This window comes from Anguilla anguilla, chromosome 5, assembly GCF_013347855.1.
Source record: "Anguilla anguilla isolate fAngAng1 chromosome 5, fAngAng1.pri, whole genome shotgun sequence".
NCBI lineage: Eukaryota > Metazoa > Chordata > Actinopteri > Anguilliformes > Anguillidae > Anguilla > Anguilla anguilla.
In genome coordinates, this window is record NC_049205.1 from 46771695 (window position 1) to 47348410 (window position 576716).

At 40.3% G+C, this 576716-nt stretch overlaps 28 protein-coding genes and 2 long non-coding RNA genes across 86 annotated transcripts in view; 19 read left to right on the forward strand and 11 right to left on the reverse strand.

Annotated features, from left to right (window-relative positions):
• Window positions 1-9601: 9601 nt before the first annotated feature.
• On the forward strand, window positions 9602-19356 carry fgf7 (fibroblast growth factor 7). The gene is made up of 4 exons (XM_035417443.1): window positions 9602-9763; window positions 10193-10789; window positions 18047-18153; window positions 18324-19356. Exons 2-4 carry the CDS (start codon window positions 10504-10506, stop codon window positions 18540-18542), a joined length of 612 nt encoding a protein of 203 aa, XP_035273334.1. The 5' UTR covers window positions 9602-9763; window positions 10193-10503; the 3' UTR covers window positions 18543-19356.
• Window positions 19357-30063: 10707 nt separating this feature from the next.
• Window positions 30064-32435, forward strand: dtwd1 (DTW domain containing 1). The gene is made up of 4 exons (XM_035418515.1): window positions 30064-30675; window positions 30840-30983; window positions 31152-31401; window positions 31585-32435. Exons 1-4 carry the CDS (start codon window positions 30364-30366, stop codon window positions 31812-31814), a joined length of 936 nt encoding a protein of 311 aa, XP_035274406.1. The 5' UTR covers window positions 30064-30363; the 3' UTR covers window positions 31815-32435.
• Window positions 32436-32608: 173 nt separating this feature from the next.
• LOC118227712 (NAD(P) transhydrogenase, mitochondrial-like) lies at window positions 32609-48684 on the reverse strand. 2 transcript variants are annotated; one of them, XM_035418514.1, is made up of 23 exons: window positions 48530-48668; window positions 47914-47964; window positions 47651-47818; window positions 45566-45795; window positions 45262-45479; window positions 44358-44445; window positions 43979-44067; window positions 43697-43884; window positions 43487-43620; window positions 42874-43065; window positions 42054-42207; window positions 41430-41591; window positions 41098-41208; window positions 40789-40934; window positions 40221-40416; window positions 38750-38983; window positions 37337-37497; window positions 36916-37095; window positions 36647-36806; window positions 34568-34649; window positions 34348-34466; window positions 33367-33482; window positions 32609-33020 (listed from the first exon to the last, which is right to left on the reverse strand). In XM_035418514.1, the coding sequence occupies exons 3-23, from the start codon at window positions 47778-47780 to the stop codon at window positions 32874-32876; spliced, it is 3237 nt and encodes a 1078-aa protein (XP_035274405.1). In that variant the 5' UTR covers window positions 47781-47818; window positions 47914-47964; window positions 48530-48668; the 3' UTR covers window positions 32609-32873. The 2 variants fall into 2 exon arrangements, with proteins under 2 accessions (XP_035274405.1, XP_035274404.1); XM_035418513.1 differs by lacking the exon at window positions 47914-47964 and having other exon boundaries at window positions 48530-48684.
• Window positions 48685-49740: 1056 nt separating this feature from the next.
• On the reverse strand, window positions 49741-82629 carry atp8b4 (ATPase phospholipid transporting 8B4). Of its 4 annotated transcripts, none has more exons than XM_035419433.1 (28): window positions 82273-82629; window positions 79514-79581; window positions 71836-71894; window positions 68351-68464; window positions 67559-67657; window positions 66490-66551; window positions 65884-65956; window positions 65154-65224; window positions 64596-64678; window positions 63814-63972; window positions 63281-63369; window positions 62767-62963; window positions 62071-62279; window positions 61809-61852; window positions 61271-61436; window positions 60033-60221; window positions 59714-59829; window positions 58964-59128; window positions 58745-58856; window positions 58513-58618; window positions 57208-57355; window positions 56191-56374; window positions 55471-55694; window positions 55146-55229; window positions 54615-54860; window positions 53162-53300; window positions 52787-52917; window positions 49741-52335 (listed from the first exon to the last, which is right to left on the reverse strand). In XM_035419433.1, the coding sequence occupies exons 2-28, from the start codon at window positions 79542-79544 to the stop codon at window positions 52012-52014; spliced, it is 3624 nt and encodes a 1207-aa protein (XP_035275324.1). In that variant the 5' UTR covers window positions 79545-79581; window positions 82273-82629; the 3' UTR covers window positions 49741-52011. The 4 variants fall into 4 exon arrangements, with proteins under 4 accessions (XP_035275324.1, XP_035275323.1, XP_035275326.1 ...); XM_035419432.1 differs by lacking the exon at window positions 82273-82629 and adding an exon at window positions 74521-74753; XM_035419435.1 differs by lacking the exons at window positions 79514-79581; window positions 82273-82629 and adding an exon at window positions 77805-78772.
• A 2275-nt stretch (window positions 82630-84904) lies between these two features.
• Window positions 84905-91769, forward strand: spata5l1 (spermatogenesis associated 5-like 1). Of its 2 annotated transcripts, none has more exons than XM_035417199.1 (8): window positions 84905-86637; window positions 86738-86923; window positions 87132-87290; window positions 87381-87590; window positions 88304-88534; window positions 88966-89100; window positions 89320-89455; window positions 90132-91769. In XM_035417199.1, the coding sequence occupies exons 1-8, from the start codon at window positions 85576-85578 to the stop codon at window positions 90197-90199; spliced, it is 2187 nt and encodes a 728-aa protein (XP_035273090.1). In that variant the 5' UTR covers window positions 84905-85575; the 3' UTR covers window positions 90200-91769. The 2 variants fall into 2 exon arrangements, with proteins under 2 accessions (XP_035273090.1, XP_035273089.1); XM_035417198.1 differs by having other exon boundaries at window positions 84907-86637; window positions 89320-89445.
• A 1714-nt stretch (window positions 91770-93483) lies between these two features.
• slc30a4 (solute carrier family 30 member 4) lies at window positions 93484-105241 on the reverse strand. Of its 2 annotated transcripts, none has more exons than XM_035417201.1 (8): window positions 105223-105241; window positions 99274-99823; window positions 98883-99029; window positions 98092-98245; window positions 97416-97689; window positions 96339-96444; window positions 95800-95934; window positions 93484-95375 (listed from the first exon to the last, which is right to left on the reverse strand). In XM_035417201.1, exons 2-8 carry the CDS (start codon window positions 99662-99664, stop codon window positions 95221-95223), a joined length of 1362 nt encoding a protein of 453 aa, XP_035273092.1. In that variant the 5' UTR covers window positions 99665-99823; window positions 105223-105241; the 3' UTR covers window positions 93484-95220. The 2 variants fall into 2 exon arrangements, with proteins under 2 accessions (XP_035273092.1, XP_035273091.1); XM_035417200.1 differs by lacking the exon at window positions 105223-105241 and adding an exon at window positions 104310-104744.
• Window positions 104770-108220, forward strand: bloc1s6 (biogenesis of lysosomal organelles complex-1, subunit 6, pallidin). 4 transcript variants are annotated; one of them, XM_035417204.1, is made up of 6 exons: window positions 104770-104893; window positions 105271-105362; window positions 105535-105694; window positions 105811-105898; window positions 105993-106079; window positions 106841-108220. In XM_035417204.1, exons 2-6 carry the CDS (start codon window positions 105287-105289, stop codon window positions 106958-106960), a joined length of 531 nt encoding a protein of 176 aa, XP_035273095.1. In that variant the 5' UTR covers window positions 104770-104893; window positions 105271-105286; the 3' UTR covers window positions 106961-108220. The 4 variants fall into 4 exon arrangements, with proteins under 4 accessions (XP_035273095.1, XP_035273097.1, XP_035273093.1 ...); XM_035417206.1 differs by having other exon boundaries at window positions 105550-105694; XM_035417202.1 differs by having other exon boundaries at window positions 104817-104893; window positions 105252-105362.
• A 9211-nt stretch (window positions 108221-117431) lies between these two features.
• mibp2 (muscle-specific beta 1 integrin binding protein 2) lies at window positions 117432-120552 on the reverse strand. Its single transcript, XM_035417264.1, has 8 exons — window positions 120066-120552; window positions 119648-119738; window positions 119287-119335; window positions 118939-119125; window positions 118719-118790; window positions 118438-118544; window positions 118270-118358; window positions 117432-117780 (listed from the first exon to the last, which is right to left on the reverse strand). The coding sequence occupies exons 1-7, from the start codon at window positions 120089-120091 to the stop codon at window positions 118276-118278; spliced, it is 615 nt and encodes a 204-aa protein (XP_035273155.1). The 5' UTR covers window positions 120092-120552; the 3' UTR covers window positions 117432-117780; window positions 118270-118275.
• A 2751-nt stretch (window positions 120553-123303) lies between these two features.
• On the forward strand, window positions 123304-127136 carry LOC118227550. Its single transcript, XR_004765297.1, has 4 exons — window positions 123304-124070; window positions 126084-126215; window positions 126696-126797; window positions 127100-127136. It is a non-coding gene; the product is annotated as an uncharacterized LOC118227550 (long non-coding RNA).
• Window positions 127137-128316: 1180 nt separating this feature from the next.
• Window positions 128317-141474, forward strand: LOC118227549 (signal peptide peptidase-like 2A). 4 transcript variants are annotated; one of them, XM_035418125.1, is made up of 19 exons: window positions 128317-128914; window positions 129467-129577; window positions 129715-129879; window positions 130029-130129; window positions 131064-131246; window positions 131644-131733; window positions 131901-132034; window positions 133099-133250; window positions 133351-133447; window positions 133749-133850; window positions 134206-134287; window positions 134909-134983; window positions 135299-135355; window positions 135520-135573; window positions 136974-137073; window positions 137897-137977; window positions 138415-138575; window positions 139389-139422; window positions 140549-141474. In XM_035418125.1, the coding sequence occupies exons 5-19, from the start codon at window positions 131157-131159 to the stop codon at window positions 140584-140586; spliced, it is 1347 nt and encodes a 448-aa protein (XP_035274016.1). In that variant the 5' UTR covers window positions 128317-128914; window positions 129467-129577; window positions 129715-129879; window positions 130029-130129; window positions 131064-131156; the 3' UTR covers window positions 140587-141474. The 4 variants fall into 4 exon arrangements, with proteins under 4 accessions (XP_035274016.1, XP_035274013.1, XP_035274014.1 ...); XM_035418122.1 differs by lacking the exons at window positions 129715-129879; window positions 130029-130129; XM_035418126.1 differs by lacking the exons at window positions 129715-129879; window positions 130029-130129 and having other exon boundaries at window positions 128318-128914; window positions 129435-129577.
• Window positions 141475-144272: 2798 nt separating this feature from the next.
• Window positions 144273-186290, forward strand: trpm7 (transient receptor potential cation channel, subfamily M, member 7). 5 transcript variants are annotated; one of them, XM_035417707.1, is made up of 40 exons: window positions 144273-144451; window positions 158503-158582; window positions 160357-160395; window positions 161046-161244; window positions 162199-162412; window positions 162995-163119; window positions 163879-164050; window positions 164680-164854; window positions 165430-165553; window positions 165869-165941; window positions 167699-167799; window positions 169350-169484; window positions 169602-169655; window positions 169761-169901; window positions 170166-170300; window positions 170452-170729; window positions 170881-171109; window positions 171364-171519; window positions 172155-172298; window positions 173365-173493; window positions 173686-173937; window positions 174532-174706; window positions 175332-175464; window positions 176018-176202; window positions 176307-176439; window positions 177258-178387; window positions 180391-180485; window positions 180842-180932; window positions 181066-181151; window positions 181372-181409; window positions 182094-182119; window positions 182713-182766; window positions 182981-183028; window positions 183225-183290; window positions 183385-183668; window positions 184594-184676; window positions 184820-185025; window positions 185169-185220; window positions 185436-185542; window positions 186143-186290. In XM_035417707.1, the coding sequence occupies exons 1-40, from the start codon at window positions 144449-144451 to the stop codon at window positions 186265-186267; spliced, it is 6075 nt and encodes a 2024-aa protein (XP_035273598.1). In that variant the 5' UTR covers window positions 144273-144448; the 3' UTR covers window positions 186268-186290. The 5 variants fall into 5 exon arrangements, with proteins under 5 accessions (XP_035273598.1, XP_035273599.1, XP_035273597.1 ...); XM_035417706.1 differs by lacking the exon at window positions 144273-144451 and adding an exon at window positions 157331-157488 and having other exon boundaries at window positions 181072-181151; XM_035417709.1 differs by lacking the exon at window positions 144273-144451 and adding an exon at window positions 157342-157488 and having other exon boundaries at window positions 177258-177958.
• Window positions 186291-190384: 4094 nt separating this feature from the next.
• Window positions 190385-195883, forward strand: LOC118227103. Its single transcript, XM_035417246.1, has 7 exons — window positions 190385-192135; window positions 192484-192651; window positions 192821-193019; window positions 193243-193434; window positions 194187-194329; window positions 194845-194977; window positions 195107-195883. The coding sequence occupies exons 1-7, from the start codon at window positions 190868-190870 to the stop codon at window positions 195293-195295; spliced, it is 2292 nt and encodes a 763-aa protein (XP_035273137.1). The 5' UTR covers window positions 190385-190867; the 3' UTR covers window positions 195296-195883.
• Window positions 195884-196663: 780 nt separating this feature from the next.
• LOC118227102 (ubiquitin carboxyl-terminal hydrolase 8-like) lies at window positions 196664-219752 on the reverse strand. 12 transcript variants are annotated; one of them, XM_035417238.1, is made up of 22 exons: window positions 219573-219752; window positions 218779-218968; window positions 218243-218387; window positions 217905-217990; window positions 217543-217684; window positions 216748-216790; window positions 216425-216596; window positions 215886-216048; window positions 215629-215770; window positions 215138-215391; window positions 214461-214970; window positions 214165-214257; window positions 213731-213805; window positions 213454-213528; window positions 200794-200981; window positions 200251-200472; window positions 199914-200124; window positions 199594-199596; window positions 198469-198705; window positions 198233-198375; window positions 197841-197973; window positions 196664-197740 (listed from the first exon to the last, which is right to left on the reverse strand). In XM_035417238.1, exons 2-22 carry the CDS (start codon window positions 218880-218882, stop codon window positions 197576-197578), a joined length of 3306 nt encoding a protein of 1101 aa, XP_035273129.1. In that variant the 5' UTR covers window positions 218883-218968; window positions 219573-219752; the 3' UTR covers window positions 196664-197575. The 12 variants fall into 12 exon arrangements, with proteins under 12 accessions (XP_035273129.1, XP_035273130.1, XP_035273131.1 ...); XM_035417239.1 differs by having other exon boundaries at window positions 219590-219732; XM_035417240.1 differs by having other exon boundaries at window positions 219651-219716.
• Window positions 219753-220102: 350 nt separating this feature from the next.
• LOC118228400 (GA-binding protein subunit beta-1-like) lies at window positions 220103-230478 on the forward strand. Of its 12 annotated transcripts, none has more exons than XM_035419890.1 (9): window positions 220103-220384; window positions 224243-224350; window positions 224492-224659; window positions 225060-225254; window positions 225388-225526; window positions 225919-226032; window positions 227138-227317; window positions 228326-228441; window positions 229493-230087. In XM_035419890.1, exons 1-9 carry the CDS (start codon window positions 220379-220381, stop codon window positions 229673-229675), a joined length of 1209 nt encoding a protein of 402 aa, XP_035275781.1. In that variant the 5' UTR covers window positions 220103-220378; the 3' UTR covers window positions 229676-230087. The 12 variants fall into 12 exon arrangements, with proteins under 12 accessions (XP_035275781.1, XP_035275786.1, XP_035275782.1 ...); XM_035419895.1 differs by lacking the exon at window positions 220103-220384 and adding an exon at window positions 220422-220533; XM_035419891.1 differs by lacking the exon at window positions 220103-220384 and adding an exon at window positions 220579-220858.
• Window positions 230479-234059: 3581 nt separating this feature from the next.
• LOC118227899 (very long-chain acyl-CoA synthetase-like) lies at window positions 234060-244702 on the forward strand. Of its 2 annotated transcripts, XM_035418946.1 has the most exons (11): window positions 234060-234081; window positions 234209-234274; window positions 236100-236309; window positions 236480-236638; window positions 238636-238760; window positions 239832-240026; window positions 240223-240313; window positions 241338-241536; window positions 241824-241921; window positions 243002-243132; window positions 243267-244702. In XM_035418946.1, exons 1-11 carry the CDS (start codon window positions 234075-234077, stop codon window positions 243438-243440), a joined length of 1455 nt encoding a protein of 484 aa, XP_035274837.1. In that variant the 5' UTR covers window positions 234060-234074; the 3' UTR covers window positions 243441-244702. The 2 variants fall into 2 exon arrangements, with proteins under 2 accessions (XP_035274837.1, XP_035274835.1); XM_035418944.1 differs by lacking the exons at window positions 234060-234081; window positions 234209-234274 and adding an exon at window positions 234986-235597.
• An 82-nt stretch (window positions 244703-244784) lies between these two features.
• Window positions 244785-252820, reverse strand: LOC118227900 (very long-chain acyl-CoA synthetase-like). Its single transcript, XM_035418947.1, has 10 exons — window positions 251720-252820; window positions 250117-250326; window positions 249755-249913; window positions 249119-249243; window positions 248495-248689; window positions 248300-248390; window positions 247901-248099; window positions 247423-247520; window positions 247107-247237; window positions 244785-246344 (listed from the first exon to the last, which is right to left on the reverse strand). Exons 1-10 carry the CDS (start codon window positions 252186-252188, stop codon window positions 246168-246170), a joined length of 1854 nt encoding a protein of 617 aa, XP_035274838.1. The 5' UTR covers window positions 252189-252820; the 3' UTR covers window positions 244785-246167.
• Window positions 252821-263899: 11079 nt separating this feature from the next.
• Window positions 263900-269169, forward strand: gatm (glycine amidinotransferase (L-arginine:glycine amidinotransferase)). The gene is made up of 9 exons (XM_035417340.1): window positions 263900-264067; window positions 264922-265140; window positions 265273-265468; window positions 265739-265929; window positions 266100-266237; window positions 266519-266683; window positions 267315-267378; window positions 267658-267774; window positions 268031-269169. The coding sequence occupies exons 1-9, from the start codon at window positions 263999-264001 to the stop codon at window positions 268141-268143; spliced, it is 1272 nt and encodes a 423-aa protein (XP_035273231.1). The 5' UTR covers window positions 263900-263998; the 3' UTR covers window positions 268144-269169.
• A 528-nt stretch (window positions 269170-269697) lies between these two features.
• On the forward strand, window positions 269698-325810 carry pde8a (phosphodiesterase 8A). 3 transcript variants are annotated; one of them, XM_035418608.1, is made up of 23 exons: window positions 269698-269896; window positions 270262-270380; window positions 306102-306158; window positions 309725-309915; window positions 310924-310980; window positions 311221-311275; window positions 311974-312062; window positions 312492-312570; window positions 313184-313324; window positions 313884-313972; window positions 314115-314166; window positions 314261-314303; window positions 314572-314649; window positions 315307-315377; window positions 315934-316098; window positions 318087-318135; window positions 318841-318976; window positions 319683-319881; window positions 320280-320497; window positions 320832-320964; window positions 321811-321975; window positions 322194-322323; window positions 322750-325810. In XM_035418608.1, the coding sequence occupies exons 2-23, from the start codon at window positions 270315-270317 to the stop codon at window positions 322854-322856; spliced, it is 2370 nt and encodes a 789-aa protein (XP_035274499.1). In that variant the 5' UTR covers window positions 269698-269896; window positions 270262-270314; the 3' UTR covers window positions 322857-325810. The 3 variants fall into 3 exon arrangements, with proteins under 3 accessions (XP_035274499.1, XP_035274498.1, XP_035274497.1); XM_035418607.1 differs by lacking the exon at window positions 269698-269896 and having other exon boundaries at window positions 269958-270380; XM_035418606.1 differs by lacking the exons at window positions 269698-269896; window positions 270262-270380 and adding an exon at window positions 283594-284889.
• A 5990-nt stretch (window positions 325811-331800) lies between these two features.
• On the forward strand, window positions 331801-339075 carry LOC118227423 (KH homology domain-containing protein 4-like). 2 transcript variants are annotated; one of them, XM_035417857.1, is made up of 14 exons: window positions 331801-331963; window positions 333339-333678; window positions 333778-333897; window positions 334011-334090; window positions 334195-334247; window positions 334348-334586; window positions 335085-335293; window positions 335455-335515; window positions 336310-336367; window positions 336551-336783; window positions 337366-337476; window positions 337562-337644; window positions 337953-338047; window positions 338578-339075. In XM_035417857.1, the coding sequence occupies exons 1-14, from the start codon at window positions 331935-331937 to the stop codon at window positions 338703-338705; spliced, it is 1839 nt and encodes a 612-aa protein (XP_035273748.1). In that variant the 5' UTR covers window positions 331801-331934; the 3' UTR covers window positions 338706-339075. The 2 variants fall into 2 exon arrangements, with proteins under 2 accessions (XP_035273748.1, XP_035273747.1); XM_035417856.1 differs by having other exon boundaries at window positions 337559-337644; window positions 338578-339028.
• A 3146-nt stretch (window positions 339076-342221) lies between these two features.
• Window positions 342222-358163, forward strand: LOC118227422 (WASP homolog-associated protein with actin, membranes and microtubules). The gene is made up of 10 exons (XM_035417855.1): window positions 342222-343009; window positions 347091-347264; window positions 348296-348446; window positions 349414-349583; window positions 351658-351823; window positions 352624-352814; window positions 353358-353444; window positions 354748-354843; window positions 355177-355600; window positions 357140-358163. Exons 1-10 carry the CDS (start codon window positions 342437-342439, stop codon window positions 357445-357447), a joined length of 2340 nt encoding a protein of 779 aa, XP_035273746.1. The 5' UTR covers window positions 342222-342436; the 3' UTR covers window positions 357448-358163.
• Window positions 358164-359849: 1686 nt separating this feature from the next.
• On the reverse strand, window positions 359850-393920 carry homer2 (homer scaffold protein 2). Of its 3 annotated transcripts, none has more exons than XM_035416541.1 (9): window positions 393425-393919; window positions 381021-381177; window positions 371176-371307; window positions 370908-371000; window positions 369906-370045; window positions 366749-366905; window positions 365917-366027; window positions 362887-362967; window positions 359850-361945 (listed from the first exon to the last, which is right to left on the reverse strand). In XM_035416541.1, the coding sequence occupies exons 1-9, from the start codon at window positions 393427-393429 to the stop codon at window positions 361757-361759; spliced, it is 1065 nt and encodes a 354-aa protein (XP_035272432.1). In that variant the 5' UTR covers window positions 393430-393919; the 3' UTR covers window positions 359850-361756. The 3 variants fall into 3 exon arrangements, with proteins under 3 accessions (XP_035272432.1, XP_035272434.1, XP_035272433.1); XM_035416543.1 differs by having other exon boundaries at window positions 381021-381205; window positions 393425-393635; XM_035416542.1 differs by lacking the exon at window positions 381021-381177 and having other exon boundaries at window positions 393425-393920.
• A 12112-nt stretch (window positions 393921-406032) lies between these two features.
• On the forward strand, window positions 406033-414184 carry LOC118227571 (transmembrane 6 superfamily member 1-like). Of its 3 annotated transcripts, none has more exons than XM_035418168.1 (10): window positions 406033-406144; window positions 407514-407617; window positions 408532-408629; window positions 408818-408921; window positions 409606-409688; window positions 409820-409938; window positions 410400-410504; window positions 411407-411499; window positions 411618-411737; window positions 413305-413655. In XM_035418168.1, exons 3-10 carry the CDS (start codon window positions 408609-408611, stop codon window positions 413491-413493), a joined length of 834 nt encoding a protein of 277 aa, XP_035274059.1. In that variant the 5' UTR covers window positions 406033-406144; window positions 407514-407617; window positions 408532-408608; the 3' UTR covers window positions 413494-413655. The 3 variants fall into 3 exon arrangements, with proteins under 3 accessions (XP_035274059.1, XP_035274060.1, XP_035274058.1); XM_035418169.1 differs by having other exon boundaries at window positions 408557-408629; XM_035418167.1 differs by lacking the exon at window positions 406033-406144 and adding an exon at window positions 406508-407223 and having other exon boundaries at window positions 413305-414184.
• A 140-nt stretch (window positions 414185-414324) lies between these two features.
• On the reverse strand, window positions 414325-424085 carry LOC118227573 (hepatoma-derived growth factor-related protein 3-like). 3 transcript variants are annotated; one of them, XM_035418172.1, is made up of 6 exons: window positions 423432-424085; window positions 419468-419544; window positions 418366-418504; window positions 417763-417915; window positions 416473-416619; window positions 414325-415634 (listed from the first exon to the last, which is right to left on the reverse strand). In XM_035418172.1, exons 1-6 carry the CDS (start codon window positions 423513-423515, stop codon window positions 415608-415610), a joined length of 627 nt encoding a protein of 208 aa, XP_035274063.1. In that variant the 5' UTR covers window positions 423516-424085; the 3' UTR covers window positions 414325-415607. The 3 variants fall into 3 exon arrangements, with proteins under 3 accessions (XP_035274063.1, XP_035274062.1, XP_035274061.1); XM_035418171.1 differs by having other exon boundaries at window positions 416473-416616; window positions 417763-417924; window positions 423432-424034; XM_035418170.1 differs by having other exon boundaries at window positions 417763-417924; window positions 423432-424030.
• Window positions 424086-427251: 3166 nt separating this feature from the next.
• Window positions 427252-463361, reverse strand: bnc1 (basonuclin 1). Of its 3 annotated transcripts, none has more exons than XM_035418166.1 (5): window positions 463150-463361; window positions 433370-433472; window positions 433033-433268; window positions 430315-432278; window positions 427252-430126 (listed from the first exon to the last, which is right to left on the reverse strand). In XM_035418166.1, the coding sequence occupies exons 1-5, from the start codon at window positions 463156-463158 to the stop codon at window positions 429457-429459; spliced, it is 2982 nt and encodes a 993-aa protein (XP_035274057.1). In that variant the 5' UTR covers window positions 463159-463361; the 3' UTR covers window positions 427252-429456. The 3 variants fall into 3 exon arrangements, with proteins under 3 accessions (XP_035274057.1, XP_035274056.1, XP_035274055.1); XM_035418165.1 differs by lacking the exon at window positions 463150-463361 and adding an exon at window positions 443034-443459; XM_035418164.1 differs by lacking the exon at window positions 463150-463361 and adding an exon at window positions 440916-441123.
• A 9140-nt stretch (window positions 463362-472501) lies between these two features.
• On the forward strand, window positions 472502-483052 carry LOC118228252. Of its 2 annotated transcripts, XR_004765431.1 has the most exons (4): window positions 472502-472755; window positions 473300-473429; window positions 473505-473678; window positions 482884-483052. It is a non-coding gene; the product is annotated as an uncharacterized LOC118228252 (long non-coding RNA). The 2 variants fall into 2 exon arrangements; XR_004765430.1 differs by lacking the exon at window positions 482884-483052 and having other exon boundaries at window positions 473505-475273.
• A 9965-nt stretch (window positions 483053-493017) lies between these two features.
• Window positions 493018-524361, forward strand: sh3gl3a (SH3-domain GRB2-like 3a). Of its 2 annotated transcripts, XM_035418634.1 has the most exons (11): window positions 493023-493292; window positions 515902-515970; window positions 516167-516239; window positions 516813-516956; window positions 517433-517566; window positions 518838-518996; window positions 519395-519498; window positions 519710-519834; window positions 520735-520767; window positions 521621-521674; window positions 522213-524361. In XM_035418634.1, the coding sequence occupies exons 1-11, from the start codon at window positions 493248-493250 to the stop codon at window positions 522416-522418; spliced, it is 1146 nt and encodes a 381-aa protein (XP_035274525.1). In that variant the 5' UTR covers window positions 493023-493247; the 3' UTR covers window positions 522419-524361. The 2 variants fall into 2 exon arrangements, with proteins under 2 accessions (XP_035274526.1, XP_035274525.1); XM_035418635.1 differs by lacking the exons at window positions 520735-520767; window positions 521621-521674 and having other exon boundaries at window positions 493018-493292; window positions 522213-522418.
• Window positions 524362-524656: 295 nt separating this feature from the next.
• cx36.7 (connexin 36.7) lies at window positions 524657-526070 on the reverse strand. The gene is made up of 2 exons (XM_035419634.1): window positions 525260-526070; window positions 524657-525223 (listed from the first exon to the last, which is right to left on the reverse strand). The coding sequence occupies exons 1-2, from the start codon at window positions 525845-525847 to the stop codon at window positions 524657-524659; spliced, it is 1155 nt and encodes a 384-aa protein (XP_035275525.1). The 5' UTR covers window positions 525848-526070.
• Window positions 526071-530040: 3970 nt separating this feature from the next.
• Window positions 530041-535818, forward strand: zgc:158785 (uncharacterized protein LOC791214 homolog). The gene is made up of 5 exons (XM_035419998.1): window positions 530041-530310; window positions 532331-532534; window positions 533067-533271; window positions 534449-534655; window positions 535013-535818. Exons 2-5 carry the CDS (start codon window positions 532377-532379, stop codon window positions 535169-535171), a joined length of 729 nt encoding a protein of 242 aa, XP_035275889.1. The 5' UTR covers window positions 530041-530310; window positions 532331-532376; the 3' UTR covers window positions 535172-535818.
• Window positions 535819-536075: 257 nt separating this feature from the next.
• Window positions 536076-545049, reverse strand: lmnl3 (lamin L3). Of its 3 annotated transcripts, none has more exons than XM_035419997.1 (12): window positions 544967-545049; window positions 544179-544605; window positions 543451-543607; window positions 543107-543232; window positions 542475-542645; window positions 541488-541613; window positions 539861-540081; window positions 539067-539286; window positions 538556-538663; window positions 538191-538310; window positions 537981-538097; window positions 536076-537449 (listed from the first exon to the last, which is right to left on the reverse strand). In XM_035419997.1, the coding sequence occupies exons 2-12, from the start codon at window positions 544571-544573 to the stop codon at window positions 537411-537413; spliced, it is 1800 nt and encodes a 599-aa protein (XP_035275888.1). In that variant the 5' UTR covers window positions 544574-544605; window positions 544967-545049; the 3' UTR covers window positions 536076-537410. The 3 variants fall into 3 exon arrangements, with proteins under 3 accessions (XP_035275888.1, XP_035275887.1, XP_035275886.1); XM_035419996.1 differs by adding an exon at window positions 537771-537852 and having other exon boundaries at window positions 544179-545043; XM_035419995.1 differs by adding an exon at window positions 537767-537852 and having other exon boundaries at window positions 544179-545043.
• Window positions 545050-547318: 2269 nt separating this feature from the next.
• The window catches only part of adamtsl3 (ADAMTS-like 3), a 115444-nt gene continuing 86046 nt past the window's right edge, over window positions 547319-576716 (forward strand). Inside the window, exons 1-3 of one of the 3 annotated variants that reach the window (XM_035416477.1) lie at window positions 547319-547450; window positions 552516-552634; window positions 566439-566558. In XM_035416477.1, coding sequence (XP_035272368.1) covers window positions 552560-552634; window positions 566439-566558 — 195 coding nt within the window. In that variant the 5' untranslated portion in view covers window positions 547319-547450; window positions 552516-552559. Of the gene's footprint in view, window positions 547451-550124; window positions 550655-552515; window positions 552635-566438; window positions 566559-576716 lie in introns of those variants that run through there. The other 2 variants (XM_035416478.1, XM_035416476.1) reach the window with 2 other exon arrangements.

Genomic DNA, 576716 nt, shown 5'->3' on the forward strand with positions numbered 1-576716 from the left:
GTGGGGCTCCCTTCGCCCTCATCTGGAAGCATTTCTGCTCACAAAGGAAGACGAATTACTGTCGCAGTGACGATAACCATGATGTCCGTGCAAAGGAAGCCTTCTACAGGGTGGATAACTAATCTCGGTCCAGCATCAGATATTCCTCCAAACAATAGCCTGGAAGTGATTACACATTAAGGCAAGACCAAGCAAGAGGAAGAACTCCAATTGGTTATCCATGTAAATTATCACTTAATATAGTAGGCAATATACCCACTATGAGAGTAGTGAAATTGCTTCCTTTTCACACATCACATAACATCAATTTTGAAATTACATGCAGGCTAAAACAAGGAAATCCTGCTAATTATGTTTTGCCTAAAAATTTGCACAAATGCCATCTGTCATTACATACTGTATACTGTTAGGAGAGAGTTGTTAGTGTTGTGGAGATTTTAAGTACGATGGGGAAAGACTGGTCATTTCAATTAATGCTCGATGGTCTAAAATACACATATACAGTACATACACAACAGAAATAGAGGATAATTAACTTTGATTAATTCTTCATGCATTCATGGAACAAATTGAAAGATATTTTTAAAAGGTTCATCTTTTACCTTTGAATTGCAATGACGACCTAGACTATGTCATAGAAAATATATTAGAGATGGATACTGTAGATTAGTAACATACAATGGCAGTCAAAATACGCTGCCAAACATACTAGCTTGGTAACCCAAATCTAAATATTACTTCATGTCACTGTAAAAAAAAAAAACCCAGATATTTGAGAAAGAACAACAAATTTGGTTTTGTCCTCATAAACTCAGCTATCAGTGTTATGTGCACAGCACATGTGATTTATGCATTACAGCAGTTTTATGACTGAGAGTTCCGTGCAGTGATAATTTAGTCAAATCAATAGAGAGTGGATGCATCTGCACTGCATTAAGGCTTTCCCAGACATGGATTAAACAGAATTGCTCTTTATATCTGGGAATGCTGTGGTTATTCAAAATCATGCCCGAGCAGAATCAATGAGGTTTTGGGATTCATAAAAAATCCATTCTTGAGTCAGTCGAAAGGATTCCGGTTACACAAAGTCAAAGAATCTCAGAAACTATTACACAAGAAATAAATCATTGGCATAGCCACACTGAATGTGCCACATGCATGTGTGAAGTAACCACACAATTTGTTGGGAGAGGAATACCTTTTTTAGGAAAGGTATTTTGCCTTTTTAAATTTTTTTACTAAGTCCTCTGTCTTACTAGCAACAATGATATTTCTTCTCTCTGCAGAAGGAACTGAATGCTGCTGCATTCATTCATAACAGAGGTGGACACATGGACATGTTTTACTTCTGACGCTTTACAATATCATTATTAAATTCTGACCAGTGATATAAAATTTGTTGGTAATATTAAAAAGATCTTATCTAATTAGGTTTTTATGCTCAAAATCTTTTATGCTCCATTTCTGGTTGCCCTGCTATGCACCTGTGATTCCAGACACAAAGTAGATATTTAACTAACATGACTATTTTGGCATTTATTTCTTTATTGGGCATTATACAAATGTTATACCCCATGATCAACATAGCTGTATTGTTATTAAAGCCACAATGTCAGAGGTCAAAGTCACTGAGAATCATGGTTGTTTTTTTGCTGACAGATGTTGTCCTGTTCTCACCCAAACCCTATTGGTTTCCCAGTCAGTGTCAAAGGTCAAGATTAGAAATGTTCCATGTATGGCAGGTTTTTTTAATCGCGTGTTTCTATACTCTCTCTACCTTAGTCACTCATGCATGTGTTTTCATTTAATTCAATTCATGACAACTGTTCTGCTCACAGTTCCACAGAAAATGTGAGTTTGCATCCACTAAGGACAGCTTCTGAGCAAAAATTTGCTATCTCGCTTGGTATTTTGATTGATGTGGCAGCTATTGTTTGCTTTGCGTACTTTTATCAAATGACAGAAAATGCTCATCATTGTGGTGTAACAGGAAGTGTGCATTAGCATGAAAAATCTTGTGCCATGACTTGAATTCTCCCTTCATTATTCAATTTGGATCTTATTACGTTATGAGCTAAAATAGATTATTACATGTTCAGCTTAATAGTTTAATCATAGCACTGGGTAGTATGCATCACATGCATTATTTGTTTGTATGGCTGATTATATTTTGAGTGGTGGCACAGGTCTGTCCATTGCCAAGCAATCTTGTATGAAACCCAACTTCAAAAACTCAGACACCACTGAAGTCAAACAAAGCCCTACTCTGTCCTCATTAATGACCCTGCTTTAAGTTAAACACATCATGCACACATAGTACATAAGCACAAAACACACAGATGGAAAAAACAAGCTGGTAAAACCTTGTAGGAGCTTATAAAATTTGTCTGACACATATCAAATAACAACCACAGTTTCTAAACAGCACAAAGCTCACCAGGATTACAATTTACGGGTTATTTTAAGATCTCTCTTCCTTTAATGCCACTAAAGCACCCACATGCTTATTTAAGGAAGGTGCTGTTTTTCAAAGACATTCAATTTTAGTAACAGCAGCTAAGACAATGACCCCAAGCAGCTGTCAGTATATTATCTTGGATCTATAAATTCCCAAGTCACAGAGAGACTGAAAGTGTGTGCAAATTTTTTGACAAATCCTATATTGTATTACGTCCAACTTGCCTAAGAAGTGTTTTAAATTAAGGTTTTTCTTGCAACACTCATATAAATGAGGAATTCTCTTTTTTGCAGTCAGGTGAAAAGAGAAAACATAGCTGGTAAAATGGTTTCCTTTGGAAGTGTACTAATTTCTAAATTTATCTTGTTCACAGTTTCAAAATATTACATTGTTATTTATTTATGTATTTATTTATTTGACAGGGACAATGTGCAAGAAATATCTTAAACCAGATATAGCTAAAAGCTCATTTCCATCTATGGTCCTTGGCTGAGAGTTGGTTACATATGATTTGGAGAAGTATAGAAATGAACACAGTAAAATGACATTATACACTCACCGTCCACTTCATTAGGTACACCTGTTCAACTGCAAACTGCACCCATTAACGCAAATATCTAATCAGCCAATGACGTGGCAGCAACTCAATGCATTTAGGCATGTAGACATGGTCAAGACAGTCTACTGAAGTTCAAACCAAGCATCAGAATAGGGAAGAAAGGTGATTTAAGTGACTTTGAACGTGACATGGTTGTTGGTGCCAGACGGGCTGGTTTGAGTATTTCAGAAACTGCTGATCTACTGGGATTTTCATGCACAACTATCTCTAGGGTTTACAGAGAATGGTCCAAAAAAGAGAAAATATCCAGTGAGCGGCAGTTCTCTGGGCAAAAATGCCTTGTTGATGGCAGAGGTCAGAGGAGAATGGCCAGATTGGTTCGAGCTGATAGAAAGACAACAGTAACTGAAATAACCACTCGTTACAACTGAGGTATGCAGACGAGCATCTCTGAACACACACCACGTCAAACCTTGAAGCAGATGGGCTACAGCAGCAGAAGACCACACCGGGTGCCATTCCTGTCACCTAATGAAGTGGCTGGTGAGTGTATATCCATGCATCATCTAATGCATTATTGTGCAGTTATTTCATGTCCTTTGTGCTTCAATAGACTATTATCAACAGACCAGGAGCAAAAATAATTTGCAAATACCAACAGTAAACAGTTGAATATGATAAGCAATTCCATTTAAGTGACCTTTGCAGGAGTACAACATCAATGAACCATCTAGAATTCAAACCTGCAGTCTCAGAGTGATAAGGCCAGTTCCCTAACAATTATAGTACACTGTCACCTACAATGCTTCCTAGATATGAGATCAAATAGAGACTTGGGTGCTTCACTGCCAAAATACATTCAGAATCAATTTAGATGTTTTTACATGATTCATACAAAATGCATGCAACATTGGCCTCTGAAACAGTTTGGAATTATCTTGAGTTTTACTTAAGATTTGCTGAAGTATTTTTTGAGATGTTATGCAGTATCTTACTGCATGCAAGAATGTCAGTACATCAGCAGAGGAGACAAAACAGATATCTCACAGTACCTTTATTACATATTGTGTGTGTATGTGAGTAGTCATCCAAGTTGAGCTGTATCAGATGAACAAGAATAATAAAGGTGCATTTTTTCTGGGAAGTATTTTTCAGGTATTATGTATGAAACCGATTAGCAGGAGTAACATGGAAGCAGACACCCTTTCACTGTTCACAGAGCGCTCATGTCCTCTAGACCGTGGCCACAATTACCAGCTTAGATATGCTGATTAACTGTTCTCGTAAAAACACTTTCTTATATTCTCTTACAAGCTTATTTTTCTACTCATGCAGAAAGCTGGAGGAAAGTGAGCCAAAGTAAATTATATTCTCTGAATGAGGTCTCTCCAGGTACAACCAATTTGTAGTTCTAAGTAATGATGCAGGATTTTAGAAAAAGACTTGCACAATAAATTTAAAAAAAAATGTTTCTGCTTAAATTCGTAGTAAATAAAAATTGCAAAAAAATTACAGAAAAATATATATTTTGGTTTTAATCTTAGTTAATTTAGAATGCAGTTCTAATTTTCTCTTGAGTAAATGCACTTGTTTATTCTAATATTCATCCTTTTCAGAATAAATGCATTTGACACACAGTTGAAAAATACTGATGAGAGGGTCAATAAAGCCATTTTAACACTTAATTAGTGTACTTGAGAGAAGTTGGCTGAAATTCAGAGGAAAGTTAAGGGGAACTAACTGCCTTTTCATGCCTCATTCTCATTTGTGAGCTGTTACGATCTGTCACCTTTTGCTGCATTAACACATACTTTGTGAAAGTCCAGGAAGAGCATCTTCAAAGAACAAGTTTCATTAGTCTGCAATATAGTCTTTCACGCACTACTGTGTTACGAGGACTGCACTTTTTCACAGAGTTAAGGCAACTCTTTGAGGTCTACCATAACAGACCTCAACAGTAAATCCTTCTGCTACAAGGTAAGCATATATTAGATGTCCCTCAATACAACATTTTCACTGGTGTCAAAGGAAATGATTATCACAAGGTGTTTAATGGTGCTTAACCTATAACAAAATTAACAAATTTTGGAAAATGTGAGAAAGGTATCATAAACTTGTGTTTCAGCACAAAGTCCTGTTACATTTCCCTTTATGGACAAAAATCAAGAGCGTCTCAGGAATGTGACATTTATTTCTTGTAAGACTTTAATCTAAGCGTCTGGATGCGGTTTTAAAGTACTCTTAATGTGTTCTACCTCTTCAGAACATAAGCTGACCTTTCTGTATAAAAAAAAAGGCTGAGGTGCGTTTGATCAACAGAGGCAGGTTCTGTAACTCAAGCGAGGATCAAATTAATGCAAACACAAATGGCCGATGCGTTATTCTGTTTTTCTTCAGATGACACCCATCGCATAACTGTGGGCTCCGGGCGAATAAACATGGGACGACTTTTGTGAGGGATACGGACATCACCTTTTACACCTTGTTCTTTGAAAGCATGTGTGAAATGTTTCTGCTTACGGCGAGTAAACATTATTTCCCTCTTAAAAATGTTTGTTCTCGCCAAAAATTTCCATGTGTACAATGTCCAGATAATTATCACCTTGTGGTCACAAAACTGATATGCATTGTCCAAGAGCAGCACACACAGCTCCAGTGTGTTGCTACGGTTAAATATAGAGTAATGTTCACAGGCTCCATCCCACAGTGTAGACCAATTATCATGGAATTTAGAAAGCAAAAGCTTAACCCAAACAGTCCAACAGCAACTAGATATCCAGTATCCAAGAATAGTTTGACCTTAAACATAATCCATTTTTTTAACTGAAAGAGCTGTCAAATCCATAGACATGAGAGAGAAGTGGCACTTCACATTAAATAGTAACATATTGCCCATGATGTTCCCTCCTTTTAGGAATACCTTCAATATAATTGGGAGTTTGTGGTATTATGTAATATTTGAATGTGCATGAAACAAAAATATACACAGGAAACACTAATAAAAGTCGCATAATATGTAAATGGGCCACCACTGATTTTGATTAAACTGGGTGTTGTCGCTCCAGGTTGAAATTAGCAGTGAACTGATCTGAAGTTGTTTGCCTTCATCATGTTCATATAGTATGCACTTACACCCAGTGTAGCCCTTTGCAAATGAGTTTTATGCTAATAGCCCCTAAGTCAGAGTTGCTCATGAAAATTCAACAAGCTGACTTGTCTTGGTCACTGTTCTTACCAAAGGTGCCCCAAAAATCACCCCTCTTTCAAGTCATCAAGTTCTCCTCTAGCAGCCATGCTAGCCATAATTATAGGAAACCAGGCCTGGCCAGAATATGACCCTATGCATGCTGGCGTGTTATTTTCTTAATTAATGGAGGAGTCACACCTGTGTGGTGGCCTCTTCTTTGCATATGCTTTTGCCCCTCATTTACCCGGGTGCTTTGCATTTTTTGTTTACTACCTGTATGTCAAATGTTAGAAGGGAAATAGTGCATTCCAAATAATTTCTGAGCAGATCAATATAAAATTGAATGCATATAGCTAAGTTGATGCAGTCAAACATTGCATCAAAAATGTTTACAATGGAATTTGAATTTCACATGGAAAGTACAGAATTTTTTTTGTGTTCCATGCCCTCATTGAAACATCTGTTCAGGAAATTCAAGGCGAAGTCAACATTGCTAATACACACACACACACACATACACACACACACAAAATACTGTGCACTATGACCTGGTATGTAATTCTCCTGCCTCATTGAAAGCTCCCAGCGTTTATTGAAGGTAGTAGGTTTAACAATGAAAGTCCATTAAAATAAAATAAAAGGGTAAGCTATACTTTCGGACATATGGTTCAAAATGTGCAAATAATTCAGCTGTTCCAGTGTCCCTATCTATAATCCATTGTGCATAAAACAGAAAGAATGGGAGGTGTTAAAGAGGTGTACTCATACAGGGTCTGACTGCCTCCAGGACCACTGCTACCCCTGCTACTGTAAACTTTAATAACTTCTCATTTGATTCCTTTGAGTTGTTTAATCTGCCCAGAGCAGCAGTAGTTTACACAAAGACTCAGAGAGCTAACAGAAGCCTCACCATATGGTAGCAGGAAGAAAGATAAAACATGAAAAGAATTGTTGTCGTATGTGAAATAAGAAAACACCAGCGAGAGACAAGCTTTACCGTGACACACAGCAGAGGAAATCAGACTAATGGAAGTTAGTGAGTGACAGGAAACAGACAACACAGACAAGCTGCTTCCTTGGGGACAGGATTAACCTACTCAAATATGTGTAACTGAAACAGTATAATGGTGGAGAGCTTAAGTAATATGATTTTCTCATCGCTTTATTTCTTGAGTAATAATTTATGTTGTTTCCTCTGTATCAAAGTCACTCAAAAAATTATTTAATTGGCTGGAATAGTGGGATGGATGTGTTGAAAATGGCAGACTAATAATAAGCATACTAGTTTGCAACTTAAGGAAAGAGCCATCATAATTTTGCATAGCCACTAATTGAGTATCTGTTACACTAACATATGTTCCTATCTAATATCTAATCTAATATTAACAATCAAAAATGCAATATCTAATAAGAAACAGTTAACACTCCTCGCTGACAACTAAAAATATTAAAATAGACTCCCATATGTTTCAGGCAAGGGGCTTGTAATGAGTGCACTATAGCTTTGACAGCCTAATTAGATTTGTGGCTAAATCATTAGCTGGCTCTGATTGCATATCCACCAATTAGTGCTGGGAGCGGCAGGGTAGTGTAATGGGTAAGGAGCTGGTCTTGTAACCTAAAGGTCACAGGACATATTTAACACAAACTTAACTTTTTTTCAGGACAAAGTTTCCTAATTGTGCTAAATACTATCCTTCGCCTGATTAATTCCAACTAATACAACTTTCCTTACAATATGAGTAAGATTGAAAATCAAACATTATAGATGATCTCATCCCTGACATTATTTTTCATTAATTGAAGCATCTGTCAAACGTTCATATGTGTGACGCGTACAGAAATATGTGTGATGTGTACTGAAATGTAATCTATGGAACTGTGGTGTAGCAGTTAGAGTGAATCTGTGCTCTCATCTACAGGGGGCGACTTGGGACACAGAACCTGACCACTTTAGACTTGCACCCTTACACTTTTTATTTGAATGTATCCTCTCCATTTGAGGAAATAAATATCGCTTCTTAAGTGATGAAACCGCTCTTGTTGGGCCAGCTCCGTATTTTACTTTGAATCTTTTACAGATTTATGTTTAATGATTAATAACATTAAAATGTATGACTTAGTTGACATTATTCTAAGACTCTCTGCAAATATTTACTGAAATGAAAATATCACAGAGTAAGTTATGGTACTGGATACTTGTTCAGACAGGCTTTTATATACAAGTGCAGTAAAGTGTGTTACTTTATTGGCTTTAAGCATAAGAATGCCGTACACTGTTGATAGTCATGAGCCTTTTGTGCATTATGTCTCAGAGATATAGCTTTTGTCTTGAGCGTACAGCTGAAATAAACTTATGAATATATTATGTCTATTTTAAAAATAAATGAAAATCAATGATGATAAAAATTTGCCTTTATTTTTCAATTTGTCAACTCACGAAAAGGTTACTTCAGCCTTTTTTCTTTGGAAGTATGGGGGGTGGGGAGGTGGTAAAGCATTGGGAGTTTTTGTGGGGCTTCTGCAGTTATGCGTAACAACTAAATAGATAAAATGTTTATGACCACTTGTTTAAGAAATGAAAGGCAGGCCTGCTCAGTCCAGAAGGTTCTCTTCAAGCCGTGTGCTATGCATTCTCTTCCCTCGAGGGAACAGATCATTAGATAGAACGTAAACGTTTTGAAGTGCTGAGTGCAAGAAGAGGCCAGGTGTCCAAAACGGTAAATCGTGGGTTTAAATACAAACACAAAAAGTGAAAGAGTGACTGACCTTTCGACAAAGATTACCACTTTTAACGGTAACGTCTTCTGTTTTGCTCCTCCAGTGGTTGCCTGACGTGTTTTCTCAGGAATACCACTGTTCACGACAATTTCATTCAGACTTTCATTGAGGATATTCTTTGATCTTTTGTCTGAATGATAAATAGTGACAGGTTACTTCCATAAAACATGCACAGATAATTCTATGGAAACACTACAGTTGCAGTATCTGTCTCTGAAAGATTGATACCCTGGTACTTTTAAAGTATAAGTCTCCGTGTGTCTATTCCTCTTTTTATTATCCCAAAGATTTCACAGATATATTTTCTTCAGACTCAGACTTTTCAAAGAGAGAAAGTAATGTGGATATTATTGCAATTCAGTGTGATGGAGAGGAACGTTCATTATTTAAGACTGGCACAAGCCTGTGAATTGCATACTTTGTGCATACCACAGGAATATCAACAATTTCTCAAGTTTATAGCTCCCTCTGATGACCACTGGAAGCCTGACAAAAGGAAAAAGACGTTTTTTTTTCCACCCAGCATCCAAGTGACAGCTGACTGGCTAAGACCTAATTGCTCTCTGGTGAGGTCAGCGAGAGGCATTTATCTAAGCACACCGAATAACAACAGAGTGAAGATGCACAGTAAAATCTTGCCTGGGATAGCACTTGATCCGTGGGAACAATTGCAGGACTGGGGGAGCCAGACATCAGCTATTGAGGAGACTTGTGCTCAGGCTATTTTTTTGGAAGAAAACAACTTTGCTGTTTACAGCTGTCCTTCTATGCCTTCATTGTAAGTTATTTCAGCTTTATTCAAAAAGGTAGTCTGTTCAGTTGTATTGCACAACAGAAAGTTATAAGTTTGCTTTGCTTATTTGAAATTCACCACCAGAAAAGGAGGGAATGAAGCTGACAGTGAGACCTAATGAGGTCTGCATGTTTTATACTGATAAAGTGAAGCTACTAGGTGTCCAGCCTTTCTAAGCTGTATGAACAGTACTTTACCACTGCAGCTTACTCCAGTGTTTCCTTATTCAGGTCAGGTCTGGACACCAAAATTAGCTATTTATCTTAATATGCAGCAGTTCTCACAGTGGAAAAGGGATTTGCAGCCTTTGATTGTTTTGTATGTCTATAAAAAACAGTGGTTGCAGGGGTGACAGAAGTATAATTCCAGACATGGACTGATAAAAGCACTAGGATCTTTCTCTGTCTCTTACAGTTCTGCCAGTCACCGGACCACAGTCTCATACAGCGAGGATGAGTCCAACAGTGGACATCGGTCTACTTCACTTTCCCCAGATAGAGTAGATGACAAGTGAGGATTAAAAGCAGACTGCTCCCTCAAAGCCCAGTTAAGGTTGGTTGAGGCAGCGACAGCGCAACAACACGTTTTTCCCATTTAATCCACCGGAGACCTCCTCAGGCAAAGGAAGAGGCCAGGTCACAGACCTAACAGCCAAAAAAGACTGCTCTTTTTTTGAGTTTACTTTTCAGCATGTTGCCCGTGAACACCCATTGCTTTGCATTATAATGCGCAAATGGATGCTGAGGTGGAACCTGCCAAATCTGCTCTCCGGACTGTACTTGCACATTTTCTTTCTAGTGGGCAGTGTGTGTTTAGCCTGCAGTGATAGGACTCCAGAGCAAATGGCTGCAATTATGAACTGTTCCAAACATGAACGGCACACCAGAAATTACGACTATATGGAGGGAGGGGATGTAAGAATCAGACAGCTTTTCAGCCGGACGCAGTGGTTTCTCACAATCGACGAATACGGCAATATCAACGGAACACAAGATCCCACAAATTGCTACAGTAAGTTTCCTCTTTATTAGTATTATTATTATTATTATTGTTATTATTATTGTTATTGTTATTGTTATTATTATTCGTTTTTGTTCACAATTTCTGTTACTTTGACCAAGTCCAAAACACATTTTAAAAATAAAAACTGTTATCAAATGAGAAAAAGCTCATCTGCATGTAAATGAATAAACCCAAGGTTATAACATACAATTGTATATGGTGTACAAATACCATATATTCTTTCTGAAACTGAATATAAAACTGGTTATTTTATTGAACTAGGCATTCTGTCTCTGTTACTTGAGAAGTTGCATTGTTTGTTGCTGTTGTATTTGTATTGAAAAGTACATGCCCTCTGGCTTCATTTGTTGTATTATTGGCATTTGAAGGCTTTCTGGATTCTAGCCAGAAATGTAACATGTGGGGTTTCCGTCCAGCATGCTGACAGTGCACAATGTTCCCGACAATATAATCATACAGTTAATAAATGGGTCACGCATTTCAGTTAAAACAGCGCAGACGTGCTAAATGACAGCAATAAAAGAAAACAGGTGTCTGACTTGGCAAAGCAAATCTTCACATTCTAAACAGAGATCCTAATAAGAGTAAACCAATTTTTTCTCATGTTGTTTTCTGTTAGATCTGTTAAATATATTTTCAAGTGTTTACGCAAACACTTTTCGTGAAAGCTTTGGTCACAGAATCAGAATGCATGAAATGTAAGGATTAATAGCTCCACTTTGAAGATGGGAACCACATTCAAAGCTATAGTACAGTAGTCTGTCCCATAAGTCACCAGCTTATACTCTGTGATTTAGATCAATGTAGTGGTTATCTGGATCCTGTCTTTAACACATAGCAAGCAGAGCACCTGCTATTTAAAGAGCTGGATTTGTCTTGGCTCTGGGAAAGGCAATCCTGAGTCTGAACCTCATAACCATGTCAAGATGTTGAACATTGGAACATGTTTATCTTTGTATTGCAGCCATGAATGGTATTAAAGCAGGTGAAAAGAATCAATGCAATGTTTCAGTTTTTCGGGCCCAAGGCTTCTCTGATATTACGCTGTAAATGAAAATGAGCAGTTTTGGCAATGGGAATGAATGCACAGTATGAAAGGTATAATCAAGTCATGGACAAAATCTCTTGTAGCAGTAATTATGTGTGGTATTGATCAGACCTTACATTCGTCAACCTGTAGTTGACCTTGAGATATATATTCAAGTGTTTCACAGTCATTAATTACTACACAAAATGGCAGTAGTTGCTAAGATTAAAAGTACTATCTAAAAATTATTGAAAAAAAAAAAATGAGCCACCAGACACATTTGTTTGGGACAACCACCAAGCAAGATAACTAAATAGCACCCAACATTAACTTTTCAACTCCAGTAGTAAAGCCATACCAAGTTTGCGATTGCTCTACATTCCACAGCCCAAATCTTCCCCATAAATTACACAAATTGTACACATTTGTACTGGCCTCACTACATATCCTTGGGATGGACCATACAATGTTTTGTAAATGGTATTACACAATTCAGCTTTATGCTAAGCAGAAACAGCGCTGCAATTAAACAGCAAAGGCAAAGACAGACAAACCGCACAAAGCGCTTAAATACAGCCATCATCCTCTCGCAATCTCACAGAGCGTCTGCCGAGCCTGCTCAGAATGTTCGCGTGACAGGGAACGTCTCTGATGCAGCTGGAAAAGGCCCTTGCGTAACAATTGGCGTTGAAAAAACGGCGCAACCGATACACCCAAGCGCGGCTGACAATTGCACGCACAACACATGCGGAAATACAGAGAGAGAGCCCTTTGAAGAAAACCAGCATGGAGTGCGAATATATCCAATAAATCTTTGATCCATGCTTCTCTGACTGTGCACACAAGCCTCATGTAGCCAACTGCAGTATAATCACTTGAAAACAGAAAAGAAATGAATCAGACAAATACTCAGGCCTTACTTGGTTGCTATTATGTCATCATGGATTCCTGTTATCAAATAAATAGAAATTCCTTGAATATAAATGAGTGGCAAAAAATTTTATAACAGTATGGCTAAACTAGTATGAAATATAATATACTTTCAGCAGAAATTAATGTTAAGACGTAAGTACAATATTGAGAAACCTGTGAATATTTATGAAAATAAGTATTCAGTACAGATCATTTGTTTTTCATACTTATATACTTAATTCCTTTTACTGGGTATTGGTAGATACAGTGTATATACATTGTATATGGGTTGTGTTTCACGTGTTGGCACAACAGTGCTTCATACTGGGGTGCCTCAACCTGGGAGACAAAAAGATATCAAGATATATTTTCACACATACATCTTCCACCTTATCTGCACATTTTTACACTACACCCTGTCTTTTGATATAGGCTATATTTTCAGAAATGCCCATTATTAAACATAGTTTGAGACAGTGGGCATGTAAACTGATTATTGCAATTTAGAGTCAAATAAAGCTAGGTCTGTGTGCTAGTGCATGTGCGACTACATACAGGCCTGTGTGTACAACGGGTCATGCCATGTTAAACAGACAGACATAGAAACTTTTCCCATGCTTTGTAAGAACTGGAGTAGAGTCAAGAAGGGCTAGCAGCTGAACATATTTGGTAAGTTCAGCTGCACTGGTTGGAAAACTGTCCAAATTACAATGTTAAAGCAATTTGACAAATTTAGCCAAGTAATGTTTTAGCAAATGGGTTGTATTGTAATCCCATTTAAAAAGTCAGATTTAATAAACATTTCAAATGAGAAGCACATGAACCATCATAAGCAGTACAGCTGCAGACACTGCACAATAAATAACTAACACAAAAGGGACATCTTCCACAAACACAGCACAATTTAAAGCAAACACTAACCAAAGAAAAGGTCAAATTTGAGAAAGGAATTCAAAATATGGACTCATTCTGTCGTTGCCTCTGGAAAAATCACATCTTTACAGTATTTGCACGAACAGTAAGTTTTCTGTCAAATGTGATGTATTATCTGAACAATATTCACAGATGCCATGGATCTGGTTTGATCTGATTACAGTCTGTGTACACTTCAGCGCATAAGCTTAAACTGTGCTTTGCATGCAAACCCATGTTCTGCAGTCATGAATACTATTTGACTCTTACCAGTGTTCTGTATACAATGTCTGGGAGTACCTTCATTTTGATTCTTATCAGGTTGTTACATAACTCATCTTTATGCTTCCTTCCCATATCTGTTTCCTAAAATAACTGGCCAAATGCCACGACATACAAGTACTCATTTTTTGAGTGCATAGGAGTCAAACCCATATGTCATGTCCTTGCTAACATTCTCTTTAAATAATAGTGTAAAGTACACCTTCTCTAACAGGAAATATAGTACTTGTGATGAACTATTGCGAGGCAACGTGCTATGCTAGACATTACATTACAGGCATTTAGCAGACGCTCTTATCCAGAGCGACTTACACAACTTTTACATAGCATTTTACATTGTATCCATTTATACAGCTGGATATATACTGAAGCAATGCAGGTTAAGTACCTTGCTCAATGGTACAACAGCAGTGTCCTACCCAGGAATTGAACTTATGATTTTTTGGTTATGAGCCCAGTCTTTTACCCAATGTGCTACACTGCTGCCCCAATGCTGAGTACAATGCAAGACAGTATTCTGTAAATTAAACAAACAACCAAACGGTTATTATTTTTTCCCCCACACACAGTCACATAGACTAAAGATATTACCCAGTACATGAAATGTGGATTAGACTGGTGTAGGTGTTACACTGGTCTTCCAGGTTGGCAGGCATCAACTGTCCTACAGAGGTCTTATGTACATCCCTTACGAGATACAAATCAAAACAAGGTGGATTTTTGACTATCCACGGAAGGCAGAATCAAGGATCACCCACAAATGAGTTTACTTAGCCAGAGGCTGGGCCGAAATGGAGGGGTAAATTTGTTCAGTCTGGGGAAAGCCATACGGAGCTGCCCTCAAACAGCGGAGTTAACATTTGCAACCCACATGTGCACACTAGTGGCTCCCTGTATCTGTTAAACAGTTACAGTTGCTGTAACACGAAACAGTAATAAAGTAGGCATTTCATAATGCTGGTGAGATAACGGTTTCACCTCACAGACGTTCATCACTGCTGCCACTATGCTGACGTGCCTCAGCAGCACGCAACCTTATGAAAAATAATAATATTTTAAATACAAAGCAGTCCTTGAACAGTTACACCCAAAAACACTGAAAGAAGTCATACCTCATTCTACACTAGTTTGTGCATTCTTTATGGGCATGTACTTGATCAATTTAATGCATGATGTCATATCACGTTGTTCATAACTTTCATTTCATTATTTATAAAAACAATTCAATCTGAATGAAACGTGACCTGGATACCAGCCAAAGGCATGTGACCATAGTAATGGTCCTGAACATCCTTAGATGTGAGGATACTGAACACTGCTGACCCAGGCCCTAAAGAGACCATTTAACAACATGGTTGCATCAATATCCACCATGTTGAAGTGCCAACATCAAAAGCGGCTTCCTTGACCGCCTGTTTAAGTGCATCTATCAGCATAACGCTATTTAAAGAGAAAGGCCCGCCACAAAACAGAGTGGGATCCAACAACTTCAGTGGAACAGAAAAAAGGACTGAACGGAATTGGACTAGCAAAATGTCAGACATTAGTCATCCAGAGAGGTCATTCCCAGAGTGCTCACAGACCTCCAGCACGCTAAATCAATTTAAGCCCCAATACTCTGTAGGCACATGTACAAGCCCTGCAGACAGGGGACAGCGCAGTAAGGGCCAGCTCTGATCCAGGGGTCCTCTTCTGCCCATACATGCCATTTGCTATTTCCAGAATTGCCTGTACTGTGGGATAACCTATCCTTCTGGAGCCTGAAACAAAATGGCCAAGGATTATGTGTGTTCTTCTTCTCAGACACAAAAAAACATTGAATATCTATGTGCCTTTTATTTTTTCATTTTTTTCTTCTCTTTTCAGACAATGACCCTGAGTGCCCTTTAGCTTCATAACTCTACAATTTAGTGATGCACACTAAATTTTAGCATGTAGCACTAAAATATCAAAGAACACACTACAGATTTAAGGAGACAGTACTGACAATAATTCTGATTATGACATTACTGCTTGCTTTGATGCTTCCAAAGGGATATCACTTGTTGGAATGCAGAAGACATATTGCAGAGTACCAATTTAAACAGGTTAAACTGACTATAGCATTGCATTCTGGAATTACAAAGAGAAACTGTTGAACTGTTAGCATAATTTCCTTTTAAAACTTTACAGTATTTATTTTGATATTCCAAATCAGGGTCACCACAACGGTGACATCAGTGATGTTTACACTGTTGGTGGCAAGCATTTCCCTGCTCTGTGATAAGTGATATGCTTAAACACATGCAGTAGATTTTAAAAAGTATACTTTTCTGCATCATTGTATTAACTTTAGCTTATTATGGCAGCATGGATGATGATTTCTCAGAAGTACAGGACTGAAACTAAATTATTGGTCTATTGTATGCAAATGACTACAAAGATGTCATCCATGCTAAAATGTAAATCAGAAATTAACAAGTGAGATCACCATGTTTCAAGCCACTTCTTAACATTATAGCATAAAATGAAGAAATGTATGCTTTTAGTCCAAGTTTGAGACACAAACAGAGCATATGCAAGTAATTTAATTCAGATAGTTTGTGGGTTTTATCTGAACTGATGTAAGGGTTACGTATTTCCTTGCATGCCTGTGAAAAGATTAAAAGAAATCTGTTTTGAGTCATTAGTACAGACCTTCAGTATGTGTCCTGTATGTTATGTACCATTTCTCGTTAAACAAATGTTATCATTTCTCTTGATTTGCAAGACTGAAAAAAATTGTTTTCACAAATATTTCTCATTTAGTTATTTGAAGGCCTAATACACAAATCGATGAATTCTAAATTCATCCTGATTTTGATTTAAGCAGGGATATGGTGAAATAATCATTTTTATTTCCTGAATGCAGTTAATATATTTTGCTTGTATTTGTGTATGGTATATTGCCATTCATCCATCTGTTCTATGTTGTCTGTTTCTGAATTTTTTGTGAATATTTTGGCAGTGGCAATGTGTAATCCTCATATAGGACACTTCAGAAAGAGTTAATAAAATAGCATTATATATTATTGCATACAATATTAAATTGGGCAATGAAAACAGTCAAGGTGATGGGTTGATAAAATTAAGGTAGATAAAGATCTATAATATTCAGCCATTCTTGTGAAACTGCATACATAAGCATCTTCTCTAAGGGGATCTTTAAAGAGCCCAAAAGAAAATAAAGCAGTGGGATTGAAGAAAATCATTTTTTAACCTCCAGTTTGAAATTCCATCTGTACCACAAGTCAAAACATCACTGAGTGACTGACTTTGGACACACCACAAAAAAATGCTAGAAATTGAAATGGATCCAAAAGACAAGAAGACAATAAAGAACATTTGCTGATCAATTGATGCCTTGTCTGACTGCCATAGCTACACAACCTTTTAAAAGGTCAAAAAAGGACAGCTCGCAGTCACTGGATAAGACTACGACCATTTACGGGAAGGCTGGTGAATCTGACAATAGCACAACTCAACAGGAGGATTTCTCAAATTATTTCACCAAATAGAATGGTGGAGATAGTGATACAGGATTTTCTTATGTTGGGTGTTTTCCAAACTTCTATCATATTTATAATATGTTAGAAGTTTGGAAAAATGTATTTAAATGGTCAATATGCAGTATGAGGTATAAAAAATATCAAACTGACCGGTATCATCCATCCATCCATCAATTATTTATGCCTGCTTATGCCCGGTGCTGGAGTCTATCCCAGCATGCATTGGGTGAAAGGCAGGGATACACCCTGGACAGGCCGCCAATTTATCGCAGGGCATGACCAGTACCAGTATCAGTGAAAAATACTGTTTTGTTTTGTACACACGCGGGGTTCAGATCTGAAACGTAGCGTGCAAAGCAAATGGGAGCAGCCTTTCATTTTTTTTACCCTCGGGGAGAAATGTTTAATCTGCTACCCATATGTGCAATCGCATGCGCTGTGGTTTCTCCAGTGGCCACCCAAACCATTTAACAGCTTTAAAATAAAACCAGATTCACCACTAAATGCATTCACAGCAACAACCTCATCCTGTTCTCCTAATGAAGTTAGTTTGCTAAGCAGGACCTGTCTTGTGATTTGTTGCAGGTATTCTTGAAATCCGGACAGTCTCAGAGGGAGGTGTCCTGGCCATTAAGGGGGTGAAAAGCCAATATTACATATCAATGAACAGGACAGGGGTTCTGCAAGGCAAGGTAAAGACCACTCAGGATGTACTAGACAGCTAGGTTTTGTTGAGGGTTAATATCCTGGGCATAAGCTGAAAATGAGATAATAGCTGAAAATAAAGGATAACTATGGCCCATTTCTGTGAAATATCATCTTCAAACACCATGTAAATCTCTGCCAATGTATTCCATTACAGAAGACCTACAATGAAAACTGCAACTTTAAAGAGGTATTCTTGGAAAACTACTTCAACGCTTACTCATCTGCAAAGTGGACTAAGCAAAATGGTAAGGAAATGTTCATCGCTCTGTCTCAGAAGGGCCGACCGCTGAGGGGAAGGAAGACCAGGAAGGAGAATATCTCATCTCACTTCATTCCCATGAAATGCAAAGAGGAAGACAGACGAGTGGACTGATGTTGCAGGATCGCCTGCAACCTTGTGGTGAATTAAGGACATAGTCGTGGCTTTTCCAGTGCTTCGGAACAGTAGTACAGATACTTTACGCAATTCGGTCACACTTATTTTAAGCTCCGTCTATTAACTGTTGTCAGCCATACAGCAAACATCTTCATTCATTAGGTGGTCTTTGGCAAAACCTTTTCTAGCTAGTAAACAGGAAATAAACTGTCTGATGGTTTGAAATTGTGTAGAAATTGCTATTCTAAGAACAGTTTATATATGTATGTTATAATAACATTTTTCTGCTTACCTCCGACAACCTGTTTACTGTTTGCTTACCATCTGTTCACAGTTAAAAATGAAAAACGTAAATATTATTTTTGAATATAATATTATTTGTGAAGTGTGACAAGTATAAATTCACTCTGACATCACAAATATAAATGTCAATTGGGTGGTTGAAAGAGATATTGTTTCATTAAATATTTAAGATAAAGGACTATTGTGAACATGATAAAGGACAGAACCAAAGTATATATAAATATTGTAAATAATTAAGTGGCAGGTCACACAAATTGGCATGTCGACATTTAATTGGAAGACTTCTTCAAATGAGTATAATACCATTTTATAGTTAAAACCTAATGGGATTTTTTAACGCTTTGATGCTTTTTTTGCATAAAATATTAACAAATGTTACATATGAATGAATGCAAATAATATTTCTATTCAAATACAGTATGTGTGTGAGCAAAACTGAAATATGTGATCATGTTATCTTCTATAATGGTTATCAAGTAGTGGAAAAGGCTGAAAGTCTGAAAGGAGGTAAGAGTATGGCACTGAAAATCTCGCTGTTATCACCTTCATCATCTTCATCAAATTCTTTAACTACTGTGCTTAAATGTTTCATCAGACCAAATCAAGAAACAATCCTCTTACATTTAGATACTGTTAAATTAACTTTTTTGTTGTTTCTTAAGCAACGTGAATAAATCGCATTATGCTAGTTCATTATTAAATTCATTATGGAAAAACACTCAGTGTCCACACCAATTTGAGACAAATAAAATTCAAACTGGAAAGCAAGTCTAACAATACTTCAACAGGGGAAGACAGACACACACAAACATTTTTTTTGTTTGGTTTTTAGCTTTTAGACAAACACTTATTGATATCAACAAAAAGAGACAAGTCAACTAGTGTTTAGGCTAGTCATTCATCAGGGTAACTGGCCATTTAGTAAACATGAAATCAACTTGCTTTTATATGTTGATATACAGGTATGCATATTGAGATGAGAAATCAGCATTAGATATTTCATAACATACTTCTGTTCGATTTCCTTAATCACAGAATGTCTTTTTCTGAATCAAAGGCAAAAACGTAATAACGTAAATCAATTATCTTCATAGTTCAAATATATGAAACCAGAACCTAACACAATTAGAGACTCCTGGTCATATCTCTTGTATACATCTTTAGATTGCAACTGAATGCAATATGCTATGAATACATTTAACTATCCAGTTTTGAAGCTCCTGGCAAAGAATACTACCCATATTAAGCTGCAGAGTGAACACTGTTTGGAAAAACTTACGTACTTCATCCCTTGCCTCATCTACTGTAATATTTCTAATCTGTCAACTTCTCAAACACATCCTTAAAAGGAATTAAATAATAATTGAAAGTACACAGACCAAATGATTTCCCTGAATCGCCTGCTCTTTGTTACATTCCATCACACTATCCATTATTATCCACATAAGACATCAGCATCATACAGTATTTCCAATGCCGCCCAGGTAGCACAATTCTCAGTCCTCTCCATGTTCATCTAATACAAGCGGTTATCTCGTTCTTAGAAAAATACTTAATTTGACATGTACATGTAGAAAAAGATGCTTTTCACAGGTCTGTAAATCTTTTGATTTGATTTGAGGTACCCTGTGTAATAGATTACTACCTTCCCTTCTGCCTATGTTAATACTTATTTGTTATTCTTAATTGTTGTATGTTATTTATGTTATTTATATAAAATACAAGTGGAATCTTCTGTGTTGTGCTCATTTGGTATTTTTCAGTGATGAGACTATTTGCCATTTTCTTTCTACAGAAATACTAAAATACGACTTGAGGATGAAATAATAGCCATATCAATATCATACAATAGGAATCTTCACCAGGCTGTCTGTGCATAATTCTGTTATCAAAGAACATTGATAGGTTCCTATTAGTAATCGTAAATGCATACATACAGTGAGTTCCATAATGTTTGGGACAAAGGCATACTTAAAAATAAATGATTTGACTCTGCACTCCACAATTATTGGATTTGTAATCAAACAATTCACATGTGGTTAAAACGCAGATTCTCAGCTTTTATTAAAGGGTTTTTTTTCAATATCTAGACTGCTATTGGCATTTGTCAACATGAGGACCAGCGTTCTGCCAAGGAAAGATAAGGAAGCCATTATGAGGCTGAGAAATAAGAAAAAAAACTGTCAGACTGTTTCATAGGCTAAACCTTAGACCAAAATCAACTGTTTGAAACATTATTAAGAAGAAAGAGATTACTGATGAGCTCAGTCATTTCAAAGGGCCTGGTAGGCCAAGGAAGACCTCTATAGTTTGTGACTGAAAAATTCTCACCATAATGAATAATAACCCTCAAACCAGTCCAACAGATCAGAAACACTCTTCAGGAGGCAGGTGTGGATGTGTCAGTAGCAACTGTCCACAGAAGACTTCACAAACAGAACTACAGAGGCTATACAACAAGATGCAAACCACTAGTTATTGGCCAAAACCAGGATGGCCAGGTTACAGTTTACTAAGAAGTACCTAAAAGAGCCTGCAGAGTTCTACAAAAAGGTCTTGAGGGCAGATGAGACCAAGATTAACTTGTACCAGTATGATGGCAAGAGCAAAGTGTAGAGGCCAAAAGAAACTGCCCAAGATCCAAAGCACCCCCTCCTCATCTGTGAAACACGGTGGTGAGGGTGTTATGGCACGTATGGCTGCCACAGGTACTGGCTCCCTTGTCTTCTACATGATGATGTAACTGCTGATAACAGTAGCAGAATTAATTCAAAAGTGTACAGAAGCATCTTATCTGCTCTGGTTCAAGCAAATGCCTCCAAACTCATTGGACGGCGCTTCATCCTAAAGCAAGGCAATGATCCAAAACATACTACTTAAGCAACAAAGGAGGTTTTCAAAGCCAAAAACAGGACAATTCTTGACTCTCACTCGAACTGAATCTAATTGAACATGCTTTCATATGCTGAAGAGAAAACTTAAGGGAACTAGCCATGAAACAAGCAGGAGCTGAAGATGGCTGCAATAGAGGCCTGTAAGACCATCACCAGAGAAGACACTTAACATGAATTGCATGCAAGGATATGCAACAAAGTTTTAATCATGACTACTTTAATTTACATAACATTAATATGCCCCAAACATGGTGAAATTAAATGGTTAATCTGATTTTGCATTTGTCTATTCTAAAAATATAGTGGAGCTAAAAATCTGATAAGGGACCTTCAACTAAATGATTCTAAATCATCAAGGGAAAACTATATCTTTTTTTAAGGTCTCATTTTCATAAAGTGAGCTCAAAATCAAACTGGATAAATCCTGGTGGATAATGTCACTGGCAAAGAAAGAAAGTTGGGACATCTGCATATTACACTAATTGCACATAATACTTTATATCATTATGGGGGAAATTTGACGCCTGTCATGTTCAAACACACCAAAGTATAAATACGGGAGGGCTGCCATACACATGAAGTAAGGAATCCAATGAGAGCTTTAACTTTGGCTCAGACTTACATCTCTTTCTTAGAAAAATGACAAATAAAAGGACTAAAATTGGAAGCATAAACCTCTGAATCAGTGAGAACAAAACAACGTCTGAACAAGGTGAAGGCTTTTGCCAAGTCACGCAAAGTTTGTTTTAGCAGATAATTTGTAATAGTTCAAAATGTAAACACATCATTCAAGGCCGAGTCCATTGCCATACTACAGACTTCGGAGACAATACAGAAAATGTGAACAGAAGCTGTTGTGCATTGATGATCAGTCAAATGGTTTTATGATGTTACAGGCCCAGTGGATTGTTAATTAAAACTAACAGTTTCTTTGATCTGTCTCAATAAGTCAGATAAAACTATTATTTCCTTATGAAAACATCATGATATACCTATTCTCATAACATAACTTCCTTTTTATCACAACAATGTCATACTGTGAAAGTTAAGCTACAATAAAATCACCAACACCAACCAGAAACAGAACAAATCCAGCAATATATCTCTATGGTGGTGACAATTACAGTCCAGTTCATAAATATATGAACAGTGGCACAATTATTATTATTATTATTATTGGCCATGTACTCCAGCTCCAGGATTTGAAATGAAACAATACAAGGTTAGAGTGAAGACTGTCAGCTTTAATTTGAGGCTATTTATATTCATATTGGTTGATCCGTGTAGGTGTTTTAGCCCATTTTATACATAGCCCTCCCATTTTAGGGGACCAAAAGTATTTGTACAAATTAACATAAACTTAGACATAGACATGACCAGATGCTGGGTATCTTGCCTGGTGATGCTCTACCAGGACAGGACTGCAGCCATCTTCAGTTCTTGTTTGTATAAGGGCCTTTTACCCTTCAGTCCTGTCTTCAGCAAGTGAAACACATGTTCAATTGGATTCAGGTTGTGTGATTGACTTGGCCAGTCAAGAACACTCCACTTTTTGGCCCTAAAAAACGAACTGGTTGCATTAGCAGTACGGTTGGGGTCATTGTCCTGCTGCAAGGTGAAGCGCTGTCCAAAGAGTTTTGAGGCATTTTGTTGGATTTGAGCTAATAAGATGTTTGTACACTTCAGAATTCATCCTGCTGCTGCCGTCATCAGTCGCATCAACAATGAAGAGAAGTGAACCAGTTCCAATGTAAGCCATACATGCCCAAGCCATAACACTGTTTAACACCACGTTTCAGCGGTGAGGTGGTATGCTTTGGATCATGAGCAGCTCCTTTTGTTCTCCAAGCTTTCTTGTTTCTATCACTTTGGTGAATATTAATACTCATCTCATATGTCCATGAGAGTTTGTAATGTATTTTTTAGAAAACTCCTTGACCATTCTGTTGTTGAGGCTTACCGGTGGTCTGCCACTTGCAATGAACCCTCTGAGGTTAGGCTGGTGTAATCCACTCTTTATGGTAGTCTGACATATCTATACGTACATCCTAGAGAATTTTTCTTTCTGACAGTTGAAAAGGGGGTTTTCTTCACAATTGAATGTAATCTTCAGTCATCCACTACAATGGTCTTCCATGGTCTACCAGGTCATATGCTACTACTGGCCTCGCCAGTGTATTCTTGCTTCTTAACAATTCAGCAAACATTTTTGACACACCCAGTGTTTTGGCTATGTTCCAGATTTATTTATTCAGAATTCTCAAAATGCTGTACTGGCACTGACACTTCTTGGGACCTCAAGTTGACAGACAACAGAATAAGACTCCAAGTACAAATGCCACACCTAGAATCAACTCTTGACCTTTTGTTAGCTTTCTTGTGCCTGAACCAATGATGCAACAACACTCAGCCGGCCAAGAAACAGCTGAGCAGCCAACTGTCCAATTGCTTTTTGTCCCCTATAATGGGGGGGCTATGTATAAAAAGGGCTGCAATTCCTACACGGATCACCCGATATGGATATAAATACATTCAAATTAAAACTGACAGTCTGCAGTTTACTCATAGTCATTGTTTCATTTCAAATCCAATGTGCTGGAGTACAGAGCCAAAACGACAAAAATTGTGTCACTGTCCAAATTCTTAAGGACTGCACTGTATTTTCTCTTAATGCATCCTGCCATGAATGGCCATATTTACTGCTTAGCCTTCCAGGATCTCACCCAACTGCAGAAGACAAGGAAGATCAGGCTTAAGGCACAAATATCCCCAGGGTATTTCAGATTGCTGCTGGAAGAGGAATACTGGCTGAACCTCGGGCATTTCTCTGGTGTAAAGCTGTAGGCTATATCTTACAAGCCAGTGCATTAACTGAAGTATTGTAGCAGGAACATCATTTTAATTAAAAATTTGTTCTCTGTATACAAAGCGAAATCAGTGCATTTATTGAAAAAGAAAAATTGCGCACTTTCTTTTCTCCTTAAGTGAACTAAATGCAAGCAATGTTTATTTATTTAACATTGCATCTAATACGTGAAATAACTTTCTTTTAAATGTTCATCCTCCCTTGATCTGCGCCTCGTTAGTAATTATATGTGATTTTTCAAGCTTACAAATGTACAGAAGTCCATACAGGACATGCAATATTTTCATTTATTACTAGGCTAAGCAGTGAAGCTTCGAAATACATCAATGCAGTTACATTCTGTCCTACATATCATATATTGAGGTCATCCTTCAACAAGCTGCAGTGACTATAAAAAAATTGAGGAGGACATACAAGTATCATTTTTAAAATAAATTGATTAAGTGCATCAGTGCAAACACGTTTTACTTCTTTGGCACCTGATCATAAATAATATACAATATTTCTCAATTGCTGAATATGGTTATCTAAGTGACTATGTAAACTCAGATGGCACCTCACCTTATATCTTATGCTGGCCCACTTATGTGGCAATAGCAGCCAGTTTCTGTAAAATAAATAAATAAATGATTAAAAAAAAATGTTAACAAAAGTCTAAACTTGACATTGGTTTTAAAAGCTCTGCAAACCGTAATTGGCTAATATAAGCCATCTTAGCCTGGTCTGGCTTCAAGAACAATAGACTTGAATTAATTAATCCCACTTTGTACAAGTTAATATTTGAACAAAAAACTATCCTTTCCTATTTGGATACAACACAACTCATTCATTGAGTGTAATTCCATACTTACAATCACTGGGAACTACCAATTTTGGTGTATTAATTGCATGCTCTTAAATGTATGTGCAGCTGAAACTAGCAAAAATAGATATATGCTGTAGTTCATCAAAAGGAACAATCTCTTTGGTGGAAAAAAATCCCAAAATATGTAAAGGGAACATTGTAAACACTTCCTATAATTTGATATCAGTCTTTCATGTCACTGTGGCACTTTTTAGCCCACTCGTCCTTGGAGAACTGCTTTAATTGAGACAAATATGTAGGTTTTGAGTATAAACTGCTCTGTTCAGGTCCTGCCACATCTCTATTGAGTTCAAGTCAGGACTTTGACTAGGCCACTCCAAAACTTTTATTTTGCTTCTTTTCAGCCATTCAGATGTGAACTTGCTTTTGTGTTTTGGATCACTTTCTTGCTGCATAACCCAATTATGCTTCAGCTTCAGGACACGGACAGATGACCGCACATTCTCCTTAAGAATTTTTTAAGCACACAGCAGAATTCATGGTTCCTTCAATAATGGCAAGTCTTCCAGGTCCAAAGGCAGCAAAGCATCCCCACATCATCACACTACCACGTTTGACTGTTGGTATGATGTTATTACTGTGAAATGCTGTATTTGTTTGACACCAGACATAATGGGACCTGTGTTGTCCAAAAAGTTCCATTTTTGACACCTGTCCATAGAATACTATCCCAAAAGTCTTTTTTTCCCCACAAATGTGGGACAAGGACTGATGTTTCTCTTGGTTAAGAGTTGTTTCTGCCTCGCTACTCTCCCATGAATCCCATTTTTGCCCAGTCTCTTTCTCATAATGGAGTCATGAACACTGACCTTAGCTGAGGCTAGAGAGGCCTGCAGTTCTTTGGTTGTTCTTCTGAGATCCTTTCTGACCTCCTGGATGAGTTGTCGCTGCGCCCTTAGGGAATTTTGGCAGGTCAACCACTCCTGGGAAGATTCACCACTGTTCCAAGTGTTCTCCATTTGGACATAATAGCTCTCACTGTGGTTTGCTGGAGTCCCAGAGCCTTAGAAATGGCTTTGTTACCCTTTCCAGACTGATATATTTCAAAAACCTTTTTCACATCTCTTCTGAAATTTCATTTGATCATGGCATAATGTGCTTGAAGAAACTTTGTGGAGACTACATCACTCTTATGGCAAGGTTCAATATGAGTGAGGTTTAGATTCAACAGGACTGACTGCAATCAAGCCTGGCAGGATTCAATCAGCTGATTCTAATTATCAATTAGATTTGGTTAATTGGTTGATTGAGTAACTAATGGGATAATTACTTTTTCACATGGGTTACATGGGTGTTTGATAACTCTTTTCATGAAGTAAATGAAATCATTTTTAAAAATGTTTTTTTGTGTTTACAGTTTCACTCTTTCCAATATTACATTTTGTCTAAAGATATGGAAACCATTCCGTGTGACAAATTCGCAATAAGAGGAAATCAGGAACGGGGCAAATACCTTTCCACGGCATTGAACAATATAGATTAAAAAATAATAATTCCGCTGACTTTGGCTGGTATTTGGGATGAGCATGTTCAGAAGTATGAATTTACCCTATGCAACCTTCCCCATAATTTCATGAGAATGAAATACTTTTGTATTACTGTACATACTAGATTATTAGAATAATGTCATTACATGTAATACATAATAATATTGCTTTATTTTTTTCATTGTCTTTGCTTCATGATATTCACTATTGTTATGTACTGCAAAAAAGAATTATTCTTAATCTCATTATGATTGCAAAAACACCAACTGCAATGATTCAGGTCTGTTTTGCCTTTTATGCACGAACAATGAATAACCACAACTGGGCCTGACTGGACAGCGTACTGTTAGTCTGTTTTATGATAAAAACAAAAAATGGATTTGGCAGCCTTAGAGATGACTCGAAGGAGAAGTCTTCCCAAGCCACTGAATGAGTACAATTTCCCAACACCAGACATCAGGGAAATTACCATGAGCAACACATCTGGACTACATCTTGATGGGTCACATCACCCTGAAATGATGCCATGTTACTTTTGACCACACACGGCAGCAGCATCACTACAGGCATCCCACATTATTCTCCTCATTTCTACTTTAAAGATGTTTTTTCTCTTTCTCTATTCTGACCTTGGACGTTCTGCTCCTTATTTCTTCATAAAAACAGATTACTGCAAATAAACATGAACTAAAACCTACCTTAAATCGTATTAGGCCACTGAGACTAAGAGATCTTTTTGTATTTATGTAGATGCACAAATAAGCTTTTGCTTACACGTTGGAACCTACATCTGTGACAGGTTTACTGCCTGTACATAAATCAAAGAGCACACATTGAATTTTCCACTTTCTCTATATTCTTATTACAATCTTAAATATCTATAGCTTCTTAGTAGTATAGTCCAGTGAAATGTTCTGAAAATGGTCTAATTTCACTGAGAAGTCTAGCTGTCTCATAACAAAGTATATTCTGTTGGTGTGGAATTTGAAAACATATTTGTGCACGCCTTTAGAAGCCGTTGAAAACATAAGTTATATTATGTAACATTTTATAAAATATATTAAATAAATTATATTGTTAATGGCTACCATTATTTTTCCAGTCTCCCTCATCTTTATATTTTATATTCCAGAGTATAACTTTCTCTTATCCCTCATTTTTAAAAATGCCATGGAGCAGACATCAGCTAAAAACATGTAAAGGAGTCTAAGCACTCATTCTCAGTACAGTTACATGCCCTGCAACCTGTAATCGGAATCCAGTGCCAGTGGTGCCCGGCAGCCCAGCAGCGCATAGCGTCACCCAGGAATTTTATTAGGTTATGCAACAGCAACTCCTCTGGTTGATCAGGAACCTGCAATAAGTCTGTACCAATTGCCCAAGCAGTGCAGTCCTCTAGTGCAAAGACGACAGCTGACATCACAACAATGACAACAGCTGGCCTGATAACAATCAAAACAACGACAGCAGCTAGAGGACTGTAGAGTGAAAAAGGCAGCAGCTGGTTGCTTGATTGGAAGATATGTGTGCTATTCGATGCCCTCCCATATTGACAGTGAGCATTGCAGTGATGGGAAATTGCAACAAATGCAACTGGGTGTTTGAAATTTGTAAAAATAAATAAATAAATAAAGAAGTTTATTTATGCAAGATAAACAACAAACATAAATAAATCCTCAACAATAACAAAACACATGGTATCTTTTAAAGATTTAGGCTATTTCTTACAAAATTTGTTTCTGCAAAAAATTATCGTGATGAGATGATGCAAATAGGGCATATACATTCACATGCCTCCTTTTTCATTAGAGTTAATGAGTTCATGAGTTTTACCTCTAGCAGAAAGTCTGCCAACTCACCAGCAACACTTTTTTTACAACTAGTTTTCCAGAAAACCATGTTGGTTAATGTCATGTCCTAACTGGGACTTGAAATGGGTGTTCAGATTCAACGGGGCCAAGTGGACATGTGGCCCCGTGAAGCAGACTTGGAGAAGCTCAAATTCATTGTTCACCATTTATTTCTGGTACGTTTAGGGATTTTCTTTCAACGTGTTATAATTCTGTACCTGTTACAGTGGTACAGTCTCTCTCTCCCACACACACACAAGTATTGTGTGCCATCATGTTGTACTTGACTGCATGCTGACAGGAAAATTAACCTGCAGCTAATGTACTCGCCTGTACCTACTAATTACCGTATTTTTTAAGGATTTATTTTTCTTCTGCCAAACCTTTAAAAATGTTAATGCAAAACGGAAAATTTTGATGCTTTCATAATGTTTCACAGATGCTGCCTGTCTGACAATTAGTTAATGATCTCTGGTTGCGATATGGGGTTGGCAATGGCCAGATACCAAGCACTATATTTTGGCCTCGTGGTTGTTTTGTTTTGTTTTACCGTTTTTACCTAGCTAACGTTAGCAATGTGAAAATGTTTCTGCATATGAAGACTGTGTTAATTCAGCGACGATTGGCTTATAACTACTTCGAAGAAAATATAATAAAGTCTATTTCAACTGAAGTAAATGCTTAAAATAATAATAGTCTAGTTTATCTAATGAAATACATTTGCCATTATTGTGGTTCGTCAACCTCAAATCGTAAACAGTTCTACATTTCATTTTCACATGCACTGGCATTGCTTCTGTCGAAAGTTAGCTGGATTCCCTTTAGCTACATCTGTCCAGAATGTAATCAAAAACGTAAACAAGTCAGCGACTCGCTTAATAAATTTTACGACAACGTTAACTAAAGTCAGCTAACCACCAAACGCTGGCTTCACATGCTAGCTAGCGTGGCTACTTAGCTGGTGACAATATAGTCAGATAACAATATTGGTTACGCAAACGTTATAGTTGTTAGCTGACTCGTGGTACTCAGACTTGACTGAAATGAAATATTAAGAAGCACTAATCCTATCTAGCTTGTTAGCCAACTGCCTACCATAACATATATGATACAAAATTCCGACTTCTTTGGTCCGTGCTTGTAGCATGAAGCTAGCGATACTTTGCTAAAACCAAAGATCTTTGCTAAAACTATGTTTCAAATTACCGTGGCAACGGAGAACAACTTTGTTCTTCCGGTTAACATTGGAAGTTGTTCAGGTCATTTCCGAGATCACCCGTGTGGGTTAACCAGGCAGATCCACCGACGTAAACCGCCAACTACCCCCAAGGTTGTACCTAATTTAAACACCGTTATATGTTCAGTGGTCATAGTTAAGAAAATAAGTCTTGGTCTTTGAGGTCGCTGAAATGAATACATATGTTCAAGCAAACTCGATTTCTTCTGAGACCTTTATTGCCATCTCATGCGCAAGTGGGTGATGCTTAGAATTGTTTGACGGCTATAATGCTGTTAACAGGCGACCTGCTGTAGCTGAATCGCGTAGCGAAAGGATGGCTTCTAAGTCCGATATCATTACGACAGCCGATGGAAATTTGTCTAGACCGAAAGAGGATAGCGGAGCCCTCGTGAAAGAGTTGGGCTCCCCTGAAAGCCTCAAAGTATCCACCTGTGATTCATCTTTCAAAAATGAGCAGGAGGAACGGCCTCTCCAGGGCTTGAAATTGGCGTCCCACGAAGTTCTGGAAAAAGCACAGTTGACGGGAAGATTGAAATGTTCCAAATGTAGCGGTTCAAGGATGTTTTATTGTTACACATGTTTCTCCTTAGTAGGTGTGACCCCACAGGAAATCCCCACAATCAAGGTTAGTGTAAAAATATTTGATGCATCTTCCATGTGGATACAAAGTATTTTAAAGTCATTCAAATGTGTAATGTTTACAAACGTGTATAAGTACATAGCCTGTTCACTGCATGAAATATCCAAGTTGTGTTACTTAAAAGTAAAGAAAAATCAACACATCCCCAGCTTCCTGTTAAGATAGACATCATCAAGCATCCCAATGAAACGGATGGAAAAAGCACTGCAGTGCATGCGAAACTTATAGCACCCGATGACGTCACCATATACACCTACCCTTGTATCCCTGAGTACGAAGGTGAAAAACACAATGTAAGTTCAGTTTTGTTTTCAACAATATTAATTTGCCATTAGTAAATACATATTATCTTTCAGTAAAAATGTACGTGTAACTTTTACAAAAAAATTTCATTGATTTTACAAATTATTTCATCCATTATTTTACACATGGTTCTATTCATTTTTCCTTTCTGTTTTTAGGTTGTTTTAGTGTTTCCAGGTCCAGGATCAGTAACCATGGAAGAAATGTCAAAGCAGCTACTGGAGACTTCCCAAAAGAGGACTGTTTGTTCACTAAAGGAGCCCTGCCCAAAGAGAGTAAAAGTAGATGAGTCAACGGACACACAGAGTGCAGAGGATCAACAGAGTACCTGCCCATTGCAGAGAGTTGTCTTTATCGACAGCACCTGGAATCAGACTAATAAAATAATCACAGATGAACGGCTACAAGGTAATGACTTAGGTTATAAATAGCCTGATGCCGCTTCTGATTTACATTACACTGGTACTTGCCAGTGCTTTGGCATTTGGCCATCCTTTAACCATACTAAGTAAAATAAGCTTCAGAGATCTTGTAACTGACTTTTTTGGCAATAGAAATGCTTAGTTCCTAAAGTGTATATCATTCCCTCAGCCTTGCTTCAGGTTGAACTGAAGACACGGAAGACTTGTTTCTGGCGTCATCAGAAGGGATCCCCCGACACCTACCTGGCGACCATAGAGGCGATTTATTACTTTCTGAAAGACTATCATGTGCAGTGTCTGTCTCAGCAGTATCAGGGAGAGTATGATAACCTTCTTTTCTTTTACTCATATCTCCATCAGCTGATTAACAAAGCCAAGCACAGTGCTGGTAAATTGTAAATGAGGCATGTGAAGACATGAACTCTTCATGGATTTCCAGCAGTACCACACAGTGCGCCATCTTCATCAATCAACCAACAGAAATACTTATGGCTTCTGGACACCAGGAAATGATTCACAGAAAGACTCAATAGAGCCATAGGGACAGATTAGTACTGTAAAATGTTTGTTCTCTGTTGTAATCTTTTCAGATGGACTATGAAGACCGATGGTTCCCCCTCCATCTTGAGAATTGATTTGGATAAAATGTTATAGGTACAGCATGTAACCTTTGTATTGGAGGATAACATGGACTCGTTTACTCAGCTCCGATGTTGGGGGTCATGTTCAGTTGATTTAAGGGGCCATCTCTTAAAGTTGTTGATAAGGGGTGGCCAACCCAGGCCTTGGGAGGGCCACAGTGTCTGCTTTTTTGTGTTTTTATTCTGCACTTAACTGATCAATTAAAACAGTGGATTACAGAGTTAACTTGCCTCACCTGGTTTCTTTGGTCTAGGTGATTGTTGTATTTAAAAAACAAAAACCAGCAGACCCTGTGGCTCCCCAGGACCAGGGTTTGCCCACTCCTGTTGTAGATTTATTGAACATCACTTGAAGAGTACAGTTCTTGAATTAACCATACATGTTTGAATCTATTCCTTCAATTCCCCCAAAAGTGTTCTTGGACACAGATTAGTCCCAGGATATGTGGATAATTATATCATTTCAAATGGCTTCAGAAGCATCCTAAGGTGAGCTTCCAAATGCCATCTGATAAAAATAAAAAAAACACCATGGTAGAAAGAATCAAGTACTGTTCTCACAAGTAAATAGACTTTATTATTTACAAATCAGATCAGTGCATGCACTTGGATAAATTAAGCAAGTTCATCAGATCAGGTAATCACAACTTCACATTGCCACAACCTCAATTTAATCTTCATTTCATTTTAATCTTTGCTAGTTTGTAAGGGGAAAAATTGAATGAATTTTCCTGTATATAAACTGCATAATGGGACCTGTTATGTATTCATAAACATATTTGATCAGAAAAAATACAAAGGTGTACAGGGGTTATATCTAGTAATAGGCCTCTCTGATTTTACCCTGCAACGCATCACATGTTTTCTTGGCATCCCCCAGTAGCATGGCTGTGTTTGGCTTGTAAAAAATTGGGTTGTCCACAGCAGCGTAACCAACTCCTAGCGTTCGCTTCATCACAATAACCTGAGAAGAGGCAATGGAGCTCTTAAATTTTTAAGTTCTAATGGAAAAACAGGGCTAATCTGGCACATTTTAAAAGGTTAAATATCAATAAAACTCAAACACAGCAGGACATCACCTAAACAATAAAAAAGGGCAGCACCAAATGCACAAGCCAGAACTAAAGCAGCAAATGCAATGGGAAATTATACTTTGTGTAGTACTTGAAATTTTCATATCACAGAACAAAGAAAATTACTATGAAGCAAACAAATTATGGCTACCATTTAGTTTTGTCATGAAAGCAAAATACAGAACACAGGAATTCTTAGTCATAATGGATGCTATATTTGAGATAAGGATACCATACCTGTTTGGATTTCCAGACTTCTAGAACTGGCATTCCAGCAATAATGGAATTGGGGTCTTCTTGTGCTGCAGAGTTAACGGTGTCATTTGCACCGATAACCAATGCCAAGTCAGTTTCTGTATAAAGACAAATGGCAGCTTTGAATTTTAACCCCAGGGACTGAGAAAATGTGTTTTTACAAGAATAATTAGCCAAATCTCTGATTGCAGAACCTTAAATTAGAGTTCAGACAGCAATGTCTGACAGGCACAGATCTAAATACACTACATGGTCAAAAGTATGCGGACATCTGACATCAAACATCTCATCCAAACTTATGGGAATTAATATGGAGTTGGTCCACCTTTTGCTGCTATAACAATCCCCACTCTTCTAGGAAGGCTTTATACTTTATACCATATGTTGGAGTATTGCTCCAGGGATTTGCTTCCATCCAGCCAGTAAAGCATTAGTGAGGTCACACCCTGATTGGGCCTGGCTTGCAGTTGGTTTTCCAATTGATCTAAAAGGCGTTGGTTGGGGTTGAGGTCAGAGCTCTGTACAGGCCAGTCAAGGTCTTCCACACCGATCGCGAACAAAACCATTTCTATATGGACCTCATTGTGTGCCCCTATGCATTGTCATGCTGAAATAGGAACGGGCCTTCCCCCAAACTGTTCCCACAAATTTGGAAGCATAGAATCATCTAGAATGTCATTGCATTAATATTTGCCTTCACTAGAACTACAGGGCCTAGCTCAAACCACAAAAAAACAGCCCTAGACCAAGGGGTGTCCAGATACTTTTGGTCATATAGTGAACATAATGCTGAGTTGGCCTCAAAACATTACATTTCACTCCATTTGCTTATACTGGACATAGGAAATTTCATCTTATTGTAAGAGTTAAATTAAACTTATTGTGATCCTGTTCACATTTTCCCCTGCTTTTCATCCCGTGAACTTTACTGGAGATGAAACAAAAACATGCTTTGCATTTAACCTGGGAAATCCTCGTTGATCTCATCCATTTCTAGTACAACATCATAGGGCACTCCAGCCTCAGCCAGGAGCACGTTCAGCTGACCTGGCATGCGACCAGCCACCGGGTGGATACCGAACCTTGGACACAAAAAAAAAAAAAAAGTTTCTGTCCATGTTCTTATTAAACCAAAATTATGTAAATGTACTCCCGTACCCAGGTTTTACAGTAGCGGTCCTACCTGACAGTCTTGCCCTGTTCTCGTAGCATCTTCACCATGTCAGCAATGGGATACTGAGCCTTGGCAGCACACAGACCCCAGCCTGGAGGAACACACAGCACAACCCTCTCACCTGGCACACTGCAAAATGGCTCAGGGGGAATACAATAACCCACTATATTGTACTCAAACCACAATATTTGCTTTTTAAATCAAGTACTTAATCCCTTTGTGTGACGCTTATAGAGGATATGTGCTTTGCAAAATCTGTAGTAACAAGATTTGGATCCCATAATGAAATATCAGTTGACAAACACTGAAAATAAGTTTAATTAAACATTTTTAAACATGATCTTTCTGTAATGTACTGAATTCTTGTGATAACTGCTGTATTGTTATAGATGGTGAATAGCCATAACATGGGAATACAGCTGTACAGGTGCACACCAAATTCACAAAATGACCTCAAAATGCTTCTGACACCAGATGAATAAATCGGCAATAAAGGAAGCTCTTGGAACATTTGTCTACAGCTTCCATTTCCCCAGGGTCTTAATGTGAAGGAATTCTGCTGTTGTGCAAGTGTGCGTGCGAGTTGCCGTCCACTCCTCCTGTCTATCTGACCTCTGCTGTCAGATATCTGGAGAGGGTAAAGGGGGTCACTGATCCCTGCTGTGGGGGTGATGCATTAAATACTGAAGGAGATCCCATTGGGACAGCGAAACCTTCCAACTTCTGACCCGCAGGCATCCGTATCCTATTCCCTTCAGTTTCTCTATTAGTGTTTATAATTGGCTTCTTGTGGTCGGCTGAAGTGCTTGCCATGAAAACACAGAAACTGTGCGGTTGCCTTTGTGGGTTTCCTCCCCACTCCCTTCGGTAATTGATTCAACACTCTGAGCCAACCCTGCTGTTTCTCAGCGCTGCTACAAACAAGGGAAAGAAAAACAAACGCAAGCCATGTGTTCCGTTCGGTGTCTTCAGGCCTGGTGTGGGCCTCCTGGCTTCCGATGTCTCTCCGCTGCTGACGGCGCCGACTGAACAAGATAACAGACCTGGAGAGAAGCACAGTCTTCCCTTGCAGGCAGCTGCCCAATACTGAGAACAGCATACGCTTCCAATTCGCATGGCTTTGTGTGTATACAAGATCCTACAAACACTTGATTTAGCAACCTTGCCTTGCCCAGTCTAGTCCGAAAGCAGTACACTGATGATGGTTCACAAGTGCGTCTCGTCCCTGAAGTTTGTGAGCGTAGATTTTCATAAATTAAAAAAATGCCACCATCTAGTGGCTGACAAGTTCTTTGTTTTACATTCTCAGATATGCATTTGACTAATCCTACTTGTAAAGCACAGCTAGAATAAAGACAAGTGCTACAATTATTTGTTATAACAAGCTGGTTTTGTGATTGAAAGTAGTAAAATGTCTGAATCTGCAGTTGGTCATAAGTTGCATATTGGTTGCAATTTCCTGTGCAAATGAATATAGTAGAAATATTTTGACCGTTTTATATGAGTACACAACGCTTTTTTTTAAACATAATATTACTGTGTTGTACAGTAAAGAGTCCAACACACAATCTGCATTTTACCTCCCTTAACACAAATTCTATTGCCACATCTTAAATTACCTAATCTTCACGAACCAAAACAATGGCATGAAGCACAGAGACTAATGGTCTGGATTATATTGGGTGGTACGCTAGCCCCTTTGATGGTGTTTGGAATTCGACAGGTTACCACAGCAGTCAAGGCAGCAGAGACCCTACCCAGACTTAAACATGGCTTCCCTGATCCTTAGTCATTTACTTTTCTTCCTTCTTGCATTTCCTTCTGGGATAGTAATGCTATAGGTATAGCTATGTAAAAACAGGTTAGCAGCATTCACTTTCTTGCAATACTGTTAGTTTGTTCAAATAACTGCATGATATTTTATTAGAAATAGGCCTTCTATACCTTCTTGGTGACATAGCCCAGTTGTATTACTGAGAGTAACAATGATATTCTCAACTATTATAACTTGCTCTTGATAGGAGTACCTGCTAAGGGAAGGTAACATGATGTGAGAAAACTCGGTGTGTCTGGTGGTACTGCTCCTACCTGGCGTGATGATGATGCTGTTGGCCTCTTTAATCATCTCAATGGACTGCTCCACATTGACCTCTGTGTGGGTCCCCACGATCTCCATGGGCTTTCCTCCTGCTGTGGATGTTGTCCCGTAACCGCCCAGGATCACATTGGGCAGGGACCGATTCATGGCCTGGCGAAAAACAGAAAACCAGCTGACCCAGTCCATTTACACTAAATAGCACATAATGAAATCAGACTCTGGACTGGCTAGAGTCGCCATGCTTCCGGTGTCCACTCACCACGCACATAATGTAGGACAGAATGGCACCAGAGGAGCCGATCAGAGCACCAACAATAGTCATAAGGTTGTTGTCCAGCAGGAAGCCCTCGGCACACAGTGCCCAGCCCGAGTAGCTGTTGAGTACGGTGATGACCACAGGCATGTCAGCGCCCCCGATGGCTGCAGTCAGAGTCACACCCTGTAGACCACACACAAACTGAGGAACCCATCCTGCCGACAGCACACTGAGCAGACACAGTCCAAAACTGCAGCATTCTTTCACTCACTCTAAACAAAGTCTACTGGTTGAGGTACATACGGCAAGTCACAATGGTACTACTGCAAGTATGTGTACAAGCTTAGAAGCTCAGGGCATGATTTTTGTGACGTTATATGAAAGACTAGTCGAGTGACTCAGAACCCTGAGTATCACCTCTTACCATGATTGTTGAGAGCCCAGAGACACCCAACAGACAGCCCATGCCAGTGGTATAGCTGTCAGTCAGCATGAAGGGCACCAAGCCCCCCACGGAGGCCGCCATTAGCCCAGCGTTCATTGCGTGTCGGCCAGGCAGGAGCAGTGGAGCGGAGTTCAGGATGCCTGGAAGAAAACAAGCAGACAGAACTCAGTCACCACATTAGCACGTTAACAAGGGCAAAAGGCGTTCATCAGCATGGAGGCTATGCATTCTTTCCTGGTCCAAGAGGATGGACGTTTAAAGTAAATTAAATATGCAGTTCTGAAGATAAAACTACCAGCTAAGCCATGATCAGAACACACTCTAATGTAATGTCACTCATCTTTGCTATGGTCTCTTAGACCAGACAGCCCCTGAATAACTGGCTGGAGACAGTGGTCAGGATATCCAATCCACAGTTTTGAGGACAAAGAGTGCGAAAGCTTCCAACGAGGTAAGTGCACGTCCCTGAGGACCAACTGAAATAGATTGAGGGGGAATGTGAACCGATAACAGATGACAGCTTTGGCAGGGGGAGTTGCCACAAGGCCTGCTGCGCATTATCAGCGCGCTGTAGAAGGCCAGCAGATGAGCGCTGCCATCTCCGTGCGGTTTCACCCTTCAGCATCACACCCCCGGTCAGGCAATTGAAGAGGACATAACAATTTAGGCTAAGGGAGCTTTGCCCACCAGAGCTATCATGGCAAAATGCGTCAGTTGAACCCGATACTCTTATTAAAATGATCAATGTCAACGGAATACCTCACAGGCATTCCAGAGAGGCCATTTGTTCATTTGTACTGGAGTGTCCCTGATTCTACAGGAATGCCCCCCTCAGGCCAGCCATTTCATTTCATAAATACATGCTCTTCCTCTCTGGGTTTCTGCAAAAACAGGCCTTTCCAGTCAACAAGACAGTTGATTTCCAACGTAATGGAGGTATGCCGAGACAGCTCTATCAGTTCAGCCAACAAAAGTATCTGTATCCCAAACAGGGGCAGGGAGGTTGAATGTTCTGCCCGCAATGTAATCACAATGGGCGTTCCACACGCAAACAAAACAATTGGCGCCTGGGTTCACTTTAACGGGTAATTTAAAAAGGAAATATACAAGATTACAGTAGATAACACTATCTAATCATTTCAAAAATGCATCGACAGTTCACTGATGTTACTTTGGATTTTTTAAACTTTTGCATTTGTGCTAGCACTTACTAACACTCCACAGAAATCAATGGGATCACAGTGCCTGCTTTTAAAATTTTGTTTTGGTGAAATGAAATGTCATTAAAATTGTGGCCAACCCCCGTCTAGACATAAACCCGACAAACCTGTTCAATTCTGATTGGTCCTAGTTATGCCAGCAAAGAGGCCCGACAAGGGGGCAGAGCTATACCTTGCAGCTTGCCGTAGGCCACTAGCGAGCCACTGAAGGTGACGCCCCCAATATAGGTGCCCAGGTAGGCTACGGACTTCACCACGTTGGCGGCAGGGTGCATGTCCAAGTGGGGGTACTCGATCATGTACTCAGCAATGCAGGTCAGCACGGCCGCCAGGCCTACCAGGCTGTGGAAGGCAGCCACCAACTGCGGCAGGTCTGTGATCTCAATCCGTTTGGCAATGGTAAGACCTGGCAACACAAAGCAACGGCAACAGTGGTCAACCAAACTAAATCAAACTATGCCAAAGAAAACTTACTTTGATAAGTTGCATGAAAGCGAGGAAGCCTCACACCAATTTATATATAGGCCTGTTCATATAGTATACTGCATGATCTAGAAACATATGACCTGAATATACAAATACAATTGCTGTAATTAATTAGCAGTTATATACAGTGCAGTCCATAAGTATTTGGACAGTGACAATTTTTGGGACTGCAATTCCTACATGCATCACCCGATATGGATGTAAATACCCTCAAATTAAAGCCGACAGTCTGTACTTCAACCGCATACTCACACTTTTTCTTCAAATCCAATGTGCTGGATTGAAGAGCCAAAACAAAAACTGTCGCTGTCCAAATATTTATGGACAGCACTGTATTTGGGACCTTATGTCAAAAACCAGCATAAAGAGCTCAAGGCACGCTATGCAACATTTAAAATTGACACAAATTTAATAGTGCAAAAAATGCAGCCACAGAATTAACAGTCTGAAGACATCTATAAACAATTGATGACGTCTGCCAGCTGACAACATTTGAGAGGGAATTTAACCATCGTTCATCATAACAAAACCACAACCATGTAAACCAGATGATTAATGTTAAAATATGAGCAATTTGAAGTAGTTTAAAGAATTCAAACAGCATAAACTTTGTGGAATTAACTTCAAAGCTTTGAATCCTTACAAGCTTGCGTTTTGTTTAACAGATGAGGAGTACTGCTTTTAAAAGCACATTACGGTGGGGACAGCCTTATCTTTATTTACTGCAAGAAGATCATTCTGTCTGGTGCTTTTCATTTAAAGTAACTTGCAAACTTCCAGTGTGCCTACTGTACATAAAATTACCCCATGTTAGCATAACCCCAGGGCCAGATCTACCTCCATCGAATCAAAAAGTACACACCAGTCTGACTTTGGGAATAACATTGCTTTAAAAATTAAATAAAATGATATATACATAGGCAGAACTATTAGTACCAAATTTACAAGCGGTTTCTGATCAGTGGGTGGGCCACTGCTGAGCCTGGCCTTTTTGTGCCATTTTGTTTAAAGCTGTTCATTTAAGAGCTTGCGTTCATCATTCCAATAAGGTAAACGTTCCATCAGTAACAGCCTTGTACTTTTAGGCATTTTTCATGCGACCAGGAAATGTCTTGAAAGTTCCAACATGCATGTTAGTGATTGGCTGTTGGACTCACCTAAAGTGCCACCACTGGCCATGGCCAGTGACATCTGAGAGAGCAGCTCAGGAGAAGGTTTGAGGCTGCCCAGGGTTGCAGCAATGCCTCCTGCTACGCCAATCATGCCAAGGGAATTGCCTAGCCTGGAGGTGCGCTGAGCAGACAGCCCTGCCAGAGCGCCCACACAGCACAACCCGGAGCCCAAGTACATCATCTGTAAACACATGACTAGGTGACCACCTGTGCTGGCAGACTACCATAGAAACACATTCATTCCACACCCATCAAAAGCCATTACCACTGGCAAGTGTTTGAATCTCTCACTCCAAACAAAATGTTTTGTATTCAAGAGTAGACACAATTAGGCATTCAATGTTATTGTTTCAAGTAAATCAATTGATAGTATCCCAAGACAGGTTATGCTAGAGCAAGAACCTAAACCTGATAGAAATGTGAATGACAACCCTGTCTTACAGCTGATGTTCTTCCATTGTCTTCCAATGGCAATATTCATTCATGTGCAGTAGGCAAATGAAATTGAAATTTCATTAGTCCATTTCAATACTAAAAAGGTGCTATTTCTCACCTGTTCAATGCTGTAGCCACTGGCAAGAGACGCCCCATACCCCCCAACAAAGACAGCGCCAGGTAAGGCATACAGGTAGTTGTACTCTGGAGGGTCTGTGGGACGCTTGAACATGTCAAGCATTCTTTGTGTGATAAGGAAGCCACCTACAGGAAAATACCAACACATGCAGGTAAATCACAGATGCAAAAAGATGCAATAGGAGTAGAAACACTGTGCTACAATAGAAAAGCACGTTCCTTAATAAATATTCAATCATTAGAATGTGTACAACATTGGTAATATGTGGAGGAGAGGGATAGGCCCTACCTGCAATGTTAATGGAAGACACAAATGCAGCCAGCAGGGCCAGTGTTTGAGGGAGGCTGGCAGGGGTAAGACCACCACCCATCAGCACTAAACCTCCCACTGCAGTCAGACCTGTGGAGATCAAAGGAAATCAAAGATAAACATGCATAACGAGCATATATGCACATAGTGTCTCTTTCATGCACACATATACATTCAGCATCAAACAACAAATCTCTTGCTCTCCCACTTGCAGCCACGCACACGCACACCTTGATATTACCTGGCAACAGGAAGATAAGGTGAGCATGGCTGGTGTCAGGAAGGCTGCAGACAGATGATGAAACACTAACCTGAAATGGCATTGGTGACAGACATGAGTGGGGAGTGAAGGGCTGGAGTGACGCCCCACACCGTGTGGTATCCCACAAGCCCCGCCAGCCCAAATGTGGTGACCATCTGGGTGAAGGCAGCATTAGGAGAGGCGATGCCAAGGCCAAGAACCCCAGAGAGGCCTGGGAGATAAAGAGAAGATGGTACACTGGTCACTTTGAGTACCACAAGTGATGGCCTCAATTACAACTGTTGACTGCAGTTCAGACTCAACCAACATGGTCGTAGTCAACATGGAGTGGGAAGTTGTGCCTTGTGCAGCCATAGGGACCTGAGACTGGGCTACGTAATCTGCATCTGAAGATTCCGTTTTTTTGTGCACAATGCATTTTTGTTGTGCACAAAAAAGGTCCTCAGGAATTTCTAGAAGTATCTAAAATGTCTATCACACACAAAACTGACAGTCGAAAGCATGCATATAAAGCTAAAATAATATTTAAAAACTACAGAAAGTTAACCATTTCCTTTACTGCGATCATAATGACATGTACATTTCAATATCTTCATGTATGTAGTTTTAGTTTCTCAGGAAATCACCAAAGCAATCTATTTTTTGGCATACGATGCTGGTCATCATCTCTGACCTGCTGTGTAAACTCCGGCAGAAGTCATGGTTCGTCTGAAAGGGGAGATTTCTTTCAGTTTCTCAGCTTCAATTTCAGCGATCGTTTTCTGTTTGGCAGGAGCGGCAGGTGGGGAGGTTTTGGGGAGCGGAGACGGGAAAAGATTCTTTCCTTCCTAAAGCATGAAGAAAAAGTTACATTTTCACAACTGAACAGTTATTATTGGACATGTCCTGTGAATGACATGCATAATAGGCTATAAAGGAAAATTCCCTCTTCACGGCCTTCTTGCATTTTTTGTATTTTATCACGCCAAAGAAAAACCCCCATATAACAAAATACACACGCTATCTTTAAACACCATTACAGACGTAGCACTCAATATGCATGAGAAATCAAATGTAAACAGCCAATTGAAATAGCCTTGTGTGTGTTAAGAAACATTGTAGAAAACCAGGAAAACATTTTTTTTAAATGACGAGTCTCCTGACTTTTGGCTTGTGTAACATAGGATAAGTTGACATTCTCATGCAAGAAACCTGTTCCGTATTTTGTCTTAAGCGTGCAACTAACAAATTGTAAAAAGAAAAATATGTATAATAAGAAACATGGTATTAAATATCAAATCCACACATTCCTTGAACTTGTATGACACGAGCGTGCCGCAGTAACCCTCATGTGAACAATGTCAGGCAGGTTTGGTGGACTGGAGGCTTGGACTGATTGTGCAGCTCTGCTTCATCAGAACCAAAAGGAAATCACCAAGAGCATCAAGGACAATCAAATTCATTCCTTCATATGGGGGATATCACCTTCTGGTGGCAAAGAACAGAAGACCAACCTGCATGACCATAGTTCCCCGAATGACATGGTCCATTGTCCCGTAATCAAACTCATCTTTGGGCTCAAAGAAAAAGTATTCCTTGTCAGGGCTGATGGCTTTCAGCAACTTCAGGATATTGTTAGAATACAGAGTGCTGGCCTGGGTGGCCATCCTGCTGGGGAGATCAGTGTACCCAATATGCGTCACCCCCTGAGGAAAACCAGACGACATGGACAAAAATAAAATCATTTATGCTCAACTAGGACTTCCACAGAACAGTCAAAATAATGGTGAGAATAAACCCAACCAAATTAAAATACACAGTAGCATTGTACTGTGCCAAATGTCATCATCATTTCTCTTTATCAAAAGTACAAAAGGTAATCTTTGTCCTCTTTTGAAAGAAAACAAACACTAGATGGTCTGCAGCCCAGTAGGTTCTACAGCACTCTTTAAACCATTAATACTCGAGGAAAAAATAAAATCAGGGGACTTCAGGGAACTGCAGTTCCAGAAAGTCTGCAAGCATTGTGCCCCACCAGGGTAAGGTTGGTTCAGATCCAATGTGAATCTGAATGTAAATTCAAAGACGAGGCTTCAAACTGGATGGACGTGTGTTCCAAATACTCACCTTGTGAACATACAAGTCTCCAGGTTTGGTGGTCTCAATGTTGCCCCCAGCTTCAGCAGCCAGGTCGACCACCACAGAGCCATCCTTCATGGACTCCACCATGTCCGTCTTGATGAGGATGGGGGCTCTCTTGCCTGGTAAGGGGAAGGGGACATTAGCATGCAAGGCTACTGGGCAGAAGGGCATAGAGGAACATGGGCAGGTGCTGACCTGGAATGAGAGCAGTGCTGATGAGAATGTCCACTTCCTTGCATTGCCTGGCAAACAGCGCCATCTCTGCCTCGATAAACTCCTTGGACATCTCCTTCGCATAGCCACCCACTCCCTCTCCAGACTCCGCCACCTCTACCTCCAAAGGTTCCGCACCGAAGGATTTGAACTGTTCCAGAGCAGCTGGCCTGTCCGCAGGCAACACATCACACCATCAGATCTACATTCAGGATGACAGTCATCACCTAACTGTAACTTAAGTAAAACAAGGATTTTAGGTACCTGGTATCAAACCCTCTGACTATGGCTCCCATTGACTTTGCTGCCCCTGCTGCAGCAAGACCTGCCACTCCTCCGCCAATCACCAAGACCTGTGGAAATTTTTTAAGCAATAAACTCATTGGGTCATCCACTAGAAGGCACTGTTTAGTTGTTCTGTCTGGAGAACTTGTTTCCATTATCAAATTAAGACCATTTCATAGCTCTGATGTACATTTCAAATCTATAATAAAGGTGCATAAATTAAAATGGTGTGCCAATTTCAAAGCAGAACCCCAAGGTGTGTTTGATGGTTTCAGACCTACATTGCAGCAGTTTGGTGTACTGCAATTTTGGACAGTTTCCTACATGGGTTCATATGCAAGTCAGACTGATTCTGTACCTTGGCTGGAGGAACCTTCCCAGCAGCAGTTATCTGGCCAGTGAAAAATCTTCCAAAATGATTCGCAGCCAACACAACAGCCTTGTATCTGAAAGTCAAGACCAATCATAGAACATATCATTTCTGTTTGTCAGACATACAAATCACTTCCACATGAAACCAAGCAAAACTTAAGACTATTCTGTGGTGGTTCTCTCGCCACATAAATGACAAGTTCTTGATGGAAGTTGAAAATTACAACCTTTCTAACTAAAAATTCCTCAGATTAGGAAAACATTAGCGATACATTTTTTCTGGAGCAACCCCTTCTCTGTATAAAAAAGACAATATTTTGTCATATGCATTTCTCCAGCTGGGTTCTTTCTTTGACCTATGTAAATCAATAACGCAACTCAAATATTCTCATTCACATTTGCCACAAATTTGAAAAAATGTTATTTTCAGATTGTGATACAAGAGAATATTGAATTCCAATTTCTATTTTGGAAAATAATGCTTGTGGTCTTAAATCTGCCATTTAAAAAAATCCCCCCCACCCCAATATCAAATGTCCAATCACAACTATCCAACATTGCCACAACAAGGTCCTGCAATTCTCTGAGTGCATACTCACACACTGTCAGTCATCACTGCACAGATATTGCCTCAGACAACTGCACACCCAACACAACTGGCACAGGCAGATGGCAGACACCTCAACCAGAAGAGTTGCTAACCAGCAATGAGGCTGAGGATACCCTGCTGAGTGAAACCCTGATCGGGAGCACTAACAACAAGTGCAAACAGACCGGGCCATTTGCACCTCAGGCAAATAACAGTGGGCAGCCAGGCATGTTCTTTATATTGAGCAGTACATGTTACAGGAATCTTTTCTGCCATCTTTCGTAGGTAAATGGTGCCATACCCTGCTATGTTGGCCATGGAGCTCAGGGCATCGTATCCCTGGGCAATGGTGACTCTGGGGACCTGGTCCATGGCTAAAACGGTGCACTGCTGCTTGGCGAGCTGCTCCATGAGCTCAGGGTTCTGTGCTGGGTAGATGAAGCTTACAAGAGTGGACTTTGGCTTCAGCAGTTCAGCTTCATGCAGTCCAAGGGCCTCATTAAATGTCGGTGCTCTAACCTGCAAACACATGACAGACGAGACCGGATAAATAGTTTGGTTTCTTTTATTTTTCATAAACTAGGTCAGACTGAGTTGGTACTTGCCTTCAGAATGAGGTCCGAGCCAAAGGCACTCTTCACATCAGCTATCTTGGCGCCCGCCTCTTTGTATTGGTCATCTGAGAACTTGGCCTCATCTCCAGCACCGCTCTCCACCTGCACGACGAAGCCCTGCTTGACCAGGGCCTGCACTCCGGCCGGGGACACCGCCACTCTCCGCTCATTTTTGTAGATCTCCTTGGGGACGCCAACAACTACGTCTTTGTAGAGCACACCTAGGAAATCAGAGGAGCATGCTCAAGCACGGCAGTTATCAGTACCTTAAATACCATTAATAGGTCATGCATAAATTAAGGAGCAACTCTACAGAAGGGGGCATGGGGCTTCTGGGTGGAACATCAAATTAATGCATGAGCTCTCAATGCAGCATCAGGTCCCCAACAGCCCCGATTAAATCCAAATGTGATAGAGACCTCTGTGGAGGCATGCAATTAGCCAGACTGTGGCTCAGGGAGAGGGGGTGGGTCAGTTGTTAGGTTGTCCCCAAATCACCCAGAAGCTACCCAATCAGTTGCCTAGAACCTGCCATCACCTACTGCAGTGGCATTCATACTCTGATCAGGGGACCCTCTGTATATGTTGGTTTTTGTTCCAACCCCAATTGCAATCCCATGATTTTAACAAGCTGTTAATTTCTTAATTTGGTGCTTTTCATGTTTCAAGGGATTATTTGCCCTCTTCAGTTGCATTGTCAGGAAAAGTCTGATGTTCTCATTATGCTTGTTGGGCTATATTGCAAACAACTGCATAAAAAGAGGTAACAAAATTATTTAACTGATCAAATTAAAGACTGTGGACACCTGGCCCCTAAAACTAACAATTTGGTAGATAATGAAGAATTCAAAGACAGAAAGTGATAACGAGCAAACCTGAATCATGTTAATAAGTTGAAGGGGAAAAAAAAAAAATAGATTTACGTAAAAACATGTCTATTGATTCCCCTCTGGAATTTTTAATCAGTGTAAAAATTGCTACCTTTTTTTAATACAGTTGTTTACAGTTCAACACCATATGAATACAGGACTTAATAGCATGCATGGCTATTACTAACATAATGTGGCTTAAGAGGGTAAATAATCCCTATAAACATGAAAAGTGCCAAATTAAGAAAAATTTACATCTTATTAAAATTATGGGATTGCAGGTGAAGGTGGAACGAAAACCAGCATGCAAATGAGCTACAAATGACTCTACACATTTCTAAAGAAGAATGTGATAGTGTGTGCCGTGCTACACTGTTGGAATTTGCAGCAATTATACAAACACAGAATTAGAATTCTGCATTCCAAATAGGGGACCAATAAAAAGGTGTATTAAAAGTTGTTTTTTTTGTTTGTTTTCCTCTACCTCTTAAGAGCCTCAAGGAAAAGAAAACAGATGATTCATAGGCTGACTCAAAGAACTACAGGCCGCATCCAGCCAGGTCTGAAATGTTCCAGCCAGAGTCCAGTTTCACATATCTCTCCATAATTGGCATGGTGACTTCCAAGTTCAGCAAGACATTATTAGCAGCTGCTTGGCAAAGTGCCAGTCCCCTACCATGCACAGGCCTGCACAGCATGACCATTTAGCTCACAGACTCTGCATGCACAAGTAATTTTCAAACTTCACTGAACGGCAGTAAAATAACGGACACCAAAAGCACGGCAGCTCACGTCAGGGGGCCTGTGACATTGCGAAAGTACTGTGACCGAGCGCAAACAGCCAAAGCACAGAAAACACATTTCACCTTTATCTGACCTCTCTGGAGTTAAAACTCAGGTAAACACAGAACGTACTGTTCCGGCTCTCAGGGGGGATAATGCCACTGTTTCTCATTAGCCTTACCCGCAATAAAAGCCAGATAACCCCTCTCCCTTCACTTCTTTAATGATTTCCATCTATAGTCTATACATCTATATAGAGATGGTCATGACCTCTTCACAGCAATGGAAAAAAAAATCTTGAAATTAGACCCCATTTGTTGTTAGAGAAACACAAATCTCTGAGGAGGAAAAAAAAAAAAAAAAAAAAACTTAACTGTACACTGCAAATGCCAACAAGTGTGGTAGCATATTAGGAGTCACATACCTTTGGAAACCTGTTCGTTCCACAGGACAGGAAAAGACCTAAAGCACCTTCTTCCAGGTGTCTTCCTCAGTGCACCTTGCTGGAGCAAGGGCACAGAGCAGCTGGAGACGCAGCGAAGGAGGAGAGACATGACTTGTGAGACAGCCCTGTTTCTCTAGTCCAGGTGACCTGAAAAGGTGGAACAAAGGTAGCGTTAAATTCTACGCTGGCAATCGGATGTCAAGTACAGGCATTGTACTCAAACAAAGAACCCTGTCGTCTACCTGCACACGCTGGACTACTGGGCCCAGGAACAGCAGTGTGACATTAAAGCTCTGTGGGACACACAACAAATTCCCGGCTGGCATTACTCAGCATCGCGAGAACTGGAAATGTGACCACAGCACAGACTCTGCCAAGAAACTACACAACTTCAGAATGAACTACTGAGACAGACCATATCTTCAATTATTGTATTGGGTGCTGAGCAAAAATAAAGACAAAAATCTAAGTGAATAACTGGAAGAAGAAAAAAAACTTTTTAGAGTAGATTAACACTTTACCAGCAATGTGCTATTAAACCAGTGATGAAAAACACATTTAAACACAGGATTGTGTCAAAGCAGCAAAGTGTACTCCTTTTTAATAATTGAATCCATTCCACCAATAAAAACATTAACTATATTTTAGTAATAACCACTGACCAGCCTCACCGAAAAAAAGTGTATTTACGATTTAAAAAAACAGAAATCTAGTAAGGCGCATTTCTATCAGTACTCATCTGCATTGTGCTCTTGCAGGGTTGAAACATGAAGCAGGTCCTTTAAAGTTCTTGCACGACATTCAGACAAGTAAAGCAGTCACAAAAAGCAACACAAACTTTTCCAGAATCGAACTAACCTTGATCGCGCGCCTCCTCTGCTATTTTCAAATTATTTCCCACGGACAAGTATAATTTCACATAATTTTGCGGTCAAAATGACCTTCAAGCCGAGGCGGGCGCCTTAACAGTTTCAATATCACAGCTTTATCCGATATAAATAGAAGATCACGTGATTGCTGGGGTATGTCACGCGTGCTAAATGTGCGACATAGTGTATGTCTCATTCGGACAGCAGTGGATTGGCTTGATTGAACTAGCCTGTGGAACGAAAGTCATTTTAATAATTTAAAACGTCGTGTAAACAAAACAAAGAGCAGATTATGTTTGCAATGAAAAATTATGTCTTCAGAATTGCATTTTAATCTTCAAAAATATGCAGATAACCAAAATCAAACGTTGACCATCACTCTAATCATAAACACATGGTATCAATTTGTAGTTTTTCTAGTAGGCTAGATGCCTATAGCCTACAGAAAAACTAAAACTCCAAGGCGTTGACAAACGTAGAAAACTGAAAAATGAGAAAACTCATTTAATGCCTCCTGACAAATGCTTCAACAAGTAAAATATTCAGGCATGCACCTTGCATTCTAGGTTATTTTTTAATTTTTTTAAATAAAAAATATTCCACTTTCTTATTTTTGTCACTGGTGCCATCTCGTGGACACGTATCTGCCACGATTCCTGGGCCGTACGTGCCCGATACAGCTTGCTTGCAACTTGTACACTCAATATTAGGCAAGGAAGCTATTTTGGACATGGCCCTGGTGAAATTAAGATTGTTACAACGTTCTTGAATCCCGGCCCCACTAAATCCGTTCAAAATCAGTTATCAAGCTTTGATTGGTGTGTTTATTGAACGTGCAGCTAAATGTAACCTCTTTTGGAGGTCATTTTTTATGTTTAATGTGAATGGAAGGTTAAAATGTGAATGGAAGGTTAACAGATAGGCAGGATATTTGAATAATAGCTTAAGCTTAAAAGTCAGAAAGGCTTTTCTTCACTATCCATTTTGATAAATCTATAACCAGCAACTATAATCACACTATAAATTGTAAATTGATTTGTTTTTAAATTGCTGCTTCAACCAATGCTTGTGCAATATAGGTTAATATCTGGCATGAATTTAATTATAATTATATTTATATTCACAATGAAATGCGGGGAAGAGAAAAAATCTCAATTGAGTATCTGACAGTGAAGGTAACCATGTTCTGAGTGTTGAATATTCATTTCACCACAGCATTTATTCAGCATTTCCCCTTTTTCTCTTCAAGTTGAAATCGTCAGCTCATTCTTTTTCATGAATACTCACACAAGAAGCACTGCAGCTGCACCCAAACTGTACTGGTGACAAGCAAGGTTGCTGACTGAGAAACTCAGGGCCAACATCACCCCTAATGGGTGGATTTAAGACGTGGACCATTGGAGGTGTTGCAGACTCAGTCGAGTTGGTGGTGCAACATAGACACCTAGGGGCAAGCAGGAGTGTATGCAATAAAAAAGAGCCAGTGTGAATTTGGCCATGACACAATTGTCAAGATGTGTACAATGATGGAAGAAAGAACTTACATAAGAAATGGTTTTCGGCAATAAAACAGGCACACAATCTGGGTATATTAAGGTAGCTATTAGGAGATGAAATCAAGTCTCCTGCAGCTCATTTTACCTAGGTATCCTCCACTATCTTTACAAAAGCTCTTTAAAGAATGTTTATGTGCATATCGACTACAATACAAGTCATTGTACACAATATATACCTTTAAAATATATATGTACACACATGCAAACAGAGACTCAGAGGAGTGATTTCATTTTAAATAAATTAAGCCAAATGCATTTACATACATTTACACATTTTCCTGTGTTATAAAAAGTAACATTTCCAGTATAAATATAAAAATCCATGCAGATATGTACAAATGATGAACAATACAAAAGTGGACATGTAAAATAACATTCGTAGCATTTGTGATTTATACATTCATCAGTTTTAACATTCCTGTATGAAATGCTAAATGTCAAATGCTAAAGGTCGCCATTTATAAGCAGAGTTTCTATGCATTTAATGGCTAATTATGTCCATGTAAAACACACATAGTAGATGTTGCAATGCTGTTCTGAACACAAGGTTGAGATTGCGGGTGAAGCAACTCATACTCTAAATTTTAAGCACAGTCAGTGATGTCAGCCATCAGCACGTTGACATTTCTAGCATTGTAGAAGCGTTGTCAATGAAATTGCCAGCCTTGAAATATCTGTTCCAAAGAGGGTACATTTACATTTGTATACACAATATTTCCCTTAATAGAAGGAAAAGTGAAAGGCACATTATCCCCCCACCTCCACCATATGATAATGCTAAATGGTATCAAATGTCAGCTACTGTACTATCTGTGCATTCCACAATCGTCTGAACTTGTCATTACATTGCATTTTGCAAAATTCATAATGATCATCATAATGCTATAACGTGAAAATTTCACACTAAGTGGAAAGCTGCCAGAAATTATCTAAAGAAAACTTGGCATGATATGCATTTAGCACATTGGTAACACATTGCAACATAAAGAATGTACATTGGAAAAGGCTGAGGTGACTTTTTTAGGGTGAATTTTAGGGTATCAAAATGACCATAAAGGCAACCTGTTATAATATAAACTGTGCTTAATTGTAGAACTCTCAGGAACTGAGACATTTAATTGCACAACCTCCCTGCTTGATGAAGTAAAAAATATTTTTTAAAATATAAAGAAACACAATATTCATAATCAAGTGGCAATGGGATTTGTCTTCCTCACAAAGTCCACGGGTTGCAGGAAGAGTCTTTAAGTGTCAAGTGCAGACATTGATTTAAAGCTGTAGAAGTGAGCATGACTGAACTTTTTTACTAATTAGAGGAGGATGTAAAACATGACATTAATGGCTCAAATTGCGGTTTATGCACTGCTGTAGAAAGCCACAATATTTACAGCAGTCTTTCTTCTGTGGCCACATTCTGTAAAGTGAACACCAATGCAGCCTCAAAATAAACATTTTCTGGTAAATATATTCTGGTCAAAATAATGCACGTCAGCCAATCAATCATTACTTAATCGAACGCTACCAGGCAAGAACATTGGCACAATAATCATATATAGCTAGGGATGTTTGAAAAGGAAGTGACATAATGAAGCAATCATTAAGTGAATTACTTCACTGAGCTGCTGCTTCATGGTCTCGTCTGTTCCCTTCCATTCTCTGGCTATTTGACAGTCCTGCATGTTAGAGCACTTGCATTACAGTCCTGTTTATTCTGTCATTTCCTACTGTGTTTGGTCTGATATGTTCCCCAACTGCCTATGCTGCTGTGTTTGGGTCCAGTCTCCTTCCTCAAACTGGGTCAGTTTTTTTCTTTGTTTGGGTCTCTGTACTGCAGTGTTTTGGTCTACTTTGTTTCATAGCAACTGTTTTGGTCTGCTCCCTCAGCTTGCGCTGCCATTTTTGGATGTGGCTTCCTTCAGTCTCTGTGCAGTTCAGTTCTGGTCTTCTCTGTACCATTTGTCTCTGTGACGTTGCTCTGTGGCTCTGAGGAGGCACCAGTGATGTCACTTCTCTTCTTCAGCAGGTTCTCGATCCAGCTGGTGCTGTTCTGTATCTTCGCTGCGGGCGGAGCAGGGGCGGGGCCAGCGACCTTCATGTTCTTGCCCGAGGTGATGAGTTCTCCGTAGCCCTCCTGGTGGGCGAATGCGTACGCAGAGCGGCGTGAGCTAGTCCGCCGCACGCGCTTCAGATTCTGTTCCTGAGGACGCTGCCTCCTGCTGGCACGCTGTAGGAGACGAACCTGCAAAGCAGACATAACCAGCCTATCAACGAACCATGAAATGACCGATACATTTACACCTTTTTTTTAGTATTCTCTAAATAAATTAGTAAACAATGCTTCACCATTACTGTCAAAGCCTGTGTTTCTAATAATAACAATTTAAATGGTTTCATGTTTTTCCATGGTCTCTCTGTCATAAATAATTTTGTTTTCTACATGTGTGAGCACAGCAATCATGCCTGCTGCAGCTGCTGTGTTATTAGCCAGAAACTGTAAATGTGCCAGCTATACGCTAATAGCTGCTTGTTTGAACTTGAATTATATACATTTTCTGGTTTTACGCTCAACTGCCTTTACCATAAATGCGTGGGCACCAGGGCCTGACAGGAGATGTTTATAATTGCCTCTCTGCAAATAACAACTTAATTTCCTCTGTGGACACACAGATAAATCTGGGAGTGCACTATACCTTGTCTGTTAAGGTTGGATAGAGATCTGCCCTTAGGAATCGGACTGCCACCACCGGCACCACACATACCACTGTGGTGAGAAGAATGACCAGCCACACACTCTTCTGGGACAGGCAGTTCCGTGCAGTGCCTGAAATTTATGAACACACCTGCTGTTTAAAAAGAATTGGAACTGAACACACCGCACTAAGGAGCAGTCCATCTCTTGATTAACAGGGATTCAAATGCATCTGAAAGCATATTTTTATGATAATTATAATAATCTCTAGCAGGTCAGAAATTATGAAACATGATTTGTATTCTTGAACCAGGTATGGTTTTAGTTAAGAGAGAGTAAAAAGCAAACAACACAGGCACTGTTGACGCAGACTTACCAATGAAAGGGAAATGGCTTGGGAATATACCAAATATACCATCACTGTGCATAGCAAACAATATGGCAAAGTAGACTGCAAGGCTACCCCATACGTAGAAGTGGTTCACAGCTGTCCAATAATGTGTGTCCAGCCCAATCTGAAATCCAATCGGACACAATTTTAGAAGATATAATGATCCATTTATAAGATTTTAGTCACCTTTACAGGAGACAGCATCTAATATTACTGAATTGCTTACTTTGGCCACAAGATGGCATACAAAGGAGGATCCCCATATGCTTTTTTGAAAGAAACATGCTTCAGAAAGTAAACAAAAAAAGATCTCTGAAATATTCTATAGCTTATATTTTCAAAAGTGTTCTATATGAAAATAGCCAGGAAATGGGTTCCTATAAATGGTATACCGAAATAAAAGCAACAGAAAAAAGCTCAAAACCTATTTTTATGACCTCATTTTGACTTCTTGGCGAATTGAATTCTAGTTTTCCTCACCTGCATTGCAGTGAATTTAAACATGCTTTGATACTCACGATTCCTGATACTTTTTTCTTATTAATCCTATTCAGCTAACAGAAAAATAAAATTTTCACAATAAAAGAATGCAAAAAAAAAAAATTTATATATATATATATAATATATATAAACACTAGCTTTCTTCCACAGTCTGTCCCAGTTAAATTTGATTTGAGACTAAATTATGAATCAATACTAGCAGAGCCACCACTCTCTAAAAGCAAGGCTTTGCTAAAAATCTAAACTTGCTATTCCTTACATGACCATATAATAAATATGCAAACTTAAAAGCAAGGAACTGGTTTCACAGCCAATAAACCTGTTTCCTTTTGCAATAATGTGAATTCACCCTCTCTAATGCATGAGTGATGAATGGCTCTTAATTTATATCTCCCTGGAAAAAAAACTGAATGTCCATATGGACCTTCAGAGCATGTGCATGAGGCTGTCCCAAAATATTTAGCCATCATTTACCTTTATTGAAATGTTTCTTTTTAAAATACAATTTCAAATCAAGTGTGTTCCATCTAACACGCTAATGTCTCCAATTCACAGAATGTATTACAAAGCTGGTTACATACCTTCCACCAAATAACATAACAGCTTCTGCACTATTATATCAAATGGATATTGGTATGGATTCAGTGGCCATTAGATATTACTAGCCAATGATGAACTAGGTAGCATGGATAAATGTCAAGTCCCAGCAGTGAGAATATAAATGCCTCAATCACTATGGAGACAAGGTCTGTTTTGCAAAGGAGTATAAGCACAGAATGCGCTGGAGCACGAGCAATGCGTCATTCGTTGGTCTACCACAAGCGTGGCAACATTGTTCCATTGAATCGTTTTATACCCGCATGCTGGTTAACTTGCCTCATGCCCCCCCCTCCTCCCCCCCCCCTTTCACTGAGTCATTCGACAGCACCCTCCTCACCTGAACGCTCACAACAATCACTAAGGATGTTGCTATGGTGACGGCGAAGGACTGTTGGTCAGAGATATCGGACCCGTCATCCCTCACAGCGTAGGAGAAGGCTCCATAGGGGACAAAGAAGAGCACAAAGGAGGTATACATCCCTTGCACCGTGTACATGAAGAACTGGCGCTTGTTGAACAGCAGGTTGAGCTGCCCGGGTTCATACAGCTTTGGATGCTGAAGGCTATTTTGCTCATTGACGTCCTTTGGAGAAAGAAAAGGCCATACAAAAGCAGACTGGTTCACAAACTGACATATCAGGTTTAGTTAAACATCTCAAGATGCAAACCTATGCAACTGACTAGTGTCTTCTTTCACAACGTCATTAATTTAAATCACCCAATGCTGCTACTGTCCGTTGGAAGTCATGCGATCAATAAAACAACTGATCTACATGGGTACAAAGAATGTGTCATTACAGGAACGTGTTCAAGCATACAACACACGGCAGGGTCAATACTGGCTGGGAGAATCAATAGTAATGCTTACCTTGTCAAACATGCCCATAGCAAGAACTGGCAGAGAGGTGTAGACTATGTTAAAGAGGGTTATAAACCATTGGTCATACACAGTCTGTGAGGAGAAAATGGAGAAAAGAGGAGTATTATACACACATCATACATCACAAACAGAACACAGCCTGAATTAAGCTGTTAATGCAAATCAACTAGTCTCAGATCATGTGATTCTGCAATTCCTACACTTCAAAGCACTAGACAAGTCTGTTAATATTCCCATCTGAATTGGTGAGATTTAACAGTTGCAAAAGAAGTGTCTGTAACAGTGGAAGAACTTGGTCTTGGGAGTCCCTTACCTGTGCTGAGAAACCGCAGAAAAAGCCAAACCAGAAGTGCACCAGGGTGAAGGCAAAGTTCTTGTAGAAAAAGTAGCACAGGAAGTTGCACATGCGGAAGTAGGACCAGCGGCCGTGCACCAGCAGGAGGCGCTGCAGGTAGCGGAACTGGGCAAAGGAGTAGTCTGACGCCAGCACCGCCTGCATGCCCTCCTGCCCACTGATGCCCACTCCAATGTGCGCTGCTGTTGAGGGACAGAGCACACCACAATATGAAGAACTAAACCCAAAAACATGTCATTTTATTTATGTCTACATGCTTTATACATGTATCACATATAAGCTCTATATTTAAGAAGTATCTCAACTCTCAACTCTCTTTTATGCTGACATGCTGGATACTTCAGTCTATATTTAATTTTCATACAAGTAAATTTAAAAGACAATTACAAGGCAGTATCTGTAGGACAAAAGCACTCTTCTGACAAAATATGAGAGGACATTTTGAGAGGACATTTAGTTTTGCTCCAGTAAACAAAAGGACATCCCGCCAAAGTCTTCAAACATTCTACAGCCATTGAGCTGGCAGGTTCATAAACCGTCCCTTGCACGGCTGACCCTGCAGTTTCACTAGGTGCACAAAAAAAAGCCGAGGGAGAGGGTTCGTCGTGGTTTGTGTGCAGCCAGGAGCCCAGCGGCAGGTGGATACCGACTCGGCGGGCCATGGGGACGGCGGCTTACTTTTGATCATGCTGACGTCATTGGCGCCATCCCCGATAGCCAGAGTGACCGCCCCCCGGTACTTCTTCACCAGCTCCACCACCTGAGCCTTTTGCAGGGGCGTGACGCGGCAGCAGATGACCGTCTTGCACAGGCAGGCCGTGTCCAGGAGCACGCGCTCCATGTCGGCCTCCAGGGCATGGGCCTGCAAGGCCACACAGTGGTCAGGCCTCCACAGCGCCCCCTATGCATGCATTCTACATCAGCACATCACATCAACTATTCAGTTGTAAGGAAGCCATCACGAAGCAACAGCTACAGCTTGTAATTAGCAATTTATTATTCACTTTCGCAGGTGAATTGTATAAGCTGAATTTTATTTCATCCTGTGCCCAATAAAAAGAACAACGAAGACAGGAAAATGTAAGAATAATTTTTATTCATTCAGATATGTAAGAAAATAGAGATCAAGAGGCTCGACAGAGGATTGAAAAAATTCCAAGCACTCATCACCCATGAGCCAGAATCAAGCAGCTGAGCCTTTGAGTCCTAAAAGATTCCTGCTGTGCTATCAGATACCTGTGCTTACTGCTAAAATTCAACCCTTCTGCACACCTATTTTGTAAGCATTTTGGAAGCGACAGCACCCTGCAGGCATGCTTTCGGGAAGAGGCATAGGGGAGCAGCACAGGAAAGGAGATTCATCAGAAGGGCAGTGAGTGTTAATGAGGAGCACAGAGAGCTGGGGACCCACTGTACAACAGCACTGCTTACGTGCTCATCATTAGCCAAACATCAGAGACACTCTGAATACACAAACACACACACACACGCACGCACGCACACACACGCACATCCCTGTTTAAACAAGGCAGGGAATACTACATTTCTGATTACTTTTCAAATTCCCATTAACGCCTACTGCATTCATAACTCTGCCTTTCTGACTGTTGACATGTTAAAACCATTTCATATTGACACATAAGAAAAATCTTGAGCAAGTTTACACCCTCAGAAAGACGTGTTGAGGACCCTTACCAGACTGTGCCCATTAACGATCAAGGCATACTCAGCAGTGAAGGTTTCCTCAAAAACTGAGTCCTTCCCATTTCTTTCAGACTTCTCTGTATCCATGCAGCCATTGGCAACGTCCCTGCACGGTCCCGGAATCTTGTCTCTTGCTTCTCTGGAACAAAACCAACGGTGAAACAGTCGTGAACAAGCGAGCCTATGTCATCCTTTGCTTAGCCTTCATTTTTCTTAGTGTGGAATCATTTAATATCATTTCTTTCCGCAGCAGTTGCACAGTTGTTTCGAGAGATCTTTAAAAAATCCATTAAGAAAAAATGTTTGACGCTGCAATTCTGACTTCTGCCTTGGAGGTCAATTGCAATTTCCATAAATAGTGAGTAGATCCGGCTGACGTAGTTATACATTTCCTCTGAGATCCATTACGGCGATAAAAATACGTGATCAGTGAAACAGACATGATGAAGCAGAAGATGGCTCAAGGGTTCTTGATCTTGTCATTTAATTAGCAGGTAAAACTGTGCTTAAAATCAGCTTCATTAAATATGTCAGGAGGTGGAGAATAATTTAATTAAATCCACGTTTTATTAAAATAGCAAGGAAGGGAGTGATATGACTTTCAGATGAGTTTAATCTAATATATAATAATATATCTGAATATATAAGAACAAGAACTATATGAATGATTACAATCACTATGAAACCAAAGCCGTCATGTGTTTGTAGTTTCTTTTAACTAAAGAGGTCAATTTAATTAATCTAATTTAGCTGAATTTCAATTTCAGAGATTACATGGTTCCTGTATTTAGTATACTCCATTACATTTGTTGTATCAAAGGTTGTACTATATCACAAGCAACTTTCAGAAATAATAAAAAATACTCAAAATCTTCTAGATATTTTAAAATAAGCAAAGGATAATACATATCTAACATGAAAGGGAATGGCTCAGTGATGAAAACAAACACACTTCAAATGAAAGGTAGACAACATCCATTAAACAAAAACAAAATGCGAACATTTAAAGCTCTGATATGTATTTCACTAAACCTCAACTTTTACCTTTACCAGTTTTCATCAGAACACAATCAAGTCTCGCAGTAAATGAGAATTTCAAAATGAACAAATCAATCGCATTCTGATAAACAACAGAGGCAATCTAAATTAGCACCACTCATGTGTCTGACACTGTTGTGCTCCAGTTCGTACCTCCTACATGCAATTATTTTTATTGCCATATAAACTGAGCTGTGAAGTTTTGGTTTCTGGACTCACATGGAAATACCAGCTGCCAATGAGGGTGGAGATGCTCACCTGAGCTGCTGCTGGACCTCCTGTACTGTGTGACCTGAGATGATGAAGACCTCGTTCATGTCGTCTCGTAGCATGTTACAGGAGTAACCAATATTCATTGCTGTCTCTGCGATGAATAAGAAGCAAGTTACATAAAGTAACCAACACCCTCCAACATCCACTCTAATCTAGGTAACCTCCGAAAACAGCCAATGGTGTTTTTTTTTTCTTCCCTACACAAACTTGTGGCTACCTAGCTTGTCTCCTGTGAGGACCCAGATCTTAATGTTGGCCAGAGTTAAACAGGCAATGGTCTCTGCCACACCTTCCTGTAGTTTGTCCTCAATGGCTGTAGCACCCAACAGCTAGAAAAGAAAAAGAAAGGGCGTGTGTTAATTAACTTCACTTGGAAAGGGGACCTTCCATTACACCTCCACATTTCTGTTATTGAGAGTAATCCTTAAAAGCATACCTGCAGGCCCAGCTCAATTTCCTCATACAGCACGGCGAGGCAATCCTCTCTATTATCAAGCACAGTGCTGGCAAAATGGAGCTTCTTCATCCATTCCTCAAAGAAATCTTCATCCAGGTCTTTGTAGGCCAAAGCTAATGTTCTCAATCCTTCTCCAGCAAACTCCTGTTGCAAGAAAGAGATGATATTCTCTATAGACAAACGTTTGAACAGTGTTCATGATCCAGGGTGGAAAAACTCAGTAAGAGAACTGTCCTCTGTATTACACTTATGCTGGCCATCCATCATACAAGATAACATCCTAAGCTACTGAGAAAATGTTCCATTTCATTTAAAGTTTTGACAAAAATAGCTAATAAATCTGTTTGCCAGCAGAAAAGGGCCCCCTGACAATAATGCATTTTTACTGCAGTATGGATGAATCTGATTTTCCTCATGCCTGAAGCCACATAGAATGAAGAATGATGGATTAGCTGTCAATGGAAAAATCAACAGGTTATGGTTTTCATTAGCGCCATTCCTCTCTGAACAGTTTGGATATTGTTATAGTCATCAGCAATGAATAACAATCTTTTAAATATACAGACCAAAAAAGATGTAATCCTATCACTGACCTAAATATAAAACTGATTATCATAACCAGGATTGTGTCAATATGACAAAATGTTAAGTTTCTCTTTTAGCAACACATGGCTTATCACATGTATATAAAGATTTGTGATTTAAAACAGGATTGCAGGTATGACATACATTGAGATGTTCTGAGGTAGTATACATCAGCTCCTCATTGGACGGATCCAACCTGTCAAATATAATTGTGTCGGCCCCCTTTGAGTAGAGTTTGAGCTGTCCCTCTGGAGTCCTCACTACAACAAACAGGACGCAAAATACATGTCGCCTTTTTATGAACTGTGCTTTCAGGTTAAAGGGTGGCATCATATTGCTAAAGCTATGACTTCGCAAGTTATATCAAGGCTCTCAAAATGGCCATGACTATAGCCAACAGAACGGATTACAATTTAAATCCGACAGTTTACTGAGGGAGACAAATGCATCGTGCAACACGAACCAATCACACTCATTCTCTTGCGCACGTTGTTGAAATCCAAGATGGCCAGGAGCTGGTAGGTGACTGCCCGGCCCATTTCATAGAGCGTTATGGTCTCCGGTGTCCTGGCTCTGAATACGAACCCAAAATTGCGTGCAGCTGTGACCAGGGCACCCTCATCAGGTGACTGTGCCTGGTATAGCAACTCCCCTGGGACAAAAAGACCACACAGTCCATTGCCAAACATACTTAACCAGTCATAGAGACCACATATGATACTAATGCACAAATACCCCCACCCCCAACACATCCCATTGTATCCAGACCATAATTATAATGCTGATAAACAACTAGCAGCTTAATAGCCCAACAAGGTAACTTCTGTGAGGAATTCATTTGAGAATATGTTGGCAGGCCTTTCATTCGTGTTGATCTGCATCATAAATCCAAACAGCAAGTGTGACTACCAATTCTACACTGCATAAATTACACAGCCCTTCAAGCAGAAAGGCATCAGAGTTTCTGTTATTTTTTAACAGGAAAATATTCCAGCAACAATTACAAGGCAGAAAATGTATTTTAGCGTATCGGCTAACCTCAAATCAACGTTCTTCAAATCATTCAGCAAGAACTCAAACATACGTTAAGTGTACACTTTCTGGAAGCTAAATAAAACTGAGTGCGTGCCATTATTGTAGCTGCACTGCAAACTACAGCCCTGCAGGCTCTGTGGGCAGGGCCAGCAGGTGTTAGATTTCCAAAATGTCTTCACAACATTGTGACCGTTGAGAAAGTTGCATACTGCAAATTTAATTCCAATTTTCAACCATGGATGTGCAGTGAATGCTTTTTGAGATATTCACTTAAATGAAACTAGTAAAACTAGGTGAAAATTGCCCCTGTGGGCAAATGTAAATATAGTTCAAAGTCTAGCTATTCTGTTCTGTTCATTCAGATTATGTTGGAAACATGTCTATATGACAGTATTTATAATATATCACAAATGTAGGTAATAATAGCAATGATTTTTAGTGTAGATTTTCTTTTTCATTTTATCACAGTTTTGGAGCAACATTTTTTCATCTTGTCCAGGGCGGAAAAATTATCAGATTTGGGCCTGAAGCACACAATATGTGTGCTAGTTTAGTTTTTTATTACTGTCGAGATATACTTTGAACTCAGCACCTTATGCTGAAACATTCAGGACTATGCAAGTTTTCTGACCACATTTCAAAGCGGGCCATGGGCATCATGCTCACCTTCGTTCTTCTCCTCTGGCATGACCGTGTGACAGAGCGCCAGCAGTCTAAAGAACTCATGCACGGTCGGCTCTTCTAGCTTTATGGCCTCCATCAAACTGCTGTCATGGAACCTGAATTTCTTGTCTCTCAGCAGGTTGAAGGAGAAGTCCACACATGGAGTTTTCTATAGCCACAAACAGATAACTTTGTGTTCTTGGTGTCCTCAGAGATGATATTTAAAAGCAGTTACACTATTATTTTAAAAAATTCAATTACATAAGAACATGCCCATCTGTTCTGTAAGATTTATGGAAAGCGGATATATTTTCAATGATATGAACAAGTTAACTGAAGTTGTATTAAATACCAAGAGGTTGTATTAAACTATAAATTGCTGCTAACAGAAAACATGTCAAGTCATGTATTGTTAAATCACAGACAATAGTGATTGTGATGTTGTGTGAAATGTTTTAATAAAAATACTTTCATGCAAAATCCTCAAAATGTGCTTCTAACTGATTGACATGGCACATAATCACTGTGAATGAATCTTTACCTCCGTGATTTCCACTTTATGTCCAAAGTCATCATAGACATCACCTTAATGGACAGAAAAATTTGTGTCACTATATCTGTAAATTTCTTTTTTGATAATTATACTGACCATGCAAACATCAAACACTTCATGAATTTTCATTAACCCATTTCATCATTAATTTATCGATCAACTTCATATTTTTATTCGATTAAAATATTAATATTTTTAAGAATCCCACTCTTCATTTCCACTCGATTGATCAGACTATTTTCCCGCATACCGTAGGTCTTTCCATTGATGGAGCACTTGTTGAAGGTCATGATGTTTTGGGTGAGGGTGCCGGTCTTGTCAGAGAAGATGTACTCCACCTGGCCGAGCTCCTCGTTCAGCGTCGTGGTGCGGGCTTGCGCCGGCATGTCTCTCCGACCGTAGTACATCCTCCGGTCCCAGTTAATGTAGTAGCTGTGCCCAAGGCGAATCACCTCCACGCTTGAGTTCAAACCAGATACCATGGAAACCATGTAAAGCACCACAGATGTGAGCCACCTCACCCAAAGGAAGGCCAGTGGATTCAGAAGTTTCATATTCTCCAAAGGCGGGCAATGGCTAGTGTAAATACAGTGTTCTTAATGCCGCAGTAAAATCTATAATAAAGTACAAGTATGATGTCATGATGTCAGGGCCGTGTGCAGTGGAAAGAGTGTGAGTGGGTGTAATGGGCTGGAGAGGTAAACAACAGAGAGAGTTCCACAGTCTGAACTAAAAATGTACGCACTGATTTCCCTGAATCAGGCTGACCCTATTCTGGTCGTTCAATATCATTAATTTTCAATGAAGCTTACAGTAAATGGTTAGCAGACCCGTTCCATAGATAAAGGGTGCATTCCACATTGTAGACGAGAAGGGTCTTTTTTAAAACAGTGACTGCAATCTCTCATTGTTTCCTGTAATTCTTTTTGATCGCAGTTGCTCTTACCTGACATAGAGTGAGATGGGGACCACAGTGTTGAGGATAATGACGTAAGACCAGAAGGTCAAGAATCCAGAGAACACGGAATCGCTCAACACCACATCCCATTGCAGGTACACTCGGAATGTTTTGCCTACTCTCTCCTCCCAGATGGTGTTCCCCACAGCCAAGACGATGCCCATGCATGTAAGAAATCCAAAAATCTGATAATACAAACCAGAAAAAAACATCTACCTATAGAATGTGCATCGTTCAAGAAAGATTTGGTTTTGTCACACATTATTGTAAATTGTCAAGGGCTTGATTCTTGCACTGCCACGTGAACAGCTAAAGGTAAGCCACACAGCATGGGCTATACACAATACAGCTCAAAGAAAGAGCACGGTCCTCCTGTGCCTTGAAAAATAGAAACTTACATTGTCGGTCATCATCAATCTATTCAGATGTATTACAGTTTGTCAATCACTGTCAGTAATAATGCAAAAGGTACCAAATGCAACATGAAGGCATGTTAACTTACCCATAACACCAATGTGTTCATCAGCCTGTCAATGCTGGTTCTTTTGAACTTTGTTCTCCCACAGTTTTGCATCAGCTTGGTTTGGAGCCCTGATAGGCATAATCATAGGGCAGGCATAATCATAAGGTGCTATGTCGACCTTATATCAGACATAAACATTTATTTGCAAACAGCTCACAAATTATTTAAATAAATAAATGACTGAAACCCCAAGGAATGATGAAATGATGATTAAAATGTGTTTTGCACATGCAGCAAAATGTGCAGTGAGAACTGATCACTACTGTCAAGCGAGAAATTAAATCCGTAAATAACACTTGATAAAAAATATATATTTACATTAATGTGACAAACGTGATCTTTTATATACTGTGTACAACAGTCTCCTAGAGATGTAATCATCCTGTCAAATCCACAGGAGGCAGGTTAATTATGCAGTAGGCAATTTATTTTTCTCATAAAAAACGCGACACACACAAAGCTTTGCACGTACACACACCCACACACACACTTTGAGAGGATGAAAAAGATACCTGCAAATATGACCATGCCGAAGCACCAGTCAGTGTTTCTGAGCACGCAGCCACGAAGCAGCATCTTCTCATTGTCAAGGGGATACTTATTATCTTTCCAGAAAAGAGTCCCAGTGAACCGGTCCAATTTATTATTTGGAGGCTCACAGATGACCTCCCCTGAGGAACACAATCAACCCAAACAAGGCTGAAGAGAACTTCTGTGCTGCCTAGCCACAGTATTCAGACTGGACAAACAGAACAGCATCATGGAAACCATATTAGTAATTGCATGTTTGAAAAAACAGAATCAATTGCAAGGCACACTCACTATATATAGCGAGTGAAATTGTCAATGGAGATCTAGAGCGACACAGGGACTGTATCTTAGCTTGTGAGAGGAGAGAGAGAAATGTCATCTGATTTAATCTGAGACCCCAGGTGGATGGGGAAGCCGTCTGGCAAATTTGTGATTACACATGAGGGCTGTTCATCACAGCTGCTGATGGAGTTGTGACTTGCCACCAAAAAAAGGTCAACGGGCCAGTAAAAGACATCTTCAGGCACCCACAGGAGCCAGAGAAAAGATTTCTACATTTTATATTAAACTGAATGGTCCAATTTCATGAAGGAAAAAAAACAGAACGGTTGTTGTTTCTTATTACCAAACTCACACCACAGCCCACAGTTAAGAGAGAGAATAATGGGCACCTACTGTGTGGATGATCCAAATTGCTGTCAACTATAGTTAGCATTCTGATGTCACATATCCAGAACAATGCAAATTTTACTATGCTAGTTACCGTCAAAGTCCGCCAACTTGGTAATATCTGATCCCAGCTCTGAGGTCACTGTTAAAGCCTGCCGCACCTTCAAATTTGTCTCTCTGTTCAGAAGGATAAACCCCAGAAATGTCAACATAAGGTGTAAGTTGAGGATACTAGAATGAATATACAACTGACTAAATGTCTTGCAGATCCAATTAGATAGATGAAACTGACGTCAGACAAATTTGCTGCTGTCATAGCTTGCTCAATAGTTCAGATATAAAAGCCATCAAGCATGGTTCAGGAAGCAAGTAAAACCCAGCAAAACAGCTTGTATATGTACCAAATGTTCATACACTTTCAAAGGGCACATGCAATGTACGCTTGGTCCATTCAACATATTATTTTCCATGAAAAACAATTTGGCATGCATCAGTAGTGAAAATTGAAAGTATAGGTCTTTTTTCAGAGAACAGACCAAAGTAATACATTCATAAATAGAAAGAGAGATGAAACCAACATTTACTTTGGCTTCGCTGAATTATGCAAAATGCATATGCACTCACTGCTCTTACATACAGGTATGTCTCTTACCCATCCAGCTCTGCTGTTTCAATGTAGCACAGTCCATAGGGCTCACTGCTGGATAAGAGGAGGATATCAGCCTGCAGGGAACATACAAAGGTTATACACACAAAAAAAGGCAATTTTAAGTTCTTTTTGAGTCTGCAAGATAACATTTACACAAGAGCTCTCTCAAAATGTCATGTGACGTGACATCTCCCAAGGCTCCAGAAGAGCAAAATAATGAATACAGTATATCCATTTCAAATTCTCTGCCTTTCTTTACAGAAAAAAACCAGATATTTTGCTAAATCTATGCCAAATTTTCTACCAAAGAAAAGAATTTCAAATTTTTGTTATAGAAAAAACATTTGTCTTGCCCCACAAATTCTACCACTCTCAACCACCCTGTCTGTCATTGACCAAGGCTTTTTGATTATCAAACCCATATCCTCTACTAAAATGACACCATGCAATGCAATCTGGATAGAAATTTAAGATTTTGCACTATTACATTAAATTATTTGGAAGTTTGTTACCCTTATCCAGTTAAACACATCAACACATACATTCAGGGAATACTTTTCTCAAGGGTGGGTATTGACACCTACAGATAAGAAAACTTAATGCCATACCAGTGTTCAAATTTAGATAAAAGTTAGGTTTCGTTTTTTGAAGGCTATCATCAACATGCCGTGTAATGTAACTGGGTTGTAGATTCAACCATGGACTACAACTCCCAAGAGTGAGTGCGACTTACAGTGACAAACTGATTGTTCTCCAACTTGATGATGTCTCCCACACGTACATTCATCCATTTCTCATTTTCCAACCTAAAGCAGAGCACAGCCCAATCAATTGTGCAGTCACAATAGCAATGATACAACACAGTTAAAAATGATCCACAAATGTCCCCTTTTCATAAACAATACATATTTAATAAAAGTACATAGTAACATACTTAATAAAAGTATTTAGTAATAGCTTAGTCCACCCCTCAACACAAACTACAAAGTAATAGCTTAATCCACCCCTCAACACAAACTACATATTCTTTTGCCCTCCTTCACATTACACTATCAACGGTTATTCATTTTGGAAGCATCATACTGCAGCAGATACTTTCCTAATTATTAAATAAAGACAGAGTAAAACCATAGTCACTTCTGTTTAGCCTTTCTTTAAATTTGCAGTATATTTTTGTGTTTTGACATTGCGCTGGTTGTCCTTCTGTGTTCCCCATCACTTTACCAATCCATTTAAACGTACTATCAAAGAGACTCAGATTTGGCATGCTACTAAGCACCGGAATAGTATAAAGTCACATTCAAAATATAAGACAGAGAAAACCCCAGGACACACTTACCTCCCCCTGATGAGTACCTGAGACTGTCGAGTATTGACTTGTTGATCACTTTTATACCGAAACTGGAATTCAAAGGAGGTAATTTAGAATCCAAATATCATTTCGAGAGTCAAAAGTAATTAAAACAAGTTTGTTCAGCTTCATCAGTGTTTTGTTATTATGTTGATTTTGATTCCTGTCAGTAACTCTCATGACACGTTATTACTGAAGTTTCTCAAAAATTTCCATAATAAAAATCAGACTGAAAAATACAGCCATTTTCAATTGTTTGTGCATAATTAATACTATTAATACAACATTCAAAACCATTAGCTATTTACAAAAGCTTATTTTACAGGCAATACTTCAAAAACATAAACAAACTGGAGCCTTTCCCTGCCTTTACAAAAAGTGTTTTTAATTTTTTACTGCATATCCAGCCATGGATTTCCATACACACCACTGCAAATTTAGGCTACCCATTTGCCATTTACATTGGAAAAAAGTGTTAAAATAGCAAATCCATGTTTGACATCACAGCAGATTCTACTGTATTGTTTTTTCTGATAATAGTAAAGGTCAAACACTATCCATCTAAGCTAAGGATAACACTTTGATTAGATTTCTGGTAAAGGAAAATTGAGTATACAGAGCTTGGGCCTGTCTAATTCAATATTGTTGCATAATCTTTACCCTTTACTTTGGCCTTGCCTGCAACAACTACCGTAAGACTACTTCACCCAAAGACATCCTTCACAAGACAATTACTGTAACATTTAGGAAAGTACAGTAATGTACATGTTCTGTTGGCTACTTTCAAGTTTCTGCTATCCAGTTATCCGGCTATTTTTAAAATAATGCTAAAGGTTTAAAAAATATATATGCAAAGCAATCAAAAACATTTAAACACTAAGGAGGGAAGGTTTTAATACATAAATATAATATTCAAGAAATCAAAATATCTAGCTATGGTCACATTCTTCAGAAATAATCATATTAATGGCAAGACATAAAGGACAGGGCATGAAGAGTCACTCAGCTGAGATGAAACACGGCAAGACATCTCTGTGTGATTGTCTACTGAACTTACATAGTCATCCGTAGCATCTTTGACAGCAGTTACTGTCAGCACTAATGCCAAAGGCACGATGGTGGTGAACCAGGACAAAGAGGAGATCTCAGGAATCAGCTACAGTACAAACACAAGCAGAAAAAAACCCTGAATACTGCATGTGCGCGTGTGTGTGTGTGTGTGTGTGTGTCAGAGAGAGAGAGAGAGAGACACACAGAGAGACAGAAAGAGTGTGTGTACATACATATACAAGCATGCATGTGTATATAGGTCTTGATTGAAGTCCATGATTAGTTAATTCATTGAATCAGTTAATTCCTTGTGCTGGGCTAAAACAAAAATCCTGCAATGGGAACCAATGGGAACCAAGCCTATTCCTGGAGATCCACCGTCCTGTAGGTTTTCATTCCAATCTTAACAAAACATCCCTCAATCAAGTGCTAGAGATCATGTTGAGTTGCCAATTAGTAGAGTCAGGTGTGCCAAATAAGGGTAAAAATGAAAACTTACAGGACGATAGATCTCCAGGAACATGGTTGGTTACCATTGCCCTAGAGCAAGGGTGTCCAATCTTATTGTTGGGCCAACTGGGTACAGGATTTTTGTTTTAGCCCAGCACAAGGAATTAACTGATTCAATGAATTAACTAATCATGGACTTCAATCAAGACCTTGATAAGTAGAATCACACATCTTAGTTAGTATTAACTTTTGACAGCTTTCTCCCATATAAAACAAAGAAGTACAGTATTCACTGTCACAAGCATTCACTTCAAATCCACTGGTTCGTTATCCTGCATTATACACTCACCTGTAATATAAGCAGAAACAGGAAGTATGCATTGGCAACACGCTGGAACTGCTCAAATAAATTAATAGGTAGAAAGGTGAAAATGTTGTATTTTGAGGTTTTGATGTGATTGGCCTGAAAAAAAGGAAGAGGTATAGCAGAAAATCATATACCTTGAAGTTTGCCTACACTAATAAAACATTATATGAAGTGACAATATAATGAACACATGGGGTGTACCCAGGTAAGCATTAGCCTTCTGTCCAGTGACTAGCAGCCCTGATAACTGGCCACAGCATGCCCCAAGAATGGATGTGTTCAGTCAGCATGGCAAGCCATTGCGCAAGAGTAACTCTTCCAGTATACTGGGTGTAAGTCTACATGGACTAGTTGTGTAAACAGTGCAGCCTTCTGGTGTAATAACTGCACAACTCAATTATCCCAATTCAAAGGAAAATAATTGGCAGCTGGCTCCAAATGTCTCCCAGAAAATGCCTGGTAGCCTGTGGTCTCCTGAACAGAGGATGTTGCAAAAATGGGACAAGCAAAAAGAAAAATAAAGAACACCCAATGGACACCCAATCTTAGACTGTACTTTGTGAGTGGCTTTGTAACCATTTTATTGTCAAAGCAATGATCACTTGTTAAATTCCTCTAGGACAAGGACAGAATTATACAAACATCGCAAAGGCCCAATGAAAGACAATAGCTTTTGCTTTCATTTTATTTATGAGTCATTTGATATATCAGGCACTTGCACAACAGTGCGAAATGTCGGCTGCATTCAACATGAAGAAGAACTGTCTAAGTAACACGATGACCTAGATATGAATGGTGAAATCAGGTGAGCCTGTCTCAGAAAGGACAAGGTAAGGAATTCATGCAGCACCCTACTTCACAATTTGGTCAGTTTTTGTTATGGTCAAATATTTTTATCTTTTACGTATCTGGTTTTTCTTGTACTATAAGAACCAAGGAAAAGCTGGGTGCTGCTCTCAGTCTTTAAACAGGCAAGCAACACTTTGTGTTCTGTCCTTAGCAAATTCAGACGAAAGTTCATATCGATTTAATTATCAACATTAATTGAGACATTAGAATATGTACTGCTCCAAGGCATATTTTAATTAGCAATTCAATTTTTTGTGTGTAAATGTGCAACTTTCTGGGATTTCCAGTTGGCTCATCCTGTTAAGGCACTGTTTTAGTGTGTGGATGAGCTCCATGGTGGATAAGCCCAAGTGCCAGCACAGACTAGCCGACAGGCCTGCAGGGTGATGCACAGTTGGCTTCCAGGAAAGGGAGTGTTTCAGTCTGCCAAGATGACAGCATCTCATCTTATACCAGTTAACCTAGATTGGGCTCATGTAACTTCACCTGTTGAGCTGCACTTGAAGTGTCTTCCCCAACTCATGTCTGCACAAGTCTACTTTGCTAACTGTGGCGTGATAAGAACCAGCTGCTGACATCATGTGCTTTGGATGGCAACTCGTTTGTATTTGCAAGTTGCGATTAGTGTGGCAGATGAGCATGAGTGGACATTCAAATTTGGGGAGACAAAAGGGGAAAGTATAAAAAATGACATATGCAAAATGGCTATTTGTATTTCATGTGATTGTACCAGTCTTAAAGCAAGCATTCCCCAACATATAACAGTATTTATACGTTATTTGGGTCTCAAATGTTGTCATTTGAAAATTCAAATATACTCACCTTTTTTCCTCTTCACAAAATGCAAAGATGAGTATATTTGTTATTACATAAGCCAGCAGCTTCTAAATGACTTGATTCTCAATCTGGGCTGAAAAGGTTTGTAACTAATTGTCAATATTACATTGCACCATTAAAAGTGTGAATTTAATTCCTCCTGATCATTACTACAGAGGGCAGAGCTGAAGCTACATCACCATGACAACAATGCAACTGGAAAAATACCAGATGTAGCCATTACGTGCAAGGCTAATTATTGTAATCAACATTCAAAGTGCGATTACCACTAAGGTACCTTAATTGGATATCATACAGGGATTGCATTTTCCATGGATCTGTGTATATTAAAAGGGAAAAAATATGTTCCAACAAATTGCCCATTTTAACACTGTATAAAAGGTGATACGTTGTGTGATTCTAATAATTAATATTTAAACTGTCACTATCCAAATACAGTTATGTTAAATACTTTTCAAGGAATAGTCTTGTATCAGATGAGAAGATAATGCACAGACAGGTACATTTTTTTAATGTAAAAGCTTAGGTCATCTTCATATACTTTTTTTCTGCAAGAAAGCAACATTGCCAGTACACACTTACAATGGCCTCATTATAATGACAAAGTTCTCATTTCCAGGAACACTGGCCCCCACTCCTTGAGAATATCACATTTCTTACTGTTATACCAAATGCATCTGAGGCCCAGTATTTAGCATGCTGTCCTGATCTTCCACAATGAGTAGCTACTGGTCAACTTGTTCCACAAACAGTGACATCTAGCTCTGTGCTCCACAATTTTAGATTTGTAATCAAACAATCCACATGTGGTTAAAATGCAGATTGTCAGCTTCTATTAAAGGGTCATTTATATATTTTGGTTCCACCAAGTAGAAATGACAGAATTTTTAATACATAGTCCCCCCCAATTCGAGGTACCATAATGTTTGGGATAAATGGCTTCAAATAGTGGAGTACAGAGCCAAATCAAGAAAAATATGTCTTTGTCCCAAACATTATGGAGCAGACTGTACATATATGGTGGACAGTTCCCTGTCTTGACAGCAGGCAGTACAGTTCATAGTACAGTACAGTACAGTACTATGAAACCATAATTTTAAATGGCTTATAATTTCAGTCATATCCAAAACTGCAGTTTCACCATGCATCTGCAATACCCGAAAAAATAGTTATCGTTTTCACTATAGTGAAAACCCTGACTTCTGACTTGAGGTTGAGTGCATTACTTCAAAATGTCTAGTTATCCATAAGCTGGTGAACCTTTATCTCTTTACAATATTTTTATATGGGATACCTTAAAGAAATGGGATGCTGTTTCAAGCATTCTGATAAAGATATTGTATCTACCACTATTACCACTGGTAAGCCACTATCACAATACCAAAACAAGGACATTAGATTACTGTATCCACAATTTCCTCTATAAATCAGTATATATTTACATCAAAATGAAGGCATGGAGAAAATATAGCAGTGTTATTAAGCATTTATTGGAATGTGGTTAATGTACTACTTTAGCAATGTATTTACTGTAATTTCTCATTTTGTTATTTAACAATGAAATTAACAGTGTCTTTAAAAACAAAAATTGTCCCCTTTAATTATACAGCAATCTCAATTAAGCCCTATATGTGAGTGCAATGATCTTGTTTGTTCTGCGCGAAGCTTCATTCTACCCTCAGCAGGATCTTTCAGCAAACGCATTTCTGTCTGTATTATGTTTTTCTCCAGTGCAATTCCTGAAAGAGTGTGAACACTGGGAGAAGAGAGAACAGACTTACCGCGTAAGCAAACCTGTCATTGTAGTCGCGGTCATTAGCTTTCACATGCCGTTCCTCCTCTGAAAGTACAATTGAATTGAATCACCAACTGAGTTTATAAGACATAATTGTGGGGGGGGGGGGGGGGGGGGGGGGGGGGGGGGATGGGGGGACGACGACAGTGAAACAAAATAATGACAATCCTACTACATTCTATCAATTTTTGCTGTAATTCACCTCCAGAATGAACTGTACAGCCAGCCACAAATCAGTAAAGTAATATAAAGATTGCTCAAGATGATCTAATGCTGCAATTCCATAATAATCATACAGTTGTAAAGAAGACACAACATTCCCAGTCAACTGTAAGTGCTGTTATTGCGAAGTGGAAACGTATAGAAGCAACGGTAGCTCAGTCGTGAAGCGGTAGGTCACATAAGCTCAAGCTCACAGAACAAGACTGCTGAGTGCTGAAGCATGTAGCGTGCAAAAATAATCTGACCTCAGTTGCAACACTCACTACAGAGTTCCAAACTGCCCATGGAAACAACGTCAGCACAAGAACTGTTTGTCAAGAGCTTCAGGAATTCGGTTTCCACCAATTTCTACGGTCTATGGTTTCCACGGCCGAGCAGCTACGATCAGCATGCGCAATGCGCTGGCTGGAGTGGGGTAAAGCACACCGCCATTGGACTCTGGAGCAGTGGAAACTGGAGAGTGATGAATCACGCTTTACGCTTCACTATCTGGCAGTCTGGCGGACGAATCTGGGTTTGGCGGAAGGCATAGTGCCAACTGTACTGGCCAGAATAGTGTCAACAGTAAAGACTGGTGGAGGAGGAATAATGGTCTGGGGCTGTTTTTCATGGTTTGGGCTAGACCCCTTACTTCCAGTGAAAGGTAATCTTAATGCTACAATGACATTCCAGAGAACTGTGCGTTTCCAACTTTGTGGCAACAGTTTGGGGAAGGCTCTTTCCTGTTTCAGTATGACAATGGCCCTGTGCACAAATCAAGGTCCATAAAGAAATGGTTTGGTGTGCAAGAACTTGACTGTCCTGCACAGAGGCCTGACCTCTAGTCCATCAAACACCTTTGGGATGAATTGGAATGCCAGGCCTCACACCCAACATCAGTGCCCAACCTCACTAATGCTCTTGTGGCTGAATGGAAGCGAATCCCCGCAGCCATGTTCCAAAATCTGGTAGAAAGCCTTCCCAGAAGAGAGGAGGCTGTTACAGCAGCAATGGGGGGGTCCAACTACATATTAATGTCCATGGTTTTGGAACAAGATGTTCAACAAGTACACATGGCTGTGATGTTCGTGTCCACATACTTTTGGAAATGGAGTGTATATTCTCTATGTGCTATACTGCAAGGTCACTTGTTCAACCCTTATTCAAAGTACCACACAGAATGCATCTTGAATTATTCAACAGTTCAAATAATAGATATGCTGTGCCTTTAAAATATCCATGTACATGAAAGACCAGGTGTATGTTTTAGATCTTTACTGAAATGTGAAAATTTAAAGACATAAATTCAATGGCTACAGTATGTCCAACAACAGCATTCAGTCTGGGAAACTGAATAAACTAAATAACTATACATATTTGCATATTCACATCTTTATTATTATTATTATTATTACTTATTACAAATCTACTCTATCCACTAACATGCGATTCAAAATAGCAATCTGTAAACTAGGATAAAACATGAATTATTTATTTCCACAGATTTTAGATTACTAAAGCAGAAATACAATCCAAGAGGTCATGTAGCTACAGACAGTTGAAATTTATTTCTACAGAATGCAGCGTCTGAAATATTTTCCCAAAAACACATAAGTGAAGTTGTGACACTCAGTGCACTTAATGAAAAAAAATAACTCATTTATAGCCACAAAGAAAACAGCTGCACTCATTTCTTGGTAAAGCTGTTAAGCTATATTTACATACTGGTGATTTTCACGCATCTTTGGAAGAAAGTATTTTTCACAACACATTTTAAAAGCTTAACTCAGAAGTTAACTTCATTAATGATATGGAAAATAATATATTTTATATAAGGTTGCAAAATGCAAAAAATGCAGAAAATATTTTTATTTATTCACAAAAATTTTTATTTTTCGGCAAGCAAGCATAATGAGAAAAGTACAGTTAAATCCACCAACAATCTCTGTTATGGTTTCCCCAGCTGCTTATTTACTGAATACTTAAATTCACAAATATAAAAGTATGAAACCCTAACTTCCTTCATTTTCAGAAGAAGCAACTACCTCAACTTGCCTCTTTTTACTCAAAAAACGAATACACATGCATGGATACACGCACACACAAATGCACACACACACACACACACACCCCAATTCACAAACACACAAACACACACACACACACACACACACAGACAGTTCCCCCAAAGCTATTGCTGGGAATAACATGTTCGGCAGAAGACGCATACCCTTCTACATTACATTACATTACAGGCATTTAGCAGACACTCTTATCCAGAGTGACTTACACAACTTTTACCTAGCATCTTTTTGATCTTTATTAGCACACTAATAAAGATCAAAATCCTTCTTCCAGATAGCCTAACTGATAATATTGTACGTTGGCCTTACCTTTCACTACACCCCCCACAACCCCCTCATTCTCTTGAACCTCCCACTCTCAGCTTTATATTGTCTGGTATCCTTACCGCGAGGCATCCAGTCCCTTCTCCACGGCATTAACATCCACAGCCATTTTTCAGCCGTTCCCTTTGGCGCAGCCATCCTTGTGTATGCGAGGCTGGACGTCAGCTAACGCTAGCAAAGCTAGAGCCCAAAATGATTCAGGCATGAATACAATTTCTCAGAAGACAATCCTTTCAGAAGGACAAGCAGCCTCTTCATTTCCAGTCTCTGCCTCGCGTCCCTCTGCCCCGTGCGGCTGCATGGGAAAGTTATAAACGATCAGCCAGCTCCCGTCTCTCAGGTCTTACAACGTCTGTTGTTTCCGGTGCCCTCAGGCCACATATTCCAGAGAGGGTTTCAGAGAGTCGGGGAGATGATCTGGCATGTGTCTGTACTTGCCCGGGTGAAAGGAGGGCCTTTGCCGCAAGTGAAGTGTCTGAGCGAGTCTGCTCCGCCTATACCAGTGTCTCTAAAGCAACATTTTAATTTTGAAAGCAGTGGCAAGTTTCCTCAGGGCATGATTTCAACCAAATCACTTCTCAAATGAAGGAGCATTAAGCATACATACACAAACACGCGCACACAAGCACACACACAAACAGGCATGTATAGTAGATGTACACATAGGTATTCATGTGCACACAAAAGCACTCAAATACACACAAATCTTTCAAACACATATCCAGGAGCTGTCTAGATAACCTTAAAAAGACAAAACAAACAAACACCTGCCATCAAAGGGAGTGATTTATCTGCATAAATAATTTTTCTAAAATATTATAAGTTTATGTTTCTTTTTCCATTTTACTGTTATATAACTTTCAGAATTTCTGTTTCAAGTAACCACAATTACCTAAAGGAGAACAATGGACTAAGAATGATCCAAAAAATAGCAGAAACTGAATGTATTTATTAATGCTGACTGGTGACTTCTATTGCAGATAAATCAGCATAAATCATATCAATGTTACACAGAGAACCTGTAGTTTTGGATCACACAAACCTAAACTAAATCAGTGTTTTCCCTTCTTTTTAAACATGTTGCTGACATTTCATAATGTAAATTGTAAAATTCCCATTTCATTGGAGTTTCTATTCCTGGTGGTAAACTCAAACTTCAAACTCTGTCTTTATTCTCCAGAAACTTGTGTTGAGAAAAGAAAGCCATTGGCCATACCACACACACCTCCAAGGTCACAAAGAGCAGGCATATAAACGATTAACCACCCCTTAACCCCCCATTAGAATTGTAAATTAAGTTTAAAAAAAGAAAATCATTCCAAGTTAATCTGTCTGGGAGAGAAATGTTTCAATAGCACCAATTCATGAATGGTTAATCTAAAATTGGCACACAGTATAATGAGGAAATGAATTGAATGTGACCGCTCGACATTCAGAACTCTGTTGTTCAGTGACAAAATGAGGTTCAAATCCTTGACTGTCACATCCAAGAACAATATGTGTTCAAAAATCTTATTTGTTCATCAAAAGTACACATTCAGTAATGAGATAAAACTGTGCAGAAGCGTAGAAACAAGTCTAAAGAACACTTCCAGTGTGATGTTTGAACTATGGTTTAGTGTTCTCCTCCTGCAAAAAGCACCATGATGTAAGAGTTTCATGGAGTTAATTGCATCATTTTTTAGACCTGCCTTCACATCGTTACAAGATGATGCACACTCAGTGTTCTTATACAGTGTATGGTTTCCGATGTGTAAAGCATAATGCTATCTGGCAGTGCACACAGCTACACTGTCCTGCTGTTTTATGTAATAGTGATCCCCTTGGGTCCTTGGCTATCGCTTCTTTGGAGACTGTTTCAAACGACTGAATCGTAATAATATGAGCATATGAAAAAATACTTGTTCTTTCAATGTTGAGTGACACCAGAATAAAGGAAATTGTCACAGGTAATATGGTAAAAGTATTTATAAAAGTATTAATAAATAAAAACCAAATGTGAAAGTGTAGACTGTCAGCTTTTATTTGAGGGTATGTACATCCATATTGCGTGATCCACGTAGACATTTTATACACAGTCCCCCCATTTTAAGGGAGCAAAATGAATTTGGCTGCTCAGCTGTCTCTTAGCCAATTTGGAAATTAATGAGTTAATTACTCAGATTTGTTTCTTAGTTTGCTGTTAATTTTTGCTAATTCATATTTATACATTTCTGAATACCTCATAATTCTTTTATGAGGTAATATGTGGGCAATATGTGACTAAGGTTATATCAATCACATACAGTGCCCACAGCTTCTTACCTTAATAAAACACCAACTATGCTTAATATGTTACCATCATTTCACCAAGAGCCTTACCTAAAACTCCAGAAAAATGAAATTGAAAGCTGTATCAAGTATTAACTAATTCTCTTATGTCCAATAACTATGGGTTATTTGTGGATCCATTATTTGTGGATTTGTGGATCCTTCATATATATCCCATGACTTGATTCTTAATTCCTCCTATCCTCATATAATAATGAGAGAAAATTTGACCCTGCACAAGTATATACAATATGTGTCAATTGCTCCCAAATAATAAATGATAGTTAAGCTCACAGGCTCACAGACATATGCAACAGGAGAACATCTTCCATTCTACACAGGGTGTTTGTCTTGCTATCATGTGTTATAAGCTTAATAATTGAAGACTCCATAGTGTTGGTTTCAAAGACCTTTTCTATTTACCCATTTGGTTAATTTGTGCAGGGGGGAATTATTTTGAACATGCTCAAAATTAAAATATATCAGACACACCAGGTTAAATTTCAACAGCAGCATTATCCCTTACAACACAAATGCATTCCCAGAAGAAAACAAATGGTGTCATACTGCATGACTTTGTTGCCAGTGAAACATTAATCTAGCGATGTGGCTAAGTCTCATTCGTGAGGAATTGACAACAGCTCTCACCCAATTCTATCAAAAGGGTAACTGATAAATTAAGATAGACTAGATAAAATAAACAACAGCCAAGCTGGTTCAATAGGCACTACTGAAAGTGTGAAATTGTAAATGTTTACTGTCACATCTCTGTAATCAAGCTCGCCCCAGAGTTGGCAGACGGAACACACAGCGTTGAGCACAGGTCCTGCTGTGAAAATTCATTCACATAGCTTTTCTCTTTTCCTGTCCTTTGCCCAGATGAGGTGATTAGCATATTTCAGGTGAAAGTTAAAGCCTGAGCTAAAGCACAAAGCAAACAGATATTTTACTCATCTAAATCAACCTCCAACCTGAATAGTGACTCAGACACTTTTTCTTCCTGAACAACAGAAACTGAAAACACAGGTGGCCATACCTGCTGGTTGCACCTGCATTTCCCTTCCACATCTGATACATATGGGTGGACAAAAAAGTCAGTGAATTCCAAGTTGTTCACAACTTGGCGTAAAAGTACTGAGTGAACAGAACGATCTATGGTCTGCTCAAAGTCACTGAGGTGCTGCACTGTATAATTGGATGGTATACATTACAGTCCCTGCCCAGACACACACACACGCGCACACACACACAAACACAAACACACACACACAAATACTAGTTCCGGCCACAAAATTAGCAAAAACATCCACTCAGAATCACTCAACCAATACAGTAATTACATAATATACAATAGAAGACAGGGAGTCTGCACAGTAGAAAATTTCATATCTGCTGTCACATAAGGACACAGGGCACTAACTTGTGTGTATGTATTATTTTTAAATATAAACTTATAATATATTTATGATAGTAACTTAAGGCACAGCAATACTTTTTACATAATGAATCTAAACAGGTCATTAGACAAGACTTTTGTCAGCAGATATCAATTTCTGACATGAGGGAAGGAAGCTTCGTTTACGGTGCCTGTTCTAAATTGCATTGCAGCAATATCGACTTCCAATATTTTTAAATCATTAAAATATGGCAGCTTCTGGGAAACTAGTCTGAAAGCACAAAGGTATGAAAGAAGGAACATGGGATGCAATGAGCCAGGGTTCACAACACTCTGTAAAATGGACTGATCTTAACTGGACCTTTGCTTATATGCTTTTTGTTTTGTTAATTAATTAATTGCTTGGTCTGCATTTTAAAAAGCCAAAGGCAGCAGTTTATACCTGAGAGGTACCCTTTTCATGAAACCAAACCTATTCTAAGAAATTCTAGCATTTTAGACATACAAATGTAGTCCTAATTGGGTTGCTGTGTAGCCCAATCCTTTCTGTGATGCAAAGAAATCAAAAATAAATTTACACAGACTTTATAGAAGGAAATAAATTAGAAAGTTCAATTTGAAAAAGAATCATGTGTAGCAGATAATTAAAGTTCATCACGATCTTGGCATTGTGTTGTACATACATACATAAAAATTTAGAATACATCAAAAGATCTTACATTGGAGTCATACAATGCCTTTATCAGATGTCAGTATTTTGTGCAATTCTGAACAGCATATCAAAAGATGAGCAAAATCAACAGCAGTATTTTTAATATTTTAAATTTTTTACTTTTCAAAATGAATTTATTATTTTTACAAAATAATGTATAGGATTGTTATTATCTTCATAATAACATCAGATAAGAATCATAATAATACCAAGACCTTTTTGGTAAAATGTACAGTCAAAAAAATTCCCAAAAATTCTACAAATTTGGGGACTTTGATTGCAAGTTTCACAAGTATTATTTGTGACCTAAATATCATATGTGCATCAAATATTCTTTCTCCATATGAAGATTCTTTGTGAAAATTTCAAATTCATTTTCAAAATCCAAATTCACACTAACTGCAAATCATACATAAACAGTATTTCAATAGATTATTTATAAGCATGACATTACATATGTGGCTGGATCTATATTGAAAATTGGGATAGTGCACATATTTGTATAGTCATGTCTGTTATACTGTAAGAAAGGCTACCATCTCTTTTTCCTGGAACATGCAAGGTGGTCCCAAGTGTCCATCCTACGTCTGTGAATGTGGAGGAACAAAACAAGACAAGAAAAATCCAAGGCACTTACCAATGTAATTGTTCTTTACGCAAAACGTCATAGCATCAGGGGACCTCCGGCGGTGCCCTAGGGCTTGCCTGCACAAACAGAAGCAAAACAAAAAAGAAGCATTGTAGCTTCTTATCCCTTGTTAATCATGGGGTCTGACTAGTCATGTCTGAATTACCACAATCTCATGTGAGTCCAGAGCTCCGTGGGCCTTGTGTCTTTCTTGTGAGCTGTAGGTGTCCGTTCACTTCTGATTTACACCACAATCAGAAAACATCTTTCATAACTGTTAAAGCCTTCCCTGTACTTTACTGTAGCTCAGTGTGATAACTCACTGCCTGTTGTGTGACTATTCTCTCAAATGGTTATGAGTATGCAATCATGATCGTGATAATAAATGTTGACTTATTTGTGTAGTCAAGGCCCGATTTGACCACATTTTCAATAAAGTAAATCACAAAAAGATAGCTAACTTGGATACAGAAACAAATGTAGCCATGGTCACTGGAAAATCTACAGTGCTATATAGTATAATGGATCTTAAGCGATATGCTGAGCTGAATACTTAATATCTGCCCACAGTCTACAACATGCTTTACAGTTCCCTTCCAAAGTTCTTTAATTAAACCCCAGAGGGCCTGGGCTGGGAGCTTGACTCTACCAGCTGGGAATTGTACAGGCTCAGCTGATGTCAGCATCTAGTAAACAACCCCACAAAATTAGAGTGCTCTCAGTTGTTTTCTTTAGCTTCCAAAGGCTTACAATCAGACTGGGCTCACGTGTACTAAACAGATTATCCTTTTATATTTGCATAATACAATTTTTATAAATAACATTATAGGTTACACATGTATACTTAGCTGTTTTCAATTCCAAAATCCTCTTAAATGTTTTCACCAGGCAGAATGCAGGAAAGCGGGTTAAATAACATCCTCCATTTACTTGTGACCATTACAGACAGAAAATACCATCTTATTGGTTAAAGCTGTCACCTCCGCCCACATTCCTGGATTCAAGCACTACAGCAAAGTTCAAAGAAGTGTAGGAACCACATGAAGCCTTATGTTACCTCACACTGTTCACTTTGACACATTGTGTAAAGGAGTGTATGGATAGACACACACTTGACTTGATTTAAACTCCAAAACAAATAAAAACACATGAAAGAAAAACTGTGTTCATTGGTTCCCAGGTGCTGAATGTCTATGAACTTCTTTAAGAGACATTCCTAGCAGTGAAAACCGTCAGTAACTGGTCAAAGAGATAAGAGGGGAACACTTCTCTCAGGGTGTTGTCAAACTCTTCTATTATGCATATTATTAATTCATGTCATTGTAAGCCAATTTGGAACAGGTAACAATTTTGATAAACCTGGAAAGGTCACCAGTACAGGTCCCGCTCTCTCATAAATCATTATGTGTACAACAAACAGACTAACTGTGAAATAAACTCTCCAATTTACTTTTCAGAGCCATAAGATGTTTCATCCTTCATATAATGACACTGCACCAGAGTCTATGTATTCTATCAAGTCATTAAAGGAGACTATGTGCTTCAACAGGAAGGAGGCTATGCGCTTCAACATTCATCTTTCCTATGCACCACACAGCTCAGTGGAGACTGCAGTGCATTGATGGAGCTCCTTATTCCCAGGAGAGAGGGGGCATTAAAACTCCATATTGACAAAGAGTTGTGCATTATGCATGCTCCATAATTTATCCCAGACACAATTACAGGCTTATGACTGTGAGTGTGTGTGTGTGTGTGTGTGTACAACGTGTGTGAGTGTGTGTGTGTGTACAACTCAAATTCACTTTACAAACTGATAATGTAGCAGATAAAATATATGAAACATTCCAAAGCTGTAACTGCATCTAAAAATGATCAAGCTCTTCTATTTGTGCGCATATCAGTTATATTAAAATAATAACCACTCTGACACAGATGTCTTAATAAGCCAATTCCACAAACATAAACGTCAATTGATGTGAAAGCAGGACAGCACTTCAGCCATTACAAACATAGTTCCTAAGCACTATATTACACTGAACAAACTCCTTTGTAGTGTGTGCTATTGTATCTCAATAAACTGCACCCCTCAAAACAATCATCACAGGTAATTGCATTCAACATAATCCTTGCATTTGGTTTTTGCAAAAAAAAATATTTGTAAAGATGCCATTCAAATTATTAAAACCAAAGACAGAGTGGGTAAATTAACTATTTTCTTTTGAAAACATCTCAAACATGAATAGCTGATAAAAAGACACAGTCAAGGAACGCGACATCATATGGTAATTTAAAAAGCTACCACTGTACATTAGGCTACGAGCTGGAGAACACAATGCATAAACCAGTGCTGGAAAACTAACAAATTTAACGTCGAACAATTCTAGCGTCATTAACCTAGACTGATCATCTTATCAAGAGATCAAATACTACATCGCAAATTTGTGCAAAATAAAAGCCAACCAAAAATACAATAAGACACAATAACAGTTTTAACCATTTAAGATAAATAGAATGATCCTCCCCGAGCATAGCATGCATTCCATTAATCGCTCAGATTAGTCAACAAACGTAGGCTAATTCTCTTTAAATAAATATAAACCATAGACAGCCGTTCAAATATTTCACATGCTATTCCAAAGTCATGAGTTACAAAGACATTAGGCTATCTACTAGGCTACGTGATAGTGCAGAGAAATGTTGGGACTAAAGCCACCAAACAAACGATGGTCAGACGGTCAAGCAAACAAAAATGTGCTTTAGCTACTTACCGAAAACATTGCCCATTTAAATAGGGAAGTCCATTTTACTGCACAGGGTGGAGAGCTATAATACAAAGAGACGCATAAACGTCGGGCAGTTCCATAAATCTTCCCTTCCTCTTAATTCTCTTCCTCCTTCCATTGACACCCACTGTCGCAATTAGCTCAGTTTTAAGCTCCCGACGTCCTACCTGTGAGCATCATGATCGCACCAAGATGTAGGCTACAAATTGATTAACTTAAGTGTAGACGTAGTCTGTCATGTACCATGAAATTTAAATTTAACGGAAAATGAGGCTGTGCGTTGTTTTCATGTTATTTTTGTTTCCCAGGGAAGGCATTGTCTTTTTCAGTCTGAAAATAACAAATAGTATCCTAAAATCCTTGCTGTATTATACTGGCGAACACCTGATGTTCTGAAATGCATTTTATTTTACATTTTGGGGAAAATGAAGCCGTCCTCGTAGGCTATAAGGCGGCAGTAAAAATATATTTGTTTGATTTCCATCTGTCATGTTTCAATATCGCAGTAGACATCAGTAGGATACTGCAGAACACACATTCTGGAAAATGAAATGCAGATTGCCTTCTCTTTTGTCAGCTTTGACCTTGAATTTGTTCGGATGTATATCATAAAATACCATAGCTAACCGGCTGCTACCATTATTGCTAGCTTATTCTGAATATTTTTAAATAATCAAACAATTTATTTAAACGGCCTAGCCAAATTCAACATTGGCTGGCTATAGTTTGAACAGCAGCAGGCTATCTATTCGGATATACCCTTATCAAGCCAGCTCATTGCCCCTTTGAGGTCATAAAACACTAGCTTAATTCCAGTCGTTCACTGCAGTGTCCAGTTAGAGATTGAAAAAAAAACCCCCCCACTGAAATTAACTTTTGGATGTATATAGCCAGGATAGGCTATCACATTTTGATTTATGACCCAGTATTAATGGGTTAAAAATATTACAAATTAGAAATGACTGCAGGAATCCTAAAGAGGAATGAAAGCCTCAATGTAATTTACAGTTATGAGACAATACGTAGGCCTATAATGTTTTGCAACAGCATCCAAATGTGGACTGGTTAAAGAACACCTTGCTGAAATTCACTTTTAGATGCATGTAGCCAGGAAATCAGTTACCATGGTAACTATTGCTAGTAGTATGGTTTAATTTCATGAACCTTGAGACATAACAAAGATTGTGCCTTAAATATGGGCAAATCACAAATTTCATCATGCACTGTTCTGTTGAAAAATCACTCAGTGTAACATAATAATATCCTTTCAGTGCTGCAAAACAAAGATAATTATTCACAAAGACACATTTCAATGTCTGTGACATAACAGTTTATGAATAATGTTAGGACTGTGAGGTAAGTGTTCTTGTATTCTTTAGGGAACAAAAACTTTGTGGCTGCAAGCAGTGCATAACATTATGAATATGTTGTATGTATTATGTTTCAGGCCTTTGCCACCAAATCACATTTTTCTGTTAATTTTATTAAATGACAAACAATGAAGGTGAAGTCACTCTATACTTTTTGTTCATGGTGTTAGTCTGGTGAATATTAACCTGAGTGTTCATCATTCTATTAGTTTGTTTCAGACAAATAACTGATATTTTGATTATGACATCACCACACATTAAATGTTCTGAACAGAATACCAATTCGATGCTGACACAAATTAATAAAATATGATGAATACTCGGGTTAATAGCTGCAGAAACTGGATTACTTGTTATAATCATTGATTTGAGCATAATAGTTTAAACTAGCCTATATGGGACATTCTAATAACAAATAAGTAATAGCCATTAGCCTACTTCACTCAGGAGAATAGTTAGTTCATTTTTGCTGGATAAACTGACTTAGTGGCTATTTCTCCAAAAGATATCGAACTGTTAACCTATTAGTGCAACATAAAATAGCACGAAATTGTGAGATTTCTAGACCTTGTTATTATCAAGAGTCCGCTACCACCCTGAGGTCAAACCCCGTAATTGCACCGAATAGAATAACTGAAAAAGCATTGATGTTGAATGAATAATTACTGGGTTAGTGTTGACGAACGATGTAGTATTACTATGAACTGTGGTTTTCACACGATGCCTATCCATAGAGTTAACCGACATTAAGGCAGTTTCAAGAGGATGCAGTCCCCGCCCACCCCGCCCCAGAGCCACCTAGTCACCTAGCTCACCTAATCATAGCTCATTTCGAAACGATAACCATTTCTAGTATCCATTACTAAAAACCTGGCTCCGCTAACTCACTGTACAACCAATAGCTAACAAACATGATGTTAACTTGAATTTAGTACATATAGACATTCTTGCACTATTAGGCCGTAGCCATACATTGCAATTGCAATAGGCTCCTGATAAAATGATAGAAACCAAGTTATCTGACTATACAAACACTAGGTAACTCCCATTCTACGTGTGTGCAAGAAATAAACAAATAAATAACGTTAGAAATATATAAATATGTTCACTCTTATGTTTAGCTACATAGTTTTAGCAAATATAGGTGCCAAACCAAAATATCCACGGTAAAACGTTACGTTTCCTTCACCCTTCATTTAACCAAGAGAACGTTTACAGTTGGCCAACAAAATGATCTTTGTGAATGCACCATAGAGCGTATATGGGAACATAGAGTTCCGTGTTATGCACATGGCTTTCCACTGAATTTACTTAGCCCAGCCTTAGCTGTCACAGTGGGAGTAAGATGCATAAGGCTGAAAATGAACTAGTTTAGCATTTATCAAATGAAAACTCATTTGTGTCGAATGTATTTTGATACTTAAATCATTCGTCAGTCTGAGAGCAAAAGAAAGCTAACAAGCAGCAACACGGACACAAAGCCAACATAACCACATGAAGTTTGTCAGCCGTAGTTTCGAGTCAGCTAACGCTTTACATTTGCGAAAACGACTGGGGTTTAATTAGTGATCGCCTACTTTGAACTTGCTTTATTGATTGCTGTGCACAATAAGAATACCGCTAGTTAAAAGTATTTATGCTAATATAACGCTACAGCTAAAGCTGATGAACGTTTTGTTGTCCGTCTGACAAGCTGTAACGGTATAGGTAGCTAGCTAGTTATTTTGTTCTGGTTTTGACTAAATGCTTGCAAGATGGGCAGTCCGTTGCTTTGACTTAACCATGGTGTTGACCACGAGAATGGTATTTGTGTTGCTGCTGTTTAATGTAATGTAGCTTTTCGTCGGAGAAGAGTGTTGGTACGTTAATTGCCATATTTTGTGACATAACGTTATTGTAGTTGTGTAAGCTCTAAACGATGCTCTTGAAAGTGTTACCGTTGGACACTGGCGACGCAGGAACTCAGAGATGCAGGTTGGGGCCAGGTTTAATGGCATCCCTGGGACTGCGGATTGGGTCCCCGGTTCATATCACCATCACTGGAGGGGAATGCCTATGTACTGCATGGCCAAGGAGTGACCAGGCCGATGGCTTTTTGCAGTTAGACACAAAATGTACAACAAAGGATCTCAAAGCAATCAATTTCAACAACCTGTCTGTCAGTCTAGAGCAAATCAAAGCAATATGTTCTCAAAAGCTAAAAGGTGTGAGAGTGAATGTAGTTGTTCAATGCATAGAGGTTAAGAAACATTCATCTGGTTTCATTCATGACCTTGTGAAAGAGATGCTTCGAGGAATGTGTGTAGCGAGGCAATATATTGTTGATGTTAGTCATTTGAAAACACAAGTGGAGCTTATTCTGATTGAGCATATAGATCCGTTCTGCACTGACAGTGGCTTTATCACTTCTAAAACCAGCGTGAACATAGGAGAGATCAAAACTCTCAACAACTACAGATGCGAGCTTCAGAAATCACCTAGCATATTATTGGGAGGATTGGAGGACGTCTGTGCATCACTGAAAGAAATTCTCAGTTTGCCCCTCCGCTACCCTGAAACACTGCAAAAGCTGGGTCTTTCTTATCCTAAAGGGGTGCTCCTTATTGGTCCTCCAGGGGTTGGCAAGACCATGCTAGTAAGAAATGTGGTGATGGAAGTTAGTGCCGCTTTGATAACAGTTAATGGGCCTGTGATTCTGGGGTCCAGGCCTGGAGAGAGTGAGGAAAACCTAAGGAGGACATTCAAACAAGCAAGTGAGGCTGCCCAAGAAGGGCCGTGTGTCTTGTTCATAGATGAAATTGACTCATTGTGCCCGAGGCGAGCTGGCTCAACTAGTGCTCCTCAGAACAGGGTGGTAGCACAACTGTTAACGCTTATGGATGGCATTGGTAGCGATGCACGTTTTGTCATCATTGGAGCCACCAACCAACCAGACACTTTGGATCCTGCCTTGAGAAGACCAGGAAGATTTGACAGAGAGGTAACGGTTCTATCTTTTTTTGAAATGCATTATTGTTCTGTCTCTAAATTCCTGCAACAACATTCAATTAATTTTCTTTTTCTATTTTTTAAAATTCTAGGTCATCATTGGTGTGCCAACACTTCACCAAAGAAAGTCTATCCTGGACGTGCTCAGCTCTAAGATGTCCCTCTCTGACGATGTGGATTTTGTTGCATTAGCTGAAATGACCACAGGGTATGTGGGAGCTGACCTGAGTGCGCTCTGCCGAGAAGCTGCTTTGCAAGCCATTCTTCGTGGCTCCCAGGTAGCGTATGATCAATGTGCTCACATAAACCACATATATTTGGAGTTGGTATGGGATAAAGTTGACTCATTACTTGTATCTCAACACAGAAGTATAGCCTGTACTGTATTTCAATTGCATGCTCAACATTATTTTGACCTGTTGATATTTATAATAAACAGAGGTGTTGTTTTTTTGTTTGTTTTTTGTTTTTTTAAATTTTTTGAAGGATTCTCAGAGTCAAAAGATAGATATGAAACATTTCCTTGAAGCACTAAAGAAGGTTCAGCCCTCCTGCCTTAGAAGCAGCATCGGACTAACCGATTTCAAACCAATCTCCTGGGACCAAATAGGTGGATTGGAAGATGTCAAACTAAAACTGAAACAGGTACTGTATTACTGAAAAATAAGCACACACGCAAAGACTGGAATTTGACACAGATCAAACAAACTCTGTTGTATCACTGTGTTTTTAAAGAGCATTGAATGGCCCATGAAGTTTCCAGAAGCCTTCATCAGGCTTGGTCTATCCCGTCCACGTGGTGTCCTGCTGCATGGTCCTCCCGGATGCGCCAAAACCACGCTTGTAAAAGCTGCCGCCTCTTCCTCGCACTGTGCTTTCCTGTCTGTCAGTGGAGCTGACCTCTTCTCACCATTTGTTGGGGATTCAGAAAAAGCCTTGGCTCAGGTATGTTTTTCATCAAGAATCTTTTTTTTATTGAACCTCAAGAGCTGCCTTTTCACATCAGATCTGAACACCTTAAGCAGATTATAGTGGATTTACAGTAAATTCTGTCCAATAGATACAGTGTACTTTAATTTTGCATTTGTGATGATTTGCTTGTACAGTAGCATTGCAGATCAGTGAAGGAGGCAGAGGATTTGAATGAGGGCGTGGCAATATATCGCGACGATAATTATAAAATGCAATAACAGTTGTCACCACTGTGTGGCGTATTGCCTTTATTTTCATCATATTCTGTGTAATTATACCTGATGCAGTGGTAAACAACCTCGCTTCAGAGCCACGTGAAATGCTTCAAGACAAAGACGTCAGCACTGTTATCTGTTGGGTGACCATAAGACAGCAATCAGCAGCACGACCTTGCAGCTGCCATCTGATTGATATAAACACATCACATGATCAATTGGAAACTGGCACTGCTTATTGGCTGTTTTTTCAACACCCAATAGATAGTAGGGCATTATGTTATTTTTCTCCGGAAGCATTACACGCAGCTTCTTGTTTACAAACGCATCAGGTATAGTTAAAGAGAAAAAGAGGAAAAGAAAGGTAACACACCATATAGCGGCTAAGTCTATTACTGCATTCAGTAATTATCATTGCAGTATATCACCCAGCCCTAATTTGAATCATTCTTATGGTTATTTTCTTCACAGCTCTTCCGTCAGGCCCGAGCCTGTGCTCCATCCATCCTCTTCCTTGATGAGATTGACTCCATCCTGGGCTCCCGCTCTGACAGTAGAGCGCCCCACAGTGTCCAGGCAAGGATGCTGTCTGTGCTGCTTAATGAGCTGGATGGAGTGGGATTTAAGGTCCAGGAGAGGAGGGGGACACAGAGGGAGAGTTGTCATCTTGAGGGATCCACTGAGTTCCAGCAGGAGCAACAGGTAGATGAACAGGGATGATGGGGGTACATCTCTCCCACAATATAATTATCATGACATTGGAGCAATGATGGTCTGTATCATGATACAATGGTAAGACTTTCCTCAGGGGATTCATTTTTAATATCACACATTGTTTGTTGGGAAGAAATTAGCATTTTCTCATTTATTAATAATCCACATCACTTTGTTTCCTAAATGGTAATATAGTGTGTCATTGCATACAAAGAGTACACACTAAAATACATTTATGTTTTTATGAGATTGACACTCACTTCCTCAGTTACATTCTGTTCCTTCCTCTCAAAGTCATGACTAATAAAACTTGGATGAATCGCCTCCTCCCTAGGAGCTTGGCCTGAAGCCCAAAAGGTGTAATGTGTTGTCTTTGCTTTATAATGGTATGCCTTATGCCTCTGCTCGATACATTTTAGATGGACTGCCAGGAAGTATGCAACCAGGATGTAATGATTGTAGCTGCAACGAACAGACCTGGAGCGCTGGACAGTGCTCTGCTACGACCAGGCAGGCTGGACCAGATCATCTATGTGCCACCACCTGACATGGAGGTACACATTCGGCTGCTTTTAAAAATTCTGACTTCTGACTCCAACCTGATTTTCTCATGTGCATAGTATTGCAATGCAGTGTAGCTCTTTTGTTGACTGAGTGAGATTCTATGGTATTTTGAAGATGCATGACAATGATTTAAAGTTGAAACTATGGCACAGAGGTGCATGCACATTCCAGTTTGGACCGTATTCCGCTGACGTGGGTTTTTTCCGCAGGCCCGGCTGGCTATCCTAGAGATCTGCACTAAGAGGATGCCTTTGGAGTCTGATGTCTGTCTGAAAGAGCTGGCACGGCAAACCATTCTATTTTCTGGAGCTGACTTGGAAAATCTCTGCAAAGAGGTAAAGAAATGTGTGTTCTATAATAAAGCTTCAACACATTTCCCTGCCATTCATTCATCTGATGGTAATTACTCTTACAAAATGTAACTTTGTATTAAGGATCTGTATTTTAGTTTTTTTGGTTTTGTTTAGTGTATTTTTTAAGAATAGGGCTTATTTAATTGAGCTGTTTATTCTTGCAGTCTCTCATGGTCAATTGCAGTGTACTTAGCGTGTTTAAACCCCTTGACCACGGAACTGCACTACAACTGGAACAGCCAATTCTTATTTCACAGATTTGAATAGCTATTCCTGTTGTAATGCAGTTTTGCGATCTAGGGGTTTAAACCCAAGGTTTAAACTCCAGCTAAGCACATTGCAATTCACCGTCAATGTCTAATTTAATACCTCCTATATTTTGTATAGTTGTACTATACAGGCCATCATTGTCACATTTTGCGAAGGCTGTTTTTAATTCTGATGGATAGGTAGCTGGCTAGGGCTGAAATTCCAGTGATATCAAGTTCTCACTAAATGTGGGACTTCAAAAGCACTTGTGCTTCCAATAGTGCCTTCAGGAAAGAACTTGACGTTTTCATAATAGTTGCTTCTGTGGCCATTTGAGCCCAGCCTTTTCAGTTGATTAATAGATTTTGTTTTGAGTGTGTTTTAATCAATTACCTCTGTTTTTGTTTTGTTGCTGTTAGGCAGCACTGTCGACACTACAGGAAGAGGGCATGGATGCTTCCAGCATAAAACACAGATACTTTATTAAATCACTGCAAAGTATGACACCTTCCCTCAAGGGCCAGCAAATAGACCATTATCAGCAACTGTTCACAAGTTGAAACCTAACCCCTGCATTCTTTCATTTTATGGGTCTTTTGATAAAAAGATATGTCTATTTTAGCATTTACTATAATTTGTACTGTTACATATTTTTAAGAATTTTAAGAAAACAAACCAATAGAAATAATTTCATGCCAAGACCCTTTGGCTACAATGAAGAAAGAATAAACTGTGAAGTGAATGCTGAAATTCTGTTTGTTGATTCTGTAAAACAAGTGCTGTGTCCTGGAACACAACATCAAGTTTTGAAATGGCTTGATCAAAAGACTGGATGTCAGGATGCTGGGTGGCTCATCCTAATAACCTTAACTGTTTGTTCGATCAAATAGTAGACCACATTTGACTTAAAAGCAATATAGTTCAAAAACTTGTGGGATAGTTGAAGGCACTGTTTGAGTGCATGGATGGATCCCAAGGCCTGGTGTCAAATACAAACCATATGCCGGCTTTGGTGAGAAGTCATGTGTGGCAATGCACTATTGGCTGTAGCATCGCCTAGCGATGGAAGGGGTTTCAGTTGGTGCACCAACAGCCCACATTGGTTGATCCGGTGCCCACAAGTCCCCCTATTTGCTGCACATTAAAGGCCTGATTTACTAAGGCCATTAGCATGCGCAAAACCTTTTACCACACACAAAACCAATGATGCAACCAATGATTGGGACAAAATAAATACCATGACCACTCGCTAAATCTGGCCATACGTGGTTTCCTCCATCTCATGTCTCTATAATCTTGATTTACGGTAACTGCGGTGTGATAAGTGGTGCTGTAACATTATGTTAACTTTATGGATTGTAGGACAGTGAGATAATGAACAGTATCATTTTAGACTGGCTTCTGCTGAATTGTAAAATTGCAGTTGTCGGGTTTAGATTATTTTACAGCTCGATAACAGAAATCAATAACACACCGGACCAGACCAACTGTCATTGTGTTGTATTTTGTGTTCTATGAAGTATACAGTGATCACCCAAGATATACAAATTCAAAAGATTCTTTATCAGGCAGTTATGAACAGCAAGTGAAAATGAGAATTTTCTCAATTTTTTTTATTCATGATTACCAGAGGGATACATTTCACAAGTGATCTGTGAATGATTGCTTTGGTCCAGTTTCTTTTGGGTGCAGTCAGATTACTTATCAATGTCTGACTTTGACTTCTCTGTCTACAAGGATATCTTTGACCCATAAAACCAGGCTAAAGTCTGAGATGTCAAAACCATGGGCTGACCCAGTTCTCATACTGTTCGTTATCCGTGAGAGATGTTTGATACATATTGGCTGTTTACTGGATGTCTTAGAACAGTGTTTCACAAATAGGGTCCTGGTGAACTACTGTGCATTACTGTTGGTCTCCATTTAAAAAAAATGCCTGACAACATCTGTGTGCTAGTTGCCTTTTAAGCCGTGCATTAAGTGTCTGTATCCAACTCGTGTCTGTGCAAGCCAGATTTGTCAACTGCTGTGTGTAAATAAAAAGTGGATAGCTGAGATCCTGTGCTTCACATGCTTGTCTGTACTCTCCCAATTCGATAGCAGAGATTGCAGCAATGTACACTGATGACTCCACGCATTCCAAATTGGGAGAAAAAGGCAGAAAAAGCATTTCAATTTAAGTAAGTTTAAACCAGGACGTACAGTGCATCCCCAGGGTCTGGGTCGAGAATTGTTGTATTTGAGTCATTACACGGCTGAATATAAGTTTTATATATACAGTGAGCTCCATAAAGTCTGGGACAAAGAAATTTTTTCTTGATTTGGCTCCGTAGTCCACAATTTTAGTTTTGTAATCAAACAATGTACAATGTGGTTAGAGTGCACGTCCTCACTTTTTATTGTAATGTATTTCAATACATTTTGGTTTCACCATGCAGAAATGACAACACGTTTTATACATTCCTGGGCACCTTAATATTTGGGACAAATGACTTCGCAGATATTTCTGATTAGTCAGGTGTGTTTGTTTCCTTATTACAGGTATAACAAAGGTTCCATTATCTAGTCTTGATTCTAGGCTTTTGATTGCTTTAGGAGTCTGTTATTGACCTTTATAAATATGAGGACCAAAGCTGTGCCAATGAAAGCAAAGGAAGCCATTATATGGCTGAGAAATAAGAAAAAAATAAAGACATAGGCCAAACCTTAGGCTTATCAAAATCAACTGTTTGGGAGAGAGAACGTAAGCCAGCTAGTCCCCAAAATAAGCAAGAGCTGAAAATGCCTGCAGTACAAGCCTGGCAGAGCATCACCAGGAACAATACTCAGCACATGGAGATGTCTATGGGCCAGAGACTTCAAGCTGCTCTAAGCTGCTCTAATTTATACATGGTGAAACCAAAGTGTATAAAAATACCTTTAACAAAAAAGAGAATGTGCACTATAACCACATGAATTGATTACAAATCTAAAATTGTGGAGTACACAGCCAAATCAATATCTTTGTCTCAAACAGTATGAAGCTCACTGTGTATAAAGAAAACATAATACAATGTATGAATGTGAAGATGTAGTCGTTTCAAGCAAATGCAGTCTCATTACAATATATAAATAAAAGGTTAATCAAAAAACACCAACCTCTAGGCCTAATGCATTTTAAAATGTTTTATGCAAAATGGAGAAATCAATCAGAATTTCTGTCATTTTTCTATCAAAAGATTTTGATGCACTCGGTTCATGATGACATGTTTAACTGGGCATTGTGATAGGGTGCATCTTGTGGAAATTGCTTCATTAGCATTCATTAGAACACAGCACAAGACTACAGCAATTTTGCACATCATTTAGATCTTGTCATCTATAGTATTTTTGCTCTCCTTTTCTGCTTTAAACATAACTTTAAAAAGGCAATTGTCTTTCTTGTCTGAGATACTTGAACCCACTTCTGATTTTGAAAGCAGAAAACCAAGTTATTGGCAAGCTGTTTATTCATATAGACTGGAATAAAAATGTTATATGGTCAAGCTATTCAGCGTGATTTATTTAGAACATGCCTTTATAACTAACAAATTATTGAAAAACTCATATCATAATAAAAAAGTCATATAATAATCTGGAGTTTAGATTCAAAATCTTCATTGCATGCACCCCCCCCCCCCCCAATATTAGTGATAACTTCAACGTTTTCCTCGCACCCCCACTATAAGTCATGGTTACAACATTTCCATAGTAGTGCACCATATAAATTCTGAACAGTGTAAAGGCTGAAAATACTTTGCAGATGTTCAAAATATTTATTTCAGAATGTTACCACATTTTTGACATTCACATTTTCAGTGACAATATCCCAGTTGTGAAAGTCATATGTATATTAGTACAACTGAAGTCTGACCTATTGAGGCCATATACATTGTCTGCCTATCAAATAAGCTCGGCAGGAGTGTCTCACACACAAGTGTTATCAACTTAAAGGTACAATAATACTGCAACACAGATTTGGCAATGACTAACATGTCATTCAAGTTGGAGGAATGTGCAAATCACTGTGAATTATTTCAAGTCCTGACTAGCTGACCAGAGAATTATACATTTCTTTGCAAAAAAATCACAAAACAAGCATCACCAGAAACCTGACAATGGAAACACTGATCCAATTTCCATCACATTAACACCTATGTTTTTGTTTCTCAAGCCAAAAATTATTCAACCCTTCAATACCCTACTTGGCAAATGCACAAAACTGGTCAAAAGAAATGTTTAAAAAAAAAAATACTTCTGCACTCAATATTGTGCCTCGAGAGGTAGCACACATACGGTCACACATGGGGCTACAGAAAAACCTGTACTTTGCAGCCACCCTTTTCAAATAAACACATCACAAATGTTACATTTTTTAAAACCTGTCCTACAGGGCTCAGGAAACAATTATTTTTCTGGTGAGCTAAGCAATAGTTATTATTCAAAGTGAGACAATTCTAAAGGTGCAGTATTATACAGAGGTTGTCAAATGTTATATTTTATACACATGTGAATGGGCATACAAACAGAACATGACACTGGTGAGATTGTCAGTGCAACAGACAATTTTAGAAATTTTAGACATTTTAGCTTACTGTGTTAACGTCATTCATGTTGCAATCCACACTTTAAACCTGATAACAGAGTGTGTGGCAGGTTTGCATATAATCATTGTTTCTTGATTTGAAATAAATTTTACACGGTCAGAATAAAAATAAAGATTGCCATGTCAGGTAAAAAAAGCAGAACCCACACAGCAGAGATGGTGACCTGCCTAGTTCAGACTACTCAAATTAAGAACAGAAATGCAAACATCTATTCTGCCATTTAAGTTCACTACAATGTTAGAACAATGTTTGAGCTGGCAGTTCTGACAAACACGGAGCCCTGTTACAAAGTGAGCAGCCATTGTGGCTCTGCTATGAAACAGACATTGTAGCCATTATAAGTTCAGGGCTGTCAAAACACACATTTCCATATGGAATCAGATTTAATGATAAAAACTAAAAAGATCAAAGTATGCAGATAGGGAAAGACTGTGCCATTTTTAGCATGACTTGATTTATTAGTCCTACAGAGTCCTAGTCTGCAGTAATTGAAAGCAAAGGAAAAAACAAACAAAAACAAATTGTTAATATCACCTATACACTTTCAGGGTGTGTCAAAGATTTATCAAAAAATGAAAAATAAAAATAAATGCTCCTTTTTTTAAACAAAAAAAGGCTTTGTGTATGCAGGTTAAAATCCCAGCGGTGGGGGCATCCCCAACAAATCTTTATTTCGTGTGTGTATTTGTCAGTGTAAATCAGTTTAATGTCCTTTGGTAATCTTCCCAGTAGATTTTTTGTTGTCATTGCATATCATATTTCTTCAGCTTAGTGCCAGCGTGTTAAGAAAACAACTTGGTCTACAAACCTGTGTTGGTTTATACACCAGCTGCCCTGCTGCTGAAATGGAAGAAATTGGTGTGTATGAGAAGAATGCTTGCTTTCAGGTACTGGAAAGTGTGCAGTTTCTGCATATGTTGGGTGAACTCTGTCTGTAGCACTGCACTTGGACAGTGCACTTGTATATCCCATGTGTAGTCTGCAGCAGGTGCCGAGCCTTTGCTTGGACTTCCTCCCATCGAGTGCCACTGGATGGTTCTGCACACACAAACACACACACACACACACACAAATAAATAAAGTAATGGGAAGCAAGAGATTCCTGCCTAACACACATAACAATAGTGAATCTCTCCATTGATACCAAAACAGGAAGCCAACAACTGAATACTGGATTGACATCTTTAAACTCTTATGCTCAGCTCATGAATTAGCCTAGTCATGAAAAAGCTTTACTGCTGGTCTGAATTTAATGCTTTCTGGTCATCTGCTGGAGGTACAGACCATTACTTTTTATGTCTCCCAGAAGGCAGTCCATTGAATTAAGTTAGTTAAAGCAACCCTCACCCAGACTGCATTTTGTTTAAGCATTTTCTTTTGGAGAGTCTCCAGTTTGATCTTCCAACCTCACCTCAGATGAAAACACCCTTACCGCCAAAGTGTAAAAATGAAGAACACTCACCAAGCTGTAAATGCACCAGAGCAGCAGTCTTGTCTGTTGTCAAAGCCCACACATTCAGATCCTCCACAGAATGCACATCTTCCAGTTTCAACAGGTCTTCTTTGATTCTCGTCATATCCAAGTGCCTCGGAACCCCTGGTTAGAGAAGATGGAATTTCTTGCTTTCAGTGCATTTTGGGATTAGAAAAAACACAGGGCTGTTCACAGAAAATGATCTGTGGTTTACCACACATTTACATCCGACTGGTGATCACTTCAGGAGTCTAAGTATTAGGAAATCAATTGCTGTGAAGACATTTATACAGTTGAATTAAATTTTATTTGTATCACACTTCTTACAGAGAAGCCATCGCAAAGACGCTTCACAGAAAAACAGGAAAATAGAAAAACTGGGAATTTCCAAGCTTGAACTCCCAAAAAACCAGCAAAAATATAAATCTGGTTATTTTTCAGTTTCTTACCATACAATTATGAATAAAAAAGTAAATACACTGAACACAATTCAATTTACGAGAACAACATCGCAAGACAAGTCATACCTTCAAGGACAATGATTCCTGTGTCCCTTACGATTCTCACGGTTGTGAAAAGCACCAGGATGGAGAAAATATATGTGCATATAGGGTCAGCGATCTTGTATTCAGGCTGTGAAAGCAAAGTTTTACATGCAGTTACTTCTCAGTTCGGCTTACCTTTTATCTAAATCAAGGGTACTCAGAAAATTCAAACCAGAAGAGCAAAGCTGTAATGATAAAGTTCCGGCATGGAAAAATTCCAGTGTTTTGTTCTTAGAGGATAGGCATGCTGTTATGGAGATAGCTATATTTCTTATCTATTCAACCTAAAAACTATGTTATGACACACTGCCCATTACCCTATCCTTTGCACAGACAAGGCTTGCAACACAATTCTTTGCATTCAAGAATGCAAGTATTTAGTTGCTACACGTCCTTAAAATGTACTAATTATGAGTCTTGTTATTCACTAGTAATTAATATCCCGTAAAAGAAAGTGGTCAGTTGCAAATTTATACTACACTACTCCATGTATGTTGCCATTAGTTCCGGAATACACATTATAAAAAGAACATATATTGTATATCTGAACTAATGGTAGCAGCCATGAAAATCGGCATCATGTGCAAAAAATTGGCAAACTGTAATCAAAAAGGGCTTCCAATTATACATGAATGACTGTCCCTAGCATTTCTGTTGTCAAAGATAATTCGCCTGTTGATTAACTAACTAGCCTAGTTGTTTCCCTGAATCATGGCACTAGATCCCAGAACAGTGATGAAACTGACAGCTTAACTAAACTGATACTACTGGCACTGCTGATATTTTTAATTTTGAGCTTCTTCCTTCCCATCAGGTATCATGGTTGAAACAGGTCGATTTAAGCGGCAGGCCCAAACTAGAATATTCTGACACTCGCTTAGAGGGGCGGGAGCTTTATTGAAATCGCAAAATGTCATGTGCAAAAAAATAACTGACCTTTGGGTAAATGGGCCACCCACCACAGAGGGCGGCCATTCTCAATGGTTGAGAACCATTTCCCACTGAACCATTGAAAGCTCAGTGCAGTAAAGGTGAGACACAAATTGATAGTTAATGTACCTTAAAGCGGACGATGTACGCGGCTACGAGCACCCCAATGCTCTGTACAAGGTCTCCCAGGGCGTGGATGAACGCGGCCCTGACCGCCAAGCTTCCCTGTGCCTTATGGTGGTTCTGATCTTCCTGAGGAGAGCCGTGTGAGTGAGAGTGCGAGTTGGAGTGGGAATGCGAGTGGGAGTGGGAGTGGGAATGTGAGTGGGAGTGGGACTGGGAGTGGGAGTGGGAATGGGAGTGGGAGTGCAGGTGTCCTGATTGGTTCAGAAGGAAGCCCATTCTGTTCAAAAACAAAAACAAAAACTTTTTAATACAAAAAAAAAAACAACAAAAACAACAACAGCCATTTAATACACTCTGTAATTCCCACACAATAAATAACATAAATATAAATCTTGTTCTGGTAATCCTGACAATAGCTCAGCTGAGTTCATAGTCTTGGCACATTACCATGGTTTAAAACAATCTGACTCTGAAGCTGCAAAAACACTGACCAAGTAACCTTTGACAGTTGTGCAAGGTGAATTATTACGCAAACATTCCACGGGATCCACTTTAGACATTTACTGCATTAGAAGAGTTTCCCATCTGATTATCTTTGGTATATATTAAAATGAGAACACAACAGAAAAAGACTTTGGACCTGACTGTCCAGAAAAAACTTCACATCAGTAAGACTCACATTAGGTTTACTGCAACACCAACTGCAGCAGTTATAAGCATGGCATCGCCATTAATGTCAAAGTCCAGGTGGACAGTTCTCTGAACAGCCTCATTCAAGAGCACTCCAGTCAGTATGTAAATCAGAAGGACACTGATGGCAGCTGAAACCACCTCTGGGAATGGACACAGGGGAGACACAAGTCAAAACAAGCCCATGAGCAGACAGTTCATTCATGCATACAGACCATTTTACCGAGGCTGCAACCTGCTACAGAAAGGTTGCCATCTAAACATGAGAAACTGTTTTATGAAGCTTTTCTGGCTCAAGAATGGATCAAAATACTGTAGCTTAATTGCACTACACATTCATTACACAACATTTTAAACAGCACCCAGAACTGTCAACAACCTACAAGTATTATTTTTTAATAATCATCAATACTCAGTCATGTTTTTTGACACTTTATCCAAAGCTTTTTGATCGTGACTCTATAATTTGACATGAAATGAACCCACTGAAGAGTTTTTTGGAATGTTTTTTTTTCAAAATTCAGTGTTCTAGAACTCCATTGCTTTCAATTATCAGTACACAATGCCTATAATGTAATGTAACATATTGTTACATCGGCATTAGAATTTTCAGTTAAGAACATTTTAATCATTTGTGATCTAGCATGGGCTAAATGTGGCTCTGAATAGCTGGAATGATTCATAAAAGGAAGTTTCAGTAGAAAACCCCTTTCGTCACTTTCAAGAGAATCGTTACTGCATAACGTCAGAAAGAGATGATGAAAGGAGAATACAACCTACCGAGACGATGCAATCCAAAGGTGAATCTTTTTGTGGGAGGTTTTGAAGACAGCCACAGCGCAAGCAAGGACACAACAATACCGATGAGATCCGTTAGCATGTGAAGCGCATCAGTCATAATCGCTAGGCTATTAGCGACATAACCACCTTGAGGCGAATTGTTAAAATTAGTTAATATCATTGAGATACAAGACAGATTACATATTCTTTCATCAAACAAATAGTGCATGCGCTCAGCAGAAACTGTGGCGTTGGCTCAATTAATGAGCACACATGACTACGACACGTTTCTACTTCATTGTTCACTGCTGCTTACGGTGTAGCTTCCTTAATTTTCAATATTTTTATTTGCTTACATAAACAAAATAATAAGATCAATAAAAAGTCTTACCAACAAGTTCGCCTATCATAAAAAGAAAATACAAAACAGCAGCATAGCCGAGCTTTTTCATCACTTTTCTTCGTTTTGTGTGTTCTTTTTTCTTCTTGCATCTCTCACAGCTGTCCATATTTACCCCCGTGCTACCGAGACTAGAAGGGGAGCCCAACAGCGAGTCATCGTCATCTACAATTGCATTCGCAGGTGCCCCATTTGCTTGAGCACCTGCCGAATAATCCTCCATTTCTCCAGACACCACAACTTTCAGATGATTAAATTTGGGGACATCATCCTCCGCCAGTTCTCCAGAGAAATCAAATGCTGCCGTATCACTCAGATCCCAGTCGTCCGGTTCCTTCTTGAAGAGAGACTTCACAGTCTTCAGAATGTTTGTGCCCGCCATGGTTAACGTGAGCTAACTATCAATAATAATAAAATTGCGTTTGCTTGTGTCCAAACAGTTGATAGTCCGAGTACTATGATGGCTGATCGGTATTAAAACGATACATATCTAAAGCACTGCTCTCCCGTCAGCTGCGGAATGTCTCCTTGTTGGAACCATCTACAAAACAAATGTAAAAACATTTAGTGCATGAGAACGAATTGCATATGGCTTGCTGTTCATAAACTGTGCAAGGTAAATTGGTCAACTGTTTCCGCAACGTTAGGCCTAATACTGATGGATTCACCCAAAGTAGGCTACGCCAAGCAAAGAGTAGCCTAATTCAGTCGTCAAAGTAACAGCACTCGGTAACTATCGTATGTACTGGTAGCTAATGTTACGCGTTAATCCCTCTAATCTGTCAGGTATGAACACAGTCTGTGCAGGGAGTTCCACGTACAGGGCACATAAAAAGGAACAGGGATGAGTGGGAGGGGCGATGTCCAGGGTAAAACGTTGTAGCCTACTGACTGTCCTATTAAACTTGCTCATGCTACTTTCGGTTAAAAAAAATCAAATAAAATGAAATTTTAAAAAATCCCCTCGCTAATTTGTTCTTCAATCGGGGATTCCACCGTTTCTTATTTAGTGTGAAACTATTTATTTTTGTTTCATAAGTTCTGAAAAAAAATCCACAACTGTATTCCCTACAAACAGGCCTAATAAATCCCAGTGTTTTTTTTTTTTTAACGCGTTATCTTCCCCTAACGGGAATCGCACGTCATTAAATGTGTATTGTGTAACTTACTTTTATTGTAGGGGTAATATATGGCCCATCATATACACTGCAGTCCGTATGTATTTGGACAGTAATCTTTTGTTGTTTTAGCGCTGTCGTCCAGCACACTGGATTTGAAATGAAACGGTGAATATGAGGTTTTAGTGCACTCTCAGCTTTAATTTAGGGGTATTTACATCCATATCCAGTGACCCATGTAGGGAACACCCTTTCTATGCTTAGTACTGCATGCCAGTATTTGTGGCAGCCGAACATGTGCAAGCCATAACACTACAGTACCTCCACAATATTTCAAAGATGAGGTGCTATGCTTTGGATCATAAGCAGTTCCTTTCTTTCTCTACACTTTTTCTTTTCATCACTTTGGTAGAGATTAAAACTATCCCATCTGTCCATAAGAGTTCCAGAATTCTACTTTTTAATGTACTTTTTCCACAAACTCTAACCTGAACCTGGCCATTCTGTTCTTGAGGCTTCCCAATGGTTTGCATCTTGCAGTGAAACCTCTGAGATTATGCTTGTGTAGTCTTCTCTTTATGGTGGTCTTTGACACATCTACGCCTACATCCTGGAGAGCGTTCTGGATCTATTCGACATTGAAAGTATTCTTCAGTCATGCACTATAGTGGTCTTCCATGGTTTGCTAAATCTGTGCTCACCAGTGCACTCTTGTTTCTTAACAATGTACCAAACTATTGATTTTGTCACACCACGATGGACCGCTTCACTGGCCTTGACACGTATTTGGTCCTCATGCTGAGAGACACCAACAAAATTACTCCAAATGCAAATGACACACATACAATCAACTCATTTGTTAGCCTTTTTGTGCATGAACTAGTGATGCAAAAACACACAGCTGGCAAACCAACTGTCCAATTACTTTTGGTCCCCAGAAATGGGGATCGATGACTAAAAAGGGCTACACTTCCTACATGGTTCATCCAATATGAATGTAAACAACTGCAAATTGAAGCTGACAGTCTGCATCGCAACCTCATTATTCATCGTTTCATTTCAAATCCAAAGTGCTAAAACAACAAAAAATGTGTCACTGTCCCAATGCTTACAGACTGTACTAAACATCTTGATTCATTTTCATTGGCTTTAAATTTAACATTTTTTTCTATTTGTTTGTGTTCGGCAAACTATTCTTCTGATTTGTCATTGTAGTACAATTTCAATAACACCCCACAGGCATAGACAAAGACTTTGCAACGTACTTGGAGCTTAAGACAAGGACAACATAGAAATGGTTGCTTACACTAACTTTCAAAATTATGTTTATACAAGTGCTCCTAAGGAAATTTTGTAGGCTGTGCAACATGTATCCTACATTGTATTCACTGATGAAGACACACATGTTCCCAAATAAATGGCTGGAACTGACACCAACTTCTCCAGATAAGCTCTTACTTGTCCATATAATGACTTTAACAAAGTGGCACCACTAGTGGGAACACTTGTGCTAAAGGCATCCAATACAAACTAAGAACAAGGCAGGAACACAATACAAAAAGACAAAAACCATCCATTCAGTGACTTGGCTGCCACATATCCATTCATTCCAAGGCATATACTGTCATCAGCCACAGACCTGTAATGTTGAGATTAGCAAGCAGTGTGTCATGTGAACTGACATAGGGGTTATCACATGAACCAGACAATCTGATTTCAGCAGAATTGTCTGTTTACAGCCAAATTATTGAGGTAAAGGCACCTTCAAAGTGCCAGATAAGCAAATGGCAGAGCATGACATCACTACACTGTACAAGATGGTTCTGTTGTGGTAGAAGGGGAAGCTGAGCAGCAGGCTAAATCTGTTGCTGTAAAAAAATATGTAAAACAAATTTATAATAATCTTAAATAAAACCAAACATTACATTACAACAACAGATGTTACCATTGGTGTACAAGAGTACTGCACCTAAGATTTTGGTGATTTGCCTATCTAAGGAATTCAAAGACATTTGAAAAGCACATTAGGTTACGTGCAGGATTAAATGCAAGGCGAGAACAGCATTTTAATACTATGATTTTGACGCTGGATATTATCCTCATAAACAATGCCCCACTTAGGAACACAAATGAGACTTGTCTCTCCAGCAGTCTTGAGCTGGAATCAAAGAGCAGTCAGATAACCCCTCTGGTGTTTTTAGTGGTTGTTCTTAGGAAGCAAAATGACTTGCAAATGAGAATCTACTACAGGAAATGTAATTGAACAACAAGGCACAACGCATATCCCATGCCAAGATTCAAAGTATCATTTATAATCAATGTGTAAACTTAACTGAACAGACCAACAACTACGCTTTGTAAGCCAAAGTAAACACCACTATATAGTTCACCTATCTTTACACAGCTATACTGATAACGCTATCCCAAAAATTGAATAACCTGTATTCTGATAAATTGTTTTAATATATATTTATGGATTTACTTTATTGTGTATTTATGGAATTGTTTTAAATTGTACTTATTTATCTGCTCATTGCTCTAATCAAGGCTCCCTTGTGAAAGAGACCCTGGTCTCAATGGGATTCCCTGTATAAATAAAAGTATCTTAAAACAAATCATATAAGCGAAAAATGTAGATTAAACATCATACGTAGACTTTTCAAAGTTTTTACCAACTTGGCTTAGCTTTATTAGTGAAATTGGCTACACATTAGCTAGATAGCATACATGCTGTATCAAATTCAGTTCCACTGATTGAATAAATGCAGGTGAATTACCGAGCTAGCTAAGTTGCAACTATAAACGGTAACAGCAGTGCCCTCAGGGGGAGACATCTTGACACAGAACAGGATTTGATACAAAAGCTACCCACCCTCGGGCATCTAGCTGCATAACATAACTAGCTAAAAGTAACGTTATATTGCATAAGCCATTTTGCCGTGCCCTCGTTAAACTGCACTGAAAGTAATAATAGCTTGGTCAGGTACCCTATGTAGCCTAAATATCTTTCTCATAACATTTTGTTAGCTGGGATCATTGTAGCTAATTTATGAAACCTTTTTTCCGAGAATTGTGTTGCAGTTCCGAGTACATGGTATCCACAAAAAAGTGAGGTGGAAGCTGTATTTGCAAACTTGTTTTTATTTTTATCACTGTTGCCGAAGACAAACTCATAATATATCCTAACTTAACAGCAATGCTTGGAAAGCCTTCTACCAACGATAGGTTACAAAAACAGCACAAGAACCCCGTCTACTGGCGTAAAATGGCATTTCCCCGAACTGACAAAGTCTAGGTGAATTAGCTGCACAAGATCTAACGAGTTCAACTGTCATTTTGTTGTTGCCAAACCGGCAACTAGCTGTGTTCTGAGGGCATCTAGTTGGCTTTTTGGCGAGCCTAGCTAGGTCTTATGGCTAGCTAGAAGGCACAAATGGCAGCTAGTTAGGGAAATGTGACATCTAGCTAAATGACATGACCAACTAGCCAACAAAACGGACAGCTAGTTATCATAATTCGGTACCTAACCACGAAAAAGGATCAAATGACAAAACGGCTTGCCACAAACATCAACACATATCTTCTGCAAAAGTCCGATCAGAAGCAATTAGCCCAAATCATAAAATCAACGTTTACACTGATAGACTATAATACTGACAGTAGTCAGCTTGCTTGTTGTTAGACGCTTACCTGTACGGATCGTCCAACATACCCAATTGTGCTGTACGAGCTGCTTGCTAAACCAACTGTTTGGACCAATTAACTAGTCTGCATAAGAACATTTCAGTGGTTTGGACAACCAAATATGCAAATAACACGACATATTAGCAAACAATAACAGATAACCGTAACATAAATGAATCCGTGTATGGATCACAGCAATTGATTCCGAGGGGAAATGCAACTCACCGTGCCGTTGTCTGTCGCCTTCTGTTTATTGTAATCAAACCACATAGGAAGCGAGACGAGCAGAAGACGCGGTGACGTCCTGAATGTTATGAACAATATAACGAATGACAACTAGCGATACCTATCTAGATTGTCCCTTGGATATGACTTTGATTACCATAATGCAGCATAGATGTCGTCAACATATGGCTAGCTGAAATGGTGCATAAGTACTGTGGTCTTTGTGAAACCACCTCCTCATCTAGCTAGTTAGCTATTAACTTTTCGATTATTTGACAAGCATGCACATTTTGCACCAAACCTCCCGATTACAGTTACCACCACAGACGCTGATCCAGAATCACATACAACTCCAGGCATCGGCCTGTCGATAGCCGTATTGTGCGACGAAAACTAATCGAGGCCAGGATGCGTTTTTTCCCTTGTGTTTTTGTATTTCTGCAGTCTACATAGAAATTCAGAAGAAGCGAGCGGGTAGTTTGGTTGACTCCACAGTGAGTCACATGAGTCGAATTAAAGCCAGTCACATGAGTTGTTTTCGTTGTGTATTTCCGGGATAGAGAGGAGAATTTGAATGGTTTATGGTATGCGGGGCTATACGATTCTTCTCAGTCGGATAACTTTGCAGATAGTTAATATGGAGACGATGGCGGATAACTAGCAAGCATTATTTGAATTATATTTTTATTGGCGATTTAGTTGCTTCAGTAAAGCCGTGTGTACTATAACGTTAACTTGATAGCTAGGTTGCTAACAGTGATTTGCGGACATGGCTGGAGCCATAGTTGTATTGTTTTTTGGAGATGATCTGAGCTCTGTAGTGTGAAAGCGTGTATCCAAGCTGTCAGACAAACTCCACAGTGAAGCCTGAAGCAACACCCATATTCGCTCTCCTTTAGATAAAATTGCTTACCAATTTGTTTCTGTTTGTAACCTCTGAAGGAACCATCTTTGTTCCTAGATTGAGAGAATATCCAATGGAGCAAGAGGGAAGGGAGGAGGAGCAGCCATCATCATCGCAGAGTGACCCTGCACCTACCAGCGACCACAAAGGTGTCTTTGGGGTTTTTATGTATCATTGACTTGTTTGGATATATAGTCCATCTGGCCTCACATTAAAATAAAGAGAAAATTTGCATTTTCAAGTGTTAGTACGTTTATAAAAACAGCCACCGATACGCTACGAGGATTTGTGATTTTTTTTGTTTTTGTGTCTTACAACCAGACTTTGCTTCTACAGACTCCAGTTCATTGTGTGCAGAATTAAGCCCTCTGGAGGACATAGTATTTGTGGATAAGCAGGCTGTTGAGAAGCTAACCAGTGGACTCATCTCTCATTACCTACCTGACTTGCAGAATTCAAAACGGGCCCTTCAGGAATTAACGTAAGCATCTTCCATGTCTCGTGTATACGGTTCAGATTTAATACAAACATTTGTTTTGCTATTGTTAATTTTACTCATAAAATGACAACTCTTCATTGTTTTGCAACCCCTGATAGACAAAATCAGGGGATATTGCTTGATACACTGGAACAAGAAATAACAAAATTCAGAGAGTGCAATTCGCTGCTGGACATGCATTCACTGGTGAGTGTATCTTAATTAATTTTATTTTTGTAAGATTTGAGCATTCCATATACTGTTGGAACATTTTTATTCCTAACTACAATCATTGTTTCAGTTTACAGAGGCAAAGTTCTACCATAACAAATTAGTGAGCATACGTAAGGAAATGTTGATGCTTCATGAGAAAACAACAAAACTAAAGGTTTGTAATTTTTCATTGTTTATTTATTACACTACACCAATACATTACATTACATTACACTCATTTAGCGGACGCTCTTATCCAGAGCGACTTACATTGTATCCAGTTATACAGCTGGATATATATACCGGAGCAATGCAGGTTAAGTACCTTGCTCAGGAGTACAACGGCAGTGTCCTACCTGGGAATCGAACCTGCAACCTTTAGGTTACAAGACCAACTCCTTAGCCATTATGCTACATTGCCTCCCTCCCAATACATTGATCCAATACAACATGGGTGCCCAACCCTGTTCCTGGAGAATGACTGTCCTGTAGGTTTTCACTCCAACCCTTACAAAGCACATGTTATTCAACAGCTAGAGATCTCATAAAGCTGCTAATTAGTAGAATCAGGTATGCCAAATTAGGGTTGGAAGGAAAACCTTCAGGATGTTTGGTCTCCAGGAACCGGATTGGGTACCCCTGTAATACAAAGATGAATTCCACATGATTGATTTTATTTTAAATGGTGGATTAAGAGATTAAAATGGAACATGTTTTTCAAATCAAACGCTTGTGCATTAATACATCTTGAAAGTATTGGCCAGCCTGTTTGTTCTTGTCGTTGCGCTCCATTATATCCCTGAGTCCAGCATCTGTGTAGGCAGGTGTGTGTACTCATTGGTTTGAGGGATACAAAATGTATTTGGGGGGTTTTTTATTTTTTTTATTTTTTTTTTTTTTTATAAAGGGAACCTTTTGTCTTCCCATTGTTCACAGAAAAGAGCTTTGAAGCTTCAGCAGCAGAGACAGAAAGAAGCCCTTGAAAAAGAGCAACAACGCGAGAAGGAGCTTGAAAGAGAGAGGCAACTCATTGCAAAACCTGCCAAAAGGACATAGGTCCACCTATAACAAGTGTGGACTACTGTCATTGACGTTAGTTTTATGTGTCCAAGGAAGCTGCCAGAATTGTGCCTCTCATGACAAACTAGTGGTGTATTCCACAGGTAGCATTGTATGCAGAAGCCACTATATGAGGTTTTGCATCCACTCAAACAGCCCTGCAAACAGTATTACTGTAAGTAATACTATTTTAGAAATTAAAATATTTATTGTCTGGAATTCATTTCCTTGTTAACTGATTGAAGTTTTAATGCCCCAATGGTACCCGCACTCTGTATATCTTGAAAAATTCAACAAAAATTTCAACTGGTATTACTTTGTACTTGGGCCTAATTAACATTTTAATTAATATGAACATTTATTCTGCTATTGAGACCCAAGTAATGTGCCATAGAAGTGAGGATACAACATTTTTTACTGTGCCAGGTATGAAGTACATTAACATATCAGAACTTTGCATATGATTTTTCATTTTGTGTCATTTATGTTCTCCTATTTTGAAATATTGCCCTTTAGGTTACAGGATGCAAAGCTTGTAGATTCCAATCATCTAATGAATATCTAATAATTAAAAAACAGTTGTGTTGAACATGTAGCCATATTTATTTCAACTTATTTAACAAACGGTACTGTCAATGCTTCAGCACAAGATACTTTACATTAGATCAATATGATACCTGAGTGACTCATTTGTAGTGCACATTTTGTCAAATCAGTCAAATCAGATTTTAGATATTTATGTCTGAACTGGATTGTAAGGTATATATGTGGGTCCCATCTTTTGAGATTGATTTGACTCATCACTGGTGTTAGTCGGTGAATAGCCATGCTAAAATGCTTTACTGTAATTCCCTGGCAATATAGTGTTCCAGTGTTTGTTACTGAATCCCAAATATGGAAACCCAAAGTCTGATATTGAATAAAGTGTTTCAGATCAAATTTAGTGAAATACTTAAAGTAGATGGTAGTTTATCCACAATGGATGTCCAAATGTAATATTTATCATATTTTTTCATGAGTGATATCTCTGTAAATTTGAGCTGGCTTACATCACTGAAGGACGTTCAGGTAACAGAAAACTATTTGGTTAGAGTATTAGCGTACACAGAAATGGTTCCACAATTGTGTCCAACATTTCTTGGTTTTTACTTGGATCCTCTCTGAACTGAATTGAGAATTATTACTTTAATTTGATGTGGAAACACAATATAGAAAGTATTTGGAAAGTGAGCCCAAATTAAAACTTTTTTGACTATGCCTTTGACATTTATCTTGATATTTATCTTATAATTCTTACAAGATAAAAGGTTGCTATGTCCTACAAAAACATTTTTGAGGGTATTATTTGCAAAACATGAACTGACAGTAGGACTGAACTTATTTGCTCATATGAACCATCAGAAGTACTTCTGTGTTTAACATATTCTCTGGTGTGTCTAGTCTAACTATCTTTGTTGGTTTAAACTTGACACTTATAGGTGTTATAGGTAATGTGGGCATTTGAGCGATTGTTTTAGACTACTCTTGGAAACGGGTCCATTTTAATCAATAATGGACATGAAACGATGCATTCACACTCATTCACAGTCGGCTAAATATGTTTAAGATGAACATATAGGCTAACTTCCTTGTGTGTTTCTTGAATCATACTTATATGATATAGAGATATTCTTTGTATTTCAACCTTCACTTGAGTGGGATGAATTGCTTTTTTGAGAGATCTGTACAGGCCTATTTCAAGTTGGGTTGTACTAGCAGAGAGGTAAAAAAAAAAACACACTCAAAGTCTACCTAATGATTTATGAAGTTAACACTTCTGATGGGCTGAAATATAGTGTGGATGTGGTATGAGCATGTGATGGGCTACCCAGTGCATCTTTGTTGTAGGTCTGGGTTGCCAGCCCTGAGGGTGGAAGTGTAGACTGCTTGTGGGCCAGTATCCCATTTGCAATTGCAGCGGACCTTCCTTAGTATACAGTGCCATCGGAAAGTATTCAGACCCCTTCACTTTTTCCACATTTTGTAACGTTACAGCCTTATTCTAAAATTGATTAAATTCATTTTTTTCTCATCAATCTACACACAATACCCCATAACAACAAAGGGAAAACAGGTTTTTAGAAATTTTAGCAAATTTATTAAAAATAAAAAACTGAAATATCACATTTACATAAGTATTCAGACCCTTTGCTATGACACTCAAAATTGAACTCAGGTGCATCCTGTTTCCATTGATCATACTTGAGATGTTTCTACAACTTGATTGGAGTCCATCTGTGGTAAATTCAATTCAGTGGACATGATTTGGAAAGGCACACACCTGTCTATAAGGTCCCACAGTTGACAGTGCATGTCAGAGCAAAAACCAAACCATGACGTCAAAGGGATTGTCAGTAGACTGCCGAGACAGGATTGTGTCCAAGTACAGATCTGGGGAAGGGTACAAAAACATTTATGCAGCATTGAAGTCCCGAAGAACACAATGGCCTCCATCATTCTTAAATGGAAGAAGTTTGGGAGCATCAGGACTCTTCCTAGAGCTGGCCGCTTGGCCAAACTGAGTGGCCAGATGGAAGCCACTCCTCAGTAAAAGGCACATGACAGCCCGCTTGGAGTTTGCCAAAGGGCACCTAAAGGACTCTCAGACCATGAGAAACAAGATTCTCTAGTCTGATGAAACTAAGATTGAACTCTTTGGCCACAATGCCAAGCGTCACGTCTGGAGGAAAACAGGCACCGCTCATCATCTGGCCGATACCATCATTACGGTGAAGCGTGGTGGCCGCATCATGCTGTGGGGATGTTCTTCACCAGCAGGAACTGGGAGACTAGTCAGGATTGAGGGAAAGATGAATGGAGCAAAGTACGAAGAGATGCTTGATGAAAACCTTCTCCAGAGCGCTTAGGACCTCAGACTGGGGTGAAGGTTTACTTTCCAACAGGACAATGACCCTAAGCACACAGACAAGACAACACAGGAGTCGCTTTGGGACAAATCTGTGAATGTCCTTGAGCGGCCCAGCCAGAGCCCGGACTTCAACCTGATCGAACATTCCTTTACTGAGTAAAGGGTCTGAATACTTATGTAAATGTAATATTTAAGTTTTTTATTTATAAAAACCTGTTTTCACTTTGTCATTATGGGGCATTGTGTTTAGATTATGAGAATAAAAATGAAGTTAATCAATTTTAGAATAAGGCTGTAATGTAACAAGCTGATTTCATGCTTTTGTGGAAGAAACAAAAGCACCAGATCATTTGGGACAGACTTTATTTTCTTGATTTGGCTCTGTTTTTACACTTTATTTTCACCATGTAAAACTTACAAATACATTTCATTGTAGAGCTCATTGTAAATCTGTGCAGGATAAAATTAGACATCTCTGCATATACAGTGTGAAATTAACTGGGTTATTGGGTTTTTGGAGGAAATTTTGTTTTAAACAATATTGGCTAGATGGCAGTAGAGATCTGTAAATGGTATTTGAAAACATTTTAGCAGAAAACAAACATGGAATTTGTCTTAAATGTTCTAATTTAAGTTGTTTTACATTTGCTTTCAAATGTCTGTTATTGATATTGCCCTTGATATGTTTGTATAAAAATGGAAGATTAAGGAATTATTTTTATTTAAATGTTCTGAGATGGTCTTATGGCTTCCATGAAGAGATCATGAGTACTCTATGTAATATTGAAATTTAATATTTTTGTTTTTTTGGTGATTTTGTTTCAGTATGAAGTCCAGAGATAAAATCTGAAATGGCACATTTCCTTTTGGGCTTACTGTTATATATCACCCTAGCCCCTCTGTGCATACAGTGGAGAAAATAATAATAAAATGATAGTTTCAATGAGGGCAGAGCTGTTTTATGGCCCCAAAATCCCAGTCAGGTGTGTGGTAATGCCTCAGAAGATGCAAATCTTTGTCTCTTTTAAATACGTGCTTATTATGTTCATGTCTCCTATATATTCTAGCATGATGGATCTTTAGTTAAATGGTAAAACTACATGGAAATTTTCAGTTGTGTTGTCAACATAAGGTGTAGTAACTGTGAAATTTCAGCAACTTGGGGCTTTGTTGACAACATGTAGGTCAAATTCCTTTTCCACCAAAAACATCTTTGGTCTGCTCCACCTCCTGTCGCAGCTCTTTGCAAATTCTATTTTTGACCCTGCTACAGACAGGACAGAGAGCCAAAGCCAACATACTTTATGACACCTTCCCGCCTGTATTGTTTTGAGTTAAGAAAAAGGCAGACTCCCCGTGGGAGGCTCAGAAGAGGTGGGGATCTGAGCGTGTGTCTCAGACACAACTCACCAAGGTCAGGACGGACAAGTTTGAGAAACCAGACAGCCCTGAGGAAACGGTGGTGAGGAAAAGTCCAGTGCACTTTCCCTCCCACCGGCTTTCGTTTAAACTTGCCTCTGGATTTAGAATTTGGCTGTCAGGGAAAACACACCCCTCCTTAAAACCGCAACCGACTCCACAGATATTTAGTTGCAAGTATTGGAGGAGCAGCAGCCTTCCTGTCTAAGTAAACAGTGAATCGCACCGTGGTGAGGCGGGGGAGGACTGTGGCTCCTTCTGGAACAGAAGGGGATCTTTAGAAACTAAACTGTACCGTAGTCCTAGCCCACCAAAACAGGATATGGTCTCTGTCCCCAGATTACTAATTGCTGTGTCGTAGGCTTCCCCCCCCCCCCATTTAAACTTTACCATGTGTTTGCCATGGTAATATTCCATGCAGTCGCTTCACCCAGGAACATTGGAGAAAATAGTGGAAAACATTATTTTGTGGGATTTTCACGACTGTGTAACTGAATTAGGTCTCAGCCTATTTGTGCCCCAAGAGGACTATTATGTAACATCTCCAGTGTGCAGAAGTGAGATACGTGCTGGACATTGATGAAGTACAGTTTAGTTGAAGCAAAAAATACAGGTACAACAATATATATTTTGTCATCCCTATCAATACAGTCCAGGAACAGTCCACTGCTCCAAACCCGTATGACACAAATGGCATAAATGACCCAATCTCAAAATGGATATGTGCATAAAAAATATTTTGAATAAACAGAGGACTTCATTTTTTTAGTCAGTGTAATTTTATTTGTTTACTGTGCGTGGTGAGCACATTAGCCTCTTCTGACAGTATGTTGCTGATTGTGTTTCTATGCATTGACGAATAAAAATCATAAAAGGAAAACCATGGTTTTAGAGGGTTTTTGTACAACTATAAGTATGGAAAGAAACACAAGAAAGCAGAACATAAAAACTGGATTGGAGCAATAAAAAGGAAAAAAACTCAGTGGTCAGGAAAAAAAAAAACGACTTGATGAAACCAGTTTGCCTAACCCCAGCTCTTGTTATTGCATTGCATTATATAACGGAAGGCGGACAGAAAGGCATCTTGTTGACGTTGACAGCAAGAGTCCATAGATTTGTTTTGTTTGTTTTTTTGTAAGCAGATGTTTTCTCTTTACCTCAGCCTTTACCTCAGTAGCTATGGAAGCACTAGTGGTTTCAGTCAATGAGGAGCTTCCTTCGCCAGAAGATTCCATTTGTCTCCAGTTGAGGCTTTCCAACACCCTAGCTCTAAACACATGGGGAGAACATGTCTGATGTGAGGATTTATTGTGTTTATATGGTAGCTGACTGAACTGCAAAAGGTCTGAAGTAGGTGCATGTGGCTTAGTCTTCAGTTAAGGCTGGTGGTGGGTTGGGTGAAGATGGGAGGTAATATGGAAGTAAGGCCCTGCTGGTTAATGGTCATATAATCAAGGTACAAATTTGAAACCCCCATGTGCTTCATGTTAACAAAGAAATTTAGTGGAAGGTCTCACAGTATTTATTCAGTTTTATGCATTGGAAAAATTAGTTAAAAGTCCTGCTTGTGGTACATGATGAAAGGCATTACCACCGTTGCAGCAGTTGGTGTTTTTCCTATCACTACTCTAATCCACTCACAATAAGAATTGGGAAAATGGTGGACTCTGAGGGTCCGTAAGTTGAGAAAGCTTTGGATGGGTAATTAAAGTTACATAATTGCCTATGTTGGAGATGGATCTGTTATTTTTCATATATATATATATATGTGTGTGTGTGTGATCTGCTTGAATAGTGTGATGACAAGCATACATGATATAGTAATTTCTAATTATCATATATCATAATGTATTGGTAACTAATAGAAATGTGTGTGTATGATGTCACAAAGCATGTTACAGAAATACCTTCTTCGTGCCTGTGTGTATCTATATATAACAAGTGGTCTCTCAGAAACATTACTTGAGTGTATGAGCACAAGGTGTTTCCTTTATTTAGTTTCTGACCTGTTGCAACTCCTGATGTGAAGAGCAGGAGCAGCTAACAAAGGCACGTGGAAATTCCCAACATTAGACAGAATTGCAACAGGCTCTGCAGAGTACATGGAGCCTCTTTTCGATTTTGTAGTGCACTTTATCTGTGGCTATGCCACTGCTAAAGCCAAGTCTGGCGAACAGCCCAGCAAATCAAATCCTGACACCATGACTGGTGCAATAGCACTGGCAAAATAAACACCTTACTGCCATGTCAGAAAGAATCAGCAAGGTGTTCTAGTGCAGTGGTTTTCAAACTCGGTCCTGGAGACCCCTGCTAGTGCTGGTCTTGTTCCAACCAACAAATACAATCCCAAAATTTTAATAAGCTGTTAATTTTTCTTAATTATCCTTTAGGGTTGATGTAAAGGATTTTGTATATCATGTTAAGCTACATTATATCTGAAATAGCTATGCATGCCATAAAGAATAAAGGTCCTATATCCACATTGTGCAATATTGCAAATGAATACATAAAGAAAGGTTAACTTTTTTAACTGATCAACTTAAAAACTGAGGTGAATCAACAGGCTCCTAATTGGTGAGTGTGTGGACACATGGCCACTAGAGATTTGTTTGATAATAAAAAATTCTAAATCAATGAAAATGAAAACGAGTCAAATGTGCATTGTGTTAACACAATGCAGGTTTGGCTCATTGTCATTTGCAAAGCAATTAGAAGCCAATTGATTAATTTCAGTCATTAATTTGATCACATTTACATCTCCTTTTCTAATCATTTGCAAACTAGCACAGTGTGAATATGGAAATTTTATCCTTAATGGCATGCATAGCCATTTCTGACATCATTTCACTTAAGAGGGTAAATAATCCCTTGAATGTGTAATTAAGAAAAATTAACAGCTTGTATCTATTTTGTGGGATGCCTATTGAGGGATTGTCTGTTTTTGGGAATTTATGCCAACTTCTGCTCTTAATTAGTCAATTTGCCCAATCATTTAGTTGATCTTACACTTTTGATAGTCATAAGCTACAGCTGCAGACTGTGTATGTATATCCTTCATGAAAATGTTTGTAATGTAGTCTAATATAAGTGTGCACCAGCACTGGCATATACATTTGTTTAAAAAATTAAGCCTTATTTATTGGTTGGAGCAAAAACCAGCACACACTGGCCCTCCAGAACCAGACTTATGCACTCCTTATACAGTATATGCATATATATATAAGTAAAATGTAAGGAATTGTTTGTGTGAGGCACATCAGGATTACTTTTTATACCAAAAAGTGTGTGATAAAATCTGTTGCTGTGATACTGTTTTAGAATGTGCAATGAATTATTGTGAGGAACAGTAAAATGTTGAATAAGGTATTACAATAAACAACTCAAAGTAATTAAACACAAAGACAGACATTGATACAGCACAGCAGACATATGACAATCCATCCAGGGAAGTAGTAACATGCATGGGGTTCTCATCATGGGATTCCATCCCCCAAACACCTGCGTTCCCAGGGAGAGGGCGGTTGAGAAATAGATTATTAGCTGAAAATGATTGATTGGGGCTGGTGAGACTGGCAAGGTTAGTCCTTTCCACTAGAGTGTCCTGTGGTCTTGGAGCTTATGGTCCCACAGAAATGAGCACAGGCACAGTCTTTTTACTGAGAGAAGCATACAGAATAGAATGAATGAAACCAGAATCAGAACAGCGTTTAATCCAGAAATAACTATTCTACTCATTTTCCTTACAGGAGGAGACAACCCCTGATTAGAACCTGTTACACAGAGACATTGGTGCTATGCATATGTTCTCACTCTTTCTTTCCTAAAAACATCACCAGAATAAACAAAGGGTCAGTAGCTTACAAGAATGAATTCTGACCCTACTCTATTTTACTATTCAAAATCCAACTTTGGATTTCATTCTTAAACCCCTGTACAAATTCTGAGGTTGATGTTTACAGCACATAGAGTTATAGGGCATTGTTCTATAAGTGGTGATAAAAAATCCACAGTTTTGTGAATGAGTAGATAGACTTGTAAACGGGTGTATTATTGCTGCAATTCCTTTTTCTGATTTAGAAAACTGTGTTATATAATGTATTGTGTAATCTTTGTAATGCGGACTAGACAGTCCAGTAAAACAACTGTTGTGAAGTATAATTATGGCTAGGAGCATGGCCGCTTGAACCACCCCCTTCTTGCTTGCTTCATTCATTCAGTACCGAATAAAGTACTGGAAATTTCCCGCTTCACAGAGCTGCATTTTCCTGCCAATATTTTGCCTTTGCTATTCACAGAAACCCAAGTATTCGCTTATTGAATGCCCTGTGTATAATCTCCAAATGTGTTCCAACTTTTCGACAGTAAAAAGGGGCACAATACAAAATAAAAATTCTGAATGCTAGACTATTTATGGGTTGACACTACAGCGATATGATGATATATATATATATATATATATATGATATATATATATTTTTTTTAAAATATGTCATATATATGCACGTGCACGCACACACACAAAAGAAATAAAATAATAAAATAGAAAATAAATATTTTGTGAACCCTTTGGAATTACCTGGAATAATTACTTATTAAATGTAGTCTGATCTTCATTTAAGTCACAATCATAAACAAACACACTCTGCTTACACTAATAACACACAATCAATTGCACTTTTCATATCTTTATTGAACACATTGTCTAAACATTCACAGTTCAGGCTGGAAAAAGTATGTGAAGTATGTGAACCCTTGTATCTAGTAACTGGCAGGGCCTCTTTAGCAGTAATAACCTCCACCAAATGGTTAGGAGGAATTTTAGACCATTCCTCCTTACGAAACTGTTTCAGTTTATTGATATTTCTCAGATTTCTTGCATGAACAGCCCATGTGGTCATGTCACAAGTTCTCAATTTGGTCTAGATTTGTTTAAATCATTCTTTTGTTGATTTACTCGTGTTTTGGGTCATTGTCTTGAGGCATCACCCAACTTCTATTAAGACTGCTACCCTGACATTCTCCTGTAAAATTTCTTCATACAATTTTGAATTCTTTATTCCCTCAGTGGATTGTGAGCTGTTGAGGCCAAAGGCAGCAAAGCAGCCCCAACGTGGTGCTTTTTTCCCTCCAACTGTAGTGTTGTGCATTTCTGCAAAAAATATTAACTTTTGTCTCATCCATCCATAGAACATTGTCCCAGAAGTATTGTGGAACATCCATGTGGTCTTTTGCAAGCTTGAGACATGCAACAAAGCTTTTTTTGTTGTTTTTTTTTTTTTTTTTTTTTTTAGAGGGCAGTGGTTTCCTCCCATAAATACCATTCTTGTTTAGTGTTTTTCTTATAGTGGACACATGAACAGAGACTTCATTTCAAGGGATTTCTGCAGGTCCTGTGCTGTTACCCTAGGGTTCTTTTTGACCTCCTTCAGCATTGCACACTGCGCTATTGCCGTGATCTTTGCAGGATGTCCACTACTGGGGAGAGTAGCAACAGGACAGAATTTCCACAAGACAACTTGTCTTATTGTGGATTGATTAACACCCACTACAGTTCTTACTCTAAGGTCCTCTGAAAATAGTCCTGTTCAGGGCATTGTTCACCTGAGCAGATGTTTCTTGAGAAGAGGAGACTATCAGTAAGCAAACTTTATGTGCATTTTTTATAGGGCAGGGTACTTCCAACCCACACCTCTAAGCTCATCTCATGGGATTGGAACACCTGACTTTTAGCTTTTGGTAAATGGTAAATGGACTGAATTTATGTAGCGCTTTTATCCAAAGCGCTTTACAATTGATGCCTCTCATTCACCCATTCACACACACTCACACACCAACGATGAAAGGCTGTCATGCAAGGTACCAATCAGCTTGCTGGGAACAATTAGGAGTTAGGGGTCTTGCTCAGGGACACTTCGACACGCCCAGGGCGGTGGATCGAACCTGCAACCCTCCGACAGCCAGACAATCGCTCTTACCTCCTGAGCTATGTCGCCCCCGACTTTTGGAGAAGTCATTAACTGAGACATTCACATATTTTTTTCAAAAGACTGTATTAGGTGTATTATTGTGAGTTAGATGATCACACCACATTTATTGAATAATTAATGTAGAAATCCAAGTAAGTCCAAAGGGTTCACAAACTTTTTCTTTGAAAAACGTAGATTTATTGTACAATGCAATATTTTCCTTTAACAATAAGCAGTAAAACCAACATTTTGCAGGAGGTTCATTTTATTGACAGGTACACCTAGCTGAAACCATCTTCCAAAGATTTAACACAATCTACGTCAATCTAGACAATTGGTGACAAATCAATAAATAAGGTGGATATAAAATTAAGCCAGCATTATAGTGTAATTGGATAAATAAGTTAACTTTAAAACTGTTAGCTGACTATGTCTGACAAATTGAGCTGCCACATCAGCAAACTGCAATATAAAATTTGCTCATGTGTATAAAATGCCTGTTCCACCATCTCAGATCACCCGACCTGGAAAACAAAAAAAGCTTTGCATTAGCAAAACAGTCAGTTAGGTTTAATGCATTCAAGTGAATCTAGTACAGAACTGCCAGGCTTTGAGGGGAGAGGCCCAATTACAATGTTCCTGCAGAGCCATTTTAAGCCGAACATTCAAAAATGTATACAAGGAAATCAAGTCGCCTAATAGCAGTATAACAAGAGGTACAATTCTTTCAAAATGAGCTGTATTTTTCCCCCGTGTACTTTTTAGTTAGCCATGTTCTTCAAACTAGCAAACAACTAATCTACTGGCAGAAAATGTCAACATGGATAATAACCTTTTCACAAATTAAATACTTTGCAGTGTTTCCCAGTAATGCACTGAATTCTACATAATTCTAATTATTCATGGTATTCACAAAATGTGCAATGCTCCTAATTTGAACACAAAATTAAGCTTTGTTATCAACTACAAAAATGCCCAGACATGCTTGGACAGGTAAGATTCAAACCAATCACCTCTGTTTAATGCTTATGGATGATATTCTGCACCTCCCCGTAGACAGTATTATACAGTTGCTCCTTTGACCTTGTTCCATCTAGCTGCACTGTTGGAGAGAAAAAGTTTTATTGAAGTGTTTCAAGTGCTGCATGACCAAGCACAAGTGTACACTTCACACTGCTTACCAATGTCAACCCCACTCGCCTCCATGATTTTCTTGTGTTTCACGTACATGGGCCAGACGTGGCCATCAAAGAGGCCAGGTGGGTCTGGCACTGAGTAGTTCCTTGAACTGTAAGAGACAAAGTTCCCTTACATTTCATGCCCACTTTTCCATAGCTTTCAGACACGTGTAAATTCACCAATGCATTACACTCTTAACAGTCTTGAGGGGGACATCCTTTACATCAAATCACCCCACACAGTAACTTCATTGCATGCACAGAACTTTTTAGATTGTACTTACCACCTCCTCTTTTTGCATTCTTCGTATGGGATGGAAATAAAGTAACTTTGGTCCAATACGTCGATCAAAGGTCTGAGGACAAGATAAGATGCAGACATTCGACACTTACTGCAATAGGTATGGCATACCTTCATTTCTTCAAATGCTCAAAGTACAGACAGCAATAATGCCCAATATGCAGGAAATCTGTCATCTTTAAAAAGGTGCTGCTGGAAATCACCTGTAGGTGTAAAGCAGAAAGCCCTCCACAATGAGGATGTGGACACCTTCATCATCGTGCTCGGACTCCAGGGCCATCTCTGTATCCAGAGTGTTGTTGATGCCATGCGACCGCTCAAACTTCACTGGGTTCTCAAGCCAAGCATAGATGGTGCTCATCATGGCATCCATGTCCAGAGCAGTAATCACTAAAGCATAGACACAGGAAAAACATGAATGAAGATGAACGAGAATGGGCACCGTCCCATCGGGTCTCTTTAGTTAAGAAGCATGCTGATTGCATTACATAAGGTGCCCATGTCACAAACACGTACGCAGATGCAACCCTGTTAAAAAGAACACAGCTTACCATCATACTGCTTAAATCCATCTTCACCAACTTCAATCTGATCTTGGGGCTGAAACATACACAGATGAGATATGCTCTCGAACAGTCCACAGAGTATATTGTAAGGAACTTAAGTTACTTCATCTCACAGTGGACAGCTTCTGGAACTTAGCAAATGTTGTGTGGAATTGAGAGACTATAGCATTAAAGCATTGACCATATATAGGCCTATTCTGTTTATTATACATATTCTGTTTTGGTCAAGCTCATCTATCAAGTTAATGTTTGTCTATTGATGAATAATGGTTATTTGTAACTTGTTAACAGCAAGTCTGTTTTCCAGCTAAACTTCTGAATTTACCAATTTCACATTACAACTCACCTTGAAGAAGTCATCCTGATGAACGACACAACAGTTGGGTAAATCCTTGACAAGTTTGTCTGTGAGGGTGGTTTTTCCACCGTTTGTTACTCTGTTTTGGAAAGTGAAACAAAAAAAGTTATGATCATAAAGACAGTGGCCAGAGTCTAACGTTGAATCTACATGCCTACAAGCTACCTAATATAGGTTCACATACAATAAGACAATTGATGAGGGCCTGAAAATTCATTTCAGTCATTCATTTCAGTTGTTATTTCACTGTATGAAGATTTGGGGAAAGGGTAATCCTGCCCGCAAAACCAAGTAACTACTTCTCTATGGTCGCCAAACACGTGTCTGCAGAGGTCCATCTATAGATGCGAGGATTCCAAGGCTTTGGCAATAATAACGTAGGGTAACATATCATTCATCGACTCACCCGCCAATGCCGATAACGTACTTCATCTTTACAAAGGAATCCCGTAGCTCTTGAAAACGTAGAATCCGGACCGGACGCCTCACTTAAAGGGCACGATGATCAGACGGAAGAAAGCTTAAAAAGAGTAGGTTATAAGAAACGTCAACTACTTGATTCCTCCATGTCGCAGACTGTTGTGAAAGTTGGACGATATCAATGCACTCGATTTCCACCAGGAGAGACCCGTACGCTCAGTCACAGTTTTCCACCTTCTCATTCTAGCAGCATCGTTGGGTATATAAATTCTGGCGTCCCCGCGGAAACAAAATATTCCGAACCAATCACAGCGTTGAAAACGTGTCGACCTTCTTTTCGTCCTACGGGTACTCCACCCTGTGATTGAGGACACGCCTAAAAACGATTCTGTGTGTTTTTGTTCCGAAAGCCCAAAACTGAGCTGCAGGAAACGTATTTTGCGGCTCCGAGCGATCGTTTATATAATAGATTGTGCGTTTTCTTTTTTTTCTTCTTTTTTTTGTAGGTTAGATATTTCCCCGAAAAGAAAGGGAAATGAACAAAAAACGGATTGTTGATTGGCAATTACTGGCTATAACATACATCGCAGTTTATTCAAACGGAAAAAAATAAAACGTCGCGCATGGCTGAAGTTATTTGCACCCAATGGGCTATTACTTAAAAGGAGGATGAGCTAGCCAACTATTTTACTTGCCGATCACCTGTGTTTGTGGGCTATCTCGCTTGTTTGTTACTGATTGCAATATAAATCCATTGTCTCTTTATTGTTTAGGTTTCAACAATTTTACCAAGATAGGCTATTATGCTGCAAGTGCGTGTAAACTTCTGGATTTAGTTTTAAATCTTGTTATTTCCTGCCGAATGAAGGCAAATGCGGGAGTTTAAGATAGTTACAAATTGCATGTAAGTCTATTTACAAAATAATCTATTTCAAAAGACCTTATCATACGTGTCATTGACGCAGGGTTGGGCTGTAAAAAATCCCATGCCACTTCACTTGCATTCTCTTGGACAAACACAGGGAGACAATTGCATTTGCACTCGTTTCATAGTCGATTTCACGTATAAAACGCACTGACCTTTATTACCATTTACGGACTAGAAGCTAACTCTGGGTCGTATGGGTGACCCATACGCTAACCTTTGCCAGTGGCAGATCTAATGTGGGATGATCTTCGCGTAGCATGATTTGCCTAGGCATACTGTATGGAATTGCAACATTTCAACCTCAGCAAATATTTCCTTCACATTGACAAACTAGCCTACTCGCAAATTTATCTATACATCTCGATAAAGTGAAATGACCTGCTTCCAATTTTGGTATACAGTTCCCCGCCTTGCAAGAGCAAAATTAATTGTGCATATCAAATGCACAGGCATTTTAGTCGTATTTTTAACGTATTAATGAAAATGTATAAACAATAATATTGGACAGAATTGTGTACACCTCAAAAATCACACCAACTTATCAACAGAAAGATTACACAATTTGTACACATTTGATGTTCCCCGGTAGAATCATGTTATCACAATAAATTGTTCTTCAAGCCTTGTTACATGTACTCAACGGTCAGACACTCCAAATGTAAGTATTATGTTAGTATTCTGTAGTCTGGCATAGATGCTGTAAACTTATATTGACTAGTCTAGCAGACATCATTACCCTGTGGCCACCACCTGCATGCACACAAGACATGTGAATCTGAATCAGCTATTACTATGAGGTGGTGTTTGTTCTAGTCAGTGTGGGAGATATAACATCAAATTGCAAGGTATTCTGGGGTCTGAAGACCAGAGAGTGGTTGGCCCTTCATTATATCAATTTTAGAATGCAGATAAAGGTCTTCAAATGTTTTTCAAGGCACAAGTAAATAATTCAATCAATATTTTCACAGGTCTCATTTACTTTTCTGCCCTGAATAGTCAATTGTGCCTACCATTAATATTTTATATTGTTATGTTATGAATTGTGGATAATCTTGGATAGGGGCTAAGATTTATGAGATCAGTGAAGTTTTGATTCCCATACAACAGCGGTGTCCAGACATTCAACTAGGGTTGGTGTGACCGTGTGAGTGCTAATTTTTACTTTAGCCCAGTACCAAGACATGGTTTCTTCTTATCAAGCTCTTGATTGAAGACCATTAATAGTTAATTAGTTGAATCCGGTGTCGTAGTGCACCTGCATTGGCCCTTTTCAGATCATATTGGACATCACTGCTGTAATAGGAAACAAGGTTGCACCATTAGGCCATGTGCCTTAATGGCTGAAGTTCATATTCAGCTGTATACATGGATGAAGTAAACTATGTTGCAAGATTGCGTAATGGTTTCATTCCAGTTTCATAGGATAATGATTCGATCTATTGACTGTTTGATTAAATTAACTTTGTATTCTAAACAGAAAGTAAGCAAGAGAATACATTTTAGCAAATATTTTTCTTTTCAACATGTGTCAGTGTAGTTACATAAATACTGTTGTGGGCGAAATGCAGCCACGAACAATTCAACTGTATGATCAATTAGAATGTATAGTTATGACGAGCGGTTACTCATCATTTTTGTTTCCAGAATACTTCCAGAATAGTCTAGAGTTGTTAATAATACTTGGCTTGGGGGAGAAGTATTTAAAAAATAGAATAGACTTGAGAAATAGAATAATCTACCTCGTTTTCACTAATACATCATAGTTTTACTGCATAATAGAATGAGAAGAAAAACCAAAGCAGGGCTTGTCTGTATATAATTCTATTCTAAGAATAGAATACTAGATAGTATAATACTACTATAATGTCATATAGGCTAGTGTAATAATAGAGAACCAATATTATAGATAGCCTAAATTATATATATTTAAAAATACCCCAAGCATCCTCGTGCACATTCTAAATTATACGTGCACTTTATGACACTTTCTTTATTCCAGTTCTTTTTTTTTCATGAAAATGCAAGAATTGCATAATTGGAAGACGCGTTGAAAACAGGTAGTTATCGAAAAGAACTTCCTCAAAAATGGTAGGTTAAGTATACAACAATACATGAAATCCCAGCTGTCATTGCGACGGTAGGAGGTGCAGTTTCACTGCACGCACTTTGAGGGAAGTTGGCAGATAAGTCAGCTAATGAAATGAAAACGTACCATGAGCTTCGTCTATCTTCATAAAACTTTGGAAAAATAAAATCAAGGAAAAACACAAGGTAAAATCGACAACGCCTCAGATGGCTGTATAAATACATGTCAAAAAAGGTCAAATAAATGTCTTCATTACTGTTGAATAGCTGGCTGTCTTGCGCCAGCTAATGTCAGGTTGCAGTAAAATAGGTAACGTATTGCCGCAATACTTTAAGTTGGGTTCTTGAACGCCATCATTAGCCTACTTTTTGTTGAAGATCAGAAAATAAATTCCATATATTTGTTTTAGTTAAAATCACAGGTGATTGTGCACACCGCATTAAAATCCAGAAATAGTAAACCGTCTCTCAACAAACTATTGGCTAATCTACGTGGTACACAGGAAATATTTTATTTTATTTTTGGTTACCCTGGAAATTATGACGTATCTGCGGCAGTAGCTGGCAGGTAGCGTTATTATCACTTTGAGAACAGCTAAATGTTTGAGATTAGAACGTGATTTAGCTGGCACGTTGAAGTTCTACCTGCTGTGCTACTTATCTGTCTCCGTGAACAAAGCATGATGTGTGCGCTTTCGTTTGCTATATAATTGCACTTAGGCTACAGTAAAGTCAATGAACTCATTGTTGCACTGCCCTTCTTATTTCACATGAATATAGGAAATGCGGTAATGAATGTTTTCAAATGAACGATAACCAGGCTACATCCGGTTCGTGGGCAAATGACAGTTGGCTACTATGAAGCGAGTATACTATAGTGGATTATTTCACAAATAAGAGCCTGGTGTTCGTTCATTAAATTGAACCATGTGAGGGGGGCTGTGTTACTCGCTAACTTATTTTACACTTGGAATCCAGGTAGGCCGACAGACGATAATGAAGGTGTACATACTGTGTCGAAAGTATAAAATATTGTAATTTTTTTTTTTTGTGTGTTACTGAATTTGTTAGTATGGCATCTCTTCGTGAGGCGACATTCTAACAGCAAAATATTCTCAAAGTGTTCAATAACTGACGGCTAAAGTGAAGTATGTTTTACTTTTTTAAAGCTTTTTTATTTTTACAGTTTTCTTATGTTAGGGTGTTGCACAACTTGACCTAGATTTCTTGCTATTGGGGAAGCTGTGCAGCGTCTTGAAATGACTGCCTGTGCTTTTTTTTCAAACCACAGCTCTATGCTACCCAGAGCCGTTGCAATATATCATCTAAGAACTTTAGGAATTTTTATTCTAACTGTAAAGGAAAATTACAGCATTTGACTGATTATGTGTTTACCATGAAATGTAAGATAAAGAACATTTTGGTAGTAAAGAGTTAAAAATTGCTCATCATAATATTTTATAGGAGCTGGTTAACATCTCTGAGCTATTTAAAATGCATTTCAACAAAATGCATTCAACCGTTTTGTTTGGATTAACATAAATCATTTCACTTTTTATCTTGAATATGTAGTTGTTTGTTTACAATGATCATAATTTCACTCTTTCATCATATCTTTGGTGTGACTGTTCACTATGGGTTGTTTACATGTCTGGTTCTGCACATCTGTTACCAGTTTGTGGTTAAATGCGAGGCTGACAGTAATTGTGGCTGAAAAAAAATTAAGGTTTCCATATATCTGTTTTTGGTGAGAATAAATGCAGCCTATTTATACTTAATTTTTATTTAAATGTAATAAATGATGTTTAAAATTGATCAACATTCAGCAGCTGACACCTGGCATAGAACATCAGTGGGGTTTGTCTGTTGAGGTCTGTACCTATGCTCAATGGTCAACTTACTGGAGAAAATGCATACTGTTGCTACTCCATCACACTACTATTGACACTTCCAAAGAGCAGGTATCTCACAGTGTTTTACTCTGTCACTGAGTCTGGTCTTTTCGGGAAGTACCTTATTTCCATTGTACTTACCATGTGTGACATCGTAAGTACATGTGAAACACCATGTCTGCCATTTGGTTATTTGTTTGTAGTCTCCTTCGTTATTGACAGTAAAATACAATTTCTTCTCTGATAATGTATTATGACAATTTTGAAAAAGAGCTATAAAGGTGACACATAGTTAATAGTTCGGTTTTTTTCTCCTTAATGTGAAAATTGAGTTTTATAAGATTTTAGAACAGTCTACTGCTGCATCAGTCGGAGTCACTTATTCATTGGCAGAGGTAGCCACACAAACTTGTTTTGCATAGTGGAAAAAAGATTCTCACTCAGAACACTTCTTCAGCTCTCAGAACCTCAAAGTGGATTTTTGTCAGGTGTGAATTTACATGTATCCATATTCACTGGTGGTTAAGAAGTCTGGATTGGAGTAGTGGTTTAAGCTTGAAACTTCAAAGTAAACAGTAGTAGATTTTAAGTGAAATAGGATACTGCTAATTTATGCCTGAGCACTGTATCGGTTGTTGCACTGAAACTCCATGTCAGGGCTGCCCAACCCTGTTTCCTGGAGATTTGTCATTGTGTAATTTTTCTCTCCAACCCTAACATTCTACCTAATTGGTAGAATCAGGTGTGCCAAATTTGGGTTGAAATGAAAGCCTACAGGACATTAGATCTTCGGGAACAGGGTTGGGCTCCAACACGTGCAAACTACTATTCAAGACATTAAAATTGGAAACTGCTCTAGATAAAGGAGTGTACTAAGCAAATAAAACACTGTTGTATTGTTTTCAAGTAAAAAATGAGAAAGATTGGAGCAACCAGTCCTGTAACTGAATCTGTATGTAATTCTTTTATGTTCCAGGTTGTCCGGATGCTCTTGATCATCGGTGTCCCAACTATAATGTGTGTTAGCTATTCATTGACATAAGGATACCTGGTATATTTGAGACAATTTTGTTTATATTGTTCGTTTGTCTGTAATTAGCTTGAAGTGTATATCTGTGGTGTCACCACTGAGGCCAACAGGAAGACAGAGTGCGGAAGCTGTCTCTGCTTAGTCGACATGACTGAATTCTGGGTCTGTTTCAGTTGCTGCATTGCAGAGCAACCCCAGCCAGTAAGTACACTTGCTGAATACATTTAAATCATTACCTTGGATGATTGTATGAGTCTGTGCTTTCTTTGGTTAAAATGTCAAAATAGATTTATAGTTTTGCGATGTGTGATAGCAAAATGGGCGTGTGTGCATCTTGAGTGAGTTCATACACTGCAGCACTGCTGTATGATATATAATCATATATAATGAAATGATTCACCCTGTAGTCTGGTATCAAATCATGACTGCCACTGCTGGCTCAGCTAGTGGATTGCGCAGTGACAAGGTTTCTGGCGGCATATTCTTTAGAGAAGACTTTATGATTTTCCGTGCTCTCTAGAATTGATGCAGGAAGTTGCAGTGATAAGGCAGGCAGATGAGTACATTTTTGCATAATATCTTAAAATACGCTTTAAATTTGTGCAGTGTATTGTGCAGCAATTATGCATGTTTCCAAATCTAGATAATTGCACTTGTCAGTTTTATCCTTCTTAATTGCAGAAAAGTCGACGGCGAATTGACCGTTCTATGATCGGAGAGCCAACCAATTTTATCCACACCACACATGTGGGATCTGGGGACATGAGTTTGGGATTTTCATCTGTAAGTAATTTTTGCTGTATATAAGTTCCTGATGGAATAATCAATTCAGTTCTCTAAATGGATATTCACATCATGCCTGCAATACTGCTTAAAAAAAAATTAGTCATATCATCCTTTATTTATATTTCTTTACAACTATTTGTGGAATTGTCTGTATTAAATAGCCACTAATTTTTTTCTGCGTTGATTTTGTCTTTGCCTTCCTACTAACTTCTCCATAGAAATAAAAAAAATATTTTTAAATTAGAATTGTTACTTTTCAAAAAAGAAGAAGATGTAAAGCAACCTCTTTTATTGTAAAGGTGGAATCTTTTCAAGTTCAAATGAAATCAAAAGGCGGGTATGGTCATGGAGCATCTGACAGTGGCCAAGAATGACTGGAAGAGCAGCTTGTTTTGTATGTATTCACTTTAACTTGATATTTTATTTCATTTTGGAACACAACTTGCTGTAATGTAAATGGTATCACATGCCAAAAATGTTTGCTCATCTTGTTTTTAAAGAAATGTCTAAACTGTCATAGTATAGTCATTGTATGTCAGATTGTCATAAGTCTAGAGACTCTATTACCTACTGAAAATTTCTCTTGTTAATGTATGGCTTCTGAGTGTTATCCATTCGATACAATTAATGTACTGCTATCATATGGTTCCTCCACTCCAGTCAATGAAGTTGTGGCCTTTGTGGAAGCCTGTGAAGATCAGCAACAGCTGTTACTCTGAGGAGGCATCCATTACACTGCCATGTTCTGAAATGTACCATAGCAGAGAGGCTGAGATTCTGTTAATTTAATATTTAAAAATTGCACAATATTTGAACTGCTGTTAATCAATGCTGTTTTGCTAGTGACACCATTCTGATGTCGCACTGAAATACCTGTTGTTAAACCATGAATAATGATCCTAATGCCTGATGAACAACAGAATGATGACTTTATAGATATAGATTTTATATTTGGAAATCTATTTAGCGTTTTCGCTGAATCGTGGCCCAATTCATTTATCAGATGGTGGCTGGGCCACTCAAGAGATTTTAGGGCACAGCTTTGGTGGAACCAATATTTCACTTGCTCTAATTAATGTGGGTTACATTGTTTTTAAAAAAAAAATAGTTTTGTTAGACACCTTTGTAGACATGTTTCAAATGTATGTTCTCATAGCTTTCATGCATAGGTTCATTACACTGTATTTTAAATGATGGACTATGGATATCAGCTATAGCTATCAATATTATGATAGGATTTCTCAATTTTCTCAGGATTTTAAAAAATGTGGCATAATAAAAATGGAAATTTGTAAAAGTAGCATTTCAATCAATTTCTCATTTTCATACATGTTAATACAAATCTTCAAAATATGAATTGTCTAAAGGACGTTTTAGCATGTTGATGCAAAAACTGAAAATAGTTTTTTCTCATTAACTGTTGTTGCTGTTATTATTATTATTATTGTTAATAATAATAATAATAATAATAATAATAATGAATTTTATGGTATGCATACAGTGGACGCTTCTATCCATATTTCAAATGATTCTAGCTGAATGATAAAACTGTAGTTGACATTCCTGTAATATTTACAATGCACTGTTTTTGCATATTCCCCTGTGAAACACCACGGATAGCTACTCCAATGCGTTATAGCTAATGGCGTAGCATGATAGATGAAGGAAATCTTACCTATGCATAAAAAAGATGAAGAAATCTATTGTCAATAAGAATTACTTTTCATTTAATTTATTCAAGAGCCACTCCAAATGTGGCTCAGAGTGCACGCTTCAACTCGTATTCACAAAGAATACAAAAAATAAATACGTGACATGTGCACGGCAGTATGTAACAGCCTGTGTAATGGACGCGATCTGCCAACGGAACAGGAAGTGAAAAACTTTTTGCTTCAGTAACAATGAAGCAATCACACGAACTGGGCAATTGGGAAACAACTGGTTGGCTAGCTGGCTACTAAAGACAATTACCTAAACTTTTTTAGACAGTAAAACTGTGACAGTCTTAAACAAGCACGTAGCCTACACGAAACATCTGTTGTCCTGGACGTGCTAATGCCACCATGGCAAGAACATTAACGATAATTCTATTTATCGTTTACATGTTTTCACAGGTAAGTTAGCTAGCTAGCTATGTCGGTATCCAGTTGACTGTTTAAATTTGATTCATGAGCCTGATGCCTCCAAAATACTAGCAGTATGAGGAGAATTGTTTCGTTTCGCTCTCCATTAATAGCCTTGCTATAGCTAACATTGGAGCTAACGAAAGATAAGTAATTCTCAGTTTATTTTTGGGAACTGTAGTCAACATTAAATTATGTTAGACGGGCTGGATTGTTATACATCGAAAGCTTTCATTGTAGTCTAACTAGGTAACGTTATTATAGAACAGCAGACTACCAGGTGCTACGGTGAAGACCTCCTATTCGTTTGTAGCAAGTCTATATGGGCTACTTTTTCAGTCATTGTCAGTCTAGAAATGACTTAAAATACAATATATTTTATGTGCAAATGGCTGTAGCTAATGTGCAAATTAACAATGCTTATGTGACTACATTTTAGTGTTCAACACGCATTAGGCTACTAAAACCCCCTGTTAATGTATAAATTAATTACTGTGATATCTATCTTAAGGATTACGTACGACCAAATACTGTCCCTTTCAGACGAACTCTCAAGAAGCAATTTTGCACATTTCGGATGGGTCCGCCGAGAAAGAGTATTGTCTTGTTTACAATTCATCTTGGACTAAACTGTCAACGTCCCTCAGCAATGCAGTAAGTTACCTCAAACACAAACTTACATATTGGTAGCATCGCGCTACATTACTTGATGTCATGTGTAACTTTGTACAGTTGTAGGCTTAAACTTTGAAATTAAGGGTCACTGGCAATGTCAATGAATACTGTTTCAGGGAAATATCTGGTTTGGGATACATAGCCCACCTAACCGGATTTCAAGCCGTCTTGAGGAAATTGGACACGTTGAAGACAGAAAGCGCAGTGGAAGACTCAAAAAGATGTCTGCATATGATGAACAGTTAACTTAATGGGGCAGTTCACCCAAATATGAAATTAAGGTATGTTTCCACTTACCAAGTGTGCTGTCTATAAATCCAGAAACTCCATCCAGAGATGAAGCTCTCTGAATGTTTGTGAGTCACTGTGGCATTATATTTGAAAAGAGACCTTGTTGAGTTTTTCTAATGTAAATTTTTGGTGCTTTGAGGCCACACAATCTTGGAGTCTATTGTATCAGGCTGAGCTGCAGAAGATATCTATGAAACTTGTCAAATGTGAAACTATCTGGATGGATTGACAGTACTCTGGGTAAGTGGAAACATACCTTAACTTAATTTTTGGTTGAACTGCCCCTTTAAAGGTCTCTTTCTTGAGGGACAGAAGGAAATCCATTGATGTGCTTGCTCATCGTCTGAGTCGTAAATGCTTCGACCGTGCGAAGAAACCTTATAAGAAATGATCATGTAAGGCAGAAACCGTTCTTGCAGTAAGACAACAAGCAGAAGAGATTGCAGTACAAAAAAGACCATAAAGCATAGGGCAAAAACCAGTGGCAGAATGTCTTGGACGGCCAGTAAGTCCGAATTTGGTTCACAGAGATGCCAATATGTCAGAAGAAGCGTTGGCAGGAAGTACGATGATACCTGTCTGCAGCATTCAGTGAAGCATAGTGATGGTCTGGGAGTGCCTTTCAGCCAGCCATGTAGGAAATCTGGTTAAATCAGTGGAATTATGAATGCAGAGAAATGTAAACAGATCTGACTCATTAGGCTGTACCTTTGTGAAAACGACTGATTGGCAAAAACGTTTCTTTCAGCTGTGTGTGATCACTTGGACAGGGAAAAGAACAAAATGCAGGCATAGTCAAAATAACATTTAATGGCTTGGAAGAATTTATCACAGGGCTATGTGAAAAAAATTGCGCGACAGTCTACCAAGCAAATTGCGTCAGTTTTACATTCTAATAGAGGCTTCATAAAATATTGACTTGTTTTAAAAACAAGATGTGTTTACCTCTAATTGTATTGAATACAGATAAATGACTTTAATTTAATTTGTATTCAATTGAATTGAGTGGCCGATGACATGTATTTCTTTTGGACTGTGTTAAAGATTGTTTAAACACTGCAAGTGCTTCACTGCTTTTTGTTCATTTGCTAGTTTACTAATTAGTAATTTCTACAAATAATAACATTTTATGCTTGACAATTATGTAAAAAGATGTCTTTCTGTCTTCTTGTAGGTGGAGTATCAGTTGGTAAACCTGACGTCAACCTTTCTCTGCAGTGAATCTGGTGTAGCTCCTGATGCACTGAGAGGGAGAGCAGTGGTGGTGATGCTTGGGGAGTGTGGTTTCAGTCAGAAAGCTCTGGTTGCTCAAGATCTTGGAGCGTCTGCTGTCCTCATTGCCAGTAAAACAACCATGGTAGATGCTTATATGCATACTGTATTGTATTTATTGTAGTTTTGATATTTATTACGGCAGTTTTGAAGCTGGAGGCATTTGCTCCAGTCTGTTGAAGTCTGTGGCCAAGGTTCATTTTGAGACATCATTAGACTTGCCTACTACAAATTCAAAATCAGGTAAAATGAATAGTCATTGTCTTCAGGATGCTTTGGATGCATATTCATATTTTTATGAGCAAGTGATATGGAATACCTTTGAATCAATGCATTTCTCTTGGTTGGATTAAACTGTTTTGTGCCGGTGACTACAGTGTAGTACTTTTACCATCTTTTTGTTTCTCAAACTCCAAAAAAAAAGATTTTAAATTCTTAGTAAGCCAACACTGAATTTTCAACTGTTTCTTTGGGCATTTTAGTTGACTCCTTCAGCAAATGAGTCCGACTATGGAAAAGTCAAGATTCCTCTGGCGCTCATGAGATACAGAGACATTATGGATGCACAGCAGGTGATCTCCTTAAAACACAAGCAAATTGAATGTATGGTCTTTACTTACATTGATTAGCGCGTACCATAAATGTCAATAAATTTATATACAAAACTTGAATAATAATTTGTCGTAATACGTGAATGCACTATAAGATATTCTTTTGTTAATTCCTTCGCTCCTCTTAGACCTTTCCCAGTGGTATGGCAGTGAGGCTGTATGCTCCCCTGCTGCCTGTGTTTGATGTCAGCCTCTTCGTCATGTTGGCTCTCAGTATCTTCACAGTGGCTATGGGAGCCTACTGGAGTGGCATGTCTGAAAGGTGAGACTGTATTCATAGGTGAAAAGTCTGTGGTGGGACATCTAAGAAATGCATCTAGCTACGGGGGTTATCCTTGCACTCTCAGAAGAAAGGGTACTTAAAAGGTACAAAAGCTCTTCCCTGGGGTGGTCCCCTATAGGTACATAAAAGTGTACCCCTAGCCGATGAGGAGGTACCCCTAGCTATTGGTTTAATAATTAATTTGTACCTTTTTTTGCTTGTAAAAGGTACTTATTTGTACCTAAAGAACACTGCTGTACCTTTCAGTGTACATTTGGGAAATTAGTTTTTTTAAAGAACAGAAAGGTACGTCCATTGTACCTTTATTTATGAGCATGTAGTTCAGCGTTCACTTGTTATGGTTTATTTTTAGTTAGAAATGTAATGACTGTCCTAGTGCTGGTTGTGGCTCCTGAGGGGAGAGGGGGTGTACAACCACACTGGCCTCACTCTGGGCAGAAGGGTTTAATTACAAGGTTATTCCCAGCCTTATTATGCAACAGTGGTGCATGGTCTGTCAGGCCCTTTCAGTCTGTCTGTGGTTTGGCTGTGCCACTTGCATAAGTCATATAGTCCTGCTCAGACAGTGCAGCACAGGTGGTGTACTAAACAACACAGAGGCCGGCTGCATTTTCAGAGGACATGTGTGCCAGGGTAGGATATCCTCAGTTGATGGAGGATCAATGTGATGATCCAAGAAATAAAATGTTAAAGGAATTCATTAAAAATATTCTAACGCAAAAAAGAGTGGTCATCACCATTAATCCATCTCTACTGTCAATGACAGCTCAAGTGTATTACTGTTTGGTTTTAGAGGGAGTAATTATTTTTTTGAAATAGCCGACAGGCTACCTGCTTTTGTCTTCAATTTTGGACTGTGATTTGAAGAAGATGCCTAAGAAATTGTAGTGTCCCTGCTGACCCCCACATTGACTTGCACTTAGACTGAATGTCTCTGGTAGTAGCAACCACCACTTGAAGTTGGAGAACAGTTGTTTTTTAGTTCTTGCTGCAGGGGTAGTTAATACTGAGGAAGAGTTGTGTTGTGTTGTGTGTCACTCCAGGGACAGGCTGAACGAATCCCCAGCCGTGGGCAGCTGTGAGGGGAAAGGCTCCAGTGGCGACTTGTCTCTTTACTCTCCACTCAAAGTCATCATCTTTGTGGCTCTGATGAGCACCATGCTGGTTCTGATGTACTTCTTCTACACGTGGCTTGGTGTGTATTTCCAGTGATTGTCCTTTCAGTCAGTCAGTCAGTCAGCAATGATATTTGTTCATGGAAATATCTAGCGTGTTGTGACTTTTTTCATTTCCAGTGTACGTCATCATTGCTGTGTTTTGTCTTGCCTCTGCCGTGGCCCTACACAGCTGCTTGGATGCGATCATGGAAATAGTAGGTTGTGGAAGTTGCAAGTAAGTGGGACCTACATCTAGAGCACTTGTGTATTCAGTTATGCCCTTCTTGTGTTCCAGTAATGTGTGTTTTCTGTCTTTCTTGGAGAATACAACATGTTTATTGCTGCCCAGTGGTCTGATTCTGCAGATAGTTTTTCAATTAATAAAAGTCAGTTAACGCTTCAAATCTGAATGGCGCAAGTAGACATTTCTCTTTGTTTGTCCTACACAGTTCATTTCTGATTCATGTTTTGGCCAGACTGACCTTCCTGTGACTCTATTGGGCCTGTGCTTAGATTGAATGTCTTGTTTTTTCCAGCTTCTCATTCCTTGGAAAAGATTTCTCCGCGAGGTCGCTGCTGTTGGCTGCAGTCAGTGTTGCTGTGGCTGTGGTCTGGGTGGTGTACAGGAATGAGGACAGGTACTGTATGAACAAATGCAGCCCTGTTTCTCTTGTTCCGTGTGGGAGGGCCGTAGGCGTGTCTTCAGGAAATTAACCTCAGAAACGTAGTCTGGACTTTGTTTTAAGTTATACAGACTCAAGGAAATTTATTTTGTAGGCGTGTTTGTTGTACGCATCTTGGTTAGTTATGTCGAAATGGTTGCTCACTGTATCATTGACTACAGTATTTGCCTGAATTCAAAACCACAAATCCTTAGTCATTATGAGCAGCTTTGCAGTGTCTATCATTTTGACTATTTTGGTATATTTACTTTATTATTTAAGGGTTAAATATGATCGCCAAATCCAAATTTCAAATTTGATTTCACTTTAGGTGGATCTGGATTTTGCAGGATCTCCTGGGCATTGCATTCTGTCTGAACTTTATGAAGACCATAACTGTGTCAAACTTTAAGGTAAAACCTTACTGTGAGGCCTGATGCCTCTTTTTGTAATTTTATTTTAAATTTGTCTTTAAATTTTACAAAGAAAAATATGTTGTACTTATTAAATTATTATTCAGAGAACAAATTACTATACTGTCAAATTTCATTCCAGCTCCAGGCTCTCTGATATCCCACTAGCGGTAATGCTGCCTTAGATTTCTTAGGTATCTCTTGTTATAAATGTAAGGTATAATAGAGCTGTATTCTGCTACTAGCTAGCAAATGCTATTTCCCTATGTTTAGCTATCCTAATGGAGCCTACCAGTGATGTAGCAACATATAGCAGCACACATTTACATGCTAGTAAGAGTTTTTTTAAGGTACGGTATGGATTATGGAATGCTGAGGGATTAAATATCAACAGCAGTATTATATTAAGTGAATATGGTTTTTGGTGACTGCATTCATGTTATCGAAGTAATGGACTTAAATAGTATAATTGACTCAAATAGAATTTCATACAAGAATGAAGCGTATGAAAGTTCAAAAATTTGAGCCTGAAGCAAATTGACATATCTTTCCATACCCAAATGATGCCCCTGACTGTGATTCTTGACTGCCTGTCTCGTTCCCTTCATGTTTTGCCTGCAGGTCTGCGTCATCCTTCTAAGCCTCCTGCTTCTGTATGACGTCTTTTTTGTCTTCATCACGCCTTTCTTTACTCCAGTGAGTCACACGCCATTGTCTATTTATAGGAGCATATGTACTGTCATGTTTTTTCCTCTGTTTCTGTAGTCATTCAATTAAATAATGTGAGTGCAGATGTTCAGTGAATTCGAAAATAAATCTCATAGGTTTCCTGGCTATGTTTGATGTAGGGGACAGGTCTACAGTTAGGATTGGGCATTTTATGTTCATAAGAAAAAAATTTATTTGTTAAATCAGTCTATTTACAATGCCTGCAGGCGTTTGGGAGTGACCTGCTTTCGATTACTGTTGGCATTTTTGTAAATATTTGTGTCACTGTGTCATCTGCCACAGAACGGAGAGAGTATCATGGTTCAGGTTGCGCTTGGTCCAGGGTCTACAGGGGAAAAGGTAACCACCAAAAATGGAGTTTACATAAATAGCCGTCTCCTTTTTTGTTGTAGTTATGAAAAAGAGCAATGACCGTACTAACAATAACATGTCTGCCTGGCATTTGCTGTGTTTGTGTGGATTGATTTTTACTGAAAAAACCTCTGACTTGGGTTTGGTCCTAGAGCGGAGGCAACATGGTGGAGGTACCTGCTGAACCCAGAGCTCCCCATGAAAAAGTAAGGCCTGACTCTGAGCTCTCCTCGTGGGTGACAGGAGTGGAGGCAGAGCTCTTATAAACTCATTCGTACCTCAAGAACAAATCCTGTGCTGTTACATTCGTGCACTGTGTGTCTGTTTGCCCTCCTCCATATGCTCAAGCTCTCACATGACTCTCCCACTTCTGTGGTGTTTGCAGTGTGTGCTGCTTAAACAAGCATATGATTCGCCTTCAGGATCCTTGAGACATGAGCACACACAAAACTGGGTTGGGCATAGTATTGTATTACTGTTATAGCATTGTTTTACACAATTACATTTTCTGCTAAATAAATAATTGTACATATGATGTGCTCCATGAAACCTAGTTTTATCAGATAAGTATTGATCTTTGCTTACATTTTATTTTGAAATTTAAAATATGATAGAATTTTAGGTATTAATGTATGTACTAATGAAGGAATGTTACAGAGATTATGTATACTACAAGATATAGAGCATCACAATTAGGCTATTGTAATTTAATGAACAGAAACCAAGTCAAGTAATTTAAAATAATGCTAACATAACAATTGGCATTAACTGTAAATTGAGTTGAAGAAAACGTTAATTTAAGGACCGTTGATATTTTGAACTAAAATCTAAACCTTAAATGTTTATAAGTGAGTGTTCAATTCAGTTCAATTCAATTCTGTTTGTGTAGCACTTTTTGCAGAGACACTGTCACAAAGATTCTTTACAGAGGAAACAAAAAGGAAAATTTGTCATAAACCAGGCCTGAACCCCCAAAAAGTGAGCCTGTGATTTAAAAAAATTAAATTAAAATAAAAACTCAGCAGTTTTGTAGTGTCACATGCAGATTGCACAATCGGTCACCTTTAATCCAGACTGGGGTGGTACAGTACAGTGCAGATAATCTAAACAGGGTACTGTTATTCTCCCAGATGGATTTTGTATAAAATTTTGTGGTGCAGTGCAGATGTGCTGTACTGCAGAAAGAGCCTTTTTGAGAAAGAAAACTCTTACTGAGCAGACCTGTGGGCAGGATCGCAAGAGAAAACACTGTCTTAGGAGGACCAAGCATTACAGGGACCTAGACCTGAAGTATATACAACTGTGCGAGATTTTGTCTACACTGACACATGCCAAATTGAAATGACTGTCTTTATGAAACCTGGTGTAGGGATGAATGTTATAGTGAAGCTTGTCTTTAAAACGATCCTTTGGATTTGAATTGTAATAATTTGGTGTTTTGGTAATGCATGCATTTCCCTCAGATTTTGCATTGTTTTCCAGAGGCCATTCTTATGTTTTATTCCAGTTTATTCTTTTTTTATCTGGCTTCAGAAGTGTTTCAGTACTTTTCTGTTTTGACTGTTTTTTCTGAACTGGAGCTTCACATCTGTGTGATATTTTGCAGCTGCCTGTGGTCATGAGAGTACCGAGGTTTTCGGCCTTGGCCCAGAACCTGTGTGGGATGCAGTTCTCCATTCTTGGCTACGGAGACATTATTGTACCAGGTGACTCAGGGTTCCGATGCAAAGGTCCTGGGGGGGGGGGGTGAATAGCATTGCACTGATAACTACCTGGTTTTCAGGCACCCCTCTCCTCATTCTTTATGTTCTGTGCATCACTGTGAGGGCCACCAGTTTGTCTCCACCAAGTGATTTCAATGTGTATTTTAATGGTTATTCTCCAGGGTTACCCATAGGCACTCCAATGGCAGTCAAGTGACTAATCACACAATTTAGTTTCTAATTAAGCCATTTCTAAAAACAGTTTGTTTATCCAATATTGGGAGTCAGGAAGGAAAGTGAACATGGGTTCTGTGAACATTTCTGATACAGGGTTTTGTTTTAGCCTGCCGCTAAGACACCTGATTCTACTTAAGGTCTTGGTTGAAGACCATGATCAGTTGATTAGTTGAATCATGAATTAATTTTTTAAAAAAATTTTCTGCGCAAGTTAAATGTTATATAACTGCTGTCATTTTTAATTTGGGCATTTCCCACTGCTTTTAGCAAAACGTGACATGGCCCTGTAAAACATTTTAAAATACTGTAGCATGTCCACAGTAGCAAGTAATCAAACTGAATTTAACATGAGACTGTTGCTTGTAACCATCACTGTCATGGTCTGTGCTTAATTCGGGGCAATTACTTTATCACCTTAGATTACTGAGGTGATGCGAATGGAGTAATTGTTTGAGAAGGGGCTTGACAAAGAGGCTATTCCGACCTCTACCTGGTGGAGGACTGAAGTACCATGTGAGAAAACAAGGGAAGGCACACTGGTGGCCCTAATCATTGCCTCTGAAGTAACATTCTCTCATTGACAAAACAGGTTTACTGGTGGCCTACTGCCACAGGTTTGATGTATGGACCAGCAGCTCCAAGAAGATCTATTTTCTGTCATGCACAGCAGGTACAGTATAATTCGGAAAATAACTATTGCTGTCAGTCATTTCAGTTTTGTAACAGAAAATTTTGCAGTATTAAACAAATCTGCCGTTTCAGTACTTGTATTTGGAACCATCTAAAATTATTATTATCATGTAGCCTCAAAGCTTTTAATGACTACATGATAACCGTCCATATATGTTCCCGGTAAGTTAGTATGTAAAATGTCTGAGATGCTTTTAGTGACTGTGGTTGAAACAGTAAAGTTTCAGGAATGTTCTAGTCATAATGATCTCTCAACCAAGTGAGTCTAACTGGAATGTCAATCAATGTTCTTGGAATGTTAATGTTAGTTTGGTCCCTTCGGGACTGAAATGGGAGATGTCAGATCTTTCTGAGAGGTGCCATCAAAGGTAACCTGTGAAGTTGTCTTGTGTGGCATTCCTCCTCTTGTCTCCACAGCCTATTTCATTGGTATGATTGTGACATTTGCGGTCATGATTGTGTCCAAGATGGGCCAGCCTGCCCTGCTGTACCTCGTGCCATTCACTCTCCTGACCAGTGCCGTGGTTGCCTGGTGCAGGAAGGAAATGAGACAGTTCTGGACCGGAAGTACTTATGAAGTAAGCATATTCACTGATTCTAGGATCATCCATTTATTTCTATGGTCTATCTGCCTGGATATCCTTTAACTCATATATAATTCTGTAATGCTTGTCTTAACATGTCTTTGAGTTATTATTAGTCATTTACTCATACACACAGAGCAGCATCTAGTCTGGATCACCCATTCACTGTCAGACACATTGGGATTCAAGGAAATGCATATAATATAGTTTTTTTCCCCACAGAGGAGACTAAAACAGTCTGTGTTTCACTAATAATTTTATAATTGAATTTACCTGGTCAACATTTTTTCAGTACAACATTTGAGAGCAGACAATGTAGACTTGTGAATTATTGGCAGGTGAAATGTTACTTCTCACTGGCAGCCAGTAGGTGTCAGTTTAGTTAAAGGAGTCGGTTAGGGAAAATCCATTCTCACCATGAAGTTATGATTTACTTTGTAGTCGTATTCAGTCCCATGGCAATGTTGATTTACAGATTTTCTCAGGTAAATTATTATGATTTTGGCTGTGAAATTCAGTATGGGAAAAGGGAAATTGCATAAATTTACATATATTTAATAACGAATTTATAGATTAGTTGCAATGCTCAATTGGTTTTGAGATAGGAAATTGCCCCTTTATATTTGTGAAATAAGATTAAAATTATCTTAAATTATTTTAAATATAATTTCTATGAATATGCATTTTTTGTATTGCAAAGAAACAAGATTATACACTCCTTTTTATATGTAATTCTATGTAGTCACAAGCATGTCAATCATGCAGTGTTTTCTTACAATGATCATGATTTAACTCCATTTACATCAGGTGTTGGACTCCTCAACAGGACCTTTATTACAAGGTGTGCTATTGACCCAGAAATGGCTACATTTACCATCATCATTCCATCTTCTGCCATATGTGTCTTGTCACGTTGTGTTTCCTCAAGCCCCCTTTGTCTCATAGTGTTCTTCTTTCTCTGGTATACGAACCTGTCAGTATCTTTCTGTAACTGTGGCTGTTTTTTTTTTTTTGAGGCCTCAGAAAAACTTTGAAAACATTTTTTTTTTTAAACAATTGGATCTTTGTGTTTTTAACTCTCAGTAGACCCACAAAACTCACCGATGTCACAATTGCTCTCTAAAAATCCTTTTTGGCCTCTTCTATGGCTTTGTGTCCATGTTCATGAGACATATTTTTCAAATAGCATTGAAGCACTAAATTAAACAGCCAAACAAACAAAGAAAGATGCTTTACAGCTCGACAAAATACAGGATTAGCTTTAGTTTGTCTTCGTTGCAATCTATGCATTTGCCTGACATCTTTGCAATTTACAACAATCTGCCTTTTATTTATTATTCATCTCTTGTTTCCAACTGATGAAACACTTCTACTTATGACAGTTTTGCTTCATCTAATAGGTGGTTCTGTTGCCATGACAACAGGCAAGAAGGTTGTCTGAAACAACAGTACTTCTGTCATTTTTCTTTGCATGTTGTTGTTATAAATATGCTTTGTCAGTAAGGCTGGGAGCTCTGTAAACAACTAACATTGTAATTTTTGTAGTTATTTCACAGGCGTGCATGAAGTCTGTTGAAATAATGGCACATTATTTTTAATTATTGTTTTGTTATTTTTTAAAACCTATATTTTGCCACCTAGCAAACTGATCACAATGCTAAGCATATCTGTCTGTTTCTTGCCTCCAGCTGAAAGTAGCTATGAAATGTACAAGTATTTATGTGGTCAGCATATTGTGTTAACATTTTATCTTGAATTGCTTGCATTGGTATTTTTTGTGGATGTTGTTTTGTTAGTTTTTCTTGAGTGCAGCAATGATACCAAATAGTGATGTTCACACATAGAACTTTTTATTTTAATCAGAGAGTATTTTTAGATCTGGTACATATACACATGCATTCATTTTCAATAGGCCTACCTTTTTTCTTTTGGAATGATTATCCTTTCTCCCTCATTTTCTTTCTTAGATGGAGGATCAGGATGTGACGGTGGAGGAAAATGCTGACTTCCACAATTAACCGAGGGTGGTGCATCGTTATTGTTTTTTACATTTTGAATTTAGGCACAAGCACAAATTATATGGGTTGTCGCTTGTGTTAACATTAGGCAATGAATCAGCAGGTGTAATTGGAAGGAATTAAATGTGGTTTGGGGATTTAAGACCAATCATTTCATCTCTTGCTGTTAATCAGTAAAATAATCCATAATGTAGAAAATGGCTGTAAAGTAAAAAAAAAGAAAAAGAAAAGAAATGGTGTCTGTTTGCCAAATTAAGTTGGATTGGGTTTTGGTCACTTTTTTGTTGAATTCCATAAGCTAAAGCAATATTCTGCTTTTTTTTTTTTTTGCTGTGGATGGCTGATGATGCCAGCCTTAACATGTTTGTGAGATGGAAACTGCCCATTTAGAAATGCAAGTATTGACTTGCATCACTCGCATGTTGCCAGTTTAAGAAATCACTTTTCTTTTATTAAACTGATACTTTTGTGCACTGGTTTGTTTTACCATTCTTTACATGCATACATTTTCAACAACTTATTCTAATTTATTAATGCCATCCATAATTGTAACTGGCCAGTTACTGTCAAGTCCATTCAGGAAGGTTGCTCCTAGCATGTGCCTTTTCAAAATGCGTGTGGTCAGCTGCCACGTTTTTTCACTCTGTGATCCACTGGCTGGGCTGTACTGTTCCTGAAGCAGGGGACAGAGTGCACCTTGCACAGGTGCAGGCACATTGCAGGCATCCCATCTACCAGAGGAGTTGCTGCTGAACAATGAGGGTGGAGAGGCCATGCCAGCTCACTACCTTTTGTTAGTTTGTGGGTGAAGCTATGGCCAATCAACCATGTTTTGGTTAAAAAATAAAAAAAATAAAAAAAAATTAAATACCTTATTTGTACGTTTTGGTTATTTGTAATGACTTGTATTATCTTTCAATTTTATGATATTTTAAGGAAGAGAAATTATGTGCTTTGTCAGTACACTCTATCAGCATTCCTTCTGTGAGGCTTACAGAGAAATATTGCACTTTTGGTTTTTTGGCGACCAGTCCTTTCTGGAAATCAGCTGTTTTAAAAACATATATTTTGATTGTGTTGCTTGAGAATTTTCCACAAGCTGCTTCACGGACCTGCAGTGGCAGGCCAACCTCTGAATCTCTGAATACCGGGTTGGTGGGCTGGTACTCTACTGTAACATAATTATGTGTTTTTGTATTACACCATTGCTACTCCATTTATTTTCAGTGGGGCCAGTGTATCTTCTCAAATGAAAAACTATCCCTGAAAGAATATTTATTCCCAGCCCAACGTGGCTTTTTAAAATTGGGTGCGTTTTTCAGTTGTATTATATTCCTTAGCTGAAGAAAGCTACTAGTACATAGCAGCAGGGCACAGTACCTTTATGCCTCAGCCAGCTCTTTCTATTGGCCAACTGGAAGCTTCCATCAGCACACACTCAGAGCCATCAGAAACACAATGTGCTTTGTTTGAATAATCTGTGAAGTAGGTCATCTTTCTCACTTGCCAGTAATCCTATTACTGGCTATTGAGTAGCTGTCTTAACTCCTGTGCAACAGCACATAGGTTCTCAGAAGTCATCATTACTAAACTACGTAAAAGTTTAAATCTCTAGTTTGTGTCATGTGTAAGGCAAACAATATGTTGAATTCAACCCCCCCCCCCCCCCCCCCCATTAGTACAAACTAAATTCAGTTAGTACTATAACATGTTTCCAAATTTTTAATAGGGTTGATGTTAACCAACTGTGGCTAGTTTCAAACCTTGTCAGTCCCTAGAGAGTGTAACCCCTGCGTTTTCTTCATATTATGTATGTTCACAGGGTCATAAATTAGCCACCCTTGCAAGACTTCCTGTGATAAAGCCTCTTCACTGATTGTTAAACCCTACATTTATATTTTTCATGGAGAGGAAACCTGTCACTCATCAATAAATCAGTGAAGAGCTGTTTTCCTTTTTCACAGTCCAGAGAGGCTATGTATGTATTTCTTCTGTCTACACCACTCAGTTTTTGCTACAAAGCACACATGATCATTATTCTATTTTATTTTTTAAATGTTGTAATAGATGTATGGCGCTCGACTTTGATTATGACTTCTGATTTCAAAACTGCAGGGTTAAAAAGGTCTGTGAGACAATCTTCGTACCTGGCTGGTGTACGGCTCTTATAAAAATATAAAAAGGACAAAGTTTAACTTTTTCTAAAGGTAGGGTCACTCCAGGACAAGTCATCAAATGGCTTGTTGGAAAAAAAATAATTTAGGGTTTTTTCCATTACTGTTAAACTAGGATAGGGTCATTTTTTACCCTGAGGACAACAGGAGGGTTAAAAAGCCTGGTTCTGTGTTGCAAAAACACGTCAGGAGTCCTTGCCTCTTACTGTAGTTAATGAGCTAATTTGATCAGTCCCCCTAAAACATTTGAAAATATAATAGATACCACGATTACATTAAATATATTTCCAGAGAGAAACTTAAAAATAAAATTTGAATTCATATATTAATTTGTGGGACATTTTATATGAAATCTTGAAGGCCTAAAAATTTTCAAAAATATCAAAGATATCAGATAATAATATTAAACATGATGGTTTCTCAAACGGATCTTTATTTTCCTATAGCATTTCTGAATAAAAGTCAAGACAGTACACACAGGTGAGACATTGTGATTCACGCTACTGCCCTCAATGAGTTGCACGGTTTTCAGATACTTTCTGAGATGTTTTACCACCTCATTCAGATAATATTTTGTTCCCGAAAAAATGTGGGTGGAATTGTGAAACCAACGTAAGACGTTGAAATGTACCTAACTTTATTCTACTTTAAAGTTATTTGTCTTACATAAAGTTGAATGCAAGCAGTTACACGAGGAATCTATGGAATCAATGAGCCTACACCGAAGTCTCCAGCATTGATTTACCATGCTTTAATCATTGGTATGTCAAATTATGACTGTTGTAATGTGCTTGTGGGCAATGATGCAACATCCCAATATGCCCACGTGGGAAATGTCGATGTGCATTATGAAGCCTGCATTATCATTTCGGCTATATTAATTAAAATCTTAGCAAATCACTGTGTTCACTTCTCAACACACTGTTTAGTGACTTACATAGGTGCATATCTAATCATTTCGTGATACGCCAATAAACGGTCTTAATGACCAATGATCTAATGGGTCTAATGATGCAGAAATCTGCCCTTGAAGCAGATAAAGCAGACTTTATGCTTAAAATCATACATTGTGCAGTCGAATTGCAATTAAGAAACAAGGGATTACGTTAGCAACCACTTTGGCAACTCATCACAAACATTCCAGGAGAAGTGTGACTTCAGACTTTGCAGCAAAATGCGAATCAGATTCTGAATATCCTATATTTAAAAAACGACCTGTGGCCACACATTAGGCTGTGTTTAAAGTAGTTAATTGTTTCTGCAATGAGAAAAAATTTTTTTTTAAAATAAATAAATCAACATTTAATTCCTTCCTAACAGATGTGCAGAGTTGTGTCGTGCTAATAATGATAATCACGACAGAATTTGCCGCAACCTTACGGTGTGCCTCTATCCCGATATCCACGCTCGTCGACCGGTAATATGACCCCCCGCTCTTCAGTTCCCTTGCTCCGCCCGACTCACGTGACTACCTGCGGGCTGACTCAGCTGACTCGTCACGCAGCGTCAGTCCGGAGTCGCACAATTATGAAAAAGCTACCTTCCGCTGGAGCTGGAGCGGAGGCAGATTTCTCAAACGTCAACCGAGCTTTCCTTCCAAGGCTAACCGATAACACCGCAGATAGATGGCTAAAAGCCACGGATCAGCTCTTCCTGAGTCTGAACGGTGAAGAGAATGGTATGCAAACACAGCGAATGTGTTTCTGTTTTTTTCATTGAGAGCTGACCAGGAGATGTGTGGGCTTGCTAGCCCCGGGTGGTGATATGAGTGCTGTCTGAGTGAGGCAAGTCGATGTGTGCTGTCAAGGCGATGAACGGCGAGAGCGGTATATCGTTGACTGGTTGGAATGTTATTACCGTCGATTGTAGATTTTTACTTCATGTCCTGAAATCTGCAAAGTATTTTCTAGCAAAATATTCGATGTTGGCATGACCACGCATGGTCTGAGTTAACAAGCGCAATAAACACGGCAGAAAGGGTTAAATACAAGGGGTTTTCAGGACTGTTCAGTATAGCCTTGCCAACTCGTGCATGGTCTCGCGCAATGACAATGTCGTGTCATGCAGCTAGCCGGCTAGCACGCTACGATAGGTATCCAAGTTGTGACAATGCCTTGCTAGCATGAGGTGCAACTACTTTGAGCTGCCTGCCTGTTTTATTTAACGTGTATGAGGAGCTATATTTGTTCTTTAACGCAGTTTGCGTCCTAGCTATCTGGCGGTGAAAATAGCAAGCTGACTTGGTAGCTATCTTAGTTTTATACAAGCTTTGTGTTAATTAGCATAGTGGCAGTAATAACCTGGTCTCCCCATCTACCTAGCTAACTAATCTAAGTTTTAGTTGTTTTCTATAAGGTTTGTCTATGACTACCTTTAACGTGCTAAATTAATAATAATTTTACTGCTATAGCTGCTGTCAATGTGTGGTATATAGTTTGCTAACGCTTGCGCAGACATAACTAGTAGCTACGATATAGCAACCCAGGCAGTTAATGTCTTTTGGGTGGTCACCCTGGTCAGGTTGCTAGCCAGCTAACGTTAGGAAGCGTGCCATTTGTCAAGCGTCGCGGGATTGTTGTAGCCTACAGATTATATCGAACGTTTGTTGTTACCTAGCTAACGTTAGACAACTTCAGATGTTTTCAGATAGCTTTTTTATTTCTGACAATGCGTTAGTCATACTCCAGTGTATCCGAATATCTACGTCAGTATGACGCGGGAGTTTAGCACTATACTAGCGTAGTGAAATTATTAATCGTTGAATTGGAAACAGCAATATTTTGCATGTGGATCAATAGAGACAATGTCAAGAAATGCATATGCAATATTATTATGTTTTCTTACGTTAATGCAATCCTGTTGTCAATTAATTTGGAAAATATAGCGAGCCGTAATTCAGCTGAAGTTTTAGCTAGTGACCAGGAGTAGGTTAGCCATCACTCAGTGCAAGGTTGTTGAATGGCTACTACTGCGTTGTGACTGCGTGACTGTAGGCAGCTGGTTAAAACGGTTTTCGAATTGAAACATACACTTTAGTCCACTAACAGCTTCAGTTCACGATGCTGTTGGAGCGTGCAAATGACTGCATTCTGGATTCTAAAGAATATTGCCACATTTTACCACACACACCACCTGTACCTAATATTACCACATATTGTAATACAAACTACTGGCATAAATCCCTCATCTAAGTAAGATAACGTTACCACATATTACCATTGCACCAAAGAACAAGATCCCACCGCGCACTAAGGTTACCACAAACTACTACAATGTACTGCCAGGATTACGACACAGTAATTAAATAAAACTGTTTGCTGCTACCATAACCACACACTTCTGTTAAAGGAACCATAAAGGTATTCAGATGCACTTGCTCACACGTTTGAGTCTTTTATGCTTGAAGTGCTTGAAAAATCAGATACAACAATTAAGGATTAAGTATATGGATATGTGTATTGCTTCATTGTGTTTCATATTTATCTTTTTACACATGCTGGAATAGCCTGTGCAGTATAAACACAACGGTGTAATAATTCAAGAGCCACCTCAGTCATATTCCTGGCAATATGTGTATGAGGAAAGCATTTCTCTCCTCATCTCTAAAGATTTTTTCTTAAAATCAGGGTCAAATAAATGATTCTTATTAAAATGTAATGGGTAACTGAAGGGTATAGCCTGCAAAGTAGTGTCAAACTGCTTGTCAAATAAAATTTTTTTGTATGTTTTGTTCATGATTCAAAGTTGCACCAAATATATGCAATACAAAGGTTTTGTGGAAATTTATCGAAATAATATTCCCAATTCTGATCCGAACATTAGCCAACCCTATACATACAGAACTAACCCTCACACGGCCATGGTTGTTAAGAAATTAAATTTAGGTACAACCGTGTGACTGAAAAAAGGAGGGGGAAGTGAGGAAGTAAAAGAAAATAAATATGAGTACAATTAAAAAAGGGCGACGAAATGGGACATTAATTGTAATTCTTCAGGAGGCACCAGGGAGGGTTTCAAAATGATCGAAACAGTAAATCAGAATCCCAAGTTGATTGAAATTAGCTAGAACACCCTCTCAAGGTAGGCTTTATTTTTTCCCTCATATTAAAAACATTAAATCACTGAACCAAAAGAATGGTTTAGGAGGATAAGGCAACTTCCAGTCTAATAGACTTCTTTGAGCTAGTAAAGGTGCAAAAAATGTAATGTCTTTCTGCTTATGTCTCAAAGGGCTGATCATCATCATTTGGAATGTCAGAGATGGCCATCTATGTACTCAACTGCAAGTTTATATCAAGTGCATTAGATCTGCTGGTCTTGTGTGGCATCTGTGGCATGCAGGAATACACCAACATATTGGCCAACGATCTCTATCGGCTGATAAAATGAGCAATCTGCACGAATGGCCGTTGGCCGATTGTGTAGAAACAACAGATAAACAGCTCTGATTAGGCTATGTCCTGTCAGTCAAAAGGAAAAAAAGTCTATTGTTTATTTGTAATTCAAGAGTTGGTTTTAATTTGCTTGCAGATGTTGAATTATTGCACTTTGATTTCCATATTCACTGTTTCTCTATAATTGTACAGGCCTGGTGTTGGGCTGCCAGGTCAACAAAAACTTTTTTTTAAATTCCCAAAATAACGGCAAATATTTATTAATTTGGAAATCAATGATCATTTGCGCATGGCAGCCTCTGCGGGGCGCTGTTCCGAAACATGATTCATCCTCTGAGTTATTCCCTGGGAAACTTGATGCGATGAGAGTGCCTCCTCTGTCAGTCCCTTTCTGTTACTGCCGAGCGAGAGCGCGTGCGGGTACTGATAAGAGTGCAGTGGACCGGAGACATGCTGGGTTTATTTGTCTTTATAGATTGTTCTCCAAGGCTTCTCAAAATGAAAGTAAGTTTATGATCTTTAATATATTCTTGTGGAACCGCAATGTCACTGTGTGTCTTGTTTGCACTGTCAATAGTATAGCCTAATGTTACCGTATTGTCATAACTGTATTGTATCAGTGTGGTTGAGTGTTACATCCATAATCCAGCATAATATTATTGCGTCAACTCTATTTAGATAATCAACTAGCTAGCTAGTGTTACACAGATATCGCCTCTCGTAGCTAGCTAGCGAATGTTAGCTATCAAAGTTGAGATTAATCAGTTTGAAAGAGTTTGCGTGCCCTAAAACAATTTTGCCATTATTCAGCTTACTGCAGGTTACTAGAATCAGTAGCTAACGTGAGCATGGCACCACCTAAAACAAGAAAAATCTCTTAACGTGGTGGACAGACAACCAAATATTAATGGTTTTATGTTCATGGTGTGCTAAAATTGCAAGATTGTTGACATTGATGAACAAGGTGCATAAAATCTTGGTAATTACTGGTAATCTTGGCAATCTGTGAAGGATTTCAACATAATAGCGACACTAGATGCTGTAAGTAAGTTAAGTAGTAGACCGTCACCATACAAGACAATCTGCGATGTGATATGAGCCCTACCTACGAATGCCTTTTATAACAGGTGAGGATTCCAGATTGACCAATAAAGGCTCCGTAGTCAAAGCAAACAGCAGGGGGCTCAAAAGGCACCCCTGACAGGTTCCCCGTGACAGGTTAAAATATTGTGAGCTTGTCTTATTAGTGACAACTGAAGCCTTAGGTCAGGAATGGAGGAGTTTTCCCCAGGCCACAAACTTGGGTCCAGACCAAACTTCTCCATAACCTTGAATGGGTATTCCCATTCTGTGCTATAAAAATGCTTTATCTGACTCCAGATAGATCACCACCTCTGGGACCTTCCCAGATGCAGTAGTATAACATTCAAGAGATGTTGGATGTTGGTAAAAGAATGTTCTTGATAAAACTTCTCTGATGAGGTGAGCTAATGTTAGATATGAGTTTCTCCAGATGTAAGGCTAAAGTTTTACCAGTATTTTATAGTCTGCATTCAGGAGAGGGATTGGGCAATACAACCCACTCTCAACTGAATCCTTTCTTGGCTTCTACAGCAGTGTGATGGATGCGACTGTGGCAAGGTTTCCAGGTCCAGAGAGTCATTGAACATATCTAGAAGGGGTGCAAATGTTTTTAGAAAATTTCTTGTAAAACTCCATGGGGAAACTATCTGGTCTGGGGGCTCTGCCACTCTGCATTGCTTTGATTGAATCTGTTATTTCACCTTTCTGTAGTGGCTGGTCTGTTTCCCACTCCTGAGTGCTACTAATGATGGGAGATTCAAGGTGATCGAAGAAACATCTCATCTGTGTTGTCAAATTTATTTGAAAGAAACATTTGTCTACATTAACCGGTTTACCATTCCTTATGAAGCTATGCTGTTGTAATTTCCCAGGTACAGCAAGGGCTGAAGTTGTATATGTCATATTACAAATTTGATTCTGTTTGTGTGTGGTAATTGTGGACATGTTTGTGGTAGTGTATTGCAATTATGACAGAGAATCAGGTTCATTTGGACTTGACAGGTCACATCCATTGTGGTCAGAGGTTAGCAATGTAGTTTGGTGCAGTTAAATGTGTAACTACCTAGCTAGCTACTCTGATATCAGCTGCACCACAAAAGCTGTCTTTTCAAATAAAGAATGATTCTATTTTTAGTTCCTGAGCAAAATAAATAAATAAAAATCATTTTTGATATTGAATAGTCTGAAGATATGTTACAAAAGCACACTCATTCAGTAAATTACTTTCCATACCTGTGTTGCCATTTCAAGTCTAGTGGAAAAAGAAGGAACTCTCGACTGCATTGCAGTAAGGATGGTAGGCTTTTGTTGTTTGGTGGACAGTTGCATAATCGCCAATGAAATATTTCCTGGTATAGCTGGCTTAGTTTGTGTGTGCTCATGTTAGTTAAATAGTTGTTGTGTGTGGTTGTTGACAAGCCTATGGTGTGTTTACTAATTATTCACCCTAGAAGTCCTCTCCCTGGTTAAATTGAATGAATTGTTGTGAATCTAACCAAACCTAAAGACTTAGGGATTTGGATGAACTTTTAACCAGTTTTTGGAAAGGTCTGTACCAAGTGTAAAATTGTTAAAAATCCAAGCTTTTATTGTGGCTTTATGAATGAATTTTGGTGCAGTCTGACATGGATTCAGTGTTTTGAATAAATTGGTTAAGAGTGTGTTGGTAATCCATTATTCACTTTATATGTCCAAATGGCATTTGTTCATTGTTTGAAACAGGCTATGAAATAAATGGCAGGTTCTGCTACCTTGAGACCTCTGTGTAAAAGTTTGCATTAGGTGCAAATGGACAAGAAAGTTTAGAATTTTTTTGTAGTGGATGATTTAATCAAATATAAGCAGTTTCCATTTAAGAGTTCTCTTGTCAAATTTCAACCTTGCCTCGTGGTCACACTTCACAATGTATAAGCCTGTTTGTGTCATTAAGTAACAGGATTATGGATAAGTAACTACTTGGTGTCTCTTGGTTATGTGAATGAAATGGTTGAACTTTGTGAGCAGGTGGTAGTTCAGTGTCATACATGTTACTTCAGAGGATGGCTTCATAGTGGACATCTGCCATCTTGATTTTGCACTTTGAGTATTACATTGTATTGGCAGGTGGAGGACTGCCCCACACCTTCCAAAAAAATGGAACCCGCTGTGTACACTTATCCACTGTTTATTGCCTTGGGTATCGTGCTGCAATTGCAGTACTTGGACCCAACAGCAGTGCCTCCTTTAAGTGTTTAAATTCTGCAGCAGATCTTATCTCTTGCTGAGGGGCTCATGTTGAGTGTCCTATGTGGAACTTTCCCATGAACGACTCCACCTAACAGAGCTTTGTCAACAGAGTGTCAGATCTCTTACTGGTTCTCTTTGAGTTGGTAATTGTGCAATGTATAGAAAATCTGTCTGAATTTTCTCCCAGGGCTCAGGAGAAAAATTAACAATGTGTACACCTCTTGTTAAAATAGGCTATGTCTGGGGAATTTTGTATGTGTATTGTAGTCTATGTAGAAAAATCCATGTTGCGATATTCATGATATGGTGATAATGGTAATTTCCCTTGTCATTGGCATTGACAGATATTGGGCATTGTAATTTTTAATCCTCCTGCTGGTGTTAACTGTGCTGCTTTGTGAATTCTTATTGATCACCAGTCAGCTTCTGAAATGGAAGTTTGTTTTGAAGAGTCTTGATCTGTTTTTTAATTTTTAATTTTCACTAGTGACTGATATGTAGGCCTAAAACTTGAAGTGAAAAATGGCAGCATTTCATCAACTTGCCCCTTCCATGAAACCGGGCATCAGGGCTGCTGGGTGGCACATCCTGATAAGGCTCTGTCTGGGCCCCATGGTCTGGTACTGATTTCACACCTGACCGCGACAGTGCCGACTGCATGCAGCTGGTAGCCCCACAGGACAACGTGGGAATGGTTCTGACATCGCCTGAGGATGGAAGGGTTACAGTCAGCTGGGATGATGTCATTGTGCATCAGCGACCCGCATTTGTCAGTTGGGCACCCACAAGTCTGCCTGTTGGGCTGAAATGTATAGGAGGCCGGGATCTGCGTCTCATCCCTTAATAGGGACCCCAGCTGGTCGATCTGGCACCCTCAAGTCCACCTGGTAAACGTGAAGTGTCGTCATTTGACTCCTCTCTGTGCTAGCTTGATTTAGGAGCTGCTGTGTGATAAGAAGTGACTTTTGGCTTTGCATACTTCAGAGGAGAGCATGTGCTTTTTTGAGCTCTCCCAAATCAGTTGTGCATGTTCCAGCAATGAGAGCTGATATCTGCTTGTGTTCCAAATTGGGGAGAAGGGGGAGCATTAAAATAAGTTGAAAATAACACTTTTGGATGTTGATTAGAAAATGATCAAAGCAGTTTGAGATTTGATTTGTCACTGGTTGGAGTTTTGGCAAGTATGTGTTAAGGTTCTGAGTTCATTTTACCAAGTGCCATCTCCTTTCCTGCAGTCACACCAGGGTTATTTGAAAGGTAATTAAAAAAATTATTAATCTCTTCAGTGTGCTGCTCAAATTATGTAGGGTTTATTCCTTTGTTCAGTTTTGTGGAGAAATCTGCATTTTCTACAAAGCAATGGCAATAACTGGCTTTTGGTGCTGTTGTGGATATTGCAATAGAACAAGTGTTTCACCTATTGGGGAGACTTTGTTTTTCAGGGCTTTGCTTCCCCTTTCCCCACCAATTTCCTGAGTACCCTGCAACTTGCTTTTGGGGAACAGAAAAAATCCCTTTGTTCTGTATGCATGTGTGTAGCCTGTGACAGCTTATCATTTTTGTATGAGATTGGCTGCAGTGACATGTTAACAAATTAGGTTGCCTTTAGATTTGTGACTGATAGCCGCAAAGTACATTTTCTGAAGCTGTTATCAATCCACAGAGAATGTAGAGGTTTTTGCATTTTGTGCATGTAGTGATGATGATTAGATAAGGATTAGAAAATGGACAAGCTATAGCAGAGAGCAGTTGAAGTTAAGATTGAGAAGTGTGCATCAGTTCTCAAGTGAGACATTGTTGATGTAATTCAGTGAATGAACTCATTGACACAAGTCTTTGTCCTTACAGATGATTTTTGGTCATAGGCTATTTAATTCTGCAAATGTTTCTACAACTTAGAAAGAAATATGACCATTATAAAAGTGTATGTTATCGAACCACTGCTAGACGTGCCATTCTCCTTGGTTGATTAATCACACTTATATCCCTGGGATGAACTGTATCTAATAAAGAAATTGCCAGTAAGTGATTTCATACTTCTTGTTGCAACGAAGAGCTACAAAACGCAGGCGGGCTGTTTCATGTCTGGGCATCAGTAACTGTGCTTTTGGAATGTTTACCTCTCTGCATTGTTGTCCCGTTGTTTGCTCACCACAGTGACCTCTAAGACCCGTGCCTCATTCTGATTGTCACTGCAGGTAGAATGTTACAAGGTGCAGAGAGCATTTATTCGTTTTTGATTCACGGGCATCAGAAAGGATAAATGACTAACTACAGGGCTGCCGGGTAGCGCACTTGGTTAAAGCTCCGCTTGCGTATGCGTTGGGTTGGGTATGGGTATGGAGAGCCGGTTCCGAATAAAACGGTTTTTGCTTATTTGTGGTTCATATTGTGTAGCATTTTAACTTTTGAGAAAAGACATACTTTTTGTGTAATTAAGTGTTACTTGCCAGACAGGCTTGTACAATGGCTAGACAGTGACCCAAAGTTGTAATTTGTTCTTTGCTGGCTTGGCACAATGCCTGACAGGTTGGCCTATGGCCAGTTTTTATATTGGTGCGCTGAGCCATATCAACTATTTTAAATGGTGGAACTTGGTCTTACAGAAAGCTCTTTGTGCTTGGAAAAATCCCTGAAAATGCATTATATATGATCAGCATTAAGTCACAATTTCATTTTTTAATTTAAATGAGTTTTACACATCTATCCTCCCTCTTGGTGCTGTTGTCAGCTGACAAAGTGATCCACAACTTAGAGTGAAGCGTTGGTCTTCACTGCTTTAATCATTTCTCCTGTTTATGATACACTGATGTAATAGGAAATATGACATTGTGATCATATCACTATTCATACAGACAATCTGTCTATCTCATGGTAGTTCTCATTATACCTTGGGATATTTGATGTAGCTTACAGCTTCCGACAGGATCAGATTCAAGCCAGCAGCAATGCATATTGTCCTGAAATTGCACTGTAGGAAACCTGATACAAACTGTAAATTTTTTTTTTTTTTTTTTTTTTTTTTTTTTTTTTTAACATGCATTTTATTACCCTGGATGAGGTTCCCCCATGAGATGATATTACTTTGAATTCCATCAGTCTGCCTTGACATTTCTTTCTTTGGTTTACATTTAAAAAGTAAAAGTAAGTGGCCTACTTGCTGAAAGCCTTTACTCAAACATAAGGACAAAATTCTTTACAGTTAGATTGAATCTGAGCATTGCAGTTACTAACACCTTTTTTGTTTAGAGGTTTTGGCAGTGATTTCAATTTTGAGGTTTTAAACGGTCCGTAATTTTATTATTGTGGTTTTGGGATCACTGATAAAGCCGCTATTCTGAAACTTGATTCTTTAGCCTCATCATCAAAAAAATTGGGATTCCTCTATTGACCCCAATGATTCAAATCTATCCTGTTGTGTATATTTTAATGATAATCATACATTTAAACGGTCCTCTGTAGGCTGTGTTGTACAATAAACTTGATGAATGAACTAAACTTGCATGAACGCAGAATGCAAAGTCTGAGGGGCAAGCGATGTTCAATTCAAGTTCCAAGGGACAATATAGGTCAATATAGAGCAGGAAAGCTGCTTACAGAACCACATAGGCTACTCACTGTGAATGGTGGGAAAGTTGGCTGTAGAACCACATGCTCACTGTGAATGGTGGGAAAGTTGGCTGTAGAACCACATGCTCACTGTGAGCTGTGGGAAAGCTGGCTGTAGAACCACATGCTCACTGTGAACTGTGGGAAAGCTGGTTGTGGAACCACATGCTCACTGTGAACAGCGGGAAAGCTGGTTGTAGATCACACTGCTCCCGTGACTCATCACAAGGTTGTAAGTTAATTGGGTTCAGAGAAGAATTAAGTCAACACAGATTTTCTTTTTTTTTTTAAAGAAAGGCTGGGTGCAAATCTGGTTCCTCCTATAAATTGGTTGTTGTTACATCCTGGAAAATGAGGTGGGGGTGGGGTGGGGGGGGCTGGGGTGCTGTGCAGTTCATGTCCCCAGTGTTCATAGATGAGAGAGCTACATTTTTCACTAATCTGAAATAGGCCCATAAATATGTAAACTGCTGATACTATAAACTTATAGTGGAACTTGCTCAGGCTTAAGCTTTTTCAGTATGAATTTCACTGAGATATTGATTAGGGGAGAAAAATTGCATCATACTCTGCTGGTTTAGCAATTTTATGCTTGCAAACTTTGCTTGGGATTTGTAAAATGGGGGTTTAGAGATCCGACAAGAGCTGTGTAGCCCGGCTAGACACATCTGAAATATTACGGTTTCTGGTGAAGAATGAGGTGAGTGAATTGGCCTGCCGGATCTTATCTGTGTTCTAATAACATAAGGTGGGAGGAAAAGGTTAATTATTGTTGCAGGGCTTTACAGTCCTGTCACGTCTGGTATTATATGTAACTGTGGTGGGAAAGTGGAGCGACTGATTAGGCAACAAGTGGTCCAGCAGTTGAAAGAGTTTTTTTTAAATCACAAACTCCGTTCAGCAGCTTTCTGCAATTTAGAGTAGAAAATGTGTGGTGAAGTTTATATTCTTTCTTAAAACAATGGATTAATTCTCAGCACAAGGCTGTCTTACGTTTCAGTGCCTGTATTTGTAGCTCAGCAGCCCATGAAGAGCCATAGAAGGACAGTGGGTTAAACATTGACTCATAAAAGTTGTCAAACCTGCATGGTTTGATAAGTTTGGAAGTTGAATTCTGATACATGGGCTACATGTAGAGCTTCAACCACCAGGGCAATGGTAACAAGTATTGATCATTTAAATGTATGTACATTGCATGATGTCAGTAATAAAAGACTGATGGAAAGGTGCTCTGATAAAGGCTTAACAAAAATGTAATAACTGTAATAAATGTAATAATAGCTACAAGATTAATGACAAGAGGATAGCTGGCTGTGAGGGCAGGGAGGTCAGTATTGGCTTTGTTACAGTAGATACTAGTGCACTCGTTAACATTGTCATGCCTATATTAGTCATACATTGACATGAAATGAACTTGTAACAGACAATGACCAGGACAGTGGACTGCCTTGAGCCCTGCATACAGTCCCTTCAAATTATTAGCACCCTTGACAAAGGTGAGCAAAAAAGACATAATAAACAGCCCTGGTAATGAGATATTTATTCTCAAATACATGTGTAAAGTAGCCTATGTAGTTATAATGATTCTATTTCCCAGAAAGAGTGTAGTCAAAATTCCTGGTATCCCTGTTTTTAGTAGGCTACTTAGCCCTGTAGTTGGACTATTGTTGTTTTGTGTGCATTTTAATAATATATTGCACTGTGCACAGTGTTTGGAAAACAAATTGCTCTTAATTAGGTTTTCAATTAGCTGGCAATTGCTTGATTAGTCAGGTGATTGTGCTAATCTAGTGCTAATGAGGACCCCATGAGGATATTGATTGTAGTGTCAGTTAAATGCCCTGTGGGTGACCCTACATATAGCACCTGTGTTTATTTTCAACAGCCTTTATTTGCTAATCAAGGGTTCCAGTAATTTTGGAGGGCACTATGTCTGATAAGCCATTGTGTCCATAACCTGCATCCAAAACTACAACAGACCCCAGGATGTCACCATAGATGAGCTCCTGTACATTTGCATGGAGATGTCACCCTGTTCATGTGTCCGAAACCCAATAGAGTATCATCAGGTCGCCCACTGTGGCCATGCACTGTACACGTCCTGTGCTGAATGGAACTCCTCCAGCTGAAGGGAGGATGACTTAATAGAGAGAAATGACTGCTGTGCCCAGGTCAATGACCAGGCAGTTGTGATTGCCAATTGCATTTAGAAAATGGTCCCCTGATTGTTTAACATCCTCAATCGTCCCCCCTCCACCCATTCAGTTTTTCTGCCAAATAGAAGAGTGAATCAACATTGTCTTGTTAATTCTTTGGCAGCACATTTCATGCAACATGGCATTCACTCTACATTTTGAATGGGTTAATTGTTTAATACATTTGACAAAATCAGAAATATGCTGAAAAGTATGGTTTGTTAACCTACTCATTTATCCAGAATGAGTTCTGACAGATTTTGAGATAACATTTGCTTTAATGCCCTCACACATACTATAGACAAAAACTACATTTCTAGGGGGTCTGTTAAGTTTTACTTGAAGAATGTGTATTTGTGTTCTGAAACGAAGGAACCGTGATGGGTTACTGCCTAACAAAAGTACTGTATTCTGGCAAGAGGTTTCAGGCTTGGCATTTTTATTGCCTGACATTTTCAAGCGCCTTGGTTACTGGCCAGTTGGAGACAAAGTTGTGAATTGTCTGTCGCTTAACTCTTTGATTACAAGTAGATCTGTTTTGATGGGACAGCTTTAAAAAAAAAAAAAAAAAAAAAAGATGTTGAGATGTAAAAGATATGTTTTTTTTCCAGCTTGGATTAATTGTCAAATTGTTCTGTGGTTCTGGGAAAACGGTTGTCCCAAACAACAGTGAAAATGTGACTGGAAAAGCTTTTTTCCTCTCTCTTTTAACATAGTCCGACCGGTGCCCGTTGTGTTGGTGGTGGTAAAGTACGACCGATGAGTTTAGCGTGGTGCTCTAATGAGCCGGGATGCCCCTTGCGCGGTATCTATGGTATATATCACCGCCGTCCCTCTGCAGTTCCCCCTTTGTTGCCTCTTCCAGCCTTTCTTTTTCTCCCCCGCTCTCCCTGGCCTCTTATAAACATTCATCAAGCCCAGATTGAGCATGTCCCATGCCTTTACGGATTCACCAGCGCAGAGATGTTGCTGGAGAAACCCATGCTTTTCAGTGGTGGCTGCTCTTCTTTTAACACAACAAGATTATTCATAACTCATAGATTATTCAGAATTCATAGGGCATGCCATTTTGTGCTGTAAGACTGCTTCAGTTGTGCACTGTGCGAGTGATAGGAAGTCTCTTGGATGGTGTGGGAGATGCCTGAAGATCTCTTGTTATGTTCCGTTACTCTGCCTTGTTACATAGCGATGAAGATGATGACTACAAGGTAATAATAAACTTTATTTATTGAGCACATTTGGTATACTACCCCAATGCTTTACAAGTTGGCACAAAAGCATCAGGAGTACACTGTGATAAAATAACAAGATGAAGTGATAAAAGAGAGTTAAAAATTAAGCGCACTGATGAGAGTAAGGTACAAAAAAACTGTAGAACAATGATAGAATAAAGGGTAAATTTGTGACAAATGTGATGCTTGTATTTGCTAATGCCGGAAAGGCTTTAGTAATTTGCTTTCTCCCATTACCTTTGATTTATTGGGAAAAACGGCTTTCATTTGTAATTTTTATTCTTTTATTTTTCTCTAATTAACATACATAAATTTTATTTGATCTCGTTTTATCACAATGATTTACTTTTGAAAGCAACCATGACAAATTTGTTGTGTGCGTTTTGCGCAGTTACTCATAATTCTTTTTGGATATGCTGCTTCCTTGATGCATTTTAATACTGTATACAGATGAGGTGATTTACTTGGGTACTTTTAGCTATATGATTTTTGTCCAAAACATTTTTCTGGAACCCTGTAAGATGTAAGAGAAGAACACCTGCAACCCGAATCAAAAGTATTTATAAAAACACTTTATTTATAGCACCTTGCTTTTACAATTCGGGCCTGATTGAACGTGTGCATTTGAACTAGGCTACTTCTCTTTGTCTGCCAGTGCAAATAAGAAGGATTTGCTCTGGTTATGTGTATTTGTTTGCTACACTGCCTGCGCATTCTTTTGAAATAAATCCAAGATTATCAGATCTGAAGTAACCGCGGTGTCATTTTAGTTAATTTACGATGCGCCAGCCTTTGTGTCTCTCAGAAAAAATATGCTGGCATTGCCACAGAATTAAGCATGGCATTTAAAAAATGGTATAACTTGTATATAAAGAGAGGCCTTAAGGAGGTACTTTTATTCTCTCTATTAATTATTAATGTATTAATTTCTTTGTACTGTCATATGCATTACTCAGAGTAGTGTGAATAATGATCTCCTCTTTTTCACAGTCCCAGAAATCCTGGATAGAAAGCACTTTCACCAAGAGGGAATGTGTGTACATACTTCCAGTTTCAAAAGATCCCCACAGGTATGTGTTTGTGTCCGTCTGGAGTCTGGATAGATCAAGAGTAGCTGAAAAGTTGAATTGTTTTCAAATGTGAAATGCATGCATTGCCCGAATGTACAGATTCTTATTTAAGCGTTCTTTAAGGTAAATCAAGACTGTTGTTTATGTATGAAACATTTTTTCTCACACCTTTTATAATGTGTGCCATCAAGTAGAGCTTCCTGAAAGAGGTTTGAAATGGAGTGGGTTAAAAGCCTGTGGTGAGTGAATGACATTGTCTCTGTGCTGAAATGCAGCGTTCGAACAGAGTCACAGCCAGAGCTCAGAACTGCTCTTCCACTTCCAGTCTTAGTCTTCCTCCTCCTGAGCCGGCTTTCCTGTAGCTCTTATTACTGGAATTGCAACGCGCAGTCTTCTGTGTGTTTTGTCTTCATCCTCCATGCTAAGGAGGATGAATCTGAATACTAAGATGGTGCCACGTATTCAAATTCAAAGAAAGTGGCCCTATATTTGGCACTTAACAACCCAACATGAATGGAGCAGAGTTATAATATGCAGAAGCTATTCTTAGTGTTCTCGCTGATGTCATTTAATTGTGACTTCTAATGCTGCTCCATTGCCGACGATGTTTGCTGAAGCTGATGGCTTTCTTACCGTGCCTTATTAAATAAGGATTTCACACGGCATTTTCATATTAATTAAAACTTTCCCCCTATCCATGATATTTCCTGCTAGTTAAGCCCCAGCAGCCCCTGGTCATCTGTCTTTGCCAGTTCTTGGTTTATTTGCAAGAGAAATGTTTGAGCCTACTTGGTACATCTGACATGTGGCACTGCATGCCCTGATGACAAAGGAGTTTTGTGGAACAGCATAATTAAATGATGTAGGTATCCACTGACATAAACACAGGGTGCTCAATTCTGTGATTGTGGTGTTCTGTAATTCAAGGTTATGGATACCAATGAAGAAGTCTTAAGTCCTGTTTACTCTATGTTACCTCAAATTTATCAGTGGTAAATAGTAAAGTATACTGCCTTTTCTAAAATGCATGACTGCTGGAAACCTTGAGGAAATGATCAATTCTCTGTCACCCAGTGAAACTTGTTTGTTGACCTTTTTAGGTAGACCACTATTTTTTGACCCTATGTCTTTTGGCACATAATATGATTGCATCACTTTAAAGTAATGAAAAGAAATAATTAAGCAATGTTTCCATTTTTTTTTACAGTAACTTAACCTGCCATTTAGTCCAGTCACAATTATATTTTTAAGGTATTGTGTTGTAATCCAGATTCAGTTTTGATGCATATTGCAAGTATGGTATTTTTTACACTTAAAATGTTTAAAAAAAATGTGTGAACATAAGAAGTGTGTGAAGCTTTTTTTAAATGCACATTTTCCCAAAAATAAAATATTCCACTTCAGAATACTGGGAAAATGGGAAAATTGAGTAACGCAAATAAAGTGAGCAGTTGGTTTCAATTTAGTTCACCATGTGGATGCAGATGCATTCAGTGGAATCTTACAGTTTTATGTGTAATTAAATGGTTTATGAGTAAAAAAGAAAAAAACTGCTGCTAAACCTCTGTATGCAAAACAGAGTCTCACTTTTAGGTATGTGAGCTTCACTGAAAATGAAAATAAGAAGAAAGAGTAAACCCTGTTGATTTTTCCCAGGACAGGCAACACTGTGCTTTGTTGCAGTCACACAGTTTAATAGATTATGTCCTGTATTACTCAGATTTATATTATTTACAAATAAATGCAGATTACAATTTCTTTCTTTTTTTTTCAGATGCCTTCCAGGATGTCAAATTTGCCAGCAGCTTGTGCGGTAAGTTTTCCAATGTTAAATGCCCAGGAGGACACTCTGTTCTCTGGCCTTTTAACCTAGGGAAACATGGTACTGTAGGCAGTTTTACATAATTCAGTTGTACTTCCATACTTGTTGTGATGAAGTATGCCTTTATTTAGTGGTAAAATAAAAAATAATTAAAAAAAAAAAAAGTAGAACTATAAGAATCTGTGTTCAGTGCTCCTGTCCCTGGTTCTGTGAATGCATCTGTATAACAAATAAAGGAGCAAAGTGAGGTCAGCTTCAGTGCTGTAACGCTTAGGGTGTAAGCAGCATTTTCCGAAAGCGATTTTAAACACGTCCAGAAAACCTGGTACACAAAACCGCACACCACCCCTCTACAGGAAGCAATCCGCTTTCCAGGCTTTGTGTATCAGGATGCATTACACTCCAGAGTGTTACCTTTGGAGCTTGAGATTCCTGCTGGGGCTGTGCCATGCTTGGCCTTCGCGTTTTATTTTAAAAGGGTGTGTGAGAGTAGCCCTTCTTCTGTACCGGTGTTGAACCAAAAACGGAAGCACAGGGCTAGAACCCGAGCTAGAACCCCACAGCAGGGGGTGATGCGGGGGATGGGGGGTGGCAGCGCCGGGCCCTGACGCGGGGGGGGCATGGTTTTTTTGCGTTGGCAGGTGCTGCTGCGGACGGCTGGTCCGGCAGCACGCTGGCTTCACCGCCAGCCTGGCCATGAAGTACTCGGACGTGAAGTTGGGTGAGAATGAGATGCCCGAGCTGGAGGAGTGGTCCGTGGAAAAGCACACAGAGGAAAGCCCCACCGATGCGTACGGCGTCATCAACTTTCAGGGAGGATCCCATTCCTACAGAGCCAAGGTGCGTAGCGAGAGCTGCTGTAGCTCTTCCGCTTAACAGATGTGCGGGAAGCCAGGTCTTACTGGCGTTGTTTTTGCCGCACCATTTGTTGAGATATTCAAGCCAACTATTCAAGTTATGTTTTTGCAATGTTTATAGTACAAGCACTTCAGAATAAATATTCGAGTTGATTTTCATCTTGACGTGTGTGAACATGCCGAGTGCTCATATAAAATTGCAGCAACACTCATCGTTCAGAGTAGATTAGCAGTAAGCTACAGAAGCCTTAAAAATCCCCTAATGCTCATTTTTCTGATACTCCAGTCTGTCGTTCTGTCACTGCTGTAAGGTTATCTTTGTTTTAGCAGTACTGGTGCCATTGACATAGGTGAAAGTGCATAACTTTTTTAGGTCGCTATATATATGTATTCATAATTAAACCACCATGTGAATAATAAAGAATGAAGGCTTAACCTCTCCACGAGCAGAGCATGTGTCTCTGCTTTGACCCTCAGAATTCACGCTGTGCCTTAGAGCTGGCAACCAGAAAGTGAACTGCGAACTTTACGATCAAATAGCATGTAACAGTGAAAACAATTTAGGATACATGACATCTACCTTTGTTTTTCCATGTTTAAGAGATAAATACTTAAGCTAGAACAATGTGAGGTCAATATAAAGGCTATAAAAAGATTGAAGTAATATCGTTCTTATCTATTACCCAAGCAGAGTTTTACACTCACCGCAAAGGTTGTTGCCTAATATATGTTTTCCCCTTGTGTTTATCAAATACAGCATGTGGAGTGGAGTGCATTGTACTTACAATGAGCTAGATAATAATAGTAATATATTAAAAGAGCTGATGAAAATTGCACTCTGCTTTCAAAGGTGATTTTAGCATTTAAAAAAGACAGGTGAAAGGACAAGGAGTAGCATCAACACCTAACTGGGCCTTTCTTTTTTCCTCGGTTGCAGTATGTGCGACTATCTTACGACTCCAAACCAGAAATGATCCTTCGCCTTATGCTCAAAGAATGGCAGATGGAGCTTCCAAAAATCGTCATCTCTGTCCACGGCGGGATTCAGAACTTCGACCTTCACCCCCGCATCAAGCAGGTGCTCGGAAAGGGCCTGATCAAAGCCGCAGTTACCACGGGTGCCTGGATCCTGACCGGAGGGGTGAACACAGGTAAGAATGAGAGCCCAACCTCAACACAAAGCCCCTTTTACTGCTGAAATGGTGAAATATGGGAGACCGTTATTGGACAAAGCTGTTGATGTCTGGCACTCTCAGCAGAGGTCTGCTCTTTGTATGCTATAATGCAGAACTGCCGGCTGCCGGGACTCAATGATAGTCTTTCTGTGAGCTTAGTGTGTGGTCAATTAACCCAGCTGGTATTTATGTCTAATTACCGATTATAGCTTATATTTATTGTCGAGACAGTCAGGCAGCCGTAGCCCAGTAGATGTTGATGATATCACCAGGGGCTGTTTTGTTTATATATCCCGTTTGGATCTGCTTTTATTTCTACTCATCACTAAATTATGCTGTAAAGAGGGAATTTTTTTTACCATGGATTATTAATGACCCATAAAAGGTCCTTCATGCCTATCATGAGTAATGCAGCATTATTTTGAGTGTCTCATTTCTCTTGCTGTGTGTCTATATAAATTTAGTAATGTAAGGCCTGTTACATTATGTGTTCAATGTATTTACTTGTTTATTTTGTTTTTACACTTTTCACTGATTTATTATTATTATTTTTTTCAGGTGTAGCAAAACATGTTGGTGACGCTCTTAGAGAGCACTCTTCCAGATCCTCACGGAAAATTTGCACTATTGGAATAGCTCCATGGGGAGTTATTGAAAACAGGAACGACCTCATCGGAAGAGATGTGAGTCCTATAACAATGACTGAATTAATGCAAACACACCTGTCTATCTTTAGCATGAGTCAGTATTTAAAGAATATTTGAAATAAACTGATGACAGCCTTGTAGCCTTTGCTTTTTAAAGGTATTTATTATGTAAAATGGTTTGTGGTAAAGTACAAACCTTTAGTTCTAGCAGAAACATTTCTGTTATAGTCAATATGCATTAGCTCCTTGCAGTCATGTGGTGCTAATACATGTGACGCAAGCCAAATTTCTCCTTTGGGACCAATAAAAAGTAATAGAGCTTTTGTAGTATCGCGGAAAAGTGGGCAAACTGGGAAGACCTGGTGGTGCGATTCGTAGGGCGTGTTTGAATCCCCCATGCAGCCAGTTCACTGCCATCGCACCTTCTGCACTTTGCTCCCGTCTGTTTACCTTTTCCGTTTTCCCTGTGTGATGAAATAAATATTAAAAATTAGTGAGGAGAATGGACTGTCCACTCTCCTCTTTAAAAAAGGAAATGCTAAAAGTTGAAGCAATGAACACTGAAAAGAGATATGCAGTATCATAAGTGCTGAAGGGGTATTTTCACCCTAGCTCCATGAATATTGTAAATGTAGTCGGTTAGGAAATGACAAAGCTAAATCAGACATTTTTGACGTCCTAAAATAGGTTTCATTGCTCCTGTGATGGTTGATCTTTCTGGGCCCCATTTGATATATGCTGGTGGTGCTGGCATGGTACATGTTTGCAGTTGAGCACGTCTGTCTCCTTATCCAGGTGGTTGCCCCGTACCAAACGCTGCTGAACCCTCTGAGCAAGCTGAACGTGTTGAACAACGTGCACTCTCACTTCATCCTGGTGGACGATGGGACGGTGGGCAAATATGGGGCAGAGGTCAAAATGCGGCGGGAACTGGAGAAGCACATTAACCTGCAGAGGATTCATGCCAGTAAGCCGGTGCTCATAGCTAAACATGGAGACCATTTTGGTCGTTTTTATGGATCTAACGGCACCCACTGGTATGTCGACACTTGCGATATAACACTCATTCATGTTCCATATCGGTTTGATGTACAGTATACACACAGAAACAGGTTTTTTATGTGTGTATACACAAACACATGCACACACACTTACACACACACGCACACTCACAAAAACAGAGCAGGAAACTTCAGGTTTAGATATCCAGAAAAGTATCTAGAATTATGATATCTCAATTTAGTCACGGTGGCTATTTTTTATAAATTACCCACTGCAGAAGCAGATTGTAGTGGATGTATGATTATTACTGAGGCTTTAAGTGTAAGGTAATTTTGAGCGCTTAAAATGTTGACCTCATCTGAAATGAGAGGTTAGCTGCACCCAAATAATCATTTCCATTAAGTTCAAAATGCGCGGTGAGTCAGGTGCGTTACATCATGTCCCAAAAGGCTTTGAATCATTCAATTTTCTTTTTTTCTTTTTCGGAGGCAGTTGTCTAGCGAGTAAAGGAGGAGGAAATGTGTTTTTTTGGGGGGGGGGGGGGGGGGGGGGGTGGCGTGCAGGCGATCGTAACGCGGGGGTGTGCGTTCGCAGGGATCGGCCAGGGCGTGCCGGTGGTGGCGCTCATCTTCGAGGGCGGGCCCAACGTGATCCTGACCGTGCTGGAGTACCTGCAGGAGAGCCCGCCCGTGCCCGTGGTGGTGTGCGAGGGCACGGGCCGAGCCGCCGACATCCTGGCGTACGTCCACAAGCAGACTGAGGAAGGAGGGTAAGACGGACGGGGGCGGGGGCCGCCACCCTGGGGATTACTCGCAAGCCTGTTTACAACTTTCAGTATAATTAGACAGATTAGACACAACTGCACAGGCACTGCCCATGTTAGTTACAGCTCTGCTCCTCTGGCCTTTTCACCTGTTGCCCAATGCCCCCGAAAACGAGCACTTACCCCCCATCTGGGCCTGCTTCTACCTGTCACGGCTAAAAACCGCTACAGCCAGTCAGCAAATAGCATTTAGTAACAGAATGAACCGTGTCATTTCATTTAAAAAATAATTTATTCTTTATGGAATTTTTGGATTTTGGATTCCGTGTGCAGCAATGAAATATCCAGCTATGAAAAGTGATATATAAAATGTATTCCAAATAAGTCACTGCAGATAACAGCACCTATGAAGTTTTAAATAATTTAAATTTTAGTGACTATTAATTTTTTTTACAGCTGATTTTTACTCATAATATTTGTGCAGTTGGAAAAGTGTATTGTTAAAGGAGAGATCCAACTGATGCCATGCGGGTAATATGGAAAATGGCAGCTAATCATGATGTGTTTTTGGTGTCATCCAGGGGTCTTCCTGATGGTGTTGAAGCAGACATCATTGCCACTATTAAAAAAACCTTCAACTTCAGTCACAGCGATGCCATACACCTCTTTCAGACACTGATGGAATGCATGAAGAGCAAAGAATTGGTACATACTAAATGATTTCCTTCAAATTAAGTGTAAAATAAAGTCTAAAAATGTAATAGTAAGCCTGATCGATTCAATTTACCAAATTGTACAGCTGGTATATAGCATTGGTGTTGAAAAAATTCATATCGCAATTACTGTTCTGGTTTGTATTGTCAACTGGAATATTAAGATGCTGTTTGTCAGAGGTCAAACATTTTTGTGTAATTTCTTGTTATGTACTGTGTTCTTGAGTAGCTAAACTTTAAATGGTTAAATTAGATTAAATTGACTTCAACATGTATTTTCTTTCTGTCCCCTTGTTGATAATGAAAGATAACGGTCTTTCACATTGGTTCAGAGGACCACCAGGACATTGACGTTGCAATACTGAGAGCGCTGCTAAAAGGTAAACCAAATGCGTCTGTTCACTTCTCTTCCAGCTCTGACCCTGCTAACAGCTAAACTAAAGGCTGTGTGTTTAGTCTTCAGGAACAGGTATCTCTCGGGGTTTTGGATATGTCTAATGCGGGGCTGCCCAGCCCTGTTCCTGGAGATTTTCACTTCACCCGTAGCAAAGTACACCTCACTCAGCGGCTAGAGATCTCGCTGGGCTGCTAATGAGAAGAATCAGATATGCCAAATTATGTTTGGAATGAAAACCTACAGCGGTGTAGGCCTCCAGGAACAGGGTTGGGCAGCCCCGGTCTGATGGCTCCTGACCGGGCCCTGGGTCTCATCAGTGCAGTCATCTCCACTTCATTCTTTGGCAAGACCGCAAAAATAAAGCTAGCAATCTTACTCAATTACTGGGCCGGGGAGGGCTTTGGGGCGGGGTGGGGCGGGGGGGGGGAGCAGTGAGTGAGCAGAATTATGAAACTGTGTTGCATTTAAATCTTTTCATAATTTTTTTTTTAAAGAATTGGTGTGTGTTTTTGGGAAACTCTCTCTCTTGTGCCAAGTGGATGACCTGAGCGGAGTAGCTGCTCCGTGCCCGGCCCTGTCACGCACTTCCTGTGGGGATTGAGCTATGCAGCGGGACGGCATCGGGCCAAGCTCAGAGCTTAGGACCCAAGCCTGCAGTTCTGGAGCATGGGGAACTGAAATGAACGGGGCACGGTTACTGCGTCGGGGGTGGGGCGGCTGTTTGTAGGCACTGCCCCCAGATGCCACAGGAGGATTAATTATCTTTGCAGTTCAAGTGACTTCAGGCCTGAGCGGCAGTCTTATCTCACCGTGCTGTATTGTCTTCTTTGCTTCCCCCCCACTTTCCTTTGTACAGCTGGGCTTTAAAGGAGAGCCAGATAGGTACCCCACCTATGTTGAGCAAACTTCACTTTGTCCTAGTTTTTATAATAGTGTTCATGTTTGGGTGTCCCCTCCCCACCCCCAGTACTAAAATGTAGAATGGTATGGAATGCCCTACTGGTTTCCATAGATGGAGTCATCTGTCTCTCTGTGTTCCTTTGAACGTGTGGAGAACAGGTCAAGACGCAATACAAAGCAAAACCATTCGTATTCAAGAGCTCTCCATCTTCATTGTAAGACTAGAAAAATATTTGTTTTACAGACCACTACCCACCATCCATCGCGTATAATCAGTATGGCATCCTCTGCCAAGCCCAGAGACTACAAAGACTGTTTTTTCTTTGAGCAAACAAACACTGTTCCTAAGAAAATGTAGCTTTGGCACATTGTTCCTTTAGTATTCTTGAGAACTGAAATATATGTAAATTACATGAGGATAGTGATGTTAGTTGTTTCTGAATTGTTTCACTGGTCAGATTGCTTTCTGTAAAATGTGCTGCTTTCCCCTGTTAAATTGACTGTAGCATTATTCAGCACTTTGCTGCATTTGGCAGTACTTGTGCTCCTGTCATGTTTTCTTCTGCACATCATGTTGAGTAAATCTGTTTCTGCCGCAAGCTCCGTGTTATAAACCAAAAGGTACGAAGCAAATTGTTCATACGTGCAATAGATTTACACGGGGTCAGCATAGCAGATCAGTATATGCATGTGAACATTTTTCTGTACATTTACTGTTTTCTGGGTTTTATTTAAATGTAGAAAACAAATAGTTAAACTTCCTTTAGATGACCTTGCAGAGGATATTTGTAATTTGTGTGATGTCCCGTCAGTCTTAACTCTGTGTACACATCCCTCCAGGCACTGATGCATCTGCGTTTGACCAGCTCGTCCTCACTCTGGCCTGGGACCGGGTTGATATTGCCAAGAACCATGTGTTCGTGTATGGTCAGCAGTTGTTGGTATGTAATTGGGGGAATACTGTTACCATCACTGGCACAAATCCAGCTACTTAAGATTTGATAGCTGTACTTGTGAACCCAGTTTATTGTCTTAACCCTACTGGATGGTCTTGAGGGGTTAAACATTACCCCTAATGCTGTAATCGCCTCAGTAAACAGCATAACTGAAATTCCTAGAAATGTCATGCTCAGATGACGCTTCAAAAGGTTGCTTGATGGCTTTATTGCTCTGTAATGGTGAGGGTTTGTAATAACCATGATTTTTAAAAATAAAACCGAGAAGTGAGAAGTCAACAGGAGGAGTGTAAAATATATTGTGCAAAAAACTAGATTTTGAAAAGTATGTGAACACCTCTTCTAATTAGTGGTTTCGCTATTTCAGCCACACCCATTGCTAACAGGTGCATAAAATCAAGCATACAGCCATGCAATCTCCATTGACAAAACATTGGCAGTAGAATGGGTCGTACTGAAGAGCTCAGTGACTTTCAATGTGGCACTGTCATAGGATGCCACATTTTAAACAAGTTTGTCAAATTTCTGCCCTGCTAGAGCTGCCCCAATCAACTGTAAGTGCTGTTATTGTGAAGTGGAAATGTATAGGATCTGTCCTCGGTTGCAACACTTACTACAGAGTTCCAATCTACCTCTGGAAACGTCAGCACATGAACTGTTCATCAAGAGCTTCCATGGCCGAGCAGTTGTACACAAGCCTAAGATCACCATGCGCAATGCCAAGCGTCAGCTGCAGTGGTGTAAAGCACACCGCCATTGGATTGTGGAGCAAGGGAAACTCGTTCTCTGGAGAGATGATTGACGCTTCACTATCTGGCAGTCTGACGGACGAATGTGGATTTGGCGGAATGCATAGTGTGAACTGTAAAGTTTGGTGGAGTAGGAATAATGGTCTGGGGAAGTTTATAGTTTTGGCTTGGCCCATTAGTTCCAGTGAAGGGAGTCTTAATGCTACAGCATACAGTGACATTCTAGATAATTGTGCGATTCCAACTTTGTGGCAACAGTTTGGGGAAACTGTTTGTTCCAGCATGCCAATGCGCCCTTGCACAAAGCAAGGTCCATAAAGAAATAGCTTGTTGAGTTTGGTTGGGGAAGAACTTGACTGACCGACACAGAGCCCTGTCCTCTACCTCATCAAACTCCTTTGGGATCAATTGGAATGCTGACTGTGAGCCAGGCCCTACGCCCAACATCAGTGCCCAACCTCACTAATGCTCTTGTGGCTGAATGGAAATGAATCCCCGCTGTCATATTACACAATCTACTGGAAAGCCTTCCCAGAACTATGGAGGCTATTACAGTAGCAAAAGGAGAGGGGGGGGGGGGTCCAAGTCCATATTAATGCTCATGGTTTTGGAATGAGATGTTCAGTAAGTACATATGGGTGTGATGTCCAGGTGTCCACATACTTTTGGAAATGTAGTGTATATGGTGGTAATTTTGCTTACCAGGAAAATTAATACAAATAAACGTAATGTGTATGTGTTTGTGCGCGTGCTGATGTGTGTGTGTTTCTGCCGTATCCCGTGAAGGTGGGCTCTTTGGAGCAGGCCATGCTGGATGCTCTGGTGATGGACCGGGTGGACTTTGTGAAGCTGCTTATTGAGAATGGAGTGAGCATGCACAGGTTTCTCACCATCACCCGTCTGGAGGAGCTCTACAACACGGTACTGCACCACAGCTGCACAGGAGGCCTCTACGCCACAGCTGGATGTCTTATGCCGTCATTCTTCATTTGCTGTTACATTGTAGTTTAAATCTCTGTGTCTTTGCTTCCTTTGTAGAAACAATCCCCAACAAATCCAACACTCTTTCACCTAGTAAGAGATGTTAAACAGGTAGGCCAAAAATCTTTCTCAATTATTTGTGATACACACTGTTTCCGTTTTATTTATTTTTTTACAGGTATTGCACATTAGTGGGCTTTCTCTTTTCTCTTATAGGGTAACCTTCCCCCAAATTACAAAATCACACTGATTGATGTTGGCCTTGTCATTGAGTACCTTATGGGTGGAACGTACAGATGCAACTACACACGGAAGCGCTTCAGAATCATTTACAACAATCTTCATGGAAATAGTCGGGTAAATAATTCTAAAACTAACTATATCAGCTTACAGCATAGTATTCAGCTGTTACCCAAGAAAGAATTGTATAGGAAATGAAATTAAATTAGAATGTAAATATTTATGAGTAAACTCTTTACTTCTTGGCTTCTTGTTAATCCTAGAGATGGATTGGAGAAACAACAGTGCTGTGAGAGAGAATGCTTTTTTCCGATGGAATGTCAGATAAAAGGTCTGAAATAAATGCACCAAAAAACTATTATCCTTTTAATGTTTCACCAGCGGTCTGGACGCCACTCATCAAGTGGTGGATCCCATCTGCGTAAAACCCACGAGTCCTTCAGCATCCAGGCAGACAAGAAAGAGAAGACAAGGCACGACCACTTCATTAAGACTGCCCAGCCATACAAACCCAAGGTCCCAAACTTACATGTTGATACAAAATTCCTCCTTGAGCGAGTTTTGTAATTATGCCGATTATCTGCACACTTAATGGCAATAAACATATTTGTCTGTTTATAATGGGTGTTCTGGATGTTCTCACAGTGGTACTCCATGTCTTTGTTAGCTGGAGTCCACAGCAGAGCAGTCCAAGAAGAAGAGTAAGGAGGAGATTGTGGACATCGATGATCCGGAGACCCGGCGGTTCCCCTATCCCTTCAACGAGCTGCTGGTGTGGGCGGTGCTGTTGAAGAGGCAGAAGATGTCTCTGTTTTTCTGGCAGCATGGGGAGGAGTCCATGGCCAAGGCCTTGGTGGCCTGCAAGCTGTGCCGCTCCATGGCTTACGAGGCTAAGAAGAGCGATGTGGTTGACGACACTTCAGAAGAGCTGAAAGAGTACTCAAAGTAAGTCCAGGCCTCAGAAAATGCTGACAAAAACCCCAGCAGCATTTCCCTTGAATTCTGAAGGTGTCTAAGGCAGTGAAACATCTGAGGGATCTGGCTGTGGGTTTTGGAAATGTGAGTCTTGTTGGTGATTGGGAGCTTTTGATTCCAGTGAATTCGGCACGCTGGCAGTGGACCTGTTGGAACAGTCATTCAGGCAGGACGAGACGATGGCCATGAAGCTGCTGACCTACGAGCTGAAGAACTGGAGCAACTCAACGTGCCTTAAGCTGGCAGTGGCCTCCAGGCTGCGGCCCTTCGTAGCTCACACCTGCACACAGATGCTGCTCTCGGACATGTGGATGGGACGGCTCAACATGAGGAAGAACTCCTGGTACAAGGTGCCCAGCCTGCCAAGTCTGCTTGTTGTTTTTTCTTTCACAAGAGGGGCACCATAAAAATGTTGTTTTGGAATGAATCCCAATTAACTTTTTAATGAAAATGGTTTTAGTCATTGCTGAAGACTTGGTGATAAATTGCATTTTTAAAAAATTTACTTTTATGAGTGTTATAACCTGGCATCCAGTGAATTAAGGCCAGATGTGTTATTTATATGTGATGTGATTTTTTTCTGTTATCTATATCTGTCTCCCAGGTCATTTTGAGTATTCTGGTGCCACCAGCGATCCTGATGTTGGAGTACAAGACAAAAGCAGAGATGTCTCATATTCCCCAGTCACAGGATGCCCATCAGATGACCATGGAGGACAGTGAGCATAACTTCCAGCATCCAGCGGAAGACATCCAAATGGTATGGGGGATGCATTTTTCCCCCCTTAATTTTGAATGTACCTGTAAAGTATGTTTCTGAAGGTTTCTGTGAATTTTACTTAAGCCAGCATTTACAATGTAAAGCTCTTTAGTTTTAAGCACTGCATACTGATGGGCATGAGCAGGTAATAAACCTTCCCTGTAAAATCCTCTTGCAAAAGGAATCATCGGTTTGGTAATTTGATATAATAATGTAATCACACTAAAAATGTATTAAATCAATTTCATTTCACATATATTAGCTGGGTAGTATTTCTTACGCTGAAATATTGTTTGACTAAAATACTATGATGAAATTTGGTATCATTTCATTCAGAACAAAAACAAAAATTCTACTTTAAAATAGAATAATGATCTAGTAAACTGAATGGTTTTGGTAATGAGATTTATTTCCTTTCTGGAAATAAAAAGGTCAAATCTCACATTCCTATTTTTTTTTTTTAAATAAATTTGAAAGCAAGCCCAAAGAATTGTGCAGGTTCTGTACAGCCCAAGACAAACCATTAATTAATCACAACGGGACCTATTACAGTGTTAGAAATTATGAAACCTTTTTTCCCTTAAGTTGTTGAGTTGCATACTTTTAATGAATGTAGTTTTTTGTTCTTTATTTAGGATGTTTTCAAGGAAGTGAGGTTAAATGAGAACATCGAAGCAAAAAGTGAAACTGAGATCCACATCCGACCAAGAAGGATACCAATCACCAGGAAGTTTTATGCATTTTACCACGCTCCCATTGTCAAGTTTTGGTTCAACACGGTGAGTTGATGCTGGTGATGATTGCCACTGGGTACCCTGGGACCAAGTGGCAGCGTTGACGTGGAAATTTGAGGCAGCTGGGTAACAAGGTCATACTTTTCCAGCAGCGTGATTTGCTCCAGGCGGCTTTCCAGGTGCCCTGTAGTTTAAAATGTAAATGCAGTTTCATTTGCATATCTCAGCAGGGAGTCCATTGTTCCCGACCAAGGGAAAGAGGAAGAGCTGATAAAATCGCGAAACACACGTGACATCGCACTAAAAGCTGATGTATTACTCCCCTCTGGGCCTGTGCTCTCTAGCCCTTGCGTCCACCGCCACACTTGGGCACACATGCGTAGCGATAAAATACCTAAAGTGACAAATTATTGCCTGAATTTCCCATTCTAAACAGTCAAGCTCTGACACTCCTGTAGTATTTATCACTTAAAGGGCTCAGCGTCATACTTTGAAGATGCAGTAACTTGAAGGGCGGGCGGGGAGGGGGGTGGCGGGAGTGTGGACTATTAAAATCAATTTACCCATCCTGCTGTAGCTGGCAGCCGTGGGAAAAGCCTCTGTTTGATGACCGCGACTGAAGCGCAGGGGAGGGAGTTTATCACATCCGCAGACTGGCACCGTTATATTTTGCACCGAGTGCTTTGCATTTGTACTGCTTTGTTACTTTGTGGGTAATGACAGCGTGATTTCACCCCAAGGGAAAAATATCCAGGCAACATAATGATTTACTAAAAAAACAAAAACAAATGGGGTCTCCAGTCACTTCCCAGAAGAAAGCAATGATGTGTTGAGACAGCAATTGCCTTTGAGTTAGATACAAAATGGCCCCAGTAAAGAAAAGAACTGCTATTTAAGCAGTAAGATGTGATAAATCCGTAATCTGATGTCATTTCTGTAGTTTATCTACCTCTAATAGGTATGTGGGCATGGATTTACCTGCCATACAACATATTTTGACAAGAACTTCACACTTGGGTAGAAAATGAAAAAACAAACATTTGTGTTAGGTCGGAATAGAGTCAGGACTCAGTCCTATTCACAGTGCTGTCTTCCCATTGTGATCCTGCAGCTGGCATACCTTGTGTTTCTGATGCTGTACTCCTACGTCGTCCTGGTGCAAATGCCCAACTGGCCCTCTCCACATGAGTGGGGTGTCATCCTCTACATCTTCACCTCAGCCATCGAGAAGATCCGCGAGGTACAGAAAAAAGTCCCTCTGCAGACTGCTGCTACCTTGGCTCGAAAATAAACAATCCTAATTCACCAGTTCTGGATCTGGTCCCTGATTAGGGGCGGGTATCTTTAATTGGCTTCAGCTTTATTTCTTATCTGCTGATTTCCTTTCTATGCTGTGCACTCATTCAACCTTTCATGTCTTTTTTTTTCTTAGATGTTTATGTCTGAAGCTGGAAAAATTGGCCAAAAGGTCAAAGTCTGGTTCAGTGACTATTTTAATATTTCGGACTTCCTTGCAATTGTTACATTCTTTGTCGGGTTTGGCCTGAGATTTGGAACAGGTGATGTCTTTGTTGCCGGAAGAATCGTTTATTGCTTGAATATCATATTTTGGTACGTGCGGCTCTTGGATATTCTGGCTGTGAACCAGCAGGCTGGACCCTATGTCATGATGATTGGTAAAATGGTAAGTAGATTAATGATTTATGTAAGTGAAATCTAATAAGAATCTTTAGTGACTGGCAACCCTGTCATAAATAGTTTTTGTTTTAAAGGCCAGGTTATTTTATTAAATAAATAAGAAAAAAACAGTCGTTAAATGGGTAAAATTTAATTTTGATTGTCATCAGGGAAGGAATACATAAATCATATTGAAAATATGGCTTTCAAAAGTTCACCATTAACTGGAAGCTAAAAATAAATTTAAGGTTTGCAGCTAGATGTGGTTATAATGTGTGAGTCCATATACCGTATTATATATAAAAGTATATGCTTGTGTGTGTACGTGCATATATGTGTATCCACTCTTGATTTGTGATCCTTGAAGTCAGATCTTCTTATGTATTATTTATTGTATATGTACTACATGTAGTTACAAATAGAAGCAAATGTGAAATCGTATCTTTTATATTAAGAAATCAAAAAACACTCATTTTACCTGGCCCAACAAAATCGTGCTTTTCATTCAATAAGTTGCTGTAATTGAAGTAAATGCCACATTGTTGTCTTGAAATTGTAAGTATTTTTGTTGAATCATTCCGTCCCTTGGTTGTATTTGCAGGTGGCGAACATGTTTTACATAGTTGTGATAATGATAGTGGTGCTTCTGAGCTACGGGGTTCCCAGGAAAGCTATCCTGTACCCGAATGAGGAACCCTCCTGGAAGCTCGCTAAAGATGTTGTGTTCCAGCCCTACTGGATGATGTATGGTGAAGTGTACGCTTACGAAATTGATGGTGAGGGAGCAGTCTGAAAGGTTTTTCTGCAACAGCGAATGAGACCACCTCCAATAAGGGAAATCAGACCTTTCCTCCCATACCAAATGTTCCCATTCTGCTTTTTTTTTGACACAGAATAAAAGAGCCAGAATGCACAAAAAATGTGCTGCGTTCTATAAACCCATTTTGTTTTGTTTTTTAAAAGATAACATTGGGCAATGACCCAGACCTGAACCACAACAAAATGTTTCTTTGAGCCAGTCGTCTTTCTGACTAATCCTGCTATTTCATCCTGCTTCTGTTACAAGTCTCATTATAAAGTTATTGATGACATATATATTTATTGTGTTATTGTGTGTTGGTATATTATGGAAAAATAGTTATTTTTATCAGACCACGAGATTTAGCGTAAAACACAGATTTTGATATGTTCTGCCTTCCAAAGACAGAGCATTCCATGGGCTATTGTGACCACTGGTAAATTTCATTCATAGGTATGTCCATAGATCATTGTTTTAACCGGGCAAATGAGAAAATGTGGCATCAGCCTACTTTTTTGGAGGTATAGTATAAGTTCATGTCACTTTAATGCTTGTGAACATTTTTTTAAATGTATTTTTTTCTTGTCTTATTTCCCCCTCAGTTTGTGCAAATAACAGTGAGGATCATGTGAAGTCTCTCTGTGGCCCTGGAGTGTGGTTGACACCACTCCTGCAAGCAGTCTACCTCTTTGTTCAATACATTCTTATGGTTAATCTACTCATCGCTTTTTTCAAGTACGTTGGACTCCTGCTATGAATTTGATTGCTTTGAGTATATGGGAGGGTTTTGTTTTTAAAACATTTTATGCTATGAAATCCTCCATCAGTTCAGGAACGTGCAGACGTATGTGTAGCCTGCTTCCTCTGCTTTTCACTCTTCCGTACACCAGATATTCTGCTTACCAATTTTGCACCTCCCTGCAAGTCTACTGCCCACAGTCCAGACTGGCACAGTCCACAAGATTTAATGTCAAGCCCTGGGGACTACTGGAGTATATTTCTGCACCACTGTCTAGCTTGTTAACTAGATACAGCACCTGGGGGGGCAAGGAGAGTTTGATCTAAACGTGATTGAATCCCGGCTGTGGCTACATGAGCTTTGCAAATTTTTGTCAAAACTATTTAAATATATTTAAATTAGACAGGGAGAAATGAGAACTAATCAGTGGGGGTACAAAACTTTCTGAATGCACTATACACAGCAGGTTGGGGTTTTGCCAGATCTCATGTATTAAACCTACCATGATTAAATGGCGTGTTTATTCTGTATTCCTTTGTTTTCCCACAGCAATGTGTACATACAAGTGAAATCCATGTCCAATCTGGTGTGGAAGTACCAGCGATACCATTTCATCATGGCTTACCATGAGAAACCAGTCCTCCCTCCTCCACTCATCTTACTCAGTCACCTGGTCTCCCTCTTCTCCTGCATCTGCCGGAAGAGGAAGAAGGGCAGTGGGACATACGGACCAAGTAAGGGCAACCATGTGTGCTCCACCCCCATCAGTTTGAATGTTAACTGTGCATGTATGTTACTGTGTGCAACCAACTAATGTTTATTTCATCTCCTGTCGTAGAACTCTTTCTGACGGAGGAAGACCAAAAGAAGCTCCACGACTTCGAAGAGCAGTGCGTGGAAACGTACTTCCACGAAAAGGATGACCAGTTCCACTCTGGGAGTGAGGAGAGAATTAGGGTCACCTCGGACAGGTCAGCCACATCTTCATTTCCACATTTATGTCCCCCTTGGATGTAACCAGAGCAGAAAATCAAAATATAGCAGTGCTTGGTCAGAACAGGTCATTTGGTCCATCTTGGCTCAGTCTGGAATATGACACATTTTTGTCCAGGAATAATTTGTGCTTGTCCCTAATGATAGACGTACAAGTTATATTAACAGGCCTCCATTTTTCTGAATCGGCACAGTTATATTTTGTTATTCTACTGCCTTGCTTGCAGCCATTTTTTGGGAGAAAAATGCTTGTAAAGTGGTTTAGAAATAATCTTCCTTAGTTCTTTCGGTCCTCTTGGATATATGCCATCAGGGCCTGCAGCCCTATTTTTCTTATACTTCAGTCATTTTCTCATACTTTATCATCTCGTATCTGAATATCTTGTAAAACATCTTGGATTTTGGATGTACTTGTAGGCTTGTTGGTAACCGCTTATCTTTTGAACCTCTCAAAAAAAGTAACTTTTGGACTTCTGCAATATCTGTATTATTATAAGCTCCTTCCTTATTTTTAATGCACTGATCCTCACCTTTCCTTTTTCTACTATAAAAATAATATAATTATTGTGAATGTAGAAAATATTTTAGTAAAAGTACAAAGGATTATCTTAAAAGAATATGAACCAGTTTTAAGATCCCATGCTTTTGAAAATGAAACTTACGTTAAGAATACATTTTAAAGATTTTTTCTCTCCATAGTATACCTGTCACAATGTTGAATGTTGAGTTCATCTGATGATTGAAAGCATCAACATAATTAATGAGTCCTTTCCCCCTCCTTTCACATCCTCCCCAGGGTTGAGTACATGTGCATACAGCTGAAGGAAGTCGGCAACAGGGTGAACTTCATAAAGCGCTCCCTTCATACCCTGGACTCTCAGATCGGCCACTTGCAGGACCTGTCGGCGCTGACGGTGGACACGCTGAAGGCCCTGACCGCGCAGAGGGCGTCCGAGGCCAGCAAGGTGCACAACGAGATCACCCGCGAGCTCAGCATCTCCAAGAACCTGGGGCCCAACCAGGCGGACATCGGGTCCCAGTCCAAGTCCTCGGCGCTGGTGAAGCGCAGCGTGGGGGCGCACTTTGGGCCTTCCTTCCCGCAGGGCGGAGGCAACATCGCGGACTCCTTGTTCGGCAGCCGGGCCCAGGACGCGGTCGGCCGGAGGTTCGGCCTGGACAGCGCCCTGAGCCCCGAGAGGAGGGCTGCAAACATTCCAGAGGCTGGTTCCTCGGGCAGTGCCTTAACCCAAAGTGCCGTCTCCCCCCCCGAACTCCGGCTGAAGGGCCACTCCGTTACGGAGAGGCACGCGTCCCGTCCACAAGACTTCCAGTGCGGTGACTCGCCCAGCAGTCTGCCAAATGTACCCCCTCCAGCTGCAAAGTTTTTTGTCAGCACCCCTTCTCAGCCCAGTGGCTCAAGCCCCCGGGTGCCCTCTCCCGGAGGGCCCCAGGACGTCCTGCCTGAAAGCCCCCTTGTAGAATTTGGGGCGTTCGTCGGTAAGTACAAGGACGCTATGTGCCGTTGTCCTGCTGTTGTCACTGTGCCGGGGATGCCTAGATGTTCAGGGTCCCGTTTCATGCCTGCTTCCACTGAGGGGGGCGGGTATGTCAATCAGGCCTTTTGCCCCGACGAAGCTCGCGCCGAGACGGCCTCCGACCGCGCCGGGGAACGCGGAGCTCGGACCTCGCGGCGGGCTGTTCCCGAACCCCAGCCCGAGAACGGGGTGCAGAGAAACTGCCCCCTCCCGGGTTGCGAGCTGGCCCCGGCGGTCCGACCCACGGAGAGCAGCAGCAGTAGCAGCAGCAGCAGCAGCAGCCAGGAGAGAGAGCGCCGCACTGAGAATGGCGTCCAGCAAAAGTCCTCAGTGCACAGGCACAGTTGTAAAGGAAGGCTGAACAGGCTGTATAAGGCAGCCAGATCAACAGGTTTGACTTTGGAGAACAGGTTGCCTGGGCATGGATTACCACATTCAATTGGTGAACAAATCATGTCTGAAATCCTCTTTCACCTCTCGCCTGCTTGATTTCACACACAATCTGATGATGTTTCATGTTGTGATTTTCTGTTAATGCTATCGGCACTATGAGTTCTAATACAATGGACGAGTTTAATTGGCAAATTTATGCAGGGTGGCTTGCTTACCAAGGGACTCCAAATATCACCTAATGCTCTGCTGCCCAACCCTGTTCCTGCAGATCTACCTTCCTGAATGTTTTCATTTCAACCATAATTTGGCACGCTCGATTCTACCAAAGACCAGATGGTCTTTGTGTACTTTGTAGGGTTGGAATGAAAACAATTGTTGATCTCCAGGAACAGGTTTGATCAGCCCTGACCTAATGCATATCAGTGTGATCACGATTAAGCCATTAATACGTTCCAAACATTCTCATCCAGTGCTTGTAGCAGTCGCAAAATAAGAGAGCCCAATCATGATATAAATGAACCTGATTATTATTTTAGATTAAATGGGACCTCTCCTCCCAAGCTACTAAAAATATGCCAGTCAGCATAAGGGAGGCAGTACTATGTTGCACTGTAAAGTGTCACCTTTACCTGGGGATGTTCACTGAATCCACAGATACACTCCAGAAATGTACAGGCTTTGGGAAGGCAAAGTGCTGGCAGTTTCCTTGACTATATTATGAGGTTAAAATGTACTCGGAGCAAAGTCCCTCTCTGCATATGTCCTCACGATGTGGCCTGGGTCAAACGATTGGGTTAATTTTCACACATGTTCAATGGCTTAAAAAGCTCAATCTAGAACCTCAAGAGCAGATATCTATGGTTCAAGAAAAAAAAACTGTTGAAGAAGCTGGATCGCTGGGATCTTTGAGAGTTCTGTGGAGAAATACAACAGCAACAACATGTTTCAATACACGGGTGAAAATCAGCTAGAAAGGTAGCTACTGATATGGCTTCAGTGCATTTTGCAGCTGCTAACTGAGTCTAACTATCACCATCAGTCTAGTATTGTAAACGGACTTCAAGTAGAAATGGAGAACACTGGGTCCACTTTATATGGTCACGCAATAAGAAACAATTATGCGCTTACTTCCTCATTATCTTCACTGATTTAATAATTTCCCTGCCCATTATGCCTGTACTACTCCAGGACGGCTCCACTAAAACATCTAATAACTTTTGCTACCAACCATGTAATTAAATTAAAAAGACACTGGACGTGATGGCCAAAATAGTGTAATAAATTCAAAGTGAATTATTAAAATGTTCCTTAAACTCCTTAGATTCAGTTGTTTTGGTATCCCTCTGCACGGAATAGGTATGACTAGCTAGAGTGCTACATAGCATTTAAGAGCATAGCTACAGTAGTATGTATAAACTGTTCTCATCAAACCTCTGCTGAAGAGAGTCGGGGAGTGCAACATATTGTTACTTTCAGTCCTTTAAAATACGCTCAAGATGTGTATATTCTTGTTTTAGGTTTGCTTGCAAATATATGTTTTCTTTTGTGGTAAAAAATTTAATAAAAATGGGTAAGAATATATTGAATGTGGAATGAGGGGTATACAGTGGAAAAGAAAGTTTGGGAAGCAAACTTGTAGCCTGTGGCCTCATTAAGACCTAACAGCAAACAATCTTTTCCCCATTTGTCTGTTCGCAGTAGCGCATGCCACTGACTGTGTCTGGTTCCTTTTGGTTGTTGTCTTTCATTGGGTGATAGGTTATGTCTCTGTCACTTGATTGACTACAAAACATTTGCAATGATGTGTTTTGGGTGGTGGAGCTATTGTGATTCCAGTGTTTCCAGACTTTTTACAGCCCCTAATCTAGGAACTGCAGTGATTTGAAGTGAAGTTTTTGCTTTTGCTAGTGTGTCTGTTTCAGACACAGCTTTTGCTGTGCACTGCTGTCTTTTGTGATCTGTCTAACACTCGTGTGTGGCCTCCCTTTACCTCACCCTCAGGTCACAAAGAGGACTCTGAGCTTCAGAGATCATTATCGAAAGATGTGACTGCTGGAAACAAATGGCTCAGTCCATCCAAGAAGGACAAAGAAATGGTCAGTCTCTGTCTTTATGCTTCCGTTTAACAAGTATATTTTAAGCAACTGGGTCAAAATGTTAGAGGGAGATGATCAGAGATGTGGCTGGTTTTAATTGTGTTAAGAATACGGTTTATATTGAGATGGCCTGTTAAGAGTGATCATGTGCCATAGAAAGAGTGGCCATAGCATATGCAATTGACCTTTCTGGTCATCTTGTGTTTGAAACAAAGCTGCAGCATTGCATAGTAAAGAAACCACTCAAAAGGATAAATGGAACAGTCCAGAATAGGAAACAATGGCTCCCTGCACAAAGAGTAGGCAGAACTGTGGCTAAATTGCTTTTTTTGTTGTCTTTTTTTTTTGCAACCAAGGCTCACCCTGAAGGTCATTTGAGGACAGTCAATTCATATGCAGGCTTCACTGAGTTTGATATGAACCCAGTCTCACTCCATCCCGAAACAAGTAAGCCAAGTTTGTTTCAACAGCCTTTCCCCCTGTGTGAGAAAGAGTGCGTCAAAATCAGAAATCTGTAGCACCTCGTTTACGATCTTGGCCTTTAACTGGGTTTTGTCCGCCACGCTCGCCATCGCCGCGGATACAGCGCTGAGCAAGCGAGAGAGGAGCCGCGTCTCAGCCGAAGATATCCCCCTCCATGAGGACCTGAGGGCCGCGCATCTGCTGGTGAGTCAGTGTGCACTGGTCTCTCTGCCCCCCGTCTCAGACCCGCCAGCTTAAGCCCCAGCCGCGAATGGGGCTCAGTTCATTTTCCTGCAATGACTCTGTGTTCCAGCCCCAAACCAATAGAACAAACCCATTTCACATCGTACAAGTAAATCTCTCCATCATTGTTCTGTTTAACTTTTCGACTTCTTTTTTTTCCCCACAATTTTATAATATACAGGAGAGGGCACAAGGCAAGTCATCGCAAGCCACCAGTCTGTGAGTATCTGGGAGCCATCTTCAAAAATCAACTTTGTGTTAATGATTCACTGGGGTTAGGTGAAACCAGTTTGTGACTTTTATTGTTGGAGAATTGCCTTTTTGAGGGTCAGGAGTGAAAGCCCTGATTAGTCTTTTCTCATGTCTGACTTCCCTGTGTGTGCAAGCAGTTCACCTGGGAGACCAGGGTTCACATTCCCCTCTCAGGAAAGGACGCCTTTTTTTCTTCTCTCAAATCAAAGAATTTCCACAAGGCAGTCCCGTGGCCCACTGCCAGTCCTATATTAGGGTTTCCATGGCGATGGAAAACATTCAGCCATTCAGCACACAGCCAGTGAAGCATTTGCCTCGATCGGGCCTCTTGATATTTTTGAATTGGAACGATTTTTGATTTCAGCTCTCTTCATGGAAGGAAAATGTTGAATTTCTCGCTTGCAGCTAGTTCGGTGACTGGGAAATGATTAATTTGGTAATTAGCAGTTAAACTGTGAGTCAGTTTTTGCTCAACCATAAACGCAACCAACCATGGAATGAATTACTGCTGCCAAAATTGGAAGATAAATAAGTAGATGTTAGTTTTTACACTGGTTGTTTTAAAAAGCTCAGTTGATAGTGATTTGTGATTCACTACGTACATTGTTTTTCTGGGATTTTACGTTAATCATTTTATATCTCTCTCTGCAGAACCCCAGGAGAAGATGCCTTAAATGGTAGGATATCATTTCTCTATTGAAAAACTTCTTAGTTTACAATGCAGCTGCTTATGAACTGGAAATGGGTGTTGCCGTGGGGAATGGGTTCTCACATGCAGAGCCCTGGAGAAGGCACTCCTCTGAGCGTTTCTTGGTGACAGACCACTCTCCTACGAGCTGTTGAAAACAAACCCTAGCTTGTCAGATTTCACATCAAACGCTCACTTGCATACCTTTTGTTCCTTTTCTTCCTTTCTTTATTTTTACACCGAAGAGTGTACTTCAGTGCCATCACTGTCTGAAGGACTCATTTAAAGGTGGCTTAAGAGCTCTCAGGTTTATGTGCCTAATCTCAGTAGTGCTGTTCCCAGCCTCATTACCAGTGGGTATTTACCTCATGAGAACCGTGTGGTTGATATGGCAGGACCGTGCCCTTCTGGCCTGTTCTGGTCAGGACCTCTGGGTCAGGCTTCTCCTGCCCAGGCCACACAGGACAGGAAGAGAGAGGCTGTGTCTCAACCAGTTAAAGTAGCAACAGGGAATCATTTATTATTAGGATTTATAACAAGTGGTGTAATTTTTACTGTCTGTTGATTCACTTATAATAACAGCTGCAGCATGCCTGTACACGTCCAGACACGCACATCTGGGGGCCAGGAAAGACTGTGAGTCAGTTTGTGTTTTGTTTGGTTTTTCGTTTGGTTTGGTTTGGTTTTCTTGTCTATGTATCTTGATTGAAGCAGTGTAGCTACTTCTGAATTGTCTGGCAGAGTCTGCCCCCCTGGTTGCACGTTGTTCACTGTCTTCAGTGCTATGGCCAGTAGCTTCAAGTGTCAGTTTGTCTGAAGTAGCTGAAACTTATTTTCTCTTGCTCCACAGCAATTGGTTCCCCTTTCAAGCCTATGGACATAAGCTATCAATATTCAGGTGAGTTAAGTTCACATATGCATAGGATCAAGGATTTGTACTCCGACTGGTTCCTTCTTGTGTCCTGTTCTTAGAAGTTCTTGGAAGTGTTCTCTGTGGGGATAAACATGCCTGTAAGAATTCAAGCAGGTTCATTCATGTTGGCCTTTCTCAGACGTGTTTAAAAAACACCCTCTTATGTTCTTATGTGCCTTAGCCGTGGAGCGTAATAATCTGATGCGGCTGTCCCAGAGCATTCCATTCACCCCTGTGCCACCGAGAGGTAAGGTTCCATTGGCTCCACCCAGTCTCTTCTATCCTGCCATCCTCCCACCCTCCTCCTTTCTGATTGCTCTATCGTGCCCGCCCCCATACAGGAGAGCCAGTCACTGTGTACCGTCTGGAGGAGAGCTCCCCCAACACCATCAACAACAGCATGTCGTCCTGGGCCCAGCGGGGGCTCTGTGCCAAAATCGAGTTCCTCAGCAAGGAGGAGATGGGCGGGGGCCTGCGCCGGGCGCTCAAGGTCCTCTGCACCTGGTCCGAGTACGACATCCTCAAGCCGGGCCACCTGTACATCGTCAAGTCCTTCCTGCCGGAGGTGGTCAACACCTGGCAGACCATCTACAAAGAAGACACTGTGCTGCATCTCTGTCTCAGGGTAGGAACCCCGAGCAGCGCGCGCTAGCTGGCATCACAGCTGTGCGGGGGTTACAGACGGGCCGGGTGAAGCCCTGGCGTGCGAATGCCAGTGGCCGGGCTTGAGTGCTGTTGCCTACTGTATCCGTAATGTCCAGCGTGGAGGTCTTCCTGTTCTTCACTTGGTGCTATGACCTGATTCGTCATTCTTGTGATAGAATTTTTCTCAGCTGTGGTATTTGTTTCGTTCTTACAGTGCCTCGATCAATGCTTTTTCCTGGTCTTTAATCGTTACGGTACAGTAGGTGGCAGTGATCAATGAATTAGCCATGTGCTTCCTCCCTCTTTGGAGAGGGTAAAAATACAGTTTCCATTATACCAATAAATTCCTCCCTTCCTTCCTCGGGTATATTTATTCATAGAGTATCCTTCCAGCGTTGTCTTTTTATTTTATTTCCACAGTTTGTCGGCCACCATGATTCTCCGCATCGATATCATCCAAGGAAATGAACTATCAAAGCGTCAAATTTAACTTGAATGGAATCTCGGGTGCCTTTTTAAAAAAATTTTTTTTATTTTTTTATTGTGCCTGGGCGTGTTATTGATGTTAAGCGGTTCAGCCACTGGCAGGCGGCCACACTGATTTAACCACTCTGCCCTCCACACACGATAGCCGTATCCTCTTACCAGGGGATCAACGGCACCGCATAGCAGGGCTGCCACGGGGAGGGGAATTACGCAAGCAAGCGAAAGGCGCACGCTGCCAAGAACCGAAAAGGCCGTTAGAGGAATTTCACTGCACTGTACCGCTGAACGGCGAAGCGCTTTGACGCGCTTTGAAGCACACTGACGTCCACTGTGAGCAGCACCTGAGCTGTGAAGGACGGGGTGTCTGTTGCTCTTTGTAATCCTGTGACTTTTTCTCCTCCCCTCCCCTTACCCCCCAGGAAATTCAGCAGCAAAGAGCTGCTCAGAAACTGACCTTTGCCTTTAACCAAATGAGGCCGAAAACTATCCCTTATTCACCCAGGTAAATGACTGCGTCCTGTCAGCCTGCTCTCAATTTAGCCTCGCGTGTTTGCAATTTTGTGTCTCGTTCTTGCCCTGGAAGTGTACATTTCGTTTTAAAATGCAGTTGAATCTAAGTTTAAACGTATATTTGTTCACGCACAGGTTTCTGGAGGTGTTTCTGTTATATTGCCACTCAGCTGGTCAGTGGTTTGCCATTGAGGAGTGCATCACCGGAGAGTTCAGGAAGTTCAACAACAACAACGGGGATGAGATTGTTCCCACAAACCTACTTGAGGAAACTATGCTGGCCTTCAGCCACTGGACATATGAGTACACTAGAGGAGAGCTTCTGGTGCTGGACTTGCAAGGTATATGATCTCAGTGTTACAGTGAGGACAAAATGACATAATCTAAATGTACTTATGTGGATTACGCTAAATGTGGAATTACTTTACTAAGTGGTAAATCGTAAGACTTGTGCATGTCAAGTAATTTCTTACTTTTTGTTTAGGTGTTGGAGAAATTTTGACAGATCCGTCTGTGATAAAAAGTGGTGAAAAGGGGTGAGTTCCATGAGAATTTTCACTGCTCTCCAGAGAGAATCCTAGCAGTGCAGTATGCTGTCAATTCTTTGTTAGTTTGCCCACTTATTCAGGAACATGTTCTTATATTTCGTCTAACTGAATGAAATTGAAATACGTCAGAAAACGTGGGACAGTATTTTATTGGAGCAGTACAGTATTGCACTAGAAACTGTAAACGTGTCCTTCTGCTGCAGATCATATGACATGATTTTTGGGCCAGCGAACCTGGGAGATGATGCAATACGGAACTTCCGCGCTAAACACCACTGCAATTCCTGCTGCCGAAAACTCAAACTTCCAGGTGCGTATTTCTGCTGGCGTTCAGTCTTATTCTTCCATTGTTTGCGGGGCTTTATTCAGGATGGAGCTGCAGCATAATGGTTAGAGAAGCTGGCTGGCTACTCCAAGGCTGTAGGTTTGCTTTGTAGGTGGGGCACTGCCAATGCACCCTGGATCCAAGATACCCATCCTGAATTGCTTCAGTAAATATCCAGCTGTATAAATGGATTGTATGCAATAAAAATGCAAGCTGTGCTGTGTAAGTTGTTCTGGACAAGTATCTGCTAAATGCCTACAATTGTAAACTGTAAAATGCTTTATCTGTTCTTATGGGGGCACACGCATGTGGCCCGTGGTATTTGATGTCGTTTTATCATGCTTTATGTTTTAGATTGACTAATGCAGAACAGCAAACTGATATGGCCATAGATCAGTGAGAACCGTGTGTCATTGGCCTAAAGATGCGCACGCAGCTGTAGTTACGAACTGTAGTAGTTCTAAAGAAATTGAAGTTAGTCAAGTTTTTTGTTTCTGGGGGATCATTTCTATCGAATCCTGGAACTGGGAGCCTCTCTCGGCCACGTTTTATAGGAACACGTGTGTTCTTTTTCAAACTCCTCAGATCTGAAGCGCAACGATTACACACCCGACAAAGTGACACTACCCCAAGACGAACCGCCAGAGGATTCCGTTCAGCCAGGAAGCGGTGCCAAAGAACAAAGGCATTCTATGCGTCTGATGCTGTGAGACCCCCCCCCCCCCCCCCCCCCCCCCCCCCCCCCCCCCCCCCCCGTGTCCAGGGTGTAAGGGGGGAGATGAGGCAGCACTTTCGTATCCACTGTAAAATCATCTCACTTCCCATCAAGGCCATTTATGTGGACTGTGGGGGAGGGGGTGGGGTTCTTCCTTCTTTAGCCTGTTCATTTTGTCATGCACTGCATGATGGAATAGGAAGCGTAGGACACTGAGCTCAGCCTCTCAGACTTCGCAAGGAAGTTATGTGTAACCTTTTTTTTTTAATGGAAAACTGTTGTTGCCTGCAAATAAGAAGTGAGAAGGTGCAATTATTGAGAACCATAGCAATTTTAGAATATATAAATGGGGGAAAACAACTTTTAAGGCTTTTTTTTAAACAGGTTTATATGTTGATATTAGTATCCACAGTGGCTATCAACTTGTACAATCTCATTGTATAGAGGGGTATAGTATTTATTATTATGAATTATGAAAGTTGCCTTGTATAAAATAAGCAATTTTAAGTGCATTGTCTACATTTTTGTCATGGCAGGTTTGTAAGGGAGACCTGTTCAGATACAAAACTGCATTTACTGAATTTATCTAGGGCAGAATGTAATCCATTTTTTATATAAATGTAAAAACACCATGTAGAAATATCTGTATTATGGCATTTGTGGTACATCCTTTATTAATAAATACATATGGATTGAAAATCTTGTAAAATATGGGCAGATTGCAATGCAACTTTTACAGTACAATATATGTAATTTTAATGTGTTGAACTCTTTATCTGAAACTGTGTCCACCAAAAATTAATAGAAGAGTTTTTAATGTTACAGAGGTACTATTGTCTTTTTGTCATTCAAGTATTGTATGAGCAAATTTTAATCTAGTGTATCTTATAGATACAGTTATCTGGCACGAGCTAAATAGATTAAAATTATAGTTATTTTATGCTGGGGGAATTGTGGAACATATTAAGGGTATAATACTGTATACATTTTGTACTGTATATCATTTAATCTAATAAAATATAAAATGTATAAGCTCTGCTCTAGTCTTTGTCTTTTTGAGGCAAGCTGAAGGCATTTGTGCGCTCCTTTTCTCTGGTGGTTCTTTATGTAAGGGCACTGGGGAGCAGTTGGGTAAGTGCTGTGTGCGGTCTACAGCAGGAGTGATTATTTTGGGAAGATGGCTGACCTCTCGTGGATTGACGTCAGGCCTGCCGGGGTCCCTCAGCAGAGGGCAGGGGAGCGGTCTGATACCGCGGTGATATGTGCCAGCCGGAGTGGGGGTCTCTACTGTCTGGTGGCCCTCTAGCTTCCTGTAGATTTGTATGTGTTTACGGCCCGGCTTGTATAGTTTATGACTAAAGTTTTTTTTTTTTAATTACTTTTTAAGTAAATTCTATTTTATACTTATACTTTTATACAGGGTGTCATTTCTTTATTTGAGTTATACGTACAGTACACATACACCTTTATATGACTGATGTTTTAGAGTATGAACTGACACCATATAACTAGGAAATGCGTGCGGGACTGGCATTTGGAAATGCTCCTAATGTCAGTGGGGCAGTCCACTTCCCCTCGCTGTGCTATTTGTCTGGAGGAGGGCTTCACATTCCATCAGAGGCAAGCCACTGCCATCGGCAGAACATAAGAATGTGCTCTGTGTTCCACTGTCAGCGTAAGTCTGTCAGAGTATGTTGTCTAACTGGAATGGTAACTAGTTTAGCATTTGGTCATGGGGAGGAAAAATTGTGATACATATCTTTACGTGGTACATGTAGAAAGCTGAAACTTTGAGTATAACAACTATGTAATGCATAATAGCATGTCAATATTGAACAGTCACTTGAATAATATGTCTTTTGCCAGATCTAACTTCTGCAAATCATTTGTATTTACCGGTATTCATTTGATCTGAATGAATTAAAATGCCATGGTCACCAGTTTTTTTTTTTTTTTTTTTTTTTTTTTTTTGAATACCTGCATGTTTACCTTTGGAGACATACCTTTCAACTTCAGTGAATCATAATCACTTGAAACGTGTCTGGAATGAAGACATTGGGCCTCATGCACAAAACATGTATGATCACATTTGATCGTAAACTGTGTTTAAGAACATTTCCAGGAACATTCTGGAAATTCATCATTTTTTTCTTATCTGTAGTTGTTCATGGCTGTTTCCTTGCTAACTGCAAGAACAGGATTGTGCATAAAATATACAAACATCATTTATCATCTCATACACCTGGGATATGCACAAAACAAAGGTCTGCGCATGTGCCATGAATCCCATATTGGTTTTTCATGGTAACATTTTTAAGAACAAAAGTAAGAATAATATAGAAATGTTTTGCGAATGAGGCCCATTGTCTTAAGTAATTTGCTACGGTATGGCTAGGGTGAGTATCTGGACAGAGAACCACACCTCTAAAATGTTTTTTGTACTGGCACAGTAGTAGTAGGCTACATTGAGGGTGTATTTGTTCATTTCAGGTTGGAAACTGCAGCACACAAAAACCATTGTGTGTATGTGTACAAAGACAAAAGTAAAAACTGAACAGCCTTAAGTTAAAACAAGACCAGGTCAAAACCTAGTATATGGCTAGGACCTAACACACTTCATCCGGCCGACCAATGGTGTAACTTCATCACTCAGTCACAGACGTTCGTGTTTGTAGGGCTGCCCCTGCTGTTGCGGACCAGCCAAAGGAGAAGAAAAAGAAGCTCTCTATATACAGTGATAAGGCTATCTTTAAAGATGATCCTGCCTACAGGGCAAAATGGTTCACCCAGGTAATTTCAAATCAATACATATCTAGTGCAATTTCAACTTCTGAACTATTTTAAACATTGTGTGCAAAACAATTCACAAAGACGGCACGTTTTCAAAACAGCTGTAGGCCTACCAGACAAGATGCTCTCGTCTACAAAAAAAAGGAAGGAATCACAAATTTTTAAAATGGATTTAACTTTACAGTGAATGCAGTGGTATTAAAGTAATAGTAAATAATTAATTAAATCAATTTCGGTGCATTCTTCTAGGCCTGACATGAGAGCTGACAGGCTGTAATTAGCCTACTCTGATCTGCATGGGCACCACTAGCAAAGGTAAGCTGCTGAATCAAAATGTTCAGACAGTGATTTATTCAAAGGATGAAACTGCTGTCATTTCATGGAATCCAGCACATTTAGGTGATGTTATCATATAGTATACTGCATCTATGCAGCAAAGTGGGACTTAAAAAAATTCTCTATAAAATTGTATTAGCATCGTGTGCGTTAAGCATCACTTGCAAGTGCTACCATGTTTAGCTTAAAATGATTAGAGTGACCCCTAGTGGTTGAATGAACACGACGAGCTTTCTTTGTATACTCATTTACGAAATATCGAATCAAACCTATGTTCTTCAGTGACTTCAATGTATGTGGCTTTACTTGTACCAGAGTGCGTCGAAGTAGCTGTAATACATCAAGTACTATCACCTCACACAATAAATTATTATATTTATTACTTGGAGTATATTACTGGAATTTGTTTTTAGTAAATAGGAGTTATATTTGGATGAGTCTAGATTAAGAGCGCTCCACAGTGCGCACGACATACAAGATATAACATTGCTTTAATGTGGGAATGACCACGTTTAGCACGTTAGATTTGTAATGTTCAAGTCGCATTTAATTATATGGTCGAGTATAATCATAATTTGCATAATTTCACTGAAATTTGATAACCATATTCGCTCATCATTTCAAGACAATGTAACTCCCGAAAACTGGCGATCTGGGAAAAATACATAAATAAATATGAATTCTATTCACATAGCCTTTCTAAGGTTATTGGAAATCGTTATTACTTAAATAAGACCACAAATGTATTATTTCATGAAAGAAGAAAGATTAACAGGAAAGATGAGCCTCAGGGAGTGAAATGTCTGCTGTTGTCTTATTTTAAATGGACTGGCTTATATCCCTGAAGTACAGTAAATGCATCATCAGGCTGTTAATGAAATGGTGTCACTGTTGACATGTTGCTAAGACACAGTAGTTAAGAAGCTATCTCTCCTATATAAGTGCACACACATACACAAAACCCTTGTTGCAGCAAACCTCAGGGAGCAGAAGAAACAGAATCGTATGTCAGAATTATATATTACTTGGACACTGAGCCTGTGCCACCAAAAACATCAAAGCAAAGGTTTTTTTTTCAGTTGAAAATCTTCTCTGATCTGTTTGTTATGCTTTCTTATACAATGTATTTTTGTAACTCCTTACAGAATTTTACTGTCAGGATACAGTTGTAGTTTTTTTTTTTTTTTTTTTTTGATGCAATCACTGGGAAGGAAGCTTTGTTAGATGACCCATCCCCTCCTTCCATTGTACCTGGAATTCTTCCTCGGACTAACAGCAGTACCTGGCTCACCTCTTGCAGGTTATCTGTTTTGAGTTGTGACTGCAACATTTTTGGGTGGGTTTTTTTGCAAAGTTAAAGCCTTCCAGAAAGCATTTGCAAAAGATTGTGCTTGCTGGGAAGAGTTTCAATTTTTGTGGAAAGTTGATGGCTACGGACAACTGAGTCTTCTGTAGTTTAGAAAGATGACATGGCTATAGACACATGGGCGGTGGCCATCACTGAGAGCCAGTGGGCTCCGGAGGAGTGTCCCCAGGGACGGCCAGTGAGCGTGACTTCTGACCGGGACAGCATCTGTGCGCCAAACCTCTTCAGGTCCTGGAAAGCGAGGAAACTTACCAGGAGCAAATCTGGGCCAGTAGGCCCGCACCATAGGCAGCCAGCGAAAGAGTTATTCGAGGAGCTACTGGGAAAAAGAGTGATCGAAGAGTTGTGCGCGAAGGTTAAAGGCAACTCCTCATGTGGCCTGGATGGAGAAACGCAGGTGGTTCAGGGTTCGGACCTCCTGGCCTGGACAGCAGTGGCCCTGCAGGGTGGAATCATTCCTGGAGATGGAAGTAGAAGAGCTGCAGGCATGGTCGCCACAGTGGAGAAATGGCAACACAGATTTCAGAAGAGCCTTTCTCAGAGTGCCCTGCTGAATATGAACGTATGCAAGGAGAACACAGAGGGCCAATGGGATGCCTTCTACAATCTCCAAGGAAACATCTCCAGGAATTTCCAGACACTATACACTCCGGGGCGTCCACTGTGTGTGAAAAAATATGCCTTGTCATACAAAGGCCACCCAGCCAAATGCCACATGAAAATGGCTCTCCTCTGTGAGGTGGAATCTGGGTATGTTTGCAATTTCTTCCTGTATTCCCCAGAGGTGCTTCAGAAGGGCTCCAAGTCACCAGTAATGGAGCAAGTCCTTCATCGGCTTTTGAGGCCCTACTACAACAAGGGCTACAATGTACAGCTAGACTCTTCTGCCCACATGGAGGGGAGACTAAGCCAGGTGTTTTCAGGTCTGGGAGTACACCTTCAGTTTGTAAACCTGTGGCCAGGAGAGGATGACACAGTTAAGCCGTTCTCTTCTCCCCCATCTCCCACTGGCTTTCCTTGCGTGAAGCAAGGGGATTCTGGGACTGAGGATGACTCTACAGCTTTCCTAAGAGCCCACCTCCATGGCTGGGTCGGCCCAGTCCTCCTACCCTGGGCATCGGACACAGGGGAACATCAGTCAATGGTGTTCCTGCAGGGCTTCTGGCTGGTGGTGCACCTAGGCTGCATCGACGCGTTTGTGCTGTATTCGCTGCGGTCGCGGGCACCGAGCAGCCGTATCAACCTGTGTGACTTTACTTACGGCTTAGCCACGGAGCTGGCTGTGGAATACCTGCCGTCCACTCCGCTAACAACACCTTCGCTCGCCAGCCTGTCCAGCCAGACCAATGGCCAAAACAATGGTCCTTCAAGGTTTGTTTTACAATCGCTTTTTAATATCAGTAGTGTTAACTGACAATCAGATGCATTCCCAAAATCTGTGAAAACTCAAACAGCTTCTTTTAAAATGCTTTTTATAACAGCTAAGATTATGATATTTTTCTTTCTCCTGACTGACATATTTTCTGATCTGATTTAGTTCACAGCATGAAATTTAAAATCTGGACCCTCCTTGACATTATCATTTAACGTTTTTTGAGTGCATAAGAAACAAATAATCTTTCATTTTTGGATGAAATTTGTATGAAATTGAATTGTTGTATGCGTATGTCCTGCAGTGTTGAGTGCTAAATGTGATATTAGCAGTGTTTCTCTAATCAGGGAGGAGAACTCCAGCAGGCGTACCAGTATGGTCCAGTGCCCAGGCCTCTGTGGCCTGGTGAACTGTGGGAACACCTGCTACATGAACGCAGTTCTGCAGTGCCTCCTTGGGACAGTGCCCCTGGTTGAGCACTTCCTGGATAGACGAAACAGGAGCAACATATCCAGGTGAGCCACTGCTTTATTTGTGAAATCCTTCATTTTGTCCTTCATTTTGTTCTTTGCTCTTTTTAACTCCATTCTGATAGAGAGGAGTTCAGACTACTGCTTTCTGTACTGTACCCCACTGTACTGTTATGACTAAATCCTGTTTTTCCCTGCTCTCCCCCTTCCTCAGCCTCCAGAGTCAGGTGGTTGCTGGTCCTTTCCTACGGCTGGTGGAGGAGGTGTGGCTGGTCAAACGGGACAGTTGGACCCCATCGGAAATGAGGGACGTGGTGTGCACCCTCCACCCACAGTTCGACAACAGCTGTCAGCAGGACGCCCAGGAGCTGCTGCTCTTCCTCCTAAACGCCCTCCACGACGACCTCAAAAAGGTATGCAGTACCATCCCAGGGCTGCACCTCATTCTACTGCATTTCCTGTTAAATTAGGATTTTGTCTGTGGTTGCCATTCCTAATAAAGCCAATCTGCAATGTGCAAAGAAGAGTTACAGTCATATTTTGCTGCTTCTTCAAGCCATTGCATATACGATAGTTTAAAAATGTCAGTGCTTGCTCTGAAGAGAGCCTGCATCTGTGACTGTTTCCAACACACAGAGGGAGGACAAACAAGAGGGCGATAACTCCCCCGACCTGCCCGGTGAGTCCTCCATCATCACGCGACTGTTCGAGGGCCAGCTCAGCTACGTCACGCTCTGCATGGACTGCAGCCACCAGATCCAGCGGAACCAGGTCTCCACTATGCTGTCCCTGCCCGTCCCCAACCACGTCATCAAGTGCTCACTCCAGGTGAGCGTGCTCTGAACACCAGGAGCCCGTCGGTACACAAGGCATTACTGTGGCAAGCAGTTAGCCTCTGTCGCAGTGTGGGTTACCACGCAGCTCAGCAATCAATTATCAGGTGCTGGACAAAGCACGAGAATTAGATGTGCGTAGTTCTTTGTTTGATGTTCTGTTTATGACTTCAGTTGGGACTTGTCGTTCATGCCAGAAAAAAACAACAATCAAATTTATTTTAGTGAAAAGATGAGAATTTAGAGTCATCTCATTTTTGCCTCAGATGGGAAAATCTGAAACCCTGCTGTAACTCTTGAACAGAGCGAGAGGGCCAGACAATAACAGCAACGTATCACATGAGCCATTTTAAATTTACGTTCAAGAGTCGGTTGTGCATGGAAACAAAGAATACAATCTGGACAAGGTCAAAAATATAAAGGATCTCCAATAGGCATGTGGTACATCACAGTTTTAAAAATCTTTTCACTCTACACACCTTGGCACTTTTCATTAAATAAAAGAACCAAAGTGTTTACACTGGTCGGCTCCCCCAAACCACCACCAATGTGCCACACCCATCTGAGAGAAGCGTGGCAGTCAACAGTTGATGTGGAGAGGGAGGCATTTTAAGCCAGTCATACTGTGGGCAGATTAGCATATACCATTTTGTTATATGTGTGACTCATTTCAAGTGGCACACACTAGTCCGTACAGCAGTGGTAGAGGGCAGGTTTGTTTCATGTGAGGATGAATGTTTTTCGCAGGACTGCTTGGCTCTCTTCTTCCAGCAGAGCACTCTGACGCACAGCGAGCGTATGCTGTGCCCTGAGTGTGGACTGAGGCAGGACACTGCAGTGCAGACCACTCTGGTCAAGCCCCCTGAGATACTGGTGCTGCATCTCAAGCGGTTAGTGTCATTTCGCCCCGTCATCCGCCCAAGCCACGTATTCGTACTGCACCGTACCACAGCTGCATGTCAGCACCGTCACCGCAATGCGCTCCATCTGTCTGCCTCTACACCTCCGCTTTGTCTGGGATTTTCACATTTCTGCTGCATCACACACAGCAGTCTGTAACCACAGTGCAGGGCACCGCAGCTGTCTGTCTGTCTGTCTGTCTTTTTGTTTGCCTGGCTGTCTCCGCACTGGTGAAATGTTTCCAAGCTCCCTGTGTCTTTCTCTGGGCTTGACTGCGACCCAATCTTTGAAAAAAAGAAGACACCAGACTTCCTGACTACAGCATTTTTATTTTCACTTGCTCCTCAGAAGCAAGCAACAAACTGCTGAATGTTTAGCAACGCTTATACTGATGCATTTTCGGCCATTTGGTGGATGAACAGTTCATCCAGGTTGAAAATACTTTATATAAAAGTGCATCTGAATCAATGACAAATAAATTGACAGAAAAATGTCAAATGTGCAGTTTCGAATGCCGAGGAAATCACAAGAAGAAGCTGAAAACCAACGTGGTCTTCCCTCTGGAGAACCTGGACCTGAGCCCATTTTCACCCAGCCCATCCCCCCGACACAGCAAATACTCTCTGTATGCCGTGGTGGTAAGTTCAAGCACCTGATGTAAATGGTAAATGGTAAATGGACTGCATTTATATAAAATAGCACTCAACCCGAGCGCTAACTAAAAAATAATTCCTTTAAGTCTGTGTACCGTACCTTCCAACTAACAGAACCACACAGGCAACCTGGACATGGGGCACTACACGGCGTACCTCCACAATGCCCACACCCGCAGCTGGCACAAGTTCGACGATGCCTCGGTGAGCGACATTCAGGACCATCTCGTCCAGTCGCTAGGCGCCTACATCCTACTGTACACCTGTGAGAAGTTCCGTCGCCCTCGTATCCTGGGTGTGTGATTCGGCCTCTCCAGCTTATCCGCGAGACATGGGCTCCAACAGTCCTACAATAGAATACTCACATTGTGACCGGGTCAGCTGACCTAATAGACAGTGGGGAAATTTCTACATTACCTAGTCTGTAAATTTGATATATATACACTTAATGATGTAAGATATAAGTATATATTTGTGCACACACACACGTTTAATATATAAGTATATGTTAAAGAATCTGCCTGTTATGTCATAAACTAATAATAGTATTGTGGTGTTTCCACAGATGTGTGGAAAGCACAGCTGGATAGTTCAGTTTTCCATGTGTGGGTACAGTCTGATGTAAAAAGTTATTGTGTGTGGGATGGATCTTGCTGCCCCCCCCCCCCCCCAATCCTCCCACCGCCATCCCTACCCTTTCCTGAATGTTGACATCATAGGCACACATGCTGGCTTTAGGGAGGCAGGAAGTGTAGGTGGTTGGGTGTGGTGTTCATTTAATTTTAGAGATACTAAACAACATACTACAGTCTTCAACTTTCTGTGGATTTACAGTGAAATACTGCAGAGGATCCATTGGCTGTCGTGAGAATAAAAAACATGGCACTTGGGTCATTTATTTTATTTTTTTGCATGTAATTGATAAATACATTTGACTTTTTAAAATATGTTAAGTGTCATGTTAGAATATGAGAAGGGAAACAAAAATTTCACAGCATTTAAATGAGTTGAAAAATAAAAGCGCATGAATGACTTCAAGAAATGGATGAGTCACATAAATGAGTCATGGTATGTCACTGTGTGTTTGTATCAATACAAACCCTAGGGGGTTCCAAATTAATAACTGGTGCTTCTGCCCCATTAGATGGTTTTACTCATTTGGCCCACAGGTACCTTAAGACACGTGAAGATGTTACTGCAGCAGTATCACCGCCCAGCTGCTATCCTTTAAACATTTTTACTCATTTACTGAATGCCACAGAGAAAGTAGGCCATGAACATGCAGTTACACTGCAATTCTTATCTTATAATATTACGAGATCAATGAAAACAATGATGTTTCAAATTAACTAGTTTTGTTAAATGAAAGAAATAAAGGCACCTTTCAGGATCTACAACTGCTTGGGTTAGCTTTTTTTTGCCCCCTTGTGGTGAAACAAGGGATTTTGCATTGCCAAACAGGTTGCTCAGTCACCCGGTCAATCAAGACAGAGAGGGGCAATACAATTTAGTGCTTTCTCCAGTTGCCACCTATGCCTGACTTCAATTCTCAATTCTGTATTTTCTTATCGTAAAGATGATATTCCAAAGGAATAAACAGGAAATAAGAGCTGCATATAAAGCATTTGTCTCATACATATGTGAGACTTAAGAAAATCTTATAAGACAGTATTTTCTGCAGAGTACTTCATTTAATGACCTACAGTTGGGTAAATATGCCATTTCTACAAGAGTGGATTTGGTGCAGAGTGTACAGGGGCAGGAAAAGTAAATACATCTGGTAACCATTGACACAATTTGGAACATTAATGTTTTAGAAAAAAAAGATACCCAAAAACTTGGAAAAGTGCCGACTGAAGCATCACCTGAACTAGAGTGTTATCAACCATCACACTGACAAGGCGTAAAAGGTGGTCCCCAAAAGTTCCCTCCTCCACAAATGAAAAACCAAAAACAAAGACAGCACTTTCAGCATACTGAACATTTATGTGATGCTAAGCACCCCTCCTCTCTTTTGGCAGAACCTGGCCACTTCCCAAATTAAAAATTCAAACCAATTGGAATATGTGTTAATGCACTTTATCTGTCATCAGTGTGCACATCATCCAATAACCTGCTTCTAATTTATTCACAGTACAAGAAAGTGTTAAGGTCAGTTGTGTGAAAAGGCCATCGTACTGAATCCAAGGAAAAGAAAAGGAAGGGAAAAAAACATGGAACATTTTAAGGGTTCCACAACTGCAACACAAGGAAAACAGTGAACAGTATTAAAGACCAGGAATATGCGTAGTCCTTGCAGGCGTACTATGCGGCATGACCGGTTTTGTGCCAGTCACGGTGACAAAAATTATGCTCGACCTTCTTGCTATGTTAAGTAATATCAGCAAATGAAGTGCTGAACTTCTACATAGTCTTACAGGAAGTGAGGCGCTATCATGTCGCAGTGTTGGCTCTGCGGCCTCATCCCACAGGGGCTGCGGAAAGTGCTCCAGCCCTTAATGCTCTTTAATCAGACCCTCAGACCGAGGTGGACGGCCAGTTGTTGCCGTGTAGATTCACCGACCAGAATCTTCCCCTGCAATTTCACAAGGCCAAGGCCGAGTAGAAGATGATGTAGGCAGCCGGGGACTTGACTGAAGACGTGGAAATTTCAGCCACCTCGTGGTCGTCATACTTGAACCAGCGTTGCTTGTTACTGTTCTTACAGTACGCAGTGTAATGTCCTCCGTCAAGACCTCCGTAGTGGTTCTGCGTGGAAACAAACCGAGGAACGGTCAGTTACTTTTCCCGCCAACAGACACAGCTTGAGCACGCTTGCGCTGACACAAGCAGTTTTGAGTGTACTTACGGATACTCCGTAGAGGTTGTATCGCTTCAAGTTGTGCTTTGGGCCGATAACATAGTGATTCAGGTCCAGGTTTTCGAGAGGAAAGTCAACAGATGTCTGAAGCTTCTGTTTCCATCGTCCCTCATAGGAGAACCTTCAGGAAAGCATTTTGTTAACACTTGGGAAACAAATACTATTTCTCCGCGTTAACACATCGGTTACTTAGACTTTTTTTCACGCCTATCTTCAAGGAAGGCCATTATACCAATATATCAGATATTCAGACTCGGCTGCTGTGAATGTACTAAATAAAATTTCAAAAATGCTGATGTCAGCTCAGATGACCTCACTCTGCATGCTCACAATCCCACTGTAGCTGTAGGTGTAACTCAGGGAGACCTGTAGACTAATACCGTTTAAGGTGCACCAGCAGAATGGGAGGGACCTTCCAGATTTCCAGCTTCTTGGTTGAATCTCTGTGGGTCTTGCAGTTTCTGCAGAACACTTTGTTGTTGTCTGTAAGCCTCTCCTCTTTGGAAAACAGCTTCAAGCAGTCCTGGAGGAGAGAAGCCGTAGGAATCTAACCAAACACACCCAATGCACTTAAACCAAGGGGAGGCAAGGCCTTACCTCAGGCTACGCCACTCACCTGCAGGGTACACTTGTTGGAGGAAGCCAGCGGCAGTGACAGGTACATGAACGTTTCGAAAGTGCGCGATTTCTTGTGGCAGGTCAGACACTGCACAGTGGACTTGAACTGGCCCTGGAAGAGAGCCACGATGATCGATTCGTTGAGCAACTTGTGTTTGTTCCAGGCCAGGTCCGCCGCTTTGAAGTCATCCAGATGATCGTTCTCCTCCTCTATGTACCTCTTGCGGTTGTCAGCCTGAGGAAGAAGCCAAGTAGATGCCCGTTCAGCAGCAAAACAAGCTTTGTTTTGTCATTTTCAAATCAGCCATTCCATTGCACTCAAAATGCTTTTACAATTCCTTCACCCTATTGGTAAATAAGGTCCAAATTACTACTCAAGCCATGATAACAAGCACACAGACCAATCAATGCTTTCCAAAGGTCAAAGCTCATTGCTGCACCACACCCAATAAAAACGCCTATAAAGCACAATATTCAGCCATACAGTTCTTCAGAATCGACGTGAACTCCAGATTAAGCGAGTTCTCTTACCCACCTACCAGTTGCTTATCAGATATATTCATCTGTGCATGCTGGGGATCATTCCAGTTAAATGGCAAATTTTGACTGACCCTTTTTATCTTAATGAACTTTTCTTGACATTTTTCGAATGGGAACAATTTGTTACACTGTGAATATCGCTGTAACAACTTCTCCCATAAGCAAAATATAAATACTGTATATTGATTTAAAAGAACATGTGAGGCCAAATGGCAAATGTTTTCCTACGGAATACCCCTCAAGGAAACACAGCGATGTATCCTGATGATAGCAGGTTACACTTCGGATGGGAGGAAATGTTTCCATGAGATGGGAAAGCTGACCGAAACATAGCATCACAGACACTAGAAAAACCAGGCCTGTGCGGACAGCATGAAAAATACATCAAATGCGATAAATGGCTGGCCTCAGTACTCCATTGCACTGCATGAGAGTCATTCAGAGCACTGGTTTCTGCAATGATGAATGTTTCTGGGTTCACATGCAAGAAAATTCTGATGCTGTTTCAGACAGGACAGACGCACATCACGCTTGACACACACACAGAATTTCAGGGTATAAAAATCACGACAAATTTACTTACTCTCTAATTGTGTCATCAAAATGAATACCGAAAAAGAAGGGATAATTATAAAAGTAGTCAAGTATGAGTACAGTACACATGCATTTTCAGCACCTCCTCATATTGGATTCCATTTCAGAATCACTGTACTGCTATTCAGTAAACTGTATAGCTAATGGTCAAGGTCCCTTACACGGTCCACAGACATAAATACAAAAAGTATACAGCTAAAAGCTTGTTGAAAAGTACAATAAACGTATTTAAAAGTTCAATTTTTAAGAATTATTATTTTTTTGATGTGTAGATCTACAAAAGATATTTCAGAAAACAATAAGTCTTACTTTGTTGAGGTCCTCGTGGAGTCCATCCATAAGGAAGAGCAGCAGCTCCTGGGAGTCATGTTGGTCGTAGCTGGCAAACTGGTCGTTGATCTTCCCGATAGTGATTTTGAAGTCCCGTGGGCTGATGAACTTGTAAAGCCCCGACCAAAGGGCCTTCATAATCACACCAAACTCCTCGGCCACCTCGCCCTTGTGCCCCAGGATGTTGGCCCTGCCACCGTCATGGAGGAAGTGTGTTAGTCAGGCGCCTCGACGACGCGTAGCTAAAACTCACCTCGCCTGCCAAACCGATATGCAAAAGCGAGGTCCTGCACAGGCCTGGCTGGCCGGGCCTCACCTGTTGATGTCTTGCTGATACAGGTTCTTGTTGAAGTAGTCAGCCATGGCGGGCGTGTTGCACAGGCACTGCAGGATGGAGTTCATATAGCAGGTGTTCCCCAGGTTCCGCAGGCCCGTCAGCGAAGCCCCAAGCCCTCCGAACACTGGGTTTAGGTTACGGATCTTGGGTGCGGACAGCCTGGCGATCTCGGCTTTATTGTGGGTGGAGACGTTCGCCGGCCTAGTGAAAAGCCCATGTCATTACCAACCACTACATTTCTGGAAGGGATGAAACGATGTAGCTTGTTTTCTTTTTTTGCAAAAAACACATGAATTGTTTACATTATTTTACCTATTTTAGCCACTTATTTCTTCGTCCAATATGTAACCACTTGATAATGTAAGCTGAGGTCACAGCATCCAGGTCTGTAGTAACTACTGTGACAAACATCATACTTCTGACAGACACTAGACTCTTCCACATATGTGTGCAGTCCCTGCCTTTTCAAGCACAAGAAATGCTACAGTGTCACCATGAAGGATCAGGGGTCAGATCACGCACTTGGTTTCTCTGTTGATGGTGGGAATGGGCGCGGCCTTCCTTTGGCCCTCCTCCTTGATGTCCTGCGTGATGTCGGGGGAGGAGTAGGAGCGCTTCAGCTTGGAATGCTCGTGGTCAGGCTCAGCCGCGCTCGCCTGCTTATGCTTCGCCAGAGGGGGCGTGGCCGGGGGCGTCTGGGACACGCTCACCTCGGGCGGGTACAGATGCACCCTGTTGGTGGGGGAGTGGTAGTACCGGTATGTACCCGTCACTGTGTCCAGGAACTGGAAGCAAAATTGAGTTGGTCAGTCAAAACTGGATAACCAAAAAAACAAACAAAATAAACAGAAACTTGAAGCTAAATTCCAAAAATGTAATTCTTCCTCCGGGTCTCAAAAGAAGCCAATAACACATTCAACTTGTATACTTGTTCATTTATGTTATCAGAGGGCAATGCTTGTTCTGGTCTTATATTTTTGTCAATACCTTCATCCATCCAGTAGGTAATCCTGGTACACTCCTTCCCATCTCCTCGCTCCTCGTCCTGGTCAGTGGGTCAGGCTGGAATGTCACAAGCATACAGCTCATACACCCTGCTCTATTACAGAAGTTAACATATACCAGACGCATGACGAATGATCCTGCTAACTTCCAGTGTGGAGGAACAACTATATTTCAGCATAAAATTCTACAAGTCAAATTCTGCAAACAGAATATAGCCAGAATTTCAAAGAGATGTGTGCTAGTTCAATCTCTCCCATACCATTAGCCAGACTTCTGAGACCATTAGCCTCACCACTATCGTACTCGTCATAATTAACTACATGCAAATCTTAGTCACGCAGCTTTGTTGACTAATGCAATGACTTCAAGGAAAAAACATGCCATGCTCAAAGCCATTACATTTAGTGTCTGTATACCTTCAGTTTCTCAAAGTCATCTGCTGTTCTATTTTTTAAAATCCTTGCCTTTTGGTTCCCATTCTTTATTTCATTACTATGCTTCAGAGGAGCCTGAGTAGGGACAGAACAAAGTCTTAAACATGTTTCATTTTTGGACAGATATAGGTGGGTGGAGTCAACTAGATGAGGAAATGAATAGGGATGCGAAATGGGAAAGATGAGTTTGTTTTTGTTCTACAGATACAGTTAGCCTTAAGCCTTTACGAGCAAAAGGATAGCAGCAAGCACTCGTGCATTTCAACAGCGGAACAAACCTTGAGTTCACCGACAGAGTTGTTGGGCGCAGGTGAATTCTTTGACTGCACACCAACGCCTGGATCCCTCTCATTTGTCTTCTCTTTCTCCTCCCCTGGTTTGTCCTGCTGCTCCTCAGTCTTCTCCGAATCCTGCCCATCCAGGTTTTTCTCCTGCTCCTCCTCCTTCTGGTCCCCCTCTCTGCGCTCCCTCTCCTCCTTGGCACGCTGCTCCTCCCGTCTCTCGGCTTCCTTCCTCTCCTCCTCCTCGGCCTGCCTTTCCTTCTCCCTCCTCTCACGTCTCCTCTGCTCCTGTTCCTGCTTCGCCCTCTCCATCTGCTGCGTGGCTTCCGCGTGGATCTGGCTCTTCTCCTGCTCCGTCAGGGAAGCCTTGGGGTCAAAGCGCGGCTTGACGGAACGGTCCGGAACCAGCGGCCCATTCTGGACCAGCGGCTTGTCCTTGGCCGAACCTTCGCCGCTTGGTGTCACGCCTTCCGATGTTTTGACAGACGGTTTTTTGTTGCGATCAAACTGAGGGGGACATGAGAGAGTCATGTTTTAATTTGCATACAGGTTAAATACTTTGATAAAGGCAGAAACAAGAAATCCATATTGAAAGGAGTGATACTCAAACGCTCTGATGGGACTATCTGGCCCTTCCACTCTAAAGTGGTCTCTGTGCCTACCAGCACCCTTACCTGTGGAATCACCTTGGCTGTGACTTCGGGCTGGCTGGCTGAGACTTTACTCGGTTTATTCACAGGTGCTGCAGAGGAAGTGGGCAAAGCTGCGGGACTTTCCGGCAGCTTCTCTGGCCGCTCTGCCTCCTGGATAGTCTCCTGCTCTTCAGAGTTCCCATTCATCTCCACAGGGGGTTCGGGTTCTGGTTTGGGTTCGGGTTCTGGAGGGGCTGGAGGTTTCGGCTCCTCGAGCGATGGGTAGCTTAAGTTCACTGTTCCAAAGTCACATTATAGTCCCTCTCATTACAAGTTTACCAAAAGGTGCTTCACTAAAACTAATCTGTAATAAATTCCATACTCCCACACAGCCCACTAGCACCTCTCACCATTTTATTGACTGAAAACAAATCACACCTGACGTAACATATTCACATGTAAACAGAAGGTAGCTAATTCAAAAACAAAACTATAAGTAATGATGGATCAAACTATTTATGCTGCACCCTTACATTTTGGGATCATGTCAATGGTGTCTTGCCGGGGTGGTTTAACTTTAGCGTTGGACGTATACATCGGGTAGAACAGCAGCCAGCTCTCGTACCCGCCTTCCAGAACCAAGGGCTCACTGCGGAGGATGGTCTTACTGTCCCACTACAGAACAAACATTTTCACTGACATGTCACTGGCATGTATTGTACAGCACAGCTACACACACATGCATGGTTTTCTGTTAATATGGCATTACACGCTTGGCCATTGTTTTCACCTTATAGAGGGCGTCCTTCAGGCTCTGAAGAGGGGTGCCTAATTTGAGGTCTCCTACGCTGCTGAACCAGTCCAGCAGGATTATGTAATCCGCAAAGGCCCGACGCTGCCACTGATCTCTCGACTCCTCTGGAAGCTTGGTCTCAATTTGATTGACAGTTATTCTGAAAACAAACAAAACAAACATCACCAACAGAAATGGGAAATTACTAAAGCAGAATAATTCAGAGCCATCTCCTTAAATGTTTATTTCTAAATGGTCAAGAACCATATTTTGTTCAGCTCACAAAAAAATTCATGTGTGACAGTTTTTTGTTTTTCATTTTTAAAGAAAACTCAGAACTATTGTTCTAAAAGAATCAGGGGAATTTTGTCAATCATGCTGGTTAAATAGTGACCTCTTCAATACAAAAACAAAACTAGATAATGAACACTGACCAGTTTCTGTAAATTCAAAAATAACTAATCCACCATACAAATTTTGCTAATTTTCCCACATTCCCCCCATCCCACCTCACCCCTTTTTCCTGAACCTACCCTGGACTGATGGCCTCTTCTGGAACACTGATGCAGTTCTGCAGTGGTACTCGAATTTGAGACCCTTCAAAATCTCTCCTGCTTCTGGCATCCATGATAATGACGCTCATGCTCTGATCTTTCATCATCTTAAAGAGCTTCTCAGCAGTGACCCCCCCAGGATGGACGTTACCTAGCCAGGGAGAGAGGTAGGGAGAGCTGACTCAAAATGCACATTACTGGAACTCTTTGTCTCCTTGGGAAGTTATTTATTTACTTCTAAGCATCTTAGTCATTTAACTTATTTACATGTCTCAGTTTGAAAAGTTACTGAAATACCTTACCTTTTGGATTCTCAATTTTAGCTTCCTTCTGTTCCCCATTCACCTACAGCAGAAGTGTACATTATAGCAAAATGTCAGTGTCATATGCACATTTTAACAGGTGATAACTTACATTAACTACAGATCAAACATGAATTACCATTCTTTGTACTAGGGACTTTATACGTGTAGGCTACTCCTAGAACAATGCCACATAAAATAAACAAAAGATCAGTTGGCCGAATTAAAAGCAGAAATACATAATTCACAGGTTAATTTCATATGTAAGAATTCAACAATCAAGGCTATCGATTAAAGAAGACAATTCATGGTTCATTTCATTATTACTGTATAAATGCTTACACCTTTAGCATTCCAAAAAGGGACAGTATTTTGGTTTTATAAATTTACAAATTTACAAAACCAAAATACTTCAAATTTAGTGTAGGTTTTTGATATATCACTGCTCAAGCTGCTTTGGAGTGCTTCTTGCTTTACACCACCGAACGGCCTATGCCTGCCATTGTAAAGGTAACATATCCTCAGAACATTTTCTAAAGACCTAAAATATAATTCATCCCATACAAATACTGTCTGGGATAATCAAAACCATAAACAGACATAAGATTTTCAAAAAAACCAAGAATGTAAACTATCCCTTTAAAATAAAGTATTTACTTGACTTTAATTCATGCGACATGTGATTTAGCTGCCTCTTGTCTATCCTTTGGCCACTGCAGTTTCAATCCATTATTTGTGATTTGCAAATTATTGTAAACTCAGTTGGTTCTTCAATGATGCATTGATGCACTACCTTCTTGATCTCCTTCTTTGCTTCCATCACCTCTTTGAAAGAGCTCCTCCCAGCATCCTTCTCAGATTTCTCCTCTCTCTTCTTTTTTTCTTCAATCTTCTCCCTCTCTTCCAGCTTTTTGCGCACTTCTGCCTCTTCATACCTGACAGATTTGGACAGGCTTGTAAAATATCACAGCCAGCAGAAATTGATTACGAAACAACCAGAAAGCACCAGCCTGACTGCTGTTTAACCGCACTTCATACTGTTACATGCTTCAGTTAACATCCCTAGGTGGAGCTCAGTGCAAAATGAATTATAATTTAGAAGTCAGACCTGAGCTTGAGACTGTCGGACAGCTTTTCGGCCTCCTCTATGGCTTTTTTAAAGCTGGTCGGTCCAAGCATAGAAAGAAAAAATTCCTTTGAAAAAAAGACAAGGTGACAATTAGTCATTAATTGCATCTCTTTGTCTGTAAAAAAATATATATGTAATTCATCATTTTCATTCTATAAGTGCTACAATGATAGTATTTTCATATTTCAATCCATATTCAAAGCATTGCCCTTTACAGGTACTGGGAACACACTTTCACTACATTCACTGGATAGAGTCAGATTGATGGAATTCACAAAGCAATGAATGTTCACATCACTATAAAACCAGGCTGCGTACCTGTTGCTGCTTGAAATCGGGTCTCTTTTTGATGAGATCATAGACTGTTAAGTATTTCATGTACAGAACATAGGCCTTCTCTTCGTCCCGGTGAAGACGACTCTCTTCCGCCGCTTTAAATATTTTACAGGCACTCTGCACATAACTGAGGACAAAATCGGATATGCAAACACAAACCCACATTGAATCACTGTCATCCAAATGTAATTAATAATTTCGACGATCCTTGGTACAATAAATAAAACATTTTGATAATCACCAAGGTGATAGCATGTTTATCTGAGCCAATGATGACAATGTGTTATGTTGCACCAGTTTCAGTGTCGGATTTTGCCACAAACAGCTCATTGGCATAAAGAACGTAGGCTACAGTGCCGTAATAATGAAGTCACTGCAATTTCTATACTGTGCAGTTGGGCAGTATTAATTGTGTTGGCTTCACAATGCGCACATTGCGCAGTACTAAATGAAAAACAAAAACAAAACACACACACACGGTTTCCAAAATAACAAATGTCGAGTAACATACCTTCTCGTGTTTATTTTATCGGGCTTAATTTCGGCCTTTTTGTTGAGGTCACCCAAAGACGTGGAGAGGTAAAGCGCCTTTACCTCAGTTGTTACCGCTGGCATCTTTGTAGGTAATGTTGGCTCAAATGTGCATCATCGAGGATAAAATTGTTACGACATGTTCGTCGTGAGATTCAGGGGCGATATGTCTGCGGGTTAGAAAAGACAAAAACTATTGCATATATGCAATAATGCTTATCAAATTACCAGATAAGATGATAACCGCTGCTAGCTATCACGTCGCAAAAACCTGTCCCACAACTGCTCAGTTAGCTATACAAGGAGTTCCGAAAAATAGCTAACTTGCTTGAAAACGGGTGATATTACACTAGCTTGAACCAACACTCGCATGTGCGTGTTTCTTGGTCAGCTATCTCCTACTTAAAAGAGAATACACTAGTAGTTGTCAGTCCGCATAAAACTGGAATAAAACAATCAAAGATTGTGGAGTAGCGTCGAACTAGCTAACGTTAGCTATTTAATAGGCTGTGCCTAGCCAACTCTTCAATAGATACCATTGTTAGTAAGACTGGCGGCAATTATTGCTCTGAAATGTCATCCAATTCACTGATCAGCTAGTAAAAATACATATTAGTCTACAGTACAGTAGGTTATGATACATGTCGATCCAGGAAGTAACATTAGCTGGCTAGCTAACAAACTGCATTAGATTGCTAGCGAGATAGTATAGCGATCTATCAAATCCAATAACATTAACATTTGCTGCTTAAAATGAGAATATTTCACATATTACGGACTAACCGGTTGTCGCCACTCACTGAAGATCAACAATAATCGACGGTACCACAACCTGTCCCACCACAACTAACTATAGCCTACTTGTTTTGGTTTATCGGACGGCTGACTCCCGGAAAGACTTCAAATTTAAGTCAGGGAGCCACCAGACGGACAACATGGACGTCGACATGTGACCTAGCAAATTCAGTCGAATATGTCTGACAAAAACACTCAGATACGCTTTGGTAGAGTTCCACACGTAGACATTCCACATGTTTATCTGTTACTTTGCAGTAATTTATTTGGCAGTTTTAACTCAATATTCCTTATACACGCTTAGATACACAACGCTACCGCCATTTGTCAATTTCAGTCTTGATTTTCTTTTATATTTTGGCATTATCTTGGGCATATTCTGTGATTTTTTCCCACATGATAATAAATGTGTGACTATCTTCACCTCGTGTGCAACCAAGACACTCAAATGGCTTTGAATAGTAGTGTCTACATGCACTTCAGTAAGAGCGTCTGCTTAATGTATACACCTTCCTCTTTTCACTTGTCGCGTGAGGAGGTCGTAGTTGTCCGTTTAGTCTATCCCTTTAAACCAATTGAATGTGTTAGCTAGGGGGCGTTATATTCAAGGTGTAATGGCCTCATTAACAGAATGTAAAAGGACACTTTGTGGTAAATATAGTTTAAATACCGCATAATGGTCGTGATTTTATCATTGACGATGTATTCATAAACCCAACTGAGTGGCGGAGACTATACACGTTGACTCGTTCGAGACGTATACATTTTTCACTGTGAACAATTATTTACCCAGAATATGGGGGTAAGCTAATATACCTTTCACCACATGCATTTACCACTTTTCGTATGCCCAACTATCATTTAACAGTTGTGTGCACAACTATTCGAGTCATAAGTGCGAAATTTCGACTTGTCATACACACGTAGAACAGCGCATGTACAACAGCAAAGGTTTGTATGTATTAATCCGCACGCACGTGTGTTTTGAAGATGTTTTGCTACAACGTTTTGTAACCCCCAAAAAGCCTGCGTTTCCAGAATTACACTTAGGAATATACCGGGACACAGAATACAGAATATACTGAACTAACAGCGTTAAAATCGAACCTGATAGAATTTAAACTAATGTGGGTACGGTGCCTATTCTGTGTACATCCGCGCATAATACGGGGACTGTTCTTTCAGTAAAAATTGGGCGCCGAATAGAAAACACCCCCAAGATGATAAAAAAGATGGGAGGGGACAAGAGGGAGTGGAGTTATCCGGCTCTGACCGATGGAAATGAGACTGCAGTAACAAATAAAGAAAAGGCAGAGTTATTGGCAAATACGTTTGTTAGGGTACATAGCTCCAATAATTTATCAGTAGAAGGAAGAAGAGGCAAAGAGAAAACAAAGTCTGAAAATATGGAGGCTTTATGCAGAAAGGATAGTAATGATGATGGACAAAATGTACCTTTCAGCATGGGAGAATTAAAAAGGGCACTAGATAAAACAGGAAAGACAGCACCGAGTAAAGATGAGATATGTTATAGCATGTTAAAACATCTGAGTGTAGGAAGTCTGGGGAAATTGTTGTCACTGTATAATAAAGTGTGGGAAGAGGGGAGAATGCTAAGGAGCTGGAAGGAGGCGATAATTATTCCAATAAGGAAACCTGAAAACGATGCCAGCAGGCCTGGAAACTATAGACCAATTGCCTTGACATCTCACATGTGTAAGTTAATGGAACGTATGATAAATGAGAGGTTAATGTATTTTTTGGAAAAAGGAGGTATGGTGGCGTCGTATCAAAGTGGATTCAGGAGAGGAAGGAATACTATGGATCCAATGTTGTGTCTGGAGAATGAAATAAGGAAAGCGCAAGTAAATAAAGAGACAGTGGCTGCAGTGTTTTTTGATGTTGAGAAAGCGTATGATATGCTATGGAGAGAGGGACTTCTAATCAAACTGCACGTAATGGGAGTCGGAGGGAAAATGTTTAATTGGGTTATGGACTTTTTAGATGGAAGGACTATTCAGGTGAAGATAGGGTCAGAGTTATCAACCAAATATGTTGTGGAAAACGGGACACCTCAGGGAAGTGTAGTAAGTCCAACTTTATTTTCCATCATGATAAACGACATATTTGTGAATATCCCTATGGTATGGGGAAGTCATTGTTTGCAGATGACGGGGCTTTGTGGAAAAGAGGGAGAAATGTTGAACACATAGTGAAGAACGTGCAAGATGGAATTAATAAAGTTGAAAAGTAGGGAACAAAGTGGAGAGTTAAATTTTCAGTTGAAAAAACAAAATCTATGCTCTTTACAAGAAAGAAACTCAGGGAATGCAATTTGAAATTGTATGGAAATAATTTAGAGAAAGTTGTGAGTTTTCGTTTTTTGGGAGTACATTTTGATATGAGGTTAACATGGAGGGAGTATATTAAATATGTTGTTAGTAGATGTAAAAAAGTGATAAATGTCATGAGGTGTCTTGCAGGATTGGAGTGGGGAGCTGATATAGCATCTCTGAAATATATTTATGTAGCCTTAATTAGATCAAGATTAGACTATGGAAGTATCGTATATGGATCAGCAGCAAAATCTGTGCTGGCGGACCTAGATGTTATACAAGCTCGGGCTTTACGAGTGTGTTTAGGAGCAGTTAAAACTTCCCAAGTGTGTGCACTCCAAGTGGAAGCAGGTGAAATGCCACTGTGGTTGCGTCGGAAACAGCTGGTGGCTAACTACTGGGTTAATCTAAGGGGGCATGGAGATAGTCATCCAACAAAAAGGGTACTGCAGACAAGCTGGGAGAAGGAGAGGATGGAAAAATCAAGTTTTGGATGGGCAGGAGATCAAGTGGCAAGAGATATGGGAGTATATGATAAAGAATTTGGCGAAACTGTGGTGTGGCCTGTTAGACCTGTCTGGGAATTAGAAAGTGTGGGGGTAGATCTGGAATTACTTAAGATTAAGCATAGTAATAAGAATGCTGACTTAGTTAGTGAATATTATAACTATAGGGACTGCAAGTATAAAGGCAGTGTTCAGATTTTTACAGATGGATCAAAGGATCCGCAGACAGATGCGACAGGGGCTGCAGTTGTTGTGCCTAGTTACCAAGTGGGAATTAGCAAGAGAACATCGGATTGTTTAAGTGTGTATGCGGTTGAATTGTTTGCCATATTGATGGCATTAGAATGGGCTGAACGGGGTAGGGTTAACAAAATAGTAATATGTAGTGATTCTGTGTCGGCCATTGCAAGCATTAAGACAGGTACAGCCAGAAATCACCAGGATCTGCTGTATGAAATCTTGTTTGCCAATTCAAGAGTGGTTAGGCAAGGGAAAAATGTTACATTCATGTGGGTCCCAGCACATTCAGATATCCCGGGAAACGAGAGAGCAGCTACGTTGGCAAAAGAAGCAGTCAAAAAGGGAAGTGTTGAAATCAATATCAAATTATCAAAATCAGAGGGAAAGGGCATTGTGTGGGCAGCACTGGGATCAGGAGAGAAGGGGGAGACATTTACATCTGATACAAAATAGAGTAGGCAGTGTAAGAAAGAGGGGAGGAAACAGAAGAGAGGAGGTTGTAATATCAAGATTAAGAGTAGGACACAGCAATTTACGCAGCACGCTTCATCTTATAGGTAAACATCCAACCGGTCTTTGTGAAATCTGTCAGGTACCAGAAACCGTAGAACACGTTATCATTAACTGCAATAAATATAGGTCGGGAAGGAAGGATATGATGGAGGAGATGGGAAGATTGGGGATAACAGGAGCAGGCTTGATGAATGTACTGGAGTGTGGTGCTAGTGGGCAGGGGAGGAGATGTTTTATTAACTACCTTCGGGGAACGGGACTGTTAATGAAAGTGTGACAGTCAATAAGCTGTAGGAGTTAACTTACTCCGAAAGATGGCAGTAATGCAACTTTCAACGATGCAAGCTGACGGTAAACAACACCGAAGAAGAAGAAAACACCCCCAATTCCCCAGCATCATTCACTAGTCCTTTACACAACAGTTTGGTTTACTGAAGCGATAAGGTAAGCCACGAAAACACCTGATATCACTCTATCGGATAATAACGAATCTTTTCCAGGTCAGTCTCAGGGTATTTTGTCTGGCCCCACCGGATGTGGAAGTTGATGTCTTTGCTGGTAAAAAATAATTCCACTTCCCCCGGAATCCCGATCATCCTGCCGATTTCTTGTTTATTACATTAACTTGCCAGAGTTCCGGATATATTACGTTTTTGGAGGAAAATTATATATGTAGTTTATTAGGTGTGGGGACGTGTGTTCAGTCGACAGAATGGGGTTCGTGCTGTTGTTATAGACCAGAAAATGGTGGCCTAGCTCGCTAGCAAATGTGTCACGGCGGGTGAGCGCCATGCGTGGCTAGCAACGTTGCTGACTGGCTAGGTTGCGCCCAGTAGCTGTAGCTAGCATGTTGGCAAACTTTATGTGCTTGGGTCAGTACAACTTCAGTTCATATTAGCTAGCTGGTAATGACGATAGTTGGTGTAGGCGAACTTGCCAGCTTTATAGTAACATTTATTTACGCTGTGTAGTGCGGCTTAAATTGCAACCGGTTCGTTGCTAGCTCGTACTGCTGGTTTCAGCTGCTTAAATGTTAACTAGCTAGCAAGCATAAATAAAAGTTAAAACATTCCTTGGCGAATTATGCTTAATGCATTAAGAAACGTGATGACGAATCCCAAAAATGGCTAAAACCAACCACTACCTACAATTATCAACTGTTGGTTTTAAGTGGCTACAATATTCAATATTATGGGGGTAGTCTAGCTATGATCTGTAACGTTACGATGTGATGGCTTGCGAGATCATCACTGGTGACTGCAGTGTAGGAATTATAGAGGAGAGATGGTGATTGAGCGCGTGTTTTAAGAATAGAAACGTGTACGCTAACCATTTGAATATTTTGTTTAGCAATGTGTTATTTGGATTACATTCCTGCTGCACAAGAAGTTGCACCATGTATACAATAAAACATTGAGTGATGGATAACCGAAGTTTTGCTTTAATTCACTACAATTTGTATTAGTTATTCTTGGTCTCAAAAACCCTTGCATTGCTGCAATGGTACACTCACCATAGCTAAAGTTAACCATTTTCACATACGTTCCAATGCGTCCTATACAGCAGGGGTTTTCAAACTCGACTGGATATAGCCCTACAAGTTTTCATTCCGAAATTTAGTCCAATCACGGTTCTTGAGAATGTGTTTCCACCTTTTAATTTTTTTTTCATTTGAACATATTTTAACACCATGCAGATTTGTTTAATATTTGACTCCTCATTTGCCAAGTGGATTAATGTCAGTTTCACTTTTTCAACAGCTAGGATCATTTGACTTGTTTGTCTAAAGTTTTATCAATGGAAAAAAAAAAAAAAATCTCTTTCTAATGGAATCAATTGTTATATTATACATTACAGAAAATGGGAGAATTTGTCAATTTGTCTGATTCAATGGTTTGGAATTCTAATTTTGTTCTTCACGGTGGGCATTTCTGACAGTGTGACCTTTAGAGGGCAAGTCTTTCAACGGACAATTAGTGTGTTAACTCCTTTGCGCACATGCCAAATCTGGTCAATCCTTGTCCATTTGGGGGGTACCCTATTTAAAGCTTTATAACTCCAGATGTGAGCATCACTGAGACTTGAAAATAGCTTAAATGAAGCAAGACATTTGTACCATTACAATACTTATATAAATAGCTTTGTGATCTGTATGACTAGTGGGTAAAATATCCACATCAATATCTTTGTCAGAATATTCAGAAATTGACCAAAAATGTATCTTAGACCGACTGACTTGAACCAGTTTTATTACTCCATGTGAATGATCTGTTGTAAGGATATTTTATTCTCCAAATATCAAATAAGCTAGATTTATCCATAAAGGCTCTTGGCCTTCCAGTGGGCCATCTACCAACTAATCCATCTAAAACAATATTGAAATCCCCTCCATGTTTATCTAACCATCCCATAAAATGTTCTGTATAGATAGGAAAAGATAATCATTTTCCAATTTATTATTGTACCCAGAAACGTTGGCAGTAATTGTAGTAAAATTGTTGTAATTAATTACTTGGCAGGTGAAGTGTCCAGCAGGATCACTTTCTGAGTGTAGAATAAAGAATAAATTCAGTGGATATAAAGTAGCCACTCCAGTAGAATGTTCAGAGCCATGACATAGCCATAAAGAGTTACCCCATTAAGATCTCCAGAAATTGGCATCATCAGTAATAGTGTGATTCTTGCAAATAACAGATATCCGCCCTAATCTTCTTTGCAGAAAGAAATAAAGATTTCTGTTTAACCTAATTAAGCAGCCTCCTACTCTTAGCCAGGGGCGTCTGGGACACGCTAACCTCGGGCGGGTACAGATGCACCCTGTTGGTGGGGGAGTGGTAGTACCGGTATGTACCCGTCACTGTGTCCAGGAACTGGAAGCAAAATTGAGTTGGTCAGTCAAAACTGGATAACCAAAAAAACAAACAAAATAAACAGAAACTTGAAGCTAAATGCCAAAAATGTAATTCTTCCTCCGGGTCTCAAAAGAAGCCAATAACACATTCAACTTGTATACTTGTTCATTTATGTTATCAGAGGGCAATGCTTGTTCTGGTCTTATATTTTTGTCAATACCTTCATCCATCCAATAGGTAATCCTGGTACACTCCTTCCCATCTCCTCGCTCCTCGCCCTGGTCGGTGGGTCAGGCTGGAATGTCACAAGCATACAGCTCATACACCCTGCTCTATTACAGAAGTTAACATATACCAGACGCATGACGAATGATCCTGCTAACTTCCAGTGTGGAGGAACAACTATATTTCAGCATAAAATTCTACAAGTCAAATTCTGCAAACAGAATATAGCCAGAATTTCAAAGAGATGTGTGCTAGTTCAATCTCTCCCATACCATTAGCCAGACTTCTGAGACCATTAGCCTCACCACTATCGTACTCGTCATAATTAACTACATGCAAATCTTAGTCACGCAGCTTTGTTGACTAATGCAATGACTTCAAGGAAAAAACATGCCATGCTCAAGGCCATTACATTTAGTGTCTGTATACCTTCAGTTTCTCAAAGTCATCTGCGGTTCTATTTTTAAAAATCCTTGCCTTTTGGTTCCCATTCTTTATTTCATTACTATGCTTCAGAGGAGCCTGAGTAGGGACAGAACAAAGTCTTAAACATGTTTCATTTTGGGACAGATATAGGTGGGTGGAGTCAACGAGATGAGGAAATGAATAGGGATGTGAAATGGGAAAGATGAGTTTGTTTTTGTTCTACAGATACAGTTAGCCTTAGGCCTTTACGAGCAAAAGGATAGCAGCAAGCACTCGTGCATTTCAACAGCGGAACAAACCTTGAGTTCACCGACAGAGTTGTTGGGCGCAGGTGAGTTCTTTGACTGCACACCAGCGCCTGGATCCCTCTCATTTGTCTTCTCTTTCTCCTCCTCTGGTTTGTCCTCCTGCTCCTCAGCCTTCTCCGAATCCTGCCCATCCAGGCTTTTCTCCTGCTCCTTCTCCTTCTGATCCCCCTCTCTGCGCTCCCTCTCCTCCTTGGCACGCTGCTCCTCCGGTCTCTCGGCTTCCTTCCTCTCCTCCTCCTCGGCCTGCCTTTCCTTCTCCCTCCTCTCGCGTCTCCTCTGCTCCTGTTCCTGCTTCGCCCTCTCCATCTGCTGCGTGGCTTCCGCGTGGATCTGGGTCTTCTCCTGCTCCGTCAGGGAAGCCTTGGGGTCAAAGTGCGGCTTGACGGAACGGTCCGGAACCAGCGGCCCATTCTGGACCAGCGGCTTGTCCTTTGCCGAACCTTCGCCGCTTGGTGTGACGCCTTCCGATGTTTTGACAGACGGATTTTTGTTGCGATCAAACTGAGGGGGACATGAGAGAGTCATGTTTTAATTTACATACAGGTTAAATACTTTGATAAAGGCAGAAACAAGAAATCCATATTGAAAGGAGTGATACTCAAACGCTCTGATGGGACTATCTGGCCCTTCCACTCTAAAGTGGTCTCTGTGCCTACCAGCACCCTTACCTGTGGAATCACCTTGGCTGTGACTTCGGGCTGGCTGGCTGAGACTTTACTCGGTTTATTCACAGGTGCTGCAGAGAAAGTGGGCGGAGCTGCGGGACTTTCCGGAAGCTTCTCTGGCCGCTCTGCCTCCTGGATAGTCTCCTGCTCTTCAGAGTTCCCATTCATCTCCACAGGGGGTTCGGGTTCTGGTTTGGGTTCGGGTTCAGGAGGGGCTGGAGGTTTCGGCTCCTTGAGCGATGGGTATCTGAAGTTCCCTGTTCCAAAGTCACATTATAGTCCCTCTCATTACAAGTTTACCAAAAGGTGCTTCACTAAAGCTAATCTGTAATAAATTCCATACTCCCACACAGCTCACTAGCACCTCTCACCATTTTATTGACTGAAAACAAATCACACCTGACGTAACATATTCACATGTAAACACAAGGTAGCTAATTCAAAAACAAAACTATAAGTAATGATGGATCAAACTATTTATGCTGCACCCTTACATTTTGGGATCATGTCAATGGTGTCTTGCCGGGGTGGTTTAACTTTAGCGTTGGACGTATACATCGGGTAGAACAGCAGCCAGCTCTCGTACCCGCCTTCCAGAACCAAGGGCTCACTGCGGAGGATGGTCTTACTGTCCCACTACAGAACAAACATTTTCACTGACATGTCACTGGCATGTATTGTACAGCACAGCTACACACACATGCATGGTTTTCTGTTAATATGGCATTACACGCTTGGCCATTGTTTTCACCTTATAGAGGGCGTCCTTCAGGCTCTTAAGAGGTGTGCCTAATTTCAGGTCTCCTACGCTGCTGAACCAGTCCAGCAGGATTATGTAATCCGCGAAGGCCCGACCCTGCCACTGATCTCTCGACTCCTCTGGAAGCTTGGTCTCAATTTGATTGACAGTTATTCTGAAAACAAACAAAACAAACATCACCAATAGAAATGGGAAATTACTAAGGCAGAAGAATTCAGAGCCATCTCCTTAAATGTTTATTTCTAAATGGTCAGGAACCATATTTTGTTCAGCACACAAAACAATTCATGTGTGACAGTTTTTTGTTTTTCATTTTTTAAAGCAAACTCAGAACTATTGTTCTAAAAGAATCAGGGGAATTTTGTCAATCATGCTGGTTAAATAGTGACCTCTTCAATACAAAAACAAAACTAGATAATGAACACTGACCAGTTTCTGTAAATTCAAAAATAACTGTAATCCACCATACAAATTTAGCTAATTTTCCCACATTCCCCCCATCCCACCTCACCCCTTTTTCCTGAACCTACCCTGGACTGATGGCCTCTTCTGGAACACTGATGCAGTTCTGCAGTGGTACTCGAATTTGAGACTCTTCAAAATCTCTCCTGCTTCTGGCATCCATGATAATGACGCTCATGCTCTGATCTTTCATCATCTTAAAGAGCTTCTCAGCAGTGACCCCCCCAGGATGGACGTTACCTAGCCAGGGAGAGAGGTAGGGAGAGCTGACTCAAAATGCACATTACTGGAACTCTTTGTCTCCTTGGGAAGTTATTTATTTACTTCTAAGCATCTTAGTCATTTAACTTATTTACATGTCTCAGTTTGAAAAGTTACTGAACTACCTTACCTTTTGGATTCTCAATTTTAGCTTCCTTCTGTTCCCTATTCACCTACAGCAGAAGTGTACATAATAGCAAAATGTCAGTGTCATATGCACATTTTAACAGGTGATAACTTACATTAACTACAGATCAAACATGAATTACCATTCTTTGTACTAGGGACTTTATACGTGTAGGCTACTCCTAGAACAATGCCACATAAAATAAACAAAAGATCAGTTGGCCGAATTAAAAGCAGAAATACATAATTCACAGGTTAATTTCATATGTAAGAATTCAACATTCAAGGCTATCGATTAAAGAAGACAATTCATGGTTCATTTCATTATTACTGTATAAATGCTTACACCTTTAGCATTCCAAAAAGGGACAGTATTTTGGTTTTATAAATTTACAAATTTACAAAACCAAAATACTTCAAATTTAGTGAAGGTTTTTGACATGTCACTGCTCAAGCTGCTTTGGAGTGCTTCTTGCTTTACACCACCGAACGGCCTATGCCTGCCATTGTAAAGGTAACATATCCTCAGAACATTTTCTAAAGACCTAAAATATAATTCATCCCATATAAAAACTGTCTGGGATAATCAAAACCATAAATAGACATAAGATTTTCAAAAAAACCAAGAATGTAAACTATCCCTTTAAAATAAAGTATTTTTACTTGACTTTAATTCATGCGACATGTGATTTAGCGTCCTCTTGTCTATCCTTTGGCCACTGCAGTTTCAATCCATTATTTGTGATTTGCAAATGATTGTAAACTCAGTTGGTTCTTCAATGATGCATTGATGCACTACCTTCTCGATCTCCTTCTTTGCTTCCATCACCTCTTTGAAGGGGCTCCTCCCAGCATCCTTCTCAGATTTCTCCTCTCCCTTCTTTTTTTCTTCAATCTTCTCCCTCTCTTCCAGCTTTTTGCGCACTTCTGCCTCTTCATACCTGACAGATTTGGACAGGCTTGTAAAATATCACAGCCAGCAGAAATTGATTACGAAACAACCAGAAAGCACCAGCCTAACTGTGACTTCTTGGTGCTCATGGATATAGGACACACTGATTTACATAAGACAGTTCAACCGCACTTCATTCTGTTACATGCTTCAGTTAACATCCCTAGCTGGAGCTCAGTGCAAAATGAATTATAATTTAGAAGTCAGACCTGAGCTTGAGACTGTCGGACAGCTTTTTGGCCTCCTCTGTGGCTTTTTTAAAGCTGGTCGGTCCAAGCATAGAAAGAAAAAATTCCTTTGAAAAAAAGACAAGGTGACAATTAGTCATTAATTGCATCTCTTTGTCTGTAAAAAATATATATGTAATTCATCATTTTCATTCTATAAGTGCTACAATGGTAGTATTTTCATATTTCAATCCATATTCAAAGCATTGCCCTTTACAGGTACTGGGCACACACTTGTACTACATTCACTGGATAGAGTCAGATTGATGGAATTCACAAAGCAATGAATGTTCACATCACTATAAAACCAGGTTGCGTACCTGTTGCTGCTTGAAATCGGGTCTCTTTTTGATGAGATCATAGACCGTTAAGTATTTCATGTACAGAACATAGGCCCTCTCTTCGTCCCGGTGAAGACGACACTCTTCCGCCGCTTTAAATATTTTACAGGCACTCTGCACATAACTGAGGACAAAATCGGATATGCAAACACAAACCCACATTGAATCACTGTCACCCAAATGTAATTAATAATTTCGACGATCCTCGGTACAATAAATAAAACATTTTGATAATCACCAAGGCGATAGCATGTTTATCTGAGCCAATGATGACAATGTGTTATGTTGCACCAGTTTTAGTGTCGGATTTTGCCACAAACAGCTCATTGGAATAAAGAACGTAGGCTACAGTGCCATAATAATGAAGTCACTGCAATTTCTATGCTGTGCAGTTGGGCAGTATTAATTGTGTTGGTTTCACAATGCGCACATTGCGCAGTACTAAATGAAAAACAAAAACAAAAAACAAAACACACACACACGGTTTCCAAAATAACAAATGTCGAGTAACATACCTTCTCGTGTTTATTTTATCGGGCTTAATTTCGGCCTTCTTGTTGAGGTCACCCAAAGACGTGGAGAGGTAAAGCGCCTTTACCTCAGTTGTTACCGCTGGCATCTTTGTAGGTAATGTTGGCTCAAATGTGCATCATCGAGGATAAAATTGTTACGACATGTTCGTCGTGAGATTCAGGGGCGATATGTCTGCGGGTTAGAAAAGACAAAAACTATTGCATATATGCAATAATGCTTATCAAATTACCAGATAAGATGATAACCGCTGCTAGCTATCACGTCGCAAAAACCTGTCCCACAACTGCTCAGTTAGCTATACAAGGAGTTCCGAAAAATAGCTAACTTGCTTGAAAACGGGTGATATTACACTAGCTTGAACCAACACTCGCATGTGCGTGTTTCTTGGTCAGCTATCTACTACTTAAAAGAGAATACACTAGTTGTCAGTCCGCATAAAACTGGAATAAAACAATCAAAGATTGTGGAGTAGTGTCGAACTAGCTAACGTTAGCTATTTAATAGGCTGTGCCTAGCCAACTCTTCAATAGATGCCATTGTTAGTAAGACTGGTGGCAATTATTGCTCTGAAATGTCATCCAATTCACTGATCAGCTAGTAAAAATACATATTAGTCTACAGTACAGTAGGTTATGATACATGTCGATCCAGGAAGTAACATTAGCTGGCTAGCTAACAAACTGCATTAGATTGCTAGCGAGATAGTATAGCGATCTATCAAATCAAATAACATTTGCTGCTTAAAATGAGAATATTTCACATATTACGGACTAACCGGTTGTCGCCACTCACTGAAGATCAACAATAATCGACGGTACCACAACCTGTCCCACCACAACTAACTATAGCCTACTTGTTTTGGTTTATCGGACAGCTGACTCCCGGAAAGACTTCAAATTTAAGTCAGGGAGCCACCAGACGGACAACATGGACGTCGACATGTGACCTAGCAAATTCAGTCGAATACGTCTGACAAACACACTCAGATACGCTTTGGTAGAATTCCACACATAGACATTCCACATGTTTATGTTACTTTGCAGTAATTTATTTGGTAGTTTTAACTCAATATTCCTTATACAAGCTTAGATACACAACGCTACCGCCATTTGTCAATTTCAGTCTTGATTTTCTTTTATATTTTGGCATTATCTTGGGCATATTCTGTGATTTTTTCCCACATGATAATAAATGTGTGACTATCTTCACCTCGTGTGCAATCTAGACACTCAAATGGCTTTGAATAGTAGTGTCTACATGCACTTCAGTAAGAGCGTCTGCTTAATGTATACACCTTCCTCTTTTCACTTGTCGCGTGAGGAGGTCGTAGTTGTCCGTTTAGTCTATCCCTTTAAACCAATTGAATGTGTTAGCTAGGGGGCGTTATATTCTAGGTGTAATGGCCTCATTAACAGAATGTAAAAGGACACATTGTGGTAAATATAGTTTAAATACCGCATAGTGGTCGTGATTTTATCATTGGCGGTGTATTCATAAACCCAACTGAGTGGCGAGGACTATACACGTTGACTCGTTCGAGACGTATACATTCTTCACTGTGAACAATTATTTACCCAGAATATGGGGGTAAGCTAATATACCTTTCACCACATGCATTTACCACTTTTCGTATGCCCAACTATCATTTAACAGTCGTGTGCACAACTATTCGAGTCATAAGTGCGAAATTTCGACTTGTCATACACACGTAGAACAGCGCATGTACAACAGCAAAGGTTTGTATGTATTAATCCGCACGCACGTGTGTTTTGAAGATGTTTTGCTACAACGTTTTGTAACCCCCAAAAGCCTGCGTTTCCAGAATTACACTTAGGAATATACCGGGACACGGAATACAGAATATACTGAACTAACAGCGTTAAAATCGAACCTGATAGAATTTAAACTAATGTGGGTACGTTGCCCATTCTGTGTACATCCGCGCATAATACGGGGACTTTTCTTTCAGTAAAAATTGGGCGCCGAATAGAAAACACCCCCAATTCCCCAGCATCATTCACTAGTCCTTTACACAACAGTTTGGTTTACTGAAGCGATAAGGTAAGCCACGAAAACACCTGATATCACTCTATCGGATAATAACGAATCTTTTCCAGGTCAGTCTCAGGGTATTTTGTCTGGCCCCACCGGATGTGGAAGTTGATGTCTTTGCTGGTAAAAAATAATTCCACTTCCCCCGGAACCCCGATCATCCTGCCGATTTCCTGTTTATTACATTAACTTGCCAGAGTTCCGGAGTTGCCGATATATTACGTTTTTGGAGGAAAATTATATATGTAGTTTATTAGGTGTGGGGACGTGTGTTCAGTCGACAGAATGGGGTTCGTGCTGTTGTTATAGACCAGAAAATGGTGGCCTAGCTCGCTGGCAAATGTGTCACGGCGGGTGAGCGCCATGCGTGGCTAGCAATGTTGCTGACTGGCTAGGTTGCGCCCAGTAGCTGTAGCTAGCATGTTGGCAAACTTTATGTGCTTGGGTCAGTACAACTTCAGTTCATATTAGCTAGCTGGTAATGACGATAGTTGGTGTAGGCGAACTTGCCAGCTTTATAGTAACATTTATTTACACTGTGTAGTGCGGCTTAAATTGCAACCGGTTCGTTGCTAGCTCGTACTGCTGGTTTCAGCTTCTTAAATGTTAACTAGCTAGCAAGCATAAATAAAAGTTAAAACATTCCTTGGCGAAGTATGCTTAATGCATTGAGAAACATGATGACGAATCCCAAAAATGGCTAAAACCAACCACTATCTACAATTATCAACTGTTGGTTTTAAGTGGCTACAATATTCAATATTATGGGAGTAGTCTAGCTATGATCTGTAACGTTACGATGTGATGGCTTGCGAGATCATCACTGGTGACTGCAGTATAGGAATTAGAGGAGAGATAGTGATTGAGCGCGTGTTTTAAGAATAGAAACGTGTACGCTAACCATTTGAATATTTTGTTTAGCAATGTGTTATTTGGATTACATTCCTGCTGCACAAGAAGTTGCTCAATAAAACATTGAGTGATTGATAACCCAAGTTTTGCTTTAATTCACTACAATTTGTATTAGTTATTCCTGGTCTCAGAAACCCTTGCATTGCTGCAATGGTACACTCACCATAGCTAACGTTAACCATTTTCACATACGTTCCAATGCGTCCTATACAGCAGGGGTTTTCAAACTCGACTGGATATATTTAGTGCAATCACGGTTCTTGAAAATGTTGAAAATTCCACCTTTTAATTTTTTTTTTCATTTGAACATATTTTAACACCATGCAGTAGATTAATGTCAGTTTCACTTTTTCAACAGCTAGGATCATTTGACTTGAAGTTTTATCAATGGAAAAAAAAACCATCTCTTTCTAATGGAATCAATTGTTATATTATACATTACAGAAAATGGGAGAATCTGTCAATTTGTCTGATTCAATGTTTTGGAATTCTAATTTTGTTCTTCATGGTGGGCATAGCTATTTCTGACAGTGTGACCTTTAGAGGGCAAGTCTTTCAACGGACAATTAGTGTGTTAACTCCTTTGCGCACATGCCAAATCTGGTCAATCCTTGCCCATTTGGGGGGTACCCTATTTAAAGCTTTATAACTCCAGATGTGAGCATCACTGAGACTTGAAAATAGCTTAAATGAAGCAAGACATTTGTACCATTACAATACTTATATAAATAGCTTTGTGATCTATATGACTAGTGGGTAAAATATCCACATCAATATCTTTGTCAGAATATTCAGAAATTGACCAAAAATGTATCTTAGACCGACTGACTTGAACCAGTTTTATTACTCCATGTGAATGATCTGTTGTAAGGATATTTTATTCTCCAAATATCAAATAAGCTAGATTTATCCATAAAGGCTTTTGGCCTTCCAGTGGGCCATCTACCAACTAATCCATCTAAAACAATATTGAAATCCCCTCCATGTTTATCTAACCATCCCATAAATGTTCTGTATAGATAGGAAAAGATAATCATTTTCCAATTTATTATTGTACCCAGAAACGTTGGCAGTAATTGTAGTAAAATTGTTGTAATTAATTACTTGGCAGATGAAGTGTCCAGCAGGATCACATTCTGAGTGTAGAATATATCCACTGAATTTATTCTTTAAAGTAGCCACTCCAGTAGAATGTTCAGAGCCATGACATAGCCATAAAGAGTTACCCCATTAAGATCTCCAAAAATTGGCATCATCAGTAATAGAGTGTGATTCTTGCAAATAAGATATCCGCCCTAATCTTCTTTGCAGAAAGAAATAAAGATTTCCGTTTAACATAATTAAGTAGTCCCCTAGTCTTAAGTGAAACGAATGATAAAGATAACTGATTAATCTGAACAGTGATACGTATATAGAATAATGACAGTTAACAGAGATAATGGATGGATGACAGAACACATCGCTCTTAACTTAACAAGTTTCCTAGGCAACAACACAGAGGTTGACTCATATTTCGGAACAGCGCCCCACAGAGGCTCCCAAGCCAAATGATTATTGATTTCCAAATGAATATATATTTAGTTGCCTGGCAGCCCACCAGGTCTGTACAATTATAGGGGAAACGCTGAATATGGAAAATGAAGTGCAATTATTTTGTATCAGACAGGTAAATGAGAACCACCCTTGAATTACAAATAAACAATACACTATTTTTTTCTTTTGAGTGACAGGACACAAACGGAGCTGACCATCAGTCGTTTTCAAACTATCTGCCAATGGCCGACTGCAGTATTAACAACCAGAATTGTTTCTGAAATGAAAATATTGGTGATAAGTCTTGGCATTGCTTGGATGCAATATTAAATTATTAAGTGCTCACACAGTGTGCATAATGCAAATTACATTGTCTATTTCTGGATTCTGCTTTGGCTACATTAGTATAGTAAATGCTTCTAGAAGGGAAATTATTTTGGGAGCAGTTTTTGGCAGAATATTTTAACAGTACATCTTGAACTGCTGGACTGTTTTGGAAAGAATAATTAAAAGTGATATGCATAAAAGTGATATACACTAAATGCCTGTAATGTAATGTAATGCATTAGAATCTTGAATTGAAAAATATATCTGAGTCTTGACCAAGAGCATAATTGTTGTCCTGACCTTGAGCATAAAGGTTGTGAAGTCTTACAGCAAATGACTGTTCCCAGTGCTTCTGTTTTCCACTTTTTTGTATCTAAAAGGAATATGGTGTGAGTTTTGAGTGTGATATGGCTGCCTATTAGAAATATTTAGTCTTTTTAACTTGTTTGTATGCATGTACGTATGTGTATAATTATGTATTGCTCTTTGTTCTTTCTGAAAAGCAGTTTAAGCTACATTTTTTCATATGAAAGGTGCCATATATAATTATTGTTATTATTATTTAAATAATAATTTTAGTAATCCGGAAGAAAGTTTAAAAGCTCTGACTTTCAACACTAGATGTCGCTGGTGGACTTGGGCAAAAAGCTGCTGGAGGCAGCTCGATCCGGGCAGGACGATGAAGTTCGGATTCTCATGGCTAATGGAGCACCATTCACCACAGATTGGGTGTGTAAACCCCCAGCTCCCGTGAAACACAATGGCAAGCCGGTGCTAATTTTATTCAGTGTTCTGGGTTCCTTGAGCAGCATATTTTCTTTGTAAGCATTTGGTGACTTCCATGAAGAGTCCTTTGGCCTTACCCTACAGCTTGGAACCTCTCCCCTGCACCTCTCAGCTCAGTACGGGCATTACTCCACCACAGAGGTCCTCCTCAGGGCGGGAGTGAGTCGAGACGCCAGAACCAAAGTGGACAGGACTCCCCTACACATGGCAGCTTCGGAGGGCCATGCCCGCATTGTGGAAGTGCTGTTGAAGGTGAGATCCTGCTGCACACCCCATGCAGAAAAAAGACAGAAAATTCTAGAAAAGTTGCAGCTGGTCAGAAATAATATAAAATCACGAAACAGTGGCTGCAAAAATATTCTGTTTTAAAATGGGGAAAAATAATTAAAATATTTAAACATGAATATGTATCCTATCCTTTACACAAATAAGCTTTGGTGTAGTGAAAAAAGTACTGCAGCCACTTAAAGGCTATGATATTATAAACCATTTGTCTTTAATTGGAGAAGAAAAGCTAAAAAGTATGTATTTTACAGAGATCTTACTCAATTAAGTCAGACTATGTTCCTGTGTTGTGCCTTGATCATCCCCACAACAATCCATTCAGGGCACAACAGAAAGGTCATGTTTCAATGTCGGCCTTTGTTTTTAGCATGGAGCTGATGTAAACGCGAAAGACATGTTGAAAATGACGGCCCTCCACTGGGCCACAGAGCACGGCCACCGGGACGTCGTCGAGCTCCTCATCAAGTACGGCGCCGACGTTCACATCCAGAGCAAATTTAGCAAAAACGCTTTGGAAATCGCCTATGACAACGGTAATGAAGAACTAGCTGAAATCCTTCAGGTATATTCATATACAGCTATATTCTTTTCCTGGCGCGCTAGATTAGATGTGTTGTCATGTTCATTTAACTGCAGTTTGTGATCTGTGCGTTTCACATTGTGCAATTATTATTATTCGTGTTTTTGTTGTTCAGGTGTCCATGCAAAACCAAATAAACACAAACCCAGAGAGCCCAGACACAGTGACCGTACATGCAGCGCCACAGTTCATCATTGGCCCTGGAGGACTTGTGAATTTAGCGGGACTAGTTTCTGGAAATACCAAATCATCAGGTAACTCTTCACTTCAGCTCAAATATGTGCAGTGACTTGCATGGACATACATCCAGACTTTATAACAAGGATGGTTAAAGGGCATGAAATAAATGAACGTCTTGTGTTTACTGACGGATTACACTTTATATCATATTTAATACCTTTACCTGATTATAATACATAATAACATCATTATCTTGATGTTACAGTGGTGTACAAAGATAATGAACAAGTAGAGAAAGATGGTAATTGATGTATATTCTATTCATAAGCACACAATTTAAAAAAAGTTTGCCATGATTAAAAAAAAACATAAATATTAAGCAGTGGCATGTGTTATTAATGACACTGTCCTTACTTGAATATTTGAGCTTGCTGTGCTTACTAATGTATGTCAAATCTTTTCTTAGATGATGCGGGTCTGTCAACAATACAGTTTGGCAACTCATCAACATCAGTATTAGCTACATTAGCTGCTATAGCAGAAGCGTCTGTTCCTTTAACCAATTCATCTGAAACACCAGGTACTTCATATTAAGTTGTTAAGAACATCATTTAAATTTTCTCCAGTGGGTACACTTAATTTCCAGGCTTAGATTAGATTTAACATGACTGGACTGTTGATATTGGTCCTATGAATCTCTTCATACTCAATATTATAAGTTCAACAATTATATGGCTACAGTATCATAAATAAATGTACGCCATGTTTTTATTTTACATACATAAAAAAGTTATCTGTTGCATTAGCATTACCATTCCATATTGGTATTTTAAACCTACCCGAGTAAGGCAGTTAAACCATTTCAGTTAAGGTAAGGATATAAGGTGGACAGTGGACAAACTGAGAAGGTAGCGGCTGATGTAACATACCTTGAAATTGCACCTAACATTATTGCGCCATTTTGTCGCTGTGCCAGTCCCATTAATATAAGGTGGCTGGTGTTTTTAAGGCAACAGGCTCTGTACAGAGTTGTAGGTTATTAGATTCTTAACCTCAGTGAGAATGACACTGTGCAGGCTGGCGGGATGCATGCCTTGCAGTTACAGGGAAGATTTAAATAACAGCAATGTCTGCACTTTACAGTGAAATTTGCAATGGCAAAAATGGAAGATAACAGAGTCATAGTTTTCAAATGTTTATTCGGATTTATGTGTTCCATTCAAAGACATGCTATAGAATGAATATACAGAACATAATTCTGTAATTCAATTCAATTTAATTCAATACAATTTTATTTGTGTAAGAATTTTTACTGAGCAAACACCAGACCTGAACCCCCAAATAGCAGGTACAAAAGGTAAAAAATTCCCGGTGGAGAGAAAACCCTCAAACGGTGGCGAGAAAAAACTCTGCGATGGGAAGAAAGCTTATATTCTTATTCTTATGTTATATTCTTGTTTGGGAGTATATAAGGGACAGCAACTGATGTTTAAGAAAAATGAAGCAAACAATAGACCTCTTATGTTATCTATCTTTTGTTTATCTGTTGAGTTTGATCACTACTACCTTCTCTACACGTGTGTTTTCCTTCTAGCCAATTGTAAAATGAATGCCTGCTGGGTGCAATATGTGTTCTGGAATGTGCTCTATTGTGACGTTCTCTGTGTCCTCCATTGTTCTCTCAGTGGTTGCAACAGAAGAAGTTGTGACGGCAGACTCGGTGGACGGAGCCATTCAGCAGGTAGTCAGCTCAGGGGGTCAGCAGGTCATCACCATAGTTACCGATGGAATCCAGTTTGGCAACTTGCAGTCCGCCGGTGGTATAGGCCAGCCCATTATTTTGACGATGCCAGATGGCCAACAAGGTAAAAGAATTATTAAGTTATCCAGACATAACTGCAATGAGTTCATCTGTTTTTATTATATTAACACATAAATAGCCAAATGAATGATCAGTGACTGGGCTGTTGGAACAAGGAATGAAATGCAAATTTTCAACATATTTACAACTGTGAAATGTAGTAGCATTTACTTTCTTTAGTTCTTTTTATATATACTTATTGAAAATGATTTTAATTGTATGTGGTCTTAAATAAATAACATTACCCTACGGTTGGGAGACCTGTATGAAAGGCTGTGTCGCACAGCAGTAAACATTGGTTGGCCTACTTAAGCTGCCGTGATTGTCTATTTTCAACCTTTGCTTTGTAGATAAGATTTGCCTATTGATATGCTTGATTCTGTCTGCGTGAGTTTTATGGTGAGATTCAAGGTCACCTCACATTCCCTTTCCCTCCATGGCAATAGGAGAAAGATTTGTTTTCAGTTCTCCCTCTCAGACTTCACCCCAGTGTAGGCTACACATTCCCCATAATATACCTGCAGGTGTTTTTTTTGCTTTGTCCATTTTCCTGACCAAATATCTAGCTAGCTATAGCATGTTTTAGTCAACATGGGCTGGGACAAATTTACAGCTAATCAATGCTTCATAGCCTTGGAGTCTACCATGATTATCACCACAAGGGGTGGATGGTGACTTCTCTTCCGAACTGACGTGATATAATGGAGGTTCAAGTTCCATAGCCCATTTACAAAATAGATCCTTCCGTCGACATCCTTATAGACTATGAAAAGCAGGCTGAGAGAAGATCTTCTCAAATTGTAAACAGAGTTTTCAGTTTTCATTTCAGTTTTAATGTATGCTTTCATATTAAAAGCTTCTGCAAACATAAAGTCCCTGTACAATCTACTTTGGAGTTAGTAAAGCTGGCTGGTTATCTTTAAATATCTGAAATATTCTTAATTGTACATAAAACACAATCATACTCAAAAAAGTCCATTTTGAATGTGTAATCCTAGATTTTAATGTTCAGTTTTAACAGTCCCAGCCACAGACATTGCAGAGGAAACTGTAATCAGTGAGGAACCCACAATGAAGAGACAACGCATTGAGATAGTGGAAAACCATGTAGAATGCCAAGAAATTGAGGTAAGTCAAACACAGTTTAAGTTTAGTAATCATCTTTAGCGAATAAAACAATTGAGTGGATTCCACATCATTTTTGGGTACGACAAAGTGAATTCCAGTATGTGCTTTTTACATGAATTCCGTTCACAGCTTTAATGCTGGTAGTATAAAATTGATTTATGCATTTAATATGTTCATGTAGGCAGTGAAAAAGATGTGTCTTTGTGAGAAAGCCTAGGGTTAAATGTGTAAATGCTAGATTAACAAAATCATTTTTACTATGGAAAGAAGAGTTCCTTGATTCTTGAATCCTTGAATAAATGGTTATTCAAAGTGCTTCTTGAACAGTTAAAAAATGTAACCGTGTTTTGTTTAGTGCAAACTATAAATTGCTATCATTATGTTGCATTTCACTTGTACTTGGGTAGTATGTTGATGGACAAATTCAAAGGACAAGTCTTCCCACAAGCCAGAATATGAAAATTTGCCTCCATGGATGTTTATACATTGTGGTTTTTACCTCATTTTTGTTTACAGTGGGAAAGTTGGTCACCTGAAGTTCATGCATAAAATTGACTTAAAGAATGACTGTAATCCATGGTCTTGTCATTATAGGTACACTAAGAACATCCCAGTTAATGTAGTGGAGACAGAGTTTGAATTAGCGAAGGGAGAATGGAGATAATTAATGACAAGCATGCATGGCTGAAGAAAGAGCAAACAGAGACTGTAAAATGTATATTTTCTTACTTTTATATCTCTTATTATTACTTTTTATTTAAATGAAATATATGTGGAGCATCAGAAAGCCTTGTTATTATTCAGCACATTTAACAGGTAAAAATGTGTTTGTTTTTTTTTTGTTTGTTTTATTTAATTTTACTTCTAGCATTTTTTGACCATTATCAGTTCTGTGCTGTCTCAATAAAATGCATCCACCTCAATATTCTCTTTCTCTTATTCCCTCTCCCCCCTTTATTGCTTCAATTGTCTGAAGAGTGTGACTGAATGTCATTAAATTCAACTGGCTTTGCAACTGTGACATGCAAATTGTCTGATTGCATCATATTAGGTGATCCAGGTGTATCGCTGTCAGCAATTTCACAATATATCTGTATGGACGCTGAGAGGAAACAGAATCACAAGGGAGTATCAAATACCATATTGCCTTAAGGAACATGTACAAAAGGATGCATATTTATTTCCAATAAAAATGTTCACAAAAAGAACCTTGTTTTATAAGCACACAATATGAGAAGATTACTTATGAAGAAACTTCAAATTGATTCTAGTTTCCAGACCATTTCAAGACCATTCACCTGCAAAAATGAGCACATCACTAAACGCTTAATTGTATAAGGCACTATTTGGTGGAACTGCTTCAACAAAACACTTCCTGACAAAATGTGCTAATTACAGTAGTATAAAAGGTTATACATAGCTATCATGCTACAGTAATACTGTTAGACTTCATTTTATATTTTCCAATTCATGAGTAAATGTGCTGCATTATGTTTTTCACAGGAGAAAGAAACCCTAGAGAAACAGTTAGAAGAGGCAAATCGAGAAGCCCAGAAGTATCGCCAGCAGCTGCTGATGAAAGAACAGGAGGCGGAGGCCTACAGACAGAAACTAGAGGCAATCACACGTCAGCAAAGCAGTAAGAAAGCCGCATGAGTCTTCTGCCCCCGGGAAAGGCTTCTCCTGATTGGTACACCTTTAAATAAATGACAAAAAGTTAGGGAAATCCACGGTATTGGCTGATTTTCAGCTTCACAGGGATGTTACAGAAGAAATATGGACTGAAGCAGAATTGCTGTTCATCGCTGAAAAAGATCATGTTTTGGACATGATTTGTAAATATTTCCTACTGATTTTACATTGTAAATATGTTCGGCCAGTAGGCCCTGGTTTTTTTCCATGTGTTTTTTTTTTTTTTTTTTTTTTTTTTTTAAAGAGCGGTGCTAAACCAGCCTGGTCTTCTGACTGTACTCCACTCCCTCTGCAGTCTAGCTGACTATTCCTCACATTGTTACAATAAAATATAAGAAAAGAAAAGCATTGTCCTTCATAGCATTTTTTAAAATGTCTGCATGGGAATATTTAACACCTTGGTAGTTTATAATCAACGCTATACAAATTTTATTTATTTTTTATTAGACTGTCAGATGAAGAGGCGGAGACCCACAGCTCTCTCAGTTGTCAGAGGTCTGGTGGTCAGTAAATTCTTGGTATCTAAGTACCTTGTGACAACGATCAATGAAGTAACTGTGTCAGTCCTCTTTGTGGGAGGAGTTTTTCTTCTCAACCAGCCCAATGAATATTGGAGTAACAGGAGGTTAACAAACTTTTTTTCTTTCTTCATGTGTAACAAATATGTTTCTTATTTTTCAAAAATAATACTAAGGATGGATACACATTGATATATTTGAACACAAGCATATTGAAGTTTCAGGGATCCCGTCAAGGTACTGTACAACAATGGCAACCTAGTAATTAGGCATATGGAGCCACAAGTAGAGACCAAGAGAAATGTGAGCTGTTCTAGAATATATTTTTCAAAGGGTGAGAAAAAAAGGGGGTGACATGACATTGTGCTGAAGAAAAGGCATTCATGTGCATTTGAACTATAATTAAACTAAACAAAGAGTTTCTGAGAAGATTTGCTAGGTAAATTGGAAGAAAAGAAAGGAAAAACACAGGAAAAACTGGTTTCCCTGTTGAAATCTCACTGGCCAGCAGCCATTTTAAAAGACTTACAACACAGTAACAGCAGTATTAACTACTTAATTCTTCAATTTGAATTTGAAATAAAATAAGTAGCAGAATACAGAATCTGAATTTGACTGAAAGGAAGTCTAATTTAATTCAGAGTAAACCCAATGGATAATTGAATCCATTTATAACATTAAACAATATCTACTTTGATATCAGATCCATTTTTCCAGAATTACGTCTAAAATCTTAATACAACAGGCCAGCCAGTGGAGGATGGGCTTCCCCTTAACCAGTTCTTTCCATTGGGGAGCTTTTTATTGCCACCATTTGAGTGTTTTTATTCTTACTGTGGAGTTAAACAAATGTTTTACCCCAATTGTTTGCTTTTTGGGGGTTTAGGCCTGGTATTTCCCCAAAATGTATTTTGTATTTATTTGTGACAGTGTCTCAGTAAAAAGCACTATACAAATAAAATCAAATTGAACTGAATTTAATTAAATTTAACACCATTAAAATAAGATTTCTAAGAAGCCATTTTATAGAAGCTCTATTTTTGTCCAAAACTGAAATACATTTCTCAGCATTTATTCAGTCTTCGTTGCATGCCCTTTGTTTTCAAAGCCAACGTCTATGGTTGGTCTGCTATCATTCAATAACTCTAGCTCAGCACTTCTCAGCCCTGGTCCTGGTGACCAGCTGTGTATTCAGATTTTTGTCAAAGCTAATCTCTTGATCAATTAAGGTTGCTTAAGATGTGTTTAAGTACCATAATTGTAATTAAACTTATTTTAAAGTGTGTCAAGTGGCTGATAATAGTTGAAATAACCATGAATTATCACAGAAGAGATGTGTCCACTACGCATCCACCAAATACCTATTCAAAGTCATGCCTATAACTTATAAAACTCATTTCAAATCAGACATAAAATTTGTATTGAAAAAACCTCAGGATTGTATGGGCATGGTCTGGAGCACCCCGCCACCCCACCTCCCCACTGAATGCCTCCCAAACTAAACCAACCACAAGTAAACAAACACACGTGGCAAAGCAAACACACATCAGAAATGCACAAACGGTATCCCAGATGCTCAACACTGTCAACAGCAACGAATGCAACTTGTAAAATTGTGACAGATTTTTCTGTTTGTGTGAATTCCGCCTTTTAACCCAGAATCTGATTCCCTCCCCTGCCTCTACTAAAGACATCCTATTTCTTACTATGCTAATTAAGACATTAAGTGCAGCTTCCTGCCTAATCAGATTAGGTCTTATCACTGTAATATCTTTTGTGTTTTATCAATGAATAGATTTTCATTGAATGTCATTGAACTGATTTCTGGACCCAAGAGTTAAAAAGAAAATTCTAATTACAAATTGACATGGTATCGGCTATGCAGATCCCAAACCCATATTATACCTTTCATACCAGTGATTGACTAAAGTGAATCAAGTGCTTAATCCAGGGGACTGCCCAATGAACTACGTGCTCTATTTCATTGGGGATTAATAAAGTAACATATTCTCTAATCTTACAAAAAGAAGTGCAGGGGTGGCAGAGTTCCGTCTACAGACTGATTTCCGTCAAATTAATTATTTGTTCCGTCAAATGAATTATTTTAATTACTTTTTCCGTTTATTTATTTATTTATTTATTTATTTATTACCGCTAATAGATCCTCGTACCCATTATGCGTGTAGCTACGCGCAGTTGACTGGAGAGAGTTGCGTGAAGTTGCAGTGTAAAGCCAGCCTGTGAAGTTGCACCGTGTAAAGCCAGCCTTAGTCACTTAGGCAAGGAGACAACCTAAGTGGCTTTATGCAACGCTCCTATATGAACCCCTTAGCGTAGGGAAATATTTTGCATAAGGGACACACTTACGTTTGAAACTTAAGGTAGTTTATGCAACCGGGCACTGGCATTTCCCCGTCCGTCCCTCTCCAGTTATTGTGTCCGTTAATATTATGAATGCACATCTGCATAGTAACAGGTTGGCCAACGTTCACTTTATTCATATTCGTTTCCAGTGTCTCCCTTTTTTGTTCCAAACTCTGAGCCGGGTTGTAACCGAAGTGCTGCTTCAAAACTGCGCCCCCCCCGCCCCCAAATGTTTATCACCAGCAGCCACTGGCCCAGAATGCACGAAACTGCACCAATAATAATATATATATTTTTTTTTTAAATTGAGAAACTGGATTGAGAACAGATGGAGTTATTTCATCCCAATTGGCAGTTTTTTTTTCATGTTTTCAAGGCTGAATCTGAGAGAATTATGTTCTGTCATTCAGTTGCCAACAGTTTTGTGTTTGACCTGTTAAGATGATAAAAGGTGAATGCAATCCAACGTTCATTTAACCATTACAGTTATTTTAAGTAATGTCTACATGACTTAAAAAATAATGTGTGAATGTGTGTTCACATACGAGGCAAGGAAGCAAGCAAGTCAGCATACTGCAGATATTGTTGTGTCCTAGGGCCCTACTGAATGTGAATGAACTGTATAACTATGTTTTCTTATAAATTACTGCCAGTCCTCTGATTTAAGCAAATAGACTTGCCAACTTTTTTGAACAGGCAGGTGCTGGTTAAGTGACCTTTAAAACAACAAAATGATGTTATAAAGTTCAATGACCCTACAATGACTCCAATGAGCATGGGTTACCTCAAGGTCAGCCAAGGGAAATGCTTACTGGTTAATCAAACATTACTCTTTTTCACAAACACTGATAGAATATTCCCTGATCTTGTCAGTGCTGAAAAAAAACAGAAAAACCTCACAACCTTTAATTTAATTTTGATCCTTATTCAAAGTCATCCCTCCAACTCTGCCCATTCCTTAGGAACCGGAGCATTTCACTGAACTCCAGTTGGCAAGGCAGTGTATCGGCAGCACTGAGGAATAATCAGAACCCCATAGCTATGTTAGGAAAAATACTCATGATCGGTAAGAAAGAACAATCTGGCGTTAACAGGTATTTCTTTGGCAAACAAGCAGGGTTACACTTTGGCAAGTTGCTCTGGCTAAAAGCATGGGCTCAATGAATAAATTGGAAATTTGTTTATTATGCAAGACCACAGTTCCTGGATGAACACGGATATTAAATTATCTTCTATCGGGCATGTATTACCTGAGGAAGGTATGTATTACCAAATGCTAAAGTCAAAATATATCTTGAACTGATACTAGTGCTATAGCAAGTAGAACACTTAATAAAAAGTATATAAAAAATTCAGATATACAGTAGATTACAGATATAGGTGTAATTACTCTCATTCTACTCTTAAGGGGTTCTGAAGTGCCAGGGCTTCCATATAATTAATATAAATAGCTGGTGCATTTTTTTGTCTATCACCATGGAATGTAGTTCAATCAAAAACGTAATGCTAGGTGAACTGTCAAAATATGGTTGTTTTTGGCGAATACTTGAAAGCACCTGACACCTGCCTAATGTTTTTCTAATATGAGTCTTTCAAAGAGATTATTTATTTATTTATTTTTATTAAAAAACATTTGTCCTAAAACGAGAGAAATCCGGGATAATTATGAATCCCTGAGGACACCGGGAGAGGGCAATGGAATTCGTCTCGGGAAAATCGAGAGGCTTGGGTGGACTGTTGGTTATGCTGTAATTAATTGTGCAATAAGCATATAGGCCAATTTACACTGATACACAGCAAAATGTCTAGTGTTAATTCAACTCTTTAACAGATAACATTTGGTCCTACATCCCACATAGCTATACACATTTTACTGCGTAGTATATAACTTGATGTTATCCTTAATGACTTAGCGAAGCGCACCGGAAAGCGCACAGTTCAAAGTTCTAAGTAAGGGGGGACTGACCTTGGAATACTGCTTGCCAAATGAGACTGCCTATTCGGAGTCGACTCACGCGTATAGCCTACATTTGCAAGCAGAAAATCATTCAACTATAATCAGTTACTGAAGTATTTTGTCGGGTATCCCTATTACACCTAATCGTGTAATATGTACTTATATAGCTTTTTAGCTGGACTGGCTATTTTGCCTTTATTTTTGTACATCCGCTTTCCTTACTTAATACATGATTTGCGGTTTTTTGCAAGGAGCATCCGTTGCGGTATACAAATTTCGAAATACAAAAAGAAAAAGCCATTCTTTACTATTTTGGACTGTTTTTTGGACAAGGTGAAGCAGCACCCGGACAAACCTTTTATTGTTTTTGAGAACAGTACATACTCCTACTTGGATGCCGATAAACAAAGCAACAAAATTGCCAGAAGTCTGATGGAGTTTTCTAGTTTGAAGGAAGGGGATACTGTAGCGCTCTTTTTCGGAAATGAGCCAATGTATGTATTCCTCTGGTTGGGGCTATCGAAAATTGGCTGTAAAATTGCTCTTTTAAATCACAGCATTAGATCAAAGTCATTGCTGCACTGTTTCTCGTGTAGCGGAGCAAATGCGTTAATTGCTGCTACAGGTAAGCTAAAGAAAAAACATATCCTATTGCCATGGCAAAACATGTCACTGAAATCATTTTGGTTACTTGTACTCAATAATCGCAACTGAATTCGGAATGCTAAAAGTCTATCAGTCAGTAATATTTGCATATATTTGGATTGCATAGGATAAAATGTTAGTTGACACGTTAAAACCTTAGTGGTATCATGAACCTCCAGTCATAGACCATTGCCATGACAAGTGTTAAAAGTGGGAAATGCGAGGTGGTAATTATGCATGTTTATAAGAGTGATACAGCACCTCGGAGTTATTACTTTTTGGTTCCTTGTTGTCTAGGGGGGGTTGGCAAGATGCAGTAATAATAATAATAATAATAATAATAATAATAATAATATTAAAATGGAAAGATTGAAGAATAAGATATTGTTCTGCATCTAGGACAATATTCCAGACAGAATTTATATATGCTTGTTTGGATGCTAATCTGCATGTACCTTAATTCTGAACTCCCTCCTGCTCAGAGCTGAAAGGTGCTGTTGAAGAGATTCTACCAGCACTGCGGGAGCAGAACATCTCTGTATTCATCCTCAGTGAAGAATGTAACACATTGGGGATCGAAACCCTCTCTGATAAAATCAGCAAGGCCTCCGATAAGCCGCTGTCACCAGACCTGCGGTCAAACGTGATGTTGAAAAGCCCGGCGCTTTATATCTATACTTCGGGCACCACAGGTATTTTGAAAAGCTAAACATTATACACTGACTTTGATGTGAAATACTTTGTGAACGACTCTTTCTGTTCGTATCTAATCATTTAGATTATATATTGTTTGTTGCCCATCTGAAGTGGCCTACATGGGCATTATGATTTGGATTTAATGGTAATATTCCTTTTTCCTAAGGTCTTCCGAAGGCTGCTGTGATTACGCACGAGAGGGTGTGGTTAGCGTCGTTTCTTCTGGGGCTAGTTGGAGTGAGCTCAGATGATGTACTTTACGTTTGTCTTCCTCTGTACCATACCTCTGCATTCCTCATGGGACTCACTGGTGCAATTGACAGAGGTAATCACGCTCAGATTCACATTCAGTTTGAAAAAAAAAAATCTACTGTCCAAAACTGGGCTGGCCATCCCATGTCCAAACAGTCCTTTTGTGGAAGTAACTTAGAAAGGTCCTTTTTTGTCAAGTAAGGTTTATTGGAGATTCAACGTTCACATGAGGATGACAGTACAAGTATAGGAATCACCAAGTTTTTCAGTATGCATAAAGAAACATTTAACATTCAAAAGAAAACTAAAAACATCAACAACAAAAAAAAAAAAAAAAAAAAAAAGTAAAAACAAAAAAAAAAAATAAATAAAAAAAAAATAAAAGTCTATTCCAATTTCCCAATAAAAGTGGGTCTGGTTCTATGTGAAGCTCAAGAACGTCTGAGAACACTTTAAAGATTTCACCCCAGTAACCATGCAGGTTGAGGCATAGCGCATATCTGTGGAGTAGAGTGGCCTCAGTTGCATTACATTTTTCACAAATTGGTGAGACATTTGGGAATATCCTGTGTAACCTGGTCTTCGAATAATGGAGTCTATGGATAACTTTAAATTGAATAAGACAGTGTCTAGAATTAATGGAACATTGGTGGATCTCCTCCAGACTCTTTTCCCAGATCTCATCAGGGATCTCTACCCCTAGCTCCTTCTCCCAGTCTACTCTAATCGAAGTTGTTGTAGGTGGATTTATAGACTGTAAAGTGTCATATAAATGGGATATGATTTTGTCTTTGCCGGCTAAGTCTCTAAGGCAATCGTCCATACAAGAGGGCTGAGCAGCAGCAAATCCATGTGAATGAGTCAGTACATAGCTTCTGACTTGCAGAAACCTAAAAAGAATTACTCCTATGGAGTTCGTATTTTTCTTGTAGCTGTTTGAAACTGGCAAAGGTCCCGTTTAAGTACAGGTCCCCTATAGTTCGTATACCTAAGTCCCTCCATTGTTTGAAACCATCGTCCAGCACAGATGGGGAGAAGGATGGGTTAGCTGCTATGGGAAGTAAAAATGACAGTGTTTTCACACCGAAGTGAGCCTTAATCTGCTTCCAGATGCTCAGAGTATTATGGATAATGAAGTTACCACCATAGGTTGATTTTTTAAGACTCAATGGGGATAGGATCACGGCTCCTATATCATAGGGGTGACACTCCTCTTGCTCTAGTTTCAGCCATTCCCAAGAACCACTCATGTCATGCAACCATAATGAAATAATTCTAATATTAGAGGCCCAGTAATAAAGATGAAAATTTGGAAGAGCAATACCCCCCCTCCCCCCCGCTTAGTCTTACAGAGGTGCAATTTCTTGATCCTGTGACTTTTATAATTCCACAGAAAAGGTAGGATGATCGAGTCTAACCGGTTAAAAAATGATTTAGGAAGAAATACCGGGAGGTTCTGAAAGAGATATAAGAGTCGTGGAAGAAAAATCATTTTAATGGCATTAACCCTTCCAATCAAAGAAATAGGGAGAGACCTCCAAAACTGAATACTTGCTTGCAATTTGTCTATCGGGGGGGGGGGGGGGGGGGGGGGGGGGGGGAGTTGGCTGTATATAAGGAATCGGGCAGTCTAGTCACTTCGATCCCAAGGTAGGTAAACTTTTCCCTGGATATTCTAAAAGGAAAGTATTTTAATCTCACGATTAAAAAAGGTCCTTTTTTAATAGTGAGAGAAGGACGCTACTGTTGTGGCTCCATAATTGATAAATAATTCATTTCACTGCATTACCTGTCAGGCTTATTAATCCTAAAAGTCTATTCAAGCTATATTAAGAGCAAAATGTATTTGAACATTCAGTTTGTACTTGGGCTTAATAGGACTATACTGACAGTTAATTTTTCTTTGATTTCCTTTTTTTCCTGTTTGAAAGTTATATTTTAGTTATATTCAAATTTTAAAACCTGGTAACTGTCCATGTATTGCTCAATGAAACCGCAGATAGTACAGTATGTATACAGCTATTTACATTACCTGGAAAGTAATAAGCCTGTTTTATCTCCTATTTTAAGGAATGACAGTTATTTTGAGAAGGAAATTTTCAGCCTCTCAGTTCTGGGACGACTGCAGAAAATACAATGTTACAGTGATACAGTACATTGGTGAAATAATGCGCTACCTCTGCAATACACCAAAGGTAATTTCTGAAACCAGTGACTATTTTTTAATGACACTAGCGTCGTCAATGGAGAAATGTTCTATTTCACTTCTTGGATGAGTGCTAGGGGTGTTAGGTTAATCATACTGAGCTTTACTCTGTGATCATGTGCGAAAATATTTTATATACAGTTGCAAGAAAAAGTTTGTGAATCCTTTGGAATTACCTGGATTTCTGCATTTTCTTGCAACTGTAGAAATCTATGTAGTACATGCTTACAGCAGCTGACATCAGACTCTTTGTAAATAAGATAAATCTGTGGCCATGTTCAGCCCTCTTTAGTCTGTGGCACTTAATGCAGAGGTGTTGGACATTCTTCAGTATGTCTAATTGGTGCTCCACCCAACTTGCCCAAACCATCTCCTCATAAAACTGCGAGGAGTTCCACATACGATCACCCAAGGCAGACTACCAGTTTCCCCATTGTATTGCATCAAGGCTAACAAGTTTAAGCTTTTAAACTTGGTTTGGTTTGTTAAAAGTTGTGTGGCTCAGCTAGTGAAGACATTGTCCTTGAGTTCAGATTTAACCCGACAGCCTATGTAGGGTTAGAGTCAGGATTTTGTCATTAGCAAACTATGACTGGAATTCCATGTTGTCTGGGTTCTCTGGTTACTGTTGCATGCATAGGTACTGTCTAGCCTTGCACCCAGTACACCAGTGCATTCGATAAATAGCTTTTTTAAATTGTAGATGTACAGGTATGGCACAAAAAAGTGCATGCGTATGCAACAAGTGCATGAGTTGCACTCCAATGCAGGTCATCCTTTAATTAAACAATTAACATCCCATCATGCACTTTTCTACATTTAATGTATAGAAAATTAGAAATACCAGAAATGCTGGGTTTCCAGGAGCAGGAGCTTCAGTGATCAAGAAAGCTCAGTTTGGTGATGTTTCATTTTTACAAGCAATGATGTCTTAAGATGGGATATTTTAATACGTCATATTCTTGCAGCAGGTTGTACTAACTGTGCATGATCTGACTGACATCCTTGCAAGAGTGGTGTTGCATTACCCCTTATGTCTAGTTATTTTCTTTCTTTTCAGAAAGTCAGTGACAGAGATCACAAGGTCCGGATCGCCGTAGGCAATGGTATACGAGCTGACACTTGGTCAGAATTTCTTCACAGATTTGGAGATGTACAGATCCGTGAATGTTATGGTGCCACAGAGGGTAATGTTGGCTTCATTAACTATATGGGGAAAGTTGGTGCAATTGGAAAGGACATTTCTTTCTTGAGGGTAAGTAATACATTCTATGTGAAGAAAATAGTGAAAACCAAAAAAATAAAAATAAATTAGACACCAGAAGGCATTGGTAGCCCATAACAGTTGGGAATGACTCAAAGCAAACCTCTCACTCTGTGTTGTTTCAATAATCATCTTTTGCCTTACGTAACACTAATTTAATTTACTTCATAATTTGTGTTCACTGTAGAAAATCACTCCCTATGCATTGATTAAGTACGACACAGAAAGAGAGGAGCCTGTGCGAGACTCAAAAGGATTGTGTATAGAAGTCCCAAGAGGTACTGTATCAAACTCCTCAAACCTCAACCTAAAGACTATGAAAAACATACTTTGTAGAATCTCGATTAGGTAAAAGATATATTCTATCAAAATAGAGATATAGCTTGTTGAATTCTCATTTTAACAGAGATTTCCATGTCACAACTGTTGGTGGTCACTTGCAAGAGATCTGAGACACTTTCACACCTTTGCATGTAGTGTCTCTTGAACTCTTGTTGCAGCCATGTGATCCTGTAAATAAATATGGCAGAGACTATTATTTTAGGACAGGGGTGGGCAATTCCATTCCTGAAGGGCTGGTGTGTTTGCAGGTTTTTGTTTCCACCAATTACTGTGGCTAAATGAGCTAACTGGCTGTACACACCAGCACTGGTTCACTCATAGATTAGATTACAATAAAATGTCTTGTATACAGACACAACAGCAGTGTTCAGCTGCCATTCATGCGCTTATCAACAAATGCGGCTAAAATGCCAGATGGCGTAAATGTTAGGGGTAATTAAGCAATTAAGGTCAGATGTTGACCTGAAAACCATAAACAGATATGGCCCTCATTGCCCACACCTGGGTTAGGAGGCCGTGGAAGGCATGGCTGGCAGCTGTCTCTGCTAAAATGCCAATATTTACACCCAGAATAGTAGTACATGTTAATGTGCCAAGCATGGATTTGGCAAAAGGTATATTGGGGAAGCATTTAAATTATACTGTTACACCAGCCTGAGATTGGTGTACAGGGGCAGAGAAGCAGTGTCCATGGGTATGTTTGGAAAAAATGTTTTCACTGGGTGAGTTTAGAAAAAAAAAAAAAAAAAAATTAAGCATTGATAGGTCAATGCTGTAATAAGTATTTATTAACTGTTAATTAATGTCTCTACTGATAATTTTCCATTGGTGTGCATGTTAATTAAGGTATTACAGTAAGTAATATGGTTGAGTTGTACCTGGTTAAATGAGCCTGGTTCAAGCATGACGGTCAGGAAATGATGTATGAAATGAACAGTGTGCTTTGTTTTGTTTGTTTAGGAGAGACCGGCCTTTTTGTTGGGAAGATAACGAAACTCTCACCTTTCATTGGATATGCTAAAAACAATGAGCAGACAGAGAAGAAGAGGCTGAAAGATGTTTTTGAAAAAGGTGACCTTTACTTCAACAGTGGTGATCTTCTGAAGATTGACCAGGATGGATTTGTCTACTTTCAAGATCGGATTGGTGACACGTTCAGGTTAGCAGTTCATACAATTGATTGCAGGGATTGTATATCAGGAACTGGGAGTGCTGTAGCACTTGTGTTGATTCACAGCTAAGAAACTTTGATAAAGCAGGCCTTCATTTTTCACTGCAATCAGCCAGTTCGTGAAGGTTTCTCAAATGAATTGCAACCAAAAGTGGTTTCATTTTTCTTGATTGAATATCAGTAGAAATACATGACCAGGACATGTTGACCCTCTCAAAAAGCAGGGAAATGATATCGCATTCTGTTTTGTAATTGTCTTTTTCTTCTGAAAATAGATGGAAGGGGGAGAATGTGGCAACCAATGAAGTTACTGATATTCTGATAACAGTGGACTGCATTGAGGAGGCCAATGTCTATGGCGTCAAGGTGCCAGGTAATTAACAAACTATTTGTAAAGCCTTAATCCTCATTCCATCTTTATTTACAGAAATGACAGGTGTGACTAATGACACTATTTTGACATGTACTATTGATGAAAGATGCCTTTTGGCAGCTCAGTAGTTACATATGTCACCTCCCATTTCCTGCATTAACAATGCAGCATGTATGGGTCAACACTTTAGAAGGAAGTAAATATATACACATTACACAAAATCCCACTGTTGTTAAGCATACAGAAGTAGATACAGAAGATACAGGGCTGCCCGTAAGTATTTGGACTGAGACACACTTTTTGTTTTTTTATCTCTGTGCTGGAAAATGGGCTGGATTTTATGAAATATATTTTCAGTGGGTAGATTGCAGCTGGATTCATTAATAGCCAATCAAATGACCTCCTTTCATTCCCTTTAAGAGCCACGTGCATTGTGCAGGGTATACTGCCAATTTTCGTAGTCCGTGACTGCAGTGGAAGACGAGGATAATGATATAGGCTGCTAATCGGATGTTTCTCACGAGCCGGTCTTTTGTGGGAGGTGTAGAGTTACACTGTCCCTTTTTTCAAAAATTGAGTTCAGACAAATCTCGTGAATAAGGAAAAATTGTTCAAATTTGTTAGAAATATTTTCCGTCAGAATTAAAATAAAACATTTCCTAAACATTTATTATGGGCCAATTTTAACTCCTTGCAGATGCAAAATCTTCCCTATCTTCGCCCATTTAGGGGTGTTCTTTTTTAGGCGGTGGGAAAAAGAAATACATTCAAAAAATAATAAGAAAGTTGTCATATTTAGTACTTGGTTACAGATCCTTTGCATTCAATGACTGCCTGAAGTCTGCAACCCATAGACATCACCAGGTGCAGACATCATGCTCTGCCAGGCTTTTCTACAGACACCTTCAGTTCCTGTTTGTTTTGGGGGCTTTTTTTCCTTCATTCTTGTCTTCAGCAAGTGAACGCATGTTCAGTTGGATTCAGATCGGGAGATTGACTTGGCCAGTCGAGAACATCTCCTATTACTGGCTTGATGTGTTGGGACTTTAACAGAGGTTTTCCACTGTTGTTTTCCTTCAGGACATGAGGGAAGAATAGGAATGGCTGCTGTCAAGTTGAAAGATGGCCATGAATTTGATGGCTCTGACACATATGAATGTGTTAAGACCAGCCTGCCCATCTATGCAAGACCTCGCTTTATTAGGATTCAGGTAGACATGTCTAAAATTCTGTTTGTCAAATATTTGAATCAGTGCATGGCAATATATTCATTCACCTCTAGTATTTCATCAGGAGACTTTAGGCATGCATTCATTTTTCTCAATTACTGTGTTTACATATGCAGAATTCCCTGGCACTAACTGGAACATTCAAGAAGATTAAAGCGAAGTTGGCAGAGGATGGTTTCAACCCAGCAACAATACACGATCCCTTATACATCCTGGATGAGAATAAGGGCTACATTCCAATGACACAGGAAATGTATGATTCAATCAGTTCTGGCAGGGTCAGGTTGTGAAATAGTTATGGGGAAATTAAATGTGCAGAAATGTTTATGTGTAAGGGAGACCTATAAAATCATGCAGCTTGTTTTATGAATACTAATAATTTGAAATGTTTAATTTTATACATGTTAATATGTGTAGCTTTAACATTTGGCAGTAGCTTTGACTATAGATTACTGAATTGATTGAAGTTACTCAAAATGAATTTCAAATGCCGGTGTATCTGTGAAACAAACCTGGGTCAAATACATATTTAAAGTATTTTAATTAATTTTAAATACTTTTTTTTTAAATTATTTGAAATTCAGCATTTACAAATAGAGAGTATTTCAATTACAAAATGTATTTGAAAATACATTTAAGGAGCATTTGCATGTATTTGCTATTACTTTCAAATATGTCTTTAAAAACATTTAAAATACTGAATTTTCAAATACAAAGTGTTGATTTAATTTAATTATTTGAAAATAATTTCACAACATAAGGCCAGTGGTGCGACATGCGCAATTGCACCAAAATGTTGACAGACTTAAAAAGTACTGGATATGCGAGAACCTATCAGCTCTGAAAGCTGAACATTTTGTTTATTAAGATGACAGTAAATTAGATGACAGTATTTTGATGAGCATGCCTCAGGTGACTACTGATGGCCCCAGTCCAACTGTACCGATTTCCATTGTTATTTGGTAGTGAATATGCACGGCTGATTTCTATTTTATCTGTGTTTAACTTTACAAAATGTAAAGGATGGAACTGTACATATGGCTGTCAAATGCTCTGACAACATAAAAAAGAGGAAATACAGTAAAAGGCCACTAACTTTAAAAAGATTGCATGGGTACAAATAAACTGGCAAGTAGCTTATCAAGAAGTCTGAGTTTGCCATCCCCCCCCATGCAAAGACATGTACGGGCATATAAGCTGCTGTCCGTTAGAGGCAGCCCATGAGTTGTTTAAAATTGCCAACGTAGACTACCCTTGCTTCATAGTCTAAATTCAATGCCTAGCCCCTATTAGTTCCCCTGGAGTGCCCTCAGTATTATAGCTTGCTGACATCACATTGAATGTGTATTTACATGCATTTTCAAATCCAAATCCAAATATGTATTTGTATTTGACCCAGGTCTGCTGTGAAGTGAATGCATTAACATTGTGTATAGAAATGTATGTTTTATATGGAAGACCAAATGTGACAAAATTTTAAAAAATTAATTGATAATTAAATGAACGGATTGTTTAATATAAACGCCATGAAATAAATTGATAATGAAATAAATAAGCAATGAAATAAATTGTTGATGACATAAATAAGCAATGAAATAGATATTAAAATACGAAACAAAATAAATAAATGTCTATTCATTATTTAATATCTCTTTTTATTTATTTCATGTTTTTATTCCCAAAGGACACTTTGCACATTGTATCCTTTGTACATTTCTTCACGTATTTATTTCTATCCGTAATTATTTCTCATTCAACATGGAAGGGTTGGGGTCAGCTAGAATCATAGAGACAGTGCAAGAATAGCCCCCACTATAAAAATGCCAAAACGTTGTATGGTAGGCTGCACGAATAACAAAGCCAAGAACACTGCATTTAAGTTTTATGTCCTCCCATGCAAAAAGACCAAGCCAATGTGGAGAAAAAAGTGGAGTTGTAACAGTGAGCACAATATGTATGTCACCTTGTGCTTGTCAACAAAATTGCCATGTTCATACAAGATAGACATGAAAACAATAATTTTTATATCCTCAAAATAGTAAAATGACTTCAGCAGGGAGCACCTGATACCACAATGACAACAGGAGACAAACTTATAAAAGAGGTTAAAGTTAAACAATCTAATTCAGCATTTGTCGCATGTACAGTGGACAGCACTGCTGCTATTGAACTTAAGATTTGTACGGACCATCCTGTCTCTGTATGCTTATTACGTAAAATAAATTGCAGTCGATTAAAGACCTCCTTTATATGTTCCTTGCACTAACTGCTGTACACATACGCAGTCTCTTATTTGAATTAGCGAAAGAATAAAGCCTATTATCTGTGGTTTGAATAGTGTGTGCCCTGCAATAGATTGGCAGCCTGTCCAGGGTGTATCCCTGCCTCACGCGCAATGCACGCTGCATCGGGCTCCAGCACCCCCCGCGACCCTTACTAGGATAAGCAGGTATAGATGATGGAGGGATGGATTTGTGGCTTGCAATACCACTTCTCTGCCACTAGTGTGTATGCAGATAAATGAGGACCCCTTCACTTTGAGGAAACCACAGAAACCTAAGGAAAAACAAAAACAACTTCTCTGCGAAAGGCAAGGGCGGTGTTAAAAACATTAGTACGCCATTTATGAAAGTCTTTACACCCCTTAAGTTCAAGTGTAACTCATTAATATCACGTTAGATGCCAAGCTTGTAATTGCCTAGTCATTATTTTTATTTGTGCAGGTAAGAATAGTAATAAGCTTGATGAATAAATAAGAAAGAAAAAAACAAATGGCTTGGTTTATTTATACCAATGCAAGTTACACTGAGCTGATGTGTCATTCAAATTTAGTTCCACCCTTGATAAAGATGAACAAAGGCTGTATAAAATAAGAATTCAGGTAATGAGCATTATTGTACCGACAAAAAAATGCTTTTATACTAATAAGATGGATCAGGGTAATACATTTTGTTGAACAAGTCATTTTTTGTAGTTATAAGTTGTTTAAAAAATCTGAATGCCAGAAAAAACTAAATTCATAGCTTTATGTTTCCTGAAACAATAGACTCGTAAATGTCTTGCGTCATTTGAATGTAGCTCATTTGTTCTTTGTCCAGAATGTACAGTGGGTCTTGGATCAACGCTGGGTTGAAGCCTTCTTGCACTAACTTGACTTTAATCTGCTTGAACGTTCCTGTTATCGTCAAGGAATTCTGGGAGAACAATAAAGAAAATTAGAGGGAAGCAAGAGTGAAAATTTAAATGAAAACATCTAAAGAAATGCGGAAGAATATAATTTGACTACTATATTTTTGTGTCAGTTGGGATAGGATTAATCACTTCTCTTTGAAATGTGTATAATGGTAGACTTTGTTTGACTGATTGTTAATTATTAACTTGAAACTCATAGTTACAAAATAGGAGCACCTTGTTTAAAAAATACATGAAAGTAACATGGCAATAAAAAAGTGTTTAACGAGACTTTGCAAACATTTCCAATCACTCCCATTCCCAAAGTGTTCATATCTCAGGGATTCTTTTGTACCAATATCAAAATTAGACAAATGGGGATATCAACGCTAAATTGCTTGAGAATACAATGTAAATACAATTAAGACACAAAGAAAGTCAAACATAGAGGGCCCCTGAACTTTATATGCATCATCCAGATGACATAACAAAAAATCACAAATGTTGAGATCTCAATTAGCCTAACTCAATTAGCCTATGTTTAAATATTGGTTCACTTAAGCGTATAGGTGCAACATAAACAATACCTGTTAATAAAATAAGGCAAAAACTTTTTCAGTACAGATTCCAAAAAATAAATAAGAAAAAATGTATTTTGTATTATGTCAATTTCAGAATGATGAACCTCATAGTTCCATTTCCTATGTGTGCTTATCTTAGAGACTCTATTAATGTATTTATTACCTAATGGACCTATTTCATTTCAGGTGTGTAATCAATTTTACCTGAATCCTTGCAAAGCGTGGCCAGGCGTAAGCTGGCAGGTAGCTGACGACATGGCTGAACATGCTGGAACGGTCAAACTGTCTCCCTTCCCTCAGTATTACAGCAGCCATTCCTATCCTCCCCTCATGGCCTTGGGAGAAAGCAGCAGTATAGCATTATAGTGAGGAGAAAGAAATATGGGGAGGGGGGAGTTAGATGCTCTGTATCAAGAATGATATCGTCCTTCTCCAGCAAGAGCACTGTTAGTGTGACAAGAATTGCACCATGACAATATCAGCTGCACAGTACAATTTGGCAAAAGAAAATTCCCTTAACCTGGCACATGAACACCATACACATTTGCCTCCTCGATAAAATCCATCATTGTCAGGACGTCTGACACTTCAGTTGTGGCCACATTCTCCCCTTTCCATCTGTGAGTGAAAACAGAGCACAGATATTTAAAGCTGGTGATATTTGGCTGTGGGTTAAAGCCCAATGAAAGGAGTGATGTTTCTCAAATTAAAATTAATTCAAATCTTTACTATCCTCTTAGGAGCAATTTGTTTACAACTCGTAAAACAAATGAAAAACCATCCGAGCACATACAAGAAACATACAGACAAAATTATCAGGAGACAATCTCCCACAGGTTAACAGAACAGTAGAAGCGGCATGCATGTTCATTTCCGGTCATATAAGATAACCTTTGCCCACGTTACCTGGTTTTAAGAGGTGAATCAAGGTGAACCAAACAAAAAAAAGGTGCTGGGTGATATGGTACAAGAGAGAGGTATGTCTCAGTTTGAGCTACCTGAACGTGTCCCCAACACGGTCCTGGAAATAGATGAAATTGTCCTGATCGATCCTCAGCAGGTCTCCACTGTTGAAGTACTGGTCCCCTTTCTGAAATACATCACGCAGGCGCTTCTTCTCCGTTTGCTGGGGATTATTTGTGTATCCAGTAAAAGGTGAAAAAGTTGTGATCTTTGAAACAAACAACCCTGTTTCCCCTGCAAGCATATGAAACATAGCTGGCACTTGGTTTTTTAACATGAAACTGCACTAACAATATTAAATTATATTAAAAGGTGATGTAACAATTAAAATAATTGCTCATAGCACACTGATCCTAAAATGAACAAATTACAATGAGAACCAAAACCAAAAATCTACTTGTAACTTGTAGATTTAAATGTACAGTGAGACTTACCTTTGGGAACTTCAACACACAGACCACGGGAGTCCCTCACAGGCTCATCTCTTTCTATGTCATACTTAATCAGTGCATAGGGAAAGAGTTTCTAAAGCACAAAACAACAACTGGGTCAAAACAAGTTCAAAAAATTGATTATTTTCATTTGCTTCCGAGTTATCTTCATGGGTCATGAATGGCAGTAAATCTTACCCCATGGAAGAAATTTACTCTTCCAACTGCGCCAATTTTCCCAGCATAGTTCAAAAAAGACATGGTTCCCTCTGTGGCTGCATACAGCTCTTTAATGTTGATGCTACCGAATCGATTCCCAAACTCTCTCCAAACATCACCTCTAATGCCATTGCCAATAGCCAGTCTAACTTTGTGGTCTCGGTCATTGTTTCTCTATACAGGAAAACAAAACAGAACCATAATCAATGCATAAAGGCATAATTCAACTTTCCTTATACACAATATAGTTGGTTAAATACAGGGCTCAAAACATCGTAGTTTTTAGCACGTATGTGAGAATGTCAAAGAACAACAGGTGATTTTCCTCTAATTGAATTGATAGAATTTGTATCTAGAAAGGCCCCATACACTATCTTCTGTAGAGAAAAGCTTTTTGGGTCATTTTTATCTGTATTCAGAATAATGAATTGCACTAATGATCTGCCAATGAAGATGCATTGTTCCCCTCATGAATATTTTTTAATGCATAAGTCCTGAATTATACTTAGATTTTTCCCCAAACATCACACATACCCCTTGACATTCTTGTAACCTTATGATTTTGGAGCGAGGTACTGTCACTAACTAAAAACGGTACGTGACCTTTGAAGTGTTGCAGAGGTAGCGCATTATTTCACCAATGTACTGTATCACTGTAACATTGTACTTTCTGCAGTCGTCCCAGAACTCAGATGCTGAAAATTTGCGCTTCAGAACAACTGTTATACCTAGAATTGGACAAGCAACAGTCATTCATTTATTTTGTGACATGATTTTCAGTTGTGAGTCCTCTCATAGTTGGTGAATAATCAATGGGAGGTGAAAACTTTCTGAAGGCATTGTATATGTGCACACATACTCACACGCATACAGGCACAGTACACATGCATACACACAATTGTAAGTTCATTTTTTTTTGGAGAGTCAACTCTAACCAGAGGTTAATGGTCTGTATTGAGTAACCACAATCAGTTAAACTTTTGTTTTTTTATTTGTGATTAGTCATTATCAAAACTGTGCAATATATGACAACCTCTCATCAGACAGTTTAACAAAGATTTTCTGCTGCACTGCATTTTGCAATAATTCACCAAGATCATATTTATAAACCAGTGATTTATAAACTCACTTTTCAGTAAGTTATCTTCATCACAGTGATCATTATAAACCAGAACTGGAAACATAAGTTTAGTCGTTTCTGTGTTATTTCCTTTAAAATGCATTCGTGTGCAGTCTTACCTCTTTCAATTGCTCCAGTTAATCCTATTAATAATCCAGCAGAATGGTATAGAGGAAGATTGACATAGATCACATCTTTAGAGGTAACTCCTATGATTGCTTGAAAAGAAGTTGCTGCCCAGACCTTGTACTGAGGCAAAGGAACTGCTTTGGGAAGACCTGGGGAAGAGTGTGCTGCAAGTAAAACACTGGAGAGCATTGTGAGTTGTTAGCCTGTGCAAATGTGCCAAATACTCTAACATCAGCATTTGACATCAGGTTCAATACTTCTGCTCACATCTGAGATATGAACCTGAAACCTTGTGAGCAAAACAGACTCAAGTTTAAGTAGTTATTACAAGAAGTGTGAAATGTGCTGGTACCTGTTGTGCCAGAGGTGTAGATGTATACTGCTGGGCTCCCCATTGTGACATTCGACCGCAGGTCTGGTGACAGCGGCTCATCAGAAGCGTAGTTGATTTTATCAGTGAGGGTTTCAATCCCCAGTGTGTTACATTCTTCACTGAGGATGAATACAGAGATGTTCTGCTCCCGCAGTGCTGGTAGCACCTCTTCAACAGCACCTTTCAGCTCTAAGGATGAAATTAAGTATTTAAGATTTAGCTTTCACTTCTCTCCATGGGGAGCTGTATATAGACAATTGCCTTATTGTGTACAGTTATAAACTGACAATTAAAAAAGAAATATGCGTTTTATGCTGAGATAAAAGATTAATTCTCTGGTCACTTCAGAATGGTTCCTTTGTCTTTGAATTGAATTCATTTATTTATTTTTCCATTGAAGGTCATATTTTATGTAAAGCTTTCTGTACACATTAGGGTCTATTCAGATTTGAAATATGCATATAAACTATCAAATTAAGTCCAGAGTTGTGCACCTTGGTAGGTTGGGGCCTGTTCAGACCTGAGCAAGGTCACTTTGGGCCATTAAGACATCTCTAAACAGCATGTAAGTGAAGGAGTGTGTACATGGGGCAGAGTTTGATGGAAAATTAGCAGAAATTCTTACAAAAAGAGCTAAACTTCTGAATTTATACTCAAAGAGTTGTACTTTGAGGACTAAGGAGAAAATGGGTGATTTGGGTATTGGACATCTTTTTTCATCAAATAAACGAAACAATAATTTAAAAATGTATCTAATATTACATTTTGTCTAAAGATCTGAAACCATTCAGTGTGACAATAATAGAATAGAATAATAATAATAGAAATCGGGAATCATTTTATTTTACTTTTTCACTGCACTGTAGGAGTACATCTACTAATTTGGATGCATTAGTGTGCTTCTAAATTTTTCAACTTCAGAGCATGTGCTCCTTAGAAAGAATGTTAGTGTAGAGCCCTGTTTATGTTTATTATAAGTAGACTTATAAGGTGACTTATTTCTCTTTGTTGGAAGAATGTAAACCCTTCTTATATTTGATAATGGCTTAAAGACCTGTTGGCAAGCCCAACTCTAAAAAAGCTAATGTAGTCATAACAGTCAATAGTCAATAGCAAAAGTATTACCATCTGGTACTAATGGGAATCAAACAATAATGTTTTGTAAAATTGACTGTTTCAGCAAGGACTACCCGAGTTTCTTTAGCTACATTACATGTATTTAGCAGACGCTCTTATCCAGAGCGACTTACACAACATTTTTTTTATTATTTATTTATTTATTTTACATAGCATCCATTTATACAACTGGATATATACTGAAGCAATGCAGGTTAAGTACCTTGCTCAAGGGTACAATGGTAGTGTCTTACCCAGGAATCAAACCTATGACGTTTCGGTTCCAAGCCCAGTTCCTTACCCTCTATGCTACACTGCCACCCTACACGAGTATCATGTAGGCTTCCAAATTTAAATTGTGCCATGCATGAAAAAAATGCGCATTACAAATGATAATGTGGTAATCAACACACAATCTGAAATCTGAACTGACAAGGTGTGGTATAAAAGGAACTTGTCTGCTTACCTGCAGCGGCGATGAGAAGCTTTGCCTCACAGCACGAAAAGCAATGCAACAAAGATTTTGACCTGATGTTGTAATTTAGTAGCGCAGCAGCGCAGCCTACCTTAGCCAGACCCAGCCATATGGACACAAAATAAGGTTCATTTCCTAAGAAAAGTGCAACAGTGTCCCCTTCCCTCAGACAGGCATGGGTCTTTAAGGCTCTTGCGGCTTTGTTGCTCTGTTTATCCAGGTCCAGGTAAGAGTATGTTTTACCCTCAAATACAATAAACGGTTTTTCAGGTTGACTTTTCACTCTATCTAAAAAACAGTCCAGGAGGGTGTAGTTATTTTTTTGGTATTTCTGCCTCCGTGCCCTTATACGTAGAATTGTAAAAATATACTGGCAATCGTGCACAAAATATGGAAAGGAAACATGCAGAGATATCAACAGAATGACCAAGCCTACCAAAACTGTGAAAATAATCTGCATGTTGAAAGGTTTTGAATTGACACGGCACTTTTGACGGATTTTCTTGTCAGAGTAACACTCGCAAGCTACTTATATAACAAACAAAAAAAACTGTGCTGTGGCGCTTTTGTTTTTTCTCTCTCTGTATAGCATAGCAGAGTGAAAATACTTTACCCAGAGATTAGGTTCAAATCAGATTAAATATTAAACCTGAACCCTTGTTGTTATTGAATCTGGCTGTTAAACCACATGTAAAGTACACTATGTACAAATTAGAAGAGATCTGTCCTAACCACGCAGGATCATCTCACATCATGTGATCCATAGACCCTAGACGAAACTAACAGAGTCTAGATCATTACATTACATTACATTCATTTGGCAGACGCTTGTATCCAAAGCGACGTACAAAGCGACGTAGATCAGGCATGTTTCTATGTGTTTCAGATTCAGATTCAAAGATTCAAAAACGTTATTGTCCATTAATGCAGGCAATAATGGAAAGGTGTCTTTCGCTGGTGCATAGCTCACATAGAGATACAATACAGTAATATAAGAACATTAAATACACACAAAGGGCCCCATCTCACACCCGGCGCGAAACGGTGCCAAGCGCAAAGCAAGTGTCTTTGCTAGTTTCAGACCAACGCAGTTGTCATTTTCCCGTCCAGCGCCCACGTTGTTTAAATAGCATGTACTTGCGCCCATCTGACCGCCTATGGGCGTGTTGACAAATGCGTCGGTCTGAACCTAGCAAAGACCCTTGCGATGCGCTTGGCGCCGCTTTGCGCCGTGTGTAAGATAGAGCCTAGTCTTATGGCGCAGTATTAAGATAGTAATATGCGCCTACATAGGCGGGTGCACAACGCGCGATATTTTAAAAAATACATGTCATAATGGTTAGTCATAATATTTATCGGAATTAGCTAATCGCAGTAATGATTATCCGCCATTATAATAGCAATCCGCCAAGGTGCAAGGTCCCATTAAAGGGAATGGGAGATGACACTCTGATTGGTTTATTTCATGTTACCCCCAAAAAACACTTATGATTCATTAAACTAAGTACAACCCGTTTGAATCAGATTATCCGACGTTAAATTAGCAAAAGTGGATTTGTACACGCCCTAAATGCACTTGCGCCATGCGCTTTAGACCGTGCGCTTTGATCGTTAAAATATAACCCAAACAATCACATAGTGCATGTAGTAAAATCTCATGCAGTAAAAATGTAAAATGCAGTAAAAAGTGGTGTACTAAACAGCAGTACGAGTTAAAAGTTAAGAAGTTAAAAAGTTGGCCAGTGGCAGGTAAAAATTAAATACTAAATATAAAGTGCTGTATGCTAGCTCAGCTCAGTAAGTCTTTAGGTTCCTTCTTTAGTTGCTGTTGAGCTACGCAATGGCAGTGGAGATAAAGGATTTTTTAAGACAGCTCTTCCGTGCACAGGGGACTCTGACCCTCCACCCCGATGGCATCATCTCAAAAGAGGTATGAAGGGGGTGGGATGTGTCATGGAGGATTTTGTTGGCCATTCTGTTTACTGCTTTTGCATGATGTTCTGGGAGCAGCCTGCAATTTTGTTTCCCTGGTTGACCACTCTGGAGAGTTTGGCTTTGCCCCTCACAGACAAGTGACCAAACCAGGACACAATGTTGAAGGTTAGTACACTTTCAATCAGAGCTTGGTAGACACTGCTCAGGATCTCTTTTTTGACAACGAACCCTCTAAGTTTCCGCAGCAGAAAAGGTCGCTGCTGGGCCTTCTTATATACAGCCTCCCCATGCCCTGAGAAAGAGAGGGCCTGGTCTATTTAAGTGCCAAGGTGTTTCAGCACAATAGATTAATTTAATTTTTATTGCCTATAGAGTTCACACACTATATTTACAAGGGCTTAGTTGAATGATAATTGACAGGAAACCACAAATACCTGCAGACATTGCGGCCCTCCAAGACTGGAGTTTGATACCCTGGCAATTCACACTTGGCCCTGAAACATGAAACAGAATGGTATATATAGCTGCTTTTGATTTCACAAAGCTTATCTATGACAAATTAAAATATTCAAAGTAACTTCTACTGTCCACCTTCTGTACCTAACCATTACCTATCCATTCTGGCCAACATATCAATATTCTTAGCCATAATTGAAGTTTCAAACAGAGATTCGGGAGTGAACTCCTAATCCTATTACTTTAACCAAATAGGCAGGTATTTCTTGTTGGCTATAATCACCACAAACCTCTACTCGCTGCTCTGTTTCTTGCATCCCTTTGCCGAGCCACCCTGAACACCGCCCCCCCCCCCCCCCCCCCCCCCCCCCCCCACACACACACACAATCTCAACATTTTTATGTTTTCATTTGTCTTCCTTTGGCAATTATCCCTAAATGGGGGGTTAACAGCATTGTCTTCTCAGCCAGGCGCAATCCTATCCTCAGACTCAAAGCCCAAATTCTTGAAGTAGAATGTACAGTGTGTCTTCATACCCTTTTCATATGCATCTGTTGTATGGACATGTATAATTGTTCTATGGGCATATATAGTGATGACAACTAACTTTTTTAGCAGCAGTTGAAGAATGATGAAGACATGCAGGCCAAACTCAGCATAGTTCATGAACTACATAATTTAATGGATTTGTTCAATGTTTGAAATTGTGAAAGTTGACAGCCTCACTGGAGATTATATGCAAATAAAAATAATAATAATAATAGTCAATGTTCAAAGCACACACAATATGCATCGTGTAATAAGTAACTGCTAATTTAAGGGGGCATGAACATAAAAACATGCAAGTTTGGACAACCTGCGTTTTGTAGCTAATGCAAATGTCTGAAAACTGAGTGCTCTCTTTATGTAACAAGTGCGACACCAAGTGGACAAAAGTTGTAACACAGAAACATTATTCTGCTTGATGCCCATGTTGTGCTTGAATATTCATGTATGGTGAGATTGTTTGGTCTCTATGAATTGCCATTAAGGTCCCTATTTGACAACAGTGTGACAACAATATTGAGACAGCATTTTCTATTGAGTTCTATAATAATTAATTCAATGAAGTTAGTTCCTCCTCCATCTTTGAATGAGACATCCACTAACATTATCCTCCAAGTGCATCAACCACTGAAGACCAATCCATGCCCAACAAAACTATTAAGAGCTTAAGAAATTGTGAGTAGTAACGATATGCATCAAAGATACAAAATGATCCATGTTACTTTACCGAACAGGTAAGTAGAATATCTGGACATCTGCAACTTAGTCTGCTGCTTCTAAAAAAAAAAAAACCATACAAAGAAACACATGTACAACACACTTACTCTATATGTTCAAAACATCTTTTAATGTTTAGACTTTTCATAAAATGCATAATTGAATTGCATTGCTTGGATTTCTGGAGCAGAAGAGGCCCTATTTAGAGTTGGCAGATTTGCACCCCTGCTTAAAGAGATCGCTCACTTTATGGAGTTTTTGATATTATGCATAATGTTTTAGTATATGGTGCTTTTGGTGTTATATAAATTGTATTTCCTGTCAATGCCCCTATACCAGACATTGTGAAACCAGCAGGTCATCAGAAACCTCTGTGTCTAAAATATCCTGCATAAAAAACTGGGGCAATTAAAAACATGCACTAAGTCTGGGATAAAATCAAAAAGCTCCATAATGTGAACTATCTTTCACTGTAAAATGTATATTAGTGTGGTAAGGCTTTCTTTTAAAAAATGGCTTTAAGTAATTGATGCAGCTATCTTCCAATTTAAAATAAAATTACAAAATGAAACTAGGTTATTTAACTCAAACATCATTCCAGAATACAGTCTTGATTGCAATGCCCATCATTAAAATGTACATGTGTGCATTTGTGCTTACTGTATTTGTTACATTTTTGTATTAAACATCACTTTTTATAACTGTGACTCCGGTGGCATTTATATGTTTGCCTTCTGTTAACTATCTAGTTATTATAAGTCAGGGGTTGTTGGCCATAAAAGTCATCCCAATATCAGACATGTCTCTTTAAGAGCTTGACTCGATTCATATTTCTTTCCTGGTAAAGATTCAGATACAGACTGGGCATTACTGTCCTTGGCTGTTCACCCTGGCCACTGAGAATTTGCTGGCTGTGCTCTTCCACATGTTGCATCCTTTACAGATGAACACTGCTTAAAGAATAAGAAAATACCATCCTTCATTTAAAATGCCCTATTAACTGTGTTACAGTTAATTAACATTACCACTTCAGTTGCTCATTACAACATGTCATAGCATAAGCAACGTTAACTTGTGTCTACAACAAACTTCTTATTGATAACATTTTTTTACACATGAGTGGGCAGAATTACCCTTCCCAGCCAAGCCTGTATCACTAAAACAAGGCGCTGCTTATACATATGCTGTTACCTTGAAAATAATCACTCTGTGCTCTTTGTTCTGTGTGCTCGTTCTTTGTTTAAGAACTGTGAACTCTGCGATTGAGATTTGGTAGTTATCAATATTTTGGGAAGAGAGGGAGGGAGGGGAAAGGTGAAGCTGGTGACGGGAGGTTTGAGTCAGCTTTCGGATATTTTATGGCAGTGATAAAATATGATAAAGAAAGCACACTTTTAAGGAAGTAGATGTGAATATCTCAGTTCTGAAGGGGAGTAGTGCACCATCTGAAGAAGCTCTGAGAAATGCAGCTACAAAGTAACACATCGGGCTAGAGGTTGCTAGTTCGACCATGGAAATCAATTTATACTCCTTCAGTGGATGAATGGCACCTCCTATTGGAAAAATAACAGTATGAGCAGTATTTGAGCAGTATCAGATTACATTACATTACATTACAGGCATTTAGCAGATGTTCTTATCCAGAGCGACTTACACAATTTTTTACTCAACTAAGTTAGAGTACAAGAGATTTTTTTTTAAATTGTAGATTAAATGAATGTTGAATGATTATCATAATTTCTGTCTTTAGCAAATGAATTGTCAAACATTCAAATGCTACTGTGTACATAGTTAATATTAATTCCCTTTAATAATAACCATGCAGAATGTACTTTCATTTTTTCTTTTTCTTTTGGGGGGGGGGGGGGGGGGGTTCCATTCTGCTACCATAATTCTGGAATTGGACCTCATAAACAAATACCGAATTCAATGCTTGAATTGCAATTATGATTATTCCTAGTTCTTAGATAGAGTAATTTAAATAATAACCGAAGAGAATCAAATTGGAATATTTCAGTTTAATAATCTCTGATACAACTGCACTGCATGTTACCTCAATCACTGATGGATATCTCAAATCAAAATGTATTTATATACTGCATTTCATTCAGTTAATTAATTAATTATTTAATTTATTTATTTATTGTGAAAACACATCAAGAACTCTTTCTGTGTTTTTTATGCACCATTGCCAATAGCGAGCCTCACATTGTGGTCCTGCTAATTGTCTCTCAGGGTGGTCCTGATGCAATTTTTGAAAATCCTGCTTGCATAGAAAATTCAATTCCACATACCTAGCAGTTTGCAGACAGCATGGCTTCTCAATGTGTCAATGAGACATATGAATAAATGTCCTCAAAAGTTACTAACATTGGAGAGAAACTTAACTGGCAACCATACTAGGTGTAGCCTGGGGAAAACATCTAAAACATATTTTACACACATTGAAATCTTCTAGCCATTATATGTGTACAATTTGACTCAAACTGGACAACTCTATCAAGTGATATAAGTTTCACATTTTCACACTGTAAGCACTTAGCAGACACTCTTATTGAGAGCAAGTGTTAAAATTATTTGACATATATTCCATTTTTACAACTACATATTTACTGAAGCAACGCAAGTTAAGTATCTTGCTCAAGGGTGCAACAGAGTGCCCCACTCGAGAATCAAACCTGTTTCCACGTTGCAACCGGGGGTTTCAAGCCCAGTTCTCCCATTTATACTAAACTGTCACCCCATTGACATGGAGATGAGATAAAGAGGACAAAATTACAATAAGGAGACTTGGAAGTTGAAAAATGTGCCCTCAGAAAATGAAATATCATTTTACAGGCTTGTGAAAATACTCCCATTTATGATAGGAATGCTAGGATGATTAAAACTTATAATGAAGCCTCATGAAAGTGTGACCTGCCAAACACTCCTGCATTCCACAACATTTGGGTATATGGTTTCACACTCACTGTACATGGTATTTCCAAGTAAAGGCCACTTGCTATTCCTAGAGGGAAACCAATCTAGGGCAGTAGAACTGACGTCTTTGGCTAGGAGACCAATTGCATGACCTGAGAAGTGATCCCACAGGATACGTGCGGATAAAGTTTCAATGGCCAAAGAAAGTGTTTACATTGCTCCAAACCCCACTCCACACTTGCTGAAATATGTTGGTTTTAAATTTTGGAGAAAGATATATATGTATTTTATATATCTCTTTTAATAACATGTTATAGTCTCTATGTAATACTTGTTATCCTTTTAAAAACTTGTCTACAGTTTCACAGCTATGCATGTGCATTTTTAAATATCAATTTGCTTTTTATTTAAGTAGCAGTTTTACAATTTTCATTCAAGGCAATATACTCCAAGTTCTGTCATCTGACACTAACATTAAGGTCATTCAGAAAAAAAACGAGTCATATGGCAACCAAATGATTATTTATATTTTTGGAAACCAGCTGTGAGCTAACCTGAACAGATTTGGAAGTTGGCTTGGGTGACACATTGAGCATAGACCCACTGCTAAAGTTCATGCCAAGAAGCACAGGCAGCTGTCCCATCACCAGGCAACGCCACTTGAGCTGTCAATTTATACGCAGCTTCACTGTCTAAGACCAGAGAGACAGCACGTATACAGTCTTCATTCAAATCAGCTTCCTGGAAACAAGTTAAGAACACTGACGATTTTCAAGTCGGTGCCTGCCCTCAAGTTTCAGTTCAATATAGCATATAAACCTGGACACTCGCTTTGTTCATCATAAACTGATTAATCATATGGTATTGCCTCGGCTAATGTTGGTGATTGCATACAATTTAGAGAAAGCCCTGCACATTCTACAACAGTTTATTAATCAGAATCAAATGGGTGCCATTTCGATAGTCCAGGCTTAGTTCTTTCCCCCGCTCAGGACAGAAGACAGAAATGTTGCATAGATACCGCAGCACCTCTCTGGTGTATTGTATTGCTGTCACATTGCGTTTCCATCACTGTGAGGCTGAGAATTTTCTGTATAAAATGAAAGTTGAGTTTAGCATAAATATTTGTAAAATAGGGGACAGAAGTATAATTATTGACATCCATACTAATCACGTCACATTGCATGCCACCAAGTGATAAACCTTTTCATCTGTCAGCAGAGACTAAACATTTCAGGCCTGTCAGCTGGTTTGACATTTATCAACTCCCAAATGTTCGAAGTCTCTTAATATATAATCTCAAGAAGAGACTTTCAGTCTATGGTGGACTGACCTTTGACCTACTGTTTACCCTACTGCTTAAAATCTCTCACAAGAAGGAACTCATTTTTCTTTAATTTTTTTTCCTCTCTGGAGTGGGTGCTGGCATGGAGATCATGTTTTTTCAAAAAGGGAAAAATGACTCCAATGCATAGAGAGCTCCTTTGTTAGTGTTCCGATGGGAAAGCTGAAATTGCTGAATCTCAATCACCGATATCACCCATGTGAAAAGTAATTGCCCTTTTAGAAAATGAAAAGTGAAAAGCCTCCTGAGATGATTTTTACTTGTGCGCAGTGATTGAAAATGATAGAGCTAAAATTTTCATCAGGGATCCACACAGAGTGCTATTATTTGATTAATTAAAGCCCTCTGATTGTCACATATTAAAGGAATTGCAGTCCCAAAAAGGTTTGTGTAAGACCCCCATAACTACCCCCCCCCCCCCCCCACAAAAAAATGACTAAATAAATAAATACAAACTGTGAATCATTGTGGTATATCCTCCTGGGGAGATTCTGTAATTTTTAAAACCAGCCTCACACATAGTACCCATTGCCCCACATATGTAGATGTACGCAGCATGGCTTTGGAAGGTCCTGCCTGTCCTGAGGGATGGAGGTGTGAACATGGTCACATACTGCTCCCTAATAGCAGGCAGGAAATCTTTCACAGCATCCCTCAGCTATGCAAGGGATTGGAATATATTTGATTTCCTCGTTTAGCCTATACAATGGCTTTGTAGAAACCAAGATAAAAACTTCAGTGTATTGCTAACTTTTGGAACTGATAATGTGTTCTTGCCGTAGTAAATGCATGAAGAGATTATCCACTCCAACTTTCTCTTTGAAATTAAAATCTTTAAATCAAAAGATTAAATTGCAGCAGTGGAGCAGTGATTAGATCTAGATTTCTGGTTGAGCAGTGCGGTGGGGAAACCTAGATAGACCCGAAGTAGGCCAGGTAAAAACAAAGGCAGCTTCTTTCTCCACTGTGTCACCTTCTTTTATATTCCTGTGTCTGTAAAACCTTGGCAGCTTGGTTGCTTTAATGGTCATAATGAAGATACGTAACTACTTATTTTTCAAGAACAATGAATGATCTATTGATGAATTGCTGAAAAATCGATGCATACAAAGAATGAAACATTTGTCGCAGACAATGTAATAATGCATTTGTTCCTTTTTTAAATTTCCACTTCAAAACAATGCTGTATTTGTTTTTAAAAATCTGCTTATAACTTCCAAATATTTTAATTATGAATAGTTAAGAATTCCTACTTGCGGGATATCTCACAATGGCCACACATATCAAGAAGCAAAGTCCAAAGAACAGAGTCATCAACGCCCAAGGTACTAATTGAATGCAAATTGATTTATTAAAACTGATCAGCAAGGGAATAAGCAAACAGGAATGTTTACATACAGAGTAACAGAGTGTTACAAACATACAGGGTCCAGAAGGACCTTCTTATTAGCCCCAGAAATGTGCTCAGGGCTGCTACAGCTGGGTCACTCCTTAACCCTTGTCATCATATCTCACTCCAGGAGACATAGTGGGAGGCCGCTGCTGATAATTTGTAACATCCAGGTCTCAGAAAGCCTCTCTGTGAAACCCGAGACCGAGCATGGTTTGGTGTTCAAACATTCACCCCACCTCCACATTTACCGCAGTGTGTGTGGCTGAGGTTGTGACAGTTTGTGTGTCAGTATGGGTGAGTGTCTGTTTGTATGTGAAGTCCTGTTTACAAGTCAAGCCAAAAGCACAGTGGCTATTGTGGGCAATTATACTGTGGGTTGATACAGACCCTTGTTCAGAAGTTGATTCAGGGAGACTAATTAATCTATATATCCTAGAATATATCCTATAAAAATGTCTGAACATATGCCAATCTCAGAATTACAATTTCTCCCACAACGAGTCCTTTTTTGGTCCTTGGCCAGATGCATACAGGGTCCGAAAAACTAGAGATGTCCCCATATATTATTCTTCAATCTTAACAGCGTTACCTCTCGTCAGGCAGGCCATGTACACTGCTATCAGATGGGGTTATGACAGTACTCTAATTCATTTTTATTCCATCTGCAAACTGTGCCTCCTGGCACAATCGCCTCACGACAGTCAGCAGTGTATTCAGACACGTGCACACAGAGTTACTGTACACGTCTCAGGACCATAGCAATTACCCTGACGCTGTCCCAGTACCAATGTCCCATTGACAACTGTTCTCTGTGAGCAAGGAGGCTGTTTACCTCTGCTGTCTGGCTTTCCTCACCTGTCTGCTCTCTTTCTCAGTCAGATTGGCCCAGGAACCCAAGCTATAGTCTGGTCCTGGAAGGCCTACCTCTGGCCATTAGAGCCATCAGTGTTCTCAGCCCCTGCTTGATGCTGACTGTCAAACTAGCAAGTTTAAAGTAGTAGAATTCCAAAAATGATTCTTTCTTCTACGCAGCTCTGTATTTGCCCTGTGAAAATTAAGAGCCAAGAGAAGGCAGTTCGTTTAGATATATTTTGTTCTTTATTACTGTACACATTGCACAGACCACTTTGGACTTCTTGTGGACTTTGCTGTCTACGCCAATGCGCTGTACTGTATACCTGACAAAATTCAGTTCTCTTTAAACAGTACTTTAGTAATGATAATCACATATGGTTGATTTACATGGTATCATGCTCAGTGAAGGATTAATCGTTTGTTTGCTTTCCTGCCATGACTGTTACATTAGCCTTGACTATTTGAATTTGTCGGGATATCTTTAAAGTCACGTTACCTCATATGCTAAAAGTAGAGCATGCCTTGCAGAAATAAGCAATCAGTATTCCCGATTAGATCAGTTTACAGTAGGCAGCACAGATGTGGATTTCCATTTCGACAACTCAGTGTCAATTGAGGCTAAGTACAGTATAAGAATGTGCCTTGGCTGACTGTGAAATAGACTAGTAATATAAACTCACAGTTTCTTTCACGATTGGACATTTATGTTAATGATTTGAAGGTGATAAGAATTTAATGTAATATTGTGTCATATCTATTACATAATTATTACGTTTCAGCTCCAATGAGAATGTTTGCAACTGGTACCTTTACAGCATGTTTTGTATTGACTGTAGATGCAAAGTAAAATAAATAATGCTTTCAGATTAGGGTTTCTAAGAACCGGCTTGTGGCACAGTTTAATTACACAAAAAACTGCACGAAATGGCCCTGGTGGAAATTCCAGCTACCTACTTTACCTGCTCCAGCTGGATACCATCTGGAATTTGGTGATTGTCTGTTGTCTGAACCAAGCTGGACCACCAGTTGGACATGGTCTTGCCAGCAGGGTTGCTATCTCAACCATCTTGTTGTCAGCTTGACCATCTCCAAACCAGTTTTAGACCAGCTTGAAACAGGGCAGGAACCAAGCTGGAATTACACATTGTTGCAAACAATGAAGATATACATTCAGTTTATGTCAGATCTTACAATTACATGTAGTTGGGTGTTCTGAACATAGTTCCCCTAATGAAATCTGTTGTTTGTCCCCCCTTTTTAGTCTGCAACAACAAAAAACAAAACAAAAAACCACTGAACTATCCAACAGGCAGGAAATCTGTGAATTTCTTTTCTGAAGTGTTTTTTAAAATACTTTTTTGCATTCACAAATGTAATTTTAAAAAATGATTCTTGCCAAAAAAAAAAAAAAAAACGCATAAAGGGCTTTCTTCCCCCTTGGCTAAACGCCAGGTTTTCAGTTGGTGGGGTTATCTGATTAAAATGCATATCATTAAAGCTATAATACTTTCTACTTGTAAGATATAAATTGTGCTCTTGCCACAAAATGGCAAGCTAAGCCTTCTCTTGATGCAGAAATACCAAGACACCTGTGTGCACAGTTAGAATTTCATTTTAAATTCTAACCGTGGTGCAGTTAAGAGTTCTCACAACGTAAAGAGAAACTCATATTTTATGCATTTCTATTGCTTTGAACATAAGAAAAGAAAGCGCATCGACACTGTGTGACCTAAATGGCTGCAACGTTTCAGAAACGTAAGTATTCATTCACATTTTTCTTGCAAATTGCAGCTTTGTGTTTGGATGATGTAAGTATTCACACTTCATCGTTTTAAATAAGCGGTTACTCCACCTTTTTCCAAGCCATTCGTTTGAGGGTGCGACTGATAAGAATGTGCTGCTGCAAGGTTTCCACTTTCATGGGCCATTTTTTCAAACAAGTCACGTTGCTGCTCAACTCTTTATAGCCGCCAATACCAAGTGTCGCCGGGGTATAAATTGGCCCGTTGAACCAATTCTGTCCTACAATCTCAGAAGTGACAATCTGGGCTTCGTTTGCGCCGCAAGAACTCTTTTTACCTTTCAATATCGAATCCGAGGACGATGCTGCGGGTCAGATGTCTGAGAGGAGGTAGCAGGGGAGCTGAAGCAGCTCACCTTATTGGAGCTATGGTTAGTATGTAGCCTATATAATTATTTTCCTTTTGCGGAAGGAATTGAATAAACAATATAGTATCGTTAGTTGGCCTATTTAACAACTAATTGCCTACTCACCAATCCATATTACATAGGCTATATAACATTAATGCAATATATAAACAGAGGAAGTTCATTTCACGTACTTAATTTTCTTACATTTAATAAGTTATTTTATTTTGCGTTATGGTTACGACTGAGATAGTATTTTTTTAAATGAGGGAAATATCTGTTCGACTTAACATGCAAACAAATGCTAAATGGAAGGGGTAAGTTTCTTTCATACAAAAAACATCCACGATACTTTTTTCTTTGTCGGCACATTTTAGAATTGTGAGTGATAGCAAACAGTTGTCTTTGGCAGCTGTCCTCAGCGAACTCAGTGACACGGAGATCCACTCCTCACAGAACCTTGACATTATATCCAGGACCCGAGATATGGCATTCAACGAACCTTGGATCAAAACTATTATTATTATTATTATTATTATTATTATTATTATTATTATTATTATTTTACCTTAGAGTGTGGTTGGTAGTAGAGCTTGTAATTTGTTTTTAAAAAATTATTCTAATTTGATTATACACCATTATTAGCCCTAGGAGCCTAATGATTGATTTTCTCTTAATGAGAGTTGAGGCATAAATGCAGTGGTTCTGAAGCATTTTCAAACCGCTATTTATATGATTTGCAATGCTCTGAACTGACCTTAATAATAATTTAGGCCTATGTGGTTGTTGATGTGAACATTATGAAGATTCAAATCTCTCCCCCCCCCCACCCCCCCCCCCCCCCCCCCCATCTCTCTCTCTCTGTATTATTGTATTAGCTGGGCCGAGCTGTGACTGGATGGGTACAGAGGGCATTCCAGAGCACGTCAAGTTCAGCAGCTGCCATTCAGTCCCAGGTGATTGTGGAGGACACTGTTACTGAACCCGTTACCCCGGAATGTCCAGTCTGTGCCTTCAATGAATGGGACCCACTTGAAGAAGTCATTGTTGGCAGAGCCGAGAATGCACGTGTGCCCCCGTTTACAGTGGAGGTCAAGGTAACATTTAAGCACTGATTTTATTTGGTATAGTAACATCACCCCACTTCTAATAAATATATCACCCATTTGGATTTTAAGGAGGAAATGTTTTTAAATGGTAGTTAGCTGACAAGGAATTCATGTTGACAGGCTAACACGTATGAGAAGTATTGGCCCTTCTACCAAAAATTTGGGGGTCAGTTGTTTCCTGAGGACCACTTGACGAAAGCCATTGCTGAAATTGAGGAAATGTGCAATATTCTCCATCTGGAGGGGGTTACTGTGAGGAGGCCAGAGCCTATTGACTGGTCTTGCCAATACAGCACACCAGATTTCACATCTACAGGTAACATTTATTGGGCTTTTCGTTGTATTATTATTGTGTGTAATTGTGTGTGTCTTAATGGATGTATTTTGTCTGTCGTTCAGATGCCCAGTTGAACCCAGTTGCAGAAAATGCTTTTGTTGAAGGATTGTGTTGTCATACCATTCTTTTTTCTGACTTTTCTATCGTACTGTTCCCCTTCTCTCCAAAAATAATCTGTAAAAATGTCACTTTTCCCTGGGTGAATCCAGTAATTTTATTGTGGCACATGCCATCCTTTTGCCTTCTCAGGCATGTATGCAGCTATGCCCCGAGACATTCTTCTTGTTGTTGGAAATGAAATTATTGAGGCTCCAATGGCATGGAGGTCCCGCTTTTTCGAGTACAGAGCCTACAGACCTCTCATTAAAGAGTACTTCAGAAAAGGTGCAAAGTGGACCACAGCTCCAAAACCCACCATGTCTGATGACCTGTATGATCAGGTAAAAAAAAAAATCTGTCTCAGCATGTTTAGTGACTCATCAAAGAGAGAGCATGATTTCTGAACAGCAAACCAACACATTTTCTAATGTAACCGAGTGATCGTGTGAATTTCCACTATGGAAGATGATGCAAACTGCTGTTCTAATTTCCTTGCGTTTCCTGTCTCTAGGACTACCCAATTCGATCTGTGGAAGACCGGCACATTCTTGCCTCTCAAGGCAAGTTTGTCACCACTGAGCATGAGCCTTGTTTTGACGCAGCTGACTTCATCCGTGCTGGAAGGGACATATTTGTCCAGAGGAGTCAGGTATGCCACTTCCATGTCTGCTGCGTTTTAAAATAAACAGGACTAGATGGACATCTGAGTGGCCTTAATGTAGATGCACAGATACACAACTGTCTGTGTGTCTATGTGTGTGTGTATGTGTGTACACGTCTGTGTGTGTATGTGTGTGTATGTGTCTATGTGTGTACACGTGTGTGCGTGTGTATGTGTGTGTGTGTGTGTGTGTGTGTGTGTGTGTGTGTGTGTGTGCGCATGTGTGAGACTGACTATGAACTGTGTTTTTATGAATTTATGTTTTTCAGGTGACAAACTATATGGGGATTGAATGGATGCGTCGACACCTCGCACCCGACTACAACATACACATCATCTCCTTCAAGGACCCCAACCCCATGCACATTGATGCCACCTTCAACATCATTGGGCCTGGCCTGGTGCTGTCCAATCCAGACCGGCCCTGCCGCCAGGTTAGCCTCTCCTCTCCCGCCGCATTCTTACAAATGCCTGTGCCAGGATCACGCCCATTGAGGTTTAGCATCTCGTTTACAAGGGCGGATCGAGACAGCTCCACAGACGGCATCCTTGACTAGTGAAACTTGTCTGTTGGACGCTGCTGGTGGCACGCTTTAGAATAGGACAGGAAAGGCTTGCGTTCCTCCGAGCCTCTCCAGGGAACTCCAGAGGCCTGTGATTCAGATGAGGTGCTGACGTGAGTAACGTGTTGCCCCTGTGAGTAAAACTATGGTCTCAGAGTGTGATCTTTTTGTTTGTTTGTTTTCCCTCAACAAATAACTACATTGAAAAAATAATTGCTTTTCATGTTGATGGATGCAGATGTTTCTGTAGCCTCAAAAGTGCAGAGTTTCTTATGTCTTTCTACTCTGGGCAGGCTCTAAGGCTCTAAGACTGAATCCTATTGTCTGCTTTCTGATACTGTATGACTTCCACTTAAGTGCTAACTGCCTGGGCATACTTGTGATTATAGCTGCTGTGAACATAACACTTCTACTGCCATCTATTGGAAGAATTGTTGAAATGATTGAGCCCTTTCTGAAGGACACTTCTCACTTGCACTTGCATGACATTTGTCTTTATCAGATTGATATGTTCATCAAGGCTGGCTGGACTGTGGTGAAGCCTCCAACACCTCTGATTCCCGATGGTACGTGTTGAAATGAGAAATTTTAGCAGGCTGATTGAATTTTAGATCAATAATTGCACTATTTGTTCTTGGAATCTGTGGCAGTGCTATGGCAATGCAGCTGGGTATAACAAAACAAGATACAATACAAGCAATAAAGTATGTTTCTTCTAACAAAAATGAAAATTATTTTCAGCAAACTCACTGAAGTAACAGGAACTGTGACATGAACTTTCTGTGTGATGTGTTACAAAGTTGAATTTTTTGCTTTCTTAGCGTTTTCTTTCCTTAACCCATTAGATCATCCCCTGTGGATGTCCTCTAAGTGGCTCTCGATGAATGTTTTAATGCTGGATGAAAAACGAGTCATGGTAGATGCCAATGAAATATCTATCCAAAAGATGTTTGAACGCCTTGGTGAGTTTTTTGTTTTTACAGGACAAAATGTTTTTAACACTTCCAGTTTTGCCAATTATATCTGCTCAGAGATAAAGCAACTCTGAAAACACTTATTCAACTATGAAGTGTCACTTTTACAAGTACTCTTCCAGAGTTGATTTTAATACTGTATTTCTCTGTTTTGTGAACCAGTTTACTGACTGAATAGTGATTTTTCAGAATTTTCATTGTCTTTAAAAGCCTCTTGATTGATAAATGGATCTGATCCCAACAGGAATTAGACCAATTAAGGTGAACATTCGTCATGCCAACTCCCTGGGAGGGGGATTCCACTGCTGGACAACTGACGTGCGTCGCCGTGGTACCCTGCAGTCTTATTTTAATTAACCCAGTCAGAAATTGACAGTTTTTATTGAGCTTGCAAGGGTTCAGTACAATGAATGATGAGCAAATTATTTTCCCTTGCAAATGAAGTGCATGAACCATATTGATTAAACAGTGCTGTGTGTGACAGTGTTCTTGCAAAAAGCTTTGTTCAAAAAATGGCAATCAAAAACATATTAATGGAACTGGATAGCTCTCAATAATAACTGCATTTCTGGCTGGCTGTTAACATCTATTGTAATAATTGACTTTTTTTCATCAGATTCCATCAATTATACAATAGAAAAGGTACACTTAAGGGTTACTTGCGGCTACAGACATGGATAGAGGAGGGATTTTTGAATGTTATTCTACCTCCTTTAAGAAAACAAATATCCGATTGTACACCAGACATTGTTTCCAGTTTTTCCTTTAAAATTTTGTAAATTTCTTCAAAAAGACCAGAAATGTTCATTTAAATAATGATATCATCATAACATGCAATTAACTTGTTTACTCAGGTATTTTCTAATGTTTATTTATTGTTTTGTCATTTATATTGGATTCATTGTTTCCCCTTCAATTTATGTTTTGATAAGTATTCTACAGAACTGTCGGAGGTCCAAATTTATTTCATTAGCCTTCAAGCATACCTTGTGTCTCATTTCTTATATACAATGGCAGCCTTTTGCCAGTTACCATATGCACCATTTTACTTTTACTGGACTGCTTGGCTGCTTTTTTTTGCATGTATCTTTGTTATGTTAAAACTTTTCAGATTTACAATGCACATGCATTTATTCTTTATTTGACTTGTCAATTATGCACAGCAATGTCTTGTATCTTTATAGATTTGTTATTTTACCGAATTGCAATTGCTTGTCTGAGGTCAAGTAACAATCAATTCAACGAATAAAACTGATTATGAAATTGAACTTCCGCATTAGAGGTGTATATAACTACTTATAACTACAGTACTAGACAAACGTCGTGAATGAAATGTATGCATACATCTTTAAATACCAATAAAGAATGATTGCAAAATTGATAGTCATATCTACGATCAGCTTTCTTACTGTTCGATATCTGGAACGAATGGAAAACGAATATATTTTAATTAATGGAAATATTCGGTTTCCGTCTTTATGAAGGTTCATTCTAAGGCCTTTACGTAGATCTGTAAACGTATTGAACGGAGGAGGGCGATCTTGTTGCACGGCAACCAGAGCGGATTATTATTAGGCCTATGTCTAATCAGTAGTTTTTAGCAGCTGCAAGTCCAACAATACACAATGTTTAAATATACACGTGTGTTAAAAGTCTTCCTTCTTTGCCTTTTAAAATGTTGAAACAGTTTGTTCGATAAACCTATTTTCACAAGCATGCGCATCCATGGACAAGTGATCCCATTAGTTTTAAACGCATTGAACGTGTTTAGCTTTATTGAAGATAATCGCTTGACGTGAACTTCAGACTCAGCAAACAACTAGCCTACAGCAGCGATATACTTTGAACAGTTTGATAGAGGTTTAGGCACCTTCTTGAATAGCCTTCAGTGGGACTGTTGGAGACGAACAGTCCCAAAGTATAAGTGTAGCTATGAAGTAAGTTCAAAAGTTAAAATAATAATTATAATATAGGCTATGCTAATAGGATTAAAACACACATCACTGGGATAGATTAACACTGTAGCGCAGTAATATAGCTAGTTGCCAGCAAGGATACAAATGACTACATAACGTTTACAAGCTGTCCAGAAGGGGAGGAGCTAGAAACTGTAAGTATACCCTTTCAATTTGAACTGAAGTCTGAAGATCAGTCTAGGTGTTGTAGAGTAGGCTATCCTGTCCTGTCCGCGGAATAGATTTCAACCGGAATTATAGGCGAACTGTTTGCACAAAAAACAAGAGTTATTATATAATATAATTCCCTTCCGTTATTACGTGTATAGTGGTCTTCACCGTGGAGGGGAAACGACATTCTAGAAAATTTTGCTAATTAGAGACTACTGGAAATGCTTATCAGGTGCAAAGACGAAATAATAGACGAAATCGCCATCGATAGCCTAACATCCACTTTCTTATCTGATATTCGTAAATATATCATCTATGACAGAAAATTTGCTGATGCTTTTCTTACAAGTCTGGACGAGTCCGATTCTACTTGGAAACACGGTGTGAAGGAAGTCATTTGAAATGGAAGAACAGAACTTAATTCATCATTTTGATGACGACTGGGTGAAAAATGGACCACAGCACAAGGTTTGAATATAAAATATTTAAAAAGAGAAAAGCACATTATGTTGCAGGTTGCATTTAAGTGTGAAAGCTGACAGACGGCCTTTGCTACTTAAATGGTAATTAGGGTATCCTTAATACGATGTAGAACGTCTTGCTTGAAGAGAGAGAATTTAATATCGCCAGAATAAAAGAGTTTAATGTCCAAATCACTTGCTGTGTAGCCCTATAGACTAGACCAAGAGTTAGTTGCCATTAGTTGCCCAAGATTTTTGTGAGGTGCCCGGCAATTACTTCAGAAGTGACACTTCATTGTACGGCTTCTGAAGTATCAAATATCTAATACTAAAGAAAAGTCCGTAGCCTAATTCCCGATGCTACACATAGCTATAATAGGCTATTATCCACCTAAACCATTTACCTCATACAGTAATTGCACATATATTTTACATATTGTGGAGACTCAGAACCCATTGGCGGATAGAAGGCTATCCTAGAGTTCCACGCGAAAGAGCGTCAAAGAGAGAATTGTTCATTTTTCAGTTTGCTGTTTAAAGGAATTTGTCAGTGTGGGTTCACATATTCATTCTGGGTACCTGTGGATTTTCATATCCATTATGTGCAGTGAGTATTACAGGTTTGTCAGTTTCATTTAACTCTTCTGTGACTGAGTGTCTGATTTAGGCATGCAGAGATAAACAGACCCAAAGATCACTTTTATGTTTGAGGATCGTTCATAGATTTTTCTGTTCAAACTTTTTCATTTAAACCTGTCTAGCACATCCGTTGTTTTACCTAGTTTTATGAATTAAAGATTCTGTATTTTAGATTTCTAACCTTGCTAAATATTTTTCACACTTGCAGTAGGCTATGCTCATATTTTACACCTGAGACCATATTAGCAAAGAAAGTGGCTGTTTTAAACCAGTTGGCCTGCATGGAATCTCATTTGGGTGTTTTCATAGAACTATAGTAATTGGACAAGTTTTGCTGGTGTTAGCAAAAGAGTGTTAGACTAATGAGATGCAACTTGAAAATCATGAGTTGTGCTGGGATTCACAAAAGCAAAATTGATTGACATAGGCAGGGGTGTAGCACAAAATTCTGGGCCCTGTACAAATGCAGTCTCAGTCCCCTTTTTAGGTCAGGTCTTTGTATATTGAAATTGATATCCATATTGTCACACATAATTATGTTCGTGTGACAGTGCTATAATAACCAAATGGAAAATTAAAACATTAAATCACAGGAATGCGCAAGTAAAATGTAAAGTAACAGACAATGGTAGAAAAAGAGGAAATGTTTGACTCTTTGCTAAACAATTATCTATTTAATTAACAATATTTGGAAGGCCTTATCTGTATATTTCGGAAAGAGTGGCATTTCTAAAATTAGGTGGTTCCAATTTAAGTGAAGTCAAAATAAATAAATGCAAGAAAAATATCAAAATAAATGAATGTACACATTAATAAATAGATACAATCTGACATAAATAGATATTTCTGCATTTATTTGCCTATTTTATATTTCCTTAATTATTCATTATACTTACTTCACTATTTATTTATTTCCTTTATCATTAATTATTATTCTGTTGATTCTTGATTCATTATTTCTGTATAGAGTATTTTATAATATATTTTTTTCTATATTTACTTGTCCTTATGGCAATACACGGGCTGTTAATCAAAGTATGTCACCTTATTCCCATTGGTTGATTGATACCAGAGTCAGAGTGCGTAGATTGACTGTACAAGCCTTGCTTGTACATCGGTTGCCTTGACTACGTTAGTAGGGGAGAGTGGGGCTAAATATAACTTGCAAACTTTTTAGGTGGTTCCATTGGAGACCAAACACGCAGAATTACGTCTTCTTTGTCTTCAATGAGTTGCGGAAGTTTTCAAGAAATATTTTGGGAGATATTGTCAAATAAAAGTCTGTTTTGGCTATATGCAAGTACAATTTTTGCCCCAAAGTATTTTTCAGGTACTGTATTGCGTGTGTATGTCAAGGAATCCAAATGTAATCATAAATAGTCTTTTAGTGACTAACAGATTGCATAGTTTTGATATAGCGCACTAGCTTGCTGGGATTGTAGTCTAAAGTACAGACACACCCCAGGCGGGTTTAACTTAACACAGTGTTTCATGTATGCTGCCAATGATAGAAATTCCTAGTAGTGGCAGAATATGCAACTTCTATGTTGTATGTGGCCAATGACAGAATATTGTAGGCCTAAGCTAGAGAGAATTTCCTAAGAATCTACATACAATACAATGCACATGATAGCTTACAGTAAAAAAATATGAAGACATACAAACACATAGCTACACAATGCAAAATAGATAGCTCAAACAATACAGTCCTGTGTAGTTGCTTGTAGAAAATTAGAAATGAGAAGTAGAACCACTGACTGGGGTCTTCCGGGAACTCTTTGATATGTTTCAAATTTTAAAAAAAAGAAATTGTCAGCCTGTTGTCAGTAGACTATTTATTAACTAATTGATTTTATTTATTCAACTCAGACCTGATATTTGTAAATATATTAGATTCAATTTAAAGGCAATGAAAAATAGATTAGCCAGTCTTTAAGTGGTGACATTTGACATTGATTAATACTGCTGTTAGGATCGGAAAGGGAAGACATTCGACAGGAACTGGAGAATAATGTACAGTCTTGTGATACAGTTTCACTGATACAGGTAGGCTGTGAAAAACATTTACATGTAACCGTTAAATAGATTAAAAACTGTGTTTGTATCCTATAACATCAAATTGTATTGAATTACCCTACTTTGAGTGAACGTTTGAAGCTATTAAGACTGTTAGGTATACCACCCGCCATGTTAGTTTTTTCCCCACCCGCGGGGTTAAACGTAACATTTCACTCCCGGTACTTTCAGTTAAATTGATGGTATGTCTCAGAAATGTAATTTTGGTATGTAATATAGTCAAGGGCTGTTGGTCGTTTGTATTACATTACATTACATTACAGGCATTTAGCAGACGCTCTTATCCAGAGCGACTTACACAACTTTTTTACATAGCATTTTACATTGTATCCATTTATACAGCTGGATATATATACTGAAGCAATTTCGGTTAAGTACCTTGCTCAAGGGTACAACGGCAGTGTCCTACCCAGGAATCGAACCTGCGACCTTTCAGTTACAAGTCCAGTTCCTTACCCACTGTGCTACACTCCGTCCTTAAATATTAAAAATTATTAATCGAGTAATATTAGTAATATTTTCAAAACTGAGCCAAATAAGAAAACTCAAGTAAGGGCCACAGACTGTTGTTCTGGTCAATCAGACATCTTGACATCTCCACACCTGCATGTGCCTACCTCCTACTCCCCACCTCTGGACTTGATTGCTATGCTTGAATGTAAAAGCCACGCCCCCTCATTATCATATGGAGAAAAAAATAGGCTACAGAGATAAATCAAGAAATAAATACATGCAGAATAAGTAAGTATAGAATTTGATAATTGACAATATAAAGAAATAGGCAAATAAATAAATGCACAAATACCAAATTACGACAGAGTCCATTCACTAATTTACGTCTGTGTATCCTACATTAATTTCACATTTTTTTGCATTTATTTATTTATTTATTTATTTATTTTTGTGTCATTTATTTATTTATTTATTTTTAATAAATAAATGACACATTTTTGGTCCTTCATACAAGTATACAAGTGCCATTGTCAAGTGTAAACTGGATTATATCATGTGTAAAGTGGAATTTTAAGTAAGGATGTTATATACATACATTACACATTCTGAGCTCTCAATGTGCTTGTGACAATTTATCTGTAATGAGTATATCAACGTATTTTAGCAAGTGATCCTCTGTAAAGTCATGGGCCGTCTTCATTCATAAGTGTGACTGTCAGCCTTTTTAAGAGGCCTGCCCGAGCTGGTATTTTTAAAATATGTGATTATATGCACTCTTTTCTTTTCAGTGCAGTCTTTCCTTGACACATGGGTTAGTGCTGGTCCCAGTTGGTTGTCCTTGGTTATAGGGATGGTCTGTCTGTTCATTATCATGATGAAAGGGCGTATGATAGTACAGCCAGTTCCTTGGCAAGGTATGGGATCAAGGTTCAATTGGTTCAAAATGGCATGGCACATATTTTACTTTTTCTCACTTATACTCTTATATTAGTACTTACATTTCTGTGCAGGAGCTTTCATCCTTTTCAGTGTGTCTAAACAGATGACCAGTAGATTAAAGCAAATCATAAGGACAGACTAAAAACACATTACACTTTACTGTTAGCTTTGAATAATATAAAACAGTAATAGCTATCCTTTATCTCGTTTTTACACAGTGTTTACCATTGATTTCAGTGTAGACTGAATTCATATTTCTGTGTAAATGGAGAAAATGTGACATATGCTGAAAAATGATAGTTTATATTTACGTATAAAACACAGTCCATTTAGAATGCTTTTATAAGCTTCATTTCAGTGTATATCAGGGGACTCTGCTGATGTAGCAGTCATTGTACTGCTGTAAATGTGGGAGAGTACGAGGCTGGGGAACTAAAAGGATAAGTCCATGCTGCCAGACATACAGCTTCCTTCTTATATTTTGCACTTAAAGGCATACTATGCAGGTTTTTTGAGGCCCTTATAGACTCTCTGTTTGAAGTCAAATAAGTCTCCTCCTCTGTCCTCAGCCCCACCCACACCTCCGTTGAGGATGCACCCTCAAGTGCTACATGCAAAATACCAAGCAAAGAGCAAAGGTGGTCAAAGATATCGAAAACAGCATTTTTAGCAACATGAATGATTCCATATAGATCTAATTAGGCAGTGGTATAACACTTTTCACGTCAAGTTGTCCCCGCGACAGAGAAAAAAAAGCTGTGAAATTACACTACAAAGAGCACTTGTCTGCTACAATAAATCACAGTTTGCGGTGATCACAAACAGTTCACATAAATTTAAACAAACGTTAAAGTAGTTCGATGTTTCAACTGTGAAGTATGTGCAGGACAGTTATAAGAGTTAATAAAAAAATCACTGCAAAAATCGTTAAAATTTGCAACATTCACGGGACAGAACGCTGATGGTTCTAAACAGCATTCCATTCATTTCAGTGGGAGCCATTTTTTTTTGCATCCGCTAGGCATGCTGGCATATCAGGTGACGGGAGACAAGTCGGCAGAGCAGCCGGACGGACAGGGAACATGGTGCGATAACCAATCAGATTAAAGATCCGACGTGCAAACTGTCTCCGATTTCCCCACTCCACATAGTTCTGTCAAGGAGGACTTGTTAATTATTGCTATGCAGGGATTTCCTAAATATACCATCGATATACATTTAAGGAACATCTTTTTAAAAACAGAAAACGCCACAAGTGGCTGATTGTGGAAGGCGAGAGCGATGCCAGGCAAACTCGTTGGACGATGTGTGGCTTTAGGGTTGTGCTGTGCGCTGCTCGTCTCTGGACCCAAAAATACCAGCAATCAGAAGCCCTGCCCAGTGCACCACACACTGCACCACTGACTGTGCCCATGTGCTGTGTGACATTGATTCTGGAATATAGAGCCCAATGTGGCAAATAGATGTGTGCAGTACTGTATGCATTTAGGGCCAAGTAATCTTCATAGTAGGACCTTAATCCACCATTAGTTAACCAGCTGTCAGCATGTACAGTAGATAATCTACTGCACAGTAATGAGTCTGCAAAGGGGAGCTAATGAATTTGAACATCAACAGACCCTGGTCATTTGGCTGCCCATGTGCCTTTCCTGTCCATAGCAGATCTAGTGGTGTCCTAAATGTAGTTAGAATATAATCTGGCAAGACTTCTCCCTCAATTCATATCTCTATACCTGTTCGAGTTAATCACATGGAAAGATGATTGTGACTAGTCTGCTTGTTCTGTTCAGTTTCTGAACTTCAGTGGGGTGAATTGCTGTAGTGCTTTGGATAGAGGGGTCATGCTTCCTCTGATGAAAACAAGGTATGGCTCACTGCTCATATCCATAATACATAGTGAGTGGTGATATGTATTTTGAAACCATTTCTCCACTGGGTTTGTCTGTATTGTAACCTGTTCTGAAGGATCAATCTGAATTCACAAATCTTTTAAGAAGTTAGATGTGTAAATATTCATTACAATGATGCTCAACAGAAGCCATAAATGGATTAATAGAGCGTTTGAGCCTCAAAAATGACAGCAGGTGCTTACATCAAATGCCATCTGTCAATCCAGTAAATAAAAAGGAATCATTTTTTAATGTTAAACATGGAGAGAGACAGGTCACAAAGGGGTAGTGTTTCAGTCTTCATGAAGTTTTTTAAAATTAGAATACCATGAAGTGTTATTCCAATTTGAAAGCAGCATTGTCTTCTTGTCCAGAAATTCAGTTATACACTTCAGTTGGCCAATGTACTGTTCTGTTTCTTTTTGGCTGAAGTGTTGCAATCATTTTCCCAAGAAAGATTGAACTTTTATTTTTGTTGGTCATCGCAGAATTGGAGAATTTGAAATTGAGGCCTTGGTGAAGGCATACACAAGGCTTTATCGTAAATGTCATGATAAATGCAGTTTAATCCTCCAGTTTTTGTCTGACATACACATTTTGTCTTAAACTGGAAGGATTCAATTCCACCCTGAATTTAAACTACAAAATACAGCCTCGCTGTTCTCTGATTCTGTCTGAAAGTGAACATACTGTATACAAGCAGTCACACTGTTTTGTATTTTGTATTTCCACCCATAAATAATCAATGTACATTACATTACAAAACAACTAACAGCAATAAGTAAATACATTTAAAGAAGGGCTGATTTTCAAAGCACTATGTCACTTACACAAAGTGTAAATGATGAATTGCAAGGCTATGTCCATTTGAGAGGGTAGATTCTTAGGTTATGCGATGGATACATAGCCATGAACAAATGTGCTGGGAATATTGTTTCTCTTTTTTAAGAGAAATTAAGGCATTGTTTGCTTGGAACAGCTTTTAGGGTACCTGTATATAGTACACACAAACTCCTTTTGTAAATATCTAAACCTGTCTGGCTAACATCTAAATTGTAAATTGTAAGTCTACAAGATCGTGACTCACCCACCTCATTTGTATCCCGAATAGCACCGCAGTAATGCTCCAACAAAGATGTGGCCAAAAGCCTAGGATTATTATTTTTCTTGTGTTGCACACCCATCTACTGGATGTTTTCCTATATTGCACCACAAAAACATAATTACAGAGGTCTGTAGACTAGTGTCTGCTGTTTGCTGAATCAGAACAGCCTTTAACCAGTGCCTTTCAGTGTGGAAATCCATTGAAAAAAATGAATGCATTCCCATTGGTGACAGTCAGGTTCACACTGGCAGTATAATTGCTGTATTTTTTGAGTGGATCAAGGTCTTAGAGTCTGACCAAAAATAACACTCAGTGCCAGGGTTACTTATGTCTATTATTGGAGGAGAGGCAATCAGCAGACTTTTCTGCTGTTTTTGATTCACCAACTCTCTCAGAACAGGGCAGATGAAGGTACATTGGTTCAATCAAGACAAGACTATCTTCACACTTTGGTTACATTGCTTTGTTTTTGGGCTCTGTTACATCAAGTTGACCATCATAAACTCAGTAGACTGCTGGATTGTCTGAGAAAATCAGTTTAGTATCATTCTGAACAAACATATTTACATTACATTACATTACAGCCATTTGGCAGACGCTCGTACAACAGCGACGTACAACAAAGTGTATAACCAAAACCAGGAACAAGTGTGTTGAAAACCCTAGAGGGAAGTACAGTTCCAAGTGCAGGGAACGAACACGTAGTTTAACTTGGACCCTGTAGGTTAATCTGATTAACAAAACAAAAACAGCAACAAAGCAGTCTATGCAAGTAAAACAAGCAATCATTGAGTAGGCACAATTTCAACATATTTCACATACAGTACCCTGTAGACCCTGTGGGTTGTCTCATTGTGTGAGGAGGAATATTTTTCTTGCACTCTGGAACAGTAGGACTTATTTTCCATAATGGGAAATGGTTAAACATTGAACTTTGTGATTTGGTGTGTATGAATCATTTTTTCATGGTGTTGTATAACACTAGAATTTTAGATGGGGGTTCAGTCAGGTCCACCAACTTCTCTGCCCTTATCATCTTTCCAAACGTTTGTCATTTCGGAAGATGAACAAAGCACATGGTGGAGGAAATATCTGAACTACTTCACTGTTCCATGATCTTTTTCTCTTCATTTGCATTCATGATTTGAATTGTAGTCTTTAAAAATGTGTCCTATGATGTCTGATTCACTTCTAGCTGCCCTATTGCATGGACTCAGGAAAATGTACTGCAGGACACTTGCATACAAGTGGTGTTTATATTGGTGGGGGTAGTATCATTCAACCTTCTAGTGTGAAGTAGCCTGCTGTATGCGGACAAAGAACACACTACAGTGCAGTGTTTGAACTCTATAATGTTTGGGACAAAGACATATTTTTCTTGATTTAGCTCTGTACTCCACAATTTTTTATTTGTAATCAAACAATTCATAGTTGGTTAAAGTGCAGATTTTCAGATTTTATTAATGGGTAATTCTATACATTTTGATTTAATCATGTAGAAATGACAGCACTTTTCTAGTCCCCCATTTCAGGGCACCCAGAAAAGTGGCTTCACAGGTGTTTCTGATTAGCCAGATGTGTTCAATTGCTTCTGTAGTGCAGGTATAAGAGAACTTTCAGTACCTAGTCTTGATTCAATGCTTTTGATTGCCTTTGGTGTTTGTTATTGGTGTTTGTCAACATGAGCACCAGAGTTGTGCGAATGAAAGTCAAGGAAACCATTATCAGGATGAGAAATAAAAAAAACTGTCAGAGACATAGGCCCAACCATATGTTGCCTAAATCAACTGTTTGGCATATCAAAAAGATAGAAAAAGAGCACTGATGAGCACTGGTGAGCTCAGTATTCTGAAAGGGCCTTGCAGGCCAAGGAAAACCTGTACAGTTGGTGATCTCACCATAACTCTCACCATCATGAAGAAAACCCCCCTAAAACCTGTCTGACAGATCAGAAACACTCTTCAGGAAGCAGGCATGGATATGTCAGTGAATACTATCTGCAGAATACTTCACAAACAGGACTACTGAGGCCACTGTGCAAGATGCAAACCACTAGGCTCTAGCGAATGGGCTAGCTTCATTTCTAACCTTGGTTACTAGACATACTTCACAATTGGTATTTACAGAAATACCTTTGCTGTTATAAAATTGCTTCATGGGGAAAATTTTCACACGCACCAGCACTCCTAAATTATATTTTATGCTTACATTTTCAAAATTCTAGGAGCATATGCAAGTGAAACACTCATGCTATATAGGCATGCATAGTAAGAGGGTCTCAATAGCCTTACATTTCAATAGCTACTTGCATAGTTGTCAAGTTAGTTAGCAAGGAAAAATGTCTTTAGCTAGAACATTTTCATGATATGAATTGAACTGAATTTGACGTGGCTTTATCATCATAGCAGTTAGCTAGCAAAGTACATAATCATGTGATAGTGTTATATCCAATAAAGGAGTGTATTTGTTCAAATGACACCTGAACCCGAACCGAATGGATGCAGGTCGTGCAGAGATGCCATCTCTGTGTTCACACTGGTCATCCGCTTGGTGAAAACCGTTTTAATCCCCAGAAGTGCCGTTTGTGGGCACCACCATGTTGAACCACTTGGAGCCAGAGTTGGCACAGTAGGGGAAAGATGGACACTTATATGGGCATGAAGTTCTGTCGTCCACTAAACACATGAAATACTGTCAGCAGTGTCCCTGATTTGTCCTCAAAATTATTACAATCTTGTACAAGTAATACAATAACTTCACAAACCGTTTTATGGGATGAGATTAGATGAAGAAAAAACATCTATTGCAACTACATTTTCATGTGAGAAAAATTCTTGACTTTGTATTTTTACCGTATCGTTACCGTTGACTTACATTGATGCGGGTGGCTGAAACACCTATACTGGAGCCAACTGCACTGGCGCTAGTGAGCAACATCTCTCAACAAGACCAGGAAGTGAGCTTCAAAATGCATCTGCATTCGCACTACAGAACAGTGCTGAATACCAACTGGCTCACCAAGCCCAAATTGATTGGCTGACTGGGAAGCCCCAGGGGAAAGCAGGCCAGGAAGAGCCTGCCTGACACACGTCATTATGACACATAAGAAATTTTAGGTGACATTTAAGGTAACACAGCAGACACACATCGACATGTAGAGATGTGAGAGATCAATACACAATTTAGCATGATATTCTGTTTGTAGTTCGTTATGCACTTTTTAATTGCCACTCGCCCAATGGGCTGGTGTTCTCTTTTTGGTACTTTCCTTGGGCGAGCCGACAACCTTAATTTTAATTTCCAACCCTGCTTGCATTCATTTTGCAGTGTCAATTTCTCTGTCCTGAAGCTTGTGGAAATACAGTAGTGTAGAAGCAAAGCTATACTTTCAAGTAAAGTTGACTCATCTGTATAATGTCGCAGTTTCTTGGGGCTTGTAAATTAGTATATTGTCAGATTATAAAAGGGCTTGCCATGGAAAGACCCAGTGGCATGAACTTACCTAAATGTACAGGAAATTGTTATGGAGTCTAATGTCCACCTTGCTTCTGCGGTCTGCACAATACTGAAATTAAATATTCAACCTTACAGTTTTCTGTCTTAGAAAATCTTTCATTTCATCCTTGTTGTGTTTCAGAAAGTATAATAATATTGACATGATGGTTAACAGGATATTAAAGTTTAAATTAAAAACATAAAACTGTTTAGATTTCACAAAACAGCATAAAGCAAGAATTTGCTTTGTCCTCACTTGGGGATTTAAACCATCAGGTCCAGAGTCCAGAATCAAATTACTACGATCTTCACTCTGCATCATCTTTTGCCAGATTTCCAATTCTCCCTCTGCATTTTATTCCTATTGTATTCAGATTTTTAAAAAATTGTATTCTGAAATATGAAATATCTACAGGAATAAACAATTTATTTCTGAACAAAGGACTATACTGTATATATCTCTGGTTGCTAGTGAAGCTGCTGTTGATAATTTTCCTAATTTAAATTTTTGGCACTTTTGTATCTCAACTTTAACATGATTGTAAATGTACACTCTAATAATGTATGTCAATATAAACTTGACAGAAGCTGCCCTTTGCACTGTGATAGCTAAGGAGGCTACCTCCACAGATCCTGTCCTGCTTTAGACAGTGCTTTGTGCTCAGCTTCCTGTTCCACAGAAGACTTTGAAAATTAGCAGGAAGTACTCTACTAATTTATAAGTTGGTCACATCTTAGCTATTCAGTGACGCTCTAAAAATATCTAAATTAGTTAATGTGAGTATCCATGCAAATAGTTTTCAGTCATTAGAACAGATATAATACACATTAGATGCAGTGAACCTAACATAACTACATATGTGTATGCTTACAAGTGCTGACATATACATTTTTATTCAAAGTGTTTTATCCACAAAGCCTGCTGTTGTTTTGTGTTTCAATAAAGACCACAAGGGGGAGTAGACAGAATATATATATATATATATATATATATATACACACACACACACACATACAGAGAGAGAGAGATACATTTGTCACATTTCAGCCAATAGAGACTTTTGTATTTTGTCGCCAAAGAGAGGGGAATGTTGCTTGCTGACTGATGCTTGGCCAACAAAGGTTAAGTTGAGGGTGGAGGTGGAGAGGACTGTTCTTGTTTTGTTTGCACAGAACCTTGAAAAGTAGCAAACTTTGGTGTGGTATACTGTAGACCCAGTGGGAGTATGTCTGGTGCAGATGTAAAATTTGGAGGAGTCACAGTGTCATGTCTGTTCGGGTTCATTCTACTATTTTGGTATGCTTATACTGGGAACATTGATGTCTCAGATCTCTCTCACGGCTCATTATTGTACCTAAATTTTTCATGACCAGATTAGTTGACATTGACATAGTTACGTTTTAAAAAGATTGTTTTTGCAAGTATGAAATGTATGTTTGCAATACATTTTGTGAGGAAAGCAGTTAATTGTATGGTATAACCAACGAGAGGATACTTTGAAGCTAGTCACAGAATATAACCATTGCAGTTATATTTTATCAGGTGTTGGTCCCTGTGACAGGCATGGTTTAGATACTTTTAAAAAAATGGTTGAATATGTATCACAGCAAATATTTTTCAGTGGATGCCTGGGTTAAGGAAATTAATATGATTTTACCACACACCTGAGTGTGCTAATACAACAGCACCAATTTTGCAGGACTTACGGGGACAGTATTTACTCAAGAAGCACTGAAACAGGGATTTGAATGCTTTGAACAATCAAACATGTCCATGTGCAAACAAGGTCTTAACTTCACTCATTATGGAAATTGCTGTATTGACTCTTCCTGTCAAGACAAAAAAAAATTGTGCTATTGGGATAATTATTACTATTGGCATAACATAAATAATTATTGATAGGCTGTGATCATGTGTGATCTGCATGTTTACAGACTTTTCCTTCACCAGTTTGTCTTGTAAATGCTTCAAGACAAGAATGAAGAGATTTATGTAATATTCTGAGAGAAGTATTAACAAAGCACAAAGCTTACCATAACTAAAAACAAATTATTGGGGGTACAAATATTGAAACATGCATCATGCATTGCATTTGATTCCATTTATTTTAAGATCATTGTTAATTGAATTTCACATTGTGCTTTTATCATGTTTGACATATACTGGCAAATGAATTTAAAGTTATCAGGGTATATATCTATCCATAGATATATATCTAAAAGCCTATGGATACTTTACTTAGTAATTGTTATTTATTCTGGCTTAATATTTTCCAGACTTGACACATCCTCCAAAACCTAGTATTTGTGCACTATTTGTACATTTTGTTGGATAGCTAAAAATAAAGTTTAAGCTAGAAGACACTTAGTATGGAATGCGATTTTAAAACAAAAATGCGGTGTATTCTTTTTTACATTTGCATATAGGCTGTACAGCTGCAGGCCTGAATTTGTGTGCCATTCAAATAAATCGTATCTGTTGAACAGCTTGAAATCTTGCAGTACATTTTTAAAGTTCCCTCTGAATGTCGGTTCCACCCAGCTGTAGGCAAGCCGTTGCTGATTAGCTCAGTTGAGCTCATTTGCATTGACGTCAGTAAAGGCTGTAGGTCAATCCTTGCGGGTGCTTTTATTGGATCTGCCGCTGTCAAGCAGTGCTGAAGAATTGGAAGGGCAAACGCTGGAAAGGCAGAGAAAGACTAACAGAAAACAGCATTATGTGGCTAATTTTTTGCTTTCACATTTATAAATAACAATCAAAAGCCTTCCTTTTTACGACCTGAAACTTAAGGACGCAGAACAATTTGCTTTTGTACGCGTGAATTAATCAGAGGTGGCACCACAGATAATGTGACAGCCTTTACATTAAAAAGAGGAAAAAAAAATCGTGGGCCTTTGATACTCAGTTGCCCATTTTAAATGCTTTTCTAATGTCACGTTTTGTATCAAAACTAATAATGGGAGCCTGATTGGAAGTCTTACAAAAAGGATCCCAATTTTTCTAATTGGTATTTTCGGGCAGTTAACTGGAATGTTTGGTTGGACTAAAACGCATTTTGTTGTATGGGAGGGAGTCTTCAAATCACAGCGGCTGCCAAGTGGAATACTATGTTTTGTGAATCGTTTAGCCTGTTGATGATGAATGGCACTGAAGTGGACCAAACTGTTGTAAGAACAGGTTTGTGCCCCGTGTCTTAATTTCAAATGGGTACCCAGATTGTTAAGAGAGAAGAAAACATCCAGGAAAAGCGGATTTAATTTATTTTGGGTGGGGAAGAAGAGAATAGCAACAGGCTCGGACAGATGATGGATAAGACATTTGCCTGAATCGAAGCGGACCGATTTATTTTCGGATAGGTGAAAAAGTTTTAAAAAGGAGTAAGTTATGGTTTGGTACGAGAACTAAAAGGAGAGCGAGAGGAAGAATAAACTGCGTATGGAATTGAATATCCGTTCAAGAAGCATTTCGGAATTCATGTATTTGTTGGAGATACGCGCGTTTGTAAAAATTATAGATAATTTACTTCATGTAAAAAGGCAGAAAGGAAATCTATTTCCTGGTTGGGGGGTGGGGGGGAAGGAAGATATATTATTCATGGTCTCAGTGAGGGAAACGGGTGAGAGCGTTTTACTTTAGGGTTAAAAGAAAAGGAATAAGAAGATATCCATGTACTGTAGCTATAGCCAAGGTAAAACGGGATAGCTGGGCAGAAAGAAGCACTTGAGAAAAAATAAATTGGCAAAAGTGGCGTTGAAGCATGGGCTGTGCCTCCAGCATTCATATCTCGGATAGGGTGGTCTATCACAGTGGAAAAGAGTCCGAGGATTCTCACTCGCCCCAACAGACCAATACCACACAGCAGTCTCAGCAGCAAGGAAATCCAGCCCCGGGATTACCCATTAAACCCTCAAGTTACAAGGTGAGGACTAATGCTGGAGCCTACCACCTCCAAGAAAGCTCTCTGTCCGTGTGTGGGCGTATGTACGTATGTTTAACCTGTATTCCTATGTCTGTGTTACATTGAAGCATTAATTATTACATGTAGCCTATATCCATCAGGAATTGCGCGATGCACGCAAGTTTGACTGAAAAAAACTATTGTAAAATTATTCACTGTCATATTACATCACATCAGAAAATTGTATGGGCGCAAAGGTAGTGTTTTAAGGAGGGAATCGCCTTCATAATTCAAGAAGACGATTTTATTAAAAGTTCACTTGGCACAACCCTTCTCAATTTTTCCGGGCTAATCGCTTTCTCTCAAGTAGTGATATGTTGTCTACCGACACACTGCTGTCTCGTTCCTCCAAACTGCATTTTTGGGGACACATACGCACGTTATATTTTTCTTGCCTGAACGAATATCCCGTACTACGGCCACTGCATCTCCGTCCAACATTATACGACCTGGAAAAAAATTGCCTCAGTTCTACTGTTATTCAGCTATTGAAGACGTTTCCAAGTTAGTCCAGAAATTGATATTGATATAGGTCAGTCATATACTTTATCCGGAGAAAAGTTTTCTACATAGCTTTGACAGGAATTAACTGAAAAGCATGTACCTGCAGTGCTAGATTGCCTGTCAATCCGCATGGTATAATATACCTTGTACCTTTATACTTTATGCATAATGAGGTTTTGATTTCGATATTTCCTGCGTATTTGCGTTTGATACGAGAAAAGTGAGTATAGGAACTGTCTTTAAGGTATAATGCTGCTCAAGTGGCACGAGCCTTGAACTGGGCAGTAGACACGTCATGTCAAAGTGGAGTGCCATACCATTACGAACACCAGTCATGCTTCTGTGAGCTTTTAATATGTGCGAAGGAAACGGTTGTTAATAGCTGACTAAGGAAATAAGTTTAAAAAATGTATTTTCATATCTAGTCTCTTTCACACGGACAGGCATGGAGAAACAGTTTTTATTTATTCTATATTTTCATTTTGTTTTTGGCTATATGATATTTTAAGCACAAAGGTAATTTAATCTCCGCCTGGCTCACCCTCTCAATGTCTATTAATTTGCATTGTACGTTCCAATTATATGTATAGTCTCCCACATGGAACATGGAGCATAGGGTATTGACTCACTACTGGAAAATGAAAACTGACACTTTGAAAGAGTGACAGGATTGCCAAGTTCGAAGCATGAAGGGAATTATAGCTATTATGCTTTACCTGGTTTATATGAGATCAAATTCTCTGAAGTTATTTATTAAGCTGCATGCTGTTTTAAGGCCATATATGACTGGATTCCTGTAAGTCTTGTACTGTAGGTAGGTTGGCCTGTACCATGTTGTGTAAATGGAAAGTGTCCAGAAAAAAAAAAAAAAAACTTGCCAGAAATGGTATTAATTTCTGCTCCAGGCAAATTAACTTCATACAGTAATTTCCTTTCAGTCATTGCTTTTTGGGTCCTGTTCTTGGTTCTTGTCACAGCTTATATTGTGCCTTAATGTATGCACCCTAATCATTGGAACATTTATAGGCATCATCAATATGGCAGCATAAAAACAAAAAAATCTTTAGAAATCCACAAGCACTTTGCCCCAAGGCATATGTGTGCACATTCCAAAGCGGTCAAGGTCCCACATATCTGTATTAATACATTGGATCTAATACAAGTTATGTCAGTAGCAGAGTTCTCATGATTCCTCGTGAAATAATCTGCACGTGTAATCTCTCCACGTGCTCCATATGTTAAAATGCATTGGTATCTACACAGTTAATGGAAATCTATAAATAGAGCATTATAAGTGACGGTCAAAAAATTTAAATTGCCTAGGGATGGAAAGCTGAGGGACATGAAGCATCAATAGCATGTGACTCCAGTCTCCCACTCAGTTCTCTCTTTGAAGACCCTAATGTGGTCTGCCTCGAACTTGCATCTATACATCACTATGAATTATTGAAATTACATCATCTGAGCTTAAGTAGTGCATTTTATGTGTATGGTCAGTTCTAGAAAAAGGAAATGCTAGTTTGGGTTTCAGCTTTGCATTTTCATCACAAAAAGTCATTTTGTCCATAGCTTACTATTGAAATTAAGTTCTATTTGAATGGTAAATTTAGTCAATTTAGTCATTTACAGACTGGGGCATAACCGTGTTTCATTCCTATGATGTATCTGTTGCATTTGACCAGATATGATGATGTACACGGGTGTGCATTAGTTTTGTGTGTGCACGTCTGTTTGCAATCATGTTTTTTTTGTTTTCTTTTAACAATAGCATTGGTGCATTCCTTGTATGGCAAAAGTGAGTGACAAAATTAAGTACATTATCTGAGTATTGGGTATTTAAAATTTTACTGAGAAGAAAGGAAATTATTTGTGTAGTTAATGCTTCAGCTGTTCACTTTCATAACAAGGTAAAAGATGCAATAAAACATTTTTTTTATTTATAGAACTACCCTATACTCATTAGTAACTTTTGATTACTTTGCTCAAACTGCGGTTATAGGAATATTCTGATTTTGGAAATTTTTCACGTGAGTGTATCTTCATTTAAAAAATATTTCAACAGTATACTGAATTGTGTGGTCACATCAAGCTAATAATATTCAGCTTGTGCAACCGTTTAATAGAAAGTGTGGATCTATTGAAGAAGTGGTGCAATGATCATTATTACACTTTTTTACTGTACCCAAAAAGCAAACACGGCCTGTTTGAATGAGTGTTTTGAACTCAGACTTTTCATAGTTTAATAACATCCATACAACAGCTATGCACAGTATAAGGTAGAGGTGTCGGTATTATTTTCATAGCATATATCTCTTACAATTCTGACCATAGGAGTCCTTCTGAGAACACAACTGCAATTGTGTTTGGTTGTCTGTAAAATCTGAAAATTTGTAGAGGCATTTTTACTTCTGAAAAGATTGCAAGAAATTGAGGGCATTCTGTAAACGCATAGAAGTGGCTTGGCCTAATGATTTGTTGTGATCTGATTTTTCATCTTTTCCAGAGTGATGCCAAGCAGAATTCGTTAGGGAAGAACTAGAAATGGTCTCCTCCTCCCGGATCTCTTTGCTTTGTTTTTGCCGAGCGTCTTTTCATTGTGTCTCAGTCAGGATATGGTACCAATTTGTCAGCTTCTGCATTCGCTTGCCTGCCACCACCTACCACCCATTGATGTCGCTTGGCATTGTGGGAGGCTTCCCCACCAGATGCACTATAGGAGAACACTGAACTGCATGTCTTCAAAATGTGATGTCATTCATCTTTCAGCCTTTCGACTGAATCCTTCTCTCTTGTTTTTTTTTGCCGTTTATTGTTGCATTTACATGCGCAAAATGCTTGCATCACTTGCAGGAAATGTATTATTGTTGAGTGTGGGGCAACTGAGAACAGTGTTTCAGTCGATATTGATGTATTCAACAAGTTTGGATACACTATTGTCAAGCTTCCTGAGGCTGTGAATGTTTTGAGAAACCAATGCAAACAGTGCTTATGTGTGTATGACTGTCCAGGCAAATCAGAAGTTTGTTGATTACATATAAGGGTGAATTTACAGCTGATTGTTTTCTTTATGAGTTCTGTATGGCACAACATTGAAATGTTTGCTGCTTTGATGTGGTAATACCATATGGAAAATGAGGCAGGCCAAGGAACATGCAAATTACACTGTAGCATATTCCATGTGCACTTGCGTGTGGTTCTGTACAAAATCAGCAGTGAAAAGCCATTTTTCTGTATCTTTCTCCTCTCAGTAAATAACATTGATATAATTACTATGCAGATTTGCTAAGTAATTGTACTATTATGTTTTGGAACCCTAGTCAATGTCTCCACCTCACTACATTACCTCTATCTAATAGGGTTGAATGAATTAGCCCTTTCATATGACTTAATATCTTGACAATGTCTTTGTCTAGTGTAGTCCATTCAGTTAAAAAAGTAGATATATTTCAGATGAGAGATTAATGTTTGTCACACCCTTATATGTACAGGGCATTAAAGCCTTGTTCAGTAGGCCTAAATGTTTCATGGACATTGTATTACAAGATATTTTTATTTTTAAATGGTCTTCATGGACGTGTGGTGCCCAGTATTATAATAGCCATTTGATGATTGGAGGGCAATAAGAATCTATGTCCCTGTGTTTGCTGTATGTTGTCCTTAGTAGTCTTCACTTGCAAGTTAAGTTTCTGCTGGATTAGAGACGCTCTATTTTAAAAACGTTAAGCAGACTATAAAGATGTCATTGGGTTAGGGTTTCAAGTGCCTGTCAAGCAAGGACTACACAGAAACCATGCCAAAGAAGACTAGGGCTGGCCTTTTGAAACATGTGACATAAGAAAAGTCTACATTGGCTATCTGTGTCACTGCCCCACAAAAGGAGCCTCTCACACAGAGTTGTTTTAGGCTCTTTGGTTGGTTGAAATGCCTCACTTTGATTTTAGTCATTGCTTGGGGGTAGGGGGAGGTCCATTGTCTGGTAAGCCTAATTTTGATCCATATTGGAGTTGCATATTTAAATTGTTTTTACTGCTCTGTGTTGCATTGGGATGTTTAAGCTGTCATTGGTGGTTGTGTACTTGTGCTTCCTTGGCAGTCATTTGTATTTTGAAATGTATCCTTTATTCCAGTGGTCTGTATATCACTTTCAGAGAAAGCAGAATGATACTTAAAGCTACAGGCATCTCTACCACTAGTAAACACCACATATTATATGTACGCTTATGACCATGGTTACTCAAACACTCATTTTCATTCACCGATAGGCATCTAAGGAGAGTGATTTGGAGCGGCAAAATCTAAAAACTCTTCTGTCTGGGTCCTCTTATCTGTGTCTGCAATGTAGGTTCTGACCTGTGCTTTGACAGGTGGCTGTATGGATGGCTGTTTTGGCTGAACTGGGTGTCCTGTAGTTACAGGTCTCTTGCTGAAATAGAGAAACGCGAGACGCCTACAGCCTGAGAGACTATGTCAAGGACACACCACCATCTGGGCTGCTGTCTATGATAAGGCACAAATGCAAGGCCTCACATTAGTCGTTAACTTTGCTGGGATTTCATTCTACAGAGTCACTGTACAGAGTCAGTACATGTGAAGACTACAGATTTTTTTCTGCGCAAAAAAGATGAATAACGTTGCTTTGGCTAAGCGCTTTATTGTTTTTCATAGAGTTAAAATGTGTCGTCAAACACAATCTACAGGATATTGGTGAGTAAATGGACGTTTTTGATATGGTCCAGCCTGGAGGCCCTAGCATAGTTTTTCTACTTTGGAAAGAACAGTGCTTTTCAAAAATTTCTAGAGATGTTTGCTGCACAGAGGGCAAACCTAAACATGACTTCCTTTTAATGAAGCAATATGGTAGGGGGAGGTGGGGTGGGCAGAGCTGAAACTGAGACCCATTGGATAATTTATTCCAGAGGAGGGCAAAGGTTTAGTGAGCTAATGAATTAATCCACTGTGTTTGCTGCTCCCCGAGCCAAGGGGAAGCAACAAGAGAGGCCACAAGGCCTCATCTCTGTGGCTGTGTAGCTGTCTCTCTTCCTCGCCCCGTCTCTGTCTTTCTCTTATGCGCTGCACACTTCTCTTTCCGCGTGTTTGCTGCTGTAACTGTGAAAGCCGTTACTAAGGGTTTGTTGCCCCACTCTTGCCAGTTGTTAGAAAGTCACTGGCATTCTCCTTTATCAGTGACACTCTTGGAAGCTGTTTTCATTTGCAAAGCAGCGTTCTGGTTTGGCAGTGAATTCCTCCAATGAACAGACTGAAGGCAGCAGGGTCAGATAATTGTATATGAACTGAAGATTAAGGTTGAGGAAGTTGGACATAACCAACAATTAAATAGTTCTGTTTTATACTCCGGTTAATAGATCCCCTCAAGTGCAAGGGTGTGAAGTTATCCTTCCTTTGTTTCAATAATAATAATAATTTAAAAATATGATGCTTGTTGTCTTCTGTTGTCATTTCAGAGATGGACGGATTACAGTAATGCATATAATATTTTGTTCATATTTTCTCCCCTATTTGGAAATGGCAAGAATATCCAGTAGTGCCGCACATGTCTATTCAAAGGGCATTGCGCTCCAATGACCCAGAGCTCATTTCTCTAACTAAAAAAACCATTTGCCTGTGGATGCCCTGTTTGCTGCTGAGAAGAACCAAAGTAAGCCCACTTTGATACCGGTAGGGAGAAGACAATGGGTCCTGATACTGTGGGCTCCCAGCCTCACATGGCTAATGACATAGCCCAGGCTTGAGCCTGTGATTTCTTGGCAGTGGGGCCCAGCCTGCATACTGCCCCTATTTATATTTCATTTTGCTATTTTGTAGTGGATGCAGCCTTGCTTTTTAGCTGTGGGCCCTTGGTTGTTAGCCTTGTTTAGCATGCCTATACATTTGTTATCAGTGTAAATGGCAGATAACTCTTGCAGTGTTGTTGAGGGGTTTTGCCCTTTATTCTCCACAACAAGCGAGTGCAATTGGCAGTTTATATTTCCTTGTGGAAATATGATGAATCCTCATGATGAATTGCATGTTGGTCTGAGCCTTCTTGCACTGGAGATACAAGGCACAAGTCCATAACTGTGTATCAGATTTAGGCAAATGCTTACACAGCATTGTGAGCCTGCTGGTCACTGGCACATTTTGAAAATGTGTCAAAAACTGAAAAAAATAAAACCCAATATGATGTTTTGAAATTATTGAAGGGAAAGAATACAATAGAATACGTGGCCTGACATGTATATAGTAGGTTATATACTGTACCATGCAGTCTGTACTGTGATACAGTTTTTGTATTTATTGTCCTGTGCTCCAGCACAATGGATTTGAAAATAAATTATGAACATGAGGTTGAAGTGCAGACTGTCAGCTTCAATTTGAGGGTATTTACATCCATATGTGTGTAGGAATTTCAGCCCTTATTATACAAAGTCCCCCCATTTTAGGGGATGAAAAGTAATTGGACAACTTAATATAATCTTAAAGTAATCATATTTAGTAATTGGTTGCATATCATTTGCATTTGATAACTACCTGAAGTCTGTGGCCCATGGACATCACCAGATGCTGAGTATCTTTTCTGGTAATACTTTGCCAGGCTTGTGCTGCAACCATCTTCAGTTCCTGTTTGTTTCATGGGGATTTTGCCTTAGAGTCGGTTCCAGTGGCAGTCATACATGCTCAAGCCATAACACTATCTCCATCATGTTTCAGATCAGAATCATGAATTTCCTTTCTTTCTCCGCAATTTTTTCTTTGGTACAGGTTAATACTCATCTTGTTGTCCATAAGACTTTGTTCCAGATCTCTATGTTTTTTTGTGTACTTTTTAAGGCAAACTTTAACCTTTAACCCTTCTGTCCTTGACGCTAATCAGTGGTTTGCATCTTGTAGTGAACCCTCTGTGGTATTGCTGGTGTAGTATCACTTTATTGTAGTGTTTGACACATCTATGCCTCCATCCTGGAGAGTGTCCTTGATCTGTTTGATAGTTGAAATGGGTTTTGTTCATAATTGAAAGTATTATTCTGCCATCCACTGTGGTCTTCTGTGGGCTACCAGGACGTTTACTATTACTGTGCTAACCAATGCGTTTTTGCTTCTTAATGTATCAAACAGTTGAGTTTGACGCACCTAATGTTTTGCTATGTCTCTGATTTGATTTATTAGTAATATAATTGATATATATCATATCAAATATTTATAAATATATTATGATTTATTATTTTCCAAGTAAAAATGCCACACATAGAATCAACTGTTCTTGTGCATGAACTAATGATGCAACAACACAAGGCTGACCAAAAAAACAGCTGAGTAGCCAATAGTCCAATTATTTTTGGTTGCCTAAAATGGGGGACTATGTTTAAAAAGGACAGTAATTTCTACACGGATTGCCCAATATAAATATAGATGCCTTCAAATTAAAAATGATAATCTGCACTTTAACCTCATATTCATTGTTTCACAAATGTGGTGGATTATAGAGCCAAACCAAAAATATGCCATTGTGTCACTGTCAGTAATTATTATTTACATTTAATTTATAGTAACAGATGAAATGAACAATTCTTAAATATTTCTTAGTAGATTTGAGGTATTGCATCTGAAGCAAACATTTAGGTATATGAACAAGCCTCTGCTGAGACCAAGGGGATATATTTTTTCTTTTTTGATGGCATATCTCAGCTTATAAGACTCTTATTTCGTATACAATTAAATTGCTGTCTTAAACAAGAGACCATGTCCCATTTTATCAGTTATGTTTTATTGCATTTTAAAATGGACGTAGCTCTCTTGAGCCCATGCTCACTGTAACTGATTGGCTTTTAATACAGGATTGGTCTTGACTCATTTCTGCTAGACATAATCGGTAATATTAAATTTTGTTCCTGATATTTTGTGTTTATTTTTGGAGGCGGTACTTGTGTACAAATGGCAATTTTTTTATGTGAAAGGAGTTTTGTAATCAGTAATTCCCTCTGTGTTCATTTCTCAGTGTGTTTGCACAGCTTGGCCGTTAATGTCCCCAAAATAATTACAAATAAGAGCATTGCTCTGTAGCTGAAAATGTGTCCAATTCAGAGCTGATTCGCATACATTGGTACATTGTACCCAGATGGCCTCAAGGCTGTCCTTCCTTTGCTGGGCATCACTGCTCAGCCTGTGAATGGGCACGTTGGTTTTTAATTTTCCTCTGTCACACACAATATCTCTCTTGGCATAGAGGCTGAAAAACTAGAAGAGAAGGGAAGATAGGCCCAAAGAAGGTGTTGTCTGTGTAAAATCCTGCTGCTTATAACACAGAGCCTGAATGGAAATGCCTTAGGACTACAGTCTGCCCCAGAAGCCCACCATTGGTAGCGTCCCGCTCACTCTGCCATAGCTCTTAACCAGAAACTGACCCTCAGGTTTGTGTTCTGTCATATAAAACAGCCATATTGTTATCCTAATGTGACGACCTGGACTACAGTTGATGTGGTCTGCATGTGGACACTGGGCTGCTAATTCTCTTTAAGCTTGCGTTGGAGATGGCCGCGGTCACAGTTACCAGGGGATTTGCTGGCTGCGGTACAAGAAGCACTTTGTCTCACAGTCCAGGAAAAGCACTTTATTGAAGATGTGGCTAAGTAGCAGTGCCCCAGAATGAACAATACCCCCACCCCCCCCAGTATTAAAGATATATTTCAATGACCCGTTGATGTAATGATACACTGTCTCTGAAGGGGTTTTATTTTATGAGGTTAGCATTAAGGTGCTGCATAATGGGTAGGATGAAGTGGTTTTTTTTTTGCCTGAGCCTTGAAGTTGAAAGAAATGCAAACAGAATGAACTGCCATTAAACGATCTGACTGAAAGGGCAGCACGGGGTTGTAGTTCCACCTTTATAATTGTTTTTCATCCCCCTAAAAATGCAAAGTGTTCATAACTGGAATGATATATGCGGTAAGGTGGGGCCCGTTTCATACATTTTAACTTTAGACTTCTCACGGACACAGGGTCCCCGTACTGTACTGTAACTGACTATTAGTTTTGATCCTAACCAGACATTGGGTAGATCTGTGTTCGATCACTAGTTACCAGCCAGCTGCCTGTAATGCAGGATTGCACTGCATGGTGGAGTAGTCAGAAGCATGCTTTGTCCAAAGCTCTGTTATACAGCCCTGAGAATGTTACAAGTGGTTTCCTAAGGCTTTGTCAAAGCCAGTGTGGGACTTTGTCCTCGGTTGTCAAATCAGCTTTGTTTTGCAATAATGTTTGATCCACGCTTGTTTAATTGACCAGGCAAGTCTTCCTAGAACTGAGGGAAAAGCTTATTCCATAAACATAATATTTCTCCTTTGTATATTGCACCATTAAATCTCCTTGTAGTCTTACTGACAGGCGATGCTGGCATTTATTGACGTATTTGGCACAAGAGTGATAAACACAAAACAGCCTAAGTAGAACCCTGCAGGTTTATATTTATTTTGTATTAAAGCAAGTGCTGCCAAGTGTTTTAGATGTACCAAAGAAAGGAATGATATACAAATTGACACCTCCCAAGAACCTGGAAGAGGCACAGGAATATAATGACCTGGCATGGCAAACACCCTGCGCCCGGATTCAGCACCGAATCTCTGTGAAAGGCTATGGGGAAATCCACGCAGCTGTGCGGCGGATGGACCGACAGGCTAGAGCGACAGACCCAGAAGGACCAGTTTTACAACAGGTTATTGCTGAGGATGCTACAGTGCTGGCGCCACCGTGTTTGTTAAATAAATGCCGCTGTGAGAAACGCGGAGGCCTTAGAGAGGGAATGCGTTGCTATAGACACTCCTGCCTTTCACCCAACTGTTACCAAGTTTCATTTTCATTTTAGTGGTTGTGCATATGCGTGCGTGTGTGCTTGTATGGAGGTATTTTTGTTGAAAAGAATCACAAATCTGTAGAATAGATCTACAAATTTGCAAATCTATGGAATGGATTAAAAAAATGTCAGTAAATGTATTCCCAGGTCTGTAGAATGTATTCACACATCTGTAAATTAGTGTAAGAATACATGCAAGAACAGTTGTAAACTTGTACAACTTGAGCAAAGACAACATAGTAGGCTCAGTCAGCACTCTCGATCTTTGCACCAAATTTCATAGTGAATTATTTATTATTATTATTATTATTATTATTATTTACATTATCTGAACTCACTGGCTTGATAACATCCCATGTCGTTATATGTAACATTAGTTAGCTAGCATGCTAGCCTGCCAAATCTGAGCAAACATTAACCAAAATCACTAATAATGACTTATGTTAAAAGCAAGGAGGTTGATGTAGGTCTGGTTCGGGGATGTCAATGGAAAAATCAACGGGAAAAAGTCACTCAAAACGACTCTGGTTGGCCACATAGTAGCTGTATGCCTGTCGACCCTCCTCCTAGGCTCTGATTGCAATGAGGTGAAGACATAAGTGTAGGTTACCCATCACTTTTACGCCACATGATATGCAGAATAGCATTTGAGGGGTTGCAATGGCAAATTTGTGAGGTTTTAAATACTGAGTTATGTTTGCTGTGGTTGTACAAGTTTGCAACTGTTCTTATGTGTATTCTTGCATTAATTGATTGATTTATGAATACATTCTTCAGATTTGTGAAACCATTTACAGATTTGTGAATCCATTGTGCAGATTTGTGAATCCATTCTACAGATATGTGAAACCAGTTACAGATTTGTGAATCCATTGTGCAGATATGTGAAACCAGTTGCATATTTGTGAATCCATTCTACAGATTTGTGACACTTGCTACAAAAATATCTGTGCGTGTGTGTGTTGCACCAGAATTTTTAATCCATGTCTCATTTTGGATTACAAAATTCGAAAAACCTGCTCTCTCTTGGTTGTGAAAATTATTTAAGCCTTTGGTTCACGGAAAAGTGTCAGCTAAGGTGATTGTGTTTTAGGAACAGATCCTCCTATTGTTTTTTTTTTTTTAAAGGCTGCATTGAGAGGCTTGTGCTTTTCCCTCAAGGTTTAAAAAATGGAATCATGGGATGGCATGTGATCCCTTTCTTACGTTTGTTGAATCAGTGTTTTTCAAAGTGGGTTCCAACACAAGACACCCAAAGACTTTGCTTTGTAAGAAGCCTTCTGTTGTATTTTAGATGCTAGACAGAAAGTATGTTGTCACAGAACCACTTGGTTTCACAATGACCCTCTCCTCCCCCAACCGAATTTGCAGGTTCAGTTTGAATCTGTATTTTGTTCATTTGGATTGTGGTTTACAGTTTACAGTTAATTTTGTAAATAAACTGTAATTAAAATAATTAAAAGCATAATGAGTAACACTATTTTTATTTTTTTAGCAGAAGCTTCCATGGACAAAATGCTCTGACTGGCAAAGTCATAATTTTTGTTATAGGGGTAGTTGATAGTTTGTGTGCGTGTGCATGTGTGCGTGTACGCATGTGTGTGTGCGAGTGCGCGCGTGTGCATGCATACACACACACACACATCTTGTAGAAAAAAGGCCGTTTAGTTTCTCAGACTTGCAGTGTTGGGAGTGTTTAGCTCTTCCCTCTCTGAGAACAGAGCTGGAGAAACACTGAAGAAAATGTCTTTGCTGCAATCGCGGCTCTGCGGAGTGGAAAGAACGTGGTGAGAGTGATGTTCAACAGCATCGCTTACAAGGACACTGGCTTTGTTTAGCGAGTCATTGTTACGTTGATTATATTTTTCCATCTATGTTGTGTCTAGGAATGTGCAAAGAAAAACGTTTTACTTTGCATAGCGCTCACTGGGGAATGATTTATTCTGTCAGCTAAACAAAACATCAGTGGAAACGAATACAGTGTTGCTAATAACACAACGAGCAAGCTATTGATCTCTAAATGCATAATTCAAGTACCCATGATGCAGTGCACAAATTGTGGCAGGATCCGAAGGTCAATGTATGAATGTATCGGTTCTCCTGCATGGCCTACAGAGGTGGTGGCTGTCTGGACTGAACTCCCCACAGTAGCTTCCTCGGCCCTGTGACGCAGGTGTAGCTCTCCGGAGTACTCGGCCTATTTTCACGCCATAGGGACTCAGAGTTCTGGGCCTGGTTTGAACACAGAGGAAAACCACAAAGTAAATGTAAAAAGTAAAAAAAATAAAAATAAAAACCTGGAGGAGAGCAGCCATGTCAGTAACATGGGATTGAAAGAATCATTGACGTCTGCCGAGTTCTAGAATACAAATTCGGCATCGGGAGAACGTTGTGGGGAGGAGGGGGAAGAATGAAGCTGTGCTGTATTGCAGAAGCCTGGGGACAGTGAGCACGATGAGCACATAGACAAGCTGGAGAAAGGGCCAAGTGGAGCTGTGCAGAACTCTCAAATCAGACAAGTAAACTAAAATACATCCTATGTTCATCTGTTTTTTTTACCCCCTATAAAGTTATATTGATATGGTCCTCGACTCAGTGCAGTGAAAGCAGGATTAGGGTTGATGACTGGCTGTAGACTGGTGATGCTAGAGTGAAGAATGTTGTCTTGGGTCAGGTTATTATGGAGACAGATTTGTGGAGGGGTGGGGGCAGGAGAGCACCAAGATACTATTAAGAAACCTACTTATTTTTCCATCCATCCATCTTACCAAACAAAGATCAGGGATTAGACCTCTAAAGGCCACTAATGGGCTGTTCTCTGAGAAATGCTTCATGGTTTACCGCACAAATGTAAAGTAAATCATTTTCAAATAGTCTGAAATAAAAGTTTTGTGGAAAAAAACGCTCAGTAGGCATGTGAAAACAAATCAAAGGAAAGTCTTCTGTTGATTCCCGTCACACAACAAGTTGATGGCCATTACACTACAGTGTGCAAACATTTAGCACGTCCATCCAAGCACCTGCCCTGGATTTTATTTAGTCCTGGAATGGTTTGAACCGTGATAATAAATGAACGTCTGGTGTGCAGCTGAGAGAAGTTCAGCCCTGAAGTTCCGTGGGGGGCTGAACTGTCAATCTTTTTCCCCCTCTCCTCATTGTCATTAACACCAGCCTGCTAATGATGGAGACTGAGGCACAGGGCTGCTTCAGGGCCTTTACTGAAGTGGATAAGTTCCAGGTTTCCTGGAAGGCGCTCGGCTTCTCCCGTATGTGAATCAGCGCGAACCATTTCCTCTGGACATGTCGGGGGGTGGCGTAGGGGGCTTAAGGTTGTGGTGGCATTAGCAGAGGATTGTTGTGTAATTGGGATAAGGATAAGGACAGAAATACCTTGAAGGTGACGGGGAGGAGAGAGAAAGTTTATCTGCCCAGGGGTCCACTTACATACAGGCCATTTATTTAATTGCTAGTTGTATTAAGCCTGGCTTACAATTTCGTAATGTCTCCTTTCAAAACAAAGGCAATGCATATCAGGCTTCTGGATTTGTGTTTGGATATTCCTTCTTCTCATTTCAAAGTGTGCTTGATTGTAATGTATAGAATGTACAGTAGAGTTAGGTCTGTGAGTTATGATCCTAGACTGTAGTGCAAAAATGAATACCTGGGTATGCCTAAATGTGCAACAGCATGGTTCTTACCTGTTTCCCTTACACTCGGGTAAGGAGGGATTGACAAGTTTGAGGACATACTGCTAATGTGAGTTAAAATGAGGCTTATGAATGTACTGGAGATGGAGGATAGATACCGTTACACGAGAGCTGATACTGTGGCACTGATTTAGCCTTACCCAGCCAAAATGGCCTCCGCTAAGATTGCATAATGATGTTCATCTGACCCACAGTGCCTTAAGGTATCCCGCAACTAGTTTTGTTATGTCACACACTAACACTGGTTGAGCTAATGCCAGTTTTTATCTGTTCAGTCACTACATGTACTTGAATGTGCAGTGAATATCACAGAGGTGTGTTTATTGCTCGACTAACAAAAAACTTTCCTGTTTGATACTGCTCTGGATTGCTGTGATTTGTGTTTTCTACAGCACATGAAATAAATCTGCTATGCGTTTGAGATTAAAGTTACAAAAAAATCTCTTTACCCTGACACTGGCCATTTAATAGCCTCACATTTTAGCAGCTTGCATGCGATGTGTGTCTATTCTTTATAGATAAAATATTAATATACCATCAAAATAGGATTTAAGTTTTTCAAAAAGTTATTCATTTCTTTCTCATGCTGTAAAGGCCTACATTTTTGAGTTTTGCTTGGTAATTAAGGCAATTTGTGTGTTTGTACAGTGAGCTTAATTTTTGAGATAAAGGCACATTTTTTCTTGAATTGGCTCTGTACTCCGTACACTTTTAGATTTGTAATCAAACAATTCACACATGGTTAAAGTGAAGATTCTCAGCTTTTATTAATGGGTATATTCATACATTGTATATTATACAGTAGGCTTTGTATAAAAAGTGCTTTAGTTTCTACATGATGAAGCCAATCAAGAAAAAAAAAAAGTCTTTGTCCCGAACATTATGCACTGTATATGCTTATATGTATGTTACTGACTGTCAGGCATGTATCCCACCAGTATGACCTTGAACGGATACTATAATTTTCTTTAAATGGATTTAAACCCATTTTTTCATGCAGCCCTTTTCTATGGGTTGCACTCGATGACATGGACCTTTGTATCACGCCAATTTATATCAGTGGCAATAAATGTAAACTTATTCAAATTTAAAGAAAGAAATACTAGTGCATATTACAGATCAAAATGGATGCATTGTCTTGGTTATATGTTTAGTTACATTTTATGGAATCGTTGTGAAGACAAACTTAATTTTTGAATAAATACTGTAAGCACTCCTTTTTGCAGGTATACACCCTCAACTTTTTAAATGCAGAAGTGTAATGTCCATTGTTTTCTCAACTATAACATATTTAATTATATCATAGTTATCATAGTTAATAATTGTGAGCTATTGCAGTAATGGTTACTCAGTATGGTTACCTGTAATGGGGACATGGGGAGTGTTTGTCTGCTTCAATAAGTCTACTTAAATGACAGACACATCGCTCCCTCCAGCCACGTATTTATATTTTTAATATAAAGTACCGCAGCGGTGTCTCTGGTTAGTCCCTGCTGCAGCTTGTGTTAGAGCTGGTCCAGGCTCCTCTGGCACAGTCTCTAGGCTACGCCGCGCACCCAGCTGACAGGAAACGCATCACTGCAAGGCCGAAGAGCCGCTCTCTCGCGCGTCGCACCCTGTCACACAGCCCTGTGCTTAGGGAGCTCTGCCTTTTCCCCTAACGTCAGCAAGCAATGCCTGGACCTCTCAGTCCTGTGCCCGTGTTAATCGTAATAAAGCAAATATAGCCCTGCATCTGGTTTTGATGTTACTTTGATTTGGGAGGTTGGTTATAACCTTGAAAACACGTTGGCCTGTCGCTAAATTAACAAATATGCTATTTTAGTCCATGTATATTCTGGTATTATATTAATAATTACTGATTGTTTCTTATTCTGGGTTTCTGATTTTTTGGGAGTTAAACTTTGGAACATTTGTTTCTATATTTAAAAAATGTAGAAATATGAGATGGTAGTCAGTGAATGTGTCATTTCCACACTAATGAAAAATTTGGACATTTTATTTTAATATCAAACATGTTATGAAATTAAATTTCTCTGTAGTGAATCTGTCTTTATTAGGGCATGCGGTGTCTTACAGTATTCTGTGACTGGTGTATCAATGGCACCTCATGTTTGCGTATTCCATTATCTTGTGAGGTAAGAGATAAAGCTGCAGACAGAAAGAGGGTCAGTGTGTTCTTGCGGTGCCTTGGTGTACTGTAAATGAGCACATGATATTATGAAGGCATTGGCATTTGTGTCTAAAACAAACGTCAGTATCCAGGAATGATGGTGGGAACTTTACGAGTTATCTTTTGAATTATTTGCTGTAATTGCTAACAGCTTACAGGGAACGTCATGCTAGTGAGCAAACGGTCTTGTGGTTTGCTATGCTTTGTGTGATATAGGAGGTGTAGATTTCCTACCATAAGTGCAAAGTTGATAGTTATATCATGCAGTGATAGTTATAATTATGAATTGTACACACTTTTCTATTAAATATTTTGCAACAAATTCCACTGGCTTGGTATCAATCAAACTTTATTTAATTTTACTGTCTTTTTTATTTACAGTATCTGAAGGCAGCATTAAACTTTAAGAATAATTGCAGGCTGTAATATAATGTGTGACTTGTATTAAAGGGATAGTTCACTTCGTGGAGTTTTAAAATATTATTTCAGTCTAACTGTATGTTTTCAACGGGCCCAAACCGCTGTTGTGTGTGGATATTTCAGCAGGATATTTTAGATGCTTATGGACCTGCTGGCTTTACGGTGGTGGATATCGTTGACTTCAGGGGTTTGTGGCGTGAAGCCGGAAAATACACTTCCAGTAACTCCTGAGCAGCTTGTACTGTAGTGTTATGTTCCCATGTACATATAGTCTAAGCAGATTGATTTTCTAGCATTTATTGACAATTATAAGCATAAAAACCTGTTTTTATATTATGCTGGTAATTCTCTGTCTCTCAGATCTCAAGCAGCACAAGCTCTTCACTCCCAAGAACCCGTGTAGTAATGCTGATATCAGAATCTGTGCCACAGTTTCCTTGAGTGCAGGTTGCAGGACCACAGAAAATAAGAAAAATAAGATTGTACATTATAAATTGAGTAATAACTCAGCAGTATACACACATACAACCCTTGAATTCCCTGATACCTGCCATTGTAAAACTGGCAAATTGTCACAAAGTCAGCGAGCATCTGAAACACACTTATTGCACACTCTGTAATCTGGATCAATAAAAAAAATACACTTAAAAATACACTAAAACTTTAGAAAGTGAACTATCCCGTGAAGTATAAAAATTAATTACATTTTTCTGATTACATGCTTGTCATTATTAAAATCACATGAAAAATCTGATGATTGCAGTGCAGGTTTTGGTATGTAGTTGCCATGTGGGCGATAATCAGAAATGGGCAGATCATAAGGAATGATCAGTATGGTACTTGGTATTAAATTGTGGTGAGGGATGATGTACAGTGGCCATGTTTACAGTGGGGTCAAATTGGTGCGTCACATCTCCTGTATGATTCCCATTGAAAATGAGATTTTATGAGCTGGAGTGTAGAGCTATGTTGGAACAGCAGAAATAGGCCTATATGCTGTAATTTAATTGTACTCTAATGTAAATATATAGCAGTCAAAAACCTATAGCTCAACAAATTTCTTTAGCAGAGTTTTTAATAAATATTTGGTCTGGACATTTTTCTCTTTGGATCGAGTCCGGGCGAGAGGTTTGTTATGGCGGCCACCAGCTCATGTTTAAGAAAGGGGAAGCCAAGAGGGACTGAATTTCCCAACGTGAAAGGGAGACTACGCGTCATTTGGTGTCATTGGCTCCAATATAGTCATCTTACAGCTGCAGCTTTAGGTTTTTAAATGAACGTCAGCTATTGAATTTCACCCATAAGTGATGCAACATCTGTGTGAATGGGAAAGGGTGAGATATTATAAATGGGCCCATATGAAGTTGTGGGCTCGAAATTGTTTGCTGTGGGAAGGAAGCAATTCTATTTATAAACATTTTTGTCAGCATTGCCAGCTCAGTGGTCCTCTGTTGGAGGGAAACCCCGTCCTCGCAAATGGTGATGACAAGAAAAATGAGGGACGGTTTGGGTACATGGCAGCCATCACACGCCTGTGACCGCCTGCTATTCCTCTTCTAAACCATAATTGTTTGACTTTGACCTGAATGCCCCTTGAATTTGAATTATTCCCACTTTTTATTGCTAAGTTTAGCTTAGTTAGGCCTTACTGCACCACATCCTTCCTATGTACCATTCTAGAACCTTCTAGGTTAACGTTTCGTCATTTGTTATTTTTCCTCGTTGGATGTTGTAATCCAGCTCTGTGAACTTTAGATATCTCAATTTCTTCAAATGAAGTTCAGTTTTTCCTTAACTGGGAGGCTTGAGCGGCACACGCAAGTCCTGAGTTCAGATGTGAGAATATATACTGTACAGCCCATATTTTCCAGCTGGATTATTGAAAACTTTAAGCACTGGAGAGATATTTTGTTCACGGTCTGACAGTGGAGTACCTGGTATTGTGTGAAATGTTTTGTTCAAACTGCTTTATCACGTTCAGTTTGCTGTACTGTGAAACTGACAGTTTCATATGTAATCATAATATATATGTGCAAAATCACCTGAATACCAAGTGCGAATACACAGCTCTATCCGCAAAGGAAAAAAAAGACAGTAATCATATCATTTTAAGTACAATTTGGTGGAAGTAACCCTAAATAGTACATACTTGATTGAAACCATTTCTCTTGTGTGTTAATTGATGGCATGCTATCTTAACTGCAGGCGATTATTGTGAAGGTATTGATTTAATGAAGCATATTATAACTGCACATATTTTTCATGTAGCCATTTTATCGTGAAACTCAGCAGACCTCCCAGGATTCCAAGCTTTCTGGTCCCTGTGCTGCCGCTAGGAAACCATTTACCCTTTCTATCTGTCTCTGCTGACGTCTGCTCACTGAACAATGTCATCAAATTTCCTGTTTTTCACTTTAGTGGAAAGCCGCTCTTCCAGTTTATATGAAGGGCTTTGTGGTGAGGAGATCCATAGGACCGGATGAACCCAGTAGACAGGATGTAGGGTTAAAGGCTGCAGTGCTAAGTAAATACAGTAGGTGTATATAATTGAACTTTGCTGTCTGACTTGCCTGGGAATAATATTGGCCATTAAAATGCAATTGGATGACAAATATACAGCACTGTTGGAATAATTGCCTGCTATGTTGATACTGATGATTTGGAATAGAAAATTAATGGAGGGGAATGTTTGGAGTGGATGGACTATTTACTTTGTCCAGAAGTACTAATATCACACAATTTAAGTGCAATTCATTATGGAGAGGGTATTTGTACTCAAATGAATGTGGGCCTCTGAGTCTGAAGTTTAAGCTGGATTTGAGGGAGCATTCAAGTTCTAAAAATTAGTGTGTAGTGTTTTCACAGTTATTATGATTGTTTTGTGATTTAGGCGTTGCATTGAAGAGAGCAGCTTTGGAAAACACTGTCAAATTTTTAGCCGCATAGTTTTGAATAAAAAGACTGGTACAAGCTCCCCCTCTCTCACAAATCAGACTTGTCACTCATTGTTAGTGGACTGTGAGCCCCCAGAAGCGGGGCCAAGATGTGTAGTCTGCAATGAGGGGGGCGTGGCTGGCATGGACCGCAGCCATTGGAGGACCGCAGGCTGGTACAGACTGCGCATGCTGCCCACACGCACGCCTCCTCCGCTTTTTGTTTTCACTCCGGTCTTTGAGACGATTGTTGCGTGGAGGGACTAGCCACCTCCTCTGTGGCAGTGAAAGAGTGGCCCTGCAGTTATCAGAAGGCAGGCTGTTCCCTGTTACACAACACAAGCCAGAGCCCTACTGAATCTGTCAGCATCAATTAAGGGAAAGGAATCAGTCCACCGAACCAACGCGTCGCATTCGGATCTGCTTGGGCTGTGGCGAAACTCAATACGTCAGATATTTGACTCTTAGCATCTCCCCATGACTGCAATTAAGCAAACCCATGTAGGGAAAATGGCAGGCCTTACTTCAGGGGTTTTGCATTATTAGCATGATTAGTAGCTTACATACAGTTTGATGCAATTGAAATCATTTTGAGGCGACATGGATTCTTTGTTTCAAATAACAATGAGTCCATAATATGAAGCCAGAAATGATTAGTTGTAGGTTTGTGTATTACCATCTCTGGAGGCAAAGCTTGTAAACTAATCTGCCATGTCAAACTGGGCACAGAGCAGCTTAAGGGAAAGTTACAAATGTTTCAGATTTCATTTAAATATTTTGCAGGTCTTTGTATGGGGTGATTGGTAACAAGCTTCTTATTTGAAGCGGACACACTAAATATAATGTATGTAATGTATATAGATAGTTCTACAGTTGGGGAAAACAGGTGCATCAGAACATTCACCAGCAGCATTTCAAAGGCATAATGCCAAAAATAATAGATAAAACCTGCCGTTCGTACATCACGTCCTTTTCATTTCCTTAGTTAGGATGGTTACATCTGCAAATGTATATACCGAATGTGGACTTTTCAGGAAACCCACTCAATTCAACTGCAAAGCTGGATCATTATTAATCTAATCCGCTTTTTAAAAGGCTTGCAGTTTCATAAGAAGTGATTTAAAAACTGCTCTGCATTTGAAATTCCACAGTGAGTGTTTCTCACGTGCACAATTTGTTTACTGAGAAGAGGAATTCTGGAGGGATGGCTATCCACAGAGGGCTACGTTGCTATGGATACTAACCCCTGTGTGGTGTTCCATGAGGAGGAAGGAAGATAGATTATTAGCAGACTGAGCATTCTTTTTTTAACTAAAAAAGTTTGCAGTCGTTTGCATTGTTCTAAATGGAGTCATTTTTATTCAGCATTTCACAGCTGGCTGAGGGGCATCTAAAAACATACTTAGAGTGAGATTTTTCTTCTTTGTTTTAATACTTTATGCTTTAATACTAAAACACTTGCGCTAATACCAAACATGTATAATGTGACAATGCTGTGCTTTTATTCTGCTTATTCAAAGATGCATAACATTGACAAACTGTCCCATAGAAACATGTATGGCATGTAATCTTTCCACCACTGTCTCTTGCAGTCCACGTTTACAGAGGTGCAGTTTGGGCCAATGAAGCTCTACGAAGATCAGCTTCAGGTACAGTGCTTTTCATCTTTATTATGGACCTATCAATTTGCATTGATGACTTAGTGAAGCTAGTCCTTCAATGGTGTTGTAAACAGCTATTCATATATATTGAAACCAAAAATATAAAGTAGTACAACACAGAGAAACAAGAAGACAAAACAATGCATTTCGTATGATATAAAAACAAATGCATGTGGACTTTAATATCTTGACATTTTACAGGACCTTAATTACTATGATTGATACTACTTTGAATGCAGCCAATTTTAATGTTATACTTACTGTGCTGCAATTTAATTGTGCTCAAACTGTTGTTTTTCTTGAATTTCGACAGTGTGTCGGTACATTGGTGTTCCAGAACAATAGTTTTGATAAGATTCAGAAACATTCTGTCCTGGAACTGTCTAACTTCCATGCTAATAGGACAATTCTTGATATTTTTACTGATTGCAAAAAGTCTGTATTTCCCCTTGTAATCTGAAAAGTAAAAGGAGCCCACACAATAGCATGAATTTCACAAAAATTCACCAAATATTCCTGAAAATACAAAAGACTTATACATATACAATATTTAAAAAGTTAAAACATGATTTTTTTTTTAGTTTTCACATTACAAAAGTGATTTTGTGATGAGTAAAACTATCAAAAAGATCTGATAACACATTTGCCATTTAAGTCTAGATAAAAATTGTGTTACCCAGAAAGCTTAAAAACATTGGGAAAACAATCACCCATTTTTTGAAAGAAAAAAAAGTTCTTAATAGATGCATTGTGCGGGCCATACTTTGGTGTTTCCCTGGCAACCAAGCCAAACATTCATCGCAATGAACATACCATAAGGGACAATACATGTTATATGAGAAACAGGCTGAGGCTCAGGGGACCTGTGTTGTCATCACAGTTCTGACATTCAGACATTCAATGGTTCATTATACCATGCTCCTCAAACGCTTGCCCTTTTCTCCATGTCTTGTGGCATGTGGTTGAATGGTGAAATGAGGAAAAGGAGCTTTTTTCCCCCTTTTCATTTTTAGCAGTGGTTTTAGCTCTTAGTGTCCTTCCATCTTTAACATGGAGAAATCTCTGCCTTTCAGAAGGCTTCCTGGAAGCCACTGTGACATCTGTACTGTGGGGCCAGAGGGGTCACTTAGAGCTGTTAATGCAGATTTCTGGTGTGCAGAGGGAATAAAGCTGAAACTGTGCGATGTAGTGTGCCACAGCCTGACTTCTCAGAATCCTTGATATGAATTCCAGTCCAATTCCTCTAATGCCTGAACGGGCACTAATGCCTGTTTAATATTCTAGCCCACAGACATTTAAACCACGAACGTGTAAGCCCCTTTGCTTAAGCTCAAAACATCATGTCTAGGAAGGCCGTTTGGAGAATGTAGTAAATTATGTAGAAATGCTCCTGCTCAGCTTTGTTCATACTTCACAGCACCTTGCAATAAGTCAGCAGTCACCAGAATGCTTAACAAGCACAGGCTACTTTCCTGTCTTATTTTGTTAAAGGCTTTCATACTGTGGTCTGCCTCACCTGTGCTTTGAGTAAATGTGCATTAGAGGAAGAATGATAAATTATTTCAGAAAATGTTTCAAAAGTGTCCTCTTTTTTTTTTTGAAATGTGGGTTGCATTCAGTCTCACCCCAGTACATTTTTCCTTAACTTTGAGTGAGATGTTTAAGCACGCTTCATTTTCTTGCTTCATTTATATCAGTGGAGTGCCAAACTCCTGGTGAAAGAGATGAAATGTAGTAAGCCTTGCATAAAAATGACAGTCGAAGGTAGCATGACAGTGCAGCATGTAGACTGAAGAGAGGCTGTATCAGTGAGTGCTGTGCTTTACCTGCGAGCGACAGCGCGATACTGTAAGGTTTAATTACAGTAGGAAAATGAAATGGAGAGATTTCCTTTTCCTGTTTTTGTCACTTGGGCTGCGGAGCTGATTCGCTCGTTCCCCCCTCACTCACGAGACCAGTGCGCTTTCAGCACTGTTTTCTAGGCACAAGTGTGAAACGGTGCCAAACTCCTTAGACAGAATCACTGCTGTTTCATCCATTTCAAACCATTTCCTCTTCTTTTTTTTGTTTGGATAAGCACATTTTGTGCATTCCTGAAGTAACAATCCATCTCCAATCCAGTTTTTTTTTCCTTTTTTGTTTCACAAAACAAGTTTCTGTAAGTGTGATGTTTTTTATTTTGTTGTTATGGATACTTCTTCACATGTACCGTGCAACACATGGCCATTAATATGCATTCTGCATTAAATAAAGCTTGTTTTTTAAAACACTGTCTGTACCACAACATGGTAGAATTATTTCTGATTTCTGATCAGATCAATTATGATTTTCATAAAAAAACTAGTTTTCACCTTTAGGTTTATGCAGTGCATTCCTAGTTTATTAAACGGGTTTCAAAGCAATATCCTCAGTTGTGCTTGTTTAGTATTTGAGTGTATTACCTTGCTTACATTGTGATACAGAAAAAAAATGTATGTTTTGAGTGGCCAACTGGATGAATAAAGGATATGTAGAAAGGGGTATGATTGAGGACAATTGTGAGATCATTTCCTCTTTCAAAACAAGCATACACATCACCGCTTCCTTCTGCGCTTTGTCTAAACTCACAGTTAGACGGTGAAGTGGTTTGTGAATAGCGTGTCAACGTGGAATTCTGGCAAAAGGGCCTGCGTATCTTACATAGTTATTTGAGTGATGATGTATTTACAGTGTGAGCAGTACTTGCCTGTGATCTGTTCATTACAAGGTACATGGTTTCCATTAGCTTTGGATCCTGTAACCCAAGTGCTTTCATGACCATTGATGGACAGGGTGAAGTAATAGCATTGAATAATTAACACTTCATCAGTCATGGATTTGTATGTGGATTTAATGATAATTGCCTGCATCCCGACCACAAATGCTTAGTCCAAAACGATTATTTTGCTGGGAAGCTGTGAATAGGATTTGCATGTGCTCCAAAAGTCTTTCAGTTATAATGCAGACGTAAGACTCATTCTTTGCCTTCATCCTCAGTGCTGCCAGCCATTCTAAGATGACGTCTGTTCATTTTTGAATGACTCATGAGTCTGATCTTAGCCCGTCAGATTTTGGAGGCTTGCCTAAATATTTAGCATTTACCTACGCAAGTTAAAATACTTTGACAGGATTTGTGTTCTAACTGGCTGCTCTAACCGTGGCCACAGCGCCTTGTGTCCTCAGCCTTTCCAGCTCAGACAGAGCAATTGGTGGCAGTTGTGGTCAGCGTAACCCTTGACCCTGTAAACAGATGCCCTGATGGACCGACATGTCTCAGGCATGCACGGACATATCACACAAAACTACAGAAACTTGAACATATATATGAACAGTACTGAAAGGGCATGGCATGATGTTTAGTGCTCAGATTTCAAACCACATATACAGGGAAGGCTTTATGCAATTCGATGATCTCCAGGGACAATGTGATGACGTTTGAGCAACTTTTTTCCCCTCGCGTATTTCTTTTCAAAGGGCTAATGTGCTGATTCCTTTCCTTTTATTTGTGTTTTTTTTTTTTTTTTGGTTGTTGCTAGGTACTGTTAGTATTTGCCAAAGAAGATGGCCAGAGCAATGGCTTCAGCTGGGCCTGTGAAAAAGCCAACTTCAGGTGTAATGTTGCCAGAACTCCTGAATCCGCGCTGGAGTGTTTCCTGGAAAAGCATCACGACATCATCATCATCGATCATAGGCATTCCAGATACTTTGATGCAGAAGCATTATGCCGGTATGTTAGCACATTTGTCTCTCTGCAGCCGTTTACCTTAAGCCTGTGCTTGAAAAATGAATAGTCTAGGTGTTTTGAAAAATTGTACGTTTTCTTTAACACATTCTTCCCACATGAGATTCAAAGGAAAAACTGGCGCGTTCATTCCTTCCCAAGCGTTCTCCGTTTCATTTCAGAGGTATCGCATACTGGTGACAATTTTAAAGATACTGTGGCATATGACTATCCCAAAATATTCACTTTTTGAATATTTATTTTACAAATATTTAGAGAATATTTATTAAATTACTGAAATGCAATTGTTGCATCAGTTTTCATTCATTCATAGCCATTAAGATCTGTAATTGTATTACAAAATGATGTCATAGTTTTGAAAAGTAATTTAAAGTTTTTAATTTAGTTTGATCGCATCCGTCTTTCTCCTCATCAGAGAAAGCACTGTGTTCAAAGCAGCACATTGCTGTGTTATGACATCTATCTGGGTGGACAAAAAGGAAGAAACTATCAAATGCTATGAGGGATATCAAACATTAAACAGATCTGTGAGATGGATTTCACTGCACAGTGAAGCCGGGATTACTCTGGCTCAACTTCAGTCATGTCTCAGTGAAGTCCTGTGACCCTCTGAAATGAGAAACGTGTCCTTTCAGCTCTATCTTTAGCCACGGCGTAAACCGAAAAACGAGTTTATAAACATCAGTTTAACTGGCCTTGCCGTGTATGTTAACCTTATTCATTTTGGCCGATCCATATACATTGAGCGCGCACGCAGAGCGCCTGAGAAAGTACTAAAGAGGCTTTATGGGCGAAGCCCTCCCAGTAACCGCCGGCTGATGACTGCCAGTGTACAGTACATTCTTTCAGAGCCACATTCGTTTACAGAGCGCTGCACAACTGCGATTCTGCCTGGGAGCGTCGGGCCGCGAGCAACTGAAGCAACATTGATTTGATGCCACAGTGCCTTTCTGCCGCCAAACGCGCTAAATGGTTCCTTCTGTTTGCATTCAGGTCAATTAGAGCAGCGAGCTCCTCGGAAAACACTGTGATTGTCGCCGTGGTGAAAAGGTATGGGCCCGCCATGGGCGCTCCGCTGTCCCAGCATGCTCCGCGTCAGTTCAGATACTGTCAGCATCGCGATTACGCACGTGTGTCTAATGTTCACCAGGCAGATGACTGTTTAGAGGGGGAAAAAAGGCATGTTTAAAAAATTAAAAAAAAAACACTTAAAAAATTGCCTTTATAAATATAGCTCCTGTGATGGGATTGACTGTGACAATGTACATGGTCTTTGTTGCGCTTTTAAAGGCCAGACCGCGAGGAGGGGTCAGTGATGCCTCTGATCTCCGCTGGATTCAACCGGGTAAGGGAGCGACAGAGAGGGGGGAGGGAGGGAGGGAGAGAAGGCAGGGAGGGAGGGAGGGAGGGAGGGAGGGAGGGAGGGAGAGGGCGGGGGGGGGGGGGGGGGGAGCAGGGAGCCGGTGCCCCAGCTGAGTCCCATGTGTGCAGCACTCCGTGGCCTTCAGCAGCCACCACATGGGTGCATGTGGGCCGAGCGGCAGAACTGCTGAGGCAGGCTGTTTTCACCGCCGGCTGCCGTCCACAAACCAGACGACGGCTCCTCTCGTAGGAGAGCGGCGGGGCAGGAATCACAAACGACAACAAGATGTGCGATTGTTTGCTCCATGCCGGGACAGCGGTGGAAATAACTCCAGAAGCCCGCGGTTGTTTTTAGGTTAAAATTATATCCCAACCCTTCAATCTGCCGTCTGTGTCACATATTTGCTGGGTCCTAATATCATTACGGGAAACCATTTCAGTCTTATTTTCCGGGGAGCTGCAACAGGGTTAAGAGACACATGCGAAGGTCCTGTTCAGTTCAGACCTTAATAACTGCATCGTGAAATGCCAAAGCTTGGCATGAAACAAATATGGATGTTGATGTTTTTATGGACTTGCGGCATGCGGTGTACGACCGGTTTCAGTCTCATCTCACATTATCAAAAACAACTTGACAGTAAAACCCATTCCCCCCTCACCCTCCTCTCTCCACTCCAACAGAGATATTTGGAAAATGCCAACATGATGGCCTGCTACAATGAGCTTCTTCAACTGGAGCACGGAGAAGTGCGGACGCAGTTCAAACTGAGGTAACCAAGCGGGAGGCCTGGGTAACAGCTAGCCAGTTACCATTAAAGCACCTATCCCGCTGCGCACAGAGAGAGGCTAGCGCACAAGAGCTCTTGTTCAAACACATTAATAATCCCTTAAAAGTCCTTTATTAGCCGGCTCTACCTTGACACATGCATTAGTGAGTACTTGTGGACCTTTCTTTGCTTCGTAGCATTGGTATGTGTTTTGATTTTAGGATATTGATGGTAAAGGATTTTTTTTTTTACTGGTATCTCTTTGCTTTGTGTTGTGCTTTATGCTGAACATCATAAATAAAGAATAAAGAGCTTAAAATTCTGAGTTACAGAATGTGCACTTACAGTAAACCCCAACTCCCGCCAATCGTGTTTTGCTCTTTTAAATGAAGTAGCCCCCTTACAGCTGTTTTTGTATTTTTTAACTTTCAGAGCATGCAATGCTGTTTTTACTGCACTGGAACAAAGTCAAGAGGCTATTGAGATCACAAGTGAAGATCAAGTGATCCAGGTTTGTTGTTAGAGGGAATTTTTTGCTCTAATGTTGCTGGAAGTTTTTGATGACACCAAAAGACTTATTGTTTTGAGGTTTCTGAAGTGTCCTATTATTGTCATCCACAACAAGACCAGCCCTGTCCGAGGAAGTCTCATGCATTTTTGCTGTTCCCTCATTGGGTAGGGAGGCTTTTCTGAAGATGGATCGAAGTCTTGTGACCGATGATATCAGTGATGATATCTGTGCGCTCCTCAGATGAAAAGATCCTTTTGTTTTGCTAGCATCACGGTCCAGATGTAGTTATATTTTTACTAGGATTTTTTTTTCTTGAACAGAAAGAACATTGTGTTTTGTTGTGACGGGCTGTGACAAGTGATGGAAAAAGAGTATTAGTGAAACTGGCAGCGCCTTGTCTTACGCACTCATAATATTGTTTACACAGCGATGTCTGACGTTTTCCCTCTTTTTGGCTGGACCGCAACAGCAGGGCCAGCCCTACAAACGCGAATGTCTGTGACTGAGTGACTGAGTGATGAAGTTGCACCATTGGTCGGCCGAGTTGTGAAGTTACACCATTGGTCGGCCGGTCCAGCCACATACTAGGTTTTGACCTGGTCTTGTTTTATAGTACGTGAACCCTGCTTACGAGTCCTCTATGGGATACCAACGAGGCGAGCTGGTTGGGAAGGAGATCATCGAAGTGCCTACGAGCGAGAGGAATAAGCCTGACCTTCTCGACACCATAAACTCCTGCATACGGAAAGGAAAGGTGAGCACCCTTGGATTTACACTGTAAATGGGAGTTTAAACTGCGAAAATGAATTGGCAGCTGGAAGGTGAAAGAGTCCCCGCCGGTAAAGGCCCCGGGCGAGCCGAGAGGACGCCTGCGGCTTCGCTGCTCGCCGGGGCCAGACGGCCGGGCAGGGGGACCCCCTTTTTCAAGTGCGCAGATCTGTGGCGACCGGCCCGCACAGTGTGCGACCACTTCAGAGACCGCGAAGGTCATTTACAGACTGGAACAGTGGGAAGGTGCTTTTGAACGCCACCGTAACCAGTCCAGGAGCTTCAGACATGAAAAGGTTCCGCTGGGCACGCTTTTCACAATAAAGCCGTCGCTGTTCTTTGATATTTTCCACAGTTGTAGCCACAGACTCGTGCTTCCCGGCGCCGCATCGTTTACTTTTATTTTTGTTTTTTGAAAAGAATTTTATGGTGAATGGCCATGTAATGGCATTATGACGCAAACTGTTCAGTTATAGGCCTTTTGAGGGCAATTCATGTATGCAGTTGCCTTTGCTCATCTCCTCGTCTTTACTTTCCTGTTCTAGGAATGGCAGGGGGTTTATTATGCCAAAAAGAAGAATGGAGATAGTGTCCAGCAAAATGTGAAGATCACACCTGTGCCTGGACAGGGAGGGTGAGGAGAACTTACCACATGGTGATATCAACCGACACTGAAGAAACCAACTAGTTGATGTTGTGCTGCATTTCAATTACAATATATGAATTTGTCACTGTGGGAAAATTCTGACCCTTTTCATTTCCATCTTTTTTTCCAGAAAAATCAGACACTATGTGTCTATTAACAGGCCTTTAAATGATAATAATAAGGTAAGAAGTTCATTTCGCACATCACAGGAGATGAAATGGTGGCTTGCTGAACACAAATATGACTAATTAGTATCCTTATCTTTCCCTACCCCAGTCTGACAAGTGCAGTGATCGTGTACAAGCAGAGTCTCAGACAGGTATGACCTTCGGGGGAACTTTTGGGTTTCACATGTGGGTAATACTGATGCACTCATTGCTTCTGTAGCCCTTGACCTGGCTTTTGCTAAATAATGTGCTTAATAAACAATTAACAGCTAGCTGAGATGCAATGTGACCCAGCAGACACCACCGCCTGCTAGGCCTGGAATTGCCCAGCCCCTCTACCTGCCGAAACCTGCAGCCTTTATTAACAGAGCTGCGGTTAACAAGCTCAAGTGTTCAGTTTGCGGTCTCCTCTGTCCCCAGACATGCAGTCCTGCAAACACAAAGACCGGAGGAAAGGTTCTCTGGACGTCAGATCAACCACATCCCGGGGGAGCGATGGTGAGTGGCAGCTTTCGGTGGGCTGCTGTGGGAAATGTCGCCCTGCTTTATCTCCGCTCCGCTAAACCCACACCAAGCACGCTGGCACAAAATGACACGTGATTCTGCACACAGCGCCATCCATCAGCAGAGGTTAGGTTGCAATGGCCAAGGGCTGTTTAAATCACTCTGACAGTTTTCCTTGCGACTGTTGACACAAATTACTTGTTTTTTTATTGATTAACAAAGTGAAACTGTCAACGTTTCGGCCCACGTTTATAATTGCCATAAAAATTTGCCAAATTAACACAGAAAAGTGGATGAAACTGCTTTCTGGCCCCCCTGTACATGTATTTGAAATGTTGTTTCCAGACACCTTGTTTTGAAGACACCTAAAGGAATATTCACATTTAATATGGATGTTAATATGAAAATATGGTTTGCTAATAACTTTTGGAAGATTTTTTGCATGGTTCTCAAATAGTTTTCATCAGTTTAGAATATTTTAAATCATAAAAACATTAAAATCCTTTAGACATAAGCATGATTCTATAAATCTGTATGCATAGTGGTGGAAGTCCTGCCCCATTATGGACAGATCTGCATACTGAGTGTAGTTGCTAATGTTTCCAACCTGTTTATTTTACGGAAGTAAATAAAGAAATGATGTCATTGCAGGAAGTTCCCAGAGGAGGCACTCTTCCATGGCCAGGATCCACTCCATGACCATTGAAGCTCCCATAACCAAGGTATGCCTGTGAGGGAAGCTCTCCCATGAGAGGCTTAGTGCCTACAGACTGCAGCGCCCACAGATCTGATGACACTTTAGTCCCTAAAAACTGTAATCTCCACTGGTGGCTCTCTATCTAGCAATGTGGTCCATACTCCAGAGCCAGACTGAACCTTCAGCTTCTGTGAAGCAAGTCGGAACTACTGCTACAGAATTGCCTAGGGAGGGAGGGTTGCAGTCAGCAGGCTAATTCTCACAATGGCTGGTCAGGTGGTTCCTTGCAGCCTCCCAGCGGCTGCAGCCTTCCTGTGCAAAGCTGCATGCAGCGCATTGATTTCCCTCAGCAGCCTGTCACATGACCTACACATGAAATGCACACGCCTCCCGCAGTAACAAAAGTCTGTTCGGGACAGGCGAACTACAATTCTAAATTTAGATTTGAATAAAGGAAAAAAGTAGTTTGAAGAGGTTCTTCCAAGAAAACACTAAAGTTCTCCAAAGAGCTGATCTCCTGTCAGTCCGTACTGAAGGCGTTCTCCACAGACCTGACTGGCTGCGTGTCCCTGCTCACCCAGGTGATAAACATCATCAACGCGGCTCAGGAGAGCAGCCCGATGCCTGTGGCCGAGGCCCTGGACCGGGTGCTGGAGATCCTGCGCACCACCGAGCTCTACTCCCCCCAGCTCGGCACCAAGGAGGAGGACCCCCACACCAACGACCTGGTTGGGGGGCTGATGACGGTGAGTCTGAACCCACTGCGTTTGGGGGGTGCCTGGTGGTAGGCTGCAGAAACTCACGGGGATGTTCCAGAACCTGGGAGTCAGATGTGGGAAAATGTGCTCTCCTGGATGATTTTTTCATTTGTTTTCTCACAGTTTTTTTGTGAGGTGGTGGTGGTGGTGGTGGATATGTAGTGTGTGGAGCGTGCCCCCCGGGGGAAAAGACAGTGTGACCAAGTTATTTATGGAATCTTTAACCCTTGCCGTTTTAGTTTAGTTTAGTTTAAAGGCTTGTATTGTCTTGGGATGACGGCTGGTACATAATGTTCTCGTGGTGGTGTCTTTAATTAATATACTGAAATGGTTCAGCAGATCCCGCAATATTACGTCAGTGAATGTTGCATGAATGTGCTTCCTCCTGAAATTGCCCTCTTTCCAATGCTCAAAATGAAAATATTACTGTGTCACTGAGCCCAGGTGAAATCTTGCCGTTTCTTCAAATTGTATTCCCGGTTTAATTGAATGCTTCTCAAAATCTAATTGTGGTATGATTAGCACATCACAGGCATCATTTAATTATTCATGAACTACAGTAGATGGCACGCTGCCAGCGACAGCGTCTTATTCCCTTTATGAATAGTACTCTGTTTGGCTCGGGATCTCTTGACAGTAAGACCTGCCGAGTCTGCACGCTGTGAAAAGCGGTTTGCAGACCCTCCCGTGTTCCTGTCTCGGGCGCTAGTCGTGCTCGGGGACCCTCGAGTTTCCTCAGGATCAGCCAGGCCTTTCACTCTCTTTTCCATCCTTCATGAAAGTTAGGTTTATAAAAAAGTATCAGGCCACGTATCCCTCCCCCTCCCCCTCAGCCTGCCCTCCATTTCCATGCTGACTGCAGTACAGACGCGAGGTGTTGTGAGGACTGCATTCGGTCCTGGCGGAGCGGAGGGGAGTGCCAAGTTGGCAGTCTTGGCTGCAGCCCCAGAGGAAGTGTTAGATTGTCCTTTGTGCTCCTGCAGGCCGCGGAGGAAGAGCTGGGTGCTCCGCACCACAACAGGCTTTCAGATGAACCTTTTCCTCTGAATACCAGTAGCTTGGATAACATCCTGTTCTTAGGTAGACAAGATGAAGTTTGGCTCTACATGTAGAGACACTCAAGATTAAGACTAGGCCTACTGAAATTGGAATGGCATCTTCCTGTACGTGTGTGTACTCTCATTGAACAGAAGACTCCAGGGTAGAACTCCCTAAATCTGCCTTGTTTCAGTGGGAGTTATTTTGTGTGTGTGTGTGTGTGTGTGTGTGCTTTTGTGGGCTTGAATTGTTTGACTAAAAGTCCTTATAGCTTCCGAAGAATTGCGAAAATGAATTAGATTTTGAAATGAATTTTTGCTGAACGTAGGCCCGCCTGTGTCGGACGCGCCGATCTCCAGAGCAAAGCCTTAAAATAGACCGCGCCGCGAAGCTGCCGCGCATTAGACAATGCACGGGTCAAAGATGAGCCCAGCTTCACTTCCTTTCTCGATCCACGAGTAAACACTGTGCGCGGTAACCGACGCTCTGGAGACGTGACTGCAGCGGCCTGTGTGCCCCGGGGCCTGCTGTTCTGGACGGGGTCTGTGAGCCGTGCAGAAACTGGGCGCTCGCTCCGGGCCGCACATCCATTTCTCAGAGACTCCGTTGCCACGGCGCGCACTGCGCATAATTCACCGTTTCAACAAGCGGCTTGACGAGGAGCGCAGAGTTTCGAATCTCATGAAATGTTCCGCGGCCAACTGTGCTTGAACCTGGGACTCGTTGGGGAATATGGTAGCTAACGCAGCGCCAGAAGCCTGTCCCTGTCACCGCTGGGCCGTATATTGAAGTATTCATCATAGTCATCACTATTCATCCCCCCCCCCTGCCAAATAGTAACTAACAACCACATGGAATTCATAAGAATATGATGATCTGTTGCTCATGTGCGATGCTAAGATTCATGTTTTTTCATGATTCATGTTTCCCTCCTGCAGGATGGTTTGCGGAGGCTATCAGGGAACGAATACATCTTTGCAACAAAACGTAAGCACCTGGAAACGCCTCCCGCCCGATTTTCCGCTTAAAGGAAACCAGACGGGCACATCACAGCTGGGAATGATATATACTGGAATTTCTGATGTGACCCCTGAACCCTACTGCACCCCAGCAACCCTTCAATGATTACTCATCCCTGAAACCTTCCAGTGTCAGCTTCATCGAACGTCATCTACGTACCAGATAGCACCGCACGCAGTAACACAAATGCTGTGTCTAGTGCATGTAGAGTCAGGAAAACTCATTTAGATCCACAAGTGTAGAGTATGTTGTTATAGGTTATATTAAATGTTTATAGAATCAGAAGCAAACATTGAAAAAAATGCAAAAAAGAAATTCTAAGACCCTCTGGCCAGTCCCAGAACACCACTAAATTACACTGAGAGAAAGGTGATCTGGTAAATATCAGATTTTTAAATGGCTGCAGAAAATAAGTTGTTCAAGATGGCTGTGAGTCTTTATGTGCAATCATAAGCGTATACACATAGTTTTATGTATAAAATTAATTAAATTTGTTCAGTAAACTTTTGAAATATGCAGTGCTGAAGGGCTGTAATGAAACTTGAAGCAAGACAGGTCGAATTTGCTTGTTTAGTTTGATTTGGACCCAAATGTCTTATATGAAGGATGGCTTTTTGCACAATGCACGGTCCTCCCCAACGCACGTCTTCTCTTGTTTGTCTGTGCGCTCAGAGCTTCACCATATTCCCAGCCATCTGATCACACCGCTCTCGCTCAACGACATCCCCCCAAGGGTGGCTCAGACCATGGAGAATGAGGACTCCTGGGACTTCGACATCTTCAACCTGGAGGCTGCGACTATGAAGCGGTGAGAGCGGGAGCCGAGGCCGTCCAGGTGCTCCTCACCCAGAGGAGTCCACCCCCAGCACTTAGTAACCATTAACGCTTCATGACAAAGCTGGCAGAGCCTGTAAGAGCTGCCCAAATAAGTCATGAGAATTTAAAGCGTAGAGCTCTAGTGCTGGTTGTTCTACAGAACAGGCTCACAGCGTGACTGATTTGTTTAGCATGTTTTTGTGAGTTCAGTGTTTAGATTTGACATTGATATTTTTACAAGGCACTCCCTGGCCAGGGTCAAAGCAAAGTACAAGTGTATATATAATGGATTGCAAGATTCAGTCGTTTGAGGGCTTGTTTTGATCCTTTTAGAGGTGTTTTTTTTTTGTTTTTAATGGTTTTCAGGCTCACAATTTTGTGATGTTTAATTAACATTGTCAGTAAAGCAGGGTAGTACCTTTCAGCAGAATTGAAAATGTGCTTTGATGACAGCACCATGGCGCAGTTGATACCCAGAGGTTATGAAGCTGTTGTTGACGTGGAAAAATGCTTGATGAACGTGCATTTGCTGAAGGTTTAAAATCTCCAGTCACAGCTGGTGCCCACATCGCCATTTGAAGTTTAATGAAAAGCAGCGCACCACTGATGAATGTGAATATTGGTATGGAGCTTGAAAGCTGCGGGAGAAAGTTGAACTCGGAGTGTATCAAACAGTTGCTTTGCTCGATCCTCTCCAGGCCCCTGGTATATTTGGGACTGACGGTCTTCTCCCGCTTCGGGGTGTGCGAGTTCCTCAACTGTTCTGAAGCTGTGCTACGGTCGTGGCTGCAGGTGATCGAGGCCAATTACCACGCGAGCAACTCGTACCACAACTCCAGCCACGCCGCTGACGTGCTGCATGCCACTGCCTACTTCCTGTGCAAGGAGAGGGTGAAGGTGAGTCCATCACACGTGGATCTGTCAACTAGAAAAGTTTCACCTGCGCCCTTTCTTGTGGTCATCATTTAATGGGGCCAGTGCAGTATCCACAAAAGACAAGTTAGGAACAGGCGCTGCATGAATGAGATTTGTGCAGTAACTCTAATGCATTGCATTGTTCAAAAGTGAGCTCTGGATGTTGTTTTAGATGTCTCTGCATTTTTAGCTTTTACTACCTGGTCATGTAGTTTACGGTATGAATATACAGTAAATTTCCACTGAGAAGTAATATACTGTAAATTTCTACTCAGTTGAATTTTAGACACAGTTCTTAGTTTCAGCTTATATTTTTAGCATGCAGCCGATAAGGACATGTGGTGTGTGACTCCAGGATGCCATGTCACTCTTATTTGCAGCAAAGCCTGGACCCCATCGACGAGGTGGCGGCCCTGATCGCCGCCACGGTACACGACGTGGACCACCCGGGCCGCACCAACTCTTTCCTGTGCAACGCGGGCAGCGAGCTGGCCATCCTGTACAACGACACGGCCGTGCTGGAGAGCCACCACGCCGCCCTGGCCTTCCAGCTCTCCACCCGCGACGACAAGTGCAACATCTTCAAGAACATGGAGAGGTGAGCCCTCCTCCCCCGCCCAGGCAGGAGGTCGGGGGACGCAGCTTTATCGACTTTTCACACTTCTAGATTTCAGTGTTACCAACTTGTGTTTCCTTGTTTTGTCTTGTATTTGTGTGGTTGCCATGTTCAGAATTTGTTAATGCCTTTGTTTTCCTCTCAGATTTTCTGTGAAAAATCATGCCTTTGAAATAATTCATTTATCTCTCAGACCAACTGCTTTGTCTGCTGTTACTCAGAGAGTATGATGTGTGCTAATGAAGCTATTATATCTGTCTGACTTCCTAGTTTAGAGGGGTTGTTTCAAATTTTGTATCCCCTTCTTTACAACCAGGAATGAATACCGCACCCTCCGCCAAGCGATCATTGACATGGTCCTGGCCACTGAGATGACCAAGCATTTTGAGCATGTCAACAAGTTTGTAAACAGCATCAACAAGCCCTTGGCCGCACTGGAGGAGAATGGGGTGAGATTGACTGCTGCAAACCTTTTTTAACATGGGTGTAAAAGGACGGCCAGTCTATCTCTGTATTTCAGTTATTGGTATATACTGCTAATTGGCTAATTTGGCCTTGGAAATTAGTTGAAACAAAATCCAGCAACATGCCAGCTTTCAGCCAGCTGAGGTGTACCCCCTAATTTTATAATTTCTGAATGTACAAATTGAATGTACAATACATGTCTTCATATCAGTATGATCACGGTACTGAAATTATATTTGTCAATTGCGAATGATATTTGTGAATTGTGTGTGTTTTTCTTTTTGTTTCACCCACACTGATACGCTGAGAAGTACAGTAAAGCTGAGTGTTTTTAGGCATGACTGGAAAGGCTTTACAGTGCATAGCTTTATACGCAGGGGAGGTGCAGTCAAACATGAAGCCCTGATGCACTTTTAAAGGAAGGAGTCCTGGTTGGGAGTAGCGGTGGCCTCTCTTACCGTGGGCACGGGCTGCACTGTGGGGCCAGAATGTTACAGGCTCATACCAGCTTTTGCAAGCCGGTGTGGAATGCACAGCAGGGCCATTTTAAGGGATCCTAATGCTTTTTAAAGAAAATGAAGAAAAACGTGCCCCCTGAGAAGCTCAGCGCAATTTCTCTTCTTAAAACCTTGGAGAATGTTCAGACTTTATCCTTACTAGCTAATAAACGTTGCCTCTAAAAAGTATCGATTAACTGAGAGATCCTCATTTTTGCTCATGAAAGCTTTGCTGGATTTCTGCTTGCGTTTCATACGTGTTTCATACACGGATCGTCCCATTTCTTCTGCAGTGCTCTTGTCTCATGCTGACCGACTTTCCTCTGTTCCCAGGGCAATGGAGACGAGGAAGCTGCCAAAAGCATTCTGACGCTGCCGGAGAATCGGATTCTAGTGAAGCGCATGCTGATCAAGTGTGCGGACATCTCCAACCCCTGCAGACCGCTGGAGCTCTGTATTGAGTGGGCCGGGCGCATTTCAGAAGAATATTTTGCACAGGTAACTGCAACTTGTGCAACTGCTCTTGGAACATGTCCCAAAGTGGCATAACGACAGTTATGAAAATGTTTGTACAATGAAAAAAAAAAAAGAAGTAATTCTGGTTTGAACATTGATTCAATGGCATGGATGGGGTGCTAGCTGGGGAGTTTTAACATGGGTGATAATTCAGAAAACATAGCATTCAATGATTTGTGTTTTCTCTCTTAACTGTGCAGACTGATGAAGAGAAGAGACAAAGCCTGCCTGTGGTGATGCCTGTCTTTGACAGGAACACCTGTAGCATTCCCAAATCCCAGATTTCCTTCATTGACTATTTCATTACGGATATGTTTGATGCCTGGGATGGTAAGTGGTTGCATTGTGTTACATTCGCTTAATCTGCACAACATTAATTTTTCTCTTATCAGGCCATTTCATATTGACGAAAAATGACAAGCCCAGTGACAAATGATTGGAACTGCCAGGTGTAATATCCAGCCATTTATACTTAATGTGGTGATATTTAGGGTATGTCCATCAGCTGCGCTCTCTGGCATGATAACTGCTCAGCTCAGCTGGTGGATTTGTGTCCACAGTTCAGAAGACCCATGTACCTGCTGATTTCTCAAGTGCAGAAATGGGGAATAAAAAGCTATTAAAAATAATTTGTTGCATTTTGCCTGTAGTGCAACAAATCTAATATAAACATGCCATTAGCCAATGCGGGTGTTGGTATTAATGCAGTTTCTATCATTCCTTTGACACGCTTTTACCCATTTTCTTCTCCACCAGCATTTGCAGATCTGCCAAACCTCATGCAGCACCTGGACAACAACTTTAAGTATTGGAAAGGCCTGGATGAGCGCAAGTTGCACAGCTTGCGGCCTCCCCCGGAGTAGTGGCCCCCGCTCCGCGGGGGGGTCCTCCCCCGCCCCAGTAGCGCTGCACTCACGCACAGTGGCCTTTCTCCACCTCGCGCCGGAGCGTCTCCTCGTCACGGCCGTCCGTCCGCCCGTCGGCACGGCGGCAGCCCTCCCCTGCGGACTCCACCCTCTCCGATGACGTCACGCAGCGCCTATCGCGAGAGAGGCAGGCCACCGTGACCGCGCAAGACACCGGCTTCACAAATGAACAAAACGAAAAACTGACTAGCGTTCGGCTAAAGGACTTACTGTTTTCTGGGACGGTGTGACAAGCTAGCGACGCACAGCACACGGTCCAGACTATTACTTGATGGTGCGTTTAGGGAAACGGGCTCTACCCCCTGCTGTGGAAGCAGACTGTGCCGTCTTTAGTTGACTGCTGGGCTACGGCAAAGCACGGGAGAAGAAGAAATACATGGTTTCCAGGCTTGGTTTCGTCTGTGACATCATCCTGCTGAGAGTGGACGTGTGGAGATGTCACCTGAGGCCACAAGGCCTCACGCGACAGGATTATATTCTCACTCCTCCAAAAAATGAAGAAAAAGAACTGAACTACACTCCACCGTCCCTTATTGTTGACTGTTTTTGTTTGGTTTGTTTCTTTTTCCTCAGAAATAGGTCTGCCAATCCTTTGAGGAGGATTTGTAGCAACACAAGGCAGCCCTAAGAACAGAGCTTGTGATATCATGATGGGTGTCAAGGGTGTGGATGCTAATTTTGGCCACAGTTGGACAGATTCAAAACTGTACCCATCTTAATCATAGGTATTTACAGATACACGTTTTGATATTTATTTTGTTTTAGATGTTCAGTATTTTCTATAAATTCACAAATGATAAGTAAATAAATTAGTGAATTAAAAGACGCATAATACAAAAAAGCCAAAGCTGATCTAACAGAAAATTGCATGGGTCATATCCTTAAAAACACATTTCATTCATGTGTAGAGGTTTTCATTTTCATAATACAAAGACCAATTCAATTGACACCTTTACATTGCACTGCAAACAACAATTGAAGTGTGTGATTTAATCATTTATTGAAGACTGGGATGCTGAATTTGTGAATAAGCAGTTTTGTTGTTGATCACTTCCACGTGAGAGGGTGTCAGTTGAAAAGGCTGTACTAGACCTGTAATTATTGGGTATTGCTGTAAACCAGACAGCTTTCAATAACCGACTACATCTGTGAAAGTGTTTTGGACTTGAAAGATTTCTCTCCCAGAAGTTTTTATAACTGGTTTATTCTACTGAAAGACTGCCTTATTTTATACAATATTTATACAATACATCCCACTGCGTATGTGCAAAGGTTTTGATAATTTAGTCAAAAAGTAATATTCAGACAAATCAATATTTTTATAGACTCATGTATTTTACACTGGAATGACAAAAAAGAACAAAGTTTGAAAAAGAAAGAATTTTGTGAAAATGTTTGAAAAAAACTATTGGATGGAGATTCACTATAAATATTTTTTAAAAAGATAATGGATTTTCAGGGGGAGCATAATCCAGAAATGTCTATCACTGTGTAATGCCAGTCTTCTAGCATACAGCTTGCTCTGATTTTGACAAGCGCCATATTATGTTGCCAATTTGTTCCAGAACCATGTACACAGAAAACCCAGGGAAAATGTTTCATCCACCACTGGTTTCTGATTAGGATACTAATGCGTGAAAGAATGTTCCTTGTTAAAATAATTTCCTACTTTTATTTAAACCGCATATAAACATGCCATAATGCATAAGCCCATGCGAGTCAATATGATATATTGACCAAAAGCTTTTTTTTTTTCTTTTAGTCAGAACTGTACACTCAATCAGGGGTTTTGTTTGTTCGTTCTGATTCACTGCTACATCTGGGCTGAGAGCACCGAAGAGAACTAGAAATTATTCTATGGAGAAATAAAATAATGATAATGATTATGATTATATTGCAGCATGTTTCTATAATGATGCTATTACTTGCCAGCACAATTCAGACAGTTTGTGTGAGGAAAGGCTTGCAGAATAAGTTTCATAGGTTTCATAGTCAGCTGTGTAGAATGTACTACAATCATATAAAAGCCCCCTGGGGTTGTTCTCATTTTAATATAAATCCAATATGAATGTGAACTTAATTTTCTCAGAACAAGGAATATGATGATTTCAAAATTAACACCAGGAAAAACATTCTGAACATAATATACACAGACCAGAACAGTGGCCATTACGAGACAGATTTATAAACATTAAACATGTCCAATCAAGCACTTTCCCAGGGTTTTATTTTCACATAAAAATGACCCAAGAGGCTTCTTGTGAACAAGATGTTCATGCAGTTTTTCAGAGATTTTTGAGAAGTCTTGATATATGGTGAAAATCTTGTTGCACTGTTGCATACCAAAATAGCTGAGGCAAAAAACAAGCATTTTTAGCCATGAGCTGACTGTTCTGGCCGTCGCTATCATTGCCATAACCTTACACAGCCCCTCATTGGCTCTGTGATGAATGCGAGGTAGGGAAGCCCTAGGACAGATAAATCTGACTGACTGCTGGAATGTCTTCTCACAGGTTTGTGAGATGGTCACAAGCTAGGGGCCCAGGGGTGAGAGGGCACTAGCTCCCATGGCTGGTGTGGCTGGCAACCCCTTGCCAGGGAGCAGAGCATTGTCCTTATGAGGTTAGAGCAAACCAGTTTCCTTGGTGATTGGGCTCATTCTTTGCCCAGGAATGTTGTTGTGTCTGGCATTTAAAAGACTGAGGGAGAAAAGTGGAAAGCTTGCTCTTGTTGAAGAATAGGAAGCGGGGCATTCCCATTGAAGGAATCCCTGCGTTGTGATTGGGCAGCTGCTGCCATGACATCCGATTGCACTAGAATCATCTCCTTTGACCTTCAAAGACCTTCCTGCCCACATATAAACAGACCCCAACAGAAGTATTCCACTTAAAGACATGAAATTCCTCAGGAGTTTGCTTAAAGCTGAGTGGAATTGCATTCCTTATTTCATCATGTGGGCCAGTAGTTCATATTTCTGCTTTACACTGTCAAATTTCATCAAGCAAGAGCATTCTGTACAGCAGTAAGTTATGCCTTGAGCCATGTTTATGTTTTGGTCTGAACATCTGAGGTCTTCCCTCCATGTGGTGTCTGCTTTTACTTATTCCTCACCAAAAAGTTTTGGTCTAAAATATTTGATCTAACAAGAATCAAACTGCATTTGGTCATCTGCTACAAACCACCATGGCCTTCAAAGATGCACCCTGCTCAGCATGGTTATTCAGTAGTGACAGAAATTTTTATGTAAATATATTCCAAAATGATGTGCAAATTGAATTTACCTCAGATTTGTTATTCATAGAGATTCAAGCAATTGGCCAGAAGAATGGACCAGATTGAATGAACCAGAATAAAATTGGATTTAATTCCACAAAAAAACCTATTGGAATTATTTCTGCTGACATTAGTCCCCAGTAATAAACGTACAAATTGAAAGGAGTGCCATGATTGTTAGTACATGTACAACATCTGTAGCACAAGGACTAAATTTAACCAAGGAAAACGGGGGGTGGGGGGGGGGGGGGGGGGGGGGGGGTGGGTGTGTTTGTGTGTGTGTGTGGATAACAAGCTGTTTCACACTTATTTTCCTCCATACATTGTACTCCTTTGACTTCTAAAAAAGGTTGCTGATATAATTTATATTTTTGAAAGAAATTGGACAAATGTTTCAAGCAGCTACAGTGTGTGGTTTCAAAAACAGAAGTCATTGCACTTTGGACCCATATTTTTGTCATTTACCTTTAAAATTTATCTACATGGAGATGGACACACAGCCTGTCACCAAAATGGATATTGGAGATCTCAAAAGCCACTGACCACTATACAGCAAATGTTCATTGTCTTGACCTAGGCTGAAGGTTAGCTGCAGTAGTTCTTCCTCTATTTGCATTTATATGAAATGTATGTTATCTCAATGTAAATACTGTATGAAGGTGCCCTTAAAGAGAGTTCACTTTCTGGAGTTTTTGATATTAAGTTTTAGTGTGTTTTCAATTGGCCCAGACAGTTTTTGTCTGAGGCAAAAGGATGAGAACTTGAGAAGGAAAGAGATATTTCTTGATAACTCGGAAGGAAAGAAGTACCGTCATGATATTAACTGATTTTGATGTTTATAATTGTAGATAAGCACTATAAAATCAATCTGCTTGTATGTACGGCCCCTGGAAACATAGTTTTGTTCTAAAAGCTGCTTTGGACTTATTTGAAGTTTATTTTCTAACCCCCAAATTACCATGTACCTGCCATCGTAAAGCCAGCAGGTCATCAGAATCTTCTGTAAGTATCAAAAATATTCTTTATCACACATAAAAACTTCTGGCCAGTCAAAGACATATTCTAAAACTAAAATTATATATTTTTTAAAATCCAGAAAGTGAACTATCCCTTTAATGGAGGTTAAATTCTATTCAAATATTCAGATTGAATATGTTTTAACACTTGCATCAAGTAGATACGCATGCATTATTGAGCATAATGACCTGAATTCTGTATGCCTTTCAACCCAACCCCCCTTCTTCAGTTGCTGATGCAAGCCAGCCTCACTGCCAAGTGGTAGGCAGTTCTCCAGCGAGCCTTGAACCTGTTCACAAAATCATGTGAGGAAAAATATTTACATTGAAAAAATGTAATTTGTAAAGGGTGATAGTTAAATTGTTTAGAAGCTGGGTAAAAATCAAACCTCTTTCAGGAAGTCATTCTGCACTGAAGGGCTTTATGAATCTCATCACAAACTTTGTTCTAATTTTGTTTTGTTTTGGTTTCAAAACAATAAATTCCTCAGTGTGCACAACCTATTTGTTGATCAGAGGAACATCTTCTATGTGGTTCTTGCTGTCTTTAAGTGATAGGACATGTATCCACTGAAATAAATCTGCTCTTTTTATGGAGCAGTATGTATTAGTCTATTGACTCTAATGAAAGCCCTAACAGGACTGACTTATGTTATTGCCTGGAGGAGGATGGGAGGTTATTGTCTTACACAACATGGTTCACAATGCTGTTTTGTGCATGCAATGATGCACATCATAAACCAAATTTTATTCCTTGACGAGTTGTAAAGGCTAGATTATGTCAACATTCTCAAATGTTTGTGAGCTGTGACCTCTGTGTTTGAGGTTAAAAAGGGATTCCCCAGGTTGCAGTGAAAATGCAAGCAGAGAAAGAATTATGTCAGCCGATAAAAAGCTATGATTTGTGTGTGTCACTGTAGTCCTTGTTAAAAAAAATATGCACAGTGAAATTTTCTTTCGCATTCTGCATGAAAGAAGTGGTCTCAGGGCAACTATTAACAGACTACTTCAGAATACGTTCATCAGCATGCACTGCAACAAAACCAAAAGGAAACGTAAACAGGATTCCATGCAGGTCCATCATCTGCAGTTGTCAGTAGCTGCCTGCTCATGTCAACGATGATAAATCGGGCAGTTACGTCTGCCCCAGCTTTTGAGTTGCTCACATTGTGATGTGTGACTTGGAGCTAACCGAATCAGAGGCAGGCCTCAAGCATTGTGACCTGCAACACAAGTTCACATAATGGCCATTCAAATAGGCACACACTGATCCATGTCCTTTTTGGTAAGTTCAAAGAAGAAACGGGCTACCATGGTTAATCTCTGCAGAATTCCTGATTCCTGACTTAACCTGCTTGGCATGGCTGTTAGAAAAACATAGCTTGTATTGAGCACGACTTTCTATTTTATTATAAAGGCAATGAAACATGATTGATTGCTGTTAATTCCCAGATGATGAGACAGTTTATAGTTATCCTGTCTGTTAAGTTCCATGAAACACTGTGAATGGCCTGCCAAACAGATGTATGTGAATGAAGTCATTTAACAACATGATAATAACTTGTTGAGTGCTATACACTGCTTCGAAAAGGGTCACTGATTACTATGCATACTTGTTCTGGCAGAGAAGCCATTGGCGTGTTATCCAGTTAACAAGGAAGAACTTGAGAGGCATGCAACATCTGCCCCAGAACAGGCCCACTGAGAATGCTTATGTGCTCAAACTTCTCAAACAGGTGCTGTCCATTCAAGTCCAACACTTTTTCATTGAAATGCTCTTCCATCTCATTATTTGACTGCTGCTAGGTGTCAGCATTCTCTGGCTTTTTCATATTTGTCTATTGTCATATACCCAATCCAAGTAGTATAAGTAGGTTTTTTCAGCTGGGAGACTTTGCTCGGCCAAAGGAGAAAATTAGCAAGTACATTTTAGAAGTATGCAAATGGATACCCTAACATTGAGGATGGACCTCTCCCCAAAGAGTCCCAACAGTCTCGCTTGCTTAGGGAGACCAGGCCCAGGAGAAACCACGGCTGGAACCAAATTCAGAGATAAACCACAAGAGTGTGGATGAGAAAAGCCAGCAAGCAATGCACAGTGTTACAGAATACCCACAACATCATAGATCTTAATTTATTTTTCTTTCACATTTTTCTCAGGGAAAGAGAAGTCTTTCAGTCCAGGATAGTATTACTATGCACTCAGTTCATTTGTGTTTTTCCTTTGGAATGGATTGAGGAATGGTTAGAATAGTTTTTTTGTATTATTTTTCACTAACATTTTATGAAATTATGCATTTCATTAATTACATGTAAGTATATAAATTGATTTATCGGCATACATATTATACAGAAACTGCTTCTTGGTAGCAAATACAGATCATAAATACTGAACATACAGTAATTTTATTAATGCCTATTTTACATTGAATTGAGAAATATTACCTGAAACTCATCTTTTTCTTGACTTGTAGTATTTCCCAGTTCATTTACACCATCCCGACAGCTTTTGTTGTACAGGAACACCAGAGACTGTACACCTTAAAATGCTATCCAGATTTTAACCTCAGTGTGAGAGTGCTTTAGAAGGTATGTATACAGTATTGGTAAGGTGCCAATGTAGTATCTTCTACTAACTGAAATGCAAATAAATCCCAATATAATATTGGGGGGGAAACTGGAGCAGAAAACTAGAACAGTACTGACCACCTGTAAACTGGGATAATTTTGGAGTCAGGACTAGTTTTTATAATAATAATAATAATAATAATAATAATAATAATACAAATTTTAATACTCTATACATGCTTAGCATCATTTGTTTCCACCCATGTCCCCCAATACAGACTTTTTGGAATGATGACTTCTTTCCACAACAATACATGTATTACTGTAAATTCAAAAGGTATATTATGGTTTTTGTTTCTGTCTTCTCCACCTCATTTATAATATGTGCTGCATACGGTATACCGCGTGGAAGGAGATTTTCGTTAAAAAGAAATACCCCAAGATGCTTTGGAAGTTAAACAAGAAAAACAACAGTTAAACAAGAAAAGTAACAATGTATAAGAAAGCTCTTTTTGGCAAAAAAAAAAAAAAAAAAAAAAGCAAAAGATTGAAACGCGGCTTTAAGCCGCGTTTCCACCGCAGGAACTATACCCCGGAACTAGGAACCTTTTGAGGAACTCAGTGCGTTTCCACCGCAGGAACTAGGGTCTAAATTTAGTTCTGGGGGCTTTGTTTTACCCCCCAAAACGTTCCTGCTCGGGGGGTAGTACTTTCCGAAAGTACAGGAACCTTTTGGGTGGAGCTTGCAGCGACCAACATTTCTGATTGGTCGAGTACTCGTAGCATTTGTGTTGTATTTATTTTCCGCCATTACCCGCCATGTTTGAAAATATGCAGCGGCAAACCAATTTATTTTCATAATAACTTCAAATCAAACTTGTATGTTATGCGGCGCAGTAGCCTACTTTTGGTTATAGCCTGTCAACGTCTTGGAATTATAACGTGTGCTCTTCTGTTCTTTTCTTGCTTTAGTATTCGTTTTATAAAATGCTAAGCATTCGTGCTGGGACAGCATATTACGTAGGCTACCAAAACATTCAAACGGATTAATTCGGTTGCTGAGTATTTTCTTCCGGATTTTCTTTGTTAGCCCGTTGTAATTGACTCAAAACGTTTGAAACAGTTATGTGAGGTATGCGGTAGTTCTGCATAATTAACATTGGTGATACAGTACAAGCAAACTGGAAATCACCTTCCGCACTTTTTATCCGGGTAAAATAACAGGTTAATTCTAGTAATCTTCCCTTTAGCTTTTTCAGACTGCCGTAATTTTACTCAATTTTACTGCCATTTTTCAATTCCACGAAAAGACCAGGAAGACTATGGACTCATTTATGGTGCATGGTTCGCATCTGGAGGGCACACTTCGCTGCTCGGCTAGCAGTAGCCTAACTTCGAAGGAAAGCAAACGGTGGCTGTACCACTACTAATTTACATTTTCACGCAAGTCCGAGTTTTCGTTCTATTCTTGTCATTTTGCGATTAGCCTATATGGAATTGACGACGAGAAAGTAATAAAACAGCAAATTGTTTACAACGTGTGCATGTTTTCTGCTGTTAATGAATGTGTTTGAGAGGATATATGAAAATCAATAAATACAAAAGTAACCATATATAGTCATTGTTGGTAACCCGTTGTATATAAGTGGAATAAACCCCTCCGGGCTGTCCCGGTTATTAGAAAATAATGTAGGCTGCTTCGGTGGTATTATGGGGTTACAGAAGAAATCATATGCCAGATGGACCGACGACAACGTCAGTGGGCTAATTTGCCTAATCTTCGCGGTACTTTAGACCCCGGTGGAAACGCAGACAACCATTGGCTGAAGGAACCTTTTAGTTCCTGGTAAAGTAGTTCCTGGGACTGAAAGTTCCGGGTAATTTTGGTGGAAACGCGGCTTAATATGTACCTTTCTTTTCGTCAAGGCACCGGCGTCAGACTGTGGGGGGCGATGTGTTGCAGTTTGAACATATATTATCATGATAAAATCAGAAGTACGTATTTCCGGTCCTACGCATCGATGGTACTAATCCTTTTTTGGCTTTCAGTAGCTAACTAGCAAGTTCGCTAGCAATAAGGCATATAACAAACTTCAGGTGAATGAATTTACCAATTGGATCATAGCTAATTGTTTAGGTGAATTATATATTCGGTGAAATGGCATCCGGGATGACGGGGCAAACATCGTAAGTATGCATTTGTTGGGGAGGCCGCGTATCTTTAGAAAGCTTTTTAATGTTGGCTAGCTAAATTAACGCGTTAGACTACTGTCACGGGCCTAACAACAAACGTTAGGCCTTAACCCACTGAGTTGCTCAGTGGCGCTATTTCAATGCCCATGAATTTATGCAACCGTAACTGTTTTAGAAATCCGTATATTTTAGTTATCCACGACAATTTAGTATTTAACTAAATTAAACAAATGCCTGACTTCATATTTTTCATCGGCTAGCTAGCTAGGTTAGCTAGCTAACGGTACCTAGATATTTTCCATGCACACGTTAGCCGTCGCCTAATCCTTGCGGGATTATATCAGAGATAAGTGATAAAATGAGGATTAAAATGAGATTGGCTGAATGATATTAGTTCGGTAGTTCTCGTTTAGCATTTTACGACGTGTTGCATTTTGTGGCGGCTGTTTTGGTCGTTTTTGATGGGATGATGAACTGGCTTGACAACCTGCCGTATATTGTCGTTTTCTGTTGTAAAAATGTTTCAGCGCCAAAGCTTTTTAGCTGGATAAATAGTTGCCATACCTCATGTTTCACCATACGTTGAGGCAGACCAGGTTTTTCCCATGCACAAAGACGAAGAATAAGTAAAGATTTCTAATCTGTATCAGGATTTAAGTAGCACAGTAGGCAATCAATGGAAGATTTGCCATTAATTTCTATGAGCGTTACGCCGGCCAGTGCTAGTAAACTCATAAGCTAGGTTGCACATAATGAGATTTCTGTATTTAAATAACGACTTATTTTACTGATCGAGATCAAAATATTTCACGTGAAAGGGATACATTAACGAATTTAGGGGTATAGCATTATCTCTCCGGTTCTGACTATGTTAGCTTCGTGAAGTTATTAGTTTATGCAGTCATGCCACGTGATCAACTTCCGTACTCTACGGCCGCTCCTCCGCGTACCTTTGTGACATCTATGTAATGTAATTTAATCACAGGTACACCCTCGCCCAATCTAGATAATTTAAACGAATGCAGATCTTCAAGCCGTTTCTATTTGCTTCGGTCCGTAAGCATATGTGCCGTTCATCAAATTGCTTGAGCATGTACACTAATTCGGTGGGTAGCTTATGGGGTCTTTATTGTGCTAACATCTGGAGGGCTAAGAAAGCAGTAACTGTGGAGTCATGGTGTTCTGCTGATACTACCCTCCTACATTAATCTAAAGTCAATGTAGAGCTAAGAACAGGCCTGAATACTGTGCCATGTGTTTTAGGCCTACTTGCTCTGCATACACTGTCCTGGGATAATTTTCACAATCACATTGACTTACAACCTCAGTTGTTGCCAATGAGTGATTCTTGTTTGTGCCATTTCTGCAGGTGCCTTAATAGTAGATGGGATCAATCCAACCCCAGGGCAGAAAGGCTGCAAGGTTTCTTGGACTCCCGTTCTGTCGCAGCACCAGTGGGGTCTTCGCCAAGCTACACTGGGGATCTAGGCAGCAGCAGCATGGCCGTCATAACTACCAATTCCTCAGTCACTAGCAATACGGCGACGGCGACGTCACCCACCGCGCCCGTAACCGGAACGTCACCCCCGTCAGAAAACACGCACACACCACAGGGGGGTGTGGAACTGGCTGCTGCCATGGCTGCCAAAATCAATGCCATGCTCATGGCTAAGGGCAAGCTGAAGACTCCTCAACCCTTGCCTAATAAGGTAGATTGCTCATTAAATACTGTTGTGTTGTCATTGCAGATCATAACTGTTGGTGGATTGGAGTTTACTTTGATATAAATTTAGATATTTTCCCAACAGATTGTACCCACTGTGACGGTTTCCAGTACAGCAGACGAACTGGTTGTCACTGAGGTAGACATTAACGATGTGCCCATAAACTGTAGGAACCTGCTAACGAAAGGGAAGACTCAGGAAGAGGTGAGAGCTTCTTGATAATTTTGCTGGTGTAATTTTTGTAAATCCTAAATTCCAATGTGTTGCGTATTTAATAGGTTGATTGTGTATTAAGAATGCACATTTTAACTTTTCAGATTCGTCGGTTAAGTGGAGCAGTAGTGTCGACGAAAGGTTTCTACATGACCACTACTGAAAAAGCCCAAGCCAAAGGAGTGTATGTATCTGCCATGTATGAAAGTCTCACGTTGAATGTAGTCTGAGTTCATTAAAAAAATAAAAATAAAAAATAAAAATTCTAATATTGTTTTGTTATTTCAGTGACCGACCTTTGTATTTGCACGTTCAGGGAAAGAGTCAAGATGAAGTTAACAGTAAGTTGCATGTTCAAACATATGCATTGTTTAATATAATTATTATTATTATCTAAATAAAGACTGACTCTTGTGCTGTGACTACATAATTTGTTAACAGAGGCAGTGTTGCGCATAAAGGAGATCATCTCTGAGGACGTCTTGCGTTCGCTGTCGGGACAGGCACGGCCCACCATCCCCACGGTGACGGTGTACCCTCAGCCTCCCAGACCTTCGGCCCCTGCCCAGCCCGCTGGTCCCCCAGCCCTCCCGCTCCCTCGACTGCCGCCTCCACCGCACCAGGCTCCCTCCGCCCCTCCGAGCCAAAGGCCGCCTGGTCCATACAGCAGCCACTCAGGGGTGAGCGAACGAATGCCTGCCTTTTCCTTATTCTGCATCGCCATCTAACCTGACACTACTTCAGGGTTAAAGGGATAAGTCTTTATGGAACTGGACAATGCATTCTTGCTTTGCCCAGAAATGTTGTTGGTGAATAGTAAAAAAATAAAATAAAATAATAATAATAAATAAAAATAATGATAATATGAAGGATCAGCTTCTGCTGAGCAGAGATTATAGTGGAGGTTAAAGAAGGTGAAACCAGTAAAGACCAAGTGGTTCTTGCCGATACTGACCTCCTACAGTAATTTAGCAGTGAGAACAGCCTTAACCTCCAGAAAGTGGTTTGGGTTTACTGCTCTGGCTTAACATTTTTATTTCCTATGTTCACATTTAAGTTTGGTCCATTGCTTAATACGTTATATCAATGGGGAAACATTGCATCAGGTCCCCCCCCCCCCAACCCTAACCCCCCCCCACAAATGATATTGAGCTTCCCTACCTGGTTTTCTCTTCTAGAATTTTGTGCACACAAAGATATTTGTTGGCCTGGATCAAGCTTTGCCCTCTTTCAATGTCAACGAGAAAGTCGAGGGTCCAGGAGGGAGCTACCTGCAGCACATCCAGTCTGAGACGGGAGCCCGCGTCTTCCTCCGCGGGAAAGGCTCGGGGTACATCGAGCAGGCCTCCCGGCGAGAGTCCTTTGAGCCGCTGTATCTTTACATCAGGTATGATGACTGCTGCTGACATGATTCATTGCACGTTTTTTTTTTTTTAAAGCGATCATAGCTTGTGCTTTTTGTGGGAATACGCTGAGGAGGAGGAGCTATGTTGGAATGCATATTATGCCACAAACTTCCCCAGAGATGATTAAATTGTTTTTCTTCAGCCATCCAAACTCTGCAGGATTGGAAGCTGCCAAGAAACTCTGTGAAAGCCTGCTGGAAACCGTAAGTCGGCAGTTTTTATTTTTATCTTCGCTTCACTATTGCTGTAAATGAGTGTGCATTGGAGGTATAAGAAGGTGGAGCTGTTGAAGAAACTGTGGCTCTCATCGATACCCACCTCCTAGAATAAGAGTCGCGTGGACCATGTCTGACCTCCAGCATTAGGTCAGAGTGCACTGCAGCTACTGACAACTGAATCAAGGGCCGTGCTCGAAGGTGTCGTACGTTATGTTATGTTCTTTCCATAGGATGGTATGGGTTCCATTGAAGGAACCATGCCCTGTACTTCTCGTCTCTATTTCAATGAGAAAACAAATGTTAAACTCGCTTATTCAAGGCAGATGTCATGCCTGTGGTGAAATGGTCTGCTCAGGAAAAATGTCTGTCTTGGGCAAATGTAGTCAAGGCAGTTTCCCTTCAGTTTACATGTAGGATCTTGCTCTTTAGTGGTTAAAGTAAACTGACTGCTGGAGAGTATGACCAGCAATACATTTGAAATATCGCTACGGTTATTTTCAACTAAATGTGAAAAGCACAGGTGCAACTTGGTACTCTGTGCTATTGTCGGCTGCTAGTGTTTTCACATCTCCAGCCTTAAGTCAAGTTTAGGAAATCTAAAAAGCTCAGTGACCCCAAAAATCATTGATTCCGGCTAGTCTGCAGGCATCACCTTACCATGTACTCTGACTGAAGTTAAAACGTCCTTGCTTCAGGAACACTCTCAGACTACAGTGAGGGGAGGTTCACTTAAATGGATATTACTATTCCATAAATGCTTTTCTCTTCACTTTGCACAGGTACGAGCAGAACATGCCCGGATGGTGTCTGTTTACACAGCAACTGGCTCCACTCAAGGTGAGTGCTCCCTTTCAGTACGCTGAATAAATGAGAATACTCAATGGTATTTAATCATAGGGATTAGCCATTTTCATAGACTCCTCCACAGTTGCCATTAGTGACACGAGTCAGTGGTCAAAAACCTGTGTGTGTTTGGTTTTTAATTGTGTTATTAACTACATTTCTATACTTTTATTTCAGCATACCCAGCTCATGGATACCCAGCTAATAGCAATTACAGTAGCCCAGTATCCTGGTATAACTACTCAAATGGGTACACAGGCGGCTATTCTGCATATCCAGGATCCAGTGGTTACTGGAGTAATGCAAATGGTCATCCCAGTCTTTCTAACATTTCGACAACCCCTCAATCTTCTCAGGCTATGGTTCAGTATCCAGTGTGTCCTAGGAAACCGCCACCTTACTTGGCACAGGTAGGTTTAAAAAAAATAAAATAAATAATAATACATTTTATGGAAAGATGAACCCTGCTGTAAGGGCCACTGCCCTCAGTCTTGCCTAACTGATTTGCTGAATACACATGGCTCTTTACAGTAGAACTTCTAAGGTACAGTACAAACACAACGACAGTGAATGTTCTGAAATAATTGTAGATCTCAAAGTACAGTGGAAACTTACCCATTTAAGTTTTAGTCTTTTGATTGCAATCATGCACATGCATTACTATTTTTAAATGGGGAAGATTAGTTTGGAGTTACTCCATAAAGACATACTATGCAGAATTTTTTTTAAGCCTGACTGTGGGGCTGTTTACAATCCAAGAAGTCTCCTCTTTTATTTAGAAGCTTGAGGCATAAATGTTATACCAATTTGGTTGTCAAAGCAGGCCATAACTAAGGTTTTTACTAGATTTTCAACTAGAGGTTAAAATGGCTTTACCAATACCTGATATGTTGGTAGTGGAACAGTTGCATTTATGAACTTGTCCTGGATGCATGAAAGGAGAGCCGGCTTTTTTCCCTGCTTGCGTACAATTACACTGTGCTTTGTCCAAGGAAACTGGGACCAGTTACACCACCACAAACGACAGCTCCTCACCTAGTACCTCCCCTCCTGGCAGTCCAAAGAGACGCTTTCTGGATTCTGAGGAGAGTCTTGAAGATAAGGTAGGTTATTTAAGTCCTACAGTCTTAAATGCCCCCCATGTGATTGTTTGAGACTAAATGCACCTGCATGTATCTTTTGCAGCAGGTCTGTGAATCGGAGGCTCCGGCTTTGACTGAGCCGTCCACCACGCCTGCACCCGCCTGCCAAGATGACAGAGTTGCAGAAAGGTGCTTCCCCATCCCCACATTTTACATACACCCCCTGCCTGTTTTTGTGAACCATGCTTTGAGTTGGCGTTTTCCCCCCCTATGCCACTGAGCTAAGGCTTATACCTCTAATGTTTTGGCTCAGCCTGCATTTGTGGTGAGCACCTTGAACTGCTGAGCCCGTCAGAAGGGATGAGCAAAAACCAATGCAGTTCAGTAGAGCTGCAGAGTTCAGTTCAATGATGGAAAGGTGCATGAGAAACAGGATTAACCCACACGTACTGTGTGCAGTTTGTAGAACTGTGTTCACGGCCCTTGTGTCCTCACAGGATGCTGATGCCCCCGCCTCCCGTGCCCTCGACCGCAGTGCCCCGCAAGAGGCCGAGGGAAGCAGTCGGTCCTGCCAGCGATCCCGAAGAACCGGGTATGCACCCCCCCCCCCACCACATGACCGCTCAGCTCGTCAGCATGCAGTCCCGTCCTGCCTCAGGCCTCGTAAATTTGAGGATTATTGACGTCAGGATCTCTTCGTTAAAATGACTCTTCCCTTCCCCAGATTAATGGAGACCTGTTGAGACGCCCTCCACCTGGTGTAATGCACTAACTCGTTTTTCTTTTCGTATGTTCTTTTTGTCTTTCCCCTTGTCTTCTCTTCACATGTTCCCTTGGGACCTGCCTGTTGTGGATGTTTGGTGCCATTTCATTGTCCATGAATGACCCCCCCCCTCCCCCGCCTCTGGCTGTGGATTGAACACATTCTACGGCTAACATGGGGCTTCCGAATGGGCTACTCTCTCGCTCTCTCAATGCTCCGTTTCTCTCTCGGATCTCTCACATCTTTCCTCTGCCTACCCCTCTATCTCTTTCTTTCCTCTATTTTTCTCTTTCTCTCTTTCTTTCTTTCTTTCTTTCTCTCTCTCTCTCTCTCCCTCTCTCTCATTTGTGCTTTGACAGGTATGGGAGACCCTGTATCACTGAAGAAGACAAAATCCCAGGAAGGTCCGTCAGGCTTAGTCCCCTATGGTGGGGATTCCTCTGATGAAGAGGAAGACAGGACGCACATCAGTAAGGCTTCCTTGTAAGCTAGCTCAAGCCATCTGTATTAAGGTGTATGTAAGCACTGCACTGCAGTTCTCTGCTGGGACCTCAGGCGTTGTTCTAGATTTTTCCACTTTGGCCTCTCCCATTGAAATCAGGATTTTTCTCATAATTATTACTGCAAGTACTTTGATTTTATTTGAATTTGCGTGTATATCAACCACCCTTATCATTTTCATCACTTGCTATGGATCAGTACACCTGACGCATACATGCTTGCCTTCATTGAATCTTTTCTCATATTGGAAATTGCTGTAAAACCTGTTCCCATGGAATATATGTGTAATAATAAAATATTTTAATGATATTGTTGTGCAGTTTCACAAAATATCCCCTTTGACAAAACATTTAAGTTTAAAAAAAAAAAAAAAAAAAAAAGTGCTTTTCAAAATATTTGAATTTGTACATTGAAAGATTGGCTATGGCCTGAGGGGGTGTTCTGATGAGTATCCAGTCATGGCGCTACAATTCTTGCTTTGGTTTGCAGACCTAAGGGGAAACCAAAGTGTCTCGGGCAGTCGGGATTTAAAAAAAAAAAAAAAATTCTGAAAGGCTGAAGTGGCACATACGAGTGACGCTGTGTCACCGCTCGACTCTGAATGTGAGCACACTGCTAATGGACCGTTTCAAAAGTCTTGGCCAATGAGCAACACTGGTGACAATCGGTTATCCTTTGTGCTGAAAATAGGTGGTTGCCATGGCAACTGCTATATTTTAATGATATTCCATGGCAATTTCATTCAGAACTGTTTTTGCCCTTTGCTAAAGCTTTACACATCTGATTTATTTACAACAGTTCTTTCAGTATGCAAGTGGGTAGATTTATCCATTATCATTTTCTAAACTGAAGTATGCTGGCCCTTTATTGACGTTAAATGTCAGCATTTGTTTTTAAACCAGCATACTCTGTGCAGTTGAAGAGAGATTGCTTCGTACAGTGTGGAAAATTTGATTTGAGCACTCTGGCTTGTTCCCTGTCAGATCTGTTCCTCTCTTCATAAACTATATCAATCTTAAAGCTCCAGTTTTCTCCACTTTCCAGCAGTGCTGTTGTCTGGGTCATTACTCTGTGTGAGATTTGAGAAACTAGAATACAGTTTAAACGCTTCTCAGAGATTTACTGTTATCACCTGTTCTCATTTACCCTAAGCCGTTGGAACAGATTGGAGTTTCTGTTCATCTGTCGACTATTTACAAGTGTGAAGTACTGACTTGCCCACAGTGAGTCTGCCCTTCGAAAGGAACACTAGTCTCCCATGTTGTGGGGGCATGGGCACAATTCTATATTCTCCTGGCCCAAAAGGTACCGTTTTCCAGGCTGCAGCTGAATTTTGACAGATTGGAGTAGCAAATGTGGATCAAAAGGGAAATGTTTGAAGCTGGAACAGAATAACAGGAGGCAGCGGGACACAGCCTAAAAATAGCCTTTATGGGTCGTTCAGAAATCTGATACTGCAGTTATGCCATCAGTGTTTTGCTGTACCCTCTCTCCTATGCTCCTTGCACATTATGAGTCTCGAGCATGCAAAAACTTTATTCAAAAAGGAAAGACAAGTCTTGAACAATTTTTAATGTTAAATCATTCGTACATCTTAAATTGCTTGTAGAATTCAAGGCTAATTGCTGAATGCAAGGTCACTATTAAAGAAATGCCAATGGTGCCCAACACTGTCCTATAAGGATAATCTTTGAAAGATATAAACAGACTCCCGAGACCAAATTTTTGTAGGAAAATAATTTTGGGGAAAAGCACAGGAGTGTACATGTATGTAAATTTCATTTGTCATACCTGACTCTACTAATTGGTAATTAAAGATCTCTGTGTTGCATGTCGTATGCTTTGTTAGGGTAGGAGTGAAAGCCTACAGGGCTGTAGATCTACAGGGACAAGGTTGGTTGCTGCTGGTGTAGACAGATATAGCATGATGATTGATGCTAGATCTGACAAGACTGATCAGAGAACCCATTTATACCGTAGTGCAAAGATTGCCCTGTACTGCCGAGTGCTTGATTAATGCACCGGTTCACCCGTGAAGATCTGTTCATTCTGCTTATTTCCAATGTGAATTGTTGCAAGTACAAGGGCTGGAAATGTGCGAGGATTTCAGTTCCACCTCACTTTTATTTTCCACTTCTCCGTCGGGTTATAAAAATAACTACCAACATCTGTGTTGTTATTGTACTGAAAACAAAATGCATTTACAGGTATGACTTTTTTTGCTCGTATTCGGCGATAAGTGCTGTGTAGCCAGTTCACTTGAACAACATTTAAATGGCCGTCAGGGTTACGGAACATATTGCATGATAGCAATTGAAACTGCAAGAAACATGGTAGGCTTCCTGTTCATTGCTGTTCTAAAGAGTAATGAAGAAAGTGGCAGTGAAGTTTAAATTAAAATTTCAGTTGAATATCAATCCCAAAATGTTAAAAATAGAAGAAAATGCAATGCAATAGGTAACCAGCAGCAATTAGTATGGTGTACCAAAGGAACCCAACCTCAAGTTAAAACATTAAACATTCAAATTGTTTTCCAGCTCAACATCCAAAAAAAGTACATTCAAGTGCTTGACTGAACAACAAATGCAGTTCCACCTGGAAAGTTTGCTTTGCCCTTTTTGGACCAGGGGTCTTCAATGGATTGTGCCAAATTGTGCACCACCACTGGACATAGTAACTTATGTGAAATGTATTTGGCTAGAAACACATTTGATTAAAGCCTGTTAGAATCACGTTTGAGTTTTCATAGTGTAATATGTAAAATATCAAACTCCTGTGTGTTCATAAACTACTTTCATATCAGTTGTAAAGGACAGTGCTGTCAGTATGCCATTGGCCAAGTTGACAGATTGCATAATTCACCAAACAAAAGCAAATTACTCATTCAGGATATTGTGGTATGATGATTTTAAGGGGCTCATTTGTTTCACAGTTGGATTTACAAGCACAAAGTTAGTATTATAAACCTCAGTGGAAAGTCGCAGTTTAATGTTTATTAGGTTTTAGTAGCTTTTTAATAGTTTGCCATTACATGGAGATAAATTATTCTCCTTTTACACATCCTATTGCTTTTAAATATGTACTCGATATCAATGGATTTTTGATTATAGGCGGCTATGATTTTACCACATCTCTGCTTTAATTTCGAGTAATTTATGGCAGTTGGAGCAGCGAACAGTTCTGACATTATTACGCCCACTACAGACTGTAATGGGAAAACCACAACAATGACATCTGCCTCTATAAGCCTAAAGAAATGCATACGTAATTTATAATAGTTTAGATACAACAGAAGGGCATTGTCCCGGAGCAGGTAACTTCATGACCAAACTCATACTGGTGGGACAGCAAAAGCGCATAAACTTTCTTAAATTAATCAGCGGCAGGTGTTAATGTGTTACACTAACTAAAATGATTCCGTCATATTTTTATACGGCGCATGACACTTCGATGTTTCCAACGTGAGCTCCCTTTCTGAAGAATTACTGCAATTCGATCCCTAATCTTGTTTTATGTCGTTCTGCTTAACAGCGTCCATTGACGTCAAGAAAATAAATCAAAGGTCTATGCTAGCACTTCCCAGCCAGAGCCAGCAGGGATTTTCCCAGACACGTGATATGTGACTCGTCGTTGGGTCAAAGTTGAAGTTTAATGTTTTGCAAATGGCGGAAGGTGTAAACACAACTGTTCAACACAAGCTGTATAGATCTATTTAAAATGACGACTGTAGACTATGAACGTTTCGACAGTCTGGAAGGATGGGTAGCAATAAAGAGTAATATCTTCGAAGAAACCGAGACATTTAAGCTTGGTTTTATAGTACAGTGGAATGTTATCGAATGCAAGTTTGCGGTCACCTGTCACAACAGGACCCTTCAGCGACAGAGACGAAAAGAGGAGCTAGCTCTCGCAGATACTCAGACCAGCTGGGCCGGACTGTTCTCGGTCGATGATCTTAAAAATATCCATAGGCAGTTTACAGGTGTTAGCGATATTCTACAGCCATATTTCCCCAACTTGGCTGATTTCGAGGGGGGAAACATATGGGACATTATTTTTTTGAACCGCGCTTCCAGCCAGGACGAACCCGAGAGGGATTTGGATACACCTTGCCGACAACTTGAGAAATATTTCTGCACTGCTGTTGATGTATGTGGTCGGAAGATTGTGCTTGATTCTTTATTTATGCAGGATGAACGAGATGTTGAAGAGTACTTCGAAAACCTACAAGAGTTCAAGAGGAAAACGATGCAAGATCAAGTTGTCCGAGCAAAAGATAATCTGCGGAAGGTGAGCTGCTCTTAGATGTTCTTGTCTATTTTTTGTCTTTGCGGTTTAACTCCGGACTTCTCTTGCTATCGTTAAGTTTACTATGTACAGCGCTGGACCACATACCTTGCCTGTAGTTGTGGTCACAGTGTTTTTCTCAATATAAGTCTTCAGGTTCATATTGTTTATGAAATGAAACTAAAGCTTCATTTTCATGTACGCCGACGTTGTCCCAAAAGCGTTCGTGGAGCTGAACGCAGCGCAGCTACGCGTATAATTTGTTCAAGACGTACATTGAAAGTACGGATCAAAGCCAGGGCAGGATGATTGTTTCCTTTAAGTCACATGACAACACTATTTCACGCTGGCACTCACGTATGGTTAGTCGATAGGTGGCGCTCCTTAAAGATGGCACAAAAAGACGTCCTGTGCACCCCATGGCACATGTAACTGCACGGTACTATGGATTGTTTATTTTACATTAGCTACTCGATCAATTTAGAAAATGAAAACCACGAGTAATCTCATAAACTGCTTCGAGGTTCGCCTGGACTTGTGAATACCGATTCGCTTTTTCAGTGTTTTACTCAAAGTAAAATATTTGGCATTTGTTGGCAAATTATCATTGTTTACAGAAATAATAATAACAACAATAACAATAATAACAATGGCTTGCATTTAAATGGCGCTCTTCTCGTATTCAAAGTTCCTTACATAGATGAGGGGGAAACTACTCAGCCACCACCAATCCGTAGCACACATGCGGGTGATGCACGTCAGGGATTTTGCGCCAGAGCACTTACCGCACATCAGCGACGGTGGAGAGAGAGATAATTATTTTGATCCAATAAAACTGGGGGATGATTAGGTGGCAAGTTCAGAGAGCTGGGTTTGGAATTTGGCCAAGATACCAGGGAACCCCTGCTCACAGCAGTGAATCTGATGGGATCTATAATGCCCATGGCGCGTCAGGACCTCAGTTTAACGTCTTGTCTGAGAGGACGGAGTCTCCTGCAGCACAGTGTCTCCATCACTGCACTGGGGCATATGGGTTTTTTTGACCAGAGGGAAGATCGCCCCCTACTGGTCCACCAACACCACTTCCAGCAGCTGCTTAGTTTTGAAAGGTCTCCCATTGAAGAACCAACTAACCCCAAGCTCACACCAGCTTGGCTTCAGCCTTTTGGAAGAAGCAGGGTATGTGGTGGTATGGCTGTTGGCCTATGTGATGATGGTGACAGTCTGTAAACAGTCACTGTTAACTGCTGGATTGAGGGTTGACATAAAATTTGGAAGCTGCCAGTTTCCCCTTTGTGGCTCAAAAGCATTTTTTATTAACACTACTTTAGGCTACTGATTGAAGATTCACTTACAATTTCCACAACATTAATGAGGCTGCGTATTTAAGGAAAATTTATGTTCGAGATAATCTTTCTTAGTCTACTTGTTATGATTAGGATAAATCCAACTGTCCATGTCATTTTAGTTGTGAATGGCAAAGTATTCATAACTGTAGCTGCAATTTGCATGTACAGGTGTGACTGTGTGCGTGTGTGTGCATGCGTGCAAGCATGTGTTTGTTTGTGTGTGTGTGTGTGTGTGTGATAGGTTGTTTGATTTCCGCGTCCTTTAGCATTTGATTTCTCAAAGGCAGTCATACTTGTAGCATTTATTGTGCATTTATTGTTTTAATTTCATAGTCTTACTCAGAAATCACTGGTCAGTGATTTAACATGCAGCTGTTTTATGGTGAAATAGTGCCTCCTTTGATGCATGTCATTAGACCAAAACATGTAACCGTAAAAAAGTAATTTGTTGTTCCAAACGTAAAACAACAGTTTTATGTACACAATTTCTGGATGAAATATGCACACTGCATCACATAACTGAGCATATTTGAGTTGACATGTAAAACGGGTGTTAGTTATGAACTTCTGCACAGGATTTGAATACCAGGCAAGGAGGATTCTGGGAAGACATTAATGAACCTAGTGTTTTCACCCAGTGCTAGTGTCAAGCTTTGTGCAGATCTGATATTTATGTCTTATATCAAGTTAAGGAAGGAAAAAACTGTTGGGCAGGAAAGGAAAAAAGGCACAGTCAAACTTGTGGACTGCAAATGACTACTTTTGATTAAGTGGTGGCTGACATCACAGGCTTTGGACCAGGCCACATGCTTGTCTGTGCTTTTCTAGAATCCACAGTGGAAATTGTGGCAATATGCTGATAAAAATATGTGGCAGGGCTCAGTCTGGGGGAGGGAATTGTGAAAATCTGGCGCCATGCCTATACTGGTTAAGTAGGCACACACCCAGGTTGCCTTAAAAAACAAATCAACCCACGGCTATGCATTTCTTTCTGCAGTAGGGGTCTGACACACACACAAGTGAGACCGAGAAATGCACCAGAAGTGACAGAAACTAAGCTTGTGTATGTTGATTGATTTGTTTTGTTTTTGTTAATTTGGTCTCTTATTTTTGCCAGGATTTGGTGAACGGTGAAGGTTTCCGTTTTGTTTGTTCATTTAAATCACTCTCTCTGTCTCTCTCTAGTAGCCCAATACAATTCCTGTGAAAAGCAGAATTACCGCATCTCCCTGTGTCCAGTGGTTCTCTCCCTCACAGGAGCCTCAATCGCCGTGTGACATTATAGGCTACAACTGGGAATTCCGACGGTTGAAGAGAAAAAGGGGGAAGTGCCATTAAAAATGAAATAACATCAGGCTTTCTGCTACGTGGGTTTGGAAGGCTAATAAATCACTGAGAGGAAAGGATTCCCCTGTCTGCTTGTTGAGGGTTGTCAATTGTGGTTCTCGCTATTGTTCGGCTTAGAATTCACATTCTAAAAATACGGAGATGGAGTCATTTGACTGCCTCTGTATTGATTTTGATAATCGGTGTAGTCCCGTGGGTGCGGGGCGGATTTGGTGATGGATTTGCGCAGTGCTCCCATCTGCGTGGGAGGAGCGCGGAGCTCCTGTGTCAGTCAGCGCTCGCATCGCCGCGCGGTCCTTTCAGGTCGGCGTCCGTGGGCGGCCCACAATGGCTGATTGCGAGAACGCTGCTTCAGACCGCCACATGACTCACACCGGCGACCGTTCTTTCGCTTGTCAGGCGGCTCGGGAGTTTGTTATAATAAGCTTGGCTTGTGCCGCGAAATCGCTGGACTGCTGAAACGAGTCGTCTTTCTTCCGAGAGCTGAATTTCGGGTTGCGTTATTGAACCTGCAGGGGTGCCTCAGCCTGTGTGTAATGATGCGCTCTGTCCACATCTCCCATTCTCTTTCAGTTTGCCCAATTTTCGGGTCCAAATGTGCTTTCCGGCATGTTTTTACACAGTCCTGACCTAACAGACACAAATGTTCCATGCCGTGCCATGAAATACTGGCCTGTAAGTAGTATTTAGCATGTCAACTGGTGTGATGTCCTAATTACTCTTAATTAGCAGCCACACTTTGCATCTTGGTTTAGGTCTGAATGGACGCAGCTATTGATTAGGTCCACTGAAGGATCTAATTATACTTTTGCCATTTTTAGATGTTGAATTGAGGATTCGGGATTGGTTTTCTGTTCAGGAATGTATGCATCTCCACACACTAAATTCTGAATATTGGTTTATTGTTACTGGAAGCATTCTTGGCCCCTCTTTCATCTCGTTTTGTATCTTCAGTTTCCTTTTCAAATAGAGCACTTTATTACTGCATTAATTTGTGGTGTATCTAAAGCACTGGTTTTTAAACCTTTTAGTATGGGGACCCAAATGAGTAAGTTAGTACCTTTCAGGGGCCCTCCAGATACACCTACAAGCATGGCCTAATGGATTACAGACTCATTCCGGGACCCACCTCATACATTCTGCAACCCATTTTGGGACCCAACCCATAAATTAAGAAATTGTGATCTAAAAAAGATATTTATTACTCTTTCTATTGCACACAGGTCTTTTTGGTAAACATATACATTGTAAACCTTTATACACGCTTAAGGTGGCAGTCATTTGTAGAATTGTTTTTGCCATAAGGATTGATACGAACATATTATAATGTGTTTTATGTCTCTTTTATAATGCTGAATTATGATGCAAATACCAAACTTTTCTTACAGATCCTCCTGCAACATAAAACAACCGACAAGCTAGTCCTCCTGTTAAAGATGTATGAAGAAGAAGATGAGGCTTACAAAGAGTTGGTTACCACGGCTACACTGTTCTATCAGTACCTGCTGCAGCCTTTCCGAGACATGAGAGAACTGGCCATGCTGTACAAAATGGAAATCCTGGTACGGTTACTTAACAGTTTTTTTTCACTGTTTCATAAGATCTAGTAAAAGAAGGAGTAATAAAAAGACATTGACTGAGCTGGGGAAGAGGAGTTCCTTCATTTTTCATTCTGAATGCAGGAATTTCTCTTTCTGAAGCAGGATCGTCTCTGCATGATTTTGCTGTTAGGGTTGAACACTGTGCTGGTTTAGTCAAATAAATGTCAATAGTGATGGCTTTGATAATTCCTTATGAATGAATACTTTTATAGCAGTTACATTGGTTGATTTGCCCATCTGGTAAATGGGGACATAGAGTCTAGTCATTACAAGATTACATGAAATGACTGTATTTGATCAGAATGTTCTCATTGATTAGCCGCTTAAAATTGAATTCATAATTGGAAACATTCGAAATGCCATGTTTTTGTTGCTTTTGTGAGAAGGCAATGCATATTTAGCAAGTGAAATAAAACCATAGCAATTTGTTGATGCAATCACAAGCTCCAGTGCATACCAGGTCATCCTGACAGAAGAGATTAATCAGAAGCAAAAGGATAGTGCCGCTGTCACATCCTCTGGTTATATAGTCCTGTAACTTAGACTTGAAAACGCAAACAAAAGCAACAATAAGCTAATAAAACTGGTGCGGCTTTTGTCAGTTCTGCAGTATTCTCCCTTTCTTTTAATTGTGTTTTTTGTGTCCCATGCTACATGGTGTGCTCCTGACTTAGTGTGTGTATGTGTGTTGGGGGGGGGGGGGGGAGGAGGGTGGATACATACGTTATACATACATTTAGCAGATGCTCTTATCCAGAGCGACGTACACAACATTTTTACATAGCATTTACATTGTATTCAGTTATACAGCTGGATATATACTGAAGCAATGCAGGTTAAGTACCTTGCTCAAGGGTACAACGGCAGTGTCCTGCTGAGGGATCGTACGGCAGTGTCCTACTAGGGAAACCAACCTGTGTCTTTTAGGTTACAAGACGACCTCCTTACCCATTACACTACACTGCAGTTATACTACTCCTGCAATGTTTCAGAAATCACTGGAATTTGAAGAGTTGGGCCCCAGGAGAATAGCGGTCCTGGAGAAGGAGGCTGAGGACTGGAGGAAGAGGGCCGAGGACGCCGTGAGCTCCATACAGGACATCACCGTCAACTACTTTGTGGAGACGTCGAAGGCGCTGGCAGGTACGGCGGTGCGGCCCAGTGCCCTCGCGTCCTCGGCCGTGCCACATTAGAGCGCTCGGCGCTTGTTTCTCTCCTGCTGCTCGTTTCTCTCCTGCCGCTCCGTCCCCATGTTAGCCGTCGCCACCGCCGCGTTGTGAACATTTCCATGATGGCTCTCTGCTTTCGTCAAAATAACGCCAAATTGCAGAACATCATATGATCAGTCTGAGGTCGCTGCTATAAAAGGCTGTGGACCTGTTGAGCTCATTTAATGTGAAATTGCAGTGCTGAGCTCCTGTGGCTTCCTGTGTGGTTGATATGTTGTAAAACAAATACAACTGTCTGCAAAAATTGTGCAAAGCATATAGAATGCTGACCGTGGTCAGGATTCCTGCAGTACTGGTAATACCACCCAAGAAGGGCGGGTTTCTGTTTGGAGCGAATTCTCCACCTCTGCAGTAGAGTATTTCTTTTGATGAATTTATTGTTATTAACATAATTTATTGTTATTAACATACTATTTTACTTAGCTAGCACTCTTATCCCAGTCAAGTTGAGCTCAAGTTGTTGCTTAGACTCAGAGTATTATGTGGAAGTATAAGTGTTTGCTATGCAAAACAAATATGGCCTGGCTGTTTTCCTTCCTTTAAATTGGCATAATCTTGGCCACATATCGCCCTTGACTTGGGCTAGAAAAACACTTGCTGTACACTGGATACACACCATGTGCCTCAGTCCTTTTTCTGTGGTACCACCGCAGCTGCATAACTACTGATGCAATTCTGGTTAAGCACCTTACTGCAGTGCTGCTTCTGCGATTTAAATTTAACTTTTAGCTAGAATTTCTTCACCTCCCATGCCACACTGCTATCCTGGTGATGTTGTTTGGTCACACATCACATGGGTGTGGAAGCTCCCTCATGCTGGCCTGGTGCCATGTTGGCAAGTCTGGCCTGGAGGCATGATGGGAAAACGGGTGTGTCCACAGGGATGCTGAAGCAGATGGAGGAGGACAAGCGTAGGTTCGGCCAGGCCTCCTGGGCGTCGGCCGCCCCCAGACTAGAGAAGCTCAAGTTCATGCTGGCCAAGGAAACCCTCCAGCTCATGAGGGCCAAGGAGATGTGCCTGAACCGCAGGAAGGAGGACATCAGAGAGAGGGTAAGGAGATGCATGGGCCGCGGGCCGGGGGCGAGGTGGCGAGGTGCGGGGCGTGGCCATCTGTCGGAGAGGGATTTGGGGTCCAAGTCTCCAGACCGAGGAGCAGCCGTGCGTGGGGAGGCCCCACAAAGCTCCCAGCTGACCACCAGTCTCCCCATGGAGACGGTCAGCCGAGGGCAAGGGCTGGTGTGAGTCCAGGGAACTGCTGGGGGAGACTCTGAATACATAGACCATCATCCTCCGCTTGAAATTTGTATACTGTGCGCTATTGAGGACCTTTCTTAAAGGGTAAAACCACGGTGTTGTAGATGGGGTTCAAACTTACTACCATATGGGTCCTGTGCATTCTTTACTCCCTTAAAGAATTGAAATATACTGCATTATGCTGTAAATATATGGAATCTTTGAAAAATATGATGATAAATGTATTGCACTGCAGTGCAATGTGTTACATAATGTAAATCAGCAGTATTTTATATGTATTTGCCGAAATATTGTGAAATGTTACGATATCTTGATCATGTACTTATTTTAATATATTTTGAAATATATTCCATGCTACTCCCCTGCGCTACTACCCAGTGAGTCCAGCAAGTATAGAAGCTGTAGCATTGCTACCTATGCGCTGTATTCCAGGTCCTTTGTTATTGACTCACCAAAAATAAAGAGTGAAATAACACTTGACACAATGATCGCTTTGGCACCTGGTGGCTGCTCGAATATGATATAAAAATAGCATTGGTGAGCCTGTTCTCAGATCCTAGCAAGTGTGAATAAAGACGTGTGCAATAACAGCTCTTGACATTTTGCGTCGGTTGAAATTCGTACAGGGCTCTGGTACACATTTCCTGTCACAGCCGTGTGGATCCAAACAGGGCTAAATCAATTTTAAATGCTCCATAGATTTGCTTTACACAAAAACAACAGCTTGTTCTGTGGGGTGGCTGGTCTGTTTTGCAGTTGTCACCGTTGAAGGGTTCTTTTTACGGCAAATGTGCTGACTCTACTGAGAGCCTGGTCTTTTGAAAACGGCTGTGTTCATTAGTGGCCTGACACCTTGGGAATGGCTTTATTCCAGACTGGCGACTGTATTTTACTGCCCCCATTAAAGCGGTTTCTCTTTGCCTCTCCCACTTTGCCCATTGTCCCCATTTCAAACTGTTGTGTCAGACACTCAGTGAAAGCTCATTGGCTAATGGCCACTTTCACATCTGTGCGCTTGTTAAAAAAAAAAAAAAAAAAAAACCCATTTTCCTCAGATGTTCAAATTATTGCGTCGCTGACCTTTGGTTTTATTTGAGTGAAGTTGCATGTGTTTGGCAGAGGATGCGGCGGAGATGTTTGGAGCAGAGCTCGCGTTTTACGCTTGTTTTGGAGCAAGCGGTGGCCAGAGAAGGTTCAGTATGATTAGAATTTTGAGTACGTGTTTTCAGTCTTGCCCCTCCACTATGAAAATATTGCTGCAGTGCGTGCACCAAATAAAAAATGCAGGCTTCAGCAAGCAGACCAGAAGTCGGCTTAGGGATAGGTCACACTTGGCAGCGCCTCTCATTTGAAATGGTTGTTATTACAACCTTTAACATATTTTAAGCCCCTATTTTATTTTCTTCCTAATTTGCAAAGGCCAGTTGCAATTTAATGAACGTTCTCAGAGGAGGCAGTACTACGTTCTGAGATGGGGAAATCCCCACTGGCCGAAATGGCGCAGTCATAGTCATTGCTGCATATAGGAACAGCGCATTAGCAGGATGCGCCACCGGAGGTGCCTCAGTCACACAGTTCAAATCCAGCCAACGCATGGGGCTGAAGTTTTAATCACACGCTGACACTCCGGCGGCGCAGAGCTGACAAAGGCATCTCGAGCACAGCGGAAAGCCAGCTGCTCGAGCAATCAAATAAAATGAGCGTACTCAACCTAAATTTAGCGAAGCCAACTTGATGGGATACATGCCCCCCCACCACACAATCCCCGAAGGCACAAATCCCCAGGCGCACTTTCCCCAAAGACAGGAAGTGTGCAGAAGAGTCCTTGGCCTTGCCTGGGTGCTCACACGGGCCTTCTGTTCCCCCGCAGATGAGAGGCCTCGCCGATCGGAGCGAGGGGACGGACACGGTGGACCAGCTGGAGCTGCGCTATTACGAGGCTCAGCTGGAGCTCTACGACGTCAAGTTCGAGAGCCTGAAGAACGAGGAGCTCCTGCTGGTGGCGCAGATAGACACAGTGCGCAGGCAGATTAAAGGTATTAATGCTCCGGTTCCTGGGACCTCTTTAACGGCTCGATGTCACGCGGGGGAGCTGCCGTTTGACGCGCGGCTTAGAAACAAGCCGCAGAATTATACTGCCCAAATGTACGCGGAAATGTACCTGTAAAGTAGGTTTGGCCGAAATGACGGTCTTCTCCCTCAAGATGATTATTCTCACTGTTCTTTTGACAGTTGTATGTCAGTTGGAATTTAAAAACATGTTAGTCCTACCCAGACTGCTAAGAGTGATCTTTATATATCTGTGATAGGAAGCTGGAACAGCAGCAGAGCCTTTGCCCCGAACCATTGCTGCGCTGTGCATAAACAATGCCACCAATGTCCATTTACTTTCAGAAACATGCAAATGCTCCTTAATTATAGCTCTGGGAGAACGCAGGGTTTATCCCTCAGCATTTGCATGGATAAACATGCGTTTGACTTGGTACTTATTTTCGAAAGATGAAAAGGCTTTGGTCCTGGTGGCTTTCTTTTTCCACCCCTTGAATTCCATGAAGTGGAAAAGGGCGAGAAGGGCCCCTTGTCACTTCATGGAAGGTCTGAATTCATCAGTGAATGAGTCATACCTTTGCTGGAAATTGCAGCATTTTTCTCTGCTGAGCTAAAGGGGAAGGTGGTGTTCTGTGATGTAATGAGGGGCTGAATGAGTGAAGCACTTGTGAATGGCTGAAGGAAGCCTGCACTGGACAGAGTGAGTGGCTTGGTGAGTGCGTGAACGCTGGAATCTGATTGGCCGAGCGACCGCGTGGTTTGGGTAAACTCTTTGGGTGCATTGCAGAGCTGAAGGAGGAGGTGGTGTACTATGACACTTGCGAGGACCCGGAGGAGCTCCAGAGCTTGGCGGTGATGGGGGGGTCCCAGCGGGACACCAGCCGCCCCACCCTCAGCAAACTGAACCGGAGGCTGCAGCAGCTGGAGACCAAGAGGGGGTCCATCTGCGCCAGGCGGGCATACCTGCGCAACAAGAAGGTGTAGACTCCCCCCCCCAACCCCTCCCCCCCCTCACCCCCCCCACCCCACCCGTTCTTTGAGACCAGCCAGGGAAATGCACTTTGTATTTAAGGCTCTCTGTAAATCAAAGCTTCTGACTCTACCGCGCTAGAGCCACAAAATTAATCTGTCTAATCTGTCCTTGCCCCTCGTTTACCCTCATCTTTGTTTTGAAGTTACTTTTCTGGTACGGACCCGTTTGCAAGGTAGCTGCGCAGAGGACGGGGGGTTTCTGTCTGTTGGTTGTTGGATGATGTGAGTGCATGACTGAGTGCACAAGTAGCGCTCCAAGCAGATGGGTAATGGGCGATCCATTACGGGCTACAGCTGCTTGCACATGCTGAGACTATTTTGTGCGGCTTGCCAAAGTGCCTACGTTCTGCTCCTTCTGATTGCTTGGGCTTGTTTAAAGGGTTGGGGGGAAAAGGCCACACTCAGTTCAGCATGCTCACCTGACAGTTTGGTAGGTGTGGTGGCAGTGTGCTTTGGGTCTGGCCTGACCGGGCTGGTTGTCGTCCTCAGGACCAGTGCGTGGACCTGCACGAGGAGAAGCACCGGGAGGCACAGCACAGTGAAGAGCAGTTCATCCAGCATCACGCCGTCCAGCTGGTGAGTCGCCAAGGATACCGCTGCCCAGCTGTCCCCTGGCATGTGTGCTACTGTCTTTTGGTGATGTGTGTGTGATGTCTCTGTTAGTGATGTTTTTTGCTGTGTGTGCATGTGCTGTCGCTGTTACTGATGTGTGTCTGTGCTGTGTTTGTTATTTCTAGCATACACTACAGGATTTTTTGTCACAATTTTTCAGTTTTCAAAATCCTACGAAAATCCCTGGTCTTTGTGTGATTGCTGCGCACACTCTAACAGTTGTTTAATGTAAGACGGTCAGAGGGTCAATCACAGCTCTCCTGATCCAAGCTTAAGCTAGTGTGTGACTGCAACTTCAGGCATGGCTTGTGCTGTGTGTGACTCCCTGTAGCCTGTGCCATAGCCTGTGACTACACGTTATGTGAGCATTCCTATGACTGGAAACCTTTTATAGGAGACCTTTTATAAACATTAGATGCTGTCCGTGGTTAGGATTTTGAAAATCTTGCACTGTACACAGGGCATATGTGTGCTTGTGCTCCCTTTTGGTGATGCGTGCATGTGGTGATGTGTGTGGCCTCTCTCGTCTGTGGAAGATTACACGGCTTTCTTTAGCATGGCACGCTATAATTGGAAGCGCACATTCATGTTCATGAATATTCCGCTAATGCGTTCATTAATGTGCAAAATACAGTCATAGACAGTGAAGCAGAAACCATGATGGTTGGGCTTTTTTGAGCAAGGAAATGTGTCTTGGACTAAGCTGCGGCGGTAGCTAACTGGCCAGGCTTTCTAACTAGCTAACTGGCTAGCCTGCCATGCTCTCTATCTAGCTAGCTGACTGGTCTTTCTAGCTAGTTGAGGTGGTACCTGGATGGATACAACAGTAAAACAACTTTACCAAAAAGATAAAAGAACATTTGTTAGAGTCTTTCATTCAGTGGTATGTAATATTATTAATTCTGTTCCATCAATGACAGACATACAATAAAGTAATTGAAAAGTAATTTCAAGCTGAGACATTTCTAGTTGCCTCTCAACTGTCTGTGGAAAATGTTTTCACGACAACCTATGTTTAGAGAAACTCCCATTTGTTTTCTCATTTGAAAAGCTGCCTACCTTCCTGCTATTAGTTGGCTATTTTTTCAGTAAGCAATTTCCCTGTGTCAGGGCTGAATATGGGCTGTGAGGGGATATTTCTAATAAGCTGATGGCAAAGAACTGGAGGCATGCAAGGGCGGGGGGAGGCTGCGTGTGTTGTCTCTGTCTCTGGTGATGTGAGCATGCTCAGTCTGTTAGCATTGTTGTGTTGTTTCTGTCACTGCAGAAAAGAGAGCAAAGGAAACAGGAGGAAGAGAAGAGGAAGGAGTGGGTGGACCAGGAGCGGGAAAGGACTCTCAGTAGGCTTAGGTCATTCAGAGAGGTAATGACACGTCAACCTCTCTCTTCACCGTAGGGCTTCTTGTGGTCATGTATGACACAACCCTGTCAGCCTTATGGGTTTGGGTAAAGGGGCATTGGTTTTCTTCAGTTTAGTGCTAGCTGTAAGCACACACACACATACAGACTGTTCTCTAAATCTTTCTAACTAGTCATGAATCACTGACACATAGGAACATTTTAAAAATGGACAATCATAGAAAGATTAATTAGAGAAAATTAAAAAAAGATTATAAAAATAATAAATCATATGGTAAGTTGCCAGTGCAATTTCTTACATCTTGCTGAATGTTTTTAAATCTCCTGTGTTTGACAGAGGAAACAGGGTCAATACGTGCTGAAGACTCCGGGCTCCAAGACAGCTGCCCGGAGCCCCCCAGCTACTGACCCCTCCCAGCCCCTGTCCATCATCAGTCTAAGCCCCTCCTCTGACAATGCTGGTGCCACCCCCACAGCCACGCCGAAGAAGAAGCGACAGAAGCCAAAGGACATTCCTGTCCAAATCTTTGTTGCACCCGGACCCGGCACCGCCCCAGCCCCCCCGGATCAGGCTTCTGTCCCGACGCTGCCACCTCCGCCTCCCCCACCGCCACCCCCGCCCCCTCCCCCTCCTCTCCCGCCTCCACCACCTCCCCCAGCTCAAGACCTCCATGATGAAGAGCGGGACAAACCCATGCCCCTGCTTAGTGAACAAGAAGGGACTCCATTTCCTGCAAAAAGCACCCTGAAGCAAAATATAGGTAAGTTGAGTGTCAAGTGCTACCATAGTTAAACTTCCTCTTGTCGCGTTGATATTATGTGACACTCAAAATTTTGTTTTAACAAAAATATTTCACAACACAGAAAATGAAAAAGTAAAAAAAGACAAGCATTTCTTTGTTCAATGATATAATGAGAGAACGGAAACAGTAACAGAAGTTGCAGCTTCTGAGATGGAGAACACTGCACAAGCTGCAGTAACATTTGCTGCCATTACTGTAGTTGTCAGTGCTGCCATTAGTTTGCACGATCGGACTGTCTCCAAAGGGACGTGTTCTGTAAACAGGAACATTTGCACAGGGTAGCTTCAAAATGAGACATGGTTTCAGCTTAGAGCAGTGACCTCATGACTGGTTCACTGCCTGGGGTCCAGATTCATAATGAATATTTGGAGCGGGTAGTGTCCGTTTACACATTAGACCTTCCGCTTCACTTCCTGTGTGCATTCCACAGAAACGAGCTCCTGGGATGTTTGACTGTCTGTGTGTTTAAGAGGCTTTCCAGACGCCTGTTTCTACAGTCCAGACTAAAGTCATTTTCCTGGTTCCATCCTTTCAGACGAGGTTTTCCACATCCATCAGTATCATGAGGGTGTCAAAATCAAAACAGAACAGAAAACGTATTTTGTCATCATACAATCAGTGAAAATGCAATCATAAATCATGCACTCTTGCAATTGGTCATTCAGTTGAAAATGTATGTAAGAAAATTATGCTACATTATTATGCTACAAGTCACACATTATCAGAGAATCCAGTCCCGATGGGGATGCAGCCTCTAAAGCCCTAGCAGTAGTACCTGTCATTATGCAACCTGCATGCAGTAAAATGCTTAAGTATTGGGTTGTGTGAAATTGGTTGTTGTTCCCTGTATTTCAAATCAAACAAAGACGGTGAGGCAGTATTCACAATGTCTGCAATTATTTCATGTACATTTTTTGACAGACATTGAACTATTATGACAACGGCATTCAATGAGTCAAGTCTCCAAGGGCTAATCCAATTATAATACTCCCTTTATACTTATTCAAGAATTCAGTATTTTTTAAATAATTGAAGTAAAAAAAGTGTGGATTTATTGAAAGTCAAAAATTGTTAGTACTTGGTGTGTCTGCCTTTTGCCTTGATCACCTCCTGCACTCTGCTTGGCTTTGATTTCACCAGCTTATGCAACACCTCATCTTCCATTTCACCCCAGCACTTTCTCAACACTTGATGCCATAGATGACCTATTGATGTTACTTTATTTTGGCCTTTTCCCAATCTAACTGCTCCGCAGATGTTCGGTTGTGTTCCAGTCTGTTGACTGTGGTGGGAATGCCTTCCTAATAAGCTCCCCTTGTTCCCAACAATGTATTCTTGAATAAGAAGTGCAACTGGAGCATCATAATTGCATTGTTCCTTGATAAATAATGGCAACGACCAGGAGCTCTGCCTGTGGTGGGGAAAGCAGAGTAAGTCTCTTGTGGAAGAGCCCCCCTGTAGCCACGGGTTTATGGTTTGACCCGGTCTGTGCCACAGGCTCCATGGACGAGGTGCTGGCCTCGTTACAGAGGGGGCAGATGCAGCTGCGGAAAGTGGGCGCGTCCCCGGCCCAGGCAGCGAGCCCCGCCGCCCCGGAGGACCTCAGGGACAGCATCCTGTCGGCCATCCGCCGCGGCGTGAAGCTGAAGAAGGTGCAGCCCGGGGAGGGGGCGGGGAGGCCGGTGAGCGAGGCCTCGGACCTGGAGCAGAGCATCAAAGCCGCCATGCAGAGGATGAAGAGGGTGTCCTCGGACTCGGACGACGAGGACAGAGGGGACAGCCAATCCGGAGAGTGGGACGGTTAGCCCGGGGGCGTCCTAGCCAAATTGCGCGCGGCGAACTATGAGGCCAACACTGTGTGACTGATTCTGTGCACCGAACATCGGTCGTGAGCTCGCAGATACAATATTTATTTTTTTGGCCTTTAATTTACATTAAAAACTTTTTTTAATGGGAAGATTTTGATAGAAGATTTCTGTTGTGTTGTAGAGGGAATTTAAGGCAATATCACACTTTTGGGGCCGTAGAGAGTTTTCATACAGACAGAGGTTTACAAGGTTATAATGTACCATGATATCAATGAATTGAAAAATTGCACTCGTATGTAATGAAGGAAAAACTGCAAACATATAATCAAAATTAACTCTGAAGGCAGTTATATTATAATCATAGACTTTAGTCTTAAAAATGAGAAAAAAAGCCTTAAGCAAGATAGGTCAAAGCCTTGGGAATACCGACCTTTCTCTTTATGAAATGAGAAGGCATGTCAGAGTTATGTCAAGGTTGTATAATCATTCATCTGAGCAACATTTTCCCCACCACATACTAGTGTTCTTCTTTTTAGTTCTTTTCCCAGTGCACTTAATTTGTCTGGCCTGTGCCATGTATTCTGAGAGGAAAGCATGAGGAATCATCTGCACTGCACTGACTTTTGCCTTTTTTTGGCTTGTTTATCGATAACAGCTTTTATCAGGGTCTGTTCAAATGTCATTTATGTTAAACATTAAACTTTAAAAAGTCCCCTGAGAATTGCGTGATTCTGTTATCAGTCATTGCTTTATAGGGCACATGACTTTATTGGGTGCAGGACTTTCTATTTTATTATATAAGTCTATGGTCAAATTTACCGTAATGTTGTGATAATCCCTCCTGTGGCTCAATTAGAGCGTCTAACCTGTTTCACACCCTCCCTTCCAGAAGGTGATCCCATTTCTACTGCCACCTTGTGGTAGTACAATCCACACACCTGCATAGGTCTGAGTGACCACGGCAGATTTAAGAACTGCTCTAATAACACCAAAGCACAGGCACATCCAGCTTAATTCATTCATGCGGAACTGGACTGAGGATCTGGGAGACCTAGTGAGAATGTAAAATAAAAAGGAAAATGCCATGGTGCGGATATGATGCTGATTAGACTTCCCGAAGGGCAGCCCATGGGATATCTAAAATTCCACTGTGCTGACCTAACACAAAGAAACCAGCATTAGCCATTGTCTAGCTTCAGCAGAGTTTTGATTGAAAGAGCTTCCATGTTGTGTATCCTTTTAGCTCTAGTTCTAAAGAAATGGACTCGGAACAACTTGTATGCTATATCCTTCTTCCCCTCCCACTATCGGGTTCACGGAACACTTGTGACTCATGCATGTGACATCTCTCTACTTCTGAGTGACAGAAAGCATACCTCGGTGCAGGTACGTATCAAACAAGCGGAGCAAGTCAAATCTGAGCTACTGCCGTTACTATGGAAACAGGAAGGCTCAGCAGTGGTAGGCTACAGTAGCATCAGCCCCACACATTCTTAATTATATTTTACCAACTCGCCCACTCATCACACTGACACTCTGAGAATGCTTGATAGAGAGCTGAACCCCTTTCTGAGGATCACCAGAGGAAAAGAAATCTCGCTTTTTCTCTGAATGCCTCAAGGCAAGGGTATCCTTGCACAACAATGTGCCTGAAGTGAAGATGGAGCCTCATCGATTTGTACTTTTCACTGACGCCATGAACTTGACCAGCATGTTTCTTTGTCTGCCAGAAATTAAATAATAGACCATTTGTAATCATCTCAAATGCACTTCAGATACATTTCTTTTTGTTCCTTTTATATGCATATACGCTAAATATGAACGTTTCAGTCTGATGAAAGTAACTAGATATAATAAATATTACTGCATACTCAAAAGGGTATATGTCATAGCTAATAAAATCCCACAGTTATTACAGTTATCATGTTTGAGGAAACTGCTTATTCATTTTAGCTTGTCCTTTCTCGTCTACAGGCTAGGACGTACAAGCATTTGTAAATGAAGCCTATTAACCTTTACATAGAATCTCGCTACGAGAGAAAAATCGATACCGGGAGTGAGTGGGGGGGATTAAGTTTCCGTGGCAACGTGGCCTCTCAAACGCACTACAGTCATCTCCTAGAGCACAGGGATGCAGCAGAACAGGCTGTGCTTCTGCACTAGCACACAAAGGCAAATGCATCGGGTAAGATATTCATGAGAAAATGTGTGAATGAAAGCTTCGTTTAAAAGAAAGAAGTGTTAAAGAGACGCCTGTCTCTCCACAGTGCTTAAGTTTGTGGGATCCTTATTAAGAAATGTTCCGTGCACCAAATCTTTTGTCTTATCATCACAAAAGACAAATATATCTTCACCTGGAAGATCAGCGAATTGTCTTGTGAAAGAAAACCAACAGACAGCACATTTAAATGAAACTATATTTTAACAATAACTCTATATGTTACAATAATGACCAGAAATCACAAAGGTGGATAGGAGTAGTTTCTGTCAATGAATATTTCTGTATTCTCACTTGTCATCATAGGCACAACCCCTTCATAAACTGAAGCATTAAGCATTTTCAGCATCTGTGAAGGGGAAATATTCTATATGTGCAAGGAGATGGACAAAGTTGTTCATCTGTCGTGAGCATTATCTTGAAAAATCCTTTCTGACCAGTGATGGAAAATAGAATAATCGTTACACACATAGAATAATAGTTTCCCACAGCTGTTCATCTACAAGACGCCAAACTGATTTATGTGAACCACAACATTCAAACACAGCACAGAGCTGCATTCAAGAGGAAGAGAGGGACTTCACATCTTTTCTTAGAAAACACTGAACACAGTACCCCCCCCCCAAAAAAAAAAAAAACTAACAAAAAAACTGGATCTCTATATATAAAATGTATTAACCCAATACATTTGTATAATTAATACACTGTACTCTTAGAGAACATAAGGTAGTGCTGTTAGGTTACTGGGTCCCTGCTGGAATGAGAAAACCATAGACACCAGCACAACGATTTTTGGAAAACAAGTAAATTCGCCAGGCTGTATTGACGGCCCGCAGAGTCGTATTCATGTAGTACATTTACATTTACACAAAAATTCCATAGTCTAGCAGCAGTAATGCACCCTTTCCCCAAAATATCACAACCGAATAAGAAACAGTAATGTGGGAAGCACATTCTTTGTGCGAATGACAGATTCAGACATACTTTGCCCTAAGAATCGACAAAAAAAAAAGTATCACTCATGCAAAATCCTTTGAACACAGCAACCGTAAACTGGGTTTCTGCCATGGTTTTGGATATCCCTCCCACAGTTTATCACAAGTTCCCCTATCAGAATTACTAAAAGCGTCTAATGCACATACAATCTTGCACACTGCATTTCCAAAGCAACAAGGGATTTATTACTGAAACCTTTTCACCATTTCTATAAGCTTTACAAGAAAAGCTTACTCATTTTTTTTCTTTGTGATGTTTATAACTACAAAAGTATAACAGCATCCATAGGATGTGCTTGTCTTTTTTCTTAGTATAATCACCATTCTAGTTTACATCCTTTAGTGTTCCATGACTTTTCTAAGCTTGATTCATGTAATTCAATACAATTTTGAGGAACCTTTAAATTTGTACTATAGGCCATGGTCAGCAAAGAAATGAAATTGTATGAATTTAAAAACACATATGAAAGTACAAATAATTATATTAATCCTTGACTCTTCTGTTGTGGTTATAAAAGAGCTTGTATGCAGAGGGATGGGCCTTTGTTGCAGATCAGAAAGACTTGAAACTGAGGCACTTTGTGACAATGTGCAGATCTTGTATGTGCATATTGTGGGGAACTGACCTGAGATCATCACGATTCAACCGTGTTCAACCATATGAGATTCCCTTTTCTCTTTTTTCCCCTCAAGGTGGCCAGTGTAACTGAAAGCCATGACTTGCTTGCTGTTTTGCTGTGCTTTACCACTTGCCAGTGAGTTATCTAGCTGCGTTCCCCTCTAGCTACGTGAACCATATGCACAGGTCTCAATTAGGATTGAACCCCTCATCTGTCCATCAATTCTTTTTTCTCCTTCTAAATAATGGTTAATTATAACTGTTCAGTAATGTATGAATTCTGGTCTAAGTGTGATTCCAGAACATTGACACAAGAACGTTCCAATAGCTGGAGAACTCCTGCCATTTTGTTTCTCTCCCTTTCATTAGTCTTTTAATTTGATTGGTGCAGCAGAACACACTTTGGGACATGCCATCCCAGAACCCTGACGATGTCCGCCTCTAAAATCAGTACAGCTCATCCGGTCCATCCCCTCAGTTATCCACCCCTAGTTTAGACAGGCCTTGTCGGAACTCGTGGAGTTCATCAATCTTCCCATCCAAGACGTCCATGAATTTCTTGAGCTCGACCCTCAGGTGACCCTGCTTGTGGTGGTTGTCATCTATGTCAGCCTGTAGTGTCTCTATTCTGTCCTCCAGGTCTTTGTTCTTCGTCTCAGCCACCTATGATGAAACATAACATGTTTGGCTTAGGACCTGTGGCAACATGGCAAAGCAATAAAGTCATTGCAGCTCTCTGGCATTACTGTGTAGAAGGTTCCAGTGACCTTGTCTCAGTGGGTCTGCTATAAGATGGGATTTATAGTTTGAAGTGGCTTCTGGAATTTTCCAGCTCCTCTAACCTTCCTCATTTCTGCTCATCCCCAAGTACTTGTACCAGCCATAGCTATGTCGCCGTTTCCAGATTGCATTGTGAGGTGAAATATTTGAGGTATGCCAGTGTTGATTTTAGTATTGTCTTTCTCCTCTGTGCTGCATCTCCCTCTGATGGAATTATTCTGACTCATTTCAAACTTGGAAAGGCAGGGTAAGATGGATTAAGAGCAGGGTGGCTATCATTTAAAATTCTGTCTACTGACATTTACATCAAAGGTGACCCCAATAAAAATATTAATATCGTGTGATTAAAGAAAGGAGGCGGCAACAACCTTTTCCCTTGGCAACAAAACACAAAATGTGCTGTTCATTTCTATGCCACCAGGGACGGACTCTAACAGACTCGGTGTTAAATGCTTGGTAGTACTGTTAATAGCGCATTAAATTTGAAGCCATAATGTCACCAGCCAATCATGTCTTACATACCATGACAAACAGATGCCATCCTGCAGTTGATTAAGTTTGGGTTTCTATTCTAAGTACTGTGATTCCATAGCCTGATCCTGCTGAACAGATGCGTTCCCCCTCCACACCTGAGCGCTATGACACTGAAATACTGCTTTATTAGGGCTTCTTAAAATTCTGTGTAATACACAGTAATATAATAATATAATAATGTAATATAATATTGCAATAATATTGCATATCTGTAGTAGCTTTCTAATACTGCACAAAAGATGTGAATCAATCATATCACAGCGATAATGCAATGCTGTTTTGTAATGCACCTGTAGTTTCTGTGTGATGTTTTCACATTCTTCCATGAGTTGGGGGATTATCTCAGCTTGCTTCCTCAGGTTCTCCAGTTCCTGCAAAAACATCAGACAATACAGAAACGGCACACTGAAACATTACCCCAATCCCACGAGACTCCAATCTGATTAAAAAGATTAAAACCCCCTGAGACTGTATCCATTTATACAATAAATCCCCAATGCACATTGTTCATTCATACATCAACCAACTAGGACTGTACATTAATACATTACGCCTGCCTCAGTCTGTAGCCTGTACGTTTAAACATGAAACCGCTCATACTGTAAACGGTATGTTTATACATGAAACCCCTCATACTGTAAACTGTACATTTATACATGAAACCCCTCATACTGTAAACTGTACATTTATATATGAAGCTCCTTCATACTGGAAACTGTACATTTATACATAAAACCTCATCATACTTTAACCTGTACATTCATACATGAAGCCCCTTCATACTTTAAACTGTACAGTTATACATGAAAACCCCTCATACTGTACGCAGTACATTCATATTTCATATCCCCATGTGACTGCACACTGTACACATTCTTGGAGGAAAGGGAATCCGAAGAGCACTGAAATATTCTGCCAGATCAGCCCACAGACACAGGGGACTGTCTGGGCCGACATGCTGCTTGCAGAACGCATTAGGAGACGGTGGCTGCACAGATTAAATTCTGTATGAATCAGGCTAATCCTGCAGAAAGAAGCGCATAAAGCTTTCATGAGCTCAAGTTAAGACTGCAATAATTGGTCAGCCTTCAAAATTACCCAAAAGTGGCTTTCTCCCAGAGCTGTCAAATCAGAGATTGAGACAGACAGGAAATGTAGGCGTGAGACACTATGGGGCCCAATAATTCGCGGTCACGTTTCCCCCTCTCTGGGCGGGTTTGGTGCAGTAGAGCTTGGAGAGCTCTGGGACAGCCCTGCCTTGCTGCAAGCTGGCCCGTCCCCTGAGTCATAACTGCATGTCGGACAGCCTATGCTGCCCACATGTTCCCGTGTTATGCAATGCAGTCCTCTCGCAACGTTCTGTTTCTTTGATCCAGTCTGAATAAAACTTTTTACATGAACAATCTGTTTCATATTACCGGGAGCATTTGTGTATTAAATTCAGAAAGCTAACTGTATTCCTAACCTGGTTGAAGTAACATGCTGTAAACACTTTTGGGTGTAGCAGTCTATATATATTTAGGAGTATATCATCCTCCCTTCCACTGCTGACCCTGTTTGGTGGTTCAGCCTCTGGACTTCTGTACCAGCTATCCTGTGTTGAGGGAAACACGACACCCGACATTATTTGGGTGATCCACATTCCGCCCGCACATTCTCACTGTCTTCGCCGTTTCCAGAGGGGATTTCTACTGTACATGCTAACAGAAGTGTGTGTGCTTTTCCTGAGGATCGGCAGTAATGATGTAGGCTCCGAGGAGGTAGACTTAGCTGGCTTGCGCGGCCATTTGACATGGCAAACTCTCGGCTGGAAATCAGGACAATGCGGCGAAGGGGGAGGCGCAGGAGCCTCCGTGCTGTGAGCGAGACAGCAGCTGCTACCATCCGAGCCGTCGCCACAGCGCTAAATAAGGCCCCTGTCAGGCTCATGAGAGTGACGCACGCTGACATCCCAGGCAGACAAAAAAAAGAAAAAGGAGGACCGAGCAAAAGTCAATGCTAATGAAATGGCTGTCTCCAGGCAGGGATAGCATTTAGCCATTAATGAACAAGGGTCAAACTAAAGCTCTGCCACAGCAAGACCAGATCCTAATTAAGGCTAACGGCAATGCAGGAGCCACAAGACAGGGCCTGTAACTGTTGTGAATGAAGGACGGTGACAGTAGAATAATGATCCGAAGGAGCGCTTATGCTTCAAACTCCTTATTTTCATCCTCAAATGGCAGAAAAATAATTAAAATGGGTCACGCTGTCTTGAGAAATATTTTTTGAAAAAACTGTATTCCATATTTCTTTCATTTTTTTTAACCCAATTTGGAATCCTCGGTCGTGACTACTACAAACGTAATTTACAATTCAAGAGGGCACATGCTAGCATACAAGCAGCCAGCCATGAAGCACATGCATTCCTTTGATGTGCATGCCATTTTACACCCTGCATGCCACATAGCACAAAGTACTACAGGAGAGAGCTAGAGCTACTTCTAATTCAGTGGTACCCCAAAGAAACCTGACTGAAACCCATCCTACCCTTGAAAGAAGGAGGACAACTGTCTCACTGTGGGCTTCCAGTCTTAGTGAAACTCGTGGCTACAAGATCAAGCATGCCCCTGCAATAAGTACCTTCTTGGACTGAGCCACTCTGAAGCCCCAAAATAAAGCTATTTCAGAGATATATTAAATATTATGTGGTCTACTGAAGTGTCTTTTGTAGGTACGTGAAAAAGCACCTTTAGCAAAATTAAGACATAAAATCGTAGACATAAATCAAATTTTTGTTGGTTTAAGATAACAAGCTCATTCTTTTGTTATAATATGTGAGTTCCTGTATAAGACCTCCAAAGTAATTGATCTATTTTCTTATTTAAAGCTAATAATTTCCCATGGGACCATGGGTAAACACAAAGTTCCTTCAAAATGAATTAACTACATAGGGGCACTACTTATTCTCCAATACCTTTAATGAACACCATCCTAAACTAGCCCATTCAAACTGCCACTGTTCTACTCTTTATTGCACAGCTTGCACTTCTGAGTCAAAAAAGAAGACCTAGCTTAATAAAATATTTTCCAAGAACAACAAAGAACAGGCAAGATTAACAATTTATTTCAGAGATATTTATGAGGTGCACTTTTCTGATGGCATTGAAGCCTTTCATGAAGGGGAAATAAAAAACCAAAAAAGTTTCAAATAATAACAAAAGAAACCTCAGCCCTTACAAAGGAGTGGTGAATAAGCAAAGAGCCTGTATGTGTTTGCATATGTGTGCGTCTGTGCCCACAATGCTCGGCTGCTGACTGGATTGCTGTGAAGGCCTCACCTGTTCCTTTTCCTGCAGTTCAGACTCCAGTTCCTGCACCCGCTCTGTCAGCTGGGCGTTCCTCTCCTTCTCCTGAGTGGCCTCGTCACACTGCGCCTCCAGCTCTGCGATCTGCAGCCAGGGACACAACTCCTCATCAGTGGGGTCCCCAGCTGTCACAAGCAGAGGCGGGTAACCCGGCTTCAAAGAGTAAAAAGACTAACCATGTATTTGCTCCACCAACATGCACTAAACCAGCTGATTACAATAGTTAGTTCTCCTATCATGGTGAAGAGTTATGCTAATTAGAATCAGCTGGTTTAGTGCATGGTGATGGCGCAAATACATGGTCAGTCTTTTTTTTTTTACTCTTTGAAGCCGGGTTACCCACCTCAGGTCACAAGGCTAGGTTAAAATGTGCAGGATCCCCTCATGGGCAGTGGCATCAGAGAACTGCAGCTCTGCTGGCTAGCTAAGTTTGCACTGTGATGCAAGTCTGTGGAATGGTTTCTGCGACGAAACCAAGACTTAAATGCATTTTGTAATTTAGAATAACAAGTGATTATGATAACTGCAGGGAATACTTTTCTTGACACATGCCACATGAAACAAAAGTTATATTTTGTAAGTACAAATTATGGCGAAAGCACGGCTTTTTGGCTGAGAGAAGCTGACATGGCAGATATATTTGAGACTTCCTCCTGCTCTTGCTGTAATTAATCTTCAGCTCATGGTAGATTACCATGGATTTCAGTAGGTTTGGGATTTCCATCTCAAATGGAACATGCAGCATTAAGACGCTCTTTTCCCATTTTAGTGATCTCTATTCTGGCCCAAGGTGAGGGGACCAGACCTTTTCCCTGAGTTGATTGCTCTCCTCCTTGCACGTGGCCAGCTGCTTCTTCCACGTTTCCACATTGTTGGTGGACTCCTTCAGTGATTCCACCAGACGGGCATTGCTTTCCCTCAAGGTCTGTAGTTCTGTCTCCCACTTTTTGGCATTAGTATTGCTAAGAGACAGGAGAGCGAGGTGTGAGGAAAAGTGAGAAGAAACCACTCCAAGTCCACTTAGTACAGTACAGTATAGCGCAGTATAACAAGATCTTATTAACATCCATAATATATGAACATCTGATACTGGATAATGGAATAGCACTGAATTATGTGATATTGAAATGCTCAAGAATAACTATAGAAATTCTTCTGCACAGAACCCAGTGTGATTTTCATTGTCAACACAGCGCATTTAAGAAGTGAATAAATCCTGATGTTGATGGTCTGCTTGATGCACCTCTTCATCTGGTTCAGTATGGGTAAAGAGCTGGTCTTATAACCTAAAGATCACAAGTTTGATTCCCAGGTAAGACAAGGTACATTTAACCTGCATTGCTTCAGTATATATCCAGCTGTATAAATGGATGCAATGTAAATGTTATGCTAATTGTTGTGTAAATTGCTCTGGATAAGAGAATTCATGTTTTTTTTCTGAATTAAGTCATGTCAGGTAAATAAACAGTCAGAATGACTTTTTTCTTTAATGAAACAGCAAACTGCCACCTGCATTCCAAAGCTTAAATATAATAGTTTTTTTAAAGACATCTGTTCAAAAATACCTCATTTCTGTTTTTTTTGTGTATCATTTGACACAGTTGTTTCCATAATCCCTTGATAGCCAGCTAACCATTAAAGCATATTGATTGCAATATCCAGCTGGTCCAGAACACATTACTGCTGTGTGTCAAGGTGCTGGTTATATAAGAGTAGCAACTAGCTGGTAATGTTGGCATTATGGAAATATGTCAATAAAATATTGGGAAGCTTTTAGGACACAAATCAATCTTACATTTCCAAAGTGCAGTGAATGGGCTTAACTATTGCTCTTGTCCATCAAGTTGTGGTCAGTACAAACTAATAACTGTTCAGAAGAGATTTTGTAAATAAACTTTAATTTAAAATAAATTACCGAAATGATAGGACAGAGCTAACTGCCTCTAAAGTTCTTGTTAATTCTTGTTTCCTTTCCTTTGCCTTATCCACAGCAAATGTTAGCTATTTTTTTTCTGAAGAAGCAAATGATGCTATCTTTCTTGCCAGTGGGAATGGGCACATTGCTGTTGCACTCTGAGTATGCATGGATTGAAGAGGTCAATGGAAGCACCACAATAGGCCATTTCACACAATAGGTCTTACTAAAAGCCATTAAGCAAGCTTTATTGGTAGCTCAAGAAGTCCCTCACTTTCCATTTGGAGTGCTTAGAGGCTCCATCATTTTGTTATTTCCTCTGATGCTTGATGTTTGGAGCAATCACGATACACAAGCATCTCCTAGGGGGTCCTACAAAAAACCAGCTGGGGGAATGATAGGCCCACTCAGCATCTTACAGTTGCAGCTCTTATTTGATGCTTAATGTTACTGAGAGTTATGCAGCGCCTTTCATTCCTTTGGATCTTACAGAGTGCTCTAACTAGTGTATGATGTGGACTGAAACGGTCTTTCATCGCCCATTACGACACTCCCTGGCTACTTGAGGGAGCTTGGCAACTCTGTCCTCCTCCCTACGGGGCTCTCTGGTAAGCATATGTGGAAAATTAAATGGCTATGTTTATTACTTCTGCCTTGCTCACTGGAAGCCCACTGGCTATCCCTTTATCTTTTGTAGCAGCAGGTCTCCTTCTCCTGGTTTCCAGGTTACCACTGCTCATCACTTTGTGGTGATGTCACAAAGTTCACATGGAAAATATCCTTGTGTGGTTAACTGAGGCTTCATTCTGTAACTTCAGTCTAACTAATGCTAAGTGAATTTGTACGGGGATCCTGGCCTGTGACATCAAGCACAAGAGGTCTCAAAAAAGGAAACCAAAGGCAAGTGTTTTTGGATGTAAAAGAAAATGATAAATTCACACAGAATGTGCTTGCCCTGACCATCCAAACACTTGAGTCAATGGTCAAGTTCTCCTTAACAATTTTATTTAATTAAATATGCAAATTTGCAGTTCTGAGTAGATATGCATATTAAGTGATTATTGTAATAAACACTACAGATGTTAGCAGTGTGCACTCCTTGGAGGCTTTAAAATATTGTAATGCAATACTACAATAGGGCTATAGTAGCTTCCAGTTAGAATTGGTAACATTGCAAAACCACAGCCTGACTGCTTGCTGTGATACTGCTATACATTTTGACACTTGGCTTCACCCACAGTACTCTCAACTGGTACTACTGATTATGTGAGGTTTTTTTGTTGTCACTGCGTGATGTTCATCCACCTGCCCTTCACATGTCACACAAGTGCGGACATTACATAACGGAGAATCCCTTAGAGGCATTTTCCATTTTGCCTTATCGTTCCCTGGTGCCGTGTGCACGGTTTATCATCTCTGCCAGACTCCCCCTCCGGGCCACTCACACTGCATATGCCTCGTATGACTCGGTTGCTGCACTGTTGAAATATCAGCACATCGCTGTCACGCGTTACCCATACCCAACATAAGACAAGCATAGCACTGGCATGGCCTGGCACGAGGTCCTTGGATCAGATCCCAGAACAACATCGCCTGCCATCTTGTGCAGGCACTGCCTCTCTGACAACACTGTGCACTTCAATAGCAGAGCAGCCTGCTAAGTGACGCTAGTGCTCTGAGGGATAAATACTGTCAAGTGAGCCAAAGATAAGATGGACTACTGATCCAGAGGCAAGGCAGAAATCCGTTCCATTTCCTTTGGTACAGTCGCTCTTAAACGTCAGTCCAACAATAACAGCAATTATGGGCAGTCACTGCCGGTTAATGTGCACTGACACCTTGGCTAACCTTCCAGGGAAAACGGCTTAATAGCTATTGTTATCTACACTCATGGTCCACAAGACTGCTTTGCAGCAGTGGGTACAAAGAAAAGATTTAGACAAACTACTGTGAAACTCTCTTTGCCCTCTAGCGTTTTGCGGCAGGATGTGACGATCACAGGGTGGGAGGAATGAGGAAGGGGCCTGCGTTTGCGAGAGGAAGTCACCTCTGTTCTACAGCGGTCTTCAGGCGGTCGTTCTCACTCTTCAGCAGTGCGTCCACAGGCCCCACGTGAGAGATCTTCTCATCGTCGGTGCCATTGATGCTGGAGGCCTGAGTGGACGACGGGGTGTCACGGCCAGATTCCTTCAGCAGAGGAGGATGAGGAGGAGGGAGGAGGAGGGAGGAGAACAGGAGGAGGCGGTAAAAAGCATGCTGCTAGTTGCTCCCAGAAAACCTTTGACACAGAATATTTTCAGAAGTGAGTATGCATGTGAATATGTCATTAAATTTAGGAAACCATTTCTGCATTCATAGCCTCCATCAGAAGCATCCTTTAAAAGGCACTGAGAGCCTGAATTATGCAGATCCCAATGTAGCCAACCACCTTCCCAAGCTGTATCAGCTTCTCTAATCTGTGGAAAGTCTGATTACACAGACCGAGGCACAAATGTATCTGAATGGCAGTTTACTGTCATTTCTGCCACTTACAGACTGAGATGAGAAACACCAAAGTACTGCAGAGAAGCTGCTGTAAATGAAAGATAATGACCTTGTTTTCAAAGGCTGTTCTAAATTAATGGACACAATATAACTATCAGGTAATTTCACAGGAATTATGACCATTAAAATGGCTTTTACACACATTAGCAAACCATCAAATGGATTACTATCCTTGGAGTCTTGAGCTTTCTGAGCATGATTAATCTGGTGCAGACACCTGATAGCCCTGATAGGTCTGCTGCTGTGCTCTCACTACCCATCTATTTTCAGTAGTGGGAGATGATCCCGCAGATATACTCCCGGTAAGCAATATGTGTCACTTCAGACCCTGCTCAGCATCTGTGCTAACACAAGTCATTCATTTGTTATCATGATACAGATCGATTTCAGGGCTGCTGAGTTTAAGAGGTGAATAAGTTGAAACTTTGGGCAAATAAAGGTCAAGCAAGATCCATCTGGTAGCAAAACTGTGAATCGCTCACTTATCAATAAGCAGTTGAACTACCTGGGAATGATTACTTGAGGTTTCCATTTTTTCTTGAGATTTGTCCCGTGCAAGTTTTGCTGCCTCTTTGACTTCCAGGAATTTTTCAGCAAACTGTAATAAAAAACATAAGCAGGTGACAGTCAATAGTGAACTGCAAAAAAAAAAAAAAAAAACATTTAATAATGTGCACCCCATTAAAAGCTAACTTGGCAAGTAGTGGGACATATTGCAAAAATGGCACAGGTGTGTCTGATTAGAGCAAAGAATTCCAAAAAGTCTCACTAACTTTTGCCAGCTGCTGTTCTGAAGAAAATCCAAGGCCAAAGACAGTATTGGCCCTGCTGTCGGCCCATTGGCCAAACTTCTGTGAGGTCTTTGTGAAGGTCATGTTTGGTGTAATCGTGCTGTTGATGATCACCTGTTGGAAAGAACCATAAATATTTGGGTAACTTGCCAGTAATTTACTCATTTAAATAATGGCATCAAGGTTTAAACATCTCAGTTTACACAAACAATCCCTGGTGATGAGTTTGGAATATTCTCCAATGCATGCTAGTAGGAAATGGAGAGGAACGAGCTTGGTTTCTAAACACTTAAAAAATGAATCACATTCCTGTATCTCATTTAGTGCATCTGATGAAAGCCTGTCAGACTCAAAAGGTCGAATGTCATTCAAAAATGACCTGACATTACAGTGTGCGTAAAGCTATTTGGATGTGGTCTCCTAGGAGACGCAGCCCCTCCTCCCCCGGTGCCCTCGCTTGAGTGATGCAATGGCAGCAATGTTCATGAGCCGCACAGCTGCAGCCTGGTGTTGAATGCTCCCATTGAGTCAGGAGAGTACAATATGCTTTTGTAGTTCTGCTGAACCGCACGTGTCCAGACACAGACCTCTCCAGATAAATCTGCTCCCTCTACTGCTCGCCTACACAGGGGCAGAATGAGCGCGCATCACTCCCTGCCCCGAGGCAGCAATGGGGCCTAACTGGGCCACAATGAACAAGGACATCTGAAATCCAATCACCCTTCAGGAACACAAACCAAGTGATAAAACCGTCGAGCACAGGAACCTTTCAGGACATCTTACTCAGGCTTCCTTTATGTCTGGTGATACAACACTGTAAAATGGACTCAAACCTTAAATTAAAAGAAAGAAGCTTTAAAATAAACACTTCTTATGAATCAAATTCAACCACTTCAGTTTTACAGTTTACGTTTCATATCGGTTACACCATCCTACAAAAACAGTTAAATGTTCTTCATGTTCACAAAATGTTCTGTGCATTATGACTACTCCTAAAATGTGTAACATAATTTGTCTGAAATACCAAAGGTATAGCCTCTTTATTGAGATATTGCTGACAGTTTCTACAGTTACAATGTTGTCAAATAATAAACAGTGTAAACATGCGGACTCAATTAATATTTTACATATTTTACATACTAAATAAATAAAAAAATTGCTCAATGTATATAGAAAGTATATCAGAATTAAAAGGTCAGGGGTAAGAATTTCAGTTTCTGTCTCCACAAAATGAATATGTGGAATTTAATCAGAAGCCTCCACAGTCTAGAATGACCAAAGCCATCTTATAATGAAAAGATTTGTTTCTCCACTTACATGAAAAAATGTAATGCATTTTAAAGCAAGGCAGGAGGCAAGAGGTGTAAAAATCCTGCTGTTACTGGCAACTCTGTTCTGAAGGCAGTCAAAGAAAGTGTCAACCTAAGCTTTACTTTAACATGCTATGGGATTAACCAGATAGGCAGTCAAGGCGATCTGAGTAAAGCCTTGTGTAGGTAGATTGAAGTTTGAGCTTAAGTCTGTGGGTGACTGGGCATTATGGCTGTGTAGCGTAGGAACCTCAAAATGGAGCCTTCAAATAGCAGTCGCATTCCCTCCCCTCTCCCAGCACAACAGGAGGCGGCAATGCAAATTACCCAACTATTAACTGAGAACACAAGACAGTTTAATGATGATGCATCCCACATCTAATGGCAACACAGTTTTTTGCATCTGTCTGAAAGCATGACCTGAAAGTACAAATTACTGCCAGCAGTAGACTTTCTACCTCCCCCACATAGTTTTGTGTTTTTGGTTAATGTAATGACATCTGTATCCATCTCTCCCTTTTTTTAGGGCAATGACTACACAGCTCAGCTGGTGGACTGGACGAGCTGCTCTTGCATGCGACACATGGATGGCACTGCTGACTGGCATCCTCTGTCCCTGGCAGGCAATAATGTGGCACCCACCTCTCCTTTATGCAAAGCACTGACTCATTGATAAAAGACAAATGGTCAAAATTTGCTAGTCCATATCTGAGAGCATAAATCCAATATATTAATAACAAACAATGTCAGAATAACCATTTCAGACATGCTTCAATAATCTTATTTTTATACTTAGTTTTGATGGAAAACAAATGGCAGTGGCTGACAATCACACAGCAAATGAAGTTTAGGAGAAACATTATTAGCACCCCTTGCTGTTCCCACCTATTGTCATAAAATATAATTTAACGGCTCAGTTATTACTGTCAGTGTGGAGGCGGATTCTTGGGTTAGGTCAGGAACAGATGTGCATGGCTCCCAATATGATAAAAGTGGATTTGTGCCATACCAAAATTCTGAAGCAATAAGAGCTTACAATTGTTAATAAGTGACTTCCTCATGGAGGTGAGTCAAATGCCTGTAAAATTATTATCTCCTTTAAGCTGGGACTGCATTTCCACCGCTTACAATTGAATCATTTTCAATGTATTATCCAACATCCTCGGGCTCATTTCACAAAATTGTGATGTCCACACGACATATGAAAATCACAGGTCAATCTGCATTAGTCCCATATTTCTTTTGATATTAGCCTTAAAATAAACCCAATATGAAACAATAGCTAATGTATAGCAGTAAATAAGCAAATCAGATATGTGGGCATAAGTTTACAGCAATGCCTATTTTCACTTGGGATGCACATTCAGTAGAACCACACGCATATCTTCGTCTGATTCACATACATCTTGTTGTCATCAAAAGCCTACAAAGAATTAGTAGTAAATGACCTTATTCTTAGTGAAGGGTCACAAAAGATTATATAAAGAACACAATGACATTATCAGCAATGACAATCCATATCTTCTAATATTATAAAGGAAACAGTATTGCATTATTTGGCATAATGAGATTAGACTTAATAATTATAACAACTAAAATGATTGGTTTATCATAGAAGTTAAGATGACTACTAAGGGAAAGAAGGTTGACATGCTCATTTAGTGGTTTAGGTGTGGATGTGGAATCCTAGTAGCCTAAATATTGACAATTTAAGAACTACATATACAGCACCTGTTGTGCAAACTTAAGGTAAAATGTTTATTGCTAAATTAATTCTGATTACATGGAGAGTAAATCTGTGATCGAACACATTTGATGTTCATAGCTCTCATATCAACTCTAAGTTGTTTTAATGCAGGGAATTTTAATGCGCTTTTATTACCATATCAAAATATACTAACCTGTGTGTGTAGCTACTGAAAAACAACACAAACAAAATAAAGAAAAAGAACAACAACAATTAATGGTGAACAACTGGGCTGCAATTAATTTTATTGCTCTTTTTTCTTTACAAGCAACATAAATGGCAGTTTAGAGAGGGAAGACAATGCTGTGCTCAGTAGCCATGTAATGGTTGCAGATGTGAGAATTATGAACAACAAATTTCCTGAAACATGTTCTGAAAATAATTTGTGATCTGTGATAAAGGATATGATAAATTAAGCCAATCTTAATGGTTTTGTTTCAACTTGTTTCAACTCTTGCAAATTGAAACAAAAATGTAAACAAATATTTGCTAACTTCAAGGAGCTCTAATATTTAGTATCATTACTTTAAGCTAACAAGACCTCAATGACAGCAGGACGCTCTGTTAAGCTTGAAATTCAGTTGTAAAGAATGTGGGACATTTCTCTTTAAAAGAACAAACACTGCACACCCACAAGGACAGCACTAAATGGATCTTTGCAGTCAAAATCAGGAAGCTACTTTGCTCCATCCCAAAATTTGAAAAGTTGTTCCGTCAGGCCCCAATACTGGAATAACATTTCCCATCATATGTGGGAATGTACTTCTGTACATTTTACACTGAGTGAATACATTGCTATTGGCTAAAACAATGTACTATGTCAATGTTCTCTTCTAAACTTAGCTTGAGTTGAATTGACACAAAATTGTATAAATATCTCAATGTCAAACAAGCAAATTTAACAGCCTGCTTCTTTTCCTCTCATGGCTATGCTTCCATAGTTTAGCTACTGCGGACATTCTTTCTGACACATCAGCATGGGCTGAATTATGACGATATAGATATATCACACCTCTACAATTATCCACAAACTACATCCCACTGCCAGATGCCATGGATATCCCACATCTATTTCAACACCTACAGTATGCCAGATCTGCTGCAGACTCTGACCAGCAAAGTGGCTTTGTTGTGCTCCAGCAACCTGTTCCTGTTTTTCTCGTCTTCATTTTTGAATAACTAAAGGAACTGCAAATAGTGTGCATCTGTTACAGTTTAGCATTCTTTTCAAGTTCAATTTTACAAAGTGGTTTTACACTTAACCTGTTAACAGTCTGCTAAACTGAGCAACATCCTCATTCTATGGGTTCTTCCTTGGTGTGCCAGTAAAGAGGCTAATGTTTCCTTGGTTGCTGCTAAGGGACCCTGGAGAAATATTCATCTGTTCTAACTTCATTAAAGTGAAAACATGGTTTTCACACCATGCCAGAAGCTAATTATTTATATCATACCTTATACAGTACAGCTGTAAGGTGTTGCTCTAAGACATGTGTCTCTTTCTGTTGTCTAGGTATCATTGCTCTTCTTTTCAAGATACAACCTCTGTAACTGACATGGTACAAAAAATCTGTTAGGCACTCTCTCACTTGTTTTGTTTGGAGACCGTTATCAAAAATAATTTAATTATTGGAACTGCAGTAATTGGAACTGCAGTAAAACCTTAACGATAATGTGAATCCTGTTTTTAAGAACATTTATGTACGAAATGTACTTAAAAATGCAAGAACAGCTAAAATACATAATCCTGATATTAAATGTTAGGCTTTAACTTTCTATACCTGTAACGATACAGTATACTACATTCAAAATTCAATATGTAAAATCCATCAAGATTAATATACAATAAAAGATATTTATAGAACATGGGAACTCATGTGTGACCTGGTGCTCTTCACAGAAGGCTATTTCCATGACTTTGAATAAGCTCTGCTTTGAACACAAAAGTAGCCTTCTCCATTGTTAGCAGTGAAGTAATCTAATTTTAGCCATGCTGATGTTGAAATGAGCAACCTCATATGCAGCAGTGCCGTCTTACTCCAGCAGAGGAACAAAGGGTGATCCTTTTCTCATCCTCACTTCTCCCAGAAGTGGACTGTAATAAGAACATAAACTGCACAGACCTTGATTCATGGGAATAATCCAGTTTTTATGAGTAAAACCACCAGTCCTTCTATCCTTCTTCTCCTTCTCTATATACTACAGCTCACCTTTCCTTACACCCAGATCTCTTAAAGGCATATTGATCATACTTGCTATGGTGTGTACACTGAAGGTGCAAAAAATAAAATCTATCTCACTTTCTCGAGTGTGTGACATTTCCTCCTACAGTATGTGTACAGCAATGGTGCAGAAATCCACACACAAAGCCATAACATTTGTTACATAAATACATAATGACAAAAAAAACCTGTATTTGTTCATTTACAAAATTGATTTGGGCATTGATTTGGCACCATTCCCTCCTTTCAGCCAAGTGGAATGTATTCTCCAGTAGGTCGTGCCCACCAGACTCAATGAGGCTCTACTCATTTGCTTATCTGGAACCCAGTTCAATTGCTAAATATATAATGATATGCATAGAAAAAAAACAGTCTTCATTGTACACACCCACAACGGAACTGTACAAAACAACAGCACTCCAAACAACCACCACTATCACTTGTTAAAACTTCACTAAAACAGTGGAAAGTAAAGAAACAAACGAATAAACTGTATGTTACAGCACGAAAAAGCACGACTGTGTGGAATGAAAAGGCTGCTGAACCTTCTGTGTGTGGCTCCATATTCTCCACACAGGGGGTTAATGGAAAGAACAGTAGGAAATCGAGAGGACAAGAGGAGCAAAAATTGAATCAGTTTTAAAGTCTTTATTTTAACTGCCATTTTGGTACTCAGCCAGTAATGTTAAAAAAGTCTTAAAATGATAGCAGCTCAGAGGACTGAGAACTGAACCACTGCCGTGATGAAAGTCTCAGGATTCCAGCAGAACTCCTTAAATACCTCTCCACATAGGAATGCATGTCATTACATACCTCTCACTTGACATTCCAACCTACTTTACAGAATGCCACATTAGTCATACATTTTTGCATTTAAATATTTAAATATCACAACCCAATAAATATCATGATATTTTTATATACTTATTAATCACTAGCATTAACAAACAAAAATAAATAAATAAATAAATGAACTGCATGTTAAATTTGAGCTCAGTGGGTGAGCTGTCCTGGGGCCTCATTTTTAAAATAGTCTTACAATCAAATTGTATCTTAAATAGAGGCAGAATACCATGATTAAGTAGTTATTATAAAATCTCACTTTGATGTGGATATGATTGTATCTCTATGTTAAGTTTATACCAGATGTAGGTTAATTGCCTGCTGGTTATATGGAGGTACTGCACATTTGAGGACTGCAAGCAAATCCCTGAAGTGGGCTCTGTTCACACATTAAGAATAACATTAATTTGCTAATAAATTTTAAGCATGAAGAGTTCAAGAGTTCATGTTGAAATGTAACCTTATTTAGAGCAACATGGCTATTACTGGTCACATTCGCAAGACAGGGTTCACATGAGTTAAAATTGAAGTTCATTTGCGATTTATAGGTGCGTACAATTCAGATACGCCATGTTAAACCGACAAAAGGAACTTCTTTCAGTCTCAGTTATTTTTTATAAATCAAGCATGAGCACAATTGGAAAATGATCTTAATAGTACTTTTAAGTTTAAATCTAAGAACATTTTTATAAACGAGGCCCCTGATGAGGGAAATGTTATGTGTTAACATGTGGGCAATATTTTCTAACTTACTAACCAGCAGAAAGTGTGACCAGTCTGTCTGACCTGTAAACCCAGGTAAAGAGTGTGGGTGAAGAAGCCGTGACTGAAGTGTGACATGACCTGGAACAGGCGGCCTGGTTGCCAGGACTACAATGCTTAGCTTGCCAGATGCCGTGGTCACTAGACACCCTGGCTATTCCCACTGGCTCTGTTTCCTGGATACAAGAGGATCACTGTGTCAGTGAAAAGCTGAGACACCAAGAGGTAGGGTGTGGGTGGTGGAACAGCCCACAGTAGCACATGGTTTACCTCTCTAGATGTATGGCTCTGGAGAAGACAATACATGTACAATAAATACTAAAAGACTACTGTTTTCAGGGGGAAAAAATGACCAAACTTGATTTCTATACTTTTGAACAAACTGTAAAAATAACTGTTGTATGTAAAGTATGTTCTTCCAAATGACTATGGGAATGCCAGTTAAAGTGGATTTCTCTTTTGACAAGCTTTACATCTGCCCCTGTTACATCTACGATGAATGAAGTGCATGACAGCAATGGGCAGTTAAACTGCAGTTATGAAAGGAGAACGAAAATCACAGGTCTCTTTATCGACTGAATTTCTCCCTGTGCTGAATTATTATCTTCTCTTTTGAAGGTCTCAAGAGGTTCCTGGGCCGCATCCCCATCACAGGGTCTGTGTGCGTCAGACGGAGCGTAATTTCAGCTCCTGCTGACTTGATGGTGGAACTAGAGGCAGCAGAACTGGAGCACAAACAGGTGTTGCTTTGCAAGTGCAGCAGAGACTGAATCTGAGGAGAACCTGTGGTGTGGGCACACGTCCAAATCCTGGAAGATTATACGAGCAAAGAGGGTCCCGCTTCCTTGGATACCAGCTTTACCCCTTGGCAACTGCCCCCCATCTAGTTTATGCGGGCCTTATGCTGCCAGTGATGAATGGCAGAGCAGATCCAATGACCTGAACCCACCTATGTAGATGAGTGAGACTCTCCCTCAGGCAAACCTATTCTCCCAGATTCTCTTTAAATCATGGCACTGTGAACAGTAGGCGGATTCTATACTTAAACGGTTATGTAATTTTATCATATAATATCATTTTCCATGTTAAGGACAACACTGATGGTAATAGGTAGTAGCAGTCACAATTAAATGCACAGCCATTAACTTTCCTCATTCCTCTGCCTGGGCAAAAATGGACAAGAAAAGTCAACAATGGTTTCTTACTCATAGCGTTCTATAGGGAGATATTTCTAAAAGAACATTCTGTTTTCCTGCTCCCCCTCTGTACCCACACAGAACAGACGTGACACCTGCACTAGTGATGTCACCAAAAGAATCATTTCCATTCAGATGCATAGCGTACTGTTCCAGGCTCGATAAAATCTCTGACAGCCAATTAAGGGTCTATCCTTCCTTGTTAAAAACATGCAAGTGCAGAAACATAGGTCTTGCATCACAGAGAGGCAATAATTAGAGAGTCTGCATGAACATGCAGAGGGGGAAAGAAAAGACCAAATTAATAACTTGTTTTAGCGTGATCATAAGAGCACTTCTGTGCAAAATGTAGATTAAACATCATCTTGATTCAAGTGGGACGCAGATATTGGCTCCAGACGCCACTTTCTGACTCAGCCTTACTTACACAAGCACCAGAGCTGAGGGTGCAGACCAAGGAAGAGTCAGATGCAGGAATATCAACTTACTGCCTGCAATTCAATCGAGACACATCTTTCACAGTCACTCCTATGTTTAACACAAGCAGGGAGAAAGAGCAGAAGCAGAAGCCCAAATACAATCCATACAGTTTCTCAATTTTGCCACTGAGAGAGACTTACACCAAAAAAATTATATTTGTTATATATTCAGTGGAACACAAATGGAGAATTCCCTAAATGCACAGACACTTAAGTGGGCCCACGGAGGAGGTGAAATGAATCATCACGTATGTTTCCATCACCAACTTTATCCGTAATTCTGCTACTAGGGTTTGACAGTGCGGCTGTGAATTTTCAGATCCTCCTAATCGGACATACGGGCGGCTTGTGACTTAGAGAAGTGGCAGCAATCTCATCACACTCGGAGCGCACAGCTCTTTCCAAATCTCCATGGAAACGCACCGTGTAAACCGACAGCAGAAGGGCAGCTAGGCAGGGATATTCCAAACGCAGGCAAAAATATTGCCCTTCTATTCAACGATGAATTCAAAGAACACGTATTAAAATAGTGCCACCTCTGACATAAGCAATTACAACAACGGCGAGCAACAAACTTTATCTTTAAGTGCGGTACTTGAGCTCTCATGTGATTGGCTGTAAAAATATCAAGGCAGAGATGACAGCGTCACGCAGCACGAGGTGAGAGCCCAGCCTGCGCTGCATGCAAAGTGTGGAGGAGAGGAGGCTGAACGCGAGGATCTTAATTTAGGTGTGCAGTGTGAGCCCACCGGCCCAGTGTGCTGCCCTTTAAAGGCTGTCTCCGTTTCTGACTACCGCTCTGCTCGGATCGCTCAGAAACGACCGGGGCGAACATTCCCACCGCGCGAGTGGCCGAGGCTCGCGTCACGCACACGCATCAGCCACACAGGCTGTTCACCAGATCCCCCGCCCACGACGTTCACTTCCAAAACAGCTTACTGTTCATTTGGAGAATTCTTCAAAAATTGTGTGCGAGGCATTGAACCAGTCACATATTTTCAATGTACATGCAGACTTAAAGCACATCTTAAAGCATATGGAACTTTAAGCATGTAACATGGAGCAATCCTCCATGGGAATTACTAGTACTGTACCCCTTCCCTAATGTTTCTGCAACATCTATGGTAATCGCAGACCTGCAGTTGTTCTGTGCAACTGGAAGCAGAAAGATAGCAGTGCACCGTCAAATGTGCCTCCCGTCTCGACAAACTGCCCCCTCCTCTCAGTCCTCCCGCCCCCTCGTCCCAACATTCCCCTGCTCTGACGCCCACCTTGGATCCATCGACACTGATGATGCGGTAGCTGTTGCGCGTGCTGTCGTAAAAGTAGGAGACGGTGACAGCCTGCTTGCTGGCAGGGACCCAGTTCTTCTTAGTGGTAGGGTCGATCTGGAAGACATGAGCCCTGGTAGTGAAGATAGGTTGCTCCCTGGAAGAGGTGGAAGAGGAGAATGACGCTAAGAGTAAGTGGTGGGACAAGACAAATGGAAGGAAAAAAACAACAAAATAACCACTTTTTAATCTAATGTGTTGAAAGGATTACACCAAGAATAATAACAATCACAATCATCATTACTATCATAATCGACAGAAACACAGACTGTGATCACTTGGGATAAACAAATCTGGGTTGTCTGCAGTTTCCAGACAAACTATGGCACAGTCACATGCTCTTTACAAAGACCACAATTCCGTCAGTTACCGACAAAGGTCTCTCGCAAGTGCTAATGTAACATTACCCAGAATCCCTCATGGCAACAGAGAGCTATTTGTGCATCAGCGCCTTCTTTTTCCCTGAAGTGTCATGTACATAACTCATGCAACAGCTGAAAATTACTCTCCTCTGACGATGAGTGAGTATCTAAATACCCTGCTGTAACCATTTACACCACGGACACCAGGAAGTAAACTGGAAAAGGGGTCTTCAGTCCTGCTGTGGGGATGGTAGTTAATTATTTTACACTATTTTTTTTTCTGGCTGCTTATGTTGTGAAGTTTAAAAAATTGCTTATATGAGCAAATGCACACAGGCCTGAATGACAGCTTGGAGAAAAGTTGTTGGAATGCATAACTGTCGTATCTACAACTGACACAAAAGTTCAAAGTGGACATGCCACAGAACCGGTTTGTCTTCTCCAGCTGGAATCATGTTTTTACCACTTCAACTGAACCATCACACGATTGTACAGAAGGATTTAACCCCCCACCCCCCACTTAAGATAGAGAGCCAGTTAGATGGGTTAACATCTTAAACAAACAGAGCCAACTGGACACTAGGGCTTGCTCTACACACATTTCTAAAATTTTGAGCTGTCCAGCCAGCTTCTATTCCTTTATTCCCAGTGAGCTGCATGGGCTTGAATTCCCATTTCCCCCTACACACTCAAAACTACCTCCCTATGCAACGGCAACAGGGCAGGAGCACAGACTATGACCCTATATTCCCCAGTAACAGAGTCACAGATTAATTTAAGGTGATAATGGATTTTAAATAATAATAATAATAATAATAATAAAGATTTAATCAACAATGACGCAGGTCTTTACGTATGGATGGCTGAAACTGCCTAGCACATTTGCACACTCATATAGACCAGGCATTTGCAGAAATGTCTGCAATGAAAACATTAATGACATCACCAAAGCATTTGTATGCATATTCTATAATGTTTCAATTCTGAAAGCGAAATTCAGTATTGCAGTATTTAATGAATGTACAGGGATTATTAGTTGGAACATAATAATAATAATGGCTGTGACATAACGGCACTGAAATTAAAAAAAACAAAATAGGCACCATGAACATCAAAGACGTGCATCAGTTCAGATTATTAACAAAGACATTTTCATGCTCCGGGGTTTTAACCAAAGCAAGCACAGTTATGAAATGAAGACGTTAAACTTTCATGACATTGGACTGTTTAATTAGTGCAGAATTGAGACTCCTACACACAGCAACACAAGCCCAGATCTACCAGTCACTACCGGACAACATAAACTCCAACAAGACCAAGCCAATGTACGAACAGAACCAAAGCTCCACAAACTCAGCTGAGTAGATTTGCAGCGCCTGGGCAGCAGTCTGGTTTATTTTGATAACAAGAACTTGGATGGCTTCAGTGGAATTTATATGACAAGCTCCTCTTTCTCAGTCGTGGTAGTGTCCTGCATAAATCGAAAGCTCCGGGCATAATAATTCATTCGACTAAACCTTTCCTAACTCAAAATAAAGCTCTTGCAGCCATTTAGTAAAATACAAAGCTTTTATTCCAGCAGAGGTGGATTTGGTTTATCTACAGGCCATGTTCAAGTGCATTTTACAAAACACTAGTTATCACTTATGTAACAATTAGATAGAAAAACTACAAAATCTTTTAAATGCTGGGTCTGGCACAGGTAACTCAGAATAATAGCTACTGCATGTGGGTCTGGTGCTGTTCCTTGTATCAGTCATGCACTAATCTGCTGAACAGAATCCCAGAGATCCCTCAGGCCAATGAGCTAATACAGCTGTTTCTATCCTGGGATGACCAACCACCGTTCCTAAAAAAAATTCACTGCCCCCTTTAATGCTAATCTTAATCCTAATCTGTTTTTGAAATAATACCTTTTATGCAGATAGCTGTTGTGGTTTTTGATCTAAATCCTCTAGAGCCTCCAGTGAGCTCCAGTGAGTCCTCACCAGGACCACCGAATGACCTTCCAGCTGACACTATTTCTAGATACAGACACTCAGGCTCATAGCACAAGGGGCAATGGAAAGGTCAGCCGCTCTCAGATCATACGTCAGCTGAGGTAGGAAAATTTACATTTTGATGAATTTGCTCACACAAATATTCCCTGAAATACTGGCAAATGAAACTGGACCCCAGTCTCTCCCCGCAGCAAAAAAGAGAGCCGGCCTGGATACCAGAGGTACCTGAAAGGAGACACATTTTGAAGGCCTTTAAATACTAAGTACTTTAGTGAAGTGAGCCGTGATAGGCCCTATGTAACAGGGAAGCAATGCTACAAAACAATTTCTTGAACCACAAAGTTGCACCCGCTGTCCATTATGGGTTACTCTACACAAACAGTGCCATACATGATTACATCTGACAGGAAAAATATTAATATGGAATCAACATGTTTTTAAAGTTGTATGTGTAAACCTTTTTCCATTCAATGCTCTCAAATTTGAAAAAGATATCCATGCCTTTCTTTGATTCCACTGAGTTCCTATCTATGACATAACATCCTTTGCGCAACATTTAAGTTAACCAGGCAGCAATTTGGGATTCTACCCCCAAGGTCAGAATTTAGTTATAAGCTGGCAGTTAAATTCTATTGTTCCATGTCTTTCTTTCTAAACACAGCTTGGCAAGGTTAGGGATCACCAGTTAAAGAAAATGTAAGGACAAGACTTCAAGTCAAATTTAAGGACCAATTTTGAATGCAGTTTACACCAGCAGTGCATTCGTAATCATCAGAGTAAATAACCAATTCTAATCTTATATCAAAACAAAATAACAAAACACCAAGTAAATGTGCACAGTTTGGGAACTATGTAGGCTTGCTCTCATGGGAAACACCTGCCTACATCTTTGCAAGACAAAGGCACTGTGGGTGACAGCAACACATTTCAGGGAATATTGAAACATGTGACTGATTCTGAAATATCTGTCTGATCCTGCAAAATCTGACAAAAAGAGAATTCCTGTTCAGACACTGTTCCACAAGATCATTTTGTTAACTGCCCAAATGTGTGTTTGTGGTGAAAAGAATAGCTTGTGTTTACAAAGAACTTGGGATGAAAGCCAGGGTTAGCACATGCCAAAATTCTGCAGTATGTTTTGTGAGACACATATTTTTCTTGTGAAATGTCTTTGTTTTTGTGAAACACCAATTTGACAAAAGGGAATTTCTTCATTGTCTCAGTTAGATGCTGTTTTGTTAGTACATTCCCCTGAAACTCACTTCATTTAACAAAAAGAAAACCTTTTATAAACGAGAGTCATTGCAGGGATGGAGGGAGAAGCACATGAACAGAAGATGGTGATTTTAAGGCCAGATATTTACCCAGCTGGGATTAGGTGGGTCCAAAACTGGTCTCTTTATTAAGAACAAACAACACCAGTTCCCACTGAGATTCAAGAATAAGAGCAATAAGAGTGCATCAAGGTGAAATTGGTCACACAATTCCAATCATGAATGCAATGTGCCAATGATGCAAAATAAAACTGACTGCACTCACCCTTTTGAAAAAATAAGCCGTGCGGCACACCATCAAAACTGAAAACACATTAAATTGTCATAGGTTCACAGAAGTCCTTATTTAGTTTAGCTAAAAATGCAAATAAATAAATAAATAAATAAAGTTTATTACAGTATTTATACATTAGTTATATATAAGTTAAAAATAGTCCACAATGAAAAAAACACAAGACAAATATTTTATAAAAATCAATATTAAAGTTTAGTGTATGAAAATACTATAGATGGTTTCTGAATTCTTATAGTTTAATTGCAGTTTAAAAACTTATAGTTTAATCTTACCTTATCTTATAGTTTAAAAACACCCCTCATCTGGCCTTCCAGAATTATGAGATGGAAAACAAACTATTGAAGAAACTGAGTGAAAGATCTCACCATATCTTTTTGTCCTTTGCATTTTACACAATGGATTTAGCAGAAAGGAAGTCTACATTACTATCCCCTCAATGGGGTCAAACAAACTCCAGTTTAAAGAACACAAAGATGATATATCTGGCTTCCACTGTGCCATGCTAACATAAATAGGCTGCACATGATTTGTCTTGAAATGTCACTATTGGCCAGCACTGAGAGAGACTGCTCAACATAAATTCTTGTATCCAGCACAAATAAAATGGCTGTGAGAATTTCTAGAATGTATTGTAAAAGAGAAAATGAAGCCACTTGGATTGGTATAGAAGTAAATTAATAAGGTTAATCAAACACAATTTCCTATTTATTCCTGAATATAAAATTTAAAAAAAGGTTGCACCCATTGGCGAGGTATGAGACAGGTGGTAGGTGGGAGTGATTGACAGACTGGATTCAATTTTTGTAGCAAAAACCTTTCAAGTGTAATGGAAAAAAAATCCCCTCGAAATTCACAACATGCAAAAATAGTCCTTACAAAAAAAAGATATATGATCACAGATATACTGAACGAATGTCACAAAACAGGCAATCCATTACCCTCAATCTCCTGAAATACAAGACACAACTGAACAAAAATTTGGCCGGCTCATCTCATTGGCATTTACCATCAAATTAATTATCATTTTTCAGCTACTGTATCATAGAAATAGAGTCAGTGGCAGCAGAAGCAAATAACCTCTGTCAGTTCTGAAATATGAAAAGTTTTCCCCTGAGTAATGCGCACAATTAGTCAGGCAGATCTACTTAATCCTTACCTACTTCCCGTTTAATAACCAAATGTAAATGTTTTGATCGGCTAGTTCAAGGAATCTATCTTCTTGAATGCATTCTGCAGCTATCTCCACTTAAATCTGACAGAACCTAGACCTGTTATAGACTACGTTACAGCTCACAATGACAAAATCATTTAGCAAGCAATTACACTCTGATAAAGAACAACTGGGTACAGTCAATAAAAAGACAGAGAATCGTAGTTGCCTATACATTAGCTAACAAGTGCTTTACCTGATGCATAATTAATGTTAGAGGAGTAATCATGCAATTTACCATATTTTTCTACATAACTATGTTAATAATTCATAATTAATTTATGACACGAGGAATGTCATAAATGGAGAATGACACCATGCACCAATGACAATAAATGAGTGAATTGTATCATGAGGTAGTATTCTAGTAGCTACATTTCCAACTCTGGAAGTGTAGTCATATAATTCTAAAGCTAGATGAAATAGCATCGACAGATTAGTGTAGAAATAAGCCTAAAGCTGAAGACCTGGGCCCTGCTTAATGATGAAGGATTACTGAGTTAGCTGGATTACTGCACTGAATAAAACCCAGAACCCTCCAAAATCTGGGACATGGACTGAAGTAAAAACAGCTCTTCCAGGCTTTACTCAGTGCAGTTATCCAGCTAACACAGTAATCCTGCTTTTTGAAATACCCCCGTTGTCAGTGTGAAAACAGTTTTGATTCACATTTGAAGCCTGGTCACAATCACAATCATTATACATACATACATTATTTATGCATGTTTGCATATCACACATTCTTTAACCTTTATTTAACCTGGATGGTCAGTTGACAACAACATTTACAATTTACATTTACAGTCATGACATTAAGAAAACAATAACAACAAATATCACTAATAAATTCAAAGACAATATTATTTACATGAAATACACTACAGTGATAAAGCCAATGTCAAAGACAGATTCAGGATAATTTAGCAGATAAATTGCAGGGTAAGCAGGTACGGTAATATACTGATCATTATAAAAATACATTTGCAGACTTCAGTTAAAATTGATTTTTTAAAAGTAGGTATGAAGATAGTGCATCCAGTTGTGGGTGGTCTGGTAATTTATTCCAACGTGTAGCTCCAGAGTACTCGAATGAAGAGCGAAGCAAATGAAATGAAGGCATTCTGTAAAACATGTGTGCAGTTGCCATTTTGCCAAGGTGACTCCGAGTGCTTTGCTTCACTACAACTCACCAGAAATCCTCTGTTGCGGAGTCTATTGCTAAACCCACTATTGGCCCCCCATCACAGACAAACTTCACATGCATTAACCCTGAATTATACTGTAAAAGAGGACTATCCTTTTCAGGTCAAGGACCAATGTTATATGAGAGCAGGAGTAAAGTAGTAATATACTGAATGCAATGTGAACACTCATGTCAAACACCTGTTGCCGGAGGCATTTCTGTGATTCCACAAAGGAACATACAAACTCCACTAACCTGAGTGAACAAGGTCCACTGCCAAGCCACAGGCTGACAGCACAAATACCTGGACAGTTGGACCTGACTTGACATTATTTGATACTCAGACCTATGCAGTTTACAAGAGGGCTGGAAAAAAATGCAGTATACCCCATTAGCCAAAGCGCTTACCAGAAATTTGATATACAGCTGTGACTGAGACATGATCAGGTGCTGCTGTGACATAACCACAGCAACGGAGAAACAGTGCTCCAAAAAGTGTCCTTTGGCACCCAGACAAAATTGAAATTGAGCACTGCACAGAACCAATCAATCAAAAAGTGATTTTCCTGAAGGCACAGTCGAGGATGATCGGTAGCATACAGCTGAGCCTTGAGAATGTTGATGAACACGTTTCTTCAGTTCCAAATGCAATAGTAGTGCTTTGGCGGAAGCAATAACCCAATTTTAAAAATTTACTGACTGGCTGCGATTAGTGAGAAAGACACCCATCTGTCATCACCCCACAAGTGAGACTAACAGCATGCCACAGAGATGGTGAGAAACAACAGACTCCCCCCCAGTGCAGACAGGGGAGCCTATAATGGAGCGCCCTTCCCGCTACACGGAATACATCACACATGATTCCAACGTGCAGTGCACAGCACACTGAGCACACAAGTGTCCAAGTGCATTACAACAAAGACGTCTGGGATTAAGGCAGAGAAAACATCAGCCACTTCAACAGACAATTATTAATGATTAGGCATTCATACTGTATGAATGCCACTATGAGCACATGCCATACATTAACTACATTCCAGTAAAACAGTGAAGGCTGAACAAATGTAGAACAAAAATAGTACTTTTCTATTCAACATATATTAGGTGATTAAACAAGCTGTTTTCCTTATATTGCACTGTGCCGTGTTTCAATATAAGAACGAGGGCCCTCCAACATGAGCAAACACAGAGAATTTTAGTTACTGCTCTTAAAAGAGAAACATAACCAGAAGCAATCTGTACATCCACAGGCATGAGATGCATATATTAGCAACTATTTTCAAACTGCCATGAAACTGATGGGGAAGGATTTGGAAAGAGGGGATATATTTATCCATTAATAATGTAATTTTTAACATTGCAAATGGCAAATAAATGTAAATCAATATCCACTTAATAGTTGAGTTAAGTTGAGTTAAACCGGACATGCAAGCTCATGTCATTTAAGTTTGTCTCTAATGTATTTACATACATTAGGGACAAAGGGGCCTCATCTCAAAGCCTTCAACAGATGATAAGCTAAAATGTGAAATGGCATATAAAATCAGTCTAATGGTTCATGTAGAAAGACATCTGCTGTCTTGGAGGACAGACAGAAAGTGCGTATTAATTTAACAGATCCTCCATGGTGACAATTCTTTTACTGGAAATCTTTATTAGCACACATTGCACAAAATTCAGACTTTTCAACAGACCAGACCTTTCAGCAGAAGGACACCCAGAGGAAAAGTGATGCTCTCTATTGCCCAGTGGCGGTGTACATCATGAATATCAAATGAGATACATCTTGTTTTCAAAATGGAAATAAAAGACTGAATTAGGAAAACAGTGTGCATGATAAAGTCAAAGCAAAATACAGAAGGAACATTAAATTCAGGATTATTAGTACAGGTGTAGAGTGATAAACACTGTTTAAACCAAATAGTATGATTATTTCCATGAAGGTATACAGAAGGTCACCTTTGCCTTAAGAGGATGGGTCAGATTGTCCTAAGCTGAAATGGGCAAGGCCTGCTTGCATTCACAACACTCTTATTGCATAACCACCAGCTCTACACCGGAAGGTGCTCAACAAACACGGGCAATGAATTACTGCGGCCCAAACGGTTTGGTTCCTAAAGACTTCGATCCTTTCAGGCCATTTTCTGCATTTAACCAACCCATGATCATAATAGTACTTAATTGCTCAGGCTGAGACTGGGAAACAGAGTGCACCACACAAGCTACACTCTCTGCTTCAAACGCTCTGCTCTGAGAACAGAGGGAGTTCAGGGCCTGTGACTCGGAGGCAGTTTAATGGGAAGTGCCACTTTATGTTATCACAGTCACTTGTATCATGATTAGTGTAATGCCATCTCTGAGTCTAGACTCCTAGCCTTCTTTCTGCTGCAAAAAAAGAGTAATCTCTTCCTACTCCCAGGTTGTCTCGCTCAACCTTTCCAGCAATTGTAATGCATAGTGGGTTCCTACAGGAATTTGGTGAGTGAATTCATACAGTGGGATATCTGATTTATTTCAAATAATGTAATGGTAAATAGACTGGCTACAGTATGCAGCACAGGCTGGCAGAGTAGCACTGTAGATGAGAAACTGGAATTGCAATGTAAAATCAGTGGGTTGGAGGGTTCCCGATGGGGCACTGCTGTTGCACCTTTGAACAACATACTTCACCTGAATAACTATCCAGTGTGACAAACACGTTATATTTCAATCATAAGCAAGCCCTAGATAAGGGAATCCGCCAAACAAATATGTTACATATTTTCATAGGCATAGGTTTCATTTCAACTTTAGGGGAAAAGTACACATTGCTAGACCACATCAAGTCTCAAGCAAACAATTCTAGCAATTGATTTTAAAAAAGAGGAGAAAAGTGACATGCCTCCCTGTCTCTCCCCAAACCTACACATATAATGTACATATACAATGACTCTCAGTTAGATGGAATGCAGGAATAAAGGTAGCAGCTCTCTATTGACAAACTGAGCACTAACCTAATTCTGCCCCGTGTCTGGCAATGAAATCTTTTATGAGCTCACTGATCATCCAAAATGCACCATTGTCCATGGCTGAAGGGCCATCCCAGTTAATGAGAATTTTCACAGATCAGTTGACAGGACGGATGATCGGCAGAAACAGAGAGTAATTGAATCACACAGGGAGCAAGAGACCACTGAACCGTGTGTTTCATTTGTAACCCTGTTCAAGACAAACACAGCACCGCAGAGCAAACAAAGCATGGGGCAAGAATACTGCAAAATGGATACAACCGTGCCACCTTCATCATCACAACATTAATGGTCTGAAGGACCCACTAATTAATTTATGTGTAACCTAGTTTAAAATGATTGTCAATTACATTTTTAAAAGGGACAGATTACACTGTAGGTAATGTAACATCTGAATTTAAAAATAGCATTGCTAATTTAAAGAAATTCATCTAAAACATATCAGTGTTTTCAGCATCGGAAAGCATTGTACTGTAGAACACCTTGAGGTGCCCAATTAGCCAAAAGGTCAGTGGCTGTCTGCTCAGTGCAGTCTGTTCACTCTCAAGCAATCTTATTAAATGCGATGCAATTTAATCATCGCAAACATAATGATGTACTGTAACATCCACCTGCCTTCATTTTGTGAAATGGCATTACAGTTTTGAACTATCCAGTTCAATCACCATTGAGAAAATGTCATTCATTTTGCCTCTAGGAAATTAGTTCAGATAACTTCTACAAAATGAGGGGCCCTCTCTCTGCACCTGTACAAATGTATTCAGTGCCTTACTGATCACATCACAAACACTGTAGACAACTGCTAGACAAACATATCCAGGAATTCCAGCTTTCATAATTCCTCATCCATGACTGCTCTGTCATACTTACTTTAAAGCATTATAGTTTTTATATATTATTATTATTATTTTACTGTAAATCTGTCGTTGTTTGGTACTTATGTATGGACAGTGGGGGGGGGGGGGGGCTCAGTAGTGACTTCATCTTTGCGATATGTGCATATACATAACATATTGTAATTGTATAAAGAAAGCTGTGCTTCATCAAGAAGGGGGTGGTGGTGGGCCAGTAAGAAACTTTTAAAAGCATTATAAAGTAGGCTATAGCCAAATGAGAGTAGATCGTCAGTAAAACTGTTTTTTTTTCATATACATTCAAGTATTATTTAACAAAAGAAACCAGAAAATATATGCATTAATCACTGCATTAATAAGCACTGCATTAATATAGCATAGTAGTATCTATATTAATATTAATTAATATTCATATTCATATAGGTACTCAATCCTGAAGTTTGGATGAAAGTTGCAGGGATTTCTTGTGCTGTAATTCATGGACGTTCCAGAAACAACAGATTTTTTTTTTTTTAACCAAAAACATAAACATCAAACTCTAATATAGGATACTTTTTATCTCTGTCCCACACAGATGCTTACCTGCAATTGTCATTAGTCTGTTGTTTTTAACAATATTTCATTATGAGGTGCTACAGTCTTGCCTTGAAACACTTCTTGTATTTCCAAACTCTAAGAAAACATCCAGTATGACTAAAAGCAGAACTACGGATAATTCTTTTTCTAAAATCACAAAAAGAACAGTCACAGTACCAGAATGCCTGGCTTCCTGAAAGCCTTAAAAAACATGGCAATCAAAACTCACTGGTAATTCTAAGGATTTAGAACTCATTCAGAATCAAGTACAGCACCACCGTGGCCTTCAGCAAAACGCAAGGCTAACCTGCACCCTGATATGTGTGAGTGACAACAGACACTTCACAGGTGCAGTGTCAGATGACAGAATATGACAGGCGTGCTCAGGCTAGATATTCATCTGCACAGTATTCTATGCAAAGACCTTTTCACCTGTTGCTTTGTAGTTGTTTATACAAACGTTAAGATTACACGAACCTCTGGTCTGCACAAGTATTCGCTTCTGAAGAAGCATAAAGCTGTGAACGTAATCCCTTGACTCAGATGTCACAAATAAGTATGTGCCCAGAGCTCACTGGAGGGCCAGGTCCTATTCAGATGATAATTGTTAACACAGCCTCCTTGAAGAATCATAGCCCACTCTTACAAGCTTTACAATCTAAATATAAACAGGCTATAGCTCTTACAGCCCATTAAAATTATCCCACGTCAAAATTGCAACCATTAAAGCATTACAGTAGTTCCCATGATGGCTGAATTATATAGCCTATATAGCCTATTTATTGGGTCTTCAGAACTTCCACATTAATTTGTTCTATCGCTAATACAAAATTTGTCCTGTATCTAGCATTCAAATATGACTGCAATTTGGATTTAAATGAACACACCAAGATATAAGTCTCTATTTATAGACGCGAATTGCTTATAGAATAATAGTTCCCTCGCTACATCTGCATGAAATTGGTTGATTTCGTAAAGTACCTATCTGTTAATCCACCTGATGCATTTGCCTGTGACAGAAAAAGCACAGACAGGTAGGCTATTTGAACTAGATGCCTGAACCTATAATCTGACATTTATATATATTGTGTGTGTGTGTGCGCGCGCGCGCGTTAAACAAATTGACGTTTGAACACATTCGATTATAACTTATGAAAAGTAGACTATGACTTGGCATTCTTCACCAAGATCAGCTCGAAATTCAATCTCTGAACTGTTTCGGTGATAAAATTGCACAAATGCATAGCTACACCAAAACATAAAACAGTAATGGTGAACTTTATATATTTACATTTTTCCATCATCAAATGAATTAATTCTACACTGGCCAGGAACAACCTGTCCTCAGTAGCATAAATGGTATGTGCAGGCTTAACAATTATGAATTTCTTGAAATTCAGGACGATTCTTAAGGAAAAGTGGTATATGGTAAATACAAATTCAAGTATAGGCTACATGTAGTCTATTTTCGCATGAAACAATGTATTTATTTGTGATAAAAACGATTTGTAACCTTACTAATTAACAGCGTGTGTTAAAGTATTTAAATAGGAAGTAGCTGTCAATGTTTTAGGCTACTCACCCCATTTCCACACTTTCAAAACAACCCTCCGACGTCCAGAAAGGTTACTGAGATGAACTTCGGCAGGTTTCGAGCGTTCCAAACAAACTGTGATCAATGAATTAAATCCACCCTTGACATAAGCTCTTTGTTGAGTCCATACCGGGCCCCCAGCTTCAAACAGCCAGCAACATTGATAGCTAGAACTGAAATATGAGTCCGACTCAGTCTTCTATAGAGAAGAACTGGCTAAATATTCGTCGTTATCAAGCCTTTTCCCTCGGAAGCGGGTACCATTCAATGAAATTTTCTGATTACGAAAAAATGAACGATTCCAGTGTGTGTATTTTCTTTGCGAGTAAGAAAAATGGCAATCTTTTAAAATATAGCCTATTACATTTTTTCATACATTTCAGCGCCGGTAGTTTAGCTATGCTCCCCGATGGGCTTGTGTTACGAGTGAAGCATAGACAGAGTAGCGGCAGCGACACTGAGCGGATCCCACCTGCTTGCAGCAACCTCCCACATACTCTTTACATCTAAAAGCTAGGGCGAAGTCTCTAGGGGCGATAACCTAACAGTAAGTATTGTGAAGCGTTCTTTCGACATTTGATGTGTCCCCACGAAGAAACTGATATTGAACAGAACGCACTTACTTATGCTCGTCATTAATTATACCGCAATAACGAACTATCGAGTTCAAATTTAATACCTTTCACCTTTCACACAGCGTAGTCTTCAGATGCCAAGCACTCTTAATCACTTAATTTTAAGTTGACTGTCGGTAATGAACTGGTGTTTTTTCATGTATAGACTACGAATGTAAATACACAAATAATCACCACCACTATCATCATCATCATCATCATCATCAACAACAACAACAACAACAACAACTACAACAACAACAACAACATGATGGAAATCTCATATCGCACCTAAAATAAAATTTGAATCTATTTTGCGAAATAGATTGACTGGGATATGAACAATCATTTCGAATTTTAAATAGGCTAATCTGAGCTCATGTAACACAGTACCTGGATAATTATATGAATTTGCCTTCTGCCATATTAAAACATACATAGACTTTTTTTAAGGATATAATTATGAATTGAAAATGGCTTCAGGCCCAGACTTACTGCAAATATTCTGGTGAAAATGATTTTCCCTTATACTTGAGAAGCCATATACAGTATGCACCTTGTGAAGTCATTGGCACCTTCAGAAGAGCTCCACCGATAAATACACAATATTCGGTAAAATATTCAAGAGAATAAATGCAGTCTAGCGCCTTGCCTAACTTGTCAAAATGGAAAGTCTTCATTGTAGTTGAAGCACAGTTATTATTTTATATTACACCCAAGGCTTGTTCCAATTAATTTACATTTGATGAAATGCACTGCACAGTTGGATTTTCACTTAACATCTGTTTTTGTTCTATTTCCATGGCAATTGTTAATTCAGTGAAGTTAGTGCTCTAGGTGATGCTTTCACTTTTCTAAAGAAATAACATGGAGCTCTTTAATGAGTGTTGATCCCCCCCCCCCCCCCCCCCCCCCCATGCTATTAAAGATCCATCAATTGATTGTGCAATAATAACCCAGTTAGTGTTAAGACACCACAGTTTTTCCACACCACTTCTCAAGCTCTTTAAACAAAACTTTGAAAAGAAGGGATCCATCAGTACTTAGTCTGGTAATGTGCCATGTCTGTATCGAGGGTACTTGGCATCATTTGCATTTCTTAGCAAGTGCAAATGAGAAAGTAGTTCAAATGCAATTTTATGTGGCAGATTGCTGTGAAGACATATTTAAATCTCTGTAAATCTGAGAAGCCCAGCTATTAATCATGATTGCTTTAGTACCAGGGCAGCATTATTTGCAATCTGCAATCTGCAGGTCTACTGTCCATGAAAAAGCATGGTGTTAATGCATGACTTATGGTGATGAATCAAGGTAAATCCATTGTCTTGGATAATAGTTTTGACATTCTCCAGCTAGCTGGAGCCTATCCCAGCGTGCATTGGGTGAGAGGCGGGAATACACCCTGGACAGGCCGCCAATCTATCGCAGGGCACACACACACACACACGCACAATTCACTCACAAACTGATACCTTTGTTTTCATTCATTCATCCACATCTGTTTATTCAATAATTAAGGTATCAGTTACATAAAGACAAGTCATTGCAATTACCCGAGTGCAATAAAAAATATTAGTATAAACCAAGTGTGTTCCACCTAAGAATGTCAAACATATACAGGTAATGATTTTGTGCTCTGGTTTTAGTGTCATTCCATTCCAACAATGATAATTTATTCAGAGCTCATTTGCTATAGATTTGTGTCATGTATTATTTTCCCAAGGATGGCCCACACTTACTTATTCCAACAAAGGGAGCAGAGGGGGAGGAAATCTGGGCTCGGGCAAGGGAAGGGTTAAGTGTTCCCATCAGTGGCTCTTCTCCAGCTGAATCAGATGTACGAGGAGGAAGAAGGGCATCGCAATGACGCAGGAACTCAGCAGGCCTGCTACAGTCATCACCATTATCAATTCAGATTAAATGAGCTTTCTCTAAGACAACTGCGTCCTCAAGGAAACTGAAAAGAAATATCCAAACAGCTGCTTATCTCTGGTCAAATCGCAGCTGTGGTCCATCGACTTGAATGCCTGGTCTTCATATATTATACTGTCCGATTTTTTTAAGGGAAAAGGTGGCTCAAGTTATGAAGTCCAGCTGTATGTTACCCCTTTAAAGTAAAATTAAATCTGTGCAAGAGAGATTAAACATGTTGGAATTCTAAGAATAAAATGTTCAGAGAGTACAGTACCTCGTTGTACCCTTAGTGCTTGGGACGTTCATCTGTCACAGTTCATATTGTGTTTCAGCCGCAGATGAGACGTGACAGGGAGGGAGACATGTGCTGGCGGCCCTGTCGCCTGTACTCAGCCACAACATGGAAACCCAGAGCCCATCTCTCTCCCGCCGACCCCCACCTCCCCTGCAGCACACAGCGACCTACATCTGGTTAAGGGTAGGGGGGAGAGCACAGGGTGAGCTATTGTGCGCTCTCGGGGGGGAAGTTGAGCATGAAAATGTTGCTTCGTACCATTTGTGCATACATGTGCCCATCTTCTGGAAAACTGAACATTTGCCCTCTTGTTTAGAGGCACGGGTCTGTACATAAAGAAAGAGACAAATTACTACAGCTCTCATTTTCATTTTTTCATTTATAAGAACATTTAACATCCAGGACGATCTGCAGCACCCACGTTGCCCGTGCTGAGTAGGAAGCGTTCTGTTTTGTATTTGTTGTTCTCTCCATTCTCGTCTATTTTTACTCTCCACAGCGATACATTCTCCCTGAGGCAAGTGTTTGTCAAGAATATTGCTTATAATACACAAGAATATTCTCCCTTGGAAAAATAAGAGCCTGTGAGTGTTAGCTGATCTGGGAATAGATGGAACTGAGGGAGTTGATTGGAAGGTAATTGCTGAACTTTACAGAAAGGTTGGTGGACTCATTCAGAATTCACCTGGATTCCTGTTTGGGGATCATTGAGAAAATATAATGTAAAACAGAAAATTATTACTTACTACTATGATCACTACTACTATTACTACTGGTACTACTTGTAATAGTTCTACTACTACTACTACATTTGTTATATATAATAATAATAAAAATAACAATAACAATAATAACAATAATAATAATAATAATAATAATAATTATTATTATTATTATTATTATTATTGTTATTATTTAAAATGTAATTCAGACTGTTTACATTTGTGACATTTTAGCTACATTTATTGATAAGTGTATGAATGACAGTTGAAGATCTGTGATCTAATGTACAAGTGAACCAATTTTGGTGTATACAGCCAATTAGCTCATGTAGCCTGGGTAATTGGTGGAAACAAAAATCTGCATACGGACCGGCCCTCCAGGACCTGGAATTGCCCACCCCTGGCTTAGATCATTACTGGATTGGACTCCATTGTAATAAGTTTGCTTTCAAAACTTATTCAGCCTGGCATTACAGTGAGCTAAGACATATTATGTCCATCTCATCAAAACCTCATCGACCTCAGCATCAGTTCAGAAAACCTTTTCACTTACAACACTCGATCTTCAAAATAAGGGTAAACAGATCTAGTGATGTGCAAGATGTAAAATTTTTAGATCAGGATTATCGTGCATTATTATTTATGCTGTGCATGTCATATTTATTTGTTTCACTACCTGGAATTTAAGTTGAAAGATGTCAACCATGAAAAATAAAACTTTATGTAAAAAAAGTGAATACGTTATTTTTTACATAAAGTAAAGAAGTTCAAAGAATCAAATTCAGCCATTTTTTTAAAGGCACAGAGATAGGGGGAGATGGGGCATAACCACACAAATGATTCTTTAATAAATGCATCATATACCAACACAGCCCAGGGAAGAAGCAGCAACCACGCTATTCTTCATTAGGGTAATTACACAACTGACAGTCCCGAAGGTTACTGTCATTAAAACATCAAAGGTGATTATGTAATCAGGACCAGCTGGTCTGCATCAGCCTCCACATAAATCCAGTTAGTAGTTGTTTGTTTTTCATGCATAATGACCTGAGAAGGATTTAACACCAGTGTTTTGTGAGATGTTTTTTTCCTCCCGCCCATGAAAGATGTATTATTTGAGACAACAGTAGTGTTGTGCAGACAGTAATCAATCGCAAACATACCAGACGTAACTTAAAAATGTATTTTCACTTTAAAAAAGTGAACAATTATCTTTTTTTTTAACTTGAAAGAAAATCAGCAAGAAAAAATGTATTGTACAAGCAAAGCATGTAATCTTTCTGATCCAGGAGGCAATCTAACCTGACTGTACAGTGAATATGCGGCATTACTGTAATTATCCCACATGAAGCTGTTTAACAAGGACAGGGATTGAAGGAGTCCTTATCTCTCAAATAGGTGGGTGGAGTGTACTGACAAGACTGCCCCATGCCCTGCCCTTGTGTTTCAGTTTAAGCACATCGTGGGCTCTTGCAAACTATGGAAAGTAAAGCTGTCCATACACCGTGAGTGCTCAGTGTCTGTAGGAGTGTGCACAGCAGTGGTGAAGTTCACTGAAAGTGCAGTACAACTTTTCTCCATTTATCTTTTTCAGTTCATGAACCCTGCCTATACGGTATTGGCATTGATGTTTAAGATTGATTTATTCTGTCTGTTTTTTTTTCAGAGAGGTTTTGGTAAATAAGGAGGCTGGTGGAAAATTTATTTGCAGCAGTCACTGTTGTCCTAGCAGTGACATTTTGGCTTCTGTCAGTTTCTGCAGTTAGCACTTCTTCTCAGATGACTGTGATGACTCTGGTCTTTCACTGTTGGTTTCAGAAGTGTTTAGGATTATGGAATCATCAGTGTGTCTCATTCAAGCAGCCTAAAATTACCACTTGCTTTCAAATACACAGCTATGGAGGTAACCTCCAATTTCCTCCCCCAACAACTGAAAATATTACCAGCAAATGAGGCTGTTAAGTCCAGTGTGTAGAGGGGAAATGTTAAGAAGCTATATAAAGAGGTTTTTTTACACTGCAGGTTAAACCGTGGACATACAGGTCATGCACAGCTCTGTTGTGGCTTGTTGACAGCACATCTGCTCAGAAGTGTTTTAAGGTAGGGAGCAACCAATGGAAGTTGGGGAACCACATTAGGGGGTGGGGAAGGCCAAGGGCATGAAAGGCAACTGGCCCTTTAATACTGCTGTTTGACAGTCATTCAGCACATACTAGTGATGAATTGTGAATAGCAAAGACAGTAAAATTCCCAATAACTTAATTCTCATAACTAAACTAGATCATTTCAATGGGGTTGCTGGGTGGCTCATTCGGTTAAAGCAGTGTTCTAGTACATGGATGGGCCCAGTGGTCTGGTTTGGAATCCAGATTGTGCCAGTGCTACTGTGGCCTGTGAGCCCGCAGGTTGACACAGTTGGTGTCTGCACTGGGAAAGGAGGGTTTCAGTCAGCCGGAAACATCACTTGTGACCCTGCTGCTCGATTAGGCCATTTGAATCGTCCTTCTCCTTCCAATTCATGTCTGAGCAAGCCTGACTTGTGGACTGCAGTGATAAGAAAGAGTGGGTGGCATCACTTGCTCCAGAGAAGAGCAAATCCTTGTCTGAACTCCGTGTATAGTTTGTTCTATCGAAGACCACTGATTAAGGGCAATTTTGGGTTTTTGGGTTTTGGGACATTTTGATATTTTGCTTCTATTACTATTTTAATGTCATGAATTGTTCAATGAATTATCATCAATATTATTTATAAATAGTTATTTTAGATTATTATTTACTACCTCTACCATCTACACAATTGTCACAAAATAGCCTTTTCTCAAAATGGCATATTCCCCACATGCCAGCTTAAAAAGCAAATCTAGCCACAAAATTAGCATACAGTTTCATACATTAAATGCTTTGCTAATGCACAGAAGCTTTTTTGATATCTTTTGTCATTTTTATTTTATGTGGTATTATAGCAGTTGTCTGACCTTCAGTTCACCAGTTAGTCTGTTCTGGGCCCTGGGAAACTAAGCTTGGTCAGTGTGGCCTGCAGGTAAGGCACAAGAGATGTTTTTACTGTGTAGTGTTTGCAAGCCCATCTATTTGCTGACCTCCCTCAGAATGCAGAACAATCCAAATATCATAAAAATTCAACTTTATTTTACCATTAATCTCATCACTATACTGAAGAAGTAAATTGTGCCGTAATCCTCCTTCTCGGAGGAAAATTTGAACTAATTTGTTAACCAAACAAAGGAAAAGTTGCTTGGACAGAAAGGTGGCTAAATAAAAGATTTGGAAACAATACTTATACTGGTAACATGAGTGACTTAGTTCTTGACACAGAGTAATGCTAGGTCGGTAGCTTTTCCCATCCTCTGTAGCTAGTTTCCTTCTTTTATTTGGCTACTGCTCTGTAGTCAAATAAACACAACCAGACCTGATATCACAGGTTGATTAGAATGAGGGTGAAGTGCTAACTTGATGATTCAGCATTTAATTCAAAATGTGATTACGGCTTATTGCTTTGAGAAAACAAGTTATATTAATGCTGAGTCTGACATAATATGCAGAAGACAGCCAATAGGGAAAATGTTCTCAATTTAATCATAGAGCTCACAGAACATACTAAAGAAACTAAAGAAAGCTAAAGAAACACTGTGGGGATACTGGTCCACCTACTATGGACTAAACTATTTGGTTCTCAATTTCTCATCTTTGACAGAATAATACTCTGCAAATGAATTTAGATACTAACATTTGGGGAATCTAGTTATTTGGGATTTTTTACAAGCACTAGTATTGAACTGTGAAAATATTGGGAGAAATCAGATTTTCTTGCTGAACTATATAGTCAATATTTAATTTATATTAACTTAGCCAATTTGTTGTTCACCCCAAATACTAAACTTCTGTACTTCCCTAACAACTACAAACATTTCAAATGAGCATATATACATGTCTGTATACAGTCCTCACCAAAATCCTTCAATACCCACATCAGCTGTGTGGCACAGATCTTGTGTTTTTTAAAGAGATTTTTTAAACTTACGTCACCATATATTCAGCAGTGGCACTCATGTTCCCTCTAGTGGATGAACTAAGAACTAAAACTACAACTTTAAGGCATTTTCTCTTAGAATTAATTTCCATCTATTGCCATGAATTCCATCCATACCCCATTTCAATTACAGCACTGTGCACCACAGCTACATGACTGAGAGACACATCTTAGATAGGGATACTTTCCTGGAGGGGCATTGCTTCTTACTGTCTTCATATTTTTTTTACCGGTGCCAAGTACTGGCCTCTTAAAATATGACTGCATAGATGTCATGTCAAACTCAAAACCCACCCACATATTATGTACATAAAACCTTCAATGCCCACCCCAAACAAATACTGCATGATTACCATAATACACCAAGTCCATAAAGTGAGACTACGTCCCCTTTATACTGTGTGCAGTAATTTGGCTCATAAATGTCATTTAAGTACTTTGTAACACATAATTATGAAAGGTTAATAATGAAATATAAAACATGTTGCAGATCACAGCACTCAGTTGAGAGGAGCCCCTGCTGTGAATGCTAATTGATTGCAGGATTAGGGGGAAATGGTAGCGTGTAGTGACACACAGAAAGGTTCAGACCGTATGACTGAACTGGGAGATAATTACCCTTAATTTTCAATGCTAGATGAGGCAGGCTGAATATCAAATAGTCCACAAGCACAGCCTGAACTTTTATATGATATGTAATGATCCTGTAATGGCTGACCATCACTTCTACCCTGGAGGAAAAGCTTTTCTTGTTTGAGGCGTAAAACATAAGAAGGAATCCCTAGCCAGAAACAACCATTCTTCTTCTCCCCATTATAAAAAATGTCAATGCTATATGCACACCAGGAAAGGAATGGCTGTAGGTGGGGTTGAAGGAATACATAAATTAATGAGAATAACAGTTTTCAACTGGAGCCATTGTAAGACTGAATTATGTAAAAAGTAAAAATAGGGAATGAGAGTATCTGGGGAGGCATTTATAATACTATAAAAGCTAGGGAATATTGCTCCAGACATGCCTAATTGAAACATGTTCTACCAAAAAAGCATGGTAAAAACAAAGTAAATAATAACCATACCATTATGCATACAGTTAATGTTAAGGTGAGGGTGAAACACCTGAGTTGTTAATAAATGCTTCAAATACATTCAAATTTTGTGATAGAACCATAAGAACTGTTTTCCGTAAGAACTTGAGAGCGCAGTAAATTAAAATCCGGCCATTTACCTCAAAGATTTACAGCACACGCATGACACCTGTACAAAACAAGTAGTAGTAAAATATACTGAGTAGGAAAAAGTAATACAATACCAAATCACATCCAATCAAATCAATGTCTATTATGCCCAGTAACAGTCCAGCATGTCAGCAGATGTCAGCTGGCAATGCAATGCTAACCTGGGTTGACCTTGCAATGAATGCGGTGCTGTTTGTAAAAGGTTGCACGCTCTGAAACCCTGCTCAATTTTTCCACATTTAGTATAGCCAAGTGTAAAAAAATGCACTACAATTTTGAAATGTCACATTTTTAAACATTATGAGAGAAATTATTACTGTTTCTTGCATGCTTGCTCACCAAGCCCCTGATACAAGCTTCGCGCATGGCTAAGTAACATGCTCAGAACCGGTAGTGTCTGAAAGAGTCTCCTCTTTTCACCACGGGATCCCTTTGTAGTGCTCTATGTAGATTTCCCTATGTAGTATAAAGGAAGGAAGTGAATGAGTGAACCATTCCGAACACAGCTTTAGTTTTTACATTTAACATTTACATTTAACATTTACATGTTACATTATACATGTAATATTTACATTTATATTTACCATTTATATCCATGTATAATGTAGAATTTTTAAATCATGCATTAATTTAAAACATTACTCTTGAAAAAGCTATCTTTACACCAAATGTTTAAAGGAGTGACATTTCAAAATTGAAGTCCTTTTTTTTAGCAGTGTATCAGAGTGTACAACTTTTTACAAACAGCACCCCATAGCAATGCACTTGGCAGGGTCTGCTCACTTCCAACAGAGATGGTTCAGGACATATTAAACAGCATCTGCATCTAGTGTTGCTACAATGTCATTATCTAATCCACTTCTGTTCTTGTCTTGTATCATTGATTTGAGCTTGAGCCATCTGTTCTGCAATTTATTAGGTTTTTGGGTGGTAGCTAATAATGTTAGTGGTAAGCAGTCTGTTTACTGAGAACGTGTTTAAACTCGGACCCGCACAAACAGGAAATTAGTACAGGGATTCAACAAACATAGCTGTGCCTTAATTTTTTTCCTAGAAAGGATGTTTATTCTAATGTGCCATACCAATGTCTGCCTATCCACATGTTATATTAGTAATATTAGTCAGTGCACATACAGTTCAGTTAGTAAATCATTGTGGCTAAAGCGGAGACTAATGTAATCAAATTTCCCACAGTATTTATATAGTTTCTGCATTATATCCTATTCAAAGACTTGCATGAAATGTGATGGTCATCTCCCATATCTCCAGAAGAAAAATGTTGTCTTTCCCCTCGAAAGCTACAATAAATGTAGCAGAACCAACATTTGGCACAGACTAATTGAGCTCCATGCATATGCCACTAGATGATTTTTTATCAGTTTCTATTTAATGCTGACTGTGTCACTGCTAACCGCTCAGGCCAGCTATTTAATTAGCTGTAGCATGATCAATGAAAGTAGATGGCAGGGTGTTACTGCCTGATCGTGCAAGAGTTTTTTTGAGTATGGGTGCTTGCAGTCTGCCAGCTCCTGACCTGGAATGAAGTGCACTCTTCCAACGCAATGGTTCCAACTTCCAGCGACTCTCAACATGCTGGACTTCATTCCATTACTGGGTGTATCAATTTAGGGTGTGCCATTTTCCATTAGTGTGTTTTAAGAACACTGTTCTTAAAATTATTACCTACAAACTGCCACATTCATCTCGAGGCAAGCATGAAATTCCCTGGACAACTGAAAGCTTAAAATACACATGATTTAAATTCATTACACTGAACTGCAGGAGACCCTGTTCGTAAATGCTTTTTCAAGATAACTTAGTGTTAAAACAGCCATAATGTAACTAATATTCAAAATCTCATCTCACTAAGCAGTGTAAATTATTTCCAATGCCGAAGCAGTCTCCCTGAAGTCTTGGCGTGCAATACTGATAAACAAGAGCGTGTGCCAATGGCAGCGCACATTGTTTTGGCCATTTTTATAGTTCTCTGAGCGGCACTTTTTTTTTGCTAATGTTTCTATTCAACAGCTCTGGCTTACGTTTCGTGTTTGAAAGAATTTCAATTGACAGATTTTAGAATGTGTGACAAGTCGAATGACGATGTCTGTGGTGCCATTATAGATATCTTAAAAGGTATTTTGACTAGTCAGATATCTTGAATTATCAATTTTACTAGTAGGTTTATAATTGTAGATATTTTGAATTATCATTCTGACTGGTCACACTGTAATTATGACTACTTAAAATGCATTTGTATATCTAAAATGTGATTATGGATAGTCAAGCAAAGCTATTAAATGTTAAAAGGGTTTGCCATAGGAAGTCTAAACAGAACAAATTTAAGGTGGGTCCTCTCTTGCATATTCAGTTTGATAATTGTGGCAGCTAATGTATGTATCTACTGTGGCTCCTGGTTATTTTAACAAATTCCCAACCCACGGTAGGCCCGCCACACTATGCTCTTAGCTATATCTAATGACACCTGGCAGTTCAGATGCACTCCACTTGGCTAATTTTTGTTTTCTGTCAAGATCCACCGTCTCTATAACCACAGTTCAGCATCTTATACATTTTGTGAAATTTATGAAAATAACATAGGCTCCAGGTGAGTTTTCGCATATTTGCATGCTTTTAGCTATATGGTGTTTACATGTAACAGACACAAACCAAGTATTGTGACTAAAGACAATATTGTTCTTGCCATAACTGCTGACCAAACGACCAAGCCACAAGGAAAGGCAGTATTTATTTAAAAAAGGGGGTCCACCCCACCCTCCAGGTTCTAATCAATGTACTGTATGTTTGATCATTTTAATAAAATAATTCAATTATGTTAGAATTTTCTATCCAGAACCAACTTAGATGGAAAAAAAAAATCAGATATGCAATGCTATGATAAAAGTATTTGCCCATTCCTGATTTCCTCTATTATTGCATATTTGTCCCACTGAATGGCTTCAGAACTTTATACAAAATATAATATTAGACAAAAAAGTATCAAACACCCATCTCACCCATGTAAAAAAGTAATTGCCCCCTTTCAACTTAATAAACTGGCTGCACTGCCTTTAGCAGCAACTACTGCAACCAAATGCTTTCTGTAATTTGATATCAGTCTTTCACATCGATGTGGAGGAATTTTAGCCCTTTCCTTGCAGAACTGTGTTAATTCAGATAAATTGGTAGGTTTCAAGCATGAACTGCTCATATGAGGTCTTGCCACAACATCTCTATTGGGTTCAACTCAAGACTTTGACTAGGCCACTCCAAAACTTTTCAGTCTTTTCAGCCATTCAGATGTGGACTTGCTTTTGTGTTTTGGATCATTGTCTTGCTGCATAACCCAATTACGCTTCAGCTTCAAGACACGGACAGATGACTGGACATTCTCCTTCAGAATGTTCTGGTACAGAGCAAATTTCATGGTTACTTCAAAAATGAGAAGTTGTCCAGGTCTTGAGGCAGCTTACACCATCACACTGCGACCACCATGTTTGACTGTTGGTATGATGTTCTTACTGTGACATGCTGTATTTGCTTTATGCCAGACATAATGGGACCCATGTCGTCCAAAAAGTTCCACTTTTGACTCGTCTGTCCATGAAACATTTTTTTTGCAAATGTGAAACAAGCACTGATGTTTCTCTTGGTTAGCAGTGGTTTCCGGCTTGCTACTCTCCCACGAATCACATTTTTCCACAGCCTCTTTCTCATGAACACTGACCTTAGCTGAGGCCAGAGAGGTCTGCAGTTCTTTGAATGTCCTTCTGGGATCTTTTGTGACTTCTGGATGAGTTGCTGTGTCCTTGGAGAAATTTTGGCTGGCTGGCCACTCATGGGAAGATTCGCCGCTGTTGAAATGGTTCTCCATTCGGAGGTAATGGCTCTCACAGTGGTTTTGTGGAGTCTCGGAGCCTTAGAAATGGCTTTGTAACCCTTTTCAGACTGATTCATTTTAACAACTTCTCAGAATTTTGGGCGTTTCCTTTGATTGTGGCATTATTTTGCTTGTAGAAACTTTGTGGCGACTATTTCACTCTGATGGTAAGGTTCAATATGAGTGAGGTTTAGGTTCAACAGGACTGGTTGCAATCAAGCCTGGCTGTGTTCAATCAGCTGAAGCTGATTATCAATTAAATTAGGTTATTTAGATGATTGAGCAACTAGGGGGGGGGGGGGGGGATTACTTTTTCATATGGGTGTTTGATAAATTTTTTAATTAAACAAATGAAATAATCATTTTGAAAATATGTTTACTCTGTTTGCCTTTGCATAATATGACATTTTATCGAAAGATCCGAAGTGTGACAAACAAGCGATAATACAATTTGAATGAATGAATGAATGAGATCAGTTATAGCCTAGAATACCCTAAACATATGATAGCCTATATTTAAGTAGTAAAACATTTTAAAGGAACAGTAGGTCGAATACAATGACAGAATCAACAGCGTGTTTAGCCTAATTATAGGCGCTTGCTAGAAATTATTTGCGATCCGGGTTGTTAGCATTCAGATGTTTGACGTCGTGTTTTTGTTGGTTCTGACAGGGCTAAATTTATACCTCTCTGTATTAGAATCATGTTCAGGAATGTGAAGACTCAGATGTCACACAGTACTGACCAAGCTGGACAGCGATAACCTTTTCTAGTATAGCAGAGGGCACGCATGCCAGACCTAACTCGAGCGCTATTGGGAGGCTAAACACTGGACACAAACACTTGATTGGTAATAATCAGTGTTCCTCTGATCTCTACCCCGCCTCAATGTGCACGGGACGAAAACGTTTTCACGGTTTGAACACCGGTGTCTTTCACGGAAATGTCCGAATGAGATAGGCAATGGGAGCAACACGAAAGACAGTGATGAACGCGTCAGCTGGAACCGGAGTTTTTGTATTGTCCATGCTGTCAATACCCATCTCATACATCTTTAACTTTTTAGTTTATGCAAACAGGTGAGCAGCAATTGTTCTTATTTAGATTTATCTCAAACAATTTACTCGGTTTGTATAGCCCGTGCTAGGTACAAGTTTTAGAATATTGTAGGCTAATGGCATACGCATACTAGAAGTAACATATAGCCTACCATTTTAACAATCAAGATAGTCTATAATGTTTCATTTCACTGGATGTCATTAGCCCAATATCGGTTCAATCGATTCGGTTGTAACGCAGCTAATACACGTATCCTACTACACGTTCTCCTTACAGTATGTCATTTCATGGAAGATTGTCTGTTTTCTAGCACCGAAGCACTTGTTGTGGCAGGGGCGTTAATTTTACTTGTCATCGCAACGTCGGCTCGCATTTTGTTAAGGAAAAAGCTACCTAAAGATCCTCTTTTCTATGGTAAGTCATTTTGATTTTCACAACGACGAGCATGTGGTTTTGTATTCTAGGTGTAAAGATTAGCACCAGACGGACTTGATTCTGTTGCTGACGGAGGATGTCATATTTCTTATCGCGGGCTTGTCATCCTGTTAAAAAAACATGGCTATTGAATTATGTGTCCTCAACTGTTTAATAACTATTCCTAGTGGTGCATTATAGCTACTTTTCTTCAAGTTATGAACGGGATGATTTTTCCCGAGATGTAATTCTTTCACATGATGGCTTTGTAGAAAGTTTGTGCAATTCCCCTTTTCATGGCTTTTCTTAAAAAAAGTTTGTGTTGTGGAGTTCTTTTTGTCATATTAATGATTGAACACTAATGTTATGACAGACAGACTACTACCCTTTATTGACAGCTGCGTGCTACACCATTAGTGTGTTGTATTTCTGAACAGGGAATCACGTGGAAGCTTGTGAAACATCGCACTTGGGATACAAATCTAAATACATCGTCTGTATTTAGAGTGAATCTGAGAAATGAAAGACAGAATTTAAGCTAAATTGAAAATAAATGCCATTAATCTGAAAAAAAAAAAAAATAATAATAATTTGGTGAGGATAGTTAGGTTTGACGAGTTACCCTGGGGACGCACCCATAAAAATACATTTTTACCAGTGTTTTTGGGGGTAATAAACAAATCCTTCAAATTACCTTTACTAAAGTGTAAATTCAAAAGATTCTTTTTTAGTATTATATTTTCCTTTAAGTGATTTCTGCTCATACATGTGTGTGACATTTCATATTCTATGTCATTCTTGTGAAAGGTTTTGCCATTTCCCCCATAAAAGCTTTTAAAGCAGAGTGCCATCTAAGATGTGACAGAGAAGTGAAATAAACATGTGTTTGTTGTTATTTTGCCTTTTGTCCCCAGTTTACGCAATATATGCATTCTTTAGTGTGGTGAACCTCATCATAGGACTTGAGCAAGATGGTATCATAGATGGATTTATGACCTTTTACTTAAAAGAGGTATGTACTGTTAATCATAGATTTAAGTCATTTTTAAATATCATGAGGACTTTAGACTTTATATGTTACATACATCTGCAAAACTGTCTATGAAAACTGTAGGTTGAAATGACACAATCAAGTCTCAGGCTGCAGTGTAATGCTGCAGTATGATGCCCTGTTGTTAATATTTCACATGCATGTTCCAGGCAGACCCTTACATCAACACAGCACACGGACATATGATTTCCTACTGGGATGGCTGTGCACATTATCTCATGTACTTGCTGATGGTTGCAGCAATAACCTGGGGGTATGTCTGTGTTTGCATTTACTGTTTACCAGAAAGCTGCCAGTGAGAGCCTGTGTGATATGTCTAGACCTCATATTTGACAGTACAATTGCACATTACATTACGTTTCAAAAACAAATTACAAGAGTCCATGTCAATGCAGGCCCTGTTAATGTCTAGCGTTTCAGTTGGTTCATCTTCTTACCAAAATTTTCTCTTTGCTTGCCACTTTACTATAAAGAGAAACTGGATCAATAGATGTTCAATGGACAGGCATCCTTGCCCAGAAGGTGTATAATTACCTCTAACTGACTCACAAATAGAACATCATGAAGACCTCCATGAGCTGTCTTGGCTTAGGAATGAGAGTAATTGAATGCAAAGAGGCATACATGTGAATCTGCATCAAAGTCTAGACAGCTGAAATTTTGTCTTCTATGAACTGCTGAGTCTTGACCATATAAGTACCACTGAACAGACACGATTCACGTTTTCCACTCCTATTTTTTCTGTGCTGATTGTCAGTTGTTAACTGATTCTTTTAAATAAAAACAAACAAAAAGCCGTGAGGTCAAGTACTGAGTCAAAATTGCTAACATAGTTTAGAGACGCCAGTGTAAATACATTGCTGCGTGGCTATCCAATACTCCAAATACAGAAGCTGAATCAACTATGTTATTAAACAAGTGTCTTGTTTCTTGAAAGGGCAAGTTACAGAGCTATTGGCCTCTACTGGGTGGGATCCTTCCTAATGCGCATAATAGTCTACATTCCTGGCAATGTTGTTGGTAAGAAAACGAATAACATTTAAAAACACCAAAGCATGATGTTATGGCTAGAATATTCACCTTAATCTAGCCTGTGACCCAGCAAAGCCCTTGTAGCCTATGGCAGCTGACCATATACTCCCTCCTTACAGGAAAGTATGGGACCCAGCTGAGCCCCCTGTTCTTTGTACACTCATTGTACATCCTGATCTCCGTGTGGGCATGTTTTCGTGTCTTCAGCCAGCCACCCACACAGGAAGCACTGTCCACGGTGAGGGACCCAGTCTGGGCGTATGTGCAAGGACTATCTACCGAGGAATGGATGAATCTGTGGTTTGTTCCAAAATCTGGTTAGGGTGTTTGCGAAATTATTTTTCTGCCTAAGCACTTATTCTGGGAAAAATGCCAACAACATGTTTTATGTATAAATATAGTGGTATAAAGAGAATCATCCAGACGACAACTGTAGCATCTCTGCCAAGGAGATACATTTTTGCGTGTGGGAAAAAAAAAATCACCCAGCAGCCTTGCCTAGTGAATGACCTTTATGCAGACAAGCTCTGGGGAGAGTTACCATTTCAGTCTCATTACTGGGACCTCCAGATGAACTCTAATTTCATTGTCGAATACGGTTGCATGAATTACACATACAGAAATGAAAATGCTGTGTGAACTGGAATAGAGAAAATACGTACACAGGAATTTATCCGTCAACTATGTTCATTTGTGTAGAGCATCCAGGAAGTCCATAAGCAGAGTCTGATGCAAAGACCGCTGGATTTCATCTTTGCCATCTACCTCATCCTTGCCAGTGCTTTCTGCATCTTCAGAGGTTTGGTAAGACCAATAAGTGGGCTCCCTATATAACACCGATTTCACAAATGCAGTTAAGAGCTTACAGTAAGACAGCATTACACTCATATGGTCTTCAATGCATGTATTGCTTTAATGTCTGCCCAGAAATATTGTTAATGGACTGCTGAGTGATTCAGTTGAGAAACTACTGTTGCAGGATTGCGCTTTGGCTATGCTGTTAGTCATCTTTGACCTGGAATCCTCTGTGACAGGAGGCAATAGGCCCACTAGTGCTGGGTGGGTATAAGTAGGCCGGAGTTTTTAGAGTTACTGCTGCATTAGTTCCTTCCAGTAATGCAGCAGATGGCTACTATTTGTTATTGGGGAGATGTATACCTACTCAAAACAGCCTTACTTGTCCTGTAGTACTATGGTTTATAAAGTGATAAATAGAAATAGTGATCACCAAAACTTTATTGGCAGATGCCTTCCACTACAGAGCTCCTTGCATGGGTGTCAGTGGTGAAACAATAAGAGGAGTGAAATTGGCAATTCCAGAAGGGAAAAAAACAATTTTTTACACAGTAAGAGAGAAATTTGTCTTCTGTGTGTGCCACTCATAGTAAAATATACTGCTGTTGTGGCACTTTAACAGACAGAACGCCTGCTGTCGCATTGATAGAGTTGAATGGAGATAATAGCGATGCAGCTGATCTAAAAGGCATGAGTTTGGAATGAAGGAAGGGCACTGCACAGAGGACCACCTGTTTATGATGCCTTGTCACTATAGTAATGCACTGTAATCATAGCCCATGGGACCTCCGCCTGTAAACAGTCACTGAACATGAAGTGAGATCTGAAATGCCACCACGTGTGTAGCGCATTCCTTAGTTCAGCATGAGTGAGGTACCAAGGGAGCGAAGATTGTGACACTTCTGTCTCAGGTTGCACTGGACTGTCCAACCCAGTGGTGTCAGGAGTACGTCCAGCGCTGTGAGCCTTACCTGAAAGACCCTTCGGCCTATCCAAAAATCCAGGTGAGATGAGAAAAGGCCTGTTTTGGGATCTCCTGTCTTTGAAAAAAAATCTGTGAATCAGGACGTTACACTGATGGAGTAACTTGCATGTACTGTATGTATTCTTTCCCTGGTGCAGATGTTGGCAAACATGTTTTACTCTGTGCCGTACTACACGATAATGCTCTATGGACTGGTTGTCCCAGGCTGTGACTGGATTCCTGACCTGACACTGGTACACTCCGGAGCAGTAGCACAAGTGAGTCTATATATATATATATATATATATATATATATATATAATATTAAATATATATTTGTTCACTTTATTTACTATAATTTATTTTTTAAAAGTATAGGACACTCCATGTGGTTCATTTAAGAAAATGGACACACCACACCTTGAGAAAGGTACTGTGCATAGGTATATAGTACAGTTTTTTCCATGCCATATTGCTCAAAATGGTGAATGGTGATTATTCCTGTGGCAACTGATGGACAGGCAGCAAAAGGCATTTTAAAAACAACAAATGTTCTGAACGCAGATATATTTATCCAGTCAATGAGGATTGTGACTCTGGCACAAGGAGTCCTGGGTTTAATGTATCACAATACTGACAAGTTGCAGGATTGTGGTGAACCACATTTACCTTCAATTCAATAATTGCTGTTACCAATTGGTACAAATGACTCCAGCAGTCATGTTTTGGTGACATGTTTCAAAATTATGAACTTGTAGCATAGTTCTTCTGGCTAGAGGTAGAAATGAAATATCTATTGAATATCAACAAGATATAACGAGAAACCAAAGATTATGATCTCGGGTTGACTGAAAGCTGACAAACAAAACCCTTTTGACCAATGCCCTTACCATCATCACAAGACTCAAGTTTCCAAATTAATCTGTGTCCATCCCTGAGCCAATCTGTGCTTCTCAACCCCTAAATTTAAGATGTAATGGAATTCAGTGTGGGAGACAAAAGCAGGGGCCTTCTTTCGACATGTAGCAGTGGTGCTATTCTTTAAATGCCAGCTGCTCAAGCTATAAATAAGACCATGGCCCCATAGTCTCCAGCTGGATGGGTTGCTATTGACAGTTTCCTTTATTGACTCAGTGAGTTTAAAACAGAGTACAGTAACAAAGTCCCAGGCCACACAGATTCCACTGTGTACATTGAAAAAGATCATGTGAATAAAATATGTATAAATAGATTGTGTGGCTGTATGACAGAAATCCTTTTATGTTGTCATAGATAGGGAAATATACCAGATAAAGAAGGAGTAATAACAATTGTTAGAGCCATTATTCCAATTATACGCTACGCTATGGTTAATATGATTGTAATGGATAATAGCAATTTTAGTAATATTAACTTTCATCTGTCCAGATAGACCAATTGAGAGCTTAATTCTGTTTTGCAGTAAAAACCTGGGAAATCAATGTGGGTAGAGAATACTGTCTGGGGCAGGGTACAGTAGTGGAAGTACAGTATAGTTAACACCCCAGCTCTTTCAAAAAGTTACACGGGTTCTTTAATGATCACACTGAGTCGGGACCATAGTTTTACGTCTTAATAAAAAGAACATCCCTGCACTGGCACATTGGATATTACTTGAAGCAGAGGGAAGACTGCCCATTGCTGGCCCATCAGCACCACTTCCAACAGCAAACCGACTTTTCACTGAGCTCTTCTATCCAAGTTCTAAGCACCCTTGCTCAGCTTCAGCTTTTTGACACAAGAAGGCCGCAGTAGACTGGCATGGCTGCTGGAAGGATCAATGTAGAGACATTCTGAATCTTGTAAGGCATTTCCTCTCTTCCGTAGGCCCAGTTCTCACACATCGGTGCCTCCCTACACACCAGGACACCCTTCACCTACAGAGTCCCAGAAGCCAGCAAAACCCTCTTCCTGATAGTCAACACCCTGTATGGCCTGATACCCCAAATTCTCAGCTACCGCTGTGTTAACAGCCCCCACTTCTTCCTAAAACACAGACAGGACAAAAATGACTGAATCGAACCACCAATATTCTGTACAAACCAGACAGATAGCTTTCCTACTGTACTTTATCCAGGTTGATAACAAAGAAAGAGGATTCTGCTGTTTCCTGCTAAGCTAGCTATAGACATTCTGTCTTCAGCTACACTCCTTTATATAGATATATGTATATATTATTTTGAGCCACAGAATCAGAACACTATGAGATTCAACATTGTGGAGAGACCCTTTAAGAATGGGAGCTGACCATCTGGTTATTATAGGCAGCTAGTGGCAGGGCTACCTTACAGTGTAACACTCACATCTTCGGCTCCAGACTTTGGGTTCCATCCTCTCCTAGTGTGAAACATTCCTTTTCACTGAAAGGAAACTTGATACCTTATTTTGTGCTTTAAAATTTTTAAAAAATATATTTTTAAGTTGTTGTCACTGGTTAATATTGGATTTCTGCTTTTATTGAGTTAGAATATATTTCTGTCTTGTTTCTATGGTTTACTTTTAGTTTGAACTCTTATAAACATCATTTGGAGAACAGTGGTACTACACAAGTATCTGGGGCTACTTAACTTTGATAATTGAAAAATATTTGCAACATTGTATTTGGTACAATTCAGCGATACGGAGCAGTTAAATGTATAGATCTCAAGATGTATTCTGTAAATGATACTTTTAAATCTGTAAGAAACAGTAAAATTACTTATTTCAATGGGTTTATGCTTTTCATTCAAATATCACACACAATAGTGCCTTAGATTCCATTACTGTAGCATAACAGTGCACATCTGATATCTGATATGCTGTTATACAGTATATAATTTAGTAAATGCATAAAAGTCACAACACAAGTTGCATTCCAATGATTTTATTCTGTAAAATTATTTCCCATAAACAGCAAAAAACATTTTACATTTAACTACAAACCTTGAAAATGTAAAACATGTTCCAATCACAAGCATAACAATTATTAAAATGTAATCTAACTCAAAGAGTAAATGAGCTTACATTTCCACACAGGCTTTGTACTAGCTTTAAAGAAAAATAAATAGAATATATTCTTTGTATGATAAAAATAGAAAAGCAAAAGGCAACTTCTACAATGTTAATGGAATGCTTTAATTTTGGAAGAATTAATGTAACTAGGGAAATGCAGACCTCCCCAAAGCTGAATGTGTATTACTTTTTAAATTGCAGATGGAATGAAGACTTTCGTTAGCAGGAAAGGTGCTTTTGCAAACAGAATACAGTGGTAAATTTGTAATGTTGACGTAGTGCAAATGGCTAACTGCAGGTAATTTGATTAGCCTAAGCAGATTTGATTAGCCAAGATTACCTCCATGTCATATAAGTGTACAATGGTCATGCATTCCACTAAAAAGCTTTTAGGAACATAACCCAATGCCACAGACACACAACTAATGTTTCACTTTTTTGTAAGATGACATTATTGTAGCTAGAGGTGAGTTGAATGCGTGTGGTCCTAAAGTCTATGGCTAAATAAAATATATAGATACAAAGTGTTACTTGGATTGTGCACAATACTTCAAACATTTACTCTACCTTTTCCGTTAAAATGTCTTCTTATAATATAAAGAAATAAGTATTATGATGTGGAGAAAATTCATCTGACAAATATACCAGCATATACTGCTGTCCACGTTTGGTTTAAATTGTATAAATATCCAGTTCAGAGTGACAATATACTATAAGAACAATGTTAGGGTATTTCAGAGAACATGAAAACTAAAAAATATCACAAGCTGTGATTTGTTGAAGACAGATCAGTCAAAGAAGGGAAGCTGTATGTTAATACCTACCACTATTTCAAGGTTGTGATGCATTTTTCTTTTTATTTGAACAAGTTGGATAGAAAGTAACACAGAAATGAGTTAAATATATTCATGATTTGTCACAAGCTTGTTGAATGAACTGACCCCATGGTCAATAAAATAGGTATTTCGTGTCATAGTAGTAGAAAAGATGGTCAATCTTTATATAAGGAGGTACATGTGAGAGGCCTAGTTTGTAATGGAGCACCAGAGTAGAATGGTGGGAATATTCATGAGTTTCACAATTCAAATAACACTTGACAGCCACAATAATCGGCCTCCCTAAAGGGGCATCCTCAACACTTAATGCTCTTCTCTGCGTAACTGGGTCTGGAAAAGAATGACAAATACACATTAACAAAAATTATGAAAGTGCCAAAAACTACAGACTGGAAGTATTACATTATGCAGTAACATACAGTGTACAGCACTTTAAAACACAAAGCCATTAAATTCATGTTTTTATAAATTGTATTTTTGCTACACATGCTCTTTGAAGACAATCCAGTTCTTATTTTAACTCAACTCACTCACTCAACACAACATTTGTGCCCCCTTGTGGTGACGTTTGGCATTTCTGATGTCTGTTGACAGACAGTACACCATACTGATTTAGTCAAATTTACTTTAATTTAGCCTCTTTCAAAGCAAATATGTAGTTTGTGGTAAATGTTGTTATTCATGTTTAAAGATGTTCAAGAGGAAAGACAGACTTATCAAAGCACTAGGTACTTTAGGTATCAATAACCTAGTAGTAATTTCCATTTTTCTGTTAAGATCTACATGTACATTTGCTTGTTACTTGTACCTGACACAGTATAAGTTTAGGCAATTGATATGTGATTGAAAGCAAGTACAACTCAGCAATTCTTACTGTTCTGCATAATGCCATGGAATGACACAAAATCATGAACAGCCTTAAACTTAAAACATCCATTACAGATGGGGGGGGGGAGGGGTAAGTTTGAGTAAGTTGGATGCAAGGCGTTTAACACTATTTCATGTTACACAGTCTTTTAAATTTTCATATTTATAAAATCACACGGTACATTTACACTGCTGATGCAGTTAGTTCTGGGGTACATGAATATCAGATAAGCAGATCTACTATGTTCTTATAAGATTGGAAGTAAAAGCAAAGCGTAAGTTAGACGGGCTGAGTGTTTACCCCTTGGATGGCGTTCCGTCCTTCTGAGGCGTTCCGCATGTCGTTGTCGGGGTCTCCCGCCTCCGAGCTCTTGTGGTTGTCCTCCTCGCCATCCTTATCCAGCTCTTCCTCCTCACCCGAGGACTTCCTGGACAGCTTGGACGACTTCTGGGAAAAACGAAAGCTAAAATCTACGCCCTTAAAGCCAGTGCTAGCGCGTGATTGGCCAGCAAGCCTTTCTGCTGTGCAGCAGTGCAGCGTTCATCACCAGCTCATTTGCAATGGATCCATCAAAGCCGAAATGAAAGGCCTCTCAATTAAGATATGTCTCAGACTCAGAATCAGAGTCATGACTCAACACCACATGCCCAATAAAATCTGTCAATTAAGGGTTCTGGATAAAATAAATAAATACTGTACATGCCATATTACAGAGAAAACATAACCACATAACTTCAACTGTAAACTCCTATGGCTTGGGTTTATTCAGTTCTGTATATGACTAAACATATTCACCGGAGAAGTATAAAACATCTGAGCAGAGATAACCTCTCCAATCATGATATAAGGACATAGAAATTGAATCGTACTGTAACTGGACATAATACATATTGCTTTAGAAACAGATCTTCTGATACATCATTCCCTGTAAAATGTGTGCCAGAGAAGCACTCCAGTTGCTAAGCAACAGTGGTTGCTAAGTGAGGTTCAGTGGAGAAGTAACTGTAGAAGGTTCTTCATTTCTCTGAAGAGGGGAGAGCACATTGTTTGAATGATTTCATCTAGCTGCACTAAACCTCCAGTATTTCTGTAAGCCTTGTGCTTTCTTGATATGATTTGTACCAACTCTTAAAGCTTTCCAAACATCCTCTAATAAAGCCATGGAAAAAAGGATGTTACTGACCTAACAATGTTTCCACTCTCTAAATAATTGTGAAATGATATTTTAACAAAAATCATCATATGGGGGGGAGGATGGAATGTCTTTGTTATTCCCGTAGTTGACAAACCCTGCTCTTAAACTAAAGGGATATTTTGCCTGAAAAGCCTGCAATTAGGAATAAGGAGTTTAAGTGCTACAGCTGAATACAACCCACCAAATACCTGAATAACAAAATTACGTTTCTGTTAAATTCAGGTGAAATTAGTGACTTTAGAGTCCAAAATGTTCCAGTAGGGTATTGCAGTTATATATCCTAAAAATTATTCTCTATCCAGCAGAGGAAACATCACCCTGGGCTATGGCATTGTCGTGACACTCCCCAACACATGCACGAGGATCTTGCTTGTTCAGCTTGTCGATTTGTATACCTTGTTAGAAGCGGTTTTTTTCCTCTTGGATCCGGCCTTGTCTCCCTTCTGCTTTCCTTTGTCATCTTCTTCTATGGAGTCGCCCTCCTCGCCCTCGCTGCTGCCGTCAGCGGCATTGCCCCCCTCCCCCTCTGTTTCTGAGGAGCTTTGCTGCTGGATAGCCTGCACACACAGGCAAACTTTCAGCATGCTCTATCATTCCTATGTTAATGACATCATCGCGGACGTCACCATTTAACTCTCCAGCCATTCTCATTACACTGTTTACGGGGTCAGCTGTGCAGCTGGCAGAAAGGCAAACACCTTCATAATCCATCTATATGACTAAGAAATTCATGCACTGAAGATGGCACACGTATAAAATAAGAATGTCTTTGCAAAAGAGCAGCCAGTTTGTTTCCCTTATCAAAGAAGACTTATATTTGTCAGTAATGTAATTCATAAAACAGGCATAAACATTTGAAAATCAGAATAAGCCTGGAATGGTAACCTAAATACATAAAAACATAAATATTTATCTAATTTCCTCAGATAACTGTTAGTTTTCTTCACCACACTCTGAACGCATAAAGAGAAAGCTGGGTCACGTGAAAAGAAGCTGACCTGGTAGCCAGTGAACTTAACTCCAGGATTGTTCTCAATCTCCCATAGACCCTCGTTGAATCCTTTTCTCTTGTTTGACTTGCCAAATTTCTCTTTATATTCTTTATATGGGAGAAGATCCTTTGGGCCCAAAAATGCACTGAATTTGGAGTGGGACAAAAACAATGACACAGTATGGCAATTACTGTGGGTTGAAGCAACAATGCACCCATGAAATATAATTAATGGTTGTAGCATCAATGTGATTCCTTAGCTATGATTACAAGTTTGTAAACATGTGCACAGTAAATTCGGGGAACATTTCTGGCTATTAGGAATTTTACCAAACTCTATCCTTCCCAATCATTTAGGTGGATCTCTATAAGAGACTCCACCTACTCAAAACTTACAAAAACAAACGTTGATAAAAGGCCAACAGGTTTATGACTGCTTCAGAAATACACCTAGCTAGTTAACTTTTTAAAAGATAATTTAAAATAAGAACATTCTGTAACCGCATCTAAGCTTAGTTCCATTCAAAAAATAAGACCACAAGCAAAGCACCTCAGTAATTATGTTTTGAGGTTCATAGTTCACATTCCACATATTGTGCACTCACCAATTATTGAAGCTGGTATAGTGTAAAGCAGTGGTCTCCAACCCTAGTTCTGGAGAGCTACAGGGTCTGCTGGTTGGTGACTCTGCACTTCATGAATCAATCAGAGCAGTTGATTACACCGTTGACTCAACTCACCTGGTGTCTTGGGTCTCAATTGGATGCTGATTTTAAGTTGAAAAAAAAAACCAGCAGACCCTGTAGCTCTCCAGGACCAGGGTTGAAGACCACTGGTGTAAAGCAAATTGGCCTTAACATTGTTCAAACTCAGCCCTGATCACCAAGTCTTCAATGGAATCTAACCTAGTGCGCATTGTCCTTAATGTTCTATTATGAATGTTGTTGGCCCGTGCACAACTTCATAAAGTCATGTCGCATGCCAGTGGAATAATACATTCTCAATATTGATACTCAAATATACCACATTGTAGTTAGATCTGCGCACATTGATTCTTTCTCAATTACTTATTTTCAAAAGCACAACAAAGGAAGACACACGTGACCTACGTTTCATGGGTGCCGAAGAAGAAGATGGGGTATTTATTTGCAGGTGGCTTCACAGCTCCTTCTGGGAGTTCATCAATCTGTTGAAAAAAATTAAAAGAGGAGAAAAGAACAATAATTTACTACCATCATTTGCAATTTGTCTAATGCAGATAAACATTACAGGTAACAGAATCTCTGTGGTGAAAAAGAACATAATGGCCGCTAGTTGATCAATTTGATCACCCCTGAGATGTAAAACAATGTGCTGAGGGAAGGAACACACGTTGAGACGCACAGGCTGTCTCCATAATTACTCAAACTGCAAGTAGAAGTATGGTTTGGGGAAAGAAAGTCGATTTCTAATTAAACAGAGTTTCCTGGTACAGAATCTGATTTTACAGAATTGCCTGTACAAGAAGGTTCCATTAAACCTGGAATCAATAATTACATACAAAGATGAGCCTCTACTTTATATCAACGGCCACTCTGTGCCTGAAGGTGAAGGGAATTATGGTTTGGAAAATAAATGCATCACTGCACTGTACTCCGCTCTGTACACCAAATGAAAAATCTATGTGGTGGGAACTATAGCATTAGCTCATGTAAATAGGAAAAAAAACTCCCCCAGGTTGACCACTGATGAAATCACAGTTAGTGAATGTACTACTGTAATGATCACAGAGATTATGAGAAAAAATGATGCACCTGAGAACAAACCTAGTAAACAATTATTTCCTGGTGTTTAGCTAATCTGATAGTTCATAACGCATTAGTCAATGTGAAGCAGTAACAAAATAGAATTAAAACAGAAGGGAGGGAAAGCAGAAGACCTGTCAAACAGGAAAATAGAAAGTAGTGAAATATGAACATAGGCTTGTTTGATTTTCTTCATTGCAAGTACTAGGTGAAATTCACAGGGCATTAACGTATTTCTCATACAAAGCCATTGTGTATATTATATTGTTTCATTAAAATAATTTTTAATCTGAGCTTAGAATTTTATGAGCACATACCACTTAACAAAATGATCACATGATATCTGCCACAGAGTATCACTTTTTAATTTCTTAGTTTGGAATTCCTATCATGCCACATATTCTTAATTGCATTCATTTACAATTTACACATACCATCACAAAATTAAAACTGGCTACAGTCATACACATCCATAAGTCATACTGAGATGTAGGCATGAATGGTCTTTAAGCTACAGCTATTGTAATATGGCAGTGGAAATGTTATCCAGCCATGGCTAAATATATGTCACCTGAAAGCCCTCATACACACTTGTGGAACAAGTAATTGTATTCCATGGGAGTCATGCAGAGTAGAAACTAATGCACTGGGATCATGGGGGGGACTACACATCAACAAGTAATTTACAATGCCAGCAGACTGCTTTCACTGATCATCTCTGGGACAGCATATAATGAAGCAATTATGCTGATGCAGCCTGAACTGGTCAAGCCCACTATCCATTTGCATATCACCTGAGTACTGGATGGCCAGTGCAGTAGGTGCATTGGCTTATTCACGCCACACTTAATGAACTCCCCTGAGATACAGCAAGGTTTTGCAAGGACAAGATGCCGACACCGTAACCTAATCGGTGGACTCTTGTGTAAAGCAGTTAAAAGTACTAATCTGGCCCAAATTTAATCTGCCATGGTTTACAGGTGTAAAAAGGGAATGGCGCCAAGTAGAAACAATTGGATTTTGGGGATCGCTCAAGACAAATTGACTAGAAATCCTTATCAGGTAAAGCGGTTGTGTTTGTTGTACGTAGCTACAACAATTACAAGGACTGAATTGTAGTAACAGTTTTTAGTCTGAGGTCTGAAGAATGGATCGTAGCTGGTTGGCCAGATGAGACTTCTGACCTCCTAACGGACATAATGGAACAATAGCACACAAAAAGGAGTGACAGGGAGGAAGAGAAACACTGGAAACAATCGCCATGCAAGGGCACAGGCATGTGAGACCTTTCATACTTTTAATACATGAAGGTAATGGTCGCCACTGCTTTGACCCTGTTGTTCGAACTTTATTCCCAAATCACTATTAAAAAATGTAACCGGAAAAATGCAGTTGGTGTTTTCTCTCAGCAATAAATAATGGGTTATACCATGCCGTACTACAAACCACAGTGAACGAATCATGATCGCTGTCTTTAATAAATAGATAGCTGAGGACAAGCAGGGTTTGAATTATGGGCGGAATTGGGGAGGGTCTGACCCCCATAATTAAGACTTGGACCCCCCCCCCCCCCCCCAAAAGAGGTAAAAACAACAGGTTGGGGGTGTCGAAACATTTATATATCCTTCTTACCTGTAATCGTAAATATTACAATATATTTGCCATCAGTGGCGTCACTAGGGTTGGTCCTACCAACCTGTAACTTGCTGAGAAGCATGTCTGCCATCGCAAGTTATAATTAAACATTTTAGAATCATGACTAGGCTCTTTTTCACCATTGGTTTTGGCTTCCTCAAACCACATGACCTTGCTTTTTGGTCATCCTAACCAACATTGTGGCATTTTAAATAGGCTAAATGTCACACCTGCAGTATTGGCTTTATAAACCAAGGCAATTTTACTGCACTTCACTGAAATGCAGGGATATTTGTTTAATTTGTTTACAGAAATTGTTTAACTATTTTCTTGTGGGTTACATATCATGGAGGTATAAGATAAAGAACAACAGAAATATTGCTTCAAGAAAGCCACTAATCATTTTCTCTTAATTCACAGATTGATACTTTGGCTAACTAACATTTACTGAAATGCGTTGGTTCAAAACATTTCAGGTTTTTTTATTGATACAATGGTTTCTAAATTAAAGCACAAGTAAATTTCGCTCATGTGCAATTCCACTTCAAAGTCACCACTAAGAACGGATCTATAATGTTTTAGTTGCGGGTAAGCGCTTGGGACAATTCCTGAACTAGCCCATAATTAAGAAAGATTCTAGTACAAAGATCTGTTCACCCATACACTGTGAGCGTCTCGTTAGATGACACTAATGTGCATGTAGGTAAACGCTGATCAGATGGATTTTGAAGACTTGCATTGAGACTTGCAGGTAAAATCAGCTTTATTCTTAAAGCACCTGCATATTATAATGTACTAAAAGTATTGTGCTCGACAATCCTTTCAAATGTTTAGCCTACATTGAGAATAATCACAAAGGCCTAAATCCATCGGCCATCGCGACTGCGATCTCAGTTTTATTCAGCACTAATGCTTGATTTGTTTGCAAGGCAGTACAGCAAATTACTCAACTTAAAATACAATTAAACAGTAGCCTCATTTTAGGCGGACTAAAATGAACGAACGTGTTTATTAAGCAGTGTCCCATTAATGGCAAGTTAGTCACAAAAATGACAAGGTCCTTTGACCAAACTGATATTCTAATTAAGTCAATATGGATTATAAAAAACAGACGTGTAATTTTGTGGTCTGCCCGAGGATAAACTGGTGGAGAGTGCACAAGTTTTCAGAAGGCGCGTATTGTCACAATAATTTATCACAATAACGATTGTGAATGGCATATACACGACAATTCTAAAACGGTACGTTTTAAACACAATAAACTAAAACTAGTCACATTACAAACCTTCCACGCCCCCTTCAAAAAAAAAAAAGAAAAAAGAGAAAATGGAGAAACGTTATGAAAGAAAACGCTGGCGTAACTCCACCAGCAAGTAGGCTACAGTACACAAATGCTGACAAACGTTTTCACAAACCTTTTAAATACTTTACGGAGTAGGCTATTATCGTTTCTATTATAGATATCATTCCATAGACTAATATATGCCCACTGAAGGCCAGTCTTCAATAAAGCATTGATTTTGCTGAAAAGATGAAGACAGAAAGGAAAACGAGATGAACGGAACAACAGCATCTCCCGTCCTCTACCACCGGCAGTAATGTCCCAGCCAACCCCGCCTCCCTGCTCTCCTGCCCGGTTGCCTCACATACTCACCCTCGCTGGCCAATGTGGGTATCCCTTCATTTTTGCAAAAACCAGATCTCCAGCTTTGTACTCCCGAGGTCGGGGACGAGCCATTATTGAAATTTACTCGATATTTAACGAATATGTATTTATGTATAACCCGTCTTTGAAACAAGAGGAATGATCGGCAACCAATGTTTTGATAAGCAATAATGCAGGTTTCCGTTTATGGATATAAATAAATAAAATTGGAAGAGGCCTGGAATACCTTTTTCTTACCCTAGGACAGACAGTAAAATGCTGAAATGAAATAGAATACGCAATAAAACAAGAATCCAGCGATTGTGCAAAGCCGTAAACGTGATCCTCGTAGGTTTTGATGTTTTTCCACTGTGTGAACGCGAAAACTCAAGCGGTCGCCTATTCTCTTCTGATTCATTTGAAACGCAGAGCGGCTGTCGAACACCGAAAATATGGATTCTTTTCGGGATAATTCTTCTGTCAGGGACCTTCAGCTTGTGACTTTCTCGTGCTCACGGTCTTTTCATTTATATTTTTTTCTTTTTTTTCTTTCTTATTTTATACATTCATTCTACTATCGTTTTCAATCGCCAAACTTTAAGCACATTATGATTTTTTATCTAAAGGATGTATTTATAAAATCTTCATATTAAGGGAAACATGCAAATGGAGATGAATGGTGATGTAATGTTATTAAGTAAGAACCGTATTTTCTTTCGCAAATTGGCTCTTAAAAATGTAATATTTTTCTTGGGGAGAAATCATTGTAATGCTTAAAACAGTCGTCAGTTTTGGCTAGTTTAGTTTTCCTGCGTCTTCAAAATTGCTTTTGCTGTGTCGGGTATTTTCATAACCAGGCAATAGATTCTCGGAATGATAAAATGTGTTATTTGCCATAATTGTACTCATGCACAAAATCTTAATATACATTAACAGTAGCACAAGTAAACTATGCTACAGGTAAACTTTATGGAAATGGTAACCAGTCAGGGCCTTGCAAAGTAGCCTAGTATGATATAATGTCAGTTATGAAGGGATGAAACATAAATATAAAAATGCATGGATTTTTTTTAGTCCGACGGTGTCCTCGGCTAACTCGTAATTAAACTGTAACAACAATGACATAATTCAAATACAATATTCACAAGTTCTCTCAAATATTGAATAGGTAACTGATACATAATTCTGAATAAGGAGAATGTATTGAATTGTCGGAAAGTCTGTGAACGTATTAATTCAATTAATTTTAATTCTAATGAATTAATTTTAGGGAGTTCCAATTGTTAAAAAAGTGTTGGTGATCATGATTTTAATATTACTAAATCAATAAACAAAATACTGCATTTTAATATTTGACTAGTCACCATGTATTTTCTAATCCCCCTTTAACTGGAGGGTCAAGTATAAGTATGTAAGTAAGCAAGTAAATAATATCCCTCTAATGATGATACCATGTGAAAGACATCCAGGTAAGTTACTATATTTGCTTTCATGGACAACAGTGGTCTCTTGAAGTAATACAACAGGTTAGAATGATGTTGCACATTTCATCTAAAGTTTATAATCTTTCTTATATTTTGGCCTGGAAACTTTCTGGACCAAGTTGCTAACGTGGTTTCCATGTGTTACTAAAGTGCTACTTCCATTATGATGTTATCATAAGCATAATATACTATGTTATGAATTTGTAATTGCCCTTCATTTTGCCCTGGAAATGGTAATAATCACCGTTTATAATCTGAAGTGTAGTATTAATTGCAAGATCATAATTATCATGTTATTACGTACGAAGATGTGTTGTAATATGATATACAAATATCATGTGCAATGATTTAACAGAATATAGAATAATATAATATTATTGCATGCCAAGCTGGTGACTATTTGTGGATGGTGCGAGTTTTTGTGGATTCTCTTGTATGTATAGGCTACATGCCGTCACTAGATGGAGCTACATCTATACGGAGTAGAATTACGGATTTAACAGTCGGGTCATTTTTTTTCTTAGATAGGGGGTGCACAAGGGATTATTTTCGGTCATGGATACCTTGAAATCGTACTTTATGTTTACGCTTAAATTTGAGTTCCCATTTGTTTTATGTGAAACTGTTTAGAGAACTAGAAAATATTAAGAAAAATGTTCAGGGAACATAAAAAGTGTACCCCTAATCGAAATATATCGACATTTTGATTTCTACTGTATATGATTGGTGACTTTATAAAAAGCTGCACAAACAAAATATGTATTATAAAGTAATACAAATATGGCTAGTGGCAATAATTAGTTTATTCCTCATAATACAAACTAATGGCCGATGGGCAAGTTGTACTATGAGCATTGGTTGAGTGGTGTGGGTTAATGTAAATTCTGTGTCTATGATCTTTTTGAAACCCCTCTCAACCCTTTTGTGTAGTTTGAGGAAGAAGTCATCTGCAGCCCATCTGTCTCAGTTGTACTCAGTAATACCCCCTTGGTATTTATCAGGTTTTCAAAGACCCTGTGGACAATCCATTCTCCTTACTCCTTGCACTTCTCCAGAACTTAACCCCACTGTGTGGGCTGATATTAGTGCTTCACAAAGACTGTATGGAGCACGTCGGCCAGCTGCCATAAAGGAGAGCTTTACTGAGGAATTTTTGGTGGCTCCTAGCAATGTGATTCACAGGATCTCAGGAGAGTGAAAGGTGGCCAAGATTCAGTCGCCTTATAAATATTTTTACACACGCAGCTCGGTTTGCATGCCGTTGCATGAAACAAATGCTCAAGCACCACATTGGAATACTTATGATGTACAGCACTTACTGAAATAACAGCCTAGCAGTAGGCTTTAGAGTGGCACTAGATTTCCACATCAGTGCAAAATGATCAGTCTACTCATTAGGATTTGCCATTTTAGATTATAAGTGGTGATGAATAGCTTCCTACAAATGGAAATTACAGTTGTGGGTTGACTATATCTAGTGAGTTATGTAATGCTTTAGTCAGTAGTGTTTTTAAGTTGGAAGGGGTGCTGCAGTGTTCTGGATATTGCATACCAAAGAACTACTGAACATTTTATAGTGTAGAATTCCTACAGTACCTTTTCCGCTTCAACTTTAGTTCTATGCCCTAAACATGTAGACTACAATGTGAGATGACACTGTCCTGAGTGATTTCATGAACACATTTGTCCAGCGTATTAGTTCACAATTTATTTAATCCTGTCTTGCTCTAAGAAGGTGAGGCAGGTTTTTTTTTTCTTTGGAAAGACATGTTTCCTTACTGACTGTGTTAAATGTCTTTGTAATGTGTCTGTTGGTTCCCTACGTAAACCATGTGTGTGTGGAAGACAGCTGTTGGAGCCAACAGGTAATGACCTTAGCTCAACCCTAAGACTAACTCACCACGAGACCTGAGGACAGGTTCTTCATGACATCACTCCTTCCACAGTGTTCTCAGCAAGTTTGATTTCTTTGCCACAGGCTGTTGACTTTAGCAGAAACACTAATGAGCTCACTGTAGCTGATTTGTTTTTAAAAAAATATGTATTTGTGTGTGCATGTGACTGAAATGAATGTTTCTTGCTACTTTTTTATTTTAAAGATTGTTCTGCAATAGTCAGAGCAAGTCTACAAGGAAGGAATACACAGCTACAAGAAACATTGTTTTTATTAGTCACTTTAATTACAGCTATTTTTATGTTACCTGCCTTATAAAAACATTTTCTTTTGCACATTTTTGTGTAGAAAACATTTTTTGTGACAGAAGAGTTATGACTGTCAAGCTGAACAAAAGCATGCAAACAAATATGGCTTTTTATTTAGCAAGAATGAATACCATTACAATAAATCAAAAAATATGGATGTTTATTAATGTTGTAGCTTGTTATTACAAAAACTCATAGCATGACAAAGAAATGGTAATATAGCACATTTTTAATTATATGCGTAATAAAACAAAGTTACAAAAGCACACTGAGAAACAAACAAGTGAAGCATAATAGAACACTAGTTTGAGAAATGTGTTTTGACCATCCTGTAAATTAATTACCATAGATGCAAATAGATGATACATCCAATATAAAGCCAGATACAGTGTTAAGTTTTTTTGGTTTCTTTAAGAGTACAAATGTTTCTATTCACAAAATATACAATTAAATAAACATAGTACAGATCTTTTGTGACTAGATTTTGATGTTGGGCTCTGTTCATAGCTTTCATTGTCTCTTTGTCAGTGTAAGACTTTTTTTTTTTTTTTTTACAGTACCTTGTTTTAAGTGTTGTGTCCTGTTAATTTTACACCAACAGCTTTTAATGCTCAATTAATCAAAAACATCTATACCAGGGGTGTGCAATCTTCTCCGAAAAGGGCCGGTGTGGATGTTGATTTTTGTTTTAGCCCAGCACTATGACACCTGATTCTACTTGCCAAGGTCTTGATTGAAGACCTTGATTAGTTGATCAGCTGAATCGGGTGTATTACTGCTGGGCTGAAACAAAAAACCTACACCCACATTGAGCACCTTTTTCGTATTAGATTGAACACTCCAGATCATCATTGTTCAAATGTCCGCAATGAAAAGACAAGCAAGCAGCATATTTACATGGTTATATTTCATGGCTTGAGTTGACAAAAATGGCAACATCAAATTTGTTTACACAAAGAACTGGAAAAATATACAATTCTTTAAATAACACAATTTATAGCTTTTTGAACAGAGCCCAAGTTCAAGCACTGTTTAGCCTTGATACACTTACTGACGGCTTGAAAACATCTCAAATGATCTAAAACTGCTGTTTAATACTGATTACCCCATGTACAAGGATTTTTAAACACCTCATCAGAGATAAATCTTTGGTCAACTTTAGGTTTTAGCAACAACATAAGATGGAAGAAAAACAAAGCTATACAAAAAATACCAAACAATAATTTAGCAAGTACACAACACATTTTCAACAAAGACTTTTTTTTAAGGATCATAGTCTGAAAATGCCACAAACCTAAGACTTCACAGCCGCTTCCATCAAAACAATACTCTAATTCACGAGAAAATGTGGACATCAGATCAGGCCAACACTAATTAACAAGAACATTTTAAACAGTTCACACAGTACCGCTGATTGAAATGCAATTAGGACACAACAAAATAATAACATTGTACCAAGTATGCTGGGTTAGAATGGGTACTGTGGGTCCCATAGCAACCAGACCTGGACTTATGTGAAACATACTGTAAGGCAAGAAATGTCTTGATCGTTACATACTTGTAAGTGCATAGAAATAAAAAAAGTGGAGACAACGACTAAGATGCCACATATGAAGTAGACATTTCCTTGTGATGTAATACGAAACAAACTGCTGCTTTACTGTGATAGACATGAATGTAAATTCAACAAAAAAAGGCCTCATCAGACCAGTGTTCTGATCAGGCTTGAGGTACTTGAAAATATACTCCCAGGTTTAAAGATCTGTATTTATTTTTTCAGAGCTTATTTTTCCAAATGCAGAAATACTCAACATTGACCCAGTAAATATGTTGTACACATAGTCATTCCTTAATATTTTAAGTATTTATTCAGGACAAAGTGGATGTAAACCAATTTTATCAGGAAAAAGTACAACTTTCAACTTGCAATTGTGTTTCATTTCATTTTCTTTTTTTTCTTTTTACAAATGTTTTAAATGTAACCAGTAGGTTTGGTTGTTTCAAGTTACTCAGTTAATTGACATGTTTCATGATATTGTTAGTTGTTTACTTTTTTCAATGAAAATACAACCAGAAGTACCTGAAAGATAAATCGATAAAACCCCTTTCAACATGAACTTTAGTGAACTTCTGGGGAAATGTGCTTTTTGTACCATTCATGTTGCACAGAAATTAAAGTGTACTCCAAAAATATTAACTTCACGGTGATTTCGGGAAAAAGCACCCACAACACCTCTTCTTGTCATGTCAATTTCTCAAGGAAAGGGATTATATCAATATAATTTTTATTTGAGCTGTCGATAGCACAAATTAAGTCAATTGCAACCCATTTGAAAGAAGCACTCAGGCTATTCCTGATCATGTGCTGTGCTTGCAGTCAAGTTTCTGTGCAGGTTGGGGTTCTGGCTGTGTCTGTTCCGACTCCTGACGGACGAGAACGTGGTGTCGCACCCGGGGACTTTGCATTTGTGCAGCAGCCGGAGGTGAACGGTTTTGTAGTGAGCCCTGAACGTGCCCTTGTTGCTGTACACCTTCTGGCAGATGTGGCAGGTGATTGGGGAGCTGCCCTGCATGTGCTGTGTGGGGCAGCTGCTGGGTCTCTCTGCCAGGTTCAGGTGCAGTCCCTCTTTGGAGGCCAGACTTATTCCGTCGCAGCTCTCGTCGCTGTCCTCCATGGGGAAGCCTTCCTCGCTGCCTCCGTCCGAGTCCCAAGAGGAGCGCACGCTGCCCCCCGACTTGGTGGTGCTGAGGTCCAGCACGGCCTCGTCCGTCATGTCCACCTCCCCGAGTGGCTCCAGCCCACTCTCTGCGGTCTTACTCATGGGAAAGACCAAACCCATCCTGTTGTTTCCTTTGAATATCACAGATGTCTGCCCGACAGGGTCCTTTAAGGGGAAATCCTGGCGATAGTCGACAGGTGTATCTCTGCAAAGAGAAGAGCTGGGGTAGATTGTGCTTGGTGCTCCATAATGGTCTTTGGTCAACAGCTTGTGGTGTAGGTTCAGATTTGCACTGTGCCTGAAGGTTACAAAAATGGGAAAGTTACAAAAATCAAACACCGCACACACAAAAAGAAACGCTTTCGGCATACGCACTTTCTTTGGTTTAAGATTAGGAGGGGTAAGGAGCGCGGCGGTTTAAATGTTTCGTTAAGTGTGTAATTTCATGCTTCAGTTCAGTTGACAGTGGCGCGGCTGGAGTCTCACCTGTCTCTGCTTCTCCTGGATGGGAAGGCGGCGTGGCAGCCGTCCACAGTGCACATGTGCATTTCTTTCAGGTGAACGTTGCGGTAGTGCATTTTCACACTGTACGGGTTTTTGAAGGTTTTGCTGCAGATCTCGCAGTGGCGGGGCAGGTCCTCCCTGTCCGAGCAGACAGCCTGCGGATCCGTGTGCGGGAAGCCGTCCTCGTAGTCCTCCGCGCACAGCTCCGGGGCCTCCTTGCTGTTTGTTAATATTTTAAACAGTCCTCCGTTTGTGGCCCTGTGGTCAGTTTCCGCGCGGTCGCCACCGGAGGCTTTGTTTCCGGACTGCGTGCCTGAGCAGTTGTCCGCCTCCAGGCCCAGAGCCGCGCTGGCGAGCCCGTGGTTCTCTTTCTGGCTGGCGTCGAAGGGAGATGCGCACATTATCACGCTGCCTTCCAGCGTGTACCTCACCCCGGCGTCTGCGTGCTGCGGCCCGTCCTCCTCCCTGCTGGCGCCGTGCGGCGTGTTCGACCGGAAGTCCAGGGCCCTCGGCAGGGCGGCGGGGTTCTCCCGGTCCGTGGCCTGAATGACGCCGCAGTCCTCCCTGTCGCCCGCCGCCTGCTTCTCGCAAACGTAGCTGCCGCTGTCGGACTCGTCCTTCTCCCTCGCCGGCGGGGGGATCTCCTCGTCCGCGCTGCTCTCGCCTTCCAGGTCCCCCGCGGACTCCACTGCTTCTTTCTCGATTTTTATGGGCATGCTGGACTTGCGGGATTTCTTCTTTGGTATGGGGTCAGCGGAAGGCTCCGTGACGGCGGGCTTGGCCAGAACAGACGAGGAGATCAGCGGCAGGGAGGGCAGAGCGCCGGGGGTGTTGGCAAGCTCGGCGGGAGTGACGAGGCTGCGATAGAAGGGCAGGACAGGCTGGACCGTCTTCAGGTTGGGGAATAAGATCCCGCTCTGGCTGATGCTGGGGAACCCACTCTGCAGCTTGGAGTCGGCGCTGTTGACGATGTAGCTGGAGCCCGTCCGGCCTTCGGCGGGGACGGCGCCAAACTCTGGCCTTTTCTCTCTCTCCGGGGAATTGGCCACAGACAGGCCACCCCTCAGGTCCTTGTCGCGGTTGTTGCGGTTCATGGGCATGTGCAGGCGGGGGTTGGGGTTGGCGCTGTGGCGGTTGCGGCTGCGCAGGGAGCTGAAGACCATGTTGCAGCCGTCGATGGTGCACTTGTGCTTGATCTTCAGGTGCACGGCGTTGTAGTGGATCTTCAAGGTGCCCTTGTCGTAGAAGGTCTTTTCACAGGCGCTGCAGAAGACGCGGCCTTTCTTGAGCCCACTGCCGCTCTTCTCCAGGGATCTCATCTTGCTCTCGGGAGACATCTGCATGACATCAGAGCTCATGGAGGGTGTGCAGGGAGTGGAGGGGGCATCCGAATAATTGTCGCTGGTTGGGAAGTCCTCAGCCTCCACTTTAGGCGTGGCAGAGTCCAGGGGATTATCGCCCTTTTCCATGTCTGAGATGAAGGAGGCGGAGCTGGAACCCAGCAGGCTGCCCTCAGTGGCAGAGGCGGGGACAGGGGCGGGATCTTCGGTCCTGCACTGCTGCTCCCGCCTCAGGTCCTGCCCCAGGAGGAAAGAGCCGGAGGAGGAGCCAAGCAGCGGGGCTGGGACTGAGCTCAGGAACTGAAAGGGCAGCATGAAGGCCATGCTGTTGATGAAGTTCTCAAAGTGATGCACATTGCTGGTGCTCAGCTTCTCCACCTTGTTGGGCAGGCTCGGGCTGCGCTGGGTGCTGCCCTCGATGAAGGTCCGGATGTCGGAGTTGGTTCTGGTGCTGGGCACGACCACTGCCTGCCCTTCTTTGTCCTGAATAGCCATTAGCTCAACGATCGACTTGGTCTCCCCGAAGCGCAGAAACTGCTGCAGTGTAGCTATTTCTTCCTCGAAGGTCATAATCGCCCAACGGTCCAGCACTTTGCCCGTAACGTCCTGAAAAATAAAATGGAATTCAGTTCACAGCCTTCGAGCTGAATTATAAATTTGAATGGGGAAGAATTTGTACCCAGAGGAATTAAGATGCAACACAGCCCTAAGCACACTGACGTATTCAAATAAAAAATTCTACACAGCTTCATGTATATAGACGTAAAAAGGGGGTGTGTAATTAATGCATCAATGTGTTTCATCTTTGTCTTAATTTTTCCTAATTTAAATCAAGTGGACTTTCCCCCTCCAAGTCCAATTACATGCAAGGGAGGGTGAGTGAGATCAGAGGGGAGATGGTTTCACATCGATCCAGCAGCTGTCCTTCTCAGCACAGCTGTAATTACTCATGAGCGCTACCAGTCTTTGAAAGTCAAGCTGCAACTTCACGCTGTCACCATGGTAAATATTTCATCATACAGCATTCATTTGATAGCCTGTTGAGAATTTCGATTTTACATTCACTATTAGAGGAGCTAACGTACATTAAATGCAAAGGCCTGAATATTTGATATCATACTAATAGCTAGTGCCACAGCGGTGGCTTGCTATGGCAACTTTACAAAATAATATTTGCTAATTATTTAAATATTTAATGGGCGGGGGTCGGCTCTCCATTTCTTTAATGGAATGTTTGAGAGGGAAGAGGATTCTCAGATACAAATCACAAAAATGATATCCTTGCCAGGGCTCATCGCTTTAACCTGTTATTATTACTTTTTTGAGCGAAAGGCCCTGTAGTTATATATAAGGGCCGCACCTGCAGCACATAGCCACGGATGTAGTCCTGCAGAGTCCAGTCCAGCGCGTTGAGGATCTGGACGACCTCCTCCTGCTTGAGCACGCTGAAGAGCCGGTCCAGCAGGATCTTCAGCCGCACCGGGATGGCCTGCGTCCCGTACAGCATCAGGCTGCAGATGTCGAAGACCACGTTGGAGTGGACTATCTCCACCTGGCTGCCCTGATACATGTGGTGCACTTTCAGCTTGCTCAGTGCTGCCAGACAAAACACGTACAAAAAAAGCACAAATTGAAAAAAGGTGCATTTTTTTTTGTCTACGTGTAGCTATGTGGTGGTGGCTTGGGTCCAGCCTTACCATGCGCTACCCATCCGTGTTTGCAGTGCTCACATTGCCGCCTCTTCAGCTTCCCTGGCTTGAAACTCTCACAGTTGCAGTTTACCAGGGTGCAGCAAATAGCCTGTCGGTGAGAAACAAAGCAACTGTGAGCACACTGGCTTCAGAACAGAAAAGCTGGAAAACATACCGTGGATTTGGAGCTGCACTAAGCCATAGGGACGCAGTGGTTGTTGATACATGTGAAATTCAACATGAAGCAATATATAGGCAGATCATAGTGTGGTACAAAAGTGAAACAAAAATCATAGTGAATAGTGAAAAAATCCAAAACCATCCCCTTCAGTGGTGAGGGGAGAACAGAAATATGGTGCTCCCTGTGGATGTTTCTTCCTTTCTGCATTCAATGAATGAATTAATGAATGAACTAATGAATTTTTTGCAATTTAAAAATGAGATTTCATAAGAATGCATAGCTGACAGTAATCCTTTAAACATTGTCGAGGATAGAAACGCAAGAAATCCAGCAGGCTTATTTCCATTGTGGTTCTCTAACATTCAAACACAGACATGACAAAACATCCAAAACAATGTAGTTAATGCAGAACAAACAGACATGACAAAACAATACATTCAAACATGCAAAGTTACTGTATGCTTTTGCTATTTCTGAGGGTATCACTCAGGTTGAAAACTTTCAATCAGAGCAGTGAAGCTTCGTGCACACTGTATGCTGACATAATAGAAAAAACATACATGTAATGCTCAATTGTATTGTGCAGTGTAAAGATTATTGAATTCATCAATGTTTCATTGACAACTGACTTGAGCATGAGAAATAAGTTTTTTTGTGAATAAAAAGGTTTTGTGAAACCTTTCCTATTTTTCTGTTACCCAGTCAGATTGAAATAGTTTCACATCTGGAAGTGGTCAATACCAGTCTAATCTGTACATGATACACCATTTTATTGAATATATTTTAAGAGGCATAAGGAACTGAGGGTCATGTATTTACTGGGAGGGTGCAGGGCATGTCATTTAACAAAGTGCTCCAGGCAGACAGAGATTGCCCCTGATGTGTGTAGGATAGATCCAGCCACACCCGTTGCCTAAAACAATGGGGACACAACATCACCAGCCACCATACACCAGCGCCACCACTGCAATATGAAGACATGAAATCTCCAGCCACTCACCCACTAGAAGCACTGTAATTTATGGTGGGCAGGGAGCCATTCTCTACACTCTAATGGGGTTTAAATTTCATGACACGCGCTTGAGTCAGTGTTTGTCATTTTGCCTGCTGCTGTTTTGAGCTTCCTGTCCACTATGGAGGCTGGTCTTACGTGGCCTCAGATGAATGTGTGACTGAGCGTCTGCCTCACAGCTTGGCGACAGGCCCCTCATCATCCCCCACCACCTTTCTTTCTGTGGAAAAACTCCGCTGCCTCTGTCGAGGGAAGGCCACTGTGAGATTGTAGCACCAGCCAGTGGCCCGCATATGGTTTCATACTGGCGTGTGGATTCATGGTTTTCATTTTTTTTTTTTTAAATCTTAAAAGTCAAATAAGCAGAAAAGGCCAAAAACTTATTCTAATTTTCTTAGGTGGTTTCTCGAAATGCCGCAGTGCGTGAGCCAGTGTTCCATGAATGAGAGGAGCCAGCTCAGCGGAGATATCGCTACCCCCAGAGGGCAGGGCTGCTCTGCGAGGTGTGGCTCGCCGTCCTCGTTGTCTCCACAGGAAGAGCTCTGGGGCCACAGGCAATCTTCCCACTGACCACAGAGAGGTGGAGCGCTCCATTCAGCTGTACTGAACTGATGTCAGAACAGAGGTTACCGTATGTCTGCGCTGGCATTGTTTCAGCCAGGCAAGTGTTATGCAGCTGAATCATATCTGTTCCTTCCCCAGCAGACCTGTTCTTCGGCAAAAGGCTAAGGGGACAACTCAACAACAGACAACGTGGCCTCACAGAATCTACAGATAGATTTTTTAAAAATGTATCCACTCTTTCTTTTTTATGTCAAATCTCCCTGTAAGCAGCAGCAATGAAGCTGAAAAACCAAAAATTACATTTTAACACAGTAGACCTACATGTGGTCATTCATAAGTTATTGTAGTTTTGTGGTCCAAGTGAAAAATTGAACGTTTGTGTTGTAGCATAACTTTGTCATGTTTTTTTTTCCTATACTGGTGCTCTTTTGTCATATAGTTTTTTTTCTCAGAATACACCACTATGAAACAGAAAAGTCTGTGAAAATACAAATTATGCCTGTCTAAGAACATATCTGTGTCCACTGCATTTAACATCAGCTCTGCTTCTTTAAAATACAAAAACATATGATATTACAATTGTCACTTAATTTTTGGCCTGGTTTAAATGGCAACTATTTTGCTGCAGCACAGAACAAGCAATAATTCATAGCATGAAACTAATAGTGCAGAAAAAATAACTTAAAGAACAAAACTCAGTTGATATAGATTTTTCTTTTACTTTTTCAATACACATAGATCATAAGTAGATTTTAAAACATTTGTACGACTTTTTTATTTATTTAATTTTTTCCCCAGAATTACCACCATGCTGAACTAAGAATTGTGAGTTAATCATTATGGAACCTCTTCTATTCCAATCATACAAGCTAAGCCTTAAAGTTCTTTTTGTCCCTGTTCTAGGTCATCAATAATGCATGTTGAGCGTGCATTTATAATTCTGACACACTTGGAGTAACCTTCAAGCACATGCAGTCAACAGCAAAAAGGGGCCACTTTTTAATCAAATCTGACTCGTGCTTGAGTTTAATTACCAGAAATACTTTAATGTAGACTTCCCTGCACCAGCGAAGCACCTGATTTTCATTTAAAACTATGAAGTGACGTGTGGAACCTTGTGTCTTAAAGCAGCCAAATCCCATCATTATCAGACACAAAACGAACATGGTCCAATTAATATAATCCCATTACACACACACTGTTCCTTTGCTGTTGCGTCTAATATACATCTCAATCAGTTCCAGTGGACACAGAGAGGTGGAAATGCCACCATTCCCGGTTTGCAGCAATTTTTCTTAATTAGCTATTCATTACATGAACTTGAACCGGAACATTTTTTATCTTTCATCCCCTGTGAAGTCAATCTGACAAGCCATTTCAAAGGACTCAAAGCTTCTTATGAACACAGCACACCCCTTGCATTTCTGTACATTGATTCAAGTTTGTTTTTCTAATATGTAATAATACAAGTTAGCTGTATAAGCTGCAATGTCATGTTAAAATTGAAGCAAGCAAAAAAAAAAATACATACAATTGAATATTGAAGATTTGAGGCTTTAATTTTGAAATCAGAGGGGAAAATCCCCCACCATGACAGGTATGTTTTATTTAATGAGGCAGCATAATTTATTTCAGTTAATGTATTCAAATTATTTTTATTCTCGTAGCCCATAGTAGAATACAAATCTGACTTACAGTCAGAAGAGCCAACATGATGCCATTTTTAATGCCTATTAAAAAATGCTCTCAAGCCTAAACCTCTCTTTGAGAACTTTGGTAAACAAGACACAACTATTTGCCATTTGAACAATACCCTAGATCTCTGCTGCTGACAGAGACAGAAGCTCACTCTTGAAATGCTCTCAGAAGGTGCATAAGACACTTACACATCCCTTAGCTGCAGTCCCCCTTTGATAGATGAGAGGGAGTGAATGAAAGACTGACAACTGCAAATACACTTTCCTTCAGCAAGCGACATAAGGTTCAGAGCAGCCATTAGCATTTAAACGAATTCTACCAAGTACCGTTAACGTAATGGATTCCATCAGCGTATCATGACTAAGTGTTGGTATTTATATGATGAATGTTCAGCCTGCCACGCCATCTTAAAACAATATGCTTTCACAACAAGGATGTACCAGGAATTAATGGACTCCATATGTCCAGCTTTTGATTTGCTCAAAGTAAGAGGGTGACACAAAATCGGTTGTTGCTTTGTCATCAGATATTTTAATATTTTAATGTCTTGAGCAAAGTAATGCATTTCCCAGCTAGTTAGCTTCCATCGGAAAAGCTCATAGCTCCTATATCACTGAGAATGTGGTGGGGAAGAAAAAAATATTAATGGAAAAATCTTTTTTTGTAATCTTTATTTTTTTGTTTCCCTGCTAATACTGTCACTCAGCTCCTGGGTATTGTGTTCTACAGCCTGAGAAATGTGAAGCAGATGTGTGCAGAGATTCTCTCTAAGAGGATCCGCTCTCAGCTCCTTAAAGATTTTTTTCCCTCACTGTAATGTCTAACATTTTAAATAAAAAAATCCTCAATATTTTTCTCAAGGCATTGTGATTAGCACATTCAAAAATACTTCAACCAATAACTCTAGACAGCAACAAATTAATATATTATTACAAAAAAAAACTTTGACCATGTTAAAAAAAATAAATAAAATCTGTGTAACCGAGAAAGCCAGATTCATCGAAAAAAACTGTGAACAGTGAAAATGGCTTTGAGTGCGTTCAATTCTATAATTATAACGGAATATAATGATGTCAAATGCATTCCAACATGCATTCCATTTTGCAGATCTGACACTCAGTCTCATCCTAGGGTCAATCTGCTAAGCAGTAAAGCAGTTACGCATTTACAGTATTGTCCTACCCATTCCACAACAACAAAAATCTCAAGACCCGTCTACAAGAAATGTCAGAGTTAAAATATAGGTAGACCATCATGTGCACGAGTAGTCAGAGAAAAATATATAATCACATTTTACTTGAATGGATATGTTAAGAAGTGGTCTTTAAGCTTTAGAAATTGTACTCTTTCTTATATTGAATTGATTTCATACTGGCTCCCTTGCGGTTGGAAGACAGCCTAAATGTAGTGTATCTTCAGTGTAACTGCTCTGTAATTGTAGTTTCTGTGTGTCTAATGTGTGCTTACAATGCAGTAAATCTGCACTTTCACCACCGTTTGCAGTCATTTGTTCCAATTAAATGCTCCTTGGCTGTAGTTAAAATGAAGCCAGGTTCTCCAGGAGGGCTAGCTAACACAGTCTGAACAAGCAAGCCAGGGGAGTCTGAGAAAGTCACAGCATACCACGAAGACCAGACCTAAGTGATAACATGCGTCTGTAGGCGGGAGGATTTCTGGTGTAAGCCATCCACCAGACATATGGCTCAAACACTGGCTTGCACAGCTAACACCCACAGAGGGGAAAACACAGGACAGGAAAAAGTGGTAATGCTCAACAAGAACACATCAGCACCACACAAGGACCACACCTTCAAGGAGTGAGAAAGGCAATGACACATATGGGTCTAAAACAATGCTTGCACATTTTCTCTCATTCCTTTCTGTGCACAATATCTCAGCCAATTACACTCAATTCCCTTAACATGTGTAACTCATATAAAGACATGAAAACGTAGCACAATAGATACAAACTGAAAAACAAGGTAACTGCAGCTTCTACAAGCACTGACTTCGCACAATGCACATGAGAGTATTTCATTATCCATGTGCTTCCTGTCTAAGAGTTCTGTTTGAACTCAAGTCTGCCAAGTGTGACAAATTGTCATGAATGTGAGAATTATTTAATGTTGAAGGATACTGGCACCCTGTCTCATGTCACTTAAGAGTCAAAGCCATAACATCCTGAAGGGGTAAAGAAAAATGTACACTCCAGCTCTTAAAAATAAATCTACTCGTATGTACACTACGTCTATCCTAGTTTATAGACTCAACAGCATTTGTGGACCCTAAGCAGTACATGAGAGAACAGCTGCTAATTGACACGGTGAGAATATTGAGCAGACTTGTAAAAATAATTTGCCATAAAACAAATCAGTTATGAAAAGCTTAGTACAGTGTACAAAGCCCCACTGTGTAGAAGGATGCTTAATACCAAGGGAGGTCAAATTAGAACAGACAAAAGTGAAGACATTCATTCCCCTCTCAATAGAATGTGAAGAAACGGCTGATAAGTTCTGTGGATCAAAAATGGCCGATTGATCCAGCACAGATAATCACTGTCATGTAATCTTGTGGCAATGTAATCTTGCCACAAAAAACCCCCGAAACATAAATATCTCTCAGCAAACTTGGAATGGACGATCGAAGCCTAAAAGCAGTCGCAGATGGGATGCCATAAATCCACCCTGGATATATGGCAAAAGCCGCTCCAAAACAAATCAGATGCTGTACATCCTCATCCAGTCGACTGCAGTTAAGACAAGCAGTCGATTTTGGCGACTGTCAGTGTGGCTAACTGTCAGCAAGTGCTGTTAATAAAGTGGAGCGCAGCAGTCATTATGGAGCTTCAGCAATGCAATGTGAACGAACCACGAAGGAGTTCAGCGTGGGGCACTTGTGTGAAATCGGTAACAGCGACAACTGTTTCCATGTTCTTTCTTCAATTACAAGCAAAGAGCACCACAGGCTGAAAAACACTCAGACACCGTGGAACTTCTCACACATATTATTCTAATTAAATTCCATGTCCTGGTAATGATCCATGGTGCATGAGAAGAGGTTCCATTCGATGTGGAAAAAATATCAACACCTCCACCATAATGAGTGAGATTTATGGAATACGGATTATAAATTTCCTGGTGCAAATCACTTTCTCATGCTTATAAAAATATGCGCATTACAGCGAGACACACAGACAGAAGCCACAGATGCATAAATAAATCACACCCCTCACACACATGCCTGACAGGAAAAGACTAATTGATGACAAATGCAAATACAACAACCAGTGCTGTGATGGAAAGCTTGGTGAATTTAAAACATGTTAAAACACAGATAGAGTTTCGTAGAAACTGCTCCAAAAATGTTATCTTGTTTTTTTTTTTTTTGGCACAGAACAACAAAATACAAAAATATTCTCATTGAAAAGCCAATAACCAGAATTGTTTTCCTTAACAGACAAATTAATAAATTAAAAAAAACTATGCCCCTTCACTGCACCCCCCACTCCCCCACACCCTGGCATCCCCCAAGTTGGGACAACAAGATTTTCCTCGAGTGCTAGTGGTGTAATGAGATTTGTACAGTACAGTAGCTACTCATGTAGAACTGAAAAGTTCTTTCACTGATGATAGCACATAAAAGGATGTTATGAAAAGAGAAAGCAGCCGGCTCTACAGCAAATACTTTGTTTTTATACTGTTTTTACTCTAAGCGTTTTTACTGTTTTTTTTAAAAACCAATAGCAATACACATTTTAAAGTGCAAATTGCAGCTATTTCATGTTCAACTCAATCAGTACTTCACACAAATAAATATACTTCAAACAAATGATTTTTTTCCAGACAGAAAACAAAGAGTAAAATATAAAACTCTTCTGTAATGAGCAGATAAAGTGTACAAGACAACAAAATCTGGACTGTACAGAAGCCCCTACTAGCACTAACTGGGTGCCTTTGATTAATGCTTTTTATGGTACCAAAGGAAGCAAGTTAAGTTAAAACACTCCTTAATTTAGAGAACATCAGGAACAAATACAACAAACACAGAATCCTTCTTCTATAAATACACACTATGAAACAAAAAAAAGACAGCTTTACCTGAATCTCCATAACAGACTTCCAACTGGACAAGTAAAGGAAAAAAAAAGGTTTTTACAGGATTCTACCTCTAACCGTCTGAAAATGAGACAGTGGCAGCTTTGAGACCACAAAGAAAAGCAGTAAATGAGAAGAACATGTTAGTACACTGCCTCTGAGAAAGTTTGGCTCCGAGCTATGTGCTGATTAATATCAGATCTCCCCTCTTTGCTTGCCTCTTGACAATCTTGTCACATCTGGCTGACAAATCCTCGCCAGCTTATCCAGTGCAGCGCGGAGTGGATCATGCTCAGAGACTGGCTGGAAGGGGCCTGCAGCACCAGCCCCGCGCTGATGGACCATGATGAAACTAATGAAGCTCACTCCACTCGCAGGCTGCAGAGGCACAAAGCAGCCCAACACGCCCCGGGGCCTGCACGGCATAACTCTGAGCTAGCGCGCGCAAACACACACGCACACACACACACACACACACACCCACAGGCACACACATACACACGCAGGCACACACACACGCAGGCACGCACACACACAGGCACACAGACGCACACACATGCACAGAGGCACAGACGTGCACACACACACACATGCACAGAGGCACAGACGTGCACACTCACACACACACACAAACGAAACATTCAGCCTATGCGGTCCAGGGGGCTAGCCACTGATAGTTCACCAGCATGGGGGGAAAAAACAGTAATCTGGCTAACCTTGATAGCTGTATATACAGTATGTGTGTGTGTCTCTGTGTGTGTATTTGTTTACACACACACACACATACACTCCTTTTGTCAATTAACAGACCTTGAGAGAAGGCAGGTGTGTGTTTCCCTTGCTCTTTATTCCACTTCCTGTCATTATTCCAACTTTAAATATTCAAAATAAAATAATTTCATTTTGAGCCAAACGGTTCTGAATGCATCACATTAGAAAAAACAAATGTGCAAATGTCATTATGTATCAATAATTAGTCATTATTTTCACTGTACTAGGTTGCTTGCAACACATCAGAACAGACTTTATAAATTAGCCAGAAAATCTGATTAATGTTACGCAAAAGAGGAATATTATATTCAATATATTACACACATCATTTCAAAGACCCAAAAAATTCATACTGAAAATAGCATATGATTATTATGAGAAAGATATAGTTGTATAGAAAGGTTTCAGAGAACATCTTCCCCATGTAAATTCCTACTGAACAAGCTTTTCATATCGCCGCTATTGTTTATCTTCGGCATTCACTAGTTTGTCACCGTCCTATCATATGGACAAGAAGTCAAATCTGACATTGATAGAGAGAACAGGAGAGAAAGAGAGAGAGCAAGCGTGCAAGAGCAAGTGAAAGAGAGACCACTGCTGCTGATATTAACAAGGACACAGACAGCACTACTAATTGTTGCATTAAGGCTGCGACAAAACATTGCTCTGGTCTTGAATTACATTCCAATAGTCGTGGGATGGTTGCCAGCTGTAAAGGAGCTAAAAGCAAGAGTGCACACAGGAGCTGTGGTGCACTGTAGATCAGCACAGAAACCAGATGAAAAGCACAGTATTAATGAAACCCAACAAAGAAACACTAAATAAAATCTCTGAAGTCTGCCAGTCACACTTCAACATGAAACAAAGATGAGTTCTTACAGAAAGGGAGGGGGCTGGCGGGGGTGTCAGTAAGGAAAGATTCTGTCAGTATGAGTGAAATGCATATCTTCCTCCTATGAAAGTTTTAGTTTTGTTTTATGGGAGTTGCCTCAAAATCCAGCCCCTTGTGGCGTGTAAGGACAATAACAGCTCATATACAAGAGAAACACCTAAAGCTTAAGCAAACCTGTACCCGGCAAAAAAGTACTGCCTTCTTCTAGACCTGCTACCGTTACCATCGATTAAGTGCTCCAAAAACATGCTGAAGTTGAGATACACACAATGCTTCATGCCACATGTGTGGCAAAAGGATTCCCCCAAACACAGGGCATTCCCTAAAATGAGAGCACGTTAACATTGAAAAACGTCTTCCCTTTCTTTTAATACGATCAGTTTCACAGCTCTGGAATGACTTGGAAGGTGCCGTTAAAAAGAAAGAAAAGTAGCATGTACACAACATGCTTTTCTTACCTCAGCCATTCTCTTTAAATGGGTGTTTCCAGGGTAACCATGCAGTTTGCCATTCCCTTCGAGTCCTACAAAAGAACTGCTCCCAACTCTCCTGTCTGTACAAGTATTATGGCAGAGGAGCCATTACACGCCGGCTCTCTCACAGTCTGTCACACACACGCTTGCTCGCTCTTTCACACACGCAGGCATGCACACACACACTCACACACACGCGCGCACATACACGCACACACTCCTCAACAAGCTCAACCTCACATACACAAACACACACTCTCCTCTTCCACACACCTTTTTTTCCCCCCTTCTCTTTCCTCTTTTGTTTGCTGTGGTCTGGATCTAAACTACTCAAGATGTGTGGTGTGTTGAAACTGGGCACAGGGGAGTGGAATGAGATCCTCCCACTCGGCGGACTCTCCAGAGCTGCTCCTCACCTCAGGAGCTGCCTCTCCCCTGCAAGCCCCAGCCTGGTGTGTCTGAGCACAACCCCCAATCCCGCCCCCCCCCCCAACCCCCCACTCCCCCACTCCCCCACCCCCCGAGTCACAGGGCAGTCCCCTCACAGCTGGCTTGAAGAGGGCATGACACTCATCTTTCACAGAGATCTGATCAAAAGGAATCACAAAGGCTTGAGGCGCTCCTAATGCAGTCTGGAGAGATTCTACCTCTCTCTTCTCCGGCAGCCTCAGCAAAGCATTAAATCAATGCAGCACCACTTGAAGCTCGCTCCAGTGCTGTGCTGTGGGTGTGTGTGTGTATATGTGTGCGCGCTTGCGTGTGTGTGTGTATGTGTGTGTGCTTGTGTGTGTGTGTGTATGTGTGTCTGTGTTTTTCTCAACACTTCTGTGAACAGCCCCAATAACAAGTTATACCTTGTGCCGCCAGGAATGTGTCAGTGTCTGCACTGAGCATTTTTTTTAGGAACAGGAGCCTATCTTTTAAAGCCATGTGTGTACTTAGTACAAATAACTGAACTAAAACTTTTCTGTTTCAATTTCCTTACTTAACCATTACAAATTCAAGAGTTAGGCGATGCAGCCTCCAGACTCAATGACAATGTGATACCACTTTCATACAGACCAGTACTCTAAGTGATAACAGCTCTCGCGGCACAAGGGCAAAACCCCTTTTACTCATGATCGCGATGGTCTCCAGTGAAATGCTGTTTTATGATCTTTTTTTTTTTTTTAAATATTTGATTTAAAAAAAGTATATGTACTGCATTAGTAGTACGTGTATCCTCATGTACTCTGCTTTTTAGAAGAGAGGAAAAAAACTGCCAACTTCACAGAAAAGAAACATCTTTTGTATGATATTCCATTTGGTTGGAGCTCTGAGAACACCGGAGCTGTAAAATGGAATAGTAACATTGCATATATGTCATAGCATCCGTCCAATCCACAAAGGCAGCATACAAAAGGTCACAGAGCGCAGTCCAAGTTCTCCTAAAGCCGAGTGAGGTTTTCCAAACTCTCTTTTTGTAACCTGGGCTCTACAGAGCTGAAAGGGTGAAAAGGCAGGTTATGGTTCATAGTGAGCGGCATTCAAATCCATGGCTAATGGGAACAGTTCTTTAAAGTCACTTCAAAAAAAGGTGCATCTGCTGCTAGAACAAAACATCTTAATTCTGATGTAACCCCTTAGGTGCGGCTGCTAATCCACAAATTACAATGCAAGTTTTAACAGGCATGTTTTGTCTAAGTCTAGGAGTTGAGTTATTAGGTGAAAAACTCACCATAGAATATTCTCATACAGCAACTGACCACATTTTATTGGCCACTCCACCACTGCTGTTTATAAATAAACAAAGAAATCATTAAAAATGGTGGATAGCAACATTTCGGAATTACCAGCAGCCATTAAACAACCAGCTGTGTACCTATAAATGAATTGTGAACATAAATAAACCATTTTGATATTCCATAAAAAGCAGATGGAACACTGATAGAAATACAGGACATCAAAGCTGTTATTTTTAAATCCATATATCACACCATACTTGGATAACATCCAGTCAACCATGTGTGGCAAGACAAGCAGAAGTTCTATGAAGGAAAGATGCCAAATTCCATTTAAACGCTTCTGAAATCCTATACCTAGGGGACGCATATAAAAGTAACCCGAAGGAGCGGACAGGATTTAGATGATACTGTTAATTGTGAAATTGCTGTTTTTCTACATGTATTACTCAATGCCACCAGTCTTTTCCTTGCCTTAGGGCAGCACTTGAAGAGCTAGCTAACCACAATACATCACTATATGACTAGTGTATGAGGGGGTGTCCTGTGAAATACTTAAATGTTTGCCATTTGATTTCCTAAAGTGCAGTATTAGTAGGCACTCCAATGTTATATAAATATGATTCCATCTCTCATAGTTTTGAGGTTAGCAACGCCATATAAGTTGGGATCAAAGAGAAAAATAGAGAAAAATCTGCTGAGTCACATTGGGCCATAAGTGGTAATATCTTATTTTATGTGGCCTTTTCAAACATGTCATTGCGAACTTATGCTCAGATGTAAAATACATTTTAACAGTGGGACGAAAGATTGGGCTGTGCTAAACGAACTAACAACTGCCACTTGCCATACATCCTTAATTATATTAAAACCGGGAAACTTTCATTAATGTGCAGGTCAGCATTCTCTACGACCACTATAGAGATTGAATGTAAACAGATCCTTTGGTTTTACATACATTACGCTGTCCCTAGCACAAATGGACATATGGAAATGAATACATTTACATGGGGGGGAAAAAAGTGTTGAAGAAGCATATTCTTTGTCAAGCTGATGCTCTTTGCTCTCAGGTGCAGCAGAGTTTGGGACTTTTTTTGCTTGCGTTTCTCCTCTCCCGAAAGTGACTGTTTATAGAGAAGTCGATACAATGTCAACCTGCTGGGCAACATCTCTTTCTAGTCCGGCTAAACATTTGCCATGGTGGAAGAAGTCCAGCCTCCATTAGCGGAACATAGATGGGCTAGCGGAGGCACAGCGAAGACCTGCCCAGACATGGCCAGCTGGCATTAGTGCAGCTTTTTACTTTTTAAAGACAGCCATGTGTCTGACTTTAACTGACAATAAAAAAGGCCAAAAGGGGACCCATTACTGCCCACTCTTGCTAGCTGACTCGAGGGACTCCACTAGGCACCAGACTTCCCTCAAAATGGTTGGAGTTATCCGCAATTTCAGTCCATTATTCAATGGGGGGCAATTTTAGAAGGTCACTTTGAATCAAATTGCATGAGAAGAAAAGGTAAAAAAGAGCCCGTGTCCTCTTCAGAATCACCTAAACGGCAGCATAAATTGTTGGGAGTCAAAGCTGTTTAGCCGGAGAAAAACATGATCAGAGATTGAAGTGTGTGTCTAATGACACAGAAAAGGCTGGATGACATTAGTTTCGCTGTGTGTTCACTGGCCACTTTCAAACCCATATGGCTTGTACTGCGTTGGCTCAAAACCATCCTAAAAGGTTGAATTCACACTTTTTTTCTTTTTTTTAGTTCATGCCGGCACACATGACCCTGGGTTCCTCCCAGCAGCTTCAGAGGTCACATGTCCTCCTCTATTCCCCTACAGACCAGCGGATACGCCATGCCAGAGTAATTATAATCATCTTATAGTTATAATACAGTCCCTTATCATTTTGATGAGTGTTAACCTTTGTTATTGATTTTTGTTGCCATACTTTCTAGCAGGGAAATCACACAAAACATACTTAGGAGAGCAGTTCAGTAATATGTTTGTATCGTATGACTTAAATAGGCTCATTTGAGTAAATCAAGAGTCTAATGTTAGGTAATTAGTGCAGTCAATATACACCATTCAACTGCACTGTGTGTCTGCAGATCATATGTAGAATAGCTTCTCTAATCACAAAATGCTGCAAGCTGCTATTAAAGGAGCCTTAGGACAGAACAATTGCATTACCTCTATAAAATGAACTTGATGGGCATACTGAGTAATCTTATTATAGATACAAAAAATGTCACATTACTGTAAATCAGAGCTCAATATGATCAAGTCACAGAGCTGTTTAAACTATACATGTTCAAAATTGACATTTTTGAGTTGCAAAAATAATTAGCAGCAGCTACAGGCTATATGGAAGGTGTATATGAATAAAATCTTGAACAACACTTTCATATCCAACTGATTTTCCATAGTGAACTATTAAAACAAAAAAGGCGGATCCCTTTTTTCTCTGTTTGTTTTTAGGAGGCATGTCTGAATGAACTCCTCGTTCTAAAAATTCAAAAAGCGAAAACATATCTATTAAAGCTCAGCTGGCAGAGACCAGGCCAGGCCAAAGTGTATCTGGAGGTAATGTAAATGCATCAAAACCACAGCCATGCTTAGCTGAACCCAGGCCTGTGGAAACATTGGAGACATTTGTTTGCCATTAGAGTGTAGTTACAGAGTATGCTGATGGTATAGTGAATTAAATTCATATTTGTATTAGGAGAAAAACAGACCACAGACACTATATACATTTTGCTAAGTGAGTGAATTATTGAAGAATTGAAGTAATACACATACAATACATACATTTCATAATTCAACTGAAGCAGTGAATGAGGTTTATAAATACATGGGCACTTCTCGCTTGTCATATACTACATCTACTATTTTGGCTATAAATAATTTCCATAACTTATGACCAAATATTTTTAGAACACTTATTAGAATGAGGACAAAAAAAGCATTGTAAAAGAAACATTGACAAAAAAACACAAAAAGTACACAAAATATAAAGAATTTCAAAAGGACCATCAGGATCTCTTAATCTCTAATTAAACTGATTTCCAAATCAAAAACCACAATTCCAGCTAAACAATGGCTGGTATTATTTCTTTATGCCTTCCGTTATTTCATTTCTAATCTAAATTGCCCTATAAACTTCACTAAAATATTCTCTGTCCCTCTACTTTTTAGTGTCATTAGCTTCTGGAAAAGAATATTCATGACTGACAAGTTTGGACAGTGCCTAGCGTAATAGTGAAACTATTATGAGAACCACCTGGATGTCGATTTCATGTATTTTTAATGGAATGTGTTGAGATCTTTATGTGTGCCATACAAGGGATACCTGCAGGAAAGTGCATTAGTCACAAAATAATGAAGCCTTCTTTCAGACACTTGACTTCATCATAAACCTTTGTTGCATTTAATAATCACTACTTGGCAGACCTCACGCAGAATCACTCCGGAAACCACTCTCCGTAGAAACTTCAGAAACACGAATTTAAGCAAAAACTTTACTCTTAGCATGTCACGGGCCATCACATAGTGACGCCGCGTTTACCGTTATATTGTTGGCGGAGCAATACTGAACTCCTCTGGTACGGCTGAATGAAATACATCTTGGCGTTTCTTTACGTTTTATTTTGCGGCGCTCAGGAGCAGCAAACACTAATCTTTTTTTCCCTTCCCAGGAAGCTGTACATAATTGGCCCCACATTCTTAACAAGTCGGGCCTTCCTCGCTATGATGACTGTGCGACCATCGGGTCGCAGGAGAATGGAGAGAAGAGAGATTAATAAAGCTGTTCCCTTTCCCCGTCCCTCCATCCTGCTAGTCTGGTATTGATCAGACGCGTCCACATTAGATGGAGATGCTTTTATAATAATCTGCCCTCGCATCATGTAATGGGTACATTAGAAGCACATCCCTTTATATCTGACACCTGTTTGGTCTCTTTAGAATTACTGTTTGCATTACAACAGTGTTTAATGGCCTCTTTAGATGGTGTGCGGGAGGAGGGGAAATGGAAAACTTTCCACAAGTTACAGCTGAAGAGCACTAGAGAAAGCCATCATGGATATCCAGTGATAGATGGTATTGTTATAGCTTGAAGTGTTTTCGATACCCTGGTTTGTACCGCAGCTGGCTAAAGGTGAATTTTGTGTTAGGGGAAAGACAAGATATTCCTGTCCCAGGCCAGTACCAGAATTCTGAGCCCTGTCGTTCACCAGAGTGGGGAGCCAGAGGGGAGTTAGGGCTGACTAAGAGCAATAAATACCATACAGAACTGCTATAAGGCATTTAAAAGCTGTAAAAATGTTGAAGTCTGTGGAGACTGAATGACTTGCAACATCCAAGCTCCTTCTGACATTTGACACGGTGCAGCATGGAATTGTCACCCCTTTTCTTTTTTTGTAAAAGCAAAATGTGTTTGATAGAAAGGAGGGAGAACATTCACAGACATTCACAAGGCTTCACAGAAATCTACTGAGCACACACATCCTCTGTAGCTGCAATTTTCTGTACAGGACCATTTTGGTTTTGTCTTTTCCGATTCAAACATTACTCCAGAGGTCTCTAAGGGTTAGCGGCAGAACCCCTGGCTGCATAACAGCAGACTACTGAAAAAAAAGCCACCTGGACACCATCAGTCTCACCCAAGGTAAACATCCCTGACATTCCTGCCGGCCCGCTGGCCTGCACAGGTCAGAGGTCATGATGACAAACGAGTGACCCAGGAGCCTTGAAAGGTAGAGAGGTTTCTGGGATCTTTCAACAGGGGACAACACTTAGCATTTAAGGAGGATTCGGCCTGCCTGTGGCCTTTCGCGCTGACACAGACGCACCAGGAGCAACGTGGCACTGAGGCCAGGAATCCCCCCTCCCACACACTGCCTTCCTGTGAGCTCCACACACCCCCAGTGGGTCGCTGGCCTCCTGTACCTGCGTACATCTGTCCCACTGACTCATTTCCAATGACAAATACGAAGAGGAGCTCCAAACCACACTCCTACACACCACATCTGACTTGCATTCAGGAGAAGAGACTAGGCTTAATCCGTGCAAGTGACTTTGAAATGATAAAGGACATTCAGGACATTAACTAACCCTTAAAAATGTGTCACAGAAATGAAAGAAAGAAAACCAGTCATCCAAATACATAAGAAGAGAAGGTATGTGTGGGGTCGGTCAGTGTTAGTAGTTAAATAACATTCTTCCTCCATATAATTGTACTTGTAGGAATTTTGTTACAGCTCAAGCAATGACAATTTTGAATGGAATGCATGCATGTTAAGAGCAGCAGTGTTAGAGACAGGAGCCGACTCAAGGTTATATTTCTGCAGGTGAGAATGACTCTAAAGCCTGCCTCCAGCTCAAATTGTAAAAAGCTTGAAGATGACACTTTTAAAAAATTACCTGAAACCCCAGCTTCAAGCAACAAATTCGGGCATTGTTTAGAGAGCAATATATATAAATTGTACCATAAATTCAAAACTGGGTAATCACTGGAAAATCCCTAAAACAAATAAATAGCTGCTCTGCACATCTTGTGAAGTTACTTCCCTGATCAGAAGAAAAAACAAATGGAGAGCAGCAAGTGTAATCATTGTGGTGCTTAGTATTTCATTCTCCGTGAAGAATTTAAGCAACAATACATGTTTTTCAGTGGTCAGAAAATATTTCTCTGTAGTATCAGTGGCCATCAAAGTGATAACGTGTTAATTTCAGGCCATAAAGCTTGTGAAAGTGCATAAGGCTCTATTAAAGCTCCAAATTAGGGAAAAAGGGCCTCAATGATTACAGTCCCCGCCCCAAGTTTCGCACATGAATCATTAGCTCATAGTGAATAGCTCCCAGAGAAACTGTGATAATTTAATTGGAGTTAATTTAATTGAAAAGCGAGTTCCGAACACTTTGTCAGCACATGAAACGAGGCGTGCGCCCCTTCAGGAGCTTTCTTTCAGCTCAGAAGGAATTAACAAGAAGAAAAGTCAACTTATTGTTCCAGGTTATACGCTCACTTTCACCTTGAACAACTCCAAGGGACTCCACTGCAGTGAATGAGTTTTGAAATATAAAGGAATATCACTTACATGGCACTAAGAAAATAGCGGCATTTTTATAGAAAAGTTGAATTTGTGCAACACTGCTCTTGGTCAGCAATGGGATTTTACCAGCAAAACATATATGGAATTTTTTTTCTTGGTTATTTGGCTGAGCAATGATACCACAGACGTACTACTTCAACTTGCGACTGTCTAACTATTACAGTATGTATATTCTCATGCCAAAAGAAATGAAAACAAGCCGTAATGGCAAACGCCTTGTCCATCTTGTTGTCTGGACATTGTGGTGACCTGCCGGCAGGAGACACAGAGCTGGACGGTGAGTCATATTGAAAACTCTTTCAGCAGGCATGGATTGCAGTGACATATCCTGACCTCACACCAGTTGGTGTCAAACCCAGGTGTTGTGGAGAGCACAACTTTTCTGTGGGGAATAAGTGAATCAATAACAGCGAAGCGGAGAAACTCGGGTGATTGTTTTCACGTGTGCGTGCCTTCATGTTGTTTCGGTCTCATTTGGAAAGAGAAAAATAAAATGTTCTGGTCTGGAACCTTCTGGCCGGTGTTCCGAGGGCAGTCTGTTCCTCTCCTCGGGTTGCGCCGCCCACCCTCGACCCCGTCCAGCCCTACTCCCCTCCCCACCCAAAAAAAAAAAAACAGCCCACGAGGCACCAATTACCCATCAGTCCAAGTGAAAAGGCAAAAAGCAAAAATCCCGCTTTCTTTTTTTTTTTATTTAAAGAAAAAGGAAACAAATGTCTCTCCACTCACCACACATATACCCCTTTAACCCTGATCTCCCACATAGCAACAATCACAACAGATGGTCAAAATCTAAATTAAGGGAAAAACCCTGGCAACAATCAAATATGTGAAAAAGGAGAAAGAGAACTCCGCACTATATTTGTTGCTGAACGTAATGGCAGGGTGGGGGTGAGGTGGTATGTCTTCGGCGCTATCTCCTGATCTGGTCCACAGCTTGCGGAGCGTTGAGAGTGACGCACTGCCCCGGGCTGGTCTGTGTTGGGGCGTGCAGGCCTGACAGGAGCCTGGCAGCGCGCCCCACTCCGCCCTGCGCCAAGGCTCAGATGGCCCGTTCGTGGACCAACGCCACTGGACGACAGTTCCAATCAGCACTGCCCTAACGAAGCACACAGGCCAGGCCCCTCCATGCAAGACCCACAGACCCCCAAGCTCAGCAACACTATGTGCATCTGAGGATAAGAAATGCCCTTTCTGTCATAGGACTACAAAGCAAAACACATTTTGTGACCTAGAAAGGTTTCATACACTGCACATTTTTTTTCTACTTTCCTGAAACAATCATACATTTCCCTATTTATGCTCAGTTAAAAATGGTAATTTTTCTTTATATATTTTAGACTTTATAACCTTTAACTATAAAATATGAATATAGTGCTAAAGGACAATACATCCATGCTTTTTTTGAGGGATCTTGTTTCTTCATTATTACTGCTACTGTATAACTGTGTCAATGCGGTTGTGGCCCACATTTCTGTATACACAAACCAACTGCATCCATCACAGTAAAATACTGTAGACAGCCTGGCGCGTTTTGCAGCACAAGCTTTTCTTTTGACTGTGAATTTAAAAACATAATTAATGTTTTCTTTAAAAAAGGGAAAATCTAGACTGCATGTGCTACCTGTGCAGAGACAGTAATTACCACAGAGGTGCTTTTGGTCAAGGATAAGTCTCCTTCTGCTAGAGACCATTCACAAGACTGATGGGAAGGCCACCTCCCCCCACCACCCCCAGAAGAGCAGGAAACAGGGTCACAGGAGAGAGACCTCCTCCTCTACTGGCGCACCTTGGGGGGAAATCCGTGCGCCACGGCAACGCGCAAACATCATACCCTGCCAATCACAGACTCTCTCCAGGCGAATCGGACTGCACTGCCTGTCTGAAACCCGCTTCAAATCACAACTTCTGCCTTCGTTAGCCCACCAGACCATCCGCTGTGAGACGGTGTACGGCCGTTCAATATTTAAACAAAACAAGTGCGACGTTCGTGCGCGTGTTCTGACACAAAATGTGAGGTTCAACCGCCGGGGTGACTTGTTTTTATTTTTGCCTCTTAAGTGAAATGTGAGACTCGAGAAGCATTCCTCTCAGAAAGGGCCTGAGCACGGTCTCTGCTGGCTTCAGCGTTGCCTAATGATGAAACATAAAACCTTATTTACAGACCAGAAAACACTATTATATTCCATTATTTATCAAAACCTCCAGCCCTCATCCTTGCCATCTTACATGCACTTCTAAAGCAACCAGAAAATTAAAAAATCTGGGAGAAAAACAAATGTGATCTGGCTATATATATATACTTATTCTCAGAAGCATAACTAAATACATATGAACAATACACCATAATTTAATTCCAGGCAGCCTGTGATGGGACAACGCAACTAAAAAGTATCCTGTGGGGATTTGTAAACACCCATCGCGACAAGATGTTTCTCTTTGTTGTCTTTTCACTTTTAATGATGCAAATAGGGTAACTCCATAAGGAGAGTCGTTTTGCCGCTGACATGTTTAGGTATAGCGCACATCTGTTTGTGTCACAAATAATCAGTCTGATGTGCAGCACAGTGCACAGTGCACTCTGGGTTCCAGCCCATGCAGTGGGACCCAATTACACAGCTTGTCCGTGACATTCCCCCATTTAAGGGTCACAGAGGATTTTTTTTTATCAATCAAGCCACCCCTTCATCCATGGCTGATTTACCCACGTCACTGGGAGCGAAGCGCAGAGAGGGGCCGGGGCGGGGGGGGGGCTGGGGGATGGGGGGGGCGGGGGTGTCGGGGTGGGCTGATGAAATTGGAAAAGCATGTGGAGATAAAAATCACTCTCAGACAGATTCAGACACTTCCTGCCACTCTGCAGATGCCACAGCGCTGCGAGCCACCCTCCCGGGGGGGATGATTCACCTGGAAGGAGGGCCGAGCGCTGCCAGATGTGGAGGAGGCCAGCCCCGGCACCCACACGCTAACACTGTCTCAATTGTGTGAAGCATATGCTTTCAGTCAAGGGTGAAAAATGCAGGCACCAGCACATGCCAAAAGTCTTTCAAGCATGGCCCACCAGTCAGCCCCGAGCTTAACACACTGATCCTCCGAGTCAGCAGATGCGTGTCACCGCAGTGCAAGTCAAGGCTGGTTAAGCTATAAAACAGCCAAGGGACCTCGTCCAGACATCCAGCCCCTTCGCAAAACAAAATACACATCTCTGTCGCTTTCCGCTTTCCATACTCCACAGCCCCCACGACCAGACAGTGTCTTGGACAAATGGAGGGGGGGGATATGGGGGATATGGGGGAAATGGGGGGGGGGGGGGTTAGGGAAATAAATGAGTGGCTTTTCATTTCAGCACAGTGTCACTCCATAAAAGCTCAGAGGTACTGGAGAGAGATCTCGGTCCAATCAAAACGGAACAGAACAGAAAGGTATGTGAATCTGTTTAGTAGGTTTTGGTCGAAAAACATTTTGTGACAGAAATGGAAATCCCTCCGGGTGTCTACAGACAAAAAGCAAGCGACAAAAAAAAAAAGAAAAGAAAAACAGGCTCCGGCATTCTTTGAGGGTAATCTCAATATGATTCATATCTAGCCTTTCGACTGTTGTCACAGGGAGGAGGAAGGAAAGTACATTAAACCAGGATTATAGGAGATCAAAACCCACAGGATTCTCAGAGACACTCAACTGGTCACCAGCCATTCACAAATCTATTTTTGAACAAGTAGAGGAAAATTTTTTTTAGTTTGGCTAAAAAATTTGAAGCAGTTTCTGTAGTCTTTGGTTCGTGTGAGGGAGCATCTATAACTTACACAGCCGGCGTGCACACATCCTTTTGTACAGTAAATCTTGTTCCGAAATCCTCCTCACCTGGGCTCCAGCTCACAGATGGCTACCTTTAGCAATGCTGCCGAAAAAAGTCTGAGGCTTCTTAGCAAGAATGTTGATGTTACACAATGACCTCATTGTGCTGTGATACAGCTTGTCTGAGCTCTGTTCAGTGGCAAAGTCACACCTGTTCCACCTATGCCACAGGGCCACAAAAGCCAGTTACATCAATCAGCATTTAAACTCATCAAACGAATGTGGCTTTCTGCTTTTAGTCTTAGCCACTGCCCGTGTCTATGGAGACATACAAAAGGACTGCCTCCTCCATTGCACCTTAACCCTTTGGAGGCAAATGCAAGGAAATTGTCACAGCTGACTTAAAAAAGCTTCTTACTCTTGGATTTAAAAAAATAAATACAACACTTTTACAAAGTCACTTGCAGGCGGTCACCTTCTCGTATTCACTTTCCGTCTGTCATTAGGGTAGTCTCACATCAAGCATCTAGTTAGTCCGTAAGTGGCTGCATTTCCAAGAATTCCCTGATCTTTTTGCTGATAGTATGGGCAAAGTGGTGTTTGAATAGCACTGTAACATTACTGTTTGTCACAGTGTTGTGCAAACCATTACGAGGCTCTTTTGCAAGTAAGATGATTGCTTCTATTTGTGTCTCCAAACAAAATAGACAATGTGTTTCAGATGAGACAATACCTACTTTGAAAATTTTATCGAAAGAGCCGATGAACCGTCTCTAGGCAACAAATTAACTTAATACAATGAACACTGACGTAGCTATGCTAAACATGCCTTGTGTGACATTTATATTTCATTTAAGTGAATTAGAAGACTAATAAAATTGTCACAGTGAATACCCATCGTTGGTTGTGCCTTCATATACAGATGCATTAAAATGAGTGTGTTACTGCACTTAGTTGGCTCTGAGGTGATACACTGTGTGCCAAGAGCTCTCAAATTTTATCAAGCTGAAAAAAATAGGGACTTGTGCAGATAGGCTCATGTTGACTCCCACACTTCTGGAATATGCCACATGAACGCTGCCAAGTTCTCAGGGCCTGTCTCAGTCTCTCTCTGGACTGTGTTATAGTGCATAAACCAGATGAAATTCTTCACCCTTTACTTGTTTCTCCAACTCAAAACATAAAATACATTGTGTTCTGTTGTCCTGCCAATTTTCCTTCTTTCCTATACTTTGATAAGGGAATTGAGCGCCTGCCCCACTGGCTTTATCGCTCTCCAGCCTGGTTATTCTGTCTCTAACAGTACTCAGAAAAGCCATAAATGATAAGTACTCAAGTGCTACACATTCGAGTGGTTAGATAGATGACAATCAAAATAATGGAATAATGTAACAACAGCAATATAGCCAAAAAAAGTACAATGCATAACACAGTGTTGTTATTTACCATTTACTGCAGACTGTTGATATAACTGTAAAACAAGGAATACCATCTTAAAAATGTATGCTCATGAGGCTAGATTTCAAACAATCATTTTGGAGTCTGTTGAAGACTGGTGTTTTTTTTCAAGTGCAGGTATTTGTAGAAAAGGGTTTTTTTATGTAGTGAGTGAGCTAATGTGACAGTTTTTGTAGAGAAGACAAAATTTGGGGGGTGTGGGAGATGACTACATTACCTGACAAAATACATGGTTGCATCTGTGGCTCTCGGAAAGCAAATACAAACATGCCCGCCAATACGCAGTACAGTATGTGGCCATTTGTCTGAGGGGCGGAAGGAATGTTAAATTAAATAGAAAGCCAGGCGCTTTCGTGCAGAGCCGAGCATTTATTGGAATGATAAACTTCTCTCTTATCAGTTTTATGCTACGTACCTGACACTGGCACGGCCAGCAGAGCTCCAGAGAGCAGTCTGTTCATTGTCCCTGTAACGAGAGCCAGGAGGCCTGTAATCTGGCCCACAGCACATCATCAATACCACTTGGCCCATTATCTTTCCCTGGCCCTCCTCTCATCAAAAGCACATTGCTTTACATGGCATTTATTAGGCAATGGCTTGCAGAAGAAGGGCAACTGCAGTCATTCCAATACTCTATCTTTGTTCACATTTTGCTGGCTGTCATCCTCTCTGAACTATATTGTGAGCAGACAAACTGAAAAATATGTTAGCCTAGGACATTGCTTTTGAAACTGCAAACACTGGAAGGAATTGGGGATGTTAAAAAATGTGCCAGAGTTCATAGTTCATTTCAACTGGCAACCACCCGTAATGGAAATCTACAGTAACTGCTGTCTAGCTGGATCCTTCCACAGTGCTTTCTGGGACTTTTAAATTAGGGGATTCCCAACAAAGGGCCTTCCTCCTCAGCACCATCTGTTGCCTTGAAGAGTAAAACATATATTTCCAGTGGTCACAAAGGATCACCTTCCCTTTCAACAAACACAAGTTCCTGATATTTACCTTGTCTAGACTTTCTCATCTCAGAGTGAAAGGTGAGCACTGTGAAAAACACCAATTAAAAAGCTCTTTCAACCTCAGATGAAAAGGTTGCGTGTAAAAACATTGGGTTTTCATATAATCAATCTGGACTTGGCTCCGTCTATTTTTCAATGGAGTTTATTACTTCCAGTATTAGGATTTTGTTAGTATTGAACAAATAATGGCACAGTACCGATGTGACAGAAGAGAAAACGGCACACTTTTATTAAGAGGTATGTGACAACTCCACATGACTGAACATGTTTAACTCTTAAGTCTGCAGAGGATTCCCGCCCTCAAAGCCAAGGGGACTTGGCTTTGTGACTCATGGCAAGAATCATAAATTGATCATGGCCACTCCCACCTACATTAAGCTAATAATAATAAAAAAGCAATCAAAATAATAAAATAACTCTTTGGGAAGTATTCTCCCCAAAAATAATGCATATTTTTACAAAGAATTACAAAATAATTTGATTCTGTATTTGCTGGAATTTGAAATATCCTAACCCATACTTTAAGGTATGGATTTATTTGCATTCATTCTGTTTTTTTATTTAGTTCTTTGTTTATTTTCAATCAATCTGGTCACAAAAATACTTTTACTGAAAGCGTTAAAACTCATGGTTCTATGTCTATAAACTATTTTATGATGCCAGTGTTTTAGTGACAGGTGGGAGACAAAACAGGCATGGGGTTTCCTCACCTCCGATGTGTTTTAGAAATCCACAGACGACGCGAATCAGGGTATAGTCAGTATTCTCATCATGGCTCATTGTTCATCGTTTACCTAGCAATTCCCCAGAGGAATTAGCATTGTTGTCCATTTCGCCATTGAACACACACCGAGAGTAGCGTGTACATAAGAAGTGTTATTATCTCTGGTTTATACAGTCTCTCTCTTCTGGAAGAAAATGAGCACACTAACAAGGTTCTTTGACCAGTACTGGCCAAGCAGTCCCTTAGTATAACCAATGAGACCCGCCATGCACAAGTAATAACTGGACATGGGCAGCATAAATTCTCTCCAGAACATAGCCAGCCAATGGCAAGTCATTATACTGATGATAGTAAATTATTTTAACCAATGACATTCTGTTTCTAACAGTGTATAGCTTGTTAGGCTTACATTACAGGACATGCGTTGTTTCTCCTGTGTAAACAAAACATTACTTTTTTAGTATGCACACTGAGAATGTTCTGCACCAGCAAAAAATTCTTGAGACGTGATACTGAAAAAGGTTGTTGTTTTACAACAAAAATGTATTTTGCAACGCCTAAGTCTAAACAGAAGACTCAGCATTTAGAGGCCTTGGAAAGAAATCACTTATCTGAGTGAATATATCTGAGGAGGACAGTGAAAAGACCTTTGACTCCACAGCAGAGGGCATGTTCAGTGAAGTATATTTAGATGCTTACCTTTCATATTGGTAAGCATCTAAATATATTCACAAAATATTTTTATTATTATTCAGTACACTTATAAAAAAAAGTTGTAGGCCTGATTTTGAATAATAAATACAGCATGTGAAATTGTGGGATGCATTTGACGTGTTGATGTGGGTGGGGTACTTGAATAAAACTTCAATCAATGGACCTCGGTCAATTGATTAGTAAACTAGATAGCTAGTGTAGTTTTTTCTACAATTTTCCTGACCTGCTGCTGTCAGAAGTGGCAAGGGGAGAGCAAGGAGACGGTGGTGGAAAGGGAGAGGGAGAAGGAGGAGAAGCCAGGGGGAAAGGGAACTCATTTAAAATTGTTCCACAACCATATAGTATACAATATGAAGTATTTTAGACCTCTTAAGACCCTTAATATTATTTGATTGCCAAGTGTCCTTTTTGAGTCTCTAAATGGCCTTTTTGCAAACCAGTCTAGACATTGCTTTAAAAAAAAAAACAATGCAGAATACTTATTTTTGGTGGTTTTGCCATCAAAATTGAACCAGGATTTGTCCATCAATGTGGCTGTGGCTACAATGTATTTCTAAGACCATCAGGCACACCCATGACCATTTGTATCCACTCTTTCAGGTGAGAAACAAATGTTGTGTTAGAGCTTTTGTGACTTTGTTTCAGTAATATTTTTTTGTGATTGATTTTGACTCAAACAAACTCCCAAGGGTTACCTTTCAGAAGAAACCAGGATTATGCCAGTGGTCAAAACAGGTTCAACAATAGAAAGCATTTTATTTTGGGTATGTAATTTTAGTTTGAAAAGGGGGCACAAGAGAAGGGGTTAAACAAACCCACTTACTGAGGTGTACACTGAAAAAATATTTATGTCCATTTTGCAGCTTGGAGTTGTATAATTTTTAAAGCAAAACTGAGTGAAAGCTAAATGCACAGCTCAAATATGTATCTAGATCAGATATATTCACTCATCCACTGCAATTCTCTCTGGAAAATTAGAGGGGAATCTAATATTAGACTTTCAGTTATTATCTGTTAAAAGCACTGTGCATATTTTCATTGCCCATAAATATAGAGATTTCTGGACAGTTTGTTGTCAAGCTGGGATCCCAAAAATATTTTACCTCTGAAACTGAAACATTGCTTAGTGTACAGTATATTTACCAGTCAATGGGAATAGTCCTGATTGATAGGATTGCAGTGGTACCTAGGGTTATTTCTAGTAGTGTATTATTCTCCAAATTCTCAGAAGAAATTAACTGGGAATGGTGAGCAAACACGGGCAAGAAGAAGTCTCCTAATAAAACAGAAGCATAGCATCTCGGAATCATAAGAGACTACCTTTCTTTGCTTTTTTGGAAAGCAGAAGGAAAATCAATACACTCTGGTGCAATGCCTGTGATGGCCTGTAATCCAGTTGCTACATTAATGTTTCAGGAGCCAAGAGAGTGGTAGATCTGCACTAGGCTGGGGATCCTTGGTGGACTCACAGCCTTTGGTTTCCCTCCAAAACAGAATGCTCAATTACCCCTGTGTTTAAAGTGGGGGAGGGGGGAGCTATCGCAAAAATGATCTGATCGCTAATTCAGTACTACAAAATCATTGGCTGTTTAAATCATATCTTTATAAGTGCACAAGACAATTTGAGGAAAGCCTTTATCTCTACCTCACAAAATGAGGTAACCTTTGTGTGCATATGGAGAACATGAACAAATACGCAATAATGGTTTTAGGCAATATTAATTGATAAGTGTACATGTTAAACTCATACACTTATCAATTAATATTGCCTAAAAAATTTAAATTGCATAATCATGTTGAATCTCTATAGTTTATTTGCACACAGTAAAAGATCTCTCAAATTGTCATGACCTGTTCAGGGCTATTTAGTTCAGTTTGGGTATCCTTTTATTTGTGAATGATTCAAATATATTTCACACGTAAATGCAGCATAAAATAACTGTTAAGTGAGGTGCTAAGGCAGGAACAATTATCTTAAGAGGACAGGGAAAGAATATTGGCAAGGAAATGCAATCTGCAGGTTGCTCCAAGCATTCCGTAATGATTGAGCTTTTGTGTCTGTAACGGCTAGGCACAGCTTGATTTTGGATATCTCCCTCTCAGGGCTGAAGGGAGTTCAGCGTGTGGTGGAATGAGACCAGGAATGATCCTCCCTAGACACTGAACCCTAATCTCTAAACTTTTTAGGTATTTCATGTTTATGCCACAGTTTCAACATTGCTATCCCGTGACATTAGGAAAGTATAAATCACTAGTGCGACAGCTCCCTTGTAGAGACTGGTACGGAGAAGGGAGCTGCCACTGGCTACGCCCACTGATCCTGCCAGATGTGCTCTCTAAAAGCCCAGCAGCATTAACTACTTTGACACCGCTAATGCCTTTGTTGATGCTAAAATATTCACTCCGTCTGCTGAAATGCAGTGCCTTTTTCCACTAGCATTGAGGGAAGTAGAAATTAACAGGACACAAACACAAAGGAAGTGTTCAGTTAAATCATGTTGCTCCTTTTTATAGATGGGCAGTATATCAAAGATATTTAATTGCAAACTGGTACAAGTATAAAATAATATATTACTGAAACACTAGTCAAAGACTACATAATGCTTATTAAGTTGGCAGAAAAAAATATTGTATGAATATCTGCAGAACCCTGGTGCATGAAGGTATATATATATTTTTCCAATGCATACATTGTCATTCATAAACTCAGACAACTTGTCAATGTGCAAACAATAAATGCACAGCAGTCTCTGTTGTTAATTTCAGTTAATTTACGGGCAAAGATTTGCTTAGATGCATTTTCTTCATCTAATTTTGTTTACTAAGAAATGCATTTTGTATTTCTTAGTAAACAAATAATACTGCAGAAGTATTTCGTAAGTATTCTGGTGTAACTGAGGCAATGTATACTAAGTACAACTTGTCTATGTTTGTTATCCATTTTGGTTTAATATGGATGATAAAGGGCATGTTTGGAATGTTTGACAGTATCCACCTGAACCGTCTATATTTCACAGGAAGAGTGTCTGTCTGACTTTAACAGCTATGATCACTGCCTGCCAGGACTAAACTGTTTTTGTGGTCCTTCACGGTGGCCTTTTCCCTCACCCACAAATTGTAAATGTGAACTTTTAATTATTTGATATATGTCCCTCTCTGTTCTATTCTATAAGGTCTGTCCATTTAGGAATAGCCTTCAAAAGAGTACAGTTTTAAAATGTATCTACAGGTTAATAAACAGATATACAGCCAAATCTATATGCAATATGCTCAATATGCAATATATGTGTTTCAGCTAATCAAAACCATCAAATCTCCATTAAGCTTTTTATCACAATAGTCCTGTGATAATCAGCAGTATGTAAGATGGATATTTTATTCTTGAAAAATGTTCTGATAGTCTTCCTTTTGATTGTCATCCCAAATTACTTTTCAGGGCTTTTGCAATTATTTTGAATCTGACCCAGAAATGGGTTTCCATGGTTCTAGAATCACAATCTTTTGTATTTGTTATCTACAGTTAGGAAAATGTATGAAACATCTTTTGTTGATGGTCCATCATTCCTGTAGACCACAGACTACTTACACACTGCTAGGTTACAAAAACGCACACACACAAGAGAGAAATGAATGTGGCAGCGGTAAAGCGTGCTTGTTCGTATATGGAACACAAACATTTTTATGTATCCTGTTCGAAGTCAGGAAGCCAGGCAGATGAAATGACATATTTAAATAGAAACCCAATTATGATCACTATTTTAAAGTTGAAAGGTATACATTACCAAACTTATTTCCCGCCTTGAAGTGGTATTGCCCATTCAAACAAACAAACAAAAACAAACAGTGAGAATGGCATGATGCGAAATCTCCATGTCATCATTCAGAATGTGACATAATTCGGTTTTGGCGTTCGGTTCAAGGACCTCAAGTTGAAACTGCTGACCTGGTATTTGAGTTCATACCACAAATACACAGCCCTAGCTGGGAAAAAAAGTCATATTCAACACAACCTCTGCGTAATTGAACATTGCATGTTACCACCCGATTTTTCCAGTAAACTTAGCAAAACGGACGATGAAAAACAGAAAAATAAAACTATAAATAAGAAAAAAGAAAGCATAAACAAACTATCATTACGTGCGGTTTTTTTTTCTTCTTTTTTCTATTTCTTTGCAAAATACAATTCTTATCACAACTCCACAGTAGCAGTGTATGTGGTAAGGCCTGTCATACGGTGTTAATTCTGTGCTTCTTGTGCAGCTAGTTTAATACTGCACGAGTTGCGTACATAGCATCTTCGAAGCACAAGCTATTTTAAAAATATATTGGCCTCGCTGTTTAGGATATGAGGATGAAATTGTGATTGAATTGTAGTTATGAAGCAGGTTATTTGACAATCAAGTGACATGGTTAGTTTGAAAACAAAAAACAACAGGGCAAAATATAAGATAAATGTATCAGATAGAAATGTAGATACATTGCATGTCAGATTGCAGCATTGTCTGACTTACAATACACCGTGATATTAAACATGCATTGAAACAAATATCAGTTTCTTACCGACGCCATTTTCCCTTCTCTTCAGTGTTCTGCTTTTATGACACCGTCGTATTTGTAGAAGAGTATACTCCGATATGCATGCTTTTGCGGTGTATACTGCGTGACACTTTCTGAAAGATGATTGAACATTCAAGAACATTCGTGCAAGTACACAGGGACCCAGTAATCAAAACTTCAGCCTTCGAAAAACTTGACGACAGGTCAATCGTCGCTTAATTGTCACCACTCAGAAGTGCTTTTTTGAAAAGGCCACGTCTCCAGAGGGCACAGCTACACCTGTGGACTCATTAAGGTCTAGCGGTGATTCGTTGAGCGACAAGCAGCGGCTCACCTTGCAGTCTTAGGTGACAAATTGTTGCGTGACAAGACCTATTTTCATTCCCTCGGGGACTTCATATTGGTTAATATTAGGTATCGATAATATTTCTCCTTTTGTATTCTGTGTGTATAAAAAAGGAAGCTAACAGCGAAAATTGTCATATTACTAAATGCAATGTATCCACCTATTTACAAATTTATTGCCAGAAAATTCTTTCAGGGATACCTTGCAGTAGATCTTAAATACATAATTCATAATGACGTGATAGGCTATATTCTACTCTTTAGCGAGTAGCTTAAAAGGAAAATAGAGCGTTACATTCTCATGAGAATCGTAATATTCTGTATTGATAAAAATGCATCTATATCTAATTGAATATAACAGGGTTACGTTTAAACTGTTCTCAAAAACACTACACAACAGTAATATTGGTTTATCATGATTTGTAGAGTGACAGCTAATTCTATATCTGGACCTGTGTGTGGATTGGCTACAATTTACAGGTTACCAAGTTGCACAAAAATTGCTAAAAAGTCAACTCAACTCTGAATTCATGTACTTTATTGTGATTCTCATTAAAGCGGTGTTGGCAATGGCCACCATTTGTTATGATTCCAGGATATAACCTTTAGGTTTCATCCCCCATTAGTGCAGGAGCCAGTAATGGAACTTTACATTATTTGTAGCAACCATAAAATGCAAAGGAGTCACTAGGCTTTGACTGGACACTGCTGTACTAGAGGCATGCCAAAGAAAACCTGCCTGGTAACCTAATTGGTCGTGGTGAAGCAACAAATTACACTATGATTTACTGTATCACACTGCTGAATCTGTTTATTGACCATGTTGAGTGTGGAGACTTCCTTGGCAACAGACTCGCTATAGCCCACATTTTCACGTTTACGAGCTCAAGATGTTGGTGTAAGAGGCAGACAGCTGAATAAATTCTGAGAAGATGACACCATCCTCATGTGCACTCTGGTCTGTGTGATGTCATTAGTGAAATATCAGCTACACGTAGCTACTGGGAGATGAAAATGATCATTTTCTTAAACATGGTCCCTATTCATAACAGCCTTGTACATCCAGATAAGTTTGTATTCAGTTCATGCAACAAAATACTCAATGTATTCTACACAGGTTCACATGGTGAAACATGGATGTCTGAAATAGCTTCCTTTAACATTACTTCCAGTCATTCAGTTATTCTCTTTTCACCACTTCATAATTGTGTAGCTTCTCTGTGCTTCTTAGGGACACCTCTCCACCTTTCATAACTCGCTGTGTAATTAAAAAAGCTTTGTTGAGGCTTAAGATAGTTTTCAGGCTGCATTTATGTGCACTTTATCCACCCCAACCCCCCACCCCCACTCACACCCACTCACACAATTACACAGGCATACAAAACCAACATTTCTGAGGTGCTGTTAGGTCTTGTACACTTGCCATTTTTCAGTGACAGTATTGATTCCTCAGTCATACACACTGCAATTTCTGTGCATAGTTCCTGCCCGAACTCCCCTTGTGGTGATTTCTTCCCCTTGGGCGCCTCTTGCTACACAGCTCTGTTGGCTGTGTCTAAGTGTACTGTTGTTAATTTCCCTGTATTTCTTCATCTCGGTGCCCAGTGTAGGCAGACCAAAAAAAAAAAAAAAACAAGACAAATAGGCAGACAAAGAAAAGCATGCTTGAATATATGTCTAACACTGTCTCAGACACATGTTGCTTGGGAACACACAATATACATGTCTGTGTGCATGCACACACAGTCAGACACACATATTTATATCAAGCACAACCACTTCAAATATGTATAAAACAAATTTGTGCAATACTGTATAAGTACAGGAATAATACTTCAAAGTAATTTAACCTGTTTGTCTGGCTTTGAAGTTTCAGGATTGATTTCCATTTTATGTGAAGTAAAATGTATCATCCACAAGCAATTTGCTTGATTTCCATTTTATCATGCAAAAGCTATTTGCAATTGTACTTTTGATACCTTGAACCAATTTTGGTTTCACTTGTGAAACAATTGAAAATCCAAATCTGACTTTGCTGACTACAGAGTTTATGTGGGTATGTTTGGGATTGGATGCACATTCACCATTGCCACTGATGTTCTAACAAAAACAGTCCAGCTTTGATTGATCCGCAAGGTTGTCTTGTCCAATGCCATTTCTAACCATTCACCATTTGAATAATGCAGTGGCATAATCTCCAGATTAAGTGCGCGTTACTGCTTTGGTGCAATAACACCATTGCTGGGCCTAAGTCGTGGAGGAGTCTGCAGCCAGTGAGACTGAAACGGTAATTGGGGGCTTTTGGAGCAGAGGCATGCAAATGTCTCCGGCTTTGCTCAGATGCCCTTCTGTTCCACTTCCACTTGATTCCAATCCTCTCATTCCACCTGACTGCCGAACGCACAGCTGCCTTTTGTTGACTCCCCCGGCCCTCTGGCAGGGCCACACTCGGCAGTCCTCATCGGCCTGATTAAAGATGTGTTTTCACTGGCATGTCATGCACTGTACATCAGAGGAGATCAGCAGCCAGCCTGAAAGTCAGATGACATCGAACACATGCACGGCACCACCGCTCGCTCTGTCAGACAAGGTGGCCTGAAGAAACACTGCCCATAATGCTAGAAAAACAGAGGAAAATGGGAGCTGTTTAGTTAAAGGAACTGACAGGGAGGAAATATTTGGACTTTATCTAAGGGGCTGTCAAGTCCTTAGATCTTCTGTCTTTGTGTTTAATGGGTATGTTCGAAACCGTGTTATCTGTGCAACTTAACATTCAAAAGTAAACATTATTAACGCACACTGATTTATTACTGATGGCACAGTCGGATGAACAAATATGAAATAATTCTTAACTTTTTCTGCTTGATAAATGTTTTCACATCTCATATGTTCTACTTTGATTTTTTTTTTTTCGTTTGAACTCAAAATAGTTTTTAAAAAATGGGCTGCTCAACTGTGCTGTTGATGAAGTCTCACACTTTTAATAAACAAACCGCCCCCAAACCGGCAGCCCATATTGTCGTCTTCACATAATAAATTGCATTACGACTCATTGGGTACATATGCGACAGCCATCAGGCAAACACATCCTGGAGAAAAGTCTGGTGGGAAGGTTTTCGCTCGCCCAGCACATTAATTACAGATGCCTCTCCGTCAGCTCTCCCTCTGGGCTCTCTCTGGCTCCCATGGGTGGTGCAACTTAGAGGGAATCCACATGTCACACAAAGTGTTGAGTGTTGAGTGGCCCGTCTCCACAGCGCTGCCACACACAACGCTTCCGGCCTCTGTAGCCCCGCGGAACACTGAGGAAGTCCCGCTTCCTGGAGCCATCACTCTTGCTGCCCATGGGTCAGACATAAATGTGACTCCTGGCCTAAACCTTCCCTGAATAATACCGCCTAGCAACATGGAGCAATATTTTTTCAGCGCTAAGAGAAACATGCTCGGCAATCAAAGGTTGGGGGGCGAATATGTTTTTTTTCACAGTGTTGTTTTTCAACTGAAGGAAGCCTTTGTTTGTTATTTTCCCAACTAGACACCCTCTGTGCCTCAGCTCAGCCCCAAGTGATCACCATGCTGGGACACCAACTGAATCTGGACTTGGAAGGTGGTTATGGTGGTTCCCTGAGGAGTAGAAACATGGGAGGGTGTGTGGTTGATCGTACCATTTATATTTATAAATATAACTAAACAATTTTTCTAGGATCCATTGACATCTTCAGAAAGATTAAACAATTTCCATGTTCTCAGCAAATTAATTTCAGAGTAGTCCTCTAACAGGTTTCCAATCTTCCTATCTATCCTTGAGAGACAAATGGGCTTGAGAGACAAACAACATGAACCAAATTCCGCAAGAAATAATTTTCTCAAATGACGCTTATGAGCTTTCATCATTTCGAATTCAGGCGTCCTTTATGTCTTTGTAGATTTGACTGGGTATTTTTTGTTTAGAACACTAATGGCTATGACTACGCCTGCCTATTTTCAGATCTTTTATTCTATTATCTAAACCTGATGTGTTAATGTTTTTGATCATTCTCACATGCCTCAGGTGCAACATTACTCTGCTGATGAACAGGATAAGTACAGTATAGCGTTTTAAATGTTTCCCTGAAGCACTGCATTGCCAGAGCTCTCAGAAGTTCTCGTTTGATCATGCAGTTTCACTCTTGCCTTAACACTGCCTTAACACTGGCAATTAATGACTTTGTCACATCCATGCCATGCCATCCATGAAAATGTGAATAGACAAACCTGGCACAAGCAATCATGCACAAATGAAACATCTTAATGAATTTGGACAGATTTTCAAGCTGTTTATCTCCTTATGTAAGTCATGTCAAATATATTAATTCACCACCTGTGGGTCATAAAGTCAATATATCAGGACATCACTGGTTCGCTTTTCTCTAAACTTTTAGAAACATTTTTGCTTCCCTGTTGCACTGAATAAAACACTGAATGCAAATATAACATTGTTGTGGCACTGAAAAAAAAAACAGATAAAATTATATCATTTAAAAATATGCTAGAACTGCACTCATTATGTATAAGTGTACACAGAAACAGTGGGCTTTTAATACATGCTTTCTGTTACATAGATTCCTGTTACATTTCCATACACAGAATTCAATTTCTTCATAAATGAACAGAGTGAAATCGCATTAGGGCTAAAATGATCTCCTCTATATACATTCATAAGGGTCTCATTTAAAATAAATCTAAAAATGGATTAACAAAAAAATGTGAGTGGTATCTTCTCATGTATTAGTTGTTTCATCCGGCACAAAAACTCCAAGGAGAGCAAAATACTAGATAATATCAGTAGTGCTAGGAGAAAATAACTGAGATGGAGCCAGAAAGCCTTAATTGTATTTTTCTTTCAATGTCCACAGTCCAAGACTAGTGATATGTGGTTATGAGAGGACAGAGATCACTCGGTGTGGAAGGAGAAATGGAGAAGAGGAGGGGGGAATTATGGAAGGGGCAGCATTGTCAAGATAACTGTCCAAGATCCTGACCAGCACTAACTACTTCTCTTACTTTGATGGGTAAATATCAGGGAATAGCAAGCCAGGGATGTGCAGGACATTCAGTATGAAAGTCCCCTTTGCCCTTTAGATTCAGAAGCTGCAGTAGGTCTTCTCCAATACCCACAGGGTATGATGCTGCCTGAGCGTGCCTGACTGCAGTGTCAGATAGCTTAAAGCATTTTTTAAATGTATTTTTCAAGAGGGGAAAATCAATAGAACAGGCCAGAGAACAGCGCCTGGTGAAACATGAACTTCTGATATTCAGCTTTAACGTCCATGAGCAAGACGTGTTTGCCGGGTGGGGGTCTGTTTGTGGAAGAACCTCTGTGAGCTCTTTTTTCTCCTCAGGAAAGTAAATACATGAGATAATGGGTTACAATTGAAGCAAACTGTGTCTGTTGCCAATATGCTTTAATAAGGATAACAGAGATGACTACACGCATTAGAATAATAATAAATACGGCAACTATTAGATAATGTTACTCCAATAACATGACTAATAATAATAATTATTATTATTATAACAACAACAGCAATAATAATAATAGTATTAATAATGATTATTACCACTTTTAAGTATTGCACTGCAATTATCTGTTGCCTTCATGATATTCCTATAGAGTGCTATGCACATAATTTCTGAACTGCTTGCTGAAAAAGTAGCCTACATTAGTAAGTAAAAATCTATTTTTTGTTACTCAGGTCAAGTTCATAATTTGAGTAGGATCTTTGAAGAAAAAATTATAAAATAAAAATAGAAAACCAAAAGAAAAAAAACCCTTTGTAGTCGTTTAGGCTGGCCCAGTGGCTTTACATGCTGATGCTACATTGTGCTGACCTCTGACACAAGAGGGTCAGGGCATTAAATTATAGGCCTGACTGTCAAGCTGCGTCCCACATTTTGCCCAGAGATGTGACAAATTTACTACTCTCCACAACATGCAGCCAAGGGGATTTTCAAACCACGGGTATGGGTTTGATTGCCCTCTAGGAGCAAAAGAAATGAAATTACTGGCAACGGTGGAGCTTAGCTATTGACCAAGATTGGCAAGCATTGGTGATGACCAGGCAGGGAGGCCCTTGGCTACTGTTCCTCTAACTGCTCCCAGTACCCAGCAGGCATTGGTGTGGAGTCAAGAAAAGAGCACCCGCCAGAGGAACACTGACTCTGAAGCAAGCAATTTACAAACTGCAGCGAGAAAAAAGAACATCCATGTGGCGGCTCTGCACTAGATTCCAACACGCCTCCAAAAGTTGTGTGCAAAAAGAGCTGCGTGACAGGTCTACAGCACAAAGAACAAATGTGCAGTATGGCAGTGGCAACAAGTTGGCTCTTCATACTCATTAAATTGCATTAAAAATAATATGCCATCATCTCCGGGATCTCTGACCACTGTGCATTATTTTCATGGTTAATTTCTCCTGCTGACATACAGCACTGTGGAGTGCAGTTAGGACTTATACAGATTAGCTACTGTAAGACCAGAGAAGTGACACATTTTTCACAGTAGCTGCCATTTCGGTTCGAGTTGCCAGCCTCTTTCCTAAGGAATGTGAGCCTCTTTGAGCACAGCTGTGGAGAACGGTGAGCATGAGTGTTGGGATCAAAGGGCAGTCATGAGGCTCCTATGGAAAAAAGAACTCTTCCTTTTCGCTCTGTTGTCCTTCCAAGACCAGCAGTCAGACACCCCCACACAGTCATCCCCCAAAGCATGCACACACACACACACACACACGCACGCACACACTCGATGCACACAAATGCCCACGCAGAAACACATGACACGACATGCTTTCGCGCAAACACACACACACACACACACACACACAGAACTAACTCTGGTTGGAAGAACGTGACCCCCTCCAATACACAGTCATGCTTGAGGAGAAGCTGTCTACTCTCCTGTGCTACCTATCGGGGCCCAGATCACACACTGACACCACACCACTTCAAAGCCAGTCCTTTTGATGCTCACCATCAATATGCGTTTCATCTAACACAGCTTGGTTTAAGCATCCCCTGCTTTTTTTCCACAGCGTAATTGCTTTTAAAGTCGATTAGAGCAAATCATTCGCAACCATTCTGCCTGTACTTTAGTCTGCCTGCACCACCAGAGTCATGGAGTGAGAGATACAGCATGTGCACTGTGACGTCTGCTTCACTGGCCCTGCAACTCCATGCTGGCTGGATTTTATGATTAGCGCGAAGCATATCGACTGAAAATATGGGGTATGTTTCTTAAAATGCACCAGGAAAAAAAAATATCAGGCACTTGACTATGTTCAGACCTACTTTTTGGCATATTTTTTAATGTAATGGAATAGAAAATATGTTTATCTAATTTGTCAAGTTTTCTGCTGAAGGTTTACATCAGCAGGTTTAATTGATGTTTCCCTAATGCTGTCAAGGGTCATTTCATCACGGTGCCCGAAACCCACTTGGAAAATACATTTTTTACTCCGAAAGCCAGATCAAAGGCTAAGTTCTGAGATCAAAGACCAGTATCACGCAGCTTTGGTCACATCGGTGTTGTTTACATGAATGCTAAAGGCACTTATATCAAAATTTCTGACTGAAAATGTATGTCTTGTATCAAAGTATTTTGATGTCACTTTTGAAGTACATCAATGCATTTGGGAATAATTTTGAAATTTTACATTACCAGTTTTAAAGCAATAACAAGATTGGCAAAGTAAACCGGAACTGTACATGCATTTGCTAATGCATATCATACTTTTTAAACCCAGACATTTCCACAGGGTCAACATTATGCAAAGTCTTTCATTTTCCCTGTAGCTGTCAGAGGAATAGAGTGGCCACCAGTCATATTGCTACCATTAATATTGCTTAAATGTGTTTGTGTTGAACCGTCAGAAGTAATTATTGAACCTAAGAACGTGCAAACTGCAAAGTGGTGTCAAGAAGAAGAACTCCAAAATTTAGCTGGAATACTGGTCAATCCCTCCTAATAAAGTGTGGATTCTTTGCCCCAGACCCAGATGGCGGTTAAATGATCCATTGGATGCTAGGCTCATGATTAAATCAGCAGTGTCTCGTCGCAAAGGGGTTCTCCCTGTACGCACAGAGGTGGGGAGAGGGGAGCCGACCACCATCTCCCACCTGACCTTTGACAGTGAGGTATTTGTGAGGAGAGTTGTGGCAGGGGAATGTGTGGTTTGGGGCGGTCTGAGAGTCTGAGTCTGTCTCCCCATGGGGCACAGGCCTGAGAGCTATGTCTACCTTCAGCCATCTTATCCCCTCCAGCAGATTCCAGCCAAATGCGAGGGAACAATGAAGAAGCCCCAGGAGCATCTGAAGGTTCTTTAACCCTGTTTACATCCAAACCTAGCTACAGTACAACTGAGCATGACCACCTGCAGTACACAAGCTGTTCAATTCTAGCAGTTTATATATATATATCATTATCTATCAATGTTTCCCTCATATTGAAAACCAGTAATATGTTCATCGATCTAGCTGGCTGCTGACCAAAGATGTCATCATATTGTAGTACCTATTGTAGGTTTAAGCTGTGAATTTTGCACTTTTATTCAATTTTTGAGTTTAAGATCATAACACAGAATTCAAGATCAAATGTGATCTTTCATTCATTTGAGGGAAGTTGGTTGTGTTGTACAGAAATGATCCATTCTCCTGCACACATCCAATGTGACAATTTTTTCTCACAATAGCTGAAACCATGAAGTGTAGTACAGGTAACCTCAAGCAGCAAGAATATTTCCGAGGGCATTTATAGATTTGGAAAAACACAATGAAGCACAAGCAGACATTTTCAAGGCTACATGACAGCAAAACACGGGTCAGATATAGGTGAGCAAGGCCAATCAAAACAAGGTGTTCGTCTCTCTTTGCTTCACAGTCGTAGCAAAATGTGTCCTTCATCACAATGTGGTGTGTGTTCACGCGCAGTATGGGCTCTTTTATATCAGTGATTTTTTAAGGATCCTTCAGGCAAACACTAATTTGTTTACCTGAGGGAGTGAAAGTACTTCACGCTTTGAGTGCTGGACCCTTTGACCCAAGCAATGAAGATTAAACCTTATCCTTCTTAATAGCTAGCTGACAGAATTTTTTCTTTATCAAAGCATAAATGCTAGCAGACTGTAGAGGAGAATCAGAGGAGAAGCTTTATGCTGGACGTTTATATTCAAAAGGAGACCGAGTTGTGAGAACGGAGAATATTATTCGCAATTGTCATTTGAGTACGAGGTATGTAAGTGTACAGTAAGTGTGTGCGTGCGTGTGCGTGCATGCATGCGTTGGGGCATACGTGCGTGTGTGTGCGTTAAGTATAAAGTTATAGCATGATGCTACATACATGTTTACTGCTGTTCTGAAATGAAACAAATATTTGTACCATTTTTTTTGCCGGATATTTAGAAAATGATTCCAATTAAATGGTCTATGCTTATCCTAAAACTGCAGCACTTGAAACAAGATCTGATCAAATTTTTCTTTTTTATCTACTAAAAATATATATATTGAGAGCTCGACAGAGTCAATTTCCTGAAAATCTAGCACACAGCATTAATATAGTAGAGGGAAGCATCTGAAAAATACAGTTAAATCCCAAAAGATTTTAAAAACACGATAAGAAAGCCTATATGTCCAATGTTTTAAGAGCTCCAGCATTCAGCTAATTCCAGCGGGCAGGTATGTGCTTCAAGGTCCTTCGCTGCTTGATGGACAGTTTGCTCTCGCAGGGCTCGGTAGCAAAAACATTTGAAGTGTAAACTGCTGCATATCTGGCTAGTTTCAGATGTCATTCCGGAGTCTTGTGGCTGGGTGAAATAACAGATGCACTTTGACACTAAGGGGCCCGGAGCGAACCCCACAACCGAACGCCTGTTTAAGAAACCGGAAGAGCTGGCACAATGCATCAGGTAGCATCACTTTTCTGGCTCGCTTCCATTGCCCTGTCACACGGAGTGTCATATTATTATGTCATGTCTCAACAGAGATTGGACCGGACTGGCACACACAGACTTTGAAAGGTGTGGGAAGAAACAGCTCGCAGTTGCACGCCAGTGCTCTCCACAGTCACACTCCCGCGCGGGTGGCACAATGACCTGCCCTGTTCCGCTCTTACAGGGCTTCCTACTGGTACTTCACAAAAAACCAAAGGATTAATGGTAAATATGGAATAAGGAGTCATATAATGGGTCTTCCTTCACCTACTGCTTTGTGTTTTCAGATATACAGCATAATATTTCTGTCATACAAGTCTGTATATATACTGTATACACTAGATATGAATATACACTTTTTACTAACATTTATGGCAATTACGTGATAAGTCTGAGAGATACATACCATACTGTAATGTAATACTCTTTTATATTCAATTTTTTTGTACACTCACATATACTCTTTGCTTTGAGGCAAATGAGAGGTGCTATTTTATAATGATTTTTAAACATCATCTTTGGAGAAAAACAGAATAATGATATACTGTAATGACAAGAAAATAAAATAAGATGGGGGTCAGTAAGACATGAAAAAATGAATTAAGGGAGAAGAGAGGGAGAAAACTGATAAGCATATATGGAGTACTATGTGTACAGCTTATCTGTGCTTCTGTCCAAGAACAACACTTGATAAACATTTGTACCCCTTTTAACATCTGCTATTTGCTTTATTTCATGGACGTTACTTGAAAATGAATATTACCATATCAACAAAATAATAATTAAAAAAAATATTGAATGTCTGAAAATGTCAGTAGCAATTTTTGCTTTCAATTGCACTTTTCTTTTCCTGCTGCCATGAATTTTTACACCTGTGGGAAATCAAATTCATAATTTTCACATTTCTTAAAATCCTGAATGACTTACAATGAATGATCTATAATAGAAGCAATATTCAGAGATGAGGACAAAAATTAGTGTTAATTGACGAGTGAACTCCAGGTTCCCAACAAAATTGTTGCTGCTAATTACTATTTTTTTCAGTGAATGACCTTCAGTCTTGTTAGGAATAATTATATCCTGCCAAGGGACATATTTAATGTGCTGGGTATTATTTCAGTAGGTGCTCGGAAGGAAATGACAGCATAAATAGATTCAGCGGGCATTAGAGAATCCTTTTGGTGTTGCTCTGGGGGAGACTTATCTTAAAATATTAAAAGATACTGTAGGGTCTTTTCAAATTTGATTTTATCATCATTTTCTGTATATGATTTTGCATTTTGAAGGAATGCAAAAAATGTTTGGAATTCTTCGGGCCTGGGTTATGTCAGTTTGGATGATTCCCTTTTCAGGGCAAATAAAATTCAGGTAACCGTGTGTGGACACTGTAGCTACAAAGGTGATATGCATCAACCCAAAAAAGCATTGGAATTGAAGCACACAACCAGACCACAATGTGAAACAAGCAGAGATTGGGAGGATTTTAATGTGATTGCTCTGACGGAGTCAAGCATCTCTAAAAGCATAAAGCCCATATAGCATGGATATTTATCAGGTAACTGCCAAAGTGATACTGTAATTTGAACGCAAATCTTTTCACATAAAAATGATACCTTTTTATACAGGTTGGTATGCTCTAAGAAGAGTTATTTTCATTGAAACAAGGAAAATATCTGCTCTTAGATATACATACTGTATGCATATTTATGCATATGTAGTGGTTCCATTTCTAAACACTAAGCAAGTATCTGTTAATGGAGATCTGTCATGTCTTTGAAGGGGAATTTTTGTTTGTTACAACTGAAAGATTTCACTGAAATATTGACAGTATTATTTATTTATTTTTATTTATTTTTGCTGCAAATCAAATTAAGAGTAAAATATCCAGTGTTAATTCAACTCTAAAAGAGTGCATATATCCATTAGGGACCATATGTACTCTGTAAATTGATTTAACAATAAACATTTTACTGTGTACTTGCATTTTTGGTCAGACGTTTTTATGAGTGTATTTGCTGAACCAATACATTTTTTTCTCCAAATCTTTATTCTATTTATTTCCTTTCAAATGGAACTTTAACGTTAATTGCAAGGTTTGTTGCTGAACATTATACAATAATTCCAGTAATTAGTGAACAGCTTGCAATTTCAGTTTGGTGTATTTTTAGTGACTTCATTAAAAATAATTAATCTGCACATATTTTATGCAAGTTATATCCGTATTGCTTTCTGTAACTTATATCTGAAAAAGTGAGACCTCCAGTGGGTGCCCAATGGGAAAGCAAATTTCAGATGACGCGTGTAATTTGATTCTCAAATATTAGTAGGTTGGACTTCATGCAAGCGTGGTTGAATTAAGCAGATTAGAAAGTAGTTCCATATCCTCAACTTCACTCAATATTCCCTGCCTCCTAAACATTTCAGAGGATTGTCAGGGGATTATTTGGATACTATTGTGTTGTGATTTCCATAAATAATGAGCACAGGAAAAAATAAAACGGACATTTTGATCCTTTATCAAGCTTTGTGACTAAAGTAAAACATGGAAGCTGACATTTTAGCCTTTGTGTGTGCACTTTATGTGCTCTTACACATCTGTTTTTTTTGTGCATTGAATCATGTTTTGAAGGATGCTTAGGAATATTAAAGCGTAATCAATATTTCAGGAGTTTGACACCTTGACATTTTTGGCACCTCTGTTTTGAATTTCAGCATGCGTTTTGACATGTTTATATTAATAACATTGTGATCTCCGAAGGCTGTGCCCCTAGGCTACTTGAACAAGACTACTAAAGAAAAGGATTTCAAAAGGAATTCTATAGCAGCCTTGGGAATCGTCAAATCAGTCCCAATACTTTTGCCTGATAAAAAATCCATTCCACACCAACATATCATGGCACGGAGAAGGTTATCCCTGGTTTTTTTTTTTTTTGTAGTTTCTCGGCTGTGATTTTAAGCGCACTATTGGTTATGCACTGTGCCGCGGTTTCAGCGGACTCCGTGCCACGCCGAACGCGAAAGCACGACGTTCTGCGGCCTCAGCCACTTTGATGACAGAGCAGAGGGTTTGACTTACAGTCTGCTCTCTGAGGCGGTGGAAACATGCTGTACTACAGGGAGAGAAGTGGTCAGTATAATCTCCAGCCAGGCATCCTCTAAGGTTGGTGCTGTTCCATACCGTTTAATCATTCATCGCCAGGCTTTGTCTCGCGTAGAGAACATCTGCTTTTCTCGCTTCTCGCGTCTGTCCGACTGCCACAAGCCAGCGCTCTCTCACAAAGGCCTTGTTTTCCTTACAGAAAGGACCAGCGGCATCTGTTCTGCTTCTCCTTGTGATCCCATAATTTGCCGCAGTAAAGATGCGTGTATCAGCAAAAAATAAATAAATAAATAAATAAATAAATAAATAAATAAATAGTTTACATCTCATTCATAATAATTTTTAACAGCAGCATTTTTACAACTGAGGCAATTGTTGCTACATTTGCCCACACTTAAAACACAAGCCCTGAAATAATATAACCTGAAAAAAATGAATGAATGACAATTCAATTAGTATTAGTCAGATTGAAACCTAACACACAAAATGGGCAAGCTAGCTATAGACATGATTTCATTATCACCTCAAGTGATGAAGGTCAGCATTTACTGATTTAATTTCGGCACTACTCATTTTTTTAAATATTTTCTTGTTGCCCAATCAGAATTGCCATAAAAATTTGAAGATGGCTGAATGCTGCATAGCACAAATCATGTAGTACCTTGTCTTATATTACAATGGACCAGTATGTACACAATACTACAGTCTTACACTAAACTAAATTAAAAGAGAAAAAACATATATGCAGCCTGAAGGCTGTTGTCTGGCCTTCATTGTTAAATACAATATTGGATGCTGTCTTGTATATGCTGAGATTCAATTTTTGTACCAGGGTTATAATTCATTCTTCTTTGTTTTTGCTACTCTTAAAACTGACCTTGAAATAGTTGAGATTTTAAGAATACTAGAATGTAAATCTGTGCTTAGATTTACATTGTTATTTCATGCAGTTCACCACAAAGTGCTCAGCATTTGTATTATCCATCTGAAGGTTTTCTTCTGGAAAAAAAGGGCTACTTCCATCTCATGTTGCATGACTGTGACCCAAAATCGTGCATCCACTTTCTCAGAATTTCCTGAACTTCTGCTGGTTTTGGAAACCTCTCTAACAATTTTTGGGAGGTTGTACAATATTGATACAACACCACAAATACATGCATGTGCTTTCAGTTCTCATATTTTTTATTGAGCCACTCAGTGACTGCGATGGTATATGACTATATGTGCACACACACAAAGACGTGTGTGTGTGTGTGTGTGTGTTTGTGTGCTTATGTGCGTGTGTGTGTGCGTACGTGTGCGTTTGCATGTGTGTCTGTGTGTGTGTGCATTTGTGCTATTGCTGTTACTTTTGAAGTACATATTTTTCTATTTTTTTTTTCTCTCCCTCTATTCGTTCTCTTTCATCACATCGACGTGTAACAAATCCTACAGATATCCTATAGGCCTATTTCTCATTTTCAAAGAAAACATTTAAAGTTTTTTGCATAAATCATTGCAAGAATCAACTTTTAGTCACATCGATGAGAAGAACTAAAACTAACCAAGTCATGCACAGGAGGTGGTAATGAAATGAATTACAGGTGGTAATGAAATTAATCTGTTTATTTTCTCATGTTCACTACGATCTCGTTTTTCCAGTAAATAATTCTGTTCCTAAATGACTGACACTGAAATAATGTCACGGCCTTCAGTGCAGTCAAAGGCTGAGTCCTCAGCCGTCCCTTCCGGCCACACATTTTATATTTAAAGAAAATAGATTTGTTTAATTGAATTTCCCGTATCTTCCACTAAAGATCACCAGAGTATAGATAATTCCCTTATCCACTTCAATTAAGACCCTCTGCTGGGCTTACTGGGCGTCTCTGGGCCTGCTGTTCCTTGGCGGGATCTGCCAGAATCAATTACACAGGCTTTGTTAAATGGGCTCTCCTGTTTCCTGCCAGGGTGCATGATGATAGTGGACAGTAGCAGGAGTGAGCAATTGCCCATAATTATTCTCACCAGCACAAAGACCAGAGTGGCGCGGACATGGTTACCTTTATGGTAACCCCAGGCTGTGTTTATGCATCCATCCTTTATCAGGCACCGCGGCGTATGTTTTCGAATGCAGATCGGAGCGGTCTGCATTATGCACGGGTGCATTCCTAAGGGGTGACCACATGGCCGCACTGGTGTCTCGGTCTGGAAGTTTCTTTCATCCTGAGGTTTATTGATGCTCCTACCTAGATTCTGGGCGTATAATATCTTCAGACACGTGGAGCGTGTTTTTAAATTAGTTGTTTGTGGTTTTGGCCAATGTTTCGGGGCTCTGGTTTAACTTATCAGGAAAAAGGCTATTAGACCTTTTTTTATTGTTTTTCTTTCACTCTTACTTTTTCACTACACATTTTTGTCTTATTTTTCTTCCTCTCCCCCTCAGCTTGTTCTCTTTCATCATTTTAGTAATTCAAAGCCAACATTTGAATTCTGCCCAGGAATGTGGAAACTGAACTATTTTGTTGTCTCCAAATTTGTAGATTCAGACAGTGTTGGGGATATGGTGGTCATTCACATATATGTGTGTGTGTGCGTGCGTGCGAGCAGGCGTGTGTGAACTATTTCCGCATTTAACCTTGCAGGAAAGTGCAACTTATTAAGTATAATTTAAGAGTACAAATGTAATCACAAAAACATACTGTAGTGTCTAGACTTTGGACTACCATTGCCCAGACAAGGAATTTTGAATTTGTACAATTAAAATTTTCTTCAAAGTATTAAATACAAAATAGTAAAATAGTGGGCTTCAGGTTAGAAGGTACTGTATGCTGAAGCAAATATATCATGTAGTAAGTTTATTTTTTATTTCTCCAAAGCTTTCATCTAGAGTGAGACACAATATGGAGTCATCCGTCTTTCAAAACCTTTGTTATGTGCTGGTTCATAATCACCCCTATTATTGAAAAAATGCCTTTTTTTCTCAACATCGTGTTTACCTGTCAGTGAAAAGTATATTCTGTTGTCGATCCGTAAGTAAGAAAATGAAGCTGTTTCAGAATCCAATGACAATGACAAGCTTTTTGTCAGGGAACTATGGATCTAGCCACTGTTTACTATCTTCCCCAAACAGTCACAGTATGTTAGATTATTTTCTCTTTGTTGAGTCTTGTATTCAGGCAGGTTTAAGTGCCTTTTGAGAGTCCTATTCATCTGTGTGGTTAGCACTCTCTCCCATGGCCTCTCTACCATCTCCTTTCCAGAAAAAAACATGTCATTGTGACCTTTGAACTCCGCTGGCCCATACCTACTCTCCATCAGGAAGCAAAACACATGCCTGAACAATTAACTTTCCAGCACTGTGATCAATTTAGCTGAAAGGGAGGAAAAGGCCAAGTCACAAAGGTTCAGACAAAAAAATGAGCACAAAGAAATGAGAGAAAAAGTACTGATCTCTGCACCGCTACTGTAGTGTGTCCTGTTTAATGGAGAAACACTTACGCGGGGAGCAATTCAGACCAGCACAAATGTTAAATTGACATGTTGCTAAGCCACATTCTCTCAAATCAGTCCAGCAAAGTTTCTTCACATAAAAGTCATGACTTTAAGGGAGCCAAGTATATCTGTTTTTCAAACTTCCACTCAAGTATAATAACTTGGTGGCTTGTATATTGATCCTTGTCATGCTTCAGTAGGTGTTCAGCATGACTCCAATGGATGAGTGACTTTCATTTCTATGCTGCCCTACTTGCTTGCATGCGGTGTTTTAAATCCCCATGGAGACACAATTAGTCAGCTAGTGTACCTTCACTCCATTTAAAGCTGCCTGAAACTCCTTGCTGATATTCCTTAAAGTCACTCAAAGGATCACATATTGAGCACAAACTGAGAAGCTATGTGGATTCAAGGGCCTGAAAGCAATTGAAAAAAAAATCACTGCTGCAAGATACGCTCAGTGATTGTTCCACCCTCTCTGGCCAAACATGTCAAATAAATATTCTGAACATTTTTCCATCGTTCTTCAATGTTCTTCCTTTTATACATATTTCATTACGCTACACTTTGTACTTCACCTCTGTGCACTTATATACTCTCATCCAAGCAAATTCCTAATTTTCTTTCAGTCAATGACACCGAAAATAATTAAACTCTATTAGAATGCAGTGGTTAGGGTTACGGTTGGGTTTGGGGTTAATTTATGTTACAGCCATTACCCTGGAGATGTAGGCACCGTAACCCTTTTTGTCTGGAAACACAAAGGTCAAATATTGTAATGACGCAACTGTTGTCACAAAGCAAAAAAAAAAAAAAAAACGAGAGTGGAAAAGTGCACTGAAAGGATATTTCAGCAATGGGGAGAGATTTTCCATTGTTTTACTTCTCTTCCTTTGATCCAAGGACAGTGGTAGGAACTTCCAAGGTCGGGAAGAGTTAGCCCACCAGAGAACGTCTCTGACATGCAGCGCTGGGGAGACGCTCTTCCTGCTCCTTCCGAAGCGAGTCCCGGCGTCTCCGCGAGCAGAGTCTGCCAATTAGTGCCAATCAGGAAGGCAGTGCCTTGTGCTGTCGGCTGCCCGGCAAGGATGTGGGACCACCTGGACCCAGTCCACATCTGGCCTCCTTCTCGCAACTGTCAGATCCCTGCCCACGTTAGAGCGCGGAACCGCGGCTCGGAGCGCGCCGTGAAGCTTCCCGGTCATGATTTATTCATGGAGCGCGGCGCGAGCGTGCCGCACGCCGCAGCGATCCCGCTCTCATCTGAGACTTCGCTGAAACCCCGGGTTTAAGATTCAACATCTTTACAGAAATCATGCCTGATCTGCACTCTAAATAATGCATCTCTTGGATTTTTTAATTTTTTTTTTTGTTATGTAAAAAAAAAAAAAAAAAAGGGTCAGGTTTTAGTTGTGGAGGCAGGACAGTAATGCCACCTGACAGTGTCTCCCCGCAGTCCTCGCTGTGGCACTGAGACAACTGTGCGGCGCCGGTGATTGACAAGGACAAAAAGAAGCATAATCCCATTTATGTTTTTGAATTGTCAACCACAGCGCTGGGATTTGTAAATGAAAGGTGAAGCCGCGACTTTGAATACAAGAGGCAAGGACTTTAACATGACAACTGTGATTACAGTATCCAGGGAAGTCACTTAAGGTCTTTAGAGAAGGGATGCCCTGAATGAAACATTCAATTATTTATAACAAGAGGGTAAAACAGTTTCAAGGCCAAACGTGCTTGAGCCACAGTTTCTAAGAGTTTTTTCTTTGCCAACAAGTTTTACATCAATGCTTTATTAATGGGTTATGGAAGCTTTGCCATTATTGTTACAAGAAAAATAAAACATTCCATAATATGATCCCTCATAAATCTACCAATAAGGACAGGCTCTTGCTCCCCCCCCCCCTCCCCCCCCGAAAACTGTGATATCAATATCAATATGAAATGACAGAACAAGTGACAACCTTGTGACAATTTTATCGCTTTCAGGATGATAGTAGTTTGACAATAAAATCAAACACTATAAATGAGGTAGAAGTACATGAAGAAAAAAACTTCAATGTACAAATTATACAGATAAAAGAAGACTTCTGCTCTGTCCTTCTTTCCAAAAGTGTTGCCATCTCAATAAAAATGTTGATTTTAACATACTAAATTTGCAAGCGAACAAGAAAAAGCACTATTCCAAGTCTACCTAAATGTATCCATAGAAAGCATCCAATTGCATAGCATATGGAACAACATATCTACATATATGCTTCAGCCTAATAAAATATCAGCATTAATGGCTTTTTTAGTGTAATATATAATTTAATATGTTGCTTTCTAGTGCCAAATTGAGGTCCTCCACCTGTGATCCAGTGAGACATATTTGCCAGCAAAGACTTTGCATGATTTTGCTGACAATACAGCAGAAAGACAATAGCATTTTAATATGCTGATTGAGCAGTATACATTTTAAAGCACTGAAAATGCTGGTATTGATTAGCTGGGTCCGATAGCAGAAGATCCTGATTCCAAGAAAATATTGAAGTGCAGAATTTGTGATTGATTCATTTCTATTATGTATTAATTTGTCATTCAAACTTTAGTCTGTTATGCAGCAGTAAGCTAGATTGGAGCAACTAATTTAGTAATATATACAAGTTAAGTAGTTTGCCTTTTCACTTTTGATAGTTGCCTAGACCATCACTGGTCAATTTTAGGACATCATTAAAAAATAAACGCAATTCGTTCAATAACTCATCACAACATCCGGCGGTTATTATTTTACCAGGTGAATAAGATGTTTTTATCAATAATGTGATAATTTCAATTAATAATGGAATGACTAACCAAAATCACTGTCTCACCCATCAGATGTTTCACCCATCTGAGCATCACTAGAACATATGGATCCAGTGGATTTAATTATATCTCCAAGACACAAAGAAACGGCGCTGGACTGGAGTCAGGAGAATCTGCAGGCGAGGTGGGAGTACCTGCAGGCTGGAGTACGAGGAGTGTCAGAAGCAAGAGGTGTGTTGAAAGGAAAAGGAGCGTATTGAATGCATCTCTCTGTTAATCGATAATTAATTCCGTTACATATGATATCCAGTCCAAAGTATTCTCCAGTGAAATAAGGCATATGAGAAGCATTATTTTTTTTTTGTGTGCATATATATTCAAAACTATATACACCTCAGAACCAGTGCTATCATAGTGAACTGCTACATTCATACCAAACAAAATCTGTTCAGATATACAAACCTTCAGTTACCCATAATTTCAGTTCTTTGTTAGCAGTGCTTGAAGTGGAAGAAAATAAGTGCCGGCATGCATAGAAGCATAACATTGAACTCCTGGTATGGCATACCAGTTCATTCCGGCCCACGTTGAGCACTAGATGTTAGATTAATACCTTGTGATGCTAGTGTTATATGATGCATTCCACAATAAAAATGTATTCATAACTGAATCTTCATCTTTGCATTTTAATGGAAGATAACATTAGTAGCAATTCACTGAGACAATCAATCTCAATTTGCAATGTTTTACATTATTTGGGCTAAATTGTTGTTATTGTTGTTCCAAAGTCTAGAAATAGCATCAAATGATGATTGCACACCTAACAGCCCAAACCTCTTTTGTTGACAAACTGTCCAGTGCATTTTCTTTCGATATTCCTTTTGATCCTGAACCCATTCATATCAAGACAGTATAGCACATTACTCCAGCAGCATATATAAGTTAACATGATAATATTGCAACTATTAAATTCCTGGAGCTTTCTTACATAGAAGAGTCATGACTATATGTTCTTTATAATGTTGATCAACTTCTCTTTCTTGTTCATTGCAAATTTTTTGGTTTGATGATACTGATAATATCAAATAGATTTTTGAAACTTAAGTATTAATCACATAAATATGATTTTGTGTATCCCAAGGGCACATTGGGCACTTGGGGCAAAAGGGGCAGGTGTTTGGGCACCCAGAGCTTTGCGGGCTTGCATGACCAACACTATAAGCAGAGCAGAGGTGCACTTCCTGTTACAAACATCCGATAGCTTTGGATTTGTCTACTTCTTTGGAGAGTGGTTTTAATTGGATAATGTGTGTAACTAAGGGAATTATAGACCAATAGAGACATGCTTTCAACATACTCCTTTTGCTTTTAACTTGCCCCTTGCTTTCGACACTCACCGTACTCCAGCTCAGATGTCACTTGCACATACACTGTTACAGTTTGTCCTAAAACCTGGGAGGGAGCATTTCTGAGCCATGGGTTCCCTGGGCAGATTTCCAATGCCTTTTTCCCATTAGGAATTGGTTTCTGAGGAAAATATAACCTGTCGTTAATGTAAGCCTAACATAGGAATTTCTCACCATTATTTCAACCATGAATTTCAAAGCCATTATGTATTTTTGAAAAGTAAGTTACAAACAAGTTGCTATATTGGAACTACAACAGTTACGGCGTGCAGATGGGCTAATATGGATACTTGAGTGGTGGTTGGCAGAAAGCGTTATTGTAGTTTTAATATAGCCACTTGTTACAGTAGCACCATAGAAATTCTCAGTGTGGTATGCAAGTGTGCGTAATTTGAATAGAATGTTGGCAGCCACCAGAATCCAGTGAACAGAGGACGGAATGGCCCCTTCCAATCTTCAGACAACGATTACACCATATACTCCACCCAGATCTCTCCGTCCAGTATCCTCCCACCATCTGGCTGTCCCATCTCCTCATGGCCCTGACTGTTCTCTGCCCTTGAGCCCCAATGATGGAATGACCTTCTCAAATCAGTCAGGAAGGCAGATTTTCTGACTCTTTACCACAAAAACCTATAAACCCACTTTTTCATACAATAAATCAATGTTTCCATTTTTTAAGACTAAATAAAGAAAAAAATACTCTTCCTTTATCTCACAGGTCTTAAACAGGCACCTTGTTGGTGGCACTTACATGATACTTCATTGTATATCTCTAGCTCTTGTGGTCTTTGCTTACTATGCAAAATGCACATTTGTAAGTCATTTTGGATAAAAGCATCTGCCAAATGACTAAATTGTAATTGTAAATTGTACAGTGATCACTCAAAATCATTAAGTATTAGAGCGATTAGCATTGACTTTGCCTAAAGGGATGAGTGCATTTAAACCATGTCAGGAAGTTTTACCCCCACACCATAATGGAACCATCTGAACCCTTCACTGAGGAATCCAGTGAGGAATTTCTCCATCTCTCAGTAGCCCGTTAACTGTGTTCTCTGCACCATAGCGCTTGTAAATGTTCATTACCAAGTGTAAAGAATAGTTTGTACACTGCAACCTGTATCCTGCTCTGTATAATTATTGATGGACTGTTCTTGATGAAGCTACTTGCTCATGCCCATTATTGAAATTTGCAGTCAATTGATCAATAGTTGCTCGTCTGTCTAGCCTTGCACCTCCAACTAATGCATGGACATCACAATCCAGGAGTTGCAACTGCACAACAGTTGCTCCCTCAGAGTTCCTTGCCAGCATCACCTAGGACACTGTTCCTTCTGAAAAATCAAGTTAAGATGTCATCAGCAATGAAGCTCCTACCAAACATGCCCAAACAATTACCCCTTTCTCTTCCAATCATGCTTGCCATAATTACAGGCAGCCAGACCTGGCTAGCATTTTGTGCATGACCTTGACCATGCTGGGATGTTAATTGCCTAAATAACTCAGGAATTGCACCTGTGTGGAAGCACCTGCTTTCAATATACTACATTCCCCTCATTTACCCAAGTGTTCCTACCTTTTGGCCACTGCCTACATACAGTGAGCTCCATAATGCTTGGGGCAAAACATATTTTTTCTTGATTTGGCTCTGTACTCCATCATTTTAGATTTGTAAACAAACAATTCTCATGTGGCTAAATACAGATCCTCAGTGTTTATTTAAGTGCATTTTTTATACATTTTCTGATTTTACCCTGAAGAAATTACCGCACTTTTTGTACATAATCCGCCCATTTCAGGACACCACAATGTTTGGGAGAAATGGCTTCCCTGGTATTTCTGATTAGTCAGGTGTGTTAAATTACTTAGTGCAGTCCTAGAGCTTTCAGCGTCTAGTCTTGATTCTAGGCTTTTGATTGCCTTTGGGGTCTGTTATAGGCGTTGTCAGTATGAGGACCAGAGTTGTGCCAGTGAATGTCAAGGAAGCCATATGAGGCTGTGAAATAAGAAAAAACTGTCAGAGACATAGTAAAATCCTTAGGCTTACAAAAATCAACTTTTTGGAACATTAATAAGAAGAAAGAGAGCTCTGGTGAGCTCAGTAATTGCAAAGAACCTGGTAGGTCAAGGAAGATTTCTACAGTTGATGACCAAAGAATTGCCACCATAATGAAGAAAAATCCCAGAACACCTGTCCGACAGATCGGAAACACTCTTCAGGAGATAGGCGCAGATGGGTCAGTAACTACTGTCCACAAACAACTTCACAAACAGAACTACAGAGGCTACACTGCAACATGCAAACCATTAGATACCTGCAAAAACAGGATGGCCAGGTTACAGGTTGCTAAGAAGTACCTAAATTAGCCTGCAAAATTCTGGAAAAAGGTATTGTGGACAGATGAGACCAAGATTGACTTGTATCAGAGTGATGGCAAGAGCGAAATGTGGAGACCAAAAGGAACAGCCCAAGATCCAAAGAACCCCCCTCATCTGTGAAACATGGTGGTGGGGTGGGTTATTGTTTGGCATGCATGGCTGCCACAGGTACTGGCTCACTTGTCTACATTGCTCAAGTACACCCAACTGTCTCCAAACTCTTTGGATGGCTCTTCATCCTACAGCAAGACAACGATCCCAAACATACTGCTAAAGGAGTTTTTCAATGCCAAAAACTGGAATATTCTTGACTGGCTAAGTCATCCACCTGATCAGAACCCAATTGAACATGCATTTCACATGCTGAAGAAAGAACTAGGCAACTAGCCCCTGAAAAAGGAGCACAAGTTGGATGCTGTGCAGGCTTTGCAGAGCACACCAGAGAAGATACTTAACACCTAGCGATGTCTGTGGGTCACGGACTTCAAGCAGTCATTGCATGCAAAGGAAATGCAACAAAGTACAAACAATGACTACTTTCATTTACATAGCATCAAATATGTCCCAAACATTATGGTGCCCTGAAATGGGGGGCTATGAATAAAAAGCACTGTAATTTGCAGTGTGAAACCACTGCATATAAAAATACCCTTAAAAAAGCTGAGACTCTGTCATTTTACCACATGTGAATTGTTTGATTACAAACCTATAATTATGAAGTACAGAGCCAAATCAAGAAAAAATGTCTTGATCCGAAATGTTATGGAGCTCACTACATGTGCTTCAAGACAAGAAATGCTACAAATTTTTTGAGACTTGAAACAAATAAGTGTATAATTTGCCAATTTGTTAGCACAAGCACTCCAATAGACTTTAATAATGGATCTTTTCTGCTAACACTTGAGAAGATGTACATATTCATCATGGTCATAAAGACTATATTCTCTTGAGAAAAAGAAACACAAGGAACACAAGAAGAAACACAAGTTACTTGACTGAATGTAGGAGAACATTGGTAGCATAGTTTTGAGGCATGACACATTTAGTTTCTGTGATGCACTGGTGAAAGTTTAGTTGTAACTTTTTGATATCAATAATTTTGTACACAGACAGATTTTTAAAAATTTTGCTTTTTGAGTTCTCTGTATAGAGAACATGAATATATCTCCTCTCTAAAAAGCGACACTGGAATTTTCTTTGTGTGTTATTGTATTATCCAGTGCTGTTACATTATCCATTTTTACCAGTACAGGAATTACCTGAGTGTCTCCCACTTGTTACTTGGCTGACTATGACTCCAACCAATGACTTATCTGGCTGGTATTGCTGCCCTTCAAATATTATATTGAACCAAATCTAACATGCAACACTTTAATGGGTGTTTTAGTGGGAAACAGTGATTTACACTGCAACATAAAGCCTCTTTTAAAGCATCCTGTTCTGACATTATCCAAGAGAGCACTGACACCTGCTATAGAGCACACATGGCCCACCAGCCTGTCTGTGCACGCACTTACATTAGCGCTGCCACACAAACAGCCTCCCTCATTCTCCCCCAACTCTCAAGAGGGACATGTTATGCAGAAACTGCCACAGTTTGTTCCTAAGACCAGGTTCAAGGCCTTGGGGAGAACTATGCAAGGCCCTTTCAAATGCAGCTCTGCAGAAGAAAGTCAGACATCAATTAACTAAGGATGAGGTGCATGCAGTCACAAGCCTGTACTCCCATGATCACTGGAAGTGGCAGGAGTCACTCAGATACAAGCCCTCCACCAATCATGAGGCACTGTTTCTGAGATACATGGAGGTAAACAAAATGCATTTCACATTCAGCTGACCTGAAGAGTTCAAGTGGTGTGGAGATATTGATGTCTCAACTGTCTCCAAGGCTGCTTTGAGTTATTTGTGTGCAATAGCTGCAGCACTGTCTGGATTTCAGTCAGAAACATCTTCAAATTGTACCCCCTTTTTGTATCCACAAGACCGAGGTGGTTTTGTCCTCAGCTTCCCGTGAAAGGTAAACAACTATTTTACAAAGAAAAATGACATCTGGGAAATCAAATACATGGAACAGCCTCGTATAACATTTTGAATATAGCGCAGAACAAAAGGACCTGCTTTTTTTCTGGAATATGTGGACTAATGGAACTATCTTTTTCAGTTCCTGTTCACCATTTTTGAAATGCAAAGGCTCAGAGGTGACGAGCTACTCAATTACTCTATGTGCATTAGCTCTGAAAACGATTACCAGAGAGTCAGCAAAAAGCCATTGTATCAGGCTAGAAATTTCATAGATGTGGTTTCACTTACGTCCCTGAGAATTTGTTGTGAAGGGGCTTGCCTTGCATCACATCTTTGTTCTGTGGCTTTCCCACACATAAAGAATGAAAGACATAAAACAAATCAAATATTATTAATGAAATATAATCCAGCCCAAAACTGCAGTCAGTGATATCCCTCTGTGTCTCATGCATGAAATGTTTTTTTTTTTATTATGTAAAAAAAAAAAAAAATTAGTATAGCTGTTTTAGAAGGCCCATGTGGATGCCGTGTTCACAATGAAACTGTAGCTGTGGCTAGCCGTACAGAAGATATGTGTATCCCTGCTCTGCTCAGAGGCATCCCTATTCAACAAAAAAAGGTCTACCAATATGGGGAAATAAGCACCTGTCATGCGCCAAGTGAAGTGTTAAGTGTACAAATTGTGGAGGCGAGGGTGATATTTCCGTAGGGGTGACAGCTCAGGGTCTGGGTGCCATGTCAAGCCCTGGCAGGTCATGTGGAGCATTCCCCAGCCCTGCAGTGGCTGAGGGCACAATGGCAACAATTATTTACTGGCTGTCTGCTTCATTTCCCCAGATTCAGCCTGGCTCTGTGGCACGGGCCATGGGGTCGATTTCCCTTTGTGTCATCGCTGAGGGGGTGCGATGGCAAAACAATCTTGGCGAAAATGCATTTATTTATTCAGTGCGCTTGGTGTCACCCGTGAGTGAAATTGCACACATCGGGGGCTAGCCCTCTCTCGCATTCCCCTGTTTGGCAGCCGACGCGGGCCGTTGAAAGCCCTCAGCTCGCATGTCACAGAGCTTTTACAGCGCCTCGCGTTAATATCACATGAAGGTATGGCCCCACGCAATGTAAAGCTGAAAACACATTCTAAATTGACCGAGCCAGAGGGTTCATGGCTGTGAACCATTTCCTGCTAAAGCCATTCACCGCTGTGACTGCTCCTGCTCAAGATCATAGAATGCGACGGAACCACAACTCCGCTGGGCAACGGATGACTTTCTTGTATGAATAAACATCGCAAAACAATTGTAAAATTGTGAGTGAAGAGTTAAAACTTTAGACAAACTGATTATCATTCTTAAGGACTGAAATATGCTGACATAATCAAAAAGGGAGTATACAGATATAATGAATGCATTCATTTGAAAGGATTATGAAGTGGATACTAGATTTTCCATGTATTCTATCACCCATGTGTCACAGTAGTTCAACAATAATAAAAAAAATTATTCAAAAACACACAGTATAGCAGACCCTTTTCCCAAATATTCCACATATTTTTCCTAACCTTAAATATTGCTTAGATTCTCAACAAATGAAAAATTTCAAACATCTATGGGACACACAGGGCACATGCTTTCTTACTGTATTTTAATGCAGCATCACTTATACAGTGCTTACTGACCTATGCTATTTTCTTACGTAGATAGTGCAGCATTTCAGGTCTACACAATATTTTTTGCTCTGTTTAAAATATTTTATATTCATGAGATATAACAGTGTGTTATTCTACAGGAACTTTAGCAATTTAGTTTGTTTTACTTTTAGCTATTTAATATTCAGATGATGAATTTAGAGCTTAATTGGAGGGGGTCACAGGTGAGTTGTAAAGGGTCTTAGGATATATAAATATATATGTATGTGTGAGTGTGTGTGCGCACGTGCACGTGCGCTAAATACCCAGTGGAACCTTTTTAAAGGTTTATGTCGCCATCTGTAGGATGAAATCGGTCTTAGTTTATGCACATAGGAAGGTACACATTTGCATTCACACTCATATACATACAAACACATACATTTACACATTATTTGTAACACTACTTCAGCTCTTTAAGTTTTGAAATGAAAAGTTTTCAGAAATCTTTAAATTAAGTCATAGCTGTATTTATATGAGTGTATATAAATTGTAATCTGCCCTTTGCTTTGTAAGTTTCAGCTGCAAAGAAAAGCCCCCACAAAAAATACATAAATGAATAACAAATAGTTGGTATAACTAAAAGCAACTCAGCAGGACATTTTATTTTCATTTTCGTATCTAGCTGCTTTGTCCAAGTGTCCTCAGTTTACCCACCATGAAATGGATGGCCAGGGGATTCCTTTGTGTCAGCCCTGTCTTCATCAGTTGAGCCATCAGGGACAAGAGAGCTGAGGCATGATTTGATGACAGGCTGTATCGCAGGACATAAAACTTGTCTGTGTGCCACAGACACACAAAATTCCCTCAGCTCAGCAAGATTATCTGCATATGAATTCAGCTGTGCTCTCTGTCATTATGGTGCATCAATCCTCGCTGCATAGCATGGTGTCACCAGGATGGAAAAATGGCTACCGTTGAGTGTGTCTTTTGAAGCAAAAATGCTTGCACATTTCTGAATCTTTTATGAGTCTAATCACCTACCTCTTAGTATTGCACTCTACAAATGTTTTTTTAATCCACCTGAAGTAGCTGCTGAGTTTCTAGACATCATTACTCATCATTTGATTTAATTGATTAATTCATAGAGACTCTAAGGATTCAACTTTGGCTGAACATTAATGAGACAACTTGTACATCTAATCTTGTTTTTATTAAACTATGATTTCCTGTTTTTGTACACTTGAAAAAATGATGCTGTTGTAACAGTCATCATCATTTTTTATAACCACCAGGTGGCAGCAGTTGCATTCAGAATACAATTTTTTTTCTTCAAATGAATAGATGTTAGAAGGTCATTATTACCTCAGTATGCATGCCAGACACTTCAAACTGCTACTTCCACACGACCCCCCCAGTGTCTTGAGACAAAAAAATAAACAAGCTATTATAAGTGAATAGTTTGATTATAGCTATGCTGAATAGCACAGCTTGAAAAAAGAAAATACCATAGCAGCCTGAGTGCAATACAGTAATGGATGTGGATGTTCAGCCTGCATTTGGGGCATTTATAATACAAAAGATCAATCCCAAGAGTACATATGTTGAGCACAAACAAGGTCAGTGACTGTATTATGCGGGCCTGTTTGGATTAGCACACTAAGGAAATCTATGTTTGTGACATCTTAAAAGGGGTCACTTGTTTATTTTCTTTAACCTAACTACCAAAACTGAGGAAACACATATACTTGAAACTGCCTGTCGTGGATGATCAGGAAGTGCAATGTTCATTTTCAGCCAACATGTACTCTGATTGTGATAACTGAGGTCTTCATGCATTAATAATTCACAAAAGCAGCATCAGCTTTTTATATGAAATTAATATTTTGATTGTGGAACTTATGAAAACAAATACATAAAGCATATACTGTTGCTATTCACACAGCTTATAATAGATCACTTTCAGGGAAAACATCAATACACAGATAGCAAATGGCTCCTCACTGTGCAGGTGCACAAATGCCTGAACTCTACTATTGTACATTCAGCAGAAATCCCCTGTGGTGACATAATGGGGTGTAACTGCAAGTGAAAGAATGAAAACGATCAAAAGCACTGTGTTCACACTATGGGAATTGTTATGATGCAAACATGAATCTTGAAGTATGTGAACATAATTAGGCACTGAGCAAAACATTAGAGAACACATTTATCCAACAATAGATTCCCATGAAATAAATTAGCACTAGAATGAGAGGCAATCCACTCAGGAAAATGCAGCTTTGCCTTCGACAGTGCTAGTGCTGAGTTCTAAATTTCAGTGACATTAAATTAGTTTTACATCTCATAGCTGCAGCTTAATGTATCATCACAGAATATTTAAATAATAGAAAAGATTGCTCTGGTGGCAGGAGATTACAAAAGCATATTCTGAGTATAAATGTTGTTTTAAAAATTTTATGCGTCATAAGTTATTTTGTCAATAACATCATTAATATTCACTCAAAACAACTGAATTCATCATGCACCCTTAAAACTACAATCCCCAATCAGCCATATTAATACCAGTACTAAACCCTTGACATAGAAAGTATTACTTGAAAGTCTACTGGCCGTTAGGTGGGCAATTATTCAATGGGGATTTTAAAAAATCATATCGTCATTCTCTCTCGGTGGCTGGCTTTTGTTACGTGCTTCTTGCCCCTAGCACTGACATGCGTGGGCTTCTTTCGCTGGTATAATTTCCCATAAACACAAAGAATCCACCAATAGGATTTGAGAATAGAGGACGTCACTCCGTGGAATTCACCCTTTCACGATTTTCAACAGCATTTTATTCATAGCGGATTGACAGCTGCCTGTGGGGGGCCCAGTGAAAAAAAGCAACGAGTCTGCTGCCGCTTTTGAACAGTTCCCCCCACTTCCCATTGTTTTCACTTTCTCTTGTTCTTTTCTGATTCTTCCAAATCTACTCTTGCAGCTGCTCGATAATATTTATTTTGAGGATGTCGGTGGCTGGGTTGAAGAAACAATTTCACAAAGCAAGTCAGGTAAGGAGACGCCCCATCATCACTTGCAGATTTCCTTTTCATTGTTTTTGTTTAGCTTATTTTCTTTAAAATGTTGCGTAGCTTGCTAGCCAATTAAGGGACTGGACACTGCACCGTTATAACTATCCATCTGCATCAGTCTGCTAACGTACAGCGGCTGCTTCAGGAATGCAGCGTGTGTCAAGCTGAGCCGTATATCTTGTTAGCTAACTAGCCAAGTTGCTAGTTGGCAGTAGCTAAATAAACTAACCATTAGCCAGATTACTTGTATAATGCACGTTTTTGTCATTCTTCAGATTTAGGTATCTGGCTAGCTACATAGTCATGCGAACGACAACGCTAATAGACTAGACGTTTAGAAAGACGTCTTGTCACAAATGTAACGTTAGCTTTGTTAGCTAGCTAACCAACGGTAACGTTATCTTATTTAGATGTACATCTTGCTTCACCAGCCAAATGAATGCTACGTGCTAACCTTGGTTAGCTGGTTAGTATTAGCTGACTACATGGAAAATAAAAAGTTACTTAACTTTAGCTATCTAACGTTATATTTAAATTTTCAGTGACCTAGTTGGTAGCGAACAATGTTGATCAATAGCTTGCTAACGTTAACTTGCTATAGAGTTATATACTGTAGCAATCTATTAGTCTAGCTAGTTGGTTACGAAAAACTAAGTAACGCAAAGATGCTGCCTTGTGTGTAACGCTAAAATTTAGCTATTGTGTCAGCTTGGTGATAATTGGTTGCTAGTAATCTATTACAGGTGTATACCTTGCTAGTTTTCTGTGTCGCTTGTTTAATTGTTGTAACGTTAGGATGTCGGAAGATACTTAGGTATAAATTGCGTAAAATCAAGTGAAATATAACATTTATACGTTTGTCATCGTAAAACTTTGTCATGCATCCAGCACGTTGCTCTGCTCAGTGTATTTGCGAGAGCTACTCATGTGTATCACATAGGTACTATTTTGTATTCGATGACCATTAATATTGACGTAAATGAGAAAATGATCCGCTGTTACGAAAATAATTTCGAACGATTTATAACCCGCGTTTCTGTAATCTTCATGTGTTATCAACTGGTAACACAGGTGCGAGATTTCGCTGGAATTGATTTGTGCGCGGTTGAGAAGTGCCACGGCCTTTGACTGACTGCCGTCCTGGTCTGTGCAAAACACAACGGTGGTGTGATTGGTTTGTGTTTGCAGGCCCAAAAGGAAACAGCCATTTCTTAATGTTACAGCATCACACGTTGTTTCTCCACCCTGGTCAGAATTTCATTTAAAAAAACCAACCAATTTATTTATTTACCGTCACTTTTTTTCCCCTAAAACTGAGCATCTGGAAGGCATGTTTTGAAAGTTTGTAATTGTTAACACAAGTTTAAACGTTACTCAGCCTCCACAGTGTGGAGACAGCTGTGGTCAATAGAAGTTGTTCTATCTTATAGCCAAATTGGGTGTATCTTTACATCAATATTGGGAATATTAGGCATGGTTAGCTAAAGAATAGACCCTGCAAACATGTTCCTACACTTGGAATATGATCCATCTCTGAAGACCATGGCTGACACAGCACTGCATTTTTTGTGGGTCTTGGACATTTGAACATTAACTAAATGAACACTCTTGCATTCTCTTTAACATTTAATTAGCATATGTTTTACAGTTTAAAGGCACTGTATGTAAAGCTGTGTAACTGAGTAGAAACTCTAATTAGCATACTCTGATCAGGGCCTATGGTACATCGCTACTTTTGTTTGCCTTGTTAATATTTGAAGAGAAGATCAGATAACGAAAGGTTCTTTGTTAAGAGACAAAAGATGCTGTCATTTTTATGTCTGCTGTGAACTTCCATACCTCTCCCGCATAGTATTATGTGTGGGTGTCATCATGGTTTATAGGCTTTTTCAATGTAATAATCCAGTGGTCCCCTTAACCACTGTATGCACCTCTTATGAAGCATACAAGGATTATGGAACTTTAAAGTCTTTACATACTCTGTTTATATAGTATTGATTCATTGAGCATTAGCCTGTACTATTGTTCTGACATTTTCTACAACAAATTTATGTCGGCACAGATAAGTTAGCTGCATAACAGACAATCTAAGATAACATTAGGCGCTCAAGTGGAGTGAGCTTTGGCCGGCTAGTCACCATCTGTCACCACAGCCAGTTAATTGTGCCTTTGTGGACATATTGTTCAGTAGAATCTCATTTGGAAGTGAATGAACAAATGAACTGCAGTGAACATTGCCCTGTGTGTATCAAGAGGCTAGGTAATGGTAAACTTAGCCTCCCATTTTTCTGTTCAGGAATGCAAGCTATCTTTAGTCATAGTGTATTGGGAATAAGTAATCATCTGTTGGTAACAGGACATGGGCTAAGAGAAGAAATCTTTATGGAGATACAAAGTCACAGGCGGTTACTAGTACAGGTTACATTTTTGGAGTAAACAAAGATAAACAAGCACGAAACCGTCCAGACCCACGGCGCACCTGTACAAAGTGTCATGAGTAAAATTTGGCTAACTATATAGCTAGCTAGCTATGGCATGTCCTCACCTCTGTGACATTATTTGTTGTCCTCCATGTGTCCATACATCTGTATCGGTGGTACGCGCTAACTAGGTTAACTAAAGTAGGCGAAACGCTAACATGTTAGAGTTAGCTAAATTAAGGTTAGACGATAAAGCTGTGCTTAAAAATTTTGTGCTGTTCGAAGTGGTGATTTTGGGAGATGCACCTGCGCATGCGTCCTACTAAACGAAGCACTACCTGTGCATGCGTCCTACTAAACGAAGCACTACCTGTGCATGCGTCCCACCAAACGTCCCTCTCAGGTCGTCTATGAGTGAGTGAGTGAGTGACCACAATTTGCCATGCATAGACCACGGCGGCAGTGCCTGCACGCCATGGGAGAAACAGTGACTGCTTATCCCATGTAAAGCACTTCGTACAGTGTTCCAATCGCTTGACAACATATGAGAAGGTCATAAACTGCACTGTGGATTCAGGCCTACAGTTCAAAACAAGTGCCGCACTGAGAATTTAGGATCCGGTGGTCAAAGCCAGGAAACTGATAATAAAATGTTCATTGTGCATGATTCTGTATTTTCGTGTAACTATGTTTTTTCAGTGCTGTTTGTTATTTCAGCCCATAATGTAGAAATATAGGCCTTCTGTTTGTATAAATAATAAGAGAAGCAGAGATGGTATCATAAATGAAACAAGTTTCCATAAAACGGGTAAAATTAACTGTTTTGGTAAGTGTGGCGCATTTAAACACAATAGTGACTTAGTTTGGCATTGACATGCTTTTTGTCAGGTATGGTTTTGGTGATGGTTTCCTGCTTATCCTCTAGAATAGGCTGCAAAGGGCTTACTCTGCTTTCTTTATTATTGCTTCATTGTCCCTTTCAGCCTCACTGTGTAAGACCTTTCAAAATCCATGGGAAGCACTGAATGCTGTTGATAAATGGAACATTTGCTATTGGTTTAGTTTATCAGAGTTCACCTGGATGCCTGATGCAGTGTGCGGGAGAATTAGAGCTTTGGCCTGCTGGCTGGTTTACTGTTTATGCAAGAACATTGGCAAAGTTCAACATTTCTTCAGCCTTAAAAGCAGAACAAAAATTGCGCATCATGGCTAAATTTTGGAAATAGCAGAGATCATTCACTAGATGATGGACCATGTTTGCATGTTTTGCAGACCTCACTAAGTTTTGGCTGCACTATTAAGGTATTCTGGGAATACTGGTGTGAAAATCATAGTGAATGCAGCTTTTATATTATATTGAATAATATAATACTATTACAAGTGTTTCATGAACATAACATCTTTTCAGGCTACACATTGTTTTTTATGCTCTGATGGTTTGTGTCTGATTTTTCCATTTAGTTTATGACCTTTCATGAGGTGTCAGAAAACAAAATGCATGTTCTGTTTTCCAGCCTCAGACAAGCGCTCTTTCCTGTCTGTATTCAAAAGAATCAAAGTACCTGAACCACTTTTTAGTTTTAATTCCTGTTATCCCCTTTAGAGCTAGCACTGGCCGTAGCCACCGCTTTCAGTTTCCATCGCTGTGCGTAACGGAATTGGAGGGTGGAAGAATGGCGTCGTTAAATAAATAAACATGTAGCTGACCGCGGTGATCCGCAGTCTGTGTGTACAGCTCACGGTTCATATTATACAGGGACCCAGCAGGGCACACCCTTTTCAGTTATGCCTGAACAGACATCGAGCTGTTTGCCCGAGCATATCATTTGTATTGCGTTTTGCTTATCAGTTTTGTGCAAAAATCCTGATAATAGGACAGCAGAATGCAGTGCTGTTTCCTAAGCTAATGGGGATGAAATCTGTGTTCACGGTTCAGAGTTCCCTTTCCTATGTGAGTTATGCTACTTTTTCAATTTATAGCCTAGCTGTCATTGTGACACGAAACCCTGCCAGAGTACAATTTGTATTACTTTTATGGTTTGAGGTTAATAGTGTGATGGGTTCTGTTTGATGAATAGGCCTATATCAAGTATTTTTGCCAAACTGTTTTTATTGTAGCATAATACCATTTTCACTTGTTGAAGCAGCTGGAAACTATACAGGTTAACATTTGACTAATGTTATGGTAATATGGTAATATTAGGCCCATGCATTGAAGGTCGCAATGCTTATAATTGCTGGTGGGAGTAATCATTTAGTTGAGTGTGTAGGCCTGTTTCATTCAGCGGAACTATTCAGTGGCAAACTACGGTATGAATTATCTAAGGTTTCACTCTGAATAATCATATTTTCTTCCATCATGTCTTTTTCTTATTCCAAATGACTGTGTAACATTTTACCGAGCCAAATATAGAAATAAAAACATACAAACTAAAAGAGAAGTTATGGGAAATTGCTTCAGATTATGGCATGCAGAATGATAATTTATAAGGAAACCATTGAATTAAATTGCCTACATAGTGACAATTTAATTTCATCTTCAACTCAAATATTTAGATCAAACATTAAAAGAATATTTTATGCTATTAATTGCTATAAAGTTACATTAAGAGTGCAATTACAACATAACATTTTGTTGGTGGATGCAGATGGTTTAAAATATTTGTCCAGTGAAATGGATTTTGGGTTTGTAAGGTGTGATGTATCCAGTCAAATCAGATCCAGTTTGAAGCAGTTTGGTCCAGGTGGGTAAGCCTTTTGAAATGCCCGATATTGAACGAGCTGGCCGTAGCATGGTGAGAAACTCTCTCCTCAGCCTCAGCTGGAAGAAAACTTTGGGGAATCCAGCTCCATGGGAATATCCCACCTCTTGAGTTTGTGTGCTGTAAAATATAGCCTATTTAGATATGCTAATTTTGCTCACTCTCAGAAGGAATTACTGAGCCATTCAAATGCTTTGTTAGATTGCAGAGGTGCAGTATTACTACAAATAAATGTCAGTGTGGGTGAAGATAGGCAGTTTGACAGTGGCTGTTGGAAGCCATTGTGCTGCACTGGATGTCTGGCAGATCTCTTTTTAGGAGAGCTAAGGGCATAGAGGGTGGCATCTCTGTTAGCACCAGGCTGGCTTCAGGGGATCAGCAGAAAACGCTTTCTGGTGACTTTTCAGTGAGATTTGCTCTGATTTGTTTGTGGTTCTGCGACCAAGGTGGGGCTACTAAAGGATTGGCCAATAACAGCATGTGAGGTCAAGTTATTAGAATAAGTTGCATTCAGCTGAGTATCTGAGTCTGATCTCAGTTCCTGGTTTTAGATCTGGGTCAAAGCTCTATTGAAAGACATTTGTACTCATTGATTTGTACTCTGTGCTTGTACTTGTGTGATTCTTCATATTTGATATTTTTGTATATGCACTGCTGGCAGCCTCTTAACCATGTCAGTCATAAAACAGAGAATATGTTCTTAATGAGCGTACCTCATTTAGGCTAATTAAGGTAAAATAAATAAAACCCATTAGCGTTGCATGCTCTTAAAATGTGTGAGTTCTCTCCACAGCACTTTTCTAGCTCAGAGTGCAATGATTGCAGTATAAAAAATAATAGCTGCTGTTTTCGCTCTTTGACTATGTTGAGTGTACAGCTGTACAAGAGATGGCTTGACCGCAGACAGCACACGACCTTTGTCTAATGTTTCTGTGGGTCCCTGTTTAATATCAGCATTTTCATCTCATAATTTTGATTGGCCAGTTGCATTTTTAGGGCCCACGCATTGCTCCAACCCCCTCTGTGAAGACCAACATGCGCATCATCAGAAATGCGTGTAGCCAATCACAGCTTCTTGTTACTCTACAGTCCACCAGCTGAGGTGTGTAGACGCTGCAGTGGAGGGCTGCACTACTCGTGCAGATAATACAGGTGCCCAAACCACAGGAAATGCTCTTTCCCATGAGACATTGGTCTTCTGCCAACTGAAACCCACCCCGTCTGGGTAAGAGGCTGTGGGACTAATCATGATCATGATAGTTTCTGTGCTCATATCCAAACAATAAGTTTTACCATGTGATGCATTTCATCAGATCTCTCCACTTTCTAAGTTCGAATTGAATTGCGCATGCACGTATGACATACCAGATCAGGTCTGTGGGAACAACTGTCAGCCAACTGTCTGTCGCTGTCACACAAAATAGTGTAAGGGGGCATCACGTATCTACTCCCACCATTAAAGGTCAGGGTGTGCGATCAGAAAAGCTCTGTACTCTGTATTTGTTGTGGCTTGCTGTATAGGGTTTAGCTTATAGCAGAGCTCTCAAAGTTTCCCTTTATTGTGCAAAGACAGCACATCACTCTTAATACCCGCACTGCTATTTCCTGTCTGTAGAAATGAAAGTACATTGCAAAGCAAATCATACTGTCTAAAACACTACATATCACATACCGTAGAAAACACCTGTAGTATAGATGCACAAGCAAGCAGGACCTGTAAACAAGTCATTTTATGAGGGGAGAAAAGTCACTTGAAGGCACGCAGACATTTGTACGCATGTATTTGTGCTTTGTGTCTAAAGGTACTGGGAACGCTAGACATTTTATATTAATGTAGCCTAGCCCTGGCTATAAAAAGGGCCGCATTAAACATTCATGGGTCAGTTTTACGGATCTGAGCACGTGCGGCCGCCCCACTGCTCATGAACATTTCAGCAGTCTGCCTTTGAAATGTGCGCTGTGATGTCCCCGCTCTCACAGCCCAGTACTGGCCTGCAGTCACTACCCACAGTGCATGAGTATGGTTGAATGAGAACCAGAAAGAGCACACCTTGGCGGCGAACGCTTGCCAGGATTCTGTCGACATTTGTCCTTCATTTTGACTTTTTTAAATGCATACAAAGTGTTTTTCCTTCACAAACACAGCGTGGCAAGTTAAGTTGAGTGATTACTGAAATCGTAAACTATAATTGGTCAGATTAAAAACTAACATTTGCATTTAATTGTCAAAGAGTCAAATTTGTGGACGATTGTTGAATTGAGTCCAGGGAGCTTGTAATTACAGGAACACTTTGCCATTTGAGGATATTTGGCCACATTGGCCTAATGGAATGGGAGGGTAGTTAGTTGGTTGACTGCTTGATTAGTTTCAGTGGCACTAGAATACAGTAGGTCAAATGAATCCAGTTCACATCTTTAACATGCTATCTATTGCTATCTGTGCCCGGAGCCATTTCTGTTACTAGTGCAGTACATTCTGTAGTTGTAGGGGCCGTCAGGTACTGAAAATGAATTAACATGCAATAGAAACTTTGCAATGCTCAAAAAACTAAATTTGAAAGCAAAATAATTGACTGTAACTGTTGAGCATGTTTCTGGATAAGCCGACTTCTGTGTCACGTCCAGGCCTGAACAAAGGAGCACGCCTATTTCTCGGGTGGCCCCACTGAAGCATAAACATGAAAACAGATCATTACCTGCCTAAGTCTTTCTGTGTATCATCATCTGCTCTTTATCTGCATATTGTAGGCCCTGTGTGTGGTTATTACTGGGTATTTTCCACCAGTGATTATTTCTGAGCACCTGTAATGTTAAAGCAAGTTGCCTAAGTACAGTAATTAGGCCTCGCCTTACGGACCGTCCCATATTCTGAGGAACACCTGGTGCTGAACTTCCAGCTGGGTGTTCAGGGAGAATCTTCCTGCAGTACGCCCAACATTATTTTGCAATGAATGCGCATTGAGCTGTCAAGCCCATGTAAACGTAGAACTGGGCACAAAGAAAAGGCTTTCCTGTAGGCGGAGGAGCAAAGCCTGAGTGGGGATGACTGTGTGCTTTGCTTGGCTCTGACTTGCATGGGGATTTTCTACTGTATAAATCTGGGCTCAGTTGGCTGTGTGTACACAGGCATTAAAAATGGCAGTGCAGTTATTTTAATCCGTGCTCGAATTGAAAGGGCTACTGCCAAACGGCTTCTTTCAGTATGTTTCATTACACTTCTTATGACAGTTAGTGCAATGAATTTCCTTTCAGGTCTTTCTGTGTTGTCGAGTCTGTGGTAATTTTTTTTTTTTCTGAACCTATAGACGGCTTCCTTCTTCCTGTGGGTAGATGATCGTGATTGCACCCATTCCAGGAAGTGCACTAGTATTAAGAGATGCACTGTGCTGTTCGGTATCCCCGAGAAATGCGCTTATTATTTTTGTGGCCCTATTGTGCGCGAGCACGGCCTGTGAAATCTGCCCTCGGATCTCGCGTGTCTGTCACTGGAAACCGCGCGGATCGCGGTGCATCCTGCGCCCTCTCGGCGACACCCGCTGATGGGAAAAGGAAACGACCAGGCAGTTTGTCAGAGGCTGCGTGCGCATGAAGCTCGGTGGAGGAGGCGGCGGCGGCCTGGGGAACGTGACGGGGGAGCGGGGGCGAAGCTTCTTCACCTGAGCGGGAAAGCCTGGTCTCGTGCCAAGCTGCAGCAGGAAGGAGAGAGGACTGCACCACTGCCGGGACTGTGTGGGTGACTAAGCCTCAGCTAATGAGGCTACGGAAGCCTGTGCGTCTGTCGGCAGGAAGCCATGAAAACCCACATTTTAATAAAATGCCTGTAATAAAAACTATACCATATAAACCATATAAAAACATATAAAATACTCTTAAGAACATGGCTAGAAAGGGTTATTTTTTATGGAAATTACATGCACAGGTGCAGCCAAAGCCTTTCTTTCCTCTGCATATTGGTCTATCACTGATAAGGGTGCTCAGTATGCCTAAAAATATAATTGGTCATCACAGTTTTTAAGATTTTCTGCTGATGCTCTGGCAAACCCTTACTGCAGCTGTCTTCAGCTCCTGCTTGATCCAGGGGCTAGTTGCCTTAAGTTTTCTCTTCAGTGTATGAAATGCATGTTCAACTGAATTCATATGAGGTGAATGACTTGGCCAGAAATTTGTAGTTTTTGGCATTGGAAAACTCTTTTGTTGCTTTTGAAGTATGTTTGAGATCACTGTGTTGCTGTAGGATGAAGCACCGTCCAATGAGTTTGGATTGCTTGTCCTTGCCCAGATGAGATGCTTTTGTACAATTCAGAATTCATTCTACTGCTGCTATTAGCAGTTACATCATTAATGAAGACAAGTGAGCCAATACCTGTGGCAGCCATACATGCCAAAACCACTACACTCCTCCTACCACCATGTTTCATCGATGAGGGGAGGTGCTTTGGACCTTGGGCATTTCCTTTTGTCCTCCACACTTTGCTCTAGCCATTGCTCTGATGCAAGCGAATCTTGGTCTCATCTGTCCACGAGACCTTTTTCAGAACTCTGCAGGCTTGTAGGTACTTTTGAGCAAACTGTAACCTAGCCGTGATGTTTTTGTGGTTGACTAGTGGATTGCAACGTGCAGTATAGCCTCTAGTTCTGTTTGTGAAACCTTCTGTGGGAAATAGTCACTGATACATCTACACTTGCCTGTTGGCCAGGTGTTTGAAGGTTTTTCTTCATTATGGTGAACATTCTTGAGTCACCAACTGTTAGAGGTCTTCCTTGGCCTACCAGGCCATTTGAGCTTACTGAGCTCGTCAGTGTTCTCTTTCTTCTTAATGATGGTCCAAACAGTTGATCTTGGTAAGCCTAAGGCTTGGCCCATGTCTCTGACAGTTTTCTTCTTATTTCTCAGCCTCATAATGGCTTCCTTGACTTTCATTGGCATAAATCTGGCCCTCATGTTGACAAATACCAATAGCAGACTCCAAAGGTAATGAAAAGCCTAGATCAAGACTAGTTACTGAAAGCTGTCTCATTCCTGCAGCAATGAAGCAGTTGAATTCACCTGACTAATCAGAAACACTTGTGGAGCCATTTGTCCCAAAAATGGGGGGGGGGGGGGTGCTATGTATAAAAGGTGCTGCAATTTTCTGGTGAAAGCAATAGCCTATGTATAGTAATAACCTCTAACAGAAACTGAGAATCTACAATTGTTTGATTACAAATCTAAAGTTGTGAAGTGTAGAGCCAAATTGTCCCAGACATTATGGAGCTGACTATAAACAGTTTGAATGTATATGGTTAATAAAGTAATCATTATAGCATGATTAATAAAAAGTTTTTATTGTTTTGTTTTATTGTGTTTGTGTTAGACAGTTAGCAGCCATATCTGGAGTACCTTCTCTGTAAACGTATTTCTAGATTTTGACTTCAGGGGTCAACAAGGGTAGACTGGGTGGGGGAATGTGGATGGTGAATGAACAAAAACACAATGGTCAAGGAACAGATGGAATCCGGATCTGAATGACAAGATGTGTGAACAGAAGGTCACCCGCTGTTGAAGGTTTAGGCGTTTTGTGATATTCTGAGGGGCAGGCATCTTGGCAGTAGCACTGCGGGAAAACCACATGCATGCACGATAAACATCTTTTATCAGACAAATGGAATTTCTTGGGGCGACATGCAGGCATCCACACGTTTGAGAAAGCAGCATCCAACTTCACTGTTGACTGATGTTCTAATCAGCATCTCCTGGTAGTAAACACATATTTTATCAGTAATGCAGGGTCCAGTGGCTCTTTTATAGATTGTGCAGGGTATCATGTTGTTCTCATGTGGAAATATGCCAAAGAGAAATGGGGAGGAAAAAAATCTGTTAATTGTGCAAAAAAGGGTAACTTTTTGAGCTTAAATGGTCCATTGTCGCCATGCACACTGTGGTGTAATCTGTCTCTGTGTAGTGATCGACAAAATCAATGCGAAAGCAGTTTAGGGATTGTTACTTTCTCCAGTGTGTGTTTATTGTGTTTTGTCTTTGAAAGGCGCATAGCCCATGTTCTTGAGGTAGCTTTTTCCCTGCTTACTGGGCACGTAATATCTTAAAAGGGTGGCTGAGGGCTAAATCCCTGTGAACTGCTCGGACTTGCCTGTGATTGGGGTAGATGAGAAAATGTTAGCGCGTACAGTTCATGAAACCATGATTCAGCTCACTCCCTGTCTCTTTCCCGAAACCACCCACAAATGGAGAGCAGGGACTTTGCTGCAACAAATGGGATTATGAGCAGGGATTGTAAGGGGGTGGGGGTGGCGAGGGAAGCCAGCAGCCATTGTCCCCCTCGCCTATGAAAACAAGCCCCGCCCAGACAGCGGCAGGATGTTCTCAGCCAGGGGTACGGAGGGGCCGTTAGCGTTTCTCAGGAAACACCGGTGAAATGCCCCCCCCCCCCACACTTCACACACATACTCCCAACCCCCCACCCCCTGGGGCTGCGGGGGGGAAAACAACAGGCCTCTGTTATTGCATTATCAGACCCAGAGAGCGAGCCTGCAGATGATCTGACTGCGAGAGTTGTGCGCCGCCCGGCCGCCAGGCCCCCAGGAGCGAGGCGGGCGACACCGCGCCGAGCTCAGTGACTCATCCTCCGTGGGCGGGGGGAGGGGCTTCTCTCCTGGCTCCCTGTTGTTTCATCCCACTTCCACTTGTGCTGAAATGAAAATGGCTCCAAACAGAATGTTGTAATTAGGAGCCTGGCGTTCATCCAACCACGTAACACCCGGAGCCTGCAATGCCTTGTGGGTGGTGTTGACGAGCCCGTGGAAGAGCCTCACCTGCACGGCGAAGCCTGCTCCCGATTTGCACGCCGTGCCGGGTTTGCCAGTGGGCGGGCGGGGGTGGCCGCTCCCTAATTATACCCTTTGTGAGGCCTGCGGGACGGCAGCTTTGTCCAGAAGAGCGAGGCACCTGCTTTTTTAATGGGTCGACCGGACAAAGCTTCCGATGGCTACGGCGCTGTTGTGCGCGTGCACAGATGTGTCGTGCGGCAGCTGAAGGCCTTTCTTTCGTCCCGCGGTGCCGTGCCACCAGCGTAATTACCTTTTCTTGTGGAGGAGGTGGCCCGGGCAGAAGCACATGCCGTAAAATGCATGCATTTGTGTTCTGCAGACACTCAGAGGCCCCCCCCACCCCCCTGTTTACAGCTTCAGCAAGCAGCAGATACTACCAGGGGCCTCTGTGGGTTTCCGTCTGTACCACATGAAACTATTAAAACTCCATTATGCAGTAGAGTTATATGATGGTCCACTCTTGAGAGTTGGCTTACTGGAGGTAAGTGAATGTTCTTCCAGAAGTTGTTTTTCCCCCTTCCTGGGGATATACTGTGGCAAGCCAACCCATTACGGAAAGGAAGAAGTTTGGAACGGAATACAGGAGCATGTCGAAAACGCCACGTATGGGACTGTGGACTGTTTGGAGCGGGCATTAAGCAACTGTGCCTTCTTAAGTTGATGTGTTTGCCAAACTCTGACACAGCACTCAGTGTTTATTACCTGAGACATATCTGACCCCTCACCGACTGTAGCTTCATGACAGCAGAGGAATTTAATTTTCTGTCTCCACACATTGGACCTGCACACGTTTTCATAGTCAGGTGTGAGATATTTCACCCCCAGGGGCGCACGTCTCTCTTACCCGAAAGGTCTCCTGACATATTGGTGAAATTAGTTCAGTGCTTCGGCTGTCAACATTCATATTAATATTTTGATTGATGCCCTTTTTAAATAAAGCTTCAGACTGTAAGCTTTGCCTCTCGTTGTATTGACCGTATTGATTTATGACAGGAGTGAGAGAGTGAGAGCAGAGTGAGCTCCCTGTGAAGGCCTACTGTGCTGTGAACTGCACAGTCATACTGTCCTGTGAACTGCACAGTCAAAATGTCCTGTGAACTGCACAGTCATACTGTCCCTTCCCTCCGCTGACTTAACCTCTGCTTTCGTTCCATCTCCTGCCTGCAATTCCCCAGGGTAGAGGACTCGAGATGTTTGTCAAACTGACGGCAGCCAATGAGCATTCCTGAGCCAGTGTCTGGCCTTCCCACTGGGGACATTTCTGGAACTGCTCTGCTGATCCTAACTTCCAACAGTTGTGTATTCTGCAATGGCCTTCTGGAAAAATCTGCTTTAGATCCTCAGGCTGTGGAACGAAGTCATCTCTTTGGTAATGACAGCCCTTACCCAGACCGACGTGTGACATTGTTGTATAAGCATTCGTTTTAATTGCTGAGGGTTTTAAATATCGTACTTTAGGTACGAAATTAATATTAGCTGTGTTCCATTGGAAACAAATAATCACATAATTAATGGAAGTAAATTATACACGAAAGCACTGGCTTCCTCTAATTGAAAATCATGACATTGGGAGCTGCTGTACTGCTGTATTTTTTCTGAAATGATTCTTTGGCTAGCTCCAGCACATTGCATCTTCTCCCCGTGTCCGCCTAGGTTTCCTCCAGGTTCTCCGGTTTCCTCCCACAGTCCAAAGATGTAGGTTAGGTTAATTGGAGAGTCTAAATTTCCCCTAGGAGTAAGTGTGTGAGTGAATTGTGTACGCCCTGCAATGGACTGGCAAACTGTTCAGGGTGTATTCCTGCCTCTAGCCCAACGCAAGCTGGGATAGGCTCCAGCACTTCCCATGACCCTGACCTGGAATAAGCGGGTATAGATAATGGATGGATGGACGGATAGTTCCAGCACAAAATGAGTATTTAAAGGAATATGCTCAAGGATTTGAAACAGGGAGAGGTCCAGATATTTAAGTGGGGTTACTGTACCCATTACCAAACAACTCCCCTGTATTGCTGTTGGGACATTCTGCTTATCATTCCTGACATAGCTTGGTTGATCCAGATTGTTCATTGCCCACCTACAATCATATTTTGTTTCAAGGTGATATTTGTACAGTGAAAGTATGTAATATGGTCTGTTTGCAGAGACTTGGACTTTAATCTCTGTCTTCAGGCAAGCCCTAAAAAACTAACTCTGTGGGTCGATCGACTTTAAATATCAACTTTAAACTTTAAACACCCAAAGTGTGTGCACCTAATGTGTGCAAACAGAGCATGCTCCAACACAGTGAAATAAGCATGGTGAAGTGTTCAGGTGGTAGTCTTTGTGGCCCACGCTAATATTGTCTTAGTTCTGAAAGGAAGGAAAAGGCCACAGTTACTCACTTGATCTCTGCTCTGTAGCTATTGTTCTGTATTTATCAGTGCATTGTTAGCAGCATTCAGGAAACCTGACTGAAAAAGAACCAAGGGAATTCTGCTTTCTGTTTTGTTCGGGCAGACTCACACCAGAACTTTGCTGATGCAATATGAAGTCCTTTACTTTAACTAATGCCTTTTTATTTATGTTAAATTTTAAATGATACATTTGCCAGTTCATGCACTTTTTGAGTGTACATATGGGAGCCATGGACTATGGCCCGATTTGGAGAAAGCTTCGATGACAACAGGCAGAAAACAGGCTGATAGTAGCCTAATTGGCATGCTATGTTTTCTATGTGCCTCGACGATAACGCTAGTTGAGATCCAGCAGTTGCTTGATGAGTGAGCGCACAGTGCCTGGCTTATTTGTGCTGGTGATAATGATCAGCTCTCTCTTAGCCAAATGGTGTCATTCCAGATGCTTTTGGCTCTACCACGGTGCTCTACGTTGTCATTTGACACATTTTTCCACTTGGCTTTGTAATTCCCATCACCTCGAGGGAGTCTATTTTATTTAGCTGTTGGTGTGTCCTGTCAGAAGGCTGCAATTCAGTGCTTTATTACTAGAGGCCAAAGTTGAATCACAGGGGTGAGGGCCTGCAGTCTCTGATTGCCCTTAATTATTAATTGTAAAAAGCAGGGTTCATTCAAAGCATATGGAGGTCCAAAAAAGCAGGCTTAAAATATTTTATGGGATGATAACTAGTAGCAAAGTAAGGCTATATTAGAAATTGGTTTTAGCATTGAGCCTCAATATCACAAAAATGGTTTTTATGTCTTGTTATTTGGGTGTTTTTCTTTTTAGATTGTGTGGGTGTTTTGGGTATTTGAAAGAGTCTGTAATGAAGCTCGCTAATGGTCTCATAAAGCATCGTTGTATTGTGTCACTGTGCCCATTTATCTGTGCCATGGGGCCTCTGCTCTCTGGGCCCAGCTGGTGGGTTTCACACAGGCGGAAGATTGGCACTGAGTGGCTGTGAGTGCAGGAGATGTCTATGCCTTTTTTGCCTTGGGTGCTGTGCTACAGGTTCATTTCACAGACTCAGTGCAGCGTTCATTTACTGAAGAGATGACATACCTTCACTCTTAATGCTAATCCAAAACAGTGAGATTTCAATCCCAAAAAATAAAAAAGGCTTGTTTGCTGTACGTTTGAAGTAACATTTGTTTGCTCTGTGTTTGAAGTATGTGTGAAGATTGACTCATAGTTTCATAAGTACGAGGGGAGAGGAACAGTGACAGTGATGTAATTCTTAAGAAGTAGTGTCAGGGATTTTCAGGGCTGGAGCGTGCTGTTTCTGTTAGTTTATTTTGGGGTTTGGCAAACCCCTCGCATGTTGCTTATTGTGGCTCGGTAGGCTAATCGTTTGTTTGCGTGATCTCCACATGCGGTTCAGTTGGGTTTCGTGGCAGTCTGGTGCCATTCTTTCGCGGCGTCCTGATCTCATTCGCTCTCGGAAGCTCTGCCAGGCCTGGCTGGCTCTGCGCATCTCTGGGGTAACGTCCCAGAAACACTGGGTCGTAGGAGACCCGCAGCGTTTTGTTGAGCCTGTGGATTTTTCACGTTTCTAAATGTAGTTTTTCTTCCTGAGGAAATCTGATATTTAGGTCAGATATTGCAGATCTGCATAATAGAAGCCTTGTTGTTGGATCGCATCTACAAATGCTTTTAAGAGCAATTAGCCGACCGTATCCGATCACAAAACCTGCAAACAAATGCCAAAACAAAAAAAACAAAAAAATACAGGCTCAATTTAGCTATGTTAATCGAACCTGACATCCAGACCTGATGTTATTCAAAGAGCATCTGTGTGTAGAGCTAATGATTCTGTATACAGATTCCACTCAGAATACGTAGAATCATAGAAAGTTTTCATCTTCGTACATTTCCAAGAGTTACTGCATATAGTCAATTACAGCATCTGGCAACATTCTGCTATCAGCAGGGACTACAGCACATGTACATAAACGTATTAGCATGGATAGCATACCAGCTTGTTTCTTGCTGGTGTTAAACAGTCCAAGGTCTTAGCTCCTCCCTGTGTCTGGAGCATAGTAAGTGGAAGCTTCAGTACTTCACTTACTAGTCCTTTTCACACAAAGGACAGTGTGTCTCTCTGGCCTGGCAGGTTGTGGTGAGTAAAGACCCTCCTTCTGAATCACCAGGACTTTCTCAAGTTCAGCGTTCCGCCAGGCGGTCCTCTCACAAGGGGGCGGGTGGTACGTTTTGCCCATCCCATGGCACTGACAGCAGAGCCTCTGCCTCCATGTGCCCCTCTCGTCTGTGGGATCTGTGTGGGCTTAACTGGACATCTAACCCCTGTGTCATTCACGTATCAGTGGATATCAGTTAGAGCTACATGGCTAAAGCTGAGGAGAGTGCAGCACCCTGTTCTACAGACCAGAGATGGTACACAACAGCTTTTGCAGATAGCACAGGAACAGAAGAGCTATCTGGGCTGAAGAGTGCTGCTTGGCTTCTCTTATGCACAGTCCTCGACCTCTTGCAGCAGAACTTGGCTCCATCTGGAGCGAGGGAAGGAACAGAATTTGTTTTTTTTGGAGGGTGGGGAAGTTTTCGCATTTGGATATTGGCAGGGGAGTACACCCACCCCTAAGCATGAAGCAAATGGATTCTTCGTGTTCAGCACTGAGAGAAAGAGCTGATCGTGCTGGTTCTTAAACAGGCTTCACTAAATGTGGCAACAGATTTTCATTTTCATTTCCCTTCACTGCAGGGCTCCTTTACATTTCTGTCGCACGCATATGCACCAGACAAGAAGCCTTCCCTGCAATATCTTGATTAACCTTGCATTATCCTTCCTAGTTGAATCCAGCCATTATGTATACCCGCTTTTCCTGGTCAGGGTCGCAGGGGGTGCTGGAGCCGATCCCAGCATGCATCGGGTTAGAGGCAGGAATACACCATGGACAGGTCGCCAGTCTATCGCATGGCACACACACCATTCACTCACACACACATACCTATGGGAAATTTAGTCCCCAATTAGCGTGTATGCATGTCCTTGGACAGCAGGAGATAACCAGAGTACCCGGGGGAAGCCTACGCGGACACAGGGAGAACATGCAAACTCCACACAGAAGGGCCTGGGCCTTTCAAACCCGCAACTTTCTTGCTGTGAGGTGATAGTGCTACCCACTGCACCACCGTGCCGCCCCCGTGGTTGAATAACTGAGGAATGTATGAATTTCAGGAATTGTATGAATCAGCCATATTGTCATCTTTGGAGGAAAGTTCGTCACTTCACCCCCAACTCGTATCCTGCGTCTACAACTGCTTCCTGAAATCTCATTGCTGATGTTCTGCTGGAGGGATGTCAGTCAGTTCACTTTCCCCTCTTGTTGAATGTTGTTAAAAGCTGTGGAGACTCTTCTATCAATAGCAGGAAAAAGAGGAAGTTCATGCTCTCTGTCAGCGCTCTGAGATGTTTGACCTTTATCAGACGAGAAATTAGGCTATGTTTCACTTCATTCAGTTTATTCCTGCATGCCTTCTTTTGGTTGCTTATCTTGTATTTAATACTATTTAATAAGACAAGGTTTCTCTTGTTAAATAATGAAGGACAGCTCATGATGTACAAAGTGTCCTGGTAATAGCTTGCTATTTTGTCACTTCCTTCTGTTTTTTTTTTTTTTTAACAACCGGAGAACAGGTTGAAGCAAACTCATCAGGTGGTGCAGTTCCTTCCACGGTACACATTGCCTAATAGAATATGTTGTGTCACACTGAATGTGTGCCCAGCCCTAGTCATGGTTTTTTCTGGAATATACTGTATATGAGAGCAATCTAATGCTTGAAGATAAAAATGATTGAACAGACAATTCGTACCAGAGGCAAAAACAAGGACTATTTTGTTTATTTATTTAAAAGGGACAACACACAGTAATCAACATTTCCACAGTTGTGTCAAATGGTACAGTGCCAGAGTTAGCGCAAGAGCTAATTTTCATCTGTAGTCCCTTAGCCTGTGAGAGATGTTAATACTGGGTACAGGACTAAAATTGCATAGTCATAGTCATATAGTCATATAGCTTCATAGAGGCCTGTCACATACATAAAGGGTCCACATTCAGCCACGCTTTGTGTCTCAGGTTGAGCAGCATGGCCATTGGTGCTTTAGAGTGCCACTGTGCTTCAAGCTGTTTAAATTCATTACCGCTGTTCACTGTTGAACATTTAACGTTTTGAGTCTCTCTTTTCCCATACCAAAGATAAAACCGGGCTTTCCATCTCATCCTCTGCCATTACCAGAGAGGTATGGGGGCTTAGTTTTATTACCCTTGTGAAATGTGATGTCAGGCACAATGCCTCTTCAAGGGAAAGATTTCATAGAGAGCCATATTTCCCGGCCATACAGAACACATCACACCTTCAGAGTCAGAAATGGACGCCTCGTGCAATATTAATGCAACAGAAATCATTAGCCACCCAGGCGTGCAGTCCAGGCTTTTATGCGTGTGAGACTTGATCTAGGGCAAAGGGAGCAGTTAGCTGGCATGAGAACCTCCGTTCTGTCAGTAGACTCGGAGACAAATACAAACAGCGTTTAATTACATAAAGATTAACAAGTATGCCGCGAGGCCATTTAGCTGAGTGACTAAGAGAGAGTCAGGATTCTGGTGTGTGGGCGATTCTGTAGATGTAGTGCTGTGGATATGCAGCCTCTGGCTGATCAAAGCTGTAGTCATAATAGTCAAATGGTGTTTTTCACAGCAAGTTATGTCATGCATTGAAACGGCTTTAATGTGAAAATCAGGGGTCATGATGTCACATCGCTCCTGCAATTAAGTGTGCATAAGCTGTGGTACAAATGGAACATACGCTTTCTGTAGATCTACACAGACGGAACATGCAAATGCAAATTCAAATGCTCGTATTCAGGGCAGGTAAATGTTTAATACAAATCAGTGTAATTCAGCATTCAAATATTCAGCTTATTAATTTTATTTACCAGCATTCCTGTAGTTTTATCACAGGAGCAGCCTTAGTTTTATCAAAATATACTTTGAGTGTCCAGGAATCATAGTCCCTTGGGATGAGATAAATATTGTTTTTCCTGCCAATCTTTTAAATCCAGTGCAGCAACCTCGTGTCTATATCCAGGCAGAGGGTCACACTGTTTCTTAAATCACTGTTCGATCTCTTCTGGTCCACTTCTCGCTGACCTGATTGGCACAAATACAAGCCTGCATTCTTCTCCATAATAATCACCCACAGTATGTTTAATCATCTTAGAACTGCCTAAGAATGGCGTCCTGTTGTAAACAAACCGTTTGGCCTTAGTAAACCTGACCGCGGACTGGCACGTGAGTAGGAGGTGGAATAACTTGAAACATGTAGGCGCAGAAATGCTGAGCAGTGCTGTGGTGGTCTGAAACTAAGACTTAGGCTAATGGAATTCAGACTGTGTTATTACAATGCCTATTTACAATTCAGAGCCCCAGCACAGTAGAGATGGCAGCTGTAAAATAACTAGGGCCTAGCTGGACCATACTGTAATGATTTTAACATGACCATACCCAGTGGTTTGTTAGGGGTGTTATATTTAAGATTTAATGGGTATTGCCACCAGAGTAACTTCATCTGAGATGGCTGAATGCTTGATGTCCTTTTGTTAGCTCCTCTTACTCCCCAAATTTCAGGTTTCATGTAAAACAGTTCTGGATAATTTACTGCAACATTGACATTGCTGCCGGTTCACATTTTCTCTGGCCAGTTAATTTTGTGGCGGCATTAGAGCGAAAAGCTGCCAAAGGTGTGCCAGACTGTTGTGGTTAAGCTGCCTTGAATGAGCTGTGACCCCACGGCAATTATTTAGCCACAGATTGGCTCCAAGCTTGCATTGCTACGTGCATATGCGTTTGGTAGCAAATCTCACGAGCGGCGGCAAACCTCAAGTAAATAGTAACGGCAAGCTCTTTAGCATGCAGCTCTCTGAGCCAAATGTGTGTCTAAGCGCAGCGGCCAATGGAGCTGGGCACCTGTGCCAGTCAGCGGATATGTTCCTGCCTCCAATGACAAGCTGTTTTCTGTTCATTTGCATTGATTGACATGTTATGCTCTGAATATGGAGGTTGGTTCACCTGTAGTTATAAGGGGGGATCTGATATTTTCTGGGTGAAGATGGCACAACTTTTACAGTGTGTACGCTGACAGTGAAGGGAAGAGTAGTATCAAGAGAGTGCAGAGTGTACTGTTGCAGTTGTGTGCTCGAATGATGTAAGGACTTCCTGTGGGAGTATCCGATTTCTTTTGTTATTTTATAATAATGGTTTAGTGCAGCAGACTTTGAAGAGAATTAACTGTATACACTTCCAAGCAATGAAGATAATCGTTTGCTCGCATCTTTAAAGTGCTTCCTTTATTCCGATGAGCTCTGTCATGTTCAGTGTCATGCTGCTAAGGAAGTAAGCCACTGCTATGTTTGCAAGGGAGTGTCAACATTCATTTGAATGGTAAATGTATTATTACATATTTCCCAAGTGATTTCTATTCGAAATGGATTAACAGAATACATGCTGCTATTTATATCTATCATTGTGACATTGCTTTTAAGTTCATTGATTGGGCTATTGTTTGTGTTCCTTTGGAGATATTCCAACAGATACTGCAAAAAAGAAGTGGCCTAACGACATTAGATTACGCTGTGTCAATCGTGTTATTTTAAATGGCATCATTATGGCCATGTTACATGTATCGGTATTGTTCTTCCAGTGGAGGTACACTGCTGTGTTGAAAGTTTGTTAACAAAGACATGTCTGAAGAGACATTGTCAAATGTCCAAATGACTGTCATGTTTTGAAATGATTCATAATAATATAATTGTATACATTCCTATTCATTTTCTGTCCTAGCTTTGAAAATTTCATGGTTGTACAATAAACAGATACAGTGTCTGTCTGATAGGGTGTCTCCCTCAAACAGGCTACTTGAAGCATAAACATTGAAAACAATTCTGCTTTACATAGCTATTTATGTAGGTTGATTTGGACAGTTAATGCATTTAGCTAGCATATTTTCAAAACCAGATCATTTCTTCAGACATTTGGATGGCTGCTTAGTCTGTAACTCCAGTCTCCACCATAATCTTCCGTATTATCAATAAAGGCCACAGCTATCTTGCTGGCGGTGTCATTGAAGCTAGATCACATTGTAGATGGATAAAACTTTAAGCTATTCTGAAATAATTACCTTGCTCCCCTATAATTAATTGAGCAGATCTATTCTGCAAATCTATATCTTTTGAATTTCTGCTATCTCTGTAATTCAGGCCTTTAAATAATTAATCACAGACTTTCATCAGCAGCATGCAGAGGTGTACTCTTTTAGAGAAAAGCAGTGCGGGGTCTGCTTTTGCCACCAATAACCCGCCACCACTAATGAGACGTGAGCTTCGGATTTAGGGACCCAAGTGTCACTCATATCTAAACGACCACTAAAAGAGCAGCCCAGGCCAGAGGTGCCTTTGAAGAGGCCTCTCTGCCTTGCATTATCTCTATACAGTATAGTTTTTATTGGTTGTATAAGGAGATACGGATGCCAAACAGATATTCTTTTATGGAAGTAGCTCTCAGATGCCCCTGTATGTATTACAGCGCAATACAGGGCACGCTCTAATGTATTTTACTGTGTCATTAAAAATGCAGGAGCTTCCCCCAGCTATCTCTTTATGGGCCATCAGGAGCGAGGGCACCGAGCACTAAACCCGCGTCAAGTGTTTTCGTATCATGGCAGTGTTCACATGAGCGCCCGGCTGGTCGCAAAATCTGCGCCCCGGGGGCCCGGGGGCCCTCGGGGGGGGGGCATCAGTCCGTTAGCCGAGGGAGCCGGACCTCCTGTTTCCAGGGCCAGGCAGAACCGCGTGCCCCTAATAATCAGATCATTATCGCCAGCTGCCCCATCCATCACTGAGGATGTCCTGTTTCCTGCTGGAGTTTACAGCCGGTATATTTACGTACGGTCTTCTTATCTCAGCTGGGCTGTAACCCGATGGGGCAATAGGTGGGGCAAGACGGGTGAGGTACCGTATCTGGCAGTAGAGATTGGCACCACACGCTGTGCCCCCGGAGCCATTAGTGCCAGCACTCGTACATGCCAGTGCTTTTCCCATGATGCCATTCTGTGTGTGTGTGTGTGCCGTAGCTGCTGAGTGAGAAGATAAGCGGGGCGGAGGGGACGAAGCTGGATGAAGACTTCATGGAAATGGAAAGGGTAAGAGCGACTGCTTTAATGAGCAGGCCTCATCTCCTCCATCACCATGGCGATGCATGGGAACAAACATGTTCTGACAAGGGGGGATAATGTTTTTTCTTTGACAAAAATCGCTGTTCAATGTCAGTGGTGATGGATAAATTACCTGCTGTTTGATTTTGTGTTATTTTGCTTAAATTCGTTCATTTTGTTCCAGAAAATTGATGTCACCAACAAATCTGTTTTCGACATCCTGTCCAAAACCACAGAATACCTCCAACCAAACCCGGGTATGGTATTTACTATTTCAGGGAGTGAGCTTTGAATTTGGTACTTTTACGTAATGCAGTTTTTATCATATAGCAGATATGATATCCTGAAGTTAATTAAAATCTTTGATATTTTAACTTCTTGATTTCTGCCTTTTGAACAGTTCTCTGTGCAGCTAACAGAGGTTCAGTAACTTAATGTGCAGTGATCAGTTTAATTTCTCTTCTGTACAGGTATCTGTTTGCTATTTACTGCCGTCTCTTTGCAGAAACTCATTCACTTTTTTTCAGCAGATGTGCAATTAACCTTAAGTTCCAAATACATTTTTAGCTATTTTTTTTCTAACATTTTTTCAAATATTTAGAACTGGTGTCTGTGCCCCTGGAGTCAGGGCTGTGCAACCCCACACACTTCCGGCCACACAGTACTACAGTAGAGAGAGCACCAATCAGAGGAAAGGCATATCTCTTAGCTCAGCTAATGCAGCGGTTTCCAGACTAATTTTAGACAGCTTGACAGCCTCAACAGCTGCCCTGCATTTCCACAGAGCTGCATTACGTCATCCTTGTACTCCCTGTCCGATTCATTTTCAGCATCCAGAGCCAAACTGGGCATGCTCAACACGGTGTCCAAAATCCGAGGGCAGGTGAAGACCACGGGTTACCCCCAGCCGGAGGGGTTGCTGGGCGACTGCATGCTGCGGTATGGCAGGGAGCTGGGAGAGGAGTCCACGTTCGGTAAGCGTCCCATGCAGAGTGCTAATCCCTCAAGTCCTCCTGCAATGCTATCGCTATGCACACACGCCCCTACGTCCAAGCAACGGCGTCTAGGTGTTAGAATTCTGTCACTGCAAGTAACTCACCTCTGACACCTAGTGGCTGGATCGATACCTCCACCTCACTTATGAGCACTTCACAAACAAAAAAAACCAGTGTTAGAAGCAATCACCAACAAACACCCTTCAAGTAGCGACGTGCTATTGACATGTATAGACTGTATGAGCTCTCAAAAGCACCTTCCCCCAAATGGATTTAACCAAGCAATTTGCTTGAGCAGTGTTGAAGGCAGTGGAATGGGTCAATACTTTCTTATTTATATTTCGTCAGCGGCAAATTGAGGAGATGCTGATCTCTCGAGAGCCGCGTCGTCGAGATGGCGCGTGATTACTTTCCGTGAAAAAGCCGCCGTCGCTGTCTCCCAAAATTCCCTCCAGGGTGCGCGTTGGTCGACATCGGCGAGGCCATGAAACAAATGGCGGACGTGAAAGACTCCCTGGACATCAACGTAAAGCAGAACTTCATCGACCCGCTGCAGACCCTGCAGGACAAAGACTTGAAAGAGATCGGGGTGAGCGCCGCCATCCTGAAAGCACTACTTTGAAATGTGCTAATAATTAGAGACCAAATAAGAACAGATTTCTCCCGCGCGAGAGCCAGTGTGTAACAAACGCTCTGGCGGGTGGAGTCTGTGTCTACTTTGTTATTTAATTTTTTTAACTCTTAAATAATCGTACAGTTAATATGTAGGATTAACTGTACTGTAAAATATTAATATGTACTATGTAATTGACAAACATCGGTCAAGCTTATGTGTATTCATGTTCTAACGTAGCACATCTAAGATGGTTTTGCTCTTGGCTGTTAGGAAATGATTTAAAGTTGGCTCGCTGGATTAACTGAAGTGGGAGTACAGGATTTGCCCTCAGAAGCCTGTGATATATGACATTGTAAAACAACACAATAAAACCAAATGGGATTACAGTCAGTTTAGCACGTTTAATGACCACCACAGACAGTGTGTAAAACTGTGTGGATCGAAGGGCAGTTAATAAGAAAAACTGACATGTGAAAGATACCATTGTGCACCACTTATATTATGTGTCCAATTAAAATACCCAAAGTGGTCCCAGAGCACACACAGGCATCCATGGCTATGGTATGGTTCGGTTTTTTTGTCCCCCACAGCACGCTTTTATAGTACCTGTTTTATACAGCTATGTTCAAGAATGAAATCTGCTCAGTGGGGTAATATATATCAGATGATTTATCAGAGGTAGTCATACTTCCTGTATTAGTGCTTTCATTTGAATGTAATATTTGCAAAGCAGACACAGAAATATTGTGGTTTGGCCTCTGTTTTCTGCCACAGGCAATTTTCCACACTACTGGTGTGCCAGCCAGAATCTACATGCAGATTCTGGCTGGTACAGTCCAGTTGTACAGTACACGTTGTTCAGTATCACAGCTTCACAAGTTCAGCACTCAATATTAGCATACAGTGTAGCTATATGTGTCATTATATATCATAACACTTTCCTATAATATGGTAAAAATGAAAAATGCAATAATCTGACTGCTAATGTTTGATGTCAACGCTTGGCTGCATCCTAGCTAATTTAATGTATTTGAATCTATGCAGATATTGCTGCAACATATTTACATTGCAAATGCCAAACATTCTCTAGAAATCACTGGCTTTGTGATGTAGGAACACAGGGAGATGGGAATATGGCCCACTCAATGAATAAACATGAGAACATTAGAAAAGCAGCACTATGAGAAAGGCCATTTTGGGTAATGTCTGCAGCCCTGACCGACTGGCCGTATGTCACTTTACAGCATCATTTAAAGAAGCTGGAGGGCCGACGATTAGACTTCGATTACAAGAAGAAACGACAGGGGAAGATCCCGGACGAGGAGATCAAACAGGCGGTGGAGAAGTTCGAGGAGTCCAAAGAGCTGGCCGAGAGAAGCATGTTCAACTTCCTGGAGAACGACGTGAGTCTCAGCAGAAGGCCACACCTCTTTTTTTGCACATTGTAGCCTATAAATATCGAACATGACATGGTGAGATGGGTAGAATTGAGTTAAAGGTACATTTTTACACTGAGATCGAGAAGTATTTTTCCACACACACCACAGAGTTGTCAATGCATGGAACGGCTTGCCAAGCGTGGAAGCAGAGACCCCTGGGAATTTGAAGACCAGGCATGGGAAGAGTGCTAGTTCCACACGATGACTGCTCTGTACATTTTCATAAAAGGACAGCCCATAACTGAAGCTGTGTATAAGATTTGGCTGGCTGTAGTCCTGCTTTTCCCACCATCCCCAGCACATCTGCTAGTGTTTTTAGCCTGACCGCTCTCCTCTGGCTGATGCTTGTTGTGTTGATGCAGGTGGAGCAGGTGAGCCAGTTGTCTGCCCTGATAGAAGCGGCACTAGACTATCACCGCCAGTCCGCGGAAATCCTGGAAGAACTCAACAGCAAGTTACAGAGCAGGTAATGACCGAGTTCACTCTTCTGAAAATGCAGAGGGAGTTCATTTTGACCCACCCGCCTGCACATGGGCCAGGTGCAACTTTGGCATCTGATTACCTGAGGAGAAAAAAATACATGAATGCTATGTTGAGTTCTAATCTACACTGTAAATTCTGTGGGAGCTGATTTTCGAGGGTTCAGTTCATTATCTTTTCTTTGTCACCCATCCCAGGATAACCGCAGCAAGCAACCGCCCGAAGAGGGAGTTCAAGCCAAAGTCTATAACGACCAGCTTAGAAACCATTGATAACATACAACACAACGGGCTGTCCTACAGCTCGTCATTCAAATCAACAGGTATTGGGGGTTTCAGTTCTTTGGCCAGCGTCTCACAGGAACAAAAAAATATCGAATGCACTTGCACACACACTGTCTTCGTTTTGAGTTTTCTGTGTTTTTGCCATAGTCATTGTGTAATTTTGTCGCTCATCTTACAGAATCCTTTTATTTTTGCTTTGAGCATTTACATTCCATAAAAGATGTTCATGATGAGAACAGGCCTTTTTGCGTGTCCTCACCTCTTTAGAAATCTTTTGTGTGCAAAGCGGTGCGTGCCCGTCAGGGTGACAGCCCCACTGCTATAAGTCTGCTCTCACTAATGGAGGATATGTGCATTTACACAGGGCCTGGATAAAGCCCGAGCAATGCAGCTGTCTGTTGAGTAATATCAGTAGAAGTGCTTCAAGCTGAAGCTCATATTCCTGTTTGCGGTGGATTTAAAATGGGGAAGAAGAATCGCATCACTTTCACATGTGCACTTTATACCACCTTTACAGCTGTGCAGACATAATTGATATTTTCACTAAATGTAAAGAGGACTAGTTAATTTCATGTTGTCAGATTTCTGGCCCATCTCCACTGTACTACAGGGTCACTATAACTTATCATTGGAATGTAAACTGAAATCATATTTGGCGCTGAAATGAGATGTAAGGGAATAGGTATCGGTGGCTGAAAGAGATGTTCCATTTACACAGCGCAGTGGAGAGACATTCCTTTGTGAAGTTATGCCTTCGTCGTGCGGTTTATCTTTTTAGTGCTGGTCTACTGGCCTGTCACATACACGTCAATCACAGCCTTAAATTGGTCACCCTTTAGGGTCAGGATTGTATACATGAAGAACTGCTAAAATCTGCTGTTGCTTGTAGTTCATCTTAAGACTTTCCAGGTTATTAATGTGTCCATTGTTCATTGCAGATATCCAGATCAACCACACTGTAAATGGAAAAAGTAGGTACAACAAAAGAACAAAGTTTTTCGTACCCCAGATTCACTTACCAGTGTTCCTTACTAACCCTAAAACTTAACATGTACAACTTAAAAATTTTCGGAGGTCATTTTGACTGCAATGCTTGCTGATTGAAGTGCACCTGATTTTTCATGTAAAACTGTAGTCCTAATTGATTGCTACATGCTTCTTTCTCAAGTTAGCAGAACTGTGAAAAATGCATTTGAGATAATTTCATGGATGAGATTCATTCCTAATGAGCACAATGGTTGTCACGGTTACTATAGTTACATTTGGCTAAAATACTCACAGATTTTGGATGCGTGTTAACCGAGCAGCCAGATTACTTCAGTGCTGGTGCATGGTGCCAAAATATTGTGTAAGACCTGAAAGTCTGTTCCAAAATGGTTTTGCAAAATGTGCCCTCTAGTGGCCATGAGGTGGAGTAGCCTTTCAAAATAAAATTAACAGATTGAGGCGCTTGCAATTCAAGAATGGAAATACATTTATTAGACGCTTTAAGGGGCAGAATGGAGAAAAAACTATCTCAGTAAACAGTAAAAAGATGTGTATGTGTGAAAAAAATAGGCTCCTTATTTGGCCACAATAATCTGCTCAGTACTTAAACATTTCATCGCACAGTTTATACCAAGAATTGTAGCCCAGTTTACATTACAGAAAATAAATAATAGTTGAAGAACAAATTAAGTCACAACAATATAGTGGGGAAATAAAGAGCAGTTAACACATGCAATAAGATCACATGAGGTGGCAATATGAAACCTGCACAGTAGGGCCATACATGCCTCCATCTGCCTGACTCACCGCCCATCTCCCTGTTTCCATCTCACCCAGCGGAGCAGTTCACACCTACGCCCCTAACATGGCCTGACAGCCCAAACGGCAATCGTGAGTAGACCCCCCCCCCCCCCCCCGCGCTGGCGTACCGCGGCACGCAGCGGCGTTTGTCCCCGGTCACCGAAACTCATGTTCTCATGCCGTCATGCTTCTGCATTATCGGTATTATTTTGTTTATGGGGCTATTTTGGGATCATTCCCTGAGCTCTAAAGGATGGAGAGTGGAGAGTATCTGGAGTAATTTTTATTAAGTTTAAAATTAAGGTATGTTGACACCTGCCGACGAATCTCGAGAGGAAGAATTCAGGCTGCATCTCAAATGGTCCTCTAGTTCCCTATATAATGGAATAAACAGGCTGTCAGCCATTTGCTAGAAATAGGATGACACCATAATTAGTCCTCTATACAGGGAATTAGTGTGGACCATTTAAGACACAGCTTCAGTCTCTTGAGGGTAATTTAATGCTTCCTGTTAGCGGTACGTTTTCAGCTTGTTTTCCTCTGTTGGACTCAGTGCAGGCTAACGTCGAGATTGCAGCGCTGCTGACCCTACTGTGGCCGCTGACATCTCACTGTCGTTTCCCTCCAGAGTCCGAGGTGCACCTGGACCAGCCCTGCTGCCGGTCGCTCTACGACTTCGACCCCGAGAACGAGGGCGAGCTGGGCTTCAAGGAAGGCGACATCATCATCCTCACCAACCAGATCGACGAGAACTGGTACGAGGGCATGATCAACGGGGAGTCCGGCTTCTTTCCCATCAGCTACGTGGACGTCATTGTGCCTTTGCCGCAGTGATAAACCTCACGCTCCCCAAGCGCAAACTTTGGACCCCAAACCACTTTCACAAAGACGTTTCATTACTGAACCATTCAACGATCACCTGGTTTTTTATATTTCCCTCGCCTTACCACACGGACTTGGGAAAGTCTTAATTTCCTCTGTATTTATTTTGGGACGTTCTACTTGTGGCGCACGTCGCCTCGTGTGTGTCTTTAATGTTTCTCTTTTATTGGCTTGTTCTTTTTTGTGATCTCGCATACAGAGGGTTTTCGGTTCTCTCGCTGTGTCTGTACATTGTTCTGCTCTGACGTGGACTTGTTTATACCCCGCCTGCCGTGGTCTTAAGTGTTCATGAAACACACTTTTAAACTGTGAGTATATTAACTGCAATTCTATGAATGTTCTCACTGAGCCCCTCCGTTTACATGGTATCACTTAACTGTGATGCGAGGAATCGTAGTAAGTATTACAAACTCTTGTGTCGAATAAGGTCGAGAACCTTATTGCACTCACCTTTCAAGTGCTTTTTTAAATGTTATTTGTATTGCACTAAAGCTTTAGAATTTACTTCCATGGATGCACATCGTTGGTTTCCTTTTTAATTTCAAAACATTGCACTTTCTGTTTTCTTCCTTGTTAAGATGAAACACATATTTATATCAGTCATAGCTGTAAGTCATCTGTATTGTGTGTGCATGTGCATGTATATATATATATATATATATATATATATATATATACTGTACACACACACACACACACACATACAGACATATATATATATATAGATTGATATGGACTTGTAATTTGTACTGTATGTGATGAGAATTTCTTGCCTGCTATGTAACGTTAGTCCAATATTGTTGGTTGAATGAAACTTAACAAATTGCAAATGTTAATGAGGCATAGTCCACCATCACATCTTCAGTCAGATAGCTCTGCTTTTATTAACGGAGAGCAGCAATGCTTTCAAGTGTTGCAAGTCTTTGTAGCCAGACTCATAGTGTTTAACTGACAGTTTCTTGTCTTTATAGATTTTAAAAAATGCAATGTACTATATGTTGTCCAGTGAAATTGCCAGGGACGATTACTAATGAAAATTGCAACCCTCAAATAATATGATATAGCCATGTCACAAATGACTACTTATGCCATATGTATGTTAAATTCTATAACTGAATGATTTTTCCAGCATCATTTTTTGTATAGATATGTTTCTGTAGGGGTGTCCTTACATTCCTATTACCCAAAACAAAAAATTGGGTACAGCCATTCATTTTTTACACAATTTCATTTCACGTGTGTATTTTTGTTATTTCTGGACCGACAAAGAAGAGAAAAATAGATGAACATTTGATTGCTAGTAAATTAATGCAGATATTTTGATACAACAAAGTAATCAAATGCCATAAGTTCACTGAAACTTGACAGTAAACCCTTGATCCTGTAAAATAAGTGGAGACTTTATATCAAGGGGAAATCAGGGAGTGTTTAAAAGAACATTAACTGAGTAAAGCACAGCACTACTCTCTGTGCCAGTATTTAACCTAGACTGCTGATCCACTTCAGTGAGTCTGACATAGAGAAAGCACCCAATTACAAGTGGAAAAGAACCTTTAAATAAAATTGTATTACATTACACACATCTGGACCACCTTCATGGGTGTTAAATGATGGAGACTGAATCCCAAATATGTCATGAAATTGTAGAAGCTGTCACATCTCTACTTTGCAGTTGAGTTCTTCTACAGAATTATTTCTCTGGTTTTGTTCAGCTGCACTAGGATCTATCTCTGTTCAGTATTCATTTTTCCAAACCTTGGTGGAAACGTGGGACTAGATTTATCAGCATTTTCCTCTTTCCTGCAGTGTAATTTATACAAAATGGTTTTATAGATGTTGTAAATGAATATATTAATACATATATTACGTAAATAAATGAGAAAGAAAATACTGAACAAATGTCTCCAGAGTTTCTTCTTAATCATGTCTAGCTCATGTGTGGTATGGTTTTATCTGGTGACACACTATCTTCAGCCATTAATGTAGCCTACATAAACCATACCAAATAATCACTAGCAATTTTAACTGTCACCACAGGACCAATGTCAGCACTGATGTCAGACCGGCATGGCATTACCATAGATGTGTGGGAAAACGCCAGAACCTATTTCCGCGATTGAATTTAAGACTTACTCATTGTTATGAAACATTGGCATTGCACTGTGAAACCTTCCGGAACCTTCCGAGAGTTTATATCCAGACCTCGGAGCTCCTCTGCTTGGAGGACCTCCCTTTGCTGGTCTTGCTCTTTACAGACTGCGTTCCTCTGGGGTTGTCCTGGCTTTGCGCTTCTGCAGCCATTTCGTCTTTAAGCGGGGAGCAGTTTCCTGTGCAGGTCCAGTCTGGCTTGTGTTCCACCACCAGGTCTAACGTGGGCAGAGACGTGGTGCTGGTAATGTCCCTGAATGTAAGGGAGGCCACCGATTGGCTGTCCTGGTTTATGGCCTCGTAGCCTCTCCACGGGCTCTCTTTTATGCGGATAGACGTCTTGATCTTTTTCCAGCCCAAGTGGTTCAGCTCCAGGAAGTTCAGGAAGATGCAGAATATCCCAACGCAGAACATGAAGACGAGGAAGACGGTCTTCTCCGTAGGCCGGGAGACGTAGCAGTCCACCCTCTGGGAGCAGGGGAAGGCGGTGCACACAAAGTGAGAGGGGACGTGGAACCCGAACAGGAGCCACTGGGCGAAGACGAAGCCGATCTCCAGGGTCGCCCGGAAGCACACGTGGAAGACGTAGTATTTCGACAGGACTCCCGACTTCCCGCTTTCCCGGAAGACTCGCGATCTTGCGACAGAGCTGCCGCTGGCCGCTTTGTGATTGCTCTGAGCAGCGATGCCCTCCAGCACGTCTGCCAGGCTGTGCCCCAGGTGTCTGTGGGATTTGATGGAGCAGCTGTCGGAGTCGCAACTCCTGTCGTAGGTCTCTCGGCTCTCTTTAACGTGCTCCCCCTCCGGATGTTTGGAGAGGTTGTGCCAGGTGTAGATGATGAAGCACAAGGACGGCGTGGACACGGTGATGATCTGGAACACCCAGAACCTGGGCTGGGAGATGGGCGCGAAGGAGTCGTAGCAGATGTTGGAGCAGCCCGGCTGGATGGTGTTGCAGACGAACATCTCCTGCTCGTCCGTGTAGACGTCCTCGGTGGCCACGGCGACGATGAGGAGCCGGAAGATCACCATGACGGTGAGCCAGATCCGACCGATCATGGTGGAGTGCTGGTGCACGGCGTCCAGGAGGCGCTTCAGCAGGGTCCACTCGGTCATGTCTCTGCGCAGGACTTTCCCGAAGTACACGACTTGAAATAGATCCACTTTACTCCTGGCAGTGCCGCGGACAGCCGTTTTCATGTTACAGCTCTGGCCCTGGAGCTGCGGTGCCATCACTGCAGCGAGCCATCGCTTTCTCCTTCAGAGATAAGGTGAGTCTGCACCACCGCTGGCCACTTGACACAAGTCACATGGTCACCTCTCTTGTCTTCGGTCTCCATTTTAAAACCGTTTGAGAGACGGCACTCTTCCTCCTTTAGAGGACACCGCGATAATGCCGACTGATAACATTCTTTACAGATTACTCTGTTTGAAGATGCTGGGGTTGTTTTTCCTTTAAATGGGCATGCATTTATAAATATTTCTTAGATAAAGAATGCCATTTTGAGGGCGTAGACCACTAGAATAACCTGAGTATGGATTATGTTTAAGAAAACAATACAGCTTCAGATTCCACAAATATATTTGCTGCAAGTGTATCAAGATATTTGGAGAAATTGGCATGAGGTAATAATCCTAGATCAGAGGATGGACGTGGTGTGTCTATCAATAGGTCTTGTGCTGGAGAGGGTCCATTACCAGAATCTCTTCTCTAATTGGTTCGATCATCTCTCTCAACATGTAATTAACACCTTGGGCCCAGTAGTGTTAGAGGAGAACTGTTTTATTTAAATTGAAAAAATAAATTATTTTGACCTGTCTAAGAAGTGCATTTTTATTTTTTGGGAGGGCATTTCTATGGCAATTTCCACATGATGTATAAATAATTTCCTTGATGACAAGGGAAAAAGAGAAATAATTAAAAACCTGGCTAAAGAGTACTTTACCAATTAGAGATTAAAGACAAATTTGGCTACACGACACCCAACCAATACAGAGCAGGCACAGCTGGCCCTATGCAACATCACTGCTGATCTCTCCAAAAGACATTTTCCTGCTTTGATTTGTTACAAGAAAGCCTACCAATAAAATGTGTTTATTTAGCCGCGTTTCCACCGCAAGAACTTTACCCCGGAACTAGGAACCTTTTGAGGAACTCAGTGCGTTTCGACCGCAGGAACTTTAAGAAAGTATGGGTACCATGCCTAAGAGAAATGTAAGATACTATACATGATATGTGGCCAGATATTTTTTGACAGATGCATGACCACACTGCACAGTGCATTGGGTTGGAAAATGTATTTACGTAGTAGTTCATTTATGTATGTTTTCAGGTGTCACTGTAATAACTGTTATTGTAATAACTTTTCTAATGAATATAAATAAAATATGAGATAAAGCATAATCACTTGTTAAAGTGAGGTTTTATTTAATGATATTGTTAAATACTGTTTCTTACTTCAGAAAACCTGTTCTACTGTAAGCGCCCTGCTACACACTGACCTGCTCCCCTGTTTAAGAGTGAACCATTAAACCATGGCTAAATCTGTTATCTTAAAACTCTTAACTATTAATGCTTCAAACGCTGTTGCGTGCTCTCCTCTTACAGCTGTCAAAGCTCAGGGCTGTGTCTGACATCTTTAAGGAAATAAGAAAGATTCTCAGAATATGCAGAGTGCTCGGGGCTTACCAGCTGAATAAGCCCTGGGTGCCCTTATTTGCGTCCAACATAAGGAGACATAATGATAAAATACTTACCATGACTAAAGTTCTTACCGATAGCCTTTTACACTCGCCGATTCCCTCTGGCTATCAGATTAAGGCCCTGAGGTCCCGCCTCTCAGTAGGCCTCTCCTGCATGACTGTGTGGAACAAAGGGGAAGGGGCTTTCTGTATGTTTCTGTTCCAGCAGAGCACCCAGACAGGGGCTGCCCCAGCAGGGGTGCTTCCTCAGAGGGGTGACCCCCGCCGTCCCGTCAGACTGTCTGATTACACCCTCACCCCACAGCAGCCCGAGCCACACGCTATACGCACAGCAAGGTGAACAAAGCGGGATATGTGCGCACGCACACATACACGCACATACACACACACACACACACACACACCTGCACATACACAAGTGCACATGCAAATGCAAGCATACAAACACAAACGCATAGAGGCAATGAGCATACACAGACATGTTTAATTTTACCATATGTGAAACTATTTTGGTACCCCTCACCTTCCTGACCTTGAACTGATAACACAAAAAAGGGACACATGCATTTTCCCATATCCTGTGCAACACTGTCAGAATTGACTTTCCTATATTTCACTTTGAGTGCATAGTTTTGAGTAAAGTAGCATTTAGCACAATTTTGTATATTACAATTAAACTGTATACAATAGGCTGGGAAACCACTTAGCACGTAACTCTTGAACATATCAAATCAATACAATTTCTTTTAAAAGGCAACAAAAAAAAGGTTTGTTTGTCTTTTTCTAAAGCAAGCCATGAAAGTTTATGTGGCTGGGGGAATTAATAGGAACTTAAACATCAAGTGGCTATTTGGGCTATGCCCAGGGGACACCATAACGTGGTCTCTTACTGCCTCCAACAATAGGGGCGTTATCCACGGGCACTGGGACAGAGTGTAGGGTGTGACACCGCACCTCGCTGCAGCCTGGCCGTCTTGTCTGACCTTAGAAAAGAGGAAGTCCATCTCCATACCCAAATGCCAGGTTTGTTTTCATCCCTATGATAATCTGCGGCGTCTGGGTTCTCTATACTGTCCCCAAAGTGTCAAAGGAATTATTCACCCCCTCTTTCTGTTCATGAAGGAATTCACAATGATGTCCGTCCCCCCTTGCCTTTGTCTGAAGCAGCTTGTGAATGAATAGCAGATAGGATTAGAGCAAATACAAAAAAAAAGAGAGAGAAAGAAAGAGAGACGGAGAAACGGGAAGAAAAGGAGAGCTGAGAGCTAGTGGCAGGTCCCAGCTTTGCCTGCAGAAAGAGAAAGTCTCCCACAACTCCCCTTGGCAGTATTTTAAACAGCTGCACTTTCATCTTAGCTTAGAGAAATCATATAAAGAAAGAACAAGCCATAAATATGAATGGACAGGTCGCTTTTTATTGCCTCCTTTTCATAATCTCTCCTTGGGTTACAGGCGATGTGGATTTCTCACATTTATTTCTGTATTGAATCTCACAGTCTACGGTATACGGCTGAAACAGTGAGCGTAACTGCTCGTCTAGAATGTCTGTTCTCATTTTAACTTCAGCATTGTGTGTTCCTTGGTCATAACAGTGCTTTGCTTCACAAATGAAATACAGTTTGTTCCGCTGCGACACAAAATAAGAAATAGTAAATCGAAGATGCGTGTCCAGTCTAACAAACACACAAAAGGTAAAGTAATAATTGTAATCATTTATGGCTTGTTTGCAAATACAGAGCAGGCATTACAAACAAAAGCCATTGTCCCTGACATGTCTTGTTACATTTCAAGAAATATTTGTTTTGTCTGGGGTTCCCAAGGAGGAGAAAACAATAGCTGACGGCAGTGTTTTGGAGAAGTGTGAAATTTTAACATTTCTTCTAGCCTTGTCATATGCACCTACTTCACTGTAGATAAAAACGTCTTTAAATGACAAAAAAAAAAATATTAAAATAAAAGTCATAAAAGCTTCAATGCAAATGTTATGCTCCATACAGCACTTATTGTCCCTTGTATAATTATACTGATAGTAGCTTGTCATGCCTCCTAGTTTGATTTAGCATAGGTTAAGTCAGAGTAATGTTTACTGTGTGAACTGGACTTAATGTGTTCATGGCTATGAATAACTGTTACAAAATGAGTATTGTACCTTATCGGACCTGTGTTTTGTAGTTGCTCCAATGACCTTCGGTATTGCCCTTATTGCTCTGGATAAAAGCGTCTGCCAAATAAATGTAATGTCATGTAATGTATGGTTCAGTCTGCATCGAGAAATAAAACAGAATGTTGGTCTGTTAGCCTACTTTGAATTCTACAGGGCTTGGTTATGTTATACAGAGGAATTCTGTAGTCTCTCTGAATACGTTTGCCATTATCTGTGAGTTTCAATCAATTTAGTGGTCACACCTTAATTCCTGTCTGGATGTATTTTGATCGCACTGTACATTTTACACTGTGCACGTTACAGTATGTGCGTCGAATGTTAATGGGATCAAAGACACAATGCCTTCGGAAGATAAGCCAGGCCTCTTAGCCAGGTGGCTAAAATTAGAAATAGCCTACACTTCATGGCAACAGTTCTGGTCTTACCTTAACTGACTCTGAAGTGTGAACATTGTCTGTCCGAATACAGATTTTTCAGTCAGTGCATGGCCAAATTACCATAATGTCTGTCAAATTAAAAGTCTGGCTACGGCAATGTCTAACTGGATTAATGGGCTACGGCGAGTAGGTGCCCTTGGTGTAGCTCACAGTGATGTGAAAAGGATTTCCATTTGTCTAGTCTGTGCCTACTTTCCCCATCTAATCCCCATCTATTCTCACCGCTGACCTTGAGTTGAATGCTAATCTGAACAGTGAGGAGCGGCAGACTGTCGAGAGCGTCTGGAGGCAAAACACTCAGCAGGCTGCAGACTAGGCTTCCTCCCCCGTCTAACTCGGGCGGCTTGTTTTCATTTGGTGCCTGGGACATGAACCGCGTCGCTGCCTCGGTGGTAAGCAGTTTACATTTAAACATTCCCGTATTTGTTTTTGTATTTGTTTAATTTGGGTTGTCAGTGGTGAGTTAAAGTTAAACAGTACTCTTGCGGGTTGCCATTTGTTGCTTTTCACCATGCTGAGTACAGCGTTTGCTTAGTTTTGGCCGTGCCCCCTCGCAGGATACTGAGGACCGTTCACAGCTGAGCTCATATAAAAACATGCAGATCGTGTGAGACTGTAAACCGGCTATCTGTGCGGCTGGGTGCTTAGGTTTTAGTGTGCTGTTGTAAGATTGATTTTGCTTTGGATTGACTGCATTAAGCACTCACTTTTAAAAGTGATGAAAACATATTTATGCCATTTGAACGGTGTTTGTAGACTGCTCTGCTCATATCAGCCTAATTCATTGCAACATACTGTGGATGATTATGTACAATATCTTTTGCAAATTGTTTATATACAGACATTTACCAGTAATAGGGAGTAGAATATGATCCCATCACACACTCTGGCATTGAGGGCAATGCAGTGTATGTGTATTAGACACTAATCCTCGTTCAATTCAGTGAATAACAGCCTTGCATTACGTAAAGGTTAGAAAGGGCAAATTCTGTGCAATTTGCTGCGATGGCCACTGTTTTAAATTGTTGAATCAGTACAGATACATGCTGTTATGACTGAAGTTTCACTTTCAGTTATAAATGTTAGGCTTCAACAAATTGACTTACAGCTACAAAAATGATGTTGCATTCCCATGTATAATCATGTTTAGCAACATACTGAACTACCATCTGCCAATTTGTTAAACTGGAAACAACCACTGAAAATATTCCAAGCGCATGTGTATTAACAAAAAAATAAATCTATCATTATTAATAAACACACAATCAGTAATTTGGATAAACAAGAACTGGAAAAAAAAAGCCGAAAACACAACTGTTGTCTGGATGTGACTGCCCTGGAGAGCTAAAACTGTTTGGAAATAATGGTTGGACACATGCAAAAACAAGCTCACATGAGGAAATGGAGCTTCTGTTGCTGTGTTGACTTATCCAATTTATACACTTCCAGAACAGGATAAGAGCCCCAGGATTACCAGGATTGTTACCCCCTTCTCCCCGACCTCTGTCTGGAGATGTCTGGGGATGCATGTTAAACCTGAGATCAAAGGGATGCCAGGTCTGCCGGCCAACCTTCCCTCCTTTAAGCCGCCCTCTCCACTCTGCTTACAGCCAAAACAACATGCCACCTAAAGCGTGCACTCTTATAAAACATAATGAGGAATTATAAAGGAACTCATTTCACCCCACCTAAGATGACTTGGTGCTATTGTATTCACGCTCTGAATTATAGAGGCAGTCGCATTTGCCTGTATAATATGTGGGAAGCCATTAAAACAAAGAATTATGTCAAATACCAGAGGCCCGATTTTCAGCTGAAGATATAATTGGCTACTTTAGGGAACCGTCTCTGGCATCCTTGGGAAAGTAATGCTGGGAGGGAACAAACTAGGTTAAATACACTGCGGCAAACATTTCATATGCATTTCAGACTTTTTTTTCCCCTCCCGAATGCAGACGGGAGGGATTAAACCTAAGAGCACTTGCGCACTCGCAGAATTGACCTCCTTGTGTGGTGAGCATCCTTTGATTTCCCATCATTTGGTTCCTGGTAAATATAGCCTGCTGACACTCATATAAAAGATGCACAAAAAATAACTTGGGGGGGGGGGCAATCGGCCATTATTCCATTGTTTGGGTGCTACTTAAGAAGGATAGGATGTAGACTCGTGAGCAGATTAAGGGGAAATTCCCAGGGAGCACCACAATGAATGGGGAGTCTATGCTATCGAGTTTGTATGGATCAACATCTTAATTGGCAAAGCCGCACAGATGAGTTTGTTTTGCTTTGTTGCTCGACAGCAGGGTCAAGCTCCTTGCGGAATCGGCCATTTTAATGTCTCAGTCTGAGGCCTGTTGAGTTTCACCTGCGGCATTGTTTTCCTGCCCTCTCTGTGCTTCTGTCCTGTTTCAGGTGAGATTTGACTGAAAGGAATTAATGGCCCTCATGGGCAGCAGCCATGGCCTCTGAGGAACCTGTGGACCCGGCAGTGGCCGGTACTGTGGTGAAAGCTCCTCCAGACGCCTCGCAAGAGGAGCATTCGGCCCCCCCTGTGCAGGAAGTGATTGACTGCAGCAGCCATGTCCCATATGCAGTGTCCAGTCCCAGCACCAGCAGGTGGGTCAGGCCCAAAAAGGTGACAAAAGAAAAATATAAAGTAAAGCAGGATATCCAGCTGCTTATACTCCGAATCGATTTTGTACATCACATTTCATAGCACTGAGATGAAAAATGATTGATGACCCAGGCTGTTTCACTTATTTTTTTTAAATTCAGACCTTGGCCATTTACAGAAAACTAAGCCATGTTCATCCCTGTTGGAAAATATCAAATCAAATATGAGATGCTTATTGCAAGTAGAAAAGATTCCTAGGAAAAAAAGATTGCAGATTGACTGAATCCTTTCTCTACTCTACAGCCCATTTTGCAAGTGGTATCTTTGTTTTGGTCTGGGGTAAATTAAGTATATTCCCTGTTAGAACATGATATAATATTCTTAAGTAACATGCTTAATTAGAAAGGATTTTTTGGATTTGTACAAATATGTTAATCATCATATGGCTGTGTGTAGAAAGGGGTTTTGAATATTGCTAATGATCAATCCAGACCTTGTTGGCAGTATTAACTGAATCCCTCTGTGGTAATGAAGCCTTTGCAGTGAGGACTCCTTCTGTCGGATCTGTCACGAGGGCGACGGCGTGGAGGACCTTCTGTCCCCCTGCGAATGCGCCGGCACTCTGGCCATGGTCCACTGCAGCTGTCTGGAGCGTTGGCTGACGGCCTCAAACACCAGTCGCTGCGAGCTCTGCCACTTTGAATTTGCCTTGGAACGCTTGCCAAAGCCACTCACCGAGGTAAAAGGAAAACGTGGAGACTCAGCTGCGACCGGCCTTCGCTTTAAAGCCGTGACAAAGCCAGGAATTAAGCTTCTTCACCCCCTACTTCCCCCTCGTCTTTGAAAAGGGCAATTGAAACCATTATGACAATTAACTGTATGTTAGTTAGAGACCCCGATGTCCTGAAAGTTTGAGGAATTAATTCAAGTATAAATATTGTTGTCTTTACACAGAGGTGAAGAAGAAACTAATTAAAGTAAAAAATGAGTGTTTTGCACATATCCTATATATATTTATGGGGAATTCACAGGCCTCTGGTAATGATATTGCTCTACTATACAGCTTAATGACCATTACATGATAGACATTTATTATGGTTTCTAGTTTATTCCTAACATATCTTTACAAGTTAACAGTCCTCAGCTGTATTCACCAAGGACTTAAAAGTTGAGCTAAAAATTTCTGCTCTGCAACTTCGGCAGGGCCCAGATCCCATGTCAGATGATGGATGGTAACGATCGTCGTCTCCCCTCGTAGTCCGCCGCCCGTTAAAGAGTCTGCTTTCCTCCAGCTGCTTTTAACTGCAAGCCACTTAAGCATGAAAATGAGATTAGATGGCGTTTCCTCGCTATGGCACAGAGGACAGGGTATTATGTTATATTAATGGACATTATCTCGTGCACAAACTGGGACGCGGGATAGTGCAGTAATCTGCTGATTCCATCCCATGTGCCTTACGACCGCAGTCAGTAGGAACAGCAGCCTGGCTGGTGCACCCTGTATTCCTTAGATTGCTTGTCTCTCCAGCCTTGTTGTAGGGTAAGTGGCTTGGCGCCAGCTCTCTGATAAAGAAAGCACTTACCTATTAGGAAGAATTATGGTGTGAATTCCTAAAAATTGTGTCTTTAACTTGGATTTGTGAATAAATTAACTTAAATAAGTATTACAAGTTTATAACTGGCCAAACTGAAGAAAAAATTTAATACTTGGATTTATTTGAAAGGAAAAGTTAGCCTTGATTGAAAACAGGCCTACATGTTATTTTTCAAGCTGTGACACTACTTTGTTGAAGGTTAAATCTATATTTGCAAATCCACTGGCCCATTGATCTGTTTACATGAGGTTGTAATCTTTGTGATATAATTCTGTACTAACGCCATTAGATTAACTGCAGATCTTTTGTTGTGGTTCTCAGTGGCTGGACACCCCGTCCATGCAGCACCAGAGGCGAACACTGTGTGGTGACATCATCTGTTTTATGTTCATCACTCCGCTGGCCTGTCTGTCCGGCTGGCTCTGTGTCCAGGGGGCCATGGACCTCTATTACAGCAACAGCATGGAGGCTATTGGCCTCATAGTCCTCACTCTTGCACTGTTCTCCATCTACCTGTTCTGGACCTTTGTGAGTACCAGCCATTTTGCACATACTGAGTATAGTTCCCTCCAGAGAGTACTACTGTGAAAAAGCAGGAATACAGGGACACGTTTTGGACCAGACCAGGACTTTAGCTTTAAGATGTAAAAAGTGTTGCTCATGCTGTTGCAACCTAATAAAAAGGGGTTGATGTATTTCACAGTATATGAGGTTAACTTTTTTTTTTTTTTACATATTGGAAAAATAGTGCCACTGTTATATTGAGTAGAACCCTGCTTTGGCAATAGTGTGATTGGTTTAATCTAGATGAATTTACTGATCAAAACTTTTTTTGTGGAAACTTAAAATATTAAAAACTAAGCAATTATGTGTCCTTGAACACAGGTGTCTTTGCGCTACCACATTCATCTCTTTGAGGTGTGGAAAAGGACCAATCAGAGAGTCAGGCTCCAGATCTCCAGGCCAGCACTGTTACCACCTCGCCAACAAGAATTTCCCCAGCTCTTCATAAACAAGGACACCAGCAAGGAGACAGTGGTGTAGCTCTGCTCACCATCACCATCTCAGGTGGACAACCACTCCCACGGATTAAACCCTTATTTCCTTGGGCTGAACAGACTTCATGATGAATACACCGCCATTTTCCTTTTGTTTGAGAAAGAAAATTGACCGTTTTAGACTTAAAGATTTAGTTTTGTCAGAATTTTTTATTTTTATTTTTTTTTTTTAAGTAAATGAAATGGAATTCCCTGGGAATGTGTTGAATTTTGGGAGATTTGGGACAATTTCTTCTTAAATGTCATTTCAAGACAGCCAGTATCTCCAGCACTACAAACTTCCATTGTACGTCGCTTTGGATAAAAGCTTCTGCCAAATAGGCCTAAATGTAAGGTAAACTTCTATACAGCTTTGAAATTCCCAATGACACCAAGCTTTCTGTGCTGCTATGATGTGGTATTTATACAATTATGAACAATCAAGTCTTTCAGGTTTATACTTCAGAGCCAAATGGTCAACCTGTACAAAAAATGAAGACCTGTGGCATCAGTTCAGTAAAAATCTTTATTGAAGTTTTACAAAATACTGTAGAATACATTCTGTTGCAATACACATTCAATAAATAACTGAAGACATCTGTGATTTCTACAGCAAGGTTATATCCTTGTCCTTTTTCAAGACAACAGACTATAAGAGGCCTTTCCAATATTTTCACGTTTGTCTTTTACAGATTATTGCAAATTATTTTAATAAAGCCAAAGGGGAAAAAGAACAATGCCTTCGTCAAGCAGTGTGCGAAACTTAACTACATGGATAATTATGGATGGGGAGGGAGACCTGAGCAAATTATATTCAAGATATGATTAAATAAGTCAGAAAGCAGAATGTCTATAATGAAAACTAATATTATTACAAATACTTCCATTACTTCAATGTTTTTCTTTGGTGATTAGACAAGTGCTCATTACATTGCTTGGGTATGTTTCTTGAACTAAATCCAATTTAACCGTGTCAAACTTGTCTTTGTTTCAACAGGGAAATCATTTACAATTTAATTATTTAATTTCCATCTGAATAAGGCACAGACAATAATTAATGCAAGTACCTCAAAATAACATCTCTCTTCGTAATCAAAATAATATTCACTTGAAGCTTAGAACTTATTCATTACAGACCTAACCTGCCATAGATTTCAAATTATACACGGGACAGATTCTTGAAAATGTCAATGGGATGTTCACACTAGCATTACCTTTTTTGTTACTTAAAAGGAATACAATTTTTTAAATTTTATTTACTCATCTCAGAAACTTAGTCCTATATTGAAAGCATACTATAGAGAAGAGTTTCAGATTAGAGAAGTTGCACATGCTCAGTTCTGGTGTCTCAAGCGGTGTCTCAACACAGGTACACCGCTTTCACAAGAATTTTCATTAATTTTCAAGTATGTGTAATTCTCATGGTCCCAGAACACAGACGAACACCAGAAAAGAAAGTGAATAAATCCCCATGTATGAGCTCTACCCTATTCATATGCCCTCACTGTTGCCAAATTTGTTGTGTTTTTAATATTTGTTGCTTTTCTTAATGTTCAGATTCCAATCCAAAAGGCAGGTATAACTAGATTTGCAGGTTATCTTCACAAATTTTCAGCACCCTTGCCATCATGACAAGTGGGTCGTAGCTTATTTATAAAATATTTTTTTAATCAAAAGTAAATATATTTAGAAATATCTATTCTACTATCACCCATACAATTTAACACTTAAGTTTTATCCTACTCCAGATCTTCCAATAAGAATTTTAAATATCATGCTGATGCAAAGACTTTGTAGAAGTCTCTTGGTCACAGGTTTGATGTCACAGCGCTGACTGTTAAAGTTTAAAGAACCTTAAGTAGGTCATGTGACGCTGTAGAGGTTGACTGGGGACAGAGAAAGTGGTAGCCCAGTACAAACCTCTGTGATATTACTCATTATGGGAGCCTGTGACAGACAGTGTAACAATGCACTACAAAAATATAACCAACCATATAACCAAAATATTAATGGAATGGCATTAAATGATGAAAAGTTTCTTATAGTTACACTGTTTACATGTTACTTTAAATGCTCTGAATATGGAACTTCCACAGAGCCCGTCTGTGAAATGAGTCGTTGAAGTGGTCTCTTTTTCTGTCATCAACTGAGTTCCGTCTGAGAAAATGGCTCTCTGAAAGGGACGTGGGGCCTCTCCGGTCACAGCGCGGTCACGTTTGGGGCTCCCGGGGTCGAAATGAACGTGATTACATAACGGCGCAGCTGGCCTCCTCCGCGGTCCGCCCCTGTGGAAACAGAGCGCCTTACCCCCTGACCTTCAGGACAACAGCGGAGTCAAGCATGCGTGGGCAGCACGGGGAGCGCGTTAGAGCTCGGACGATGGCGCGCAGCGTTAATGCCAAACCGTCTAGCCTTGCCAAGCGGGCCTCTGTTGGCAAGCCAATGCCGTCCATGCAGGAAGACGAACAGAAACGCTAGCGTGGGCAGGTGTTGTCGTTTAAAAGCCAAGCTGCCACAGCTCTGGGAGTGTGCAAAGCAAACTTAGCTGGGAATACAGGGTTACTATGTGGAGAGCTATGCATGCATGCATTCAGGACCTCACCTACTGGGGTCTGACGGTCTCTGTCTGTCTGCACCAAAAGGTGGCGCTCACGAGACCAAACAACATTTCTTTTTTCTTCTTTTTGGCTTACGTACCAGACAAAGAACAAACAAGGGCAATTAAAAACGTATTGCTACATTCACAACAGGAAGAGATGCAGGCGATGTAATTCAAATACGCTAGCATCTATGAAACAGAGCCGGTGGCTGGTTACCTGCCGCCGGAGATGCAGCTCGCTGCTGCCGCCGCCGACGTCCTCTTCCTCCAGCTCCACGTCAGACTCCCCCTCAGCCCCCCTCTGCACACGCACCAGCCTCCGCTCTGCCGTCTCCTGTTGATGACACGCGTGGGCGCACGCACTAAGCGTCACGTTCAGCCTTGGCGTTCGGTGTGGGTTAAGCAGGCAGGCGGGCCAGGGACTCACCTCGTTATGAGGGGTCACCAGGACAACCCTTACATCGTCAACCATTCCCCAGTTCCTCTGGGTCTTCAGCACCAAATCAGTGGGGGGTTTCGGTTCAACCCCAGCACCGGCCCCCCAAATCTGAGGAAAAGATTACAGCACAGAGCTCAAAATGCATTAAATGGCAACTAGACCATTCAAAATGTTCTAACATCTAATTATGAACAACATAGCCTAGAAATTATGACTATAGTGTACTTAATATGTAGCCAGTTATTCCAAGAGCATAATTTGTACCAGTTGGAAAAATCATGCCCTTAAGTTGTGTCTGAAAGCCCTCACATGGCCCACTGCCTGTAGTTGCCTGTAGCTGTAGCTCTACTCACAGTTAGCGTCTGTCCTCCTCTCAGGACGTAAGAGGCGGGGATCTGAAAGGACACCTCGGGCATGGTCCTGTGGCTCTTTCTCAAGACCCACCCACCCAAAGACTGGTCCTAGAAAAGGTAAAGAAAATGCATACAGGGTCCCTACAGCACTTTCTTACTTATGCACCCACATATAAAAATAAATATAAAACAAAGTGAAAATTGGCCTCACTCCAAACAGTTTTAACATGGAAATTGTCTGCTTTTGAAAGCAGAGCACTGTTGGCAATAAACTCTCAACAATTGGGAATTTTGTTGTAAGGGATTATATAAAGCCATGAAAAAATACATAAAAACCAACAGAATATTAATTATCTTTAATTACTCAATTTTCCACTTTTAAAATCAAGAATTTTTCATGGGCCAATGGGAACAGTGTTTACACAAAATATAAATAAATATAAGAAAATCTAATTAACATTATAAATAAATATAAGAAAAGGGTATGACAAAACATGTCCACAGGTTCTACCATCTCAGAGTTATTCCTAAGCTTGATGTAGTTCCCTTCGAGGTCAATCTCGTCAATGGACACACTCCCGTGTGCTGAGGCATGCTGGGAGATCTTGTAACCTGGCGACAGGCTGGCCCGCCCCTCCAGCTTGCGTTTCTTCCCCTTCTGTCTCCTGCCAGCGTGCATGTGCGTGCGGGATACCGGCCCGTGCTGGGAGGGGCTCGGGGACAGGTTCAGCCTTCAAACGAAGGACAAAATCAGTCAGGAGACTAAATCAACCACAGATGCATCAATCCACGCAAGTGATCACACACAAATGACTGCTCCGTTTTCCTTATTCCATTATACAGCCTGACATAGATACGAGCATAACGGCAGTATTTGAACTTGTATCATACAGGCTAAATATTTCCCCAACTTCTACTCTTTTTCTGCTGCATCAATACCACAAGCACATGTTGGAAGAGTAGAAGTTGTATTTGAACTTGTATCATACACGCTAAATATTTCCCCAACTTCTACTCTTCTTCTGCTGCATCAATACCACAACCACATGCTGGAAGAGTTACTGAGACCCGAATTCTATCAAAATCTGTCCTTGCTATTATACAATTATTTATTTATTTTTACCTTACAAGTATTTTTGCCTTCATATAGAGTTTGGCAAATTCATTTTGATTGTGGTTTTAATTTAGGTTCATTCTGAATGCTGAACTCTCTTCGCGATCACTGTGAAGAAGGAAAAGCACACTTGTCTAAACGGAGTCAAGGTTCAGGACAGGCGTTGACTGAACACAAGCCTGTTACCCTACCTCTGCTCTTCTCCTTCCAGCATCTTCCGGTAGGCGTTGATCTCCATGTCGAGGGCCAGCTTCACGTCCAGCAGGTTCTCGTACTCCTCCAGCTGGGCCTGCATCTGCTGCCTCATGTTGGCCATCTCCCTCTCCTTCTCGGTCAGCCGCCGCTGGCCGGCCTCCCTCTCCCGGTCCAGCGTGGCCTCCAGCTCCCGAACCCGAGCCTCCAGGTCGCTGCTCTGCCGTGGGGAGCGGGGCTCAGCACCCAGGCCGCATCTCAGCCCTAACCCCACGCATCCCTCACCCCTAATCCACTCCGCCCGCGACACCGCCAGCAGCGAGCGGCGCCGTGTTAAACAGAGCACTTGCGAGGCAGGGGCAGAGCTATGATACCGCTACAGCCAATTAGCGCCCAAAGGAGGCCATACAATATAGAAAATAAGTCTGGAAAACAACTAAGATCAGAATAATGAAGTCCTGGCTCAAATGCATGCATAGGAAGGACTTCACAGCATCTTATCCCTTCCATGCACAGCCAAACAGTGCGGAAGGACGATTACGTCTCACCGGCCTAATTCATTCATTGTACTACCCGACAGTTAAGGTGTCACCGTTGTATCCGTGCCTGAGAATGGACTCCTCAGAGAGAAGTGAGCAAGTGTGCAAGACAACAGTGAACTGAGATGCAGCCCTGAAGCTAAGCAGCTGCTCAGTTAGCCTTCGCTCTCCAGCAACGGCAATAGATTTTGCAGACGCACGCGGTTAGGGTACGTAACGCCGCCGAGGAACGTTCAGGAAATGACTAGCAACCGGTCTGCTACGAGACGGAAGACAGGCGCGGGTGTGAAAGCAGAGCCAATTAACACGTCTCGTCCTCATGCTGGAGCGTGCTCCTTTCGCGGCCTGTCAGCGGGCGGGGCTTACCGTGCCCGTACAGGAACGCTCCCTACGCCAGTCCCGTCAGCGTTTGCTCTCCTAGCCTCTCGACTTAAATCTTCAGCAGCCCTTTGAAACCAATTAGCTTTTAATTCAATAAATATTAATGGGTTTATATAGACTACGAATGTCTGACAATGATTTAGGTTTACTAGATTTGTTTTACTAGCGAGGTGGTAAACTATCAATGCAAGATACACTTGATATAACACACTATTTCATGTTGTGGTTTCATGTAACTCAAATTCAAGCTTAGGCATATTTAGTCCTGTTCCAGGCTGGCTGCTCCTAAATTTCATAACAAAGTGCACATTTTCAAAACAAAATGCAGTAGAAGAAACACCTAAATAAAATATTTACTGGCCATTGCTGTCCACATAATTACCAAGTAAATGACTGGACCAAATTAATCAATAACATAATGCTCCAGCCTGGCCCAAATCATTATTTTGCTTTTAAACTATACATTGTATGGATTTCCAATGGAAATGTTAAATATACATGGATTTCTCTCTTTCCTCAATATTGTTTGCAAAAGGAAAGGAGAAGCAGCACACAGAATCACAACTGTACAAATCCCTCAATTCACTTCACAGTATTTGGTGAAAGGTTGCCATCTAGGGTATGTTATGTGTACTACAGCAAAAGCACAGCAGCCAGTAACAGGGGCTCCTCTTCTGACTTAAACGTACAGTTCACAACAATTTACCTGCTTCTGGAAATAGCTGATTTGAGAAGACATGTTCTCCAGTCGCAGCTTGGTCCCAGCAAGCTCTTCCCTGGTGGAACTGGCCAGGTCGCTATTCTTGGCCGCTGAATACTGTGCGTTTTCTAACTGCACAGCGGCAACATTGAGAAAAAACGGAATAGAAATTACCACCACAGCCACTCGTGGGCCGCAGAGTTAAAACCATACATTTTTTTCCACCACTTAACAGGTGATTTTCCAAACATTCCACAATGACCGAATGCTTTACTCAAGCACCCTCAATGAGATATCTGCTGTAAAATGTCTGAAAATGATGTTAAAAGCATACTTATGAGGTTAAATAATGCAAGCTCGGGCATACAGGTGATAGGATGAAAAACTAAATAAACCCTCACGTGTTAGAATAGCCTCACCGTGTGCAGCATAAACTCCCTCCTAATCTCTACACTTGTTCTTTCATTCCTCTTCATCTGTGTCTTCTGATCAACTGCCTGACTTCCTGCTGCCCTATATGTGCAATCTGTCTGCCTGGCCAAAGACTGTTTCAGATGAACAAACAGGGCAACAATTTTAAATCTCATTGCAGTAAGCATTACTTCTGTCAGGTCGATATGAGGTGCTATCATAAGTACAGAGGCTTTCAATGAAACAACTTCAACATCTTCATAAAGATTAAGGGATAATAGCCAACTAACTGGATTTTTAGCTTGGTTTTAAGTTTCTAAACAAAGCATAAAAATGAGGGTAGCACATACCCAGTCAACGGGACTTAGAAAGCTAGCTTAACTGGTATAGCCATTTTTCCCTTAGTTCTACTTCCACTTATTGGCAGCACCACCCCGGTTACTTTAAAGCCGAGAGAGGTATAAAGGACACACAAGCAACCCCCACACCCACCCCCACACGACAAGCTAATGAACACTATCAAAATTGGTGAAGGAAAATTGTGTCATTTAGCCCTGGATGACAGAGAAGCATTGCGCGTACTCTGGCACTGTAGGTCCTCTCCAGCTCCTCTTTGTACTGCTGGATGTGACCTTCGTGCTCCTGCCTGAGCTGCTGCATGGCCTCGGCCAGCTTGCTCTCGAACTCCTTCTGCCGCCCCGAGTCCACCTCCACCAGCCTGCTCTCGTGCCGGCTCCGCATCTCCCTGACCTCCTGCGGCCATCGAAAGAGGACATCAGCACGTGTGTACAGGCTTCATCTACAAGCCCGAATGATCTTCAGGGCTTAAAGGAAATGTTACCAAGGAAGAGGTCCCTTCACAACTTTCTATAAGATTAGCCCTGGAAAGGATTAGTTTCTCTGTTTTATACTAAGATCACTCCCCCATCCCCAAACGAAAAGGAAAAGTTGTTGGGTGTACCTATTCAATGCAAAAACTGGCATTTCGGATCATTATTCCGTGGCAAGTACATACCTGCAAGCAACAGATCTTATGCAGGAGCCATATTTTCTAAACATTGCAGGAAGTAGCAGTAACTTCAGTAATGCATACAAAGCCATTCCATAGTGGCCTTTCATGGATATTGGCTGGCTATGACACCACCCAATCATTTCTTTAAAAACCAAATGGCAGACTGTAGAAGGTTAATAGATACTGTGCAGATCATCCATACCTGCTCACTGATGTGTCTGTGGAATTCCAACTGCTCCCGGAGCGTTTGCACCTGGTTCTCCATGTCCACCCTTCGCAGCATCTCGGCGTGGAGCTGAGTCTTAGCATCCTGTAAGGCCAGCTCCAGCTAAGGGGCACAAACCAAGGGATCAGTTTGGCAATAACTAACACCAGCCATCGCCAATTTCACTTTTTACTTCTGGAAAAGTTCATTTCTGGCTGAAGATGCAGAAGACGACAACAAAAACAGCAGAGTGCAAAGCATTTCATGCGGTTCTGTGGAGTCTTGAGAAAGTACAGTACGAGAGGAAAACATTTGTCAGAATAAAAGAGAGGAGTGCCTACATTGGAAACCTGGGCTTTGAGCTCTGCGATTTCATTTTCCAGTCCCCGGTTTCCCGCCAGCAAGTTAGCAAACTCTGCCTCTTTGGAGTTCAGCACAGCTTCAAGGTTTCTCCAACGCCCCACTGCCGTGGCCAGCTCGGACTCTTTCTTACTATTCCTGGGTAATGAATTTGTGACATACACATATTATGGGGTGACAACAAAAGATAAAAACTTTTATAAAGCATCATTATGTGCCGTTTCAAAATTGTGTGAATATTTTATGATGCTGCTTGGTGCAAATGGCAATGCATTGTGTTCTCACTTGTATGATAACTAGGCCAAGCTGTCTCTGAGAAGTTATATAAAAACACAATATTAAGAACAGCATGCGGTGCAAGCTACTATATTTACCAACTTATTGGGCTGCATGAATGTGTGTTCCATTGGGCCTAGTTGACCATTACTGAGACAATATTGACTGCAACTTGGAAAGCAAAATGTCTACTTTGATCATCATAAATGGCCACAAAGGCTAAAAGCACTTCCAGTAGAGGCTAATTTTTATGCTGCCTTTGATGTTGCTTTTAAATGGCCAAGCAGGCTGCATGGCTAGGCCTTTCACTTAAAACATGGCGAAGAGGTGAAATTCACACTACTCATCTGATCATACGCTCTAGCATTATCTACTGTACAAACCATACTCACTAACCAATTATACAGTAGTGCGATCCAACAAGCTAACGTACCTTGTTTGTAGTTGTCGGTGATCTTCTGAGAGTTGGGACAGTTCTATTTGTAGCCTAGCCCTCTCGTTGGCCGTAGTGTCCAGTATCTTTCTAGCGTCGGCGAGTTCGTTTTCATACAGTAGCCGGATTTTTCCCAATTCTCTAGTCGACGATTCTTCCTTCTCCTCCAGCAGGATCAGCATGGAGGATTTGTCATTCTCCAGATGCCGGGCACGCTCTATGTATGCGGCAAGACGGTCATTCAGCTGCCTGAGTTCTTCCTTCTCCTGTATGCGAGTGAGGCGTGTTGGACTCGTGCTGGACGGGGATATCCCGGGCGTGCTGGCCGTGCTCCGCCTTGTCGTACGGGATGTCCGGCTTGTTGAAGTGGCTGGAGTGGACGTTATGGAGGCCATTGATCATGCACCTGCTATTTCTGGCTAGCGAGCTGGGATTTCAAGCGATAGGAGGTGAATTGAATGGCTATATCGGTCAGTATTTTCTCAACTAGCTAACCAATTAGCTTTACATCCGCAGTCATAAACTTTCAAGGATGCGCAGTTAGCAAACGTTAGCTAACTTATTCGGTGTCATCCGTAAATATCAGTAGCCTACAAACGAGCCAGTGAGAATCTAGCCGGTTCACAAACGCTGTTCAGATTCTAAACATTAGCTCGCCATATTGGTTAACCAAACAAAAAATGTAAAGAAATAAATTTTTTTAAATTACACCATACTGAACGACACGAACTGGACTGATTAATATAGACCTAGATGAAAACGGACACTGTTTCGCACAAAATAGTTACCTAAACGGTTTAGAGTTTCCCACGAAAAATCAGAGCCCACTCCCACCGCAATCAGCTGTTAAGAACCGACTGACTAAAATTAGTGATGTCACATCATCACAAGATCAGAATAGAAGCACGAGGAATTTAAAGGCAACGTTGAAGCCATAGCCAGGAGACGCCAATGTCAGTGTCGTATTTTTACTGAATTAATATTATTTGAATTTGTCAGTTTACAATCGATTTTTGTCTTAGACCTACCCTCTCACATTCTATTGGCATAGGAATAATTTAACCTAAAACTAATTCCGAACAAATCAACAAATAAAACCGAAATATTAACGTTACAGCCTTGGTATTTACTTAGTTTGAGATTGAATGATTATGGGTTTGTAGTAGGCTATCACTTACATTTAATAAATATATCCGGACCTTGCTTGGGTTATCTTCTATCACCTTTCATCAATTTTATTGTGGGTCAAAAACTTTCTGAGCACTTTTGACGTGTGTCCAAATCTCCATCCCATTACAGGATTCCCAGGGGTGCTAATGCATACATGCGTTACTGTAATTATAAGTAGCCTACTCCTGATAACTCTGTCTCAGTAATGGCTCTGGATGAGGTGGCCAGATTTCAGAGTGCCTCCTCAGCTAAGATAAATTGGGGAAATTGTGAGGTTTGTTTGTGTAACTGGGGGTAATATTCCTGGTGGTTTACAGTGAGGTTATTGAGTTCATCTGGGCGCAGAAGGGGCGGTTGGGAAAATAGAGTGTGTGATACTGATCTACTTTAGGTTGATCTATGAAATATCATTATGTAAACATTTTTTTGACATAGGTTGGTGGTTTGACTTAGTACAGGGGACCTACTAAACAGAGCAAGTTGGTGGACTTCTGATCAGGTCATCACTGGCTGAAGACAGTAGTCTTGTACCTCTCAGTGCAGGAAAGCAGACAGGGCCTTGTTGACTTGGAGAACAGACTCCTCTCTGTAGGCAACATACTGCTTTCTATTCTACCCTCAGTTTGTGTGGTGTGAGACGTCATGTGCATCACTAAGGACACTGCATTTTGGGGCCTGATTACTACTGGTTCTTTCTGGAATTGGAGGGCATAGACACTTGCTATATGACAGATTTTTTTTATTCCGCAGTGCTCCGGATGTGGCAGCTTGTTAAGCTCTCTTGGGCCGAGGGTGTAGTGCAGGGGTACACACCTCCAGTCCTGGGTTCCAACCAGTTGTCTTGCTTTTAGTTTTCTGACAGCTCAATGCTAGTTCACTCCTGTACTTGAGCACAGTAGAAATCTTTAGCTGACACTTAGTAGTCTGTGGCTGTAGCTGGCAGCTCAAGATATGATTGAGCTAATTAAATAATTAAGGGTAGAAGTTAGCATGAAATCCTGAAATAGATCAGCTCTGGTTGTGTTACTCTGGTCTAATGTCATGATTAGGGCCACCAGTTTGTCTCCCCTTGTTTTCTCGCATGGTACTTCAGTACTCCGCCCACTAGAGGTCACAATAGGCCCTTTGTCAAACTGCTTCTCAAACAATTATCCCATTGGATCACCTCAGTAATCTTAGCTGATGAAGTAATTGCCACTAATTAAGCACAGATGATGATTGACAGCAATGTTTACAAGTGACACTCACATGTTAAATTCAGTTTTATTACTTACAACTGTAGACATGCTACAGTATTTTTAAATGTTGTATAGGGGCATGTTACGGTTTCTTAGATGCAGTAGGAAATGTCCAAATTAAAAATGAGATTTATATAACATTTAACTTGCACAAAAAGTTCAATAAAAAATGAATTATTTTAAATGATTCAACTAATGAGCGAATCATGATCTTAAGTAGAATCAAGTGTCTTAGTGCAGGGCTAAAAAGAAAACCTGCTCTATATGGATGCATTTTTCTTTTTACTGCAGTGATACTCAAACCAGGTAATATGAATGAACTGCATAATAAACAGCTTTAGCTGTTGCTGCATTACTAATGTGCATTACTAATGTGCTGAGTAACAATGGAAGTCAGACCCTGCAGCTCTCCAGGACCAGGAGTGAGGACCACTGGCTCAAAGACATGCTTTTTGCTGCATTTGAACTTCCATTCATGTTCACTTTCCTTCCTGACCCTCCGCATTATAGATCCATTTGTTTTTATAAATGTCTCGATAGAAACTCTATTGTATGATTAGTCACTTGACTGTGCCATTGGAGTACCTATGGGGGCCCCTGGAGGGTTGAAGTACAAGTTTAAATCCCTGCAGGTCACACGGTGAAAACAAACTGGTGGCCCTAGTAATGATGGCCCACGTTTGACTACTGTAGTCGGTGGCCTGGAAATCTGCTCAGTACTTTGGTCAACAGCCTTACTGTATGTCCTAGGGTGCTTTTGGAGTGTCCAGTGGGCTTCGCCACCACAGGTCCAAGTAGGGCCAGCGAAGTCTTCATCTGCCTGCAGTGAACATCTCCCATTCAGTCATGTGACTGCACCAATAGGTGAGTGGCAAGTGCTTGAAGGGAGAATCTTGAGATTTGGTTCCATTAGCTCAAAAAAAAAAAAAACACATGCTATGTTGCAAAAGCACATAAAATGACAGTCTTAAATGAGACAAAGGAAATCCAGTGGCAGATGTATCCAGAGGATGAGCACCTTTATGGGTCATAGGTGAAGGATGCTGTACAAGCTCCTAACGCCAAAGTGGTTTGGGGAATTACAGTGGAATATGGTACCAACCACGTTGTGTCTGAAGGCATGGTAGGCTCCCACATGGGATTTTAATATTGGTCCAAGTTCACCTTCCAACAGAGGTATATATTTTTGTTTTTATATTTGTTTGGAAAAGTCAGCCTGGCTCACTGCAAGGAACAGAATTCAGAAAAGGGGGTTCAAGTGGGTAGTCTCTGCAGGCCTTACAGGTTTGAATGTGGTTACTGCAGATAGACCAACAATGTTGAAATGCTTTGTTGAAGATCTGAAGGTCTATTGGAGCTGCAGTTAATGTGGCTGATGAGGAGGATTGTGAGACCTTTGTTGGGTCATTGTATTTGTTTGCTGTATTACTGTATTTTACATTTAACTGTTCTGTTTAGTGTCCCCAGATCTACTGTACATTAAATGAAAATATTTTTCACATTCTTCTAGGCCTAAACCTAATTGGTGTAGTTAATTTAAAAAAAACGGTACAATAAAGTGTGGAAACATATTATTTAAAGCTCTAAAAACAGTTTTACAATCTTGGCCACAAGTATTGTGGTAGTGATCGCTGGGGGAAAGAATAACTTCTTTCATTTTCGTTGCTATTTTATGTTATCAGAAGATGGCACTATAAAGCAAGTCTTTTACCATGGAACACTAAACCAGTGTTTCTCAACCCTGGTCCTGGGGACCCACTGCCCTGCATGTTTTAGATGTCTCCCTGCTCCAACACGCCTGATTCAAATGAATGGGTCGTCATCAAGCTCTGCAGAAGCCTGATAACGACCCATTCATTTGAATCAGGTGTGTTGGAGCTGGGAGACATCTAAAACATGCAGGGCAGTGGGTCCCCAGGACCAGGGTTGAGACTGCACTAAACTAACCATGCGCCTCACTGCATAGTTCCACTACCCACCTGATTTCAAATTGTAGCCCACTCGAAATCACTGTTCTTTAAAATGTGATTTAATTCACAGAAACGTTTAGCATGATTTTTAGAACATTTTAGTAATGTTTAATTATTAACAATGTCATTTTTTTCAGACTTTGTACCACTTGATAGAACTAGTTTTGTTCACCTATGAATAACAGCATGAATTGCTTACAATACTTCAGTTACTTTTGTATTTCCCTTTTAACATACAAGTAGGCTAAGGAATAACGGCTTTTCATACACTACAGTGCAGTAACAGACATATCTTAAATTAAAATTTTAATGTGCCATTATGGGAATCAGGGCAGGCATTGCATTTAAGGCCTATTTATATTGTGAACATTAGATGACAAATGCATAAGAATTAATTTTATTTTATTCTCTGTTTTTTCATGTGTTATAGTTAATGAGAGCATTTTATTGTTCTCTACAGTTTATTGCAATTGACAGATTTAATGGATCTTTGGCCAATGGGTCGAGCTATCTCTTGAGAACTGGACTCCATCTGTTGCTGAAACTACTTACCCTTCTAATAAATACGGAAAACAAAGAGATAACTTTTGTAAAAAATAAATAAATAAAAAACTCTGACCAAGAAGTAGCCTACTTATGAAGGCCAGTGACATGAATTTAAATGTATTTAATTTAACAAAAAGTATCATCGTGTGAAAAATCCAGCGGACATTTCATGATAAATTAATGATAGGCTTTATGGAACGCATATGCGAACTTGGTGCACAGGGGTGGTTGAATGTAAGACTACTTGGAAATTGGAAACCGTTTCATACAGTAGTCCACTTTTCGGTTTTTCTGTTATAGCCTACGCGTTTTTGTTCACATAAAAATACTTACTTAACATCTCATTTTAAACGTACTACAATGTATGCTACGTCTTTAGGATTTTACGTCTGAAGACTTCAAATAAGAATCTTGATAAATAGCCTGTCCAAGACATACCTCCATCTGACAGCAACTTGACAAGTAGCTATGCTGCATGTTAGCCTACACACCCTGAGGATTAGAATCGAACAGAGGAGGGCGTTGAAACGCGAGTCCAGAGAGCGCAGAGAAAACCGTCCTCTCTTCCCTTTGACAGGTGTTTCCCTGACTTTGAAGATAAGGGGCACTGCTGAAGGAGGTACAAAAATGAACTATGGGAGCTGAAGGCTTAGGGTTTGTGCTGCCACAGTTAATTAAAATCAAACAGCCCCGAAGTCACTGCCAGGTTTTATTCCTCACCTGATAATAAAAACCCGCGAGCCGTGCCCTAGTGGCAGATTCTAATGGGTACAGCTTTGATCCTAGCCTCCCAAGAGCACAAGTGATAAATTATGACGGACATACACCACAAGGCTTTCCATTTGATTTATTTGAAGAGATATTGTGATACAACTTTTGCTTCACGTTGGGGGTTTGTTTTTTCCATTATTTTCTTTTATAAGACAACATAAATTAGCTTACACGTAGGCTATGTCTTGTAACAACAATAAAATAGCCTACTGTAAAATCAAACCTTTAAAATAGGTGTAATGTCTTGTATGTCTTTATAAATCTCCCTATTTGCTAAAATCATACCAATTTATCTTTCCATATTTTAGATGAAAATTAAGAAAATAAATTGTGCTGCTACCACACGCTTAAACAAGATGACACGATAAAAACGTAATGGGTTGCTTGTGGACAATTCTTTCTGATAAAATTTTGCACCTGGCAGGCTTGTTTTGTGGGAGCTTTCAAATAGTTTCAAGCGCCTTCTATAGGACGCCTGGCGAAGCTACGTAGCACACATCGGCAACCAGGCTAGTTCATTAGTTGTAATTCTGCCTGAAGTCGCGAAAGCGTGAGCTCGGGGGATAAGAGATGTGGTGGCAATTGACTGTTGCTGTATCACATTAAAGTCTGAGTAAATATCCTAAATAAGATCATTTCCCCAGAAAGTGTAACCCGGTATTATCGACAGTAGTAGATTTGAAATAGTTACCGCTTTTTAAAATTGGATTTCAGTGAAGAATTAGCCTATGGAGAAACTGTGGGTCTCCACATGAATGATTCACCTACTTTTCGAACGAAGGTAAGAATCAATCTTTTTTTCAGCGGATCGTTTTATTTTTAATCCAACGTCTCCCGAGTCTCTATTACGTGTCGCCGAAGTAGCCTACTAAAATCTTCCCATGGTTTCACACAATTAACAATTAACATAATATTTTGGAAGTTTTTTGTTTTAGCTCCTATACTTTAACTTACACGCGAATGTGAAGTTTTGACAGCTTCTCTGAGTGCACGAACTGTTAGCGCTGCGCAGCAATCATCTCCATTGATCAGAGCTGTCATTTCAATTATATTTGGAAAACAGGTGTAAGGACCAGTAAGCAACGCCACCTCATGAAATATAATCGATGCTAGTGTTTTCTCCGCATGTGTTTGTTTTTCAGAATAGTTTTAGTAAAATATTGATAGATTATCCCGTTATCTACTGCGTTTCATTTTTTCCGACGCTTTGCGCATGCTGCAATGAATATCGATTTCAAAACAGTTTATCACTCATTTCCAATGTGCATTACGCATGTTGTATGCGTAAATCGCAATGTTAAGGTGCAATATGAAGGACTTCATGCTTTAGCGGGGGCTTTCACTTTACACTTGCTTATTGAGTATTACGTTCATTGTTACACAGGGTATTGATTAGTCTATTGATGTGCGGACCTATTTACAATAGCATACAGTAGCCTATCAAATCATATTCGAGGGTAGACCTAACAGAAATGCGATGGCATTTTTCTCTGCAGACTACCCAAAAGACTCGATTAATACCTAATTTAAGGGAAGACTGTTTAAAAATATAAACTTCCATTTGTAAAAATACATTTGTATACAGGAAATGGTACAGTCATATTGCAAACAGAAAATGTTAACCACTTATGGCAGAGGTTATACTGCTGTGATGTAAATGGCATATGCTTTATATAATCATACCCTGTCAGTTAACAAGAATGTTAACAGTTGCCAGCAGTCCTGTTAAATAAACCCTGAAGTGGAAATGTGAATCAAATCCGAATAGATTATACGCAGTGGTTGGCAATTTATGGGTCTGGATCATTGCTGAAACACCAAGATCAATTTCCGTACCATTTTCTGTCAACCTATAGCTTCTCTCTTTCTCTGACAAGGCTGCTGTGGTCACATTCACATCTTTGCTGACTTGAACCAGACTGGCTGGTGGGTATACCCATTCTACAGTGCTCAATAGTCCAGCCATTTCACTCAGCTATTGGCTCCTGGCCACTGTCTGCATTCGCTTGGTTTATGGTTAAATTAGAATATTTCACCTTTCGTCTGTCAGGCTTGCGAATGTTCCAGTTGTCTGCCTAAATTTAGAATTTTGCAGGCTGTAGTCAAATTGTTTCTCTAGTGGACAATTGTGAAGCCATTTATTGTACTGAACTTTTGTCTGCTCATGAAGATCTGGCGGCTAGGCTACTTTTCAGTCTCATAACAGATATATGTCAATGCTAGCTGTGAAAGGCATACTATTTTAAAACCTGTGAAAATGTAGGTATATAAAGCGAGCCTTCAACAAATTGTCATAGTAAGAGAAAACAGAGGCACTCACGCGGACACACACTATACACCGACGCACACACACACACACACGCACTTTCTAGTTGAATCAAATTTCTACTCAGAAAGGGATTAGAATGACTCAATATGTTTGGAAGTCTTCTCTACAAATCCAAAATAATTATTCTCCTTATTAAAAAGAACTGACCTCTCTCAGTCTGTCTGAGGAGTGCTCTCTGAGTTGGCATTGTAGGTCAACGAAAAGCGATTATTTTATTTGCAGCTGTTCCAGATCTGTTCACATCTTTTTGTGCGGGGGGCTATGACTGCCTGTACTCCAGTTTGTTTCTACTGAAACAATTTATTTTACACAGGCTGAAACCAACAAAGGCACATTAACCATCTGAAGCAGGACAGCATGGCCAAGATGAGACTCAGCCTGTTCATGTGGGAGATGAGCTTGGCCATCATTCTCTTCTCTTCTGATGTCCAGGTATGACAAGTATTTATCAAACAGACTTGCCTTCCTTCTCCTTCATGCAAAATGTTCAGTTTTAAGTTAACTCTTACAGAGTTTACATGAGCTTGTAATGGATTCTCACCCATTTTACTGTGTGCTTTCTGGTCAGGGCTTGCTGTGTATCCTATTCAGACCACATCTGCGTTGTCACAATGCAACAGAAACATGATCAATGGACAGTATTCTTTGGAAAACACACTTCTCATATTGATATTTTTAAACGCTATTCGGTATTCAGGTTGACGTTCCTATATGTAATATATCAAATTGAGTCTGTTTAGATGTTTTGTTTCTACATTCCTGAGGAAAGTAAAAATGTTAGTTTGTCTATGAACTTTTAGAGTCTACAGTCTCATCAGAACTAGGTTTAGCAGACATGTTGTAATGCTCGTTATAAGAGCTCAAGAACAGGTGGCAGTGACACCGGACGTGTCCTTATTCTAGAACATCATCTCAGCAGTTGGACTTTAAGATGTCTGCCGAGCTGCTGGCTGGCTGGAAGTCAGTTCAATGTCACCTTTTCTTTAAGAACATAAGCCTTTGAAGCTCTGCAGGGGTAAAATATAGCTATTACTCCAGCCTCTAACGGAAGAGCTGGCTGAACTGTAAAGTTACTATATCCCCTGATAATATCTTGTTCAGGCCATACTAATACTGCTCCTGTGTTCTTAAAGAGGTTAGGACTTAATAGACAATTTTTTTTTTGAGGTTTACGTGATCATATTGCATATGAAATGAGTAACACTGGAAAGCAAACCCACGTTTTCATACCAGAACCAAGAGCCCTCTTGACAGATGACAAAAGTACATTTAGTACCAGCAGGTATTAGTTTGTCTGTCATCTATATAAGCTTTTCTCTCTGAGTCTTCCTCTGTTCAGTCCTTATTTTCACTGACATGGATTTGTGGCAACTTTCTCTAAGAATCAGGGACACTGTGCTTGGGGATTATAGATTCACATCTGAAGCTTGCCACTCTAGGGGCTTCAGACACGTTTTTAAAGCAGGCCAACTTTGCATTTGTGTGTTCTCTGTAATGGACCCTGACCTTTGAGCTCCAGTCCTCTCCCGATCTGTGTCCTGTGCAGCCTTTCTTTAGAGACTTGCCCAGTCCAGGTCCAAGGGACCTCAATGTTGGCATGGACTGGTCCTCGCTTACTGACACAAATTGGTAAATAACTGCTGTAATGAAATGAACTGTGCTACTCCTCTCAGTTGTGTTAGTAATTTACACAGAGCTGAGAAACTCTGGCTTACTGCATCTCTGTAACATCAGGAATGGTCCCCTCTGTCCCTTAACAGTAACAAAGCTCCACATTCTACCCTCTTTCACCCATCCCATACTATACTGTAAAATAACGTAGTGCTCCAGCTGGGGCTTTTCGTGCAGAAGATGTGTGTTTCGCTTTTTGATCTGAGATGACGAGTGGCTGCAATTTATCACTGAGTGCTCTCAAGTGCCTCTCATAACAATGTCTGGAATTGTACTGCTACAGTGTAACAAGGATAGGTGTTCAGATAATAATGCTGATGCATCATCTATTTGACCAGTGATAGAATTTACTAGCAGCTTAAATGTAATCCTTTAAAGAAATAAACCTTATCTATTTGGTATAATTTTGATTTCGGTTTGTCTTGTAAAAGTAAAAAATACTTTTACAGTAAGACTTCCACACTAGTGTAGGATTATTGCTGTAAAATTGGGATAGCTGATGCTGCATTCCTATTTTTTCTCTTATTACAAGCAAACACACAATGTGTAAATGTTAAATTTTATCTACTAGAATGGAAGGACTGAAATGTGTAAAAACACCCAAATGGGTGCTATTGGTTTTTTTTTTTAACAATAAGGCAATGCTTTTACAGAATGTGTCTCAAGCTTTATGTGGGGATTTTTGTCAAGTTGTGAAATTAATAATGCTTAGTGTTTCCCCACATAGCAACAACTGGGTCTTTTATTCCCAACAGTTTAATGTCCCAATAAAGAGTTACGGCATGCAGAGCCGCAGTGCTAAAACTCGGGCGGCCTCTGAAAACAGCAAACTCCTTAAGCACTTCGGAAAAGTTTACTGTGCACAAACTGCAGTAAATAGTGCTGTTGACAGAAGCTGGGGACACTGTTGCCGTGGAATACGTCCCCATAAGCCATGTGTTATATTGCTTCATGGATTGGGCTCCAGGCACGAGGGGTTTTTTTCTCACGCTGGTCATTTCTAGGGGAAGATTTGAAGGTATGTGTCAAAGGCGAAGTGCATAGGGCTCCTTCTTTAAAACCCCACGTCGCAACAAAGAATATTTGAGCTTGTTCGGCAGAATTTTTAGCATTTTCGTTTTTTCATTCATGTGTAACCCCCTTAAGCAGGGTCATAGAAAGGAGAGTGCGGTGGAACAGTGGTCAAGAAGTGGCTGGGCTGGGGGCAGCTGATAATTTTGCCACTGCAATTTTCCGCTTGGCTTGGCGCACGGATTCTGACAAGCAGATGTTGGATTGGCGTGATGCTTGATTGCCTTTTGCTATTTGGCGACTGTAAAGCAGTCCTAAGTTAAAGCTCTGTCTTTAACAACTCAGATGAAAAAGAAAAAAAAAAAAAATCAGTTTCTCTTCAACCTGAGCCCTGCGTTATGCCAGATTTTTTGCATTCAGAGGAGTGATAAAATGTGCAGTGTCAAACCACCTTTCCCATGGTTTGTTCTGTCTTTTTTCCTCAAGAGGACAGCCTCAAATATAAGATCTGTGCTCAATCATTAGGATTCTACTGGTATTTTATTTTAGAATGAACTTAACCTCAAATTGCTGCTATCCTGTTATTCTTCAGGCTACATTATATGCATGCAAAGAAGGTCAATCAACTGAAACATTACTGCTATCTTGTTATGAATTAATATTTGTTTATGAATTGGGATTTACCTCACTTGGGCAGCACCTACTATTAAGTAGTTTGCAATAAGGAATTACACAATTTAAGAATGGATGTAAGCCATGGAAAATATTTACCATTAGTCCACATCCATAAGTGCACTTAGGAATGCATAGCTTATAGAATGGAGCTTAGAATAACTTTCAGCAAAATCACATCCTCTTTGACTCAGGTCACAATGTACCTTCAGTGGTTGCTAGGATATTTATGTTTTTCCCGTGAATGTGCACTTAAAGGTTAATTCCAAATATGGGTTTAAGAAGTGTGTCTATATATTCTCCCAGTGCTCTTTGGATGCCTTCATTTTCACACCTACAGTACAATAATGATCTACCTTTCAGGGACTTTCTCATTTGATTCAAATGAACAATTATTTTATTTCTGTAGTTTGCAGTTAAACTTTCTAGTTTCTTTGTCTTGTCTTTGTATTGGTTATTTATGTAACGCAAAAAACTTTATGTACCATTTCATCCATGATGTCACATTTTGCCACAAAATGAATAAATACTCAACATCCATGACTGTATTACCAAATTCAAGATTATACATAGTACATGAGTATGAATGATATGATTTATATTTATCTTGCACAAAGACATTTTTGTTGTTTTATTGTACATTCAGAATGCCGGTGTGAACAGTCATGGCATTTTATTCAGTATTCTATTCTAAATTATAAAAGAATTTCTGATTACATTTGGAAAATCATAATTACAAGAAACATTAGAGCTTGACATTCTCATTTGTGACCCTGCAGTCATTTCCAATATGAATATTCCTGGGAATTTCCAGAGTCCTAAGGAGGTCCTTTAACTTTTGCTTGTTTTAAGGAGCATCTCAATTCAACCAGGCATTTGTAGAGCACAGTCCTGACCTTAAGGCCATTATTATCAGAAATGCCCATACTTCAGCGGCACTTTCAGCTCTAAGAGCAAATACAAATCCTGGCTGAGGAACGCACTTTTAACTATTCATTTGATTGGTAATGCATTGTGCATTGCTGCAGTACTTTCGTGTTGCATACACTTTAAGGCAGTATTTCATGCTATTTGCCTTGGATAAGAAAGAAAATATGAAGTCATCGTTTGGGTTTTACCAGGACGTCAGCATCGCCTGAAATGCCCACACTGTATGTAAATTACTGTTTGTCCTCACACTGTTTATTGACACAGAATTTGAGCTTGTCGAGGAAATTTCCATTTTTTTTGCCTTGTGGCATAATAAGCACTGGTATTGTGTCCATGTTACATCATGATCAGGTCTGGTCAGAACAAGGTAGCCTAGTCTACCTGCCCAGTGTGAAGCACATTGAGTGTGCCAGAGCATCCACACTGACTTGATTTTTGGTCTTTTCTGCTTAAATGGGAGAGCACTGTGATTGCTCTCTCTAATAAGGGATCATTGACTATACATGCAGACAAGTTATGCATAACGTGAAGGGCTGATGGCAGCAAGAGACCTATGATTGGTATGTTGTGAGGATGAGAGCAGCAATGTATGGTATCTGTGTGGAAGCTCATTCAGCACTGTTGAATAAAGGAAGGTTGACCTCCAGCCTCATTACGGCAGTGCTGCCCAGCCCCACTGTGGAGGTAGCCAGGCTGATTATTGCAGTGCTCAGCTACGTTGTGGCGAAGTGCAGCCCCAGGGACCAGCTTACACTTAAATACACTTGGCAGGAAGTGAGAGAGGGCAGAAAGCGGGAAAGACAGAGCGTTTCCTCTGTTTCTGTGTGGCACAGTCCAGGGCTCTGTCACAGTCACCACTTTTTCAGGAAGCCGTGAAACACCCTCAGGAAAATGTGAGAACCGATGGACTGTCACAGCGCAATCAACAGTACAATGCAGTTTAATATAAATGTTACTTTATGATAAATCTTGGGTAGTAAAGAAATGCCTAGGGTTGCTCAATGATGAAATTGAACAAAGGAAGATGTTTTTGAGAAAAAAATGTTTGGATGAACAATAACAAGTACTTACATATCAGCCCTGTAAAAGCTGTTTACTTGATGTGTGCTTGGGAAATCCAAATGAATGCTTTCCCCATTGTTCAAATTAACCTACAGTACATTTCTTTGGTGCATTTAGGTAAACATCTTATCACTAAAATAAACCAGATATAATTTTCTAGAACATACCAATGTGCCTGTGAAGAAATTGCCAATGCAGATCCTACTTTGGGAGGCAAAATCAAAAAAAGAAAACGACAGACAGAGACTAGGCTACAGTATATGTGGGTCAGCGTGACATCACCTAGTGCTCAATATGTTTCTGATGAGGGTGTGCTGTGTTATCGGAGGCTTATATCAAGGGAGTTTTTCATAAGGCAGAGCCCTTTCAGCCCGGTGAGGACCTAAAGAACAGCAGGCCTTTGATTTCAGCATGCTCGATGAACTCATGGCCCACTGAAGGCCAACAAGGGAGCTGACTTTGGTGAACTTGTGCAAATTTGAGACCATTAGATCTTAGGCCTGATAGTGTTCACATTAGGTCCTACCTCCAGTTGCCGCCTTGTTATTTTCGTCAGTATTGTTGAAAAGTAAACTGAAACCCTGCAGAAAATGGTTAAGATATAATCTAAAATAGTGTAATTTTAACCATGTGTTAGTTATCTTCCCAATTACTATTTATCTACTGTTTGGGGGGGTGTTTATTATTTTGTAGTGAGTTCACTACTGTCTAAATTTCTTTGTTTCATTTCAAGTCCTTCTTGGTGAACTTCATTGGGCTTATTGTTCAAACGGTTATTTCTGGTTTCATAGTTCTTTTCCCTGCCAGAATAAAAGAGTTTTCACATGGGGTTTTTATTAAATTTAATTTTGTTCTTTACCTTTACTATTAACTTATTAACCTGTAATATCTCTTGACTTTTGCAGGTCCCACATCAGTGATTTATATCTCCTTTAGGAGGCCTGAATGAACTGCTGCTTGTAATTGCAACTTTACAGATAAAGCCTTAAATCAATGCAACACAAATATGTTTCTTTTAAGTGAAAGACTCCTGAGTATAGCAAAATCATTTTGAAATAAGTCTTAATGAAACACACATGGCACACATCAAGAAAGCCAGTATTTCTCACATTGGGCCCAAATCTGGACCAGCCCAGCCAAGAGAGTAGAGATGGGCTGTACTGTGTGGAATCGAACACTGCCTTTGCTCTTAGCTGTCACTACTCTACATGAGGTTGCTGTCTGGTTTGAATCAAAATGAACTCATGATATTTCATTATACTTGCACACGTACGCACATGCACATACGCACCAACAAAAACACTCACACGCCAATGAACAATTCACATCAATTTGAAACACTTTGCACATCTGTCTTCAGAAAAATATTAATGTCCGAGAGAACTAGAGCTGCTGCTAGCAGTGGGTTTGATGAGGTCTATTTCTGTTTTTACTTCATGGTAACCTGTGCAAGAGGTTACTGATATGTTGGCTGTCTGCACTGTCCTCTGCAGCATCACAAATGCACGCTCTACAATAGACCTTTTTGGGCTGCAAGCCAATATCAGCTCTGTGTTTGAGCTGAAGATGAAGGTATCACTTATCTGCGCGAACGTTCGCCCCTTTACTCTCCGTAAACATTACCGAAGGGACGATGTCGCTGCCCGGAGCGGCGCCTTTTCTCCGAGGCCGCATGCAGTGAAGGCGAGGAGCCGTTTAGGGGACGTGTGAAAGGTTCCTTTATGGACGCTCACAGTGTGGTCATTCAGTCGGCCAAGCTAAGTGCTGCAAATGGAGGAGCTCAGGTTTTCTTAGCGGGTGCCCTGCCAACCCGCTCTCTGGTGGGCCTCCCGGTCGTGCCTTCAGTGTTATGCGGCCGCGCTGCGAGCGCAAGCCAAGATCTGCAGGTTGCGCTGAGAACACTGGGGAATCGGCAGTGGATGCCAGCGCAAGGCGAATCGGGGCTGCGCAGAGACTGTTGGCCGTGTCTAGACAGCGTAATAATGCGCACACGTTGACGCATACAGTTTATGCACACTCACACAAACGCACACACATGCATACTTGCTCACACCAGTATGCTCCCACACGCAGTCACGCATAGCCACGTTCAAGCCATGAGTTGAAAACCTTTTTTTTTTTTTTTTTACCTGAAAATGTAAATGTTGCTGGTTTGTGGTGACATTAAAGGCAGTTTGAAAAGTGACAATGATTTCATTAATCGCAGCAGCATTTGACTTGAAATGTCTGAGCACTCTATGAAACCTCACAATAAGCAAGTCCCAGTTAGGTGTGCGCTGATCAGACAGAGCTACCTTGAAATGCAGAGTCTGTGAGACTGCCAGTGTCAGTCCAGTGTCTTGCTGAATCTGCACTGATAAGACAGCCACGAGCAGCCATTTAAAATTCAAGGAAGATGAAAAATTGAAAATGGAAAAAGTATCTTTTCGTCTTTCTTTCCATGTATCAGTTTCGTGGCAATGAATTTTGCAGAAGAATAAAATATTAATATTATGTAAAATATTACAGTGGTCAAAAGAAAGACAAATTGTATGAGAGGATTCCAGCAAAACTGAGAGTTTGTCAGTTGCTCAGACGGTTCTTGTCTCTTGACTTTTTTCTGAACCTCTATGCAACTTGTATGAGAAGCAAACACTAATTTATTTCCAAGACTTTGACAGTCATATCTTTGGCAAGAGGTGTACTCCAGCCAAATATACCTGATACATCTGGTATTGGAGCAAGCAAATGTATTTTCTAATAAAATTTGAGTATTTTGTCTGTTTCTTCCTATTTTATGCAGAGAAGAAAAATGTGTTTTTGTTGCTCAAGTGTGGCAGGAGCATTGGGCCGTGGGATGTGGTCTCGGATCGAGGCTGGCGTTACATCAGCTCGATCTTCTGACTTCTTTAAACTGACAAACTATTTCCATCTCTTCCCGTGACAACTCCTGTAATTTCAGGGAGACCTGATATCTCAGTGCTGGTATTGCATTTCAGAAATATTTGCCGTTCATTATATGCTGACAACTGTATGAATTATTGTTCTAGGTATCCAAATACTGCCGCTAATCCTAGCCATGTAATGGCTCATATCAAAAACGCTTTACATAATGCCTAATGGGCCTTGTGCTACACAACCCATCAACCACAACTCTGCAGAATAGACAAAACTATTCGACGCTTCGCTCACAGTGCGAGTTTGTCACAGGCACAGTGAAGGAAGCACAATCCTGCGGTTTCTGCGGTTACCATGGGTTGCAATGGACTAGCCAAGCAATGGCAGTCTTCTCAGAACGAGTCCCCTCCTGTGCCTTGCCTCTACTAGTACCGCTAACCAGCTCCCACCCAATAGAGCGGCTGAGGGGCGTGTCCATGGCAGTGCGGGCACGGAGCTCGCTGGAGCGCGCCACGCGCGTTCTCGCTCTCCAGCAGAGCTCCTCGTCGCTGCCAGAGGGCCGGGTTTCAGGAATCGGGTAGCCAAGCATAACAGAGCATTAAAAAGTCGTATATATCTCCACCTCCTCGCCCTCCCCTGTGTTTTGGGTCATATAGATGTCTCGGACCGCGGAGGATGAAAGGGTCATTAAACGCGGGGCCGTAACTCTCTCGGGCCGCACAGCCGTTTTTTCCACCGGCGGGAGGGATGCGGCGGGGGGCCGCCGCGGCGAGGCTCTGCCGGGCGCCCTTTCGCGCCGCAGTTGGCTGCAGGGATCAGCTGTCACCGCAAGGTCACGCTCGCCTTCGCCTTTTATTCCGGGGGCCGGTCTGCCGCACCCTCGGAGACACCCAATCGTATTTTCCCCGATGTCGCTCGCTGACGGGTGTCGTTGCCCCAGCAACAAAAATAGTCGCGGTAACCAAACACAGTACCTGGAGAGGTTGAGTTGACGGTTGAGTTTCTCTCGGTGCCGCAAGTAGTCCAGGCCCTTCACGCTGGGCGTGACATCTGCGCAGGCCGAACTGGGCTGAACGGGGCCAAACGCAGGCCTCTGCCGGAATGCTCGGTACCCTCCCGTCCGAGCGCACTGCTCCCCGGTTCGCTTTTCCGTCGCGGGGGCCCCCCGGGAATCTGATCTCCTGTCAAACAGCACTTATTGTCAAGTGCCTCTTAATTGTTTCAGGAAGCGGCCTGTGTTTATTTGCTCCCGGGTGTGCTCGGAAGCCCACGTGGTGCCCAGCTGTGCCGGGCCCAGTTCCCCAGGCTTGGGGAGAGGCATGCTGTGGGTCCAGTCGGCCGCGGGAGCTGGGGCTGATAAATGTTGCGCTGTGACGAACATTTTTGTTCCCTCCGTCCCTCTGTTTAAACACTACTGTGAGTATAGCTGTGGGTTTATTGGTACTCATTCAAGGAGAGGTATGCATCGGTTTCCACAAGTGTCCTTGACATGAATTAGACTGGGTGAAGGGGCGGAGACAGCTTTAGATCAAGATGTTATATTGGCCGAAACAGAAAAGGGGCCATTCGCGGTGAAAGATTTGCTCGGGGACAATGTTGTCCCAGCCCAGCCGTTGAACGACAAGCGCTAAAAGCTTTCGGTTTTTAATTTATCCTGCTCTGCTGGGTCGCCCAAGTAGGATTTCACAGAAGGAGATCAAAGGAAGGGATTGTGCCTCCCGCACCTGGTCTCTCTCTACCGCCCCGCAATGAAGCGATTGCAATGACTTTGGCCCGGCGCTAAGACCGCTAATAGAACTTCGCTCTTTGCCCTTGAGGCGTAAGCCCATTATTGCTGGTCGGGGAGAAATCTCAATTGAAGCTCGCAGGTCCTCCCTGCGTACTAGCCGGGCTCTCTCGGTTTGGCACGTCAGCTTATCGCGCCGCCTTTTCCTTTTCTCTCGCCGTAATCCTCGTGCCCATTGAAGCGACTCAACGACCCCTGTACTGTACCGAGAGAGCCGGTTAGGCCGCGGCCTTTGAGAGGGGAGGCTTTCCCAGACGCGCTCGACGGCCCCGTGGGTTTCGCGAGCGCTGTCGGAGAATGCGCCGTTCCAGCGGCCCGCCGCCGTGGCGTCTCGCTGACCTCACGGCTGGGGAATGCGTGCGCGACCAGATGTGAGGGCGATGCTCAAGCGTACCGCCTCGCCAAGGATGACAAATCACTTAACGCCCCGCCGCCGTGCCATGTGGCCCGAAGCGGAGGCACTCTGCAGGCTGCGGGGCTGCCAGGAGCCACGACTGCATGAGGCCAGTTTGGTGGCAAGACCTCAAACTCCGGATGGGACCTTCAGTCGGTTGATGTCCCATCCGCAGTTGTTTTACTCCTCTTTCTTCCCTTCTTCATTTTGTGTTTGCTGCTGTTCTCGCTCACATTTGCATGTACTTCCTGCTCAGCTATTGACAGTTTGGGCCAAATTCCACTTGGATCCTGCAGTCTTGCTGCAACGACACTTGTGCTTGTGCCTGAAATCTTTTCTGTGGCCCTGTGTCCAAGGCCACGCCTAGTTTGGCCTTTTCGCAAATGCGACATTCCATGGCACGCACCCATTCCTCCATAAATTTCACATTAATCAGGGAGTGTTCCAATGTGTGTGCACTGCACTCATTTTCTTTGTCCCTAGCCACAGACAATGTGAATATTTATTTATCATATTTTATTACGATCAACACCTGAAGCTAACAAGCTTATAAAAAGTAGGTAATATGTGAACAACTTGCAGAAGCGTGCATTGCAGAGTTGCACATTATACATTTACTGTAATTTTTGTTGACGTTATATCTAATTACTGTAATAATTGGCCTCGCAGCTCAGTAAATGGAAATTAATGTGTGAATGGTGGATTTAGCCTGAACAGAACAGAGCCTTCAGAGAAAATAACTGTGCTCCCCACATATATCTACAGATCCAGCTGAGGGCTTGTTTGTTATCTCGCACTCTTGTAAGCTTACTGCACAGGCTCCTGGGATGCACTAGTGTCATAAAGTTGTGCATAAAAGCCTTCCGCTCCCCTTACATCACCCACCCCCCCGGAGTACACACTGCGGCCTATTTATTTTGCTTCTTTGGTTCTTTGGTGTGGGGAAAACCCAGAAAGCGCGAATGTATTTTGGCTGCCCAGATGGCAGGACTGTCATTGGCGGTTGAAGAGGCGAGGAGGGTTGTGGCAGAACCCACTGGGGTCTGGAGTAAAGATCGGGGCGGAGGGGTTGCCGTGGAGGCCTGGCTGTCGCTAGGTCGAGGACAGCCGATGCGGCGCTCTTGATTTAGAGTGCTGCCGTGGCTTGCACCTGGAACAGGAAACGGATTTGAGCTCGCAGATAGCAAGCTGTTAATCTGGACCTGTCAGTAAGGAACAATGTCACTGTGATGAGAGCCTGCCGACCTCTCATGGGAATGCATGCCGGCCATGCTGTCGGCGCTCAAAGGCACACAGTAAGTGCTTTTAAAAGCCAGCGCCAGCCAGCTCTGTAACAGGAACCTGGCCCCAGTGTATTCTTAGTTAGCAGTCACCTGTTTTCACATGCTCCGCAGGGAGGCACGCATTATGGAATGAATGAGAAATCTTTTGCATTCGTGGCCAAATCTAATTTGTTTTTCGCCTGGCTGCTCTCACCTCAAGCAAGTAGAACGACTGAAAGGCCCTCTTCTCCTGTGAATGGTTTTGCCAGTTTTCATATTCTCCAAACGTTCGTAAATTATTTTAAGCTGTGAGCCCAATCAATCTGGCCTGGGAAGATTTGTGAATCTGAATCTCTGCCCTGTGACCTTCAGAGATACAATGAGCACATTGTTCTCTGTGGAGCTAGAGTCCTGTTTTTTTAATTGAAGAGTATTTTTCTTATCTGTTGAACCCCACAGGGTAATCATTTGGAAAAGAAGATGATTTCCTTCTTGATTGTGCAGTTTTGTATTTTGAGGACCAACTAATCAGATTGGCTAAAGTTGAAGTGAGGTGATCATTTTTCTGTGAAACGTGTGGCGTGTGGATTTCAAAACAGGGCAGGGAGGTTGATTTTACTCTACGTTGAGAAGTGTCATTGAGTCCAGGGTCTTGGCTCCTCTAATGAATATTGGAATAATTAGAGATGTAATTTAAGTGTAGCTATGGGCTGACTTTCAAATATTGGACAGGGCTTGTATGCAGCTGAGCAACATAATATAAGTCCGCACATCTGCACTTTCACACGTGCACACGTTTCTTTCTCTAGCATGCAGAGAGATCATTTGAAAACTAAAAAAAATGTGAATACATCAAATTCACTTAATACAATACAATCAATATACAATCATATGCAATTATATTCAATTTTCTTTGAAAATTTCTGTCAGAAAATTGTACTATACTCTGTGCTCTATATTCAATATCACGCTCGTATTTTTGATCATGACATTAAAATGAGAATTCTGTTTCCATGGAAGACCAATGAAGACTATTATCTGAGCATGTTCTCTTTATTGGGTTGTAATTAGTGGCTCTACATCCAGTACTATTAGAGAGGAACTGCAAAGCAATACATTTCTCTTGCCTTTTTATTCAGTACTATTATTGTCTAATAGTATATCGCATAATATTTTAATTATGTAAATAGAACATGCTTTCCTCCTATTCAGTAGTCCAACAATCTAAACAATGTGTAAGCTGTTATTTGAGTGAATTGAAAATGACCCATTAAAGTGAACAGCTTACTCTTACATGCAATAGCTCCTTGTTAAAGAAAGGGCATGCGTACTGTATTGTACGGATACTCAGATTGGTATTCTTTACATTGAACCCTATTGTTGGAGAAAAAAGCATTCCAGAATGGAATGTGTGCATCTTATTAATATTCCCGAAAAAGCATGGCCAAGGACAATACTGCGGCAGTGGATGTTGTGTCTTTGTGCGTGCATTTTCAGGAAAATTCATAAACTATAATATCGTGCCGGAAACTCCCGTTACTGACCGGAACGTCCCGTCGTTAGGAAGTTGAAAGAATGGAAGGAATGCTTGAGCTGACCATCTGGTTAATCTATAGAATCTGTGACAATGCCCAGGACGGGCCTTAACTGTCACGGAGTGTCGACGCCCATGTTTGAGTTGTGGTGTTTGGGCTCGGCGAGGTGTGTTCCCACGCGCCGTCCTCGCTCCCGCGAGGTTGCCGCGGCGCGGGCGTCCGTAGGCCCATCAATCGTCCCCGCAGCTCTGGGCTGGAATGAGCGCAGGAGCCCGTGCTGTTCCAGGGCCGGAGCCGGAGAAATGAGCAGGAGAGCGGAGTCAGCAGTAATCTACATGGATCATGCTCCGGTCTCATTTGCCTGTCACCGAACCGTCGCGGAGATAAATTCTACCGCGTGGTGCAGTGCGGGCTCGCTAGGTGCGTTTGAGGAACACGCAAATAAAAATCCCATTTAAGAATGTTCTCCGGTCTCCTTAAGGATGCGGCTGGAACCTGAAATAAAACGTGGTGATTCATGGCCGCCCCGACGCTTTTATGGTGTCCTGGACGGAACGCCTCGTCATGTGGCTCTGCGACCGTGCCAGCTATGCTGGAAGCGCTGTCATCGCCCATGTGATTTGTTACTTCGCATTGTTTTTCTGGTGGTTTTGCTCTTAATGCCTATGCTTGCTGTACAATTGTTGTAATCAACAGTAGAATAATCACATTATTCCTCTAATTGGAGACATCCCACATTGTCCAGACTGCCAGCATTGTCTACTGCACTTTTAAGAAAAAAAGGACTTGTATAATAATTCTTGCCCTGTAAAAAGAAGAAAACAAGTTAAGGACAAAAAAAGCTGTGAATTGTGCTCATGTCTCCGGTTAACAATAAATATTTTACAGATGTCATTATCATGTTGGTTTGCAGCTCTGCTCTGAAATGGACATAAGTGAAAATGGCCACTAATTCTTTCCACAGTGATTTTGTTGATCGCTCTCTCATTCCCTCTTTTTATATCAATAACACCCTTTTCTCTAACCTTTTTTGCAGACGGAAGCAAGCCAGTCACAAAGTGTCTACTTCCTTCCCGAATTCGCACTGTCTCCACAGGGGAGCTTCCTAGAGGACACGACTGGGGAGCAGTTCCTAACCTTCCGCTATGATGATCAGGTTAGTCGAACTCCTTGTTCTAAACACACCCAACTATGTTTTTTAGTCTCTGGATCACAGATGGGAAACACCTTCCTGAGAAGTTAAACAGTGGGGGCTGGGGGCCTTTTGGGCAAAGGCCTGTGAAAACAAGGTCTTCAAATAAACTAATTTTATCTTATTATTTGTGTCCTTTAACACTTGCATGAAATTGGTGAAACCAAGAAAACCAATATACTGCTGTAACGTATACAAGGTGGGCCTGAATAGAGTTCAGCAAGCAGTGTCCCATATTGACTTTTGAACTGTTCCCGTTTATTTCTTACCATGTTTTTGATCGAACGTGCGTGTTTGGAGAAGCCCCTTCTATTTTTCATGCTCACTCATGAGTAAACTGGGTTGTTTTGATCTGCATGTACCGTGTTTTCCCGTATTTGCCAAATGCATTCAGTGGAACTGACTAACACAATGCATCCCTTTAATTCTCTTCAGGCAAACATCTGCCCTTAAATTCCTCCGCAAATAGAAGCCATTGTGTACTGAGAACATTGCATCTGGATTACTCAGTTAAGCTCAAAGGTGCAGAGCACAGCACCTCTTAAAGAAGCTGCTTGTAGATGTGGAGGGGGCGGGGGGGGGGGGGTGATATGAGGTGACATTTAAGCACAGTACTCAGGGGGCCAAGAGGATTCCTGTGTAGTCTTGGCACTCAAGCGTGACTACTGTGTGGCTGATTCTCGCTCTCACCCTCTCCCCCCCTCTCTCGCTTTCTCACACACACACACACACACACACACACGTGAAGAAAACCTGGTTTGCCTGCGAGTGGGCTTGTTGTATGCAGTAGACTGGGAAACAGGGAGAGGAGCAATGTTCTGCAGCTGATGAGCAGACAGTGAATGAAACACAGATGTCTTGTCAGGGGAGCACAACATATAATTCTGTTTTTATTTTTGTTTTTCTTTTTCTACATGGCCCTCAGTCTGCTGCAGTGCTTGGCTTGTATCTTTTAATAAGTTAAAACATTTTTGTTTTAAAATGTCTATAATGCACTCAAATTCATTTAACAAATCTGCATATTTGGAATGAACTGTTTGGCTCTGTACTTTGGCAAATAAAGAGACCTTGCTCCTTCAGCTAAATAAAACTGGGAGGGTAACCACATAAACCCACTTCTCATAGCATGTTGACAAATCTTATCTTGCTGCTGACAAACGACATGCAAATGTGCATTGGTTATACGAGCCTAGATGTGTACACTGAAAATTATTTGCATCTTGTTTCTAAGCAATAAAGATTTTCTTTAAATTTTGAAAATTAATTTTAAAAATGATGTTCAACTGGAAATAATATTGGCTCAACTTTTTGGGCTAAACCAATTTATTCATCTGATGTTTAGATATGTTAAAGTCAGAAAAACATTTATTTCCAAGGTTTTACCTCCATTTAAAATATTTTATTAAAAAACATTATGTAACTGTGGTAAGAAAAGATTCCTCTTAGGAAAATATTTTCCATTTGTCTTATTAATCATAATGTTCCTGATTTCTGCATGTTCATGAAGATCGTAGAAGTTCTTCATGGTGCAATAATGTACAGCTTACCAAGGACATTATGAGGTTTTGCACAACCCTAAACCTTCTGAAATACACTTTCCTCTAATGTTTATTTTCAGGCATTATCTCTTGTCTGAAATGACACACCTGGTTTCACAATTATATAGCACATGGATAGTTTTGTTAGGTTCGCTGGATCTTGCTGCTTGCCACTTCCCACATATGAATTGCTGACAGTCAGCCATTATGTCACTATTCAAGGCGATAGTTTTATGAATCCTGAAAATTTTCTTCCTCTGAACATTTTTTGGGACTGTCATTAATTACCAGATATTTTACACACACTTCAACAAGCGGTTGTGAAGCATGTAAGACAAATATCAATATATGTTTTTTCATGCTCCTTTTTGTCTTTGTGTGTCTGGAACCTCGGTGGTTCATATGGATAGCTATGTGAGGAGGTTTAAAATGAAGACTGATGCAAGGAATAGGAGTCTTATCACGCTAATACAGAGCATGGGGTGCAGACATCGAATGTAGCTCCACTGTCAGTTGGCATTTAGGATGACCTTCTCATTGATGGCTAGGAATGGGGAAATGAGCAACAGGAAAAATGTCTTTGGGTTGGGAGGAGGAAATGAGCGCACTGTCACTGTGAGATTTCAAATGTTAAACAGCAGAGACAGAGCTGTGGCCTATTACTGCCATTTCCTACATTGGGCTTTCAGCACGGATTTAAAAAATTGCTTACCTTTCAGAAGTGTATTATTATATAACTATTATCCTGTCATCTGCTCACAGGTGAGATAATTGTCAAAGGGGGAAACGTTCAAATGTAATATCCCTTTTTGGCAGTTTCTGCTGAAAGTACACTGCAAACTTAGTGATGTTTCTCACTTCAGTGCAGTGACGCATTTCGATATCATTTACATTTTTAAATAGAATTGATTGACAAATTCCTTTTCCCATTTTTCTGGTTTGAGTTGTTTAGCCTGGACATCCATGACTGGTCCATTGTTCCTCCCATGGTGATGACAGTATTCTGTTTCAGACAGGAATAAAAGATGGTGAATAAACCCAAAAAGATTTCTGTGCCTATGCCTGTGCAGCCCGCCCTGGATCCTAAAAGAGCTCCTCAGTGAATCTCTGCTTCCTGACCGGATTCAGTGCGGTCAATGACTAAATCTCACCCTCGAAAACCACAGAGGAACCAGGCCTTTCAAAAGACTGTTTGTGCTAGGAGCTAAGAAAACATATCAATGACCAATTTGAACTTCTTTACATTATTATGATTGTGAGTTCAAATTAAATTGGAGAGTTCAAATGGAAAGGGGACATGGGAATAACTAAAATTATTGAAAAACAATGAAAAAAAGAGCAAAGGTTCCACCAGTGAATTAAGTGGATTTATTGTCCCTATGTAATATGATCAGCCAACTTATTTATTTTCCTCATCTCTCTCTCTTTTTTTTGAAGAACTGAGTTATTTGTTCAGGGAATACCTCAGAGTCATAATATTTTACCTGTTTTGGAGCTGGAATTGGAGTGTCACTGCATAGCTAGCATTTCTGTGCTTTAAAGAAAGGGTGTTGGGGGATCTCTGTGGGTTGTTTGTGCAGAGAGCCCTTTGCTAATCAAAAGCCATAAATTCTGGATGGTCAGGGACAGTTGGTGCAGACTGTGAACAATTCTGTGCCTTAGTCTCAGGGAGTGTTTATTACTGCTTTCAAGGGCACCTAAAAGGCCTTTTTGGAAAGTCAATACTTAGGGATCTCGGTCTTGATGAGGTACAGCATAATCACCAAAGCCTGTTAGTGTGTGCTACTGTGCTGTGGGTGTGGCCAACCCCCCCCCCCCCCCCCCAAATCTTCCTGGCTAACTTGAGAATGATTTCTGTGTACCTTTATAGGACTCAAAGGTTTAATGAGTTCTTTTTTTGAGAAATTGCCTGGCTGGAGCGTAAAAAGGTTTCTGTCCTAAAGGTTTATGTTTGAAGCTCAAGCAATCCATTTGGCGGAGGCTGTTGTCCCTGAAAGCTCAGGCCTGCCATGATTCAAAGAAACACAATACTGAAGTATTCAGTTGTATCTCATTCAAATAATAGATTTTGTTATACACATTGCTGTGGAGAGCAGAGTTGACACAATGATACCACTCTCGCAACAAAGAATGCCAATGACCCTTCTCATACGTAAGTAAAAGTGTTCTGGATCAAGGAATTTACGGAAAATAAATTCCAGTAAATTCCTCCTTTAGCATTCAGTCTCACTTGCCTGGTCATTGCTTTATAATTGTTTTTGGAGCTGAGAGCTTTACTGCTGGAGTATTAACAGAGCAGCAGATCTTGAAACTGGGCTGTCTTTCAAATGTAAGTAACTGGAGGAGTGTGATCGTATAGATTTTCTGCAAGGAGACTGGCCTGGTTGGTTTGTATGTCTTAGTGACAGATGACAGGTTTCCAGACACTGGTTATATGCCACTGAAGTAGACCGGCATGCAATTAAATATGGACTTTGATTCTGTATGGCTCAGTAAGTTTCTTCTAATGGGTAGTTTCAAGTACATATCCTGTTATACCTCTGTTACGATGACAGTCCAGAAATGCATTTGAAAGGAGCCCTGGGAGCCATTATTCCAGGTAATTTTTGGGTCTCTCCTGATAAATTATTTTCTGGTTGAGGACTTTATTATTGTAATACTGTTTCGTTTTTGTATGTGGTGTTCCACAGAGGAGCCTGTGGAAAGTCCCATTTATGCTATTAAAACACTTTAATCAGTTTAGGCACATGGTAGTACTGGAGTGCGCTTTCCCAGAAAGCTTATAAATTGCGGTGGCATGGAAATGAGTTTTGACCCATGGTGAGTTACGTCTGGACTCCTGAAGTTGGCATGGCAGTCGTGGAAACAAATGCATGACTCCAAGCTGTTAGTGAAAGCGGGACATATAGCATTAAGCTATGGACATGGATTCAGGGGTTTCCACATGGTTCACAGTTTAGTGTGAACTACATGTACATTGATATCTCGCAGGTCTGAACCACAGAGAGTGGGTGGCTGCTATACTAGGCCCCATAGGACCGGGCCTGATGCTGGTGAGAGTGAGCAGTCTTAAGTTCACTGTTCAGTGAGCCATCTTCCCTGGTGTAGCAGCAATCTGGCGTCAGTGCAGCGCCGCCCAGCATCATTCATCCAAGGATTTGTGGGAAACTGTCAAATATTTTTTTTCCATCTTTAAATCTAGTAAAGCTTAGTGAAGTATTGTGCTGAGACATTTTAAACAGAAAGAAGGTGTCTCGCCCCAATTTTTTTCCTGTGTCATATGTACAGCTAGATAATAAAACTAACCTCAAAACCCATTTCATGCTTTTGGAGCAGCAGTGTTACATGTTTAAGGATGTGGGATTGCAACACCATGGTTGCAGGTTCAATTCCCAGGTGGGACATTGCTGTTATACCATTGAGCAAGGTGCTTACTCTAAAACAAAATGCCTTTCTGCATGCATTATTTTAGCTGCTGAATCTGACCAAAAAGACACCTCTTCTGTGTGTACTACAGAGTCCTCAAAGTGAGCTGTTCCTGCCAATGAATGAGATGCTCTTGCTCAATAGTTTCCAGCTGTAAAGCAGACTGATTCACCGGGTAAACACAATACATTTTGCTTAATTGCCACTTAGTGCCTTAGCTGTGTGTTTGTAGGTTAATATATTAGTTGCACTGCTTTTTAAAGTGATAGAACTGAAAAGTAAATGCAGAGCAGCCAGCCAGCAGCCATCCCACGATGCACCTTGGCCCTAACAAATGGCTGAAGCTAAGCGAGTGTGGGATTGCTTAGTACTTCAATGGGAGTCCTCCTGGAAAAACTAAGTTGCTGCTGGAATTGATGTTGGTGGGCCAGCAGTGGGCAGTCTTCGCTCTGGTCAAATAAACTGTGCTGTGACAGGGACACTGTGCTGTAGGAGATGCTGTCCTTTAGATGAGACGTTAAAATGATGTTCTGACTCACTGTGGACATTAAAGACCCCATGACACTCATCTCAAAGAGTAGGGGGGTTTGCTGGTGTCTTGGCTAAATTCCCAACCTGGTTCTCTCAACCTGCCACCTAATCATCCCCTGATTTAATTGTCTAAAAATAGTTTCTCCCTCTCTGCCCAAGCTAATGTGTGCTGAACGTTCTGTTGCAAAATGGCTGCCGTGCATCACCCAGGTGGTGAGTTCTCCCTCGTCACTGTGAGCACCTGGCAAGTGCTACACAAATGCAATGTTTCATTCATTCATTCATTCAGGGCAGCTACATTGTGGTTTGGTGTACATTTGCTGTAGCTATGTTTAAAATGGGGAGAAATGGTCATTGAGGGATATTATGTATTTCACACCATTTATGGTACACTCATTAAACTTTATTGGATTATCCCCAGTCAGTCAGCTAAAAAAAAAGGCTAACACCTTCAATCCATTGAATTTCCCTCAGCACATGTGTAGCCATTATTTTGTCTGATTAAATCGCTTGATTCCCTGGATGGCTGCCTGTAGTATAAAAGTAACACAGGGCAAGTTACACACAGAGAATGTTTCTGCCCAGTAGGAGCTGCAATCTGGCACTTAGTAATTGACAATGACAGTCTACTCTGCTAGATTTTAATGATAATAGACTTGATGCATAATGAAAGCCTACTGAAATGATGATTGCTTCCGCAAGTTGTCTAAAGGTTTCAGGGAGCATAGGCATGTGGATGATCTCCCACACCAGTAGTTTATTCTGTAATTGGTCCTCTGGTTCTCCTTCTCTACCATCATTGGTCAACAGAGTAAATTGAGTTCTATCGCCTTGTATTTTTTTTGGGTCTCTTTTAGAAGTAAATGCCTGGGTGAAAGCAAACATTGGCTGTAGCATGTTGGGGCCAGGGGCGGTCACAAGGTCCTTTGCAGTTTGCAATAGCCAACCTTTCTGTCATCACCAAAGAGGAATTGGGTGGGGTCCAATCATGTTAACACAATGATTCTCCCATATTTCACCTGTAGTAACTATTACTGAGGTGCTAGACAAAGGGAATGGGAAGCATGGTTATTTCTCAGGTTCTGAGCAAAGAACAAAGCAGTAGTTAAAGTTTTTAAATCTGTCGTCACCTCTGTCTTTTGCTGACTTTTCAAGTGTTATATTTCCTTTTTTTAGGGCTGTATCACAAATGTTCTCTGGACCTTCCTAATCGGTTTCTTTCCCTAAATAGGGACTGTGGAGCTCTGAGAGGTCCACAGGCATTATTTGACTAGGCTATAATGATCTGTCTAAAATAGATTATTTGGACAATGTGGACTGCAGTGTCCCAAGCAGTGAGCTACAGTAAAAGTTTCTATTGGCTCATAATGTGTTAAATAGTATATGGGCCATGTTGGTTGGATAAAAAAACAATAGTTAGAAGCAATTGAGCATCTGGAAGCATAGAATCTGAGGCCTTGCTGGAATGAAAGGGTGAATAAACGTGGGTTTCCGCTCGACCATGGTAGTTTGTATAGGCTAGTAGAAATTTGACTTCTTTTCAACAAAGCAAGCTTCCTGCCCAATTTCTCCTTCCCCCACACCCTTCCAAGAAAGAACAGTCCTGCTTATTGTTGGGTTCAGAATTAAGTTCTGTTATGTCAGCCTGCCAGTCAACCTGAAAATCGTATAATAGATGCCCAGAGTTCAGAAGCAGTTTAACTGGATTTCTTTATACCCTTTACTTTGTCTCCCAGTCTACATCTATTACACTCTGGTGCAGTATTCAGCTTGGTTTTAACTTTTCCCACCCTATTCAATTTAGTTTCCTTCATTCAAATGGGAACCACTGCTGTGAAACCATTTTCTATCATCCGTAAGAATTGATTAGATGTGCATGAATGCAATAGTTCTGCACAGTATTTTTCCTCTCCTTTTATCCTGGAAAACATTTGATTTTTTAAGATTTGTGTACATTTTTCTTTTATTAGTCCATCCTTCCTGTATTTCCTCACATCTGGGACGCTGCAGTTGTAATACTTTTGTCATGCTGTACTCTTCGTGTAATTTCATTTCTTTGAAACAGACAAAAATTGAATTCAAAGCCTCCATGTCTGATTTTCAAAGCGGGAATCAAATATTTATGGTCATCGTGTGAAACGGGTTTCCTCACAGATTACCCAAGCAACGTCGGCATGCCAAAGCTGTCGGTTTCGGGGGTGTATAATTGTAAATTCATTCGCCTAATCCCTTGCAGCGCCTGTCAAGAAACAGTCGAGGCCGGGGCTGCACCCGAGTAAACGCTCGGCATTAGCGACGCGGGGGCTTGTGCACACTCAATCATTGTCCAGAAAATTAGCCTGAGGTGTGTTGTTTTTGTAATGCTGGACCTGGGGGATACAGAGGCACTGCAGAGATTGAAGTTCGAGCTCTCAGTCCAGGAGTGAAGTCATCAGTGTCACGACCTCGCTTGTGACTTTTACATGTGGGAATATTCCTGTTAATACTCCTGCTTTTTTGACCAAGCAAAGAACAGCTACTTTTGTTTTGCACAATAAGCAATAGTTGTGTGAGGGGCTCTCAATGCATTGCTGTTGAATAGCAACATAGCCATAACATGTTCGTGGAAATGGATGTCTGTCTGTACAGTCTTGCTGTGGGAAGGGGGTGGAACTGAGAAAGTATATACAGTACCTCCAGTTTTAACCTCCCATTGATTACTTCTCATGTTGCTGTGTTGAGAAACGGCTAAATTCAAATATTGTATCAACCTTTGTGTCCATCACTGTACAACCAAAGTGCATTGGCAGATTTAATGTGTGTGCAACATTGTCTTTACATCAACATTTAAAACATTGTACACTATTCTGCTTTGTTTTATTGTGGCAAAGCATTTATAGGTACTTTTATTATTTCTCCAGATATTTTGCTATAAACCTGATTAATGAGTCACCCCAGATACACATAAACACACACACAGTGCCTTCAGAAAGTTTTGACCCTACATAGGTTAATTCTTGTTTTGGTGAGAATTGAATATAGAATAAGATTTGATTTCTCTTGAACTCTATTTGATTTCAAAATTAAATTTAGATGTCTTCAGAATCAAAAATATATCCTAAAAATGGCTTACCACTTATTTCTCCCCCAGGTACTGAATATTCCATTTTCACACTAAATAAATCACTGAATATTTTAAGAAGGTCTGCCTTTGTTGATTTTGATTCTGTGATTGTAGAACAAAGAATACTGCCTTTTGAGGTCTCACAACTGAAACTGCAGATCAGGTCTGTCATGGAGGAACTTCCCATGGAACTTCAAGATTAAGCTTCTAGGAGGCAGAAAGCTGGAATTGGTTATAAAAAGCCTAGCAAAGACAATCTCCTAGGAACCGTCCTACTGTCAATTGTAGCAGTATTGGAAAGCAATTTAGCACAGCCCAGACACTATGCCCATATCAGATCTTCCTACCAAACTGAGAAACACTGGAGAAGGTCAGTTTTCAGAGAAATTTCCAAAAGACCAGTTACAAGTTGAGTCGCACAGCTCATTAGCTAAAATGGGAGAAACTGTCTAGAGATCAATCTCCTCACCACTTCACAGACTTGGCCTTTTTGGGAGAGTGGCTCGATGTAAAATTTTGTGGTCTTATGAGACTAAAGTTCAGCTCTTTGTCGTGAAAGCAAAGTGTTAGCTTTTGGTGCAAACCATCATCCAGGACACCACCGCTACTGTCAAACATGGTCCTGGCAGCATTGTGCAGTGAGGTTGCTTCTCAGCAGGAAAGACCGGCAAGCTTCAAGGGCAAGATGGATGGAGCCAAATACTTGACAAATCCTTGAGTTCGTGAGAGATGTGTCTAGGGCAAAGATTCATGTTCAAACGCGACAATGACTCAGAGCACATGGCAAAAACTACAAACGAATGGCTTAAAAACAAGAAGGTCAGCATCCTGGATTAACCCAGCCAAAGCCCAGACTTAATTCCCATTGCAAATCTGTGGTATGACCTGAAAATTGCTGTCCACCAATGCTATCCATCTAGCTTGACAGAGTTGGAGCAAATGTACAAAGCTCATACAGACATTCCCGAGATGAATCAGAGCTGTAATGCCAAAGGCCTATCTACACAGTACTGCTTTATGTGGGGAGTGAGGGGGTGTAATAGAAAAATCTAGAGGGGTCTATTGTTCCAGACTGGTTTACATGGTCAATTGATTGGCTTTGACGACTTGATGAAGCAGGCGTGGTAATACCATGTTTATTTAAGTTTTGTAAAAACCAGTGCTGGGCTGTAGTTCACTCCAAGTGCACCTGCCCTTTTCTGTCATGGCATGCTGACTGCAAAGAACAAAAAAAAAAAATCTATTTTATGATTTTTCAGATGTATTGTACTTGGGCTTTAGCATATCTATTGTTTTTGTTGTAAATTGTAGAAAGGATTTTTTGGGCCATTAACAGTTTGTTAACATCAGTATGCATGCAAGTCCCATTTCAGAAGCTATGGTTTTGAAAACGTATTCACTTTTTATGCTGCAAACCTTATATTAAAATTCTATTTCTTTGATATTTTTTACTAAAATGTTACAGTATGCCAGGATCAAAGCATATTATGGATGTAACTGTAGCAGCTACAGTGACATTAAAAA

Excerpts from the sequence above, each read along its gene's own strand:
- fgf7 (XM_035417443.1), top strand. The coding sequence starts at position 10,504 with ATGCGCAAATGGATGCTGAGGTGGAACCTGCCAAATCTGCTCTCCGGA. Across the intron at positions 10,790-18,046 it reads AGATCCCACAAATTGCTACA|GTATTCTTGAAATCCGGACA; the intron begins GTAAGTTTCCTC and ends GATTTGTTGCAG. Across the intron at positions 18,154-18,323 it reads CAGGGGTTCTGCAAGGCAAG|AAGACCTACAATGAAAACTG; the intron begins GTAAAGACCACT and ends ATTCCATTACAG.
- dtwd1 (XM_035418515.1), top strand. The coding sequence starts at position 30,364 with ATGGCTTCTAAGTCCGATATCATTACGACAGCCGATGGAAATTTGTCT. Across the intron at positions 30,984-31,151 it reads ACGAAGGTGAAAAACACAAT|GTTGTTTTAGTGTTTCCAGG; the intron begins GTAAGTTCAGTT and ends TTCTGTTTTTAG. Across the intron at positions 31,402-31,584 it reads CACAGATGAACGGCTACAAG|CCTTGCTTCAGGTTGAACTG; the intron begins GTAATGACTTAG and ends TCATTCCCTCAG.
- LOC118227712 (XM_035418513.1), bottom strand. The coding sequence starts at position 47,780 with ATGTCTCTCCTCCTTCGCTGCGTCTCCAGCTGCTCTGTGCCCTTGCTC. Across the intron at positions 43,066-43,486 it reads GAGACTTGTATGTTCACAAG|GGGGTGACGCATATTGGGTA; the intron begins GTGAGTATTTGG and ends GGTTTTCCTCAG. Across the intron at positions 42,208-42,873 it reads GGGGAACTATGGTCATGCAG|GAAGGAAAGAATCTTTTCCC; the intron begins GTTGGTCTTCTG and ends TTCATGCTTTAG.
- atp8b4 (XM_035419432.1), bottom strand. The coding sequence starts at position 74,596 with ATGGCTGCGCCAAAGGGAACGGCTGAAAAATGGCTGTGGATGTTAATG. Across the intron at positions 62,280-62,766 it reads CCCATCTCACTCTATGTCAG|CGTGGAGGTGATTCGCCTTG; the intron begins GTAAGAGCAACT and ends TTTGAACTCAAG. Across the intron at positions 52,336-52,786 it reads ATCCAACCTTAACAGACAAG|GTTCGTCTCCTACAGCGTGC; the intron begins GTATAGTGCACT and ends TCTGCTTTGCAG.
- spata5l1 (XM_035417198.1), top strand. The coding sequence starts at position 85,576 with ATGCTCTTGAAAGTGTTACCGTTGGACACTGGCGACGCAGGAACTCAG. Across the intron at positions 88,535-88,965 it reads AGTTCCAGCAGGAGCAACAG|ATGGACTGCCAGGAAGTATG; the intron begins GTAGATGAACAG and ends GATACATTTTAG. Across the intron at positions 89,446-90,131 it reads TGGAAAATCTCTGCAAAGAG|GCAGCACTGTCGACACTACA; the intron begins GTAAAGAAATGT and ends TGTTGCTGTTAG.
- slc30a4 (XM_035417201.1), bottom strand. The coding sequence starts at position 99,664 with ATGGCGGGCACAAACATTCTGAAGACTGTGAAGTCTCTCTTCAAGAAG. Across the intron at positions 96,445-97,415 it reads CGTACATCGTCCGCTTTAAG|CCTGAATACAAGATCGCTGA; the intron begins GTACATTAACTA and ends TTGCTTTCACAG. Across the intron at positions 95,935-96,338 it reads AGGAATCATTGTCCTTGAAG|GGGTTCCGAGGCACTTGGAT; the intron begins GTATGACTTGTC and ends TTCTCTAACCAG.
- bloc1s6 (XM_035417202.1), top strand. Across the intron at positions 105,695-105,810 it reads CGGGCCCTTCAGGAATTAAC|ACAAAATCAGGGGATATTGC; the intron begins GTAAGCATCTTC and ends AACCCCTGATAG. Across the intron at positions 105,899-105,992 it reads TGCTGGACATGCATTCACTG|TTTACAGAGGCAAAGTTCTA; the intron begins GTGAGTGTATCT and ends TCATTGTTTCAG.
- mibp2 (XM_035417264.1), bottom strand. The coding sequence starts at position 120,091 with ATGAAGTACGTTATCGGCATTGGCGG. Across the intron at positions 119,126-119,286 it reads TGGATTTAAGCAGTATGATG|TGATTACTGCTCTGGACATG; the intron begins GTAAGCTGTGTT and ends TCTATGCTTTAG. Across the intron at positions 118,791-118,938 it reads TTTCTGCTTTACACCTACAG|ACCTTTGATCGACGTATTGG; the intron begins GTGATTTCCAGC and ends TCTTGTCCTCAG.
- LOC118227549 (XM_035418122.1), top strand. The coding sequence starts at position 128,864 with ATGGCAAGAACATTAACGATAATTCTATTTATCGTTTACATGTTTTCA. Across the intron at positions 135,574-136,973 it reads CCAGAGCTCCCCATGAAAAA|CTGCCTGTGGTCATGAGAGT; the intron begins GTAAGGCCTGAC and ends GATATTTTGCAG. Across the intron at positions 137,978-138,414 it reads TTTTCTGTCATGCACAGCAG|CCTATTTCATTGGTATGATT; the intron begins GTACAGTATAAT and ends TTGTCTCCACAG.
- trpm7 (XM_035417706.1), top strand. The coding sequence starts at position 157,438 with ATGTTCCGTTACTCTGCCTTGTTACATAGCGATGAAGATGATGACTAC. Across the intron at positions 165,554-165,868 it reads GCATGAAGAGCAAAGAATTG|ATAACGGTCTTTCACATTGG; the intron begins GTACATACTAAA and ends TGATAATGAAAG. Across the intron at positions 165,942-167,698 it reads ACTGAGAGCGCTGCTAAAAG|GCACTGATGCATCTGCGTTT; the intron begins GTAAACCAAATG and ends ACATCCCTCCAG.
- LOC118227103 (XM_035417246.1), top strand. The coding sequence starts at position 190,868 with ATGGCTATAGACACATGGGCGGTGGCCATCACTGAGAGCCAGTGGGCT. Across the intron at positions 193,435-194,186 it reads TCATCAAGTGCTCACTCCAG|GACTGCTTGGCTCTCTTCTT; the intron begins GTGAGCGTGCTC and ends TGTTTTTCGCAG. Across the intron at positions 194,330-194,844 it reads CTGGTGCTGCATCTCAAGCG|TTTCGAATGCCGAGGAAATC; the intron begins GTTAGTGTCATT and ends TCAAATGTGCAG.
- LOC118227102 (XM_035417238.1), bottom strand. The coding sequence starts at position 218,882 with ATGCCAGCGGTAACAACTGAGGTAAAGGCGCTTTACCTCTCCACGTCT. Across the intron at positions 215,392-215,628 it reads CATTGACATGATCCCAAAAT|GGAACTTCAGATACCCATCG; the intron begins GTAAGGGTGCAG and ends ACTTTGGAACAG. Across the intron at positions 214,971-215,137 it reads CAGCCAAGGTGATTCCACAG|TTTGATCGCAACAAAAATCC; the intron begins GTAAGGGTGCTG and ends TGTCCCCCTCAG.
- LOC118228400 (XM_035419889.1), top strand. The coding sequence starts at position 220,949 with ATGTGGAAGTTGATGTCTTTGCTG. Across the intron at positions 226,033-227,137 it reads CAATTCATCTGAAACACCAG|TGGTTGCAACAGAAGAAGTT; the intron begins GTACTTCATATT and ends TTGTTCTCTCAG. Across the intron at positions 227,318-228,325 it reads GATGCCAGATGGCCAACAAG|TTTTAACAGTCCCAGCCACA; the intron begins GTAAAAGAATTA and ends TTTAATGTTCAG.
- LOC118227899 (XM_035418944.1), top strand. The coding sequence starts at position 235,126 with ATGTACTTATATAGCTTTTTAGCTGGACTGGCTATTTTGCCTTTATTT. Across the intron at positions 238,761-239,831 it reads ACCTCTGCAATACACCAAAG|AAAGTCAGTGACAGAGATCA; the intron begins GTAATTTCTGAA and ends CTTTCTTTTCAG. Across the intron at positions 240,314-241,337 it reads GTGTATAGAAGTCCCAAGAG|GAGAGACCGGCCTTTTTGTT; the intron begins GTACTGTATCAA and ends TTGTTTGTTTAG.
- LOC118227900 (XM_035418947.1), bottom strand. The coding sequence starts at position 252,188 with ATGCAGATTATTTTCACAGTTTTGGTAGGCTTGGTCATTCTGTTGATA. Across the intron at positions 249,244-249,754 it reads AACTGGAGCAATTGAAAGAG|GTATAACAGTTGTTCTGAAG; the intron begins GTAAGACTGCAC and ends GTCCAATTCTAG. Across the intron at positions 248,100-248,299 it reads GTGTGTTGAAGTTCCCAAAG|GGGAAACAGGGTTGTTTGTT; the intron begins GTAAGTCTCACT and ends ATATGCTTGCAG.
- gatm (XM_035417340.1), top strand. The coding sequence starts at position 263,999 with ATGCTGCGGGTCAGATGTCTGAGAGGAGGTAGCAGGGGAGCTGAAGCA. Across the intron at positions 265,930-266,099 it reads CTGATGACCTGTATGATCAG|GACTACCCAATTCGATCTGT; the intron begins GTAAAAAAAAAA and ends TCCTGTCTCTAG. Across the intron at positions 266,238-266,518 it reads TATTTGTCCAGAGGAGTCAG|GTGACAAACTATATGGGGAT; the intron begins GTATGCCACTTC and ends TATGTTTTTCAG.
- pde8a (XM_035418606.1), top strand. The coding sequence starts at position 284,728 with ATGGGCTGTGCCTCCAGCATTCATATCTCGGATAGGGTGGTCTATCAC. Across the intron at positions 313,973-314,114 it reads CCTGTGCCTGGACAGGGAGG|AAAAATCAGACACTATGTGT; the intron begins GTGAGGAGAACT and ends CTTTTTTTCCAG. Across the intron at positions 318,136-318,840 it reads ATACATCTTTGCAACAAAAC|AGCTTCACCATATTCCCAGC; the intron begins GTAAGCACCTGG and ends CTGTGCGCTCAG.
- LOC118227423 (XM_035417856.1), top strand. The coding sequence starts at position 331,935 with ATGGCATCCGGGATGACGGGGCAAACATC. Across the intron at positions 334,248-334,347 it reads GAGTCAAGATGAAGTTAACA|AGGCAGTGTTGCGCATAAAG; the intron begins GTAAGTTGCATG and ends ATTTGTTAACAG. Across the intron at positions 336,368-336,550 it reads AGCAACTGGCTCCACTCAAG|CATACCCAGCTCATGGATAC; the intron begins GTGAGTGCTCCC and ends CTTTTATTTCAG.
- LOC118227422 (XM_035417855.1), top strand. The coding sequence starts at position 342,437 with ATGACGACTGTAGACTATGAACGTTTCGACAGTCTGGAAGGATGGGTA. Across the intron at positions 348,447-349,413 it reads GACGTCGAAGGCGCTGGCAG|GGATGCTGAAGCAGATGGAG; the intron begins GTACGGCGGTGC and ends GTGTGTCCACAG. Across the intron at positions 355,601-357,139 it reads CACCCTGAAGCAAAATATAG|GCTCCATGGACGAGGTGCTG; the intron begins GTAAGTTGAGTG and ends TCTGTGCCACAG.
- homer2 (XM_035416541.1), bottom strand. Across the intron at positions 370,046-370,907 it reads CCTCAAGTAATCATTCCCAG|GAATCTGGCCGTGACACCCC; the intron begins GTAGTTCAACTG and ends CCTCTGCTGAAG. Across the intron at positions 362,968-365,916 it reads AACTGCAGGAAAAGGAACAG|GAACTGGAGAACCTGAGGAA; the intron begins GTGAGGCCTTCA and ends ATGTTTTTGCAG.
- LOC118227571 (XM_035418167.1), top strand. The coding sequence starts at position 407,108 with ATGGGAGCAACACGAAAGACAGTGATGAACGCGTCAGCTGGAACCGGA. Across the intron at positions 409,939-410,399 it reads CACAGGAAGCACTGTCCACG|AGCATCCAGGAAGTCCATAA; the intron begins GTGAGGGACCCA and ends TCATTTGTGTAG. Across the intron at positions 411,500-411,617 it reads CGGCCTATCCAAAAATCCAG|ATGTTGGCAAACATGTTTTA; the intron begins GTGAGATGAGAA and ends TCCCTGGTGCAG.
- LOC118227573 (XM_035418170.1), bottom strand. The coding sequence starts at position 423,515 with ATGGCTCGTCCCCGACCTCGGGAGTACAAAGCTGGAGATCTGGTTTTT. Across the intron at positions 416,620-417,762 it reads AAAAAACCGCTTCTAACAAG|AAGTCGTCCAAGCTGTCCAG; the intron begins GTATACAAATCG and ends CGTTTTTCCCAG. Across the intron at positions 415,635-416,472 it reads GACGGAACGCCATCCAAGGG|ACCCAGTTACGCAGAGAAGA; the intron begins GTAAACACTCAG and ends ATTCTTTTCCAG.
- bnc1 (XM_035418164.1), bottom strand. Across the intron at positions 433,269-433,369 it reads ACACGGATGGGTAGCGCATG|CACTGAGCAAGCTGAAAGTG; the intron begins GTAAGGCTGGAC and ends TTTGTCTGGCAG. Across the intron at positions 430,127-430,314 it reads TCCAGGAGAAGCAGAGACAG|GCACAGTGCAAATCTGAACC; the intron begins GTGAGACTCCAG and ends TGTAACCTTCAG.
- sh3gl3a (XM_035418634.1), top strand. The coding sequence starts at position 493,248 with ATGTCGGTGGCTGGGTTGAAGAAACAATTTCACAAAGCAAGTCAG. Across the intron at positions 515,971-516,166 it reads ACTTCATGGAAATGGAAAGG|AAAATTGATGTCACCAACAA; the intron begins GTAAGAGCGACT and ends ATTTTGTTCCAG. Across the intron at positions 519,835-520,734 it reads CTCGTCATTCAAATCAACAG|ATATCCAGATCAACCACACT; the intron begins GTATTGGGGGTT and ends TGTTCATTGCAG.
- cx36.7 (XM_035419634.1), bottom strand. The coding sequence starts at position 525,847 with ATGGCACCGCAGCTCCAGGGCCAGAGCTGTAACATGAAAACGGCTGTC. Across the intron at positions 525,224-525,259 it reads AAGCGGCCAGCGGCAGCTCT|TCGGGAGTCCTGTCGAAATA; the intron begins GTCGCAAGATCG and ends GAAAGCGGGAAG.
- zgc:158785 (XM_035419998.1), top strand. The coding sequence starts at position 532,377 with ATGGCCTCTGAGGAACCTGTGGACCCGGCAGTGGCCGGTACTGTGGTG. Across the intron at positions 533,272-534,448 it reads TGCCAAAGCCACTCACCGAG|TGGCTGGACACCCCGTCCAT; the intron begins GTAAAAGGAAAA and ends TGTGGTTCTCAG. Across the intron at positions 534,656-535,012 it reads TCTACCTGTTCTGGACCTTT|GTGTCTTTGCGCTACCACAT; the intron begins GTGAGTACCAGC and ends CCTTGAACACAG.
- lmnl3 (XM_035419997.1), bottom strand. The coding sequence starts at position 544,573 with ATGGCCTCCATAACGTCCACTCCAGCCACTTCAACAAGCCGGACATCC. Across the intron at positions 543,233-543,450 it reads TCAAAGCCCAGGTTTCCAAT|CTGGAGCTGGCCTTACAGGA; the intron begins GTAGGCACTCCT and ends TGTGCCCCTTAG. Across the intron at positions 538,098-538,190 it reads TGGTGACCCCTCATAACGAG|GAGACGGCAGAGCGGAGGCT; the intron begins GTGAGTCCCTGG and ends TGTCATCAACAG.